This window comes from Cetorhinus maximus, chromosome 4 (assembly GCF_964194155.1).
Source record: "Cetorhinus maximus chromosome 4, sCetMax3.hap1.1, whole genome shotgun sequence".
In the NCBI taxonomy this organism is placed as follows: domain Eukaryota; kingdom Metazoa; phylum Chordata; class Chondrichthyes; order Lamniformes; family Cetorhinidae; genus Cetorhinus; species Cetorhinus maximus.
In genome coordinates, this window is record NC_135882.1 from 9,698,337 (window position 1) to 10,275,052 (window position 576,716).

Below are 576,716 nucleotides of genomic sequence, written 5' to 3' on the forward strand. Positions count from 1 at the left end.
AATAAGCAATTCAAGTATTGCTGAAAAAATTTGAGCAACTGTTTCATGCTGCTACCATGCAACAGCAACACGAGTGGTATTCGCCATTAACAGGACGCTGCCGTCAAGCCAAAAAGATGTTCTGCCTATTGCACAAATGAGTAATATGGTATATGAATTTCAGCGCCAGTGTGATGCTAGGCCGTCCGTCCCAAAGACTGGCGAATCGTATCAAACAGCATGTCCCAGCTGCTGTTCGCAACAGGCCAAGTTCAGACGGTGCCCAACCAGCCTGTGACAACCATTCGCTGACTCATTCCTCAGGGCAAGGCCTTGACCAATCAGGGTCAAACTGCCTGCTTTAAATTTCAAACAATGCTTAGCAGTTAACCGTCAGACACCATCAATTAGTGCATTCTCCACGGCAATGCCCCTACCATTCAGAGACCACTTGCCAACCAATCAGCACTCTCTTCTCGTACAGTATAAATTGTGCTTTTTCCCCTTATACTGGTATTCCTGCGTAGTGTCCTGATGAGTGCAAGACAAAAAGCTTTGCTATGTCTCCTTTCTCAGCAATAAGCAATTTATGGCAATCATAGTTAATTGACAAACCAAACTATTCTAAAGTAGTGGAATCTTGAGGATTCATTTTTTTAAAGGGAGGCGATCGGCTTATTAGATCTGTCACCTGGTTGTTCACAGTAGGACAAAGATAATACAATTTCCTGCTGTTTATTAGATGTTGCCACTGAAAATAAACAGTCATAGGAGGAGAAAAATCTGTGTTTTCATTGATTATTCTTGGGTTTTTTTTCAGGCCCTGTGCTGCTTTTTGTAATTTATCTCATTTCTGATATTTTAGCTTGGATGATTCCACTGAGCAAAGAATGGTCTTTTTGTACTCACTGCAGAATTTGAGACCTAGTAAATGCACAAATTATTTAATGAAGAAAACCATTAAAAGTTAAAAGAAACTGTCGCTTACAACTGACCTACAATTAATATAGCCCTGCATTCTGTTCAGAAAGATTTCAATCATGGTAAAGCAGACATAGAAAGTTGATGCAGTGAAACGAGTCCTGGGGAACATTCTTGTAGAGCCTTCGAAAGGAAGGCCACGTTCTTCAGTCTCAACTCTCCTACAGAGATGTTTATATTGTTTTCAACTGGGTTAGCGCCTATAAATAACAGTACTTAAAACATGTGTTTCAAAAACCCAGGAACTTCTTTACCTTCTGCACAACTCCTTCAAAAAGTACTGACTGAGTGCATGACCACTGCTTTACACATTGATAAAGCACATAAAGCTGAGACACCTACACCCCTCACTGGGCCATTATTAATCTGAAGTTGGCCCCTTGCTTCCTACTTTCCCATGTCCTGTAGCGTCCTGTTTTGTCTCCTGGAGCCAGCAAGTTTTCTTTTCGTGCAGAGTTAGCTTTCAGCGTTGGTGATTCTCCACCGGTTACAGTTCTTTGGTGCTGATTATGCATTATCTTTCTTGCAATTTGATAATACAGGGTTAAAGGACTGTGACTGGACAGGATACATTCTTATCACTCACATGTCTGCATCCTACCACCTTTATCAGATTTGCAGATACAGCCTCTGTGTAAAGAGTCCTCCTTTATGACTCATTGGCAATGAGTTGTCACAATGGTTTGGATTTAATATGTTAAATAGAATGACTTAGATTGTTGAGCACAGAGCAGGCCACTCGACCCACATGACATTGTTAATTGTCCATACGAACTTCCTGTCGGCTTACTTGATCTTACTCTATTAGTATGACCTTGCATTTCTTTCTAAAACAAGAACAGAATTACCTGGAAAAACTCAGCAGGTCTGGCAGCATCGACGGAGAAGAATAAAGTTGACGTTTCGAGTCCTCATGACCCTTCAACAGAACCCTTGTGTATCTAGCTTCCACTTAAATGCAACTATTATCCACCTCAGTTACTCCTTGTGGTAGTTTCATCTTTTTTCCAGAGATTCCCTGTGAACAGGCCACTTTTCCAATCACAAATATAGGGCAGAATTTTCAGCTTGGCGGGCGGGCGCGCGCTGAACCTGCTGGAGTGTTAAATAAAGCGTGTGCTGAGCGTGCCGAAGTCAACGCGCACTCTCGCGGTATTTCACTAGGCAGGTGCATGATGGAGATGGATGCGCGCCTACCACCAATTAAGTGGCCAGTTAGGGCCCTTGAGACACCAATTGTCTCCGGCTTTACACAGCCCGTGTGATTTTTAGGCTGTCGCATGTGCAAAACGGGCAGGCGGGCAGGTGGCAATTAGCAAAGCCTCACCCACGGGCGGGATAAGAGGGGTCAGTGGCCTTGTTAAAGCGATTAGTGAGGAGTTTAGGATATCACTTGCTGCTGGTTGCTTCTGTGAACAGGGCAGCTTCATTTCGCTTCAGAGCTGCATTCAGAGATTTTAGAGGCTTCCATTCAGGACTCAGTATTGTGTTCCAGGCTGCTGGAGGATTCACACCGTGTGGGGCTTTGCAGGTATCAGACAGCCTTCCCTTAACCTGGGAATGGGGATTATGGTCTCCACTAGAGGCACCTCAGCTGAGGAAGAAGAGAGGGCCAGAAGTGAGAGGAGGCCAGGTGTCCTTATTCAGCTTCCAGGTGAGTGACCTGTGGGAAGAGAGGCGCAGGCACAAGGAGCACAGGGCCAGCAGGTAGTCCAAGGCGAAAGGGGCCGCAGAAGATGCCAATATCCAGCTGCCAGGGTTTACAGGCGGCGATGCAACTACCACAATATTTCTGAGGTGCAATGCTGACAGAGGCTCCGTCTCTCAAGGGAGACAGTGACCTCCATCTGTCAGAGGATCGGACCTGGGATCAGCTCCGACTGTGTGGGTGGACACCCCATGCCAGTGGCGCTGAAGGTCACAGTGGCCCTCAACTTCTATGCCTCTGGCTCTTTCCAGGGGTCAGTGGGGGATCTTTATGGAGTGTCCGAATCAGCTGTCCATAGTTGCGTCAAACTGGTGATAGATGCTCTGTTCAGGAGAGCATTGATTTTCATTCATTACTGTACAGACGAGGCCAGCCAGGCAGAGTAAGCCAGAGGCTTCACAGCAATTGTTGGGCTCCCAAGTGTCCCGGGTGCAATCGACTGCACACATGTGGCCATCAAGGTGCCAGTGGGTCAGCCGGGAGCATTCGTCAACGGGAAGGGCTTCCACTCCATGAATGTGCAGATAGTGTGTGATCACAAGATGCAGATTCTGCAAGTGTGTGCAAGGTACCCTGGCAGCTCCCATGACACGTACATCCTGAGGCACTGCCAGGTGCCAAGACTCTTCAGTGCTCCAGCCCACCTGGATGGATGGCTGCTGGGTGACAAGGGCTATCCCCTCAGAAGGTGGCTCATGATGCCTCTCCGCCACCCAAAAACAGAGGCTGAGCAGTGGTACAATAGGAGCCACGCCTCCACAAGGGAGGTGGTAGAGAGAACCATCGGTCTTCTCAAGATGCGCTTTCGATGCCTGGACCGTTCAGGGGACACACTCCAATACCCCCCAGATTGCGTGTCATGGATAGTGGTTGCATGCAGTGCTCTCCACAATCTGGCACTGGCAAGGGGGGACCCACTGGAGGAAGAAGATCTTGGTGCAGTTGCACAGGCAACAGATGATGAGTCCAGTAGTGAGTCCGAGGACGGGCATGGTGAGGAGAACACTGAGGGCATGGACACAGGCCTGGGTAAGCTACAGGGAGGCAGGAACACCCGGGAGGCTTTGATCCACTGCCCCTTCAGCTAGACTACCAAATAAAAACCACCACCACATGCCAGGGCTGCAGGCTCTATACTGGATCCCTGACAGGACCAGTTCCTAAACTATGTGCCTTTACAATAAAGTTTCAGGAGATACACGTCCATCATAACATCATGGCTTACCCTGCACCTACAGAACAAATGAAGCATGCAGAGGCCAGTTGCACAAAATAACATATCATTTACTTGTGAATGTGAAACATTGCAGAAATTAACATGAACCGGTGTTTTCCATCACACCATTAAAAAAGAAAAGAAAAATGGGGAGCCAAATATCACCTGTGATAAGCCCGCGTTGTGCTTAAGGTGCTTTAAGCTTTCAATTGCGGGTGCTACGTCTAGGTGCTCCCCCCTCGCTGGCACCGGTATTGGAGACAGCCTGTTGACTCTGCTGTCTTGTTGGCCTCGATGACCTTGGCGGGCGTCCTCTGGCCCGTGGAGCCTGTGCTGGCCCTGCCTGGGAAGGAGCGGCCAGTTCCACAGCTGGCATCTCCCCAGGCGCCGCAGCCTCACCGGATGCTATGGTCACTGGCAGAGGGGTGGGGGAGCTGCTGCCATCATCCAGAGCGCCTTGAGAGGAACCCGCAGAGACGACAGGCAGCTTGTGCGCCAATGTCAGGTCGCTTTGGACCTCTCTGCTCACCATTGATGGACGGGCACCCAGCTGGGATACTGGGTGCCCAATCCATCTCCCACACTGACACTGACCAGCTGAGGTCATTGCCGGTGTGAGGGCTTGCAGGTCCAAGCGCATCCACAGGAACCCCTGATTGATTCCCTGGAGCAGCCTCTCCATGAGAGTCACCACTCTCTCCATAGAGGAGGCATTGCGCTCGGCCATGAGGGCCAACACAAGGACTCCTCCACAATAGGCACCATGGCACGCATTCCCTCATGTATCTCCGCCAGACCTTCCCGCACACCCTGCTGGACATCCAGCATCTGCTGCCTCAGGGACGACTGCAGAGGCTCATCATCAGCCATCGACTGAGCATGTTCCTGGTCTCTAGCACTCCTCTGACTGACAACGCCCTCTGAACTCTCTGCCTCCGCCTGCACCTCAAGTGTGAAGTACCCTCACCAATGTGGGCTGATAGGCTACATGGTGATGTCATGCCCGCCAAGGTGCTGGTATCTGCAGTGGTGCCTGCTTGACAGAGAGGGTGTGATGGAGGTACTTGGTCAGGGTGGGCCTTCAGGCTCCTCATAACAAATGGCTGCTGGTGAGCCTAAAAGGGAGAAGAAGGACATGTCATTAGTTTAAGTCATGAAGCTGTCACTGTGTATGCCTGGCACCCTGATGAGACAGAGATTTACATCATGGTACCCTTGTCTTTCGATTATCAATGGGGATTCCAGGTTCCAAGTGAAGATGCAGAAAATTTGGATTTATTTTAAAGTGCTAGCCAGGACCAGCAGCTGAGGCACCAGAGCATACACAGCCAATCACAGCCTTACATGAAAGCTATAAACTTGTACAAAGGGCTCAGCTGTAAATTTGCAATTAGGAAATGGGAGACACACGGGTGGGGACACGGGATAACTCAATCAAGAAATGGGGAAGGCCATTTCACACCATCTGATAGCCATCTTCAAAAAAGACAATGCCCAGTCTCTGCACTGCAATTACTGTACAGGAACACAATTATCAGCCCACCGGGGGGGTCATTGTGCTGTGGCCTTTGTCTAACGAATACCATTAAGTTGTAACTGGTAGTAAAAGATATATAAACTCTGCTCATTTCAACCTCAGTGGAGAAGCGCCTGGAGTGCCCAGTGTTTGCTCCCCGCATGCGTAATAAAGGAACCACTTGAATATTGCATCTGGACTCCCAGTGTTGAAATTTTGTACCAGAGTATTCCTCGGACCTTTCACAAGCTCACATCAATATAGAGACAACACCGGAATGGTAGCAATAACCGACATTCCGACCTCAGAGCACTGCAGTCTTACCTTCCTCTGGCACCCCAACTTCACCACAGCTGCTTGACCGAGGTGCATGGCGCCTCTCCAGCTCCAGGGCCTCCTGCTCATATCGCAAGAGGATGAGGAGGTGTGGGGGTCCCCCGCCAGTCCATGACCTCTCAGCACTGTTATAGAATGTTTTCTCCTGAAAGGACAGAGAAGCATTGATTAGTCCATTCTCTACCTGAAGCCCCATTGCAGCCTGGCCAATCCCGCCTGAAGAACACCTCACAGGGCTCAGCTGATTCGTGACCCTGGAGCCGCAAGGCACTCAGTCTGAGCAGCCAGTGCTCACACCCCTGGCCAGCTCCTGCCTTATTGTCATTTGCCACTCACACGCTAACATCCCTGAGGTCCTGGGGGGGGGATCACCAGCTCTTAACTGTTCTGCAAAGTGACCCATGCCAACACCGTACTCACCCTTCCTGACCGCAGCAGATCGTTGAAGCGCTCCTGGCACTGCACCCACATGCACCTCACCAAGGCGTGGCTGCTGACCCTCAATGCCACCTCCTCCCAGGCCTCTTTGGTGAGGTGGAGGGGGCGCCTCCTCCTCCTCCTGTCCCTAGGGACAAGTGTTTCTCTCCTTGCTGCCACCTCCTCCAGGAGGACTGCGAGGCACTCGTCCGAAAAACAGAGGGGGTGGGGGTGGGCCGACTGCCCTGCCGGCCTGCCTTCCCACTTGCCGTGTCCACCCGCTACGGTTTCTATTCACAACACTTCTGTGGCAGCCTTCCAAGGGCTGCCGAGGCCGCATTTGAATTGGCTGCTGGGTCGCCATTGGACACGGCGGACATCATGCCCCTGCCCCCACTTGCTCCTTCACGCGTATTCCCAGACCACGTATCGCACTGGACGGGCCTTAATTGGCCCGCCCATGTAAAATCGCGGAGCGCTGCTGATCACGGGCGGTAGGCGCCTTCCTGACCACTCCCACCCATCCCCGCCGATCCCGCATGTCAAGGGTAAACTTCTGCCCATAATGAGATTATAGGTACAAAGTATGTCAAAACAAGGTGTCCCTTGAATCAGTTTCAGTTTTTTAGATATTGCAGCATCACTGAACTTAAACAAAAACAAAAATACCTGGAAAAACTCAGCAGTCCAAACTCGAAACGTTAACTGTGCTCCTCTCCGCAGATGCTGCCAGACCTGCTGAGTTTTTCCAGGTATTTTTGTTTTTGTTTTGGATTTCCAGCATCCGCAGTTTTTTGCTTTTATCACTGAACTTATCTTGTTTCCAGTGGTGTAAATCAATAAAACAGAACAGGTCAGTGAACCCAACCAGCCCACGTGAACATTTATGCTCCACTTGAACCTTTCATCTTTGCTCATCTAACTCTTATAATTTTGAAGACCTCTATTAGGTCACACCTCAGTCTTCTCAGGAGAGAGGGGCTGCAGCCTGTTCATTCTCTCCTGACAGATATAACTTTGCATTTCAGATATCATCTTGTAAATCTTATATTGCGTCATCTCCAGTGCCTCTATAGACTTCTTATAATAAGGTGATTGGAGCTGAATGCACAGTACTCTTAAGTGTAGTCTAAACAAGGTTCTATACAAGTTTAACATAACTTCATCACTTTTCAATTCAATTCCTCTAGAAAGAAACCTGAGTTTGCTTTTAGTTGTTATGTCCATAGAATCTATTATTTCTATGCACCGAGGAAGTGCCTCATGCATTTTTTTGTGCTATGTAATTTGTCTTATGGGATATACAAACACTATGGGGGTCATTTTCCATGGGCTTTCTGCTACTGTTCTACCTTAGTTAAGATGGACAAATGGGAGAGCACTCAGCAAAAAGCAGCCCCAATGTATGACACATAGGGGTATACATAACACTAATTAAAAGAATAACTATTCTTGATGAGTAATGATGATGCAAGGACTAAGAGACACAGGTCTAAGGTTTTGGGCCAGAGATGTAGGAGGGTATGGGGAAGAATATGTTTACGCAGTGAGTGATAATGACCTAGAACTCACTGTTTATGAGGGTGGTGGAAATGAACTATTCTTTTGCATATTTCAAGTCTTTTCCTTTGAAATAATGTTATTTTTGAGACAATGACATGCAAGTAATAATGTCAACAACTATGTCAGCTGTGACTCAGATAAGTACTCCAGCAGTCTTGCTTTTGAGTCAGAAGGTTGTGGGTTCAAGACACTTGAGCAGAAAATCCAGGTTGACACTCCAGTGCAGTACTGAGGGAGTGCTGCACCTTTGGAGATGCTCCCTTTCAAATGAGACATCAAAACCGAGGCATTGTCTGCCCTCTCAGGTGGACCAAAAAGATTCCTTTTGAAGGAGAGCCAAGGAGTTCTCGCCCATGTCCTGGCCAATGCCTATTCCTCAATCAACATAGCTAAAACAGTTTGTTTAGTCAATGTCACATTGCTGTTGGTGGGAGCTTGCTGTTTACAAATTGGCTGCTAGCTTTCCATGCATTACAACAGTGACTGCATTTTTAAAAACATTCATTGGCCATAAAGCACTTTGGAATGTCGTGAGGTCATGAAAGGCACTATACAAATGCAAGTTCTTTCTTTCCTTACTTGCAGTGACAGCAAATTATATTGGCCAGCAAAGCGTGAGATTTCCATGATCACTGAGTGAAGAAATGTGGGATTTGTTTTCTGTTGCTGAAAAGAGAGGCATGTTGCCAAAGCTTTTTGTCTTGCACTCATCAGGGCAAATGCAAGAATGCCAAATTTCAAACAATCACAACAATTCATAGTACAGGAGAAAAGGGTGTTGAGTGGTTTTCTCCTGGTTTTCCCGGGTATATAAATTGGCCCTCTATCCAGCTCTACTTGTCCCACCCCCCCCCCTTAAACCAGCTTATATTTCACCTCTCTTCTATTTTTCCTTAGTTCTGTTGAAGAGTCATACAGACTCGAAACGTTAAATGTTCCTCTCTGCAGATGCTGTCAGACCTGCTGAGTTTTCCCAGGTATTTTTATTTCTGCTTTTGTTTTGGATTTCCAGCATCCGCAGTTTTTTGCTTTTATTATAGTATAAATAGATTGTTGTATGACGGTGACGTTGATGAAATGATGTGTTTTAGCTAAGTTGGTTGAGGAATCGGCATTGGCCAGGACCCCGGGTGAGAACTCCTTGGCTCCTTTGCAAAATGGGGTCTTGGGATCTCTTTGGTCCACCCGAGAGCGCACACAATGCCTCGGTGATCGTTTGAAACTTGACATTCTTGCATTTGCAGGACGAAAAGCTTCGGCAAGAAGTCTCTTTCTTCTGCGATATTCAATGTTTGTTTTTTTTTAAGCAAATAAAAGTTTTGCTGTGGGAAGGGGTGTCACAAACGACAATTTGAAAAAAACGGTTGAGGGGGGGAGTGGAGGGTTAATAAGTTCTGAAAAGTGAGAACTTAGTTGGGATTTTTTTTTGAAGGAGGGCAAGTGCTGGGCGGACCCATGCTTTCAGGACTTGGATGGGTTGGCCTGGGGAATGGAGTGGATGAGGTAATGGGGTGGGTGGGATGACGCAATTGAGGAATGACGTAGCATGGAGATGACGCAATAGAGCGATGACGTAGGCGCCGGCGCCCGGGGGATTGTGGGAGGCGAACCTACCCACTTTAAGATGGCGGATAGTATTCCTTTACACCCGGTGCGGAACCTGCAAAAGAGACAGGAATATTATCCGGGGAGACAGAGCAGGTACCGTCACTGCCTCCGTTCACACACACACGTACACCGTGCCAGCTCGGCGACCGCTCACTCGGCACGCAGACGCGTACAGAGAGGGATGGAGTAGCTGCTGCTTTGAGGGGGGCGGTGGGCATGAGGAACTGGGCCTGGCTCTTCCTCCGCCCCCCGCACACACACTAACACCGGGGTTTCGGTGTGAGCCGGCCCTCACCTGTGCTGGCTCTGATTGAGTGCGGGGTCCGAGGCCTGGATGGGAAGTGCCGCCACCACCACCCTCAGCTTGTGGCTCAGTGGGTTGCACACACACACTCTCTCTCTCTCTATCTCTCTTACCTTTTGAGTCAGAATCCTGTGGGCTCAAGTCTCACTCCAGAGGCTGGAGCACCAAAAAAAAAAAATCTAGGCTGGCAGTACTGGAGGAGTGCAGTACTGGAGGAGTGCAGTACTGTTGGAGGTGCCCTCTTCTGCTTCTGCTTCAGGTGTGTGGGCATCACAGACTGGCATCCATATTCTGCCAACATTTATGAATGTGGTTTGTGGTAGATGTTAAACTGAGACCCCGTCTGCCTTCTCAGGTGGACGTAAAGGATCCCATGGCACTATTTCAAAGAAAAGCAGCATAATTACTCCTGGCCAATATTTATTCCTGACCCAACATCTCATAAGCAGGCTATTTGGTCTTTCACCCATTACTGTTTGTGGGAGCTTACTATGTGCAAATTGGCGACTGCTTTTCCCATGTTACAATGGTGATGGCACTTTAGAAGTATTTAATTAGCTGTAAAGTGTGTTGAGATGTCCATTAGTTGTAAAAGGTGCCATGTAAATACGCCTTCTACAGCCATTCTGGAGAAGTGTCATTTTGGACTTGAAATGTTAACTGATTCTCTCTCCTTGGATGCTGCCAGACCTCCTGAGTTTTTCGAGCACTTTGTTTTCATTCTATATAAGTTGTTCTTTTGACTAACAAGTCTCATCCCACAGCCAGGGGCTTGTGTAGAGACTGTTGTGTCTTTTGTCCTCTGAATTCCTGTTCCAATGCCCTGCTAGAAAAGTGTCAACAAGCTCTTCCCCGTCATTATTCCATCAGATGTTTGAGGTGGGGGTTGGTTTGCAGAAGGTTGCAAAAACACTGCAGTAAACCACTCGAGTTTCTGTTTTTCTGTGTTATCAAAGCAAACTAATTGTACAAGGAACGTTGCATTTGTCTGAGTTTACGTAGGCAAGGTTACTGTAAAATTTAAATGTGGTTGTTCTGTACCTTTTTGGAACTATCCTTGAAAGTGCACCAATTGTACAGTGTAGTTTTATGGTTAATTTTGAAGCATAGCTTATCGATGTTGGTGAAATGGGAAATTTATGATCAAAAAGTGAAATCTCAAATTATTTAACTTGATGAAATGGTGTTTGTTTATAATTGTAAGCAATATTTTTAAAATGCCTGAGCTATGTACAAGCACTTTAGACCACATTTATCAACAAGTGAGGTCATTCAGTTTGTATTTCAGGACAGAGTTCTGAAAATAGAAATAAAATAGTCCTTTATTTGACTGATATTTGTACATGATAGACCACACATGGTAATGTGCTCTTGAGCTTAATGGGAAGAACAGGCTTTTCCCATAAAGCTTTCTTATGGGTGAGTGAGTGACATTAGGACCGTTTGATCGCGTGGAAGGGAAACATTGAGATGGACTGGTTGGGCTGAATCACCTGTTTGAGTATTATAATTTCTGTGGTTAGGAGTATGATTTCAGTGCCTGTTGGTGGGTTCAGCATTTTAAAATGAATAGTCAGAAAGCTAATGAAGTCAAAAACTGTCAAAGTATTGTGGTGCGCATGTACAGAAAATAGTATTATTGCTAACTTAGCACTTTCCATACAATAGGCTGGTTTAATTTTGAAAAGTTTGTGTCACTAGCAAAGGAGTCAGAGTAGTTTTGAGATTACCCGTTTGAAAATCTCAGGGCAGTTACAAGGCAGGATACAATATTGATGCTATGAAAGTGGCATTTAGTTATCTAACTTCCATATTAAATACCCACATGTACCAGAGGATGGTTATTCAATCTTAATATTGCTATATTAAGATCTTTTTCCTGTGTTTAAGCACCTTGTCAGATTCTTCTTGGGAAGCCAAGGAAAAGATTGCTATATATATCTAGTTTTTAATCTGTGTTCATTGCACGTTTTTTTATTTTAGAGATGCAAAACAATCCCTTTGCCTTTGTTGGCTTGTTTCAAACAATCATCCACCAATCATCCTTGAAATTTACAAGCAGTCACTTTTGACCTGTGAGGGATTTCAGTAGTTTTCAACCAGCTACAATGGCTTGTATTTACCCAGGCTCTACCTGTGAGCAATGCCATGTGAAATGTGCTTGTGTAAGAACCATTTTTTAGGTAGCAATGAGAGAAAATTTCCAAAAATAAGGCAAATAAAATAATTTGTTAGTGTAGTACCGAAGTTTATTGCTGCACCTCAAATGATCTTTGATCCACTGGTCTGAGAGCAGTATAGTTTGCAGTGAACTTGGGAGAGTGAGAATTAGGTTTGTTATATCAGTGAATGTCCACATTGACTATACAATAATTTCACAAGCTGCTTTCAAAAAAAACTGTGTGTGTCTGTTGACAGATTAGAGACTTTACTCAAACTAGTGATTTTCCAACTAGTTCAGTTTTGGTTTCTTCAAAACCATCCTGGGTTAACCAAACCTTGGTTAAAGTCAAAACAAGAACAGAATTACCTGGAAAAACTCAGCAGGTCTGGCAGCATCGGTGGAGAAGAAAAGAGTCGACGTTTCGAGTCCACATGACCCTTCAACAGTTCTGTTGAAGGGTCATGTGGACTCGAAACGTCGACTCTTTTCTTCTCCACCGATGCTGCCAGGCCTGCTGAGTTTTTCCAGGTAATTCTGTTGTTTTGGATTTCCAGCATCCGCAGTAGTTTTTTGTTTTTATCTCTTGGTTAAAGCCACTTTGTCAAGGCAAACTGTAATTTTGTCACAGATAGTGGCTTTATTTAAAAAAAATTGTTTATATTGAGTGTACCTAGGTTCAGCTATTGGTGAAATTGTTTCCTGATTTCAACCTGCATGCTTACATATTCCCAAGCCTGTTCTTCAAATTTATGTACCTTCTTTATTTAATTGGGCCCTTTTTCTGTTTCACTCCTGATAATTACTTATCCTTTAGATCTTTCCCGCTCTCCGTTCCAGCTCTCCCCCTACTCCTAACTTGGCTCTACACCTCATTGCAACTACCGGAGGTGGCGCAGATCTAGATACTGCTGATAGCTCCCTTCTCTAACTTCCTTCTCTTTATTTTAAAAAAGGTGGATACATTAATTACTTTAAAAATCCCTCAGTTTTAATTCCACTGACTGCTATCTTTATCATTATTTACCTTGCTGCAGTAAAACACATACATTTCCTATTTTATCAAAGGTATTAACCCATTCACTAATGCTTAATGAAATTTCAGCTACAAAGAAAATTTGTCTAAATTTTTGCATTTTGGTGGTAAGGTCATTATTTTAAATGTATAGCGACAGGGTATAGAGAAATGTAAATCTGCTCAAATGCATCTTGAGCTTTGGCGGGTGGCAGGAGCAATAAAAATTTATTTTTGTGCGAACTAAAAATTACAAACCAAATATTGGAAAATTAACAGACAATTTAACAATGGTTTGATTTTTAAGCTATCTTTAACACTTTTATCTGAGCAATGCCATTGGAGGTTAACTAGTATTGTCGTGCATCTATTCATGATAATATGAAGAAAATTAAAAATCTCCAGTTTCCAGCCCATTTGACAATGTAAACATAGATAATCCTCCCTTCTAGAGGAGGAGAAAGCCAAGGTCAATAAAAATGACTTGCATTTATATAGCACCTTTTGTAACCTCAATGCCCCAAAGTGCTTTATGTGCAATAATGTACTTTTTGAAGTGTGGCCATGGTTGTTATATAGGGAAATACAGCAGCCAGTTGGTGCACAGCAGGCTTCCATAAACAGCAATGTGATAATGACCAGATAGTCTCTCTTGAGGGATAAATGTTGACCTATACACCAGGCAGAACAGTGCCATGAGGCCTTTTGCATCCACCTGAGAGGGCAGGTGGGGCCTCGAATGCCGACACCATCAACAGTGTAGAATTCCCTCTGTACTGCACTGGAGTGTTGCTCAAATCGTGTCATAAGCATAATTGTGGAAAGTGGTGAGGAAAAGAAAATCTCAGTTGCATGAAAGAACATGTATATGTGTGCAAATTTTATTGCATGGTAGCCATGATGGCTTTGAGTAGCAAGTAGTTGATGCACGATCTGGTACTTATAGGTTTGGTTTGAGTGCTGTAAGTTAATATTGACATGCTAAGTTAGCATTTGCAAGTAACCTACCTTTGATATTGGTTTTATTAAAACTATTGCTAATTGTGAGCTTGTAATTTGTGTCAAAGCTGACACCTCACTGCCAGGGTAAATGAGCAATTACTGATATGGCAAGGATCATATTTGAGTTTTGCTAAGCCTTGGGCCTAATAGGATATTTAAAAACAGTGCAATCCATTGCCTTGGGGCTATACCTTTTTATTCCAATTCTCATGACTGTTATTTGACTATTTCCTTGTCTTGGATGGTGCTTCATTGCCACTGGGTGCTTTTGGGACCATGCTCTAATTATGCTTAGTCTGTTCCCTGTCAAGCAAACCCAGAAGGTTAAATTGGTGATGCTTTTAGCATATCCTTTTGGGGATATGTTTTTGGATTATGTTCATTTTTTTTTTGCTGGAAACTATATGCGCCATTCATGTTTACTTGAACGCTAAAGTCAAAGCTGACACTCCTGTGCAGGACTGAAGGAGTGCTGTAATGTCAGTGGTGCCATCTTTCGGGTGAGACGTTAAACCGAGGCAACTTTTGCCTGATGGGATGGATGTTAAAGATCCCGTGGCAATATTTCGAAGAAGAGCAGGGCCCTGGCCAATATTTATTCCTCAATCAACACCACAAAAACAGATTCCCTGGCCATTATTACATTGTTGTTTGTGGAAGCTTGCTGTGTGCAAGTTGGCTGCTGCGTTTCCTACAACAGTGATTCACTTCAAAAGTACTTCACTGGCTGTAAAACACTTTGAGACACCTGGTGGTTATGCAGAACACTATATAAATGCAAGTCTTTATTTCTTTTCCTTATGTTGCAGTTCTGGTACCAGACTGTGCCAAGATTTTTCTTTAGGGAGATGATATTCCATACGCTTTAGCAAGGAAATGGGAAGTGTTGGCATTCCAGAAAAAAAACTCTTCAAAGAGATAATGGTACATCTAAAGTGGCTGATAAACAAATTAATTTAGACTGGGCAGGACCTTGATTCTGCTTCAATGGCCCAAGCTGAACACCGTACCAAATTCAGTTATACTCAAGTCTCTGAACATTGGGAGAAGCTGTGCTATTTCCTCACTGTTGCACCACACAAGCATCATGTTGAGAAAATTGCTGTTCTTTTTTGGAATGATTATTAATGCCACCCTGCTGCAATTAATCAAGTAGTTCTGATCAGACGTCTAGATTGGAGTCATTTGGCGCTAATGGTGATGTATGAATTATCTGTATGTTTTCAAGTTGAATGATCTTGCCCCAATTTGACAGGTCATTCCTATCTTTTTGAAAGAAATCTTTCAGTTGATGACTAAGAACTCTGGCCAGCAGATTTTTATAAATAGGCCCTGAATTTACTCCTTAGCTTCTCAGGAAGAAGCTCTGATCATATAATACTTGATAAGGCTCTGGTGACATTGAGTTTTAATCTGGTCCCTAGGTTTGTTCTCTGGTCTGTATTGAGTTAGTTGAATTCAGCTGGGCAGCATAGGGTGCGCTGTGAACAGTTTAGTGCATCTGGGTTATGGTGGGAAAATTAGCTAAGGAGGCTCATGTCTTTGTAAATGTTGGGTGGTGAGTGGATTATGTTCAGCTGTTCTCCCTCCAGTCCTCCCTTACCACCTCCCTCCAATCTTCCCCCTTACCACCTCCCTATATAGCTTGCCAATGCTGTTGAATAGTAACACATGATTAATTGTTTTGGTGAGGTACTGGGGGGCAAATGTCATCCATTGAATTTATTCCAGTATCAATGCTTTTGATGCAAGGGGATTGGAACCTAGGCTGCAAATTGATAAGGGAGAAAGAGGAAACGGATAAGACTTTAGTTCATTTAATTTGTCTCCCACTATTCAGTATCACCTGTATACATGAATAAGTTGATTGCAGAACTGTTACATCCTGCGCAGACTGGCCTTTAAGAATATGAAATAATCCTTGGGCAACATTCGCTGCCTGCTAATGTAATTCTCTGAGCTTGGAGGCAGAATTAGTGCAGAGAAAGTACTTGAATAGTGGGTTAGAACATTGTCCTATGAGAGAAATTCTTTAGTGCAAAAGTGACAGCACAGGAACCTCAACATTATTTTGGATAACAGTGGGGTGGTGGGAGGGGATAGTTGATGTAAATCACAGCATGTGGTTTCTCTATAAGGGCATGAGTAATTGAAGAAAGCAATGTAAGGTTTACTGATACCTGGTAGAATCTTGCATGCTTGACACAGTTAACCACACTAGACTTTATGCAAATACAAAATACTGCGGGTGCTGAAAATCTGAAATGAAAACGGGAAATGCTGGAAATAACTAGCAGGTCTGGCAGTGTCTGTGGAGGGAGAAACAGTCAACATTTCAGGTCGGTGATTTTTCATCAGAACAGTTCTGATGAAAGGTCACCGACCTGATACGTTAACTCTGTTTCTTTCTCTATAGGTGCTGCCTGACCTGACTAATTCCAGCATTTTCTGTTTTTATCACACTAGGATTTATAACTTGTAATGTGTAGACATTGCTTGGTATTCTTTTGTATGTGGTGCTGCTTTCAGGTCTACACTATTGGACTTGACAGAAATACGAGTACAGGCGCCAGTCAGGATTCCAGTAAGTGTGAGCAGCACTTTGCACAGTCAGTTGATGTTTGTATTTAAATTGCATAAAAAATGTGATTAAAAGTGCAACCAGTGTCGGAATGGTAGAGGTGGGGAGATTCTAAACTCAGACTCAAACATAACTTTCGAGAAACTGTGCAGGAAGTTGGTGGGCCAACATGCAGATTTTTTTTTTTTTATCTTCCCAAAGCAACATGACTAATGCATTGGCAACCAGTATAATAGTTCTGTATATTCATAATTTTTTTCTTTCCCTTCCAGTTTTCTGTCTTCCTTTCTTTCAGGTGATGACTGAGCATGTGGTGTGGTTCCTTGGTCAGTACAAGTGGGACTATTGTGATGCCTCCATAGTTAATTAGCCTGCCATCACACTGTTTAAGTTCACAGAAGAAGAATAGGCATAAGAAGGCCACTCTTAATGTCAGCCTAGACAGTGAATGTTGACAGGCTGTTTGATTGGCGAAGACACAGCACATCACTTGGAGTTTGTCCTGTTCTCGACTGACTCGAATACACATTCTCTAGCAGGGTTCACCGGATAGCAATCGATTTTGGAGATCTTTGCTGATTTTTATTTTCCTCTTTCTTTCCTTCCTAGCCAGATGTTGCTGAGAGTAATTGCGGCGCACTTGTAGCTGATCCAGTCATGTTCACCAACTCAGGCTAGGGCTGATTATTACACTTTAAAAAGAAGAATGATTTGCACATTCGCCATAAGCTGGGTAATTGGTGTGTCCAGTTGAAAACCCAAAAGAGTATATAAACCTGAATGAAACTTTGATTTTTATAATGCTTTAGTGCTACTTGAATTCGATAGAAAAAATTGTTTCAACTTCAGTTGGAATGATTATAAAGTGCTTTTGTACTGTACTTCTAAAACATTTTTGTAGTTTTTCAGCACTATACACTTCCCCCTTGATAAATGAAATTTCAGAAGTTGTATGAATGAACATTTGTCAACTATTATTTGAACTTTAACCAGAGGAAATGAATTCTAAAAGTAGTAAGTGTATAAATGAGGGGATAATCTCTAGGGCGGGGAAGAGCTGCAACAAACCACAAAGAATTATATGCAACAAGGAATTAGGAATGTTAATGGATTGAGGGAAAGGGATAAACGAATTAATGTTACTGGTAGTCTGTGAATTGTTTTTATTTTGTCAGGGTTGGGAAATGACTAATTTTCTGATGAATGGCAAGCATAATTATCCAATCCTTGTGCAATTATAGCTCTACCATTCTGTCAAAACAAAGTACACCATTAAGCTGCATTTTTCAAGTCACTGGATATAGTTCAACAAGCTAATATGAATTATTACTGAGATTTTTCCAAAGTGCTTACAGTAGCAGCAGTTCTTCCATTCAATGCCACTTGAATTTGCTGGACAATACTACTTAGTTGATGCCTTGAGGCTTGGAAATGGCAACCTGTTTTTGTCAACTACATTTGGACTGAGTACATCGATTGGGCCACTGTGTCGCTAGGTGAATATACGCTCCTGGTTCAGTAAAAATGAAGAACACTGTACTATTCAACTGGAATGTTTAACTTTGTGAAATTTGAATCGTACTTTGTTTCAAAGAAACTGAGGTGAATGAAATGTAATTGCAGTTTGAAAGTGCTCCTGTTCTTTGGTGTTCCATAGACGCTATTTTACATCATTTATAGAATCTCAGAATTGTTACAGCACAGGAGGAGGCCATTTGGCCCATCATGTCTGCACTGGCTCTCTGAGTAATTCGAGTGCCATTCTCCTGCCTTTCTGTGTAACCCTGCACATCCTCCCTTTTCAGATAATCCAATTTCCTCTTGAATGCCTTGATTGAAGCGGCCTCCATCACAATGTCTTAATCAAATTACTAAATTAAATTAAATTATTTACGTAGTACACCATACATTTTGCTTGTTTAGAATTGTACATTGATACTGTGGAAAAACATGACTTTTAGCATGTTGCCTGCATCTAGTTAAAATTTATCAACCACATTTAAAAAAAATATATATTGGATATTGAAGTGTAACCAGTTCAATGTATTTGTAGCTATAGTTTTAGCCAATTCAGGAGCTGGGCAGGTGTGTGTCTGTCTCAAATTGCTCTCTGGATCATCATTATTTTTCCTGAATTTCTGTTTTGCTTAGTTCTCAGTCTGTGTAGCTTTTAAACCGTGAAACAGAACAACAGTGCTACATTTGTGCAATTGCAATTTGTTTAAGCACAGTTTACTAATGTGGAAAGTACTTCATCCTTCAACTTAAAAAGTTTTAGATTGTACAGCAGACTGGAAGTACAGTGGCGTAGTGATTATGTTACTCAACTAGAAGGCCTGGACGAAACCCAGAGAATGTGAGTTCAAATCCCATGGGGACAATTTGAAAATTTGAATTTATTCTTAAAAAATAAAACAACCTGGGAGTTTAAAAAGTGACTGTGAAGCTGCCAGATTGTCGTGAAAAATTCAAATAGTTCTGTTATGATTTTTGAAGAAGTAACCCTGCTGTCATTCGCTGGCCTAGCCTATATGTAACTCCTATCCCATACCAACTTGCTTGACCCTTAACAGCTTTCTGAAATCACCTAGCAAACCACGCGGTTCCATCATCCATAAGAAGGCGGCCCCACCCCACAATCTCTGGGCGACTAACTTTGTCAGCAGCACCTATATCTTGAGAGTGAACTTTAAAAAAGACAGCCTGACATTAAATCTACTGTGAGTGCTTAAAGCAAAGATAATAATGTAGTCTGTGCTGTTTTATTAGCTGTTTATTCTCCTTTCTGGTGTGGTCAGTTTCTTTCCTGGCTGATTCCTCACCACCTTTTTGCCTCTACTGCTCTGACTCTTTACCTTGGCCTCCATTAAAGTCCTCAACATTCTTTATTTTGTGAAATTCACCAACATGAGCTGATTACAAACCCAATATGAGCATGATTTCAGATGAATTGAAACACAATTTTAACTGAAAAACATTTTTCAAAGTACAATATCCAGAAATTATTTAGGGATACTTTGAATGCAGCAATTACCTATCATTCAAAGCTGCATTCAAGAGCTTTGCAGTTTGTGGCATTTTTATGTTGCTCATTCAATATGAACGTTTACTTGATTCATACTTTCAGATGGTTTGATTCTTGCTTTCAAGCACAGCTTAAAGGTTTGGATGATGCTTAACCTGCAATGGCTTTTCCTCCTGGTGTCCTTCAAGGACCTGTCCTTGGCTGCCTCCCGTTTCTCATCTATACATTCCCTTGGTGACATCAACTGAAAAGACAGTCCTTGTTTCCACATGTATGCTGACGCCACCCACATCTACCTCACCACCACCTCTCTCAATCCCAATTATCAGACTGCTCATCTGGCAGAAAGTTCCCTTGAGCAAATATTGGGAAGACACCTATGGTGCTGAATTGGTCAAAAATTTAAACATTGATCTTCTGTTCTGTGGTAACAGTGAATTGGAATGGAAACAAGAGCCTCTAGTTACAATGCACTTATGTCCCTTTTCTTTTTTCCTAATTTCATTTGGAATGAAGTAAAATAAATGTGGCGCTACTGTCTCCAGAGGCACCAGGCCCACTTTCAGATAGGATTTTCACAAGCACCTTCAGAGCTAGCAGGTTCACATACACAATCCAGAAACCATAAGCTGCCATTCTTTTGGGAGCAAGCTGAATACAACTTTTCTGTATAGACAGCAATACAGTTTCCCAATTATTGGCCTGCACTAGCCTTTAACCATTAGGGTATATCCAACCACCTAAAAAAAAAATATCAAATGTGACTTTCAAACAACAATTTCTTTCACTGTAACAATGAAACTTGCCCCTCAATATACAAGGAAAGGCTTCTGCATCATCAGGAGTCTCGAGCCACTTTTTGAAGTAGTCTGATAATGAGTGTTTATATCCCCTGTCTTGCATTTCTGAGAAATGTTCAATTCTGCTTAGATATGTATTTTCTAAGTAAAACATCATGTCACAATTAGAACAATTTTGATTTAAAAAAAACCATTTGAAGTTAGCCTTGCAAATGGCTAAGCGAAGAACAAAATTTAAATCTCGGCTGCAAATCAATATTCAGTTCATGAAGTGTTTTTGAATATGTGTAGTTATGATTTGGCTAATAACCTGACAAATAGGGAATATACTTTCAGTTGAAGCCTTTGAATTGTTGCTAATGCACTAGTTTTTATACCTGAATGTTGACTGCATGTTAGCACTTAAATCAGCTGCCTCATGATGTTGTAATAAAAATATTGTGGCAAACCAAATTTAATTGTAAATGATTTCCACTCTACAGAGTAATTTATAAACTGCTTTCAAGAAGCACGTCCATGTAATGGATGTTGTAAATTAATTTTGTCGTTTTGTTAGGTGATGTTGTTCCTGTTGGTTGACCAACTGTCATTTTTGAGCCCTCCTTGTGTTATTGCAATCAGATGTTTCTTTTTATTGTAACGGCCCATAACACATAATGAACCTATACTCATAGGAGCAAATGGCAGAAATGTTGATTATATATTACCGTAAACTGTATTACAAGCATGTTGCAAAAATGGCCTGGAAATCCATTGTTTTGGAAGTTTGATATATGCATTGTGTGGTACTTAGAATGTTACAAAGAAGCCAGGTGACCAAATTATGTTGCCCATTATTACCATCAGAAGTCACAAGTAGGATTAAAAGAATAGTGAATGAAATATTGCATGCTGATCTTCAATGATTTCAGTCTCAGGCTGGATGCACCAATAATAAACAAGAGTGCAGCTTGTCGGGTGAAGCAAAATTATGATGCAGTAAGTAGTTGATGTAGATGTGGACATTGCTGGGAGAACAATTTTAGATTGATGAGTGCTTTAGCTTATCTGAAACTTAAAGAAACACGGTCTTCCGTTGCCTCTCAAAATTTGAATATTTGGGATTTGTTTATACCACCATTCAACAGCTGTAAAAATCACAAGATCTGACATGCATGGGATAGTGGGGTAAGAGTATGTTGATACTGGTTTTGAGATGAGTTATGCTGAGTTGGAAATGCTTTGCTATGTATCACCTGAATCTAAGGCCTTGAAACAAAGAGGAACTATCAACTAATTCTGAGGAACTGGGAAAATTTACTTCTTGAAACAAAAAAAAGTTGTATAACAGAAATTCAAGGTATATCCATCTCCCTGGGACATATGCTACTTGGGATTAAGTTGTCTTCTGGCTTGTTGCTTGCTGTAACCACTGGATCTTGCCTGTATTGCAGAGCTTGGCCTTTCTTGTTTACCTTCTTCCTTTTCTATATTCTTTGAAACACTGACTTGTATGTCACAACTTTACATATAGTGGTCAAAGTTTAAGGTATCACTTTAAAGGAGTTGTTGTGTGAATGCTCACCCTCCTAAATGCAAACAGAATGGATGCACTGGTTTTGATCTTATTGAATTTCTTAAATTCTAGAACAATTCCTAAGGATTGGAAGGTAACATAACTGCTATTTAAGAAAGGAGGAAGAGAGAAATCAGGAATCTATAGGCAATGTTCCATTAAACAATGTGGGTATATTGCCGTGCTGTAGCCTGAAAGGTACTGTGCAGACCTTGTTCTGAGAGTAATAATTTGTGTGCGCGCGGCCATGCAAAAGAATTTAAAGGGACCGCAGACTGAAAAAGCAGGCTGTGCACAGCAATGTTTTAAGGGAATATTGACCATAGACCAGTTAGCCTAACATCAATAGTAAGAAAAATGATAGAATCTATTACACTGTAACCTCTCCGGCCTGGAAATCTGTTGTTCGAAAACACCAGATGTCCGGAAATTTCTTGAGCAGATCCGCGCATCATTTGGGAGCGGTAACATGCAAGATTTATTTAGATAAGTAAAACAATTTTTGTTACTGCTTTATAATGCTTCATCACTGTTTTATTTTTCAAATAAATATTTATATCTATGGTGTTTTCCGGTTCTCTCTCTCTCTCTCTCTCTTTCTCGTGCATAAAATTAGGGCCCATGACACTGAAGGTAATATATTAATATGGTTTGAGGATTGGTCAATGGAAGGAAAGCAGTAAGAGTATACAGGGCATTTATGGGTTGACAGGTTGGAACTAATGGAGTAACCACAAGGATTAGCACTTGGGCTCGGCTATTTGCAAATTATGTTAATGACTTAGATTAGGGGATGGAGGTTAATGAGTCCAAGTTTGCTGATGATACAAAGTTGGGTGGGAAAGTAAGCAGTGAGGAGGGCAAAGACTGCAGAGGGATATAGACAGTTTGAATGAGTGGGCAAGGACATGGCAGGTGGAATATAATTTGAAGTGTGAAGTTAACCACTTCAGTAGGAAAATTAATGAGAAATGGGAAGTGTTTGCATTCAGAGGAATCTGGGTGTCCTTTGTTATTTTTCTGTGCTTAAGAGTACATGTAGGTATAAGCAGTTTGGATGGAAAATGCTGTGTTAGCTTTTTTTTCCAAAGAGTTTGGAGTATGAGTAAAGAAGCCTCAATACAATTATACAGGATGCTGGCGAGGCTGCACCTGGAGTAGTGTGCAGTTTCGGCCTCCTTACTTAAGGAAGGGAATACTTGCCCTAGAGGGAGTGCAACAAAGGTTCCTGGGATGAGGATATTGTTTTATGAGGAGAGATTGAGTAGACTAGGCCTATGTTTCTTGGCATTTAGAAGAATGAGAGATGATCTAATTGAAACAAAACATTCTTAAGGAACTTGATAGGGTAAATGTTGAGAAAGTGTTTCCCCCAGCTGGGAAACCTAGAATATGGGATCGCAGTCTCAGAATAAGGACCCATTTATTTAGGACTGAGATGAGAAATTTCTTCATTCAGAGATCAGGAATTTTTGGAATTCTCTACCCCCAATAGAGCTGTGGATGCTCAGTGATTGAGGATATTCAGGTCTGAGATTGACAGATTTTTGGGCTCAGTACGCAGGGAATCAAGGGATATGGGATAGTGCGGGAGGGTAGAGTTGAGGTAGATGATCAACCATGAACTTTTCAAAAGGCAATGCGAGCTCAAAGAGCTAATTCGGCTCCTATTTCTGAAGATCCGATGCTCTAAGCTGAATTTCCAGAGATGTTGAATTATTTTTTTTTCAAAAAATGTCTTATAAACATTTTGTATTTGAGTGACCTCTTTTGGAATGCTTCGTCAAGGTACCAGAAATGGAACTAAGCTGTACAAATCAGAACATTACTGGTTCAGTTTCCAGGTTGTGCTGTGTAACTCCCAGCCAGGGCAGTATTTGAGTTGCTCTAATTGGCTTTGATACTCTTGGGCTAGGAAGGTAAAATGTCTGGCAGGTTCCTTTTTTCTTAATTGCTGAAACTGATTTTCAGTTACCCATTTCAGTAATTTTTCAGTGTTCTTAGTCGTAATGACTAGAAATCGGACTTCTCTTGGGTAAAATTTTTTGTGACTCATTCAATGCTTTAATATTCAATATTCACAACTATGTACTAAAATGAGTAACTGAATTATTAATTTTTGCAGATGGTTGCCGGGTACATGAAACCAAAGGAACTAAATCTTAAAACCACAAGGAGAGAATTGACTCCATTTTATAATGCCATTATTATTCTTTCCCACAACTCTTCAGGATTTTAAAACCCAAACTTGGCATTACCTATTCATTACTTCCTGATTTGCCATATCTCTTATTTTAATCTTAGTTGTGCCTGCATTGTAGCTGTGTCACTTCATTTTGATTGCTCCAAATGAAGAGACACAGTCTACAGTGCAAACGTCAAGATTGAGAGAGTGGGAAATGTAGCTGATTTTAAGTTGCTTTGCTCAACTGCACTGAGGTCAACTGTAGCATACCACTGCTGTTCCGACTGAGAGCAGCCAAAAGTTGAACTCAGCCTTCAGAAATATATGGCTTAATACCATATTACTTGGTATATTTTTACTCACTGAACAAGTAGAAGGGTTCCCAAATTATAATTTGAAAGGAAAACTGTTGCCTTTATTAGGACAAAAGGCTTCTTGCCTATTTTTCAGAATACAATGGCATTATAAAATGGAGTCAAATCTCTCTTTGTGGTTTTAAGATTTAGCCCCTTTGGTTTCATGTACCCTGCAGCCATCTGCAAAAAATAATAATTCAATTACTCATCTTAGTTGTGAATATTGAATATTAAAGCATTGAATGAGTCACAAATTTTTTTACTCGAAGTCTGATTTCAACTACACCGAGTGCTTTGAAAGGAAAGTATATGGCTTTGCTGGAAGGCCATAAATGGTAACTTGATTACAGTGCCAGATATGTCAAAGACTTGCGATGTTGAAGGCAATGGCTGAAAATTCACAAGTGCTCAGTAGGGCAAATTCCATAGAAATATCTGTCACTCTGCCACATTCAGGTAAGTATTAAGCTGCATTTAAGGTATGATAACCACAGCCTAATGTGAAGCTCCATTTGAGCACTTAGGCAATCTACAGGACCTCTGGACTTAGATCTTGCCCCATATAGGAATGGAGGAACTATGCACAGCAAGACTCCACCACCGGCCCAGTCCATCGTCGTTTCTTCTGCTGCAGCCCAGATGGTGTCCCATTCTTGAAGGCCCTCAAGTGTACTTCGCCAGGTCTTCTTTGGCCAGCCCAGTCTTCTTCAACCTGATGGTGTCCATTCTACTGCCGCTCTGTACATCCAGGAGGTGAAATACATGTCCAGCCAGTCTCTCCGTCACAATGTCCAGAAGGCACATCTGACCAGTTCTCTGTAGGACTTCTTCGTTGGTGATGCTGTCTCTCCATGTGATGCCCAGGACCTTACATAGACAATGCTGGTGAAAGATGTCCAACTTATGTGACATCTTTGCTGTTCTGTTCCATGTCTCATTGGCATAGATTGCACTTGGTACTACTATGGACATGTAGAGTTGCAGCTTCATGGCCCTGTTGATGGTGTTGGATGCCCAGACCCTGTGGAGCTGCTGGAAGACCAATGCTGTGTGGACGTTGATCTGTCCCTGGAGATACTTCCCAGGGAGGGGAAGTGCTCGACATCTTCAATGTTCTTTTGCCTTATGGTGATGGAATGGCCTTATTGCCATCTAGCCATCATGGTCTTGGTGTTCTTGAAGCTGATGCATAGACAGGCCTTGGTGCTGCTACTCAAGACTGCCAATGGATTCTATTGAAAGCCTTCTTGAAATCACTGACGTTGATAACAAGTGGCTTCTGATATTCTAGGCTCTGCTCTATGATGTTCCTGAGCATATAGATTTGTTCGCTGCATGATCTGCCACGCCAAAACCTGCCTTGTGTTTGCAAAGAGTACTGTCTACTTCTGCTTTCGTTTGTCGAGGACCACCATGCTGAAGACCTTGCCAGATACTGACAGTAGTGTTATGTCCCTTCATGTCTTTTTGTGGATGTCTTGTGTTTGGAGAAGGCACTTCCAATGCTGAGCCCATTGCTGTTGCAGAAGGCCAGCAGATGCTCGCCATTTCCATTGAGGATGCTTACTGACCCATGGGGCTTGACCGCACTGTTCAGTCCTCACTGGTTGCCATCAAGCTTAGCATTGATGTCATCAATCAGTAGCTTAATAGCAGAACTGGGTACCTCATCCAACATGTCCTGCAATTGGTGGTAGAATTAATCTTTCTCTCCCTCTGTGTCTGTCTCTGGTGCATAAGCTTGCACGCCAGAGACGTGGTATGCCTCATGTGAACCTGGCAAGATGAAGTGATGGTTTACTGGCTTTTGCCCTGCGAATGCTTGTGCTGAGTATCTTTTGAGCATGAGGCCAACTCCGTGAGTGTGGTATTCTTCCTTCCTGGAGTACAGGATCGATTCACCCTTGGCCTGTCCATCATATCTTGTTGATGTCTAGTTGATAAGCCTCATCTCCTTGTAGCACCTGGGACATCTTCCCACACTAGAAGAGTGTGCGGACGTTCCAGGTGTCGATTCTGGTGATGGTTTTGATGTTGAAGATTGGGCTTGTCAAGGATCGACCTTCATTTTGGCTTTCATCCAGTCCCATCATACGTACATCCTCTGATGTGCTGTACTTCCTTTATCAGGGTTTACCGGCATGGCTACTTATTGATGTTTCTGTAGCGGTGATGGACTTTCACAGGGTTGAGGATGTTAGTCCCACATCCACCCTTCCTCCTTTTTTGACCAAGCTTGGGACTGACTTCGATGGACCTCTGGGGGAGTTTGAATTTATTTTGCAATGTTTTCATGTCAAATAGCAAACATTTTCTTTACATTGAAAACTGATTGCTGAGGGAACAGAGCTCTGCTTCTGTTCTTGTATAACAATTTGAGACTGCCATCAATGGATGTCAGGCCTACCAGTGGAATATCCTGGGTTAGGCCATAACTTTCAAGATGAGCAGCAATTTTCATAATTTGACAGCACCACAGCTGATGCTGTAGCTCAGTAATTTGAAGAATAAGGGGATGGGTTGAGATAAGTAAATTTCCAAGATGAGGGGAAAGTTAGAATTCAGTGCTTTGACTTATTACATTCAACACTCTGCCATTCCCTTCCTATGAACCTTGACTTTGCCACATCCTTTCCCAATTTCAAAGGTTTTATGCTGCCTACATCTCTAACTGCACTTTTGGTCACCTCTGCCATGGTACAGTATTGGACTCAAGACACTAATAAAAACAAAGTGCTGGAAAAACTCAGCAGATCTGGCAGCATCTGTGGAGAGAAAAAGAGAGTTAATTTTTCGAGTCCAACATGACTCTTCTTCAGAACTCAGAAATGTTAACACAGTTTCTCTCTCCACAGATGCTGCCAGACCTGCCAAGTTTTTCTAGCACTTTCTGCTTTTATTAACATTTTGAGTCCAATATGACTCTCCTTCAGAACATAAATCAACAGTGTCGCTTGTTTGAGAGGGAATAGAAGCAGATTTGAGGAAAAATGTCTAATGAGAGGTCACTGACCTGAAATGTTAACTCTCTTTTTCTCTCTGTAGATCTTGCTTGACCTGAGTATTTACAGATCATTCTGTTTCTTTTTCAGGTTTCCAGTCTCTACAGTCTTTTGCTTTAGCATTGAGAAAATATCTAACTTTTGATGCATAATTCAGGCACAGCTGATTCAAAATGAAAGCTGTAGGTATCTTTCCCCCTCAGTCCATTGTTCAATGTAAATTTTAAAGAGGATCATATTCACCATCATTGACTTTCATGACATCAATGATATTTTTCCTTGGTCTGTGTTCTTAATTTTGATTGGTATATAAGGGTAATTTAGATGCCAATGTCATTCGCGGCATAAATATATAATCTGGACCTTTTGTGCTGGCCTCTTGAAACTACATAGCTGGGATGGATTTCAGCCACCTCTTTGCACAATTATTCTCCAACTTTTGGCTGGCCTGCAAAATCAATGGGCAAATATGACAAGCGCTTTCATCAATGTTGCTCGATGCTTTCATTGAAAGCTTCCTACTTCAAGTTTAACCAAAACAGTTAAATATCGTGGAATCGGTCTGCCTTAGATACCCATAAGAATTCAATGTTATGCTGAGATTAATACAATTGGTTATGCAGTAAATTTGTTGTAAATTATGTTTTTGTAAAATTTGTTGCAAGAATGCAAAAGTTTAAAAAAATACCTGCTTTTAAATGACAGGTTAGCAAAGTAATGAGTTACAAAAAGCTTTTTGACTCCATTTAACCTGTACCACACAATTTGTTTGCAATTTACTTTGGGTGGATTTCCTGCTTTGAGGATACATGCAAACTAAAATAACACCCCAATTCAATAAACTTCAAGCCTTTCAAGTTGGAATTGCCTGTCCCAGCTACATAGTTTCAAGAGGCCAGCACAAAAGGTTCAGATTATATATTTATGCCGCGAATGACATTGGCTTCTAAATTACCCTTTATTCCAATCAAAATTGAGAACACAGACCAAGGAAAATATCATTGATGTCATGAAAGCCAATGATGGTGAATATGATCCTCTTTAAAATTTACATTGAACAATGGACTGAGGGGGAAAGATACCTACAGCTTTCATTTTGAATCAGCTGTGCCTGAATTATGCATCAAAAGTTAGATATTTTCTCAATGCTAAAGCAAAAGACTGCAGAGACTGGAAACCTGAAAAAGAAACAGAATGGTCTGTAAATACTCAGGTCAGGCAACATCTGCAGAGAGAAAAAGAGAGTTAACGCAATACTGTTTTGTGCATTACATTAGAAATTATTGCTTTTTGGAAGTTTTTCAGAACTATTTCAGAGTTTATTTTCTTTCCAGCACTAACTCTTTGTGCACTATTACCCACCTGTAAGGAGAAATACCAGGATGTTTGCTGTCATGTATTTACCAGTAGCTCTGTTGTGCCAATTGAAGAAAAGTAGCAGAGTGACTTGCCCTCATAGCTATTGAAAGTTTACTGTGTGAACTTCAGAGTAGGATCCTGTGAGCAATGGCATAAGGTATTGGTCCTCCCAGCATGCTACACTGTTATCTAAGAACAGTTACTATTGATATAAATTTACTTTGAAATCTGACAACAAACTCTTAGATTTTCCATTTTATTACCTCAGATAATTGAGATCACAAGCACAAGTGAAATAATGTTTTATGTATAAACATCTCATTAGTTGCGTAGCAGCTGAGCTATGTAGAGTATTTTTACAACATAATGAGTCCCACTGTTTATCACAATTTAGTCCAGATTTCAAACTCCTAAGCCAATGCACTAGGAGAGAGAGTTACTCATTCTTTTGTTTGAACTGCCCCAAAGATGTGCTGTAACCCCAAGCTCGGAAATCACCCCTGTACTGCACCAGCAGGACATTCCATTTCCCAATGCAGCTGTGGCCTCTTGAGTGAAATTGCCCACTTAAGAGTGTTGCACTGTGGGAAATTTTGTTGAAGCTGTCCAAGTATATTTCACTTAAGATTATAACAGCTGTCAGAAGGAAGACTTTACTCCCATATGCATTGCCTTGGTTTCACTCTTGATGGTCAGCAGACTATTTTGAAACTCAGTTGAGTAATGCAGTTTTAACGCATTTTGTGAGGAATTTATTTGGCAAAGATATTTTAACAAGGTATCCTAGTTAATCCTGCAAATTTGTTTCTGACAAGTTGCTTGTGACTTGTGACCAACAGCACCTACTGCATTGGTGCCCAAATTACAGCACACAAGTGGTGTCCCATGAGCCCTGCCTACTGACCCACTTATGTTTTCTGCCTTCCTCGAAATGATCATGTTAAAGCAACTTATAAGTAATATGCCTTAGCATGGCCTTTTCTAATTCTGTAATTCAATCACCGTCTTGTCATTTCAGTGCTGATGCAGAAATATAGTTTCAAAATTTTGAGGTCGGCTAATCATCAATTATTGTAAATTGCACTGAAGTGGTTGGGTATTATTAGTTTATATTCATCTTAGTTTATAGTGCATTGGCTTGCAAGATATTCTGATACTGTACACCAATATTTATCACTCAGGTTTTTTTTATGTATTTCTAACCATTTTCCGTAGAGAATTTCAAAAAATGAGTTATTTTGGATTTTGGGATTTTGAAAGCACAAGTGTACTAAAAAAAAAAATTGAAAAAAAAAAGCTGTGACAGTTGGTGTTTAACATGCTAATGAGCTAGCTTTCATGTTTCCCCATTGTAAATGAGCAATTTGTTAGCCTGTCTCAGGAATCAAAAAATAATCCTCTCCTATTATACGTGAAAGTTTCTTTTTTATCCTGTTTTTGGCTGTGGGCGGTGAGATATTGGTGCTGGAATATGAGGCTTTTTGAAATGCTATGCTGCTCAGCCAGCCAAATTTTTAAAGATCATTTGGATTGAAATGCTATAGAAAAAGTTAGTCAGCTTGTTTAAGTCAAGCTGACCTGTGGATGTGGGGAAATGTATTTCTTATTTTTGGACAATTATGTGGATAAATTGTACGGATTAAATTAAGTAACTGTGTCAACTGCCGTTTTGCACTTTCGTCTTACTGTGAAATAAAGAACTTGCATTTATATCGGCGCCGTTAACATCCTCAGGGCAGTCCAACAGCCAGTTATGTACTTTGAATCCCAGCCACTGTTGTAATGTTTGGAAACACAGCAGCCAATTTTTGTCCAATAACTCCCGCAAACAGCCATGTAATGATGACCAGATGATCTCTTTGATAGTTGAGGCATGAACATTGCCCAGGATAGCCTTGCCCTTCAAATAATACTACGGGACCTTGTATGACCAGCTGTAAGGGCAGACAGTGCCTCGCTTTAATGCATCACCTGAAAGGTGGAACAGCAGCCTAACTTGTATTTGGTCTTGGCTCTCCAAGTATTTCCTTGACCCACCGTCAGAGAGATTAAGGAAAGGCCTCGAGGCCTATGGATGCTTGGGTTCTGACTGTAGTCAAAGAGGAGGAGGGAGATCTAGTGTCTAGGCCATCACCATCAAAAAAAGAAAATCTGGCCACTGACTGCTTATGCCCCCAGTGCGCACAAAATGTCTTCCACATTTGCCTACAAAACAGTGACTCCACTTCAAAAGTAGATCTGCCTTAGATGCCTTCTCAGGTTCAATGGTATCAGCTGCCCCTCAAGGACATGAATGCCCAGTCTGGATCACAAGGAAGTTGTATTGTTACATTCCTGTTTATGCTATTATGCAAGTAGATTTCAGGAGTGTATGGTAACTCCAATAAAATAAGATTCTCAATCGGCTTAAGGGGCAACTGATATCATTGAACCTGAGAAGGCAACTCAAGCAGACCTGAATTAGTACGAGTCAAGTTAGCTTCCAAACATAAAGGCACTGGATGTTTTACATAAAGGCAAGCCTGACTTCTAAAAGTAAATGTCTTTTTTTTAAAAGTTTGAACATTATCACCGCACGATCCTTAGTTTATATACCATAACATTAGTAACACTGAGAAAAGGGCAATTACTCATTGCTTTGTTTTCTCGAGCAGAAATGCAGAAGACCAATAAGAGGGGTGGGGGTGGGGGGGGAAGCTTTTTTAAATCGCACCTTTTCACACCCTTAGGATGCCCCAAAACATTTCGCAACCAATTAATTACTTAGAAAGTGGAGTCACTGTTTTGAATGCAAATGTGGAAGCCCTTTTGTGCACAGTGGGGACATAAGCAGCCATTGGCCAGGTTAACTGTTTTGATGGTGATGGCCTAAGCACTAGGAGATCTCCCTTTTTGACTGCAGACAGAACCCATGCATCCATAGGCAGTTGGGGCATGGAGTTAATACCTCATTGGAAAAGTGGTGCCTCCGACAGCACTTGCTTTAGATTTAGCATTATGTAATGAGAAAGGGCTAATTAATAACCTTGCTGTAAAGAAGCCTTTAAGTATGACGTGAAGCCCACAGACAGCGCGGCCTCCCAGTCCTTCCTGTCTTCTATCACAGCGGCCTTAGACAACAGTACATGGGAGAGCTTGGATAAACTGCTAACTCCTGACGAACTGACTAAGGCCCTTGAGCCCTTCTAGAAGAGTAAAACTCCTGGAAGCGACGGCTTACCGGCTGAGTTGTATTCGGCTCTGTGGGACTGGATCAGCCCAGACCTGCTAGACGTGTGCGAGAGTATGCTCCTGGCTGGCAACATGTCAAAATCCATGAGGAAAGGCACCATTACCCTCATCTCCAAGCGGAAGGGGGAAAGGGAGGAAATTAGAAATTGGCGACCCATCTCACTGTTGAATGTGGACCATAAGATTCTGGCCAAGGTCATCGCCAACTGGGTCAAGTCTGCTCTGGAGTTGGTGATCCACCCTGATCAGACTTGTGCTGTACTCAGCAGGAAGATCTCTGACAGCCTTGTGCTACTCAGGGATACAATTGCCTATGTACAGGACAGGGGTGTGGTCACCTGCCTCATCAGCCTGGATCAGGAGAAGGCCTTTTACAGAATATCGCACACCTACATGGTGGACGTGCTGTCCAAAATGGGGTTTGGGGAGGGAATCCACAACTGGATCCAACTGCTCTTCATTAACACCAGTAGCGCGGTTTCAATCAATGGGTAGGAATCAGAAAGCTTTCCAATTAAGTCTGGAGTCAGGCAAGGCTGCACTCTCTCCCCTGTCCTGTTTGTGTGTTGCATAGAACCCTTCTGAGTCCATCAGGAAGGATCTGGGCATAAGAGGAGTGACGATCCCAGGCAGTGGAGGCACTTGGGTCAAAGCCTCTCTGTATGATGTCGCCGTCTTCTGCTTGGATCCGCTGTCGGTGCTCAGACTGATCAACACCTGCGACCAGTTCGAACTGGCCTCAGGAGCCAAAGTAAATTGTGGTAAGAGTGAGGCCAAGTTCTTTGGGAACTGGGCTAACCAATCCTTTGTCCCCTTCACCGTCAGGTCAGATGGCCTGAAGGTGCTGGGGATATGGTTCGGAGGGACCGGGGCATGTGTTAGAAACTGGAAGGAGCGAGTGGCAATGGTGGAAAGAAAACTGGGCATGTGGGAGCGACACTCCCTCTCCATTGCGGGTAAGAACCTGGTCATCAGGTGTGAGGCGCACTCAGTGTTGCTGTACGTGGCGCAGGTCTGGCCCATTCCTCACTCCTGCGCGACAGCGATCACCCGAGCCATCTTTCGCTTTATCTGGAGATCGAAAATGGATCGTGTTCACAGGAACACAATGCACAAGCCTCTAGATAAAGGGGGAAAAAAACATGCCCAACATCGCCCTCATCCTGATGGCCACCTTTGTGTGCGGCTGCATCAAGCTGTGCATAGACCCTCGGTACGCAAACACCAAGTGCCACTACGTGCTGAGGTTCTACCTGTCCCCAGTGTTGCGAAGGATGGGTCAGGCCACGCTGCCGCGGAACGCTCCAAGCAGTTGGACTGTGTCGTACCACCTGTCCCTCGTGGAAAAATTTATGCAGGGAAACACCTTTGACCACAAATCCATCAGGCAGTGGTTGGCATGTAACACCCTAGAGGCCCTAAGGGAAAAGGAGATGGTGGATCCTGTCAGATGGTTCCTGAAGCAGACTGTCAAAGTCATTTGGCAGAATGCCTCATCACCTGAACTTTCCAACAAGCACCAAGATGTAGTTTGGCTGGTGGTGAGAAAGGCCCTCACGGTCAGATCCTTCCTACATGCCAGGAGTCTCACCCCTCTGCACGTTGCCCTCGAGGTGGCTGTGGTGGGGAAGAGACCGTTGTTCACCATCTTGTGGAATGTGCCTCTGCAAAGAAGGTCTGGAGAGAGATCCAGTGGTTTTTGTTGAGGTTCATTCCAAGCAGTGCTGTGACACAGGACACTGTGCCCTATGGGCTGTTCCCAGGGACATACACCGAGACGATCATCAACTCGGTGAAAGACACTTTTTGGCCTGCCTGAAATTTGTTGGCCTTCCAGAGCAAAGAGTTGTCCCCGACTGAGTGTTGCAGATTGGTGCATTCCAAGGTCCAGGACTACGTGCTGAGGGATGCACTAAAGCTTGGGGCAGCTGTTGCAAAGACGCAATGGGGAAATGTTGCTGTCTAAGACCTTTCTGCCATAGTGCACCGAGGAGCTGGGAAATGTATAGATCTCTCGGGCTGTACGACCCACAATGAATTTATGTAGTGAATACTAAATGTATTATAATTGTATTGAAGCACCTCAGAGTGCAACATGATGTATGTCAATAACTCCAATACCATTGCACTGTCTGACTGTCTGTAATGACCATATTGAAATGACTGTAATATTCATTGTGTTGAAGCACCTCATGATCCATGTGTAAAAGTTGAATATGATTGCACTTTTTGTGATGGCCATTTAGAAATATTTTGTAATGTTCTTTCAGATATTTTATGAATAAAGTATAATTTTCCAAAAAAAACCCTTTAAGAAATAGTGACCATAATGTGATAGAATTTTCATTAAGTTTGAAAGTGACATTGTTCATTCTGAAACTAGGGTCTTAAATCTGAACAAAGAAAGCTGTGAAGGTGTGAGGGACAAGTTGGCTATGGTGGATTAGGAAAATATATTAAAAGATTTGATGGTAGACAGACAATAGCTAGTATTCAAAGTAGTACTACATGGTCTATAACAAATATACATTCCTCTAAGATGCACAAGCCCAATGGAAAAGATAAATCAATCGTGGCTAACAAAAGAAGATAAAGATTGCATTAGATCAAAGTAAGTGCTTATAAGGTTGCCAAAAAAGTGGTAAGCCTAAGGATTAGGAGCAATTTAGAAACCAGCAAAGGAGGATCAAGAAACTGATAGAATGAGTGCAAGCTAGCGAGAAACATAAAGGTGGACTGTAAGAGCTCCTTTAGATATGTGTAAAGGAAAAGATTAGCAAGGACAAATATGAGCCCATTTACAGGCAGAGACAGGAGAATTTATAATGGAGAATAGGAACTGACAGAGAAACAACAATTACTTCATATCTTTCTATATGGAGACAGACACAGAAAATCTCCCAGAGATACCAGGAAACCAAGGGACTTATGAGGAACTGAAAGAAATTAGTATTAATAAAAAGATAGTACTTGAAATATTAATGTGATTGAAGGTTGATAAATCCCCTGGACCGGATGAGCTATGTTCCAGAGTGTTGAAGGAGGTAGCTATAGAGATGGTTGCTGCATTAGTGGTTATCTTTCAAAATTTGATAGATTCTGAAAAGGTTCCTACAGACTGAAAGTAGCAAGTGTTTCCTAACTATTTAAGAAGGGAGAGAGGGAGAAAACTGAACTACAGACCTGTTAGTTTGACGTCAGCAGTAGGGAATATGTTAGAATCTATCCTGAAGGGTGGGAGAACTGGACACTTAAAAATAATGATCTGATTGGGTAGAGCCAACATGGATTTATGAAAGGGAAATCATGTTTGAAAAATCTGTTGGAGTTTTTTTTGAGGATGTTACTTGTAGCAAAGATCAAGGAGAACTAGTGGATGTGGTGTATTTTGATTTTCAGAAGGCTTTTGGTAAGATTCCACACAGGAGGTTAATAAACAAAAATTAGAGCACAGGGATTGGGAGTAATATGCTGGTATTGATTGAGAATTGGTTAACAGACAGAAAACAGATCAGGAATAAATGGGTCACTCTCAGGATGGCAGGTTGTTAATAGTGGGGCACCGTAAGGATCAGTGCTGGGGTCACAGCTATTCGCAATCTATATAAATGATTTGGATGTGGGACCAAATGTAATATTTTCAAATTTCCTGATAAAACTAGGTAGGAATGTAAGTTGGTGAGGAGGATGCAAAGAGACTTCAAGGGTATTTGGACAGGCTAAGTGAGTGGGCAAGAACATGGCAGATGGAACATAATGTGAATAAGTGTGAAGTTATCCACTTTGATAGAAAAAACAGAAATTATTTCTTGGTGAGAGGTTGGTTGATGTCCAAAGGGAGCTGGGTGTCCTTGTTCATGAGTCACTAAAGGCTAGCGTGCAGGTGCAGCAAAGAATTAGGAGGGCAAATGGTATGTTGGTCTTTATCTCAAGGGGATTGGAGTACAGAAGTAAAGAAGTCTTGCTGCAATTGTATAGAGCCTTGGTGAGACCACACCTGGAGTATTGTGTACACTTTTGGTCTCTTTATCCAAGGAAGGTCTAAGGAAGGATATACTTACCATAGAGGGAGTGCAATAGAGGTTCACCAAACTACCCTGGGATGTGGGTTTGTATTATGAGCAGAGATTGAGGAGACTGGGCTTGTATTCTCCAGAGTTTCGAAGAACGAGAGGTGACCTAATTGAAATTTACAAGATTCTTGCAGGATATGACAGACAGATTATTGTGGATAGGATGTTTTCCCTGGCTGGTGAGTGTAGAACCAGTGGACACAGTCTCAGAATAGGGGGTAGGCCACTTAAGACTGAGATGAGGAGGAATTTCTTCACTCAGAGTGGCGAATCTTTGAAATTCTCTACTTCAGAAGGCTGTGGAAGCTCAATCATTGAGCAGGTTCAAGACAGAAATCACTAGATTTCTGGGGACTAATGACATCAAGGGATGTGGGGATAGCGGGGAAAGGTGATTTAGAGGTAGATGATTAGCCATGATCCGTTTGAATGGAGAGCAGGTTCGATGGGCCGAGTGGCCTATTTTTGCTCCTCTGTTCCTCAGTATTGCACTAACGTGTCTTTTTGACCCATCACTTTGACTCCAAGGCAAGAATGATATCACTGAGCCAAATTGGCATTCAAATAATAGTACAGTTAACAAGATGTATTGTCTACCTGGCCACTGTAAATGCCAGTAAGTACCCCTGTTGAAGGGACTTTATTGCAGTAATTTATTTTTCATATTCTAACATTTGAAAGAAGTCTCTATTTAGGGAAGAATTGGTACATATGGCATCCTGCCACTCTGTAGAATCTTGTGTTAGGATGTAGATCAGCTGTGTTAGTGACCAGTCTCCAATTTCTTTGTTGCAGCTCGACTGATCACAAAATACAGAGGTTAGCAGACATTGTGATGCATTAAACAGGCTGGGCAGGAATTTTTTTTAAAGTTCTTGGAATGTGGGCGACACTGGCAGGGGCACATTTATTGTTAATCCTTGGTGAGGGTATTTTGGTACATTCAGAATTTGGATATCTATACAACAGAGAAGAGAGGTGCTCTAATTGAAATTAATGTTAAATTCATATATTTGGTAAAATATCAGTAAAGCTTTGATTATTAAGTAAAGTCCAGATATTTCAGCATCCTGTTATGCCACCTCAGGCATTATTTGTTTAGGTTGTATGGGAATAATGTAACATTCATAGTACAATATGCAGCCCTAGTAAGAGATCTGTCTTCCTGTCTATTTGATGGACTAAATGAGTGCTGCATTCATGCTGTGAGTTTTGATGTCGACTGTTTTGTATCCTTTGTTCAGACTATTTTCTCTTACCTGCATTTAAAAAAAAAGTACTAGTCTTACATTTAATTACCAGAGCTTCAATGTTCCACGATTGACATACAGTAGCTGTTAAGTGCAAAAGGATGTCACATCATTGATGAATAGACTACCAGAGATGTGGTTAATATAGAGCACCCTATGCTTGTCTTGCCTATGGAAAAATACATAATTCATCACTTTATTGTTGACTTTAAATACTGTGCTGAAATTTTGCAGCACAATAGGAAAATTGCTTTTGAAAAGTATTAAATTGCTTGCCAGTTCAGAGGGTACATTAGAAAGTCAGATTCGTTAGACCTAATACACATTATCTGTCACAAGTCAAGGATTGTATCCTTTATTGTGAATATCTTCTGGATGCCAGGATTCAGAAGAGTATGATTGAAGCAAAGAAACCTACTTAACAAACATTACAATAGCAGAAGTTGAAAATTCTATTGGTCTCGGGTCAGTTATCTATTTTGTTTTGGGTTCAAATCTGCTGAAAATAGCAGTCAAAAGCCTGAATAACCAAGGGAAAATATATTTATGTAGCTCACTGTCATGCCATAGTGGCAGAAATTGTTCTGCCATAGAGCAAGTTCCAGAATAATAACATTTCTGGAACTATATGGTTTGACATAATGTCCAATTGTTTTTCGCTATAGTTGTAGAACTTCGACCAGAAAAAGCAAATCAAATTCAGGATAACTTGAAATGAATATTTTTGCAAGGACGTGCCTTAATATTGGGCTTGTATTACTTTATCTTTGAATTTCCATGTGGAAAACAACTTTCCAACTTCCTTGGTCCCAAAGAGATTTCTAAATGCACATATATGTCCTGTAACTGATCCTTGTGACTGATTGATTGTCTGAAGACTACTTGGGGAAGCACCTTGGTCAGCAGGTAAGGGGAGCAATGGAGGAAGGTATTGAGATAAATACTCAATTGCCACATGAAACAGAACGTTGGAATGTCAACTCCGACTCATTCAGTGTAGCTACTATATCCCGCAAAAACTAAATGATCCAAATCTTCCTGTTAGATGAATATGCGAAAATCAGTTACTGTATGGGCATGCTTCTACATCTCTTGTGTTGCTCATAAAATATTCCTCCTGGTCTTTATCAACCTGTCCCCAGCCTTTCGCATGGTTGAGCACACCATGCCTTTGCATCTCCACTGTCTTCCAGCTGGGTGGGACTGCACTCAAATGTAACTGCCCATTTGTAGCCAAAGAATCACCTGAAATGACTTCTGTTGTTCTTGGACCATTATTTCTGGGGGCCTGCCTAAGGATCCATTCTTGGTTGCCTTCTACTTTTCATCTACTTGCTGTCCTTTAACAACATCATTGGGAAATGCAGCACCGGTTTCTACATGTACACTGACAACACCCAGCTCCTCCTCACCATCATCTCCCTTGATTCCTTGACTGCCTCATTTGTCAAACTGCTTGTTTGACGTGCAGCACTGGATGCATAGAAATTTCCTCCAACTAAATATTAAGATGACCAAAAGTCTTTGTGCCTCACCACTCACTCCATCCCCTCCCTGGCAATTGTCTGAGACTGAACCAGTCTGTTCACAACCTTGGTGTTACATTTGATATTCAGTCCACATTTGCGCTATCGCTGAGAGCCCTTTTCCCATGTCTGTTAACATTGCTTGACACAATGCCTGTCTCGGTTCATCTGCTGCTGAAACCCTCATCTGTGCCTTTGTTACCTCTAAATTTGCCTATTCCAATGCCCTCCTGGCCCCTTTCCATCTTCCACCCTTCATAAACATGAACTCATGCAAAATTCTGTTAACAATGTCCTAATTTGCACCATTCCTGTTTCACCCATCATCCTCGTGCCCGCTGACCTATGTTAGCCCCTGATTAAGTAACACGACAGTTTTAGAATTTCCATCCCCGTTTTTAAATCCACCATTCACTGATTCCTTCCCCCCCCCACCCGGCAAAAGAAAAACAAAACCTTTGCCTTCTTCCTACCACTAACCTCCTACAACCCTCTCTCTCTAATTCTCCAATTCAGGTTTAGTTGCGCATTACTGATTTTAATTCATCATTGGTATCTGTTCCTTCAGCTGTCTGGACCCTAAGCTCTGAAATTTGCTCCCTTAAACCTCTCCATCTCTTTACTCTCGCTCCTCCTTTAAGACACTCCTTAAAACCCACCTCGACAAAGCATTTGGTTGCCTTTTCTAATATCACCTTGTGGCTCAGTGCCAAATTTTGTTTGACAATGCTCTGTCAAGTGCCTTGGGATGTTCAATGTGCTATATTAATACAAGCTGTTGTTGCTCAAAAAGCATGCTGGGCACATAACTAGCTAATAGCCAGCACATAACTGGCTCATGTAACAATAGTGTCTATCTCAATACCTTCCTCCATTGCTCTTCTTACCTGCTGGCCAGATTACATTTCTACGTTGTCTTCAGACAATTGGTCACATCGGCCAGGAAGGTTTGGATCATTTAGTTTTTCTGGGGTACAGCAGCTACACTGAGTCTGAGTTGACATACCTACATTTTGTTTCATGTGACAATTCTGAGTATCTATCTCAATACTTTCCACCATTGCTCTTTTTACCTGCTGACCAGGTTGCATTCCCAAGTAGTCCAGGCAATCGGTCACATCTGTTTTCAAACACAAACCTACCTTCCTACTAGCTCAGAACTCTCTGAGGTGGGGTTTGAAGGTTGAGGGCTTCCCATGACGTGCAAACTAGAATAAATCTCTTCGTCAGTAGAAGATGTATGCCTCTGCTTTGCTGAAGTTACCACCAAAATTATAATTTAAAAACTGATGCCATGTGCTATTTGGAGCTTTTGAATGACTTCCATCAAGGATGAAAAAGTAGAAGGCACCCTGCGTCCCTGTCTTGGTCTTGCAGCAAGACTACTTCTCTCCCTCCCTCTTTCCCCTTCCCACCCCACCTTCGGCACCCTCCTCCCCACCCGAAATAGCACAGCATACCCCAGTTAAAGGCAGACTGATAGGAGCTGAAAGACGGGTATAAACTCCTTATGTTAGATTTAGCTCCATGTTTTAAACTTCATGTTAGATTTAGCACAAAACAAAATGGGTCAACCAAAATTGCCCCTGCACAACTGCTCTTTCCCCTTCTTGCGAACAGCACCACACATCTAAAGTATGTAATACCACAAAAATATGCACTGAATATTCAAATTCGTTCTATTAATGTATGCGCATATAATGTTCCGCCCACGTGCTGTGAAGGAAAAAGTAATATACTAAGAAAATGAAGAAGTTAATTTCATTCTGTTTCTCAAGGATTGAGTGAAAATTCCATACTTGCAGCTGACTTGATGAGCTTTCATTTTTCTGCTTGAAGAAACTGGGCATCAGAACTAAATGTCACATGTGAGTCAGGCTTTCAGATTTGAATTCAGCTGTTTTGCCTGCAACTAGACCAGCCAATATCTATGGCAGTAAAGGCCTACCACAATGCTATTGTGATGTTCCTTTGCAAGGTTTTCCTGCACGTCTTTAATCATTGTAGCTCTCGATGCTCAATATTGCTGCACAAGTGTATGGAAAAACTAAAGCCTCTCAGCAGTTGGCCATCTGAAGAGTTTTTACTTGGTGGATCACTCTAATATAATTGACAACAAAGCCACTGAGATTTCTTTGTTCATTGGCTCTCAAGATCAGTTGCTCTATAAGTGCAGTTCTTCACAAGTCAGTTTCATAGTTCTTTTTTGCTTTCAGCAGAGAATGCCTTTAACTCTGTGGCGTTGTTCCAGAACAATTGGAGAGGTCAGATTGTACTTATTTAATATTAGTTTCTGTGTATTATGCATTCACATAGAAATAATGTTTTCGATCTTGTACAGCGTTTTGGCAGTTTCCCAAAAATCTAATTTTCATAGTGTGGCTGTTTCTGCAGAAGCACTTCACAGAGCCTGAACAAGGTAAGAGGCCTGTAACAGGTTTGCTTTGCTTATCTTCATTTGGCCTCATAGCTCCTCTTGAAAAGAGAAACAACAAATGCCAGGAATCTGAAATAAAAGTAGATAGTTTATGGAACTGCATCAAGGAATCTCCGTTTGAAGCAGAAGAATCGGAAGATTAGGTTGGATTGCAGACTGATTTCCTGTGTGTTTCCAGCATTCTCTTTTTATTTGAGCTTCATGTCCTTAGCCTTTCGTTTTTCTGTTTCATTCATTTAACAGAGTCATAGTATGGTTACAGCACAGAAGGAGGCCATTCGTCCCATCATGCCTGTGCTGGCTCTGTGCAAGAGCAAGTCTCCCCATCCCCTGCCTTCTCTCCATAACTCTGCAAATTTTTTTTCTTCAGATAATTATCTTAAAGGCACATTCCTTATAATATTAATCAAATTACGAAATCAACTCTTTTTAGATCCCTTTTTTACTTTTTCTTTTCCAAGTGACCTGATCAGGAGGCTTAAAAATTGTTAGCTAGGTCACAGAAAACTGGTTGTGTTATTAAGTTTGAACCTTTATGTGATTATAGTGGGTACGCATTTGGAAATCATCCTCTTAGAATTGGAATTCAATAGACTTTTTCTCTGGAGCATTTGATAACCTCTTCCTTGATAGCATTCCTTTTATTTTGTTGGTACAATTTGAGAGAACCTTCTGTACGAAAAAATCTAGTTTGCTCTAGGCTGGGATTTGCAGAAATTATGAATATTGTCTTACTTTAAGGCCCAGTGCAGACAGTTGAATTTAGCTCCCATTTGCCAGCTTTTGTAGTTCTTTGAGTCAGCTGTTAGAATATGAGAAACAAATTTAGCACTGTTAATTTGGGAGCTGCTTTGTGAATGCTGATCTCTCAGACTCTGAACCAATGAAGTCTCGTATAAAAACAGAAATGAGGACCATAGGAGCAGCCGCTTCTGAGCAGGGAACAGTTGGCGCGAATGCTCCAATTAACCTTCACATTTGCTGAGCTTTGCTGTAATGATTAGCTTCAGTGATTGGGGTTCATGCAGCAAGCTAGTGTGTCTTTCAAAAAAGAACAAACTCTGACACAATTCTCCCCAACCATCATTTGGATCACCACCAACAACCACACTTTTTGTAAGCCATTGACAGAGCTGTTTTCTACTGGCAAGAATGTGATTTACTATATTTTTGGCTGTATGTGGCGCTCCCCCCACCCTGTTCTACTGTGCAACATTTCCCGTATCCCATCTATTTTTAAGATCTCTTATGCTTTTCTGGTTCCTTGAGGATGAATTTTGGGATATTTTCACGTGAGAATTTTTATATAAGGTTTTTAATGAAAATGTTTCCATGTGTGTTTCATTCATGGTAAGGAGAAGCAGACACAAGAACCCTCAGGAAATATTCCATGGAATCTACTTGGTCATTTGCCATGCGCTACCGACAATTGCTGTTTCACAGCTTGAAAGAGCTATTCAAATAAGAGGACAACATGTTCTGTAAATGGGAGAACAGACTGTGACTTTTAGTGCTAAAATGTCTTGTAGAGCCCAGTTAGTTTGCAAGCAGATTTTAATTAGGCAAGTTAAAGCAACTTTTCTTTTTGAAAAAAATTAAACATTTTAAGGGATTTATTTTATTTGAATATATTTGCATGATACAAATATATTCGAATATGGTAATCCTCCGAGAAAATAACATTGGTGTCCTTTTACATGCATTTCCATAAAATATTGAATAATGTTTTTGTAGAAAAATGTGTTAGTTTAGCTTCTATCTGTAGAAGACTGTTTTGGCCAACATTTCATTACACAATTTAACATTTAATCTTCAATTTTTCAGTTTTTCAGACCTGTTGGGCTGCCACTTTTAATACTTTTATTGCAACATTGTGGTTCTAAATGACCTGATTCTAAATGATTGATTCCTATGATACAATATATGGTGCCTGAAAATACTTGTTCATGAAATTCTGTTTTTCGCCTCCTTAGTCTCTCCATTGTTGCCTATTAATTTTCACCTAATTTCTAAGTAATATGCTATATTCAAACAATTCAATAGCTTTTATTTTTGCAAAAAGAAACAGCTTATTAAATCAAGAAGGCGCAGAAAATAAACATTCTGGAAGTAGTATTGCTGTGAAAGCAGCAGTTTTCAGCCAGACCCATAACCCCATGTGTTAGACATGATCAGTCAACCTTTTGATGCTTGCTTGTTGGACCAAAATAATATGAATTGGGTCTTAACTTGTCTTTCTTTACTCATCATATCAGACAAGTGAATTCCTCCATCATAATTTAAGAGTTAAGCTAATGTATCAATGTTTTGAACAAAAAAATGCTCCTGTAATTTTATGGTGCCTTTTACTGTGATTTAACATCTAATATTCAGTGCTCATTGTTCACTAGAGGAGTCAAACCAGCACAGTATAATCCTGAATGTCTCCTCTTACATTCTTTTGCACCCCATTTTCTTCCTGTATAGGACATCAGTCAAGTTTGAACCTTCTCTTGCTTTACACTTAATAGGGCACTCCGGCAGGAGGCAAGGAGAAGTCACTCATGCCTCCCTTCTCCCATTTAGCCTGGGAACATCCAGGCCAACTATGATGCTTCAAATCGAGCTGACCAAGCATTGAACTTGTGACCTTCTAGCACTGAATGGCTTTGTACCACACCTGCAATCTGTGTACCCTCTGAGGAGCTCTGCTGCTATTCAAAAAAATATATAATAATTTAAATCAAGCTGTAAAAAGGAAAATAGCCAGGGAATGATTTTCAGCAGCCTGTGTGGTCTCTTGGCTTTGGGCATTGCCTGTCTATGCCTTTTTGACACATTTGCTTAAAACCAATTCTGGATCAAAATAAGCCTTGTAGATCATTTTTATGTATATAAATTAAATACATGCTGTGAAAATTTTGACTTTAGAAGTTAAATTTTTGGAAGACCAGAACATCATTAATAATCACCATTAATCAGCAACGCATGTTTTATTCAGTACTGTATGTGAATTCACAGAGGATCTTGTATTTTACCAGTAAAGAGGAATTTATAAGTTTCCATTTGTGTCAGCAGCCCTTAACTCATAATCTGGATCTCACCAATGAACAAAGTTGACTGTTTTCACATAGTGAACAAACTACCCTAATTTGCTTGTTCTGTGTATACAATTCTGGTAAAAGGTTGAACTTTTTTATTTATCTATATTCTGAAGTGACACATGTTAAGTGCTGTTTTACATGTGAAGTAACATTTTAGATATTTCTTGCTTTCATTTCCCTGTAGGATTGTTTGAGTTATGAATAACACATCTGAAATAAAATGATTTTATCTGAGTGATGTAGTGTCAGGGTTGATAATGGCTTTCATTGATGGCAGTAATCCTTACAGAACCTGTCCAATGATTCTGTCCTCTGCTTTTCAACACATCCATCACAATACTTCCCTTACATACATGCCTAATAGATTGTGGGTTAGAGTAATGTGAAAATCAGACTTGAATTTAAGCTTACCCAAGCCAGTAGTCATTTCTGCACTTTATACATAAGATGTGCTACTCTATACATTTAATTTCCTTGTACTGGGAAAGAATAAAATCACAGTTTTTTGGTTGACTCAAAAGAAGAACTTGGAACTTAGCAATATAATAATTCTCAAATAGAGGCTAGGAGAGGCAACTGCTTCAACATGAACCAAACATTGCTATATTTTTCTTAAAAGTGATTACATCTGCCGTCTTGATTTCTGATCCAACTGAATTTATAGCCGTTGTGAAACTCAAATCATGTTAAAATCATTGAAGTTACCGATAAATTAATTATTTAATAGGTAGGGATCCCAGCCAGAGATTTCCTCTGTGGTGCCGGAGCTGTGGTTAACAACTCCTATAAATGTGTGTTTTGATTCATGGAATTAAAATGTTTGTCCTCGTTTTGTGGAACTACTAAACCTAATTGTACACTACGGTCATGACATTTAGGCAGAAAGTTTACAACCAGCAATGGTCAGACATGAGCAGTTTCAAAAAAATACAGACAAGATTTTTGTTTTGGTCTTGATGGGCATTGATTGTGCAAAACTGTAACTCCACCTTGGAATGTAGGGTAAAATATCCTGCACAATGTTGGGCGTTTTGCAAAGAGAAGAAATATGTTATTGCTTAAAAAAGATGCAGTAACAACATGAGTGGTATTCGCCACTAATGGGAAGCTGCCGTCAAGCCAAAAAGACGTTCTGCCTACATCACAAATGAGTCATGTGGTATATGAATTTCAGTGCCAGTGTGATGCTAGGTACCTAGGTCGTACATCCCTAAGTCTGGCGGATCTTGTGAAACAGCATATCCCAGCCACTGTTACAATGGGCAAGGTACAGACCGTACCCAACCAGTCCATGCTTGCAAAACTCAAAACACAGTGTCCAACATTAGATGTGATTCCACGATTGGACATTTGCTAAATAATCCTCAGTGCTAAGAATTACGCTGACAACCAATTTAAGATTGTCAGTCGGGCTTGCGTGTACTGGAAGCCAAATATATTAATACACAGGGCCCAGTTCTTTGCAGACAGAAAGATCATGTACTCACATTATGCCTGTTTCAGCTAAAATAAGTGACAGCCATTTGCTGACTCATTCCTCAAGGCAATTCCTTGACCAATCCGGGTCAAGCTTCCTGGTTTAAATTTCAAACAATGCTTGGCAGTTAACTGTCAGTCACCATTAACTGGTGAATTGATAGAGGCATTGTCATGGAGAATGAATCCACTTGCCAACCGATCACTCTCTTCACATACAGTATAAATTGTTGTTTTCTCCTTATCAGGACACTTCGCAAGAATACCAATATGAGTGCCAGACGAAAAGCTTTGACGTCTTTTTTTTTTAAGCAATACTCAGGTTCTTTACAACCAAACAACTAAAGATGTTATTTGCATTTTAAACAGCCTTTCTAAGGTGGTAGGTAACTACTGTATCTGCGAAACTATATTCCTCAGTCTTTGTATCATTGAAGCAATCTATTGCTTCTTTAATTTGCTGCATTATAATGGAAATAAATTCATCATGACATTAAGGCTATTGCAGGACAATGCTGCAGGCCCCAGACGACCCATGCACAGTTCCATGGGAGACCTCTGACCTGGAGGAGGAGAAAAAAAATTACAAGTCAAAAAAATAGAGCTGCTTCAAAGGACCCTAGAATCTTAATGGATTGTTGTAGCATGTTTAAGTAATTTTAGATTTTAAGATCTTTGACTGGCTTGTGGAAATGATGAATTTTTATCCTTGCACACATTTGTGGACGCAGGCATAAGGCACAAAAATGAGGAACATCCTCTTGGATTTTCTTCAGTACTATGTGTTTACCTACGACAAACCTTTTTCAGCAGATCTTTTTGCAGGGAGAAAGCCTTTCTGGATCTGAATGATCATATAATACTGCCACTGATCAATTTCAAATTTTCATTGTTTCAACCAAAGTTTGCAGAACTGTTGAGGATGAGAACTCCATCATCTGAGGTAGGGGGTTGGGGTGATGGTCGGGAATGCAAGAGCATAATCACTTTGAGATTGTCTCTCAGTGCTCCCTTCACTAGCCCCTAGCCGTTCTAGGCTTACTTCAGATTCCTATTACAAGTGATGGCTGAATTATATATTTTTTAGTTAAAGCTTTGTGCCTGTTGGGCAAGTTAGCCATTTTAACTAAAATTTAAAAAAATGCAAGAAATACTCAGGTCAGGCAGCATCTGTTGAGAGAGAAAGAGTTAATGTTTCAGGTCGATGACCTTTCATTGGAAGCCTTAAAGATGAACTCTGCTTCTGTCTGCAGCTGCTGCCTGACCTACTGAGTATTTCCAGTATTTTTGGCTTTTATTTCAAATTTCCAGCACTTGCAAGCCGTTTTAACTGCCAAACAATCCATGGAATGAATTAACATTGCAGGCAATATATATTAATGCTTCTAGCTTAACCTTGTTTTATTTCTGAACACAGATATCAAGTGGAAGATGAGTCATCTAGTTTAGATGAGATGCCATTGATGATGTCAGAAGAAGGTTTTGAAAATGATGAGAGTGACTATCACACATTACCAAGAGCTAGAATTACTCAGAAGAAACGAGGGCTAGGCTGGTTTGTATTCGGTGGATGGAAATTACTTTGTACCAGGTAAAGTCATTCATTCTCTTTTGTTTTTCATCTGCAATGCGAACCACTAATGCAATAAGATACACCCATTGAGCTTTCATTGATTTAACTTGAAAATACTGCATTTAGGTTGTCATCTTGTGTAGCACATCGATGCTTCACTTTGGTGCCCGTGAAATAATCACATGCAGATCTTTCTGACCCCTGGAACTCTCTGTTACAAAGAGGCTCATAGAATATTTGGCAGGCAGGCCAGCCATCCTGGGTTAGAATGATGGAACATAGATATACATTTGAATTTAGTTGAATTTAGGGCCTGGAGCAGAAGAAATCTTTCTACACATGATAGTGAGACTGGAATGGAGTGAATGATTGAGGCAGAGAACATGTCAGTATTTAACAATCAATTTGATATGTGGATCAAGAAATAAGGAGTAGTGGAATAAAGGATGGGGATGTGGGATTAGGACTCGTGTGCAGGATGGATACCATATGGGCCTAACAGCATGTTCCTGTGCTATAATTTGTAGGTAAGACTGATAATCAGGAAATTGGAACAAGAGCAGGCTGGTTTTCAGATTGCTCTTCTAGGGAACACTGGATGGCATGCTAGGAGGGGCAAAGCCATAAAGAGTGCATATGAATTGAAGCCTTACGACTTGTGTAATTTTGGATTTTGCATGTGAACCTCTTGTTTTTCTGTATGTTTAGTTTTGTCTTAAGTGTCAAACATCTATGTTTCAGTATCTCCTGAGTCTTGTACCACTCACTTTGTAATGATTTGGCTACTACGTTGGCTGTAACATGTTCATTGCTTGTGTATATTTTTATATAAGTAGAATTAAATCATAATGTAAATTTGGAGGTTTTTGGTAATTTTTAAAAACCCATTTGATTCTTTCATTGGTATTAATTCAATTGTAAAATGGCTTCATTCTACCTTATCAGTGATTACATAACTTCCTCCCAATGCCAGCAACCTGAGTGGTGTAGAGACCTTGATGCTCTTTTGAATGATTTTTTGCCTTGAATTGATTGAAGTAAAACATGTACTGAATGCTTAACAAAGATTTTTAGTTTAAAAAAACATTTTAATTAGCATATTCTGTTATGTATGGTTGCTGCATTAGAATAATTCTACAACAGTATTTTCATCCATATTTATTGACGACTTTGCTATTAGTAAAGTGTTCATCCATGTTTAAAGGAAATTATCATAAGTCCTGTTTTAAAGTAACTGAGGCTGAATTGCAATGATGCATGAAATATCTTGTTGAATTTGGGCTTTCTGTGTGCATGTGTAACACTATTGGAGTCTCGCACTAGTCCTATGTTGCAGACGCATTTTTGAGGTACTATAGACAATCTTTTATTTCCCTTCTATCCTACTACTCTATCCTACACAGGAGTGGTAGAATAAGCCATTCAGCCCTCTCGCCTGTTCTGCTATTCAGTTGGGTCATGGTTAATCAGTACCTAATCTCCATGCATTTGTTTTTGTTTGATATCCTTTACTTTAATTAATCTATTGATCTCGATCTTAAAATTTTAAGCATTCACAGACTTAAGAGAGTTGGTTCCGGATTTACAGTGCCCTTTGTGGAAATGATGCTTCCTGATTTTATTCTGAACTGGCCTTGCTCTAATTTTAAGATTATGCCCACTTCTCCTGCATCCCTGACCAATAGAAATAGTTTTTTTTCTGTGTCTATCCTAATAAATTCCTTAATCATTTTAATCAACTCGATTAGATCACCCCTCAGCCATCTGAGATCAAGGCAATGCAATTCAGGTTTATGAAAATAAAAACAGAAAATGCTGGAAACACGGAAATCTGGCAGCATCTGTGGAGTGAGAATTCGAATTAACATTTCAGGTCAGTGATCCTTCATCAGAATTAGGAATGCTTAGTGATGAAACAGTTTTAAGCAAGGCAGGGAAAGTGGGGAGCGGTGGAAAGAACAAACGGGGAGGCCTGTGGTGGGGTGGAAGACAGGAGCAATTAAATGACAAAGGCGATGATAGTGTAAGGCAAAATAGATCATAATGGGACAAACCTTGCTTAAAATCTGCTACATCTCTAAGCACTCCCAGTTCTGGCAAAGAGGGACCCAACCTGAAATAAAGTGTTTTTCTTCCTCCACAGATGCTGCCAGACCTGATGAGTATTCCCAGCTTTTAATAGAATCATAGAAAGTTTACACATAGAAAAAGGCCACTTGACCCATTGTGCCTATGCCGGCCTAAAAACGAGCCACCAAACCTAAAACCCTACTTTCCAGCGTTTGGTCTGTTGCCCTGCAGGTTACAGCACTTGAGGTGCATATGCAGACACCTTGTAAATGAGTTGAGGGTTTCTGCCTCTACTACCCTTTCAGGCAGTGAGTTCCAGTCCCCCACGACCCTTATTATTACAAATCATTTGTAAGATTGTTTAAATTTACAGTTTTATTATGTGATCTAATAACTGAACAATTACTTTGCAAGTACAAGGCAGTCACTTGATTTTTTTGGGCTTGGCATAATGGCAATTTGGAGTGAATAAACCATTTAATGTACTCAACTCAGAATTTTGTTATACGATTATTTTCTAATCAAGGTTATTCATTGCCATTGTGATCATAGTTTGAGAATCCCAGGAATTGAAGAAATTGTCTACAATTTTTCGCAAGTAGAACTTCTCTTACTTTTTTGAAAGGTCACCTCTCTCTGGTCTCCTACTTGCATCTCTCTTGTGCTCCCTCTGCCAGTTAAATATTTACATTTGTTGCTCAGTTAGTTTAATTTAAAAGCTGTTATGTTGCAACGTATTCAATTTTTTATATATGTTGTTTGATAACTAGAAATGAGGAGTGGGCCTAGGTGGCATAGATGGGTAGTATGGCCCTTTAATAACGGGACCTTGGGTTTCCAACAAACATAGGACCTTCACATTCCATCATTCTATATAAAATGAATCTAGGCTGCATATTTGTGTTGTAGACCAGGTTCGGAAGGGTGAGCAAGCTAAACAAACATGTAGACCATCTGTGACATTTGACCTGTACTTTTACACACAGTATTGATGTTTTTACAGTGAAAATTCTATGTTGCCACTGGAACAGTCACCTAGAGTTTTCACCCTGGCCTCAACCTGGGAGTTGAACCCAAAAACATGCCCAATCCTGCACCTATTTTGCCGATGTCAAGCTCGGCCCCAATTTTCCTCCAATTTCATTGGAATAAGCCTGATATAAAATGAACATAATTCAGCATAAACAATTGGGGCTTAAGAAAAGTAATGCATTTTTATCATATATTGCTCTTAAGTATGTAAGTTAGAAGTTTCTTCTCACTCAACCATCGTTCATGCACATTTTTAGAAACCTGCAATCTGGGAAACTTCAAAATTTTTAACATGACTTATACTGATGCCATAAAAATTCATTCAAAGAAATGGAAAATTATTTTGTTTCCTGTTGCTTCTGAAAATCTGATTATAATTTGAAGAGCAAGTGAATTGTGGGAAGCCTCTATCAGGCTCTAACTAGGGGGCAAGGACGTTATTATCAGTATGGAGATGGAGGATTCGATGGACTACTGTAAAATATGAAACAAATTTTGCTGTATTGTACTTGTGTACATAACTTGTGAATGTTCCATAATCCTGTTATCTTTTACGCTACTTAATGGATTTCCAGTAGGGTCATGGAATCATGGAGGAAATTCAAGGGTATTTGTGTCTACTTGACTTAGAAAGATTGCAAGCAGTCTGTAAGATGAGTTTAATAAAAAACAGACCTTCCAGACTGTCAGAATTTTAAAAAAGATTGGTAGGTTTATTTTGAAGTGGCTGCTGGCTGCATGATTCTTGTGCTGTAGAGGTTGGTGTTCTTGGATTAAAGATGAGACATTTTGTTAGGTCTAGAGTAAGGAGACTTTTCTACACCTGATCTCTGTACTTAACTAAAGGCAGACACTTGGCTGATATAAGGTGTTACCAATACAAAGTTTATAAGATTATGTTTTGGGACTATTTCTTTAATTAGGGCAAAATGGAGGAACGAAGGGTGTCATGTGACCTGTTCTGAATTTTGCCTGACAACAAGTTTGGGTGCCTTGGTTATTAAAAATTAAAGAAGGGCCCTGATTGATTTACTGGAAAGAAGATGCAAGATGTTCACACCTGTGTGCAAGGGCATCTGTGATGACTCTGGGTAGGCTGTTAGTCTCCAAGTCTTATAGGGTGGTTTTAGGAATATCAGGTTTTGTAAATGGTTATACTTTAAACTGCCTATTTAATTTCAAGATAGAATGGAGTAGAGGATAGCTAATTAGCATTTCTACATGGCCTACATGATTCGCGTTGCTATCAGATGGGCTTTGAGAGGGTAAGAATCCATAGGAAGCCATTGTAGGATTGTGTTGTAAGTTTTCATAAGAAATCCCTGAACTTAAACAGGTCAAAATAAATCTGTGAAAGAGAGCGCAGAGAATGGAGGCAACCAGTCTCTATTATTCACCACTCAGAATGCTGTGGGGACCCGCACTCTGATTGGAGAGACCATGTTTGTGAGGATTTAAACAGGGCTGGAAGATTTGCCTAGCTTTGGCTAGAGGGAATAATGTCCAGGATAACCCTCACTGCAGAAACCAGCTTGGAGATTAGAAGTTATCCAGCTGTAAAAGGAAAAAGCTGTTCAGAGCTGAGAATAGCTTTGCACTGGTTCCTGGTGAATTAAGTGTCCACTTAAAGGACAGAGTAAAGAGTAACCCTGGAGCTTGATTTTCAGTTGTTTAAAATGGGGGAATCTTTTCTTTGCCTTAGATGTTAGTTGCCTATATAATAGTGTTTAGACAATGTTGCTTTTAGTTTGTTTATTCCATTAAAACGTGAGATCTTGTTGTGTGATCCCTCCAATCAGTCACTGGAGATTCAGATATCTTCTGAAAAGTTATTGGCCTCTATGGGGATCGTAACAAAGGTGCCAAAAATCCTAAAGTGTATTGCATCCTCCACGTTGAGCATAATAAAAAAAGGGTTGCTGTGCAGTTGTTCCATACTGGGATTCCTCGCTTCTGAAGTATCCCTGAATCAGCAACAAGGAAATAAGTGACAGTTGTACTTGGCATGGGCGTATTTGTCATCCATAGAATCCAGTGAATAGCTGTCTTGAATTTTTTTTGGATGTTTGTTTCTAGTCTAAATAAATTAATTTGCCACTCCTTTTCATATTTAGTGAAAAAACCAGACTGACAGCCATTAAAAGATTTTTTTTCTGTGTATTATGAATTTATGTTTAAGTTGGAAAGAACAAGATATGTTTGTTGCATCAGAGAAGAGAACTTAATATTGTTTGGGTGTAGACACAAAATATGAATCTTCTGCCCACATTTGGCAGAACTCCTGTCTCTACAGAATTTTGCATTTTCAATTTCAAGAGTTTTGGCATTGCATTACTATTCATTTTTAAGCTTGATTCCTTATGAAAAATTCTGTTCTCCCTGAGTGCATTGTATTCAAATACATATGTTGCTTTAATATTTCCATGCTCAATTTGGACTGTCCCTCTCTGGGGAATTCCCGAACCAATTCCTATCTGCTGTTGATATTAAACATGTTCATTAAAATATTTGAACTGTGACAGTCAGCAGAAGGAGAAATCTGTTGGTTCCTCCTTCTAATTAATAAACATGTTTGGGTTTGCCACTTGTGATGAAACTTATGCTTAGTTTGAAGTTCGGAGGTGGGCAGCTCAGATTTCTGACAGTTCTTGGTCCTTCCACAAATGCGCTGGCCGGGAACTGGCCGCACATGTGCAGTTTTTTTTTAACATTCTTCAGGCAGAGGACTGGTCCTGCGTGCCTGCACAGAAGAGAGGAAGAAGAATGGTGCAAAAACCCAGATCAGGTGACCTTGTGTGGATTGCCGTTGCTGACTGTGTCCCAGGGAGGGGGACAGGGAGAGGTCCCAAATGGAAATTCTAAGTAAGGGATAAAAGCCGGGACAGGAATGGGTCTCGAGCTAAAAGAGAGGAGCAGAGAAATAGGCTCCAACTTAAAGAGCTGCAGGGAGCAGACTTTAAGTGAAGGGGGCATGAGAGAGACCCTAAAGATGCAAGAAGGCAGCTGAAGGTTGGTGACCCTGTGCTGTGGGCTGGTACCCTTTTGGAGTGATGGTGTTCTGCTTAGCATGGCCGAAGATCTGAAATTGTGCTTGGAAGGTGAAGCTTGAATGTACTTGGAGTTCCGGGAGAAAAGGAATCTTGGAAAGCGAGATTGAAACCCTGTGAGATGGGCAGTTGTTAAAGCCGTCCAAGTGGGAGTGACTTTTGGAGGGAATTCCAAGGTGAAATCTTCAAAGGTGAAGATTGGAAACCCTCGTGAGAAAGACAACGCTGAGATTGTTTGGCTCACAATGCAGCAGATGTCTGGGTGAGTTGTTGAGAAATCCATGGAATCTGGTTTGATTGTCATCTATTGTGTCGTGTGTGTGTCCAACCATCGTTTGTCTGCTTATTCACATGTACCTCACACTTAACTGAGCATAAGATAGATATTGTAAATTGTTTTATCTTTCTAAATTTGTATAGTAAAGTTTATTTTTGTTTGTTCAAAACCTGTGGAATCTTGTGGCTTTATTCACTTAGTAAATGTCCTGAATCTCAAACTTCATCTACTTTAAACAAAGTGTTATTGGTCCCTAACCAGATCTGAATACGTGATACTCTGCCTATGGCTTATTTTTACATTTTCTTCTATCCCACCTACCCCGCCCACCCTCCCCCCCAAACATCTCCAAATCATCATGTCCTGCCAACCTGCTCATCATGAACTTTGCAGGCAAAGAATCTGTGCCTCCTGCAAAAATTGCTTTGTACAACAGCTTAGAGACATGAGAACACTGGGTTGACTTGTCACTTAATTTTGATCTGGGAAATGCCATGCCTTGCCTCCCCTCCACCATGCAGCTCAGTTTAATTGTGAATTACCGTTTTTGGTGAAATGTAGAGATCAACCCATGTTTTACCGCTTTCTTGAAGCACATTGACACATTAATTAAGAATGTGGTTTAATATATTAAATAATTCTTTTTGTCATGCTTTAACATGAAATTATACTATTGGGTTTGGTTTTGTAAGATACGCTATAGCTATTGATAAAATAGTTGTCATAGTAGTACTGTTAACTTATAACAGATGAGATCTGCACGTTTCAGAAATTTGGAAATCTATTCCAAATGGTATTCCTTGTGGAGCCTGTGCTCAATCTTGGAGGCTAAATTGCAGTATTAGATGTGATCTGTGGATCTGTTAACCTTTGGAATAATATAGACCAAACTCTTAACATTTCCCATTTGAACGATTGTAAATTATATTAAAATAAATCAACTTGCCTTTTGGATTTACTGAGCGTATCCAGTATACGTAATACAGAGGACCTCCCTTTATTTCCTGAGTCTGCTGTTCTCAGTTGTGGTATTTGTAGGAGTACTCTAGTATCATGGGTTAGGAAAGGGAAAATTTGTTTCTCTCTTGCTAATTGCTATCCAGTGTGCCTTGCTGAACCAAAGTCACGTACATGGTGTGAAGTCAGGATTGGGTGCAAATAAAATTCCTTTATTGGACAGATAACCTGCTGATGCTGCCTGGGTTTAGATATGGAGAATGACTACTTGGCTGAAATATTGGTGTGCCCTGTGGGAAAGTATGAAATAAAGCCAGTTTAAGAAAACAACTTAAAGCACACATGCATTGTTTATTAAAGTTGTTCATTATATCAGAATTCTTAGTGACTTTGTGATATCAAATTTGTCAAGACATACAAAATCCCCCGATCACTAGCTTCCTTCAAATTCATGCAATAATAGAACTGATATTTGGACTATTCAAAATCAGTGAAGGGCACTTCCTTTGAGGCCAATCCTGACTTCCTAAGTTATGGATCCTGTAATGACCTGCAAATGAATTTGTAATATGACTGGATAATCAGTTAAAGTAATCAATGGTGAACCACGAAGTAGATCTTTTCCTCATCGGAAAAACGAAAGGAAAAAAAACTTCCAACCAGATTCAATGGGGAAACTACAAATCAGTAAAGCATGCGCTAATTGGGACAATACACTATTTTTCCCTCCTGTATTTTCCAAAGATAGTAATGTCAGGTCGGCTGTTTGACCATTGCAGGAATTTCAGTTCCAACGAATCTTGATGTCATCAGTTGCTAGATCTCTTGTCATCTAACAAGTGAACTTGGGCTATGACCAGCTTATTAATTAATAAGGATTGCACCGGCAAGTGTTGAGGGTTAACTCCTGTTCCTTGTATTACCTAATTCAGAGATCATGTTGAAGATGGTGAATTCCTTGGGACAGAATAATCCTAGGATCTGAATGTCTCCATTAGACAGCTAAATCAATGCTTCTAGTAGTGTCAGAATTGTACTACTACTGTGCTGTGCTTGCGTAAGTCACACCTGCATCATTCCATATTTAACATGTCAGTTTCCATTGCTCTGAATAAGAATCAGGAGTTTGTTGAATCTTCCAGTTTATTTTATGTCAAAAAATATATTCAACCTTCCAAATCGCTTGAAGCTGTTCTCTACTAAAAGGTCTTTCAGTAGTAAAAGCAACCTTTTTAATTCAAATTATGCATTAATCAAATGTTGGCACACAAGGAAACTTTATAGGGTGTGCCAATAAAAACATTAATTTTTCAAACCTTGATAGTAATCTGGTGTAAAGTTTAAAACTAGCATATTAATCAAGGAGTCATGTGATTATTTTGCAGAATTGCGCTTTTTGCTTTTTAATTTTCAAGCCAATTATATTAAAGCACAGATTGTAGCTATATTAGCCACTCAAACGACCAATCCAGGTTTATTTAGTGAAGATTAGGGGGCAAACACGCAGTATGGTTATTTCAGAATTTCAGTTTCTACTCTTTTCACTAGTGTTAAAAAGCCTTTTAATGTTGCCATTATATTGAGAGAAAATTCGAATCTCAAAGTCAAGGCATTTTTTTCCATAAAACTGCTTTCTTTGTTTGAATTTAGTCTAATCTCTCAAGTTTGTCACTCATAGAAAAGCTAACGTTTCTATAGATGAGTTAAAGATGCAATACTTTTTGGGAGATTGCAATATGCTTACCTAGGATGTAGCTTATCAATACTGCTTATTTGTTTATGTGGGTCTATGAAGTAAAGTGACTGTGGTGTGTGATTCTTTTGGGGGTGATGAGAAACCTTACTGCAGCCACAAGTTCCTGACTCGAGGAATGCCAGACATTTGTGATAGGAAATTATACCTTGTACATTGCACTGCATTCAGTAATTGAAATTCTAGTCTGATTTTTTTAGGTGCTGGTTTTTATCAGAAGAAAAAAGACTGACAAAACATCAGTATAATATTTATGATGATTGCTAGAACAAAATATACCATTTATGCCCCTGATGTTGGAAGTGCATTAATTGATTTAATTAATTGATCCATATGTTCTTTGCCCATATTGTGGGATCCCTCCAGTAGGCACTTGGCTGAATCTGATGGAATACATTTTACCTGTGACTCTGTAAACGTCTGCAGTAAGAAGAAACATTTATTTCCATTTGTAGATTGCATGTGACTGAGGAACATATTCTTTAGCTAACTTTTTCGTCCAGTCTATTGAAAGAGAAGTGTACTACTTGATAGATCAGTGGGAATGTTATTTCCATACTTATACCTGAAGACAAATTTGTCAAAACACTATTCAGTTAACTTGTGACCTTTTATTGTCTGTTTATGTCACAACCTTAAGAGAACTCTTTTCATTCTTCGTTCTGTTCTGAACAGTAAGGTATTCTGAAAAGGTCCTTCATTGCACTCAGCAGCAACATCAACAACAATTCATTGTTTTTCGATTATATGGTATTATGCACAGTCAGTGTTTTTTCACTAACGCAGTTGGAATTCCATTAAAGCTTGTGAAATTAGCAATACTTCGTACATATAGATCTGTACTCTAGGGGCCTCAACATGGATTGATTTCTCTGTCATGAGGTTTTCATCTATCTAGTTATCAAAAACACTTTATCCATATGGAAATAGTACCATCGAATGTTATTTCCATATGAAGTGAAGGAGCAGACCTAATGCATGGATTATTCTGGTCAATGAGGTGGCCTATGTGCCTTCAAACAATTATTTTGTACCTTTTTTGTTGTGCTGAAACCTGGTAAAATACCAATCTGTATAAAGTAATATAGAAGTGTAGTTTTGAAAATTCACAGTTAACATTTTTACTGACCAGTTGCAATTCTGCAGAAACGATTGTGCTTTAGGAACCAATCTTTGTCAGTGCATGATGCAGAAGCTGCCTCGGGACTAAACTGAAATTCCCTCTCCCCTCTCTCCACTGCTCAACTTCCCCCACCCCATTCTCTTCTTTAAGACACCCCTTAAAACCTTTGATCAAGCTTTTCATCATCTGCCCTACTATCTCTCTATATGGCTCGCAGTTAGATTTTGTTCAATAATACACCTGTGAACCTCCTTGGAATGTTTACTACGTTAGTGGAGCTATATAAATACACGTTGATCATTTTGGTTCTCACCTGCCCCAATGCCTCCTGCTTTAGTTCTGTCAATTTCTGTGAGATCTCACTCCTCTGTTAAGATACAATATAACTGTAAGTTGTTAGTGCAAAAACTCAAGAAGTGTGTTTTTGTCAGTTTGGCTGCATCAGCTTTATTTTGCATTTACAAGCCTTACATATTCAGTGGGTAATTTGCCTGTACTCTTGTAAATTGAATCAAGTTAACAAATGATCCGCAGCAGCCAATTACACTGCTTGATTTTCATCACATTTTGCATTTTAATATTTTAGCTATACCTGTGCAATGCTCAAAACGTTTTAACTTGAGAAGCACTGTAATTCTAAATCTTAAGTTTGTAAAATTGTCATATCTTGATGAGAGACTACTAAACATCTAATTTGAGCAATATGAAATTCAGGTGGATGGCCTGGAGAAGGTAGGCTGGGTGTCAGAAATTCTGGCTGATGAAAATATGTTCTAGTGCATGGCTCTGTTGCAGGTCATTCTGGCTTTATGGAAACCTTGCCTGTGGGTTTCTCGTGGATTGACTCTAGAAATGGCCCTGGAGTTCTGAACTCGCAGATCCCATGAAGATGTAGAATGTAGCACTTGGGTGGTGAAGAGGCCTTTGTTTATTTGCATTTTATTTGGGAAACATTAGTTTTATTGACTGCACAACAAAACTGTTCCAATAGGAAAATAATTGGATAAGAAATTGACAGCAAAACTTCTATGGCTTGTATCATTTTCGAAATCAGAAATGCTGTAGATTAAATGTATGAATTTGTGCTACCTATGATATAGGAAAAGCTGGTAACACAAGAGAGCCAGCTTTAGAAGTGACACGGAGTGCAGACAGGCACTTCTGTCTCATGTATATGGCAATTGTGGAGCTGCTGCCAGTAACAAAGTTAGAAAATAAAGGGAAATTTCGATGGTGACTGCCAGTTTGCAGATTTTATTTTGGATTTTGCTGAGTAATATATGTTGATGCTGCCAGGAGGCATTCAGGAGTAAATGAAGGCACGTGTTGCAAAATAATTAGAGCTGTTTAACCCCTGGAGTTAATCCTGACTGCGCTGTTGGTGGAAAGGCTCAGCAGTGACACAAAGTTGGAAAATTACATCCCCCCCCACCCCACCAGTACTTGCATGCACATCTAACAAATCCCAGAATGATGCTTTATGTTTGATAAATTTTATCTGACATAAAGATCTATTGAATTTGACATCCTGGTTAATGACGTAAAAGTACTGTTTTTTTTTAAACTGTAAATCTGCTATCCCAGTAATTTAATGCTACCCAAGAATTGGGACAACCAAAAAAAAATCAGACATAAATCCAATATGAAAACTTTGTGGGGGGGAGGAAATAGGCAATTCCCGGAGTGCCAGAGAAAATTGATGGGACTATGTCCCCCTTCATCATTGCCACACCCAAAGGGCTGTACCTCTGTAAAGTTGTCTTTTTTTCAAATGATCCCCACAGGTTTGTGCACCATTAGAACATATAAATAAATTTGAGAAGGCTGTCTCATTAACCAGCTTCTCTCATTAATGAAATGCCTATTAACCTTTGTACTTTCATTTATAATTAGCACATATGTATCTAATATGCTGACCTATTTCCCATCGCGCATTTAAAAACTAGTGGAATCTTCAGTGGTCAATTATTAATTACACAAGTTAAAACTGCAATGTAAATCCTAATCTACAACCTATTGTAACTTGTATTGTCAATTTGTGCCTCAGCCTGCTTATGTAATTTCATTGCAGTCAGAACTATTTTTGGTATTACCTGATTTAAACTGTCCTCAATCATTCCAAACCAAAGAATGATATTTGAGATGCATGAGATAATTTGATCTGCAACGGAGTTGAGGATTAATGGGGCAGGCAGGAAAGTAGAGTTGTTCTTATGAATGGTAGGGTAGGCTTAAGGGGCCAAATAGCCGCCGCCTCCTATTTCTTATGTTCTGATGGCTGGTTTAGCATTGGTACAAAGTAGTTGCAGCTTTGAGCTGGTTTTAAGCTTGTATTGTACAAATTGGATCAAGGGTTCCTTTTCTAGGTCTAGCATGACTCCAAACTCAGGCTTTATTTGCACTTTAACTGCTGTATCAGCGCAAAATGAACATGCGTTATGCCAAGGCTCCAATCATGGTGTTAGTATGCCCTTAATGGCCCCGAATTTCAAGAGCACTTTAACTGGAAATGGCCTAAATTTAGTTCAGAACGGTTGAGTGGTTGTTGACCATTTTTATTATTTATCAATCAAACACTCAGATTGCCCCCAGCGCCCAATTCAATTCAGCCGACAGCACTGTTCGAGAAGAATTTCAAGATTGCTGGTTTGTTTAAACAACTAATTTTTAGAAAGAAAGATAAGACTTCCATTTATACAGCCCCTTCATGACCACCAGACATCTCAAAATGCTTTATAGCCAATGAAATGCCTTCTAAAGTGTAGCCACTGTTGGAATGTAGGGAACACACCAAAGTGGTTAATGAATGGGAAGAGCAAACTAATGATTTAAAAGGATTGTCTATTTAAAAATGATCCATATAAAGGTCCAAAATGGAAGACCAAAGATGGGGGTGTGACACCAAGACAGAAATAATGGGTGAGATTTTAATTCGTTCAAACCAGCCCACTTGCGTAGAATTTAAAACAGGGCTCATTAAGTAACTTGCTGACCAAAGATCTCAACTATTTTTAATATTTTGAGGCAAGCTAGAGACAGATTCTGTTAATTTAGGTTTATGCTACTCGTATTTAAATAATCACCACTTGTAAAGTGAACAAACTCAATATGGGCCACATAATCAGATTATGTAGTGGAATTCGTACATAATATTCATCAGCCTTTTGGGAATTAAGTTTTTAAATAATACTAAAGTTCAAAGTATTATGTGGTGGTCTTTCAATAGAGTAAACTCTTCAGATACTGCCCATTTCATAACTCATGATCATTTATAGCACAGATGGAGGCCATCTGGCTCAATCAAACCTATTCCAACTCTCCGTACAGCAATCCAGTCAGTCTCATTCTCTTGCTCTTTCCCTGTAACCCTGCAAGCTTATTTCCCTCAATTGCCCACCCAGTTTCCTTATGAAATTATTGATCATTTCTGCTTTCACCACCTTTGTGGGCAGCGAGTTCCAGGTCATTATCGCTCCCTGTCCATTCAATTGCACCTTTTCACTTGTCTTCTAAGTTAGGTTACAACAAATGCTGTAACTGGGAAGTCAAATTCAAGTGGAACTTGAAATACTGTGCTTTTTTTTAAATATGGAAATTCATATACCAGCCTGGCTGAAAATAAATGAACCTCACCCAAATGAGGCAAATAGATTTGTTTGACAGGCAAGTTGTTGAACTCAAACTTGCAACCTTCTGGCTAGGAGTCTGGCACCCTACCAATTTGTGTTCAACCTTTTTAGTTTATTAAATTTACAGTTGTATAGAGGAGATTTGCGATAAATACACATTATCTTCTCAGCAGATTATATCCCTGATATTGGTTTTCATGTACAGTACTTGATATAGACCCTATCATGTTGCCTATTGTAATTGAAATGAGGATACTCTGAGGTGTAATTTGCATGCTTAGTGCATTAGCACACTAGTTTTTTCTACGATACTTAAATAAAATGCAAGAGTTGTCAGTATTATAAGTGGTGTACAATTTCCCTGTCTAAATTGTGCTATATCAAAGGTTGTGGTATATCAAAAGAACATTACAGTAATGGGTTGCAGTACCACAAAAAACTTCTCAATCATGCTTCATTGAGCAATTAAAACCTAATACACTGAGGCAGTGGCTGATGTGAAGAATTGATGACTTTATTCTCTGCTTACAATGAAATAATTTAAAGATATAGGGTTAAGAGGGCGCATGCTTAACAGTGGCCTTATTTACACAGCTTTTCTGGTGACCATTGACTACTGCATTTCTTTGGCAGTTTCAAGATAATGCAGAATTGCTGTGTTACAAAAATTTGAAAAATGTAGAACATAAATGAAATCTGGAGTAGGTAATACAGTCCTTCAAGCCTGCTGTGCCATTCAGTAAGATCGTGGCTGATCTTTAACCTCAACTCCAACTTTCCGTCTGATCTCCATACCTCCTGATTTGCCCAAGAGTCCGAAACCATGAAACATTTTTGTCTGAATATTTGGCCAGGTGGGGGGAATGATGAATCGTTTTATTTTATGAAAATGATAACTGAGATACAAACCAGCAGTTTTTACTAATTCTATTTCAGCTCTTTAAAACAAATAATTTCATTCCATCTTAAAGTAGAAGATAATGTCCATATAACATCAGTTGCTTTTACCTGATCAAAAAAATGCATAAAAAGTAACAACATCGAAACATTCAAGAATGAAGGCTTTAGGAATAAGATCAGCTGCCTTGTGCAGTGACTAGTAATGCAGATTATGATTACAGTGTGTCCCTTTAGTAGGATCTGGAAACACCTGCATCTAACAAGTGAGACAAGACAATGAAGGTCAAATGTTGGTGTGGATGAAATTTTTGTATGAAATGTCAAACTTGGAACTTGGCGATAAAATAATGGATACAAATAGAAAGATCTATAGGAAAAATGTGATTTTATTAAAAAACACCGACAGTAATGTAAAGTTAATGGCACAAAAACCAGCCATTGAACTAATACAATTATGGCTAATTCCAAACAATTTTTCATAACATTGTAGTTTTTCAGTTTATCAGGTGGTAAATAAAATGCAGTTGAAAGCAGATATTTGTTGTTATCTGATCAGGAGAAAAGGGAGAATAAGCAGGGAATGCCCCCTTTAAGGAACTTGAAAATTCTCATCCTTGTTTTCAGATTGCTTTTTCATGGCTTTATACCTCCTTATCCCTGTAATCTCCTCCAGCCCTGCAACCCTCAAAAGATATCTACGCTGTTCTGATTCTTGCCTCTTGTAATCGTTCCACCATTGGGGGCTGTGCTGGCTAGGCCTTTGACCCCTGGAATTCTCTCCCTAAACTTCTCTGTCTGTCTGTCTGTCTCTCTTTTTTTCTCTCTCTCTGTCTCTGTTTTAAGACCTTCTCTGAAACCTAGTTCTTTGACAAAGCTTTTGGTCATCTGCTCTAATATTGCCTGATGTGGCTTGGTGTCTTATTTTATAATACCCCTGTGAAATGTCTTGGGATGTTTTATTCTTGTTAAAGGTGCTATGTAAAATACAAGTTTTATGTTGAAGCTTTTCATCTTGCACGCTTCAGGACACTTCAACCAATATAGGGGGAAGACAATATATACTGTATGTGAAGAGAGTGCTGATTGATTGGTAGAGGCGTTGCCATGGAGAATGCACCAGTGATGATGAATTTTGTTGAATTAATTGCCTGGTGTTCATAGGGTCTGTATTTACAACTATTTTGCGGTGTGTGCTTTATTGTCGGTGTAGCTTGCTACTGTTTACACTCTCATCAGGAAAGGTTGCCACTTATGAATGCAGAGTTCTGGTGTGATTTTCCACTGAAGTCATTTTGACTTGCACTCTAACTTGATCTGACCCACTTTGGTCAACCCCTACTGTAGTCACCAGCCCATTGTTTTTAGTCTGTTGCATGCAGCCTCCTCAATGACGGACTCTTATGCCACCAATTTACCTATCTGAAGTGTTCAAGGGTATACATTTATCCATATGCTATGTGAGAGTACAGTTGAACTACGGTTGCTGTAGCAATGCTGGAATGAGTTTTCTTTATCGGTTCAATGAAGTTTAATTTATGTCTGAATTTGTTTCCAAAAGGTATTATCTACCTTTCACTGTATAAATTCACTGAAATCCAAGGGTGTTTTATGGTGGATCTATCATATAGATATACTATTACCTCCAGATCCAAAACCAAAGGCCAGTAGTCTAGATCTGCTTATTGACATTGTACACCATTATCTGCTGGGTCCATACTCAGCTGATGAAATGCTTCCAACCAATTTACTCTAATATCATCAGTTTACTCTGATATCATCACCGTATTGTAGGATAGAGAGCATGCTCCATGCTTGGGTGGGGTGGTAGCCAAGCCCACATCTCTCAGAAGCATCCGTTAATAAAGTCATTTGTGCATTGTGACTGATCTTGAGTACACCTGTGCTGATCCAGATAAAAGAGGTTTTCAACCAGTGATCGTTAAATGCCTTGTTTTCTGGATATAGCATTTCCAAGGTTGGATTTATTGTTCACCACTAGTTGTGCTGAGAACCTTGAACCACCTGTAGTTGTTATGATGAGGGTGCTGACATAATGATGTTAGTTAGTGAATCCCAGGATATTTAAACATAATACAGTTCAAATGTCTAGGCTTCAGCATTAAAACTGTGATATTATGTGGTGCATCTTTATATTGGATTTTTCAAACTACTATCATTATTTTACCATTAACATTAACATTAGCATCATTAACAGCATTAAATACATTGTCAATAAAAAAACTTGAAGAAGAATGCTTTCATTTTAAAAATTCATTTGCGAGATGTGGGCGTCATTGGCTAGGCCAGCATTTTTTGCCCATCCCTAATTGACCTTGAAAAGGTGGTGGTGAGCTGCCTTCTTAAACTGCTGCAGTTCCTGTAGTGCAGGTACACTCAGTGCTGTTAGAGAGGGAATTACAGGATTTTGACCCAGCGACAGTGAAGGAATGGCGATATCTTTCCAAGTCAGGATGGTGAGTGGCTTAGAGTGGAACTTCCAGGTGGTGGTGTTCCCATGTATCTGTTGCCGTTGTCCTTCTAGATGGTAGTGGTCATGGGTTTGGATGGTGCTGCCTAAGGACCCTTGGTGAGTTTCTGCAGTGCATCATGTAGATGGTACACACTGCTGCCACTTTGTCAGTGATGGATGGGGTGAATGTTTGTAGATGAGGTGCCAGTCAAGCGGCCTGCTTAGTACTGGATGGTGTCAAGCTTCTTGAGTGTTGTGGGAGCTGCACTCATCCAGGCAAGTGAAGAGTATTCCATCACACTCCTGACTTGTGCCTTGTAGATGGTGGACAGGCTTTGGGGAGTCAGGAGGTGAGTAATTCGCCGCAGGATTCCTAGTTTCCGACCTGCTCTTTGTAGCCACAGTATTTATATGGCTAGTCCAGTTTAGCTTCTGGTCAATGATAACCCCTAAGATGGTAGTGGGGGATTCAGCAATGGTAATGCCATTGAATATCAAAGGGTGATGGTTAGATTTTCTCTTGTTGGAGATGTTGATGCCTGGCACTTGTGTGGCGTGAATGTTATTTGCCATTTGTCAGCCCAAGCCTGATATTGTCCAGGTCTTGTTTCATTTAGACATAGAGTGCTTCAGGATCTGAGGAGTTACAAATGGTGCTGAACATTGTGCAATCATCAGCGAGCATCCCCACTTCGTATGATGGAAGGTAGGTCATTGATGAAGCAGCTAAAGATGGTTGGATCTGGGACACTACCCTGAGGAACTCCTGCAGTGATGTCCTGAAACTGAGATGATTGACCTCAACCATCATCTTTTGTGCTAAGTAGGACTCCAACTAGTGGAGAGTTTTCCCTCTGATTCTCATTGACTCGAGTTTTGCTTGGACTCCTTGATGCCATACTGTCAGGTGCTGCCTTGATGTCAAGGGTAGTTACTCTCACCTCACCTCAGGAGTTCAGCTCTTTTGTCCATGTTTGAACCAAAGCTGTAATGAGGTCAGAAGCCGAGTGACCCTGGTGGAACCCAAACCGAGTGTCAGTGAGTAGGTTATTACTAAGCAAGTGCCACTTTTTAGCACTGTTGATGACCCTTTCCATCACTTCATTGATGATCGAGAGTAGACTGATGGAGCAGTAATTGGCTGGGTAGGATTTGCCCTGCTTTTTTTTGTACAGAATATAATTGGGCAATTTTCCACATTGCTGGATAAATGCCAGTGTTGTAGCTGTACTGGAACAACTTGGCTAGGGGCACGGCAAGTTCTGGAGCACAAGTCTTCAGCACTATTGTCGGAATATTGTCAGGGCCCATAGCCTTTGCAGTGTCCAGTGCCTTCAGCCATTTCTTGATATCATGTCGAGTGAATGGAATTGGTTGAAGACTGACAGCTGTGATGCTGGGGACCTCTGGAGGAGGCCGAGATGGATCATTCACTTGGTTCTTCTGGCTAAAGATTGTTGCAAATGCTTTAGCCTCATCTTTTGCACTGATGCGCTGGGCTCCTCCATCGTTGAGGATGGGGATATTTGTGGAGCCGCTTCCTCCAGTGAGATGTTTAATTGTCCACCACATTCACGAACGGATGTGGCAGGACTACAGAGCTTGGATCTGACCTGTTGGTTGTGGAATCGCTTGGCTCCGTCTATCACTTGCTGCTTATGCTGTTTGGCACACAAGCATTCCTGTATTATAGCTTCACCAGGTTGACACCTCATTTTTAGGTATGCCTGGTGCTGCTCCTCACATGCCCTCCTGCACTCTTTATTGAACCAGGATTGATCCCCTGGCTTGGTGGTAATGGTAGAGTTGGGGTAATGCTGGACCAGAGGTTACAGGTTGTAGCTGAGTACAATTCTGCTGCTGTTGATGGCCCACAGCGTCTCATGGATGCCCAGTCTTGAGTTCTTAGATTTGCTCGAAATCGATCCCATTTAGCATGGCGGTAGTGCCACACACTAGGGAAAACGGGACTTTGTCTCCACAAGGACTGTGTGGTGGCCTCTCCTACCGATACTGTCATGGACAGATGAGGATGAGGCCAAGTATGTTTTTCCCTTTTTATTGGTTTCCTCACCACCTGCTGCAAACCCAGGCTAACAGCTATGCCCTTTAGGACTCTGCCAGCTTGGTCAGTAGTGGTGCTACTGAGCCAGTCTTGGTGGTGGACATTGAAGTCCCCCACCCCGAGTATATTCTGTGTCGTTGCCACCCTCACTGCTTCCTCCAAGTGATGTTCAACATGGAGGAGTACTGATTCATCAGCTGAGGGAGGGCGGTGCGTGGTAATTAGCAGGAGGTTTCCATGTTTGACCTGATGCCATGAAACTTCATGGGGTCTGGAGTCTTGCCTGTGGGCCACAGCAGCAGTCAATGTTGAGGACCCCCAGGGCAACTCCCTCTCAACTGCATACCACTTTGCCGCCACCTCTGCTGGGTCTGTTTTGCTGGTGGGACAAGGCATACCCAGGGATGGTGATGGTGGTGTTTGGGACATTTTCTGTAAAGTATGATTCTGTGAGTGTGCTCTCCCAATTTTGGCCCAAGCCCCTAGATGTTAGTAAGGAGGACTTTGTAGGTTCGACAGTGCTGGGTTTGCCGTTGTCATTTCTGGTGCCAGTGGTCCGTTCGGTTTCATGACTTCTTATTGATTTTTTAGTGGTTTGATACAACTGAGTGGCTTGCTAGACCATTTCATCACTGCAGATCTGGAGTCACGTGGGTCAGACCAGGTGAGGATGGCAGGTTTCCTTCCCTAAAGGACATTAGTGAACCAGATGGGTTTTTTTTACGACAATTGACAATTGTTTCATGGTTATCATTAGACTTTTAATTCCAGATTTTCTTTTTATTGAATTCAAATTCCACTATCTGTTGTGGTGGGATTCAAAGCCAGGTTCACAGAGCATTGGCCTCGCTATCTGGATTACAAGCCCAGTGGCAATACGACTACGCCACCACCTCCCCACTGCTGCTAACAATTTGCTTTTATCATGTATACATCCACAGTTTTTAAAATTGCACAAAGACTTTATAAACACCCTGTATAAATGCATGTCAGTTTTGTGTAGAGGTTGAAAGTGTGGTGGCTATCTAATTAAACTTTCACTAGGGGATGAAATCAAGTATGCTTTTGTAGTATTGCTTAATCAATTTTACAAGAAGAAAGTTTTGTTGCACCAATTGTAGAAATTCTGTAGAACATAATTATATTCAGTTTATGTATTTTTAATACCAGAGATTTATCAAAAATATTCAGTGATAGTTGATGACTGACATGTGCATTTTCAAAACTTACTATTGACAGATGAAAATTCTAAAGCAAAACATTTTTTCCAGAATTGGGATGCAAATTCTTTGCTTCTGGAAGATTGCTTTATTTTTGGAAACGAAAGATAGTAGATTTAAATTGGAAAACCTTTTCCTCCCTATCTGATTCATATTTATGAAGATGAATAGAGAGAGAAGGGTTGGGGACGAAAAGTAAGCAAGAGAACAAGGAAAGGGACACAAAGCACCAACTTACAGTTGCTATGTAAGTTAAATTCCGTTTTATATGGAATGCCAAGATTTTTTACAGATTTCAGATTTTGTCCTTGATTTTGTTTTCTGTGAACCAAAAACAAGTGGCTTTGGATGCAATAAACATTCAAGATTAGCTTGGAAAGGTAGATGAAGGAAAAGGGGCAGAACGGATAGGGGAACAGGATAAATGTGATTAGGTGCATTTGCCAAAGAGTTGAATACCCTGTTTTTATATTGTAACTTATTTTTACTTCTGTGTAATTAGATTTAATATCCCCAATGTGTTCATCACAAATTTTACTTTGTAGTGAGTAGCATGTTTTTTCTTAAATGGGAAATGTATGCCTATGGTAGAATTTATAATCTTACCCAGAGTTTATCAACTTGTAAAGTCAAGAATACAAAAACGATTCATTAATATTCATACCAATTTCATTGTTTCCCAATACAGTATTTTAAATGTGACTATGAAACACGAGTTCTTGATCCTGAAATTGAGGGGATCAGAATTAGCATGCAAGTTTATGTACTAATTGGAGTAATCTTGATTGTTAATGGCTGATATTCCAGTTCCTTCAATTCATACCTCCTGGGAAGTTCACAAATTGGAAGAATAGAATGACTGGACAGAAAAAGAATAGATTATTTGTTACTGGCATGTGACAGCAATGCTGAGTTTCTTTGTGAGCAATTTTCACTGACTCGAGAACAATTGCTCTGAAACAAAATATACCTGGGAAGTAAGCAAACATTTTGAAGTCATCAACAGTTGGTACTAAACCAATAATTTAATATGTTAATTTAACATGAAAACAGTTATATGGGAACTTACTTCTGCTGCATGAAGCATGGTTGAACGTTTAGATATTTTGTATCTTTCAGTTGCTGCGACTGTCTTGCTAACATCTGTCGGAGAAAAAAGCAGCTTAAAGCTCGCATGGTATGGCTGGGACATCCAGAGAAGAGCGAGGAAAAATATCCAAAAAATGCCATCAAAAACCAGAAGTACAACCTCTTTACATTTGTACCTGGGGTAAGTAAGTGAAAACTTTAATGTTCTGAAATAACCTTTTGGTGTATAGAAATACACAAGTTACAAAGTGAAATAGTGCTTTCAACCTAATCACTCATTTCCAGTGTTGGTATATACCGTCTGTGATTTACTCAGACATAAGCAAACACAATGAGAACATTGGAATAATTGGCTTTTATTACTTTCTGTCAAGATAAAAATCACAGTATTGCCTGCACTGTATAACATACAAATATGTCAATCAAATACCACAATTTCCAAACTTGTTGGAAAAAAATTCCAACTTTCATCCTTGCCCTGCAGTACAGCTTGTATTGTCTCTCTTCTTGGAACCTCTGTTCTGTGCTCTCTTTTAAAAAAGTGGCTTATATGCTCATAACAGTACTTAGCATGAAAAGTTTTGCTGCAAGTGGTTAAGATCTGGAATGCGCTGTCTGAGAGTGTGGTGGAGGTAGATTCAATCATGGCATTCAAAAGAGAATTAGATAAGTATATGAAGAGAAAGCATTTGCAGGGCTACAGGAAAAGACAGGGGAGTGGGACTAGCTTAGTTGGTCTTGCAGAAAGCCGGCATGGACATGACAGGCCCAATGATCGCCTGTTGTGTTGTAACCATCCTATGATCCTGTGATGAGTAAACACCATTCCATGTTATGAAAGTAATTTGATTTTCTTATCATAAATCTCTTATCAGTATATCAGAAGTGACATCTCCAAGGCTAAGCTTGGACATTTAACCTTAAGCCCCACCTACAATTGTGAACTTTGCGGGCCTTTTTGACAAAGTACAGGATGACCATATTTAAACTTTACAGTAACTTCAGTCAGTGTACAGCCAAATAAATACAAATGCTGAGAGGTTTATAATTTCCAGCAACAAATCAACAATTCCAATTGACAGTGACGAACAATTAAAAAAGGAGTCTCTTAATTGTTTACCAGTAATAACTAATTTGAGTTTGTCGTGGTGGAGCAGCTGTTGCAAATAACCTGGGGCCAGGGATTAACTTGAAGTTGCCTACTACAGATTTATAGAGCAAAACCTCCTAACTGTAGCAGAGGATTTGATTTGAATTTTGCTTTGCAGTGAGCTTGTATGCATTTTACAGTGGTTGAGTAGCAGTTCAACTGTTTGACGTCTTACCCCTGGCTACAGACAATTACATAAACGCACTGCACAGAAACAGCCATTTGTCCCAGCTGGTCCATGTGAGTTTCTGCTCCACAAAGTCTCCTCCTGCCACTCTTCATGTAATCATATCAGGATAACATCATATTCCTTTCTTCATATGTTCGTCCAGCTTCCCTTCAAATGGGTTTATGCTATTTACCTCATTTACACCGTAGGGTAGTGAGCTAATATTCTCACCACTCTCTGGGCGAAGAACTTTCTTCTGGACTTCCTATTGGATTTAATAGTGTCTATCTTATATTTATGACCTAAAATAAAAAGAAAAAATGCTGGAAATACTCAGCAGGCCTGGCAGCACCATTTCTACTTCTCTTTAGCCCTGAAGAAGAATCATACAGACTCAAAACGTTAACTCTCTTTCTCTGTCCACAGATGCTGCCAGACCTGCTGGGTTTTTCCAGCGTTTTTTGTTTTTATTTCAGATTTCCAGCATCTGCAGTATTTTGCTTTTTAAAAATATGTATGGCCCCCTAGTTTTGGTCTCCACTACAAATAGAAATATCTCATCTACATCTACCTTAAAACCCTTTCATAATTTTAATAGACCAATTCTCAGCCTTCTCTTTTCAAGTTTTCCCTGATGGAAACAACTTTGCTGTTCTACTGCAATCACGGATGTTCGTGTTGAGAAGTTCTGCTGGCATTTGGGCCAGGGGACGTTGGAATAAGGGGAGAGCAGGAAGTGAAATGAATTCAGGGGAGTAGTCTGATGTGGAGTGTTTTCTGATGAGCATTGCTGTTGGATGAAACACAAGCAAGCATTTAAATTATCCACATGTGAAGTTTTAAAGATTATTTGCTGACTTTAGTGGGGGGAGCTTCTCTGAAACTTCAAGGAAACAAATGCTGCTTTTCAAGATTTTCTGCAAAACTGATGCCACAGGCATAAAAAGATATTTTGAATTAAAATTTTGTGTTTATAGTTGGATAACTCGCACAAAGTGCTTTATTCACTTCATGAACTTGTAAAATTTTACTTTATTTTGTTTGCATTTCTTACAGCGTAATAAAAAATGTGACTTCTTTGGCTGCTAGTTAAAACAAAAGTTAATGTCAGTCTGTGTCCTGATTCTCACTTTGCTTAATGAAAAGCATGGACGGTCGCAGATCAGTGAATCAAAGATTCAGTGCAAATTAGGGAACATGCAGCAGCTTGTGAGGCTTGTTAGCTTCCATTATAACCATGACCATAAGCTGTTGAGCAATTGTTAGGAATGATGGGGACTCTGAAAAACATCATCGGTTCAGGTTTATGGAAACATTTTCCTAAAAGACAAGAATAGCTCAAGAACCGTTTCACTAGCCCAGTAATGGTTGGTTTTTGTGGGTCCTGCACTCTAGATTGACAATTTCAAAAATTCAATTAAATGAATGGATCTTCTGTGTTGCAAACACAGGTTGCCTCTTAAAATAGTCATTTTAATGGATCCAATTTTGAAAGGTCATCGACCTGAAACATTGGGCCGGAACCTGCTGGAAAAATTATGGTGTGTTAATGACGTATGCTGTTATTAATGTGCAAATAGGTAAATTCAGGGAATTGAGATCTATACCATGAGTTACAAATCTCCAAACTTGCTGATCAACTTATGCCGCTTCACACCAACAGCATCTTGTCCTTACACGCCTTATTATTTTTAAGAACTTTCTGGATTTGCACATTAATATCCCATCAAAGTTGCCTCGAGTTAAGTCTGATAATTAACAGGAAACGTACATTTTCAATGACGTGATAATTTAGTGCAGTGCCAATCACCCTCTCTGACACAGTAATTGAACAGTTTAAAGAGTGGAGTTTCATTCCTTCAAGTGCCAAAATGCTGTTAAGAGTTTTTTAAATTTTAAAATTATTTTTCTTTGCCTTTCTATCGTTCTCCTTCTGTCTCTGTGTCTCTCTCCCTCGCACTCTCTCTCTCTCTCTCTCTCAATCCAGTCTTTCATTCCCACTTTATTTCAGATACAATGTTAATCTTGCCATTTGCTGATTTCCCAGATGCCTTGTTGCCCCCGTTGTTCTTTCAGCACGTTCCAGTGCAAAGATGTTTTTCAGCTGAAGGGTGCAGAAAAACGTCCAAGTTCTGGCCCATTAACTCTCTCCACAGATGTTTGACCTGCTGATTGTTTCCAGCATTTTCTGTTTATTATTTCAGTTTCCAGCAAATGCAATATTTTATTTTTATTGAGTATTTCCCTTCTGTCGTCTTCTCCTGGTGAACTTTTTTAAGCACTTCCTTTAACAATGCATCTATGACACTGTTTGCTCTGAAGTACAACCTGTTTTAAAGATGCGCATGAAATGAAATTACCAATCTAATTGTAGTAATGTTATTTTTCAGGTATTATATCAACAATTCAAGTTTTTCTTGAATCTTTATTTTCTGGTGGTATCGTGTTCACAGTTTGTACCATCATTGAAGATAGGCTATCTGTACACGTACTGGGCTCCTCTAGTAAGTGAAATATATCAACTTCTCATGTTTTTAACTTTGCATATGAAGAACAGCATTATATTTTAATTGTCAAGTATTTCTGAAATAACTAATTTGAGGGAAGAAAAGTTAGCCTTCAGTTGATGATGCATGGAACTGTGAAGTTTGTTGTGTTTGTGTTTCCTCATGCCTCAGAGTCTTCGGACATTTTTGTGTGTTAAATGTGCTACGTTAACTGCAAGTTATTTGCATTTTAGAGTGATCAGGCAATCATATGGGTGTGATTAAGACTGCAGCCTGTTGTCAGGCAGGAGGCTGTGATCATGGTCATATCCATATGCCTACCTTGGGTCTCTAAAAGGTAACGTAATACAATAAACTTCACTTTTCAACCAATAAAGCTATTTGGTGCGTTTATACAAATGTTTTTGGATCACCTTAAAAGCAACTTGAGAATTACTTAAAATGGAATCAAAAGTTTGTGAAGGATTATACTACTATAAATGGTAGCTCATTTTTGTAGGTATTTTGTTCAGGAAATTTGGCTTCAGATTATAAGGTCAATTTTAATTCCGCTGGTAAAGAAACTAACAATATTTGCAAATATGCATTGGTCATAAAATATGTTCTACAAGTGGACTTAAACCTGATTAGCTTCAAATGCTTCTACAATTACAGTTATACCATTGAACAACTTCGGTAAAATAGATGTGTTAAGGTACAGAAGGTCAGCAGTAATCAAATATTCTGTTTGCAGTGAAGATCAAATTCAGTTCAAATCTCATTGATTCAGGCTGAATTCGATTTCCTTGGTATTTAAAGTATGCCTTTGCCCTGAATTAGGATGTGTTCAATAATATCAAATCTAGCTACAGTGCTAAGTAGTGCTGGTATTCAAACATTGTGTAATTTAAGAAGTATTTTGTTTTAAGATGTTTTAAAACAAAACTTTGCAAATATCTTTTAGTTTTTTGTCATAGAATTTTGAATAGATGGTTTGTTTGGCTCTCCGTTTCCATAAAGCTTTACCTCTTACAATTATAAAAAATCCTGTTTAAATCCATCATAAATATGGCTTAGGAGAGGTGATGTAGGAAACCAGCAGTGTAGAAGTATTCAGCAAATGTCTTTGTGAGTTGGAGCTAAATATCAATTACAAGTTTAGTCTTGTCACATCCAGTCATGAATGGTGGTGGGCAATTAAACAATTAACCAGAGGAAGAGGCACACACATCCTCATTCTCAATGCTGGGGCAAAAACCTGGAACTCCCTTCCTTCCTAACAGCGCTGTGGGTTTACCTTGTTGGCTAACTCCTAAACCTGGATGTGAAGGCTACAAGGGACTAGGATGCTTACGTAGAGGATGTTTATTGCCCACTACAGAGCTGACTCCTCCCCTCTCACACACCAGACTGCCAGTACTGGCTGACTCTTCTTTCTATACAATTGAGTATAATTAACTAATCAACACCCAGCACCTGTCCACCTTTATATCCTTCAAGTACTGGGTATTTAACATTCCTTCAGCAGAACCTATTGGGTGCTAATGTACCTACACCAGATGGACTTAAGTGGTTCAAGAAAGTGCATCACCACCACCTTCTCAAGGGTATTTAAGGATGGGCAATAAATGCTGGCCTTGCTAACAATGCTCACATTCCATAAAAGAATAAAGATGTATCCTATCATTGGGTAATAATTTTGATAGTTTACATAATGCATTCAGGGTGAAATGGAAATGACAACAAGTTTAAAAGAAATGCTTTCCACATTTCATAGTCTTGTGCTATATTTATAAGACACTCTTTAAAAAGTAGATGCAATGTAATTATTCTGAACAATGTTGCACTGATCATCGATAGTGAGGCAGGACCTCCGGTTGATCAGGACAAATAAATCATATTTTTACCTTTTATGTATAGCATAAGACATTGGATGAGGAAAATAAAATGACCCTTCAAATGTGTCCCTTCCATAGCCTGTAATCTAACTGATTTAAATGTACTGTGTAAATATCCCTGAACTCGAGCAAGACTGCAGAAATTAATTCACATCTCCACTTTGAAACCGCTAATATTGCGTCCTCCCCCAACCCAGCAATATATGAACCATTGTGTCAATAGGCCCATTTGATTGGGCTATAGCAATTCCAAAAACCTTTAACCCTCTTCCAAACCAGATATTTACCCAATGCTTTTTCAAAGAAATTAGTTTGTGTATGAAGAGAGACTGGCAGCTAACATGAAAGGGAAGCCAAAAGTCTTTTACAGACATAAATAGTTAAAAGGAGGAGTGGGGCCAATTAGAAACCAATAAGACATTTATGCCTGGTGGCAGGGGGCATGGCTGAGGTATTAAATGAATACTTTGCATTTGCCTTTACCAAGGAGGAAGATGCTGTGCAGGTCATGTTGACAGAGGAGATAATTCAGACACTTGAAGGGTTTAAAATTGACTAGGAGGTGGCATTGAACAGGCTATCTGTACTTGAAGTTGATAAGGTGCCTGGACCAGATGAGATGTATCCAAGGATACTGAGTGGAAATTGTAGAGGCACTGACCATAATTTTTCAGTTTCCCTTAGATCCTGGGTGGTGCCAGAGGACTGGAGAATTGCACTTGTTCAAAGTAGGGTGTAAAGACAAGCCCAGCAACTACAGGCCAGTCAGTTTAACCTCAGTGGTGGGGAAACTTCTAGAAATGATCATTTAGGACAGAATTAATAGCCACTTGGGTGAATGCAGGCTAATTAAGGAAAGCCAACATGGATCTGTTAAGGGCAAATAGTGTTTAACTAACTTGCTGGAGTTTTTTTGGTGAGGTAACAGAGAGGGTTGACTGTTGGTGTGGTGTACATGGACTTCCAAAAGGCATTTGATACAGTGCCGCTAACAGACTTGTGTGCAAAGTTACAGCTTATGGAATAAAATGGACAGTAGCAACGTGGATACAAAATTGACTGAGTAGCAAGAAACAGTAGTGGTTAATCAATGTTTTTCAGAGGAGCAAGGTTTATAGTGGAGTTCCCAAGGGGTTGATGCTGGGACCCTTGCTCTTTCTGACGTATATTAATGACCTAGACCTTTGGTTTACAAGACACAATTTCAAAATTTGTGGGTGATATAAAACTTAAGCATTGTGTACAGTGAGGAGGATAGTGTAGAGCTTCTGAAGGACATAGGCTGGTGGAAAGGGTGGCCATGTGGTAGATGAAGTTTAATACAGAGAAATGTGAAATCATTTTGGTAGGAACAGCGCGGAGAGACGATATAAGATAAAGGCTATAATTCTAAAGTGGTTACAGGAGCAGAGAGACATGGGTGTACCTGTGCATTAGTAATCAAAAGTGGTAGGAGGTTATGAGAGTGGTTAATAAAAGCATACAACATCCTAGGCTTTATTAATGAGGCATAGAGTACAAAAGCAAGGAAATTATGTTGAACTTATATAGAACACTGGTTTGGCTGCAACTGGAACATTGTGTCCAGTTCTAGCGCCACGCTTTAGGAAAGGCGTGAAGGCATTAGAGAGAATGCAGAAAAGATTCATGAGAATGATTCCATGGATAAGGAGCTTCAGTTTTGTAGATAGATTGGAGGGGTTGGTTTCCTTGGAGAAGAGAAAGTTGAGGGAGATTTGATAGAGGTATGCAAAATCATGAGGGGTCTGGACCGAGTAGATAGGGATAAACTGGTCCCATTAGTGGAAGGATCGTGAACAAGGGGACACAGATTTAAGGTACTTGGCAAAAGAAGCAGTGGAGACATGATGGCAGACTTTTTCAAGCAGCGAGTGGAATGCACTCCTGTGTGTGTGCTGGAGGCAAGTTCAATCGAGGCATTTAAGAGGGAGTTATTATTATTTGAAAAGGCAGAATGTGCAGGGCTACAGGGAGAAGGCTACGGAATGGCACCAAGTAAATTGGTCCTTCGGAGAACCAGCACAGACATGATGGGCTGAATGGCCACCTGTGCTGTAACCATTATGTTTTCTGTGCCTCTCCTGCTTTTGCCAGAAGATTATTCCTTACGCCACTAATCCAAGAGTGCTCTCCTCATCAGTAGCTCACATAGGGAAGTTGCAAAGAGGGCATCTGCCACCTGTCTGATGGCCACATGGACAGTATGACTGACTGACTGCCATATGCTGCAGTAAGGAATGTGCCTGTGACATTGAAGTTGAGGATCAGTTACCTGTCCAGCCCCAGTACAGGACTACTGATTGCCCTAGTGTTTGGCTCCAATTCCTGCAGTAACAGGCGACCTGCTTCCATGACTATCTGCATCCAGCAGCAAAGCCTCTGCAGACACATTTCCTCTGTCATGTTCAAGTGCGACTTTGAATTCTGGAAGAAACTCACCCTTTCCTCTTACACTTTTTGTTCTCTGACCTCTTGCTGCAGTTCCCCTAGTGCTACAGTGTCAATGGCAGTTACAGCAGCTACCTCATTTTTCCCAGCACTGCTTTAGCCAGAGTAGTTGAATGGTGCAGCTGCAGCCAAAATTCAGTTCTTCAACAGCTCTGTAGCTTCAAAAAAATGACTCCAAATAAACCCAGTAATCTAAAACAACTATCCAGACACTTTCCTTATTGAAGGTGAGGGCCCCTTTAAATATCACTGCCTCAGCCTGCTTCCAGAGTGTTTCTGTCCTGTTTTTGCTGGGAAGGCTTGAGAATGATTGAATCAAATACTGCCAGACACTACTTCCCCAGATGAACCTTAATGCAAACACAACGCCATTAGTTAGATATTTTAGTGACCCCAGCTTCTTTCCAGACAGACATCAGAGATGCCCTAAGACCACTTTAACCAATATGGCAGCCTCCGTGCAGGATGGTCCACCGCTAAATTATCATTTTGAATGCCCATCGAGTACTCAAAAAACCAGTCAAAACACTTAATTGTTTTCTATACCCCTAATTCTGTACTGGAGAGGCAGAAGAATTAGTGCATATGCAGTGAAGAGGTAGGATAATAGCTAAACTCGAATCAATATAAGTCAATTAATTAAATATTTTGCAGAGGAGCATCAAAATTGAATTTGAGCTTACTCATGCAAAACCTGTTATAATCTTACAATGCTTGCTTTTGTATTGAAATAAAGGGATTATCTTTTTTATTTCAAGTACTGGTTTATAGTTATTTTGCTTTGGTGAATCTAGTAAAATGATGACTTGGACAGCAGCTAAAATGAGCAAGTAATGGTCATTTTTGGATTTAAAACCTTTAATTATGCTGCTGCTAAAATCTGTTGCTGATGTCTATTCTAGGTAATAATAACCTGATTTCCTTCACTCTAATTACTGATAAATTTCTATTTTCTAGGGTTTTGTTATGGCGGTGACAATAGTTCGGGAGGCATTAGATGAGTTCCGTCGCTATCAACGCGATGAGGAGATGAATTCACAGCTATATAGCAAGCTTACCATAAGAGGTTAGAATAGCTTCCTCAACAATAATACCCAATTGGTGGGTTTAATCAGTAGTTTCCAGAAAAGAAGTTACCAATGATCCAGGTTTTGAGAATTGATCACTTACATTTTTTAATGTGTGGACTTTTAAGATAGTTCTCATCTCTTCAGTTAATCGCATTAGACCATGTGCATAAACATGCAACATTGAACAACTGTTTTCAAATTCTTGAGATTTTAAGCTATTATAATGAGCAGTTGTTAAAATGATAGCTAAAATTGTACTTGGGAATAAAATCAGAATTATGTGAGATCTCAGATTTTATCTCAGCCAAGTTTCCCAAGATGTTTCAGAATGGCACTAGGTACTAACACAAAAGCAAAATACTGCAGATGCTGGAAATCTGAAATAAAAATAGGAAGTGCTCTGCAGGTCTGGTCAAGGACTTCTCTGCCAAGCATTTCAAGCATTTACTGTTTTTATTATAGCACTGGGTACTGTTTGGGGTAGTTTACATTAGAATGAGTTCTCCAGGATGGCATTAGTTCACTTTTCATACTGATTATACTGTACCTAGTGAAAATGAAATGTAATATTTTGGTAGCTTTGGGCTCCAATGAATTTTGACTCTTGAGAGGTGGGCAAAGGGCATTGAGTCAGTGTTACACACGAGATTGGAACAGGAGAAGATCGTATGGCCCATTGAACCTGCTCCACCATTCAGTACGATTATGGCTGATCTTGGGCTTCGACTCTACTTTCCTGCCTGCTCCCCATACCCCTTGATTCCCTGAAAGACCAAAATTATGTTTATCCCGGTCTTAAATATAATTAACAATGGGGCATCCATTGCCCAATGGGGTAGAGAATTTAAAAGATTTGCAAACCTTTAAATGAAGAAATTTCTCCTCATCTCAGCCCTAAATGATCGACCCCTTATCCAGAGACTGTGCTCCATTGTTCCAAATTTCCCAGCCAGAAGAAACCACCTGTGTCTACCCTGTCAAACTCCATCATAATCTTGAATGTTTTAGTGCAATCATCTCTCATTCTTCTAAACTCTGCTTACTCAGCTTCTCATCATAGGACAACCCACGCATCCCAGGGACCAACCTAGTGAATCTTTGGTGTTCTGCCTCCAGTGCTAGTATATCCATAAATGCGGAGACCCACTGCACACAATACTCCAGGTCTCACCAAAGCCCTGTACAATTGTAGCAAGACTTGTTCATTCCTGTACTCAATCACCTTGCAATAAAGCCAACATGCTGCTTACCTTCCGAGTTGCTTGCTGTACCTGCATGCTAGCCTTTTGTGTTCCTTGTGTGAGCATACTCAAGTCTCTCTGAACATCAACAATGACAAATTTCACACCTTTTAAAAAATGTTCAGCTTTTCTGTTCTTACAACCAAAGTAAATAGCCTCACACATCCCCACATTATACTCCATCTGCTATCTTGTTGCCCACTCACTTAACCTGTCTATATCTCTTTGCAGCTTCTCTGTGCCCTCCTCTCAACTTACATTTCCACCTTCTTTCGTCAGCAAACATAGATACGTTACTCTCTGTCTCTTTGTCTAAGCCATGTATAGATTGTAAAAAGCTCAGCACTGATTCTTGCGGCACTCCACTAGTCACAGCCTGCCAACTTCAGGCTGCCCCATTTATGCCTACTCTTTGTTTCCTGACCGTTAGCCAATTCTCTATCCATGCTAATATATTGCCTCCAGCTACATGAGCCCTTGTCTTGCCTACTAACCTTTTGTGTAGTATCTTGTCGAATGCCTTTTGGAAATCCAGGTATACTACATTATTGGTTTGCCTTTGTCTACTCTACTCATTGCACCCTCAAAAAACTCTAATAAATATGTGAAATGCAATTTTCTTTTCCTCAAACCATATTGACTTTGCCTGATCATACTATGATCGTGCACTGTTAAGACTTGCTTAATAATAGATTCCAGCACTTCCCTGAGGATTGATGTCAAGTTAGTTGGCTTGTAGTTTCCTGTTTCCTCTTGCCCTCCTTTCTTGAATAGTGGTGTCACATTTGCTAACTTCCAATCTGCTGGGACCATTCCAGAATCTAGGGAATTTTGGAAAACCATGGCCAGAGCATCCACCTGTCTCTGCAGCTATCTCTTTTAGAACTCTAGGATGTAGGCCATCAGGTCCTGAGGATTTGTCAGATTAGTCTCCTAAGCTTCACCAGTACTATTTTTCTGCTGATATTAATTTCCTTAATTTTCTCACTCTTTTTAGCTCCAAGGTTACCCTCTATTTCTGGTATGTAGCTTGTCGTCTTCTGTGAATACAAGCACAAAATCTTTGTTCAACGTCTCTGCCATTTCCTCATTCCACATAATTTCTCCTGCATCTGCTTCTAAGGGACTAAAGTAGGGACTAAAGTTTACTTTAGCTACTGTCCCTTTTTGTACCCTTGTAAAAGCTCTTGCAATCTATTTTTATATTCCTGGCTAGTTTTCTCTCATTCTATTTTTTTTCCCTTTTATCAACTTTTTTGGTGGCCCTTTGCTGGTTTCTCGACCACTTCCAATCTTCAAATTTGCTGTTATTCCTTGCAACCTTAAGCTTCTTCTTTTAATCTAACACTTCCATAGCTTCCTGAGTAAGATGGATCGATCTTGCTGAGTTTTTCTGTTTTCAATGGGATGTACTTTTGTTGAACATTTTGAATTGTTTCTTTAAATGTTTCCCACTGATTATTTACGGCCACACCTTTTAGTCTATTTGCCCAATCAACGTTGGTCAGCTCTCCAACTGATGTAATTGGCTTTGTTTAGGTTTAAGATTCGTAATTTAAGCTGTACAAATTTCTGGTCATGGTTTCCCAAAATTCCCTAAATTCTGGAATGGTTCCAGCACAGTTGTTTGTGATTGGAGTATGTTGCTTTCAAACTTAGCATGGAATTCAATTGCATTATGATTGGTAATTCCCAGTGGATCTTTTACTATGCGATTACTAATTAACCTTGCCTCATTGCACAATACTGGATCTAAAAAATCTGTAGTTGTTCCAGGAAACTCGCAAAAACATTCTACACACTCAAATTCTAGGTCACCCATGCCAATTTGATTGGTCCAGCCTATATGAAGATTAAAGCCCCTCACAATTATTACATTGCCTTTGTTACATGCTCCAATAATTTTTTGTTTAATGCGTAGTTGAACAGTAGAACTACTGTTTGGGGTCCTGTAAACTACTCCCACCAATGTTTTCTGACTCTTGCTATTCCTAATCTCCACCCATATTGGTTCAACTTCATCTTCATCTTCATCCTTCCTCTCTAATGTCCTTATGTCACCCTTTACTATCAGGGCTGCCCCTCCTCTTTAATCCTTCTGCCTGTCTTTTTGAAATATTGTGTACACTGGAATATTTATTTCCCAACCTTGGACACCATGTACCCATGTCTCTCAGTGGAGCCCATCCCAACAGAATAGCTCTCTTTCCTGAGTTCTGGGGCCAGTGCCCCATGAATCTAAACCTCCTCTTCCCACACCACTCTGAGCCACGCTTTTAATTCTCTAATCTGTTTGACCCTATGCCAATTGGCATGTGGCTCAGGCAACAACCCAAGATGATTGCCTTTGTTCTGCATTTTAATTTGGACCCAACTCTTAACTCTCAACTGAACATCATTCTTCCTCCTTCCTATCAATGTTGGTTCCTACATGGACCATGACAACTGGATCTTTCCCCCTTCCATTCCAAGTTTGCCTGTAGCTGCAAGAAGATGCCCTTAACCGAGTAGGCAATTCAGCCTTTGGATCTCCCAATCCCAGCTACAGACAGCAGTGTCTATCCCACTGTCTATACTGTCCCCTATTACTGCCACCTTCCTTTTCGCTCACCTGACTTGAATGGCACCTTGCACCATGATGCCATGGTCAGTTTGCTTATCCACCCTGTTGTTGTCCCCCTCATTTACACAGGTAGCAAGTATCTTGTAACTGTTGGTCGAGGTCTGAGGCTCCCCATATCTGCCTGGATTGCAGTCACACCTTCCTGTCCCTGACTATTGACCAACTCTAATGCTCCACCTAACCGCAATGTCTGAAACTCAGTTTCCAGCTCAGCAACACTGAACTGCAGTTACTCAAGCCGCAAACACTTAAAACAGATATGGTTGTCCGGGACTACGATGCATTCCACAGATTCTTACGTGTTGCAGCCCTGCTATGTCTGTCTAGTCTTGTTTATTTAGTCAGTTGGTCAATTAGTTATTAATTTACACAGCTAAAGTAATAACAAGTATCTTAGCTTGGAGACAGAAGAACTCACCAGCTACTGGAGGCTGAAATAGGGTATAAAAACAGCACCTCCTTATCCCTCTGCGCAGAATTCCTGATTTAGCACTCATACCATATTGCACTCAAGCCTCGTCATCTCCACTCTGTGCTCCCATATAAATGCCATCCAATTCTGAATTAAGCTATATTTAAATGCATTAAATGGGGGGGGGGGGTTGTTAAATGTGAATGTTTGTTATTTTTAAATGGGAGTGAAAAGTTTATATCTCATGTGTGATGTACCATGGTTCCATAGGCAGATGAGAAAGTCTTTAGTACAAAGGATTTCTTCATTGTAAGGTTGTGTGGGCTCCACAGGCATGTTAATTGACCTGTTGCTGTTGAACTCTGTGGGATCAGCAGTGTGCTTACTTGCACAGTAATATTCTTTCTAACTTTTTGGAATTGTGTTAAAGATACATCGTAGTCTGAACTGCTGACTGGCTTAAAAATTATTTTAAAATGCTGGGCTCTTTGCCCATGAAAGCCTAGTTTCTGTTTTCAAAATACCAAGAGGAAAATAATTATTTTTAGGGACAAACATTAGAAAAATGAAACAGGATTAGGTTATAAATAAAATTTAAAAGGTTTTTTTTTAAAAGGGTAGTAAGCGATTGGTAACAGAAAAGAATTGGAGAAAATAGCAATGAAAGAGCAAGCAGGATTTTTGGTTATTTTTTTAATATTCTTAGTTAACTTTGGGGTCAATATGATACAACTGTTGTGAATGTCTACTTAGTTTTCCTGTATTAAGTTATTTTCAGTATCATGGTCTGTGATCTATAAAATAAAAAAAGCCTGATGGTTTGGGGAGACAGGCACTTTATAGGACCTCTCTGCAGTCCAAAGGTTAAAACAATTTGTGTATTTAAAACATGAGAATTGAATTTATTCCCACCTAGTCATTTGCAGTTTAAAAATTCTGCGTTGAGATCTAAATTGCAGAAGAGTAGTGTGAAATCTTTAACAAGGAATGGAAAGTAATAGTTTCAGAGGGAATTACTTCCTGACTTCCATAAGTAGGTATTAAATTGTTATATCTGATATGACCTAAGGAGCAAGAGTTTTATCCATGCAATTTCCCATTAGTTTCCTGTGGCCTTGTGCCCAGTATTATAATTGGAGTTAGGCCTACAGGATTAGATTCAAAGTTTTGTAAATTGGAAAAAAAAAAGTCCTTGGGAAAATATTTTATTAAAATGACACTAAAACAGTAAAGCAATATGAATTTCCATTCGTAATCTATTCCTTGGTTGCATGTATTTCAATAAAGCTTGCACACAGCTGAAGTAGTGAGTTGACAAAAAAACTTAGACTAACTGAACATGAATTTGATATAGCTATTAAGCTCCAGTCATATTATTTGCATTATGCGTATCCATAGATAAATTTACCACTATTGAGCTAACCACATTGGCTGTTGTTGGCTACAAAAAGACCTAGTGTTTAGTCTAAAATGTTAAAAATGCCTTGAAGATTTGGTACAGATGTCATGTAATTTACATAGATTAAATTAATCATTCTGGAATAAGATCGATTCTAAAAGATGTAATGCCCTATTATACCTAGAAGTTGATGCATAATGTTGACAATCTGTCTTGAGATAATCCATGGACCCTGTTTTTGTGATTAACTCTTACTGCTCTGTGTTCGAAACGAGCACGCAATGCTCTTACCTTACTACTTGCTTTCAGCATAGTTTTGACAAAACTCAGACTAGAAAGTTGGGGAGCAGAACCATGTACCGACTGATATTCGAACCAAAAGCAGGTAACCTGGCGTTAATTATGAGAAGTGTAGTTTGCTGTGGCTTCAACAAATGTGATTAATTAACAATTCTCTTTTTTTTTAGGTAAAGTGCAGGTGAAGAGTTCAGACATTCAAGTGGGAGATCTTATTATAGTGGAGAAGGTTTGTGTTTGCTGTATTTACTTCTCCTATATCAGGAAGCAATTGCTATTCCTGTTTCCCTAAAACCATAGTGTTCATCCCACACCATTCCTAACTGGAAAATACCTAGAAATATGACACTTTGGCAGATGATCTTACAATGTATCAGACTTCGTTTGGCAAGTGCCTATATTGATCTTGATTAAAACTCAATAGAAAAAGAAATTGACTTTTTTTTGCTGTGCATAACAGCATTAATGTAATTATATCAAAAGGTCCACGGATAATTGCATCTGTATTGGATCTATTGCAGAAAATTCAGAAAGTATTGGTGCTGATGGATGGGGAAAATGAGTCATCATATTCATTAATACTTCTGCTTTTCCCCCCAGTGTCTTAATTTGTTGAGCTGTTGTGGCATCCTGATGTCTCTGGTCAATTTGTTCAGTGACTAAGGGAAATTTCTGCTGTAATGAGTGTGCTCTGCATAAAATAATTCACTATACAAGGTGTGGTTCACTAATCGAATTGGAGATCTAATTTTACTCTCCTAATGCATGAAAATATATAAGATATAACAGTAATAAAGATCTAGAAATGTGGTAAGACTAAATGAGGACAGGTGAGCAAATAAATTAGGAGGAGGAGAGTGTTTAAAAATGTGGAATGAGTATAAAATGAGAAAATATAAAAATGTAAAATAAAAAGCTGAGTGACATGCATCCAATAGAATAAATATAAGATCCAGCACATTGTTGCAATATTGCCGTAAAATGGTGAGACATGGGTTTTGTTTCCCACAGTGTTGAGCTCCCCCACTGTCGTGTGCTGGTTTCTGTCACAAACTTTAGTGTCTCTTCTGACCACTGCTGTCATGGTGGGTGTTTCTTTAAACTTTTCCTCACTCGTTTCTTCTAAATGGTAACACTCTTGGCAAATACTTTGTTCTGTGCTTTGCTCTTCTCTCCAACACTACGTATTTATATTTGCACTTGCTGCAGAGTCTTATACTCCAACTTAAGCATCAACAAAGCAACAGTTAGCCTGTGTACAGTGCTTGTTACTGTAGAAAAATTGACCAAATGAACACTGAGCTAAAGAATATATTTGGATGGGTGACTAAAGGCATAGTCAAAGAGGTGGGTTTTAAGGAGGCTCTTAAAAGGTAAGGAGGTTTAAGGTAACAATTCCGGATCTTGGGGCCCAAAAAGGCTTCCCCAGGACTTGAAGACTCCAACTCTTAACCTATCTAAGCTTTTGCATACTCTTACAATCATCAGGATTTTTAAGCTAGCCTTGGTATCATATAACTTTTTGATTTATTTACCCTTCTCTTAGTTTTTTTCAACCTTGGTGGTGCACTGTATTTTGAGCCATCATAATCCCCACAGGTTAAGGGGAAAATTGTAGGGGCGACGTGATTCAGTCCAATTCTCTACATTTGTTATTCTAGTTTGAACTTGGTGATGATATAGATAGCATTCATGAACTACTAATTGAGTTTACAATCAGTGAATACCTGACATTTTGTGTAGCTGAATTGTAAAGTGGAGTTTTTGAAAATAAGTAAATTCTTTTTCAAGAGGTCAGTGCTTTTAAATATTCTTACCAGTTTAATCTACACAGTATTCACATGATACTTAGTAAAAAATAGAATAGTTCATGTATAAGTATTGCATTTACATATTTGGAAACAGGTGATGAATAATCTTTCGCCATAGTAGAAGCTTCCTCTGCAGCTGGTATTCTATCTTCTGGCAGCACAGACACATGGTTTTTACTCCGGTTTCTTTGACTTGTTGATGATGTTCCATTGCAAGTTTGTTTGCCAGTAATAATGCCAGTAACCTGAGAACTGTTTGTTGGACCTTTGCCAACCTGGTGGGAGGCGATGTATGATCCTGCTTGAGTGGAATGATTTATGTGGGACAGATGATCAGTTTCCAAAGGATATAGCCTGGATACTTCTAAGAGCTGGGAACATGTAGGATGGATTGATAGACTGGAGAGCAACATAGTTGAGTGAAAGCCTGTCCTGCATTCCAGTATAAATTGAGGTCCAATGTAATACTTTTGCTTTTTGCACATTTGTGTGTGCAGACCAAATACTGAAGATTAATTTGAATAGCATAACTTTACTTTTTTGATTTCATCTAAATGTTTGCGTTTTATTTTCCTTCACCACTGATCTTGCCAGACTGAAAATAATCCCCCCAAATGTTTTGGGAAAATGCTTCCAAATGCAAAAAGCTGAGAATAAAATTTCACTGGTTTGAAACCTCTTGGAACCAAGTCTTTTTGGAAGTTGATATCTTATGATTATTAAGGTGAAATACATAATTGTTAGGAAGTGAAACAAATTTTCACTTCTATCACTAGCATCAAGATATAGCAAAACCAACTGGAGAGTAAAGCTCGCTTTACTGGACGACTTTAAAAAAAAATTAACAGGTATCTAGCCCTCTTTCTATAAGTAACCCAATTTGAAATCAGTGAACGTGAAGAAACTGTAATTAACCATGCATTAGTTTCATTGGTGCATCCTCGTCAGTTTCTTAGCGAATTATACACTTGGTGCAAGAAAAGTTTTAAAATATATCTGCTGGTGTCTGTGTCTCTAAGAAAATGAGCACAATCTGAAGAGTCTTCCCTAACCAGTAGAGTTGATGGAATCTTGCACTGTCTATCTTTTGGGTTGGGTAGGGGAGTGAGGTGGGGAGATGTGGGATCTGATCGGGTGAATTGGGTCTGAAACCAGTTTAAAAGATCAAAGTGAAGGGGAGGCGGAACAGGAACGTAATTGGTTTTGGGACGTAATTCCGTATGTTTAAAAATTGTTCTACCTTTGGCGCTGGTTCCACCGATTTCAGCCGGATTGCACTGATGTTACTGGTGTAAACGAGGCCAAGCTCTGTACCCTGATCTTTATCACATTGCTGCCTGTCACACCTTGCTGTGCACATCTTGATTGTCATGTTTCCCTGTATTACAACAGTAATTGCAATTTTAATTGACTGAAACATTTTAGGATGTCCTGAGAACAGGAAAACTCACATTCTTTCTTTCCTTCTCTCTCTTTTAATTTTCAGTAATGGTGAAATCACTGGAATTTTCTGTAATAGGAACACCATATGTTTAATTTTATAGTGCTTAATGTAAGTTGTATATACTATATACTATATATAGTCCTTTAAATTTAAACAAAAACATCTTCTAATGGTATGGCTATTTATCGCAATCACTTAAATTATAATGATCTGCTTTAATCTTGAGATGTTAGCCAGCTTGCAATCTATGAATCTCATTATCCTGAAACTGTGATTCTTTTGCTTACCGAAAAACGAGAATTTCTGAAGTAATCAACATGACACCCTAGTATCATTGAGTGGCTGGCAGACCTGATGAACTGAATGAATAACTGTTTGCGAGAAAGATGTTTGCAGCAATCGTGTGGTTTTTTGGTCCCACAGCTGCTAGGAAATAGGTTGTTCAGACCCTTTTCACAAAGAACCTAGCAGCAGACAGAGGCAAAGCTGTCGTTCATTCAGTTAGCCTGAAATGGATTTAAGCCCAGGCTACAGAACGAGACAATGAGCTGATCCAATGCCTTTGCCCAACTTTCACTGCTTTGATGTTGAGGAACTTGGTGAAAAATCAAGGCTATAGTTCATGGGCAGAACCAGTAGCAATAATTAGATAAACTAGGGTTACTGACTACGTGATGCTGAGCTGGGTTATAATTTTTTTCTGCAAGAATTGACTATCTGAAGTAACACTAAATAACTGAATTAGTTTTCAAAAACTAGTATAAAATAGCATTGACACAATTAGAGGCCATGCACCCCCTTTTTCTGTGCTGTTCAGTTGGAATCCAAGAAATATTTTAGTAAAACTTCGGATTTAGGAACATAACTTTCTTGTTTTATGTTCTGAAAGTAATTGATTCATAAGCATAACATTCCTGTTTTTCAGATTGGGTAATATGATAGGAGGAATAAGGAGGCTACCTTGAAGGATAAGAGTCCAAATATGGTAGAGGTGCAAACTGATCCAGGGATGCCAATTCATATCATTAAAAGTAGCAATGCAGCTGAACAAAGTCACACAAAATGAAAACAAAGCGCTGGTTCATTTCTAGAGGAATAAAATTTGAAAGCAAAGAAATTGCTAAACTTGCAGATAACTTTGGTTATCAAACACTTAGAATACTGTATATAGTTCTGAACTTAAAAAGGATATAGATTATAGAAGCACTGAGTGCAAAACAAAAACAAGGATGAACTACAACAAAGAGGGCACAACTATTAAAGACACTTTTGGGGATCTTTTCTCTGGAAAAGAGAGGACTGATAGAGATCTCTATAAAATTGAGAGAGTTCAGCAAAATGGACATGGAGAAGATATTTCCACTCTGGGGAGTCCAAAACTCGGGGCCGTAAGTATAAGATGGCTGGTAATAAATCCAATAAGTAATTCTGAAGAAATTTGTTTACCCAGAGAGCAGTGCGAATGTGGGATTTGCTGCAACATTGAGCAGTTAGACAAATAGCATAGATACACGTAGGCAGAGGCTAGCTATGTAGGGAAGGAGACAGGAATAGAAGACTAAACAAGGATTCAAGGAGGCTCGTATGTGACTGGTGGGCCACGTTGCCTGTAATCATGCTGTAAATTCTATGGCATAGCGAGTACAATAAGTCCATCTTCAGTAGATGTACCTTGAGTTGGCAGGCAAGTTGGAGCCTTGATTATTTACTCAATTATTGTTTAATCTTATGTTTCAGAACCAGCGCATTCCTGCTGACATGATCTTTTTGAGAACATCAGAAAAAAGTGGTAAGCAACCTTTCTTTCTGCTTTCTGGTGCCTGTTAGTAAAACAAGATGTGTGAGCAATGCTTTTATACCCTATCTAAACAGATCATTGTGCTCTTTTTTTAGATATGCAAATAAACAATCAAATCAGTGAAACTCATCAGTTGAATGTTAGTATGTTAATCTCACCATATACACTGAATATTATCTACAAATGTTTTTGCTAATACTTATGTCGTAATTTCTGAATAAACATTCTGATTGGATTTGAGTCTCTTGCTTTTTGAAGTATATTGTGTTGCTGTCAGCAGTGCAGAAATGTTTTCGTAAAGCACAGTGCAACCAAAATTTATTTTAAGGTTTCCCAAATGAGGTTGAACGTCTAATTTACATGTAATATTAGTAGGTTATTAATCAAAATGTAAAATAAATCAAAGTAACAAAGCTTCAATCTGAATTACTGCATTGCCTTCAAGTGAAGTAAGCATCTTTTAAATGAATTGCAATGTTTCATGCTGTGGTTCAGCCATAGCTGTAGAAATATTTAAGGGGCAGAATTTTCCCCCCGATTGGGGATGCGCCACCTCTTTATGTGGGCGGGCCAATTAAGTCCCGCCCAGCGTGACGTCTGCCAGGAATGCGCTCCCTGTGCGGGCAGGGGGGATTCCCTGAGCCGAGAGTGAGCTTTCTCGCACTCATCTCCCTGAGGCTAAGTGCTGCCTCAGGGAGATCGGCTCCTGTCTGGAAAAATTTTAAAAACAGAAGATATCAATTTCCCTGACATGTTCCCTCATGTGACACTGTCACATGAGTTGGGACATGTCCATCACTTTCATTGATAATTTTGTTAAAAATTTAAAAACCTACATGAAACCTCATCCCGCCCGTGGATGAGGTTTCATGCTTTTTCTTAAGCCCGCGAGGGCTCCCAGCCTGCCCACCAACCTTGAGGTTGGACGGGCAGGTCCATTAATTACTTTAACTACTTTGTCAATGGCCTCAATTGGCCGTTGACAGGTCGGCGGGCACACAGCTGATTCTGCTGAGCCCCCGCCTATCTGAAAATTGAACTGGGGCGGCGTGAAGTCGGAAGTTCCGCCCGACGTCATCCCTCGTTATTTTACGGGTCGGCAAGCGGGCCCTGCCCCCCCGCTCGCTGACCAAGAAACCCTGGCCAAGGTGTATAAAGTCAATTTTTTCCAGTATGAGTATGGCGTACTAGCACCATTAGTTGGCAAATGTAATAATCTGGATACATAACTAAATTTATAACTGAGCTGTTTGGATCATTGTGTTGGCTTTGTCTGAACGTTGCCATGGTTAGCTGTGGCGTCTGTTTACTTTTTCTGGATTATTTTGCCATTTATTTAATAGCAACATAAGAGCTGAATGGAACTGCAGTGCTCATATAAACTCATTTTAAATGTGTTTTGAAAGTTGTCACTGAATTTAGTTAAAAGGAAGTACTGTGGATGCTGGGAATCTGAAACAAAAACAGAAAATGCTGGAAAAACTCAAGTTGAGCAGCATCTTTGGAGAGAGAAACAAAGTTGACGTTTTGGGTCCATATGACCCTTCTTCAGAGCTGAATAGAAGGCCAGCGATAGGTGGGGACAGGGGCAGGATTGACAAAGATGTCATGAACTAGCACCTTTTTTTAGCACTGACCACTGCCATTAACAATTCCTTTGTCCTTTAGTTCATGACATCTTTGCCAATCCCTCCTTTGTCCCCAGCTATCGCTGGCCTTCTATCCAGCTCCACCTGCCCCACCCCCCTTAAACAGTATAAATTTCATCACATTTCCACTTCTCTTCAGATCTGAAGAAGGGTCATACAAACTCGAAACGTTAATTCTGTTTCCCTCTCCACAGATGCTGCTAGACCTGCTGAGTTTTTCCAGCACTTTCTGTTTTGTCACTGAATTTAGCCCCAGTTTCAATCTGGAGTGGAATGTGTGGAAATGACGTTGAGGAGTTTTTTTTGTTTTGCATTCTGCCAACTGCTGCAGTCTTCCAATTGTGTAGGTGGTAAAGGGAAGACATCATCGCGGAATGATTTCATCCTATTGAAGACTATTGGTGCTTTTGTAGGAATTATAACAGAAAATGCTGGAAATACCTAGCAGGTCAGGCAGCATCTGTGGAGTAAGAAACAATGTTAACGCTTCAGGTTGATGACATTTCATCACAATTGAAAAAAGTTAAAGATGTTTCATTGACCTGAAAAGCTAACTCTCTGTTTCTTTCTCGCTCTACAGATGTTGACCTGACTTGAGTATTTCTAGCATTTTCTGTTTTTTTTTTCTTCCAAATTTCCAACATCTACAGTAAACATAAGAACATACATTAGAGTAAACTTTGTATTATCTGGCTTTCTGCTAACCGTAATTCTCTACTAACCGGAATTTCTGTAAAGTCCGTTTTTTGACTGGCGATGTCTCTCACCCCTCAGAAGCTGGTGCTAACACTTGTTTCCCCATCAGTCCCATTCACACACAACCGCTAAAAATTGTCCAACGCATGGTAGTTATTGGCAGCCAGCCCTCATTCAGGCGTTGGTCTCCCACTGTTTTGCAGCATCGTATTCCCTCAGTGTCGCTCACTAGATTCACGCTTCTGCGCCTCTTGCGAGACCTCAACACCTCATCATTGCGGGATCACCCAGCAGCTTTCTGATTGGCTGAAAACGTGGAGCTGTTGGGGAACTGGTATTTTTCATTAGTTGGCACCACCCATTCCCCATGCAGACCAGATGATGGACGTTTTACTGTATTTTTATATTCATGCTTTTGGAGGTCTAGGCTATTGTTGGTCATTATCAGCAATTAGGAAATTCATACTAAGTATCCAGAGAAGACTGGTGACACTTCAAAAGTGAATGTAAATTGTAAAAAATGCTAATTAGCATGAGTGAATAATTGATTTGTATTTGGCTTGGTTTTTGTGGGAAAGTTAAACAAGTTTATTTCTTGGTTTGGGCCACCAGCATTGGAATTTTGACTGCATTAGGGTGGAATGGCATAGAAATGTTCCCTGGAATATTTTATACTCCTCCAGGGCTTACTGAAGGAAAAGATGATTGAGAAATTTTAACCTTGGAGTACAAAAGACCCTTTCCAAAATGTTGACAAGGCTATCAAATCTAGTTTGGCTATTCAGCTGTTAGTGGAAAGGTTTGAGGATGACAACAGCATTTCAATTAATTGGTCGGGTATTTTTAACCTTTTTTATTTTGCTTTGTTTCATGATCACCATTCATGAACTGAATTCAACTCCAGGTTTGCTACTGTAGACCATTCTGTTGATACCAATGTTGCAGGAATCTAATCATGTTTGACAGCCTCCAGAGAAATTGACACCTTGTTTACATTGGCTGCTGTTGGACAAACCTGCTCTTGGATTTGTGTTGTGGACTCGGATTTCACTGTAGTTGCCCTTTTAAATTACATGATTTCAACAGGGTCACTCTGCCACTGGTCTGGACATTGTATGTACATGGATACACAAATACAGTAGCAAGATTGAACAGAAGAAATATGCATTCTGTTCTCATGCAATTATCATCAAGTTTGCTCTGATATAAATCACATGCCTGGCGGAGGTTTGTGAAAAGAAATAGACTTGCCTTTCTATAGTACCTTTCACAATCTCAGGATGTCCCAAAGTGCTTACAACCATTGAAGTACTTAATGTAGGAAACATTATTTGTGTATGGCAAGGTCCCTCAAACAGCAATGATATGACTATAATCATCTGTTTTAGTGATGTTGCTTGACATGTAGATATATTGTAGGATTCATTCAGGGTGCAAGATTCAGCTAGTAGACATTGTATAATTCAGCTAGTATATATACTGTCTATTGATTGGTGCATTTTAATCAGATTAGGTGTATTCCAACATCCAACAAATGATGTAAATCCAACAGAGGAAGTCAAGTCACATTTTAAAAAATCATTTGAATAGTAGCAGTGTAAGATGTTTAGAAACTCTTCCAACAATGTCCTAGGTACTTGCTCCAGTCACAATCAATAATGTACAGGTTCCCATCATTTATGCCTCATTTAAATTTGCGCACAATAACTTGGCATTCTGCTCCTAATAGCCTTGATCTCTTAATTTACCATAAAAACCTTGATGGTTGTAATAAGATAAGCCAGATCATTTAGCTTCGACTGCAGTTTTTGAGATATGCTATGTTCTTGATACCTGTTACTGGGTTACCTGGCAACTGAGCACCTCATCATGAAGGTTATATTCCCCTCGTAGTGCCCTTAAGATTACTGTTATTTCAGTCCAATCCAGGGAGTAGTTTTTTAATTAAAAATGCCAAACTTAAGCTCTGTTCACAGGTTATAATTCTATTGGTTACTTTCTTGGCAAAAGTTGCTCGGGGCCACCTGCTGGTCTTCCAGTATTCTTGAGTTGACCCTCTGTACATGATTCCAAAGGATATCCACATTTTGTTACGTCTTAACCATCTGTGATTTTGCGGCACACCAGGTGATGCAGTGAAACACAAGCAAACCAGTCATCAGAAACAATCGGATATAATGAAGGAGATGCTTGTTGAAAGGGAAGATTGACTTTTATAATTGGGTTTAAATAAATGGCCATCTGCTTTTTACTACAAGGCTTTTATTTTCAATTTCCTCTCAATTTTTAAATTTCAAAGAAATAATCCAAGTTTTAAACTTATTGTATAGAGCAAATGAATCACTGGAATTTTGAGTGCAAACAATGTGGTATATGTATTTAATCAATTACTGCATTGGGATGTGTTTACTTCTGTGTGCTGTTCAGGATCTTTTCAGTCCAGATGGGCTTTATTTGCTACACAAAGGGCAAGTGAAATCTGCAGTGTTTTTTTTTTCTGTGCATTGTTGGCAAAGTAACTTGTCTATATTAATTTGACGGTAATGAGCATTAGTTAATGTTGTGTTGTCAACCTCAGGTTGATTTCGGGCCAAAAACAGGGTTTATGCTTGGGACAGGAGGCATGGCTGAGGTATTAAATAAATACTTTGCATCTGTCTTTACCAAGGAAGAAGATGCTGTAAAGGTCATAGTGAAAGAGATGGCAGTTCAGACACTTGAAGGGTTTAAAATTGATGAGGAGGGGGTATTACATAGGCTGTCTGAACTTAAAGTTGATTAGGTGGTCGGACCAGATGTGATGCATCCAAGGACGCTAAGGGATGCAAGAGTGGAAATTGCAGAGGTAGTGGCCATAATTTTCCAATCTTCCTTTTGATGCAGGGGTGGTGTTAGAGGACCAGAGAATTGCAAATGTTACACCCTTGTTTAAAAACAATGAAGGTAAGTCCAGCAACCTCAGGCCAGTCAGTTTAACTTCAGTGGTGCAGAAACTTGGGCAAGTGTGTGTTAGTTAAATTAAGGAAAGCCAGCATGGATTTTTTAAGGGCAAGTCATGTTTAACAAACTTGCTTGAGTGTTTTTTTAGAGGTAACAGAGGGTTGATGAGGGTAATGCTGTTTATGTGGTGTGCATGTACTTGTGAGCAAAATTAGAGCTCATGGAATAAAAGGGGCAGTAGCAAACTGAATACAAAATTGGCTGACAGGAAACAGAGAGCAGTGGTTAACAGATTTTTTTTGGACTGCAGTGTGATTTATATTGGAGTTCTCCAGAGGTCATTGTTAGGACCCTTGTTCTTCCTGATGTATATTAATGATCTAGACCTTGGTGTACGTGGCATAATTTCAAAATTTGTGCATGATACAAAACTTTGAAGTATTATGAACTGAAGAGTATAGTGTAAAACTTCAAAAGGACAGAGACAAATTGGTGAAATGAGTGGAAAAGTAGCAGGTGAAATTTAATGCAGAGAAGTGTGAAGTGATTCATTTTGGTAGGAAGAATGTGGTGAGACAATATAACTTTAGGGGTACAGGGGCAGAAGGACCTGGGTGTATATGTAGGACAGCTTGAGAATACAGTTAATCAAGCATACAGCATCCTGGGCTTTATCAATAGGGGCATAGAGAACAAAAGCAAGCAAATTATTTTAGACCTGTATAAAACATTGATTCAGCCTCAAGTGGAGTATTGCATCAATTTCTGGGCACCACAATTTAGGAAGGATATGAAGGCATTAGAGAGAGTGCAGGAAAGATTCATAAAAATGGTTTCAGAGGTAAGGAACTTCAGTTGCAGAGAGACTGGAGAAGCTGGGACAGTTCTCCTTTGAGAAGAGAAGGTTGAGAGGAGATTTGATAGTGATATTGAAAATCATGAGGTGTCTGGACAGAGTAGATTGAGAGAAACTGTACCATTGGTGGAATGATTGAGAACCAGAGGACACAGATTTAAGGTAATTGGCAAAAGAAGCCATGGAGGCATGTGGAAAAAGATTTTTACACAGAGTGGTTAGGATCCAGAATGCATTGCCTGAGGGTGTGGTGGAGGCAGGTTCAGTCGAGGCATTCAAGAGGAAATTGGATTGTTTTCTAAAAAGGCAGAATGCGTAGGGCTACAGGGAGAAGGCAGGAGAGTGGCACTAGGTGATTTGTTCCTTCAGAGAGCCAGCACAGACATGAGGGGCTGAATGTCCACCTTCTTGTACAAATTGTTCTCCTGTTTTAGGGCCATTCAGGTGTCCATCCAGCAATATTCCATCCACATTAAAGGGCTGCTTCCTTGACAGCCCATCTTCCATTCTGTAACCATTCTATGATTCTAACTTTTAAATGAAATAATATTTGAGCTGATAAAATTAGCAGAAATGTTAAAGCAGCCCAATATAACAAAACAAGTGCTAAATTTGGTTCTAATTGCACCACTTTACTTATATTGGCCAAGAAAACATGAATTCAGTCAGGCTGTATTTTAACTTATTTTATTATAGGTTTGTCCAGTTTAAGTTCAATGGAGTGTGGATTATGTTTATTGTATAAACGTGACTAGTATTGTATTAGATTTGATTGGTTAAATACATAATTAAAAATAATACAAGGCATGGTGTATTCAGCAAACTTTTCTTTCCTTGTAGAGTTTTCCCCCCTTTGAGTGACTGTAATGGTACTAGATGAAATGTCCAGTCAATCTTAATCTGATTTTTCGTGATTGGGTGCATAATTGCCCAAAATTCTGCTATGTTGAGCACCAACTTTGCAATCGCAGTAAAATAATGGTATAAGATAGGAACATGTTCACACTGCTGCAGTCAGGGATGATAATGCGATTGTTTTTAATGCATTGTTAGAGTAAAGCTCCCTCTATTTTACACCATCTGTCTGTACTGTATATGATGTGGCAGTTCTAGATGACTTGTGAACCACTACTTTTTCATTCTTTTATATTTTAATGAACTACAATATTTAATCTTTAAATAAAGGCACTGGCTACATCACAGCTGCTGGTGAACCACTAGTTGAGGATAGTTTGCAGAGAAGGGTGGCAGGCCAAAGTAGCAGAGGTTGACAGTGGCCAGTAAAACTTCAATACATACAACCTTACTGACTTAATGGACAGAAGATTGAATAAAGATGAATATTCACATTGACAGTAAATTCAATTTAGCTGAGTATGATGGGAATATGCTTTATGAAATCTTCTATGTATAATAGATCATAAAGTTTGGATCCCACTAACCATATCGATAGCAGTTCAGACTGCAATTACAAAATAAGCTTGCGCAAAGAGAATTAACAATACAGGTGTGAGCTGTTTTCTAAATTCAGTTTTCCTCAAGTTGTCTTGCAATTTAATTTATTCAACTAATGGAAATATTTTTAGCTCCCACTTTTGGTGATCTGTTTGTGGGTAGAGCTCATAGAAAAGGCAATGTTTGTCTAAGCGTGACCACCATTTGACCACGTTACTTTAATGATTAATCAAATGTATGAAGGGCAAAATGATTAGCTCCCACAGTGAAAAAAATTGCCTTTCGGAGAATTACGTGTTACTTGTAGTTTTGACTGCTGCTCGAGCTTGTCTGCCCACCTTTTTTTTTCTAGCTCTGATCAGGTTTGTTGCATAGTGTGTTCAGGTCAGCCTGAATCCTCTTAAAAGAAAGCACTTGCACTTATACAATGCCATTCATGACCTCCAGATCCCTCAAAGTGTTTCACAAGTGTAAACGTTGTAATAAAGGGAAGCATGTTGCAGTATGGTTCAGTCTTATTCAAAGAGTAGATGAGCCACACAGACTAGGATGACACCACAGTTATTTTCCAATTGCTTTGAATTAGCCAAACATAATCAAAATGGTGCTAGCAGGGTTATTATAATCAACCTCATTGTTTGTCTATCAGGGAAGGAAAAAAATCAGCCAGGTTTCTGTTATCAATCTCTGCCCAGCTACAGAAGTGTGTTTTATATGATGACCAATTGGGTTAGGCTGTGATAGGAAACCCATGAGCAACTGACCTGTCGGCATTCACTATTGAGGGGGTACCCATGAGTAAACCACCACTCTCACTTGAGAGAGAAATCAGTGTCATTAACTGAGGAGAAGAGGAGGTTAAAAAAAGTCAGTTTTATTTGGATAATCAGAAATTTGGAATTGATTTGGTGTGCATTTTGCTCCCTCTGAATGTTATGTAAAACATGAGAGACTGGACATGTTGTATTTCTCAATTTACAAATAAAGACATCCTGCACTAAAACGCACAGGAAATAAAAATTTGCTTTGGTGTGGGAAGAACGCTGTCCATGCTTCTGTTTTGTATGATGGTTTCAAAAAACAAGATCTGGTGACTATTTTCATTCCCTTTCTAATACAAGTGAAATCAGGCTTAAAGATACGTTCATGTTTCAGGTGCTGAGGTTTATAAGAGGAAAATATTTAGGCGTTCCCGTAAAACTAAACAGAAAGGGAATAAAGAAATATGGAGATAGGACGGAAAGGGGAAGTTGAGGTGGAAGAGCAGTTATGATCTTACTGAATAGCAAAGCAGGCTTGGGGGAGTGGGGGGGATGGTGGTGGTGGGGTGGGAGGGCCTACTCCTATTTCTAAAGCAGTTCTAGTGCAAAGTGAATGACTTGATAATTTGAAGTTCACTTAGCTAGCTTGCAATAAGACAATATTCCAGTTACATGATTCAAATTCAATCATAGTTGATATATCTAATCGTGAAACTAGTGAAATATATTTTACTTAATTGCTAATCTACTATGTTTTGATGCCATTGTATCCCCAGGCTGCAGGAAATTCTGTTCATTTAGCAGTGATGCAGAACGGCTTTGGAAAAACTTGAATAAGCTGCAGATTCTAGCTGGGGTAGTTTGCCTGCTTTAGTTCCCTGAATAGTCTAGCAGCTAAGGTAGCCCTAATGAGAATTTAGTGGAGCGGTTGGTGTGATGTAGCAAACATTTCACTGACACAGTAAGAAATGCCTTCTTCCCCCTACCTCCATTGGACTGATGATATACAGCATTTAAAGTTAAAAGTAAGTTCCATTTTTATGTAGAATAACATAAAATGTAGATGCAGAAATAGGCCATTTTGACTAACTGGTCCATACCACTCTTTGGTCCCCGTAAGCTGCCGCACATCCCTCTTCATCTAAATGTGCAAGTTTTTCTTGAGACCGAGGGGGATGAGATTTAAGCAAGCTAGTCTAGGTACAGCTGCACCTTGGAAAGTGAATCTACCCAGGAGTTGAGGATCCAGGAGGTGTGAATGGCACCTCGGCAGACAGAGGTTCTTCACTATGATGTCTCAATCGGTTAACTTCGCCCTCTCTGTAGTTTTGGCAACCACCATATCACTCCAGCATACAAGGATACAATTGTTTAAAATATGTGAGGATTGCTAACTACAAGCATTATATTTTCACCTATTCAATAAACTGGCTATCTAATGCTATTAGCATTTTAGTCAGCTATCTGAGGAATCTAGTCCTAAAGTAATCCCAACAATTTATAATTGGCAAGCAGCTACCCTGAATTACTATAACATAAACCGAGTTTACAAAGGCAATTTAGTTATTTTGTAAATTGACCATGTTTAAGTGTTGCCAACTATACTTTTAATTTAATACAATAAGTTAGTAGTTTGACTTTAATTAGTCAGAAAAGGTTAATTTTTTCATAGGACTGCTGGTTTATTTACAGCTGAGATCAGTATTTGAAAGTAATATCAATTGGTGAGGTTATTTTAGGTTGCCGAGTCGACTGAATAGATTAAATCCCGTATGTTTATGCTGATCCTAGTGGGAGTTGATAGCCTAAATGCTGATATAATCCAAATGCTATATGTAAGACAATTTGGTGAGCCAAATTTGTGTCATTACTTCCTAGCCATAAACTGGATAACTATGATAATTTATTTGGCCAAAAGGTACTGTGGCACTCTTGTCTATCTTTGCACTTGACCACTTGAATGAGATGCTGGAAACCTGCCATCATTCATGCAACTACAGTTGAGCACAAGTTATGCTTAAGAGATGAGTAGTAAGAGGAAGGGAATTGCAGGAGGGGAAAAGAAACTGGTGTTGACTTACCTGTATCTTCACTGTACGACAGTGAGCACCTGTTATCTCTCACATTCTGCTGTGCACAATAATAAATACCAAATTTTTCTTCACTTTCACAAAATAGTGTCAATTTGTTTAAAATAGAGCTAATTTAAAAATAAACTGTATGCTGATAATTAGGACAGATATATTTCATTCGCACACAACTTACATTTGACTTTATTGCTCATGGACTTTTAGCTTGTTTCTTACTAGATTCTTCTTGCATTCAATTCCAAGAGCACAGTATCCTCATGGAAAATATCAGTATTTTTGTCCGTATTTTGCATTTCTTCATGTTTGAATGAACTGTATTAGAGGTGACACTTAAATAAAATAAAACATTAAAATACCACAGCTTTTCAAACTTACTGCCCTACATCACAGCAGGTAGAGAGTTTGCACCTTTAGCACAGTTGGGTAGTTTTAACCTCTGGGACGTGTATTTTGAAGTAACTGTGAACACTTTGTCTGAACTATTTAGTCCAGATCCACATTCTAATTTCAAAATTTAATTTTATTCCAACTCCTATTTCTCACCAGCATTTGTTAGCTTAATGGCCTTTTGGGCATTTAAACTTTAAACTAAAATAAATATTTCTGGTTGCCCAAAAATAAACTTTAATAATGGAATTGAGTTGTGGCTGCATTTACATGCACCATTTGATCAAACATGAATAATTAACCCAAAGGTATAAGTAGCTTATTAAATCTAGCCGATTTTCTGCCCTGTGTAGTCTGATATTGCCTTCTGTCTTTTTGTGATCCATTGTCAGGCAAATAGAACATTGTGCAAAATGTTGCCCTTTGCTTAAGTTCTTATGAAAGCTGACTTTTCATAAATATCCATCATTTTGAAGTAACTGAATATAAACAGAGCCAGGAACAGTTAGCAGTAGCACATTTTGCTTATGCATAATTCCTGAAACACACTTCTCTCCCCGACCACACCTCTCTCAAAGGTGGCTTAAAAGGTAAATTCACAATTGTTATAAGATCAACCCAGCTGTAGTACATGCAGTTTAGTGATTAAACATTTGTATTTTCATGCTTTTTTAAAAACCATTTTTAAGTGTTTTCTGAACTGTGAAACATTTCTTGAAGATATTAATGTTTCAAGCAATTTAAGTTTTGATTTTGGCGAATGCTCTGTTATCTTTATGCATTAGAATTAATTGCTTACAATTGCAGGAAGCTTTCGATTTGTGTAACAGTTTTGTTTGCAAGCTTTAATTTTGTCTAAACTTACTGTTGCTGAGCTTCCCTGTGACCCTGTATACCATTTTGTGTGCTATGCATCACAGATGGCAGCATTTCTATAATATATGCTGTCAGAATATTAAAAATGTCTACAGTCAATATAAGACTGCTTAAACATATGCAGTCTGATCAAGCTTGGATTTAAAGCATTTCTGCAGCTGTCAATAAGGAATTCTGATGAGTTCAGTGGCATCATATTGACTGCGTATTAATACACGGTATCCTATTGAGCCATCAGCTGATTGTTTAGAATGTAAATGAATCTGGTGAAAGAAACTGATGGATCCAGTGACTGATGGCTTAAATTCCAATTAATCAATTGCATCATCAGTTTCTTAATTCAGATCAAATATCTCTTGAGTGCACAAATTTATTTCAGTGGTATTTAGAGAGAGAATTGCTTTAGAACAAAGCTTCATCAATCACATATAAATGCCAATATATTAGCTAGTTTTAGCTGTTGACATTACGGCTTGCGTGTTTGGTAATATTTATATGCAGTAGTAACATACTGTACATGTTTTTTGTAGCCATGTCACCTCTTGCCAGGCTTGCATCTTATTTTCCATTTTAAAATTTTCATGTGTGTGTGTATATATATATATATATATTAAGAAGTGTATAAATCATTCAGAAAAAAATTAAGTTGATGGTAAAGGACCTGGTATATTTACGGAGATATACGACCAATGTTCTGTCTCTTTTGTTGAGTTGCAGTCTTGTATCCTAGCATTTAATGCCTTTTTCATTGTGAGTTGCAGCAGGCAGGCTGCTAATATTACAAGCCACTTTATTAACTGCTTATGACAGATTCACGTGGACCTTTTTACATAACCTGTCAGTGCCTTCTCCAACACTTGACACACTTTGTCCTATGTGACAGCTATATCAGTTGATCTTAACTTGATTGCCATCAAACCCACCCTTACCTGACAGCCCTTGTCAATTATACAAAATAAAATCAAGTATTCATAAGTAGGCTGTAATTGGATATTGACAGACAGATTTAATAATTCAGTTTTGCTGAGACTAAACTGGTATTAGTTGTAGCTAATGTTCGCCTTAGTAAAAAATTAATTGGAAACGTTGCTTGAGTGAGAAGGTGGACATCATTATTTTTGCCTGCTGAGATAGGGTACAGTTATATTATCAGGGGTTCATTTTTGCAGTACAACTTGGTTTTAAGTAAATGTTTTAATTTTCAAATACAGTGGCTATTTGAATCATTTTTTTAAATTTATGGTATGTAAAATCTTCCATGTTATATTGATAAATATATTTGGCTTTGTACATTAAAATTATTATTAGGCAGCGTTTCTGAACATGGTAAAGGAGGTTAAATTCTTATTTAGTTCCTGCATGTTGCATAACCAATTTGCTCGTACTTGTAAACCAGATAGTTGATGGAGATATTGTAAGCTATTGTTTAATTGCTATAGACTGCAGGGTAGCCAAATCTGAACTTTCCATTACCCACCTCTCCAGATAATGTACTTTTCAGCAGGAGTCATTAGATAGCAATCAAGATTAGGAAATCTGGTTGATTTTTACCCTCTACTCCAAGGATACAAAAGCCAATTGTAGCACTGCTCTTGCTGTCTCAGCCAGAATAATCTGTCTGCAGAGCAAGAATCAAACATTTAAGCTTCTTAAGAGAGCACCCACTTCTGCCATTAATGGAACCACTGAAATATAATGAATTGGATTTTTATTGCAAAAGTGTGGAAATTTCACCTTGGAATTGATGTTCTGCAGTGTCAGCACTGTGGACTGTGATAGTTTTATTGAACTTGTGGAAACTTTAGCAAAAGTCTTGTAAATTTTGTAAAAAGCTTTGCTTACATATCCCAAAAAATAGGATACAAGTTCCTTGGGTGTTGTGCTGATTGTTGACAGTTGCTTTGGCGAATGATACTCAGACTATTTCTGCCAAAATTAGATGGACGATTTGAAGCACACCTGCAGAAACTAATGGTGAATGAGTTCTGTTCTTTTAATTTGAAATCGCATGTTCAGTTCCTTATTTTGGTCAACAGTCAGTTCTATATTCCTGTAATTATAAGTGGCAATGATTTGAAAGGTTAGGCGAGTACTGGTAGCTACACAAGGGCTGACCAATTGGGTATCTTTTTTAAATGTTGCCAGCTATTATAAATGCTTGTATTGGTGCCTGTGCATAAAATATGGAATAAAAGAACAACATTTGACCCATTAATAGCCCAGTACAATTGTCTCATCTTAGGTCCTCCTGAACAATCTAACCTCCTGAAGAAGAATTTCCCTGTAGACAAGTTAATCGAGCAGGAGCCTAGAATATCTGTCTAAATTTCACATTTCCAGAGCCCCCAGCATTCCAAAGGGCCAATTATAAATGTATAATTGTATGGGAGATAAAACTCGTAGCTCAGTGCTGCAGTGATCTTTTAGAGGACTTGTATCTGGGAAGGGTACAGAGTTCAGTACCTACACTGTTGCCATTTTTATATCTGCTAACTGTCTTGTTAACAGATGAAAGGCTTGCATGTCACAGAGCTACAGTGTAGCCTCTTTAAAATTGATCGAAAGCGACCCCAAACCAAGTCAGCCTGCATCAAACTGTTGCCTAGACCTTCCATAAGACGTTTCAGAGGAGAATTTTTATATAATTTTTAATTCTAGGTAGAACGAAATCCGTGTCTAGAGCTATAGTTGTGTAGTAGGAATGAAGTTCATTTTGCAGCTAGGAAGCTCATGTACACTTGATGCAACCTAAAATTGTTACGGAAAACAGCTTTCCTTGTGGTTTTATGTTAGCAATGGGAATTCATGATCTTCAGGCACCAGTGATCGTTACAACTCATGCAGATTTTCAGGAACAAAGCAATTCTTTTGCTTAATTTAAAATTGCGCTCTAAATGGTATCCATCAAGTCTGCCCCAGGACAACAATGTTGGCAAGATTGTATACTAATGTACTCAGATTGTCCTATGGGCTAGTGTTTCCAGCAAAAACTTCTCACTGGTGTCTAATACATTTTGAGGTGCACACCAAATGTGCTATGTTGAATGATACCACACAGTCCTATGCTAGGATTAATTATCAGTTTGTTTAGCTGCATTTTTTAATTGAGAGTTTATTTGGGGGAAATGGTTTGCATCCTAATGTGCACATGACAGCAACCTACAAAGATTTTTTTTCAAAGTTCTTTGCAGCAAAACGTATTCATTTTATTTTACGATATTAAGACAGCTGGTGAAGCAATTTCCGGCCAATCGCGATTATAAGTGTTGCGTTGAAGAAATAGATTTGAAGAGATTCATTGATCAGAGAGGCTCCTAGACATCAATGGTTTGCTTGCAAACATTGAAGGTTATTTAGGCAATATAGTGATGATGGTATTTTTATAAATAGCTTGGAGAGTGCTTTGATTATCTTGCTGCCCAATGTCTCCTGCAGTATTGTCTGTTAAGAGCTGACAGAGCACCAACTGGAATTTTTCCTCTCACTGTTTCCAAAAAAACCTGCAAGATGAGTTATTGATGGAATTAACTGCTGAAGTGGGGAGGAAATGCATCTGACCGATACATGTCATAGTCTGAGCTCTGTATTAAATGAATATCTGTGCAGTCTCCCATTCACAAGGGCCACACAAATGCTTAGTGGTCTTGAACTGCATTGATCTGTGGTATAATTCTGTATGAAATTGATGGATGAGGGCAGCAATTGACAGAAAGGGTAAAGATCACTTTGAAATGCCCCTTGTGAAATAGTATGATGGAAAATAAATTGTTAAAGAGAATTTATGTTTGTAGTGGCGCAGAGAAGATAAAGTGCAGAAATATGTTAGCTTACAGAGTGTTCAACATGTGAATGCAAGTACATGTTGACAGTCATTTTAATATGCAGAATATAGAAATTAATAAAGGGTAGAAAGTTTACTACGAACTGGAAATGGGTATTTTACACACAGTATACCTCGCTCTTCTCTCCCCTTTCCCTCCCCCTTCGCATTCGCTCTTTTCTCCCCTGTCCCCCACCCCCCCTCCCCTTCGCCCTTGCTCTTCTCTCCCCTCCTCTTTGTCCTCGCTCTTCTCTTTGCTCTGAGTGATATGTTCATGTGTCAATGTTTTGGTTTATTCCTAATGGCTGCTGCACCGAAAAAAAGTTTTGCATTTATATAGCACCTTTGAACACCTGTCACTGTTCTAATGCAGGAAATCTGTGCAAGTTATTTTTAATTGCATAATTGATCTGTAATCTCATTTATTATGGAAATTTCTGTTTTTCTGCTAGTACCTTTTCCACTGGTTGCTTTAATTATGAACATAGAAATGCTATTTTTTCTTTCACCCCACCACAAGTGTCATTTTTCAAGAATGACATAGCAAATTTCTTTCTGTTCATCTGTCAATTTTGCTGTACGAACAGCCATATCCAGCTGCTTCCCCCAGTGACCCAATAAAGATCAAGAACTCAATAATTGGTAAATTGTGGCTTCACAAAACATAAGCTATTGGCATTTCATTGCCACGTGTCCCAGACTGCTTAACATCATTAATTTTTGAATTTATCCTTGATTCGCCAGCGATTGCTCGCTACCATCCCTTACTTAGCACCAAGCTGGCTGAGAGTGTTGACAGATGACCTGCTCCTTGCTTTTTGTTAATGCAGTTATATAAAAGCAAATTGTTGCCAGAAATGTAGTGAGAATGGCCTATTTGATAAACTTCCAGTTTTCCTTCCCTGCATTTGGGAAAGTACTTAGTACTGGTTTGGAGCGTCTTCCCAGGAGAATTATAACTGAGAATAGGAATGCGTTATGTAATTTATTATTCTTGGAGTTTTGGCGGAGATAGTACTTGGGTAATAAACTACTCCATCTATTTCTTAAAAACAATTGCAGGTGGGCACAAAAATTTGAACATCTTGTCATGTGGTCACTTTTCCCCTTTAGTCTCCATAACCTTGTACTTCAAATTTATGTGCATTTCAGGCTGTGAGTACATGGTTACGGAGGAAATGAACACTGTTCTCTTTTTGGATTCTAGCCTCATTGTTTAACATCTTGGCTTGTGCCTAGCATAGCCCGAAAACAAAAATCCCATCACACCAGACCAAAATCAAGAGCACCTTCTTTACAGCGGGCACTCAGAATTAACCAGTTACTGAGTTCTTGACCTTTATTGGATCATTGGGGAAAGCAGCTAGATGTGGTTGATTGTACAGTAGAGTTGGCGGAAGTCCAGGAAAAAAGTTGCCTTGTCACTGAAAATGGTGGCGATAAAACAAAATTGCATTTCCACACATGCGTAATTAAAGCGACCAATGGAAGGCCAGATACCAGTAGCAAAGCAGAAAAAAATATTTATTCATTTCCTATTCACTTCAAAAATGAGATTACAGATCAATTGTATATTTTCAAATAGCTTCTGTTCCCTTACCAGTCATCCTTGGTATGAAAAAGACACATTGACAATGTGTGTGCACCTAGTAAGGTACTGAGTTTGAAAATGATAACTCTTTGCAATTGCCCTCTTAGAGACCTACTTATCTTCTAAATTGGGGTTCAAAATCTTTTGCAAAAAATTTTGGCATTATTTCTTAATCAGATTGCTGATTTAATCTATTTGGATTAATCAAATTGTGTTTATCAATTCTTGAACATTGTTCATATTATATAGTGAAGGATCTGAATGTATTATTCACCATAGGTGTAGAGTGCAAGTGTTGCATATTTTGGAAGAGCTTGCCCAGGGCTTTGCAAATAGGATCTTTGGTCCATATTCCAACTCCTAACTATGTGCAGGTTGCTCCCAGCCTTTAGTTTTGATAAGCAGGCATTTATGGTGTTGTACGGTATGCTATCTGAAGGTATGTCGAAGTGGTCCGTTCTGGTGCTGGTGTGATTAAATGATTATTATTGCTGCTCTCACAACTGGTAAAATTTGCTTTAGGCTAAAACAAAAAATAACTTCAAAAGCGATATTTACTTTAACGCAGATAAAATACCGAAAGTAAAGGGTGGGCGGGGGGTGCAATTCTTAACAAAAACACTCCACTGAGAGTCTGCCTGATTTCCTTACGTTTGTTTTTGTTAAAATTGTTAATTATCACTAGAATAAAATTATAAATTTATGCCTTAGCAGCAATACAGAGGAGATATACAAATGTTGCCTGTGAAATAAAATTAAAATTATCTGACTGATTAAACACTCGGCCCAAAGTTGTTTCCCATTACATCAGTTTTACTTGGATTTTGCTCTTTTTAAAAAATGGAGAAAAACAAAGAACCAGTCCAATGCAATTAGAAAATATATAATTAGAAGCAGATGCTCTGAAAAGAAGATTGTGCTTCACAACCCTGGTGAAATTCTTTAAGAAATTGATATATGGTATTTGGGGAAATGCAATGGGCATGATGTGTAAGGATTTTACCAAAGTCTTTCACAAAGTCTATTGGAGAAGATTAAAGGGTATGGAGTTAAGTGGGTGTAGCATATTGGGCTTTAAATGCATTAGAAAGGAGGAGGAAATGGCAATAGGAGCTGAGGGGGCTTTCCATGTTTGGAAGTGTGACGTTGTTGTGAGTTTGTTTTGTTTCTGTTCACCATGTACCCCAAAGATTTGCGTATCAGGCTAGATAGAGTGCTGTCCAAATTTACAGACAACATTAACATGGTATTGTAAATCATTCCAAGGATCAAAGGAGGTTGCAAAGGAATATTACAGATAATGGAATAGGCAAAAAAGCTGCAGATGGAATTTGGTACTTATTACATGAGTTGGTTCATTTTGTTTAAAAAAAAATACTTTTGAGGAAAGCTAAAGTAGTTCAGAATTAAGGTTCATAAGATATTAAAAACATTCTCCCGAGTGGATAATGGATAAAGAAATCAAATTTGATTTAATGGAGGTGCTTAAAGTTTCATGGTGGACCACAGAAGCTGGGGTTGTTCTCCTCAGAGAAGAGAAGATTGAGAGGAGATTTGATAGAAGTGTTCAAAAACATGAGGGATTCTAGATAGAGAGAAATGGTTCCCATTGGGAAAAGGGTCAAGAACCAGAGGACATAGATTTAAAGTGACTGACAAAAGAACCACAGCAACACGAGGACAAACTTCTTTGCATAGGTGGAAGCCACAGTCTGAAGAGATGGTGGAGGTACATTCAGTGGTGGCTTTCAAAAGGGAACTGGATAAACACCTGAAGGGGGAGAAGAAAATTGCAGGGCTACAGGGAGAGGTCAGGGGTGTGTGACTAACTAAACTGACCAAGCAGGGAATTGGCACGGCCTCAATGGGACACTTGGCTGCCTTCTGTGCTGTAACCATTCTGTGATTCTCAGGTGTGGTGGGAGGAGCAGCCTGGTTCCATGTTGGAGTTTCCATGTGTTAAGACTGAAGCCATTTTCTTTGGTCCCCACCACTGACTCTGTACCCTAATCACCAACTCTTTCCCTCTCCCCGGCTACTCTGAGGATGAACCAGACTGCTCACTACCTTGGTCGTTGTATCTGACCTTGAGCTGCGCTTCTGCTCCCATATTCTTTCTATCACCAAGACTGCCTATGTCCGCCTCTAACATTGCCCATCTCGGCTCCTTCCTCAGCTTACCTGCTGAAAACCTCATCCATACAATAGTTACATCTAGACTCGACTATTCCAGTGCTCTCCTGGCAGGCCTCCCACCTTGTACCCTATATAAAATTTGAGCTCAACCCATACTCTGCTGTCCATATCCTAACTTGTGCCAAGCCCCTTTCAGCCATCATTCCTGCAAAAGACAGATGGACAGGAGGGAACCTAAGGAAGAAATGGACATAGAACTGGAGCCTGATGAGTACACCTAAAGACAATTTAGAGAGCAAAGAAAGCCAAGTTAATAATGGAGCAGATAGGTCATGGGTAAGTTTTTAGAAAAACGCAGTTGATTATTTTGTATGTGAGGAAGAAATCATTGACATCAGATAGGCCAGGAATGAGTTTTGAGTGAGCAGAATGTCCAACTGTACAAAATTCCTAAATGAACTTGAAGGCGAGGTGAAAGTGCAAAAAGAGAAGGGTGCAGGATTAGAATGTATAGAAGACTGGGGAGACTTTAGGGATGAGGGTGATGGGGGAAATGAAGCAGCTTCTTGATACTTGTGCATATGGACTTGCTGGCATCCAAAGCTTCAGTTTATGGTTTTGTTTAGTCAATTAATTGATTTGAGTGATTGAGACTGTTCCCCTCGCCTTCTGAATGGGTCATAGTTTGAGGGTAAATTTATGACCTTCAGTAAAAATGTGAATCAAACGTTTTATCCTAAGTACCATGTTATTGTCATTACATGTTCCAACTTTCTTCCTCCTTTGCCTTTCGAGGAGGATCTAAACTAATTTTGGTGAGGATTGGATCTAAGATAATAGAAGGTGAATTTTCATGCTGTGTGTCCTGCATTGCTGTAGTAAATGTGAATGGAGTGGGTACGGTTTTTTGTTTTCTTATAGGCCAGAGAAAAGCTTGTGATGGTATTTGAGCTATATTGTATGCTTCCTCGTGGTGACTTAGAGCTGTATGGGTCGCATTCCAGAAGCAGATCAGCTGCAGAACATACATAAACTGGAGAACTTGACAGGGTGACGGGTAGGATGGGGCAGAACTGGAATGTGGCATTTGGGGTCGGTTGAAAAGTAGCATGATCTTGTGGCTAAACACAAATTTGAAAATGTAGTAGTTCACTTGAATGGATTGAGATATCTACAGGAATAGATCAATTGATGAGGAAGTCACAAGTCAGAAAATAGTTACTTTTCTAATTATACTTTCCTCTGTTCTGTAGAACTCTTTTCATTGGTTCATGGGATCTTTGTTTCCACTACTTATTTGTAATTAATGTTTGCTACTTACCTGGCTGTTTTTACAAAGTGCAAACTTACAAAGTACAGTATTTGGAATTTGGCCCAAGAGATCAAAGCAGGTGTTTATCCTCCACATGAGCTTCCTCCTCCTCCTCTTCTTGCTCCATCAAAATATCCTTCTAATCCTTTCTCCCTTCCACACTTTGCCCATTTCTTCTTAAATCGACCTATGTCAATCGCTTCAACTATTCCTTACCACTCTCTGGGTAAAGAAAAATTCTCCTGAATTGGATTAATTAGTGCCTTTCTTACGTTCTTTGCCTCTAGTTCTGGTCTCATCTGCAAGTGGAACCAACTTATCAAACCCTTTCATAATGTTTAATACCTCAATTGGGTCACTGTCAGTCTTTCTAGAGAAACAAGCCCCCAGCTTTTTCAATTTTTCCTGATCGGTATAACCTCAGTTTTCATAGTCTTCCAGTAAATCATTGCTGTACCTTCCCCAGTGCCTTTATATCCTTGTAGTACGGAGATCAGAACTGTTCGGAGTACTCCTCACCTGTGATCTAACCAAGGCTTTGTACAAGTTTAACATAGCTTGGCTTTTCAATTCTGTCCCTCTAGAAATGAAACCTAGTGCTTTGTTTACTTTTTAATGACCTTATTAACCTGCATTGCTACTTTAGGTGATTGTTTCTGGTCAGTGTAATATTTAAAGTCCAGAAACTCAAGTTATTCTGAAAGCTTGTAATGGCATCTGCCAATTTAAAGTAGCTGCTGCAGATAACATAACACATTGTTGTTTGTTATATCTCAAGTTTTAGTGCACCCAACTCAGAGAATGGTGTTCTGCTGAGAGGTTTTACAGATTGGATATTTAATAATATTTCTGTTCTCACATGCTTCTCAATACAGGACCTTATTTGGGTTTGGAGTTACCTATGGTTCTAGCTTTAGCCAGTCAAGTACAGAAGTTTAATTCCAATTTAAATGTGGAAACGTTGACTATCTTTTAATAGATAAGCTTCTTTTAAGACCATGACATGCAGTTTTTAAAAGCTTTTAAAACATTATTAAATTACTATGCACTGAGTGGAAATACAATTACTGAGCAAAGGCATGTATGCAAGCTTGTTGGAAACAGTATTGTGTGAAAATGCCACCTTCAGGTCAGATTTAGTTTCAGGTGCTTCTATCAACCATGTCCTTTCAGGCAGTTAGCTCACTAAGCTGCTAAATATACAGGCATTTATGAATAAAACATGTAGTTCTGCTAGACTTTACTTACATCAGGGTCCAGGTACTTTGATTGTGATACTGAATTTATCCGGACTTGGGCACCCAAACAAAATGTACTTGTTGGCAGCTTGTCAGGTTGCCTTCTACCATACAGTGCTCATCTTACTTTTCTCTTTTCTTCCTGCTACACCACTTTTAGTAGTTCAAATGTCTTTTTTATGGGATGTGTTATAGCTATATGTAGTCTGATCACATTCTAAGAATTGTTTAATTTGCATTCAATTACTAAAAATATGTAAAAGTGAAGAATGATTTAGTTTAAATGTAGAAACAATTGTAATTCAGAAAAACACTTTCATAAACAGAAGGACTTTCAGTGTAACAGCAATTTTAACTGGTTTGGAATTTGTATTTGATATGGTTTTTCTGTGCTAAAATGTAATTGTTTGTTGTGATGCTGGTATATTAGGTGCCCAAATGATTCAATTTATAATGCATCAGCTTGCAGAAACTGGTATGGTGGACCGAATATCAGTGGCAGTACATGAAAGGTTTATGATGGTGTGGTATCAGCTCTTTTCCCTAGATAAGCTAATGTAATGGTAATGAAATATGATTACCACTTGTGTAACTAAGTAGGAGTGTTATTATCCCTGTCAAAGTCAACCTTTCATGACTCGAGTCAACTGCAATATTGCTGCCTTTTAGATGACTGGTTGAGTTACTGCAGATAAGTAATTCCTAAAAAGCTTTAGTATGCAACTGCTACTGAACAGCTGGATCCTTATTAATAAATTACCTTAACATGGACTTGCTGTACAATATGAAGTTCTCTCCCTCACTCTAGAAAAAAAATAGGGTACATAAAACTTGGGTTAAACCAGGTCTTAATCAAATCAGCCATTGTAAGAAAATAATTCACTTCAAGGTCAGAGTTGTTGGTTTTTAAAGAAGGATTCTAAGAAACCTGGAATCTTCTGTTCAATGCTGTCAGAATTTTGGGTTTTTCTATTCTGTTTTTGTAGGACCAGAATGACATTAGACTTATTAAAACTATAGTGCTGGGCATACCAGTTCCTAATGATGTATCTGGAAAGTGGATTATCCAAAATAAAGGCAATTGTGCTGAAGCTTGAAGTTCTAGTTATATTTGTTGAAACTGTTATAACATATAAATGTCAGCTTGTCTCAGTAATAGCATCTGAGTTAAAAAGCATGAGTTCAAGCTCCACCACAGGACCACTTATTTATATGCAAATGGGATAGCGATTTCCGACGAGTGCACAAGGACAGTTAAACCTGAAAATCCAGAAGCTGCACTACATCTCCTTAAGCCGTGTCAATATGCCATCTTGCCATCTGGCTCTCCATTCAAATGTATTGAATGTTGTGAAGTTCCTGTACTTGCGTCTTAGATATGAATTAAAATTGCCTTAAAACATTAAGCCAAAGTCATTCTAGCTGAAGTACCCTTTTAACTCCTGTGGTAAGCCTTAATTACTGTCACCCTCCCTGTCATTGAATGTTAACTTTAACAAGCAGGGAGTCTCATTGCTAATCTTTCTTTCCTTCTCTTTATTTTGCTTTTTGCACCTGATTTTGACATTCTTTAAAATTATGGAAGGTTTTGATTCAGTGGCTTCAGAGAGAATGTTTTCTCTTGTGGGGAAAACATAGTTAGAGGCCATCAATATAAGATAGTCACCAAGATATCCAATGGGAATTCAGAAGAAACTTCTTTACCCAAAGATTGGGCAAGAATTTGAAATTCGCTACCAAAGGAGAGGTTGAAGCGATGAGTATAGATGCATTTAAGGGTGAAGGCAATGGAGGGTTACCATGGTATTTTAGATGAGAAAAGATGGGAGGAGGCTCGAGTGGGACATAAACACCGGCATGGGATGGTTGGGCCAAAAGACCTGTTTCTTTATATCCTATGTAATCCTATGAATTCACTATTCTAACTTCCACTTCCTGGTTTGAGCTCAGGAACAAATGTCTAATCTCATTCACATTATTGCTGTTTGTGAAAACATTGGCTGCAAGTATGTATTCATGACTAAGCATATGTCAAAAGTAATAAATTGCCCATGAAGCATCTTAGATATTAAGGATGTGAAAGGCACTTTATAATTGTAAATTTATTTTTTCACCCCTTTCATGTAAGCAGAACAAGTATTCTCCGTTTCTAAAATGCAGTTTTATTGTACTTCTATCACTAAATACCGTTTCTTTGTGAAGACCATGTCCATAGTTGGCCAATTAAATGCACCTCATTTGGAAATACATTGGAGGTGCCAGTTAGTAATTACACAGCAACTTGATACAATGCTACAGCAGGCCTTTTCCAGGTAGGTTGAGAAAGTTTATGAAGGAAGGTTTCAACGCAAGTAAACTACTACAATAGGGGTGTAAAACCCTTTGAATATTGTTACTTGAGAAGTTCATGTCTGCTTAAGATGGTTTTCTTAACATTTTTAGAAAATACTCTATGTAACTTCAACTTCCTATTAGGTGACACTTCTGACCATCAATCAAAGAAAGTTTGCAAAGGACGATAAATCCTGTCTTTGGACTTAATTGGTGGCACGCCCTCCCCATATGGTTTTTGATGTTTTCTGAATCCATCGATTGGATTACTCTCTTTTATATTCTACTGCCAGCTGTGCAGTAACCTCTCTCTGGTACCTTTCAGCTATTAAGATAATCCTGCCCCTGTGCACATTACATATAGTTGCCACGTCTCTTTATAACTCAGTACTCCAAACAACATGAGCTCCAGGGACAGATGCATTTGTGGAATACTAAGACCCATAAACATGTATCATGCATTTTAAAAAATAGCTTGCATATATTTCAGCATGACAGAATACCTAGGGAGAAGCTGAAACCTATGAAATAGTCTTGTGACTTGGTCGCCCATATTTTGGCACGCTTTATTTCATCATCTCAAACCACTTATCCCCTCTTTTCAGTTTAATGATAACTGTGCAACTTCCTCCTGGTTTTTCTTAATTTTAAGATGGTGCGCTTTTGAATCAGTTGGTGACATTTTTCTGCTTAATATAGGCTACACTTTTTCCACACGTGATTTTATACACAGACTAAATTAAAAAAGCAGTTTACTACATTATTAAAATACACTTTCAGGTCTCCTTTCAATATCCTTTAAAGATTTTCGTTCTTAAATATTTTGTATTTAATAATACAACTAATGTATCACATCCTCAAATAAGGGTGTTGTGTTCTCCAGGGACAGACAATATCAACGTCTGTTCCTGTGCATATAATGCCATGGAAACTGAGTCAGGCCACAGGGTGGTTTGCAGTAATGCACAGCTTTAGCTTCTTGAAGTTCTGCTGAGTCAATGGCAGACTTTAGAAAAATGAGAGGCGACCTTATTGAAACATATAAGATTCTTAGGGGGGTTGACAGGGTAGATGCTGAGAGGTTGTTTCCCCTTGTGGGAGAGTCTAGGACCAGAGGGCATAATCTCAGAGTAAGGGGGTCACCCATTTAAGACCAAGATGAGGAAGGATTTCTCCCCTGAAGGTAGTCAATCTGTGGAATCCTTTACCGCAGAGGGCTGTAGAGGCTGGGTCATTAAGTATATTCAAGGCTGAGATAGACAGCTTTTTAATCAGTAAGGGAATCAAGGGTTATGGGGAAAAGGCAGGAAAGTAGAGTTGAGGATTATCAGATGAGCCATGTTCTCATTGAATGGTGGAGTAGATTCAATGGGCTGAATGGCCTATTTCTGCTCCTACGTCTTGCAGTCTTATGGACTTGGCATACATCTGAAAATAGTTCACTACTTTTGATGTTTTTTTGTTCAAAGTTTACTGTTATACAGTATTATTAAAATAATGTCATGGATAGCTTACCCTTTTCTGCAAGAATGAAGCACTTTGAAGCCCTGGTCCTTCACTCGTGATTTAGATCCAGATTTTGATGTGAGGAGCAAAGGAATGGCTTTTGCCGTTCATCTTGCAAATAGTTGCCCAGAGGTTTGTCAGTGTAGATTTCTAGCTTTCGGGCATCTGATCCAAAGCAGTGGCTTCTACAGGGCATTTGTGATGTCTCAGGGCTAGCAGCATGCGAGTTCTTCAATCAATCGTATTGAAGAATCCTAACTGAGAAATGCAAACTGCCTCCAAATCATTGTATGGGAAGCAAAATAAAGATTGGGACATGCACATAGGGTTAGGGTCAGATGTAAAACGGAACTAAATATTTTAATTTTTAATTGTGCAATATCAGTTCTCTTCTGAGGGATTGAGACGCCAAACTTATGAAGTTATTTTTTAGGGTCTGAGCTTGTTCTGTAATTATCACTTATTACACTGTTGAAACACTCATTACTTCTGATTGAACAAGCCTGAATATTTTCTGAAAAAAATACTGTGGATGCTGGAAATCTGAAATAAAAGGCAGAAAATGCTAGAAATACCCAGCAGGCCACACAGCATCTTGGTGGCCCTTCATAAGAACTAAGAAAAGGCAGAAATGTAATAGATTTTGAGCAAGTGAAAGAAGGGAGAGGAGGAAAAGAGCAAAAGGGAAGATGTTCCGAACACCCCTCTTCGGCCTGCAAATATACCCTGAACTTGCTGTCCCTTGTGATTTCAATCCTCTATCTTGCTCCCAGTCTGACTTTTCTGTCCTTGGCCTTCTGTAGTATTCCAGTGAAGCTTGAGGAACAGTACCTCATCTTTTGGCTGGGCACTCTACAGCCTTCTGGCTTTGATGTTGAGTTCAACAATTGTAAATCATAACCTCTGCCTCCATTTTGTTTCTTTGCTAGTTTGATTTTTTGCCTCTTGTTTCTTCATCCTTTTACTCTGCATTCAGATGGCTGCTATACTGCCATTCACACCTCATCTGGATACACTTGTTTATTTACTTGTCCCATTACTGTTCCTTTTGACTTTTGTACCATGTACCATTTGTTCTGCCCCCAACCCTATCACAGACCTTCCCTTTTATTCTACCCCCCCGGCTCCTTTCACTTGCTGAAAATCTATTACACCCCTAACGTTTTTATTTGCCTTTATTGTGAGAACAGTGAGTAATTGGCCTAAGTTCACATAATTCTAGTGATTTCTGTGCAGATTCCATTGGTGAAGACTGCAACAGTGAAGCCTGTGGAGGAGCAGGGGATCACTGACAGCAACTTCCAAATTCAAGCATTTAACTGCACATGTGTGGACACCAGAGGTGGCTGGCAGTTTTATCCTATAATAACGGTGAACCATGACAGCCTCCTGTTTGTGCACTACAAAATCCAGGAAGCTAGTAGGGATGATCAATATCCTGCTGTAAGTGGCGGTTTTAAAGGGGATTCTTAAAAGGAGGTATGGGGCAAAATAAGGTGTGCATTTCACACGCTGGTAATGCAAATTGCAAGCAGTTTTGCCACTGCTGCCATCTATTAAAGTTGTTTTAAGATTTGATACTTTCAAGAGGATGTAAAAGGTGCAACAGAGTGAGTTGTTTATAGCCTGATCTAGTAGTTCTGAAGATGATAGTGAGCAAACATACACTTTTAAAAAATAAAATTTTGTTTTTCTAATTTTGTAGCATATTGAAATGCCATCTCTTCATCTATCTACAGTTTTCGATTTGTGTTAGCTGCAATAACCTTCAATTATGGGTTCTGCTTCCTGTAACCTCCTGCCATTCTCTTTACCAGTAGGGTAATAAACATGTTTAGTTCACTACTTTGTCTGCAGCTGCATTTATCTCTGAAAAGGTTTTGAGGTTTGTGGTCATGGTCAAATTAAACATGAGGAAAGGCATGGAAATATTTAATATCAGCTGTATCCATAGCATTCTCTCAAAATGAGAAGTGCACTTTTTGCTTAACTCTCATAACTTTCCCAATATGTCCGAAAATATGTTAATGGATTCACTATCTCCCCAACCAAGAAGTCCTAATGCATAGTCAAATGAAAAGGAAAAACTGCAAATGCTGGATATCTTGAATTTTAAAAAATCTGCAAATATGCAGTAGGTTGGGTGGCATAAAGAGAAAAAACAGTTTGGGGGCATTTTGGGTGTGCATCCTGTATCTATCAGTATCAATGTCTTGAAACATTGGGATCTTTTGAAGAGAAATGACAGGATACAATGAATCTGCTGTGTAAATCCAGCACTGGTTTTTATGCTGAGCTGTAGTTTTTGTATTTGGGCAATTTTATGAAAATGACAGTTTTGCCATTCTGATCAATCTGAAGAATACATCAACATTATCCAAGGAGTCCGGTACAGAATTTTTCTGCACATCACTGTGCCCAAGAAACGAATTCTGCTTGGTGAAATGGAACACATTCAGACATAATAGATCAAGAAATGTATGTCTCACATACACGTACTCATTAGGTAAATTGTATTAGAAATATATGTGCCCAGGCTGAGAGAGGAGTCATCGCAACACATGTTGCAAGTTGGGAAATTCTGAAAGTTGGAGTGTTTTCTCAGGAGTACCTTGCTTCTGTAGGTGACTCTCTACATTCTGTTAACCCATAGAATATGTGCAAAAAAATGAAACGATGGTTCCTGCAACTTGGGAATCCTATTTCCGATTGATTCAAAAGTACCACCACTGTCACAGTTGTCATTAAAGTCTCTGACTTGACATTCTTGTGTTGGCTGTTAGTAATAGAAAAAGTAGACATGAATAGAATGGTGGAATGTCTGGAGAAAGTGCCAACAGTTGATTCATCTGTGGTCAGTGATACTAATCATTCCTTTCCCAAAAAATAGTAATTTTTCTAGTTAGGGCCTCGTTAAAGGTCATTAAGGGTGAATTCGTGCAGCCATCTTGCAGCTGCAGGGTTGCAAAGTATTTTAACCATGTTACACCTAATGAAGGGGAAGATTTTGGAGCATTGCCATGGTAATGAGAGAAGTGAATAGCACGGGAGATTCCTGTCGCAAAACCCTGGTGAGTATATCACTGTGGAGCAACATGCATATTGGCCAGAAAAGGTAGAAGACCAGCCATTGTAGGCAGAGAAATATCTTATTGCCTGGTTCTTCCACTGATTTTTCTGCGATTGGGCACTGTTATTTTCTTTTGGGCAAGTTACAATTACAGAACTGTTAATTCCATCCTGATTTGGTTTTTGCTGCATGCTGGATTGTTGCTGGCCACAACTGACACAGGTTATTTTCTACACAATAAAGGAATGGGGATCTTTGAGATATATTAAACCTCGCATAATCTGGTTCTGTTGTGCAAGACTGCCGGTGTATGTATTCTACTATCACAATTGCTACTTGTGTGTTGTGAACAGTGGCAAGAGCCACTGCTAGGTCTTTACTGTCATTTGTGCATAGACATACAAATGCTTCTGACATGAGTGTTACATGGCTTGTTCCTGTGTTACTTCATGCATGCCAGTGGTACCGAACATCACCTCATGATTTATGTGAATGTTTGTGTGGCGTGTTGGAATTCTTCCCCTATGGCTATATGTGCTAGCCAATACATTTAAATTGGAGACGTCTCTGGTTTCTGCCAAAACTGCAGTTTGGAGAAGTGGCACTTTCTCACGTCACATTGGGAGATGACTGTTCGACTCCACTACATGACGCCGCGCCGCGCCCCCCCCCCACCCACCCCCATATCTTGCAGTTCCATGTGCAAGGATACCAGTGAATGCTCAATATGGGCTTGCAACTTACCATCCTTAATTTCAAAGCAAATCATTGAGGGTAGTATTCTCATTTGTTTTCAAAAAAGGAAATTGTGTACTTCACCACTTGATCCCTGGTGATCTGTTTTTCTGTGGTTGTATTTGCTTCAAATGGTGTTGGTGATAATTGATACATTTGTGCACTGTTTTTTGGATGTGGCTAACTAGATTCTTTTTATCTGTTGAAAATTGATGGTATGGTTTGAAGACCAAAGCACGCTTATCCACTTGGCTACTGTATTGTCACTACGTCCACCATTCCTCTTTGTGCTTTTGCTCAATCGATATTCATGGTCATGTCAATTGTATAGATAATGAATATATCTTTAATAAACCACATGCCATAGCCCTGATCTGTCCTTCAAACTTCATGCTTTTAACACTTTTATCTTGAATAAATCAGCCACCACTACCTCACAAGAAGTCAATTATTTATTATGTGGTCCACTGCCTGTTGCATGCTGTGCTCTTCTATTGTGTATTTGCTGTGCCTTTAGACATAATTCTTCCATACCTCCTGTATGTCTTCTGAGTGGTAAGGAGAGATGGTGTTGACTCTATCTAGTGTATGTTCCCATGCCTGCTGCTCCTCATCACCAAAAATGTGTTCTGTTCTCCATTATTGTGTTTAAAAGCATGCAAGACTTCATCAGCCTTTTCTCTGATGTTCAAACATTTTCTCCACAATTGCCCAAGAGGAATGCTGGGCCCCTAGTGATCTGAAAAGTCATTTGGGTAGTAATGAAATTGTGTTTTTGAATATATGTTGGCCGTTCAGAAAAAACAACTCCTAAGCTTGTTTCACTTACACAAAAGGACATAACACGTATCCTGTCATATGGAATACTTGGGAGTTTTGCCAAATGCGTTTTGGAAATGGACATAAGGAAACTGAGATTAGGAGGATTCTGCTTAAAGAACTGGTAATTCTAGTATAGCAAACATAAAATCAGTAATGAATGGATATAATCACATTGTCTTTGGTAAATAATATAAATACCTTTTTAATGAAAGATTGGTAGAAGTTAAAATTACTGCAAGCAATATGATTTAAAATACATCAATTAGAGTAACAAAAAACAAAAAAAAATGGTGTTTCTAAGACAGTGGGTTGTTAATACAAGGATCAAATGGAATCAAATTTTGTTTTTATCTAATTACTTAGGTCTGAGAAATTGATGTAATAAAACACATTTCTCTCTCTGTTAACAGATGGTCAGAAATATCTAAGCTAATGTGTTTGTTTTTCAAGGCGCATGTTTCATCCGTACGGATCAACTAGATGGTGAAACAGACTGGAAGCTCAGGGTAGCTGTTTGCTGCACGCAGAGATTGCCAGCTTTGGGTGTAAGTACAGTACTTGCATTAATTCTTTCCCATCTGCACAACATGCTTTTGCAGCAGTATCTTTTAACATGCTTTTAACATGGCACTTAGAAGCACAATTAGTTTTTTTTAAAAGGTATCTGCAGTTCTATTCCAATGTCCTCAACTGTGGGTTACACACTGGCTGGATTAAGGTCTGCAACTGTGCTGTGCAACTTTGTACTGAATTTTCCTGAAACAAACAAAATTATGCAAGAAAATTTGAACCAAAGCTATGGAGTGCATAATGCCAACAATGTTACTGCATCCTGGCAGAATGGGTTAGTGGAGAGGAAGCCAGTGGTGTCCCTGTTGATATTAAGATATATATGGTAGACTTTTCCAGAATCTAGGCCCAGTGTTGATGGATTGCTCTAATGTTGAAGGCTTCAGACTCCAGAATCAGATAGGGGTTTGATGAGCTCTGCTGCCTCTTTTGCAGACTACTGTACATTTAGTCAAAACATTATAATTGTGTCCTTAATTACCAGTGGCTCGCTGAGAAGCAATTAGTTTGTATATAGGCAACAAGATTATCATGGAACAGCAATACCAAACACTATACTCATCATGAGTTAACCCAGATGTTTCAAACTGATTTGAGTTGATGGGAGTTTTTATAACTTTATGCAATAACAATAGAGTGGCAGAAGGAGCTCCTTTCTTGTATTTAATGTGAATAAAAGTTTCCTAGATACAGGAAGGATGGAACTCCCATCTCAGATTGAAGAGACACCATAAGATTCTGAGGTTAATGGAAGCGACGGTATTAGAATCAAATTTTTTGCTGGAATCTAGACATTGGCGGATCCGGCAGGGACAGTTGGTGATCAAAGATACGTTATTTGAAGTAAGCAGCTGATGTGTAGCCTGAATACAAGCATAAAAATGGTATTCACAATGTAGAGTCTATCTTTTGCAAAACACATATGGTTAACTGATTAAAATCGTGCATTAAAAGCATTTTATAGGCCAGCTGTTTGAAATTCCAGTTAATATGTGCTTTACAATCTGCACTGATAAGGAGCAATTTGTCCTTCATTATGTTATCCAAAACTGCATAATGATGCAAACAAATCCGAAAGGGTAAATTCTTGCCGTATTTGCTAACCAAGAAGTCAAGTAATTATTTATATTTTAAACATTTAATTATAGTTTATACAATGCAAAGAACATATAAACGTGCAAATACCTGTTAACTTTCTGTTTGTATTGACATAGATGAAATAGAAATTAATATCATAAATAATCAGCAGGATACATACTTTATTCCATGCTTGAGGCACCTAAATTATGTGGTGTTGAGTTTCTGCTTATAAACAGCTTTAAGTTGTAGCCACTATGTGTCCACCTATCTGGTTTTAAAACTAGTTTCCAACATTTTGTTAATGTTTCTGTAGTTTTGAAAAAAAGTACAAGGTGCATTAGCTGAGCAGGAGAACCAAATAAATCAAAAATGTACAGCTGCAATATTATATCAAAGATACCTAATTGAATCTACTTGTAGTTTTATACTGGTTAATCTCAATTGCACATATTCAAGAATTTGTCATCTTGTCATTGCACACTGATAACGATGGACAGTTCTCCATATGTGATTTTTCATTTTTAAAATTAAAACCACTCCCTTTTTAATAGAACCCTTAACTGTAGACATGCAGTACTTTATCAAATTTCAAAATTAACTGTTCAGTTCTACATCCCTTCTAAGGTATACTTTGGTTTTCTTCTCATACGTGATAGGTTCTGTCAGTACAGATAATGATATTTGAATGGGATTTTGCTGTAAAGTGATGATGCTTTCTCCCTCAAAGTAGACTTGTGTGGTTACCTATAGAGGTAATGCTAAATACTTTTTCTTGATCTGCACAAAACTTGGCAAAGTTAACCCTGTTTCATTAGAACTAGTAGTCAATTTGAGAATTTAGTTTAAACCATGCAGTCTGGTGAAAGGGGTGTACCTGTGATTTGAAGAGAAACATTTGACGCCCAAGAGCTAAAAATGTGCTTGAGCAGTCTTGGTAGTTTACATATTTTAACTAGATGCTTTGAGGTAGACTTGCTCCTTGTGGTGGTGGGGTTTCAAAGTGCATTTAATTATGTAAATTTAGAATCATAAGAGTCATTTACATCATAGGAGTCCATTCGGCCCATCAAGTCCATGCCAGCTCTCTGTAGAACTAACGCAGTCAGCCCCAGTCCTCCAATCTATCAGCATAGCCTTGCAAGTTTATTTCCCTCAAGTACCTATCCAATTTCCCGTTGAAATCATCGATTGTCTCAGCTTCCACCATCCTCGTAGCCAATTTTCTTTTGTGTGCTTGAGCTAATATGTCAAGATATTGAGATTTTCATCTGGGCAATTTTAAAAATAAGTTTGTGTTATGAAGCCTCATGCATATTATCGAATGCATTCTTGAAACATTTAAAACTGATATGTAGATCTATATGAAATTTAAATTCTGTCTACGTTTGTGCCTTTATTTTTGGATTGTTTTAAAAAACTTGTCAGTCTTAACCTTTTTCCTTAAATTTCTACTGTTAAAATTTAGTGCTTCTCCTGCCAAGCCACTCAACATTGATGCTATGTGAAAAATGTGTAAAAAGAATGCGTTTATATATGTAGAGAACCTCTAACAATAATAATTTGCAATTATATCACACCGTTAATGTGGAGAAAATTAGAAGGCATTTTAGAGGCATATCAGACAGAAATATACTTTGCTCTATAGAAGTTGTTGTCAAAGGGGTTGACTGAAGCTTTTCGTCAGAGACTAAGGAGAAGGAGGTAGAGAGGCAAAATCTTGACATTGTTACCAAATCCAGGCATCACTGGAATCACATCACCATCCCCTCCCACCTCCATCAAATACAAAAACCTAACAAACTTAAAAGTAGATGGTTATTGACTGATTTTTAAATACAGCCTTTCTAACTGTACTGAGTCCTTAACCTGTCTCTTGTTTTGTCTCTTTTGTGAACATCTAATCTATAAAGTTATCCCTTTATATACTACAAGATTAAGTTAGAGACATTGTTCGGATTTTGCAATGAGCATAATGGTGAGGCCAGCAGCACTCATTGTTACTCTGAAGTAAATCAGACAGCAATTTCTGGAATACGCACTTGCATAGTTCAAGGTGGTAATCTGGAAGTCGGAGTCTGAATTACCCTGCTCCTCCTCAGATTGCGTTATAAAAGTACTTTGGCAATAGGCTCTGCATTGAAATCGTTGCAAGGATCATGAAATTGTGGTACACTCTACCCATTAAACACGTCAGAAAAATGTAGCGATGGTGCATTCAGGAGTAAGTGAATTTCTGATGGCATGATAAGTTATAATGATGCCAAATAGCCCCTTTGGCCCTGAAAAATTAATTTTACAGGCATGGAGTCTCATTGTTTCAGAATTTAATGTTGCAAATTCAAAAACATTAACTCTCTTGATCTCATCTGCTTTTCCCGATCTTTATTTTGCTTTCTGCACATGAGCTAAATGTAATTTATACTTCCTGGTTTAGAAACTGCGTGTCTCATGCGGATTCTTCAGTCTGATTGAAGAGCCTTGTTGTTTGGCCTGTTTATCGACGCCAGTGATCCGCTGTTGAGGGTGCAGCGCTTAATCAGATGCCAGATAACAGCAAGTCAGAGCTAAAACCTACAAAACTCTGTGGGCAGCTATCAACCTAATGTATGGCAAGCATTGTTCCTTTGCCAGAGTGCAAAATCCAGGCCATTAAAGCCTGTTATTTCAGAAAGTCTACCTTAATGCCATAGCTCTTTGGCATTATTACGTTAGTCAATTCGCAGGAATGGAGATTTATAAATAAATTGTACTGAGCAACATAAAACTTGAATTTAAAAAAAAATCTTCTGCAGCTGCTTTATATTACTAAAGTCCATATGTTAGTGCCACTTCATCTGAAATGTTTAGCTTCACATTTAACATCCTGTTTCATTCTAAAACTTTTTCAGTAGTTTTGGGTCTGTCCTTTTCTTTACTCCCTCTTTCTTTGGGCAAGTATCACCCTTTTTACTCATATGAGATAAAAACAAAAAACTGCGGATGCTGGAAATCCAAAACAAAAACAGAATTACCTGGAACAACTCAGCAGGTCTGGAGTTCTGTTGAAGGGTCATGAGGACTCGAAACGTCAACTCTTTTCTTCTCTGCCAATGCTGCCAGACCTGCTGAGTTTTTCCAGGTAATTCTACCCTTTTTACTCATCTGGTTTGACATACCAATGCACCCTATAGATAGCCATTAGAAGGTGCTGAGGACTACCTCACTATAATCTCCTTTACGATTTCCCCCCCGCCATGCTTGTACATGTACGGTTCCTGATCAGTGCTTCCCCACTTGGCACTGCTCAGATCAGGAACTAAGGTTATTCTGAGTTAAAACACCGACAAAATCATTGTGGAGCCCTGCTCAAAATAAATGACTTGATCTTTTCTGAGAGTGCTATCATTCAACATAATGGCTGATATAATTATAGATGCCATTGCTTTAACCTCTTTTTTGAATTTATGTTAACCATAAGTACAGATTTGTACATATTCCACTTCTCACTATTTACTACTAGTGGTGCACTTTAATATGGCAGACATACAAATATTTGTAATTTATACTGTTATGAATGCTGTTGGGATGACGGGAAGAGAGAAAAGGTACAACATTGAAGAATCCTGGTTTCCACAAAAGTGCCAGCGATGCCAGACATATTTATTGGTTGCTACACCAAGCTTTTTTTCTGTTAAAAAAGCTTGGTCATGATGTCTCATTTTATGTTGGTGACACTACATTATTTGCAAAACTTGTGTGTCAAACATGTCACTTTTAGATCACGGTTTGAATCTTTTTGTGCATATTTTTAAATGTTTACTTGCTACAAATTTGGCGTTATACTGGTGTAACACCCAATAAATATGTCTGGCATCATCGGCACTTCAGTGGAAAGCAGAATTCTTCAATGTTGTAACTTTTCTCTCTTCCTGGCATCCCAACAGCATTCATCACAGTACAAGTTACAAACATTTGTATGTCTGCCATATTAATGTGTACCACTAACCTTTACACTAAATTTTTTTAGGGAAAATCTTTGTGACAGACCAGTTGATTTGCTAAGACATATGACTTGTTTGGTTGTTATGAAGATGGCATATTTATTTTTATATCAATATTACGTTGAAGCCTATTGTGTGTATGAAGTTGTAGAACACAGATTTTGGAAATTTACATTTTGGCTTATGATCTGGAATATTGAATTCACATATTATGCAGCTATCTTTAAAGAAGTAAATTTTAACATACTACCTGAAGAATTCACTTTGCATATATTGCAATGCTTTCCATATGCCAGTATAATTTTTAAAAAAAACACTCTATTGCATTTCATGCTGCTCCTCAAGGTGTGCAGCTACCTTGTCAGCTGGTTGTGACTAATCAGATGTTCTCCCACAATTTCAGGATATAGGGGGTTACGTGCTAATTTATGGAGCTCCTGAAGAAAGGATACTTTATTTTTGTTTAGGGTTTGACATGTTTTTTTCCAACACATTGTGTTTTGGAAAAACTCTCTGAAATCTGTCCATTGGTTTTTGTCCTAGCATTGGATTGCAATTTTGCTATAATGGAAATGCTACTCTATTAAATAGGGTACAAATGATTTCATTCCACCCTTTCCCCTATTCATTTTAAATGTGAAGAAGCACCATATTTGGGAGAGAGACTATCTGTTTATTTTAGTCATCAGATCATGTTATAAAGCAATCCTGTGTTTTAAATTGTAGCATGCAGTTATTAACAATAAACATAATGCCATCTTTTTATGCATAATTATCAAATGAGGACTTTAAACTATACAGTCCTGGCTTTTTAAAAACTTCTGTCAGCTGCTCTTTTATATATTTGTACAGTAACTTTCAAAGTTAGCAATTCCAAACCGATGACTGGGTGCACAATGGGAATTACAGCACCTGAGTTAATGGCTTGAATCTTTCACTGGTCTCCCAAGAATTATATTTAAAATGAAAACTTAAAAGTCATCAAAGTGACAGGATCCACCTGAGTTTCCAGGTCAGGTTTCTCAGTAACATCAATCAGAAAATGGAATCCTGTTGTGTTTGTAAGAATTAAAATGTCTCTGGGCATTTCTGTAAGTGTTATTTTCAAGTAGACTTCTGTAGTTGCAGTTTTGGGCGGTATGTGAAGGGAGCTGTGGTGTGATAATGTGACCAATCAATATTTTGCAAATTGGAGTTGCTGTTATATTACTGCCACATCTTAAATAAAATTGCAAAGTGAATACTATTTAAAGACAAATATCTAGTAACAAATATCTAGAGCTCTGAAGAAGAGTCATACGGACCAGAAATGTTAACTCTGTTTCTTTCTCCGCAGATGCTGCTAGACCTGCTCAGTTTTTCCAGTATTTTCTGTTTTTGTTTATATTATATAAGTCTTTAAACCTTGCTGCTTTGCCATTTGTATTTTAAAGAGCAAAGTGTAACCATCTTGGAAACTTAACCATTACGAATGCCTATAATGTTCATTTCTACAGATGAAGTATTTAATTTTTTAGCTGCTTAAGATTATTGCTACTTATGCAATATTCCGCAGTTTCCCTTATGGATTTTTTCTACATTAGTAGCGTGGAAGCAAGATGTGAATTCCCTTGAATCTCAGTGCAAGCAAACCATTAACATGCCCAATCATGTGTGACCTGATATTACTATCTGAATGCACTTAATATATGCAGCTGCTGATAAATAGCTGGAATTTTGCTAGTGTTTAATTGTATATTTTAGGAAAACTTTTATATCAGAATTAAGTTAGTGACCTTTGAGAATTATATGGAGTTAATGGCAGAGTGCTGTAAGTAGACAGGAATATAAGGAGACATAAAATATCTGCAGTAGGATCAGATTTAATGTAGTTAATTGATTTGCCTCATACTTGATTCAGTTTAATCAAGTTACTTCTGGTTTTTCAATTCAAAAAGACTGGATAATTTATCTTCAGCTACTAAAGTAAATATGCATCCTTAACTGGATTCTAAGATTTTACAGTGCAAAAAAAAAACGATTTATCAATTACAAATAATTTTTAACTCTACAAAATAAAATTGTGAAAAACCCATAATTAATGTTTTCAGCAGAATATACATTCTGCAAGACACAGGAAGAAGATGCAGAAAAATGTAGCCATAATTATCTGAGCTTCTGTGTAAACTTAATAATCTACAATTTTGAGTGTTTGGCGTATCAGCAAAATAGTGTTATAATTAAAGTTGTAATTTACAACCTAAATATCTTGCATGCATTTAGTTTATTTTGGGAAGCATCATCAAATAATGTCAATTACAGGATGAAGTTCTGAAGGCACTGCATATATCTGAAAATGCAGCATCATTGAATACGGAGTTTCTAAATGGAGAGTAAGAAGTTAATAGGTTTGCTTTCAGTTATGGCGATTGAATTGGAGCCACTTAAGAAATGGAAATGTGAGCATTTAGTCATTTTTTGCTGTAAGATAATATCATTAGTAAAGGAGAAGATACCTCCTCCTATAAACTATTGAGAAATATGATCTAAATTGCAGAAATTAAAATGTAAACTGACCCCACATTAAAATTGGTGCAGATTACAATTTACAAAATGAAGTTGTTGGTTTGAGACGAGCAAAATTTGCCTAATGTAACTGGTGCCTGTTTATTGCCTATAGAATTAAGTTTTAGCTAGAATTGAGTTGCATTTGAAGGATTAAGATGTTGTCTTAAGCCCTCAGTCTGAGTTTAGTGCTTTATAGTAATTACTTAAAGCCTAAATCTTGTCTTATTGTACTTGGATACTTTTTTTTTAGCTTTCAACACTTTATTCATCAGCAGTGCAAATTTTGAATAAGAGTTACAAAGTAGGGTGACAAAAGAACGGAGTCAATAAAAACGTTTTAGCTCATAATTTTGTCCAAAACAGAAATGCTTCGCACTGTCAAAGGGTTAGCTCTGATGACAGTTTACAAGTTCTTGTAACTTGCCGATCTGGAAGCTCCCTCATTTGTACTGCAAAGAATATAATAGAGTATTACAAATATTTGAGGTACACTCAGTCATGGTACCACAGTTCTCTGACTGATGGAGGATGTTATATGGTTAATATTTTTACTTTGAACTATTTGTGTATTCCATGGTTAATAAGGTTAGCATTAGTTAATATCGCAGAGTGCTTTGGAATGTCCTGAATGTGTGAAAAGTTATTTAAAGCAAGTTTGTTCGTTCCTAAGGAGCTAGCAATTCTTTTAAAACAAATTCATAATTAATGAGTTAAGAACACAGCAGTCCCAACTAAACCTGGGTTATGGTTTGTGGACTACTCAGTTATGGATTCCTGGTGGAAGTAACTCATTAATGCTTTATCCATGTGTGTTAATAGTAATATTTTGCAAACAAAAATTGTACTGTTTGAAGCTCAGGGCTGCATAGTTTGACTTCATTTCTTGTAAAAAAAATTAAGTCCAATCAGACTTTGCTAGTTACCTAAATTATTTGCACAAAAATAACACAATTTATGCAAAATGTTTAAAAAATGTAAAACTTGAATATTTAATTAAATTAAAAGCCCTGTTACCAGAACAGCTTCTGTAAGAGTACAGTTGAAACGATTTATGTATATGTAATGCCACCTACTGGGCTAATGTCAAAACAGCGTAAATGTGTGTACCACAGGTATGCCCTAAATGCTACAACTTTATGTAATACATTGTTTTAAAGTTGACAAAGTTGCACCCAAAGTACATTTTGCTTTGCTGTTTTCTACCAATACATTTGTGGTTAATATCTAATTATGAGGATGGAAGATTAACTTTTTTGCATGGAGAGTCCAGAGTTCGAATGGACCAAATCTTTTGAAGTTGCTAAAGCTCAGACTGATGTGCCTTGAAGGAGCGGTTACATTCTTGTAAATATAAAATGAGAGGTATTTATGTATGATATGGCAATTCAATAATAGATACAGAAACACATGGTGTTTGTACCTGTCAATCATCTCTGATTTTTGCATCTATCTGATATAATAGATTGTGGTTCTTATGTTGACATCAGCTGTCAGTATCATCATCATCTGAGTATTGCAACCTAATCCAGTGTGACACCCTGAATAAATAAAGCTGCAAACTTTTAGAGCTTTTCTTAAAGAGATGATAACACCAAAGATGATAGTTAAGATTTTGTTGTCTTCTCAAACCACTTAATGTGATCAGAGAATTAAAGTTTCAACAAGTCATTGAAGATCACTGCTGTGTGAGTACTAAAACATCCAGGTTAGATTTCTTGTGGTTTTGCAGTCTTTTCTAGGGCAGGGCATTTTCTGGCACCGTGCCCTGTCTAGGACATTTTCTCCATCTTATGTGATCAGGTGAATTTATTACTAGTATCTGAGGTCACTATAATTTGCAATGATTGGAGTTGACATGATTTATAATTTTTTTTAAAAATCCATGCAGTGGTAAACAATGGCATTTACATTTAATTATTGCTATTGAGCCGATCATTTTATTTGTCAGGAACCTCATGTTATGATTAAGGGCACAATTTATGAAAAGTATCCATGATTGGTGCCTTTTTTAAAAGTTATGAAAAATGGTACTTTGGACATGATTTGCAGAAACATCCTTTCATATTTTTGCTTCAGTGGAAGGATGAGCTGAACTAAAATAGTTACCGACAGAATTATAAATGAAGTGTAATGCTTGGCTAATTTTTGTTCGTGTTAATGTTGTACTGTATTAAACACTGTTCTTTCCATCCAAGGATCGTTCTGCTCCACCCTGCCCTGTATTACCAAACAAAAACATAAATCAGCAAGTCCCCACCACTGTAAAACAGCAACTATTTGTAGAAGTTACTGTTGGCTCTATAAGTACCTGAAATCTTAATTGAAACATATGTATTGTATTTGAGCTTTCAGTTGAGTTTGAACACATCCTTTGCAAGTTTCTGTAATGCAATAGTGTTTACTATATCTACAAACAGATCCTGTTGTGAAACATTAAGAATGTTATAATTGTATGCAAATTTCATTAATTCTTCAGTTGAAATGGAAAAGGACACAACAACCTTACTCAAAATCTAAGTGCTAAAATTCAAAAGAGAAATCTTTTTGATTTCCTGTACTGACCCTATATTTCACTTTGTGAACCTGGACAGTGAGTGTCAGTGGACTAATGATCATGGGGGCCATATGGATCAGGCTAACCTTGTCTTCATGTGCACTTTCAACAGGGATTGCTCATCTGTCGATTCCAAAACCATTATGGCCATCCACCAATCCTCCGACTTCAGTAGGCTGCAACTTGGCTGTCAGTACCTTGTCTTGCACTGTAGTTATCACTGACAAGAATGGGAGCCTATGTTTACTTTGCAATTCCAGCTTACAACCAGCTGAGTAGAACAATTATAGTCCTTTCTCTTCCCTCCTATATTGGGAGAGATGACAAAAAAATTGGTCTAAGAGGAGGGTCATTAAAGAGGAGAGGGAGGTGGAGATGCGCAGGGATTTAGGGTGAGAATTTGGGATAATGGGGCATAGATAACAAGGAACGGCAATTAGTTGTGGGGCAAAGGAAGTGGGAGGCATTCAAAGGGTTGGAGTCAGAGGAACAGAGTTTTATTTTGCAGGTAGGGATGCTTTTGGGAGTTGTAGAACCGGAGGAGAGAAAGGCGGGACCAGGTGGGGCCAAGAGATGACTTAGATGCAAGAATGTGAATTTTACATTGGAGATCTTGGTGACCTGGAGCTGCGAAAGGGGTCTGGTGTGGGACAGTATAAAGGTAGCAGAGTTTGGGATTAGCTGAAACTCTCAGAAAATGGATTGGATACCAGGCAGGAGAACGTTTTAATGTTCAGGCCTGAAAATAACAAAGGGCATGGAAGAGAGATTACGTGGCAGGTCAGCTAAGGTAGTAACAGTGACATGTGATGTTACAGAGGTGGAAATACATCTTTGTGATGAATTGTATACACGCTCTTGATCTGTGTAATCATTTTTGGCGTCAGTTTAATAGCCCTTAGGTCAATGCAGATACATTCAATGCCAAAGGCCAGCAGAATGTTGCCCAGTAGTGCTCCTTTCTTGCAAGACAGTGCTGGTTGAGGAGCTCCATCATTCCTTAAGACTTGTTAGTGGTATGTCTGTGGCCCTGGCATATAAGACAGCATTTTTCTACTCTTTTTTTGTTCCTTCCGTTATGAAGGCTCTGACTTCTGCTGTGCTATCAACCCCAGGCGACCTTTAATTCCTTGATCATGTGACCATCCTTCATAGATAAACCTAAATGGTGAGTGCTGCCAGTGTTTCTCCAGTGGCTGGTATCAAACTGAACCTGATTGTAGATGAACCTACAAATATGCGCATTATATTTTTACGCGCACACATGCACACAGTTTGTGTGTGTTTACTGGTATTCAGCTAACCAGACAAATGGCTGCAAGTTACTACTTTTTGATGGCTGCACTGCTGTGAGGTTCCTCTGTGCTTTGCTAAGGGGGTGGAAGATAGATCTCTGAACACTCCATTGATTTTTTGCTCACCGTATCTTAAGACAGTCAGTTTGTATGGATATATGTAAAAATTATATTCTCCATCTTTCTCTTACCTTCTCCAGCTGTGATTAATTTAACTGGCAATTAGGTACCAAAGAATCGTAATTAACCTCAAATCTTTTTCCTAACTTGGGAGGCTAGTTGGCACACTTCTATATCCTGGCTGAGATCAGCTAACAGATTGAAAACCAAGCATAGAATATTTTTCTGTGTATGCTTTTGTGCTGGACCAGACAAGCCTTGACCCACTAAGTCATCAAGAGAACTCTGATGTGCATTCTTGTCCAAGATTAAATTGGCAGTCATGCTTGACACACATTGAATGTAGGATGGCACCCAGCAGAGTAGATAGGCAACGTGAAAGGAAATCATGTGCAGTGTAAGTAGAATGATTGAGGAATGTCTGCACAAATTAGTTGAACAGGTGGACAATTTCCCTCATTGGTTTGTGGCTTATAGAAGACAGTTTCATTTGGTTGAATAAATTAATTTCACTTTTAATTGCATCACCTTTTCGCAGGAAAAACAGCCTCTAACTGCTGCATTATAACTTACATGATAAAGAACAGTTGAGACCTGACTTCTAGGGTTCAGTCATACCTGGCACTAGAAGTTCTTGGCACCCTCTAACCTGATGCTTTCTTCTAATAATGTTGTTAGGCCCACTCTGCTCCCCTACATTGGGATTGCAGTATGCCAAGTATGGTTTTTTTAATGCACTTTCCTGTAATAAGAAGAAAGTTAACTATGAAAAATAGAGGCAAAACATAATTATATTTTAGTAAATTAGTTTAATCCCTTCCCTGTCCTCCTAAGACATGTGCCTATTTTGAATGAAGTAGGAGGAAGCTTGTGTTTTGCCTGCTGCACAATACAAAGTGTCGTCATTATTTTTGGTGTCTGGTATTCTTTTTCTACTGTATTATTTAGCTGTTAGGGACTGCTGTTGTTCCCACACAAAGCTCATATAATGGCCTAGATTATCTCAATTGTAGGCGATAACAGATGGGAAAGAAGTGAAGGATGACGATATAGGACACCACTTCTGTATTAGTATCATGTGAGTTATTTCTTGATCAACTGATGAAAGCTTGCAGTGGAGGACAGAATTTGATGAATGGATGTTGTGTGAATACCAGAAAAAAATCAAATCACCAACAGTTTAAGATGAGAACAGATTTTTTTTGAAGGAGTAACTTTCAGAAATTTAAAACTTTTTTTAACCAGTCGCCCTGGTGTTTTTTTTTTTGAGGACCACACAAAGCTCCTTCCTCTCTTTTATACCTTACCTTAGAACTTGTAAGTATGCAAGCTAAGTTTCCCTTGTGTTTCTACTTGGTGTTATACTTTCTTACTACATCAGCCCGGTTGATCTCATTTATATTTCTACTGTGCAAAATTTCATCCTAGTCTTAATTAGAGTTCCTCTTTCCCAAGATTTGACTGGTTGAAAAACAAAATCAAGATGATGGTGTAGCTGGTTTAGAAGAAGAGCAATACCAATGAATTAAATATCATTGGATAGTTTTCTGTTAATCACATTTAAGAGTGATCATTTGTGCTCATGCCAGCCAACTTCATGATTATCGTGCTACATGATATTCTGGTCCACAGAAAATTGTAATGTGGTCTATATTTAGTGCTTTTATAAAACTAGGCAACCACGATGGTCCCTAAGATTGATAACTTGACAGTAACGTAGACCCAAGTAAACCAGCGTGAAAAAAATATTTTGAACCTGGCCACTAAGACATCAGTTGTGCAAATATGATTTGTCAGTGAAATGACCAATCTCAAAAATTAATGGCCACAGCTGCTTTAATGTCCTTCAGAGAATGTTTAATGTTTCACTATTACAAAATCATAGCTGTAGCCCGCTTTTGACCAAAGCAGCTTAATTGATTGGCTGCCTAACCTCATTGCTTTTAAATTAAATACAACATAGTACATTTGAAAAGTTTAACTGTCTTATTTATGAAATTAAGTCCTTTGTTTCTAAAACATTTAAGGTATTTTGTTACTTTAATCATCTGTCTGTTGCAACCTTGCTTGTGTAGCGTTCATGCGGGTCTGAAAGAAGAACTTTCAAATTTAACAGTCAAGTATTAACATTACAAAAATAATCACTTGGTCAAGTTGAGTTTGGCCAAAGTAGGAAGAATAGGAACTACTAATGTTATACATTATTTCAGGAACACAGGAATGCACTTCTTTCTATAGAAACACATTTTTGGGGGGCATATAATTCATTTTCACCTAACTTTTTCCCCTTTTGCAGTTGCTGCAGCTTCTATCTTACACTAGCTTTTGAGGTCTGTAAATTGGTTTGTAATGCAGGTGTTCTCATGTCTTAAACTAAAGCATTTAAATGTTTACATTGCAATTGTATAATAACTCTTGCAGTTCTTTAATCATGAAAATAATAGTTTGTAGTGAAGTTATTATGATATTAAATGTAGTGTATCTACATAACTGTCCATACTATATTAAAAACATTTCTGCTGACAAAAGTTTGCCTCCTTTTTTGTTTTTCCTACTGAGAAAGGTTGATTCGAAAGTTCCTATATCCACCTTTTTAATGGAAGCTATCTATTTAAACTTGTCACACTGTGCTTATTGCTTCCCACCAGTAGTGACACTGTAGAACATTGTTTGTTTTCTCTCCCCATACCCTCCGATTTCCTTAGCTTATATTGGAGTCAAACTCTTGGCCCGGTGGACTTTGTCACCCAAGGTTTTTTAAGTTTTGCAATTTATTTATATGTAATTGAAGCAAAAATAGGAACAGAAATCACAACTTTAAGTTGGGGACTGGATTATGCCTAAATACCAGGCCAGTTATCCCTGCATGCTATTAATGAGCTTGGTAGAGACCAGTAATGTTTTTATTTTTTTGAAATCTGAAAACGCAGATATTTATCAAAAGAATGAAGTCACAAGGTTCATTTTTAAAACCAAAGAATTTTACTACACAAAAATCAAAGAACGTGCATACTAATACCTGCGCTCTCTTAAATGGTAAGTTACGCTAAAGAGATTCAAAGTACAGTGAACACTTAATTATACTTTAACCTAAACTTATTAACTCACTTCCTCCTACACCCATTCAAAAATTAGAAGATTAATCACTTGGTCTTGGGATATTGTTCCAAGGATTCATATAAGAATTGAGATTTGTTGTTACGCTTACTTCCAGCAAGGTTTTCCCTTCTGATCTCATCCAATTATTAACAGTTGTAGACTCCCAGTTCAACACAGGTGTCATTAGCGCCTTAAGTGCAGCACCTTGGGTCATAACTTTCCTGGTTCTCATGTTCTTTAACTCTGTGTAGTATTGACTGTAGGAACTCTCTCTTAGCTGGGCTAAGCCAGACGTCCAATACACTGTCAATAGAGTCCTTCAATTATTAAGCTGAATTCTGCTGAAAGAGATGTTCCCTCCAGCCAGCTTGTTCTGAACTAAACTGCTTGAAAGAGATGTTCCCTGCAATAACCTTCTTATTTACCCTTTTGCTTTTCTATTGTTTATCTCCCAGGCAGCTTGGTCACATGATCAATTCCTGGAACAAGTTTTTTTCAATAAATTATGTTCCAGAGTTCTTAAAGAGACCATCAATCTGACATAAAATATACATTTTTTCCCCCCAAAACACATGGTTCATCACAATACACTAACCATCTGCAGAACTTTACTTTTTGTTGCCACCTTTTTGTAGTACTTCTACATGCTACTTTTTAAATTATAAATTTCTGCATCCACATTGAAAATTGAAAACCCATATGTCAGCTACCACCTTAATCTTGTTACAGCATGAGCAGAAAATATTTCACTTTCATTGATAATTATACTGATTCTTCCTGGGAAATTCCTGACTACTGACCATGCGCTGGGTATTAGCGCACACATTTGTGGTTGGAAACACTCTTGACCCAAATGATTTATCTGGGAAAATGGCGACTGCAAACCTATACTTTTGAGAGAGACTAAGATCACAGTAAAAATGTTAATAAAAATATTTGAAGGGACAAGATAGTTTTATAGATAAGTTTGATCACCTTGTAAAGTACATAATTTTTGTTACATGGATTAAGTTTTGAACCTTTCAGGCTCAGGGGCAAAACAGCAGATGAAATATTTTGAAAAATGTATTTTAAATAATTTCATTGGTTTTCCAGGTCTCCCCCCTCATTGTGTGTGACCAAGGTTGCAACTTTAGGGTTGTACTTGCGCTATTTGGTCAACTGTTGCACTTGGATCTTTTTGCCAACAGACTTTTTTTGTTGGTATACTCCTTTTGTAACACAAAAAGAGGCAGGTAAGAGAAGATAATAAAGACCCCATCTGTTAAGTGGTGTAATTTCTAGTGATGCTAACTCCTGGGGATATGAAAACTTGCAAGAAATATTAAAGCTCACAGAAGAAGTTTTTTTAAAATTCTTCCATGAGTTGTGAGTATTGCTGTTAAGGCCAGTATTTGTTGCCCACCCCAAATGGGCCTTGAGAAATTGGTTGGGAGCCACTTTGTTGAACGACAGCTGTCTATCTGGTGTTGGTACACCTACCATGCTGATAAATGGTGGACAGTTTTGGGGAGTCAGGAAGAGAGGTACTGACCACAGGATTCCTAACTTCTGACCTGCTTTTGTAGCCATAGTATTTATATGGCTGGTCCATTTCAGTTTCTGGTCAATGGTGAACCCCAGGATGTTGATTTCGGTTTCATCTGAAAGACAGCACCTCTGGCAGCACTCCCTCAGGACTGCACTGGAGTGTTAACCTAGAATATGTGCTCAAGTCCCAGAGTTGGACTTGAGCCCATAACCTTCTAGCTGAGCCAAGAGTGCTATCAACTGAGCCACAGCTGACTCTTGGAATAGGGTATGGAGGGATATGGATCAAAGGCAGCTTAATGGAGTTGAGGTACAGAACAGCCATGATCTAATCAAATGGTGATAAAGTCTTGAGGGACTGAACGGCCTCTTCCTGTACCTATTTTCAACCTGCAATATCTGAAGAGTGCTTGGAGTTAGTGCCACCCTGCCTTTTTAATACTGCCACATAAATAATCACACATGTGCCTCACAAAGTATATTTCAAGATAGATTCTGATATTTCTTGCCACGTGTTTAGCCTCTGTTCCTCTCATAGTGAGCCTGGATGAATGATAGGCAAGGTGCCCAGAGCAAGACTGCCCTTGTGTCACTGCTTGCAAGCATCAGCGCTATGTATACATCCTAGCAGGTGCTTTTGGTGAGTTTGAGGTAGCACTGGATGAGTCAGTGCACAGGTGAGGAGGAGCGTGAATCTGTTGGTGAGAAGACCGCTTGGCTGCCATCAGTGACTTGTACTTTTTCGAATGCAATAATATGGTGAAATTAGGTAGCCCTGATGAGCTTCTGTTGCTCTTTAGTGGGAAAGGATCTGGAGGTGCTGGGTATGCCAACCTATGCACTGGTCACCCATTTGATGCATGTGTGGCCAGTGCAGTAATTGATTTAACTTCTCCGTTCCTTCTTAGAAATTGGGAGCACAATTGCTTCTTTTCAGTCCCTTGGCACAAGTCCTATTCCTTAACATTAAATAAAATTTTAGATCCTCTTCCAAAGCTTTGTAGATCTCATTCATTTTTTTTTAAATTTAAAGTTTCTCAGAATATTTTATAATTGCAAATGCATGCACTCTAATTTTGATTCAATAATTATTATTATAAATATTGTGCATAGTAGATGTTTCAGCCTTAAAACATAAGACAGGTGGCCACAGTTATCCATTTAAATGCACCATCATTGATCACTATTTGTATTGTGTAGCTAGTTTGTGGTTCAATTTACAATGTTCTCCTTTATCCTGAAATCTTTCACTTCAGTCACAAGTCTCTTGGTAGGCATCCCAATTGCTTTCTGAAAGTCACATTAATCTCATCCATCAATTCTATTATGTTCTCAAAGAATTTCTGTGAAGTTGTTGGCTATAACCTGATTTTCATAAACTTGGATTGGAATTATTGCCTTTGCTTTTATCTTGTTGAATAGCTTCCTTTACAGACTAATTTGATCTTTCCCTTCCTCTCCTTAAGCAAATAAACCTACAAGCTTCAAGATCATTTTTCTAAACTTTTGAATAATGTTATCTTTGAGTTTAATAAGGCATGAAAAAAAATCAGCTACAGTTTTGCTTCTATTTCCTAAAGTCATTTGAATAAATTCTGTCATTCTATTCCTCTACAAATATTAAAGCACTTCACTTCTTGAAGTGACTGCCCACAGATATCTATTTTCTTCTTAAATGAACCTGTTAACGCCTTGAATTGAAAAATAAAACCCATCCTTTTTTTTTCTGCCCGACTACATATTTCACTAAAGGTCACCCCTGATCCTTGATACTAAGGATATAAAAGTTGTGGGAAAGTTAACCATGCATGGTGACATTATATTCCTATGCCTTTTCTTGGTGAAAGGAAACTCCAGTGGTGCTTGTGCCAAACGTACAAATTAAAAATGTATTAATTAATTAGTTAATTAAAGTTCAGATGTATTGATTAACAAAAGACACAATTTTTTGAGAATTTGGTTAGATCATGAAGCAACTATGTTGAACTTGTTTTTTTCTGTGTAAATTGACTTGATTCCAGAACTATACGTAGATCAATTACTTATTATTGCTCAATAATACAACCTAGTTTTTATCAGAAGGGTGAGATGACGTATATTGAATCTGATTGTATTGCAACTAGCAGTGATTTTGGAGAACCCATAAAGGGTAATGTGTTTGATGTATAGTAAACTCAAGTATAAAAATTACATTTGCCATTTGCACCAAAAATAGATGAATGAAAAGATGATTAACCAATTTTGTGTGTATTCAGTGAATCTTAAAAATTCAGATGCTTGATTCCATTCTAACCCTGGCACCTGGCTTAAATATTGAAAACTTTCATGACCAAGCCCCGTCAGCTCAGAACACAGTTGATGTTACAGCTTTCAAGTGCACATGAACTCCCTTTTAGGCCAGCAGTTGCTTTATATCTAGATTCAAACTATCCCAGTAAAGATCAAGAGAAAAGACCCCACCCATTCCCCCGACTGCAACCCTACTGCGCTTCACACCTCCATACTGATCAGTAACCCTGTCACTATTGCTCCCTGAGTTAAGTAGGGGAATACATGTGACAAGTTTTCAAAAATATTTAAATATCCTCTAATTGGAAATCTGGATGTCAAAACATGCTTACTACTTCCTAACATCTCCCAAAATTTGGAAGAGTTTTATTGGGGCAATGACAGTGTGTGAACTTGACCAGTGAAGTGCAGAAGCTGCTGCTTTAGTAGAACATTTTTTTAAAAAAAAAAGTACTTTCAAGTGAGCAACCTTCAGGATCCTATTCCTTTTAGCCTAGAATCCAACAATATGTGAAAATAGCCCTCTGAACACTTTGGGCACCTTAGACCTTACATTTGCTCAGGTGCTTCGAAACTCTCCAAACTCAGTTGAGTGGATTGTGCTCCTCTGGGGAGTATGTTGTTATGACCGGTCCCCAGGCAAGGTCCCCCCAGTTTGTTAACTTCCCGAGTGGGTCCCCAATTTTGTTATGCTCCCAGGTGAGGAGGAATGAGCAGGTTCCCCTCCTTTGTGCAACCCTGTCGGTTGATCGCAACAAGGTTAATTTAAAAGGGATCCATTCCCCATGGATACCTTTTCCCAGCCCAAATATATTTATTTTTTTAGAAGGAGCCAATTTAACCAGGCTTTCTTGAGTCCAAGAGTAAGTATTAGTTGCTAAACACCCCAGAAAAAAAATAAAAACACAATACACACAGATCAGAAATGAGAAGTTAAGAGTCCAAATAACAGTTTGAAAAGATACACAAATCAGTCTTTGGCTTGCCTGTGAGGTGTAGATGGTGAAATGTTGTGGCCGTCAAGTTGGGTGATTTGGGTAGAGCTGATCTTGGCAGCTTCACAGTGGGTTTGGAGACACAGCTTTGCAGGATAGCTGAAGAAGCTGTCCTATTACCTTTTTGATTGTGGCTTCCGCTGAACTTTGCATCCAGCAACAGAGAGAGAAAGACTTTGCCTCCAACTGCAGGAATGACCAGTTGGTCTTCTTGCTGTCATACGCACAGCACACCAGCACACACTGCACTGCTCTGCAGCTGGCTTTTTAACCCATCTACCCTGTGTATTCCCATAAGGGGGAAAAAAACAGGTCTTGCGCCCAGAGTCTGTTTTCTTTGATCTCTGACCATTTTACACATTCTGAGATATCAATCAGCAAGAGATGGATTTTCGATAACTGCTGAGACATAATTAGTCTTTCATCTCTGCAACCACAGGAGATTAAAGTTCAGTCTTTTGCATCTTTCCTATCTCCCTTTTTAGTGGCTTTGCTTGAAGATGGCCATGACACCTTTTTGGGTGTGACATTCCATATTCTCTGAGGGCAGGTCTGCCAGTATATAATCCACTTAGGGATTTTCCAGAAAGTGGTCACTTTACATTATCAGCCATCTTTTTGCTCAGTGCCCTTGCTTGTATTTCTTTGAAAACACACACGTCTTCCTTAAAAAGTTCAATATGCCCGTAAGTAATTTGTGGCTGTAATCAGCTCTTCATGACAATGTGTACATCCATATTGGGCAAATGGAGACTACTTATGCGAATTTCTCAAGTGGCTTGTTTTGAAGCCTCTGAAGCATGGTGATGAGTTTGTGAGTGTGCACCCAAAGAAGTAAAAAAGATTTTGATTTATGCTAGGCTCGTAATTCTCAAATCACATGATAGTAAAGAAATACTTTGCAAAAGGTGGCAAGCAGCTGTGTACCTCACTGTTGCATGCCTTCCATGTAGGATTTGAGAACCCCACAGAAGCTACCTGAGGTTCAGCATTAATGGGATACAGTACTAGGACTCTACATACATACTTAGATTTGTATTACCACCTTAGTTTCCATCAAACTTTGTGCATCAAATGATATAAGAATCCTCAGGTCTATCTTTATCAAAGCAACTTACTCACCACAGTGGGCCACAACAGAGCGCATTCATTGTACTAGGTACTTTACAGTAGACCTTTTTAGCTCAACTAGGCTTCAACATAAATCTAGAAAAACTCCCAGAAGCAGGCAGCATATTTCCTATCCATCTCCCAGGGTGTTGAGAATTTATTCTAAATTCTTAATGATTGCAAGCACAGGTCAAAATATAAACCTTGTGATATTACAAAAATGTTTAATTTTTATGAAATGCCCAAATGTATTAATTTGGAGTTAGACTGGAGCCCAGCAAACCTAAGTAGTGTCCTCAAGGAGTTATTGTACTATTGGATTCTGGGGTTAGATTGCAATATGACTAGCTGTGCTGCTACTTTTGCAGGCACTTATCCTGTTTTTTTCCAAATGTGTATAACTGTTGCCTTAATTAACAGCAGTGCATTGAAATACATTTGGAACCATACAACTTGTATTTATATAGTGCCTTTAACATAGTAAAACATTCTAACATGCTTTACAGCATTATCAAAAAATTTGACACTGAATCACGAGATGTTTGGTCTAATGACCAAAAGCCTGGTCAAAGAGGTAGATTATAAGGAACAATAAAGGAGAGGTAGAGAGGTTTAGGGACGGAATCCCAGAGCCTAAGGCCTTAGAAGTTGCCTGCCAATGGTACAGTGATTAAAAATAGTGACACTGAAGAGGCCAGAATTAGAGGAGCACGGATATCTTGGAGGATTGTAGGGCTGGAAGCGATTAGAGATGGTTTGCATATAGGCAACAAGGGTATCAAAAAAATATCTATCGAGAAACCATATACACGGTCATGAATTAACCCAGTTTCTAAGCTGATGGATATTTTAAATTAATAGGAATTTTTATAACTTTATCCAACTCTGATCTAAGAACAAAGAGTAGTAATAGGATTCTTCTAGATAATGTGGAAAAATTTCCAAGAAAGGGAAGGTAGATACATACGTACCGAGATTAACAACATAAGATCATGAGCATGATGAAAGAGAGAGCATTAGAATCAAATCCTTTATTGGAAACCAAACAGTAGAGATCTGACATACCTGGCAGAGATGAAACTTGCAGATCGATTGATATGGATTTGGATTGATATGGTATCTTTATCATGCCTCTCCACACCTGTCAAAATGATTCTCAATGAATTTTTTGAAATACACTGACTGTTGTACTATAGGCAATCCTGGCAGCCATTTTGCATGACCAGCGATGAAATAAATGAGTTAGTCTGTTTCAGGTAGTGGCAACTGAGTGGGAAATGTAGACAGGGGTATTAGGACAATTCTCTGCTCTTCTCTGACTAGTGCTATAAGACCCTTAATGTCCACTTGAACAAATATGCAGATGGAGCCTCAAATTTCAAGTCCAATCTTTATGATGATACAATGCAATGCTCCCTCGGTATTGCATTGCAGTCAGTCAACATTATTTGCTTAATCGAAGAGGAAGGCTGTTTACCAATATCAATAAAATTAAAGCCGTGGAAAAAAAAGTTACTGAGCTTGCAATTGTGCCCTCAGGATGGAAGAGTACTGGGAATGAGAATTATAAAATTGAGATACAGCTTGGCAAGGAATCAAAATTGCCTGATGCTGGAGGTGAAGTAAGATATGAGTTGACATTTCATTTTAATAAAGTTACACTTAGTAGCTCGAGTAGTCATTGGAACCGTAGAGAGCGCTTTAAAATAAATAGTGGGGGGCAGGGATCACGTGAGGGGAGATATGGAAGGTTGAAGAGGAAACACAAGGTAGTAGTGCAGGGTAGCAATACAGATAATGATAACCAGAGTGAGAGGAAGAGACAGAACAAACAAACATGACTGCATCAGCAGATAAGGCTAGAGTTTGTAAGAGTTGTAAAAATACAGAATTAAAGGCTCTTTATCTGAATACCCACAGCATTCGTAACAAAATGGATGAATCAGTAGCACAAATAGAATAAAGGAGTACAATATGATAGCCATTACAGAGGCATGATTGCAAAGTGACCATGACTGGGACCTGAATATTCAAGAGTATTTGACATTTTGGAAGGATAAGAAAGCAAGATGAGGTGGGGTAACTCTGCTAATAAAGGTTGAGATCAGTACAATAGTGAGAAATGATCTTGATTTGGAGGATCAAGATGTGGAATCAGTTTGGGTGGAGATATGAAATAGCAAAGGAAAGAAGTCACTGGTTATGCGCCCCCTGGCAGTAGCTACACTGTAGGACAGAGTATAAATGAAGAAATAACCAGGGTTTGTAAGAAATATATTGCAATAATCGTGAGAGATTTTAATCTTCATATAGATTGGACAAATCAGATTGGCAAAGGTAGCTTGAAAGATGAGTTCATAGAGTGCACTTGGGATAATTTCTCAGAATAAGACATTCTGCAACCAATCAGGGAATAGGCTATTTTTGACCAGGTAATATGTAGGAGGATTAATTAATGACTTTATAGTAAAGGATCCTCTTGATAAGAGCAATCATAAACTGAATGTAAAATTCTGTCATGTTGAGGGTGAGAAGTGTGGGTCTGAAACTAGTGTCTTTAGCTTAAATAAAGGCAATTCCAAGAATACATAGACGGAGTTGACTGAAATGGAATAGAAAAATAGGTTAAAATGACAGTAGCAATTGATATTTAAGGAGATATTTCATAACTCAACAAAGATATATTCCATTGAGAAAGAAAGACTTTGAGAAATATGCACCATCTGAAGCTAGCTAAGGAAGTTAAGGATGGTATAAAATTAAAAGAAAAGTTGTACAATGCTGTAACAGTTAGTGCTAGGCAAGAATATTGGGAACATTTTAGAAACCAGCAAAGGATGACTAAAAAATAATAGAAGGAGAAATTGCAGGATGAGAGAAAGTTAGCAGGATAAGTAAGACGGGCAGTAAAAACTGCGAGTGGATAAAAAGGAAAAGAGTAGCTAAAGTGAGTGTTGATCCTTTAGAGGATGAGACTGGTGAATTAATAATGGGAAACAAGGAAATGGCTACGACTTTCAGCAAGTATTTTGTATCTATCTTCACAGTGGAAGGTATAAAAAAACATACCAAGAAAAATAGAAAAACGGGAGGTAAAAGGGAAGGAGGAACTTAACACAATCACGATCACTAAAGTATAAGTACTAGGGAAACTAATGGGACTGAAGAGTGACATGTCCCTGGACCTGATGCCCTGCATTCTAGGGAAAGAAGTGACTGTAGAGGTAGTGGATGCATTGGTTATAATCATCTAAAATTCCCAACATTCTGGGAAATGTCCCAGCGGTTGGGAAAACCACAAATGTAACACCTCTGTTCAAGAAAGGAAGGAGACAAATCAGGAAACTAAAGAGCAGTAAGCCTAACACCAGTCATCAGGAAAATGCTAGAATCCATACTAAGGAGATAGTAGCAGGACATTTAGCAAATCATAATGCAATCAGGCAAAGTCAGCATGGTTTTGTGAAAGGAAAACCATGTTTGACCAATTTATTAGAGTTCTTTGAGGATGTAATGAACATGGTGAATAAAGGGGAACCAGTAGATGTAGTGTATTTGGATTTCTAAAAAGCATTTGATAAGGTGCCACATTAAGGATTACCGCACAAGTTAAGTGCTCATGGATTTGGGAGTAATATTTTAGCGTGGATCGAGAATTGATTAACTCACAGGAAACAGAGTCAGGATAAATGGATCATTTTCAAGTTGGTGAGCTGTGACGAGTGGAGTGCTGTAGGGATCAGTGCTGGGCCTCAACTATTTATGATCTGATCAGAGAACATTCACTATGCTGATTCTTAGGATGAAGGGGTTGCCTTATGAGGAAATGTTGAGCAGCTTGGCCCTATGGAATTTAGAATGAGAGGTGATATTATTGACTCATGTAGGACTCGGGTTGTGACAGAGTAGGTGCTGAAAGGATGTTTCCCCTCATAGTGATGGGGCCACAATTATTTACAATATAAAGTAATGACTTGGATGAGGGAAGTGAATATAAAATCGCCAAGTTTGTGGATGACACAAAAATAGGTGGGAAGGCAAGTAATGAGTTTGACATTGAGTGCCTACAGAGGGATAGAGACAAGTTAAGTGAGTGGGCAAGATATTGGCAGATGGAATATAATGTGGGAAATGAGGTTATGTACTTTGGCAGGAAGAATAGAGGAGCTGAATATTATTTAAATGGAGAAAGACTGCAGAAAGCTGCAGCACAGAGGGATTTGGGTGTCCTCGGGCATGAATCACAAAAAGCTAGTAAACAGGTTCAGGTAATAGGGAAGGCAAATGGAATGTTGGCCTTTATTTCAAAGAGAATGCAGTTTAAAAATAGGGAAGCCTTGCTAAAACTATACAGGGCACTAGTTAGACCACACCTAGAATACTGTGAGCAGTTTTGGTCCCCTTATGTAAGGAAAGATATACTGGCATTGGAGGCAGTCCAGAGAAGCTTCACTAGGTTGATCCCGAGTATGGGGGATTTTCTTATGAGAAGAGTTTGAGTAGGTTGGGCCTGTACTCATTGGAGTATAGAAGAATGAGATGGGACCTTATTGAAAAACACTATTCTTAGGGGACTTGACAGGGTGGATGTTGAGAAGTTGTTTCCCCTTGTGGGAGAGTCTAGGATCAGAGGGCATAATCTCAGAGTAAGAGGTCACCCATTTAGGAGATGAGGATTTCTTCTCTCACAGGGTAGTCAATCTGTGGAATTCTTTATCGTAGAGGCTGGGTTATTAAGTTTATTCAAGGCTGAGATAGACAGATTTTTAATCAGTAAGGGAATCGAGGGTTATGGGGAAAAGGCAGGAAAGTGGAATTGAGAATTATCAGATCAGCCATGATCTAATTGAATAGTGAAGCAGACTCAGGGCGAAAGGCCTACTTCTGCTCCTGCATATTATGGCCTTATGGTCATAGGGAAATCTGGAACTAGGGGGCACAGTTTAATACTGAGATGAGAGGAGTTTCTTCTTTGAGATGTTGGTCTTTGGAATTCTCTTCCAAAGAGAGCTGTGGAGACTGGGCCATGAATATATTTAAAGCTGAGCTGGACAGATTTTTGATCTATGGAATTCAGGGTTATCAGTCATGGGGCGTGGGAGGTGGGGCGGACAAGCGGTGGCGGTGGTATGCAGGAAAGTGGAATTAAGACCACAATCAGATCAGCCCATGATCTTATTGAATGGTGAAGCAGGCTTGATGGGCTGAAAGGCCTACTCCTATTTTTGATGATCTTATGAAATGTCAGGCTTGGCTTATTGATAACACGCTCGCCCCTGAATCGGAGTGCTGCCACTGCGCCAAGGCTGACACCAAAGGAAGAGATTGAAGTTGGCATTGTGTTTTTGTAATGATGAGACTGGCAACTCTGGCAGACTAGAAGACTAGCTCAGATTGAGTTGTAGCCTGAAATCGATGTGAAGAGATTGGGTGGTTTAGCAAGTGACTTAGTTGGAGCAGCACCGATGCCAGGAATTTACTTCCAATGTTGGTGCGTAACTAACTCTCCTTTTTGAAAAGGAGTGAATTTTGGAGTTGGTGCTCAGTAGTTGCTCTGTTTTATTCTTGCCACACTTTTTTTTATTTGCAGTGATGCTGGGAGAAAGGGATTACCGCCATTGGTCATTTTCCATTGTCACGGGCTATTGATTGTGGGCAGTGTTGTTATCTGCTTGCTGAAATTTTATCTGCAGTCCATTACTGAGAGAAAAAAAATTAATTTGTAATCACATGAAATAATTCCCACATTTCCATATGCAATCGCTGGTACGCCTCCGTCAATAAATTTTCCATTGCCAGCATTTTGCATCTGGAAATCTTGCTGGATTAAGGAGTTTCATTTTACTAAACATCATATCGCAGATGTCTAAGATTAACACCTTACTTTTGAAATTCAGTTGGAAAGTGCTGCATGGGTGTGCAGATTTTTGAAAGTTATGTACCATTTCTGTTACAATTTGGTTCTAACAAATGAATGTAAATTGATTGAACCCATCAGTTAGTACAATCTTTAAACTGCATGCATTGATAGTAATCCCCTTCATTTTGGAAATCACTGCCGAAGCTTGAACTATTAATACGCATTTAGAAAGGAAGCTGTGGATTTGTTGTGTGGAGAGCTTCAATTTTGTACTTGAAACCAACAGCGTTTGTAAGTTGGGCAAATGTATTTCTGGTGGGAGTAACGCTATACCTTGTCCCTGCCCAATTTAGCATTCTTAATATGTCTCAAAAATGAGTACCAAGTTTACCTGATTGTGGTTTGCATCAGAACTGAGCTTGACCTTATCCTTGCCTAATGTCCACATTAGGACATTACTGAGGCTTTCAACAAAGTCTGTGATCATGAATCAAACCAAGGGTATTCTTGAATCAAAAATGGAAGATGCTGGAAACACTCAGCACCTCTGAAGAGAGCAGACACAGTAACATAGCAGGTGTTGACACTTTGTCAGAACTGGAATATATTACAGATGAAAACATTTAAGATGGAACAAAATAAAGGGAAGAAGATAGGGAAGCACACAACTAGGTACGTGCAATGAGCTGCTAAGTCCCTAAGTCGAAAAGGATTAAATGGCGGAACTGATAATAACTGGAGTAATAGGAGGCATAATGAGAGAAATGAAATATGATTATGAAACACTAAGATTGTGGGAACACCCAAAGCAGTAAGAAAAAAGCAGATTGACATCAAGGGGACAGGTCCCACTACCAACACGCTGTTGTTTAGTGTTTGTCCCCCTTTCTCTTTCCACTTCTTTCTCCCACCGCAAACATTGATGCACTCATTCCACACTACCAGTGCTTTCTGGCAGAGAAATTGGGATCTGTGGTTAAGGTTGAAAGTTATGAAAACCAGTATTGAGGCCAGAGGGCTGACAAATACCCAATAGGAAGATACAGAACTTTTAGAAATAGACTGTAGGAATTGAGTCTGGGTTGAGCTTTTATGGAACACCTAATCACTCATTCATTTGCAACTGTGGAAGACTTTCCTTTGTCCTTGGTTTCCACCCCACTGGCTGCTACTTTCATGTGCTATATCTGCTACCTTACATGATCCCACCCACTTTCACCTTCTCTCTTTCCTCCCTTCTGCTTAATAAAATCCTCTACAATACCTTGGTTCACTCTTAAACCGCCCTACCTCCTCCCAATCCTCTGGCACTTTACGTGCAAACAGTATACTAGCTGCCTATTCACCACCTCGTGCACCACCATCAGGGCCCCAGGCACACTTTTTCTGTGCAGGAAGGCTATTTATGTTTACTTCCTCTAAGCTAGTATGCTGTTTACTACGCAGCTTAAATTTACTCGGTCCCTTGTTGCTTGCCACTCCAATTTCCTGGTCTCATTCCCACTCCCAACCTTTCTGCCTTTGACCTACACTGTTCAAATGAATCTTGAGGAACAGCACCTTTTCTATTGGGCACTTTGCAGCTACCTGGCCTTAATATTGACAATAACTTCAGACCTTAACTATTGACTCCACTTTGTTTGCCAGGAAGAGCTGGCAGTGTAGGATGGGTTACAGGGGAGGAATGGATTGTGCTTGCGGTATGGCAGGTTCTTGCTTAGCCAGCATTTTAAACCCCCTTTTGAATCATCCCACCCCACCACCTTTAGCAATTCGCACACTTTTTGTGTCTCGTAAATGTCTTCAATTTCTTTATTGTTACATTCCTGATGTCTCCATCACCTGTTTTCTACCTAATCACTTTATGCTGCTCTTCTTCTGTTCCATTTCTGTGTCCTATTCCTTTTCAAATGTTGCGCATCTGTAATATTTTCCAGTTCTGACCAAGGGTCTATGTCTGAAACGTTAACTTATCCCTTTTCTCCGCAGATGCTGACTGACCTGCTGAGGGTTTCCAGCATTTTCTGTTTTTGACTCAGCTTTCCTGCTGTTCTTTGGTTTCTGGGATATTCCTGGTCTGTATGCTTCACTACCACACTATGTGGTGCATTTATCCGCTGAACTATTATGGGACCTAAATATTTAAACTGAAATATAATCAAACTGTTATGTTAATTTTACAAAGACATTTACTTGTTTAAAAAGCATGTGCATGCTCTTAGCAGTAGGCAGTATTAATTGCTTATGAACTCAAGGAAAGGAAAAAGAAAAACCTGTTTCTTGCATAGGCTTGGAACATCTGTTTAGTCTCAGGCAAAATTCTGTGTAAATGCTTCTTTACAATCAAGGGTAATCCAGGAAAATCTCGAGTATTTATCTATCCATTCTCACTTCCACAGAATTCATTGCTGACCTGCTCTTGAGTCTTTCCTTTCCCTAATAACTTCGAACCTTATTTACTATGACGTGCTCAACCCCTTTTTGAAGTAAGTTAATATGCCATCAGTGGAGTGCCCACCACTCTGAAGGGGAAGCAATTCCTTGTAATCTCACTTGGTATCTGTAAATTTTCAATCAGTGCCTTCTGATTCTAATGCTTATGAGCCAAATCCAATAAGTTGCTTTTGTTTACAGCATTTTAAAGATCCAGAATTTTTTTTTACCTCTCTGAATCCTCTTCAAAGAAAACAAGTTTGGCTTTGCAAGTCTTTTGTAAACTAAAGCTGTTACTCCTAAAATTCTCCTTGTTGCTCCTTCTACGCCTTCCAATGCATCACTGCCCTTATTAACCTGAAATGTTCAAAATTACCCACACAATTCAATCTTAGAATAACTTGCAACTTTTGTCCTGACTAATATTCAAATACCCTGGAAATGTATCCTTGTATTTGTTCAGTTTTACTGCAAGTGGCTTCATTTTGACAGACATTTTCAATTAATGGCCACAAATCAGCTAAATCTTTGACTTTTTCTAGATCTGCTAATGGTCAGTCCTCTATTCTGTGCATGTTTGTTTTTTCTCATTTCAATCTGCATTCCTGTAGATTTGTCTACCTTGAATTATGAAGCATGGCACTCATACTCAAATTCTTCATCGTATTCTATGCCTGTGGATCACTTTGATGCATTTCCAACCTGTTTCAGCTCTCCTGTGCTTGCTTGTTAAGGGGATGTAGGCTTTTGCACTCCCCAATTGAAGTATAGTTATATCACCTTGGGTGTAACGTGTGTGTCAAGTGACTGGGAATTTGGGAAAAGGTTCTGTGATGTGAACACAAATTTTTCCTTTGATAAGCACACGTTTTGTTTTTCACACTATATGCAACCTGTGCCTGATTCCCTGTGTCATGGCAATCACCTTTATATCGAGTCTCATTTAAAAAGAATATAATCAAAGGGCACACAAAACTAACTGGTTACGATAAGGGATGGATTGCTGTTCGTTTTAGGTGTATGATAAGCTACAGCAAAGTTTTTAATGGCAACTTTCACCATGGTAATGTATTAGTTTTCTATGAAAGCAAACTAATTGAAATACACTGAATTGTGATTATTGATATGTTTTATTTGCCCTTTGAAAAATCAATGTTTTTAGCAGTCAATTATCTCATTGCTGTTCCCAAACTTTTTCACGAAAAAAGAGAAATTGATTAAACACGTTCATTCATTGCTTAACTTGCTAAACATAAGGGTGGGACAGAACTTTCAGAATTTTTAAGAAGGTGGACAAAAACCTCTTTGATGCTAATACCGTAATTCTTACATAAATGTTTTCTGTTAAAGGTACTTCCACACTTTCTAATACGCTTTTTTATTTCTGCTTTGTGAAGTGAATTTATGCCCTGTATTATTCATTGTTAATTTTAAAATGCAGAAATCTTGATACAAAGCCACACTGTTCTCCATGAAGTATATTTTTTGGCATTAAATTAAACATTTCTAATACTTAAGAAAGAAAGAACATTGTCATTTCTAAATAAGTATCTTAAGACATTTTAATAGAACCTCAATTATACCTTTCCTCTGTTTGAATAGAGTATTTTTTCCCCCTTTTTTGACTCTGCCCTGTTTAATTTAATTTGCAGGATCTTTTTACAATCAATGCTCATGTTTATGCTCAGAAGCCACAAATGGACATTCATAGTTTTGAAGGGACCTTCACACGGGTGAGTTGGAAGCTGTTACAGCTTTATGGATAATTTGCTTAAGAAACCGGAAGCTTAAAATAAATGATGTGTAATTCTAAATATTTGTTTTTAAGTAATTAGCATTCCATTACAATAAATTTAGGGACTAGAGTTACAGCTATTAATTTTCTAATATTGTGTTTTCTTTGCCATTGACTTTGCCTTTAGCATTTTGGAGTAAAGAAAAAGCTGCTGTTGCTGGGAAAACTCGCAGATGCTAATACTCAATGCAAAGTTCTTTTTGAGATTGGATTTCAATAACCTTTTGCAGTGAGGAGGAAAATAAAAACCGAGAACAGTTAACTAATGTAACTTTACAGAGTTGAGCATGAATGAACTGTCATCGGCTAAATAATTACTGCCCAATCTCTAGTAAAAGCAGCAACAGTTTTGAATTTGTATTAATAGCGGATTAGCAGTGACTGAAAACGTGTCTGCGGAGAAAGCAATACCACAAAGACGATCATTGTTTATTGGCTCCATTCTTGGCCACACACTAGGCTTAGCAAGACAGCATTTCCTGTTCTGATTTATTCTTCTACATCCTCTGTGATTTGTATTTTCTTTTGTGATAGGTTGACTCAGTTTTTAAGTTATTAGGCCATTTTTGATTGTATCCAAGGTTTTGTTTACAATAATGTGTAAAGATCAATTTCATATCAGATGATAAAGATGTTAGATCTTTGAAAAAAAATGTTGGATAGTACTTTATATTGTGATAGCTATAGCATAGCAGGCAGATTACTCCTTAGGGTAAGACATTGCCAACTCTATCATATCTTTATTATGGAAATAAAGTACAAAACCCATTACTTTGTACTTGAGTTTAATGAGCAATCTGTTAGCGCACAGTTACCTAGCCATTAAATGAGAGAGTAATTCTAGAAGGAATTTTACCTTTCACATTTGAGAAATGTGATTTCAATCAATTGTGGTTAGCTGATGCTTCATCGAGTGGAAATACTTGTTGCTTATTACAATACATGAAAGTTATTTGATGTGCTTGAACTATGAAGACTGTATTTTCATTAACTTAATTTAAATACTGGTTTCAGGGCTCAGTGTTACAATTAACATTAAACTGAAAGGAATACCTCATATTGCAAAAGCACATTCTTAAATCCTGACTAAACAGGGCACTATTATACCCTCAGTTTTGTGTTTAATATGACTGGTTTTAGAACTGCCCTCATTCAGTTTATGAAATAACCATTTTGCGTGTTTTACTGTATTTCTGAAACTGTTTCAGAATGAGAACTTCTAATACAGTTGATTATTGTGATTGATACAAAAGTTAATCATTTTCTTGATAAATTATTCCAAATTAACTAATGTGAGTACGTTACAAACCACAAGTGATATGCAGCTTGAAACTTCTTTTATACTTGTAAATCTAGTTGTATTTTTCAATGGGGCCTGACTCAGTTAAATCAATATCTGATTTAAGTTACACACACAAAAAGGCGATAGCAATGTACTGTAATTTTGATGAAATAGAAATGCAAAATGCTTTTTATCCGATGGACGCAAAATTAGCTTGCAATTGATTTCACCTTGGATTTTCTTCAGAATTAACTTAATTCTTCAGTAAATCTGTGCTTCAGTTTACAGACTTCACAAGCCAAACTAGTTATTGATGTTTTATTTAACTTGTAGTGAAAGACATGATTTGATTAAAACTGGAATTACATCTTGCTATCAAGTTTAAAGGTTGTTTTGTGTGTTTGGGCTAAATCACATTAGTTTACTTTGTTTTTACTTTGCATTTAATCTGAATAATGAAACTTTACACTTTACCTTACAGTTATGTTTATTATAAATTGATACCAAGGTATCAATCCCTCCAAACTCAAATAAGTTCTGATTTTTTAATGAAGGATCTGTAACAACAAGTGTATTAGGATCAGTTCTAATGCTTGCTTTCATCTCCTTAGAGGTAGTACAAGAGCATTAGAATTATTCTTGTTTGTATATTTAAGTAGAACCTCTTAAATCATTCACATTCAATGTACATAAAAAAAGTTTGTGCTACAGAACATAGAAGGATAGTGACACATTTTCGTTATCAGGGTTAGGCCTTTGTTTTTTAAAAAATTATAACTATTTTAATTGCTGAGTAAATCAAGTGGTATTAGAAGAGGGAGCAGTTGATTTGTGGGAACTGAAGTAGTAGTTTTTCTCAATTTAAAAAAATATTTTACTTCAAATTTTTATCTTTTGTGGCGTTCAAAAATAGATCTTTATTTGCAAGTCTTCAATATTGAAAGCTCTAATTCCAGAACATTTCTCTCAAATTTTTTACCAGCACTGAAACATACTAAAGACATAATCAATGCATATTATAACTGGTTCGCAGGAATCAGAATTAGGAGGGGTATATTTGGACTTTTTAAGTTTTCTCTTGTCAATTAGCACCCAAAGAAAGCTGACATCTTTCACTACCTCAGGGTGCCCCAATGCATTTTACAACCAATGAAGTAATTATGAAATGTGATTATTGTTATAATGAAGGGAATCACAGCAGTCAATTTGCACGTAGCAAGGTGTCTCAAACAGCAATGCAATTAGTGACCAGATCATCCGAATTCAGTGATGTTATTTGAAGGATAGATATTGACCAGGACATGAGTAGAACTTCCCTGCTCTTCACATAGTGCAATGGGACCTTTTACATGCACTTGAAAGACCAGGTGAGACCTGGACTTAACTCCTCATTCCAAACCTCGGCTCTTCTAGCAGTGCAATTGGTTCTCCATACTGCATAGTGTCAGCCCAGAATATGCTCAAGCCCAGGAGTAGGAGTTGAATTACAGCCTCCAGAGTCATGTGAGAGTGCCACCAGTGAGTCGGTGCTGACATAAGTGCCAGTGAATTCTCACAAATAGCAATAAGAAAATCATATGCAATGCAATTATAACATTTTCGTAGTGATAAAAGGATCCCTAGCCAGCTGCTGAAGTATGAAACTAGACGTAAATCCTTTTCTTGGTTGTTCATTTATTTACAGAATACAACATTACATATGTCTGCTGCCTACCTACTAACCCAATGTCCAAGCACTCCCCATTTATATGTGCTCATTATACTTAATCAACCAATACTTATTCTTAACTTTAACAATACAATTACCATAACATTAACAAGTAGCACATTTAAGTAGAATTATGCTGCATCACTCATTGGACAAAAAAAGTTTTTTTAAAAGTAAGTTATTAAATTCTTTCAGTTTAATAGTTCGCTTTACTTCATCACACCGCCATCAACTACCAGCTGTCTTGCAATTTTCACAGTAGGGAGGAAAATGCCGCATTGATGAAAAGAGGAGGGGTGCCTAAATATGTTCACAAAGGAGAGATTTTTAATCTGGGTCTTTCTTATAAATTGTAAATGTTAAATATCATGTAGTGTCTAATGTTGTATATTTCACAAAAAGCCAGGAAAGAATGCTCTTCAATCATCATTGTTTTAAATTGCCACTATAACAAACCACACTAAGGCAAATCCATAGTGAAACTTGATCATGTGAATAGTCTTTACTCCATTTCTATTCCAGTGTCATCTGTAATTCTATATACGTTATCCTATGCACAATTACTTGATCATCCAACATGAACTGTGCCCTCATCACTGCCTATTATTGCGTCCAATGCAACCATTTGTCTAACATTCTATTCTCTTAATATAGATGCACAAGCATTAACCCTATAGCCACCTTAAACAGCTGCTATTCCTATCACTGCTCTTATATTAAAGTAGTAACATCTGAAGTGGTAGGGGAGGATGTTTTTAATGTGAATTCCCTTCTCACCACTCTGTAAAAGACTTTGTTTAAATACTGAATTAAAATTTTGTTTTCTGAGTGCAGTAACTCTCTATTTTGTTAATGAAAGGGATACTACCTTCGGCAATTCACCGTGTTGTGTGTGTGGCCAGAAAAGACGAGCTTAGGTTGTGCATATGGTCAGTCTATCTATAGTAAACTGAGTGTGCTTTTGACATCCTAGATATTAATCCTGTCCCTCAATGCTGTACTGAAAGGTTCAGTGCCTGGTGCTATATCTTCTCTTCAATGCTCAGTGTGGACTCTCAAAATTTGAATATCGTCCTTTAAATCATTAATGAATCTAGTTTAGTGGAAATAATTCCATTTATGGAAGAGAGTCTAACCAGTGCTGTCAGCTGTCAGTTTCTTTCAAATAAGAATTGTTAGCGTTCTTCAACCCTGTTGTAGGGCATCTAACCTGAATTCATCAGATCTAATCGCTAAAGACTGCCAAGCAGAGGAAGGGTCATTTGGCACTTGTGCTTTTGTTTAGTGTTTAAGGCGTAGAAGTGGCAGGAACCTGATGTGCAGTTTCTGTGAATAGCCCAGTGTTTAGGTGCTAGATTTTAAGGGTAGTACCATAAATACATTTTTTGCCTTCAATGAAGCAATATCTTACTTTCATATTTCTTGAAAGAAGTAGGTCTAGCTTCCATGTGTTGAACATTTTCCCTAATTTCATAGCCATTCATAGCTATAGCCATTGAACTTGCTTCTTTTGTTCTTAGCTCTATATATAATATACTACTTATGCAATCTTCCCCTTTCCTACTGTGTTGAAATTGAGACTCATTACACTATCTCCTCCTCTAACTCACTTTTGCTCTCAAAACTCCAATTCAATTCCTTCATCTTTAACTTTTTGCTAAGAATTATATAGAAAATACAGCACAGAACAGGCCATTTGATCCAACCAGTCCATCCACTCTTGTTCCTCCCAGCCTTTCTCATCTCACTCTTATTGGTATAACTCTCTATTCCCTTCTCCTTCGTATAATTATCTAGCTTCCCTGAAATAAATCTCTACTATTTGCTTCAACCACACCTTGTGGTGATGAGCCTTCCCTTCCTCCAATCTGCTGGCTTTTAAAATGTGAGTTTTGTGTCAACTAACCACTGTTTCTTGATTTATCCTGTCTTCTAAACTACCTTTTTTTTAATCTTCGTAATATCCTGCAGTATGAGCCTTTACCCATGGTCTTTCACCTAGGTGTCTGGAGATGGAGGCTGGAATATATTTAAGTTATGCAGATTTATGGTCTACAAGGGAGTCGAGGGTTATGGGTGGCGGGGTGGGAGGTGCGAGCAGGAAAGTGGGGTTAAGGCCACAATCAGATCAGCCATGACCTGGTTGAATGGTGGAGCAGGCTCGAGGGGTTGAATGGCCTACTACTGCCTTATGTCTCAGTCATATTTTTTATGGCTCTCTGCATCCACTAGAATGAGACAGCCTGGCCAGAAATCATCTGGATAGTTGTCAATTTGTGTTGATTTACGATAAACTATTAGGAAGCACCACTCAAGTGAGATACATTTTTAATTTAGAAAGTGAGATGGAATTCTTGCCAAACTACTTTCTGAAATGGAATACCTCGTGACAATTAATCTGGTGGCATGCAGGGAACCGGCAAAACTTGACCATTAAGACAAGAGTGTGGATGTGAACTGAAGTATATTCACTTCACTACCACTGCATACTTTTGATTTTTGTATGATTGGCGATTGACTGGAAGTGTTTTAGTTCATATATCTTAAATAACTACAAGCGTAGGAGGTTTCTATGCACATTTATTTATATTCATAATTAGTCACAGTCCTACTTGTGCATATGTGAGTAATTTAAAAAGAATAATGTAATAAAACAAACGTCCTGTGCACTGTGAAAATATATAAATTACTTGTGCACCGTGAAAACATATAAATTACTTGTACACTTTTTCAGAGGATTTTGAGTTGTGTTGCAAAGGTTTAGTTGTGATTTTATCCAGCTTTAAACAATCAACAAAGGTATGTTGGGTGCATTACACACTATTAAGAAATCAAGCAGTTCCAAAATATCAGCCATTGCTAATCTAGAGTGCTTGACTTTATGATCAATACTGCAATGTTACTTCAGCAAATCTGGATTGAAATGCGCTTAGTGCAATCCTGACGTATCTGGTGCTCTGTGGGTACAAACTGATCTCACTCCATAATGAGGTCAGCCAATTTAAATATTTAGACAGCACTTCCAGTGCGTGACATGCTGGAAAAAGCTCACTGGTTGAAGTGATGGATTATTGGATATCAGCCATTGTGAAAACATTTGACTGTAGTTTTTTTTTTAAAAAGAATCTTCTGATTCATACATTGCAGGCCATGCTGCAGGAGGTCTTGTGTTAGTCACAAAGCAATGGGTGTCTTCTAACTTATGGATTGACCTCTCTTGAAGCATGTGTTTCAAATAGGCACTTGGCGTTTGGAGTGCCGTTACATGCACTAGATGCATTATGTGCATTGTCCTAATACACATAGTAGTGGGCCTTTAATGAACTTTGTGTAAAGGCTCTTTGCAAAGACTGTTGCAAAGGCTCTATGTGCTAATGACACAAGGTAATAATGCCATGGGCTCCCTGCACACGGACTGAAAATATTGCAGCTCCAGAATGTGTATTTCCCAAACCTTAACACACAAGCCTTGTGCTGGTGTCAAAAACCATGCTGTCAACCCCTTGGATTATGGTAGAAACTGAGAATGCTATGTCAAAAATGTGTGTGACTGGAGAACTGGCTTGATTAGAGGCAGGATTTAGAGTATCTTGAAGGATGAGAGAGAAAAACAGAAGTTTAGTGCCCAACCAATGGAAGACATGACTGCCAGCGGTGGGGGAAGAAAGCTGAGGATGCACAAGATGTATATATTGGAGGAATGTAGAGTTCTCAGCTGGTTGTGGGGTTGTAGGTGGTTACAGAGATAGGGGAGGCCACAGAGGGATTTGAACATAAGAAAGCGAATGTTTAAGTCGGTACATTGCTGGATTGGGAGCCAGTGTAGGTCAGGGAGCAAGGGTGATGGGTGAGTGGGACTTAGTCCGAGTTACTATATGTGTGGCAGAGTTTTGAATGAGCTTCAATTAAAGGTGAAGGTGGGAGGCTAACTGGGAAAGCATTGGAATAGCTGCACCTGTGGACAACAAAAGAATGGATGAGGCTTCAGTGGCAGATAAGTTGAAGCAGAGGCAGAAATGGGTTATATTATGGAGGTGGTATTTGTGACAGATAGTGTGGAGTCAAAGCCCAATGTAGTCAGATAGGATGGCAATGTTGGGAATAGTCTAGTTTAGCCTGAAACAGTGGTTATGTAGGAGAATTAAATCGATGGCTTGGGAATAGAGTTTGTGGAAATCAAAGATTAACCTTAAGGCTATTTTTTCAAGGCTGAAAATGATTTGGGATGATAGGTACCCTTTAAAGAATCATTCCCCCCCCATCCTCTTTGCTTATTCACAAGGCCTAATTCTAGTGTGTGGCCCTATTTCTAAACCCACCCTCCCCTAAAGCAACATCACCCTTATTGGCAGTAGAGATTTCCTGTGACCTAATTTGAACTACGATTCATTGATTTCTATTTCCTGTCAAATGGTGTTAAAATATTTGTGTCATTTTTGAGTTTCCAGGCAGGATGTTTTCTTAAAGGCTTCGTAAGTTTGAACTTGTTTTTGTAATTTACTCGAGTTTTTGCACATTTTTCCATTGTGCTTTTCCTCAGCTGTAACCTGTTTGCACTCTACCTTGGTGAAACCAAACCTAGGTTAATTCCTCGGCGACTGCTGGAGCATGCCACCATTTAGTCTTACAATGACAGCTTTTGATCAAATGTGGCACCAAGGAGCCCTAGTAAAACTGAATTCATTGGACATCGGGTCAAAACTGTCCAATGGCTGCAGTTACACCTAGCACAAAGGAAAATGGTTGTGGTCATTGGAGGCCAATCACCTCAGCCCCAGGACATCCTCAGGACTTCCTAAGGGCAGTGACTTCAGTCTAACTATCTACAGCTGCTTCATCAATGACCTCTCAAGCTCTGCTATTAGAAGGATAAGAGCAGCAGGTGCATCCAAACACCACCACCCCTAAATCATACACCACCCTAACTTGGGCACCTATTGCTGTCCCTACACTGTTGTACAGTCAAATTCCTTGAACTACCCATATAAATTTACTGTGGAAGTACGTTTGCGATATGGACTGCAGTGGTTCTAGAAGGCGGTCCAGCATAACTTCCTCAAGGACAATGAGTGATGGCAATAAGTATATTTAAGACACAGCATATCCAGGGAATTATGGAGTAGTCAGCTTAACATTAGTGGTAGGGGGAAAAAACAGAATCCTTACTAAAGGAGAGAATAGAAGAGCATTTAGAAATTTGAAATATAACAAGTGAAGAGGGCACGAGGAGCACATACCTCCATGTTATATTAACTCAACATTATTACAATTACATAGTTCTTTCTTGAGGCTTTTCCCTGTCTGGTTGATGCTCTGTAACTGCAAAGTTGAAAAAAGAAATATTTTTATTCCGAGCTTACATCTTACTTGGGAGCCTTCAAGCCAATCCACGTCCAACAACCTGCACTGAAAACTCTGCTCACATTTTGACAGCTATGACAAACCCCATTACTGTAGCCAAAACAATCTACAGCGTTCTAAATAAAACAACCCATAGCATTGTTCTAAAAAATGTAAATTTATTGTATCTTCCAGTGTTAACAGATACTTTAAGATATTCCAAGATCTGGATCTGCATCCACATCTTCACCAAAAACTAATCAGCTCTTCCTTGGGCCGTTCCCTATATATGTACCAAGTTTCATTGAAATCCGTCCATTAGTTTTTGAGAGATGTTGTTTACAAACAGACTAACGGGCAAAAGCATTACCTTTGCCCACCTTCAGTGAAGAATCAGCATGGATTTCAAAAGGGAAAATCTTGCTCGACTAACCTTATTGAATTTTTTGAGGAGGTAACAGAAATTAGACAATAGTACTGTCGTAGATGTACTTTAACTGGATTTCTAGAAGTTCTTCAATAAGGTGCTTCATGGTAGACTAATGAATAAGGTTGGAGAATGCTAAGTCAGGGGACAAGCGGCAGAATGGGTTGCTAGCTGGCTTCAAAGCAAAAGGCAAAGAGTGGGAGTAAAGAGTAGTTATTCAAAGTGACTGAACTTGGGAAGTGGTGTAGCACAAGGATCAGTGATCAGAATTTACATTAATGATATGGAATTGAAAACCCAATTTCTAAATTTAAGGATGACACCAAATTGAGGGGATAGTCAATGCTGAGGTGGATCAACAAACTATAGAAGGACATTAAGGAACTTGTAGAATGGGCACATAATTGGCAAATGAAGTTCACCACAGATAAATGCGAAATGTTTTGTTAGGAAGAATAAGGAGGCTACATTACTTGCAAGCCTGGGTGGGGCGGAGGAACAAAGGGATCTTGGAGTACAAATGCTCTAATCACTGAAGGTTGCGCCACAAGTTAGCAAGGTCATAAAAAAGCAAACCAAGCACTCAGGCTTTTGGAAAGTAGGGAAGTTATCTAAAGCTTAAAAGAACCTTAGACGACACTTTCAGTTCTGGTCGCCAGATTATAAAAAGGATATAGAGGCATGGGAGAGGGTGCAGAGAAGGTTTGCAAGGATGATACCAGAAATGCTTGGATGTGTGTATTAAGAAAAGATTGACAGGTTGTCTCGTTTAAAAAAAAATATGCTGAGGAGTGACCTAATTTAATTTTGCTGAAGGTTTTGGTAGAGTGGATACAGAGAGAATGTTTCCTTTTGTGTGGAGGAGTATAACTAGAGGCCATCAACCTAAGATAGTCACCAAGAAATCCAATGGGGAATTCAGAAGAAACATATTTTAACCAGAGAGTGGTAAGAATGTGGAACTTGCTACCAGAGGGAGTGGTTAAAGTATAGATGCATTTAAGGGGAAACTAGACGAACATTTGAGGGAGAAGGTTGATGGTTACAACGGTAGGATTAGATGGGAACAGATGGGAGGAGGCTAGAGTGGAGCATAAATTCCAGCATAGACTGGTTGAACCAAATGGCCTGTCTCTGTACCATATATCCTACATAATCCTGTGTAAAATGCTCTCCTTGCCAGTCACACCCACGCGTTGAAAATTAATTAAAGGAAATATAATTCTTTGGACCCAACTCTGGTCAGAGCCATTCCTCTACTCTAAGATTAGATGAGAAAAATAAGCAAGTTCACAACTTTTAGTGTGCCAGTTGCGCTGTGTTTAGTGACTCCAACACCAAAGTGAAGCCCAGGAGGATGGCCAGACCCTACATAACCCGTTCCCGCCCCCAACCACAAATTGACCTAATATTTAAATTTGGCTTCTGGTCTGCCATCTACTGATATCGTTTCTAATTGAGTGCAGCCTCCATGGGTAGTTTTCTTGGCTACAGAATGGGTGCTGATTCACAGTGAAACAGTTGTTAAATCCCAAAATGCAGTAGAATCTAACCATAGTCAGCATCATGTTTCTCTTAACTCAGGGGTGGGAACCTTTCCCTTATCAAGGGCCACTCCACTTGCACATAGACAAAATCAGTCTCGGGCCCCATACACATTAAAAAAACAAACTTTATTTTTTTAAGAGAGAATACAGAAACGTTCAACTCACCCACTGCTTTAATACAATGGCTGAATTGGCTTTTACTTAATGAGTAGCACAGCTTCTGTGTCTCAATCACAGCACTCCTGAAATTCAGCTCAACTTTTTGCTGGCTTTCCTTTCCCATTCCCTCTCTGTCTGTCTGTGTCACTCTTTCTCTCCCTCTCCTTTCCCACTCTGTCTCACCCCCAAACCAGCCCAGGGCAGTGACCCAACAACCCAAGTCTCTGGCCAACTCCCAGTCCAAGGCTGCACCTGGGCCTGGAGCCTGGGCCTCTTCCTCAGTCTGCAGGCACTGAGCCCCTGTCATGGTGCCGACGCCAGTGGAGCTGGGAGGGGACTGAGCAACCGATGAAGCCGGGTGCCCTGCCCCCTTTCTCCCCTGCCCCCTTTCTCCCCTGCCCTGGGTTACTCACCCGATCGACAGCCGGCAGTTTCCCATTCCTGCCCTCCGTTCCTGCTCCTGCATCTTTGGCCTTGCTCTCTCTCTCTCTCTCCACAGCCTGGGCCTATGGTGACTGCGGCTGAGGCTCAGGCGTCAGAACATAGCGGTGGGTGGCTCAGAGTGCAGCACGTGGGGGCGGGGCAGGGCTTTGAAAATCTTCCTGCGGGCCTGATGAAGAAGTGCAACGGGCCGGATCCGACCCCCGAGCCGGTGGGGGGCGGGGTTCCCCAGCCTTGCCTGAAATGGAAAAGCTATGTTTTGGCGAAGGATTCCCATTGAAGGAATAGCACGGAGTTGTTTGGAGTAATCCCTTCCCCCACTGAAAATTTGACCCAATACATATTACAATAGCATTGCCTCAGTTGATGGAATGAACAGGTGATATCCAAAGGCAGGCGCATTCTGAAATGAACGCGTTGTGAGAATCAATCTTTTGATCTTATCTAAATGTATTTTTGTGAAGCTACGATTAACAGCTCCTATATGGAACTGCAGCAAAAATCATTTGTGAAATTTTATAGGCAGTTGTGGTTGAAATGTATACACATTATATAAAATATATATTTTACATGTCAGGCTGGTCAGACTCTCGTGTGGGGGATATTTGAACCGCTTCAGTTTACATGATCATCTACTCATTGTGCCAGTTTTCGACTTGCAGTTTCAAGAAAATACTTTTTTCCTGAGGAGTCTGAATAACTGAACATCATGGGGCTGAAAGTGGCCTTCATGGGTGGCAGAAACGCTAGTGCTTTGTGCAGAAAGTTCCACCCAATTGCCTTTGCCTACTAACTGAGCAATTGTTATTATGCTATTATGAAACATGATGTCTGCTAATGTGTGTGACATTGACCAAATAGCAAAATAGTTATGATGGAAACAGAAATCGAAGACATAACAGCTTTGTCCCATGTTAATTTTGTGACTGAAAACCCATTGGCTGGTAACTGCTGTATATTAATGCACAGGTTCTGTTATGGATAGTGCATCCTGAGCTAATTAAAGCTTTTGGCTGTTGCATCACTTTTTAACTAATTCTTTGTATATTCCAGGAGCTAACTGTGGTGTTTCTCAAACGACATTAAATTAGCATGATTATGATCTTAATGTCGCTTTAATATGGTTATGCAGAAAGCATTAGGAAAGAGCTTCTTTTGAAGTAACATTAAGTTTAGCTCCACTGACTCTTTAATTCGGCGTGTATTTGAGCTGTAGAGACTAGGGGTGTCCCAGAATTAATCTTTCAGCTGCACAAAGATAGTTGATCTCAGCCACAAGCAATGATGCCAAAACTATAATTGGCCTTGGTGCCTTGGGTTACAGAGAGGAAGATCTAACCTAGTTTCCGACTTTTGCACATGATTTAATGAGCCCTGCTGGATAAGGGGTGAGCATAGGATCGAGATCAACAGGTGATTACCACATGGTAGATACCGTTGTTGACCAATGGTCACTTGGTGAAGTGATTAAGTTACTTATGGAACTGCACACCAGCAAGTAACTGATGTCTATAGGGGCAAGGGAAGAACATTTGCAGAGAAGGAATCCCATTGCAACAAAACTCCTCTTGCAATTGTTTCTCTGACCCTTTACAGTAAGGCAAAAAAATTGCACAGACTATTGTAATCTGATTTGAAGATTAATCACCCTAGAATAAAGCCTGTTGACCTTGTTTTGCTGTTGTAAGCATTACTGGTAAATCATTGTTTTATATTAACACTGCCCTTTTTTATTGCACAAATGCAAAATATTTTTGCATTTAATTAATTGCAGGAAGATAGTGATCCTTTCATCCATGAAAGTCTGAGTACAGAAAACACACTTTGGGCCAGCACAGTAGTAGCTTCTGGTGAGTATGTTATTTGGTTACTCGTAGATAATGACTTGACATTAAGTATGTAACCCTTTGAAGTTTATAGCATTTCTTTTAAACCAAAGTGAATGTAAGATTTTGTTATTTGAAAGTCATTTGGAGATAGTTAAGCATCAGGTTATGTAATTTTATATTAGGCCTATCCTGTTGCTTTCAGTATTAGTTGACAAAGAATCATTTTAAATGTTACACACAATTGTATGTATTTTGAGAACTAAATTTGGTAACTGAGTTGAATATTTTTGTAAAGTGACCTTAAAAAGACTTGAAACAAAATTAATTCAATGTAATTCTGAATTTTTTCTAACAGCTTAACGAGTATAAAAGTCACAAAGTAAAAAGATGCTAGTTATACTAATAACCTTGATAAATTCTGATTTGTTTCTGGTTATGGCAAGAACATTATTACGCCTCTCAGAGTAACGCAGTTTGTGCATTGCAAATAAAATGTATTGTTAAAAGATCTATGTGCACTGCAGCACTTAAATTTCAAAATAGACACATTGCTGAAAAATATTTAGGTAGCCTGATCAGTAGCATGTGGAGGATTATGGATTTCAGCAAGGCTCATTAACATGCGGTTAACAGCCTACATCGCCCATTTCCAGGACTGAGAAGAAACCCAATGCAAGGTGCTCCCACCTCACGAGTATTGTCAACAGTCAGGATTCAAGCACTTTTTATAGTTGTTGTCTTGATGAGGCTTCAGCATTTGTTAAATTTGTTTCGTCTAAATTGTACATTTAACTTTGTCAAGAGTTTTATCCAGCTGTTTAAAAACTTGCTGTTTTTAAAGTTTTTCATCTTTTTTTCGCCCTCACCCCTCTATGACCTTACCCTTTCTCATCTCTGAAACGTCCTCCAGCTCTATAAGCTTGTAAGATCTCGGCGCTTCTCCAGTTCTGGCCTCTTGCACTTCCCCGATTTTCAGCGCGTCATTGTTGCCAGCCATGCCTTCACTGTCTGCCTTCTAATGAGCAGCATTCAAAATCCAAAGTTCCCACTTTGTAGATGTTGCATCTTGGAATAATAGATTTGGACTTGGGAATATCAGATTTCTTTAACTTTCCTTCCAATTCATTTACCATTGAGGACTATTTGTTGTAACCAATCCATGTCCTGGTCACAGGAAGTCACCAAATGGTCCCATAATTCTAACTCTACATCTAACCAAGAACATGGTTTAGTTACATACCAACAAGTGGAGTTCCCTTCCATGCAATGTATCTTCTGTGTCCCTAAATGGGCACCTGATGCACCTCTTTCTACTTTTTTCCTGACATCCTACTTTTAAATAGTGAAGGATCTTGGTGCATGGCTATCCAACTTCAGCCCTTGTCGCTCAAGACCGTTAGGAAAACCTCTGATGATATAGTGTGCAGCACTTAATGGAAGAAAATCATCAGGGTCAGTTTCTGAACTTTCCCTTCTGCAGTACTCCTGGAGTATTTGAGTATTTACATCTCCTAAACCTTATCTTGAAGCATGTTCCATGCATGCCCATCTGCAGTATTCTTCTACTTGTAGATCAGTTTGTCCCGGCCAGTGAAATAGATTTGAAGCCTAACCTCATCAGACATCTTTCGGTGCAAGATTGAGACCTTACATGATTTTCATATACTTTGTATGCAGCCATTGAGTTTTTCCCTTCTTATGATGTATAGTTGCGAATGTGGAAATATGTCTGTCTTAATTTCAATTAAAATGCCACCAGAAGAATGAAGTTGATACTGTTTGGATATTTCTGCTCTGCTGGCAAGTATTTGCCTTTTGGTACAGCTTGAATACAGGTTTCTTGTCTAACTGAAATATTTGGCCTGTATGAATCCTACAGTTACGTGTACGGTATTTATTTAGTTTGTTTAGCATAGTTAAACATCTTAAAGTGCTTCACAGGAGTGGAATCGGAGAGAAATTGAGGAGAGTCAGAGGTGGAGATGTTAGGACACGTGACCAAATGCTAGGTCAAAGAGGGAAGTTCAGCAGTGTTTTTAAGGAGAGAGAAGTGGAGAGCCAGAGGTTTAGGGAGAGAATCCCAAAGCTCATGACTTAGACTCTGAAGACGTGGCCAGCAAAGTAAATGACAGATGCACAAGAACCCGGAGTTGGCAGACTTCTGAGTTGTAAGGCTAAGGGAGGTTACAGAGATGGAGAATGATGAGCCTGTGGAGGAATTTTTAACACTAAGCTAAGGTTTTTTTTAAAAAATTAAGACCAGGAATCAGTGTAGATCGGCAGCCAAAATGCTGATGGGTGAACAGAACTTGGTGTGAATTAGGATATAGGCTGCAGAATTTTGGATGAGCCCAAGGATATGGAGGGTGGAAGATGGGAGGCCAGCAAGAAGAGCATTGGAATATTTGAGTCTGGATGAGAGTTTCAGCAGCAGATGGATGAGGCCAGTGTGGAAAAAGGGAATATTACATAAGTGGGAGAGGGCAGTCTTTGTGACAGAGAGAATATGAAGTCTGAAGGAATCCTAATAATCTGAGGGTGGGTTCTGTAATAAAGAATTAAGTTAAATACCAGATGTTAAATGGAAGCACCCGTACTTCACAGTCGGTGCGTTGTGTTTAAACAGAAATGTAAATAAAAGGAATATAGGACAGATAAAACATTAACTACGGGGTTTAACTCCTGGCTCTAAAGTGTTGACTGTAAGACTTCTTTGAAAGATTTTCTAGTCCTGTTGCCCAATACATCCTCACATTTATTCACAAGTTATTTGCAGATGGTGCACTCAGTAGAGCTGTAATATTTTTAGTGATGCCCAAAAGGCATTTATTTACCATAAAGCTTTAGATTGGATTTCTTCTAAATTTCCAGCTGTTTGATTCCAGTTGTACCATGCATTTTTAGCTATCTCAGATTAACATACCATTTAGTTCATATCTGCATAAATAATTCTATTATTTTGTTCAATCCATAAAAATGACAACTTGCATTTATATAGCATCTTTAGCTATGTTAAAATATCCCAAGGCATTTCATAGAAACATTAGCTAACAAAGTTTGAGATGTTAGTACAGGTGAGAAAAGTTTTGTTCGATGTGGGTTTCAAGTAGCATAGAAAAAGGTAGTGAGGTTTTGGGGGGGGGGGGTGGTGAATTACAGAGCTTGGGGCCAAGGAGGCTGAGGCCAGATTCGGAGGAACTCTGAAATCTGAGGGTCATATGGCTGGAGGAGGTTACGGAGATGAAGGTGAGGGAAAGATTTAAAAACAAGGATGAGAGTTTTAGTATTAAGAGGTTCCTGCACTGGGAGCCAGTGTAGGTGAGTACAGGGGTGAGGGCTAAACAGGACTTGGCACATGTTAAGATATGGTGAACATGGTTTTGGATGAGTTTAAGTTTAGGGAGGATGCAAAGTGGGTGGTTAGCAAAGAGAGCATTGGAGAATAGTCACGCCTAGAGGTTGCAAAGACAAGGATGAGGCTTTCAGCAAGAGATGAGTTGAAAAAGGGGCAGTAATGGGCAGTCTTATAGAGGTGATCCTCAGAAATGTGATCCAGTATAATATCTATGTTTGCATGGCTAGCATTGTACCAAATTCTCTCTGTCGTGGTGGTAGCCTGTAATCAAAATAACAAGCATTTGAGTGGGCGTAGGCATGTTGTAATCGCTTAAACCATTTATTTTTAGATAACTGCAAAATTTGATTGCAGTGAAGCTCACTTCAATGCAGCTTTTCATTGCATTAATTTTTCCTCAAGTAGGAAATCTTTACAGTAATGTGCAGGCACTTATTTTCCATAAGCAAGTCTACTTACAAGTATTTTTTGAGTTTGTTAATGACCTAATGCATAGAGAAGAGCTCCACCCCAATTTTAAATAATTGGAATAGGGGAATTGGCATTTTTCCCTCTGTTGGGGAAGCAGTAACAGACTAAGATGGTTTATTACAACCCATTAGTTGAAACAAATGCCAGATGAATGCATTTTCCATTTACATTGCTATATTATACTTGAGGTTTGCTTTGTAATATCCAGCAGGGACGTTCTTGTATCAATATACCACTTATGCCTTATTAATAAACCTTTCAGAAATTGCATCAACTAATAAAAATACTAATGGGACACTTATCGTCTGGATTTATTGCATCTTATTTTTCCACTGTGCATTGAACCCTCATATACTTACATCAGTCTGGTGTTAGTGATCCTCCACAGTATTGATTTGTGGTCTGTCTCCTCTGTAATTGTCGGTGCAGCGGCAATAGGAGCTGAAGGTTTTGAGGTGTTCCCCATGCAATTCCCTAAGCACTCTTCCCTAGCCTGACCTTGACCCACAGATTGACCTCGATATGTAGTGACTGCGTGTCTAAACAGGATTTTGTCTGTAACTATCAACCACAGGGAAATTCACAAATTCTCAGTACATTAAGACATTTTTCCAGACATTCTGTGCCAGAAGAAAATTAACCCTTTGAGTATCTTGCATATGAAAGCATACCAGAGGCCAAATGACAAAAATTAAATGATTTTTGTAGTACAGCTGCAGAATGCTCCTGACAGATTTTTCTTAATTGGTAGATGAAACAATAAACTGTACACTTTTTCTAATCTTCTTTGAGTACCAATTTTTAAAGTAATGTACAATAATATGTGCCTTGGTATGCTCCACGCTATTATATTTAGTGTTGAGAGGGCAAGTAAAGGTCAGAGAAGCTGGTGTGTTTCATAGCTTGTTAATGTCGGAAGGTTGAAATTCTGAATTGTTAACAACATTCATTGTGATGCTGGTCTGTCTCTACCATAATTTAGTACCTTTAATCAGTTGTTTGCTAATTCCTCTCACCTTCCTAACTGCCAAACGTGATTCACTGAATCTTACTTTTTTTCTATCTGTGCCCTAGAAGGCTCCAAAAAAATATTTTTAAAATGAGCTCTTTCTATGTGCTTTTGGATGTGCCCTCTAATAATACTGATCTTTAAAAACAATTGCTTGGAAAATATCTTGGAAATTCAGCTGAAATGATGGTGATGAGTAAGATGTGGCCATTGATGAATAAGATGTGGTTATTGATCAATCAACCCCTGTTAAGTGTCACAGCTTTCCATTCTGGAAATGATTTTTTTAATTTGCATTTTTTTTCAGTTTTCAGATATATTGAATCCTTTTCTGTGACTGTTCTAAAGTCAAGCTCCAAAATTTAGCATGAATTTTCTGGCTGTGGATTCTATATATTGATATGATATGTCCCATTATTTTGCAATACAAGCCATTGCATAACACGATACATAATTTTGTCAAGTCAGACTCTTTACCAGTGAAATTTGGCAACAGTTCTTTGATTCATAAATATGAAGTTTTATTGTTACTTTTTTTTTTGCAGGTACTGTGATAGGGGTGGTAATTTATACTGGAAAAGAAACTCGCAGTGTAATGAATACTTCCAATCCCAAAAATAAAGTAAGTTCTAGAATAGTTTTAAACAAGTTTTATTCTTTCTTCATTGCATTTGTAAAATTTAGTTATTTAAATTGGCCTCTTCGAGTGTTTCAATATTGTGCCAGGCAATTTCTCTCTCTCATCCCTATTTCTTGTTTATTTTGACAAGTTAGTTTTACAGATATTTACTTTATCTTTTTTGTGCACAAATTGTTGCAGCTCAGAAATCAAGTTTCCAAATGCATAATTTGCCTTGAGACAGCAACTACTTCACAAATCGAGTGCAATGTCAAACATGTTAAGGCATAACAAGATGATAACTTGTGAATACCAAACAGATTCTTGATGAGTAAATTATATTGACCTAAGAGGAACAGGGATGAATCAAATTTGAAATTTTAAAAGGCACGTTTTTTTGCCTTTTGCTGCTGGCTACCATCTTCTGTCGTTCTCTTGGTGATTTTTTTTTTTGTTCTTGCTTTCAGGCAAGAATGATTTAGGAATGCACAAAAATTAATGGAATTTACTTAAAAGTGACCCAGCTTAACATAATTGATCAAAATGGTTTGTGCACTTAATCTATAAAATGCATTTCAATTGGGTAAGATTCTTAACCAGCTGCAGTGATGGCTTTAAGGACCTTTGGCATCGATATAGCTATTGCTTTTACTGTACTCCTGTTCTGAATTCACTTAACTGTGTTGTTTTCATTTATTGTTTGGGTAGTTGCCTGTTATTGTGCTGACATGCTCTTCTCTACGTTAAAAAGGTTTTAAAAAAAAAAGTTCTTTGCTTAGTATAAAGTGGTGCAATTCTGTTTTATCTTCTGAAAAACATTCAGTGCATCCTTGTATGGTAACTTGAAAACCCAAAGCCAGACTGAGGGCACCTAAAATCTAGTTCTCTTTAAGTTTCTCAATGTTCATCACTTTGTGCATTTTCAGGAAGTAAGTTATAGATCTTGATTACAGTTAATATTTTATGAATGATGCTAGCACTCACATTTATGTAAAGGCTATATTTTATCATGTCTAATGCATTTGTATTTACCCACAAGTGGAAATGATGTAGCATACTTGATGGAAATTCACTTGATTGAGCTTATCAAAAAAGGCACTACAACTCATCACTTGTGACAATCAGTTGTTTCATAGTATTAATTGTCATAAGTTATTCTAAGCGTGGATCCCTGTGAAAGGAGTGATAATACAAATTGCCTGCAGCAGTTATTGTAAGCCCTAGAGCATATTGATTTGTTTTTCTAATAAAAAGATGCTTTCAACTGTCTCTGACACAGAGGTAGGTGCTCTGAGTCATTGTGTGAATAATAATGGGATGTATCATTATGTTTCCCTTCAGACAAGCATTGTTAGCTCTGAACAATATCATTTTCCTTCAAAATTTGTCTTGCATTACAAGGATCTGCATGGTCATTATTTTAACAAGTATAATTGTGGCATGAAGTTAAAATAATCCACGAGTAACCCTAATATATTTAGAGTGTATGCTGCTTTTTAAAATAAAGCCGTTTGTGCCAATTAGCAAAGTGCTACTCCTGGTAAACCCTACATAAGCTTTGCTAGGCAGCAGAATTTTAGCTGTTTACATCAGACGTACATACAGTGTTGAATACCACAGTGTTACCACATACAGTGTTGAATAAAGTGAGCATTATTATTCAAGCATGCTGACCACTCAATGCTCGGTAATGTCCTTACTGAGATTAGCCCTAACAGTGGGTCACTGTTCAGAAACAATAAGTATTTACATCAATTAAAAATATGATAGTTGTGGTGATTTGCAAGTGTTGCAATATTAAAATGCTGGCAGCGTTTACTTATTGAATTGTGACTTGGTGATTTACTCTTGTACTGTACTTGCTTTAAAGTGACACTGATTTTACTCTCACAGGAACATATATGCTTGTCAATGCCATTGTATTAGCCCTGAGAATATTGAGTTCTCTTCCTGGCTTCCATAAAACATTTCATTATCCTACAATACATCTAAACTTATTGAAATGTAAATAACTGAAGAGTATTTATTAATTTGTATTTTTTTTATTTAGAAAAATTAAACTCAGACTTTCAACACCAAGTCTGAAACTTGCTGTTTTTTATGTTTGGTGTCAATTTGCGCAGTAGTCATCAGAGGGTTAACTCTGCAACTATAGGAGTGTCCGAGCATCAAGCATGAAAACCAACCAACCCTAGCATCTAGAATTCCCACTCTATTGCACTTTTGATCTAATTGCTTTCAGAATTAACTTGATTTTCAAATATTGATAGTAGTGCAGTTTGACAATATTATCATTTATTGGGTTTTTTTTTGTGGCCATTGTGGAGTTAAATTGCCTGTTTCCACCCCATTCTAATCCAGAGTTCCGTGTATGTTTGTAAACTTAAGTACATACATAGAGTGCTGTTCAAGAGCCTTCTCCTACCCAGATCATTTTTTTTTATAAGTTAGAGGATCAGTCAGCTCTTTTCTAATATTCAAAGCTTCTGCATTCAGTGGTAAAGGTGACGCATCAGAGTAAACTAAAAGGTTTCAAAATTTGGCCTTTTGCTGGTTATCTACTCCACGTGATCTACTCCACAAGAAACTGAATCAGGGTTAATAGAACTGGTTTAAATTTGAAATACTTACCTTGTGGAGGAAGCGGTGCAATGTGTAACAACATCATAAAACTCTTTTTTTAAAAAAAATCCATTTGTGATACAGTGACTTATAGTGGCCGGGCAGTTTTCTGATGCAGTACAAAAACTGCATTGCTGCAAGAAAGCAACATAATTAATACCTTCATTTTTCCATGTATTGCATTGCCACATGTAATAATGCATCAGATTTTCTGACTAATTATCAAAGGTAGTTTTGAAAACAGATTCAAATTGACAGTCTTTTCATTATGGATAAATTTGTCTTTTGCTAAGCTATCGCTAGAGAGTACACTTGCGTATAAAGTATGGAAAAAATTGGAGTGAAAATCTTCTGTGAAAACCTAACAGCGACAACCTCAATATATATATAGTACCTTTTAACAAAATGAAATGTCCCAAGGTGCTTCATCGGAGTATTATAAAACCAAGTATAACACCAAGCCAATAAAGGAGATATTGGAGCAGATGATCAAAAGCTTAGTCAAAAAGGCATGTTTGAAAGAGTGTTTTAAAGGAGAAGACTGAATTAGAAAGATGAGAGAGATGTATGGAGGGAATTCCAGAACCTAAGCAACTGAAGGCATGGCCACCAATGATGGAACAGTTATAATTGGAAATGTACAAGAGGTCAGAATTAGAGGAGTGCCGATATCTTGGTTATGGGCTGCAGGAGATTTTAGAGATAGGGAGGGGCAAAGCCATGGAGGGATTTGAATACAAGAATGAGAATTTTAAAGTTAAAATGTTGCTCGACTGGGAGCCGATGACTGCAAGCACAGGGGTGATAGGGGCGGCCTTAGTGATGGCACGAATTTGAGGCCAGAAGCTCATCTTAGGATTGTATGTGACACCAATGTTGACTAGCTTAATCTCATACTATTGCCAGGGCGAAACGTGAATTTGGTAGCGAGGGAAACCGAGTTTAAATGGTACATAATGAAATATATCCATCCTGGTATAACAGCTTGGCATACTCTGAGACAATTGATATGTTCCTTTTTTTGAATCTTGTGTGAGAGCATTTACATTTCTGTTGGTTAGAGCAGCCCGTTACAATTGGATTCTTTCTGGTGACTTTGCACATGCATTAATGGTGACGTGACAAGGAAATTGGAAACTAAACCAAAAGCTGTTTTCCTTGAGGTTTGCCGTTTTTTAAAACATAAGTGCCTAAAATTTTACTGATTTAGTGGTTAGCAGTCCTGGAAGGCTGGAATTAAAATTTAATAAAATAGAAGTTTCTGTAGTTCAGTGTTGAATTTGGAGGCACAAATTTGGCAGCACGCTTGAAATAAATGTGTGCATGGTATATAATTATGTAAACTGCTGGCGGCTATCACTGCCCTTAAGAGAAAGCATTGTTAACCTTTTTAAAATAATACATAAAGCATTGTGTTAAAAATACTCAATTAAAAATACCTTTTAACATGTTTTGAGAAAGATTATTTAAAAAAGATTTGATGCAGATCTTTTATTCTCTTGTACCTTGAACAGGCTATCTGTGTGCATTTACTGAATTATATGTTTATTGCCTTTTATTTTGCACAGTTACAGGTTTCAATACTAAATACAATGTTTTTTTTTAATTTACTCAAATTTCTTAAACTTCACCTTGTTAGATAAAGTTGTGCTTACCGTTGATAAAGGTCAATTTCAGACCTTAATTAACCAACAGGGATAGATGCTTTTTTTAAACTATGCAGTGTGACATTTTACATGCAGCTGGCTAATCCTGCATATGGATTGGATGTGTTATTGTCTTGTTTTTTGGCAACTTGTTTTTAAAAATAACATGCTTTTATTGAATATTTAATTATATTTAATGTGTTTTGATCAGACCTATAATACCTACTACAGTGTAGTGTTAAAGCATTGTTTTATTTAAATTGCTGCATACCTTCTTAACGGCTGAATTTTTAAAAAGGTGAGCAATTAGAGTTTACTGACAAATCCTGACTGCCTCCTACAGGGCATTGTTACCGTGTGTCCATCAGACAGCAAAATTCAGTTATTGTGTGTTGTTTCTGACTGGGTACTAACCATGTAGTGAGAAAATAAGCCTATAAGTAAATCACAAAATAGAAATTTCATTATCTTGAGAGCTATTATATCAATAGTGTTATGCATCATATTCAGTTAGAGCTGGAAGAAATTATTCTCTTCAGTTGAGTATTGTATTTTCAACTTACCTTCATGGTAATAATCTCATTGCTGTTAGTATGGTTATTCTATGAGAAAATGAATTGAAAATTTTACTTGTGGCATGGGTGAGATTTTTTTTTCAAATGGAGTTACTTTGATGTAAATAGGAAGGTAGGCAGTACAGCAGAACACCATAACGTAGCATCATGGAGTGATGGGATATGAGTTCTTCTCCACCACCCACATACAGCTGAATTTCTAACATTAGCCATACTCCGTGGGAGGCTACTGCACGAAAGCCAATGGGATAGAAGGCAGCATAGCCACTGGACCATACTTGAACATCTCCAAGTGACTAGTCAGATTGACATTATTGAAGGAGTGGGAGCAAGTCACTCATCATGGATCATCAACAACTATAACAGCAACAGCTTGCAATTTATGTAGCATCTTTAATGTAGTCAAACGTCCCAGGGCACTTCCCAGGAGCATTATCAAACAAAATTTGACACTGAGCCGCATGTAATATTGGGATAGAATACAAATAGCTTCATCGAATCACAGAATGGGCACAACACAAAAGGGGAGGCCATTTGGCCCATCATGTCCATGATGCCCTCTGCAAGAACAACTCACCTAGCCCCACTCCCTGCTTTTCTCTATAGCTCTTGTCATGAAACTATTAATGTATATTTTATTGGAAAATATTTTTCTTTTAAAATAGAGGTTTAGTCTGTGGGTGTATCTTAATTAGATTAAAGCCAGCTAGCCTGGGTGCTTTGATGTGTACTGGTTTTGAGATGTAAGAGAGGTAGAGTGCATTTGCATTTCTTGAAAATAGCATTCGAGAAGGCGAGTGAAATCTGGCACCTAGCTAGCAGAGACCAAACAATATGTTTATATTACTAATAAAATTGGTACTATGGAAGGGGTTTTATTGTTAGAAGAGGCTGGTGGTACAATGAGAATTTACATTCAATGGTGCTAAGTATAAGGAAAGCAGTTTTATGTGTGCGGGGCAGAGACAATGTAAGATCGAAGTAACTGTAAGCCTATAGCTGTCTCCGCAGGAACCAAAGTGAAAGGAACCTTGTTTTGAATTTGTAAGGTAAAAATGCTTTGCCTGGCGTCTGGTTAGCCTATGCGTTGCTGTTGCCTTAATGGAGATTAGTTTGGGAATTTGTTAAAAGTTATGATAGTAATTTGTAGCCATGTGTATATATTTAACTTGTGTAAATTAATAAAATGTTTCATTTAGTTTAATATAAAACCTCTCAAACTGGCGACCTGATTCCTGAATTTAGAGCTGCATCTCAAACATACCACTTAAAAATATAGGTTATGACAGTTGTTTAAAGTTTCCCTTGGGGACTTTTTTTAAATAACTCAGCTTTACAGAAAGACTGTCTCATAATGCTGCAAATTCGTTCTCTTCAGATAAATATCCAATTCCCTTTTGAGGCCATGATTGAATCTGCCTCCACCACGTTCTCAGGCAATGCATCTCAGATCCTAACCACTCGCTGCATAAGAAAAAAAACTTTTCCTCATGTTGCCGTTGCTTCTTTGCCAATCACCTTAAATCATTGTCTTCTGGTTTTGATCCCTTCTGCCAAAGGGAACAATTTCTCCCTATCTACTCTGTCCAGACCCTTTGTGATTTGGTCAGAGCTAGCTTTTAAGGAGGCCCTTGAAGAAGGGAGGTAGAAGGTGCAGAGAGATTTGGGGAGGGAATTTCAGACTTTTAGAATCTAGGCAACTGAAAGCACAGCCAGCAATTAAATAAAGCAATTAAAATAGGAGTTGCATAAAAGCCCTGGATTGGAAAAGTGTAGGGATGGAGTAGGTTGTAGGGATGGAGTATGTTGCAGAGATGGAGAGGGACGAGGCTATGGAGTTCCACAAAACATTAAGTGATTGAGTGTAGTGGATGTAGTGGATACAATAGAAGCTGTAGTGTTAAAGACCTATGCATCAGAACTAGCTGACCCCAAGCCAAGTTATTCCAATAAGTTATGACATTGGCATCTATCTAATAATGTAGAAAACTTCTCACGTGCTCACTGAGCAAAAAGCGAGACAAATCTAATCACTCGTTACAACCCTTTCAGCCTCCTCCAAATCAGCAATCCTGTGGAAGTCACCCACAGTGTCAGATGCAATATTTATTCAGAAATCATCTGCTTGTTCATGCTGCAATTGGGTTGCACCAGCATCACTCTGCTCCAGGCATGCAAACATGGTGAAGGAGTTAAATGACAGAATAGAGATACAAGTAATTGAAATGAAGGCCTTGTTCAATTGAATACAGAGCCAGAAAACCCTGGCAAAATTGAGTTCAATGGAGACCCCGTGGTATACCTTCCAGTAACTGGAGTCATATGTTATATAGAGGAGTAGATTGTGATAGTCATTGGAGGTTAATAGATTCAGAGGTTCTTCAGGGAAGTCTGTTTTATACAGCCAACCTCACCTGCTTCATCAATAACCTTTCTGCCATTATAAGGTTAGAAGTTGGGCGATTCGGTGATGAGTGAATGTTCAGCTACAATCATGGTGCAGTTCAGACCAGAATACATCAGAACCTAAACAGTATCCAGGCTTAGGCTGACATGTGACAGTAAACATTCGTGTCACAAGTGCCAAGCAATGAACATTTGAACAAGAGAAAGCCAGAACACACCTCCCTGACCTGCAATGAATCCTCACCATCAGCAGCATCATGGGACTGAAGCTGAACTGGATCAACCATATAACGATATGGCTACAAGAGGAGGGCAGAGGCTGAATGCTCTGCAACAAATAGCTTAGTTCCTGACGTCGTGGGAAAAAACCCTCCCATATCTAGAAGGATTAAATCAGGACTCGTTGCTCCCCCTGTCCAGCCTCTGAAGAGTGCAACCTCAACAACACTGAAAAAAAGCTCCAACCAATCCAAAATACAACAGCATACTTGATTGACACCTGTAACATGAAACTAAATGCCCTCCCTCTATCACTGTCGTTGCTGTATTTGAGATCTACAACTTCAGCTGCCAAGCTTACTTTAATAGCACTTCCCAGTCCATGCAATATCTACCACAACGACAGACCGGACCAACAAGATCATGAGATGATACCACCACCAGATTCCACTCCAAGCCTCGTGCCATGCTGACTTAAAGAAATATTACCATTATTTCCTTGTCACTGTGTCAAAATCCTTAAATTCCCAATGTGGGAGCATCATCAACACAAGAGTTGCATTGCTTCAAGGAGGAAACCTGTCACCATCACCACTGGGTACCTAGAGATGATTAATATTGATGATGGTTGATGATCATGTCTTGAACATCCCGTCAACAGAGGAAAAAAACCTCTCCGCTCTGTTGCAGTTCGTGTGTGGCTTTGAGGGTTGATTTACACACACACATCTTCTTATTAGTGTTCTTCATTGGTAGAAATGGGCTTAAGATACCAAAAGATTGTTTCCCTTTCAAGCCTTTTTTTTGGAGTTTTACTCATTTTTGACTGCTGTTTGCCAACACCTTTTATTTTGCTTGGTGGTATGCATTCCCTCTCTTTATTGTGGCCCTTTGGAATCAATATTAGAAACTCTCAAAGTATCATTTTACTATATGTTGATGGCAGAAAAATGGTGAACTGGAATGGTGCAAAGGCTTTTCAAAGGCTGCCATCCCCCCGCCACCCCCCACCCTTCCAAGAGTCTTCATTGACCAAGGACTGTGTATTTGCTTTACTGACTTAATAGGCCACATTGGGAATTTCTGCTGCCCCAATATTTTCCGACTTTTTCTGCTGGATAAGTATGTTTGTTTGTTTGTCATTAGGTGAGGGTAGCATTTCATTAGCAACTTCATATTATTTGGAAATGATATGGAAGCATGTGTCTTTAGTTAATCCAGTAAATAATACTAATATAAAAATATTAACATAAAACTGGTATGAAAGCAATCCACCTGATCCTTGTCTTATATACCACTATTGTCTGTATCTAGCAGATGTATCCAGTGATTAAGGCTTCCATATCTACACCAGGATGCAAATTCTCACTTTTCAACTTTATTGTGCATGCCTGCAGTTAAATCTAGTCAATTTATTGTATTTTACCTCAGGAAATTGAATCTTTTAAATTTGCCAAATGTAATGTTATGACTTTATTCAGCAATAAGAATGTTGCTTTTGTGCTTTTGAAAGCAAGATTGTTTCAGTGAAATTTGTGATGGCTGGTTTGACTAATGATAGTGAAGATCTTTGATTTTTGTATACCGTTACCTTGATCAAAATTATTCCTTCTCAAAAAAGATGATTTTATTATCATTCAAAATTGCAATTAATTGCATGCCTCAGTAAACTTGAAGAATCATGATTTTCAGTTGATTCAGTAAGTGGGTGTCAAATCATAGGCGTCAGAATCCTTTTGAAGATTTGGCTTACTCCCTTGAATTTAGCTGCTGTCCAACACATTGGATTTTAGTCCACACATAACTGGAAAAGTTTTGGTTTTATGTCAAATGTAGTCGGTACGCGTGCAGTTGATGAGTCTTACTGTCAGTTGTTACTGTTGCATTTGAAAAGAAGCAGGAATTTTGCTTCGTAAAGGAAAAAGGACCAGGCTCTCCACTCATTCAAACTCAGTGGATGGAGCTCTTGACCTTAGTAATATTATGTATGATCCTGTTTGAACAAATTGATGACACACTTAAGTACACACAAAAAAAAGCCTAAAGAAATTTGGAAAATTTTAGGAATAAATTGTCATTTGAAAGAATAAGGCCATCCATTTTGGTTAGCATCAATTCCAGTTTGGAGACTGAAATAAACGGTGACCTTAACTGTTCTGGCATATTACCCCTTTTTGTTAAATACAGTAGTGATGTTGCAATCTTAAAAATTGTAGGGTAATTTGAATGTGCTATACATGTATGTAATGCAACAAAATAAAAGCTTAATCCCTAAACTCTTTGTTGCCCCCCCCTCCCCTCCCATTCAGGAACTGGAGCAACTAGACTAACCCAAAATAAAGTGTTTTGTTAATACAAAATATGAGCTCAAAATGTTAATGAGTTCAGTATTTCATGCAGTGCTATGCAATTACACTCAAGTTCATTGAACAGCATTGCTCCAACTGTAAATTGATATTACAATATCCTTCAAAGGAACCCTTCAATGTGTGCATTCATCAAAATATGACCACTACGTTACAAAGAGCATAACTTGTTTTATTAATAGTTATGGTAGTGGATGAGTTCAGCCTTTCCAGGGTTATAACAGCCAAGATTTTTGTAACAAACCTGCAGATGTAACAATGTCTTTAGGTATGTACTAAAAAATGAGCTTGTGTATTTCTATAATTACATTTTACCACATTTGAGTGTACTGGAAATCCTTAATGTGAAAGAGGAAAATTATATATCCAAATGTGCACAAACTTATCAGGACAACAGCTTACACTTACAGGAGGCTTGATACCTGTGGGAACTGAGGGATTTATGTGAGGAGGTAGTATAAGTTGTGAAATAATTCATCTTCATAGTGCAATCACTGTGGGAAAGAAAAGATGGCCCAAAAAATCCTAAATAATCCTGAACTAAAATTAGATTTAAAAAATGTGTTTTAAGCAATATTTTTCGCAGAAGATTTAATAGGTTAAAATGTCCTGGCTTTTACTTTCCATATATAATAAAAGGATGTACCACTAAAAGTCAGAGTCATTTACGGCACAGAAGGAGGCCATTCAGCCTATCATGTCCATGCCTGCTCGCCATGGAGCAATCCAGTAAGTCCCACACCTCTCTTGGCCCCTGTGGCCCTCCAAGTTTATTTTCTTCAAGTGTCCATCCAATTTCCTTTTGAAATCATTGATTATTTCCGCATCCACCATCCTCGAGGGCAGAGAGTTCCAGGTCATTATCACTCACTACGTAAAACAGTTCTTCCTCATTCCCCCCTTCATCTCTTGGCCAAAATCTTAAATCTTTGCGCCCTAATCCTTGTACCATCAGCTAATGGGAAGAGTTTTTCGGTATCTACCTTATCTAAGCCCCTCATAATTTTGCTCACCCCTGTCAAATCTCCCTTCAATCCCCTTTGCTCCAAGGAGAACAACCCCCGTCTTTCCAACTTAGTCTTGTAATTAAAAGCCTGAACCCTGGAACCATTCTGGTAAGTCTCTTGTTGAATTCATCATACAACTACAATAATTTTGCACATGTAAACATTTTCCTTAGTATTTCATCTTACTAAAGCTGATTTTCGGGGATATTATTAGGTCTTGGGCCCCCATTTCTCCCCATATCCCTTGATTCCCTGAGAGAAAAAGTCTTTCATACGAACTTACAAAGTAGGAGCAGAAGTAGGCCTTTCGGCCCCTTGATACTGTTCTGCCATTCATTAAGACCATGTCTAGCCTGTTTGTGTTTCGAATTCCACATTCCCATCTACCTCCGATAACCTTTGATTCCCTTGCCTAACAAGAATCTATCTACCTCTGCCTTAAAAATATTTACTGACCCCGCCTGCATCACCTTCTGAGGCAGAGAGTTCCAAAGTCGCACAACCCTCAGAGAAAAAAATTCTTCTCACCTCTGTGCTAAAAGGCCAACCCCTAATTTTGAAACAGTGTTCCCTAGTTCTGGACTCATTCACAAGAGGAAACATCCTTTCCACACCTGCCTTGTCAATACCGTTCAGGATCTTGTATACTTCAACCAAGTTACCCCTCACTCTTCTAAACTCCAGTGGAAACAAGCCCAGTCTGTCTAACCTTTCCTCATAAGACAACCCACTCATTCCAGTTATCAATCTAGTAAACCTCCCCTGAACCACCTCTAATGCATTTACATCCTTCCTTAAATAAGTAGACCAAAACTGCGCACACTATTTGAGATGTGGTCTCACCAATGCCCTGTATAACTCAAGCATAACATCCTTAATTTTGAAAAGTTAGTCTGCGATGCTAGCAGAATTCAGTTGGCTTTTTTCTTAAAATTAATATTCAGCAGCATTGCTGCCACTGAAATGCAAAATGAATAATCATTGTCAGATGATATTTACTCAATATATTCAACAATGGAACATTCACAACCCTCTGGAGTAGAGAATTCCAAAGTTTCACAACCTTTTGTGTGAAGAAGTTTCTCCTCATCTCAAACCTAAAAGATGGCCCCCTGATCCTGAGATTGTTCCCCCTGGTGTTTTAGATTCCCCAGCCAGGGAAACAACTTCTGCGTCTACCCTGTCAAGCCCCTTCAGAATCTTGTAGGTTTCAGTGAGATGACCACACACCCTTCTAAACTCCAGAGAGCATAGGCCCAATTTGCTCAGCTCTCATCACTGGACAACCCTCTCATCCCAGGAACAAACCTAGTGAACCTTCGCTGTACCACCTCTAATACAAGTATGTCCTTTCTTAAATATGGAGACCAAAACTGATGTAAATTCTAGTACATTGCTTCTTAAACAGATTATCAGGAATGTAATAAACTTGTTTCTTTGGTCTCCATTTACACTGATGACAGTAGTCTTGGGGAAAATAGAAATAGTGAGATTACAAGATCAGACTATTTTTTAAAAAAGGCAAAAAAATCAGCTAGTGCAATTGGAGATTTGAAGCACAATTTTAAGCTTGGAGAAGCCATGGACTGTCTAGAACTTCAATATCTACTTCCTTTATACTTGCAATTCAGGTTACAAGAACTAGTTCCATATTTAACCTCTGCATAGAATAATTCAATTTGCAATACTTGAGTAAATATCATCTGGCAATGATTATTCATCTTGCATTTCAGTGCAGCAATATTGCTGAATATCAGCCTTGAGAAAAAAGCCAACTGAATTCTGCCAGCATTGCTAATTTTTCAAAAGTATGTTCTCATTTGATAATCATTGTCCAAGAAAATGATTCTGTTGATTTCACTAAAAGGCCACTTTAGATGCGAATGCCTGAGCCAAGACGGTGATGTTTTGCACAAAAAACTTTAGCATACAATTTTATCCCTCAATACTTTTCTAGTATACAGATTAAAAATACAACGAAGATCGTTCTCTCCACCTACTGAGCAAATTTCCACACTCTCCATTTATTGTCATCTCCACTTAAGCTGTTAATTCGTGCTTGGATACGGTTCTAATATGGTTTGCCGATCCTGATGAGTTTAGGGGTGGGATTTTCTGGCCCCTCCCACCCACCGGATCTTCTGGTCCCGCCAAACTCATAGATTTGAATGGCTTGCCTCATCCACCACGGGGAAACCTACCCTGGCGGGGTCAGAAACTCCCGGCCCAGGAATGAGTGCTGGTAGGATCTGTGACTGTAGGGGTGACATAACCACACTCTGTTTGAAATTTACACGAGCAGCAGTCAGCGGACAGTTGTCAAGGGGTAAATTTGGCCGATTTTCATTCTTCTAGCTAATGACACTAATGTCATTTCAAGGCTGCCGAGGTCACTTGTAGACCTCTAACCACTGCCTTTTCTATTGGTTAATTACAGGCTAATGATCTGACGAGATAGCTTCCTAATCTGCATATTTTGGTATTACACTAGGTAATGCATTTGACCTATCAGCCATTGGCAGAGCCCATAAAAGGATTTATGTTTCCAATTAACATTTGACATAATGCTAGAACACCTTTTTCTGTAATGCTTTCTTTGATTGCATCTTCTATGTGAAGCTGAACTCATTTATAGAAAAATGCACATAGTATTGAATCTTGACCACCGTTACACATTAAACTTAAAAGAAATATGCGCAAATAGCTTTGGAGATTAGGACCAAATTGCTCATAATGAAGAAAACTGTTGCTTGTTTGCAGCTGGTGTGCAGACTTGGTGAATTTCTACAATTCATATTGCAGCTTTAATAATTTTTTTTTTAAGTTTTAATTGCAATTTAACCTTTTCAATCCTATTTTTAGTTGCATCAGCTGACAGTTTTTACACCATGTTTTTTGAATGCTCTCACCCTTTTATAAATAACAGTGGGTGGAATATTTCACTCAAATCAAGAAACTGCTGATTGCCCCTCTTCCTTTTAAAAATGAATAAAACAATCTGGATTATAAGTGAGTTATTCAGTATGATATAGGTTAATAGCCCCCAACAAAATCTTATACTTAATATAAAGGGAACCTTTTAAATATTGCAGTTGCATGGTTTGAATTAATATAATCTTGTCATCTAATTATCTGTTACATTTACAGCAGCAGTTTAGTTTCCTACAGAATTTTTGTATTTCAATCTATACTCGTTAAATTATTTAAACTGATTTGAATGGAGTGACTGCAGTTGTGCCAGTTTATTGCAGTTTAATGTTATAGCCATGTTGTTTTCTTCCTGTGGTAGAATAACTAATTTGTTTTTGAGTGCTTGGAAGTTTGATAGTTATTGTACATTACAACAGTTTCCTTGTGGTGGGTTTGCTACTTTCCACTGACCCTTAACCGCCATCTGGTATGAATTCAGAGTACTTCTGTCATCTGCAGCTAATTACTGTCACCTGCACATTGCGTTCACCACAATACTTTGATATTGTGTTTGTTACTGAAATGAGTAATTTATCAGCTTGCTTACATGCACTGGTTTTCTTTTAAGGAAGGTTAAAACACAAGTTTAAAATTTAAAATCTCTGCCACAGAAGCAATGTTGATATCAGTTCTTGGTTTCGTCTGGGAACACAGGGTTTTGGACATCGTCCTCAGGAAGCAAGTTAAGGAATGTAATTTTCCTTAAAAGTTATTTTTTACACAAGCCTATGAATTGCTCAATTATGTATGCCTGATAAATTTCAGCAAGGCAGCAGTTTTAAGGTCATATATGCATTGTATTAATGTATTTTGGCCATAATTTCAAGAAACTGAGGACTATCCTGATTTATGATTTAAATTGTCCCCAGTGGCACTTGCACAGCTGACAATTGAGAACTGGAAAGATGTGTATACAGAAGAGTTTACAAAATGAAGCCAGCTGTGTTTCCCTACATATTGTGGCTTCCTGACATGCATCATTAAACCTTATTAGCTACTTCCTTTTGCAGAGATTCTTGTAGACTCGAACCCTGCATATTAGCAGTTTCTGTCTCTCCAACTGGAAATTATTTCCTTTATTGTAGAGTGTCACCCGCTATAGTTTCTGATGTGTAGTAATTGGTACTTTGGAGTATAATCATAGTGAAATACCACTCCATGCATTTCTTTATTTGGAAATTAATACAGACCTTTTTACTTTATCTGTCAATCTGTGCAACTTTTCCCATAAGTCCAAATGTTAAGATTTCTTACAAACCATTAAGTATGAAATCAATCATCAAATGTTTCATAGGAGCAAGAGTAATGTATACCAAAATAACACCACAAAGTTGAAATTAAACTAGTTTTTAAGTCAATGAATGCGTAATAATAAATTGACCTTTTTAAAGCGTTGTCTTAAATGAGTTGACAAAAGGACTAATAGTAGGAAATAAACAAGAAACTATTTTTAGTTTACAATATGGGATAGATTATTAAAAGAAATGTTAGGAATTTTTAAAAATTCACTTTACCTTCTAAACTATGAGTGAATTTTTGCAGCCATGAGAGGAAATGCATAGTGTGAACGCAATACTTAAGATAGTGTGACATGTCATTTTTATGATTGGCCTACAATTTTAAACCAGTTATAAATGCATAAAGAAAAGTTTTATGGGGTCAGCTACAAATGTCAGGTTGTTATGACTCTCTCTTCCAGTTCAGAATTACCAATCTTCAATTACAATTATCCAGACTGTCGCTCAGAAACTCTGCGGTAAATGTTGCAGGCAACCACGGTGAAACACAAACTGAAGCGTACTGTTTTATTTTTGAAGCCAGAGCAGTGTTTGACTTCACTATTAAGACATGCAAGAAGTAGAGGTGTGCGTGTATTGTCATGGTATTTTTGTTTAAAGCTTCATGAAGAAAATCAAAACTTCAGCTTTAAGGTGGCTGCACCTGTGACTAACATAGACCTTGGAATTAGAGAGCCTGCATTTTCATATGTTTTGCCATGGCTCTATGCTACTGGGTGGTTTAGTAAATACATCTTGGAATTTATAATTTTCCAGGCAATAGAAAATTAGCAGAATAAGTGGTTCAGGCATTTCAGGTTTGCATGCATTATTTTGGGGGGTTTTCTGAAGGTGTCACTAGGCTCTTTACTGAGGGGTACAATAGCATCTTGTTTTTCTTTCATGTAATCTCCAAGGGTTAATATAGTAGGACTGTAATACATGATAGATGCATCAAGTAGGTTTCTGTCTTTTGTTTAGTCCTCATCCTTGACCAGCTAACAATGTAATTGTTCATTTAATCTGGTAACATTGATTTGAAGGCATGTATAGATTTCAATAAAATGAGAAACCACAGTTCACACCATAGTAATCGATAAAGAAAGGACATATTGTGGAAGACCATTGCTAGCTTGAGGGTGTGTGGGGGATTATTACTTTTGTTCAGAACCTGATTATACAGTATAATGTAGTGATGTGCATTCTCATTTTGGAGCGTGCAAAATTCAATTTATTATGAAGCCTCATCCTGAGTGCTTCAAGATGGTACACTAGCTGATGTAGAAATTTATCACCCTCACCATTTTACTTCCAGGAGATACTGAAAGAGATGTGTGCACAATACCCACTGTACTTACTACTCAAGATAAAGGAGCCAATTTTAACCTAACTTGTCCGTTGGGGAAGTTGATTGTTTGGGAGCAAAGCTGGTTTTAGACCCTAACCGATTTACATCAAAAGAGAGCAAATGTTTGATGGGGGTAATGTAAAACCGACATTCCAGCTAATCCCACTTAGAGGTTTAATAAACAAATAACTGCAAATTTAGTCATCAAAGTGAAGAATGGTAACATCGGAATGGACCCATTTTTAGACTATAAGAAAATGACTTTGTGTTGTGGGCTTGTAATGAGATTGAAACTGCTCAAACTTAATTTATTGCCATTAGGGAATAGATTTTCATCCTATCTGTCTTTGGTTTGCTTCAGTTGAACCCAGTTCCAAAAGCGTAAAGTTTTTGTCTAGCCTAACTTAATATCTCTTTCCCCCACCTCATCTGTGTATTTTAAAGCATTTTCTCCTTTTTTTTAAATATAAAAAAGGCATCACCTTTTTGTGTCACTAGCTAGAGAAAGATGCTTGGCTGAGAACCCTTGAACAATGAGAATTTGTGGAGTGACAGGTCAAATAGTAGCATATATGCATACAGAATATTGCTTCAATTTTATGCAAATTGATGGTATGATTTACAATTTTAGGGAAAATAAATACAGATACACCAGAACCTAAAGTATTAGAGTTGCACAAAGTTTGTGTTCAAGTTTGCAACATTCATTGCTCAGAATTAATTGAGGCTCGTTTTAGATAAGATTGCGAAATTGAATTTACGTCTGGCATTAAAATTTAATGTTGAGACACAAAATAAAAAAAGTGTCCAGTCTCTGGGCAATAAATATTGCTATCAGTGTTTCATTAATTGGCCTGCCCAAATGTAAAATGTCAAGCTGAAACTCTCAGCAAAAAGTTAATGTAGTGCAATAAAGCTAGTGTCCTTTTAACTTTGCGTTTTCCCATGCACTACAGTGTATCTGATTACAGCCAGGGTTTCAGGAAATGGTAGCCAGTGTTGTACAAATGTAATTAGTGCTACATTAACATGGATTATTGTGTATACAGTACATTTTGTTTACAGGCAGTTTTGTTTTTATTTTATTTAATATGGTGTTTTACTGTATTTTTGTCAGATTATCATTGTTGCCTATTAATTAAGTGCTGACATGAGTATGGCTTGTCATGGAAGCCTCCATTTACTTTTTGTGTTCAATTCTTTCTTGCTTTTGATGAACCAATTACAAATCAGATGTTTTTGTAGTGTGTAGATTGAAAGTGATGGTTACACTGTGTGGGAAAAGGAAAATGTTATGCAACACTTATTGACCAAGAATTGTTTTTCTTTGTTGTAATAGAGCAGAACTTACCATATTTATGAGGTGACAGTTCATTGGAGCCGTGACTTTTTCCAAGGGAACAGTAGTATTCTTTGCTGAATTTTCTGTATAGAGTTTCACAGTTTTTTCCGCTGTTTATGATGCAGGGGGAACAGTCTCAGACAGTAGTTATGCATATTGTGAGACAGTGATTCTTTATTTTATTACAAAAAAAGACCAACTTTAGACGGCCAGATTAAATCATTCCTTTCACTTTTAATGGGATTTAGATGAATAGAGCAAAATATGCACTTTGCATTCATTGATAGCATCTTTAGGTTGAGGTAATTGAGTCTTTTTTCCTTGACTGAATGAATAATGACTTCATCTGATCCGCAGTGAGGCCTGAAACTTAGACTGCCATTGTGAACCCAAAGAGATCTGGTCTTTGAAACGTGCTCTGCTTCTCTGGCTTAATTTTTCTTCTTTTTAATCCCAAAACCCATTTTTCTCGATAATTCAAGCATAAACCACGTATTAGCAGAAGCTGTGGAAATTGTAAGATATTTGCCTCAGTTGTGTTACGTTGAGTGCAGCTGATAAATCAGTTTGCTGTCGTCTATAGACTCTTAGTTCTCAGGGGGAAGAGAAAGGCAAGCCTTAGGAATGTTCGAATTCTTCACAAATGTTTAGGTGCAATTTTGATTGTTTCTATAATTAAGGGAAACATTTGTGTTTATTTCCCATTTTACAGTGCCGTAAGGTCTGACGAGAACTGCTAGAAAGGAGTAAGAGAAATTCAGTTGTGATGCTTTTTCTCCCTCACGGGTTTTATTGACTGTGATGCATTCAAAGATGAACAGGAAAAATAGCTACAGTGTGGGCTGCTGGAAATTTTAAAATTGATTTAACTATGATCAACAGCACCTTAAATCAATTGGACAAAAACAAGTTGCTCAGTCTGTATGAAAGGGCAGTGTAGTTAAAATTATGATCATGAGTAATTTAAAGAAAAACTATTTCTGGTTGTGCAAGGAAGCTGAAAGGAGGAATCACTGAAGCCTGTCACAAATTATTCTTTCTCCCCACTATGGGTTATTGTACAATTGAAAGTAAAAACGAGCAGAATTATTTCTGAAAACATAATTTCAATTAACACTTAATTAGTGAATCTATATAAGCACAACCACCAGAGTAGAAATGACATTGAAGGCTATGGACTCCAGGAAAGCAGTCTGGTAAGTGGAATGGGCACACAGGCGGCAGATTTAGCTCCTCAAGCCACATCATTGCTGATCTGCGACCTGACTCCATATACCCAACTTAGCCCTGTATCCCTCAATACCCTTTTACTTAGCAGAAATCTATCAGTTTCAGATTTGAAATTAACAATCAACCCAACATTGATGCTTGTGGAAGAGAATTCCAAACCTCAACTACCCTTTGCCTATGGAAGTGTTTGTGGAAGTAGTTTCACTCCTGAAGTATCTGGTTCTACTTTTTAGACTATGTGACTAGGGTCCTAGACTCCCCAACTAATGGAAATTGTTGCTCTTCTATCCTTAATAGCTTGAAAACCTTAATCAAATCACCCCTTAGTCATCTAAATGCCAGGGAATGCAACCCCAGTTTGTGTAAAAATATTTTGTAGTTTGAACCTTGGAGCCCATGTATCATTTTGGTAAATCTACGCTGCATAACCTCCAAGGCCAATATATTCTTCCTAAGTTGATTTTGAATGTTGATAAATGTTATGGTCATATATTTGGGAGAAAAAAGCTATCGTGGGAATGTAAATTCAATGAACATACTTTGAAAGATGCGAAAGGCCAGAGAGCCCTCGAGATTCAAATACATAATTCCCTGAAAGTGCCAGTGAACACAAATCATTGTTGTCTGTGTGCCATGCCAAGTGGCATAGTCAACCATGGTCTTCTAAACCTTCTGATCATTGTATCAGTAGATGCCCTGGTTGTTGGAGTTCTGGTTAAGGCAGTCTTTAATGTTGTTGAGCTGCTTCCTTTGCTGTCGACCTCATGCTCTTCTTCCATTAACTCTTCCAGTGGTGATTAGGCTCAAATCCTTCTGCACGGTTAATATGCCCAAAGAACTCCATTTGTCGTCTTTTGATATTATTTCAGTTCTCTTGATAGCCTTATTCCAGTATTACTTCTTCTTTAGTTCTTTTCTTCACCCAGCTTACCTTAGGATGCTTCTTAAGCACCACATTTCGAAGCTGTTGATTTTCTTTTCTCCCTCTTTCCCAACCCTCCAAGCTTCACATTCATGTTTCATTACTGACCAGACAGATAAAAACCATGTAAAAAGCTTATAGCATTTTGGGCTTTATAAACTGGGACAGCTTACAATAAAAAGGGGATAATGATAAATTTGTGCAAAACATTGGTTAGGCCGTGCGTTCAGGGATTATTTGCAATTTTGAGCACCTCATTATGGAAAGGACATTAAAACCATAGAGAACATCATATGTAGTCAGTAGATTCACCAGGATGTTGTCAGGGATGGGCAACCAAAGTTAGAAAGGGAGACTGGGGTTATGTCATCTGGCACAGGGATTGTTAATTGAGACTTGAGGTTTTCAAAATTAGGAAAGGTTTTGATAGGATGATTAGGGAAAAGACTATTTCTTGTTGAGGAGTAAGTGAACAGGAGCCATCGATTTAAAATCATCACTGAGTGAATGAGAAGAGAGATATTGCAGAGGATTGTTGAAGCATGGCATGCATTGCTACAGGGAAACAGTTGAAGCAGAGGCCATTGCATCTTTTATGGGAAAATTGGATAAATATTTGAAGTAGAGGAATTTATAGGGCTACGGGGAGGGTGTGGGGTAGGGAGGATTCATTTTGGAATCTCACAGGCTGGCACAGATTAGAATGGCTACCTTCTGTGCAGTAAGTGTCTGTAGCTCTACTGTTGACTTGAAGACTTTGTAAAAAGATTGAGATTTCTATTTTCTTTATTTATTGTTCCTTTAGTCATTACATAATTCCCTTTTGCAAAAACCAAAACTCTCTGGAATGCTCACACACTGGATCAAGTGTTAGTAAATGTATCGGTCAGGTTTTGGGCATTGGGTTTTAGGAAATTTTTACCATGGAAACTTGGGAGGAATGTGTATTTTTGGATCTATATGGGGAAAAAGAATGCAACTGGTTTAAGCTTCCATGGCAATTAATGAATATATGGTGAACTATTAAAAACATTGAATATTTTGCAGCTGTTCCTTACACCCATGCCATGGAAATATGATTTTACTTTTAACAGTAGCACTGAGTAGGAGCACCGGGGCAGGTAAGAGGGAACAATGAATTCAGGCGCTAAGAGAATGCACGAGGGTGATTAGTTGACTTTTGTATGCAGTACAGCATGATTTTATTTATGAATTTGGTTTGGAACATTTTTGTTTTGTAGTGCCTTTTATTTTTGCCTTGTGACTAAGCTGACATCATGATAACCAATAACAGAGGGAAGAGTGGAGCTGTTGCAAAATGGGATTGCAGTCACTTTTACACACACAGATGAATTCTTCATGGACAACCTGGCCAGAAATGGGCTGTCCACGTTGCCTCCCCCCTTCCTCCTCCTCTTCCTCCTGCTCATTGTGAAGCTCGAGACAAGAACTGTCCCTTCATGATGGTGAGGTTGTGTAGCATGCAGCAGGCCATGACGAATCTTGAAATCCACTCTGCTGGGTACTGCAGGGCTCCTCCAGAGTGGTCCAGGTGACGGAAGCATTGTTATAGCATGCCAGTGGCCTGTTCTATCACATTTCATGTGGCAGCAAGGCTCTTGTCTGCACGCTGCCCATATGTGTGTAGGTTGTCAGCCATGTGGGCAGCAGATAGCCCTTGTTACCCAGTAGCTACCCTTCGGTATGCCCCGGTGACTCAAAGCAACTGACACAGTACTGTCTCAGGGTAAAGGCATTAAGACTGCTGCCAGGATTCTGGGCATTGAGCTGCATGATTCTCTGCTGTGATTGAGGGAGTGGAATCTCCTTTGGTTGCAATATAAGACAGAGTTGACACGCGGCACTGCGAACCGAGGTGCACACTATCAGTGGCACCCTGAATTATGGGGAAGTGTGCAATTGTAGTGAAACCGTCTGCTTGCTAAGCCTGCTGCTTTCTGGGAAAAGCAAGTGAAATGTAGTTATCTCACAATGAATAGAATGGGTCAGTGACCTCCCTCATACAACAGTGGATGACAGACACAAGACGTTGAAAATATCTCAAGCTCCAACCTTCAAGGAACCAGATATTCATCGCCACGATCACCTTCACAGTCACTGGCAATGTGGTCCTGCCACTGCTGAGGTTACAAATTGTGGCTGCACCAGTTGGCAGATTTCAGTGCATACCTCCTTGCTAAAGTGCAGTCATCTTGCGCGTTGTTACTCACTAGCGTTCTGGTAGAAGAATTGCTCTCTGGGTGGCCTCTCTTCAATATCCAAGTCATTCTGCATTCCAGGGGGAATAGCTGCCAATGCACCCATATTTGGGAGTAGCTGGTTTGCGCAGAAGCCTTGAAGTTGACAAAACTCCATGAGAACTTGTCACACCACTCCCTGTAGACTTGGGGAAAATTTAAACAGCTACAGAAAGCACCAAATTGTTGCAGAATCGAAGGGACAGCCAGAAGAAGTCATAGAGTAGACAGCAACTAACCTGGAAGTAGTTGATGATCCCTTTAAATAGGGCTAGTGGAGCGTTCCTTCCTGCTGATAAATGTGTGTGCAGTTGTACGAGACTAAGAGGGGATTGGCCGGGATGTTGAGATCTAAATTCCACACTGATTGACATCCCAATCTGCCTGCTCTGCGAACTTGCCGCGACGTTCATTTGAGTGTGTGCACCCACACCCTCTTCAATATGGCGCCTGCGTGACTCACCCTAAAATTGTGTTCACATGCTGTTGATGCCATTTTGGACACCAAACATCACTCGTTGCCCAAACAATGGGTGCCGATGATCTGGATGTTGCGCCTTGTGTGTCCATTTTTCTAAAAGCTCCATGCTTGAATCTGATACCTAACCCTAGAAGGACACTAAAGCACCCTTATCAAAGCCACAAGTGACATCTTATGTGACTGAGCATGAAAAACACTTCCTCCTCATAGTGCTCAACTTGTCTGTAGCCTTTGACACAGTTGACCACACCATCCTCCGCCATTACCTCTCCTCGGTTGTCCAGCTGAGCCGGACTACTCTACAGGACTGTCCTCACTTAGGTTCATTCTCATCTATCCAGTCATAGCCAGAGAATCTCCTGCATGCCTTTTCCTGTTCCCCTTCCCCTGCTGTTATCACTGGAGTCCTGCAAGGCCCTATATTTGGCTCCCTTGTATTTCTGTTCTATCTGCTCCCCTGGGTGATGACATCCAAAGGTGTGCATCCGGTTCCACCTGTACACTGATGGCACCCAGCTCTACCTCACCATACCTCTCTTGATCCCTCCACTGCTTCCCTGTTGTCAGGTTGCTCACCTGACATCTAATCCAAGATGAGCTGCAGTTCCCTCCAGCCAATAGCTTTCGTCTTTACGAAGTTTGTCTTCAGCCCCCGGCACAATCTCAGTTTCATTGTCATTGATTCTGCTCCCTTCTTAAGCCGCTATCTCAAGTTGAAACAGACTATTTGCAATCTGTGTAGTTAAACCTGAGCTGAGTTTCTGACCTTTTTACATAACAAATGTAATTCCACCTCAAGCTCTCCTGGCTCCGCTGTTACCTCAGCTGCTGAAACCTACTTCAATGCATTTTTGCCTCCCGTCTTGACTATTCCAATGCTCTCTTCGCAGGCCTCCCAATTTCTACCCTCCATCAACTTGAGCTCATCCAAAACTGTTCTGTCTGATTCCTAACTTGCACCAAATCCCATTACCCCTGTGCTCTGGCATATCTACATTTGCTCCCAATCCACCAGCACCTCTTGTAAAACTCTCTCCTTTATACTTAGATGCCTTAATGGCCACGCCTTTCCCTATTCCTGTAGCCTTCTCCAGCCCTACAACCCCCCCAGGAGCTCTGCGTTCCTTCAATTCTGGCCTCTTATGCATCCACTACTCCACTTGCCCCATCATGGCTCTTCTTCCAAAGAAGAGTCATATTGGATTCGAAACGTTAACTCTGTTTCTCTCTCCACAGATGCTGCCAGATCTGCTGGGTTTTTCCAGCACAAAAACTTTGTTTTTATTTCAGATCTCCAGCATCTACAGTATTTTGCTTTTATTGTTTAAGTGTGAGTTGCTTTATAAAAATCCAAAAAGTTTGAACTGTAGATTTGTGATTTTAATGATCTTGCTCCATTTTTTTGTGAGCACCCAGTTTTCCCTGATCTGCTAATTACAAATCTGGAATAGAAAATAGGTACTAATTGTTTACTATCAATATTGGAGCACACACAAGTTCTAATTTTTTTATTAAGAGTAATATGGCAAAATTGCGGCATGTGCAAAATGCAGCATAAAAATAACGATTGTAAAATATTTTCGAGGCAATACCTCTTTTTTCAGCTATTCATACGACCTGGAATAATTTGTATTAAATTAAGTTGCAACTATTTTCATTTCTTGTAGGTCGGCTTGCTGGACCTGGAGCTAAATCGACTGACGAAGGCTTTGTTTTTAGCTCTAGTCGTGCTTTCGGTGGTTATGGTAGCTTTACAAGGATTCGTGGGCCCTTGGTATCGTTATCTATTCCGGTTCATCCTATTATTTTCCTATATCATCCCCATCAGGTAAGATTATTTTTTTAAAATGCTGCCCAAAGCCACAGAAAGTGAATGTTGAAATTCATACCTAGTTCTAATTGTGAAGGAAATTGATCTTTATCATGAAACTGTAGGAGCAGAAGCAGAAAATGTGATGGTCCCAGAAGGATCATACAGCTGCGAACAACTTGTCTACATGCTCTGTCCCTGCCATTCATTTATTGCTGCGGGTTTTGATTTCACAGTACTAACAAGTGACAAAAAGTAGTTATTGGAATAATAACTGGCAAAGAATGCATTTTGAAGAAAATATGTAATTCCATAATAGTTCTAATGTAAAATCCTGTTCCCCTAAGTGTCCTGTTCATCACAAGTTGCTTATTTTAATAGTCCCTTTTATACCTGCCAATTGCTTTAAAATCTTTTTAAAATCAATTTTAATTATTTGGCATGTGCTCCTGACTTCTCCCCTTTCGAATAACTTGGTCACGAGTAGAATTGCAATAAGCGGTTGGCTTCATCTTCTTTTAATTTATTTTTTATCATATGTATAAAAATGCACTGATGGTTTACTGCGCCTGAAAATTAAAATGCTAACAGTGGCCAGCATTCCTTACAACGTTGGACTTGGGGCTTAAGACAAAGCTAAAATAAATTGGGAGTGTTAACTTCTCTTTTTCCTGTTTGCACAGTTTACGGGTAAACCTAGACATGGGGAAAGCAGCTTATGGTTGGATGATCATGAGAGATGATAATATTCCAGGCACAGTGGTTCGGACAAGCACAATACCAGAAGAACTGGGACGTTTAGTTTATTTATTAACAGATAAGACAGGTAATGTTGATGTCTTCTTCTGAGCTTGTGACATGTTTCTGATATTCTGCAGCTTCTAACTTTGGATAAAAGATGTAACTGCACTGTTCTGCTCTGAAATGTTGTGTGACATTTTGAATGATATTGCATGAAATTGAATGTGGTGAAACAGCTGGTAATTTAGTGCTGTGGACAAATTGAAAGGTGCACAAAAAGCTCAATGTTAGCTCTTACAAATTTTGCTTAAAGGAATTTTTAACCTCCTTATGAGGCAGATTTATCAAAATCTGAACTGTTTTTTATTCATGGGAGGCAACATACATGTAATTGGAAATGTTAGACGATGGTAGCTTTTGTTTTTAGCTGTCTTGTGACAGCTTTAAAATCACTTCTGAACAGCCAGTAAACCAAATGTTTTTAAGGTGTTTAAAAAGTTGTCTTAAAGTGTACATATTTTTCTTCTTTCCAACCAGCATTAACTACTGCAAATAAAATCTTACTGCTTTTTTAATCACTAGTGTTTAGTGTAGATTACTATGATTACAGTCCTGTGTACCTTTTTATTTAACAGCTGTGTAAAAGTAAACTGCCTCTCAAGGCATTCTTCAAAAAAACCACACAAAGGCGTTTGTTGATGCACCCTTATCAAGCCCAAGACTCGCATCCTCCTCTCTCGTCGGCCTTACTGTCCCACGTGCCCACTGGGGACTAACCTCACCAACCTCCTACTGCCTTTCTCTCTTTTGCTTACACCCATGGGACTCTGCCAGTAGATCAGCAATCACTGCCTGTTCCCCACGTTTCCCTCCAGACTGTCTTCACTCCCAAACAAGGAACTAGCCATTCATGATATTATACAGGTCGAGTATCCATTATCCGAAATCCTCAGGGTCGATCGCGTTTCGGATTTGAGATAATTTCGGTTTTCAGATAACACGTATAGGCCTAGGCCTACTTCCATATGATAGCCTAAGCCTAGGCTAGCTATAGCTAAAGTAAATAAAATGGATAGAAAAGTAAGATGTATTACTGAATAATAAATGCAGGGTACCAGTAATAAGTTCCCAACCGTGGTGCCATCTGTAGTTCTGCTTGTAGGAGAGAGAGTGTTGATGTGCAGACAAGCAACTAGACTTTCTGCGCTAAAGGTTGGGTATGCTCAGCGAGGTTCATGTTGTCTCCGGCCAGAGACTTCCTGCCCTCACGGTTGGGTGCATTCGGCAAGGTTCGTGTTGGCTCTGGTTGTATTGGCTCGGGTCAAGACTTGCCAAAGATCGATGAGGTTCAAAAAAAGTGCAATTTTTGGATGTGTTCGGTTTTCGGATTTACGGATAAAGGATACTCGACCTGTAGTGGATAATTGTCAAGTTCCTGTGAAAACCAGGTGGTGAAACCCTGCCTCTTGCCTGTCTGTACTTTCCACCACTACGTCACTAAATCACAAATGAGTCTTTCTGCCTCCTGCTCTGCATCTTCTCTTTCAAGCACTTAATCTTATTCTATCCTTCTTGCCTCTCCTTTAAAACCTTCGTTGTCTACTACCATACCCTAAATTTCATCCCATCTCCTGTTGTTTTTCTCCTGCTGTGATCTCGATCATTTAAAGGCCATTTCTAATCACTTCCTTGTATTGCTCACAAAGCACACTCCTAAAAACCCCACTTCATTCTGTCTCTTCCGCTGGAATAAACTGTTTCCCCCATCCACCAGCCCCCACTCCTCCAGCCTTTGTTGCTTACAGCTACAGTACAGTTTCCAGCTGCCTAAACTTCAGCCTTCTGTTTGTAACAGTATACCTGAAGATGTCTATTTGCTCAGCTGCACTCTGTCCTCTGCCCTCCACTTTTGATGCCCGGGAAAATCTTACACCATCATTCATCCTGGTAGTTTCGTTGTATGCCTTCAATTTTTGCTCCAAATTCGAGGGGTATCCATTGCCAGATCTGCCTGGACGAGCTCTGTAAGGCCTCGTTCTCCTTTGCTAATACTGCCCACTATAGCATCATTCTGGAGGGCAATGATAAATCCTGCTTTTGATCTCTAGTACCAGCCAAGTAAATTCTCTTCTTGGACCCCGTGATAGCTTGCATGGTAACTGAATTCCTCTCCTTTTCAAATCCACTGTCATAACCTGCCCTCACACCCTTTCTTGTTGCAAATTAGGACCCCATTTCCAACCTTATTTTCTTTTCCAAAGTTGTTGAACTAGTTGTCACTTCCCAAGCATTGTGCAGATTTTTTTGGGGATTGGGTGCTGCTGATGAGGATAGTGTTTGTTGCCCAACCCACAGATGCTGACAATGCTAAAGGGCATGATGTGCCATAGTCACCGTCACAATATATATTCATTGTGACATCTCTCGTAATTGCTTGTTTAAACATCTCTAAATCAGATTTCTGACCCTGATGCAACATCAAAATGGCTCCCATCAAAGTTGGAAATATTGACTCTGACTGCCACTGTCATACATTATCCCTCTTTGCCAGCCCTGCAGCTTTTGGCATTTTAAGCTACGCCATCTTCCTCCAAACTATCTCCTCTATTGTTACAGCATGGTGCAACACCCTTGACCTGGTTCCACTCTTCAATATCTGACCATACCCAGGGTACTTCCAGTTGTGGTTTCTCTTTGCACCCCTATGCCATGACTTTTGGAATCTCTCATGGACCAATTCTTGGCTCCTCCATCCTTCGAGCTGCATGTAGAGTCTTGCCACCATCATTTGTAAATATGGACATCGGCTCACACATGTACCCTAAAACCCAGCTGCCTCCTCTCTTGACAACTCTTATGTTGTTATTCAATTATGATGGGCTGCACTTTGTTTCACCCAATGTTTAACTGAAGAAAAGGCATCGTCTTCAAACCAAATCACACATTCCATCCCCTCCCCAGCCACTGTCTGGGGTTAAACCAGTCTGTTTGAAAGCTCGGCATCCAATTCAACCCTAAGCTTGTATTCGGGCCGCATATCCTCAGTATCAGGACTTCCTGCTCCCATCTGTACCACTACCTTAGCTCTTCTGCTGAAACCTTCATCCCAACCTTTGATCCTTCAAGACTGGATTGTTCCAGTGCTCTCATTAAAGTTCATCCAATCCAAAACTCTGGTGTCTGTATTCTATCCTGCACCAAGTCCCACATGTTCATCATCCCTATACTTGATGACCTCTGTTAGCATTTGATCCCCAATTGCTCAAATTTAAAATTCTCCTCTTGTTTAAATCTCTTCATGATCTCGCTAATCTTTGTAACCTCCCCAAGCCCTATGAATCCTCTTCTCAACTCTGCATTTTTCTGACTCTGACCTCTTGCGCATGCTCAAAATTGGCAGACGCGCCTTCAGCCACCACACCCACACTTGCTGGCATTACATCCCTAGAACCCCTCAACCTCTCTCTCCTCCTCCCTGACCCATCTCTTCGACTAAGCTTTGTGTCACCCCAATTAATCACTCCACCTTTGGCTCAGCATCCATTTTTTAAAATTGTACTTTGTGCCTTAGCTTTGGGTGCTTTTCTACATTAAAGGTGCTATATAGAGATAAGTTGGTCTTGTATTTGTGATTTGTTAGCATCTCCTGTGTAGTAAATCCAGACATGTTTTTAACATCTGTTCCTTTGAAGAAATTTTGTTTATTTGAGCTGTAACTATTTCCAAGTTAATGCAGAATATTGGCAGGTCAAATGTCATAATGCAGTTGGTACTTTACTACAGTTTTTCAGGGCAAGTATTAAACTGCAGGAGGTTTTTTTCTTTTGGCCATTTCATTTTCAACTACATCTTTTACAAGTTGGTTAGGATTATTTAAACAAGGGAAAAAGTCTGGAAACTTCAGTTTGAATTCCACGCAATATTGCAAGTTCCGCCTTGCTCATTGAGCAAAATATATGTCGGTTAGAGCAAACACCTGTTAAATGTCATTTTGCATTGTGCTTTTCTTATGCTGCAGAAGCAGAAATCACCATTTGTAGCTAAACAGAATTTAAGTTGTTGGGTCTGAGGAACATTGCAGTCTATCTTAATTGCAAGGTAGTCCTTTGTATGACTGCAAATTGGGTTTGTGCTTCATCAGTAAGCATTCTGACAAGAAGCGTCCATCACTTTGGCTTGCTCATTTACCACGACAGAATAGAAAATGAAGTGTCCCAATAATTACATTATAGTTTCCTTATTGTAGGACAAGAAAGCAATGTGGTATAATTAGGTTTGATTGGAGAGCATGTTTCCGGTAAGATCTGAAATTAATGACGTTGCTATAGTGACACATCTGCGACCACCAGTGCGTGAAACATAAAGTAATTCATTTGACAAGAGAAGACATCTGTTAACTGCGAGGATGCAGAGCATATTGACACTGACCTGAAATACTAGATGTTATGTGATAAATGAATAAATGGTACTGAAACAGGAGGGCAGATAATTTGTACTTAATCTGCAAGTAGAACTTTAATCTTCCCACTGCTTGCTTTTGATAATGCTATTGTTTAAGAACAATGCAGTAGAGAGCTCATAACTTCTAAATGGCAACTGTGGATGAACCCTAATGATGCAATAAATTAATCCCAGTATCAATGGAATTTATCACTATTGTATTGTGAAATCATTAGTGGTGCAAACAGCTGGAACAACTTTTTTGATAAATAGATATTGTGAGCCATAATTATCACTTAGCACATTGAAAATTAGCATTCTTTTTACAGGTGTCAGCACAGAAGTGTGCTTCATGTGCATCATTTAAGTATTTTTTCTTAATAAATAACTAACATCAAGGGAATTCTAATGAAAAGGCTAAACTGCATGTTGGTGTAGTGATCAGTTAAGTGATTCATTGACTTGATGTTCAATGCTGTATTTAAGTTGTTTTCAGCTAAATGATTAATACACTTTCAGTTTGCTAAATGAAGCTGGTACATATGAACATATGAAAATGTCACAAGAAAAGACCAGCTGGTCCATCCAACCTGCCATACAGTGTGATGCCTTTATGCATCACGATACACGTGATGCATAGACACCACTATACCCAGGATTACAGGATAAACACTCCTGTATGATTAATTATTGACCATAAAATTTAAATGTGATGTGTGCAGCATTAATATAATTCATGAAATTGGTCTTGAGCTACTCTTTAGTGTTAAACTTGTAATAGATTTTCCTTTTGCTTAAAATTGCACTGATTTATACTGTAATGACTTACATAGTACCTGATTGTAAGTACAGTTTTAAAGATAAAACACCTATTGAACTCTTGCCTGATGCCAAGTTGTTAATTTGTGGAGTAACCTAAACTATGCAGCCAGGAAATGATAGGTTGTACTAAATGAGTCCTTATATGAAGCAAAATTTATTTAAAAAATTATCCTGCAATATTGCCTATTAGCAGTTTTATACTGGATTAGGAAGCAAACTTTAGAGTGTAAATTGGTTAGCACAACAGACACTGGTGAATTAGAATTTTTTAATTAATTGCTTCAAGTGCTAACAGTATTCAGTACTTGCATTCTGACCTTCTGTCAGAAGGTTGAGATGCTCAAATCCCAATCCAAGGACTTCACATAATCCAGGCTAACATTTAGTTGCAGTTGTGAGGGAGTACTACATTGTCAGAGGTGCCATTTTTATTTGGCATGTTAAACTGAGGCCCAGCCTACCTGCTTAGCTGTATGAAAAAATCCTGTGGCAATGTTAAGGAATTCAATGGAAGTTCTCCTACATGAGCTAAGAAAAAGAAGCTGGACGAAGCCATTTCACTTGCTTCCCCATTCAATAAAATTATGCCTAATCTACCTAAACTCCACCTTCCCGCACTACCCCCATTTCCCTTAATTCCCTTAATACCCAAAACCTCTCAAACTCTCTTTAATATACTCAATGATTGAGGGTCCACAGCTTTCTGAGTTAGAGAATTTGAGATTCATAATGTTTTGAGTGAAGAAATTTATCCTCATCTCAGTCCTAAATGGCAGATCCCATATTCCGACACTGTGACCTTGTATTCTAGATTCCACAGCCAACAGAAACATTTTCTCTGCATCTACCCTGTCAAGTTGCTTAAGAATTTTATATGTTTTAATTAGATCAACTCCCATTCTTCTAAACTTCAGGGAACGTAGGCCTAGTCTACTCAATCTCTCCTTGTAGGACAATCCCCTCATCCAAAGAACCAGTTTAGTGAATCTTAGTTGCACTCCCTCTGGGACACGTTAAAAGGTAAGGAGACCAAAACTGCGCACGCTGCTCCAGGTGTGGCCTCACCAATGCCCTGTATAAATGTAATAAAAATTCTTTAATCCTTTTTGTAACAAAAGCTAACTTACTGTTTACCTTCCTAATTGCACTTGCATGTTCTGTGACTCATGTACAAAGACATGCAGGTCCCTCAGAATGCAAACATTTCCCTGCCCCTCCACTCAAGAGATATTGTGTTTTTATTTTTTTGCACAAAAGTGAATAACTTCATACTCCCCCACGTTGTATCTCTCCTGCCAAGCCCTTGCCCAATCAGCTGAGCTGTCTATATCTCTCTGTAAACTCTGTGTCCTCCTCACTGCTTACTTTCCCACCGAGCTTTGTTTTATATCGTGATGTCCTGGCCTACGTTTATTTCTCAAACAAGGTAAATTGTGAAGTAAGAACTGAAATGACAACCCTATGTTTCTCTCTTCCCATATGCTGCTTGATCTGCTGAGTTTTCCAGCAGTTTAGTTTTTCTTTTGTTGGCCATTTAGCTCTATGCAAATTGGCTGCTGCATAACCTATGATATAATCGGCTGTGAAACATTTATTAGGGTGCTGAGGGGATGAAAGCTGGTATGTAAATAAATAGTAGCTCATTTCTTTGTCAGTGGTATGATTCTCTGTATGATCTGCAACAGAGGTTCTAGAATTTATTTTGTTAATTGTGCAGATTGTTCTTGGGGCCTTTTTTATGATTGCTGAAATCAGTAATATCCTCTAGGAGGAGTTTCAAGTGGAATCTTACCATCGAGCAGTGCATTGTATTGACTTTTTAATGGAGTGGTCACTACTGTGTGCCAAATGCAGGCTAAAGACTTTGCATTTGGAGTTGGAGGGAATTTCCTGTAATAATCGCTTTGGGAATACAGCAGAAATCCATCTTGAATACACTCCTCAGAGAAGGGAGCAGGGGCCTCCATACCGTTGCTGAATTTTGCTTATAGATGTAATTGGGACTCTATGAAAGGACTGTGATTGCTTGGAAGTCTTCCAAGAGGAGGAAATATAGTAACCACCTTTGGCATGATATTTAGATGTACCAGCAAATATTTCAGAAAGGGTTGGGTCATTAATGTATACTGTTATTGCTAAGGCTCTTTTCACTGCAAAATGTACTTTCATGTTTAACATCAGTTTGGAATAGGAAAGTATTATTGGTGGAGGATCTCTTTTCGAAAAAAAAGATCAGTCAGTATGTGTTCATGATAAAATCTGAAGCCTAACTTACTGTATGCTGTTGCAAATTTGGATCTGCCATGGATATCTTCTGGGGTATATTGGCATAAAATGTGCTTGTAAACAGTCTGAGCATCATATACTTTTGTTTGAATTTACTCTCACTCATTGGATCTACTTATTCAATAGCGTGCCCCAGGGATGCAACAGTGTCATTCCCTTGCAAGCTGGGCTATATATTTGTTTCTTTTGCACGTCCTTCTTTACTCTCTCCACAGGCATGCCAAGCAAACACTTAGACGACTTCCAGATTTAAATTTTCAGTTGCTCTATTTCACATATAGAACAGCTGTTATGATTGAACTTGCTTAACGCAATCTGCCCAAGTTACCCTCATGGAATAAAGAGGAAAGAGCCTCAGTTTATTTGTGTGTCTCATAGCCTCAAAGTACTAAAGTGTTTCACAGCCACTTTTTTTGAGGTGCATTCACTGTGATGTAGACAAACGCAGCCACCAATTTGCACACAAGCAAGGTCCCTTAAATAGTAGTGAGATGCATCACCTTTTAGTCTGTTCCAAGAACAGTTGGAAAGCTCCTCTTCTCCTGTAGTGGGGCAATGGAATCAGTTGGGACTTTGGTTTAACAACTTAGTGCAATTGACCCCCCTATTTTAGACTGAAGTGTCGACCTAGATTATGTGCTGTCGTGTTGAATTGGGCTTCAGTCAATGACCTTCTGACTCAGGTGACATTGCTATCTATCTATTGCTTTCTATCCAAGTGGGAATGTGAAACCGACCTAAAGAATTACAGGGGGAGAGGAGAATCTTAAAAAAATATTGCGGCATTGGGAAGCTGAGAGATTTAGTTTCCGCTTATTTCTCCTGTCTGTCGTTGTTTTATTTCACCATCATGCATTTGAAAAATTCTTAACTCTTGAATCTTCAAGGACCTGCTTCTAATTGTATTTATGACAGTTAGTTAGCTGTTAGTTAATTAACTGTCTTAATTATGTGGCCTTGGTCTTCACTTTGATTAGGGTGGGGGTGGGGGTGGGGTGGTGGAAATTGTTTACAAGCTATTTTGGTGACCAAAGTTCAAACAGTGAAAGATACAGCTCCTCACTTTACCCCAGTAAAAAAAAAGGAAAGAGAATTAATATCTCAAAGATATTTCAAAAGCAGGATGCTGAAACAGCAAAATTGGTAGCCACTTTTACAATTAACAGAACCATAGAATTGTTATAGCACAGAAGGAGGTGATTCAACCCACTGTGCCTGCACCAGCTTTGTGAATGAGCAGTTCCCTAAGTGCCATTCTCCCGCCTTCTCCCCGTATCCCTGCACACTCTTCCTTTTCAGATAACAGTCCAATTCCCTTCTGAATGCTTTGATTGAACCTGCCTCCACCACACATTCAGGAAGTGCATTCCAGACCTTAACCACTTACAGCATGAATAAGTTTTTTTCTTCACGCCACTTTTGCTTCTTTTTCTAATTACTTTAAATCTGTGCCCTCTCGCTCTCAATCCTTTCATGAGTGGAAATACTTTCTCCCTATTTACCCTGTCCAAAACCCCTCATGATTTTGAATCCCTCTTTTTCAAATCTCCTCTCAGCCATCTTTTTTCCAAAGGAAAACAGTCCTAAGTTCTTCAATCCATCTTCATTAACTGAAGTTCCTCACCCATGAACCATTCTTGTAAATCTTTTCTGTATTTTCCCTAATAAAGTGTGGCACCAGAACTGGACACGATACTCCAGTTGAGGCTGAACCAGTGTCCGAGACAAGTTTAATATTCCCTCCTTGCTTTTGTCCTCTATGTCCCCTATGCCTCTTTGTCCTCAACCTGTCCTGCCACCTTCAATGACTTCTGCACATATACCCCAGATCCCTCTGCTCCTGCATCCCCTTTAGAATTGTACCTTTTATTTTATACTGTCTCTCCACGCTCTTCCTAACAAAATGAATCACTTCACATTTCTCTGCATTGAACTTCATCTGCCACCTTTCCATCCATTCCACCAACTTGTCTGTCCTTTTGAAGTTCTGCACTATCATCTTAAGGGTTCACAATGCTTCCAAGTTTCGTATCATCTGCAAATTTTGAAACCGCCCTATACACAAAGATCTAGGTCATTAATATGCATCAGGGAAAGCAAGGGTCCCATCACTGAGCCCTGGGGAACTCCACTACAAACCTCCCTCCAACCCGAAAAGCATCCATTAACCACCACTCTCTGTTTCCTGTTGCTTAGCCAATTCCATATCCATGTTGCCACTGTACCTTTTATTCCAGGAGTTTTAATTTGCTTACAAGCCTGTTGTGTGGCACTGTATCAAATGCCTTTTGTAAGTCCATGTACACCACATCAACAGCATTGTCCTCATCAACCCTCTCTGTTGCCTCTATTTAAAAAAAAACCCCAGCAAGTTAGTTAAATTCAATGAAATTAAATTTAAGAAGTCCATGCTGGTTTTCCTTAATTAACCTGTATTTGTCCATGTGACTATTAAGTTTGTCCCGACTTATTGTTTCTTAAAGTTTCCCCAAAGCTGAGTTGAATCGTTTGGCTTGTCGTTACTGGGCTTATCCCTGATTTGAACAAGTGTCTAACATTTGCAATTCTCCAGTCCTCTGGCACCACCCCTGAGCCTAAGGAAGAGTGAAAAATTATGGCCAATGCCTCCGCAATTTCTACACTCACTCCTTTCAGTATCCTTAGATTCATCTCATCCAGTCCTGAAATCATATCAACTTTTAAGTACAGACAGCCAATCTAAAACCACCACCTTATCAATTGTAACCTTTCAAGTGCCTGAATTGCCTCTTCCTTCACCATGGCCTGGGTAGGATCTTCCTTGATAAAGACAGATGCAAAGTATTCATTTAATACTTCAGCTATGCCCTTTGCCTCAATGCAATTTCCTTTTTGGTGTCTACTCAGCCCCACTCCCCCTTTTACCATCACTTTACTATTTATATGCCTACAGAAGACTTTGGGATTCCCTATGTTGGCTGCCAGCCTCTCTTCATACTCCCACTTTGCTTCTCTTATTTGCTTTTTCAACTCCCCTTTGAACCTTCTATGTTCAGCCTGGTTCTTCATTGTATTTCCTACTTGACATCTGTCATAAGCTAGCTTTTTCTTCTTTATCATAATTTCTATCTCTTTTGTCATCCCAGGAGCTCTGGATTTGTTTGCCCTACCCTTCCCTTTCGAGGGAATATACCTTGGCTGTGTCCAAATTTTCTATTCTTAGTAGGTAGCCCATTGTTCCACTACCCTTTTTCCTGCCAGCCTTTGACTTCAATTTATTTGGCCCAGATCCATTCTTAGCCCATTAAAGTTGACTTTCCCCCAATTAACTATTCTTACTCTAGATTGTTCTTTGTCCTTTTTCATAGCCAGCATAAACTTTATGATATAATGATCACGGCCTGCTAACTGTTCCCCTACTGACACTTGATTCAGTTGGCCCCGCTCATTCCCAAGAACCAGGTGTGGCAGCGCCTCCTTCCTCGTCAGACTGGAAACATAGAAAATTTTCCTGAACACACTCTGGGAACTCTTGCTTCTTGCCCCTTACACTAATACTATCCCAGTCTATATTTGGATAATTAAGGCCCTGCATTGTAAGTACTCTATAATTTTTGCACCTCTCTGTAACTTCCTTGCAAACTTGTTCCTCTGCATCTTTCCCACTAGTTGGTGTCCTATAAACTACACTGAGCAATGCAATTACACCTTTTTTGTTCCTTTGCTCTAGCCAAATAGGCTCTGTCCTCGATCCCTCTGGGGCACCCTCTTTCTCCAACACTGCGATGCTCTTTTTAATCAATGTCACTATCCCTCTCCCTTTTCTTCTTTCCTGTCTTTCCTGAACACCTTGTGTCCAGGGATATTTACAGCCAGTCCTACATTTCTTTGAGCCAGATGTCTGTTATAGGCACAGCATCATATTTCCACATGGCAATTTGCGCCTGTAGCTTACAATCTTATTTGCCACACTCGCATTCACATACGTGCACAGTAACCTTGATTTAAATTTCATTACTTTCTCCTTTACTCTGACCCAACTATTAACTTACTATCCCTTATTCAAGTGCTATCTATCACTCCCAGTATTCTGTGCACCTTGGTATTCCTCACATTATTTACAGGTTCCCACACCCCTGCCAAGTTAGTTTAAACGCTCTCTAATAGCACTAGCAAAGCACCCAGCAAGAAACTCAGTCCCATCGCTGTTTAGGTGCACCCCATCTGGCCTGTAGAGGCCCCATGTCCTCCAGAGCTGGTCCTAAAGCCCTCCCCCTGCCCTATCTTTTCAGCCACTCATTCATCTGCTTTAGCCTCCTATTTCTATACTCATGCATGGAAGTGAGAGTAATCCGGAGATTACTCCTCTCGTTCTCTCTGGAAAATGGGATGCACTCAGAGGGCTCCTGCATTCCCTGCCTGTTTCTTTTTGACTGTCTGGTGGTCACCCATTCCCCCTCTCCCTGCATGCTTACCTCGAGCTACTGCAACTGACGACACTTCCTGTACAAATGGTTATCCAGGGCACGGGAAGTACAACAGATCTATGAATGTTATTGTTATTCTACATAATTAGTAACACTTCCTCTTTCATGGAGAATCAAAGCCTTTCACCTATTTTCCAAAATAGGATTTAATTTGCTTTCACCTTGGCTTAATGAAATTATTGCCTGCTGTATTGCAGCTGCTGCCAATGTTATGATATGGCAGGTGGTATTTGCAGGCTGACCAAATCACAAAAGGAAACTTGGCCAGGCAACAATTTTGCAGCTTGTATTTATTGCGAGAATGTTTGTGCACTAAAGTCAGAAGTAATGAGTCCACTACCACCTTTAGAGATTAAATTAAAACATTTATTGACACAAGAAAAGGAAATGTTAAACACACACAAGATTACAATTACACAGTTATTTAGCCTTATAACATTTCCCGAAATTTCTACTTGGCTCCCAACTACACATCCCTTTCAGGCAACAGTTCAAAATAGATTTGTAATCTATAAAACATCCAGCAAGATTACCACAAGTACAAGTTCCTATAACGGAGGTATTTCACAGCTTTCTCGCTCTCACTTGGCAGTGAAGCGCCAAAGGCTTTTAACACAACCTTGGCTACTGGAACAGCAAACTTGTCCAGGGTGGCTAGAGGGCTTTGCCTCTAGGCGATGGCCTAGTGGTATTTTTACCTGACTAGTAATCCAGAGACCTCGGGTATTGCTCTGTGGACCCGGTTTTGAATCCCGCTATGGTAGATGGTGGAATTTGAATTCAATAAAAACCTGGAATTTAAAGTCTAATGACCACGAAATCATTGCCGATTGTTGTAAAAACTCATCTGGTTCAATAATGTCCTTTTGGGAAGGAAATCTGCTGTCCTTACCTGGTCTGGCCTACGTGTGGCTCCAGACCCACAGCAATGTGGTTGACTCTTACATGCCCTCTGAGCAAGGGCAATTAGGGATGGGCAATAAATGTTGGCCTAGCCAGCAACGTCCACACCCCATGAATGAATAAAAAAAGTGTTTCACACAGTGCACCATTCAAGATCTCACCCCATACAGCTTTCTATCTTTCTTTAAATGTATTTTTCCATTTTGATCTGTAAATTTCATTGTTTCAACCTTTCTTTGGAATTTACTTTTCCCAGAATATAAAAATCTTTCATGTTGTCATTATGGTACTTTTGGGAAAAAATAAATGTAATAACTTTGCCTTATTTATCTTACCTACCATGTCCCTTTGAAAAGCCAACAGCCTCTCCCCTTACCTAAACATGCAAATTCCATTTCACTTAGCTTGTCCATTAGCATTTCAGATACTTACTTTTTGCACTTGTCCCCTTTGATGATTCAGACCTTGCAGTCTCAACAATCTGCAATTTACTTAAATTATTCTCACACACACACACAAACACACACACAAACATAAGCCTGCTTTAAAGTATCCCACAGTGATATCAGGAAAAATATGATAGTTCCTTTACACCTGCTGAAAGAGATGATGACTGCCCAAATTTTTTGACTTGGGCACTCAACTTCCGTTTTTCCCTTTCTTTTATAATTCTGCATTACTGTTCTTGGTTCATATAAGATTCATTTCAGTCATTCAGTATATAATTTGTTTTTATTCTTTCATGAAACGTGGGCAGTACTGGCATGGCCAGCATTTGTTGCCCACCCCTTGAACTGAGTGGCTCGCTAGACCATTACTGTGGATTTGGAGTCACATGTATGCCAGACCGGGTAAAGATGGCAGATTTCCTCCCTGTGAGCGGACTAAAACCTCACACTGTACGTTTTTATAAAATGCCTATAGATAGCCTCATGGCTATATTTAAAATTTTAAAAACTGGACAAAGACCTTTTAAAATTGCTAAAGCTATGTCTCTCTGTGACCCTTAAACAAAAAGAGCTACCATGGCAGTATAGCAGCAGCTTGCACCTCCTTATCCCTGAAGAGACACTAACAACCCCCTGTGGGCTATAGAAACTAAATTCAAAGAGAACTATACAGAGGCCATCTGCATTTCATAAGCCAGGCTGGCCAACTGGAACCTATCCGTCTGCTGGGACAAAGGACCCTGCAATCCTCCTTTCAAGTCTTAATGGTTGGAACATTTAACCATCTGGAGAGCCCAAGCAGGGGATACCCATTGTCAAAGACACTGTGAAGAAGTGGGAGTCATGTGACATGACCTCTAGCTGGTGGAACCAGTTATATTGCCTTTCTGTACTGCAAACTCAGTCTGCCATTTTGCCATCTACAAGCAGCCTCACAGAAAAGGGGCCCTGCCCAGATTGACTATCTGTCCCCGTTGCAGTGTTTCTACTGGAACTTCTGTACCACTGCCTACAAGACAGGCACGCAGAGATGAATCAGTCTCCTCATGTGAAGTCAACTCCACAGGAAAATTTAATTATACAGCATTAGTTTTCAGACTGCTGACCTCCGTGAAGGAATACTGCATTGTACCACAATCTTTCTTTTCTCTATCCCTCTTATACTGTGAGTGCAAAGGAGGCAAAGTTGCTACCCCTGCTCCAGCGTTTGTGTGCGCAAATAAACTAACTCTTTGAGCTCATTCTATCTCGAGTTTGCTGTGGGGTGATTAATAGAAAATTGCAATGCACCAAAACTTAAGGGGTTGGGAAATCACCGTCACTTATAAAGGGGGAAGCAAATCAAAAACACCTTTCTGCTTAGTGACGGGTGGCAAGAGGAGAAACCGGGGCTGTTTAAATTGACCCCCCTCCTGTCCATAACACTCCCTTAAAGGGCATTAGTAAACTAGATGGGATTTTACCACAACCGATGATTGTTTCACGGTCACCATTACTGAGACTAGCTTTCAATTCCAGATTTTACTAATTGAATTTAAATTTCACTAGATGCCGTGGTGGGATTTAAACCCCTGCCCCCAGAACATTTAGCCTGGACCTCTGGAATACTAATCTAGTGACGTTACCATGATGCCACCACCTCCTCGTCAATTTGAAATTGAATATATTTGCCTATAAACTTTATAGAAAGCTAGTTAAATATTACAGCAGTACATTGATAAATCCTTATTAAATATTCAATCCATGAGTGATCGGTTTAAAAAAAAAATTGAAATTCATCATGTAAACAATACATTATTGGAGCTGGTGTATATTACAACAAACAGTTATTTGGATAAGTGAATCATTGTTCAAGTTTAAGTGCGAGTTTCTTATTGAAATGTAAAATGAAACTGTTGGTGAATTTAGACAGTTTGTTGTACCTATACTTTTTTTTCTCTCTGCTGTATTTATATTAGGAACCCTTACACAGAATGAGATGGTATTCAAGCGCCTCCACTTGGGCACCGTTTCCTATGGGACAGACACAATGGATGAAATTCAAAGCCATATCATTGGCTCCTATGCACAGGTACATATTTCACATCTTATTTGAACAAATTATTTTAATTGTGTTTTTAAATATGTATAGCAGTTGTTTTAATGGGGTGATAGTGAATTCAAATAGCGAAAAGAAGTGCCTGACATTCTACTGCAGCATTTGCAGATTGTTTGTCGTAGTGATTCTGGAGAATGTTTGCTTTAGTCCTCTGAAAGCAAAACACGAGTCATTCCAGTCGCCCAGAGAAATCTCTTTTTATTTGTGAACTAAGTTGCCCAGGAAGGTCTTTGGGTTTGGAGCCCAGTCCCGGTTCACTGATCTCAATTGTGGTAGAGCACTCCTAGTTTAGGGAAAGTTGACTAGGGCTCCTGCTATACAGCTACAGCTACATCTACTGGACAGCCTGGCCAGAATTTTGACATCAGCGTGCGGGGGTCGGCCCGGCACACTGACGCGTAAAATGACACGTGGTGACGTCAGGCGTGCATCCTGACGTCAGCGCGCGTCATTTAGAAATTACGTTCACTGGCTGCACGCCCGTCAAACTGTCAATGGCCTATTAAGACCATTAAAAAACCAATTCAAGTAGTTATCAATGCTACCCGTCCAACCTTAAGGTTGGTGGGCAGGCGAAGAGCCCAAGCGGCCTTTGCATTTTTCAGGAAACCTCATCCACGAGCGGGATGAGGTTTCCTGAAGGTTTTATTAACTAAATAAATAAATTTTTGCACAATTCATAAACGTGTCCCAGCTCATGTGACACTTGCGCATGAGGGGGAATGTCTAAATAATTTTAAACTTTATTATTTATGAACTTTTATTATGTACTTAATCTCCCTGAGGCAGTTCTGTGCCTCAGGGAGATTTCTGTGCTCTACTGCCCGCCCAAGTTAAATGGTGGCGCACAGCTGATCACAGGTGGCGATCGGCTCCGCTCCCGACCGGCCCACCCAACACTCAGAAAATTCTGCCCCTTGTGTGTGTGAACTTTGCAGATATTCACAGTCTAGTGTCAAGCGTTAATAATGCCCCTTTGGGCAATATATCAGAGGGCGTCCAGCGGCTGTAAAACTATGCCCCAGTAAGAGCCAGTGTGAGAAAATAACAGGGAGGAGGGGCTGGTAGTAGGGAAACCAAAGCATGAGTAACTTAAAATTCCAGGTGAGCTGAAATAAACCTGCAAAGCAACCAAATTGTTTAAGCAGGTACTATTTTTCTACCTACAAATTTCACTGAATCCAATAGGTACTTGTACTGTTTTTCTTAAAAAGAGTCATTCAGCAGTAACTGAAATCATATATTCACTGTTTGTGTTACGTGGTATATTTTACTAAATTTTATTTTCTAAAGATACTTTGCAATGCTTTTGGGTATAGTAAAAGCCTTTGCCACGCAGTGTATTTAGAATATGTTCTAATAATGCATGTTCAGCAACTTTTTCTACTTGGGTGTATAATCAGTTGTTTGTGGCAACATAAATGTATAAATAGTGCAGGGAATGGATTGCATTTCACTTAAGTAAAGAATTGTATTCCAGTTTTTCGAAATAATCTGCACAGTTGTAAAGCATGGTTAAAATAGGTGTGGTCTTTTATTTTCCTAGAATAAATACAACAAATATATTTAAACTCTTTCACTGAGAGGGTTTTTTGACAGTTGAACTTCATATGGCAAAAAGTGCTGAATTAGATGGTGGTCTGTTTAGTTGTTGGAAAGCATATGGTTTTTGGGGACTGTTATGATGTGGTAGGTGATGTGTGCCAGGCGGACCAAACCCACAAGGGAAACTTGGCCACGCTAGCACAACGGTTTTGCAATTTGTATTTATTACGAGAAGATTTATGCACTGAATTCAGAAGGACTGAGTCCACTAACAACTTTAGAGATTTAAAAAGTTAAATTAAAGCATCTGTTAACAGAAGAAAAGAATTCAAACACATACATAAGATTACAGTCGCTTAATATTATAATAAATCACAAAATTCCTAATTGACCTGACTCCCAACTGCACACCCCGATTAAGGCAACGGTCCAAGATAGATTTAAAATTTAAATAAGCAATCTAGCAAGGTTACCACAGCAACCACTCAACAGTGGAATTCCAAAGGCTTTTTAACACAGCGTTAGTTAATGGAGCAGCATTTCTTCAGATGGCTGGAGGCTTTTCCCAAGTCTGGTTCACAGTGTACCTTTCCAAATTTTCCATGGCCATAGCCCTCCATCCTTCTTTATATATATTTCTCACTCTTCAATGTGTAAAATGCCATTGTTCTACCTGTCTTTGGAAATTTACTTTTCCCATTAAAATCTTTCATCTTGTCAATATGGCCTTTTCCTTTTGGGAAAAATAAATGTATTGCTTTGCCTCACTTATTTTGCCAGTTGTAAACATTACATCAGCCCTTTGAAAATCGAACAACTCCTTCACTTATTTAAAAACGCAAATTTCCTTCACACCCTATCTGTGGAACCCTCATCCTAGTTTATCCATCTCCATTTGAAAAGTCTGTTTTACACCTACTCTTTTGAAAATTCCAACCTTGTAGTCTAAGCATCTCTAATCTAATTAAATCAGTCACACATAACCATCCACACTCACACCCATAAGCCTACAGTAATATTATGAAAAATATGATAGTTTTGTGACAGGTCTTGGTAGATTATATGCTTGTCTGCCGTGGATTTTTCATATCCAGATTTAGGCATTCATATCGGTTTAAAATCAGATCATTAATGCATCTAGTTACTGTAAGTGCAGCTTGAATTTTTTTTAGAAATATCACTTGAACCTGAAATTAAGTTGTTGTCAAAGATTGTGAGTGATCCAAAAACTGGTATACCACTTTCAGTTACAGATCTAAATTCTGAGTCTCTTGATGTGTTCAAGTTGTCTTCCACTGATTAGGATAGATACTTGCTGATTTGACATTGCTGCTAGCCAAATGATGCGCCATGGAACTACGTGCAAGGCTCATCTAGTCTCGTATGTGACCATAGAACTACAAGAGAAAGTTTGAAGAACAAAGGTGGTGTTTATGGCCACAGAATTCTCCATTATATATAGAAAATAGGAGCCGGAGTAGGTCATTCGGCCCTTCGAGCCTGCTCCGCCATTCAGTGTGATCATGGCTGAACCTCTATTTCAATGCCATACTCCCGCACTCTCCCCATACCCCTTGATGCCTTTAGAGTCTAGAAGTCTATGTCCTCCTTAAATATATTTTCTAATTCCAGATGCTGGCGTTTCTGCTTTGAATTTTTAAAATCACCTTGCAAAAATAAAATTGCTTGTTTTGAGGAACTTTGCAGTGAAAATTGGTATGGATTTATAGAATTATTTTTCTTTCATTTCCATTTTCCCAAAAACAAAAAAGTGAAACTCAGCTTCCAAAAGAAAATTGTGTGGAGTTCTGTGGTGAAATTTGATGAATCTGGTGCAATCTGTAGGTTTATTTTTGTGTACACCTTCTAATTTTAGGACGGAGAGACAGATGAACTGATGAATGAACAAGGCTATCATTAATTGGGATGAGAATTAAAAGACCATCTGGAAAAGCTAGTTGCAACATGATTAAAGAATCTCACGGAGATTTATCGCCAAAAACACTGATAAGCCAGAGAGTGGACTGCCATCCTAATCAGACTAGTGACCAAATACAGTATAGTGCAGACATTCTTCAGCAGGCTCAATTTTATTGCAAAAATCCTGATGGACTGGGCTGTGAGAAAGTGGAGTTGACTCCTTTCACTCCCTGGGAGAAGGAATGGATAAGTTGGCTATCTGAGTTTAAGCCCAGAAGCATTCTGTGGAAGGAATAGGAGAGAGAGATGCAGAAGGCCAAGTACTGTTGCAGTTGCTGTCACATCATTGTGCTTAATAATCAATTACATTCTATTCTATAGTTCCATGTTTGGAACTTTTTCTGAAAGAAGCTGTCATCTGTTGCCTACTTAGCCGACTTTTGACAGGTTTCAAAAATTAGACAATAAGCCTCAATTAAACATGTTGCATAAATTTAGTGTAAAGCTTAGTCTCCTCTACTCAGATTTAAAAATAGTTATTGAACAGACTGATGAACAGATTTTACAATTGATCTATTATTTACTAAGTAGCATTCACTAAAGTGTCCAAATTGAATGATATCTACCAAGTACAATGATACAGGTCACCTATTTGGAGACTTAATGTTAAACCAAACCTCATAATGTCGTTGAGTATTATTTTGATGCAAGTAGCTAAATTAAAGCATTTTTGAAGCGGCCTGAAATATATAGTAAATAACAAAATGCTGCATCTAGCCAGCATGCCAGGCAGCATCTGTTGAGAGAGAGAAAAATAAACATTAACTCTTGTTTTTCTGTCTCCACAGATATTGCCTGACCTCAGTAGTTGCAACATTTTCTGTTTTTTTATTTCTGCTTTGATTTCAGACTTCTAGTATATCATGGTAGTGCAGCTAATATGGTTAATATCTCACCTGTATCATGACCTACATAAAAATGCATTAATTGTGGAATATCTTTCATATCCCCGAAGCGGAATCTGCTGTTATTTACATACACGGTTTATACTGTCCAATAGCATTTTTCCCTGTATCCCCCTTAAATGAGCCTTTGTTGAGAGCCATAAAAAAGAAACGATGGTGTGAATTTCGTGATCCTACAAACGAGCTCCTAGTTGGTAAAATTGATAAGCATTTATTGAAACCCAAGAAAGACTGAGATGTATGTGCATTTGGTAAGAAATTGCTGTGCCAATTTTTCTCTGAAATTATCAATAAAGCCTAACTTAAGAACTAAATGTCAATGACTATTTATAATTTACTACTTTCATGCCCAACTTCATTCTCAATATTTATCACAAGAATGTTCCCTCCAAGTGTCATTTACTAAATAAAGAGGAGTGCTAGCCCTGCTACTGCTAACTTCAGTATAGTTTTGTATAATAAATTGCTCAAGTGACTTCCATGTTAACCCAAGGTCAATTTGCAATATAGTGTCTTCTATGAAATAGAATTTTGTACAGACATGGTTCCCAAATCATTTGGACTTATGTTAGTTAATGTACACTAATTTGGAAAGAAAAGCTAACAAAAAGAAAATTCTGAAAGATGATTTACCCCCAAAAATGCAAACTTCCATTTATAAAGTAACTTTCATGTCCACAGGGCATCCAAAGTGCTCCAAAATGAAATACTTTGAAGAGTAGCCATTGTTATAATGTCAGCATTACTATCAATTTGCTCACAGCAAACTCCCACAGAGATGTGATAACTGACTGGACAACCCGCTTAAGTGATATTGATTGAGGGAGAAATGTTAGCCAGAACACTGGGAGAGCTCACAGCTCCTCTTCAAGTAGTACCATGAGATCGTCTATATTTATAAGGCCTTGATTTTTATGCCACATCTGAAGGACAGCAGCACCAACAGTACATCATTCCCTCAATATTGTATCGAAGTGTAAGATTAAGTTATCTACTCAAATATCTGGAGTGGGACTTGGACCCTCTGACTCCGAGGCAAGATTACTATTGCATTTCTGCATAGAAATTTAACTAAATTAAGTTTATTCTAAGAACACCAATTAAAGTATATATTTATAAAATGCTACTATATGGATGGTACAATAAATTACTTTTTCAGATATCTGAAATTAAATGTGTCTTGAGTTCTGAAAATATCCTTCAGTGTTCAAAGGTGCTAAACACCCTCTTGAAAGCTATTCCAAAAGTGGCATAGCCAGGGAATATTGGAAACTGTTGTAGTAACTATTGGCAAAGATAGCTGTTCCTCTGTAATTGCAGTGTATAGGAATAAAAGGGGCTAGAAAAAAGTGCTTTTTAAAAATACTCTATACAGCTCCCATTTAAGATGCTGGTTTGTTAGTGCATTGTGTGTTGTGGTTCGGTGGAATGCATTGTCCTTAGTGATCCTTGAAATACATGAATAGCGGTGCCTGATTTGAAGTCAATAAGAAGCCAACATCAAATTTACTGGAGAGGTGGCCTCCACTGTATCAAAGTAAGCACCTTTTGTCACCTACACAGTAACGTGAGGTATGTTCATGTTATCCTCATTAGTGGCCTCTTAACAGAAAGTGAGCAACGCTGTTTCATTAGGTTTTTAAATGTATAGAGGAACAGAATCACTTGGTACAGAAAGGGTCTGAAAGGAAGCTGAAACCAAAAGAAACAGCAGCAAAGTTCTCCTTGTACACGTTAGCCAGTACTTATCTCTCAGCCAACTGGTCATTTCTCTCAATGCTGTTGAATGGGACCTTACTGTGCACGAATTAGATGCTGTGTTTGTCTACATTATCAATAAAGCACTTCATAGGCTCTGAAGCACAATGGAACTTCCAGCCCCTGGAAGGACTGGTATGCAAGTGCAAGTATTTGCCCTGGGAAAAACACTAATTCCATTCACAACCAAGCATTTTTATTTCATTCTTACGTAAAAATTCAGGAAAAGCTTGAACCTTAAAAGGTTTTATCAGTCTAGGGGCAGCATCATAGCAACAGAAGTAGGCCATTGAACCCCTCAGGCATGTTCTGATGTTGAATTTGATCATGGTTAATCTCTTATTTTAATTCTTTAAAGCAGATTTTTTTTTCATGTGCCTTGATGTCTTTACGGTACAAAGACCCATTTAATCTGTCTTGAAATTTCAAAATACCCAGCATCAAAGTTTTTTGGAAGAGCAAGTTCAGATTTCCACTACTGTGTGTGTGTGTGTGTGTGTGTGTGTGGGGGGGGGGGGGAAGAGTGGGAGTGCTTCTTGCTTTCATTTCTAAATGGCCAAATTTTAAGATTATGCCCTCTTGTTCCGGATTCCACTCCCATCAAATGTCATTATCAATTTAAAGACCTTGATTAAATAGTTCTGCAAACTGAGTTTATGCAAATTGTTCTCATCGTTTAACCTATTAAACCCTGTATCATTCTGATAATTCTGTGCTTCACTCCTTCCTAGGCCAATATAACTGCAATGCCCAAAACTGACTGCAGTTCTCCAGATGGTGTCTGACCAAGTGTAACCTCACTTCCTCACTTTTATGTTCCAGCCCCGCTTAAGATAATGACCAATATCCCATTAGCCCTTTAGATTCCTCTTTGTGCCTGTGCTCTAGCTTTTGGTGATTATTGTATGCCGTGGTCATATGTACTAGGAGATGTAGATGAGAAAGTGGATTTAGGCATACAATAATCAAACAATATGCAAACAATATGCCGAGTTCGTATGTGCTAAGAGATGTAGATGACCAAAGGATTTAGGCATACAATAATCGGCAGAAGCTAGAGCATAGGTACAAAAAGCAATCTAAAGGGCTAATGGGATATTGGTCATTGTCTCAAGCAGGGGGCTGGAACATAAAAGTGAGGTTATAGTTGTACAAAACCTTGGTCAGATACCATCTGGAGAACTGCAGTCAGTTTTGGGCACTGAAGCTATGTTGGCCTAGGAAGGAATATAGCACACAATCATCAGAATGATACAGGATTTAAAGGGTTAAATCTAGTCACTCTAATTAAGGAATTAATCCAATCAATCTGTCTCTGGTCCAAAGTGGAATGTTGAATTCCTTCTGCCATAGTTTTACCCACCCATGTAGTCTATGTCCATTTGCAACTTCCTGCACCCATCTGCACAGTACACTGTGCTTTATAATGGAACAGGATGTACAAACTTGGACATCCAAGCCGTTAATATTATGGTGAAATGCTAAAACCCAAGTTCTATCATGTTGAATTCCTTGCCATCTCTACATATAAGGAAATTTCTAACTGTGTCTCAGACCATGAAGGCTTTATGGAACTCTGAGGTTTCCCTGTCCATTAGCTGCTCATGAAATACCACTTTCAGTAACTTGTAATGATTACCACAGGCTTACTTCTGGTGTGCATAAATATTTATTCCACTTTGTAATTGATAAGCCATTGTTTTTCTGAGACCTTTACCAGCCCCACCTCCATCCACAGCCACAGCTGCTGTTCATGTAGCAGCTGTATTGTGGGTGGTCCTGGTTGCTGGTTCAAGTGAACATCTTATCAAATGGTTCCAGTGATGCTTTATATGTTGAGATATCTAGTTGAAGATAAAGCTCAGCCCCTACAATTGAAATGGGTAGGAGAAAAAGCCAATAAATTAAGTACACATGGTTCGGAGACTTAATTGGTTGTGAAGATCTTGGGGCATCCTGGGATTGTGAAAGGTGCTATATAAATGCAAGTTATTTTTCTTGGTAGTAGAGAGTATGGAGCTGAGATTTCACAAAAGCAAGCTATAGAGAGCTTTCACTTTTTCTATTTTTTAGAAAGCAGAAATTCATTGATGGGATACAGAATAATGAATCTTGTCCATTACTGCTGTACCTTGGGAAACATTTAGTTACAAACATATAATATAGCCATAGATAAACGCAAAATACTGCGGATGTTGGAAATCTGAAACAAAAACAGAAAATGTTGGAAAAACTCAGGTCTAACAGCATCTGTGGAGAGAAAAAAACAGTGAACGTTTCGAGTCCGTATGACTCTTCAGAGCTAAAGCTTTTAGACCTGCTTAGTTTTTCCATCATTTTTTGTTTTTATATGATATAGCCATAGTGCTTACTGTGAAAGGAACATCTACAAATGGTGCATGTGATATAATTAATTTTCATATAATTGTCAGTCAGTTAGCAGGATCTGGCATTTTTGATTTGACATTGATTGCATCCACCAAATTTTTTATGTAATATGATAGTCTAATAGATCTATGGTCAATCTATTGTAAATTGATTATATTTCCCCACTGGAAACATTTTGTGACACAGGGCATAATCTTTAATGAAATTTGTGTGAAATTAAATTATACCAGCATCAATACACATAGCATAATGCAGAATGAGTAAATGAGCTTAATTTATTTGCTAAAAACAGAATTACCTGGAAAAACTCAGCAAGTCTGGCAGCATCGGCGGAGAAGAAATCAGTCAACGTTTCGAGCCCTCATGGCCCTTCAGCAGAACTGAAGCATAGTTTCAACAAGGGAGAAATATAAATTGGTTTAAGGTGGGTGGGGGGGAAGAGACACATTGAGGGTGTGGTGTGAGCAGATAATCAAAAGATGTCAGAGACAAAAGGGTCAAAGAGGTGTTGAAGGTGGCGGTCTTTGTCTGAGAAAAGTGCTAATTAAGAATGCAAGACAGGATATTCAAAGTACAGCTCTAGTGGGGGTGGGGTGGAAAGACTAAAGGTTTTAGTTTTAGATTTAAAAATAATGGAAATAGGTGGGGAAAGAAGAATCTATATAAATTATTGAAAAAAAAGGCGGGTGGGGGGGGAAAAAGAAACGGGGTGGGGATGGGGGGAGGGGGGTTTAAGATCTAAAGTTGTTGAATTCAATATTCAGCCCAGAAGGCTGTAAAGTGCCTAGTCGGAAGATGAGGTGCTGTTCCTCCAGTTTGCGTTGGGCTTCACTGGAACAATGCAGCAAGCCAAGGACAGACATGTGGGCAAGAGAACAGGGTGGAGTGTTAAAATGGCAAGCGACAGGGAGGTTTGGGTCTTTTTTGCGGACAGACCGCAGGTGTTCCGCAAAACGGTCGCCCAGTTTGCGTTTGGTCTCTCCAATGTAGAGGAGACCGCATTGGGAGCAACGAATGCAGTAGACTAAGTTAGGGGAAATGCAAGTGAAATGCTGCTTCACTTGAAAGGAGTGTTTGGGCCCTTGGACGGTGAGGAGAGAGGAGTGAAGCAGCATTTCACTTGCATTTCCCCTAACTTAGTCTACTGCATTCGTTGCTCCCAATGCGGTCTCCTCTACATTGGAGAGACCAAACGCAAACTGGGCGACCGTTTTGCGGAACACCTGCGGTCTGTCCGCAAAAAAGACCCAAACCTCCCTGTCGCTTGCCATTTTAACACTCCACCCTGTTCTCTTGCCCACATGTCTGTCCTTGGCTTGCTGCATTGTTCCAGTGAAGCCCAACGCAAACTGGAGGAACAGCACCTCATCTTCCGACTAGGCACTTTACAGCCTTCTGGGCTGAATATTGAATTCAACAACTTTAGATCTTAAACCCCCCTCCCCCCATCCCCACCCCGTTTCTTTTTCCCCCCCCACCCGCCTTTTTTTTCAATAATTTATATAGATTCTTCTTTCCCCACCTATTTCCATTATTTTTAAATCTAAAACTAAAACCTTTAGTCTTTCCACCCCACCCCCACTAGAGCTGTACTTTGAATATCCTGTCTTGCATTCTTAATTAGCACTTTTCTCAGACAAAGACCGCCACCTTCAACACCTCTTTGACCCTTTTGTCTCTGACATCTTTTGATTATCTGCTCACACCACACCCTCAATGTGTCTCTTCCCCCCCACCCACCTTAAACCAATTTATATTTCTCCCTTGTTGAAACTATGCTTCAGTTCTGCTGAAGGGCCATGAGGGCTCGAAACGTTGACTGATTTCTTCTCCGCCGATGCTGCCAGACTTGCTGAGTTTTTCCAGGTAATTCTGTTTTTATTTTGTTTTGGATTTCCAGCATCCGCAGTAGCTTTTAGCTTTTTGTTTTTATCTTAATTTATTTGCTGTTAGATCAGCATCAGCGTTGGAAGAATACAAATGCAGTCTTATTCCAGAAGCTGAAGAGGCTGTCAGATGAGTAAAAAGTTAAACCTTTTATTAGGCAACACTGTAATTTGATGGGCAGAAAGTTCACGGTTCAGTAATTTAGCACACCCAGGCAACAAGAGACTGGTTAAAATGGAATGAGGTAAGGTCAGCTTAAAGTTAACAGAAAAGTGGTTGATAGAGATGGTGGGATCAGGGGTGTATGTCATTTCACATCCTGGCCAGAAGGCCTTCACTGGGTAGGAGGTTAATAATGGAAAATGATCTGCTTCACTGGAGGAGATAAATTCTGTCAGAAGCAGCTGGATCTTATTGGAGTTTTAGCTTATATACATGACAGTGCGGAGTTGGTGCTTGTAAAAGACGCAGCATGACTCCAACAATCTAATGTGACAAAGGAGTTATGGAGGTTGTGTCATTTATGCTATTTTTGCCTGTTGTCTTCTGTGCATTGAGATGACTAAAAAGGATTTTTAAGTTTCTGTTAAATAGGGATGTGTGCATACTTGTATGTATCCAATTTATTTAGAACTTCTTCTGGCTTTTTTTATTTGCATAAACTGCTACTTTTTTAAAAATAAAAATTCCTTTCCAGTTATTATAATGCTCCTTTCTCTTGTGCTCTTCCTTCAATGAGGAAGGTAGGTTTTGGGCTGTAAAATTTTCTATGCCTGTAGGTGAGGTGTCACTTGCGGAGTCTCATCGCTGCTTGTATTTGATCTTCCCTCCCCAGACTGTAAAGTTGCTATGCAGTTGCTGTGTGCAACAGCTCAACCTGCTTGTAGTATGTAGGCAAGTTTAAGTGCCAGTTAATACAGAGCTTCACATTTTTATGTGCTGAATGCGAGTTAATTGCTCTACTGGTGCGATACAGCTAACAATGCTCTGTTTGATATAGGATATTTGGTACTTATGTTTACTCTAATTGTTTCTAAATCACAGTCACTGTCCAACCCCGGCCACCAATCACATTTTAATATCTAATTAGAGAAGGTGCCTGCTATGACCCCTTACTCCATTATCAATAGAAAGCTTTTTTATGCATTTAAGGTAAAATTTAAAAGAAAGGAAAGCAGTGAAATGGGATAAGAGCATTGTAGAAAAAAGGCAAGGTACTTCTTTCATACATATTGTACCTTCAAGTTCAAGAGTCAGCAGTATGGCTCTTCAGCTTGCTTACTGTAAGTGTGTTTTGGCAGTTGAGTTGTGCTGTTGATGAGCTTTTGAATTTTGGAAGATAGATGGAAAACAGCTCTCAATGTTCACCTTCAGGAAGACCCATTTTTAAAAGAGCTCATATGGCTTGAGCTGGTATTATATCCCTGTACTATGGTTATATGGAATTGGAGATTAACTGGGATCTGTTTTTGAGGAAATCTAAATGAAAACGAGGAAGAACAGTGTTGTGTAAGTTTTTTTTATTCAGTTATTGATGTGTCCAAATACAGTATGCAGCTTTGACAACTTTATCAAAATAAGGTCATGATGACCTAGCGTGGTTACACACCTTTGGCTTGAGGCTTCATAACCAATCTAATTTTACCATTAGTGCATTGGATATTTTGGCCTTTGACACAAAGTCCTAAATTTGGGTAAAAATTTCCATTATGTTCTTGTCACCAGGGTTTCAATGAAGCATTGAGTGTGTGAACTGTGAAAAATGCCAAGTGGTACTAATTTTGTAATAGCAGACCTAGGATATATTTGCCAAGAGCATGTTCAGCTGTATAATAGTAATCTGAAGTGCTGAGATTACAATTCGCTTATATTGGTGGTGTTTGCAGTGAGAGCAATTATGGCATAAGTTGAGTTTCAGAGTATTGGTACACATTTTTCCCCTTGTATCTTAGCACCAACATGCTCAATAAACTTTGGGCCAGGACTGAAATAGGATTTGTATTGTCTGGAAGATGATGGAAAACTTGACTGTATATATATTTTTTTTCCTCCTAAGGGAAATAGTTCACACAGTTATTCGACAGGAAGTAGTGCCAGTACTGCCTCATCCAGCAAAACCACTTCCTCTGCTCCAAAAGTTCGTAAATCTGTCCACAGTCGCATACACGAAGCTGTAAAAGCCATTGCTCTGTGTCACAATGTTACACCTGTCTATGAATCACGTGCAGGGGTGAATGGAGAAACAGAATATGCCGAGGCTGACCAGGATTTCAGTGATGAAAACCGCACATACCAAGCCTCCAGTCCTGATGAGGTCAGTTTCTACATTAGTTACTTATGTTTATGAGATTGCTAAAATTGAGATATTTCAAACATCTGAAATGCAATAAATTTGGAACTACATTGTTCACTACCACAGGTATTGGCTTTAAGATAGCAACCAAATTGAATTAAATTGTGACTGGGGTACATATTTAAGGCATTTTCATTGTGTTTTCAGTGATTTCAGCGGAGAAACAAAAAAAAAGGCCTCTTTCATAACTTTAAGGGCCCATATTGATGCAATGTACATTGAAATTACATGCCTTGAAATCCAAGGGGAAAAATCTAAGTGGATCATCGTTTAACTTATTGAATATGTTTGTACTTAGAATGATAGATGATGCCAGTGTTTCACAATCACTGAAGCACCATTCTAAAAGCATATTTTATTGAAAAAGCTATTGTGCCCTGGAGCTTTATTTAGCAAAATTGTTCAATTGATGTCTCCCTTTTAAATCATTCAATGTTGGCCGAATGAGGTTTTTCTAAGCAAGCAATATTATCTCTTTACAGAGAAACCACTGGCACCCATTTTATTTTCAGTGTTGACTGAAGAAAGCTAACAATCTGCATGAGCCTTAGGTGCAACTAAATTCTTTCAGTATTGTAAACCTAGCCGTGGGTTTATGCACAATACCTTCTGGTTCACATAAATTTGCATTTTGATTTGTCTGTGACTTTTTAAGTCAGGCAAAGCTTTGTTCCTTTGCTTCGGTGTAAGTTTGAAGTGAATTGTCAATGCGTTTTCAGTTTGATATGTTTGTGAAGCATGTAAAAGGGGTAAGAATAATTTGAAATTATGACCCTTGAAGGAAAAAAAGATGATTTATCCAAAATATATTGCACCTGTGCCTTTTGCTCCCTGAAACACACAAAGTATAAAACCTGCCCAACGATGAGCTTTTTTTCTTGACACCGCCCCCCCCCCTTTTATTCTTTTTCCAATGTTTCTTTTATGTGGTTTTACTTTTGTACTTTCCAATTTCTTTTTCTTTCTTCTGTATCACTTCAGTTATGTTTTCTGTTTCTTTTGGCTTTAAATTCATCTCTTGTATTCCTAACTGTATAAAATTACAATTTCATTGTTCCTTTATGCTTTATCTTATACCATTGTTTGTTTTTTTAAAAGCAATATTTTTCCCTCTCGCTCTGTCCCAAGATCACACTGAAGGACAGGATGAGATTTCTGTCAGTGAGCAGTTTCTTAATGAGACTTGTCCAGCAGTGATAACTACTTAGTGAAAATTCCAATTGAGCTGCACTGCAGGGAGCCTGAACAACCAAGTCGAAAATGGGGTCAAGCTTGAGACCTTTTAAGAGATAGGGGATGTATAGGAAAGATCAAATTTAATGTAACAGGAACAAATGTGCAATCCAGATTAACATGATTACAAGAAATATATGTGGTGGCCCTTAAGTGTTTAATACTGCTACGATTTTATGAGCTGTAGAATAGCAGAATGTCAGGATTTTTGTGTATAGTTCAAGATTTCGGTTTTGACATCAATATTAACTTGTTCCAGAATACCTTGACCTTTTTTTGTTTTGAAACTTCAGTTAGCATGTGAAAACACAGAACTATGAAAATATAATTTTAATACTACAACTCCCTAGCTGTATTGTTATGAGAATAAACATGAAAACTGTGATCTGGTAAACCACTGGAAATAACTCTACCTAATGTTATATGAACACAGAACACTCATTTTTATTTCAGCCTGTTAAGAAAAAAATTACAAATATTTCATCTTTGAACTGTTTTTCCTAGTTGAATTTTAAGTTCAAATGTTAATATTTTTAAAAAGTACAAATGTTTGTCTATCATTGTAAGCCTGATCGTATTTAAGAATATGCAAGATTTTTAAAAGTAAAACCATTTAACCAAAACTGAGACAGTGTACATGAATACTATATTTTTTTTATAATTTGAAGCTTATGCCCTTATTGTTTCACATTGATGTTTTCAACACAAACTATAGAAATGAGTTTAATGCATTAATTATTTAATTTGGAGTCAAACATCTCTGCATTATGTTGGTCTCATTTCTAATGTAAAATTTAGTTATGCTTTGTATTTCTGATAAGTGATCAATATTTCATTTTGTTGTGTGAGCGCAGGAGCTCCAGTGGTACGGTGTTTCGAATTGAGCACGCAATGTCTCCGAATAAGCCAGCATAGACATTGACAAAATAATATTATAGTCCAGCTTAATGGTCTTAAGTATATACCCATTGAGCAAGATCCATCATTTTCTTCAAATACAGAAAGGTACACTGACCTAATGTAAAGGCCAAGCATAAAAGGAGATAAACTAAGTGGATAGGTTGATGAAGTGCAAAGGTCACAAGCCTAGTAATACAACGGCATGCTTTAAACAGTGCCTCTGAAGACCTTTGATCCCTTTTGGTCAAAGGGGAATGATTGGCCATGGTCCTTAATGACTGGTTATTCTCATAAACTAGCTATTTATTTTGTGAGGAATGATATAAGGCTTTCCACGGTGCCAATAACTTAGATGCGCTGTTAGATTCAAGAAAAATCATGTGATTTTTAAAAACGTTTAAATAGCCTTTACATAATGGTGAAAAGCTCTATTTCTGATGAGCTAGCAATTTTTAGCCGTGATTATTGCTTGCAGTGTTCAATGAATAAGAAAGTGGATTTCATTAAAGAAATATAATGGTGCTCTTGCAGCAAAAATTGAGTTGCTGTTTAGTTACAGGGTGTGCTTTAGTTAATACATATAGTGGTAACATGCTTGTAGAAATGAGACTAGTCACTTGTTTTTTTTTGCTGCTATATTTGTAACAGAAATTATTGTCCATTCCCTAACTGCATCTGTTATCCTAGGAAAATAAATGTCTAACAGACTTTAAATAACGCTGCCACATTGTTGAAAAAGGATAATTTTAATAAAGGTATTCCGATTCCCCATATGTTTTGAAGTGTTGTCGAGGTGCAATGTTTTTGACTGAAGGAATAATGACCCAAAAAGAATTCTGTGTACACATTTTGCAGCTGAAAATGTACTTAGGCATCAGGATTGATTTCAGCATCTCGAACAATAGATGACACAGGGTTCACGTTAAAAATAATATCCTGCTGCTACTTAACTGTAAAAGCAGTATTTAACTGTAAATCATCAGAATGTTGAGGCTCCTTGTACATCTCATTTTTCTTCTAAGGAGGTGGTAATCCTAGTGTGTTGTTAATTTTTTGTTTATTTTTCTTTTTTCTATCTTGAAATATTTGAGACAATACAATTGGTAATTGTAATAAAATAACCTCAGAAAAATTCATCTTTCAGTCACAATGGCTGGTGTAAATTTTAAATCGGGCACAGCTGTTTTCTCATGTCATCTGTGCATAAAATGAATGAATTATTGAATTATTAGTTGTCTGTGTGCCTACACCAGGCTAGTTGGCACCAAATTGAAAAAGGTCAGAGGCACTATGCAGTGGTTTGAAGTGCTCAAGGCTCTGATATTAATTCCACATAATATTTTAAATGTATATGTTTTACAGCTATCTACTAAAGTAGATTCATTTGTCTTGCACCTTGCATTTGTCTCCCCACCATATACTTAGACTTCAGTTTGTTATCATGGTAATGTTAGTTATTGGTACTGACAATAACATGAATTTTAGCTGCGTTCCATATTGTAATGAGTTTAAAGTATTTTTTTTTCATAATTTCAGCACACAATACAACTTTTCTGTACTTTGGAACAACCTAAACTTATTTTGCAGAGCTGCAGTTGAAGTCGCCATCTAGTGTCTTATAAGAAATAAGAACTGCTGTGAAATGTTTAGTGATTAATGAGCTATGAAAATGCACCTTTTTGGTAAAGCTCACATTGCAGATGTCAAGAATCTGGAAGTTTAAATGGCAACCGGTATATGAGGATGTATGTAATTTTTTTGTTAATTGCATAAATGCGCAACCTATTACTTAAAATTATGATTTCCATATTTTATGTAACAAGCACAATATTCTATGGATGGTTAACAGAAAATAATATTGGGTCATTTTGAAGACTTCCAGGTGAATATTTCAAACCATTTAAATAACTTAAGGATAATTCCACTCCTCCTTTAAAATTCATATTCCAAATTACATTTTGAATTGATGTTTTTTGCAATATATTTTATAAGATTAAACAATGTTATTTATATTCAAGACTGTATCTAAAGGTTAGCTGGAAATAATTTGAATTTTCTTTCACTTTGATATCGCCTTACGCTGTTATTGATTGTAAATGTTGTAGCATTGAGAAGAGTTGTGCAGAATTACAACGAAGTAGCACCACTTTACGTATAATTTATGAAGCAATGTTTTAAGGAATGCTGGGCAATACTTGGAAAGTGGGTGGTGAAGATGCTGGTCATGCTGCTGGGAATCATTATTGTAAAATTAATTAACGGGGTCCACAGTAGCTCAGTGAGTTTATCCAGTCAATAGCTGAACCAGGCAAACAGCAAAAGCCATGGGCCTGACACCCTGACCTCTGCTGAGTTAGCTGATCTCACCCTGAGCAGGGACAGGGAGCTCTAAACCTGGCCTCAGCACCGGCATGACTTCAGAATTGAGAACTGATCAGGGTGTCCATTCTTGATTGCTATAGAGCGAAACCTGTCGGAAGTGCTCGTGAGGCTGGGGGGAATCAGTGATCAGGTTCGGCTGTGATGACTGTGCACAGCCAATCAGCCTGCCAATGCTTAAACTTGAGGTTAACACATGTTTAATGCTTAGTTGAATAAGATAGCATTGGATAAACAGCTCCAAAAAGCAGTTAATATCCTCAGATTGAGAGAGCCAAGATTAGGTGGAAAAAACTAATTTGCTGATGTACAGAACTTTGTTGTCTTTTTATTTTTATCAGTTTAAAATTTTCAGTTTTTTTCAGAATTAACTGTACCATTTCTTCTGATACCTATTAAAAATAGGTTACTGGGGATTTATTCCTGATAAATGTATGGTCCGATTATAAAGGGGCCCGATCCTTGCAAAAAAGTTTAGAACAATTCTCTCTTTGGGCAAACACTTCACCATTTATGTCCTAACCATGCCATGTGCAAGGGACACTTGGTGTGTTTTAACACATTTTGTGTTAACAGTTTACTGAAAGCTTTTTAAGAAAATAATCCCCATCTGAACCAGGACTCTGGCGTGCAGGAAAGATCAAATATTCCTAATGCACAACGAATCAAGTGACACCTGAAAGTCAAAGATTAACATTTTGGCGAAATAAAGGGGCTTCCTTATGTGAGGAAGTAAAATTGTCTTCTGTTATGACGTGGTAGATGATGTGTGCCAGGCAGACCAAATCCACTAGGGAAACTTGGCCATGCTATCACAATGATTTTGCAATTTGTATTGATTACGAGAAGATTTGGGCCCTGAATTCAGAAGTAATGAGCTCACTAACACCTTTAGAGATTTTAAAAACTAAATTAAAACATTTATTAACAAGAGAAAAGATTTCAAGCACATAGATACGATTACAGTAAGATAAAAGCAAAAAACTGCGGATGCTGGAAATCCAAAACGAAAACAAAAATACCTGGAAAAACTCAGCAGGTCTGGCAGCATCTGCGGAGAGGAGCACAGTTAACAGTTCGAGTCCGAATGACTTCTGTTGAAGGGTCATTCGGACTCGAAACGTTAACTGTGCTCCTCTCCGCAGATGCTGCCAGACCTGCTGAGTTTTTCCAGGTATTTTTGTTTTTGTTTTAGATACGATTACAGTTACTTAACACTATAACAAATCCCAACATTCCTAATTAACCTGACTCCCAACCACACACCCTATTTTTAAGACAACAGTCCAAAATAGATTTTAAATTTAGATAGGCAAGCCAGAAAGTTTATCGCAGCACCCACTTGACAGTGAAATTCCAAAGGCTTTCCTCCACCTTTGGTTACTGGACGCAGTAAACTTATTCAGGAGTGGCTGGAGGCTTCCCCAACGCAGTTTTACATGGTCCTTTTAGATCTCACATGGCCCCACAACATAACCTTCCCTCCTTCTTTATATATGTTTTTCTTTCTTTAATCTGTAAATTCCGTTGTTCTATATATCTTTGGAAATTTACTTTTCCCATAATATAAAAATCTTTCATGTTGCCAATATGGTCAGTACTTTTGGGGAAAAAAATAAGCATACTACTTGGCCTTGCTTATCTTGTTAGTTGTAAGCATCCTATCATCCCTTTGAAGCCCAAAAAACCCCTTCACTTATCTAAAAATGCAAATTTCCTTCACACCCTTCACGCTAAGCCTTCATCCATGTTTACTCAACTCCATGTTTACTCATTAGCATTTCAAATGCTTTTACCCCCCCAAATACTTTTGATAATTTTAAGCTTGCAGTCTACCTGGCTCTAATTCAATTAAATCACAGACGGAAACCCATAAACCTATTTTACAATAAACCACAGTGATATAATGAAAAAAATGTTGAGTTTCATGACACTACTTAACTCCGTTGCAAAGTGTATAAAACTCACTCTGTAAAACTGTTGTCACGTTAGCTCTTATTCCCAGAGCTGACTGAAATTTGAAGCCGTCACTGACACAGCGTTTCATTCTTCTAATTCAAGTCAACGGATGAAGCACTTCATAACTGGAACAAACTGATGACATATCATGTATGTTTTCTGCCAATTCAACACAAAACCCCTTTGCCACTGATGCCACGAAGGAAAGCCTCAGCTAGGACACTAGTCACAGAGAGAAGGAAGGCAGTGAGGAGATGAGGGATTAAAGCGAAATAAGTCAGAAGTAGTTCTCTAACTTATACTTACTGTGTGTCATTATACGAACATGTTACTTAGCTGCAACAAATTTTAAAGGAATTATAAAAGCTGTAGTCATGAGAAATTACAATAAACATGATGGAACTGGCACAGTTTACATAAGATCTCTAAATAAAAGGTAATAATCCACCCTTACTAGTTTACCAGAGGTCAACAGATAAACCATACAATGAGGTCCCTTTGTATAGTTGTTAGAGGGCATTTCTATTGTGCTTTAATATAATTAGCTAAAAGTGTCTATAAAAAATGGAAGCAAAGTGAAATGGAACTTGTGCTTTTGAAAAATAAATATTTTGTTACCAAATAACAGTTGTTCACATAACATCTTCAAAAGTCATGTTTACCACTGATCTCATCTCATGTTTACACTTCAGTATGACTTTAATCCTTTGCCACGTACTTACCTGTTTGTTTTAAAAATGCCTTTGAAGGTAAAATCTAACAAGAATTTGCTTAATGGCAAATAATCTCAAACAAAGGAATGTTCCATACTAAGGGTGCATAATCACCTTACCCCCAAGTATTTCTTATTAAAAGAACAGGTGGTCTAATTCTAACTACCGAATTGTTGCCCCATGCAATTGCCACAAGGAGCAAGACGTAGATGCTTTGTTATCAGGCTATACCTGCACTAGTGCTAATAGGCAGGGAAGGAACTTACCAACAAAGATAAAGGCCATTATTCAAAGGAATTTGATGTCTAGTGATTTAATGATTATCTTGAATACAGTACCTGGAGGTTTGACTGAGTGTTAAGAACTAAAAAACATCATCTAAAAGTATGCAGCATACAATTCTCCAATATAAACAGATGAATCATCTCTGAGATATGATACTCATTTTCTTGACCTTAGATATAAATGGTGCTGCTTCTGTCCGCCTCAGATGGAGAATGCACATACAGCAAATCATTCCTTTTTACCTTCAGTTGCCTAAACCCCAAGCTCTTGAACTCTCTTCTGAAACCTCTCCACTTCTCTACCTCTCTTTTCTCCTACAAGACACTCCTTGAAGCTTACCTCTTTAAGACACTCCTTGAAGCTTACCTCTTTAAGACACTCCTTGAAGCTTACCTCTTTAAGACACTCCTTAAAACTTACCTCTTTAAGACACTCCTTAAAACTTAGCTCTTTAAGACACTCCTTAAAACTTACCTCTTGAAGACACTCCTTAAAGCTTACCTCTTGAAGACACTCCTTAAAGCTTACCTCTTTAAGACACTCCTTAAAGCTTACGTCCTTGACCAAGCTTTTGGTCATCTGATCTAACATCTCCCTTTGTGGCCTGGTGTCATACTTTCTTTTATGATGCTCCTGTGAAGTGCCTTGGGAAGTTTTATTACGTTAAAGGCACAATGTAAATATAAATTGTTATAGAGCATTACCCTCACACATTTTGATTGGCTGCAAATGTCAAATAAGAATCATAAAAAATTACAGTACAGAAACTAAACATTTGGCACATCAAATCCATGTGTTCATCATATAAGCCATCTAGTCTAATATTACTCCCCTGCTTGTTCCCCATACCTAAATTCATTTTTAAATAGTTTTTTTTGTGAATTCTACTTTAATAGTTAATGGCAATGATTTCCACAATTTTAGTCACCTTCCATAAAGAAATACTTTTCTAAACATCCTTTTAATTCTGTTTGTGATCATTTTAAAATAGTGCATTGTTGTAACCATCTTACCAATCAGTGGAAACAATCTATCATTATTTTTCTTATTACCCTTCATAATCAGAGCACCTCCGTCAGATCACCTTTAACCTTACCTGCTCAAGTGGGAAAAAAAAGTCTTCGCTTCTCTGCTTTCTTCATAACCACTTCCCTGGTAATGTCATGGTGAATCTAAGCTGCATCTTTTCCATTACTTTATACTCTTTTAATGGGATACCTAGAACTGTACATAATACTCCAGCTGAATCCTAAGTAAGGCCTTTGGACAAGTACGATATTACTTCCGTAATTTTGTATTCTTTAGAATAGAGAATCTAGCCTCTAGATACAAACCCCATTTTATGGACATATCAACTTGTTTTGCTAGTTTTTTAAAGACCTCTGTATCTGCATGCACTTGGCCCTTCTACTCCCCTCTTGAAAATCTTACCATTTACGCTGTGTTTCCTTTTCCCTATCACTTTCAAAATGTATTGCTTCATATTTCTCTACATTGAACTACTTCTGATTTGTTTTTCCTGTCTTCCTGCTTTTCTGGCACTTATTCCATAACTCACATCACAGTTTGTCAAATCCCCAGTTTGACATTATCAACAAACTTAGCTATATTGTGCTCAATCTGCAGTGCAGGTCATGTATATATAAATAATAAACAAGAGCAGCCTGAATACACTTGTGAAACATCACTCAGCTCTACTGTTCATGTTGCCCTTCAATCAATTTAATGTCCTTGTGGTTACATTCTCCTTGATTCCATTTGTTGCCATCTTTGGCATAGATCTGTAATGTGGTATCCTATCAAAAGTTTTATGAAAATCCATATAAGTTACATCCATGGCCTTGCCTTTATCAATCCTCACATTTTTCAAAGAATAAGAAAAGTTTCATCCAACATAAGCCGCCTTTTGGAGGCTGGTGCTGAATGGGCCCTTCTTATTTCAATTTTCTCCAAGTGCTTACTAATATTATTCCATACTATAGCCTCGTAATTTACTTGTGAATTGACTAATTGACCCTGGCTGTTCTTAATTCATAATTCTCTCATCCGTGTCTTGGTCACCTCCAAATGCAACTGTTCCAATGCCCCCACCCTCCAAACCCCACATAAAGCTTAGCCAAAACTCAGCTGCCCATCTTATATCCTGCACCAAGCCCTGCTGGCTCATCACCCTGGCCTTGTTTGGTTCTGTTTGACAATTTCTCCTTCCATTTAATCAAGGTAGTGCTGCCCTTTGTCATCTTTCACATTGTTTTTCTCTCTGTAAGCTTACTTGCCTTTCATTTTTCTTTTCCCTTTTTTCTGTTCAGGCGGTGAATGTGATTATATTGTCATGTTCCCAAATAATCTCTTTCTTCTAGGTCACCAAATTGTCTGACATACCAGAACCAAATCAAATAGGGATTCTTACTTGCTGGAGTAACAACATATTTATTAAAATAATCCAAAGTGCACTGCAAATAAGCCTTCTGTCTCGCACCACAAACATTTTCTCTATCCCTTCATTCATTCCCTCCCTGCCACCTACCCTGCCCTAACCATTTGTGCTATCTCCCATCGCCCTCCCAAATGCCAGCTCTACCCCTCCTACCATCAGTCTTGATCCTAATCTTCTCCCTCCAAATTTTCTCTCTCACTCTCTCTACACCAATGAAGGAATGTGTTCAAGAACAACACAAAAAATAGAGCATAAAAAGTGACAGCTGGAAAAAGTCAAAATGCCAGCAAAGATACAGTGTGACAGCTATACAAAAAGAAAATGAGTGGATAGCAAACAAAAGGGAGAGCGTGCAAACAGATTAGTCAGTACCAAAACAGCAGAGAAACTGTTCTTTGAAGAGACGATTATTATTGCCACTGGAGATCAACTATATTATATGTTTCTTTGTATAATGCTCCTGTCATTATAAAATGCTACATTCACTGACTCGTCACTACCGATGCCATGGAGACTCACCAGGGTACAGTAGCCTAGTGGTTATGGTACTAGGCTAGAGGTTATGAGTTCAAAAACATGACAAGTTGTGCAATTGAATTCAGTCTGGTAATTGATGAGCTAATACCTGGGAAAATGACCACAAAACTGAGTTGCTGTAAAAAAAAAAGTCCAATTGGTTCATTAATGTTCTTTAGTCGGGGACTTGCCATCGCTATCTGCCCTCCCTGAGATGTGATTACAGTCCCTCAGTACGGCTAGCAATGGACAATAAATACCATCATCGACATCCCAAGAAGAAAAATCAAATGTTAGAGCAATAATTGACATAATTAATATGACTTGCACTGAATTGTGTTCTTGACTTGCTTTTTTTTAAAAATAAAAATGATCACATTTTGACCAACCTATACTCATTTGTGAAATGCCTAACTATCTTGTTTAAGATGAATATTAGAAATTTATTTTCACTATGATTTAAATTCAAAGTTTAAGTACCAAGTCCAAATTTTTTTTTAGAAGTGTGCATATTAATGGATGCCAGCCTTTTGTACTGCGTATATTTCTGCTAGCATTACTTATGTTTAGAAGTTGTGCACATTTATAATTCCTTACGACATAAATTAAAAATTTATTAGATACTTTGATTCATTTCAGCAAAAAGAGGAGATTTATTACGATTTGTTTAAAAAAAAATATCGCTCGCAAGTAAAATCTCATTGTTTGCTACGCCCTGTCATTTTGGTAAATGTCGAGTTTTCTATGTCTTATGTATGTTAGCCAGACAATTATGGATTAAAGCGGAGTGATGTAGGATCTTCGGACAGGTAAAACAAGCCAAGATAACTGCAGTGAAAGCTTCTAATTCAGACAGGCTGTTAAACCAAGCAGAGCTTCAATAATAAACAGATGTGAGTCACCAAATATAGCATGCTTTACTCTTCAGTACAATGGGGCATAAAATTAAATGATAGTGTATTAGCAGAGATACAATTTGCAGGTCAAGTTGTAATAGTAACCTTTCACGGAGCAAATTGGAAATAAATCTTTGAGTATTGAATCATTTGCAGCTGACAACATCCTGTGCAAAAGTTAGTCTACCACAAAAAAAAATTATAGTATTGTAATTACAATGATTTTACTGACTAACTTTTAAACACGAGAATGAGTGTACAGAAATTACTTAAGCATACCCAATGAGCAACGGTTATAGAAAAATACAAATTCAAGGACCTTTACCTTGATTAATGTGACACAAAAATGCTACTTTAAATCTTGGAGAATGATTAAATTATTAGAAAGAAAAGCTTAAAATTCTAACCTTGTCATATTTAGCTGTTGTTTGCAAAAATGCTACTTTAGGAGGAAGGTCTCATAAAGTAGACCATTCATAAAGTTAATCGCATTAGCTCAGACATGTTAAGTAGCAAGGGGTTTTATTGCATGCTTTTCAGTTTTAGTTATGGTAAATACATTTTGTTGTATTGGAAATCTGAGCCCTGCCCTGGTATTTTGATAGGCTACTAATCGATCTTGCTCAATAACCTGCTTATGTTTTTGGGTAAACATGTTCCGAGAATTTGCACTACTGTGACTAACACCGTGCTATGTTTAACACGTGATCTATGAGATCATTTCCTTTTCTACTAAACTGACAAGAAACATTGTGTTCTGTTATAGGTCAAAATGCCACTTCAACTGTTTCAGCATAATGAGTCTCAAAAGGAATAAACTTATTTTTAGTTAGTATCTTTAAAGTTGTTATACTTCTGACATCAAGTGATAATTGATTCCTCTTGTATTCCCAGGGGGTTTCTTATAGTTTGGGTATATCATTTTTAAGTCACATTTCAGTTTTGAGTTATCTAACTCTTTAATAAATTCTCTACCTGCTCTAAAGAATTTTGCTTGTTTTGTATTACCTCATGGCATACAGTTCTCTTCACTCGGGTGGTATGCATTCTGACATTTAACCTCATTTAGATATCACCGTCGATCTTGTATGGGTGTCTTCAATGTATTGAGCAGAAAATTGTGATTGACCTTTGATCTTTGTTTAGGTGGCACTTGTACAGTGGACACAAAGTGTTGGTCTGACATTGGTGAGCAGAGATCTCTCATCTATGCAGCTGAAGACCCCTGGTGGACAAATCCTTCCATTCATCATTCTGCAGGTTTTTCCTTTCACATCTGAAAGCAAAAGAATGGGCATCATTGTCAGGGTGAGTTTCATATATAAGTGCAGACAAAAATGCATTGGAACATTGAAATATTTATTATGTGCTAAATCCTGTAAAACTGTTTTAAGCTAAAGCTCATTTACAGCTTTTAATTAACATAGGAAGCCGTTAGCACCCTTGTCTAAATGTGATGACATGTCAAAGGCATGCTAGGTGTCTACAGCTGCTCCTGGCATAAACTACCTGAAACCAAAATGTAACATTCATATAATAGTGAATGTACTGGTACAACACATTGCTGCTTATCATACAATGCGAACATGAGATACTACATCTGGTAACAAAGGTGCTAGAGATAATGTAAAATGCAAATATGAATGAGAAAACTCTGCATCAATAGATAGAAATGAAGGGTTTGTATAACCAAAAGTCAAAACTGTTTAAAGAGTCTTTCATGCTGTATCGAATAACCTGCATTGATGAACCTCTTGCTTTGCTTTATAGGTCATAACATTGTTAAAATCCTTTTAAGTGTTGCAGTCTCACAGAATTGCAAATGATTTATTTTACAGTATTTGAAAGCGACTGAAGTAAACATTCATAATGTCAAACTTTTAGACCAACAATCTCTCTCTCTCTTCTCCACACCTTCCTCCCCGCACCCCTCCCACCCTGTTTTTTCCCCTTGTTTCTGGAATGTACTTTTTCATGTTGGTGCTCTGGTACATCACCCTAGTGACCATTCTGCATGAGTGGTCCTGGATGGTGAATACTCCCACATGTTTACTTACCAGCAACAGTTACTGAGTAGTGAACAGGAACTCTGGTAGATGGTGATGAGGATAGTAAGATTACCTGGATATTAGGCAAGTAACGACACATCTTGCATCATAAAGAAAGCACAGCCTGATATGGAAGTGGTGGGTGACAGTCATCGTGAACACACTATCCTGTGTGGATCCCAAATATGAAACAGGCATCATAGGAATTAATGGAGGATTAACATCCTTTTCAGTGCTAGATGCCAATTGATGATTAGCTAAACTGCAAAACATCAGTATCAGTTCCTTTATTCTTTCATGGGACGTGGCTGTCACTGGCTAGGCCAGTATTTGTTGCCCATCCCTAATTCCTTTAGAATTGAGTGGCTTACCAGGCCATTTCAGAAGACAATTAAGAGTCAACTATATTTCCGTGAGTCTGGAGTCACATGTAGGCCAGGCCAGGTAAGGACGGCAGATTTCCTTCCCTAAAGGATACTGGTGAACGAGATGGATTTTGACAACAATCTATGGTGGTTTTCATGGCCACCATTACCGAGATTAGGTTTCAATTCCAGGTTTTAATTGAATTTAAATTTCAACAGCTCCTGTGGTGGAATTTGAACCCACGTCCCCAGAGCATTAGCTTGGACCTCTTAGATTATTAGTCCAGTGACATTACCACTCTGCCACCATCTCCCTGAAGTTGTCCACACATTAACAGTCAGTCAATAGAATCGTCCTGGTTTAGAATGTAGGACTAGAAGTAGTGTAAGAGCAAGGTTACTTTTTTATAGAGCCATTGGGTGAGGAAGCACTGAGCAAGGACAAAGTTCTGCTTTACCGAGAACGGCAAGAAGTTCAGATCAGAGAAGCACTCGTCAGGGACTAGGAGAATATCAGCCATGGTCACCTACGTGGCTAGAAAGAAGAGGGGAGTAAAAAGAGGTAGTTAGTCTGTTATAATTTTTTTTCAAATGAAGTTCTGAATTTCCAATGTGAACTCTATATTTTACTTTGAAATTTAGGATGATTCTTCAGGGGAAATCACATTCTATATGAAAGGAGCTGATGTGGTAATGTCAAGCATTGTACAGTACAATGATTGGCTGGAAGAAGAGGTAAGAGCATGTTTCTTAAAAATAGACATATTGGTGTAGAAATTAGCCCAAATGGAATGCAGGGAACATTCCTTGTGACTGAACAGTTGGGTCTTGACCTTACTTAAAATAGACTGGTGAACGGTGGATACCTAAGCATCTTCAGATAGCTAGCTAGTGAAGAGGCTTTGAAGTTCAGGCTGCTGTATACTAAACAGCGGCCTTTGGGTAGGTTCCTAAAGGAGAAGGGGCTGCAATTGGAAAGTGGAGAGTGGTCGGGTGGTGGGGTGGGGCGATTGGATGATGAGGATCGACTGTGTCCTACAGAGTTGGGAGGAGCAGTCTAGCTCTCCCCTGCCCTGCATTAAAGTATTTTATTTGCCAACCTCACGTTTTGGTAGCAGCGTGCAGTGGTCATTTGGACCTTCTTAGGCCGCAAGGGGACCTGTTTTTCCTGAATAAAATCAGCCGAATGTGTTCAGGACAACCCAGTTTTGCGCATGGAGGGCTCAACCGGGCAGACAACCCCTTTATTTGCCTATTTCAGGTTCAGGACCAAGACATCTTTTTTGACTATACTGATATGCCTGGGTGATGGACTGCTGGCCCGGAATGTACCTGTGCTTCCAGCCCATCATATAGGCTTGGACGCCAATATAGAAACTGCAGCACACAATGCCATCAGATTTCTAGGCCACTGGTTCCTTGGCTCCATTTCATAACTTAGAGCACAGAATTAAAATAAAGTATTCAGAATGTCCAGTTTAATCCTTCCACAGATCCAGAATATTTTGCATTTTTCTGGCTCAATAGGCCAGTCGTCGACGCATACACTGAATACAAGTAGCATCTCAAATCTGGCTATCCGATAACAGGCAATGTCCGAAACCAGATGTTTTTTGAAGCTGCTTTGCATGAATTTTTATTATTATTAAGATGAGTGAAATAACTTACCGACTTGTCGGGCTAGATGCATCATTGGCGCGGTGGCACACCAACTAGTTATAAGTTTTGTGCTCTAGCCTTTTCCTGTGCCTCAAGTGGCCTGAGCGACCCTTGACCTGGCCTGAACTGCCCGGCTCAAAAACCGGCAAAATCCGAAATCTGGCATGGTGTCGGTCCCAAAGTTGCCTGTTTTGAGACACTACCTGTACTCTGTTATTAGCAATACCCTTCATTTGCAGATACTTTTGGACAGTTTGTTTCATTCATTGGCTAGCTGCGAACCATTAAAGTGCCATAACCATAAGTATTAGTTTTGTACAATTAATTGTAATATCTCCTACTTTAATGTGCTAACAATTGCAAAATCATATGATTGAAATACTGTACAGCAAAATAAACTGAAAGAAGGGTTGTTGCAGGTCTTTTACATACGAAAATATAACATTGACTGGAAGGAAAAGACCAAGTGGTCCATCCAACCCGTCCCACATCGTGATATGATGATGACTGGACCATCTTACCACCCCCCCACCAGCCACCACAACCCAATGAAGCCCCATCATCTGATCCTTTAGTTCCTTTTCAGTCTAACTGCTGACCAGCCGACTTCCATTCTTGGGCCTATTGTCATGAACATTATTGACCCTCTCCTTTACTAGGAATGGAAATAAATTTATTTGCAAATATTAATTTGTGTGTGTATGTTTATATATCTGGAATGATGTAGCCTATACTGACTGTGTTTCTTAAAGATAGGTATTTATCCAAAATATGTATACATTTGACCCATCAAGAGGCTTACAATATTTAAGATTAAGCAACTCTTTATCTTAACTTTGCAGTGTGGGAACATGGCTAGAGAAGGACTACGGACACTTGTGGTGGCCAAAAAGTCCCTAACAGAAGAACAGTATCAGGATTTTGAGGTATATTCATATTCCCTGCTGCAGCAGGTGTTTTCAAATAGATCTTGCTCACCAGAATCTTGAAATTAAATAACTAGCAATGTTTGTTGCCTTCACACAAAGGAGATTTTCTTGAGTTTGCTTTGAAAATGAGATTTACTTAAAGCAAAACTTCCTCTTTCTCCATTAGCAGCCTAAAGTTTTACCTATACTCATGTTTTTCCTTCAGGTTTTTAAAGTTGCAAAGTATTTAAATGGGTGCAGTTTTAAAGACCTATTTTCAAAACATTGTCTCCCTCCGCACCCCTTCCAACCACCTCTTTTCCAGAAGGCACTGATTTCCTGGAGGGTTGCGATTTAATCTTTGTTTAAAAACTCTCCCATAGCTCATTCTAGTGGCCATCCTTCATGTGTAAATGCCAGCAGGTTACTTAACAAGATGTACAGCACAGGTTAGCCTGATACTGTTTCACCTTGTTTTCAATATGCAGGTACTTTCCTGTAGAAGGTCAGTGCATAACCAATAGCAGTGGGAATGCTGGCTGACCTATCACCTTAATAACCCTGGGGTGCTGAGAACAATTGTAGCATTTCTGCTACATCCCTGGCTTGGATCAGCTAGCTAAAAAGGCTAGGATCCAGAGACCTTCGTGGCCTTTGTGGTCTAGTAACACCCCAGGTTTAGTGATGATTAAATAGCTGACTGACATTCCCTTTCTGGCGTCGTACCTAAATAGGGACCACATGGATAAAACAACAGGCAAAGTCCATTTCACAGCTCTCTTTCTGATGGTCCAGACATATTGTGTTGGAGCTGGGCAGATTCCATCTAATGCCCTCTTGAATCTTGGCACAGAGGGTTGGCAGACTATAAAAACTGTTGTTATATCTGCTTTGCTTGAAGCAAATGCTCAAGCTGTATTCCTTCTTCCCAATATTGAGTTTCACTTGCTTCAAAAAAAAAATTGAAGCTACCTCTTATCCCACATTTTAAAAAAACACTTAACGAATGCATGATAGCTATGCATTTTTGTTTTAGAGAGCACGAAGTAACTTGTAGTCAATGCAGGCAACTACTAATTTCCTTTAGAAAATGAACTTCGGGTTGGAGGTGAATGTTGTATGTCCCTCAGATCAAACTTGGCCCGCATGTGCCTCTCGATCCTAAATAATCTTGATGCACTTCTTTCAGTTGGTCCCGTGGCTGCTCCTCAGACTTGGATTTTTAGCTTTTTTTTATAGATAAAGGCCAAATTTAAATACACCTACTTAATGCAAAGACAAACATTTGATTAAGCTTCTGGTGGTTGGCTGTATGTTCATACCTAGTTTGTTTGTTAGGCGCTAATTAGAAGTCTGACTAGTTCATCTAGCTGTATCTTTTGCACCCTTTTGTACTGTTGCAGCCAGGTATGAACTTCCATGCATACCTCTGCTTCATAGCTTCCTTGTCTGAATCAATTATGTATGAATAATCCATTAAACTACTGCTGTTCAAAAAAATCATTACTCGAATTTTAAAACATTAAAACCTGGAAGGTTCAATAGCTAAGCATATTGTATGAAGATGAGAGCCACATCGAATTTTGAAGACAAGATGATGCAAACTGGGTCAATTGCAGAGCATTCTTTAAAACAAAAGAGCATTCAATTATTTCTCATGTTTCCCAAGAATTATATCATGGGTGGGTCGTAATCAGTTTAGTCATTCATATGTCTTGCAGGAGACGGAAGACTTGATCATGTAAATTAATCACAAATTAAATGCACACTTGACACCAGAACACCATACCAATTGCATCAGAAGTCATCCATCAAAGTTCAATGATAGGCTTAAATTTTCCTGGTTTTTCTTAAATATTGGATTGCGAGAGGACAGGTAAGGAAAAACTGCCATCGCCAATCAGGAACCAACAGCTCTCTCAAAACTAATCAAACCGTTCAAGACTTTTTTGAAATCTTAGAACCAGCAGCTATCAAAAGTAAACTCATCATATTAGTTAAGTAAGGTATTCTGATTTCCTGGGGCAACTCTGTTGTTTCCTCAGCCACTGACTGCATATTCACTTTTTATAAAAATAGCTAGAAGTACAAAATGTAATCAAAAGGGCACTTGAACTGACCAGGCTTAACTTCTTGTGCCGAGGTTAGTTCATATCTGCCGCGCAAACCCAGCTACTTCACGCCAGCATTACGATGGGTGAGCCAGTCGATGAGGTGCCATTTTTGTGAAACTACAGCAGAGCGATGCAACTCGGACAGCCACACCTTGATATGAGTTTGGATACATGTTGAATCACGCCTCTGCCCTGTCGTGTGAAATTGCTGTATCGTTTATGCGTAAATAACAGCGAGCACCATTTGGCTGACTGTAATTTTTACAGGAAAATCTGGGCCAATTTATCTTGAACTCTGATTTCCTCTACCCCACTTGGGGATGGAACTGTATGTAGAGCTGCGCATGAATTCATTCCCAGAGTGATATCAGAATTCAATCTGTTTTAGAAGACTAATTTCGTTTGTGGATCCTGACTGTCACTTTTATTAAAATTTGCCCCCCAGCTGGCTGTATAATTGAGTTGCAGAAAAAAATCTTACTGATCCGATCTGCGTGCTACTATGTTCTGACCAAGTAGTAAAAACGAAAGGGAAGCCGTAGCATTTTTTGAACCATAGACTTGCATCTATCACCATGTTGTCAAAAATAATCTTGTGCTGACCGGGGCAATTAAGCAGTGGTGTTCAGAAAAGGTATCCTTTTCTAAGGTGAACTGCTTGAAGGACTAATTTGTCACACAAGTTCAGACTTGAATTATTTATCTAACTTTTAAGTCTGCATTTTTTAATCTCTTGTGCCTCTGTAACCTCCTCTACCCTTACAACCCTCTGAGACCTTTGCATTACCACAGTTCTGGTCTCTGCGCATCCCTGAATTTCTTTGTTTTACCATTGCAAGCTATGCCTTTAGCTTCCCAGGTCCGAAGCTCTGGAATTCCTTCCCTAAACTTGTCCACCCCTCCACCTCTCTATCTCCATCTCCTTAAAAACCTATCTCGCGACCAGATTTTGGCCACCTGTGCTGTAATCTACTTATGAGGCCAATGTCAAATTTTGTCTGGTTCACTAATTTTCTTTAGGGAAGGAAGTCTGCCACCCTTACCTGGTCTGGCCTACATGTGACTACAGACCCACAGCAATGTGGTTGACTCTTAAATGCCCTCTGAACAAGGGCAATTAAGGATGGGCAATAAATGCTGTCCCAGCCAGCTATGTCCACATCCCATGAATGAATGGAAAAAAAAGTTTATTAATATTCTTATGAAGCACCTAGGGATTTTTTGCTCTGTTAAATGTGCAATATAAACACAAGGTGGTGTTATTCTCCTAGTAAGGGTGACGGTGGATTATGAAGGCATCAATCGTCAAATTAATGTAGTGTGGAGTGTGGAGTAACATAGACCAAACTAGATGGCGTGGCAACTCTCTTCCTTCAATTTGTGAGCTACCTGAATTTTTCGATAATTTGGCAGCTTTCCTGGAGCATTTTGTCTGGTACCAGTCCACAAAATACTAATTTGTTGTATTCTGTTTCACATTTGTTTCATAGTGTGATGTAAATTGCTAACTTCTGGTTCCTAGTCCAGCACATCCACAAGGTTACCATTCCTTTCTAGGGGTGGTGCAGACAGACATTTTCCAGTTTACTACATTTCCATGTGGTAAATATGCCTAGCCTTTGTAGGTGCTCTCTGGGTTACTTAACATATTCCCAGCTATCGCTTCCAAGAACTCATGAATTTGTGTGCTGCATGAGAAGGGTGAGCCAAGTGACGTTTGACCTGAAAAGGCTGGGGCTAAATTTTCCCAGCCCTGCAGGTGTGGCTTTGGAAGCGGAGGCTTGGAGATTTTTTTGGACCTGTGGCAGTCCGGCTCCGTGACATGTTCCCACTTCCATGCACTTTTCCCAGAGGCAGGCTCCCAGCAGTGACAGCTTCATGCTCAGTGACAGGTAGTTAATTAAGGTGCTTAATAAATTGCTCCTTATCCTGGCGATGGATTGAAATTTTCCAATGGTGCATAGGCATCAATGCAGCAGAGGCAGCTTCATAGCAGGAGGTCTGAGCTGAGAAATATTTGAGGCCTTTTAGTAATTTGCTGACAGTAAATTACAGTGCACAGGTCTCCCTAAGCAGAAGTCATGCCATTGCAGCCACTTCATGAAAACTGATGTATCTGATAATGCTGTATCTGCTGCACTGGCAGCTGCTCTTCTCCTACCGAAGGTTTCACCATGGCACTCCTGTTGCTCCTGCTTCTGCACCCTTAGCGTCGCCCACACTGCGAAAGAGGCCAGTGGCCCTATGCACAGACCCGCTGAACAGACCTTCCGATTCTGGAACCTGACCACAGTCCCGAATTGGGCAGGGCTCCTGGAGGCAGCTTCTTAATTGGCTGCCTGTGGGAAGACCGCGCCCAACATCACGCCATGGCCACTTTCGGATTTCTGCAATTGCGACTAACACCAGGATAGTGACCCACCCAGCAAAATTCAGCCCTTAAACTCTTGAACTGTGAGACGTGAATGAGAACCATAAAAGAATAAAGACAATCTATCTTTTACTCTTGTACTATTCTAAATTAAATGCATCAATGCAAACACGGTGAATCAGCCTCCAATGATTTTGTAACACAAATGCCCCACATCTGGGGTGCAGATTTCAATCTGTTCTACAGAAAAATACAATAATACAAATCACCGTGGAATTACTACTCTGTAATGTGTTGGAGCAGGCTAAGATTTTCAATGTAAAAAGGATGCACATTTTTTTAAATTTGTCTGAGGTCAAAGGAACAATTAGATGTGCAACAAAGTTAGAAAAAAATAACTTTTTACCTTGCCAGATATTTGACTACTGGAAACTGAAAATCCTCACATCTTGTTCAGTGAAGTTTGCTATCATGTGATGGCCTTTAGAACCATGGACAAAGTTTTCCCATTGCAATTTGTGCTGAACTGAACTACAATGACCAACATTCACTGATCTCTACAAACATGGAACACAGACTTAAACAGAAGTTCAAGCTGAGCCACTTATATAGTGCTGGGACAGTTGTTATTTCATGTGCTTCCCTTCTGAGATGGGATGGGATGTGGGTATCGCTGGCAAGGCCAGCATTTGTTGCCCATCCCTAATTGCCCTTAAATTGAGTGGCGTGCTAGGCCATTTCAGAGAGCGGTTAAGAGTGAACCATGTTGCTATGGGTCTGGAGTCACATGTAGGCCAGACCAGGTGAGGAAGGCAGATTTCCATCCCTAAAGGGCATTGGTGAACCAGATGGGTTTTTACAACAATCGACGATGTTTCATGGTCACCATTACTGAAACTGGCTTTATATTTCAGATTTATTAGTTGAATTTAAATTCCACCAGCTACCATGGTGGGATTTGAACCCATGTCCCCAGAGCATTAGCCTTGGCCTCTAGATTACTAGTTAAGTGACAATACCCCTATAACACCATCCTCCCCATTGGAATATATGAACTCTCTCTTTCCACTGCAGAAAATTTTCCAAATAACATTTTCTTTGGTTTTATACGTAGAAGTCTATTGTATTCACAAAACCGCGACTCAGATCACATCAGTGGGCTTTTAATTGAATCTGAACTGGCAATCAAAACAGGGTATTAGCCATAACTCTTAACTTTGACCCATTTAGTGCATTCAAACTACTGGACATTTTCACAGCAAGGACAGAGCAAGTCACAGCACGTTTTAGGTATTGAACGCGAGAAAAGCTGTGAGGAATTACCCCATGTTTCCTGCTTTTGATCAAAACTAAATCCATTTAATTCTTGATATTAAGTCGATATTTGTTACTTATTTAAAAATCCTGTACATAGAGGATCATCTTGCAGACTAATTTTAGAATAACATCGTTTATATGGTATGCATGAAAATAAGTAGCTTATGCATTTTTTATTGTACATTATCTTAAGCAAAAATTTCGGGTTGGCAACATGTGACGAATGGAGAGCCACAGGGATCAGTGCAATTATTTACAATTTATTTCAGTGACTTGGATGAAGGGACCAAATGTATGGTTGCTAAATTTTCTGATGACACAAAGATAGGCACATAGGCTGTGAAGAGGACATAAGGAGGCTACAAAGGAGATAGATTGAGTGAGTGGACAGAAACTTGGCAGATGGAGTATAATATGGGAAAATGTGAACTTGTCCACTTTGGCAAGAAGAATAGAAAAGCAGCATATTATTTAAATGTAGAGAGGTTGCAGAACTCTGTGCTACAGAGGGACCTGGGTGCCCTGGTGTATGAATTAGGAAATGTTAGTATAGCGAGTGATTATAAAGGTAAATGGAATGTTGTCATTAATGGCAAGGGGAATGGAATATTTAAGTAGGGATGATTTGCTACAATTGTACAGGGCATTGGTGAGTCTACATCTAGGGTACTGTGTACAACATAGTGTATTCAGGACAGTTTCCTAGAACAATAGATCACCAGGGACCAGGCTGTTTTGGATCTGGTAATGTGTAATGAGGCAGGTTTAATAAATGATCTCAGAGTGAAAGATCCCCACAGAAACAGTGACCATAACATGGTAGAATTTAGCATTCAGTTTGAGAGTGAGAAACTTGGGTCGGAAACAACTGTGCTAAACTGAAATAAGGGTAATGACAAAGGAATGAGGGCAGAGTTGGCTGGAGTGGACTGGGAAAGGAGTTTAGCAGAAAAGACAGTTGATGAACAATGGCAGACGTTTAAGAAAATAATTCATGACTCACACCAAAGATATAGGAAGAAGGATTTTAGGAAGGGGATAAACCTACCATGGTTAACCAGGGAAATTAAGGATAGTATTAAATTGTAAGAAAAAACATACATTGTGGCCAGGATTAGTGGCAAGCAAGGGGGTTGGGAAAGTTTTAAAAACCAACAAAAAATAGAGGGAGAAAATAAACTTTGAGGGTAAATTGGCAAGTAATAAGAGCTTCTTTAAATATATGGAAAGGAAGAGAGAGGCCAAAGTGAACATAGGCCCCTTAGAGAATGAGGCTGGTAAAATAATAATGGGGAACCAGTAAATAGCAGAAGAATTGAATAAATACTTTGCATCAGTCTTCACACTAGAAGACACTAATAGCATTCCAAAAATACTAAATAATCAAGGGGCAAAAGCGGGGAAGGAAATAAATACAATAACTATCACTAGGGAAACTAAAGGCTGATAAGTCCCCTGGACCTGATGGGTTGCATCCTAGGATATTAAAGCAGGTAGCTACAGAGATAGTGGATGCACTGGTAGTAATCTTCCAAGAATCCTTAGACTCTGGAAAAGCCCTAGAGGATTGGAACACTGCCAATGTAACACCCTTATCCAAAAAGGGAGGGAGACAAAAAACAGGTAACTATAGGCTAGTTAGCTTAACATCCGTCATTGGTCAAATGTTAGAGTCTATTATAAAGGATGTAATAGAGCATTTAGAAACGCATAATATAATCAAGCAGAGACAGCATGGCTTCATGAAGGGGAAATCGTACCAGACAAATTTATTAGAATCCTTTGAGGAGGTAACAAGCATGATAGATAAAGGAGAACCAGTAGATGTAATATATTTGGATTTCCCAAAGGCGTTTGATAATGTACCGCACATGAGGCTACCTAATAAGATAAGAGCCCATGGTGTTGGGGTAGTATATTAGCATGGATAGAGGATTCGCTAACTAATAGAAGATAGAGATTTGGGATAAGGAGGGCATTTTCGGGATGGAACCTGTAACTAGTGGAGTGCCATAGGGATCAGTGCTGCGGCCACAATTATTTACAATGTATATTAATGACTTGGATGAGGGAAGTGAATGTACTATGGCCAAGTTTGCGGATGACACAAAAGTAGGTGAGAAGGCAAGTGGTGAGGATGACACAGTGTACAGAGGGATATAGACAGGTTAAGTGAGCGGGCAAAAACTTGGCAGATGGAATATAATCCTGCTGACGAAGGAGTCAAAAGTTGTCAGGGGTAGTTGGAATGTGGAGTTGAGGCCACAGTCAGATCACCCGTGATCTTATTGAATGATGGAGCAGATTCGAGGTGAATGGTTTACGCCTCCTAATTTCTATGTTCATATGTAATCTGAATTTTTACTGTGGTAATTTTCCAGTCATTCTTTTCAACCTTTCTTAACCCAATCTTAATAACTTTGCCATGAGTGTGAAATTTAAGGTCATTTTATTCTATAAGCAAATGCTGACGAGGAACAAGATAGGACTCTCCAAATTCACTGATATAGTGCCATACTGTCTGGGTGGGTTTGATCAGTTTCCCTCATCTGCAGCTCTTTAGTTGACCTTCCTATGAACAAACTAGGATCCTTGCAGCCTGATCTATAATTGAATAAAGTGCCATTTCTCCCCCTGCTACCTCAGGTTTTTTCCTGGTTGCCTTAAATCAGTGTCCCTTGGTTACCAGACCTTCAATCAGTGGAAATAGTGTGTCTCTATTGAACTCCGTAAAAACTCATCATGAATTTAAACACCTCTAAATAAGTCTCCCCTTAACCTTTCCTAAGGTGGATAATCTCAGCTTCTCTAGTCTCTCCTTGTAACTTAAATCCCCCTCGAAGACCTTGACAGCCTCCTTGAACTGCAGTACCCAGAAATGGAGAAACTGCTTCAGCTGATGCCTAACCAATAATTTATAGACGTTTAGCATAACTTCCTTGCTTTTGCATTCTACCCATGCCTCTTTATAAATCCAAGGACCCTGAGTGTTTTTTAACAGCTGCATCGACTGAAGGTTTATTTTCTGCAGTCAGGTCGACCAACATGCCAACAAAGAGTGGAATTAAGATGGGGATTGTTATGGCTGCTCTCTGCCGTTTGAGCATATTGGCCAGTTAGATTGTGTGCAGAGTGTTCAGGAAGCTCCTTTTTCTACTATAAACACGTCCGTGTTAATTTGCACTGTAACAAAAATAAAACGCTGCGGATGCTGGAATTCTGAAATAAAAACAGAATGCTGGAAGTACTCAGCAGGTCTGGCAGCATCTGTGGAGAGAGAAACAGAGTTCAGGGTTCAGGTCGAGGACCTTGCTTTGGCACTAGTTGCTGACTGTTTCCAGCATTTTCTGTTTTTATTTCAAGATGTGCTGTGTTGATCAATATGTACAGGGCACCGTGCAGATGTTCATTAGTGTCATGCTTATTGAGGATTTCTCTGCCCACCTTCAAAGTTTTCCACTGCAATTCTCCCAGTACAGTCAATTGAAAAAAATGTTTCCTTGTACTATCTACAGAACCGGTACAACCAAGCAAAGCTAAGTGTCCACGATCGCTCGCTAAAGGTGGCGGCTGTCGTAGAGAGTCTTGAACGAGAAATGGAACTTCTCTGTCTCACTGGAGTGGAGGATCAGCTACAAGCGGATGTGAGACCAACCCTGGAGATGTTGAGAAATGCTGGAATAAAGGTCAGAATTGTATCATTTTCATGGGTCTTTATTTATTGCTAACTTAAGGGTGTTGTACTAAAAACATCAAAGGATATGAATCAAATGATAAAACTGCACTCTAACAAGATGCTTCTCACATTTCCCCATCCCATGCCCTCCGTCACAGAACATGGCCCAGTCTTGTCCTGTCCCAGAAGAAGTCTTGATTGTCTGTCATCCCCCTTCCCCACTCCCCCAGCTTTATACACCCACGCACACTTTGGTGCTCTGACATTTTGTGCACCCCTCCTGGCTTGGCCCAACCATTGGTGGCAGATGCTTTAGCTTTTTTGCACCACTCTGTGAAACTCCCTACCCCAAAACCCCACTAACTCTTCACTTTTCACTCCAGCATTAAAAGACTTCAAATTTTTTGAACCATAGGACTTTTAGTTACCCTTCCATTGCTTGTTTTAGTTCTGTAGGCCCTTGGAACTTTTTTATGGGCCATAGCCTTCAAGCTGCAGGGCAGTGTAACTAGGGGTACCCCAAATTTGCGCTGGGGAGAGTTCCCCCCACCCCCAGAACTTCTCAGGTAACATTTGCACAGCAAATGCTTGGGAAGCACAAACTCCCCCGGGGCAATTGCCCTGCACTAGGAACCATCCGAAAATGAGATTTTAAATCACAAACTTCAGATGATTCCGACTGTGTTACATCAAGAGTTACCCAGAAAAAGCCAGAAGAATTAAAACCACTTCAAGGGGGAACTACTGTACAGATCCACACTGACCTCCCCACAGGACACCCCCCACATGCCTCCCCTGCATAGATTCCCCACCCCCATGAACTCTCTCAAACCCCTGCAGGATTCCAACCCCAATCCCAAAGGAATAGTGTTCCCCTCGCAGGAATTAGTCCTTACCTTACGCCCCCCCACCCCTTCCTCCCATGAGATTCCCCAAGCCCGCCCTGGCCTGGCCTGACCTGACTCCCCCCCCCCCCCCTTCAAATCCTACCCATTTACCTTATACACTCACCTTTTCGCTGGCCTGTCAAGAACGTCTAAACTTGGTTGGACCTTTAACTCACCTGGTTTACAGCAGCTAGTGCAGCTGAGCTGCCCTCAATGTTAGGCCCCGGGGACGCGCTGCACTTCCCAGGTCTCCCCTGGCCTGAGTCGGAAGGTTGGGCAAGATACGATCGAAAAGAATTTTAGGTAAGAAAGTAAGAGTAGGGTGGCAATGTGACTCTGATTGCCACTCTGCAGAAGTTCAGGTTCTATATTAATGGCAAGTATACGAATGCAAGTGAAATATACTGTGAAACATTATAGGCAATCTTAACAAAATTCTTTGGGATAAATTATGTACCCTTGCTTCACTATTTTTTATGTAATTTAAGGTAAAATTTAATTGAAGTCAAATAATTGAAAAACATCACGTTCTGATTTGATGGATCACCAAAACTGAAGAACACTGAAAAAGTTGTGTATTCAATAGCACCTATTCGAAGTTGAATTGAGTAGAATGCACGCATAATTGTACCCATGCAAAAGTCACAACTGCATCTCTTTATAGATCTTAGCAGTTTTCTTTATGACGGAAGATTTCAGAGAATGGATTAATTTATTATTTTTGCGGGCAAACAAAACGGCCAGATGCGTTTGTTTTACATATGTTTACTAAAAATAACATAGAATGTGATATTAGTCACTGGAAAGATATTTGCAAAGTCTGGCGTTATGAGTTGGCTGATAATGTGCGCCGGGCAGATCAAATCCACAAGGGAAATTTGATCACGCGGTCACAACTGTTTTGCAATTTGTATTTTATTTCGAGATGCGTGCCCTGAATTCAGAAGCAGCAAGACTACTATGACTTCAGAGGTTTTTAGAAAACTAAATTAAACATTTATTAACAAAAGAAAAGATTTCAAGCACATACATAGGCCTACAAACTGCTACTATAATAACTCCTAAAACCCCTATTTAACCTGGCTCCCACCTACTAGGCAACAGTAAAAAAAAACAAATAGATTTAAACAGATCCAGGCTAAGTTACACGATGCCCTGGACAGTAGAATTAAAAGTGAGACAGCAACTTGATGCACAGAGTCTGGAGGCTCTTCACACTTGTTTTATACCTTAGAATGCCTTCTCCCCTGGCACAGAGCCTCATCTCCTTTATACATGTGTCTCCCTTTTTAAAACAAATTCCATTTTTCATGTATGTCTGCAACTTTACTCCTCCCACAATAGTAATTTTATCAGTAACCTTTGGGGAAAATAAACACACTGTTTGGCTTGGTTTCTTCTGGCTCGGGGTGACATCTTACCATCTTTTTGAAATTTAAAATAACTTAAATTTATCTAAAAATGCAAATTTTCCTCATATTCTAAAACTTCAGCCATGTTTACGTATTTAGAATTTCAAACCTAGCTTTTTTATGACTCAAAGCCTCCAGACCTGCAGCCTCCAATTCAATTAAATCCCCCACACACATACACAGAGAAACTATCCAAACCCCACTATCAACCCACTTTTACAATAAATCATAATATTATGAAAATTATTATATTTTCATTACAGTGCCCTTGATCATTTGTGCTCTGTTCGTTTTGAAATGAACCTTGAGCAGTTCTTCTGTATAGATGTGTCCTTATTTGAATATTAGTGTTCCCAGGACTTCCTGGTAGGAGATACCATAGGTTTTAGGTGCTTTAACATTTATGACCTTCAGAATACCTGGGAAATGGCACATCACATAACATCTGCTGTGGAAATAGACCATTCAATCAAGTTGTATCCCAGTGACTTTTTGGATGTCCTAAGGATTTTATGACCTGGAAGAGTTAACACATGATGTATTTCTCAGCGCAAGTAAACAAAAAACTTTCTTTTTCCCCAACCCTACTAATCAGAATTCTAATGTCACCTACTAGAAACCGTAGTAAAATGGACAATATAAAAGAGTTGAATGTGTCAGAATTGGAATGTTTGACTCTACCCCCATTGTGATATCACTTTAAGGGAAAATGCAAATAAGCAGGTAGCCAGGCTGTAGAGCAACGTGTGACCAGCTGCTAGTCGTCTGTGTGTGTGTGTGTGTGTGTGGGCATTGCAGCTGTGCTGTCCTTGCTATTAATGGTTGCTGAATCCATAAAGTAGATCTGAATGCTGAGCTACCTGTAATGCATCTTCAAATAAACTGAACCTGCGTAAAATTTACCAGTCCTGTGTGTTAGATTGATGAGTTTGTGTAAAGCAGATATAGAAACACAACAGCACCCCCCACCCAGGCCCCAAATGTAGCATGGAATTCCACAGAATCCCACCAACTTTTAAATGACATTGCTGAGCACAGACATCTTGAGTTGAATTTGTGTCTTGGTCCTTAGAGCACGTATCTCTTTACAGTTGTGATCAGCATACATGCGTTTTAATGGGAGCTTTGCTTGGAATTTTCTTCTAGATATGGATGTTGACTGGAGATAAACTGGAAACAGCCACTTGCATTGCAAAAAGCTCTCATCTGGTGTCTAGGAATCAGGATGTCCACATCTTCCATCCTGTAAGTATACCTGACTCAAACTGAGATTTTTAGGTGATCTGAAGAAATTTTTTTTTGCATTTCATAATCAAGTATTCTTCCACATATGAAATAATGAACATCTTTTGCAAGCTGCCTGAAAGTACTTATGTTGTGACAAAATGTGTCATTCAAAAGGGTTCAGTTGAGATTGTTTCAGTAGCACAACTTGAGATGTGGCTGAATTTTCTTGAATATAAAGACTTGATCTCTTGCTAATAGAGTGAAACCTATTTGTGAATAGGCTAGATAAGCTAATAGCCCAGTTAATAAATTAAATTTCTGCACCGATATTGTTCTTATGATTCTCCGTGTTTTCCAGAATCTGTAAGTGAATTTGAGACATCACACTGTTTGGCCATACCACCCTATAACATTGTAACCCATAGGAAAAAGTCTCTCACTTGGCTTCTTTTAGCTTTAGGCAAATGAAAAGCTGGACTTTGACACTCATTCACATTGAACTACTGAGGGGAAATCCAAATAATGTTAGAAATTCTCTATAACGTAATCAAAACCCAAGACCAAACCTATCTGTATGAGTAACATTGTTCACATGATCCCGATATATAACCTTAAATTGCCAAGTTTCCAAATTGGACAAACATTTAGCGTAAAACTTTCACTGAACTTCACCTTGCAAGCAATAAAATAGCACAAGCATATTAAGAAGTATCAAATTGTTTAGTATTAAAATTAATCTTTACCGATGCATTTTTTTTTTAAACTTGGCCTAATTAGTTTAACTTCATCTGAGCAGGATTTCTTTTTTTGATATGTTGACTGTTATTTTAAAAGATTTCAGCCAGTGTAACAAACCTAGTTACACAAAAGACATCATCAGAATTCCCAGTGCAATTGCCGTTTAAATTTTGTTTTCTCTACTTGTACACATTTCCTAGTAGAAGCTTAAGTGTTAGATTATTACTTGTGTGCTGTTTGAAAATTAGTATATTTTCTGTATGAAGCAATGTGGAAGAAGTCATACAGGAGATGAAACTGATAGTCGGAAATTGTGGTGATTTGATTAAAAATAGACAGAGCAATGGCTGGGCAATGTTACCAAGAGGAAACTGAGTCACACGGATTAACACTTGCAATCTCAGCAGGAAGCCAATGTTTTCAGCAGGGGAAGGGAGAAGAGAGGAGGAGAGTGATGGTAGAGTTCAGGGGAAAGTCAATACATCAGTAAAAATCTCTAACACAGAACAGAGTGAAGCTTTATATCCACTAGAGGGTAGCGATGAGCCAGCTCCTGTTGGGGAAAATGCAAAGCTATGCTGTGCTGGATGATATGTAGTCTGAAGACGTGTGCTTATTTACTACCCTTGCAACGGGGCTAAGACCTCTCACTCTATTTATACTATATATTTATACTATGTCTATATTTTTTAAATGTGTGTATATATATATATATATATATATACACATACTCATGGCTAATTTCTAAAATTTTAAAAGTTGGACAGTGCCCTTTTAAAATGGCTGAAGCGAGGTCTTTCTGTGACCTTCGAACAATAGGAGCTAATCTAGCAGTATCAGGGAAACTCACACCTTGTTATCTCTGAAGAGATGCTAAGGACCCCTGTGGGCTGCAGAGACCAAATTCAAAGGGAACTATACCAAGGCCATCTGCATTTCAGAACCCAGGGTGGCCAACCAGAACCTACTAGTCTGCCAGGACAAAAGAACCCTGCAACCTTCCTTTCAAAATCTTAATGGTTAGAACATTAACAAAGGGATATATACCCTTTGCCAAAACTTAAGTGAGAGGTGGGAGTCATGTGACATGACTCCTTTAGCTGGTGGAACCTGTAATATTGCCTTGTGGAGCTGCAAAGCTCAGTCTGCCTTATTTCCATCTACCAAGCAACAGCACAGAAAAGGGTTTGAATGCCTGGCCCCATCTACACTGTTTCTACTGGAACTTCTGTACCATCGCCTACAAGACTAATTCATCTCTGCGTGCCTATCTCATCATGGAAGTCATCTCTACTGGAAAAGTGAATTATCCAACATCGGCTTTCAACCTGCTGACCTCTGAAGGAATACACCATTAGACTTTGATGCTGGACTCTGGACACATGTGAACAAAAATTATTTTCCCTGGTCTTTGCCCTGTAAATCTTTTTTTCTCTATCACTCTTTTATTGTATGAATGCATGGGGTAGGGGGCTACATTGAGTGTGTGCAAATAAACTAACCCTCTGAGTTTGCCCTATCTCGATTTTGCTGTGGGCTTATTAATAAATATTGGATCACACCAAAACTCGGGTTGGGAAAATGTAAAGGGGGAAATCAAAATCGCAACACTCTCCTGTCAGTAACACCCTGAACAAACTTGCTTTACATTACTGGCAACTAAGAATAACACATCATTTGAGGAAATAACATTTTTCTGTTACACCCGTCAGCTACTTGAACTAAATGAAACAAGGTTTGGTTAAAAAAAGTTCACTGAAACAGCAGAAGCATTTACTCAAGATTATGAAATGCCCATTGCATTTGGTGATGACAGTATAGACTTTTATTTGCGGTGTATTAATTTCTATATTATATTTGTCAGTTGTTATGATGCGGCAGATGATGTGTGCTAGGCAGATCAAATCCACGAGGGAAACTTGATCGTGCTATCACAATGGTTTAGCAATTCATATTTATTTCGAGATGTGTGCGCTGAATTCAGAAGTAATAAGCCCACCAAAGCTTTAAGCTTTTTGAAAAACTGAATTAAAATATTTTTTAATAAAAGAGAAGATTTCAAGCACATACATAGAACTACAAATTACCACTATAATAGCTCCTAAAATCAATCCCTAGTTAACCTGACTCCCAGTTACACCCCTTTTAAGGCAACAGTCCAAAAATAGATTTTAGATTTTAAACAGATCCAGCAAATTAGCAAATACCCTGATCAGTGGAATTCAAAATTACTTTCTTCAGCTTCGGTTTCTGTAGGCAGCAGGCTTAGGCACAAATACTGGAGGCTTCATTAAGGCTATTTCACACACTGCTGTTAGACCTTACAATGCCTTCTGCTAACACACAGCCTCATTTTCCTTTATATATGTTTTCTCCTTTCTTAATATGTAAATTCTACTGTTTCATAAGTCTTTGAAACTGTATCTCCCTCATAAGATAAAAACTTTCATGTTACCAATATTCTCATTAACCTCTTTGAAATTCAAACCTCCCTTCATCTATCTAAAAATGCAAATTCCTGTCACGCTTTACATGCTAAGACTCGAACCATGTTTTCCAACTTAACGTTTCAAAGACACTTCTACACCTTACTCCTTTTGATAACTTCAACTTGCAGTCTGCTTGGCTATAAAATGTAATGAGATTACACACAGACCTAACAATGCTTACCCCAATAAACCCACTTGATAATAAACCAGAAAAATATTATACCTTCATGTCACAATGATTTGATCTAAATTGACTAAATTATTGCTAGTTTTGCTTCTCTGGCCAGAATGAGCATTGTTGCTTTATATGCTGACACCACATTATCTTTATGGAAAGTGTGAATGAGAGGTTTGTCCTTGCAGGTAATGAATCGTGGTGAAGCTCATTTGGAGCTGAATGCATTCAGAAGGAAGCATGACTGTACGCTGGTTATATCAGGAGATTCTTTAGAGGTAAGGGCTTACAGTTTTCCAAAGAATGCTATACAAAGATGATATTGAAATTCTGGACTATCAGTGTAGCAATGAACTTTTTAGTTAGTAGGGATTGTTTTTAAATCCCTCCTAATAAATAATAATTGCACAACTTCCTTGTAGTCTATAGTTAATGATATTTAAATTGTCTTTTTGCAGAATACTGTCCTGACAGAGATCTAATTCTGGCCTTTTCAGCTTCCCCGATTTTAACTGCTCCACCATTGGTGACCGTGCCTTCAGCTGCCAAGGCCTGAAGGTTTGGGATTCCCTCCCTAAACCTCTTCATCTGTCTACCACTCTTTCTTCGTTTAAGGTGTTCCTTAAAACCTATCTCTTTGATCAAGCTTTTGGGCACCGGTCATGATATTCTTACTGTGGCTCGGTGTCAAATTTTGTACTATAATGTTCCCTTGAACACATTGGGATCTATTATTATGTTAAAGACGATATATAAATGCAAGTTGTTGTTATGATGTTTGGAATAATCAGTTTTTTTCCAGTATCATTATAATTCTTGATAGTTCCATCAGGTAGTTACTTACATTGCCAGCTCTTGCTGTAGTTGCAGTTCTATTCGTTCTGAGGGAGTTGTACTCTGCCCAATTCTTTAGGTCTGACTTTAAGTGACTGATTTCAAGTTATGTAAAGTCACATTTAGCTTTTTTCCCCCACTCTTAACCAGGCCAAAACCAAAGACCCCAGTTCACATTGAAATCTGTTGAATTATTAATGAGAGAGTTTAAATTGCAGAGTTCAGGCAAACCAACTTGTGAAACAAATCAATGTTTCTCCTCTTTTTTTTTACAAAGTATAGTAAATTTTGTTGTGGAAAGCTAATTGGGGTATGTACTTCAAAAGGTTAAAAAAAATGGAGAAAGGACAGAGAAGCGGAACTAGTTGGATAGCTCTTTCAAAGCGCCAGCCCAAGCACATTGGGCTGTGCTATAAGATTCTATGAATTAGACTTTCCCCGGTCATTTCGCAATAGCTGAATGTGATGCCAGAGTTACGTGGAACTGCATGGTTGAGATTCATTGAAACAATTAAGTGAATGGGCAGAATTCTAGATCCCTTTGAATGTGACTAATTGATGGTAATTCCGAGAATATTCTTTCATTGGAAAGGGTCAAGCCCTGTAGTCTTGGCTGTGTACACACTAAGATGTGTCATAAAAGAGAAAGGCAGCTTTCTCACAAAGAAAATGACTACCACCCCTTAACTTTCTATAATTTACTAAAGGAATCCTGCAAGCTAACAACAACCAGTATTTATATGGTGTTTTTAAGCATAGCTAAACGGCTCAAAGTGCTTCACAGTAGCGTTGTCAGCCACATAATGCAATATTAAGATAGATGATCAAAAGCTTGGTCAGAGAGGTAGGTTTTAGGAAGCGTTTAAAAGAAGGAAGAGAGGCAGGGAAGTTTCGGGAGGGAGTTTTTCCAGAGCTTTAAGGCCTAGACAACTGAAGGCACAACCACCAATGGAAGGGCAAAGGAAAGCCGAGATGCAAGAGAGTCCAGAATTGGAGGAGCACATAGTTCTCACAAGGTTGTAATGGTGGAGAAGATTACAGAGATAGGGAGAGGCAAGGTCAAAATCTTGTAATACCTTTGTAAAGATGCTCCTGATTATTGTAGGGTTATTAGATCGTATTGATTGTTTTGGGAGCTTCAGGGCTTGATTTTAAAATATCTGCTTATAAATAAGCAGTAGCCGCATTCAAATGACATTATACTAGAAGTGAATTGCTAAAACTCTATAAGTTCATAGATTTAATACCAAGAGACATGCTCGTGTAACAGCGGACGGTATTTCTCTATTTCTCCTCACTCTTAGAACATACAGTTGTGAAAACCTGCTTGCCTTTTCTACATTAAAAATATTGTGTGATCAAAATAAAATTAAAGCGGCAACTTAAAAAAAAAATAGCACATTTTCTTGTAAAGCAGTTCATCTTTGAAATGTCTCAAGATTAGCTACCTACTATTAGGAATGAAGTCTACTTTCCAGTTTATTATAACACAGATGCATTCAAGGGGAAGCTCACTAAGTACATGAGAGTGAAAGGAATGGAAGGGTATGGTGACAGGGGTAAATTAAGTGGGGCAAGAGGAGGCTTGTGGGAAGCATAACCACTGGCATAGACCAGTTGGGCTGAATGGCCTATTTGAACTAAAATTCTCCATTTTTGTCACGTTTTAGAACTGGTGAAATGAAAATAATTATAATGGGACTCCTTTGTACTAATAATGGCTAACACATTGGCATGATGGGGCTGACTTGAATTCTTGTGCGTTTTACACTGACCAATATCAATTATATGTACTCTTTGGAAATCTCAAACCAATCCAAAGGCACTGAAAGGTTAGCGGGATCTTCAGCACTTCAGGCACCTGCTCCTTAGCATTCACAGGCTGGTCAGTCAGTCAATCACTCCCTACCTCTCGGGTCCCACATTTTCTGCTTCAGCACACTTGAGTACGCACACATTGGGAATTTCCATACCGAAGGCTGTGTTTTATGATACTTAATTTTAATTTTTTCTCATGCCAGAAATGTTGCAAGTCAATATCACTAATAGAGTTGTTGGAAACGTTGTCAGCACACACACATACATATATTTATATTTATATATATATGACATTGTATATAAAATACGTACATTGTTCTTGAGTTTTGCTTCATTTGTACCTTGATAGGTTTGTCTGAAATACTACGAGCATGAATTTGTGGAACTTGCATGCCAGTGCCCAGCTGTTGTGTGCTGCCGATGTTCTCCCACCCAAAAGGCTCAAATTGTGAAGTTGTTGCAACAGCATACAGGCAAACGCACATGTGCAATAGGTAAGGAGAAATCATTCTTGACTCTTTGGCTTTAAGCTGTGAACTGAAAGTGCAGATTTATGACTTGATGCCTTTGTGCGGGAGCTGGAGGCCATAAAAGTCAAAAGCAAAATACTGCGGATGCTGGAAATCTGAAACAAAAACAACAAATTGCTGGAAAAGCCCAGCAGATCTGACAGTACCTGTGGAAAGGAAGACAGAGCCAACTTTTCGAGTCCATATGACTCTTCATCAGAACTAAAGAGGATTAAGAAATGTGGTGAAATATAAACTGTTTAAGTCGGGGGGTGGGACAGGTGGAGCTGGATAGAAGGCCAGTGATAGGTGGAGGCAAAGGAGAGATTGCCAAAGATATCATAGACAAAAGGACAAAGGGGTGTTGACAGTAGTGATGTTAGCTAAAGGGTGTGCTAATGGTGACATTAAGGGTAGAAAGCAGGACGAGCAAGTGACAGATGGCCCTGGTGGGGGTGGGGTGGGGGAAGGGAAGGGAAGGGATCGAAATAGGCTAAAAGGTGGAGATAAAACAATGGATGGAAATAAATTTTAAAATAATAATAGAAATAGGTGGGAAAAGAAAAAAATATATATATAAAAAAAGTTATGATGATTAGAAAAAAGGGGATCAAAAAGGGGGTGAGGTTGGAGGAGAGAGTTCATGATCTTAAGTTGTTGAACTCAATGTTGAGCCCAGAAGGTTGTAAAGTGCCTAGTCGTAAGATGAGGTGCTGTTCCTCCAGTTTGCGTTGAGCTTCACTGGAACACTGCAGCAGGCCAAGGACGGACATGTGGGCTTGAGAGCAGGGCGGTGTTTTGAAATGGCAAGCGACAGGGAGGTCTGGGTCATGCTTGCAGACAGACTGAAGGTGTTTCGCAAAGCGGTCACCCGGTCTGCGTTTGGTCTCTCCAATGTAGAGGAGACCACATTGGGAGTAACGAATGCAGTAGACTAAATTGAGGGAAGTGCAAGTGAAATGCTGCTTCACTTGAAAGGAGTGTTTGGGCCCTTGGACGGTGAGGAGGGAGAAGTAAAGGGGCAGGTGTTGCACCTCCTGCGGTTGCATGGGAAAGTGCCATGGGAGGAAGTTGAGGTGTAGGGGACGATGGAGGAGTGGACAAGGGTGTCCCGGAGGGAATGATCCCTACAGAATGCTGACGGGGTCGAAGGGAAGATGTGTTTGGTGGTGGCATCATGCTGGAGTTGGTGGAAATGGTGGAGGATGATCCTTTGAATGTGGAGGCTGGTGGGGTGTAAGTGAGGACAAGTCAATTTGTCAAAACTTTTCTTATTTTCAGGTTAGGAATTACATTTTTGGTGTGACATTTTTTTCATTTGATTCTTACTTATGGATAAGAAATATTATTTTAGAATAGTGCGATAGTTCTGGAAATCTCTTGTGCCATCCAATCAGATAAAATGTAATTGAATCGAGGTAGAATATCAGCCATGATCTAGTTGAATGGCGAGCAAGCTAAGGGGGCCAAATGGCCTACTCCTATTTCCAATATTCTTCATGTCAAACTCAATATTCAAACCTTTGGAGAACTGGGGCCATAAACGTAGGAAATTTCTCTTCGCCAACCATGTGAACTTACCAGAGAAAGGAAATATCCCTTGCATCTTATCACTATTTAAAATAAAAACCCAATATAATCAGTTCTTTGTAGTTTGCATTGCTAAAATGAGGTGTTCTCAGCACCCTCCTTTATAGTAACGAGGAATGGACAACTTATGAAAGCCAAGAAAAGCAGTTGAACAGCTTCCACCTCCGCTGCCTCGGATGAATATTGGGCATCTCTTGGCAGGGCAGAGTGCCAAACATGGAAGTACACCAGCATGGAGGGATCCCCAGCGTGTCTGCCCTCTTGAGTCAGCAGCAACTCCATTGGCTGGTTCATGTGAGTCGAATGGATGACAGCCGCATCTCCAAAGACATGTTCTACGGTGAGCTCGCTCTCGGCACAAGACCGCGTCTGTGATACGAGGATATCTGCACGCGAGACTTCAAATTGACCAGGATTGGTGTCAGTACGTGGAAAGCCCTCGCTGCTAACCGGAGTGCCTGGAGATAAGCAGTTAGGAAGGTTATGGGAAAAGCAGAGGACGGAAGAAATGACCAGGTGGTGGAAAAGAGAGCCCGCGAGAAGGAAAAAACATCAGCCAACCTCAGGCCAACGCTGTTCATCTGTGCCAGCTGCAGAAGGGACTGCCACTCACGAATGATCCTCTACCGCCACAGCGGACGATGTTCAATCCAGAAATGACACACCCTGGGCGCAGTCCATTGCCTCCCGAGATGGACGGACGCCTACGTATTGCTTAACAATTGAGCAGCCATTAGCAATTTCTGCTAGACAATATTCAACTCTGCCATTAATGGGATTTGGAAATAATAAGGTAACAAACCAGGAGTTTATAATGAGTGTGTATTTTTTCAAAAAAATTGTTGAAGTTCTGTTGGTGCATTTGTTTCTTTGTAATGTAATGTGTTTCTAAATCCACTAGATGGCACTGATGCTGTAGTACAGGACAAGTGATCAGGAGCATATTTGGAATGTAATTATTTCCCAGTAAAGAAGCATGATGCAGTGTCCTTGGGAATTTGTTTCATTTAGTAGATTGGCCATAAGCTTGGAAATTTCTATATTTCGATACTGGTGCTGTTGCTGTCTGTGTCCATGTGTGCGCACACAACAACGTTAGTTTGAATTTTTATTATTATTAAGCAGCTAAGTGAAAGATTTAACCTAGTGACGTATTATTTTACAGGTGATGGAGGTAATGACGTCAGCATGATTCAAGCAGCAGACTGTGGGATTGGAATTGTAGGAAAAGTAATGGTCTTTTGTGTTTATACTTGTGACATGCAATGTTTCATATACAACCGAGCGACTTAAATCATAGGCCATAGTTTAAAAAAAAAAGTGAATTTAAAAAATATACATAAACAACATTTATTGTGCATCCTGTTTGTCACAGAACCAAATGGAATGTGCCTAATAGTGCTGGATGAAATTTGAATGGGCATGTTATAAAAATTGCCGTCTCCAACTGAAAATTTAGAGTTTCAATCTTCACAGGCACCTGTCTTGATATTTTATTGCACTGTAAATTATACTTAGAATAACTAAACAGAGTTACATGGAATTTGCAGCACAAAAATAAGCCAGTCAGTCTGTGCTGGCGTTTATGATCTATTCCAGCCTCCTCCCACTCTGTTTACTTCATCTCATCCTATCAGCGTATCCTTCTATTCTTTTCGCTTTCACACAATTACCTAACTTCTCCTTAAAAGCATCTGTGCGATTTGCCTCAACTGTGGTAATAAATTCCACTCTGACTGAAGTTTCTCCTGAATTCCCTATTGGATGTATTCATAACTATCTCATTTATGGCCCCTAGTTTTGTCTCCCGTCACAAGTGGAAACATCTTCTCTGTGCCTATCCTGCATCTTCATCATTTTAAAGACCTCTATCCGGTCGTCCCTCTCCTTTCTAGAGAGTCCCCAGTGTGATCAATCAAATCCAATAGTTATAACCTCTCAGTCCTGGTATCATCCTTGTAAATCTTTTTTATTTTGCACGCTATGCCATGCCTCATTATCCATTTTATATTTCCCTCCCAAGTGACAAGCAGGATCCCACGTGCATCACTGGAACTACAATTTGCACGTTTAAAAGGACCTTTCACCTGAAGCAGGTGGGCATTCTGGCTGCCCAGTGATAGGCCCCCTCTCGGAATGGCAACAACCAGCTCAGGAGTGGGAAATTTTCTCCGTGATCTTCAGCCTGCTTCCACAGGTTTGGGACCACTGAAGATTTGTGACTAACACAGTCGTCCTGTCAGTCCCCCCCTCTGCTCGTGATATCTGAGCTGAGGCTTTTCTCACCATGTTGAGCAAAGGAGCAGAGACCAAACAGAACCGGGTCGTGCTCCAAATTTGGCTAGTTTGTGCTGCCAAAGTGACCTTCCAGGCTCAGCAATTTCTACTACACGGAGGAGTTAACAATTATAACATAGTTACTGCCAGTAAAATAACATAAAGATGATTATGCGATTCTTTCCTCAATATATTTTCTATATTCACCTGAGAAAGCAACATAGGTGCATTTTACTCTCTACCCATGTTATGTTATCATGAGTCAGCGTGAGAAATGCAAAAGAAAAAATCACAGTTTTTACAGTGAAATGTTTTTATTTAAAGACTAAACTTTCAGGGAAAGTAAATAATAGTAGATCATAGTAGTAGCAGTGATAGTAGATTTCTTCTAATAGAATAGCATGATTTCAATTTTTGAAATGGTTCCTTACTACGGTGACGCAGCAGCTTTTTAATCAACATGTTTTCTTTATTTTTTTTTAATTTTTAAATTTATTTTTTAAATCTAGGAAGGTAAACAGGCTTCTTTGGCAGCAGATTTTTCCATCACTCAGTTTAAGCACATCGGCAGGCTACTGATGGTGCATGGTCGTAACAGTTACAAGCGATCTGCTGCACTTGGCCAGTTTGTCATCCACCGGGGCCTTATCATCTCCACTATGCAGGTAATTTCCGCCTTGCTTTCCTTAAAGGGCTGAGCCCAAAGTGGGCAATGACTCAAAGACTGAAATAATTAAAATAGAAGTAAAGCAGAAGGTGGCGAATAGGTAGTGTGAATCTTGGGTTTTAAAAGATTACGGAGAGATTTGTAGCACACACTAAGTGTCCCACACTTAGCTCATAGGAGGAAAATCTGAGTCCAGGCTGGAGATTGTGCACAGTCCCTTGACTTCAACATCACATACATGTGGGTCTGAGGACGAGTATGCATGACATACATGACAAATGAGCAGCAAAAGAGGCAAGTTCAGAGAAACATTAAACCTATAGAACCAGTTAAAGAATTAAGAAAGGATCTGGATGAGAGAGGTTGAAGGCTGGAGGTCATAGTCATAGAGGTCTACAGCACAGAAAAAGGCCCTTCGGCCCATCGAGTCTGCGCCGGTCAAACAAGTACCTAACTATTCTAATCCCATTTTCCAGCTCTAGGCCCATAGCCTTGTATGCCATGGCATCGCAAGTGCACATCCAAATACTTCTTAAATGTTATGAGGGTTTCTGCCTCTACCACCCTTTCAGGCAGTGAGTTCCAGATTCCCACCACCCTCTGGGTGAAAAAATTCTTCCTCACATCCCCTCTAAACCTCCTGCCCCTTACCTTAAATCTATGCCCCCTGGTTAGTGATCTCTCCACCATGGGGAAAAGTTCCTTCCTGTCTACCCTATCTATGCCCCTCATAATTTTATACACCTCAGTCATGTCCCCCCTCAATCTCCTCTGCTCCAGGGAAAATAACCCCAGTCTATCCAATCTCTCCTCGTAACTAAAACTCTCCAGCTCAGGCAACATCCTGGTAAATCTCCTCTGCACTCTCTCTAGTGCAATCACATCCTTCCTATAATGCGGATTCCAGAACTCCACGCAAAACTCTAGCTGTGGCCTAACCAGCATTTTATACAGTTCCAGCATAACCTCCCTGCTCTTATATTTTATGCTTCGGCTAATAAAGACGAGTATCCTGTATGCCTTCTTAACCACCTTATCTACCTGTCCCGCTACCTTAAGGGAACGGTGGACATGCACACCAAGGTCCCTCCGATCCTTGATACTTCCCAGGGTTCTCCCATTCATCGTGCTTTGTTTGTCCTGCCCAAGTGCTTCACCTCACACTTATCTGGATTAAATTCCATTTGCAATGGAGAAAGGTGAGAAAGGGATTTTTTTTTGATGACAAATCCTCTCTTGTATCTTGCCAAGAATGTGCAAGAGGTGTCAAAAGAGCCTTTTCAGATGCAGGAACCACATTCAGATCTGAGATAAAAACAAAACACTGCGGATGCTGGAAACAAAAATACCTGGAAAAACTCAGCAGGTCCGACAGCATCTGCGGAGAGGGACACAGTTGACATTTTGAGTTTTAAAACCCGCCAAGCTCATTGTCTTTGGTATCCAATGCAGAGTTCATCAAATTCATTGGGTCACTGTGGCTGTGGGGTCATCGTAAGGATCCCGCTCTCGCTCAGATGAGATCGGGGGTTTTCTGACCTTAAACCAGCCACATTAGCACCTAGCAGAATGTCAACCTGTCCTTTGCTGCTTTAAAACAAGGGACTGTCACCTTCTTTTGAAATGTAGGTCCAATTTAGAACAAGTTACTTTCACCTGCATTGAAGACCTGCTCTGTCTGGTGGCCTCTCTCCTCAATGTATTCCTTCAGCATGGGAAACTCTCGTGCAGCTGGATGGTCAGCTGAATCAGCCCACCCACCAACTTCACGTTATGCAGCCTGAAATGCTTTTTTTTTAAAGCAATCGAATCATCCAGTGCTAGCTGAGAATCCTTTGGAAGCCAAAGGAGAGGCACCTTCTGCACCACCTTCATCGTCACTGGTGACACCAGCACTACCCTCTTTACTGCTCTTTATGTGCTGGTACAATTCAAGTGCTTTGTTTCGAATGATTGGACCATTAACTGGGGTCCTCATTGGATGCTGGCGCCCTGTTAGCACGTCGAATAACTTGTCCATTTTCTCTCAGTGTGGATCTCTCCTCACAAAAATTAACCTGGCAGTATGACTACCAGAAATGCTAACGCTGGCCCTTATTTTTACTTCAGACTGCCTAATGTACCTGATTGTGGATTCATTGACAGGGTACTCCCTAGTCAACGTGATAGCACTTGCACCATTTTTCAGTCTATCTAAGATTGTGTGACTTTTTGTTCAAGTGTCATCACTTTCCTGGTACATGTTCTGCTTGGCTCTGACTCACACATTTTCAGTAAAGTGCTGCACTGTACTTATACTGCAAAATACTGGTTGAGAGTTGTTGTATCCTGTGAATCACAGCAAACCATGTGCTGTTAGAGATGGCGCATGTGCAGTGCACGTTTTCTACATGGGAAAGAGAACACGGGGAAGCATTGTTTTTTATGGCCTCTAAATTCAGTTTTATTTATTTCGGGTCCAACATACGTTTAGGTGAGAAGTTTTAAATGTTAAACCGCAGATGGGTGAAGATTTGGGGCCACGAACTGCCATCGGGTGTACAAACACTCTAGCGCGGGTGAACAAATTTGCAATAAAGCGGGAGGGGTCATGAGCAGCGGGAGTTGACTGTAATTGCAATTTTGGTGTTACTTCTTCGCAGGCAGCTCTTGATCTCACTGGTTGTATGAGATCGGAACATGTCTCTCACTAATAAGCTGCATTCTTTGTGTAGGCCACTGAGATGCCTGCCTCCCTTGCTGTGGGTCTGGAGTCACATGTAGGCCAGACCAGGTGGGTTTCCTTCCCTAAAGGACATTAATGAACCAGATGGGTTTTTACAGCAATCAGCAATGGTTTCATGGTCATCATTGGACTTTTAATTCCAGATTTTTCTTGAATTCAAATTCCACCATCTGCCGTGGTGGGATTCGAACCCTGGTCCTCAGAGCATTACCCTGGGTCTCTGGATTGCTCGTCCAGCGACAATACATTCTGATACATGCTTCTGAAGATGGTTGGCTCCTGATCTCGTGACACATTTAGTCTTTGGCATCTTCTCCAGGGCGGATTCCTCCTCCCTCCATTCTCACACCAGTTTTTCCCCTAACACCGAATCCCCTTGCTGCAGCACAGTTATCCGATCAGTTAGCAAATGGTAGGACTCGTCGCTTGAAGCCAGCTTCATACTTCATTTGTTTTGCCGGAAGACTCTTTTCCCTTCATTGTTCATCACGTGGGGTCTGTTTTGTCTGGGCGTGTCTTAAACTCATGCGCATCTTCACAATGCCTGCTCAACCCCTTGTGCCCGGTTATAAGATATGTAAAATTTGCATTTGTGGGGTGGAAAATTGAGGCTGGGCAATAATGCGAGTATAGCTTGCCCTGGCTGAAAAGGGGGATTGAGTTGTATGCCGTGTATGTGCAAAAACCCAATTTTTGGGGCCGGAAAAGTGGGGTCATCTTATACACTGAGTTGACTTATACGCCACAATCTACAGCAAATATGTGAACGCCTATATACAAAGCAGTTTGATGTGCAACTAGAGTATTTTACTAGACCACTTCTGTATGTCAAAGGTAACAGCTCGTTAACAAATTAATCTTCACACCAAAGCAATATCTTGGTTTCATTATTACAAGAACTGCCTTCGCTTTGACATAACATAAATCGGTTCAGATTCCATCAATTCCAGTACATTCCCATCTTCCTCTGTGCTGATTCTACCTGGTTGTCAGTAATGGAATTTCCCACTAGAAACAACAAACGAAGCAAAATCCATATAAATTTTAAAGAAAGAGGATAAACATTGAAGAATATACTTTTAAATGGCACGGGCTACGTATGGGGGAAATAAATAGCTCTTTAAAAACCAGTGCAAATACCATGAGCCAAATTATCATGTTCTGTGCTGTAAAATTCTACGATTTTGGATAGAATTAACCTACCAAAAATAACAGTGGCGTTTGTGGATTAGTCTAGAACTTTCAAGGTGATAATTTGAGGGTGAACTGCTTTCATATCTGAAAGTAAAGATGTAGGGGCAGTACTTGGAAGGAAATGAGGGATGGTTTTTGCAAGGATAGGGTGCAAACATGCAATTTTCCAAGGAGAAGGAACAATGTATTGGGAGATGGAAGAGATGGTTGTAGAAGATTCCAAGGCATTTTTTGTTTTTTGGAGAGTACGGGATAGTCTTGATGCACTGACCAACATTTGCCCCTTCAACCACCCCTACCAAAAACATAGCATATCTGGCCTCTTGCTGTTTGTAAGACCTTGCTCTGTATCTCTGTCTTTCTCTACATTAGAGTTAATGAACTTCAAATATAATCAATTGGTTATAAGATACTTTGGAACATATTGAGGGCATTGTATAGCATGGCACTGTATAAGTGCAAATTATTATTGCTTTCAGCAGAGGGGAAGTTAGAGGTGATGGATTTGATTTTGTGAGTCAAATACATGATCAAGGTTTAAACAGCAATGGAGATGACAGTTGATTTAAGTGAGGTGATGGAGGAAGGTTTTAGTGACAGGAGATCAAAGTCAAATAATGCAAAAGAGCAGCGGTGATGTCTGGATGAATATTGTTTAATTTTGGAAGCTGGAGCAGAAAGTGTAAAAGAGCAATTGAGAAGAGGAACTTCAGCTTCAAGGTGAAGCTGGACAACCAGGCCACTGAGAATAAAAGCAAAAAACTGCGGATGCTGGAAACCCAAAACAAAAACAAAAATACCTGGAAAAACTCAGCAGGTCTGACAGCATCTGCGGAGAGGAACACAGTTAACGTTTCGAGTCTGTATGACTCTTCAACAGAACTAAGGAAAAATAAAAAAGGGGTGAAGTATAAGCTGGTTTAAGGGGAGGTGGGACAGGTAGAGCTGGATAGAGGTAGAGCTCTATCAAAAAGTATGAAAAATTGTGAAACTGACTTGATGCACAAAGAGACATTTTGTGGCTTTTTAAAAAAAAATAAATGAAAGGCTACATTTTAATTATGAATGAGGCAACCCAAAATAACAGACTTCCTTTATCATTGAATCCTTTATCATAGCCAAAATAAAATGACGGCATTAAATGCACCTACAATACACCTTTCACTATCCTTTACACTATGTAAACATGCTTAAGTATAAGTTGTATCCAGCTGATTAACTCCATTAATCCATATTTGTCTTGAAGACTGTCACTTAGATGGTGTCACCTTTGCAAGTGGGAATGTTGCATGTGGGATGTTGCTTCCTCAGGTACAATTGACTGCAATTACCTCCTGAAACGTTATTGACCAATTTTAGGATTTCTTTCTGTACAGAATAAAGAGAAATTGGTTCTTCAATAATAGTACATGGATTAAAAGTACATTAAAATTACAGATTATACTTAACCAGGTCATAACTTGCTCTGGTTATCTTGTTGTTTTCCTTGCTTATTCTTGGCCCTTGCAGTGTGTAAATTAGCTGTCATGATTGGTTGTGTAACAATGTGACTACATTTCAAAATTAATTCACTGACTTTTCTTATTCCTTTGCCAGCGGTTCAATGGATAAAAGTGTCACAAATTATCAATAGTGAGCTGTGAAAATCCATGTTTTGTCACTTTTACTTTGGCTCTTTGAGGTCTGTGGTTACTTTTCTGGAGCAAAATAAAACTAGATCACGGCTTTAGATTTTTATTATCTGTAGCCTGTTTTGATCAAGTATTTCTTGCTGAATGCCCAGAAGCTGATGTCCTGATGTGACACATGGAATCAGCTCAATAGCAACTGCCTGGCAACTTCATGTGTGCAGTGTTGTCAGGATGCAAAGTTCCAAAACCCAACCCCAGAATTATTCTCTGAAGGGTTTATGCAGAGCACAGAATGGCAGTATGAATCGGGACAAGTGACGCACCGAGTCACCCCACACGGGAATAAATAAAAGCCCAAGTATAAAAACGCCTGCTGTCGTTCTGAGCCTGATGGCAAAACGTGAGCAACAGCAGCCAAGGGTCAGAATTCCCTCCAATTTCCCCTCACTCCTGTGGATAGGTAGCTGCTCTCATCTCAGTGCTTCACCGCAGAATCACTGCGCAGATGGAGAGAAGCATAACTGGTTGCCCAACTCCATTGGGGTACAGTGCCTTTGTACTGCAATTTGATGAAGCACTGCATGCACTGCACCGATCAATATGACTCGCACCTTTAAACTAGATATCTACTGTGCCTAGTAATATCCCCACCCATTCCTTTAATCATTTATAAATGAATCACTAACCCTTCAAAACTGGAGGGCATGATTTGACATAAATATATAAATTGTTTTTGACTGACACCCTGAGAGTTGAAACTACTGCAATAAAGATGTCAAATGAGTGTATGAGATGAAGTATTTGTTGTAATAAATTGAACATTTTGTAAAAGCTCTATCCATAATGTGAAGCAATGTTCACCACCTTGAGCACTTGAAGTATTTTCTTGATTTATTTTTAATAGTGATTTTGCATATGTTCTCTTCCTTAGGCTGTATTTTCATCAGTGTTCTATTTTGCATCTGTTCCATTGTATCAGGGTTTCCTCATGGTAGGGTAAGTGGCATTGTGTAATTCCAAAAAGATCATTTTCTAGTTCTGCAAAATATAAAGCTCCATCTTGTCTTTTCTTGCATGCCATCAAAAGCATGTTACCTTGTAAATTTGGTGACTTTTTGCTTTCTGTTCTATTAGGTATGCTACCATCTACACAATGTTTCCTGTTTTTTCCCTGGTGTTAGACCAGGATGTAAAGCCAGAGACAGCAATATTATATCCAGAACTTTACAAGGACCTCACAAAGGTGCGTAATATGTTTGAACGTTTGTACATGTTATATGAACATTTGAAGACTTAATGAACATTATGTTGGGATAACTTCCTTTGCAAATCTTTGTAGACAATGTACAAAATGCATTTCAAGGAACCATGCTGATGTTTTTTAACCAAGATGAAAATCACTTTAAATGTTTGTTCCAATTGATATTCATTGTCAAAGTTCACAGAGGTTTGTTCATTGATATAATGAGAAATGACTGCTGTACTTGCACTGTAGTCCTCTTATTGTAAAATATAACTTATAAGTATAGCATGCAAGTTAGTTATTTTATGCAGATTAGCACCACCCAGGACGCAAAAAGATGCTTTTCAACCTCATGTTACTGGAGTATTTAGCATGGAACTTTTCTCCAACAGTTATTTTGAATGAGAGAATTCAAAATTTTATATAAATGGTTTGCATATTGTTGCACTCTACTTTTATTTTGCAGAGACATCTTTTCTTGTTACCATTGTAAATATTTTGTGATTGTATTCAGTGTAATTGTATCTTGAAATTGCATATTTAAAGTCATGTCGCCATCACGTATAGTATGTAGATTTTGGCATGCACCTAAAGACTAGTGGATAAAATGGTAATACTGGAAATGGTTAAACCAAGAATGAGTTGATTTTCTTAAATCCCAATCATAAAGCCATGTGCTCCGTTTTCAGTGTTACTGGGATAGATTTCTCTCATTGTCTGTGCCAAAGCCCACTCCCATTAGCAAACCCTGGAGTATAACTTCATGCACACATAAGGGAATGTAATGTAGTCCAGCAGAGCACTTAACACTCCAGCAAATCGCATCTCTTCAAAGTAAAGATTAATTCATATAACTTTGTTCTAGAATTTCTAACTTCAGACATACAAAGAGCGAAAAGGAGCTATGCTGACTCTCTTAATATTGCTAAACCTAAACCAACATTCAACACACATGTTTTCACATGCAGCTTCATCTAACCATCCTGGAGTCTCTAGGACCACACCTCCTGTACACATGCTGCAGTGCCATGATACTTAGAGCACTAATTCAGCCTATCTGAAAAATACTATCTGAAAGTTCAGGCAGGAACAATGCAAAGCAAACATTTATCTTTCGCAATTGTCCAACTCCTATCAAACTTCTGTGAGATTTAAAACTGACAATAGCTGCAGCCCAGAGCAAATGCTATCTGGTGGTACGCCAGTAGGTTCAGACTGTGTAGAACTGCTCCACAACAGGGACCAAGTAGAATTGCTGTCATGCTCAAATAGATTGAGAGGCTATTGGAGTCTATTGGTTACTTTTGGAACAAAGCAAGCAGGTAAGTACAATTGCAGTTAATCCTTTTGTACACTCAGAAATCCTTTCATCATAACTGGTTTGGATATAGGACCACACAGTGGTTTACTAAGTGCATAATCCAAGGCCAAATTATATTGGAGAGAATCTGTCTGAACTTCAAATATTGTAAACTGAAGAGAAAAATAAATGTACTGCAGACAAAATACTCCACTCGAGGTAGAGGTTTTAAGGATCTGAACATTTATACTTTCAATACTAGACAAGGTTATTTATCAACAAAATATAATGAGTTTTCTGGTGTTTTAGGTAAATAATTTGTGCTGTACATTTAGCTAATTCTACTTAACATTTGCTGAATGAAACATAAGCAAAATTGTTTTGTAGATGATAGCTAGCATGCCTTTGATAAAACTTGGAAAGGATGTTTACTACTCAGATGAAGTCAAAATATTCTTAATCTCATCTTCCCTCCCTCACCACTCACACACAATTTGGTGGTGGTTGAGAGGCTTCATTCTTGTACTCCAGCATTGCCAATTAGCTTTTTAAAAATTCATTCATGAGATGTGAACGTCTCTGGCGAAGCCAACATTTTTTCCCATCCCAGGTATGTCACAAATTTTACATTTTGCCCTTGAGCAGGCAGTGGTGAGCTGCCTTCTTGAACCGCTGCAGTCCAGGTGGTGTAGGTACACCCACAGTGCTGTTAGGGAGGGAGTCCCAGGGCTTTGCCTCAGCGACAGTGAAGGAATGGCGATATATTTCCAAGTCAAGAATGGCGTGTGGCTTGGAGGGGAATTTGCAGGTGGTGGTGTTCCTATGTGTCACCTACAGATATCAGTGAGATCTTTGTGTGTCCCCACATTTCGCTTTCATGCTTTATAAAGTCCACTGCAGATTGTTTTAAAGTGGAGATAATATCAGCAAAATCCTACAATGAAGAATATGCATTTCAAATATTGAGATGGTGCTAACTGCTACTAAGAGCTATGCTGGATTCTGAAATCTTTATTTTTCCCACTTCTTGGTCCTGCTTTCTCTGATATTCTCTAGAAAACAGTTTCATGTTTGCTTAAGTTTCCATTACTGCTGACAGTCATCTGGTTCCTCATCCACCTGATGTTTTTAATGTGAACCATGATGGTGAATCTCAGCAGGATATTTCACTGGCAGTGGCAATCCAGCTGATCCTGATTTATTGCGCATTGTACATGTTTACTTCACAGCAAGGCTAGGGGTGTCAACAAAGAGTGATCAAGTGTGCAAATCACGCTGGTGAAATTGAGTTCATCCAAAACTTTCTGCCTGTACCCTAACTTGCACGGAGTTCCATTCACCCATCACCCACTGTGCTCACTGGCCTACATTGACTCCCAGCCCAGCCACGCCTCAGTTTTAAAATTCTCAACATTTTCAAATCCCTCCGTGACCTCGCTCCTCTCTATCTCTGTAACCTCTCCCAGTGTGCAACCCTCCAAGATCTCAATGCTTCTCCAATCCTGGCCTCTTGAACATCCCCAATTTTAATCTTTCCACCATTGGCAGCCTTGCCTTCAGCTGCCCAGGTCCTATGCTCTGGAATTCCCTCCCTAAACCTCTACACCTCTCTCTCCATTAGGACAGTCTCTTAAACCTACCTGTTTGGCCACGCTTTTCCTTGTCTGCTCTAACCACCTTATGTGGCTTGGTGTAAAATTTTGTTTGATAATGCTGTTGTGAAGAGCCTTAGGATGTTTGACTACATTAAAGGACTACTGTATATAAATGCAAATTGTTGTTGATATATTCTGTTTCCTAACCTGGAGACACTCCAACTGCTGTCTGAGCTGAGATGTACTAATTAATGCAGACCCTGGATTGAACCTGATCTCTTTCTTGTATGCATTAGCACTATGTCAGGCAACATATCTAGCCTCTGAACTAACTGTCAGCACACACATATCTTAAAACAACTGCCTATGAGATGTAGCTGTAGTCATAATATTTATCCAAAAATAAGCACAGATATTGAATAATAACTTTTTTTTTGTCAGGGACGTTCATTATCCTTCAAGACGTTCCTTATTTGGGTTCTAATAAGCATATACCAAGGTATGTCACAAATTTTACGTTTTGTAGGTAAGAATAATGATTAGTTTATAAATCCACATTTAACAGCTTTGTGTTGATCTTGAGTTGGGCTAATTCAGACTTCAGTTTGGCAACTGGGCTATGATTTGTAATGATGGTTGCTATGATTTATAGTTAGAACTAGATTTTTAATACTTGAAATTGCCACTCCAAAATTTTCTAACGATGAAATAAAATCTACCCTCAAAATAAACATTGCCAAAAATGCTAAATTTGCATAAGATTCATAGAAAGCTCAGATCCTACATTTGACACCAGACGCTTCCCCTGAAGTTAATGTTGCATTTAAGAAGTCTGAATTCACTTTGTTTTCCACATGACTCATTCTTGAATTGAACGGACTATACTGTTCCTCTTGAAAAGAAGGGTGCATCTGTAAAACCGTTCACATTTAGAATAGGACCAGTATGCCTACAGCTCAAGTAGCTGATTGATTATGCACCCAAGGGTGGTGTCTGCTTTAATTCATTCTTTGTTCTGAAAAACAGGTTTTGTTTTGTATCATTAAAGGAATGACATTACCATGATGGGCAAGATGGGTAATAGTAAACCAAATACAGCCAAGCTGCTCAATGTTCAGTGACATTGCAGGCTACGGCTATAAAATCCAATAGTCGGGCAGTTAGGGGCGATGTGGAAATGAGCTGTATGAAGACCCTGCATAAAGAAAGGTGATTTTTAAAAAAAATCTGCACACAATGAAGTATAACAAAGGAAAAACTTCATTTGAAGCCATCTCTTGTGAGATGACATCACTTGAAATTGGATAAGTCCAAATTCCCATGTTCAAACAACAGTAAACCAGATGTTATATCTGAATACCAGTAGGTTACCTAAATTACCTTATGCGTACACTTCCAAAAAAAATCCCTGGGGAATAGCACATGAAACAATGATATTGTATCCACAGTAAAGATCTATTAAGCAGATCCTTAGAAAATATGGTTCTAAATAAGATTACTTTGAAAATATAATGTTACATTTCCTTTAACATAAATTAATGGTTGACCCACATTGAAACTTGTTGATTCAACAGATAAAACAGAAAAATAATTCAAAATGTATTTGTTTTACCCTCCCTTTTAGGTCCTTACTGACCTTGGTATCATTCCCCCTCTGACAGCAGTATCCATCCTATCCCTACCAAAATTGTTTTGTAGTCAGCCACATATATCCTTGATGGACTGAAATTTTCATGCACCATTAAAGTGTGTAGTTGTGTAAGAATTACAGTATGTAATAACTAGGTCTTGCTCCTATCCTGTCGGTGAATCATTTTGATCAGAAAAAGAACAGCTATGACTCCTGCATTTGATCTATTTCAGGTGGCATTTTAATGTATGGGGCATTGGTGCTGTTTGAGTCTGAGTTTGTACATGTAGTAGCAATTTCCTTCACTGCTTTGATCTTGACCGAGTTGCTGATGGTCGCACTTACGATCCGGACCTGGCATTGGCTTATGGTTGTGGGGGAGTTCCTCAGTCTTGGCTGCTATGTGGCCTCCCTTGCATTTCTCAATGAGTACTTTGGTAAGTTGTCTGAGGTTTGTCATTTCATTCTTAAAACAAAAGTGACTCAAAAATCACAAGTCTGCAGCCTCTATTTTAGATGTATATTGTTTCTTTTGTTCTGGTAATCAGTGGAAAATGTTATTTATTGGAATAGATTAACCATATAGCAGTGGTTATATTCCTTTCAAACTTCAATGTATCTGAAAAAGGTTTGAAATTAACAAAAACATTTTTCAGATACTGTGGTATGATGCCTAAAATGTTAATGCTGTTTTTATTTCTTTACAAATTGTATGCATGCTTGAGGTATGATTCTCTCATAAGCTAGCCTCGTGGTTTTAATTTTTTTTACTCCTATTTTTTTGATTTGTCACACCTGCATTCAAATTATTTTTTAACGCCACAAGAGGACTTTATCAGCAAAATTTAATCAGATGTTTTGGCCATTTAGTTAAATAAGTTGTATTGGACATTTAGCAAATTCTGCTTAACACTTGCTGTGTGAAATGTATATTTGCAATGGGGAGGAGCAGTGTCCAGAAGTTTAATGTGAACTGTGAAGGGGTGTTTTTAGTTGGTGGGGTTGTAGGGAATGAGGGGCGGTAGGGGATGAGGGGCGAGGGGAAATTGCACAGGAGGAGGTAAAATAACCATCAAGATCAAGCATGTGAATTTTACTGGTATTGCAAATGTGTGTTATTGGAAGGAGATGGTTTCAGTATGCCAAATGTTCCCACTGCAAGTAACATTCGTGCCAAACAATTCCCAGGCCTTGAGAGAATCTAGTCACTTCCCCTTGGCATTCAATGGCATGACCATTGCTGAATCCCCCACTATCAAAATCCTGGGGGTTACCATTCACCAGAAACTGAACAAGACCAGCTATATAAATATAGTGGCCACAAGAGCAGGTCTGAGGCTAGGAATCCTTTTTTTATTATTCATTCATGGTATGTGGGCTTCGCTGGCTGGGCCAGCATTTATTGCCCATCCCTAGTTACCCTTAAGAAGGTGGTGCTGAGCTGCCTTCTTAAACCGCTGCAGTCCATGTGGTGTAGGTACACCCACAATGCTGTTAGGAAGGGAGTTCCAGGATTTTCACCCAGTGACAATGAAGGAACAGTAATATATTTCCAAGTCAGGATGGTGAGTTACTTGGGAGGGGAACTTCCAGGTGGTGGTTTTCCCATGTGTCTGCTGCCCTTGTCCTTCTATGTGGTGGTGGTCGTGGGTTTGGAAGGTGCTGTCAAAGGAGCCTTGGTGAATTCCTGCAGTGCATTTTGTGGATGGTACACACTGCTGCTACTGTGCGTTGGTGTTGGAGGGAGTGAATGTTTGTGGTTGTGGTGCCAATCAAGCGCGCTGCTTTGCCCTGGACAGTGTCCAACTTCTTCAGCGTTGTGGGCGCTGCAGTCATCCAAGCAAGTGGGGAGTATTCCATCACACTCCTGACTTGTGCCTTGTAAATGGTGGACAGGCTTTGGGGAGTCAGGAGGTGAGTTACTCATCGCAGGATTCCTAGTCTCTGACCTGCTCTTGTAGCCACAGTATTTGTATGGCTAGTCCAGTTCAGTTTCTGGTCAGTGGTAACCCCCAGGATGCTGACAGTGGGGATTCAGTGATGGTAATGCTGCTGAGCATCAAAGGGCGATGGTTGGATTCTCTCTTGTTGGAGATGGTCATTGCCTGACACTTATGTGGCGCGAATGTTACTTGCCACTTATCAGCCCAAACTGGATATTGTCCAGGTCTTGCTGCATTTGGACATGGACTGCTTCAGTATCTGAGGAATCACGAATGGTGCTGAACATTGTGCAATCATCAGCGAATATCCCCACTTCTGACCTTATGATGGAAGGAAGGTCATTGATGAAGCAGCTGAAGATGGTTGGGCCTAGGACACTACCCTGTGGAACTTCTGCAGTGATGTCCTGGAGCTGAGATGACTGACCTCCAACAACCACAACCATCTTCCTTTGTTCTAGGTATGACTCCAACCAGCAGAGAGTTTTCCCCCTGATTCTCATTGACTCCAGTTTTGCTAAGGCTCCTTGATGTCACACTCGGTCAAATTCTGCCTTGATGTCAAGGGCAGTCACTCTCACCTCACCTCAGGAGTTCAGCTCTTTTGTCCATGTTTGAGCTGTAATGAGGTCAGAAGCTGAGAGGCCCTGGCGAAACCCAAACTGGGCATCAGTGAGGTTATTGCTAAGCAAGTGCCGCATGATAACACTTTTGATGACCCCTTCCATTACTTTACTGATGATTGAGAGTAGACTGATGGGGCAGTAATTGGACGGGTTGGATTTGTCCTGCTTTTTGTGTACAGGACATACCTGGGCAATTTTCCGCATAGCCAGGTAGATGCCAGTGTTGTAGCTGTACTGGAACAGCTTGGCTAGGGGTGCAACAAGTTCTGGAGCACAAATGGTCACCACCACCTTCTCGAGGACAGTCAGGTTGAGCTATAAATGCTGGCCTAGTCAGTGATGCCCATATCCTATGAGCGAATATATATTTTTTTAAAAGTGTCCCTTTACATTGCTCCTGTCTGCTTCTTTCCCAGTCATTGGCTGTTGCCCACTGCATCTGCTGATTGAATTTTGTAAGCTAATCCCTTAAGTTTTGCAGCATTCGAATGGGGCTTTGTACTCCTACTTTGAAGCAGGAGAGATGTTTTCATCTCGACAAGTGAGAGGAAGATTACACAAACAAAGATCTCGTCTCTCTTTTAAGCACCTCAACTGGTTCTGAATCTATGGCCAGGATTTTTCAGCGCGCTGTGGCAGGTACCGTCGCGGGAGATTTGGTGGCCCAGCCGAAAGTCCATTAACTTTCGGCGGGACCCGACAATCCCGGTAGCGGGCAGGTCCGGAAAATCCCGCCCAATGACTTTCTGGGGTCCTGCAATCCACGTTCATACACGTGAACACTTTTATTTTCTCCCCTGAATTTGCTTTTTAAGGGTCTTGGTTTGAATTTTACGATCCTGTCCTCTTATTTAGGATTTCCCTGCTAGATAGACGTGGATGTGGATAGTAAATAACTATATCGTAAGCGCTTAGTTCTTTTAAAGAAGCTGACTCATCACCCCCTTCTCAAGGGCAGTTAGGAATGGGCAATTAATATGGGCCTTGCCAGCAACACCCACATCCCAGGAACAAATAAAAAAATAACCATCTGGGCTAAGAACATCATTGATTGTTGTCGTGAATATAAGCATTACTAATAGGGCGTTATTTGGAAAATAATGATTCTTGTTCTATTGTGTGTAAAGCAAGCAGCCAGTCGTGATACGGATTGTAAAGTAAATTTCCTGGTTAATAATTCAAGTAATTGTTCCAAAAAAAAAATGAAAGGAAAGGGATAATTGGATGGTCAGTCTTCATGGACACTGACCTCCTCACTGCATTACGATATAAATTAAGTTGCACTTGATTCATCTAAGTGAGCCCGAGATAATTTCAGAGTTTTGCCTCAAGTTTTTACCTATGAAAATTATGTCCTTATTTATAAGATTTCCATATTTATAAGATTTTAAGGGTTACAGAACCCAAGATGGTTAGATGGAGTTAAGATACAGAACAACCATGATCTAATTGAAAGGTGATACAGGCTCAAGGCGTTTGAATGGCCTACCCCAATTCCTATCGTGCTAACTTTGAGTGGCCTTTCTCCTCCTGTATTTCGCTGCAGCCTGATATTGGTAGAGCATTTTATTCTCTCTTTTATCTAATAGATTTTATTTTACATACTTTGGAAGTAAATATAATGCTACAGCGAACTCTCTTCATATCTAAATGAGTTTGCGTGTTCAACAAATATGGGTAGGTCTGTCCAAATAATTGTGCTTACTACCTGCAAGAGTGAAGGATCACTGTGTTCCCTGAAGAACTGACTTTTTCTAAAAGAGTGCCTGATGTTTGCACATTTGAAACGTTTTTTTTTAATTTGGAAAGCTAACACAAAATTGAAGGCGGCTAACGTGCTTGTTTTGTCCAAGAAATTGCTTTTAAATCGGTCACCAAACCTTTGGGGGGCGGGTGGGGAGGAGTAAGCTTTCCAACTCTCCAGGATTGCCTAAGAGCCTCCTGGAATTTAGGAATGCCGTGAGCATTCTGGGAGAAGGATTTGCAAGCTGGGCTGCCGTATCTGGAATGGTGTAGTTTATTGCCTCTAAGCTTCTTTGCAACTCTGTCCAGCTATTCCCCCAGCCAGCCTGTGCTACATTCATACATGTGGTTGTTTCGCTAGAGGGGTTTTGGGGGCATTGTGTGGGCATCCACCACTGCAGTTGCAGTTTTGTTGTTTGGATTGATTAGATCAAGCCTCCAGGAATATATCCGACACCACTTTGCTCCTAATTTGAAGAGGGATTGCCAGGGGCTAAGGGGGAAATGATCTGTAAAATGATAAAAATGCTGGGCTTCAATTTTATTTATAAAAAAAAAAATGTTTGCTGGATAAATAGAATCATGACTGCACTACTGACTGTATTTTTTGTGCCTATTTTTGTATTTAAATATAAAATAAATTAAGCTTGCAAAAAGTTAACCATTTTACTCCATTTTAAAATTGCATTCAGAGTACTAGTCAATAGATAAAAGCCCCATGTTTAATAATATAACGGAATTAACTTCCTGCCTTTACAGATGTCGCCTTTATCACCACTGTGACCTTCCTGTGGAAAGTGTCAGCAATTACCCTCGTCAGTTGTCTTCCACTTTATATTCTCAAATACTTGAAGCGCAAATTCTCTCCACCCAGTTACTCCAAACTTACCTCATAGTGCAAATGCTTTGTTCAATAAGTGACACTTTTGCCATCGCCGCAGAGGGGTCTAATCATCCCTTTAAAAAGAAACTTCACAGGGAAACTGAAGTCTTTTGAAAATGGTCTGTTGACCAAACAGCCAAAAAAAAAAGCAATGAAATGCTGCACACACTGTGTGGAGCATTGAAAGAAAATGACAATACTTCTGAATAACAGGCACTGCACAGGACCTCTGAAATGAAGGAATGCCTTCAAACTTTTCACAGTACTGATGGAGTCAGGGAGAAAATGGAAATAACTCGTCTTTGTATATCTTTTTTACTTTTTCTCTTTTTTTTTTCTTGCTAATTTGTGTAAAAATTCAAATGTACTTTTGTTTAAAAATTTGCTGTACTTTTTATTGTTCCTGCATTACAATTCTGTAATGAGTTGCAGAATCACCCATGAAGTACTTGTTAGCGCAATTGTCCAAATTGTGTTGTATAAAAGCTCACTTATTGATGCCATTGTGCACAAAGCAACAAATTAGCACTATATATATTTATTGGAATTTCAGCTACCTTTATAAGTGCTCTCCACTTTAGCATTTGCTATTGTTAATATATCTATATTTCCCTGTCTCTAAATTGCAGCTGTGTCTGTGAAGCAAATATGCACTAACAGGGATATGCACAGCAGACTTTCAACATCCCACATTGTCATTAGCATTTGCTGTCTACCTCCCCTATATTTTCTCCCCAGTGTTACCTAATTTATTTATTTTTGGAGACTAACCTTAGGACTGCGACAACCTGAATTTTATGTGAGGCATTCTACTTCACAAAGTTTTGGAAATTATTTTTTTGCAATTGATCTAAAAACATGCATTGTCTGTACATTGTGAAATTTCCATCTCTTCTCCTCTTTGTCAGACTCAAGTCTTTTATTGTAATGTGGACTCGAGCCTGGGAGAATTGAGAAGTTTGCCCCTCTCTCTCTCTGCACCCTCCCACCACCCCCTGCCTTGAGGTATAAAAATCCAAAAAGCAACTGTAAGAAAACCAACATTCTTCAAATCATAGTAAGATCATAATTTCAATGATCCTGGGATAATATGCTCCTGGGTTGATTTATTTAAAGTTTATATAATAAAATGGAGTACAAAAGAAGATGTGGTATTTTTTACAAAGAGGATCAGCAATGCATTCCGCTAGCAGTTTCCTGGATCCAGCACTGAATCAGAATTTACTGCACTTGCTTAGAAATTCCATTTTGAAAGTATATGAGAATCAAATGTATTATGTTGTTCAGTAAGGATGCAGAGTACTTCATATAAGTCTTTCACTTGTGGAAATTAATTTTTGTATTCATAGCCTATTAAAAACTTTTTTGCATTCATATTTTTAATTAACTAGTGTTCTGATTTATCAATGTATGTATCCATGAACATGCCTAAAGGCGTCTTACAAGGCGTGAGCATTGATAGGTTACTACGCTGTTCCAGTTTTAATTAAACATTTGACTTCTCGGTTCCACATGATTATGCTAAATTGTGTCCATTTAAATTAGCTTCTCATGGCTGTCCTTAAGAGACATAGCTCTGACCGTGAATGGGAGTTGTATACCATTTTTGTAAATAGCCTCCAAATAATGGATGCCTGGCGTCAGATTCCGATTGTTATTCTTTGCTGCAGCTGTGAAGTAGTTGTAATAAAATGAGTAACGGTGAAATGTGTTCCAATGGTCACCTTGATTAAGCCACCATCTGAATTAAGTATACATCTATTGCCATATCACACCTATTAATAGAAATGGACATGTTAGCAATATAAGTAAATGGAGCCTGCATCAGGGTCTAGCTACCACCCCTCAAGATCAGCCACGGTAATTGTTTTCAAATTAACTTACTGTTGTGATTAAGCCATTAAATGTCACTGTATGTCATATGGATTCAAAATTTTTAAGGAACCACTTGAGTTTAATGGTGAAGGTGACCACTTTATTCAGATTTTACTGTATTGTTATAATAAACTGGAGTTCCCTCTGCACAATAAAGTGAATTTACATTTTCACAGTGGCTTGTCTTTCTCCTTTTTCTCACCTTTAGAGATGTGATGGGCCCATGTATCACCTTGGATCCATATAAAATCGTTGCCTATCTATCCCATATATGCATGTTTGTGCATAGTTATTGAGAAGCATATAGTATTTTGTATGTCTGTATTTAGGAAACAATGTTTCTGGTTGCTATAAAATGAATAGTTAATTCCCTAATGTTCTGAATTGTCTCTTCATTTTTATTCATCCAATTAAAGCTCAAAATGGGCAAAAGTCCATTTTCACAGCAATAGAAAACATTTCATCTATTTTGCACATGTCTAATGTAGTCTTAATTTGCTGAAGGTTTTATTGCTTTTAACTTAGATGTTAAGTGATAATTAAGTTTAATTTACCTTCCTAAAATGCACTAGGACTTGGCGCTTCGGAAAATTGATAAAGTTTCAAGTATGTTAAAAATATTAAAAGTAAGAAATAGAACTGGAAAAAGGACAGTTCTTCTTGTTTTGGTAAATTATTATTATGCAGCCCAAATCTATTGCAGTATTGCAATGATTTTTTTAAATAGAATAGATGTTTACCTGCATTAGAGCAAAATGAATGTCAAGACTTTGTATACTTGAAATTCTTAGTGGCATCAAAACAGATGCAATGAAGTTGAATGTGTAATATGTTCATTGATGGTATGGTATGTGTGCTGTGCCCAAGGGCTCATTGTCTGTTGATGCTTCATCCTGAGCTATTTTCTTGGCAGTTTTTGATAGTGGTGATTTGCCATTACCTTCATTGATATGAATGTTTATATTTCACTGCTTGTATCAGCTTTCTTCAGCACAGATCGTCTTAAGTCTTCAACCTTGATAATCGAGTTAGTGAACAGCATGTTAGAAACCATGTGCAATCTGTTTACAACCTTGGCATCCTATTTGACTCTGAGCACAAGGAGTACTTAACTTTCACCTCTGTAACATTACCCACTTCCATCCCTGCCTTGGCTCATATGGTGCTTAAACCCTCATCCGTGATTTTTATCACTTCTATCCTTGAATATTTAATTTCTCTCATGTCCACACTCCCTTTCTGCACCCTCCATAAACTTCAGCTCACGTGAAACTTTGCTGCCCATATCCTATCCTGCTCCACCACTCATCAGCCCTTTCCTCCCTGACCTACATTGGCTCCCAATCTCCCCAAGCATCCAATTTAAAATTATTACCCATGTTTTTAAATCCCTTCATGGCCTCCCTATCTGTAATTCCCAAGCTCTGTGACTCTAACTCTGTTCCACTGAATCAGGCCTCTTGCGCATTCCCTTCCCTTTGCCTGACGATTGGTGGCTGTACCTTCAGCTGCCTATGCCCCACACTCTGTCATTCCCTCTTTAAATCCCTCCACTTCTCCATGTCCCCCTTATTTAAGCCTTCCTTAGAGTCCACCTTTTCAAGTTTTTGGTCATCTCTTCTAGTATCCCCTTTCTCGGCATAGCATTGTTTTAAAATTCTCATGCTTGCTTTTAATTCCTTCCTTGGCTTCCCCCCCGCCTCGTCTCTAGCCCCAGAACCTTCTGAAATATTTACGCTCCCCTGTTCTGGCTTCTTGCACACCCCTGATTTTAATCAGCCCGCCTGTGGCGGCCGTGCTTTAAGATCCTGGGCCGTGAGTTCCCTAAACCTCTCTGCTTCTTTACCTCTTTCCTCTTTTGCGATGCTCCTTAAAACCTACCTGCTTGACCAAGCTTTTCATTGCCTGTCCTGAGATTTTACTTGCCTTGGTGTCAATTTGTTAACACTCCTATGAAGCTTTTGGGATATTTTTTATACACTCAAGGCTATATGTAACTGCGATTGTTGGTGGCTGTTCTGGCACTGTCTCAAGTGAAGTAACTTCAATTTCTCTGTCACCTTGAAGTTCAGAGTTAGCACTTTCTCATTGCCTGTGCATTAAAGCGATACATGCTGCCGCTAGGTAACAGTCGTGGGACATTGCCAACTTAACTGCATCAAACCTGCATCATCTGTATTGCATCTCCTGAATTTGTTATTTGCTTTCCATCTACCTCTCTCCTAAAAGATGTTGGCTGTCCAGAACCTTGCTCAGTTGACCATTACTTGCATGAGAATTTCGATGGACTAGTTATGGCAAGTGATCTGTCACAGCTAAACAAACAGGAGTTTGTCCTTGGCTGACATCTTTAGAGGGGGAGATTACTAGATAAAAGTGAAAAGCGGGGGCCAAGCTCCCCTCCCCCTCCCCCCCCAACTAATCCAGAAGCACTGAAGCCAATTGCTGTTGCGGTCCAGCTAAAAATCAGTTTCATTCAGCTGAGAACCTTCTTCCATTTGCAGTATAGTTACCAAGTTTGTTGAGCTGTAGCTCCAGTCATTTTACCATCTTTTAAACACCCCATTTTCGTAAACCTATTTGCTACAATAACACTGGCTCAGTACTCTCAGCTGGATTATTCACATTGCAAATGTATTGTTTTGATCTGAGTTGGTAGATTTTAACCTTCCTTCTATCATAAGATCAGGAGTGGCGCTGATCTGGTGTTCCGCTCTATTCACAAGCAGTCTGTCTTGATAACATGTAGGCTCGGGATGATGTGTGAGTTTAAATTCTCACCATATAAATGTGAGGCAATGACCTTGTTGGATCAAGAAATGACCCAGCCAACTTTCCATGTCCTTGACCAGCACCGCAATCTAGTCCCCCACTATCAAGATCATTGGGTCAACAATAGCCATAAGCTTAACATGAACAGCCACATTAACATCATGGCTACAAGAGCAAAGTAGAAGCTCGGTACTCTAAGCAGTGGCTCACCTCCTGGCCACTTAATTCCTCCCCATCATTTACAAGCCACAAATGAGAATGATGGATGCAACCCCAACACAGCTCAAGAAAGTCAGCACTTGCCAGCAAAAAGCATGTTGGTGCTCAGCTGCCGAACTATATCCACTGCACGACCACAGTATACACGGCCTACAGATGTCCAACTGCAAATCACCAGGTTACTTTGTCAGCTTCAGAGCTGAGTTGTGGGAACCCATAAACACTTGCATTGTCAAGGACTAACCATTTAATTGGCTGAAATAAAGCTGATTAGAGCCATTGTTCAGAAGCCTGTGAATTATTCCACTCAATATTCTCTCTAAGGGGTGATTTTTTTGTTGTTTTTGTCCTTGGGATGAGAGTTTCAATGACAAGGCCAGCATTTGTTGCCCATTTCTGATTGCCTTGAGATGTGGCACCTTTTGAACCACTGCTGTCCATGTGGTGTAGGTACACCCACAGTGCTGTTAGGGAGTTTCAAGATTTTGACCCAGTGACACTGAAGAAATGGCAATATGTTTTCAAGTCAGGATGGTGTGAGACTTGGAAGAGAACATGTAGGCGGTGGTGTTCCCATGCGTCTGCTGCCCTTCCTCTAGTGGGTAGAGACAGGTTTATAAGATGCTACCTTGGTGAGTTGCTGCAACACTTGTAGTTTGCACACATTGCTGCCGCTCTACCTGGTGGTAGATGAGGTACCAATGGAGCAGGCTGCCTTGTATGAGGTAATATCGAGCTTCTTGAGTGTTGTTGGAGCTGCACTCATCCAGGAAAGTGGAGAGCATTCCATCACATTCCTGACTTCTACCTTGTAGATGGTGGACAAGCTTTGCAAAGTCTGGAATTGAGTTACTTGCCACAGAATTCCCAGCCTCTGACCTGCTCTTGTAGCCACAGTATCCATATGGCTAATCTGGTTAAGTATCTGGTCAATGGCAAACCTCCAGAATATTGATGGAGGGGGATTTAGTGATGTAATTCCATTGAATGTTGGAGGGAGATGGTTAAGTTCTTTCTTGTTGGAGGTGATCATTGCCTGGCACTTGTGAATATTACTTGCTACTTTTGGGCCAAACCTCAATGTTTTCTAAGTGTTACAGCATGTGGGCATGGACTGCCCACTGAGTTGAGTTTCTGAGTTATGGCTGGTACTGAACGTTGTGCAATCATCAATGAACATTCTGACTTCTGACCTTATGGGGGGGTGCGGGAGGGGGTGGGTGGTCAGGTAGGGAGGGGAAGGTCTTTGAAGCAGCCAAAGATAGTTGGGCCTAGGGCACTACCCTGAGGAGCTCATGCAGCATTGAGATGATTGACCTCCAACATTCAACTATCTTAATTTGTGCTAGGTGTGACTTCACCCAGTGGAGGTTTTCCCCCCAATTTCCATTGTCTTTGATAGCGTTCCTTGAAGCTATGCTCGGTCAAACGCTGCCTTGATATCAAGGGCAGTCACTCTTTCACCTCGCCTATGGAGTTCAGCTCTTTTGTCCATGTTTGAGCCAAAGCTGTTATGAGGTCAGGAGTCGAGTGACCCTGACAAAACCCAAACTCTGCATTGGTGAGCAGGTTGTTGTTGAGCAAGTGCCATTTGATAGCACCGTCAATGATACCTTCCATCACTATGCTGATAATTGAGAGTAGACTGAGGCGGTAATTGGCTAAGCTGGATTTGTCCTGCGCTTGCTGGACAGAACATACCTGGGCAATTTTTGACATTGTTAGATAGATGCCAGTGTTGTAGCTGTGCTGGAGTAACTTGGCTAAGGGTGTGGCTAGTTCTGGAGCACAAATTTTCAATACTACAGATGGGATGTTGTCAGGACCCATAGCGCCTCTGCATCCAGCGCCTTCAGCTGCTGTCTATGATGGTGGGAACTCAGGAGCAGACTGAGATGGGTCATCAACTCAGCGTTTCTAACTTTAGATAGTTGTAAATGCTTCTGCCATGTCTTGTACACTGTTGTGTTGGGCTCCCCCATCAGTAAGAATGGGGATCTTTTTTGGAGCTACCTCCTCCTGTTATTTAATTGCCCAGCACCATTCATGACTGGATCTGGCAGGACTGCAGGGCTTTGATCTGATCAATTGGTCGTGGCATTGTTTAGCTCTGTCTAGAGCATGCTGATTCTGCTGTTTTGCATGTCCTGTGTTGTAGCTTCACTCCTTTGACACCTTTTGTTTTAGGTATGCTTGGTGCTGCTCCTGACTTGTTCTCCTGTACCCCTCATTGGACCAGGGTTGGTTCCCTGACTTAATAGTAATGGTAGAGTGAGAGATATGCCAGCTCACCAGGTTATAGATCGTGGTTGAACCCAATTCTGGTGCTGATGGCCCACAGCACCTGACGGGTGCTTTAAGCTTCTGGACCTTTTCTGAATCTATCTTATTTACATGGTGGTCGTGCCACATAATACAATGGAGGGTATTCTCAGTGTGAAGATGGTACTCTTGTTTCCATGAGGACTGTGCGGTGGTCACTCGGACCAATACTGTCATGAACAGATGCATCTGTAACATGTAAATTGGCAAGGTCAAGTAGTTTTTTTCCCCATCTCTCCCCTCCTCCCGCAGGCTGAGTTAGCCAGATATGTCCTTCAGGACTCTTCCAGTTTGGTCACTGGTGGTTCTACCGAACCACTCTTGGTGATCGACATTGAAGTCCCTCACCCAGAGGACATTCTGTACCCTTACCTACACTCAGTGCTCCTTCCAATTGGTGTTCCACATGAGACCAGGGCAGTTGTTGGGAATTGACCAGAGCAGCGTGCCTTTGCCATTCCTGGTGCCTAGGCCAATGCCAGGAGGTTCATCCAGCTTTATTCAACTTTTCTGTAGCGGTTTAATACAACTGAGTGGCTTGCAAGGCTATTTCAGAAGGCAGTTAAGAGTCAACCACATTGCAGTGGGTTTGGAGATGATGGGCGAACAGAAACTGGTAAACCACTAGGTCCACCATTTTTTTTTACTGTACTTTCATTTCTATTCCATAAACTACAGTGGCCCTGAAATGTATTTTATTCTGCTTAACAGTGGAGCCCTGAAATTTATGATGTGCTTTAAATCCATTTAACTTGTAGCTTTTACTGGTAAATTGTGGGTACATTTTCAAAAAGGGCTGTAGGGAGAATCACTGATCAGATGTCAACTGTAGTCATTAAACTGTAATCCATTCCCTGTAGCTCTACAAAATCTGGATTCCAAATCAATGTAAAATGTATTACCATAGATTCTGGTGATGGGTCAGCAGTTAAACAACCCTTGTACTAACAAGGTTTGGTATCTTTGAAGATATTATCGGAAATAGATTTATGTTAAGAGTTTAAATAAATTTGAAAGTTAAGATTTTATACACTTCAGTGACCTGAACATAACATAACAAGAAATAGGAACAGGAGTAGTCCATTCGGCCCCTCGAGCCTCCTCCGCCATTCAATAAGATCATGGCTGATGATCATGTGTTTCGATTTCCACATTCCCATTTAACCCCGATAACCTTTGATCCCCTTGCCTAACAAGAATCTACCTACCTCTGCCTTAAAAATATTCAATGACCTCGCCTCCATCGCCTTTTGAGGCAGAGAGTTCCAAACCTCAGAGAAAAAAATTCTCCTCATCTCTGGTCCAAAAAGGGCGACCCCTAATTTTAAAACTAGGGTCCCAAATCTTAAAGGAAACTACAAAGGTATGAGGCATGAGTTGGCTAAGTTAGACTGGGGAACTTCATTAAAAGCTACAACGGTGTATAGACAATAGCTAATATTTAAGGAATGAATATGTATTTCAACTGTTATGCATTCCTTTCTGGTGCAAAAACACAACAGGAAAAGCAGCCCAACCATGGCTAACAAGAAATTAAGGATAGCATTAGATCCAAAGAGGAGTCATGTAAAGTTGCTAGAAAAAGTAGCAAGCCTGAGGATTGGGAGCAGTTTAGAATTCAGCAAAAGAGGACCAAGAGATTGATTAAGAGGAGAAAAATAGAGTATGAGAGTAAACTTGCAAGGAACATAAAAGAGGACAGTAAAAGCTTCTATAAGTATGTCAAAAGAATAAGATTAGCGAAGACAAATGTAAGTCCCTTACAGTCTGAAACAGGATAATAGAGAACTAAGAAACGGCAGAGCAATTATACAACAATTTTAGTTCTGTCTTCATGGAGGAAGACACAAATAACTTCCCAGAAATACTGGGGAGCCAAGGGCCTAGTCAAAAGGAGGAATTGAAGGAAATTAATATTACTTAAACAATAGTGCTGGAGAAAGTAATGGGACTGAAAACTGATAAACCCCCCAAGGCCCAATAATCGACATCTAAGGGTACTAAAGGAGGTGGGCATGGGAATAGTGGATGTGTTGGTTGTCCTCTTCCAAAATTCTGTAGATTCTGGAACAGCCCTGGCAGGTTAGAGAATGACAAATGTAAACCCTCTATTTGAAAAAGGAGGGAGGGGGAAAGTGAATTACAGACCGGTTAGTCTAACCTCAGTAGGAGGGAAAATGCTAGAAATTGACTTGTAAGGGATATGATTACAGGACACTTAGAAAATATCAACGGGATTAGACACAGTCAACATAGATTTATGAACCAATGCGGAGAAATGTGAGGTGATACACTTCGGTACAGAGAACATGGAGAGACAGTATAAAATAAAGAGTACTATTTTAAAAGGTGTGCAGGAGCAGGGAGACCTGGGTGTATATGTGTGTAAGCCATTAAAGGTGGCAGGACAGGTAGAGAGAGCTGTTACTAAAGCATACAGTATTCTAGACTTCATTAAAGGAACATAGAGTACAAGAGCAGGGAGGTCATGATGAACTTACATAAGACACTGCTGGAGTATTATGTACAGTTCTGAGTGCCACACTATAAGAAGGATATGAACGCATTGGAGAGAGTGCCGAAGAGGTTTACAAGAACGGTTCCAGGGATGAGATACTTCAGTTATGACAAAAGATTAGAGAAGTTAGGAATGTTTTCCTTGGAGAGGAGAAGGCTAAGAGGAGACTTGATAGAAGATTTCAAACTCATGAGGGGTCTGGACAGAGTAGATTGGGAGAAACTGTTCCCACTCGTAAAAGGATTGAGAACCAGACAGCACAGTTTTACAGTGTTTTCCAAAAGAAGCAAATGTGAGGTGAGAAAAATCTTTTTCACACAGCGAGCAGTTAGGGTTTGGAATGCACTGCCTGGAAGTGTGGTGGAGGCAGGTTCAATTGAGGTATTCAAGAGGGCATTGGATGATTATTTAAATAGCAACAATGCATGGTTACAGGGAAAAGACAGGAGATTGGCAATGAGTTAAAATGCTCAGAGAGCTGGTGCAGACATGATGGGCCGAATGGCCTCCTTCTACACCGTAACAATTCTGTGATTCTGTATTCACTGGAGTTCAGAAGAATGAGAGGAGATCTCATTGAAACATATAAAATTCTGACAGGATGGGCAGACTGGATACACGGATGATATTTCCTCTGACTGGGGGGGTCTAAAACGAGGGGTCCCAGGATACTGGGTAGACCATTTAGGACTGAGATGAGGAGAAACTTCTTCACTCAGAGGGTGGTGAACCTATGGAACTCTCCACCACAGAAAGCTGTGGAGGCCAAGTCACTGAATATATTTGAGGAGGAAATAAATTTCTGGACTCTAAAGGCGTCAAAGGGTAGGGAGAGCGAACGGGAGTATGGCATTGGGATAAGAGGATCAGCCGTGGTCATATTGAATGGCGGAGCAGGCTCGAAAGGCCGAATGACCAACTCTTGCTCCTATTTTCTATTCTGTTTCTATGTACATGGATCCCTAAACTACTTTGGATGCACCACCGTTTCTCCTATTTCTTTACTGATTCTTGCTTCATTCTGACTGAATTACTCGTCCTCTTTGGCCTTACTCTATTTTAATCGCCGGCTCATGCTCTTTCTCACTGTTTGTCTCACTCTTAAAGCACCTCCCCAGTAAGCATTTCAAGCCATAACTTTTCCCAAGATCTTCAGGTAATCACTGAGCTACTGGAATCCTCAGAAATTCTTTTTTAAAATATAAATTAGAATGGGGGAATCTGTTATTTCTGACTGGAGGCTGCCATACTTTGAAGGGGGTTGGTATGCCTTTTGGATATTTGCAAGACTGTTGTCCGTGCCACCATGTTAGCTGGCAAGAAAGGTATTTAAAAGGGGTGAGATAGATGGTGACAATTGTTTTGGGAGTTTAGAAGATTAAAAGGTTGTGTTATTGAAACACACAAGATCCTGAGGGCACTTGACAGGGTGGATGCTGAGAGGATGGATGGACAGGATGGATGGCACCCCTCATGGGAGAGACTAGAACTGGGCTCACAGTTTTAAAATAAGGGGTCTTCCATTTAAGACGGAGATGAGAATATTTTTGGCTGAGGGGCATGAGGCTGTGGAGCTCTCTTCCCCAGAGAGCAGTGGAGACAGGGTCATTGAATATTTTTAAAGCTGAGTTAGATGAAGTCTTGATTGATAAGGGAGTCAAAGGGTATAGGCGGGAAAGTAGAGTTGAGGCCACAACATATAAGCCATGGTCTTTTCAAATAGTGGAGCAGGCTCGAGGGTCAGAATTGCCTACTGTTCCTAATTCATAAGTTTGTATGTTTATATCTACCTTGGGAATTATAACCCTTTAGGTAGGATACTGGAGAGCATCCATCCAGGACAAAGCAGCCTGCTTGGTTGGCACCCCATCCACCACCTTCAATATTCACTTCCTCCACCACTGGCACACTACCATATACAAGATGCACTACAGCAACTCACCAAGGCTCCTTTGACAGCACCTTCCATTTCTACCATCTAGAAGGACAAGGGCAGCGATGCATGGGAACACCACCACCTACAAGCTCCACTCCAAGCCACACACCTGACTTGGAAATATATTACCGTTCCTTCACTGTCACTGGGTCAAAATCCTGGAACTCCCTCCCTAACAGCACTGTAGGTGTACCTACACCACATGGACTGCAGCGGTTCAAGGAGGCGGCTCACCACCACCTTCTCAAGGGCAACTAGGGATTAGTGTACCATCTACAAAATGCACTGCAGGAATTCACCAAAGCTCCTTCCACAGCACCTTCTAAACCCACTACCCTCTAGAAGGACAAGGGCAGCAAATAGATGGGAACACCACCACCTGGAAGTTCCCCTCCAAGTCAATCAATCATCCTGACTTGGAAATATATCACCGTTCCTTCACTGTCACTGGGTCAAAATCCTGGAACTCCCTCCCTAACAGCACTGTGGGTGTACCTACACCACATGGACTGCAGCAGTTCAAGAAGGCAACTCACCACCACCTTCTCAGAGGCAACTAGGGATGAGCAATAAACGCTGGCCCAGCCAGCGAAGCCCACATCCTGTGAATGAATAATTTTTTTAAAATTAGGGGTTAGCAACAAATGCTGGCCTAGCCAGCGATGGCCCACATCCTGTGAAAGAATTTAAAATAGAGTGATTTTATGTGGAAACATGGTCCTTTAGGAGAGGAGGGATGTGGGGGGTGGGGGGAGAGAAAAATCAGAAGGGAAGGGAAGGACCTGAGGGGATGTGAGCATGACTGAGTTTCTGGCAGCCTTGATTCTGTGTTAGAAGGTTGGTGTTTCAAACTTCACCACATGATCCAGGCTGATGCTTCAGCACCTGATGGTGCTGAGCCAGTACTGCGTTGTCAGCAGTGCCATCTTTTGAATGAGACATTAAGCTGATGCCTTGCCTGCCCTGCTTGTTCAGGTGGACCGATGGCTCTGATCAAAGAACAGCAAAGAATTCTCATTCACCTGGCTAACGTTTACCCCTCAACTAACACCGCTGAAAGCATCTGCTCATTTGCTGTTTCCCCGACCTTGAGTAAATCGGACGCAATAGTGGCTGCATTTCCAAAGAAATGCATTGGTTCTAAAGTGCTTCCAGCATCTTGAGGATTTGAAAGGTGCTATATAAATGCAGCTCCTTCATTTCTGCCTGGAGTCTGCTCGATTTCAATCGTTTGTAATAAATATTCTTTCTTGACTGATTTCTTCTGTGATACCTTCAGGAATCTGACCAAGTTCTTGATAGCAATCCTGACAACATTTAAAGTTACTGAAACCAGGTTATAAAATGTTGATGGCGCATTGTATTAGTATTGGTTCTTGCTAATGTGTAATGCTGCAAGCATTCAACCTTGAGTGGCTATTAAATTAAAGTCAATATTCTAACTTTGCACAGAATGCTAGTTTTGATCACTGCAAATGTGTGTGAAGCACTTCACATTTTATAGGCAGGGACGTATGTAATTTGAGTTACCAAGCTGGATCTGGATAAATAAATAATGAATTCTCAGCTTTTGCAATCCTCGTCCTTGTATTTTAAATTCCTCTATGACCTCTCCCCTCCTTATCTCTGTAATCTCCTTCAGCCCCACAGTCCTCTGAGATCTCTGCGCTTCCCTAAGTCTAGCCTCTTGAACACCCCCCACCCCCCCCAACTTTAATCACTCCAACACTGGTGGGCATGCCTTCAGCTACTTGGGCCCTAAGCTCTATAATTCTTCCCCTAAATCTCTCCACCTCTTTCTTCCTTTGAGACCCCTTAAAACCTACCTCTTTGACCAAACTGTTGGCCGCGTGTTGTAATATGTATTTTTTAATCTATCTGTGTTACATTACAGATTCATAGAATTGTTGCCGCGCAGAAGGAGGCCATTTGGCCTATCGTGCCTGTGCTGGCTCTCTCGTAGGAGCAATTTACCTGGTGCCACCCCCCTGCCCTCTCCCTGTAACCCTGTACATTCTTCCTTTTTAAGATAATGATCCAAATCCCTCTCGAATGCCTCGATTGAACCTGTTGCCACCACACTGTCAGGCAGTGCATTCAGATCCTAACCACTTGCTGCGCTGATCAAGTTCTTCCCCATGTCGCCATTGCCTCTTTTGCCAAGTACTTTAAATCTGGTCCTTGATCCTTCCACCAATGGGAACAGTTTCTCCTTATCTACTCTGTCCAAACCCCTCATGATTTTGAATCAAATTTCCTCTCAACCTTCTCTTCAGGGAAAACGGCCCCAACTTCTCCAATCTATCTACGTCACTGAAGTTCCTCATCCTTGGAACCATTCTCGTGAATCTGGTCTGCACTTTCTCTATTGTCTTCACATCTTTGTGTCACTTCACTTTGTGAAGCATCTTGAGTTTTCATCGTGCTAAAGGTTGCGTAGAAATAAAAGTTGCTGTTGCGTTTCTTGAGATCGTGAAGGCCTGCTCGTGTTGTTCTCCAACCCCCTGAAAGTGTGTGGCCTACAGCTGGTCAGCAACTGACCTTTCCCCGAGGCCCCTTGCAGCCCTGCTCTGAGGGTCCGTGTCAAAGTGGCCCAAGAATGACCCTCCCGCTCCACCATTTGTAAATTTCCCATCTCCTCCTTGGCAAATACTTGTTTTTTTTTTAATTATTTGTTCATGAGATGTAGGCATCGCTGGCTAGGCCAGCATTTATTGCCCATCTATAATTGCCCTTGTTCAGAGTCGACTACATTACTGTGGGTCTGTAGGCCAGACCAAGTAATTTCCTTCCCTAAAGGACATCAGTGAACCAGCCAATGGTTTTATGGTCATCATTACGGCTAAACAGGTTAGGCCTTTATCATCAGAATGGCTAAACAGGTTAGGCTTATATTCATTGGGGTTTAGAAGAATGAGGGGGTGATCTTATTGAAACATACAAGATTCTGCGGGGGCTTGACGGTAGATGTTGAGAAGATGTTTCCACTAGTGGGGGAATCATGAACTAGGGGACATAGTTACAGAATAGGGGGACACTCATTTAAAACTGAGATGCGCAGGAATTTCCTCTGAGGGTAGCGAATGTCTGGAATTCCCTCCCCCAGAGACTTGTGGAGTCTCGATCACTGAAAGTATTTAAAGAGGAGGTAGATAGATTTTTTGAAATATTGGGGAGTTGAGGGCTATGAGGAGCCGGCACGAAAGAGGAGTTGAGGCCTGGGGCAGATCAGCCATGATCTTATTGAATGGGGGAGCAGGCTTGAGGGGCCGAATGGTCTGCTCCTCGTATTTGTTATGTTCTTATTAGACTTTTAATTCCAGTTTTTTATTGAATTCAAATTCTACTGCCTGCCATGGTTCGGGTCCCCAGAGCATTACCCTGGGTCTCTGGAATACCAGTCCAGTGACAATATCACTACGTCATCGGCTCCTCGTTGAGACATCCGATATCTCTCCCACTGATGTGTAGCTTGAGACGAGGCACTAGTGAATGGAACCTTGGCCCCACCACTCAGTAATGTAAAAGATTGTTTTAATGTTTAAAGTGTTTGAAAAGGAAAAGATAGGTTTGCGTTTACCGAACACCTTTCAGGCCACAGAACACCCCAAAGCACTTTTATGGCCAATCAATTACTTATCAAGTGTCGTTACTGTTGTAATGTAGGTAACGTGACGACAGTTAATTTTGCACACAGCAAGCTCTCACAACAGCAATGTGATAATCTGCTGTGATGTTGATTGAGGGATAAACATTGGCCAGGGCACTGGGAATAATTCCCTTGCCTCTCTTTGAAACAGTGCCATGGGTGTTTTGATATCACCCGAGAGGGCAGATGGGCCCTCGGTTTGAGCAGATACAAAAGGTGGAAATAGAAAATGAATTGAGGTTCAATGGAGATCATTCAATTTTTAGGTATTTACATAGAGCTGACTACTACATGCAACTTCCCACTATCTTTAAGATACTGAAATATTCATGCGACTGAAGCAGATTGAGAGCTGCGTTGGCAGATAGTGGCGCATTAGAGCCAAGTGTCGCATCTTATTGGAACTTTGGCATACATCAATTACATATGAGGGAATACTTGATTTTCCTACCTTACAGCAGTGACTTCTCCAAATTTTTTATTCTTTCGTGGAAAGTGGACATCGCTAGGAAGGTCTGCATTTGTTGCCCATCCCTAATTGCCACAACTGAGTAGCTTGCTAGGCCATTTCGGAGTCAATCTCATTTCTGAGGGTCTGGAGCCGGGTAGGTCAGACCATGTAAGGATGATGGATTTCCTTCCCTAAATGTCATTCGTGAGTCAGATAGGTTTTTAACAATAATCGATGTTAGTCTCAGTCATGGTGACCAGAAAAACTAACTTTCAATTGCACTGTTTTTTTTATTCATTCATGGGATGTGGACTTCGCTGGCTGGGCCAGCATTTATTGCCCATCCCTAGTTGCCCTTGAGAAGGTGGTGGTGAGCTGCCTTCTCGAACCGCTGCAGCCCCTGTGGTGTAAGTACACCCACAGTGCTGTTAGGGAGGGAGTTCCAGGATTTTGACTCAGCGACAGTGAAGGAATGGCGATATATTTCCAAGTCAGGATGGTGAGTGACTTGGAGGAGGACTTCCAGGTGGTGGTGTTCCCATCTATCTACTGCCCTTGTCCTTCTAGGTGGTAGTGGTCGTGGATTTGGAAGGTGCTGTTGAAGGAGCCTTGATAAATTCCTGCAGTGCATCTTGTACATGGTACACACTGCTGCTACTAGGCGTCGGTGGTGGAGGGAGTGAATATTTGTGGATGTGGTGCCAATCAAGCAGGCTGCTTTGTCCTGGACAGTGTCAAGCTTCTTCAGTGTTGTCGGAGCTGCACTCATCCAGGCAAGTGGGGAATATTCCATCACATTCCTGCCTTGTGCCTTGTAGATGGTGGACAGGCTTTGGGGAGTCAGGAGGTGAGTTACTTGCTGCAGGATTCCTAGTCTCTGACCTGCTCTTGTAGCCACAGTGTTTACATGGCTAATCCAGTTCTGTTTCTGGTCAATGGTAACCCCCAGGATGTTGATAGTGGGGGATTCAGTGATGGTAATGCCATTGAACACCAAGGAGCGATGGTTGGATTCTCTCTTGTTGGAGATGGTCACTGCCTGACACTTGTGTGGCGCGAATGTTACTTGCCACTTGTCAGCCCAAGCCTGGATATTGTTCAGGTCTTGCTGCATTTGGACATGGATTGTTTTATTATCTGAGGAGTCGCGAATGGTGTTGAACATTGTGCAATCATCAGCGAACATCCCCACTTCTGACCTTATAATGGAAGAAAGGTCATTGATGAAGCAGCTGAAGATGGTTGGGCCAAGGACACTACCCTGAGGAACTCCTGCAGTGATGTCCTGGAGGTGATTGACTTCCAACAACCACAACCATCTTCCTTTGTGCTAGGTATGACTCCAACCAGTGGGGAGTTTTCCCCCGATTCCCATTGACTCCAAGTTTTGCTAGGGCTCCTTGATGTCACACTCTGTCAAATGCTGCCTTGATGTCAAGGGCAGTCACTCTCACCTCACCTCCGGAGTTCAGCTCTTTTGTCCATGTTTGAACTAAGGCTGTAATGAGGTCAGGAGCTGAGTGGCCCTGGCGGAACCCCAACTGGGCATCAGTGAGCAGGTTATTACTAAGCAAATGCCGCTCGATAGCACTGTTAATGACCCCTTCCGTTACTTTACTGATGATGGAGAGTAGACTGATGGGGCGGTAATTGGCCGGGTTGGATCTGTCCTGTTCTTTGTCTATAGGACATACCTGGGCAATTTTCCACGTAGCTGGGTAGATGCCAGTGTTGTAGCTGTACTGGAACAGCTTGGCTAGATGGGCAGCAAGTTCTGGAGCACAAGTCTTCAATACTATTGCTGGAATATTGTCAGGGCCCATAGCCTTTAAGTATCCAGTGCCTCCAGCCGTTTCTTGATATCACATGGAGTGAATCGAATTGGCTGAAGACTGGCATCTGTGATACTGGGGAACTCTAGGGGAGGCTGAGATGGATCATCCACTGGGCACTTCTGGCTGAAGATTGTTGCGAATGCTTCAGCCTTATCTTTGCACTGCTGTGCTGGGCTCCTCCATCATTGAGGATGGGGATATTTGTGGAGCCTCCTCCTCCAGTGAGTTGTTTAATTGTCCACCACCATTCACGACCGGATGTGGCAGGACTGCAGAGTTTAGATCTGATCCATTGGTTGTGGGATCGCTTAGCTCTGTCTATCTCTTGGTGCTTATGCTGTTTGGCATGCAAGTAGTCCTGTGTTGTAACTTCACCAGGTTGACACCTCATTTACAGGTATGTCTGGTGCTGCTCCTGGCATGCCCTCCTGCACTCTTCATTGAACCAGGGTTGATCCCCTGGCTTGATGGTGATGGTAGAGTGGGGGATATGCCGGGCCATGAAGTTACAGATTGTGTTCGAATACAATTCTGCTGCTGGTGATGGCCCACAGCGCCTCATGGATGCCCAGTCTTGAGTTGCTAGATCTGTTTAAAATCTATCCCATATAGCATGGTGGTAGTGCCACACAACACGATGGATGGTATCCTCAATGTGAAAGCGGGATTTCGTCTCCACAATAACTGTGTGGTGGTCACTCCTACCGATACTGTCAAAGACAGATGCATCTGTGGCAGGCAGGTTGGTGAGTATGAGGTCAACTATGTTTTTCCCTCTTGTTGGTTCCCTCGCCACCTGCCGCAGACCCAGTCTAGCAGCTATGTCATATAGGACTCGTCCAGCTCGGTCAGCAGTGGTGCTACCGAGCCACTCTTGGTGATAGACATTGAAGTCCCCCACCTAGAGAACATTCTGTGCCTTTGCCACCCTCAGTGCTTCCTCCAAGTGATGTTCAACATGGAGGAGCACTGATTCATCAGCTGAGGGAGGGTGATACGTGGTAATCAGCAGGAGGTCTTCTTGCCTATGTTTGACCTGATGCCATGAGACTTCATGGGGCCTGGAGTCGATGCTGAGGACTCCAAGGGCAACTCCCTCCCAACCGTATACCATTGTACTGCAACCTCTGCTGGGCCTATCCTGCCGGTGGGACTGGACATACCCAGGGATGGTGATGGTGGTGTCTGGGACATTATTTGTAAGGTATGATTCCGTGAGGATGACTATGTCAAGTTGTTACTTGACTACTTGAGACAGCTCTCCCAATTTTGGCACCAGCCCCCAGATGTTAGTAAGGAGGATTTTGCAGGGTCGACAGGGCTGAGATTGCCATTGTTGTTTCCAGTGCCTAGATCGATGTCGGGTGGTCTGTCCGGTTTCATTCCTTTTTTGTGTCTTTGTAGCAGTTTTGTTACAACTGAGTGGCTTGCTGGGCCATTTCAGAGGTCATTTAAGAGTCAACCACATTGCTGTGGGTCTGGAGACACAAGTAGGCCAGGCCAGGTAAGGACGACAGATTTCCTTCCCGAAAGGGCATTAGTGAACCAGATGGGTTTTTACAACAATCAACAATGGTTTCATGGTCATTACTGGACTTTTAATTCCGGATTTTTATCGAATTTAAATTCCACCATCTGCTGTGGTGGGATTCGAACCCAGGTGCCCAGAGCATTACCCTGGGTCTCTGGGATACTAGTCCAGCGACAATACCACTACGCCATCGCCTTCCCAATTCAATTCCACATTTGAGTATTGCTGAAAAAAAGAGATATTTTCATCTTGCACTTATCAGAGCTGATCACAAGAATACCGATATAAGGAGGGAAACAACAACTTATACTGTATGTGACGAGAGTGCTGATTGGTTACCAAGCGGCATTGCCATGGAGAATGCACCAGTGATGGTGATTGACAGTTAACTGCCAAACAGTCTTTGACCCTGCTTGACCAAGGTGCTTCCACATTTATTGATTAATTACATTTAAACCCCACCCACTGCCATGAGGGGATTTGAACCCATGTCCCCACAGTATTAAGATAAAAGCAAAATACTGTGGAGAGGGAAACAGAGTTTAACGTCTCGAGTCTGTATGACCCTTCTTCGGAGCTAAAGAGAAGTAGAAAGTTTCTACATCTCCTTAGCTCTGAAGAAGGGTCATATAGACTCGAGACGTTAAACTCTGTTTCCCTCTCCACAGATGCTGTCAGACCTGCTGAGTTTTTCCAGCATTTTCTGTTTTTATTCCCCGGAACATTAACCTGGGCCTCCGGATTATTAGTCCAGTGACATTACCATACGCCACTGTCTCCCCCCATTGGCTGTGAAGCACTTTGGGACATCCTGGGGTCATGAAAGGCACTATATAAATGCACGTCTTTAATTTGTTATTTCAGAAAATATTTCTAATTTCTCTTAACCCCCGTGTCCAAATAAATACAGTGGAAAATTGTTTCGAGTTATTTCTAAACTGATAGAATCTTTCTGATTTGGTTACAGATAATGATGTGTTGCTCTGTAGTGAATTAATGCAATGTGCTTGTAGTTTTGTGGATCGGTGAAGTTTCAAATTCAAGGGAGATTCACTTCCAGTGCCACATCTATCGTTCTCCTTCAGCAACTGCCAATAACCTAGACTTAATCCCGTGCCTCAAGAGCAAAACTGATTTTGCTTATACCGCTCTCTAGCTATCGAGGTCATGCATAATTCATCAGAGTCGCAGAGGGGAAACATGCCTGACACTGTTTCTAATATAGCAAATGATTTATAATTGGAAAACCAAGGCTGAAAAAGATTGGAGAGAAGATGAAGTCAGTTACTAAGTTATGAGACCAAACTTGGCTTGTAAACGCTAAAGATTACAGGAGGAAGGACAGACCGGCTGCTTGGAGATTATGTTGTGGTGACTCGCCAATCTTTTTCCTTCCTTCAATAGCTCGCTTCACTCTAGCTCTCCAAGTCGGCATGACCAAGACTAAGAATTTGGCAAATTCCCAAAACCCCTTCTTAAAGCTCTCCTCCACCTTTTTCCACTCCCTCTTCTCCTTTAGGACACTCCTTTAAATCTACTTCTCTGGCCAAGCTTTCGGTCACCTGTCCAAATATCCCCTCATGTGGCTCAGTGTCAGACTGTAGGATTTTTAAGATGTTTCAGTGGAGCACCTTGGGGCATTTTACTCTGGGTGTAGGTGCCATATTAATGCAAGTTGTTGCCATTGGTCCCCGAGATGTTATGCTACACCGCAGGAGAGGAAGCCTGAGCGTGGAGAGGTGGGTTGGGGGGGTGTGCGGGGTGGGGGTGGGGTGGAGCCAGTGGGACTCCTCTTCAAGCATATGGGAATCTTTTTTGTTAAGATAAAAGTTGCTAACACAATCCCGGAAATATTTGATGTCTCTTTGACATTATGAAGATCAGTATGTAAATGGAAAGCCAATTGGATAGCTCGCACTTTCATGGGGCTTAGGTTTCCTCCATCACTACAGCTAACCACCACTCGATCTGAGAGACCATCCCAAGTATTGATCATTCCTGTGTGAAGAATTGTTTCCCGACATCAGCACCACATTAAAATAGCTTCCAGTTACTGATAAGGATGCTACACTGCGCATCCCAGACAACTAACTGCATAGCAAACCATAAAGGCCACACAAGTCTGACTGCTGACCTGGAGATGTTAATCTTGGTAAATCATAATTGGGGTTGGCAATCTTCAGCTAGAGAGGTGGGAGGAAAAGAAACAAACAAGATCCTTGTAAGGTACTTGTTTAAAAAGCGAAAGAGTAGTTTGAAGTAATACTTTGTTTCCAGCCCTTTTAACGGGCAATTTACTAATCTTTAAAAAAAAAAGTTTGTGAGCTCACTTTCGTTTTGCTTCTTTGTTGCCTCCTCCTCCCCAAACATACAGACAAAACACTTCCTATCGCAGGATTTCCGCAGGCAATATCTGAACATTTTATATTGCTGCCAACATCTCTCAGTATCCAGATGACCCTCATTCAGTGAGGGAAAGAAAATGTTTGAATTTTAACTCAATGTAGGGGTAATTTGCCTTCTCGATGTAAATCTTTAAGGGACGGGAGCTTGTATTTTGTGATGCTGGGAAACGTTTGAAAGGAAAAGAAATTAAAACCTGCTGGTACTGAGAGGTAATTGTCCAAGAAGTTAACGATAATGAAGAAGTAAATGTGGTATTTTGACACTAGGTGGCGGTGTTGACTGTTATTCTTTAGTTGGGGAATATTTACAAAGTATAATCTTTTGAGGATTTAGTTGTGGGCATGTTGCACAAAACCCATTTGATGCTATAGGTTAGAACAAGGAAAGGGGCAGCTAACGTAACATAAGTTGATTTCAAGTATAAGGAAAATATAAAGAACAGCTACCTCCTAAAATTCTCAGCATGCGACTTTAGTTCGAAACTGGCCGTTTTATTTTAAACAGTCTCTCTTTAAGTACACCAACCCGTCCAGGATAATGAGCAGCTGTTCTCAGTTTATGTCAGTTAGAGATCCAATGTACATGCCCTTTGCTGCAATTATGCTTCAAGAGCACTTATACCAGTAGCTCTGCACTGCCAAGAAAGAGCAGGATCCTATGGGTATATCCTTCAACTGAGCTCCAGAACTCCTGAATGATGGTGCGCACGCAGTTTAACATTGGGCAAGAGACTACCCTGATGGCTGAATGGCATCATTATGAATCGTAACACTGTTCTGACATCGTTAACCAAATCCATGACTCTCTCAGTTTAGGGGTAGTTATATTGCACATTTGCTATCATTGCAAAAGCCACCATTAATTCAGAAGGAGGATCATCGACCTGAAATGTTAACTGATTCCCTCTTCACGGGTGCCCCCAGACCTGCTGAGTATCTCCAGCGTTTTCAACATGACGGGCAGTTAGAGTTCCTTTAGAAAACAGTCATCACCTGGCGGGCCATAAGGTATGGGGCATTGGTGTGGCCACACCTGGAGTACTTTGTGCAGTTCTGTTCTTATTACCCAAAGAAGGGTATGCTTGATCTAGAGGGATTGCAACAAAGACTGGTTCCTGGGATGAGGGGAATTGGCCTACGAGGAGAGATTGAGTAGACTGGGCCTACGTTCCCTGGGACTTCAAAGATTAAGAGGCGATCCGATTGAAACATATTAAATTCTTGAGGGGCTTGACGGGGTAGTTAAGTGTTTTCTCCCGCTGGGGAATCTGGAACATGGGGTCACAGTCTCAGGTTAAGGGGCTGATCAAATAGGACTAGGGGGTGAGGAGAGATTCCTTCACTTAGCCGATTGTGAATCTTTGGAATTCTCTACCCCAGAGAGCTGTGGAGGCTCAGTCATTGAGATTGATAGATCTTTGGGTATGAAGGGAGTTAAGGGATCTGGAGATGGTGCGGGAAGTCAAAGTTGAGATAGATGATCAGCCATGATCTTGATGAATGGTAGAATAGGCTCAAAAGTCCAAGGAGCCTAATCCAACTCCTATTTCTTCCTATTTTTTTACCTGCATGCTTGACGCAACATATCTCTGTGCTTTGTAGATAATAACTAAGAGCAGAAGTTTATGCTTTGCGGGTGGGAGCATGCCCGGCCTGAACGCACGTGAAATTGCGCGAGATCGCGTCAGGCGAGCATCCCAACATCGTCCCGCACGTGAACAATCTTCAGGTTGGCGGGCGCGCGCGGCAGTGCACCCACTGACAATTAAGGTGGGCAATTAAGCCCATTAAGGAGGCACTGGAGCACGATTTTCCGTGGCCCGTCCACTTTTACGGTTGGCACACAGGCCAATCGGCCAGGCGGCCTTTACATTTTTGCTCAAACCTCGATCCAGGGGGGGACGAAATCTCCGTGGGGAAATAAAATAAAGAGAGATATCTGGGGACTGTTTTTTTTTTGAGGTATGCTTTCAGATGCTTGATTGTGCTGCATGGACATATCTTGCAGCATTTTTGTTGTTTGCTTTATTCTGTGGAGGTCTGCAGCTCCCTGAGGCAGCTGTCTGCTTTCCGGGAGCTCAGTGGAAGCGCTCACCCAGCGCCCGCGGTGACGTCGGCGCCCGCCCTCTTCCCGCTCCCAGCCACAGCACTGACCCTTTCTCAGCGCGCGTTTCACGCTGGCCGGCCGTTAATTGGCCAGACGGTGTGAGAATGCAGTCGGTGGCCTATCACGGTCAGGAGCCCGTTTCCCATCCACTCCCGAACCCGCCAATCACACGCGCCCGACAAGCGAAAAATTTAGGCCTGAGGGTTAATTGGGTCAAATCTTGCTTGGAACAAAATGTGCAAATGACTATTAATGCACCAAGTAGCCAGTAAATTAGAAGATGAAGGGACACACTCTAAAGGATGCAGAAAAAATCTAACAGCATAAGCCACGAGATGACAACAAGCTCCAGCAAATTTGGGCCCAATTGCACAGTGAACATTGAGCCCAATATTGCCAGATCTCCCACTGTTAATTTTTACATTCCTGTGGGTGCTCAGTCCTGTCCGATAAGTACACACATGGTCAATCTATTCAGCCTTTAAGCTTTGTTAAAATCGGGTGCTTAAATTTTCTGCAGCAATATTTTACGTTAAGAGTTGGTTCTTTGTTCACTGTGATGTTGTTTCATTTCTCTCCCTGTATTACTTTCTTTTACTGTGGGTGATGCCATTTCCAAAAAGTGTTGCTTGGTGAGGCGGTTGAATTTGCAGCAGTGTTTAGGGTGGGGATTCTTTTTGGGATTTCCCCAGGCTCGCTGTTGAGGAAGACGTGTTAATAATGGTGTGTCACTGTCACAGTGTGACATCCACACCCATCAGCACCCCTACAGTTCTGTCCATTGCAAGTACGATCTAACTCCACCTTGTAACTCCTCCTTCAGACTTTAATCCCCCTCCCCAAATCCACACTTCACCGAGCACTGAAGCCATGAAAGTCTTTCAGGCCTCCCTGCTGAGAGGATAGATGTGCCCCTGTGCAGGGTCTGCAGTGCAGCTCGAAGAGATTTCACAAAGGCCTCTTGCTCATTGAGCACCCCCTTTCTGAAGGAGGCCCTAATAGATCACCAATCCCTTACTGTGGATTACTGCAAGCTTTGGCCCATTGGTGATGAAAGCTTCAGAAATGCGTCAGCCAGAGGTGGCAACTGTGCATGCGTCAGTCTTGAGCCTTGCCTCGGATGGCCTGAAGTGGATCTCTGTAGTGTAGTGGATCTCTGTAGTGTAGTGGATCTCTGTAGTGTAGTGGATCTCTGTAATGTAGTGGATCTCTGTGGGAAGCCCGTGAACGTCAATTGGTTACTGAATTTTATAAAGCAGCCATATTGAGTTCAGTTTATTCAGCATTTTGCTGGAAATTATGATATTTGGGTAACACAGAAAACATTACACGTTTTGTACTTTACCATTTTTGTTCACGTTGAAGTGCACGATCTCTGGATCTGCTGATTGTCCAGTTTGAATGAAGAACGTTAATCAGTATTCAGAGAGTCTGTGTGATGTGAAACATCCTGATCAGCACAAAATTTCACATTCACTTTTACAAACAAGTAATGGAAAAATTTGCACTCGCAAACCCACAGGGTGCCCATCTCCACCTCCAAAACTTCCCACCCACAAACAAAAAAAACGCAAGAAAGCCTTTGTGTTTTTTTTTTCACTTTCAAGTCAAGGAACACAAAGCAACTCAGGGGAAACGAAAGAACAGAAGGTTGGAGAAGAGAAACCGCAACTGAGTTAAAACATGGACAAGGAGAGTTGAGTGACTGGTTTAAAAAGACCATAACAGTGGAAAGTGGAATATAAAACTCGGAATATAGAGCCAGACTCAGCAAACAGGACACAAAGGGAAAAGAGATGTTAAGGACAGTGAGTGTTTCGTGGAATATATGAAAGATAAGGCTACAGCTATATTCCCAATTTTGTGACGATACCCAGCAGCGTTTGGGTTCTGAAAGCATGAAAGTGCTAATATCAACCTGAAGTTGAGTTCCAGGCTGATTCTGTATGTGCTGCAGGGGAGTAATGTGAGATCTTGGGGCTTAGGATCAGATGCAGTATAACTACAGTCCGTGGTTGTAGTATCTGTTGTGAATGTCCTCCCTTTTTCCCTCTGCACGTGCTCTCCGTACGCGAGATCATAGGCTGCGTGAGCAGGAGTAGGCCATTCGGCCCATCGAACCTGCTCTGCCGTTCAGTAAGATCGTGGCTGATCTGATCCACTTTCCTGTCATTCCCCCATGACGCTTATCAATCGAAAATCTCTCTGACTCTACCTTGAACATACTTGCTTAATGTAAAAGTAAGTGCGCAGGAACTGAGCTTATTACATGAGGATCAGCAGAGCTCTCTGCTGGCATCTCGAAAAGGTACCGTCTAGCTGGGACCTAATTTGTAGCTACTGCTCACAGACTATTAACTACAATATATAAATGAGCCTTTAGTCGTTCTGCCTATTTCTTGCATATATACACATGCACACCCATACATATGCATAATCATACAAACTCACGCAACAAAACTTGCATTTTTAAGCACCTTTAACATAGTAAAACAACCTAAGCTCCTTCTCTGGAGAATTATAAAACAAAATCTGGCACCAAATCAAGTAGGGAAATTCTAAGGCAGGCGACCAAAATCTTGGTCAACAGAGTTAGGTTTTCAGGCTGGATTGAAAGGAGGAAAGCGAGGCCAGGGTGTTTAGGAAGGGAAATCCAGAGCGCTCAGCTCAGGTAGCTGAAGGCAAGGCCACCAGTGGGTGGAGGGATTAAGATCCGGGAGAGAGAACCATGGAAAGATTACAGTACAGAAAGAAGCCATTCAGCCCTTTGTGTCTGTGCCAGGTGGTAAAGAAAGAATTTTTTTTAAAAATCAGCTGCCCACTTTAAGCCCACCTTCCAGCACCTGGTCCATAGCCTTGCAGGTTACAGCACTTTATGTGTGCAAGATGCCAGTATTGAAAGAGTACAGAGACCTTAGAGGGTTTTAGGGCTGGAGGAGATCACAGAGATGGGGAGGGGGGGGTGCGAGGCCGTGGAGGGATTTGAAAACAAGGATGAGAATTTCAAAGTTGTGCTTTCAGACTGGGAGCCAATGTCGGTCAGCGGGCACAGGGGTGATGAACGAATGAGGCTTGATGCGAGTTAGGATGTGACCAGTAGAGTTTTAAGTAAGTTTAAAATTACGGAGGTTGGCAGGCTGGCTGGGGAACACATCGCAAAGCAGGTAACAACGACATGGGTGAGGGTTTCAGCAATTGTTGAGCCATGGGGCAGAAGCGGAGTTACAGACACATACAATACACACAAACATGCGTACAGATAGACAGACACACAAACATACACATGCGCACGCACACTAACACATCTCAACAGTCGAAGCTAATTTTCTCATAGTTCTCATTGTATGCGACAGAGGAAGTGCTGCATGAATATTTAAAGAACTTGGCTGCCCCAAGAACTCTCACTCAATCTACATCTTGAAGAACGACACATTGCTAACTGCAGCTGCCCTTCTGAAAGTCCTATTTTCACATTAAGGCCCTGATTAACAACAGACTGTGTTGATATAGTATTCATTTCATTGTGCAACTATATTTCTGTTCACTCTCATTGCCCTGTCAGTTTTAGAAAAATAGGCACCGTGTGAATACTGTGAACACAACAATGCACCACAACTAACAGTAATATTTATAATTTATTACATTTCTCTAATTGTGTCGCATATCCTTTTGAGAAGCCACAGGAGAGTTTCCCAAGTACAGTTTAACTAAGTGATTTTTCAGACATAAACTGTTCAAAAATAGCATTAATGACTGGTTACAATTTTATTTATAAAAAGGCAAATAAAAGTGTGTTATTTTGTGTTGTTTTATTGGCGATGGGGTTTAATGCCAAAAATAACCCATCTGTACATTCCTGCTGAAGAAATCAGTGCTAACAGTTTGAGCTGGAAGAATAAAGTTGCTCAGCAGCAGCCAACATTTTGGTAGCAACCAAAAAAAAAGCAAATCCTCCAAAACCCTGGTATCATTATCTGTGGATTTTTGCTGACCAGTTTGTACACACTGCAGCAGCAGCAGCATCTGGAGCCTCGCTAGTGCAATCACAAACAGCTCTGTGCTCTCAGACGCTGGGGAATTGCTGGTGCAGAGAACTCCCTTGCAGTTGGGAAGATTGCCACAGTGTCCAAGGCAACAGGATTAAACAGGAGGAAACAGACTGGGGATTCCGTCATTTCACTGACAGGAAGGAAGAAAGAGAGAGAGAGAGAGAGACAGAGACAGAGAAAGGAAGGGCAAAGCGCCTTCTGTCTTCTTGATTCTTCCCCATTTCGCCAGCGAGACTCTGGGATACAATATTATTTAAAGGCGGTAGGGATTACATGAATAATGCAAGCAATATATTAAGGCTTTGACAACAGTATGGACAGTGTAATTAATAATTGAGTTGCCTAAGTAGTGACATGTTACCTGGGTCATTAATAACCGTCAAATTGGGGCACTATTGTCGCACAGCTTAGTATTCAAGCCATATAAAATTTCTAATAGAATGGGAGCTGTTCTCTTAAAGCCGAAACCCTAATAGCAATGACAGAGCAGAGGAGCTGAGGTGATGATGAAGGGGAAGCAAGAGCAGGGTGATGGTCCAACAAGTCATAGATCTTTGTGGAGACTGCAGTGTTGAGCAGTCACTTGCCTCCATAGAATTGATGCCCATGGCAATAGAACACAACCTGGAGAGCTTGCTTCCAACTCACTTGGACAACACATGGGCACAACCGAGGATGGCAAGGCCTTGGGGAGAGTGCAGAGGTGATTTACTAGAATGATTCCAGGCTTGGCGAATCATCAGTTAGGTAGAGAGATTCGAGAAGCTGGGATAATGCTCCTCGGAGTAGAGAAGGCGAAGGGAACATTTAATGGAGGTGCTCAAAATCTTGAAGAGCTTTGATGAAGTAAATAGATCCACATTTCCTACATCAAATAAGAGGAAACTATTTGCATGTGCAGGAGCATTAATAACAAGAGGTCATAGCTTTAAGTTCATTGAGAAAAGAGCCAAAGGTGAGATCAGAGCTTTGTTTCAAGCAGTGAGTTGTTATGACCTGGAGTGCACTGTCTGAAAAAATGGTGGAAGAAAATTCAATATGGACTATCCAAAGGAAAGTAGATAAATATTTAAAGGGGAGAAAATTACAAGGCAACAGGGAAGGAGTGGGGCAAATGTTGATAGCTCTTTCAAAGGACTGACGCAGGCACGATGGGTCAAATGGCCTCGCTCTGTGATGCAATGTCCTGTGATCAGAGGAAGTTGAAAGGCTCACAAATCCTACTGTTTTACACTTAGAAATCATGGAACCTCATGAGTACATGTTCTTGAGCTGTAATATGCACACACAGCTGAGGGGCATCCAGTTGACCACCGCCCGTGCAGGCTCTCACGTGCCATCCTATAGCCCTGCATGGTGGGTAGGGACAGATTCATAAAACTGAAGCCCTGAATTGTTCCCCCACAGGTGGCCCCCATGCCATTGAAACAGATACTTTCGGAGCAAGTTGAGGAGAGAGGTACTGGGTGATTTATATTTATGTATGTGATATCCTGCTAATGATCCCACATCATTTGTGTCATAATGTATTAAGAGTCTTTCCTATTTTGTTCAGCCATGATATTATTGGTTAACGCGTGAATGGCTGCATTTATGATGTTGGCATTGTTCTGCCTTCAGAGTTTAAAATTTAAAAAAAAAACTCTCAATACCTTTGCCGTCATGATCAACTGAGTTAGAGATGGATATCGGGTAAGGCAACACGATGACTATCACCTCCAACTCACACACCATCCTGACTTAAGATATAAGTGACAGTAATTTCCAAGGGTTTCTTCTAGATCTCCTGCTGTAACTTTGGTGGAAATCCTGGAGAAACAACAATGTGTATTTATGTCCCACTCTTAATGTAACAAAAACACCCCAAGGCACTTCATGATAGCATTGTAAAACAAAATTTGACTCCAAGCCATAAAAAGGCAAAAGCAGAGCAGATGACTAGAAGCTTGGTCAGAGGTAATGTCTTAAAGGAGGAGAACAATGTGGAGATGTTTAGGACGGAATCCCACACCTTTGGACCTTGGCAGCTGAAAGCATAGCCACCAATGGTGGAACGGTTAAAATCAGGGATTCTCAAGAGGCCAGAATTGGAAGAGTGCAGATACCTTGGAGGTCTGTGGGGTTGGAGGAGGTTACAGAGATAGGGGTGGTCAAGCCACGGAGGGATTTGTAAAGAGAATGAGGATTTAAATCAAGACATTGACTGACTGGAGCCATTGTAGGTTAGTGAGCACAGGGATGGGGTGAATGGGACTTGGTGTGGGTAAGGACAGGCAATTGAGGTTTGGATGAGCTCAAGGTTACTAGGGTTAGAATGTGGGAAGCTGAAAAAATCAAATTCTGGGGTAACAAAGGCATGAATGAGGGTTACATCAGCAGATGAGCTGAGGCAGGGGTGAAGTTAGGCAATGTTAAAGAAATGGGAATAGACAGGCCTAGCGATGTCACGGATGTGTGGTCGCAAGTTCACCTCAGGATGAACGGCTTTTGCCTCCAATACTGCAGGCCTTCCACTGATCTCCCATTAGGATGGTCAAACGGGGAATTATTTCTCCTCTTTCTTCACTTTTTCATGAGGGATTTCCGCCATTTACTGACACGCTGCCAAGGCGTGTTATCAGTAATGGCTGACCAGGAGTCTCTCCCACTCTTACAGCCAGCATATCGGGGGCATATCGGAAGATTGGCGGATTGATTACCAACCTGCTTGACTGCATCATGAACTCTCTCTGCCCCCACAGGTGAATGTAAAAGATCCTACGGTACTAGAGAAAGAAGAGCAGGGGAGTTCTCCCCGGAGTCCTGGCCAATATTTATCCCACAACCAACATCACTAATAAAGATGATCAGATCATTTTCACACTGCTGTTTATGGGACCTATCTGTCCACAGGTTGACTGCTGCATTTCTTATGTTACAGCAGTGACTTCATCCAAAAGAAATTATTTTATTGGTTGTGAAGCACTTTGAGGTTGTGAACGGTGCTATGGAAATGCAAGTTCTTTCTCACTGCTGTTCCTCCATCGCGGCTTGGTCAGAATTCGGAAGTTCCCGGTCAGAGACCATAAAGAGGGCATCATTAGCAGCCATTGAAGGAAGAGGTCCTACCACAATCAAAGCAATTGGAGCTGAACAATTAAAAATAATGCAGCTTTGTCAGTGTTACTTGCAGCACAAGAGCAACGTTTATAACAAATGCCTCAATCATTTGCTCAGTGCAGCGTTGGAGGTCGTGACAACTGACTCCTGCAAGGTCGCCTGTGAATTGCTGGAAGGAGTCTTTAGCCTAATTGAGGACGGGGTTACATTGTCACCAGTTGGGCAGTTTGGTTCTTTGTACCTTCAGATCCTCATCAGCAATGAAGCAGATGTAAATCATGGTATGTTTGCTAACAGTGCATTGAGCGCAAGTGCCTCGGGACATTTTCTTTGTTCTAGGTGCTATGTGAGGTATAAGTTGTTGTTGTAAGTAACAGGAACTGTGATAGTTTGTTCTGGAAGTAGTTGCCCTCTTCATTCGTGGCCTGCCTACTCTAATGGCTGCCCTGAGCTAGAATAAAAGCATCAGGCGATACCTGTTTTTTTGTGGGCCTGACAGTTAGTTTGTTTAATTCTGTTTTGGCGATAATGTGCTTTCTTTCTCTTCATATGATTAACCCCTGTTCTGAATGGGAGGTCAGGACACAATTTCCTTTCATTTCCTCCCACCTTCCTCCCCTGAGCAAATCTACGCACTTCTCATTTTAAACCTTTAGCAAAGGCTCTCATAATCGTAGAGCAGCCCCGTAACAGTTGTTTTTATTTCTCAAGCCAAGTTTCTCCCCTGTCTTCCTGCCTGTGGATTATATTTCCATGGGTCTCTGGTCCCTCTGGTACTTCTCCCAAGTGTTGTTCGTGTGTGAACCTTGGCATTGAGTGTTGGTGGGCTAGCCAACTGCGAGGAACTGGGCACCACGCATGAGCCTAACCCTATCCTCACCCAACAATGACCACGCACACACGCGCACACACACACACACACACACACACCCAGCAGGAGCCTTGACATGCAAGATCATAATGCCAACACCGGGGCTGCTCTAAATGGGGAGTGTTCAATTCTGCATGATTGGCAACCTCTTTATATTAACCAGTACTGGCATAAGGGGGTATAAATAATAAATATGACCTTAGTAGTTGATAATGATCAATGACAAAGCGTGTTAGTTCAAATATTAATAATATGAAAACTGATACATATATTCTGGTGCTTCTAATTTAAATATGCACAGTATCATCACAATAATAATTAAGGTGTTTATGGGCATAATTTTATAAGTGATGTATTGTTTTTTTATGGAACAGATGAATTACCTTCAGTTAGAAGAAGTGGAGACAGTGTTCCAGGCATTTAATTAGAGCACAACATGCCATTGGCTCAGCCTAGTATGGTTATCTCTTAACATTAGTTGAGCTCCATAGTAATTAATGACTCACATTGCATTATGCTCACAAGCCACTTACAGATGCACCACTATTAGAATATTGATGACAATCTGTTAACATTGCCTATAATAAGTGTCAGCCTTGGCTCAGTGGCACCACCCTCACCTGTGCATCAGTAAATTCAAGCTCCACTTCAGGGGCTTGACCACATGATCTAGATCGATTCTCCAGTGCAGGGAGTGCTGTATTGTCAGAGGTGCGGCCTTTTGGATAAAACACCAAATCAAGGCTCTGACTGTGCTCTCGCGTGGACGTAAAGGATTCCACTTTATGAACTAGAGTGCTGGAGTTATCCCCGGTGTCCTTGCAACAAACAGGTAATTTGTCTCATTGCTCTTTGCGATGGCTTGCTGTGCACAAATTAGCAGTCCTATTTCCCCACATAACAACACTCCAAATAGTACTTTGGTTCTGAAGTAACTTTAAGATGTTGTGAAATGTGCTCCAGGAATGCAAGCTTTTCTTCTTATGAAACATGTGCATCTGGGTTGAAACCTAGGAGATTTAAGAAAAAGCATCCATCACTGCTTGGGATTGTCTAAAATTAACATAACATCAATGGTTTCTATTCAGAAACAATACAATATTGTTACAATAGCTGTACCAATACAATAATGGGCTGTTAGGTGTTTTCTGGGCAATAATCTTACACAAAAGATGTTCAAACAATACCAGAGCAGGTTCAAAACTTCATTTCAATGGCACAATGAAAATAGGGCAACAATGCAGGGCAAAATTAGATGGGAATCCCCTCAGTTCGCAACAATCCATTGGGTGAGTACAGCTGTCAAAGAATATTAGTCCAGCCCCTCTGCATTTGATGAGTCACATAACATTATACTCACAGTGCCACCTACAGATGCACTACCATTATCATCTTGAGACCATCATTTCTTTATATATTTTTTTCAAATATTTTTTATTATTCGTTCATGGGGCATAGATGTCGCTGGCTAAGCCAGTATTTATTGCCCACCCCTAATTGCCCTTGAGAAGGTGGTGGTGAGCTCCCTTCTTGAACCGCTGCAGTCCCCTGTGGTGTAGGTACACCCACAGTGTTGTTAGGGAGAGAGTTCCAGGATTTTGTCCCAGTGACAGTGAAGGAACAGTGATATATTTCCAAGTCAGGATGGTGAGTGGCTTGGGGAGGAATCTGGTGTTCCCATGTGTCTGCTGCATTGTCCTTCTAGATGGTAGTGGTCATGGGTTTGGAAGGTGCTGTCTAAGAAGGCTGTTGAATTCCTGTAGTGCATCTTGTAGACGGTACACACTGCTGCCACTGTGCATCAGTGGTGGAGGGAGTGAATGTTTGTGGACGTGGACATTTCTCACTGTAAATTAGAGAATACACTGTTTCATAAGAGCAGGAACATCATACCATGGAATACTGAATGTATTATTCTGCAAATAAGGCATTGCTGTGCGTAACTAGGATATCCTGTTAAAAACACAAGGCCTTGTGCTTTGAATAGGCACATCCTGAGGTCAATTAAAGATTAGGTTCTGTTGCTGGTCAAATGTCTCTGTAGCAGTTTTAACTTCCAGGGTCCTTTCTATTGAATATATTCAAGGCTGAGTTAGATGAATTTTTGATTGGCGAGGGTGAAGAGGGATAGCAGGGGGTGGGTGGGAGGCGAGGGGGGGCAGACAGGAAAGTGAGTTGAGGCCACAATCATGATCTTATCGAATGCGGAGCAGCCTCGAGGGGCTGAATGGCCTACTCCTGCTCCTAGACCTTGTGTGCTTTCCAAGATCGAAAAACAAGTGGGAAGCAAATCGCTGCCCTTCCTCTTATTAAAATAATCTTCTTTTGATTTAAATGCATGTTTGATGAGGATTAAAGTGTGAATCGTTCATGAAATGGCATGGAGGAAGCAGTTTGTTGACCTTTAACCTGTTTTTATGGCCTCACCACTCCTCATCTCTTCAAACTCCACCAGATGCCCAGCCCCACCACATACCCCCCAACACCTTCCAACGCCCCCAGAAACTTTCCATTCCTCTGACACTGGCCTTTTTATGAAACCCCTCCCTTTGCTCTGGTATTCTCTCTCGAAACCTCTCCAATTCCCTCATCTCCTTCAAGGCTGTCCTTAAAACCCACATCTTTTTCATTCATTCTTGCGATATGGGTGCCACTGGCATTGACAGAACTTTTGCTCATTCATAATTGCCCTGAGAAGGTGGTGGTTTTTGTCCGATGATTATGTCTTTTGTCTCTGTGAAATGCCTTGGGGTATTTTTCTACATTTTGGGTGCTAAAGAAGGTATTGCAAGTGCGATGACCAGATATTAGCCAGTTGCTGTATTTAATACATAATCACAGTGGCATTTTTTTTTTTTATTCATTCATGGGATGTGGGCATCACTGGCTGGCATTTATTGCCCATTCCTGATTGCCCTTGTTCAGAGGGCATTTTTAAGAGCCAACCACGTTGCTGTGGGCCTGGAGTCACATGTAGGACAGGAAAGACCAGGGCATGAGTGAACAAGATGGGTTTTTACAACAATTGACAATGGTTTCATGGTCATCACTAGACTTTTTTAAAAAACTCCAGGTTTTTCTTGAATTCAAATTCCACCATCTGCTGTGGTGGGATTCGAACCCGGGTCCCCAAAGCATTACCCTGGGTCTCTGGAATACTAGTCTAGCAACAACACCACCTCCTTGAAAGAAAGTATGAAAGGATAACCACTCAAAGCTAGTTAATCATGTAAAAATCTGCTTCTAAAGTGTCAGAAAACAATATTCGGTACATGGTAAATAGTTACACAAAACACAGGAGAGTCACACTTGAATAAAACAGGATGTGTCACTCCTTCATCAAACCCTTTCTTCTGAATCATCTGACCCTGTTATTCCATAGTTCAGAACTACAATGTTTAAAATGCTCATTCCTCCAGTTGTGATACAAACAGCCCAGAAGAGCTCTGTGGCGCAATGGTAGTAATTATGTAGCATGGAAATTCCCTCTGGAACAGCTCCCAGAATGGTAAATAGTGCAAAACTGTGTACATAATAAATATATAATTTTAAATACAAAATGTATTGTTGGCATTTGCTCATGCTACAGCACACTGTCGTGGTTTTAATGGCGGTAATCTACTTAAGTTCCACTTTTGTAGTTTATACATTATTTGAAGACCTCAAATTCTCTTCCAGCACACTCTCAGCTGTTGTTTATTCTTTATGTTCTGACCATGTCATGTCTCACTTTTCCTTTGAGGATCATTGCTTGATTCAATTGCAGTAGTTATGTCCTAACTGTCATGAATCAACTGTACATGTCCTCTCTTACAGTTTGTGCTCACAAAGAAAACTATGATTGAGTTGAACAACCTTCATGAACTTTACAGTATGTGTTACTTTTGACACCCTCGAGTGATTTTAGATTGTAATCTCATCTAAGGTTTCAGCTGACGCTTATAAATCATGAAGGTTTATGACATCATTTGAATCCAATGAGACTACTGCTTTGCAATCACTCCAAATATCCAGTTCATATCAATGTAATGCCAGAGGACCTGAAAACATATTGGATTTGTCTGATGGGGATTTGAGGGAATACTAAATTTATCAGGAGGCACGTAATATTGCCAACACATTTCTGACAGTGAAAAGCAAAAAATGCACTGGCTCCTAAATACTAATAGATTTATATAAAACATAAGACACTTTGGAGGGTGTTACATATTGAAAAATGCACAGGCTGAGATGTTATCATGCAAAACCTATTGGGAGTCATCATAAACTTTGTGAGTAAAGTCTGAATTGTTTAATAATGTTGTATTAACCCCTGTTTTCAAATGTATTGTGCTTTTCAAACACACTCTAACTGTGTTACTATTCATAATGTATCCAAGTGGCATTTGTAGGAGCAATTTTATTCCTTTTTGGTAAATTACTTCAAGTCTGGCAGCATTCTGTTGGTGTTTAATGGGAGCTAAGCATCTGTTATTAAATCCTTTTTATACCAACTAATTTGACTTTCAATGTTCAATGTTACTTCGCTGTACTTTTAGGAGAATTGTTCTTAGTACATAATATGCAAAATGCCAGCCAAATAAGACTGATTGGATAACCAGAGTTATGATTACAATATGTAGATAAAATTATTACATAATCCTTAAAAGTCATATTTCAAACACTTCTTGGCTCAAAAAATTGATTTAAATCTATTTGTTACTTTGATGTTATTGTGATTTTGAAAGATTCACTGGTTCCCATATGTGTTTATTGAAAACAGTGTTTGAAAAAAACAAAACAAAATTTGGACAAGGCATCTGTTTGAGGAGTGAAATGACAATCAGGAACAGATTGTCAGAAATTGTAACTAGAGTATTTCTGTTTGCTTCAGGTAGGACCAGAAGTCACTGTGGCGAGAGGAAAAGAGTTAGCATTTCAGGTCAATAGCTCTTCCTCAGAACTGATGAAAGTCCATTAGCCTGAAACGCTAACTCTGTTTCTCTCTTCACAGATGCTGCCCGGTCTGCTGAGTATTTCCAGCACTTTCTGTTCCAATATCAGGTTTCCAGCATCTGAATACTTCACTTTTGTTCGGCAAGTCTCTGTATTATGATGTTCTCAGTGGCATGGTGCCATTTAACACAAACCTGTAGTATAGAAACATTATTTCCCAACAACCTAATGCCAGAGGTGCAATATCATCTGAATCTCTCTTTGAAATTATTTCCCAATAATTATTCCATAAGCAACCAATCTGTTTGTTACTCTAATAAGAACAGAAAACGCTGGAAAAACTCAGCAGGTCTGGCAGCATCTGTGGAGGGAGAAACAGGGTTAACGCTTTGGGTCTGTATGACCCTTCTTCAGAGCTGTTTATAGTGTTTAAGAGGGGGTGGACCAGGTGGAGCAAAATAGAAGGTCAAGGATAGGTGGTAGCTCAGGAGGGATTGGTAAAGATGTCATAGACACAAGACAAAGGGAATGTTAATGGTAGTGTTAAAGACCAAAGAAGGTGTTGATAATGGCATAAAGGAAAGATAGCAAAATGAGTTAATAGCAGAACAAGAGTCAGTGGTCTGTGAAAGTAAAACAGAGAAACAAGTGACAGATGGTCCTGTTGGGGGGAAGGATGGAGGATAAAAAAAGGATTTTTAAAAATGAATAAAAATAACAAAATAAATAAAAAAAGAAAAAAAAAATTAAATAAATCAAGATAAATTTTTACAAAAATAAAAATTTAAAAATTGGATTAAAAAGGAGTGAGGATGGAGGAGAGAGTTCATGGTCTGCAGTTTTTTAACTCAATGTTAAGTCCAGAAGGCTGTAAAGTGCCTAATCAGAAGATGAGGTGCTGTTCCTCCAGTTTGCGTTGAGCTTCACTGGAACATTGCAGCAGGCCAAGGACGGACATGTGGGCATGAGAGCGGGGTGGGGTGTTGAAATGGCAAGCAACAGGAAGGGCTGGGTCATGCTTGCGGACAGACTGAAGGTGTTCCGCAAAGTGGTCACCTAGCCTCTGTTTAGTCTCCCCAGTGTAGAGGAGACCGCAGTGGGAGCAGCGAATGCAGTAGACCAAATTGAAGGAGGTGCAAGTGAAGGGTTGCTTCACCTGAAAGGAATGTTTAGGCTCTTGGATGGTGATGAGGGAGGAGGTAAAGCTGCAGGTGTGGCACCTTCTGCGATTGCATGGGAAGGTGCTGTGGGAAGGGATGAGGTTTTGAGGGTGATGGAGGAGTGGGCCAGGGTGTCACAGAGGGAACAGTCTCTATGGAATACTGACAGGGGTGGGGGGTGAGGGGAAGATATGTTTGGTGGTGGCATCATGCTGGAGTTGGTGGAAATGGCTGAGGATGATCCTTTGAATGCGGAGGTTGGTGGGGTGATAAGTGAGGACAAGGGGGACCTTATCATGGTTCTGGGAGGGAGGGGAAGGGGTGAGGGCAGAGATGGGTCAGACACGGTTGAGGGCCCTATCACCACAGTGGAACGGGGGTACCCTCGATTCAAGGTAAAGGAAGTCATGTCAGAAGCGCCATTTGGAAGGTAGCATCATTGGAACAGATGCGACGGAGGCCGAGGAACTGGGAGAATGGGATGGAATCCTTACAAGAAGCAGGGTGTGAGGAGCTGTTGTCCAGGTAGCTGTGGGAGTCAGTGGGCTTGTAATGAATATTGGTAGACAGTCTATCACCAGAAATGGAGTCAGAGAGGTCAAGGAAGGGAGGGGAAGTGTCAGAAATGGGCCGTGAAGGTGAGAGAGGGGTGGAAATTGGAAGCAAAATTGATAAATTTTTCCAGGTCCAGGCAAGAGCATGAAGCAGCACTGATACAGTCATCAATGTACCGAAAAAAGAGTTGTGGGAGGTGGCCTGATTAGGACTGGAACAAGGAGTGTATGCCCCACAAAAAGACAGGTATAACTGGGGCACATGCAGGCATCCATAGCCACACCTTTCATTTGGAGGAAGTGAGACAAGTTAAAGGGGAAATTGTTCAGTGAGGGAACAAGTTCAGCCAGGTGGAGGAGAGTGGTGGTGAATGCGGATTGTTTGAGCCTCTGTTCAAGGAAGAAGTGGAGAGTCCTCAGACCATCCTGGTAGTGGTTGGAGGTGTAGAGGGACTGGGCGTCCATAGTGAAGGAGAGGTGGTTAGGGCCAGAAAACTAGAAATTGTTGATATGACATAGGGCATCAGAGGAATCACAAATGTAGGTGGGGAGAGATTGGACAAGGGGAGGGAGAATGGAGCCAGGATAGGAAGTAATGAGTTCTGTGGGGCAGGAACAGGCTATGATGGGTCTACCAAGGACAGTTCTGTTTGTGGATTTTGGGAAGGAGGTGCAAGTGGGCTGTGTGGAGTTGGGAGGCTATGAGGTTGGCAGCTGCGGAGGGGCATTCTCCAGAGGAGATGAGGTCAGTGACAGTCCTGGAAACAATGGCTTGATGTTCGTTGATGGGGTCATGGTCCAGGGGGAGGTAGGAAGAAGTGTCTGAGAGTTGGTGCTCAGCCTCTGCAAGGTAAAGGTCAGTGCGCCAGACAACAACAGCATCACCCTTGTCAGCAGGTTTGATAACAAAGTCAGAGTTGGACCTGAGAGAATGGTGTGCGGCAAGTCCAGAAGGAGAATGGTTGGAGTGGGTGAGAGGAGCAGAGAAATTAAGACTCCCGATGTCACGCCAACAGTTCTCAATGAAAAGTTCTCTGTTACTTGTGTTATGCTTAAGCCTTAGTTCCAAAGGCAGAAATCCATTGCTAAAGCTTCAACTGAACCCACTCCAATTATGTCTGGAACTCTTTTAATACAATGTCACAAAGGAGCCCACCTCCAAATAATAATTTAATTCTAATTTACTCTTCAACTGACTTGGTCTCCACAACAACACCAATTTAATTTTCTAAATATCCAACTTTCTTTTCAAAGCTTTCCTGGCCTTTCCAACTGGCAGCGCCAACTTATATGGCCTCTTATGGGCTGACTGAAAATGCAGAGACCATTGAGAGACAAAATCACATGGTTTCTGCCCTCCGCTCTTGGGGAACATGTGAAGTGCTGCACATATGTGTAGTGCTGTGCAGTAACCCTCCATCTTGCTCCACACATGTGGCCATTACATGTTGCCCCTCTTCAGTCAACCTGTTCGTGTAGGTTAGTTGCCAGGCATCTTCACCAACTGAGCTTGCAATTTGTAGGTTCAGCAAGGCATTATGAGATGGAAGAAAGATTTTGCAGTTTCTTCTACAACCTCAGCATATGGTAAAGGTTTATACAGCCAATGAAACACTTTAGGTCATGTCATTATCAGAATGTTGGAAATGTGGCAGCCAATTTATGCACAGCAAGATCCGACAAACAGCAATGCAATAATGAACCAGATAATCTGTTTTGGTGATTGGCTGGAACACAATGGGGAATGTGTAACAACAGACAGCATTTGGTTGTGAACATGGCTCTTATCAGCAGAATAAATCGTCACCCAAGATTGCTGTGAAACACCTGGTAATAGTAACCAGATATATAGCAAGAGGGGAGGTAAAGGAGCAAGAAAAACTAGCTTAAAATTAATAAGTATAGATGTGAATTTTCCCTCAGAATTAAATGTTTTGAAGGCCACTGTTTCACAGGGTTATCAGGTGCAGCTTATTCAAAACCCTTTGGAATACAGTAGTTTAGCAAGGGAAATACAATAAACGGTTTGCTTATAAACATTGCAACAAAAAAAAAACACGCTGCTTCTTACAGGAAGATTTATATCACCTCCCAGATCTTGCAATAAACAATATTTTCACAACACCTTGATTTGAATAGATTAAAAGAAAACCTGGTTCATCAAATGGTCCGATAGTAAATATTGTGCATCTGGGTAATATGTTTTGACCTGCCTTGGCTGGCTGCACAAGACAGCACATAATCAGCATGGATATAACAGTTCAAGCGTTACTATAATTATTAAGGAGTAGAGAGTTGTCCTTTACTGATTGGATGCTCTGGCAGGTAACAGGTAGCGGGGTGGCTGTTGTTATTTTAGCTTCCAGCAGCAGCAGACAAGCCGCTCTGCGGGCGGTACCGGTGAATGCCCCAGCCCCAGCCCCAGGAGCCAGATCAAGGGCGAGCAGCAAGTGGGTGCGGGTCTGAGCGACCCTCCCGCACCCTCCCCAGCCCGAGCCGGTGAGTGAGGGGTGGGAACCCCCTGGGAACCCCCCCCCCCCCCCCCGCAATGGGTGGGTAGGTGTTGGTCGCCTCTTCATCCTAGTTTGGGCTTTTGCCAGGAGTGCGCGTGCACGATTGAAAGCGGCGTGCACGCGCGTGTAGGGTGGGTGGACGGACGGGCGTGCGCGCGAGCGGCGAGAGGGAGGGAGGGGGGTGCTTGGGAGCGCGCACGTCACCGGGGGTGGGGTCGATGTGCACGCGTGTATATATATATATATATACACACACACAAAGGGGAATTTTGCGCGTGCCCGTGGGCGGGAGCTGTGTGTGTGTGTGTGTGTGCGCGCGCGTGCACTCAGGAAGGTGCGCGCGCCTGTCAGGGGTGTAGGGCGTGTGAACGCGCGTGGATGGTGGGTACCCGAGAGCGAGCAGTGTGGGGGTGTGTGTGTGTGTGTGTGTGTGCGCGGGCACCGGGAGGGGGCGCGGGGAGCGTGCACGCGCCTCTGGGGGAGTTTTTCTTTGGGGAGTTGGGGGGGGGGGAGATGTTTTCCAGGTTATTATATATTTTTTTTAGATTGAGCCTCCCGGAGTGTGTGAGTCTGTGTGAGTGGGAGTGTGTCTGACACAGTGTCAGCTGCTGGCGGCTCTCCATCACTCACACACTCACTCACACACACACACTGCACATCAGCAGAGCTCAGCTCCTGCCTGGGGAAACTCCTGCCCATCACTGCAAGCAGCAGCAGCAACAGCAGCAGCAGCGCCCACCAGCCACAGCTCACATTCCAGCTGCGGGCTTTTGAAGGGGTGGGGGGGTTGGTTGGGGGGAGGTGGTGGGAAATCACTGGCTCTCTCCAACAGTGGCAACAATCACCATTGGAAGCAAAGAGAGAGAGAGAGAGAGAGTGAGCAGGAGAGTCGAAATGCACCAGAATGCTACTGACTGATCACTTTGTCAATCTCTCGCAGGGCAGTTTCCAGCTGCGGAATTCCTGGGAATAAGCAAAGACAGAAGCAAAAAAAAAAAGTTTTGTTTGTGTGTGTGTGTGGGGTTCTTCATCGTTCCAAGCCCAAGGCAGTATGAAATCTGCAGAGGAAGGTAAACTCAATTTTTGTATTAGAACTTGTTGGTTTGAGAGATTACTTTTTAATACAGTGACACGAGTTTCCCTTTTATTTGGTGATGTGACGTGAAGCGTTGGGGGGGGATCCACAGGGGTGGATTATTATATCTATAAGAGTGAATGTTATTAAAGAAAACAACTTGTTCTGACGATAAGGGGTGAGGAATGGTAATTATTGATGTAAAGTTAGAAGGTGAGCAGTGAATTTGCTGAGTGGTGGTGAAGGGGGTGGGGAGGGTTGGATAGAGTGTCTCCCTAGTCTTTCCCATTGCTACAGTGCAGACGTATGTAAAGTCTGGTTATTTGCCGAGGTGTCCTGTCTGCACCCAGTGAGGTTACTCTGAGCGTCTCTATTGACTGTCAGTGGATACCGAGATGCAATGATTTTTCACACCGTAGAAGTTTTCAATCCGGTTGAATACTCTATATTCATACTCGTCATTTGCACGGGTTACCCAGCGACTTAATGCAACCAGCAGCAATATTGTGAGCAGACGAAAGGGACTATTTTTCTCCTTCTCTTGCCAGAAATGGTCAGGGGGAGGGAAGGGAAAAAAAACCTATCTGAATGGTCTAATTCAATAGTCTGGGCAATGGTACTCGCTGCCAAAGTACACATTCTAATTCAAACTACTTGGCATTTATTCAAGATGTTACACGCGTCTCAAGTGATTAATGGGCTGTCAACTGGATTTAAAATGACCAGATTTTCTTTTTCAAAAAAATAACTGTCCCAATACCATATGTAAGACCATTCGATATGCACAGCCCGAACTATCAATCCAACGTTGGTCACTTTTTTATTTATCGACAGCATTAACTAAACCAGGAGTGAACCGACTTTTTCTAGTGTGAGCTACTTGTCTTTTTCACGGGATGGTGCAAGCCACAGAAGGAGGCCATTCGGCCCATCGTGCCGTGTGCTAGCTTTTTGAGAGAGCTGTCCAACGTCCCATTGCCCCTGCCCGGAACTGTCCTCTTTTACCCGATGCTTTTAGTTTAACTGGCAGGTTAGCTCGAAGCAGAGAGAGAGAGAGAGAGAGGCTGACATGCGATTCAAGTGGCGAGCTGGGGAGGAGAGGAAATGTAGGGTTCCCCCAACCCTCTGCCACCCCTCCTCTGTATTATTTGTGAGTGTGTCTGTGTGTGTGTGTGGGAGCCGTTTGAATGAGGAATGCCTGCAAGAAGCGCCAGTCATCATTTTGAGATACAGTAAACAGAAAAGGATTGAGGGGCGGGATCTGAACCATGTGGACATGAACGAAGCACATCTCAGCATCAGCCACTAGTGGTCTCCCGAGCAAAGGCGAACATTAAGACTCCAGACCAGCTGAATCTCAGCGATCCCGCTCAGTTAGGCAATTTGAGATATGGGTCAATGCACGAATTTACTATCCAAAAAGGTGACAGTTTTAGAAGAAGTTCTATGCGTGCTAACCCAACTCCGTGATATTTTGTATGCTCTCACAGCGCTCCAACTAAGGACCACTTGCTTTAAAAGACAGCAGATGTATGATATTGACACGTCACTATATTGAAGTAGTACAGCCGGCAGATCTCGTTTTCCTTCACGTCAGCATTGAAGTGAAGAATACTTCAGGAGGGAGTCTCGAGAACAGCACTCCTCTTTAAAATCTTCACACAAAAAAATAGCATTCATTTTACTGCTATTTTAAAATGATTTGAAATGATTTTCAGGTTGCGTTCATTTAAAATAAAAACCTGAATAATCAAAGCTTCTCAGATGCCTGCACCTTGGCCCATCCCTTTTGCACATACAAACAAATGAAGGGCCCCTGTTAGAAAATAAGTTTTTAAGAGTCGACCACTAATAGACCAATAGATAAATTATTGCCCATTATGTGTATCTTGCCCAGGTGAACATGCTAAGATGTAAACATCCGATGAAAAAATATTTGTGTTTAGTGCCTTTCACAACCTCAATGTGCTTTACAACCAATGAAGTAATTTTGATGTGTAGCCACTGTAATTACTGCTGTAAAGTAGGAAACGTGGCAACCAGTGTGTGCACAACAAGCTCCCACAAACAGCAATGTGTCCATGATAAGATTTTTTTTTAAGTGATGTTGGTATGAGTGACCAGAATACTGTGGAGAACTCACCTGCTCTTCATCAAAGTTGTGCCGTGGGATCTTTTGCATCCATCTGAGTGAGTAGACAGGCTCCCTGTTTAGCGTCTCTTCTGTAAGACAGTGTCCCCGACAATGCAGTGCTCCTTCAATACTGCAGTGGAGCATCAGCCTAGATTTTGTGTTCAAGTCTCTGAAGTGGGACTTGAACCCATAACCTACTGACTCAAAAGTGAGAGTGCTGACACTGTTGGGTGGAAACTCCATGCCACAATTCACTCTGTGCAACACCAAAGACATGTGCCTCAGCCTTCCACAGGATTATGATTGGAGAGGCACCGTAATGCTTATGTTTAACCCAGGCCTCCATGTTGCTGCCAAGAATTTCACCAGTGCTGCTGGTTCCATCACCACAATCTGCATCAACCCAAAAAATACTAAAATAGAAGCTTTTTACATTGCTGATACTGCTCGTGACACACTCTTACTGGCCATCTCACTGTTGGAAGAATGAAGTTTGTATACAGCGTGAACTCCTCCTCCTTCAGATACCATGCCCTAAGAGGGCACTGGTGACTAGGGGCTTCCGTTGGATTGCTCCATGATTATTATGCTTGGCAAAGCACTGCAGTGGTTTGCCATTGCCTTCTGCAGTATGGCTGACCAGGAAACTCGCCTGCTCTTACCGCCTGTCTTCAGGCATATTGGAAGGATTTACAGGCTATTAATCCACCTCTTTGGCCACATTATGAATGCACCTTCCGTGGCCATCAAGTCTTGGAGTGGGACTTGAACCTGGAGCTTCTGGCCCAGAGATAGAGACGCTACCCATTTCGTCACAAGATCTCCTTCAGGCAGTGTTAACTAACATATGCTAATCCAGAATTGTAATACCATAGATTACACTGTTCATTGTCCTAGTACAATTTCTTTACAGAGCCATGGACTACTGAAGGAGACCATTCAGAACATTGTCTCTGTGATGGCTCTTGCCCAATCAATCTGACACCCACTGCTCTTTTTCTTCTTTTCAAGATCCTTTTGAAAATAACTAATAAATCAGTTACAACCACCCTTTCAGGTGGATCATTCTTGATCATAGCAAATTGCTGCATTAAAAAAATTGCCCTCATTTCTTCAAATATTTTTTATTAATGAGCTATTTTAAATGTGTCCTCTGGTTACTGACCCACCTGCTGGTGGAAATGATTTCTCCCGATATTCTGTACCTCATCTTGCAGGCAAAATTGGCCCAGATTTTGTAAACAGTCTCTTGTTATAGTTAACTTCAGCTTCCTGTGCCTCACCCCAACGTATACCCCCGCTATCATTTCAGCACCAAAGATAAAAAAATAATTTAAATGGCTAGACCTTTACCCTAAATTACTGATTTTAGCTTGGCTGTTGGGAAGAGGCAGAGATGACGTGCGGCACTTCTCAAGAACAAGGGAGAGAACATCTTAAAGCAAGAAACCTTTTGCTTTTTTCTTGACCTTCCCATTTTTACATTGCCAGGTTGATTCGTCTAGTTAGCCAAATGGCCTTTGGAAAATAAGGTTTAAACAAATTAGGAGCCAAAAAGTAAAATTAATGTTACACTTCAAACACAAAGGCACCACAAGCTTTAGGAGAAATCTAACACCAAGCAAATCATTGCTGAACATCAAAAATTATATTTTTGCACTACAGAATTGTTTTGTCCACCAAAGTTGACAGTTTTGCAAAACATACCGAAAGCTTAGTTGAAGTTACATTTTTTTTAAAAAGTAAGGAGGTTGTCCTCCAGGATCTGAAGCAAGTATGTCAACTTCTCTTTCTCTATAACTGAGATTATTCATCTTAGGCTCCACCTTTTTCTCAGAAAAGAAAGCAGTGGGACACATAAAAGAATGAGTAAAATATCCTGTGGCTACTCCACATTTATATTCTCCATTTTAAAATGGCCACCGTTGTAACATTTACATGGATTGTTATTGTGTGATGTGAGCTCAACATTACATTGGCTTGCTAACAAGTGATGATGGGCACAAAAAAAGCATCATATTTCAGTAGCAAAACAGAAACATTCATTGAAAGATAAACTGTTGCTTTAGATCAACCACAGATGTTTAAAAAAAATGTGATGGGCCATTTCTTTAAAATGAGCCCATTTTTAAATCTTTATGATGTTCTGTATTCATCAGTTTTAACTTGTAGGCCAAGGAAGTCCCCTTGGATCACACCCACATCTTATCAAGGTTGCCTGCCTCAGCTAACAGATGGCACAAACCAGATCATAGACTCCCTATGATAAAAGGCTGATCACACTAACAGTGATAAGCAGATGTGCACCAGCAGGATTCTCTGTCTGCATCACTCAAGCTAAAATGGATAGATGCAGGAACCCTGCAAAATATACAACTAGTAGATCTCTCTTGACATGGCCAGAGATTGGAGCAATTTGATGGAGAATGGAGTATGTGGTGGGAGAACAAAGCCTGAGAAGTGATGGGAGCTCTACTTTTAAAACACAGTGACTATGTGAGACATGTTCAAAACTAATGTCTACAAGCGGCTTGCTTGTGGGTTTTATGAAATCATATACAAGTATGAACCAGTTTGAAAAATTACAGATACAGAGCTAAGCTTCCTCTGACATTTCAATGAATGCTTTGCTTTCTGGAATTATATCCTGTAAATTAATTTAAATGTAATATTTCTGTGCAGGTTATATATTGTTCAGCAGTTTGTTACATATGCCAATTAAACACTATCTTTCAAAAAGAGACTCGAACAAAACATTGTGAAAAATGCACTCAACCTCTTGCCAATGATGAATACAGTTTGAACTGAATCATGTAACCTATGGAGAAATTTTCATCAATTCCAATAAAACAAATGTTAAACAGAAAACCAGTGGGAATTATCCTAAACCACCATACCTACTAGCGACACTGGAGGGAAAGAGGGATATTGCTAGTGGAGTAAGATGGGATTTTGCCCTTTTTTGGATACCAGTAAATGCCAAAAACGGCACTTTAGAGAATTTTTTTTTTTTAGCTGAGAGTTTGGGATCAGATCAGATGAGAATCAGCAGGAAAATACACAGACTGAAAGTCTTCATGTTACCAATATCATGCCCAACTGACAATGTCATGCCTCATACCTCCCACTTCCGATCCATTCTGGCACTGGGTTCCCCAGCCAATCTTTCGTCATTACCCACAACCAAGCAACAGCAGCAGAACACAATGAATCCCTATGTGTAACTGGCTTCCCTTTACTAGCATTGATCCAAAGCCTTATCCATCAAACCCAGAACAATCAGGATATTCGTGCTTATCAGTAACCTATTAGATTACTAAAAGGCAACATGAACTTGTTGATGAACAGATATATGATTATTACTGGCAAGTCACACTGCTCAAAAGAGGTACAGCAATTTTTTTTTTCATTTGAAGTGGGGTCCTACTCTACCCCCATGCAAACATTAAATAGTGTCAATACTGGAAATCCTCTACTGCCCGCTCATTCCCAAGAAATGTGGGACTGTAGGTACCTAAGCTTTACAGTCCCAGGTTTAATTTATGACTTATGCTTGGGCATGATAGGAAACCACAACTGATCTTTACATCTTGTGACACTGAGAGGAAGATGAGTCAGATTTTCATTCCTGATCAAAATCTAGTGACCCCTGCTGGAAATGTATCTGTGTGGACATTGCATACGGGCAAAATTAGGCTTTGCCTCAATCTTTGACTGTAATGCCAACTCTCATTGTTTAGACTCACACATAAAGAATGGTCACTTGAATGAGGTACAAAGTGGAAACCAGTTGCTCATGGAGTCCCCCAAGGCCGAGTATTTGGGACATGTTTTAGAATTATTTTTTTATGAGGGACTTGGATTTTGGAATATTGTCCTTTATGTCCACAGTATCAATATGAAATAGTTTTGATTCATACCAACATTGTATAGTGTAATGGTATCCTCAATCTGGAATCAGGGTACAACTTGAAGCAGAGTGAGAATTCCTGGAGAAGACAATCACTTTCTCTTTACTTTGGGTCTTAGCCCCTGATTTATATTATGGAAATTTAGCCTTGGTGAAAATCTGAAGGCACTTTACACTGCCACTGGACTTGGAGTTTAAATAGACAATAAATTTAGAAATGTAGTGCTCAATGATGCTCATCAATGTCCGATAACCCAGAGGCACTTGGATAGGCAGGTGCAATGGGCAGATGAGTGGCAGATGGAACTCAATACAGAAGAATCTAAAGATTTGGTAGAGGTGAGAATGGAGTACACATTTCATATAGTAATTCACATAACACAACAGAACAGGAAAGAGAACTGGGGGTTTTGGAGGTTAGATTGTTAGAACTGTTAACTCAGAGATCTTAGGCAGGCAAGAAAGCAAATAGAATATTAGGATGTATAATTTAAGGGTGTGGCTTGCAAGTCTAAAGAACTGATGTTGAAAATGTTGATCTGGTTTTGGTAAGGCCATATTTGGAGTATTGTATTTAGCTTTGTTACAGAAAAGATGTTAGATTATGAGACTCAGGCTGATTTCTGAACTAGGGAGCTGAGGTACAAGGAAAAAATTATCCAATTCAAAACTTTGCCCTCCTCAGTAGAAAAAGAAAAGATAGACTTGATAAAAGTCTTCAAGTTTTTCATGGGGAGGAGAAAATTAGTTACGGAAAGTTCTTGGACTTAGGATTTGAGTGTTAGAAGGTTATAGTTCTAAAGGTAAGGTTAACAAAGGAAATACAACATTTATGAAACACTTTTTTTGGTTAGTGTGATAGAATTGTGGGACAAATTAGTAGTGGGGTGGTAGAACAGAACACGTTCAGTTCAAGTTGCTCCTCTACAGACACAGCTGCAGGAGCTAAGGAATGGTGAGGGTAGCTATACTTACTGTCAAAGCAACATTTGACTGAACATTTTACCAAGGGTTCCTAGCAAAATGAATGTCAATGGAAGTCAAAGGGAAAACCCTCAGATGGCTGAAGTCATATCTGGCACAAAGCAAGATGGCTATGTTTGTTGGAAACCAATTATCACAGGACTAGAAGATTGCTTCAAGACTTCCACAGGGAAGCTCCTTCGCCCAACCATCTTCAGCTGCTTCGTTGATAGCCTTTTCTCAACTTAAGCTCAGGATGGAAATGTACATTGACAATTATATTGTTTAACTCCATTCGCAATTACTCCAGTAAAATGAATCTGCTCACACCAGCCTTTGGTGGAACCTGGATAATACCCATGTTTAGGCTGACAAGTGGTAGAAAACATTTGCAACAAATAAATACCACATAATAACCATCTGCCCCAAACTTTAGTGGCACCACCACCACTAAGTTCTTCCACCAACATCATCGTGGAGGTCACCATTAACCAGAAACTTAAATGGACCAGCCGTAATCAACACTATGCCTACAAGGGCAAGGCTGAGGCTAGTCTGCAATGGTTGGTTCATTGCCTAACACCTTGCAGCCTCTCAACTATCTATGTATGATGCAAATTGGACATAAATTGGAATTCTCATTTCACTGGTTGGTGCAGCAGCAGAAAACTAAAGAAGCTCAAAATCATATGGGATGGAGCAGTTCACTTGACGGGTACCCCCACCACTGAACCCTGTATCCAGCGCCAGCACACTGTGGCTGCAGTGTGTATAATTTACAGAATGTGACTCATCAAGGTTGTTGTACCAACACCTTCCTACCCTGCAACCTTTACGGCCAAAAAAGGACCAGCAATAATATCTTTGGAATACTTCACATGCAAGTTCCCCTCCAAGTCACTCGTCAATCAGAATTGTGCATGGGTTGCTTCCTTTTGGCTGAGTCAATATACTGGAATCCCTGAGCCAACGTTCTTGTGAAAGAACGTTCGCCATAAGAACTGGAGGAGTTCAAGAAGGCCACTGCCATCTTCTCAGAACTACTAGGAATGGGAAATAAATGTGGTCTTGTTAGTGTTGTCCACTGCCAAAGAACACCTGAAAAAAATTGGCAGCTTTAAAAAAAGTCACCAGATGGATTTTTCTTTATAATTGGTGACAGGGAAAGCAAACTATGGGAGGTTTGAAGACTAAACTCATTGGAGGAAAGGTCTGCTTTTCTTTTTATTCATTCATGGGATGTGGGCTTCGCTGGCTGGGCCAGCATTTATTGCCCATCCCTAGTTGCCCTCGAGAAGGTGGTGGTGAGCTGCCTTCTTGAACCGCTGCAGTCCATGTGGTGTAGATACACCCACAGTGCTGTTAGGTAGGGAGTTCCAGGATTTTGACCCTGCGACAATGAAGGAACGGCCAATATATTTCCAAGTCAGGATGGCGAGTGACTTGGAGGGGAACTTCCAGACGGTGGTGTTCCCATCTATCTGCTGCCCTTGTCCTTCTAGATGTTAGTGGTTGTGGGTTTGGAAGGTGCTGTCTGCCTAATACATATTACCACTTCATTATGAATGCCATTTCAGTAGCAGAGAACACACACAAACTGAAATATGAATGGACTATGCTGCATCGTATATGCCTGAAGTTAAAGGATAAAACACTCCTTGAAACTATTAATGCTGGACATCTGGCTTAAAACAATAAAATAAACGAGAACACACGAAATACAAAAGCAAAACACTGGTGGATGTTGGAAATTTTAAATAAAAACAAAAATTGCTGGATATACTCAGCAGGTTCGGCTTTGGGGGGTGGGGGGAAACAAGAGTTAACGATTCAGATCGAGAGGACTTTCCATCAGATTTTAGATCACCAAAGTTTTTTTTCTCCCCCAGGTATGATGGATATGCTGACCTGCAAAGCTAGGTCAGCTCAGCATTAATCAGGCAATGTCTTAACTTTCAGATGGGAACCTTTCAGTCACTTGTGTTAAGACGTGACCTCCCCCTTTCAGTGTCGAGAGGTAATGTAAACACTAATGTAGACTACCCCTCGGAAGACAGCTCAATGTGGGGAGAGGGAGCGCACTGTGTGTGTGACATCTCCCCGGAAACCGAGTAAGGGCGATTACAGAGGAAATTAACACACAGGAAAAAGAAACGTTAACTGTAGCAACAGCGAGAAGAAGAAAAAAATAAATAAGTAGCAACTGGGGTGCTTGTCCAGAAGAGGTCGGTCGCTGCAGGAATAACCCCCCCACTTTTTCGTCACACTCTGTAGAGTGAAGAAATTGGGAAGTTTGGCTCACTTCCTCCAACCCCCCCCCTCCCCTCTCCTCTCCTCTCAGCTTTGGTTTCCTGGATGTAACGAGTCGGTGGCGGTGGTGGTGGGGAAGCTGAGCTGAGCTGAAGCTCTGCCGTGTCCCGGGCGACAGAGGTCGGTCGCCTGCCTCCGAAAACTCCCGCACCCATGACTTCCCTGTGCCAGGACGAGGAAGAGTTTGACTTTAGCTTCCTCTTCGAGTTTAACCAGCGCGATGCAGCCTCCAGCAGCCTCGGAGGTTTGTACGGTTACCGATCACTTTTTTGCTGCGCTTCTTGAGGCAGCCCTGGGGGGGAGACCAGCCCTGGGGGGAGACCAGCCCTGGGGGGAGACCCGTCTCCTCCTCTCCCCCACCCCCCCAGCGCTGCCTCTCCACTCGAGGCGCTTGTCCTGTCTGCCTCTGCTCGTCTCTCTAAACGACCTGTGTGTGTGTGTGTGTCTTCTTGCTCTGTTCACCCCTGGCTGTGGGCTGGGTGGCTGTGGGCTGGGGGTGTAAGACAGGGAGCAGTTGAGTATGGTTGGAGCTAATGGTCCTTTTGAACGCACCTTGCAAAGCCGCTTCCATCAACTGACAGAAATGTGTTACGAAATACCATCGCTCTTCAGAAACTTAAAAAATGAGGGGAGGTGGGTGGGGGGACATACATACCCACGTGTTTGCATGTGTTACCTTGTGACTTGCGCTGTAATCTATATACGCCCTTAATTTCCTGTTTTTCTCCTGTCCTGCTCGAAAATGTGGTCGAATATTTCATTTCTCGACATCATCTGCTGATTTTGTCGATTTACTCCCACTTGTATTGAGCACAGCGGTTGTTCGGAAGCCCATGCAAACTGTGTTGACTACCCGGGGATGATTTAACAATATCGTTAACTAAAACATTCCCCGCAGAGGCGGTAGCTTGGGGACGGCAAGGATGCTATTGCATTTAAGACAGTTCTTTTCAATGGATTAGGTGACTCTTGGTGGTACCCGCACTGTTTGTTTCGGGTGTTGTCTAGAGGGATGACAGTTGCCAGTTGTAATTTTAGGGGATGCTCCAGGTAACGTTGTCCAACTGCATCAACAGAGAGTAAGGGATATTAGCAGTGGTCAGAATACAGTCAGCTAACACCATGGCCACCGCTATCCTGTCCCACTGCTTATTAGACATCAGATTGCAGATGAAAGACATTTCTTTAGGTTAATGATGGCGAGCGAGCTGGAAGCTATCCTGTTCAACTGCTGCTGAAATTTCCAAATCCTGATTCTATCCTCCCCACCACTGTTCACTCTGAACTGAATCCAGTGGTGTGTTACCTCTGTGTCCTATAATCCTCTGATAAGCTTCAAATCATGCATCCTAACCACTACCAAGTCCACCTCCACATCCACCTCACTCTGTGGATGCCGGAGACCTTACCTGCACCCCCCTTTTGTCACAGCAGGGCTCGACTATAATGCTCTCCTTGCTGGTCCTCTGCATGTCACATTGTATAAACCGGAACTCTGCTGCACACACTCAATAATCGCCATTTGGCTCCCCATTATACACATCAAATTGAAAGTTTTTTTTCCCTCACCTACAAATCCCTCCAGGGCTTTTTTTCTTCATCTCTACAACCTCCTTCAGCTCTACATACCAGTATGCTTCCTCTGCTCTTGTGACTCTCAGCTTCTGCCTTAGAACTGCTGTGTTGATACCACATTGTGAAATTCTCTTTCCATTCTCTTCCTGAAAATGTGTGCCTTTGGACTGTATCGCCACCGGCTTCTTCGAATGCTTCTTCCATTTGTTGTTGCCACTGAGAAGCACTTTGGGATGTTTTATTAAGCTTACGAGTGTTGTATAAATCAAGTTGTACCTTTTTAAAAAATTTGTTCATGGGATGCTAGGCCAGCACTTATTGCCCATCCCTAATTGCCCTTGAACTGAATGGCTTGCTCGGCCATTTCGGAGCCAACCAGGGTCTGGAGTCACATGAAGGGCAGCAGATTTCCTGAAGGGCGACAATCGACAATGGTTTTTTTTTAAAAAGCCATCATTAGACATTTAAAATGAAATTCCACCACCTGGGAGTGGAACCCAGGTTCCCCATTACCCTGGGTCTCTGAATTATAAATCCAGTGACAATACCACTGCACCATCACCTCCCCTTATAGGCCGTAAGCTCACAGCTTAAAGTTGATAACTACCACTTGAATCCTCGACAGCCTTGAAATGCGTGCAGAATACCAATATTTCTATACAGCTTAATAAAGCAGTCATCATCATTGCAAATGTGTCAACAGTAACGGAGTGTGGGAGACTGGAAGGGCTATGGGAGGGTGAGTTTCAGTCTTGCTAACCTCCTATAAATAATGCTCCAATTGTAAGTGGCAACAGCAAAGAACGGGATGTCAATCTGATAGATAAATCATTGTAAATGTAAAAAAAAATTGCACTGCCGGCTTCAGATTATCAGTTGGCAATGTCATGGCAGTTTAATTATTGTGAATAAACACACGGTAATGGCAAGAAAAGGTCATTCACCCCATAAAAGCTCATTCGTCTCATACTATAAATTTCCCATTGGAAAACACAGAAAGATTTATGGCATAAAAGGAGGCCATTCAGCCTGCCATGTTCATGCTAGCTGATAAAGAGCTATCCAGTCTCCTCCCAGCTCTTGGTCTGTAGCCCTATATGGCACCTCAAATGCATTTTCAAGTGTGATTTTCAATGTGATGAGGGTTTTTGTCTTTCAGACAGTGAGTTTCAGACCCCCACCACACCCTCTGGGTGAAAACATTTCTCTTTAGGCCCCTTATAATCCTTCCACAATAATTCGTACCCAGCTACATTTTGGACATCCAAATCTTTTATTTTTGGCCTTTACTGCCTTGCTTGCCAGGTTATTCCAGACTGATCAGTGAAGAAGGTCGTTCCAATATCTATTAATTTTTCTTTTCACCAATTAGTAGAAGCAATCCAAGACTGAAGCATGTAATCTAACTGACCCATCAGTGCAGTACTGAGGGAGTCCTGCAATTTTCGATGTGACGACTTTAAATTGAGAGATTAAACCAATACTTCATCTGTCCTAAATAGCTGGAAAAACTCAGCAGGTCTGACAGCATCTGCGGAGAGGAAGACAGTTAACGTTTCAAGTCCATATGAAGAGTCGTACGGACTCGAAACGTTAACTGTGTTCCTCTCCACGGATGCTGTCAGACCTGCTGAGTTTTTCCAGCTATTTTTGTTTTTGTTTCAGATTTCCAGCATCCACAGTATTTTGCTTTTAATTTCATCTGTCCTCTCAGGTGGATGAAAAAGATCCCATGGCACGATTTGGCAAAGGGCAGGTTAATTCTAATTGGCCAATGTTTATCCTTTCACCAACATCGCTGACCAGATTACCTGATCATTTATCTTATTGCAGTTTGTGGGACTTGGAATGTGTCAAATTGATTGCTGCATTTCCCTACATCACAACAGCGACTACACTTCAAAAGTATTGCATTGGTTGTGAAAAGCAATGTATATGAATGGGTTCATTCCTTCCTAAATGTATGTTCTCCATCCTCAATCTCCTGCCTTCATTTTAAATTATGTTATGGATTCATTTTGATTGTGAAATAGAAGATGCAGTCTTAGGTCCACATTTGTATTAATAGCAGCTATAGGTGACTAAAGCATTAAGGGCTGAAATATTATTACTTTATTTATGTTACGATAGTGGCTATACTTCAAAAGAACTTTGTTGGCTGTGAAGTGCTTTGGGATGCCCCGAGGTCATGCACGGTGCTATATAAATGCAATTTTTTTTTCCCATCTCCTTTCTTTCTCCTTGCTTTTTTCCCCTCTCTCTGCCTGTCTTTCTATAACCTGCAATGAATTACAAATCATTTACTCAACTACTATAGATGATACTGTCCATGACTACTGTTTTTAGCTCCCCAATTAACCTGACTAATAATAACTATGAAAGTGACACAAAACTGTTACTATTATATTTTTAGCATCGCCGCTTGTGTATAACCAATAGATTAGGAACTTACTTTCAGCTCGTTTTGTGGGAAAATAGCATCCAAATTACATTCATTCCCAACTGCCAGCATGTGATGGGTTAATTTTCCATGCATTGTATTACTGGCACACAAATATGTTTTCCAGTAAAGTATGAATTGATATATGGATTTTTCTACTGTGGTGTTATTACTACAACTTTCATCTGTGAAGGACGCTTAAAAATGTCATGCAAAACAAATTACTTAAGTTTAGAAAAAGAGCCAGCATCCAACCAGTTAACAAAAAATATCTGAGGGCCTTGTGGCCTAAAACGTCTGAAGAAACAAAACATGTTGCTTCGGTTTTTGGGATTCCTATCTAATTTTTTTATGGGAGCCTGTTGAAGCCTTTAACAGGTCAGCATTGGTGACTAAAATTTGATAGAGGTGTTCAAAATCGTGAGGGCTCTGAACAGAGTAGATAGGGAGAAACTGTTCCCACTCATGAAAAGGATCAAGAACGAGAGGGCGCAGATTTGAAGTAATTGGCAAAAGAAGCAATAGCGACATTGGAAAAGCTTTTTCACACAGCGAGTGGGTAGGGTCTGGAATGCACAGCCTGGGAGTGTGGTGGAGGCAGGTTCAATCGAGGCATTCAAAAGGGAATCAGATAGTTATCTGAAAAGGAAGAATGTGCACGGTTAAAGGGAGAAGGCGGGGAAATGGCACTATGCAAATTGCTCATTCAGAGAGCCGGGGGCGCAGTCATAATGGGCCGAATGGCCACCTTCTGTGTTGTAACAATTCTGTGATTATGTGAAAATGCAGCTTCTTTGGAGTGAATGTGGGTAATTCTAAACTAAATGATTTACCTACTTGGATCTTTCGCATCACTAGTTAAATGATTAACCTTGGTTACTGATGCTGTTCTCCTAAACAGTCTAAATTCTATAGAATCTGTAGCTTCACCAATGCCAGAGATGGTTTTTTATTAATTTCTGTCAAAGTAGTTGGTGAATTTCTGTGCTTGAGAAGGTGAGGAATGCCAGTGCTGAGAACGGAATGTTTTTCTACTTCTCACATCAGCTGTCTTCATCAAGCACTGCCAAATCACCAGGCTGCTATATTCATAGTAAAGCTCTCTCCAGTCTGCCTCAACGATATGTCTTAAACCTAACCTTGGAAGAGCATCTCTACTGTGTATCAGTGTGACATTTCTGTTCCCCACGCCAACAGTTCTTCTGTAAGTGGCAATTATCTCTCTGCATCTGCTTGTGGCTGTTGCTGCCAGCAGATTTGCTGTCATGGTATGTCACACTTGTCTGTCTTGCCCCGTCCTCTCACATCCACTGTAGCTCATCTGCAACCACTCTGTGACGTCCATCAACCAACAATGCATTGGTTGACCCCTCTTTCTGCTTCCCCCCGCACCCCCCCTCCACTTTGCCCTCTAACAGAGACCTGTATAACTTTCCAGCTCTGATCGACTGGCCGAAAGACTGACATTTTCTTTTCTGGATGTCACTTTTTAGAGTTCTTTTTGCTCTTGCAATTTCAGGCACCTTTTCATTCCTCATGTACTGTACGTGGCATTTTTAGCATAACTCGCACCCACATTTCAAAGGCCTCTATTTTCTTCCACAGATCTTTATTTAATTTGTACTGTGGAGTTGTGCTCACTAGGAGCTGGTGCTGCTGTATTTGAATTCCGGGAGTAATCATTCATGGTCCAACTTCTGGCATTTAAACTAAATTCATCTGCCTTATTGCGGAGGGCTTATTGCCCCAGATTCTCTGCCACCAAAGCTGGGGAGCCAGATTTAGCCATTGAAATACCACAAGGTAGTTCGTGGATGAAGGCCTCTGTGAATTTGAACTAAAACAGCACCAGTATAAAAGTGGCCAGTGACTGGTAAAGCTGGCTTATACAAGAAGTAGTAAGGAGACTTCTGCCCCCTGAGTCTGGGTTGGATTGACATACAAGTTTTAGAGGTGAATTGAGTAAACCAATGTGCTACTGTGTTTCTCTTTGTGGAAGTTTCTATACGGGAGTAGAGGTAAACTTGTACTTTTGCTGGTTTAAAGAGGTAATACAAATTCTTTCCAAATGCTTTGTACAAGTCCACTTATGAAAATGAATGAATTAAACCAAATTGGGAGGAAAGTTAACTGAGTTTCTTTGGGGTAGCAATTGTCCAGATACAAAATTGACTAAACTGATACCCATACATGCTCACTCCTGAGTTTCTACTTTCCAGCTTTAAAAGTTCTTTTAGAATCTGTTTTGTAAAGTACTTGCATTCAAGGATCAGTGTTAAAATCTCCGTAATAATTAATTATTAAGCAGATGACCTATGGCTGCCCTTATCTTGTGAAAATAGTTATGGTATTGTATTAGAACTGTTTTTAAAAAATTGCCGTTGTAACAATGGTGAAATTGTCAGCATTTGTCGTCATTACTCTGTGCAACTGACAGCAACTTCTGACGTGCAAATGCCAAAATCCAGAAATTGCTGTCCATAATTCTCCATCCCTCCACAGGGTGCACTGTTGAAGTCCCTGCAGATTGAAATCACCTAGAAATCACTGATTTGACGTGAACTTCCATTTCTCACATCATTTGTTTTGTAAAAAAACCCTAAAAAATATTATGCTTGTAATGGCTTACTAAGTCGTAATCACTGTTGATCTTCTCTGACACTGAAAAACTAATCTATGTTAGTGTAGTGCCTGATTTCTCCATTATGATAAACAATTTCATACATTTATTTTTTTTTTAAAAAGATGGCTTACGATTTTTCAGATTCTACCTTAAACCCACACCCATGTATGTCCCAATCTTTATTCTGCTCTCCTGCAAAATTATTAAAAAGTGAAGGACAATCAGTGCTTTTTACATCCTGGTTTACTGTGGGTGAGAATTCTTCAATGAGATTAGCTGCTTTGCCTGTTTGATGGCATCACTGTTGCTGGGCACTGGGGATCCCCTATAGTCCGTACCAGAATTAAGTTAACCTCAGGAAAGGTGAAATCCACGCCACAGAGAGAGCTAGATCTTTGTGTACAGCTTTGAAGTCAGAGGCGAGTGACCTCACCTCACCCCGACCACAAAATCCAGGCCAGTTAATCAATGCAAAGTCAAAATATAAAATCTCTCATTTCCTAGGGTAGCACAACATGTTGGATTACTGCCGTACGTTGTTGTGGGTTGATGGGAGATGGGCTTGATCCCTTCGCTCTGTGGCATTTCCAATCTTCTGGTGCATTTCTGTATGGCAAAAACGTTGTCTGCCAATAGCCAGCAAAGAATGGCATTGGTGGAGGCTTGCAAATCAGTCTTCCCTCTTGATATCTCCACTGCAGTTGGTGCACAACCTAGGAATATCAGAGTGAAGGTAGACTCCACTCTAACTGCATCCAGTAATTGAACAGGAGCAGACCGCAAAGCAAAACAGAATACTGAGCTGCATTGGGGGGATTATGACTGAGACCATCACGCTGATGATCTGTCATGCTCTGGTCAAGCCATACCTTGCGCAGTGAATTCGGCTCTGATCACTGAACAGAAAAGATCCAAGGCTTAGGAAATGATGCAGTGGAGGGACAGAACCCTGATATTGAGCACCCAGGGCACTGAGCTATGGGAAAAGGTTAGAAACGAATTGGATTCTTTAGCTTCAAAAGGGAATCAATTTTGTAGAGTTAAGTAGGATGGAGTATTGGGCATTGGGCATTAAATTGCTGCAGTTCATGTGGAGTAGGTATTTGCCTGTCCAAATAAAAGATATAAAAAATACCATAGCTCTGGTTGAAGAAGCACATCAGAGTTCTCCCACTGTCCTGGGCAATGTCCTGGGTTATCCTTTCACCAACACCACTATAATGGAATAACTAGTAATTTACCACACTGCTTTTTATGGGACATTTTTGTGCACAATTTAAATGCTCTCTTCCCATACATAACAACAGGAACTACACCTTTAAGAGGAATTTATTATCTGTGAATTGCTTTGGGATACTCTGAAGGTGAGAAAGCTGTTATATAGATGTTGGCTGTTTCCTTCTCTTAATGGAATTTGAAAGAATTAATCTTGAGCATTATTTCAAGTTAAATCACAACCACGGGATGGGGAGAAATGAACTGGAGAAAAAGCAGGTTCAGGATTGATGTTGGAAAGCATTTCTCCGAGTGTCCCAAAGCGCTTCACGGTTAATAAATTATATTTAATGTGTAATGTAAGCAAATAGAGCAATCGGCTTGCGCACAACAAGACCCCATAAACCGCAAAATACTAAATGACAACTTATTCAGCTTTAGCTGCCCAAGTGCTAAACTTATTTAAAATGATGGGGAGAAATCTTTTGATTTTATAACTTTCAAAAGGGAATAAATTACTTCAATGCCCACAGCGATGCCACAATGCAATTTTAAAAAAAAATTCTTATTATACAACTGTTAAAACATTGGAGTGACCTGACCCTATAGTGTACCATGTGGGGCATGGCAACATGGAGTGTCACCTTCAGTTCCCCAAAAAATAAAATGGGAGTCCTAGTCCAGGTTGAACCACTCCTATCAAGGAAGGAGGGGAAAACATTTGTTACATCAAATGTTGTCTTGGTCTGCTCACATCAGGAGCAGCATTGGTAAAACATTCACTCCCTCCACCACTGACGCACAGCAGCAGCAGTGTTGTACCCTCTACAAGACGCACTGCAGGAACTCACCAAGGCCCCTTAGACAGTACCTTCCAAACCCATGACCACTACCATCTAGAAGGACAAGGGCAGCAGATAGTTGGGAACGCCACCACCTGGAAGTTCCCCTCCAAGTCACTCACCATCCTGACTTGGAAATATATCACCATTCCTTCACTGTCGCTGGGTCAAAATCCTGGAACTCCCTCCCTATCAGCACTGTGGGTGCACCTACACCACATGGACTGCAGTGATTCAAGAAGGCAGCTCACCACCACCTTCAAGGGCAACTAGGGATGGGCAATGAATGCTGGCCTGGCCAGTGACACCCATATCCCATGAATGAATAAAAAAAAAAGGAGCCTGGAAGTAAATTCATGTATCCTGCAAAGCTGGTAGGGTCAGAGGTATAAATACAACAACAACAAAAATAACAACTTGTATTTATATATTACCTTCCATGTAATAAAATGTCCCAAGGCACTTTGGATACAGCAGTTTTTCTTAATGCACAGCATAGAAATGTAGGCCATTCAGCCCAACAAAAGACTGCATTTTGCTCCATACAAGTCTTCTCCGACCCTACATCATTTAACACTATGAGCATTGCCTTCTATTCCTTTCTCCCTCATGTACTTATCTAGTTTTCCCTTAAAAATGCTATTTGTCTCAGCTACTTCATGTGGTAGCTAGATCCACATTCTAACTACTCTGTGTAAAGAAGTTTTTTTTCTGAATTCGCTATTGAATTTATTAGTAACTATCTTAATTTCTATAATACCTTTTATTTACATTTACAAAAGTTTCTTTCAAATGAGCATACTTAATGGAATTATTATCGTTCTTTTTTCACAGAAGCCTACAATTTTGCTTCACCACATGTTACAGTCACTCCATCTACGGGTGTGGTCAATCCTTCCATACCAATATCCTGTCATGGGCTGCACTCTTCGAGTCCAGTGGTTTCTGTGCTACCATCAACAAATCAAATGATGGGATATGGGGGAAACATTGACACTGGAGCTTCAGGCTACTACTTGACTCCTAATGTAAGACCAAATTGCGCTCCAACTCTTGAGAGTCCAAGGATAGAAATTACTCCTTATCCAGGAATACACCTTAGCCATAACCAGTTTGCTGGTGAAACTGAGCTGGATGGAGTTGAGAATGGTCCTGGCTGTAAGCGCTCCAATTCATTAGTTACCCTGACTCTACCAAATGCAGATGCCTACAGAGATCCCTCATGCTTAAGCCCAGCAAGCAGTCTTTCTTCTCGAAGTTGCCATTCTGAAGCATCTGAATCCAGTTATTCCATTCCTTATGATACCTCTCCGCTGACCTCTCCTTGGCAGTCACCATGTGTCTCCCCCAAGGGCACTGCTCATGAGGAAGGGTTCCCTCGTGGGCAAGCTGCATGCACCCTTTGGAATTCACCAAGGCATTCGCCGGGCACTTCACCTCGAACAAGTATCACCGAGGAGAACTGGCTGAGCCCACGACCAACCTCGAGGCCATCGTCGAGGCCGCAGTCTCCTTGTGGCAAAAGAAGGCATTCGTTCAATGGTGGATACTACCGCCAACCATCCTATTCACCGCATCATTCTCGAACCCCATCACCGCAAGCCTCCCCTCGGGTAAGCGTGACTGAGGAAACGTGGTCGGGGAGTGGAAACCAGTACAATTCTGCTATCCTTGCTGCCATTACAGCACTCACCACTGACACCTGTATGGATATCAATGACAGTATTCCTGTCAAGTCCCCAAGAAGAACTATACAAGAGCAAAACCCTTCTATGTCTCTCAAGCCTGAACCAGGGAACGATGAACAAAGGGCTTATTCGCCATCTGGAGATCCATTGCAAGAAGAATTTTCTGCATCTCGCCTTCTTATCAAAAAAGAAACTTTCTGTGAACAGTATTTATCAGTACCTCAGCACCCATATCCATGGGCTAAACCGAAATCTGTGTCGTCATCATCATCATCCTTTGCCAGGTATGAAACGTATAAATCTATGATTTTTGCTCCTAGACCATGTTAAACATGTAGCTAGCTTTACAGAAATGGCATTGAAAGGTGGTAGACTTTCATAAGAAGGAAAATGTGCATTTATATAGAGCCTTTCACAACCTCTGGCCACCCCAAAGTACTTTACAGCACTGACGTTCAGAGAAATGATATGTTGCTGAAAATGGTTCTGCCCACCACTGGTATATAAAATAATGGGCTGAATTTTGCAGTCAACGGCAAATGAATACCTGTTCATTGCCTTTACACTTGCCCACAAACTTTCTATTGGCTTTTGCACTGGGACTTGCTAAAATTAGGAAGCTATTCCGGCACAGCACCCTCTACAGGGGATTTGGACCTGAGTGAACAGTGGTAAGCAACTGTGTGACTCCTTAACCAATCAGATTAATCCTTACTGAGATATGCAGAGTTCGAACCAAGAAGTGTCAGTTAGAATACTTAATTAAATGCCAAATCATGTGCAGAAAACAAAATAAAGAGTGGGAAAAGAGGTGATGATAAGAGATTTAAAAAATGTATATATTTAAATGCTTAAGCTTTTAACATCTCCAACAATAATTACAATCTGAAGGAATGAGAGCCCACACTTCTAGAAGTTAATTTTCATTGCCTGAGAGGTTGTTTGAAAGTAATTAAGAATCAGGGCACTGTTAAAAATTCACCTCCACTGGAATGGACAAGCCCTAACATTTTCTGGTACATGCAGCGTGTATTTATCACCTGAGTAAGCAATATCTTGCCATTTCATGTGTTTCAACAGTGTGTCTCTTGGTGAGATATCTGTATAGCACAGCTTCAGGGTGAGCATGGCAACGCAGACAGCAACTTTCTGATTGGCCTGATGTATCTTTACCACAAAATCCAGATAATTAATAATTATGGTACTTGCTGTCTTTACCTGTTCATTTAAAATATGAAACTTGTTGTTTTGTAAATAATTTTGTCACCCAGTGAGGTAAAGCTCTCCTATTTCCTGCTTGTTTTCTGAGAAGCAGACCTTTAAATCCTTTTAATTACTAAGAAAAATATTGAGTAACTTATTTTGTGAAGAAATTATTCCTGTGTTGATCAACCTTAGATTCCTTTACCTCATTCAGTTTCCTGCTTTCTAAGAAAAAGGCGATGTTAACGAATATAACAAATCATGACATGAATTATATCACTGAACTGTTAATGAGCTGATGCTTGGAAGTCAAAAGAACATAGGAACAGAAGTAGGCCATTCCGCCCCTTAAGCCTATTTTGTCATTCTCTTAGATCCCGGTTGATCCATAGCTTAACTTCACGATCCTGTAACCTTTAATACTCTTGCCGGACAAAAATCTGAACAATCTCAGTTTTGAATTTTTCAGTTGATCCCCAGCAGCGGTTTTTTTTTTGGACAGAGCGGTCCTGATTTCCAGTACTTTCTGTGAAAATAAGTGCTTCCTGACATCACTCATGAATGCCCTAGCTTTCATTTTAAGATTCTACCCCCAAAGCAAGATGAATTACTAAGAAACATTGCTCAATATTTTACTCGGTAATTTAAAAAAAATTACAGGCTTCCTTATCAGAAAATAATCAGCAAATCAGAGACCATAAGCTTGTTCACTGACAAAGTTATTACAACTATCATGGACTAATTCCTCTCCTGATGCCTTGAGGATTCTAGAGCATCCATTGGGTACTCTTGACATTGAGTAAATGTACTTCTGCTAGGGTTTTGCTGCTCAGGGGAAAGAGCCAAGGGAAACCTGGGAAAAATGGTGGAATCGCTGTTTATGACAGGCTTTTCTGGGTTTTCTGCAGGCCTTTTTTTTTTGCCAATGATGATTGACCACCTGACGATTGTGAGAGCTGTAATGGAATTTTATCCCCTCAATTTTGATATCAATTTGTGTTTTGTAAGATTTGTCTTCAACATCCAAATAAGCCCATTCAGGGCTCGTACGTTTGTGCGAGGATACGTAATCTGGGACGGTCGTGAAAAATGAATGAATGAAATCTGGCCAAGAGATCACCAAAATATGAAGAATGAATATGAAAATGATCTCCCACCACCCAACTAGTTGTGGTTAATATTGAAATTGCCAAATTCTCAAATTTCTCAGCCCTTTTCAAAGCTGCATTGGTATTTCTCATTTGTAAGAATCTTTTTAAAGATTACGTTTCCTGGGAAATTTTTAATTTTTTATAGGAAGAAACGTAGCTAGATAGGCTGGAGGACAAACTCATTTTTCGGGAGAGACGGTGACATATTGGTATTACCGCTGGACTAGTAATCCAGAGACCCAGGGTAATTTCCTGGGAACCTGGGTTCGAATCCTACATGGCAGATGGTGAAATTTGAATTCAATAAAGGTCTGGAATTAAATGTCTGATGATGACCATGAAACCATTGCCGATTGTCATAAAAACCCATCTGGTTCACTAATATCCTTTAGGGAAGGAAATCTGCCATCCTTACCTGGTCTGGCCTACATGTGACTACAGACTCTCAGCAATGTGGTTGACTTTTAAAAAAAAAAACCCTATGAACAGGTGCATTTAGTGTTGGGCAATAAATGCTGGCCTAGCCAGCAATGCCCACATCCCATAAACGAGTACATTTTAAAAAAACTTTTTGGGTGAAAATTAAGGGTGATAAACACTTAGCAAAAAAAGTTTGCACACTTATTGATTCATAGAGGTTTATTTTGAATACATTTTTGTCATTTAATTTACCTGGATTACAGAAATATTTTAGAATATTTTGGTGGGATATTGAAGAGGAAATGAAAAGAATATATGATAGAAAGCATCTGATGCCACCTACAAATATAGTTGAAAGAGTTTTACAGAACCCTCCAAAGCTGACAAAAGTCATGTGGGTTGTAAAAACAGTCACTTCTAAGAGGAAAATCATGGAAAACTTCCTAGGAAGAATTTTCAAACTTAAAAATGATAATCTGAAATTGAAATATCTCAGTCATATTTTATATCAAAGGTTTGTACTGCCTTTTCAACATTTAACATCATATGGTTGTGTTGGATTTGAAAGCATTTTACGACCCTGTGGTGGAGCTGTAAAATGCAGCAAGCCATTCAAAAGTCCATTGACTTTGGAGGGATGCTGAAATCTTGCTGGCATAAAATTCCACCCATTATCTTCATCTTAATTTAACATGACAAACAGACTTACCATAATTCCAAAATGCACAAAGTGAAGCATTCATATAATGAGAGCTACAACTTACTTTAAACGTCATTGGCATTTTGGCAATATGGGGCACAATTGTCCGGTCCTGTTGGCAGCAGGCATGGGCGGACAATATGGCTGGAGGGCCAAAAATTGGCTTTACGCCATCGTGAATCCAGTTCACGGTTATCCGCGCCATCCATCAATGGTGGGCCGCGTTTCCCACCTCCATATGTCGGAAACCTAATTTCAATACTTTAGCATCTCATTATAAGCCCTGCTGACCGGAATCATCCCTCCCACATGGGATGATTCGGGCACGTCAGCCTGGTTGCACGCCGATGTGTTTCACAACTGTAGGTAAGCGAGGTACACCTGGGGAACTGCACTTCACTCGGGACTTCAAGGTTTGTTTGCCTACGTTGCTTTGAGCAGCACTCGTGGTCATTAGTGCCAGGCTTTGCAGACAGCACCACATCACTTTTAGGGGGGCTCACGGGCTGGTCTCTACTTACCAGACCAGCCGGAAGACTGGGGGTGGCTTTTCAACAGGGCTAGGGCTTGCTTGGAGAAGAGGGAGAAGTGGCCTCAGGCAAGGGAAGAGGCTGCAGGGCGTGGGCTGTACTGGGGAAGGAGGGTATCCCAGGGTGTGTGTGTGGGGCACATGTTGATCTGTGCAAGTGGCCTCAAGATGATGAGGGCTGAGGAGGCAGTCTCCAGAGGAGATGAGGCCAGATGGAGATGTGAGGGTGTGTGTGAGAGAGTGAGTAGTGGTGTCCCTTGATCTGGCAGTGAGCGAGATGCCAGTGAATGTGTGATGGGCTTGTGAGTGTGTGAGTTTAGAGTGATGACATGGTTGCCTTACCCTGGCTGCACGGATGAGATCATTCATCTGTTTTCTGCACTGGATGGCCAACCTCTTGTGTGCAGCGTTGGCACTACCTCTTACATCGCCTCCCTAGCCGGAGTGGTCAGACTGATGGGCCTCCTGCAGCCAGAGCTGGAGTAGGGGACTTCATGGCGGGCTTCCACGGTGTCCAGAAGGTGGCCCACGAATGTATCACTAGATCCGGGGGCTGCACTCTTCTTGGTTTTTGGGGCCAAGTCTTCACCGGAGCCGCCCTGGGCTGCAAACATTGGGATGTACGCACGCAGCTGCAGTTTAAATCTGGCGCCCAGCGTGAGGAAGTGGTGAGGTAACAGTGTGGCGGACAAAACTGAGGCCGCCCTCCCAGCAAGCCGATGTTTTTCCTGTGGCTGCATAATTAACGAGGGGGATAGGGGGCAATACGGCACCAAAATCCACAATTGCAGCCGGCAGGTAAAACATCTTTTTTCACACCTGCTACCACACTTAGTGCAAATCTGGGATGGTTTCCGCCCATAGTATACATCAAATTTCTTTCTCTTTAACCAATATAACACTTTCAGTAGAAAATAAGCCTGTACAATCCATGTAGTAATTCAAGAGAGGGGTTTGTCATATTTGTTGTTTGCTGATATTACAACCCATTTTGAGGACATTCAGTATATAATGTAAAAGTTGTCTAGTTGTCTGGCAACTGATACATTTGTCACATGTAGTCTTCAAGTAGTTTAGGGCTTTGTGGTTCTGTAAAGAAGCAGGTTGCTTTCCAACCAGACATTGGGCACAGAGCTAAGGGATGATTAAGAAGAGGCACAACACCAAATTTAGGGAAGGTCTGCTCCTCCACCTAGAGTTTGGTTACTTTTATCAGAATACCTGAACTGACTGAAGCAGTATGATTGAAGTAGAAATAGATTATGTGCCAGTACCAATCACATTGACCTCTTGTTCATAAGGACCCACTCTAAGAATTTCTACTGAGAAGGTATCACCATTATGGAAAATGCAAGAAAGAGAAACAGAAATGTGCAAGATAATGTGGACTCAGTAGAACTTTGAAGTCTCAATATGGGAACACGAGGCAGATAGTATTAAAAGTAAAGATTAAGAATGATGCAACTCAAAAGAAGAGAAAAATGTTTTGAAAGTAGACTATACAGCGGATGAACTGAAGGAGAGCTAAATTAAAGTATTGATGTCCAAGATGGACTGACGTGATGCCAAGTGCGGGGTCACAGTAGACCTAGTTATAGCAGGGCCCCAGTGTTTAATCTGGGATATAGGAAACGGGGAAAGCTGCAGAGACAGAGTCTTACATTATCTAGTAATGCAATGCAGTACTATAGTAAACGTACTATGATGATTGAAAGATAACCCTTTAAATTCTCCATTGCAACAGGAAGATTCTTTATATCAGTTGAAACTGCTTATTACTTATTAAATGTGATACTAACTACTGAAAGTTTTATAGAGATAAGATCCTGAACAAATGTAGTGTAGCTTGACATGTGACAGATATCTTGGGCTGGATTTTACACTCTCCTGCTGGTGGATTTGAAGGCAGGGTGGCACATAAAATCCAGCGGGTGGCCTTCCCGCCACCTACCGGCCTGCCCCTGACCAGAATTAAATGTTTATGGGGGCGGGGTTGGCCTTGGCCTCGAGCTTGGGGCCTACCTATTGACTGGCCACTTCAGAGCCTCATCCTGCCCCTGACTATTTAACCTGCATCTGGGGAGGCCCATCCCACGTGGGAAGCCCGCATTCTCTTTGCCTTTTGCCGCAGCTTTTCTGCACGTGCTGGTGTTGGGCAAGGTGGTGGGGGAACCTCCTTTGCAAGTCCTCTGAGCCCTTTGCAGACAGCCGCCCAGGTCATTTTCACCTCCTCCTTTAACCTTGCCCTGGCCTCTTTAACCCGGCCCCCAACTCCCCTCACCAGCCCTCACTGAAACCTCCAATCCCAGACTTACCTGGTCTCCTTGGCGTGGTGGACTGCCTGTAGTTCCAGCCGTGGCCACTGCTTCTGGCCGGTGCTGCTGAGACTACAGAGCAGCCAACCAATCCGATTGGCCGACACAGAAAGGGACGAAAGTCTTTCCTTAAAACAATTAATGGAGTTCCCAGTGTTAACTTGCGACAAGGAAGCCAACAGGATTGTGGGCGGGCTGCCCCCTGACCTTTTAGTCAGGGGGTGACAGGGACTGCGGTGTCCCGTAAAATTTAGACCCTTGTATCTCAAGTGAGTAAAACAAATGATTATTTTCAATGAAGTTCAAGAATCTCTGGCCATATATTGCACAAGTATTGGTTAATTTACATTCACAATATATTTATTATAATTATTTGTATATGAAATATTTAAGGGTATTTTGATCTAAGCAAGGTTTGTATATTAAGTTATTTTGGGGTGGTTAAAGCAGATTTGTAAGGTTACTAAGTGTAATGTGTTTCCTCTCTTTAGCCCTTCTTTGCCTGCCCTTGACTGGCAGTTGCCATCCCATTCAGGACCATATGAGCTTGAGATTGAGGTGCAACCTAAATCACATCACAGAGCCCATTATGAGACAGAGGGCAGTCGTGGAGCTGTGAAGGCATCTGGTGGGGGACACCCTATTGTGCAGGTTTGAATGCTTTGGAAATACACCTTTTTTTTTCCTTCCAGATTTTGAATACTCTCCATTCTGTTATCTTATAATATATTTTTTCTTAGACTACACACTCTCTTTACTTAAACTATGTGCTCTGCAAGGTGTGGTCCAGTAACAATTTCATTTTTAGAAGCAATGTGCATTTTGATCTTAATTCTTTCTCCAGATGTGAGTGATACTGTCAAGATTGTTACTGGTCACCCAAACCCAGTTTCCCTGGGAGTGTGGTGATGGGCTGAATTTTGAACCACTGTGAGTGCTTTTATGCAGCCGAGGGCTTGTTAGGCCACTTTGGAGGGCAGTTAGGAGTCCGTCACATTGGTGTGGGATTGGAGTCACATAAAGGCCATGAAAGGGCAGCAGGTTTCTTTCCTGAAATAGGGTATATACCTCTGAGAGAACTGACCTTAAAAGCAGAGAGCACAGCAGGATGAGCTGGTAATCAGAGTCAGGATGTCAAAAATGGGATAAAAATAAGAAGTGCTGGAAAGATTTAACAGGTCTGGCAGCATCTGTGGAGAGAGAAACGGAGTTAATGTTTCAAGTTCAATATGACTTGTCCGGAACTGAAGGGAGGCAGAAATGTGATGGGTTTTATGCTGTTGAAAAAGGGGGAGGGTCAGTGGAGCAAAAAGGGGAAGGTCGGGGATAGGTTAGAGGGCGGGGAGATTAAATTACAAAGATATCATGGGACAAAAGGCAAAGAGAGTGGGAATGGTAGGACTAAAGGAACAAAGCATTGGTCTAGGGTAGGTGTTAATAGCAGAGTAAAGGTCAGTGCTGTCTGAAAGCACAACATGAGAACAAGATACAGACTGGCACTCGGGGAAAAATACAAAATGGAGCTAATGGTTTGAAGTTGCTGAACTCAGTGTTGAGTCCGGGAAGACTGTAAAGTGCCTAATTGGTAGATGAGGTTCTGTTCCTCAGGCTTGTGTTGGGCTTCACTGGAACGTTGCAGCAGGCCGAGGACAGAAGTGTGAGCATGAGAGCAAGGTGGTAGCAAGGAGGAACTTTGGTGAGAGTGTAAACTGGGTGCAGAGGGGAAAGAAGGTGCTGAAGTAACCTAACCAAGGATTAAAAGCTAAATGTTAGTCTTCCTTTAACACTAACCTATATGGTGCCTCGGTCCAGCGCCTTCTGAAATACTACAGTCAGGTTTGGGCCCTGCAGCTCAGGAAGAATATATTGGCCTTGGAGGGGATACAGCGCAGGTTCACGAGGATGATACCAGGCCTTTTTAGGTTTTAGTTATGAGGACAAGTTGCATAAACTTGACCCTGTCTTCCCTTGAGTTTTGAAAGCTGAGAGGTGATTTAATTGCAGTGTTTAAAATGATGAAAGGATTCAATAGGATGGATGGTGGTGGTATGTTCCAGTTTACTCCGGGAATCCGAGTTGCTGTGGCAGCTTGCACATTGTAGTCTGGAGCTGTGCATGGTGATGGCAGAGGCTGCCTCATCCTTCCATCACATGGCTGATATTTAAATGTGTACTTATGAGTAAAGGAAGATGTATAATTAACTAAAAACAAAAAACTGCGGATGCTGGAAATCCAAAACAAAAATAGAAATACCTGGAAAAACTCAGCAGGTCTGCAGCATCGGTGGAGAGTTGAAGGGTCATGAGGACTCGAAACGTCAGCTTTGCTCTTCTCCGCCGATGCTGCCAGACCTGCTGAGTTTTTCCAGGTATTTCTATTTTTGTTTTGTATAATTAACTAATTCAGAGACCAGAGTGAAAAATGGCACAATGAGCTGACAGCAATCTCTCCTGTTCTTACCACCTGCCATTGGTGTGTGAGAAGGATTTGCAGGTTGCTACTTAACCTGTTATGGCCATGTTATGAGTGCACCTTCCTTGGCTATAAAGCCCGAAGGTGGGACTTGAACCCAGAGCTTCTGGCTCAGAGACAGGGATGCTACCCAGTGTACCACATGACCCCCACAATTGGGTAGATACAGACAAGTTATTTCCTCCGGTCAGGGAGCCTAGTATAAGGGGGCATTTTATAATGCAGCCACTGTGAATCATTACTATGGCGAGACATCTCTTACATATGGTGTCATGACTGGCCCAAATTTCTGCGCTGATATTTATTTGTCCATTTAGTACTGCAGTTTGCTGCCTTAAAAAAGCAGCTAATTTTTGCTTATGACTTCAAGTGTTGGGTAGAAGTGTGTTGGTATATCACTCACTGTGGCTTCTCTGACCCACAGTCCTGAAGCTGTCAGCTCATTGTGCACATTTTTCACTCTGGTCTCTGTGAATTAGTTAATTATACATCTCCCTTTACTCATAAATGCACATTCAGTATGGTTGAACTATATGTCTTCATTGTTCATTTAGAAACATTTCATAAAAGTGCCACATGTAAGTCAATAAATCACAGTGTATTATGTAGAAAACCTTTCTTGCTGTTGTGGTTTCAGCCTAGGATCTAATGCGATACATTTAGTTTAAAGTTTGCATTTACTTGCTGTAGTATACCGTGCTGCAGTTATTAAAGCTAATGTATCATTTACAAGAAAGATTTAACCATTCCGGTTTGCATTCTGCATCGGAATTTAGCATTTTTGATGAATGTGCTGTTCAATTTATGACTGAAGTAGCAGCTTCAAGATGAGGTGAAACTGAAGTTTTAATCTGGATCCAGTATGGGCACATGAAATAAATATATGTTCATAAAGCCTCTGTATGATTCGTCTTAAATCAGGGTTTATATCTATAAATATCAGTCTCCGTTCATTCTCTAATGGTGTCTTGCTAAGACGGTATTGTATTGGACTATCTGTTTTGTAATGAATGCGAATTCATTTTTCCTAGCTGCAATTGCTTGCTCCCTTTATGATGCTTCATAGGCTATAGAGGGAAATTGGTAGCTACACTTGCTACAAGCATACAATGAAAGAGGAACATGAGGTGGAATGCATTGAAGCCACAATGTTATAGCCACAAGTTCAAAAAGCATATTCAAAAACCAGAATGCTGAGTTAGAGGAAATAAGAGAGTGTATTTTCCCCTGCATGCTAAGCAAAATAAATCTTTCCCCGCTAAATTAAAATTGCTTTATAATAACATTTTCTTAATCTTTACCCACAGAAGAAACCGTGCCTGTACATTTTATGCTGTAATGTCTGTAATTTCAGATAAAATGTTGCTAAACCATTATTAAACTAGGATTTTTAGACTACCAACACCAGTAATGAAACTGCCCAAGGATTATCTTTTCAACTCGCTATTTAAGTATAAAACTTCCTTTGCTGATTTTTTTTCTTTGGCTATGGCCTGATTTTCAATTCCGTTGAAACCAACCACAGCCTCATGTTAATGAGGCCCGGCCCCTGTGTGTCAATTATGAGGCAATGGGTCACACTCTCACCTCTGAGTCAGAAGGTTGTGGGCTCAATTCTCAGCCCACGATTTGAGCACAAAAATCAAGGCTGACACTCCAGTGTAGTACTGAGGGAGCCACCTCCAGCATGATGCCATCACCAAACACATCTTCCCCTGCACCCACCCCTTCCAGCATTCTGAAAGGACTGTTCCCTCTGCGACATCTTGTTCCACTCCTCAGTCACCTCTTACCTTTCACTTTTTCATGCAAGTGCGGGAGTTGCAACGCCAGTCCTTTCACCTCCTCCCTTCTCGCCATCCACGCCCCCCCACAGCCCCCCAAGACTCCTTCAAAGTTAAACAGCCATCTACTTTCCAATGTCCTTCCATTTAGTATAGCGTATTCACTGTCCATGATGTGGTCTCCTCTACATTTGGGGGCACCAAACATAGACTGGGTGAACAGTCAGCGGAACACCTCCACTAAGTCTGCAAGCATGAAACCGAGCTTCCTGTCGCTTGTCATTTTAATTCTCCACCTTGCTCCCTCTCTGACCTTTCTGTCCTTGGCCTGCTATAGCGTTTCAGTGAAGCTCAGTGCAAGCTCGAGGAACAGCACCTCATCTTTCGTCTTGGCACTCTGCAGCAACCTGGACTCAGTATCGAGTTCAACAACTTTAGATCATAACCTCTGCCAGACTCCTGTCTGGGCCGGGCACATGCCCGCCCGCAGGACAAAAAGTTCTGCCCATGCAATCTTTTGGTATTTAATCTCTCTCGCCCTCCACCCTATCGCAAATCTTCCCTTTTGCTCTTCCTACCCACTGCTCCCTTCCACTGGCTTAAAAACTGGTACGTTTCTGTCTTCCTTCTGTTCCGAAGAAAGGTCATCGACCTGAAACTCTCCATAGATGATACTTGACCCACTGGGTATTTCTAGCACTTTTTGCTTTTTTTTGATCACTGATGGGGCTCTGCACTGTTGAAGATGTTATCTTTTGGACGAGATGCTAAACCTGGGCCCTGTCTGCCCCCTCGGGTGAAATTAAAAAATTCCATGACACGATTTCAAAGAGGGCAGGGGAGTTATTTCCAGTGTCCTGGCCAATATTTATCTCTAAATCAACATCACAAAAGCAGATTATCTGATCATTATTATGTTGCTATTTGTGGGAGCTTGTCATGCAAAAATTGGCTTCTGCTTTCCCTAAAACACAACAATGACTACACCTCAAAAAAGCACATTATTGGCACTATACAAATGCAAATTTTTTCAAATGAGCTAGTCCTTCCACCAACCAGTCAGCCACATCACAGTTAAAATCTTACCCCTATACGTACTCGTACCTATTATCTCACAGTTTCATTCGAAGGCCCTTATCTCCTGTTGTACTCCTTTTTTGAACTTTCCTTTCCAGTCAAATTGTGAGTTTTGTTGTTAGTGTAACCTCAGCAGCCCTGCTAAATAAATTAGTCTGACGACCTGGAAATTGAAATCTTAATGTGTTTAGCTTCAGTTTCTTTCCTGAAGGATGTAATTCACATTGGAATAAAGTCCCACTGCAGTAGCCTGTTCCTCATGCAAGTGGCCATGTATATGTGACGCAGATCGCTTCTTGGCCTTTTGGCTAAGATCAAGTGTTGCAGGGGCGACACCATGGTCCTGCCATGGCAAGGTCGGGATGGAAGGGCGATAACCAATCGCAATCCAAATCTATACCGTGGGTTACCTATCACCGTCCGAGTCACGGTGAACCACAGCGAAGGAGGATCACCTATGGATCGGGGCTTCTTCACCAGGAGGATCCTGTTGAAGGCGTGCGGCTTCCAAGCTACGGAGATCTTCACCCTGCACGACTCCCGCAAAGGTGGTTATTTCGACGTGACGTTCAAGCGAGTGGCAGACTGCGTCCGGCTCCTGAGGGTGTTCGAGGAGAAGAGAGACCTGCCGGAGATGAAGATCCTGACGGCGGAGCCGCACTTCTCTCTGCCGTTGCAACGGGAACGTGAGGTGATGGTGCATGTGTACAACCCCTTCGTCCCTGTCGCCGACGTGGTCACCTTCCTCACCAGGTACTTCGATAAGGTGGGGAGCGGCACCGAGATTCGAGACGACTTGGGGATCTGGACAGGCAAACGCCTGTTTAAGGTCACGCTAAAGACCGATGGTAAGGGAGCCATTTTCCACCCTCCTTCCAGTTTCGCAATCGGGGGAAACCGTGGCTACCTGGTCTACGCTGGGCAACCCAAGCATTGTCGCTCATGCGGCAAGGCTGGCCATGTGGCGGCCAACTGCAGCGCCTCCCTCTGCAAGATCTGCAAACAGGAAGGGCACCAGACAAAAGACTGCAAACAGGCCAAGTGCTGCAACCTGTGTGGCGAGGCAAGTCACCTCTACAGGACCTGCCCCAAACGCTGCCGTACTTACGCACAGGCAGCCAAAGCCGACCAGGGGGAAGCAGAAGAAAGGTTCCGTGTCACTCCAACCACCAAGGCCCCCAGGGAGCTCAACGGGACAAAGGAGGACACAGAGAGAGACAAGGTGGAGAAAGAGATTGAGGCAACAGAGAGCCAATCAACAGCACTACCCCCTGAACCCTCCAGCCCTCAGGACAGTGAATCAATGGAGGAGGAGGCAGCAGTGGAAAAGCAGCAGGGGGAGTGGCGGACGGTGAAGAACAAGAAAAGTAAGAGGGAGCGAAGAAGAAGCAAAGGCGTTTCCCAGAGAAGCGGCAAGAGGCGTCTCCCATCCGACACGGATGACAAGGGCAGCAGCTCTTCGGATGATGAAGTGCCAGAGCGGCACCGACAGAAGAGGCGGCAAAGCTCCAGGGCGTTGGAGGACGAGACACCCGAGCTCCAGAAAATTGGAGACAACAAGGAGCCCAGCGCACCCCAACTTGGCCTGCAACCTGAGGAGGCCAGTGCACCACAGCCCCTGGAATCTGGGAGCAGTGAGGCAATCATCGCACCCCAGCTCCAGGAAGCCGGGAACAGCAACCCCCCAGAGGGGGTGAGTTTTGGAGAAGCTTCTCCAGCAAAGGTCACCTCAAAACCCGCTCACTACGTGAACCTCCAGATGCCACTGGAGCAGAACACGGCCAAGGAGATCTACCTCAGCCCATCCAAAGTGAAGGAATTTGAGCTCACTACGGGTATGAAGGAGCAGACTAAAGGTCTGGGACTCTCAGAGACAGTGGGTTTGGTAGGAGAATAAATGCTTTAAAATGGGTTTAAAGATTGTATCCATAAATGTGCGTAGCATTAAATCTACTACGCGATGTGTTGCGACCTTGGACTACCTAGCCAAGGTCAAAGCTGACCTGTTGTTTCTGCAGGAGTGTGCGATACCGCACCTCAGCTCCTACAGGCAATGGTCACGATGGTGGTCCCACGGGCCATCGATCTGGTCGGGCGGAAACGACTCTCGTTCCTCCGGCCTGGGTATTCTGCTGCGGGGAGGCAACTTCACCGTCTCCGAGGTCAAGGAGGTGGTGGGCGGGCGACTCCTCGTAGCAGACGTAATGTACAAGAACGCTCCACTCCGGTTAATTAACGTGTATGGCCCGGCACAAGGGGCTGAGCGGCTGGAGGTTTTTCAGCAGCTCCCACTGCTGCTGGCGACCTCCAGGCCGGTCATTCTGGGCGGGGACTTCAACTGCATCATCGATGCGGCTGGACGATCCGGCAGGGCCGGAAGCAGATTGGACGCTACGTCCAGATCCCTGATGGAAACAGTTAAGGATGCCAAGCTGCACGACGTCTTCAGCAACCCTGCAGACGGAGCGCAGCGTAGATACACCTGGTCGCGGCCAGACGGGTCCATTCGTTCCAGGATAGACTTCCTGTTTGTGTCCCGTGCATTCACAGTCAGATCCACCGAGGTCAAGCCGGTGTTCTTCTCTGACCACTGCCTCCTACTGGCGGACTGCCACTTGGAGGAAGACCTGAGGGTGGGCAGGGGGGCATGGAAGCTAAATGTGCAACTGCTGACCCCAGAGAACATTGAGGAGCTCAAGAGGGATTACAAAGGTTGGAGAACCGTGAAACCCCTCTTTGAGTCCCTGACACACTGGTGGGAAGTGATCAAGGGAAGCATCAAGAGGTTTTTCATCCGCAAAGGCACCCAGAAAGCTAGAAAGGAACAGAGGGAAATGTCCCGACTCCAGGAAAAGATGCAGAATCTGCTCCGGCTGCGGTCGATGGGGGTCGATGTCAAGGAGGAGCTCCAAGAGGTGAAGGGCCAGCAAGCCTCGCACTTTGCCTCGGAGGCCTCCAAGATCATCTTCCGTTCCAGAGTCCGCTCCGTGGAGCAGGATGAGACGTGCTCACGTTTCTTCTTCCAAAAGGTACACAGAGAGCGCTCTGTGATCAGCAGCCTGAAGGAAGAAGACGGCTCAGTAAAGTCATCACGGTCCGACATTCTGAGGATCAGCAAATCCTTTTATGCCGGTCTGTATGACGTGAAGCCCACGGACAGCACGGCCTCCCAGTCCTTCCTGTCCTCTATCACGGAGGTCTTAGACCACAGTACGCGGGAGAGCCTAGACAAACCGCTAACTCCTGACGAACTGACTAAGGCCCTCGAGTCCTTCGAGAAGAGTAAAACCCCCGGAAGCGACGGCCTGCCGGCGGAGTTGTATTCGGCTCTGTGGGACTTGATCGGCCCAGACCTGCTAGAAGTGTACGAGAGTATGCTCCTGGCCGGCAGCATGTCAGAATCCATGAGGAAAGGCATCATCACCCTCATCTACAAGCACAAGGGGGAAAGGGAGGAAATTAGAAATTGGCGACCCATTTCACTGTTGAATGTGGACTATAAGATTCTGTCCAAGGTCATCGCCAACCGGGTCAAATCCGCTCTGGAATTGGTGATTCACCCTGACCAGACCTGCTCTGTGCCAGGCAGGAAGATCTCTGACAGCCTGGCGCTGCTCAGGGATACGATTGCCTATGTACAGGACAGGGGTGTGGATACCTGCCTCATCAGCTTGGATCAGGAGAAGGCCTTTGACAGAATATCGCACACCTACATGGGGGATGTGCTCTCCAAAATGGGCTTTGGGGAGGGAATTCGAAATTGGATCCAACTGCTCTACACTAACATCAGTAGCGCAGTCTCAATCAATGGGTGGGAAACAGATAGCTTTCCGATTAAATCTGGAGTCAGGCAGGGCTGCCCTCTCTCGCCTGTCCTTTTTGTGTGCTGCATAGAACCCTTTGCCGAGTCCATCAGGAAGGATCCGGGCATAAGAGGAGTGACGATCCCAGGCAGTGGAGGCACTCAGGTAAAAGCCTCCCTGTACATGGACGACGTCGCCGTCTTCTGCTCGGATCCGCTGTCGGTGCGCAGACTGATGCACGTCTGCGACCAGTTCGAACTGGCCTCGGGAGCCAAGGTAAATCGTGGGAAGAGCGAGGCCATGTTCTTTGGGAACTGGGCTGACCGATCCTTTGTCCCCTTCACTGTCAGGGCTGACGGCCTGAAGGTGCTGGGGATATGGTTCGGAGGGACCGGGGCATGCGTTAGAAACTGGAAGGAGCGAGTGGCTATGGTGAAAAGGAAACTGGGCATGTGGGAGCGACGCTCCCTCTCCATTGCGGGTAAGAACCTGGTCATCAGGTGTGAGGTACTCTCGCTGTTGCTGTACGTGGCGCAGATCTGGCCCATTCCACACTCCTGCGCGATGGCGATCACTCGAGCCATCTTCCGCTTTATCTGGAGGTCGAAAATGGATCGTGTCTGCAGGGACGCGATGTACAAGCCTCTAGATAAAGGGGGAAAAAACGTGCCCAACATCGCCCTCATACTGATGGCCACCTTTGTGTGTGGCTGCATCAAGCGGTGCGTAGACCCTCAGTACGCAAACACCAAGTGTCACTACGTGCTGAGGTTCTACCTGTCCCCGGTGTTGCGAAGGATGGGTCTGGCCACGCTGCCGCGGAACGCTCCAAGTAGTTGGACCGTGCCGTACCACCTGTCCCTGGTGGAAAAATTTATGCAGAAAAACACCTTTGACCACAAGTCCATCAGGCAGTGGTCAGCACGTAACGTCCTAGAGGCCCTGAGGGATAAGGAGAGGGTGGACCCTGTGGGATGGTTCCCCGAGCAGACTGTCAAAGTCATTTGGCAGAATGCCTCATCGCCAGAACTTTCCAACAAGCACCAAGACGTAGCTTGGCTGGTGGTGAGAAAGGCCCTCCCCGTCAGATCCTTCCTACACGCCAGGAGTCTCACCCCCTCTGCACGATGCCCTCGAGGTGGCTGTGGTGGGGAAGAGACCGTTGTTCACCTCCTTGTGGACTGTGCCTTTGCAAAGAAAGTCTGGAGAGAGATGCAGTGGTTGCTGTCGAGGTTCATCCCGAGCAGTTCTGTGACACAGGACTCTGTGCTCTACGGGCTGTTCCCAGGGACACACACCGAGACAAACATCGACTGCAGCTGGAGGATCATCAACTCGGTGAAAGACGCGCTTTGGTCTGCCCGAAACTTGTTGGTCTTCCAGCACAAAGAGTTGTCCCCGACCGATTGTTGCGGACTGGCACAATCCAAAGTCCAGGACTACGTGCTGAGGGACGCACTAAAGCTTGGGGCAGCTGCCGCAAAGGCGCAATGGGGAAGGGTCGCTGTCTAAGACCTTTCTACCACAGCGCACCGAGAGACTGGGAACTGTTTAGAGCCCCTCGGGCTGTACAGATCAAAATGAAAGGCTGTAAATGATTGTAATATTGTTTGTACTGATGCACCTGGTGATACATTTTGTAAAAGTTTAACCTGGATTGTACCCTTGTAATGTTGTTTTTGAAATGGTTTTGAATGTGATTGAAGATTTTTTATGAATAAAGTATATTTTTACAAAAAAAAAAAAAAAGTGGCCATGTATATGTGACGCAGAGCATTAGGTGCATGAAGATTACTAAGCCACTCGTGCACCACAGCTGAATTCGATTGCGTTCTTTTGCCCAGTGCCCACACACAGTCGGTTTCCAACAGCGTCACTGTGTAGTGATCAGGAGCAGGAAACCCAGCTATTTCTCATAGGACAAACATAGGAACATGGTTGCAGGAGTAGGCCATTCAGACCCTCTGAGCCTGCTCTACCATTCAATTCGAATTTTTACTGATCATCTACCTCAATGCCAATTTCCCGCACTATCTCCATATCCCTTGATGTCATTAGTATCTAGAAATCTATCGATTTCTGTCTTGAACATACTCAATGACTGAGCCTCCATACTCCCTGGGGTAGAGATTTCCAAAGATTCACTGCCCTCTGAGTGAAGAAATTGCTCTTCACTTCAGTCCTAAATGGCTTGTCCCTTATTCTGAGACTGTGCCCCCTGGTTCTAAACACCCCCAGCCAGGGGAAACATCCTTGCTGTATTTACCCTGTCTAGCCCTTTTAGGAATTTTATAGGTTTCAAAGAGATCACCTCTCATCCTTCTGAACTCTAGAGAATATAGGCCCAGTCTCCTCAATCTCTCCCTATAGGACAGTCCCGCCATCCCAGGAATTAGTCTGGTGAACCTCCGCTGCACTCTCTCTATAGCCAATATATCCTTCCTTAGGTAAGGGGACCAAAACTGTACGTAGTACTCCAGGTGTAGTCTAACCAAGGTTCTATACAATTGAAGTAATACGTCTTTACTCCTGTTCTCAAATCGTCTTGTGATAAAGGCTAACATACCACTTGTCTTCCTTATTGCTTGCTGCACCAGCACGTTAGCTTTCAGTGACCCATGAACAAGGACACCCAGGTCCCTTGGACATTAACGCTTCCCAATCTCTCACCATTTAAGAAATTCTCTGTATCCCTGTTTTTCCTACCAAGGGGGATAACGTCACCTTTTTCCACATTATATTCCATCTGCCATTCTTGCCTACTCACTAAGCCTGTCCAAATCCCCTTAAAGCCTCTTCCCATCATCCTCGCAACGCACATTCTGACCTAGTTTTGTGTCATCTGCACACTTGGAAATATTACATTTGGTCCCCACAGCAAAATCATTGATATAGATTGTGAACAGCTGGGGCTCAAGTACTGATTCTTGAGGTATCCCACTAGTCACAGCCTACCAATCCGAGAATGACCCATTTATTCCTACTCTCTGTTTTCTGCATGTTAACCAACCCTCAATCCATGTCAGGAAATTACCTCTGAAGCTGTGTGCTCTAATTTTGTTTACCAACTTCCTGTGTGGGACCTTATCGAAAGCTTTCTGAAAATCCAAATACACCACATCCACTGGTTCCCCCTTATCTATGCTGTCAGTAACATCCTCAGAAAAACTCCCAACAGGTTTGTTAAACATGATTTCCCTTTGAAAAATCCATGTTGACTTTGTCCAATCAGATCACCCTTTATAATATATGCTAGTATTGTTCCCTACTACTGAGGTCAGGTTAACAGGTCTGTACTTCCCCGTTTTCCCTCGCCCTCCTTTCTTTCTTAAGTGTTGCCAAATTGTCCTGAAGGCCTGTAGATACAGTCATGTAGATTCATGAGCATTTGAGTTCTCTTATATTTGAACTGAAAATGGCTTTGGGCATAAAAGCTGTTTTTTGTTGTTTGTGACATACGGAAAAACTTGCGTTTAAGAGTTGTGATGAATTAAAACTATTACAATCATCTACGGAAGCCTTATTCATGGAGGAGTGTAGCTCTAACTGCCCGGGGCTTAGTTGGTTTTTTGACAGTTGTTAAACTGTCGTCTGCAGAGTGCCAGGGGGGTGATTCTGCCTCTTTCACGAAGTAACAAACATTTTCTTGTGAACTTTATAAGTGTGGTTTACCAAAATAAAAAAAAAACGTCGGTGTGCAGCTGCTGGGGACCACATCAACGCACACAGCACAAAACGTGGAATCTGTAGCCTGTTCAACAGCAGGAAACACTTGTTTTAGGGAGGAAGAATGATCAGAGAGGCACCTTCAGTGCCCAAGTCCTAGCACTATTGGCCACGATGATGTACTTCATGTCAGCAGTTTGCAGTTTATTGATGTAAGCAAAGGTTTGAGATAAGATGCACCTCTCCTAAGCTTAACATCCTGTTGGCTGTTACTTGAGGTTTAACTTCCTAGATGCTCACACAGTTTTCAGAAATTGTGGAGTGGTTAATTTTTTTTTTTTAAAAACAAAAGCTTGCTGCAAACAAAGTTGCTATGTATGGCTTACATTAACTTTGTTAACATTCAAGTGAAGTACACAATTCAACAAAAAAAAATGATATTCACAATGTGTAGATTTATCATTGAAATGATTAAAGTTGAAATCCTTTATTTTAAAAAGAGGACTCACAACTTATATATTTTACTCCTCTAAAAGCAACTAGACAATTTTTAGGCTACCAGTAAAATGATTTGGAAAAAATTTGGTTTATAACGGACTGAGATGAATTCCGTAGAGTGTGTCTGTTTCGGAGATTATTATAGAACTTGTCAAATGGTATGAGAATGAATGTATTTTCAGGTTTTAGTTCTAGACTGTGAATTTTTTCAGAACTGGATAGAAATCAGAAGTTGAGATTTCAGTAGCAATGTTGCCTGTAGTTAAAGAATTGCACATTTTATTGTGACTTCAGCTGATTGTCATCCTTATTGTATTTTATTGAGCTTAAGATTTCTCTACTTTTCAAACCAAGTTGAGCTGGACACAGACCACAGGGATCTTTGCCTGAAGGCATGTCCAACCCTCAGTGCCATGACCACCACCTCAGGAGACCGGTCCCAAGTCTACCGTAACAGGGATCGCACCTGTACTGTTAGCACCAGTCTGACTCAAACCAGCCAACTGAGCCACCACCCCTGCCCTCGCAACCCCCAAGGAGCCTAAGTTGCTGTGGCAACATGCACTTCTACATGCATATTGTAGTCCAGAGCTATGGATAGTGATGGTAGAGGCTCTAATAACTTTCCATCACATGGCTGACCAGGAATCTCTCCCTCTCCCACGCCCCTCCTTCAGATACTGTGTCCTGAGAGGGCATTGGCGATCATGGACTTCCATTGGATTGGTCCATGATTATGCACGGTAAAGTACTGCAGTGGATTGCCATTGCGTTCTGCAGTATGACTGACCAGGAAACTTTCCCGCTCTTACTGCCTACCATCAGGCATGTTGGAAGGATTTACAGGCTGATAATCAACCTTTTTGGCCACGTTATGGATGTACGTTCCATGGCCATCAAGTCCCAGAGTGGGACATGAACCCGGAGTTCTGGCCTAGAGGTAGGGATGCTACACAAGACCTCTCCCTCCCACTCTTCCTACCTGCCATTGGCATATGTTGGAATGATTTGCAAGTTGATACTCAGTCTTTTTGGCCACATTGTGGATGCACCTACCTTGGCCATCATGCCCTGGAGTGGGACTTGAACCTAGTGCTTCTGGCTTAGAGGCAGGGCTGCTACCCACTGTGCCACAAGATCTCCATTTTGTACTGTATCACTCTGCTTTGCTGCCTGTTGCTGCCTCACTCTTGCTGTCTTTCTCCATCATTGTGCATCTGTTCATGATTTTCTCTGTTTGGCTTTCTGACACACTTACACACACACACAAACATACACACACATACGCACATCCAAATGCATATGCACATACACACGCCTGCACTTTTTCTCTCTCATTCCTTACTGCCTTCCCTACCACACAAGCTTATTATTTGATGTGTGACCAAAAACCTCTCTTGTTCTTAAGTTGTGTCTTAAATGTTATTAATTGAGCGAAACATCGCTATGTATTGTCTTTTAATTATAATCCCACAATATTAGAAGCAAAGTGACACACAGATCCTAGGAAATACTGCACAGAAAGAGGCAATTCAGCCCACCGTGCTTAAGGTGGTGATATGCAATTTCATTTTAAGTAAAATTATAGTCTCTATAGCCACTTGTCGTAAAGCACTCCACGATGATGGTGTCAAATGCCTCTAAATTTCCCCCTTGGATGTTTTGGTAATAGTCCTTAAACTAAGCCCCATTGTTATTGACTATAAAACAATCTTCTATACTAGATTAAATTGTGCTTATTGAGCCAGTATTAATAGACCTGATAGTGACAAAGCATCTTGTAAACAGCTACCATATTATGATGCAGTTTGACGTTAAGGTTGAGGAAAAGAAAAATCACACACAAGCCAAAGTCTTAAGCGTCATTTAGGCTGAATTCGAAGGGAGGAGGCACAAACTGAACATGTTAAACTGGGCTGAGCTGATAGCAGGTAACCCAACAGAAAACTAGTGGGAGGTCTTCAAACATATTTAGCATAGAAAGAGGGTGTATGACAGATGTCAGCTTGATAAGACTGGATATAAAAAGTATAGAGGAGAAGTGAAAAAGGAAATAGAGGCAATTCGAGAATAGATTGGCAGCTAATGTAAAAGTAAACCCAAAGGTATTCTACAAGCATATTAACAGTGAAAAAGGGTTGTCAGGAGCATGGTGAAGCTGATGGGGGACCAAAATGGAGATGTATTGTTGCAGGCAGAAGGCATGGCTGAGTTACCAAGTTACTACCTTGCATTGATATTTGTCAGGAAAGAGGACTTCGGCAAATCTGTGGGAACAGAAGAGGTTGGCGGGATACTGGATGCAATAAAAACAGTTAAAAAGAAGGTGCCAGAAAGACTGGCAGAAATTAAAGTAATGAGTCACCTGATCCAGCTGGAATGCGTCCTAGGCTGTTGAGGGACTTAAAGGGGGAAATTGCAGTGTTGTTGGCCACAATCTTCCAAGCCTCCTTGGGTCCAGGGGCGGTGCGAGAGGACTGGAGGATTGCATGTATTGCAAACCTGTTCAACAAAGGGTAGGAGGATAAATCCGGCAATTAAAGGTCAGCCACTTTAATATCAGTGAAGGGGAAACTCCTGGAAACAATAATCCGGGAGAAAAATTAACAACCATTAGACGAACATGGAATAATAAATAATAAATGATAATCAGCAGAGATTTGTTAAGGGCAAATTGTGATGGACTAACGTGATTGAGTTTTTTTGAGAGGGTGGATTTGGGCAGAGCAGTTGTTGTTTCTATGGACTTTCAAAAGGCATTTGATTTAAGTATTGCTTATGAACCTTGTGAACGAAGCTGAAACCCATGGGATAAAGGTGCAGGAGCAGCAAGGATACAAAACTGGCTAAGGGGTAGAAAGCCGAGATTTGTGGTGTACAGCTACTTTTCGGAATGGAGGAAGATCCAGGTGTTTGCCAGGGTTCAGTACTAGGATCACTGGTGTTTCGATGTATATTAATGACTTGGTTGTGCGGGGCACAATTTTGAAATTTGAAGATGATGTGAAAACTGGAAGTGTAGTGAACAGTGAGGAAGATAGTAACAGACTTCAAGAGGGCTTAGATAGACTGGTGGAATGGGCTGACTCATGGCAGGAAAGTGTGAAGTGATACATTTTAGTAGAAAGAATGAGGAGCAACCATACAAGCTAAATGGTGTAATTTTAAAGGGGATGCAAGAAGAAAGAGTCCTGGGGGCATTTGTACACAAATCTTTGAAAGGGGCAGAACAAGTTTTTTTTAAAAATGGAGCATAAGGGCTCCTGGCATTATAAATAAAAGCTTCGTGTACAAAATCTGGGCCGTTTTGCTAAACCTGTACAAAACACTCGTTCAGTCCCAGCTGGAGTATTGTGTCCAGTTCTGGGCACCACACTTTGGGAAGGACAATTTTGAATATTCCCATTCTCCAGCTCTTTTCCCACAGCCCTGCAATATTTTTCTCCTTCAAATATTCCCCCAACTACCTTTGCAATCTACAATTGAAATTGCATCCATCACACTCTTAGCATTCCAAATCCTTGTGATGGACTAACTTGTTGCGCAAAAAAAGTTTTCCCCTCTGGTTCTTTGTCAATCACCTTAAATCTGTGTTCACTTTTTATTGGCCCTTCATCCATTGGAAGGTTTCTCTTTATTGACTCTACATGAACCCTTCATGATTTTAAACACCTTTCTCAAATCTCTTCTTAGCCTTCTCTGCTCTAAGGAGAACAAACTCAGCTTTCCCAGTGTATCCAAGTAATTGTAATGCCTCATTTCAGGAACCATTCTAGTAAGTCTCTTCTGTACCCTCCCCATAGCCTTCACATCCTTCCTACAGAGTCATATATCCAAGGTGATAGATGACAGCAGGTTAGCACCAATAGTAGTGCAGATGGGGAGCAGGAAGTTGCAAAGGGATGTAGACAGATGGAGTGAATGGGCAGTACAATGACAAATGGGGTTCAGCATAGGCAAGTGGAAGGTCATCCAGTTTTGACCCGAGAAAAATAAATCTGTGTATTTTCTAAATGGCAGGAAGCTAGGAACTATAGAGGAGCAGAGAGATTTGGGAGTCCATGTACATAAATCACAAAAAAAAGCTAGTAGACAGGTACAAAAAGCAAGAAGAAAGGCTCATGGAATATTGGCATTTATCTCAAGGCAACTCGAATACAAAAGGGAGGAAGCTATGTTTCAGCTGTATAGATCATTGGTCAGACTCCATCTGGAGGCACAGAATTCAGCTCTGCGCACTGCATTTCAGGAAGGATATATTGGCCTTGGAGGATGTGCAGCACAGATTCAGCAGAATGATATCAGGCTTTTGAGGATTAAGTTATGAGGATACGTTGCATAAACTTGGCTTGCATTGCCTCGAGCATTGAAGTTTGAGAGGTGATCTGATCGAGCTGTTTAAACTGTTAAAAGGAGATAACAAGTTAGATGCAGAGAAACTATTCCTTCTGGTGGGGGAATCCAGAGCAATCTAAAAATGAAACACAAAATGTGGTTGGAATCTAGAAACCTCTTCCCCCCCCCCCCAAAAAAAGGCTGTGAATAATAGGAGCTTGCAAAACTGAGGAACATAGATTTTTGTTAAATAAGGGAAGATGGGTAAAAAGAAATCAGGGTGCAGATCAACCCTGATCTAACTGGAAGGCAGAGCAGGTTCGGAGAGCTAAATCATCGACCCCTCTTACGAATTTTGTGAGAGAGTTTCAACATAATCACTGTTAGTGTTTAATGTAATGAGGTTTTATATTTTACCGTGTTTTTTTTTTGGAATGAATAGTATTTAATACCTGCCTGGTTTCAGTGACAGACTGCATATTTCAGTCAAGTTATCTGAGCCTTACATCAATGGTAGCACTCTCCAAATCCAAAGATTTGTGAGTTCAAGCCCCACTCTAGAGACTTGAGCACGTCATTCCAGCTGACGCTTGTGTCCAGTGCTGCATTTGTATGGATGAGGCATCCAACCAAGAGCCCAAATGCCCTCTCAGGTGGATGTAAGATATCTCTCAGTTCGTTTCAAAGAAGAGCAGGGGAGCTCTCCCCAGTGTGGTGGCCAAAATTTATCCCCCAACCAACACTTGAAGCACATGATCCACTCATTTATTTCATTGCTGTTTGTGGGACTTTCTCTTTGTGAATTGGCTGATGCGCTTTCTACATTACAACATCAACTACACATGAAAAGTCATTGGCTGTAAAGCACTTTGGGATGTCCTGAGGTTATTAATGCTATATAATGTTATATTATAGCCAGTTTTTACTTGGAATAGATTTATAGATTTATTCACAGAGTGAAACATTACAGATATATGGATTACTTCACTCCACTTCTGTGTCACTAAGACCCAGATGTTCGTGGAGTTGTGGAGACTCAGACTCAGCGTACCTTTTAAAAGTGCTGGGAGGGACCACAAGGCCTCCCCCTGTTTCCGACAGCTCCCATTTTTGCCGGTAAGAGAGAGCGGGTGGGATGTCATTCACCCAGGAGGGAAAAACTAACTCAGCTGGGGCCACTTCGAACTTAGTGCTGGGTTAAAACAGACCCCATTTTTGCTGTAGCGAGGGCCTTAACCCGCAGTGTGGGAGTTACAAATTTTTAGGGCAGACGTAAATGCTCTGGAAGGGCAGAGAAAGTCTGTAGAACTGTCGAGCTGTAAAGTTATTTAAATTCCCAGCCATTTAAAAATTAAAAAAAAAGTAGGTTGCCTGTGTCAGTGAGAGTTGGAATAGAATCTGATCCAGCAGTTGCAATTGCAGTTTGTTGACATTATCCTAAGGGCTATCATTGTACCGTTATTAAATCTTAGCTACTTTCCGCAATCTATAATTACCCCAGCAGGGGTCCTGAGTTCACAGTTTGATTGACAGCTCAATAAGATTATTTAAATCTCAGCTGTCTGGCAGGTGGTAAGAGTGGGAGAGGTTCCTGGTCAGCCATGTAATATAAAGAAATTGGAGCCTCTACCATCACCATCCATAGCTCTGGACTGCAACATGCATATAAAAGTGTAATGTTGCCATAGCAACTTGGACCCATGGGGGGGTCAATCCCTGATCCAACCGGGGTGGATTTGGGACCTGCCTCCTTGTGCTACCGGTGGCGGAGGTTGTGGTGCTGAGAGTCTGATCTGTCTTTAGGCAGAGAACGCAAGAATATGTGAAATAGTTTTGCAACTCAGTGTCACTTTTTTTGCGTGATAGGGAATTCTTGGTGGCCAGTGAAACTTGAGGTAACCATTGAGTGCCCAACAGGTAAATGCACCAGATAGACTGAAATCCCCAGCTTGATTTCTGGGCATATGCTGTAAACTAATCAGTGTTGGAGACTGGAAGAAAAGCCAACCGTGGTTTCTGTTGCCGATTACCATTGAGCGTTCCTTGCTGAAAGCATGCAATTTGCATGAGGACTGGATTGAGGATGCAGCCTGTGAGTCTGCATGCACTGTGGTTTGACAAAATAAACCCTAAGAATCATCACTTGGAGTAGGGTACCATAGGTGTACTGGTGCTCATGGGCACCAGTTTCCGGCATGAATATCTAACTTGGGAAAGGGAGAAGGCGGCAGGGATTAGATGGAAGGGGAAAGCTGGAAATATGAAATCTGGAGCTGCAAAACTAAGGAACCTACAACGCTGTTCCATCCCTGATATCACAGTAGGTAGTAGGGACTGAGGGAGGCGAATTAATAAGGCTGGAGCACAGCCTTCATTGGCTTAAAGGCCATCGGAACCAAAAAAAACCCCTGAATTCTAAGGTCCATATGAGTGTATTTTTAAAATTACACTGTTTCTATGAACCAAAGCATTTAAAAAAGAGTTTAGGCCATCCTCAAAAAGATCTTTCAAAAAAATGCAGTTCAAAAGATCACAGGAACTTAACCTGTTGCTGCTTTGTATACTGCAAGTTTGTAGGGTTGCCAACCCTCCAGGATTGGCCTTGAGTCCCCAGGAATTGAAGATCAATCTATAGGACACTCCTGTGTGCAATCCTGGAGAAAAATCATCAGGACATTAAAAAAAGAGAGTTTTTTGTTGTAATTTTCTTTGAACATTTCTCTTTGCCAGATATGAAAAAATCGAAAATGGGGAAAAAAAAGGCTGTTTGGCTGACAGTCAAGTATCTTTCAATTGGGTAATGAGTCTTTTTGCTTTCTAACTGGCGTAGGAAGGCAGTGCGTCACCAGGAAGGATGTGTTGGCTGAATAATGGCTGAAACAAGGGGGCAAGTGATGAAACCTCTAGGAATACATTTAATCACAGTTGGCAACCCTACGAGTTTGAACCATGCAAGCTATATCTTAATGTGCTTTCCTGCAAGTGCTTATTGTATTTTGATAACAGCATACTAGGTGACTATTTAAAAAAAAAATTCCTGTCTTCATCTATTGTTCTGCATAAGTCATTGGTTTTGGAGGCAAAATGTTTTAGACCCACAATACAAGTTGTTTACAAGTTGTCCTTTTCAATTTGAGCTTTATTCATAATTTCCTCACAATATTTCCAAAAGCAGTCATGCCATTAAGGGTAGCCACTCAGCGAGGCTGGGAACCTCTGCACTACCAGCACTGTACTAAGCTGGGAGCTTCTCCGCAGTGACCGAGATAACATGTAGGGGCCATGTCATCACTATTCATCCTTGTACGCATCGCAGAAATGACAGAGGCCTTGTTAGCACATGGCACACTTATTCACTCCGAGGATGGTCTGTACTGTGAAGAGACCTAAACTCCTCCGAAAATCAAAATACACTTTGAGGAAGAGAGAAAATAGTCATCCGCATATTGTAATGGTTACATAGAATAGTGTGGAATTTGCAGTACTGACTGTTTGGCCTAACTAGCTTATGTCGGTGTTTATATTGCACAAGAACCTCCTCCTACTTGACTTTGTTTTACCCTATTAGTATATCCTGCTACTCCTTTCACCCTCAACTACGTAGCTAATTTCTCCTTAAAGCATCGGTGCTATTTATCTCAACTATTCTTTGTGGTGGCAAGTTCCTCATTCTAACCGTGCCCTGGGTAAAAATGTCCTCCCTGAATTCACTGTTGGATTTATTCATGACCAACTTGTATTTGTGGCCTCTGATTTTGGGCTCACCTACAAGCGGGGACATCTTCCCTTCGGCTAGCCTATCAAACCCCTTCACGATTTTAAAAAACCCTCAATGAGGTCACCCCTCCGCCTTCTCTTTAGAAAAAAGAATCCCGCCCTTTTCAATCCTCCTTCTTAGTTTTGGAAATCCTGTCCCTCTTCATAACATGGAGAGAACTGTGCACCGAACTGTGTTAATCACTCTTTTTTTTAAAAAAAAAGTTGCATTTGAAAGAACCCTTTTGGAAAATGTAAGTGGGAATTAAAGTGTTAAGTAGCTGGTACTTTGGCAGGTGGCAAAATGAAAGTAGCTGTCTATTTTTGTCATTATTAGAAAAACAATATAATAGTTTCCTTTTTTTATTCACTTTGAAGACAGTATTAGAATGTTTATTCCCCCAAAGTTACTTCCTCCTTATTGTAATATGTAGCTCATGATACAACAAGCTATTTGCACTTAAGTGAGAAGAAAGGCCTTAATTAGGCTCAGCTGTAGGACTGATGTTTGAAAAGGAAACAAGGCCATTTATGTTTCCCTTAATGATAATATGGATAAATCATGAGGTTTCCCTTAAACAGGCATAGCTGATATATCTTATGTGTGGGACGATATCTCCTTTTGCCCAATGCTAAAGCCCCCGCTTATATAAGTGAAGCTACATCATACTGACAGACTGCATGTGATATATGCCATTTTGAACAGATACCCTTAAACCCAAGAAGCATAACTGATGAGGAGCTCTCATCCTCATGACTCAGCTGAGAACTAGCAGAACTTTGTAACATATTGTAGGAGTTGTTACCATAGCAGCAGTGTTGACTCAATTCAAGCAGTGGAAATGCAAGTCTGTTTTTAAGTTTTTAACTGCACAACACTTCTGAACAGTTTTGAGAGTGCTACTTTCATGAAAATAGCGAATAACTTGATGGAGTTAACCATGGTTAACTCAGTAGGCTTGATCAACATCCTGAGTGAAACAACAACAACAACTTGCATTTATATAGCGCCTTTAATGTAGTAAAACGTCCCAAGGTGCTTCACAAGAGCATTATCAAACAAAATTTGACACCAAACTGCATAAGGAGAATATTGGGGCATGTGACCAAAAGCTTTGTCAAAGAGGTAGGTTTAAAGGAGTGTCTTAAAGGAGGAGAGAGAGAGGTAGGGATGTAGAGAGGTGTAAAGAAGGAATTCCAGAGCTTAGGGCCCATGAAACTGAATCCATGGCTGTCAATGATGGGGTGAAGTAAATTTGGGATGCAGAAGAGGCCAGAATTGAAGGAATGCAGAGCTCCGAGAGGGTTGTAAGGTTGGAGGAGGTTATGGAGATAGTATCCCATTGATGCAAATACATAGATGGTTTGTTTTTATTCATTCACAGGATGTGAGATTTCCTGGCTGGGCCAGCATTTGTTGTGCATCCCTAATTGTCCTTGAGGAGGTGGTGGTGAGCCGCCTTCTTGAACCGCTGAGGTCCATGTGGTGTAGGTACACCCACAGCGCTGTTAGAAAGGAAGGGAGTTCCAGGGTTTTGAAATAGTCAGTGCTGTTAGGGAGGGAGTTCCAGGATTTTGAAATAGTCAGTGCTGTTAGGGAGAGAGTTCCAGGATTTTGAAACAGCAACAGTGAAGTTCCTAAACAGTATCCCAAATGCTGCCTCATTTTCTACTCATCCCGTTTATGCCGTCAGGGTAATTTTGCGAGGCTGAGCTCAGAATGCAGAGGCTCATGATTCGCAAGCATGAGTTGAAAATTTCGGACGGTACATGTCGTAGCTTCATCTCCACTACGCTACCTACTGTTTGCAATGATATTGCTCCCATGCTTAGTATGTAATTAAACAGGTTCAAATTTAGATGCAAATTTTAATCTCAAATGGGAACTGAATTGATGAGGCATGTTCTATCTTATTGATGTCCGCCGTTCTCAATTTTGAGCTTATCTACAAAACCACAAAAGAATGGGGATGACATCATCAGATGGTATTACAGTTGGTGCCAAGAAGATAACATTCGGAATGCTATTAAGATAATTTTGTTTTAAAACTGTGCTGGACATTTATTTCTCCTGCCGGCTTTGATGTGGAGAAATAATTGGACAGCTATTTGTGGCTGGTACACAACAGACCCTATGATGTCATCCACTGTGCATTTTTCTGTTTGTTGCATTTAGTCAAGTTCACAAAGCCACAACATGATGAAGTAAATGTATGTGTGCACTTGATTCTTTACAGCCCAAAAGGGTAGTTCTGTGAAGTGATCAGTACATCTCGATTCAAAATAGAATGGGTTGGTAAGAAGTTAGAATGCTCAAGTTTGCATGTTTGAATCTTTCAAATAATAGAAATGAACCCAACATGGCTAAATCTCTAATGGTTTTCATGCCTACTGTTGCACATCTTGGGTCCTGTACGAGTTTAATACGTAGGGGTGTATTGAATCATTATTTATAATGATGGGGAGATGGTGGCGTAGTGGTAATGTCACTGCGTTGGTTATCCAGAGGGCCGGGCTAATGGCCTGGGGACATGGGTTCAAATGAGGAAAGGCAGAATCTAAATTCAAATAATTAATAAAAAAAAATAAATCTGGAATTAAAAGCTATTCTCGGTCTTGGTGACCGTGAAACTATCATTGATTGTCATGAAACCTGGTCCATGAATGTCCCTTTAGGGATGGAAATCTGCCATACTTACCTGGCTTGGCCTACATGTGGCAGCAATGTGGTTGACTCTTAAATGCCTTCTGAAATGGCCGAGCAAGCCACTCAGTTCAAGGGTAATTAGGGATGGGTGGGCAACAAATGCTGGCCTGGCCAGCGAAGCCCCATATCCCATGAAAAAGTGAATTTTAAAGAAGTGTTTCTACAAATATTGACCACACAGTGAATTCGATGATGCACTAGAAGTAAGTCAACATTGATTTGCTCGTACCTTTGGACTAGTTTAAGGCCAGAATATTGTTTTTTTTTTCAACTGCACTGAAACACTATGATCAGAGACGAGAGTCCTAATCCAAGCTCAACATAATGAGAGCCACCTGATGATAAACCTGCCATTTATATTAGTGGGTGTTAGGTCCTTCTGTACAGGAGATACAGTATGATGAGTTGACAGCAGCCTGCTTTTCTTAAAGTTTAGAATGCGCCCTCTCATATAAAATAATTTTTTGCAAGGCTTAACACAGGGATAATACTTTAGGTAACGTTTTAATTTAAAACGACATCCTATTGTACCCTGCACCGAGTCCCATTCACTCAACAGGTACAAGCTGATCACAATCCAGCGATACCTGTTGGGGAGATGCACATGGATCACAGGATTGGGCTCAATCTAACCTCTCTTTATCCAGATTGTTGGCACCATGTTCACATATGAAGAATTACCACTTTCATATGGTACTTTGGAGGTCACAGCTAACTAATAGCACAAAGGAGAGGGCTGAAAATTGGAAGGAGTAAAAATTGTGGCGCTCATGTTCTTATGCGTTGGCATTTTGAAAATTGAAAACGTTTGGAAGTTGAAAGATAGCAGTGCTGCATAATTTATCGGAATGAATTTACTGACCAAAATGTAGTGGTTGCAAACTGTATGGTCCTGAAACCGTTGGTGGAACTCTCAATGGTTGCAGTGCCCTTCTGCAGGAGTAAGCGGGATATATGAGCGGGTGTGCACCTGGCAGGTGGAAATGCCATTTGGAATAGTTTTTGCCCCCCTCCTGCCACCTCCCTCCTCCCCCCACCACCACCCCCCCCTTCCCCTGCATCATGCACGAGGAAATATTGGGGCCTAAGTAATTTTTTAAACTTGTGTACTCTGCAGATGTTGAGGTCCCTTGCCACGCCAGGACCCCTCAGGTACACTTGTATCCCATACCCCTGTTGATGTGCTAGTCTCTGTTGTGGACACACGTGGTTTAGGGAATCCCACCCTCCTCCCACTGTTTTACCTTGCAAGGAGATGGATGGAAGTTTCACCCTTATAAGGTAATGTGGAAAATGACAGAAGGAGCAGGTACCTGACGTAAATGGGCCTGATCCCAGGAAATTTCAGGAATATATTTTTTTGGAACCATTTCAGTTCCTTCACAGGGTGGAATCTTGTGCTGTCGCTGGTGGTGAGCTTGGAGGCGGGAAGGGTATGTGATTTAAGTGGGATGATGGTGCACCTGAACCCTGCCGCCTTCCTGTCTCTGCCAGAATTATGTTCTGGGTGGGAAGGCCTGTGGCCCACCTCACCAGTCGCCGCCTGTTGAGGCCCCTTTAAGTGACAAAACTGATGACTACTTAAGGACCGTAACCCACCCGCTGCCACTGGTATTAACCCAGTGGCAGGTCGGCCCGTCAACATGCGGTGTGCCTAACAGGTAAAACTGTGCGGCCAGTTTAACACCTCCGAGGGGGAGGTCCACTCAGTGCGGGCTCGAGACACTCGACATCAGATACTGAGATGACCTTTTTAACACAGTCACTGCCAGAATGGTTGGTAGTATCTTTTTTTTTCCAGAAACTAAACCTTTTATTATTTAGAAATTGCAGTAAATAAGATCTAAGCAGCAATACTAACAAGATGTAACTGTTAGACATGTTCCTTGGGGACATCTTCTGGCTTTTGCCTGTGAACTTCTCTCATAGCTTTTTCCACGTACCTTTCTTCATTTCCTCCATTTGCTTCATGTTATCTGTTGCAAGAACCATTCTGCATTCTTCAACTGTTACACCAGTAAAACTTGTGTATCTGAGCTGAGGGTACTTATTTTTGTAATAAGCTGAATGGATTCTGGCTAAACTTTCATACATCCGGTCTTAGTGGATATAGCATGTTAGGCTGCTAATGGTATGTTAATTAGATTGTTAAGGTACGCAGGTGAAGGCCATTGTTTAAAAGTATTTAATGCAGTTATGATACGAGTCTGCTGTGACCGGTGGGCACCGTGGGGGCTGGAGTTCATCATCAGCCCTGGGAACAACATTTTAATTTAATTAGGTAGGTTCCCTTTAAATGTTTGTTTTTTTGTTAGCGTTCTCCTTTAAGAGGCTATCACTTTAATTTAATTTGTTAATTTGCCTAATTGTTTAATGTTGTACTCAAAAGAGATATGATACAAGTATGAAAATGCCTGATCTTGGAAGCTAAGCAGACTCAAGCCTGGTTAGTACTTGGATGGGAGACACCTGGGAATACCGGGCTTGCCCCTTTTAAGGGCTAAAAAAAAGTGCCCCTTTAAGGGGCTGTCACTTTAATTAGTTTAGCCTTTGTTTGATTGGTTTCTCAAAAGAGTATAAGCAGAGATTGTTGGGACACTGGGTTGGTTGGTAGGTAGGAAGCAGACATATGTAATGCGGCATTCTGAAGATAAACCTATTATCAAGAAGTATTAGTGCCTAGTTCCATACTTCAGCAACTGGCTTGGCTTAAATTAACATAGGCCATGATGGTTATTAATCATCATTGCATGTTTTCTTTTACACAGTACCATTGAATGAAAATAGTGTTTTTCAAGCATTTATGAATCATTGAAAATGGCAGAACATGTTGCGAGAGTATGGTTAATAAAGCATACGGCATCCTGGGCTTTATCCCTTGGGGCATAGAGTACAAGAACAAGGAGGTTATGTTAAACCTGTACAAAACACTGGTTCAGCCTCCACTGAAGTGTTGTGTCCAGTTCTGGGTAACACACTTTAAGAAGGATATGAAGATATTTGAGAGGGTGGAGGAAAGATTCATGGGAATGGTTCCAACAATGGGGAGCATAAGTCATTTGAAAGATTGGAGAAGTTGGGACTGTTCTCTTTGGAGAAGAGATGGCTGAGAGGAGATTTGATAGAGGTATTCGAAATCACGAGGACTCTGGTCAGAGTAGATAGGGAGTGACCGTTCCTATTGCTGGAAGGATTGAGAACCAGAAGAGAGCACAGATTTAAGGTCATTGACAAAAGAAACAATGGCAAGAAACTTTTTTCACGCAGTAAGTGGTTAGATCTGGTGTGTACTGCCTGGGAGTGTGGTGGAGACAGGGTTGAGGCTTTCAAAAGGGAATTGGATCATTATCTGAAAAGGAAAAATTTGCAGGACTACAGGGAAAAGGCGGAAGAGTGGCACAAAGGGAATTGCTTCTTCAAAGGGCCAGTTCGGGGGTGGCAGGCCGAATGGCCTCCTACTGTGCTGTAACCTTTCTACGGTTCTATGATTTTGTTTAGTAGGCATGCACATCTCTTAATGATGCTAAAACAGGAAATGCTGGAAAAGCTCAGCAGGTCTGGCAGCATCTGTGGAGAGAGAAACAGAGTTAACGTTTCGAGTCCGCATGACCCTTCTTCAGAGCTCAATGACTCTGTTTGGGCATATTATTTGTTGCAGTTTGCTTTTGACAAGTGGGGCCACCACCAGCATTATATCACCTGCAAAGCATAACATTTTCATCTCAGACTGTGGGTACAGAGAATCTCTTATGTGGCCCATTTGAAACACAGGTCCTTATTTTTTGCCAGGTAGGGAAATTCCAATAGGGAAATCCACTGGGTGAATGGGGGAAGAAATAAGTAACTTGGACTAATTGACGAAGGCTCAACACAAACCAATTGGCAATAGGAAAAGGCAAATACCAATTGAGAGTTGGCTAAGGTATACTTGACCTTTCTATGACCAAGTCTTTTCAATGATGTTCATGGTGTACACTGCCACCTAACAAATTTGGAAAGTGGTTTCACACAGGTAAAATGTTCCATGTGATGCATGCCAGAACAGTGGGAAAGTACACCCAGGACAACCCAGATGAATAAAGGTGCCTGCCTCACATTTACTGCCTCTGGTTTTGCACACCAGAAAGTGCCCTGGGACTCAGCAATGGAGAAATCCTGACAGGACAAGATTTCTGCCCATTTTTAGCATCTGGCTGCCATGTTAGTTAGTGCCTGGTAATCAAGTCGTGTGCATGGAGCAAATTCAGAAGACATTTTTTAGTATCGTTTCTGCTGTACAGTATTCACTGTTTGGGCGAAAGCAGCCCAGATTTACACTAAGCGCGGTTAACCACCGGTTGCAATGGCGGCTTTTCATGCCATATCGTCCCAAACTCGCCGCATTAGTTATGCATTCCCGGGAAACACGCCATCAGCTCGCCGCTTCATCACACTGAGCACCATATTTACAGTCCAGCCGCACGCACACCTTTCCAGCCCACGACGGCTGCAAAGAAGACACGGCCCAAAAAGGCAAAAAGACGGCAGGCCCCTCGCCTCTGCCTCCCCGGTCAATGAGGCGTCCCCTCTAGCACCTTTTGGACGCAGTGGAGGCTCACCGTGATGTCCTCTGGCCACAGGATGGGCAGCAACTTCACTAATCCAGCTTGGGAAGCAATGGTCAGTGCCAAAATCGTGCAAAAGAGGTCAGCGACTCAGTGCTGAAAAAGGATGTATGGTCTCATCTGTTTCACCGAGGTAATACACTCTTCTCATCGCTCTCAACTCACTCACAAACCCATCATACGCCCACAGGATCTCACACCTCAAGGGACAACACCACTAACTCTCACACACACCCTCACATCTCCATCAGGCTCATACCCTCTCCAGCTCGTGTCCTCATCCTATCCATGGCTCCGCTCACCACACCAAACATTCCGCACAGTGCCATGTGTCCTGCTCACACTTTGCCCATCTGTTTTCATGCAGGAGAAGCCTGCTCACATCAGCAGGAAGAGGTCCCAGACTGGCGTGGAGTGGCCAACATTAGGCCCCTCACTCACTTCGAGAAGCGTGTCAGCGGTGACGGTGAGGACAGCAGTGAACACCCTCCTGACGATCGTGCACCACACCATCCCTCTCTCAACACAACTGTGAGTGCTCTGCTTTTGACTCTGCTGCCATGCACTAATTATCTCGACTTTGGTTCACAGGGAGCTTTGCCAAGCAACTGATATCCTCAACCAACCAGTCCCTCGGCTCCAACCAGGTCCTCACCTCCAGCCAAGAGGACACCTCCTCCATTGAAGAGCTGGAAATAAGCAGCCTGGAAGACCTGTCACAGCGCTTACCCACACCCTCCAGCACCAGTGCAGAGACACACACTTCGGTGGGACCTAGATCTAGAGCAGACTTGGGTTCACAACCTGGTGGTCACCGCATGGACACATGTCCGCAGCAGGAGGAGGCAGGTTTGTGCGAGCTCCCCAGGACTCGGAGGACTGCTGGGGTTCAGGCATCTGTGAGGTCCGGGACAGATGACGAGCCTCTAGATTTGTTCTTCCAACTCATCCAGCAGAAGGTGTGGGAACATTACGCAGAGCTGTTGGAAGCCCTCAGCAGAGGGGCATGCGAGTTGGAGGAGTGGGTCCACCCGCTCTCTGATGCAGTGGTGCCCACATGTGCATGTATGGAGGTCTCCATGGGGAGGAAGGCAGATTCCATGGAGACCCTGGTCCAGCAGAAAGCGCAGATGTGTGCAGACCTGTCAGGCCAGGACCCTGGGCACCCGAAGGGAGGAGCAGCAGCAGCTGGACATCCCTGAGTCATCCACTCAGGAATCGCAGAGGCTGTCCACTCCATCCGAGTCCCCTTTGCCTGTGAGCACCTCAACCTCGTTCTCTGTCACCACAGAGGGAGGGAGCAGCTGGCCCATGAGTGATTCAGGAGGGAGAAGTGTGTGTGTACCAGGGCCTTTCGGAGCCTCGTGTGAGCACTCTCCACACACGCGGATCCTTCACATATCACACTCACCTCAATGTCCTGAGCATTTTGATTGCTGCCTGCTGGGATTCGCTTTCAGCTGTTTATTTGAGCTGATCTGCATCTCCACCCACCCAATGATCACACTCCCACACAGCGCCTGATCTCACCCACAATGACTGTCGTTTCACTTTCGATTTGGACAGCACGGTCTGGATTCGGTTTATCGTGCGCCTCCAAGTCTTTTCCCTGACTCCCCAGTCACACACTTCCTTTCCCCCATCACTGTTGACCCCCCTGGCATCACCTTCCACCTCCCCTCCATGACCTACCAGACAAAACCCATTTACTTCAGGGATGTCCAGGTCAACGTGTACGTTTCCTTCCTTCCCAAAAATCCCACCCCCATCCACATTAACCTCCCTGACCTCCTCCTCCCCACTGCCAGAGTGCGTGTCTGCCCCCGAGTCCCTTGCCGTCCGTTTTAACACTACTGTTGAACCTTCACCCTCCCACCCTTCCGCCTCACTCTGCCCTCGGTCATTCTCACCATTCTCTCATACCACGCCCTCCCTCAGCTTGTTCTACAGGAGGCAGTCATGGACCCATCAGACCCCTCCCTCACAGATTCACCTGGCCATCTCCCGCCTCATTCATGACACCTTCATTCCTCCCCTCCAACCTCACCACCCTCTGACACCTCTCCATTTCCCAGTTGATCCCAGACCTTCCTCTCTCACCCTCTTGACCATCATCCGTGGTGAGCAGCAACAGTGATTTTCCACCTTCCGTGAGCTGCTTCACAGCATTACCATGTCCACGAGAATCCACCCAGTATGCAACGGATGTTCCTCCAGGATCCCGTTGCTGTCGGGCTCCAGCATCTACACATGCTCCTCGGGTGTTCGCGATGTGAGCAAGGCCCTGGCGGTAAGTCCCGACTTTTGCATGTCACAGTTGTTAAGACGTGTTCTATGCCGGCGTGTTTTCCTGCCGGAGTGGGCGGACGATCCAGTGGGTTGGGGGGTGGTGGGTGATGGGGATGAGTCTGGCGGGCTGGCCTTATACTGACATGCTGATGTATTGCAATGAGGCTCCCGACGTCCGATGGCGGGGAACGCGTCCCGCGGAGTGGATGATCGTAAACTGGTTTCACGATGTGGTGAAATTGATTTTTGGCCTTCTCACCATATTGCCTGCTCCATGGCACCGAATACGCCCGACACCAGCAGGCACGGAACATCCCGGCCTTTGAATGTGGCAGTGTAGCGGTGTTGCCCATTTATTCACTGCTGCCGTTTTGTTGTGGGCGCTTCTTGGCTTTGGATCACTGGATGTTTACTTATGAACACTTAACACATTTGTCTGACTTTCCTCTCTCCTCTGCCGGCTGCACTAATTTATTTATTTTGAAAGAGTTAATGCCCTGCTAAATTAGCAGAGAGGACAAATGCTGTCGAAAAGATTTAGGTGTTGTGATTTGATAGTCAGAGGGGCAGAATTTTCCGTGCCCGCTTGCATCGGGTGTCATGGCGGGTGTGAGCGGACAATATGGAGGGAAGGCCAAAAATCGGTTTCATGATGTCATCCACCTTGCCCATCAATGGCGAGACGTGTTTCCCGCCACCACATGCCGGGAACTTCATTGTAATACATCTGCATATACAGCTTACTGGAATCATGCCCCCCATGCTGAATCATCCGGGCACATTGGCATGATTGCATGTTGACGTGTTTCACAATTGTATATCAGCGACGTGCACCTGGTGAGCTGCACTTCACTTGGGACTTCGAGGTTTGTTTGCCTACTTTGCTTCGGGCAGCACTCGCAGTCATCAGCACCAGGCTTCCCAGACAGCACCACATCACTTTCAGGGGGGCTCACGGACAGGTCTCCCCTTATGAGACCAGCTGTAAGGCAGGGGTGGGGCCTTTCAACGGCTGGAGGGCTGGGGCTTGCTTGGGGAAGCGGGAGAAACGGCTTCAGGCAAGGGAAGAGGCTGCAGGGCAATGGCTATACTGGGGAAGGGGGGAGTGGGTATCCCAGCGTGTGTGAGGGGGCACATGTTGACCTGTGCAAGATGATGAGGGCCGAGGAGGCAGTCTCCAGAGGAGATGAGTCTAGATGGAGATGCGAGGGTATGTGTGAGAGTGAGTGGGTGATGTCCCTTGAGCTGACAGTGAGTGAGATGCCAGTGAATGAGTGATGGGCTTGTGAGTGTGTGAGATTAGAGTGATGAGATGGTTGCCTTACCCTGGCAGCACAGATGAGATCATTCATCCTTAATCTGCACTGTGAAGTGTTGGCACTGACCACCTCTACCGGCACTGACCACCTCTGCCAGCACCTCCCAAGCCGGAGTGCTAACACTGATGGGCCTCCTGCAGCCAGAGCGGGGGTAGAGGACATCATGGCGGGTTCCAACGGTGTCCAGAAGGCATCCCAGGAATGCGTCACAGAATCGGCGGGGGGCTGCACTGTTCTTGCCTTTTGGGACCATGTCTTCTGTGCAGCAGTCCTGGGCTGGAAACGCTGAGAGATATGCGCGCGGCTGCACTTTAAACATGGTGCCTGGTGTGAGGAAGAGGCGTGGCAGGTGAATTGGAGGCCATCCGCCAGCGAAACGCCGCGTTTCCTGGGAATGCACGATTGGGACAATACAGCGCGATAACCCGCCATTGTGGCCAGCGGGTAAAACGTCCTTTTTCCCACCGCTACTGCACTTAGTGCAAATCTGGGACGAACTCCGCCCTTAGTTTTTAACAAATCGCTTGCGCACACACTTGCCTAAATCAGGCATTGCGTCAGTTTGCAATATTCAAATGTTCAATTTTCTTTTCAGATGTATTTTTTTCAGTCTTTATCTCATGACTGTTGATTGCTATCTTAACGTGTTCCATTTATATCCTGTCCTTCTGAAATAGAATGTACGTGTATTGAAAGAGAGTGCAAGTCTGAAACCTCAGCTGTTTGGTGCCCTGGTCAGACTACAACTTGAATACTACTTCCTTCCTCCTGTCTCGCTGTTGATCAAACTGGGGAGGTGGTACAATGGAATTGGCACAAGCAGCTAATAGGGAACCAATAGAGAGGAAAGAGATTAACACTATGGTGGAACTGAATTGTACAGAATTCATACACTGTCGTTAGAAACATCTTGAAAATGGCAAGTTTGCTGATGCACTAGGGTTAATGACTATGCTTCATTTATATTGACTCGGTGCCCTTAAATTGCATGCTTCAGTAAATCCTTGAGGTTGGTTGCACATTGAAGTATGGATGAGTTTACTCTTTGAAGTATATGAGCTGATGGTTTTTTTTTCTTGTTACTTCAATGTGTTCTCAAAGGGGTCATTAGTCAATAGAAGATAGACAAAGGAAATCTTAAATTATGAATGATTGATGATTGCAAAGAGATAATTTAATTAAAGGGTCAACGACAGAGTCCATTTGGTTAGAATTAAGGAACAACAGAGGAGCTATTATAGAGCTTACCAAATAGTTGGAAGGTGACAGAGGAGCAAGTCTGTAGACAGAGCACAAAGAGATACACTGTAATCTCTCCAGTCCAGAATGCATGGGACCAGGTCAATATTTTCTGGATTATAGAATGATGTTACTCACCACAAGTGTATGAACTGTAAAAGGCCATAGATACAAGTACTTACCTCAAAGTACTTATAACGCTAAAATATTATAAAGCTGTAATAAAAATTGTTTGCTTATCCAAATACTGTATCTTCCATGCTTTCACTCCCGAGCTACTGTATTAAAATTATGCCAATGATGTTGAGAGAATGCTCAAAGTATTTCTGGACAGCTGGTGTTTCTGAACAATAGATTTCTGGATTGGAGAGGTTAAGGCATACAAGAAATGTTAACTTATAAAGGTATTTGCTGTACCTATAGGTACTCAGCATAGGTACAGCAAGTAATTAGGAAGGCTAATAGAATGTTATCATTTATTGCAAGGGAAATTGAATACAAAAATAGGGAGGTTATGCTTCAGTTATACTGAGCACTAGTAGGACCACATCAGGAGTACTGTGTACAGTATTGGTCACCTTATTTAAGAAAGGATGTAAATGCGTTGGAAGCAGTTTAGAGAAGGTTTACCAGACTAATACCTGGAATGGGTGGGTTGTCTTATGAGGAAAGGTTGGACAGACTAGGCTTGTATCCGCTGGAGCTTAGAAGATTAAGAGGCGACTTGATTGAAACATATAAGATCCTGAGGTGTCTTGACAGGGTGGATGTGGAGAGGATGTCTCCTCTTGTGGGAGAATCTAGAACTAGGGGGGGTCACTGTTTAAAAATAAGGGACCCATTTAAACAGAGATGAGGCGAATTTTTTCTCTGAGGGTTGTGAGTCTTTGGAGCTCTCTTCCTGAAAAAGCAGTGGAAGTAGAATCTTTGAGTATTTTTAAGGCAGAGGTGGATAGATTCTTGGGGGTGATAGGTTATCGGGGGTAGGCGGGATGCAGATTTGAGGTTCCTATCAAATTAGCCATGATCTTATTAAGTGGTGGATCAGGCTCAAGGGGCCGAATGGCCTACTCCTGCTTCTTGTTCATATTGTTCATAAAAACAAAGTAATAACAGTGGGAGACTTCAATTATCCTCATATATGGATAGTAATGGTAAAGGGTCAAGGGCAGAGGAATTTCTGAAATGTGTACAAGAGAACATCCTTGATCAGTGGGTTTCTAGCTCAGCGAAGAAGGAAGCTATACTGGCTTTAGTTCGAGGGATGAGGCGGGGCAAGTGGAACATGCAGAGCACTTGGAGAACAGTATTCACAACATCGTAAAGTTCAAAATAGTTGTACAAATCAATAAGGTACAATCAAGCATAAAAACACTTAACTGGAGGAGGACTAACTTTTGTGAGTTGAGAAGGAGTCAGGCCGAGGAGGATTGGAATCAAAGATTGGTAGGCAAAACAGTAACTGAATAATGGGAGGTCTTCAAAGAGGAGGTGGTTTAGGAACAGAATAAACACGTTCCTATGAAAGGGAAAGCAAGGCCATCCAAAGTTTCAGCTCCGGGGAAGACTAAAGATATAGAGGGTGAAATGATACAGTAAAAGGAGGATTATGACAAATGCAAGGTTCATAATTTGGTAGGAAACCACTCTGAATGTAGAAAGTGCAGTGACCTTAAAAAAGGAGTTAGAGGAGCAGAGAGAGAGAGTATGTGAATAAATTAGTGGTTAACCTAAAAGGGAACCCAAAAGTCTTTCACAAGCTCATAAATAGTAAAAGGGTAGTCAAAAGAAGGGTGAGGCCAATCGGGGACCAACAGGGAGATCATCATCTTGTGGAGGCAGAGGGTGTGGCTGAGGTACTAAATGAGAACTTTGCATCTGTCTTCACCCATAAGTAGATGCTGCCAGTATAGCAGTAAAGGCGTAGGCAGTAGTGACTTTCATTAGGATAAAAATAGTTGAAAAGACGAGGTGCTGTCATTCATTCTCTCCTGTATTCCAGCCTATCGCAGTCCTTCCTTTTCTCCCTTTTCCCACCCACCCCTTGCTCAAAACCTATTGCATTTCCAACTTTTCCCAGATCTGATGAAAGGTCATCAACCTGAAACGTTAACTCCGTCTCCCTCTCCACAGATGCTGCCAGACCTGCTGGGTATTTCCAGCATTTTCTGTTTTCCTTTCAGATTTCTAGAAACTGCAGATTTTTGCCTTTCTTTTACTTGAAAGGTTGATGGTCCTTCAAGTAGAAGAGCCCCTCAGTCCTGACGCAATGCATCCCAAGTTACTGAGGGAAGCAGGAGTGGAAATTTCAGAGGCTAAGGTTGCAATCTTCCAATTCCCCTTGGATATGAGAATGGGTCCAGATGAATGGAGGAGTGAAAACTTTATACTCCTGTTTAAAAAAGGGGAGAGGGATAATCCTGGCAATTATAGGGCCGCCAACCTGATATTGGGGAGAGGGTGGCATAGTGGTAATGTCACTGGACTTGTAATCCAGAGGCCCAGGCGAATGCTCTGGGGGGCATGGGTTCAAATCCCATTATGGCAGCTGGTGGAATTTCAATTTAATTAGTAAATCTGGAATTGAAAGCCGGTCTCTGTAGTGGTGCTATGAAGCTATTGCTGTAAAGACCCATTTGGTTCACTACTGTCCTTTAGGGAAGGAAATACTGCCATCCTTACCTGGCCTGGCCTTTGCGTGACTCCAGGTTCACAGAAGCGTGTTTGACTTTTAACTGCCCTCTGAAATAGCTCAACAAGCTGCTCAGTTGTGGTGATTAAAGATGGGCAAAAGCTGGTTTTGTTGGCAATGCCCATATCCCATGAAAGAATAACATTTTTTTTAAATGGTGGTAGAGAAACTTTTAAGCGACAACAATTTGGGACAAGATTAATTGGCATTAGGAAAAGTCAGGAAATGAATGTCAGCGCAGATCTTTTAAATGTGTTTAACTAACTTGGTTGAGTTTTTTGATGAAAAGAAGATTGATGAGGGTTGGTGCGATTCAAGAAGACTTTTGAATATATGTCACATAATAGACTTGTTAGCAAAAATTAAAGCTGATGGGATTACGGGTACTGCAGCAGCATGACTACAAAATTGGATAAAGGACAGAAAACAGAGAGAAGTGGCGAACAGAATGGAAGGGTGTATACAGTGGTGTTCCTTAGGGGTCGATGGTCTATAAATAGAGGGCATCATTTCAAAGTTTGGAGATGATATGAAACTAGGAAATGTAGTAAACAATGAGACCAGGAGGACATAGACAGACTGGTGAAATGGGCAGACACATGGCAGATAACATTTAATGCAGAGAAGTATGAAGTGATGCACTTTGTAAGGAAGAATGAGGAGAGGCAATCTGAACAAAATGGTACAGTATTAAAGGGGCTTCAAGAACAGAGACACCTAAGGTATATGTACACCTTCTTAGAAGGCAAAAAACTTTGAGAAGGCTATTAAAAAAACATATGGGATTCTGCGCTTTATTCTAGAACCAAGGGACACAGCCTCAGAATAAAGGGCAGGCCATTTAGGATTGAGCTGAGGAGGAATTTCTTCACTCAGAGGTTGGTGAATCTTTGGAATTCTATGCCCCAGAGGGCTGGGGAGGCTCAGTTGTTGAGTATGTTCAAGACTGCGCCATTGGGTGGGTTTTGAATGGGTTAAAATTGGGCCCTATGTTTCTCACTGTTTTAATACTTAAAAGGCATCTTGATTGAGACTCCCATCCCCTGGTGCTGCTCTCAAACTTTTTTCTGTCTCACTCTGGCAGGTGGGGCTATTTAACAGTCATTAATTGAACCATTATCTTAGCGAAAGTGAATAATCGAGCCAGGCAGCTTTTATCTTATCTTAAAACAACATCAGCGCTGGCAAAGAACCCTGTATTGAGGTTCTGACAAGTCAATGATAATCGTAACGCCGTGACAGAATGAAAATGGGAATCATTGCTTGCGTAAAATGAGCGGGGTCGGAGGTCGGGTTTTGCATCTAGAAGCATTTAAGATACTTGACTGACAAAGCAGTAAAGGTCTCTAATTGCAGCATGAAGTGCATAGCGACACAGGCAATGTCTCATTTCATTGTTAATAGCTATGGCACTTGCTGATCCTTTTTATGAAATAACAATAGGAGTTGAGCCTTTTCAGACTGATGTAACTTCCAGTAATTACCCGTCCTGTCTTGCAGTTTGCGACCATGTCACTGTCAATTAGTGGTTCTCAATGTGTTGGGCAATGGGTTGCATCTTATGTCCATCTGTGTTATATTTTTAAATACTTATCATTGTACATTGCAGTTAAAAGCAAATGGTTGGTAAAAGTAGTTTCGCACTTTTTCAAAATTTGAGTATTATTTGAGTCAAGTTCCCTGATATTACTGAAAAAATACTGGAATGTGTTTTTTTTCCGAAAGTAATTCAGAAAATGTATTTCTTTCCCATCGTGTTAGTTGACTTCCCTTGGTGTGCATTTAAGCAACAGTAGCATCAGTGCAAAGTGGATTTGCTTTGTACCAATATTAGTTACAAGTCCTAATATTACAAGACTTTACCAGGGACACGGGGTCTCACAACCAAAGCCTAACGTCATGCACCTAATTCATAGCATGTTAAGTTTTCATGCGTATGTGTCTGTCACTGTCTGTGTGTGTGTGTCACTGTGTGTCACTTTCAATGTGTGTGTCTGCGTGTCTCTGTGTGTGTGTCTGCATGTCTCACTCAGTGTGTGTGTCTGTGTGTGTGTCTCACTCTGTGTGTGTGTGTGTGTGTGTGTGTGTGTGTGTGTGTGTGTGTGTGTGTCTGCATGTCTCATGCTGTGTGTGGGTCTGTGTCTGTGTGTGTCTACGTGTCTCTGTATGTGTGTCTGCGTGTCTGTGTCTGTGTGTCTGCGTGTCTCACTCTCTGTGTGTGTGTGTGCGTGTGTGTCAGCGTGTCTCATGCTGTGTGTGTATGTCTGCGTGTCTCACTCTGTGTGCATGTGCGCGTGTGTATCTGCATGTCTCGCTGTGTGTGTGTGCGTGTGTCTTGTGTGTGCCTACGTGTCTCTGTATGTGTGTCTCTGTGTGTCTCACTCAGTGTGTGTGTCTGCGTGTCTCACTCTGTGTGTGTCTGCATGTCTCACTCTGTGTGTGTGTGTGTGTGTGTGTGTGTGTGCGTGTCTCACTTTCTGTGCATGTGTCTGCATATTTTGTGGGTCAAAGGAGACTGGCATGCAATTAAGCAGAACTTCAATTTAAATGGTACACTAAGGGCTGGCTCTGAATGTCAAGAATAAAAACTGAAAATACTGCAAAAACTCAGCAGGTCTGACAGCATCTGTGGAGAAAGAAACAGAGTTAACATTTCAAGCCGAGTATGAGTCTTCTTTGGAACTCACTTTCTGACTTTACTTCAGAATTCCAGCATCTGCAGTATTTTGCCTTAGCCCCACAGAAATAACCAGAAACTTACCTATCGGCACCAGCTGATGCTGGACAGTGCACTTGCTGCACACTATCATCCTACAATGACAAACACGGTATTAGATATGCTATACTTAGCCTGATTTTAACTGGGCTTACCATCTGACTCTGGTGGGCTATCCTGCCACTCATCAATATGTTCAGGGAAGATTACAGTGATATATCATTCCCCCAACATTTTCAGGGCGATATGGTCTTATTTCCACTGGATGGGAGGCTGCAAAATCTAACCCTTCAAGCCTAAAGCATACATGAGTAGAAAGGGTTACCACTCCAATAACACTCAGGTGGTTTCCAAGGACATTAACAGCTATTATTCAGGGAGCACAAATGATGCCCTAATTATTTGAAAGTCCCAAGAGCCAGCTGTTGGGAGGCCAGGATTACCCTTTGCATCGAAAAGTCATGAACTCACAAGAACGCTAGAAATAGGAGCAGGAGCAGACCATATGGCACGTTGAGCCTGCTCCGCCATTCAATACGATCATGCCTGATCTTGGGCTTTGACTCCCCTTTCCTGCCCATTCCCCACATCCCTTGATTCCCCGAGAGACCGAAATTTTGTCTATCTCATCCTTAAATATATTCAGTGATGGAGCATCCACAACCCTCTGGGGTAGAGAATTGCAAAGACTCACAACCCTTTGAGCGAAGAAATTTCTCCTCATTTCAGTCCAGAACGATCAGCCCCTTATCCTAAGACGGTTCCCCTGTGGTTTAGATTTTCCAACCAGCGGAAACAATCTCTCAGCGTCTACCCTATCGAGCTCTTTCAGCACCTTGGATGTTTCGATGAGACCGCCTCTCATTCTTCTAAACTCCAGAGAATATAGGCCCAATTTACTCAGCCTCTCATCGTAGGACAACCCCCTCATCCCAGAGACCAGCCTAGTGAACCTTCGCTGTACCACCTCCAATGCAAGTACATCCTTCCTTAAATATGGAGACCAAAACTGCACATAGTACTCCAGGTGTGGCCTCACCTTTTACAGATCAATTTAGAAATCCTGCATGTAGCTGTAGACCACAAATACAATGAGGCCCATGCCAGTACCTTGCATTCCATGTCAGTGCTAAAACAATGAGTCCGCTCTTTGAATTTCTATGGTTGGTTCGCCGCTATACAATACATACAAGGTCCTTAAGTTCATCATTCAATCCCCGTACCCGCTATGGTAATTCATTGGAGGCCTTGCCCCCTTGCCTTGCCCCCACACTTGCAGAGTGGTGCCACTCAAGCTACTAGTGGCCAAAACGTGTCTTTCTAATGGAGAGAGATGCCCATGCTCCCTTGGGACGATGGCTGGGTACAAACAGATGTGAAATGTGGGGATGCAGAAAGTTGGTCTTAAGGCACCTTGGACTGCAGGCCCAATAAAAGCAGACAAGGATGTGGAGGGAGCTGATGCACAGTCAGCCAGCCAGCCTGATGATAAAGAAAAGCTGTCCTTTTCTTTTCTAATGGATGCTTTGGCACGCTGCATTGATTTTTATTACGAGCACTGTGATTCACTTTTATTTTTATGAAATAAAATAAAAGGAGAAGCTGACTGTAGTTTGTTTTTTGCGTTAACCCGAGTCAAGGTAAATTTGTCAACCCATGACAATGCTGGAGAATTGTTGCTTCAGTAAATTAGCCCTACCTTTGTGCCAAGGCGTGCAACTCCCTACAGGGAGAGTGTGATGTTACCCTTTGCGTAAAGGCTGTTTTGCTACGGTTGCCACTTTGAGACTAATGCTTGTTTAGAGTCACACGGACTCGAAACATTAACTCTTTATTTTTTCTCTCCCCACAGATGCTGTCAGGCTTGCTGAGTTTTTCCAGCATTTTCTATTTTTGTTTCAGATTTCTAGCATCTGCAGCGTTTTGCTTCTATCTTGTTTAGAATGGGTCTGGCTGGTCGGTTGAGTTATGCTGCAGTTTCCTTCTCCCTCCATGTTCAGAGATTCCTGTACAACTGTTACATGCAAGCACCTACCCTGATCATTGTTATCCAGCGGTTGGTTCAGTTTTAATGTTGACGGGGGCCCTTGACTGTTTGGTAAGATTGGAAATATTTTTTTAAAAAATATTTAGAAAGTTTCTGCGTGGTCTGAGGGAATTTTTAAGCTTTACAGTTTTTTAAAAATGTTTAACCCGGGGAGTTTTTTTAAGCTTTGCTTTGCACTACTTGCTGTTCTACAGCAAAGAACGCTTTGCCTTAGTGGCTGGAGACTATCTCCTAGGGCTGGCTTTGCAACCTTTGTCTGAATTCAATTCAATAGACTTCAAACCCTGATGACAAAAATCAAAACCGCTTTGTTCTCAACACAAGCTGTGTAGCTTAACTGGCCTTATTATTTAACCAGGTTTGCTTTGCCATTTTAACACGGGAAGAGGTTTTAATGAGCAAAACTTTCTGGTTTAAGAAGCTCCGACATGTAATCCAGTAACGGCACCCATTGCATTATTTAACAACATAATAGGAGCGTGGAACCATACAGGGCTGATTTCTCTGCAAATGCTTTTACCCTGAGTGCAATTTAAGTGGGCTAAAAAGAAAACTCCCTCTTTTATGCTACCCGGGAATTACAATACGGCGACAGGGTCAAAAATCAGTTTCACACCGTCGCCTGGAACCAGTCTGAGATCGTCCGCTCCGCCCATCAATGGCGGGCCATGTTTCCTGCACCGCAAGTCGGGAACCTAACTTCAATACTTTAGCATCTCATTATAATCCCTGCTCCTTATAATCCCTCCATGCTGGTTCGTCCGGGCATGTCGGTGTGATTGCACGCCAACCTGTTTCACAGCTGTACATAAGCGACCTGCACCTGGCGACCTGCACTTGGCTCCAGACTTCGGGGTTTGTTTGCCTACCTTACTTCGGGCAGCACTCACAGTCATCAGTGCCAGGCTTCACAGGCAGCACCACATCACGGGGCTCACGGGCAGGTCTCTACCTACCAGACCAGCCATGAAGGCGGAGGTGGCTTTTCATTGGCTGCAGGGCTAGGGCTTGCTTGGGGAAGGGGGAGAAGTGGCCTCAGGCAAGGGAAGAGGCTGCAGGGTGAGGGCTGTACTGGGGAAGGGGGGTATCCCAGGGAGTGTGTGTGGGGGGGCACATGTTGATCTGTGCTAGTGGCCTCAAGATGGTGAGGGCTGAGGAGGCAGCCTCCAGAGGAGATGAGGCCAGATGGACATGAGGGTATGTATGTGAGAGAGTGAGTGGTGATGTCCCTTGAGCTGGCAGTGAGTGAGATGCCAGTGAATGTGTGTTGGCCTTGAGTGTGTGAGTTTAGAGTGATGAGATGGTTGCCATACCCTGGCAGCACAAATGAGATCATTCATCCATTTTCTGCATTGGATGGCCAAGCTCTTGTGTGCAGCGTTGGCACTGACTACCTCTGCCATTGCCTCCCAAGACGGAGTGGTGAGGTTGATGGGCCTCCTGCAGCCAGAGTGGGGGTAGAGGACATCACGCCGGGCCTCCACGGTGCCCGGAAGATGTCCTAGGGATGCATCACTGAATCGGGGGAACTGCACTCTTCTTGGCTTTTGGGGCTATGTCTTCACTGGAGCAGTCCTGAGCTGCAAGCATTGAGAAGTGTGCGCATGACTACAGTTTAAATATGACACCTTGCATGAGGAAGCGGTGAGGTAATGGTGTGGCGGGCAAATCGGAGGCCGCCCCGCCAGCGAGACGGCATGTTTCCTGTGGCTGCATAATTAATGAGGCGGGAATGGGACGATACGGCGCGAGCACACGTCATTGTGGCCAACGGGTAAAACAACGTTTGTCCCTCCTGCTACCGCACTTTGTGCAAACCTGGGACAATTTCACCCTATGAGTTGAAAATGAATGGACTATGCAATGAATCATCAATATTCAGAATGAATGTCAATAATTAAATTGTTGATTTTAAGAGAAAATGATAAAATGAACCAATCTTGTCTGTCCATTGGTTTATTTACACATATTCTAACTTCAGCAATGCAGTAGATGTTGAGTTCCACTGTTCACCCCGTAAAATTATGACAGGGGCCCTGTAGAATGTCAATGAAATTTCAGGACCTTTGTGCTCCTGAAGAATCAAGTTTATATCATTTGAAGTGAGGTAAATGGGAAGTTTTATATATATTGTCACAAAAGCAGTTGCAACTTTGCAAGATGCATTTATGTGGTTGAAAAATGTCAGCAGGTTTTTTTTTCTCTGTTTGCAAGTTGGGTACTGCAAAAATGTGCTGCATTTTGTAAGTACTTATTTGCTGGAAACTTGGTGTTTTTGTTTCCATTTTTCTTCTAATGAAGATTTAATTCAACATCCCATGAAGGAATTAAAAAAAAAAAGCATTGACTTGGAGGCATTCTTGGCTAGTTGCTGCTTTTTTATTGTGCCGGCCTTGCCAATGTAGAAATTGCCACTTGATAGGAAACTAAATCATCAGAGCCATCAGCTTCTGTAAATTGCCCATAGTTATTTTGAAAACCAGAGAGTACTAGCAGTGGAACCCTAGCGTACTTAACAAGGAGGAAACAATGGTGGGGCAGTGACCTAGGAAGTCCCACTAGCGAGAAGATAACATCTATAAATCTTGTTCTTGGACTCCATGGACACTCTGGTGATCATTAGATGCTAAACAGATTAACATTAGGTAGCCTTGATGCAGTCAACAAAATTGTTGAGATCAACACAGCCAGGAAACCATGCTCTGTTTCAGCATTTAAAGGTCAGACTATTATTAAGTGCTTTTGCAAATTGGTATATTCCAATGCTTAGCTTGCATCAGCCAGGCACTTGCGTTACAAGCTGCACAGGGTTGTCTTTTCTCCCAGTCCTTGCATTGTTTGCTCTGCCTGTCATGACCCGAACTCAACTGTATTTACAGATCCATGTCCTTGTGTTACGCCCAGTGCAAAGCGCAGCACAGGGTCCTGCACCTAGAAACTAAGAAGTCTGCAGTAGCAGGAATGGCCACTGGTTATGGGCCTTCTGTCAGTAATCCAAGAACAACAGCCTAACTCCTTCAGACCTGAAAATCTCCCAAGAAAGCTGAAAAAGAATTTTGCTTACCTGTTTAGCTTGCCCAACTTTCTCAGATCCTCTGAATAAAAGTCCTGACTTCTCGCCAATGGGAACCCAATGCAATTGCGTATTGCCAAGGCAGATTGGAGAGGACAATCAGGCCTTCTGTGTCAGATGATTCCTGGTCTTCTATAGAGAAAAAGATTTACAAATAGCAACACATTCTGCATTTCCTCATCCTGATTGCTGTGCTCTCTGAGCATTGAGTAGTCCCTCCCCTGTATTTGCATGTAACCATGATCCTGGTTGGTTGAAGTCTATCATGATCTCCATGGACACTCTGGTGATCATTAGATGCTAAACAGATTAACATTAGGTAGACTTGGAGTTTAAGCTCTGGAGTCTCAATGGGAGTGTGCCTGAGAGATGGTCTGGATGTACTTAGGACCATTTGTAACTGAGTGCCCCTGCAAATGCCACCGGTGTTGCCATGCTCTGGCAAACGACGGTTGTCAGCCGTGGCTGAGTGGAAGTGTGCTCGCCCCTGAGTCAGAAAGTCGAAGGTTCATTCCCCATTCCCGGGACTTGAGCACATACTCCAGGCAGACAGTGCCATTGCAGTACCGAGGGAGTGCTGCACTGGAGGAAGTGCAGTCATTCAGATGAGGCGTTAAACAGATGCTCCACGTGCCTGCTCAGGTGGATGGAAAAGCTCCCATGGCACTTTTCTGATGAAGAGCAGTCTTCAAAATACTGAAGACTGTTTGGTTCTCCCTTGGTGTCCTCGAAAATATTTATCCCTCAACAACATCAGCAAAATAAAACACATTGGGCGGGATTCTCCGCACCCGCCCGCCGCTGTGACCTTCCAGTCCCGCCGCAAGTCAATGGGCTTCTGGCTGGGGCGCCGCCTCGCCCATGGCGGGTCCCACCTGCAACGGAGCTGGAAAATCCCGGCCATTATCTGCTCATTTATCTCATTGCCGATTGTGGGACCTTGATTTGTGCAAATTAGCTGCCTTGTTTCCTACATTACAGCAGTAACTACCCTTCAAAGTACTCCACTGGCTGTAAAGTGCTTTGGGACATGCTGAGATTGTGAAAGGTGCTATATCAATGCAAGTGTTTTCTATCAAGGCATTTATTGTGGGAGATGGTAACATATTTGTCTAGATGTTGCTACTCAGGTCAGTTTCTACTGCCGTGTTCAGGTAGGTCAAACAATTGCTCGGTATGGTCTTTCTGCACCACCCCTCTATTTGAAAGCCGATGCACTAAGCTTTGTACCCACTCCACCCGCACCCCCATTCTCACCGCCTGCCTGCAGAGAGGAGGAACACTCATCATATTGGATGTCTGCCATTTTTGTCTGCCCTTGATCAGTGCCCGCCATTGCTTACTCTTCAGTGCCATGTTTGGTGCCAAATCCCGTGATTCCTCCTCCACCTCATTGTCTCCTTCCAGTGTACCTGTGGAGGTACTTCATTCATGGCTGGCTGAAGGCAGTTGGGATCCTGACGAGCATTATTTTTTCGGTTTTGGCAGGAGCCTGCCTGGATTTTCAGTAAGATGTAACAAGTGCAGGTGCTACACCACCTGCTCGGTCACAATCATTGTGCTGACATGTTAATACAATATACGATGCAAATTTAAACATTTGAATCGCTTTGTAAATACCACCAGCTCTGTGTTGTCCTCCAGCCTCCGTCGATACTAGATTTTTCAAGCTTCCCTTCCAAATAGCTTGTTCATACAACTCTGGGTCCAATACCTCATTAAGTCTACAACCTTCTGTTGTATGCCAATTTGCCTTTCAATAGAACAGATTAAGTTTTACTAGTCTGGTTCTTGGAAATTACTTCCTGCTGTCATTTCTGTCTCCCATCATGTCATGTAGAATGTAATTTGCATAACTGCTAATTTCACTTCTATTTTCTTGCTGCTGTCTTAGTAGCAGTTCCTTGTACCAGTTTTTTTTTTTGCCTATATCTTTCACAATTCAGGTCATATTTGTCCGCACTGCATTTACAGTAATACTCATACTTTCTCTTTGTGCCATATGCTAAGTCATGTGATTTGATCTTGCTTTCTCCTAAGTGCTTTTAGTCATTAGCGCTTGGTTAACTGTTGCTTCAATGCTTCCCTCCACCCCAAGCTTTGGGCTATCTTCATAATTAACAGCAAGCTGCATTGACAAAGCATGTTTAATGTAGTAAAATGCCCCAAAGCGCTTCAAAGGACCAATCAAAACTTGACACCGAGCCACATAAGAAGATCTGGGGACAGGTGACCAAAACTTGTTGAAAGAGGGTGTTTCTTAAAGGAGGTGAACAGGTAGAGAGGTTTAGGGAGGGAATTCCAGAGCTTAGGACATATAGTTGAAAGCACCTTCCCTTGGTAAGTATCCTCTCAATGTTCAGTGACAGAGCCCATGAGGACTTACTGCATCTGATCATTAAAACAAGACATCCCTAATGCAATGCTGTGCCTCATAGATGGACTAACAATGTTATTTGCCTGATAAGGATCAATGAGCTATAATGGTGGAGAATTACAATTGGCTATTATCTTTGAATTCTCAACTTTTAGAAAGCTTTTGATTTTTCTTCCTATCATCTGCATACAAGTTGCCAAGGCTTCTTTGACAGTAACCTCCAAACCTGAAATCGCTGCCACTTGAAAGGACAAGGGCAGCTGGTGTATTGGAACCTCGAGCCCTCCAAGACGCACGCTATCCCAACTTGTACACATGTCACTGTTCCTTCATTGTTGCTGGGTCAAAATCCCTGCAACTTTCTCCCTAACAGCATCATGGGTGTACCTACACCACATGAACTGTAGTGGTACCTAAGGTGGCTCAGCAAGGAAAAAGACTTGAGTTTATCTGCTGTTTTCTCAAGGACAACTAGGGATGGACAATAAATGCTGGCCTTGCCAGCGATGACCACGTCCTGAGAGTGACATTTTAAAAAGAAAATGATTTGAAGTTTGGACAAATGTACTGCGCTGTAAACATTCCAACTTTCTGAATAATAGTTTATTTGAGTATTGCTGAAAAAAGGCATGTTGTTGAAGTGTTTCATCTCACACTCGTTAGGACAATTTACAAGAATACCAAATGTAAAGGGAGCAACAATTTGTATTGCATAAGAAGAGAATGCTAAATGGTCGGCAAGTGTCTTCATGCATGAGAAGAGAATGCTGATTGGTTGGCAATTGCCAACCAATCATCATTCTCTTCTCATGAAGTATAAATTGTTGTTCCCTTTACATTTGGTATACTTGTGAATTGTCCTGATGAGTGCAAGAGGAAAAGCTTTGACAACATGTCTTTTTTCAGCAATACTCAAGTTCTGTACTACCAAGTAGTTATTAATAATTTATTTATTACAGCAATGCAAAACACAATAATTGAGTTGTTCATTATGAATCTTGAGCATTTATTTGCAACAGAGGCTTTAAAAAAGGACTTGCATTTATATAGCACCTTTCACGATCAGCAGACATCCCAAAGTACAGTCAACGCAGCATTTTTTTTAAGTGTAATCACTGTTGTAATGTAGGAAACACAGCAGCCAATTATGCACAGCAAGCTCCCACAAAAGGCAATGTAATGATGAGAGAATCTGTTTTTGTGATGTTGATTGAGGGAAATCTATTGACTAGGACACCAAGGATAACTCCCCTGCTCTTTAAAATAGTGCCATGGGATCTTTCACATCTACCTGAGAGAGCCGACAGGGCCTTGGTTTAACATCTCATCAAAAAATAGCACCTCCAACATTGCTATATTGCCTTGGTGCTGCACTGGAGTGTCAACCTAGGTTGCCGTGCTCACATCCTGGAGCAGGACTTGAACCCATAGCCTCCTGACTCAGCAGTGGAAGTGCTGTAAACTGAGCCACAGCTGACAATTTTAACTAGCTGTGCAGCAGCTTTATATGCACTACATGTTGGAATTAATAGACAAGAGTGAGGTTGTAGGAGGCGTATCTTTTGAAAACATTGGTGAAAAACCGGTCATTGTGCTTCTGTTTGGGACCTTTGGCAAACGGCTCCAACAGCTGCCTATAAGAAGCGGCTGGGATTACGAATTAATATGATTGGCAAAATTTACCTTAATGAGAAATGGACTAAATATACTTTTATATGTTGTGGCTACCTTTTAAAATGTGACATACTTAGCAGCTGTCAATAATTTTCTTGCCTGGTCTCTGCTCCAGCCTATAAAAGAAATAAATTGGTCTTTAACGCTGCGTGTTGTATAATGTCTAGCGAGATTCTTTCTGTTTTGTTGCCAGCTCCATGGTTACATGGAAAGTGAGCCTCTCACCCTACAGCTGTTCATCGGAACAGCAGACGATCGCCTGTTGCGACCACATGCCTTCTACCAGGTCCATCGAATCACGGGGAAGACGGTTTCTACAAGCAGCCATGAAAGCATCATCAATAACACCAAGGTGCTGGAGATTCCATTGCTACCAGAAAACAACATGAGAGCGAAGTAAGCCTCCTTTCAAGCACCTCTCTTTTTTAAAAAAAAATAAATAAATCCTCTGTTCGCAGTTTCACACCATAAGCTAGGAGCATTACCAATGAGAAGTTTAATGGAAGTTTTGAAACTAAAGCAATTCTCCCCTTTCCTAATCCCACACTGTATCATTTGCAGACTCATTTCCACATCAGTGGACCCTGAAACTTAACTGAAAGTCTATTACCAAGATTACTTGAGATTACAACCAAGATGGTGTTATTATCTTTGGGAGTAATGCAAAGAAATGAATGAAGAAGCCGTTATCTGCAATATTCTGTGGCTACCAGAAGGCAACCTGAGTGGTGACTTTCTCTGTCCTTAGTAGTGAAATCATCTTTTTATGATATGAGTTTGCTACAGAAAATCTTGCCACTCTGACTCAAGTTTATGTGTCAGCCATTGCTCAGCTGCAGTAGGCCTCTGAGTCAGAAGGTTTTAGGTTCAACTCCAAGTCCAGAGACTTGAGCACAAAGTCTAGATTGACACTTCAATGAAGTACTGAGGGAGTGGAGGTTTGTCATCTTTTGGATGCGATGTGAAACTGAAGCCCTGTCTGCCCCCTCAGGTGGACGTAAAAGACCCAATGACACTATTTTGGTGAAGAACAGGTGAGTTCTCACCGGTGTCCTGGCCAGTACTAATCCCTCAACTAACATCATTAAACTCAAATTACCTGGTCATTATCACATTAGTGTTTGTGGGAGTTTAATGTGGGCAAATTGGCTGCAATTTCCTAATTTGCAACAGTGACAACACTTTAAAATTAGTTAATTTGGCTGTAAAGAACTTTGGCACATGCTCAGATTTTGAAAGGCGCTATAGAAATGCAGGCCTGTCTTTATTTATCGAGATAGTTCAACACACATGCCAGAAAAAATATGTTGCACACCAGTAAGATGCAAATACTTTAGGGTCCACCTAAAAAAGCTTTCTCTGCTATTTTAGCTGAAGGGCTACGTATTTAAAATAAATGACTTAACACCATTGCTCATTAAAGGAGTATCTAATTAACACATTAAATATCCTTGTATTAGTACCACCCACTATAACTGTTTTTAAAAAAAGTGAATGCTTTTGTTTATATTCTTAATTTCTTTTGTCAGGGGATGATGCCAAAAGTCAAGCATTGTTAAAAATTGTCAAGTGTTAAAATAGGTCTCCCCAGGCTTACTGTCAAGTGTTCAGAACATTCCGCACATTGTATTTATCTGAACTTCTGTAATTTATTTAATGTGGCTATGATATAATTTTGGGGGCACCTTTTGATCCTAATGCAACTAGTTTTCTTGCAGCGGTTGTACCAATTACCAAAGGCCTATTCATTTACACTGGGGGGAATATAGATGTGCTATTGGGTGGCCCATCAGCACGAAATATCAGACGATCAGCCGATCATTGCTCATGCAAGCTGAAGTTAGGCTGCAACTCAGACTAAAGTGATAAATGAAACAACTGTTGGACAGACTGCATATTTTGCCATGGCTCTTTTGTTTTTGACAGGGGCTCAATAATTGTTTTACAAGGTTAGAAGGTGTTAAGGGATGATTTGATTGAAGTGTTCAAGGCATTACTGGGAGCAGTTAGGGTAGATAGAGAGAAACTATTTCCGCTGGTCGGGGAGTCTAGGACTATGGTGTGTAGTCTGAAAATTAGAACCAGATCTTTCAGGATTGAAATTAAGATACACTGAGGTGTGTGTACCACTAATGGAAATTGATGCTAGATCAACTGTAAATTTTAAATCTGAGATTGATAGATTTTTGTTATACAAAGTTATGAAGGGGTATGGGGTAAAGGGCTATATGGGGCTAGGTCACACATCAGCCCAACAACACTCAAAAAGCTCAACGCTATACAGTGCAAAGCAGCCTACTTGATTGGCACCCTAATATTCACTTCCTCCACCACTGACACACAGTGGCAGCAGTGTGTACCATCTACAAGATGCACTGCAGAAACTCACCAAGGCTCCTTCAACAGCACCTTACAAACCCATGATCACTACCATCTAGAAGGACAAGGGCAGCATACACATGGGAACACCTCCACCTGGAAGTTCCGCTGCAAGCCACTCACCATCCTGACTTGGAAATATATCGCCGTTCCTTCACTGTCGCTGGGTCAAAATCCTGGAACTCCCTCCCTAACAGCATGGTGGGTGTACCTACACCACATGGACTGCAGCAATTCAAGAAGGCAGCTCACCACCAACTTCTCAACTGCAATTAGGGACGGGCAATAAATGTTGGCCTAGCCAGCGCCACCCACATCCCATGAACGAAAAAAAAAAAGATCTCATTGAATGGTGAAACAGCCTTGAGGCACTAAAAACCTACCCTTGTTCCTATGTACACACAGAATAGCAAATTGGAAGGATTGCTGCATGTCTACATAGTGTCACAATCACCAAAGTCAGATGCAATTACCATACTGTCCTTTCTTGGAACTTGAGTGTAGCACAATTTTCAATTTTTAGTTGTGCTGGGGTCCCATAGAAGCATTCACCTGCAATGCACCCTGAAACCACCCTACAAACAACATTTGCTTGTTTTGTATTCTATTTTGTCACAATTTAGCTAAGCATTAACTGAGTGACATTTAGTTCCAGCTGTTTTTCCAATATTGTGCTTTTAGTGCTTCCTTTTTCTTCAGGTAGGTCTAACTCAACCTTTTTTAAAAGCCTGCCTGGTTTATAAGCAATATATCATGCCATGTTCCCACTGGTTTCTGTATTTTTACCTTTACCATCTCTCTTAATGCTCTAACTGTGGCTCTTATAAAATGGCCATTTTCCCCCAATGTTTGGAAGTCTTTGTTTATAATTTGCACTAATAATAATGATGAAAAGTACAATGTCATTACAGCGCAAACCCAAAGAAAATGTCCATAATTGGTTAGTTACCTTTATTTAATACATTTTCTGATGCACTTTAATTGTCTGTGTCAAATCGGCAGTTTTTATTCTGTACTGCAAATTCATTCTTCATTTTGACCTCGAGCACAATCTTCTGATTTCAAGAAATTTACGATCCCGTTTGAAAACTGCTTTTCCACACGATCCATTTTTAGCTGCAGCAGAGTCAAAACCAACACTTATGGAAAACCTAATCTGTCTAAATCTCGTAGAATGCTTCCCGAACAGATTGCCAATATTTTGTGTGCAAATCCAAATTAGAAAGAGTGGCCAGATGTAGAACTTCCCATCAAAATTAGTGGATAGCTTTCTCCGAAAACAGTAAGCAGCAGAGATAACTGTTTCAAAGGGAGGCAAAACCAATTTGCAAGATGAGTTTGGTTGTCATTTAATTGGTTCAACCACCTAACTAGTGAACAAAGCAGTGCATTGCATCAATAAAGCTATCTGGTATTTAGAGTGTTAAAGTTAGGAGATAAACAATTCGGATTCTGTCACATTTATTGGAGATGGAAAAGTTATTTAGATATAAAAATCTGTCCTATAATAAATTATTATTTTTTTGTCTTCCAACAGTATTGATTGTGCTGGGATATTGAAACTTAGGAATTCTGATATTGAGCTGAGGAAAGGCGAGACTGACATTGGAAGGAAGAATACGAGAGTGAGGCTGGTCTTTCGTGTACATATTCCACAACCCAATGGTAGAACTGTCTCTCTGCAGGTTTCATCGAATCCTATTGAGTGCTGTAAGTATAATTCACTTAGTGCCTTAGACAAATCAAACATTATCTTCTGGGGAGGCAGTGGTGTAGTGGTATTGTCACTGGGCTAGTAATCCAGAGACCTAGGGTAATGCTCTGAGGTGTCGGCCTGGTGAAGCTACAACACAGGGCTTGCATGTCAAACAGCATAAGCAGTAAGCGATAGACAGAGCTAAGCGATCCCACAACCAATGGATCAGTTCTAAGGTCTGCAGTCCTGCCACATCCAGTCATGAATAGTGGTGGACAATTAAACAGCTCACTGGAGGTGGAAGCTCAACAAATTTCTCCATCGTCAATGAAGGGGGAGCCCAACACATCAGTGCAAAAGATAAGGCTGTAGCATTTGCTACAATCTTCAGCCAAAAGTGCTGAGTGGTTGATCTATCTCAGCCTCCCCCCGGAGGTCCCCAGCATCACAGATGCCAGTCTTCAGCCAATTTGATTCACTCCACATCATATTAAGAAACGGCTGAAGGCACTGGATACTGCAAAAGTTATGGGCCCTGACAATATTCCAACAATAGTACTGAAGACCTGTGCTCCAGAACTTGCCTCGCCCCTCACCAAACTATTCCAGTACAGATACAACACTGGCATTTACCTGGCAATGTGGAGAATCGCTCAGGTACATCCTGTACACAAAAACAGGGCAAATCCAGCCCAGCCAATTACCGCCCCATCAGCCTACTCTCGAACATCAGTAAAGTGATGGAAGGGGGTCATCAGCAGTGCCATCAAGCGGCACTTACTCAACCATAACCAACCACACTGACGCTCAATTTGGGTTCCACCAGGGTCACTCAGCTCCTGATCTCATTATAGCCTTGGTTCAAATATGGACAAAAGAGCTGAACTCAAGAGGTGAAGTGAGAGTGACTGCCCTTGACATCACAGCAGCATTTGACTGACTGTGGCACCAAGGAGCCCTTGCAAAACTGGAGTCAATAGGAATCGGTGGCAGGGGGGTGGAAACTCTCCACTGGTTGGAGTCATACATAGCACAAAGGAAGATGGTTGTGGTTGTTGAAGGTCAATCATCTTAACTCCAGGACATCACTGCAGGAGTTCCTCAGGATAGTGTCCTAGGCCCAACCATCTTCAGCTGCTTCATCAACGACCTTCCTTCTAAAATAAGGTCAGAAGTGGGGATGTTCACTGATGATTGCACTATATTCAGCACCATTCATGACTCGGATACTGAAGCAATCCATGTCCAAATGCAGCAAGACCTGGACAATATCCAGGCTTGGGCTGACAAGTGGCAAGTTGCATTTGCGTGACACAAGTGCCAGGCAATGACCATCTCCAACAAGAGAGAATCTAACCATCGTCCCTTGACATTCAGTGGCATTACCATCGCTGAATCCCCCACTGTGAACATCCTAGGGATTACCATTGACCAGAAACTGAGCTGGACTAGCCATATAAATACTGTGTCTACAAGAGCACGTCAGGAAGCCTGTGGTGTGCAATTCACCTCCTGACTCCCCAAAGCCTGTCCATCATCTACAAGGCACAGGTCAGGAGTGTGATGGAATACTCCCCACTTGCCTGGATGAGTCAGCCACAAGAACATTCAAGAAGCTTGACACTATCCAGGACAAAGCAGCCCACTTGATTGGCACCCCATCCACAAATATTCACTCCCTCCACCACCAACGCACAGTAGCAACAGTATGTACCATCTACAAGATGCACTGCAGGACTTCACCAAGGCTCCTTCGACAGCACCTTCCACACCCATGACCACGACCATCTAGAAGGACAAGGGCAGCAGATAGATGGGATCACCACCACCTGGAAGTTCCCTTCCAAGTCACTCACCATCCTGACTTGGAAATATATCGCTGTTCCTTCACTGTCGCTGGGTCAAAATCCTGGAACTCCCTTCCTAACAGCACTGTGGGTGTACCTACACCACACGGACTGCAGCGGTTCAAGAAGGCAGCTCACCACCACCTTCTCAAGGGCAATTAGTGATGGGCAATAAATGCTGGCCTCGCCAGCAATATTCACATCCCATGAATTAATAAAAAAATGCCTGTGGGAATTGACCTGATCGCCCACCATAACGAGTGCGTGAGATTCTTTTTTGTCCAGTTTCCATTGGTCTCCTCAAGACATCCAGGTAAATCCAATGCTCCCACTGGCAGGCTGTGTTCAAATGTGTGTAGCATTGACTTTCCAACTTAACCTCCCTTTGAGCATGAGTTCCCAATCAGAACATGGGAGCAGCGCAATTATTTCTTTGACTTGCCTTCCTCCTCTGACAGCTGGGCACTTGGCATTCACTCAATTACATCCTGTAATAGTACCACTGAGATTCACAGCTCTGCAGAGAATTAAGTGGGAATGGCCATATCCATCCAAGCAAAACAAATTGCAATTCTATACTTCGTCTGTTTGGATTTTGCACAGTAACTTTCAACAGCGCCTTCCAAAACTGCAACCTCTACCACCTAGGAGGGCTAGAGCAGCAGATGCGTGGGAACACCACCGCCTGTAAGTTCCCCTCTAAGCCACTCACCATCCTGACTTGGAACTATATCGCCGTTCCTTCACTGTCGCTGGGTCAATATCTTGGAATGCCCTCCCTAATAGCACTGTGCGTGAACTTACACCACATGGACTTCAAGAAGGCAGCTCACCACCACCTTCTGAAGGGCAATTAAGGATGGGCAATAAATGTTGGCCTAGCCAGCGACGACCACTTCCCGTGAAAGAAGAAATAAAATAAAGCTGCTTTGGAAGGGGTTAGAAAACTTGCAAAATTAAAAAGTTTGTACATATTGTTCCAATAGCATTGCTTGTCGTAAGAATTGGAGCCTTACCACTTCCTCCAGGCAGGCTAGTGAAACTGAGCTTGTTGGCAGCTGTGAATGCATAATGCCACCACAGTGCTTTACATTGCTGCACACTGTGAGCAATTATGTTCATGAAGGAAGTTGGTTGCCTACATTTTCTGTCTTCAGAAATTACTGATACAAAAAGAACTCCAAACAGGGCTATGACACATGCACCAGCATCAAGGTTGTCCATCTTCAAATACTTGTCCAAACACCATCTCGCTCTTTAAAACAAATATGTCTTCCCCCTTCAATGCCCTTCCTCTCCCAAAGTCTGCTAGAACCTCCCCTAAGTTGTATATTCTACATATGTAAACCTAGAGTGATTCTGGATTATTCACCCATGTGGTTGAGTACAACTGAGCACGATGATTCAGTCTATAAATGCACATTTCCCAGTATGGTACCATTTGGGAGTGGAAACCATGGCTGATGTTTCCCTTCCTAACCGCAGAGCTGTTAAAGCCAATGACTCCACTTCAGTTCCAGCAGACGGTGTCAATCTAGTTTGGTAACCACCCATGATAGAACCTGAAACATAACTGATGGGTGTGGCTCAGCACTACACCAGGCAACAAGCCATCAGAGAAGTCAAGTTGCATCAAATCTCTCTTTTTAATAGGATATAAAAGTAGGGAAGTTTTACTGCAGCTGTATAGGGCATTGGTGAGACCACATTCGGAATATCGTGTACAGTTTTGGTCTCCTCATTTGAAAAGAGATATCGGCCAGAATTTTTCGCTCGCCAGGCGGGCGTGCGCTTGACCCGAACGATCGTAAATAATATGGTGTAAAAAAAAATATTTCGGTCAGCGGGCGCACTGCTGACTCCCATGCGCACCCGCCGATAATTAAAAGGCCAATTGAGGCCATTAAAAATATAATTGAATTAACTTTTTCGCTGCCCACCCAAACTTACGGTCGGCGGGCAGGGGAAAAGGCCAAGCGGCCTTTGGATTTTTTGCGAAACCTCATCCACGGCCGGGATGAGGTTTTGATCCGTCATTTTTTAAAAAGAAAATTTCAAACTAATTTCTAACTTGTCCCTGCTCATGTGACAGAAACACATGAGGGTCATGTTAACATTTTAAAAATCTTTCTTTTTTTTTTATTTTTCAAAATGTTCATCTCCCTGAGGCAGCTCCTGTGTGCTTGCGTGAAGTTCCCCGCTTGCCCTCCTCCCCACCATGATCTTATTGAATGGCGGAGCAGGCTCAGAGGGTCGAATGGCCCAGAGCTGCTCCTATGTTCTTGTGTAAACAGCTTAGTTCAAATGAACATAAAGTAATATCATTGTGAAGAAACGTTTCACCTAATTTTGAGCTGGGTATTGAATTCATTGCCCTTTTAACTGAATTATACATTAATTTGCCTTACATTTAATAAGACTACATTAGAGACATTTATATTGAGATCGACTGGATGCAGACATGCATGCTTTGTGTGTGGTCTCTAGCACTGAATAATACTATCCATTGAATCTAATTTTAATCAGGCTAGTTTCTCCGTGGTCTGTCGTAGCACAATGCTCCAGCAGATGGTACAATTGACACTGTGATATTTACACCTTCAGTTTATATAACAGGCCTTCATACAATGCACACAAAACCTCTGGTCATGTATGGCATATCTTTAATCAGTGCCTCTCTGTGTCTTTTTCTTAGCACACAATTTCACACAATATAACCATAATTTTATTTCATATAACATAAAACCCACAATTTTATATATCAAACAGCAATTTTAACCTCTTGTCAATTTGAGTGAAGGGTATTGGATGGCAAAGTGAGTTAGACCCTGACCCCCCCCTACACCTCCCACCTCACAAGCTCTGGGTCATAGATTGAAATCCAACGCTGTGGGTGGGAAAGCTCGTGCTGAGGAGGACACAAGGCTAGTGCACAGATACAAAAAGTAATCCAAAAGTCTTTAGGAATGTTAGTCCTGACCTCAGTGTCGTTGGAATACAAAAGTGAGGAATTGGTGCATCGTGTAGAATCTTGGTCATTCATTATCAGGAGCGTTGTGTTCAGTTTTGAGGACCAAATCTCAGTAAGTCAATAATCACCTTAAAGGGTGATATTGGAGGTTCACCAGAATTATACCTGGGCTTAAAGAGTCCAGGCTGAGAGTAGGTTGCATGAGATCACTTCTCATTCTTCTAAACTCCAAAGAGGATCGGCCCAACCTGCTCAACGTTTCTTTGTAAGGCAATCCCTTCTTCCCAGGATGAAGCCTGGTGAACCTTCCCTGAAGTGCCTCCAATGCAAGTGTATCTGTCCTTAAATAAGGAGTCTAAAACTGTGGCTAAAATTGGATTCAATGGATGGTATTGCTCAGTACTAGAGACTACACACAAAGCATATCTGCATCCAGTCAAACTCAATATGTATGTCTCTAATGTTTAATATAAGGCAAATTAATGTATAATGTGATGTGGTCTCACCAACAGTCATAACAAGACTTCCCTACATTTATATTCCATCCCCTTTGTAATAAAGGCCAACATTTCATTTGTCTTCCTAATTACTTGCTGTACCTGCATACTAACTTTCAGTACCTCGTGTATGAGACATCCAGATCCCTCTGTACCGCAGCATTCTGCAGTCTCTTTTCATTTAAATAATAGTCTGCTTTTCTATCTTTCCACCTAAAGAGGATAACCTCAAATTTTCTCAATTTCCCATTATTCTCACGTTATAACAATGCCTTGTGTTCCCTTAGTTGGCATAGGTGCAGTAAAATCAGAGCGTTGAATGCGTGGCTCAAAGATTGGTGTGGAAGAAATGGGCTTCAGTTCATGAGCACTGGCAGCAGTACTGGGGAAAGAAGGAGCTGTTCTGGTGGGACAGGCTTCACTTGAACAATGCAGTGACCATTGTCGTGTGAATCAAGTAACTAGACTGCATTTTGTATCTGTCTTCACAGTAGAAGACACTAAAAGCACCCCTAGAGTAATAGAAAATCAAGGGACAAGAGGGAGGAAGGAACTTAAAACAAGCACCATCATTAGAGAAAAAAATATCTGGCAAGCTAATGGGACCAGCGGACAAGTCCCCTGGACTTGATGGCTGACAAGCCCCCCGAAGATACAACCCCACCTTCCTTCCCACCCTTTGAAGAGATTATTTTAAAAATTCAGGCTGCCCGCTCCCGCCCGACTGTACACACCAGATGTTTTATGGTGTGGGCAGCATATTATCAGGGTCAATTGGCATGGTAACAAACCTAATTGACCCTTGGTTACATATTTAAATATGACAGGTGGGTTGCCGACACTGCTGAAAACACACCTAGCAAGGGCAGGTAAAATGCAACCCATAGAATCAGTTCAGGTAGAGATAAGAAACAGCAAGGGAATGAAGTGACTGGTGGGAGTAGTCTATAGGCTCCCTTAACTCTGTAGGACAAAGCATAAATCAAGAAATAATGGGGGCTTGTAAGAACTTCAATAATCATGGGTGACTTTAATCTTCATATAGATTGGATAAATCAAATTGGCAAATTGAAAAATCAAAGATAGCATTAAGAATGAGTTCATAGAGTATATTTGGGACAGTTTCTTAGATCAATACGTTGTGGAACCAACCAGGGAAATAGCTACTTTAGACCTGGTAATGTGTCATGAGACCGGATTAATTAATGATCTCACAGTAAAGGATCCTACAGGGAAGAGAGAGACTAAAGTGATAGAATTTCATTCAGTTTGAGGGTGAGAAACTTGGGTCTGAAACTAGTGTCTTAAAAGGCAACCACAAAGGTATGACGACAGAGTTGGTTAGGGTAGGCTGGAAAAATAGGTTAAAAGGTGTAAGACTGTGGGTGACCAGTGGTAGACATTTAAGGAGGCATTTAATGACTTTCAACAAAGATATATTCCATCAAGAAGGAAAGACACTGGAGAAGGATGAACTATCTGTGGCTAACTAAGAAAGTTAAGTATGTTACCAGATTGAAAAAGAAGGCATACAATAGTGTGAAGACTAATGATAGGCTAGAAAATTGGAACATTTTTAGAAACCAGCAAAGCATATAAGAACAAAAGAAATAGGAGCAGGAGCAGACCATATGGCCCGTTGGCCTGCTCTGACATCCAATACAATCGTGGCCAAACTTAGACTTCAGCTCCATTTTCTTACCCACTCCCCATATCCCTTGATTCCCTGAGAGTCCATAATTCTGTCTATTTGAGCCTTAACTATATTCAATGATGGAATATGCACAGCTCTCTGGGGTAAGGGAATTCCAAAGATTCACAACCCTTTGAGTGAAGAAATCTCTTCTCATCTCAGTCCCATGTGATCGGTCCCTTATCCTGAAACTGTCCCTCCTTGTCCTAGATTCCCCAGCCAGTCTCAGTATCTATCCTGTCAAACCCCTTCATAATCTTGAATATTTCAATGAAATCACCTCTCATTTTTCTAGATCCCAGAGAATATAGAGCTAATTTACTCAGCCTCTCATCATAGGACCACCCTCTCATCTGAGGGACCAATCTAGTGAACATTTGCTGTACTGCCTCCAATGAAAGTATATCCTTCCTTAAATATGGAGAACAAAATTGCACACAGTATTCCAGGTGTGGTCTCACCAATGCCCCGTACAATTGTAACACTTCTTCATTCTTGTACTCCAATCCTTTGCAATAAAGCCAACATGCTATTTGCTTTCCTAATTGCTTGCTATACCTGCATGCTAACTTCTTGCGTTCCTTGTATGAGTACACCCACGTCTCTCTGGACATCAAGATTTACAGGTTTCATACCTTTAAAAAATATTCTGTTTTTCTATTCTTATGACCAAAGTGAATAACCTCACACTTCCCCACATTATATTCCATCTACCACTTTATTGTCCACTCACTTAACCTATGTCTATCTTTTTTCAGCCTCTTTGTGTCCTCCTCACAGCATGCATTCGCACCTAGCTTTGCATTGTCAGCAAACTTAGATACATTGCTCTCTGTCTCTCTGTCTAAGTTATTAATATAGATTGTAAATAGCCGAGGCTCTAGCACTGATCTTTGAGGTACTCCACTAAACACAGCCTGCCAACTTGGAAATGCCCCATTTATCCCTACTCTCTGCTTTCTGTCTTTTAACTAATAATCCATCCATGTAATATATCATCGCCAAATCCGTGAGCTCTTATCTTCTGTATTATCTTTTTCTGTAGCACCTTATCAAATGCCTTTTGGAAATCTAAGTGTACTACATCTACTGATTCCCCTTTATCTACCCTACTAGTTACATCCTCAAAAAAAATTGTCAAACAGGATTTCCTTTTCATAAAACCATGTTATCTTGTTCTACTCATACTATATTTTTCGAAGTGCATTGGTAAGACCACCTTAATAATAGATTCCAGCACTTTCCCGATGACTAATGCCAGGATAACTGGCCTGTAGTTCCCTATTTTCTTTCTCCCTCAGTTCTTGAATAGCGGTGTTACATTTGCTAACTGCCCATCTTCTGGGACTGTTCCAGTATCTAGGGAATTTTGGAAAATCTTAGCCAGCACATCCATTATCCCTACAGTACTCTTTTTAGAACTCTAGGATGCAGGCCATCAGGGTCTTGGGGATATGTCGGATTTTAGCCCCTTGAATTTCTCCAGTCCTTTTTCTCTGCTGATATTAATTACCTCCTCTGAGGTGCCGTGAACCACGGGTCCTTGAGAAGCTGGCTGGACTTCACAGAAACTGCATACGTCGCTGAGATGCCTACCCCCTCAGTGGCCAGGTCAGGAGTGCAGGATTCAGGCTCGCTACCCTCACCCTCAGCCTACGCCAACGAAAGTTGCAGACGCCTGGAATGGAGAAGAAAATCCCAGAATTGGCCCGACTCTGAAAATGCAGGAAAAATTATAATTTTAGAGGGTTAGAACCAAAGAAAAGTTACAGCACAGCAGGAGGCTATTCGGCCCATCTTGTCCATGCTAGCCTGAGGACACCCAGGTTCCCTTTCTAACCCGATGATTTAATTGACGTGTTTAAAGAATAAACTAATTATCTTAACAATATTTCTTATTACTCCATTTTCTTTTGCTGTTACCTTGTGACACTAGCCAGGGACTCAGAACATAACATCTAAGTCCTTTACCTACTCAGCAGTCTCTATACATATGCTTGACATTAGTCCCGCCTATGTTCATAACACTATATTTATGTACATTAAATATCATATGCCAGGCAAAAGCCCCCTTTTCCACCATTGCATCTAGATTTGCTTGTAGCCATTCTGATCCAAAGCCATAATCTCTGCACATATTTTTTTTTCATGTAGGAACTTGCAGAGAGTTCCTCCACATGGTTAATAAAGATAATGAAGAGCAAGGGACCTAAAACCAATTCTTGTGGGATATCATTATTAACCAGTCTTCAGGCAGAAAGCACTTCTATTAATAACAATCTTCTGCCTATGAAAATGCAAGGAATTTCTTGTCAACTCAAATGCTGCCCACCAATCCTGCAGGACTTTATATGACCTTAATGATATTCCGGAAAGGTTTTCCAGTCTCCCTTGGGAATTATGATGGGAGACCAATGAAATCCCTGTGGAATTTCGGTCCCAGCAGCAATCCCGTGAAGGAAAACTTGGAGCGACTGAAATGCTAATTAATAAAATGTGCAATATATTTTGTCCTCCTGTTTTTGCATTTGGACAATTTTGCAGTATGGTAACAGATGGTGAGCATTTTGCCAGACATCACTTAAATCGGAGGATGAAGATGATCAAACTAGTTGATTCAAAACTATCTGCACCATTAATGTGGGACTGAGGGATTTATAAATGCCTTTGACACACAAGCTATTTCCATTCACAGTAACCTGTACAGTTACAAATTGCTGCAATGCAAGCTCAGGCCATTCAGTCTGTGTAGTCCATGGCTGGATTGATCAGCCTTGCGCATTAACAATTGCAGCGTTATTGCTGCATGCTGATTAAACAATATTATAATATGCAGTTGATCACCCGGAAACTGTATGCTCAATGTATATGATTGTTCATTTGTTCCTTTGCTCTCAGCCCAAAGATCTGCACAAGAGTTGCCACTGATAGAAAAGCAAAGCATTGACAGATATCCCGTGATTGGTGGAAAGATGATGATTTTAAACGGTCACAACTTCCTCGCAGAGTCGAAGGTCATCTTTGTGGAAAAGGCAGCAGGTACGTTGAAAGCTGCTTGGCATGTTATCCGACTCCTTGCATTTAACAGGATGAAACACTCGTTGATGCAAGTTAGCTTTTCTGTCCAAAGCAAAGCCTCTCTGCAAAGAAAGGGGTTAACTTAACCCAGTTGTTGCTTTCACACTTTCTTTTATAGCCACATTATTAGAAGTGAGGTGCATTCCTCTGATTGTTAATGCTTTACATTTTCCGAATACTTTGGCTGAACAATATCTTTTCCCCCATGGTTTTTTTTTACTTGCAAGGCTAGTTTCCACAATGTTTTTTGGATAGTAAAATATATGGCTTGACTTAGAAATGTATAAATGAGATATCAACTTATCCATCGCCTCCCGTAATTTCTATGGACAAAGTATAAATACTCTATTGAAGGCCAAAGGGACCAGCCATGATATAGGGTATTATGTAACTGATTAAGGACTAAACATCCATTAGAAGAAAAGAGGGACATTCTATTTACACAGCTGCTTTCTGAATACTTTTAGATTGGCAATTGGCGTAAGTATCTCTTTTGGATTTGTAGTCTTCTGTAATGAATTCGCAAATAGAACATTAAGCAATTTTAAGTATATTGTTTTTACAGATTGGTTTAAGAATTGATCCTTGCCCTCTCTTAGCTAATCGTTTTGTCCTAAAAATAGGCACTGTGAATGAGTTTTTAGTCCCAATTTATCATTGTTTCCATTTATATAATGTGCTTGCTTTTGAAGCTGTAATTTACATGATTGTCTAAGGTGCACAGAGAGAGGAAAGAACGCGCAATTATATAACGCCTACCATGATCTCAGGACATCTCGTAGCACTCCACAGCCAATGAAATACTTTTGAGGCTTAGTCACTATTACAGCACAGGGAAACGTGGCAGCCAATTTGTACAGCAAGCTCTCACAAGCAGCAATGAAATAAATGACCTGGCCATCTGTTTTAGTGCTTTTGGTTGAAGAATAATTGTTGGCTTAGATAATGGGAGAAATCCCATACTCTCCTTCAAATACTGCCCTGGGATCTTATGAGTCCAGCTGACAGGCCTCATCCAAAAGACGTCACCTCCAACAAAGCAGGACTCCTTCAGTGCTACACTGAAGTGCCTGGAGTGAAGCTTGAACCCATGACCCTCATACTTGGAGGCAAGTGTGCTACCACTGACACCAAAAAAAAAAATGCTCGCTTTGTGCAGAAGCACAACTTTTGCTTATGTGAGCTGAATGATATTCCTGCTGAACACACTTGCTATGAAGCATCAAAGTAAGTGTATTTTATTTGTTTTTTTCTCCCAGCAAGGACAGTTTCCTATTAGTCTGGAAACAGACCAAATACACTTACTTCGGGGCCAGGTTGCGATCGTGGTCTGTGGAATTCCAGCTGGCTAACACTATCGCAGTGCACTCCTTTTGCATTCTTGCAGCTTTTTCCAGGCCTCCATGGAGGGATGGTTCAAACTAACGATTTTCAAATGAACACACCACGCAAATTTCAAAAACCATCATTTATACGTCAATACAAATCCCGTCTGTATAGTGCTCTCCCTTATTTTCGACAACCAACTTGAGCTGATATCAAGAGAATTGTCATCGATACTTGGTAGACACACCTGGAGAGCACCAAATTCATTCTGTCGGGGGTTGATCTTATCCTGGCTTGAGCTCCTTTGTTCTGATTGCAATGGTGATTGAATTGGAACCAGGCAAAAGGTTTGTCATAACATAGACATTTTTCTTTAGTGCGGTTGAAGTCTCAGTGCGTATTTTATGAAGAAAGTTCATACTTTATGGAAATCTTTCAAATGCCTATTCCTCAACAGTGACAGTGTTAGAATTTATGAGTCATGGTCCTGACCTGAATGGAAGGAACCTCTTTTAAGGGTTATTGTTTTGGAGAGTTTCCCTTATATTGGCACAAACTGTAAATTCCACAGCTGCCTGTGGAAACCTTCTGAACTATGAGCCATCAATTGAACATCTCAGTACACATCCACTTCAGAGTGCTTTTAATGGAGCTTGATGTTATGTCTGACAAGCTTGAGTCTAGTCATCTTCACTCTGTGCCTTTTTGGACTCGAGCTAGTTAACGTCAGCTAATGTGCGTATGGGGATCAGGAGATCTTTTCTCTACAAATGACGCAGGGTAAGGGGGACTCCCCTTTGGAAGGTAATTTTGCAGTCGGGAGTGATTGGATAGACCTTTGCAAGTTGTGAGGGAGCAGTAGCTAGTGCTCCTGGTTATTGCTTCTGCAAGGCCAGAGTAGTAGGCAGTATGTATGAAATCACTCATTACCCTTCCTCTCCATTAAGTTTGGATATTTGATCCACTGAAAATTGGCAGCTTTGGTACAGATGTTTCCCTCACGGGACATGTCCAGGTGTTGACAGTTCTGTCTAAATAATGGATGCAAACTCCCAATTTAGTCATTTGCAATATCAAATAATATTGAAAGTACAGGAGTAGAGTTTCCAACCTTCCAGGACTGTCCTGCAGTCTTCAGTAATTGAAGATTCATACCTAGGATGCTGCTGTAAGCGACCTTGGAGAAATATTCATTTCCCTTGAATACTTTGCCTTATTAGTTACAAATATATTGAAGATCGTGGTGGGGGGGGTCGGGGGTGGGGTGCATGGGGGCAGCGAAGGCTGTCTGTCTTACAGTCAAGCAGCATCCAATCCAATAATGAAGAACCTTGGTTGCTTTTCAACTAGTGTGAGAAGGCAGGGCCTGTGAGGATTGGCATGTCAGATAACCAATGGTGAGACGGCGGTGGGGTTGGGGGGGTGGGGGGGGTGGTGAATAGGGCAGTTAGAGGTGGGAGGTCACATGACAAAATACCCAGGAGTACATGCAACCAGAGTGGACAACCCCTAGGTGTATTCCAAAACGTTCATTAACAATTCAATTTCAGTAAAATCCTTAACAGATGAAAGATTTGCGCATGACATCACAGTCACGGGTGGTGTTCAATGTTGCCACTTTCTTTCAAAATTAATTCAAAGTTTCAAATACCTCCACAGATTCTTTACTGCACAAACAAACTTCTAATATTTACTATCAAATAGATAACTATTAGATAATTGTCACTTTTTTTGTTTTTGAAATAAATTCCATAATTCTCCCTCAACAGTTTTTTCCCCAGGCTAATTACAGTTAAAAAAAAGTGAATATTGAGATACATCATTTTCAGTTTTTGCAGGATCCTTGCTGTTTTGGCTCCTGGTTAAGCAGTTCCTCGATTTTAAAATTGTCACCCTTGTTTCCAAATCCCTCCATGGTCTCTCCCCTCCCTATTTCTATAATCTCCTCCAGCCCTACAGCCCTCCTGAGATTGATGTGTTCCTTTGCTTTGGCCTCTTGAGCATCCCTGATTTTAATCACTCCACCATTGGTGACTGTTCCTTCTGCTGCCAAAGTCCCGAACTCTGGAATTCTCTGCCTAAAAATCCTCTGAATCTCCCTACCTCTCTCTGTTTAAGACACCCCTTGAGACCTGTTTATTTGACCAAGCTTTTGGTCATCTGTCCTAATATCTCCTTATGTGGCTCAGTGTCATATTTTGCTTTATAATGCCACTGTAAAGCACTTTGGGATGTTTTTATTACATTATAAGTGCTATATCAATACAAGTTGTTGTTGTTATTGTTGTTTTGTGTTTTGCCTTTGATTCCTAAGTGACCAAAGAGTTACCTGGAGCTAAGAACTGGCTGCAAATTTGAGACGTTCAATGGAGGTTTATCTTGTTGCCAGTTCCTAAGGCATATAATAATATAAAAAGGTATCTTGCATTAGAGCAAGACCCCTAAGCTGTCAGATATTGAGAAAAAAATGTTACCTTTTTTTTCCTGTGGGATAATTTTCCACCCTCCCCTCCCCCTTTCTACCACTTTTTTCCATTGCCCTCTTTTTTTTTTAATATTTAACAATGTAAACCTGCAAAACATGTTTACCCAAAGAGGCTAATGCAATTGTCTAAGGTTTCCCTCTTGGAGGATATCCCAGTGCGTGGGAGTTGAGATTTCCCTCATGGCCCTCCAGACGTAACATGAGGAATTGTCTGCCCCTTCTGTCTGATGCATAACAACTTCTGTTTCTGTGTTTCTGAAAATGAAGTGCTACTGGCTTTTAATGATTTGTCTTTTCCACTCATATATATGCCAAGAACTTGCTCAGGAGCTTTAACTGATGCATAACTACTCATAGTTGCTAAATTGCTGTTAAATCGTTGAAAGCCATGTGTACTTTTATTCTGAAATTAATGGTCATAACTTAATGCTCTGGCAGGGCATGTTTTTCACATTTTGACTGAGCTTGTGACTATATAGTTTCACTCAGCGTTTTATCACCTGTCTGTAAGCATTCCACATGGTTTGCAGATATCTCTGAATGCAGCCGGTACCCTCTCTGCTTTACCATCATACAAGTAGTGATGACTAAATATTGGCCTGGGTTTTACAATGAGTGACAAAGGAAAGGTGCTCGCCATTTATTGTGCTTATGTTACCCATAGACTTTTCATGGGTTCTCATGAGCAACAACTTACAGTATTTGGAGATTCTTTTCAGCGTGGTGCCCCCTAAAGGGGCTCAGTGGTGTGCGCGAGCAGGGCAAGCAACAGCATGCCTTTTCAACCAATCGGTTTGAAGAATCCTCGCTCAGGCAGGTAGGGCGGGATTTTACGCCAGCGGGATTTTACCTTCCTGCCGAAGTCAATGGAGCTTAGACTAGCTCACTGCATTTTACAGCCTGCCCCCACCATGGCGGGGCCGTCAAATGCCAGCTGTAGTGCCTAAGGCAGGAAGTGTAAGTGGAAATGTTTAATTCAGTGTAAAATCTTGTACAGAAGGTGAACCAAAGCAAGGGATAGGAAGAAGGGATAGAGTGAGCAGGATAAAAGAGACAGAAAGATAAAAGGATTAAATTTTCAATAATTAAAATCTGAAGGAGTGAAAATCCACACTTGTAAAATAAATTTTCAATGAAGGGGAGGTTGTTTGGCAGCACTTAGGATACACTACGTTGTTAAGAATTCACTTCCATCTGAAACACAACCCTTAACCTTTCTGGCCGGTTAAGTGGGTAACTAATGGGTAAGTACTGCGACCTCATGCCCTTTCATAGGTTTTAACGTTGAGTCTCTGGGCAGTATAGTGAAGCTTGCGGAAGTATCGGGCAAATCAGACAGCAACTTCCTTATTTCCTAGTTTACCTCTGCATGTTGGAATTTGCTATTTGATTTTACTCCATATTAACTGTGATGCTGATAGCCCCACCATTAATCTTAATGAAAAATCCACACTATTCTCTTCACTAGTAGGTGATCAGAGGGTATTATTTATATAGTTTCTGGATCTCCTGGATGACTGGTCAATAAATATGCCTCTGAAGGAAATTGAATGAAGCGTCCTATTTTTTTTATATCTGCCTTTAACGGCTTTGATTCTGCCCAATCATGGATTTAGGCGTAATTTTCCCGATGGCAGTGAATTCTCCAATGTTTTTCCCCTAGGCATGAGGTAGGATTTCGGCAGAAATTTCGAGATGTGGAAAAAATTTTCTTCCTCCTTGAGTGGATTTTTAATGTTTTTTTAATAAGGTATTAAACCTGAAAATGTCAACCGATATTAGGATGCAGATCCAATCGAATGTTGAGTCTGAATAATTTCTCACCATTACTTCAACCATCTGCCAATGGTGCAATTTCGATGGCCGTCTGTAGTGACATCACTGTTCCTGGCCAGGGTGGAGATGAGTGAGTAATTCCTGCACCAGTCATGAATGCTGTAAGCGAATGTGGCTGATTTTATGCACACAATTTGAATTATGTAACTATCCTTCACTCACTGCATTTTGCTAGAGAAATCATTCTGTTTATATCGGGAGAAGTGGCTGCCATTTTGGCCATGAGCCTTGTTTTCTGTTGTTTGCAGAGACTTCTTTTTAAGTCGACTCTGTAAACTGTTTGCTGTAGTGCAATGTTTAGATAGACTCTATTTGCTGAGTTAATGGTCCTTGTTTACTGTAAAGTGCACTGTTTGCTGTGAGTTGTGCCATAAGTTCTGTCTTGCCTCCAGCTCATTAGGCAACACAGTGATATTAATAGACACTTTGAACTCAGACTGTAGCGCTAAACAAATTCAAATCTTTATCTGTAGTATAGAGTTACTTTAATAATATACTACTGAATCTCCTGTCACTTATTGAAGTCTTATTGAATGGTGGAGCAGGCTTGAGGGGCCAAATGGCCTACTTCTGCTCCTATTTTGTATGTTTGCTCTCAGAAAGGTAGAGCACATGGTTTCTCTCTGATCCTAATATGCCTCGTTCTCGGGCCATTTACAGGCTACAGGTCTGTAAATGGATCCTGTTCAGGGCCAGCTTTTGGGTTGTGTGTTGGCGGATGGATCTGCCCAGCATTGCAGGCAGTCTTTCTGTTCACAGCTGAGAGAGGGAGGAATCTGACCAGGGCAGAGGGTGAAGTTGGAAACCAACATAAAAGAAAGGCGTCATTACCCCATTGCCCCATCTCTGTTCCCCCAGCCCACTCTTTGTCTCCTTCTCCACTCCTTCCACTTTTTACCAACCCCTCAAACCCCTGTCTATCCTCCCACCCTCCCTCCATAAACTCCAAATTGTCCAAAACTCCACCTCCCTAGCCTGTACTAAGTTCTACATCTCCATCCTCACTGAACTAAAATTGGCTTCCTGCCCCCCAGTGGGTTGTATTTAAATTCCTTGCTCTCATGCACAGTCCCTCCATGGCCTCATCCCACCTCTTTTCTGAAATGTTCTGCGGTCTTGCATCTCCTCGAGCGTTGTCCAGCCCCTTTACTCCAGCCTCGCATTGTCTATCTGCTACACCTTAGCCATCCACTGTTTTTGCTCTGCACTTTGGGATTTGCTCTTCAAGCCTTTTCAAATTGTTTTCCAGACATATCTCTTCAATCAACTTTTCCTGTTCCTTTTGTCTATGTGAACACCCTTGGGACATTATTCTACATTATCCAATATTGCGTGGTTCAATCAGGCTTTACAAGAATGAAGATATTAACATATTTGTGTAGAATTGCACCCCCCTCCCACCATCTGTTTTAACAAAGAAGTTCACTGAACATGGTTGCAACCCCAAATTTTTAGTCCTTATTGCCATTACATCGTTTAGATATTTTCAGCAGGCTTCAAACTCAAGTTAGCAATTATCCATTGGGACAGATTTTTAACGGCATTAAATTTGTATTTAAGTGAATTCTGCAAAGTGTTTATTCTCCTATTTATGCTTTGGAAGAGAAAATTGAACCCCTTAAGCAGCTTGACTTTTCATTAACCATTCAAAATCCTCGCCACCTTCAAACTCCAAGGTCATTGGTTAATCGGGGATCCTTGCTTAACAAACAATAGCTTAGGCTTCCATGTCCTGCCCTGAAGGTTTCCTGCTGAATCTGGGAAGAAGGGACTGGAAACATGCTTGAGGGTTGTACTGTGCAGTGTTCCTGCCTTAATCAGGGGCTGGTTGGCAGTATAAAATGCACCAATTTGCCTGTGGGTGGAGGGTATGCAAATTGTAGCATGAAGAGAAAAATGTAGCCTCTGCCTCCAATCTTCAGCAGAGGGAGCTGGGTTATTCCACTTACTACTATGACATGTGCAAATGCTCAGGATACTGCTGATTATAGGCCCAAGAAGAGGAGCAGAAATCAGTAAGAAAAGAAGTGCTTTTTTTCAGGGTGCACAAAGGCTTTCCTGAGCTGCAGTAAGCAGCACCCTCTACCCCCACCTCTGGAGCCAAGGAGGACCACACGATGACTTGGCCCCTTTTCTGGCCAGGACTCCCCATTAGCGGTCACAAACCCACCTCTAAGTTGATAATGGCCCCTAGGTTCGAAAGTGGTGGAGGGGTGACATCTGCGTGGAGGGCCGGTATCTTTGCAAGTAAGCCTCTACGCTCATGTTTTTAGTATGTGTCTTGGCTTTTTTTTTAAAAAGCACACATCTCCAGGAATTGGAGTGTGGTGGTGGGGAATCACTCAACAATTCGGGTAACTGTTTCCATTGTAGCAGCTGTATCCACTGTTCCATCATAGGAAATTATGCAGAGAAGCCAAACATCTACTTTGCGTGCTTCCTGGATAGGTTGTGGACTTAACCTCTGCAGGGAGGTCATGTTGGAGAAAGTGGCTGGATAAAGCTGCTGCCACCTGTAAATATTTTTCTGGCTTTTGTTGGCTTTGTGGTCCGAATTTTCTTTGGCTCTGTGTATTTTTTCAGTACAATTCTGCCAGCAACGTTGCTTTGAAGTTGAAGAAATTATTGTCATTTGTCATTTTCATTAAGGGATGGCCTTCCAAGGACAACCTCAGATTTTCCTTCTGGGCACGCCTCGTCTCCTACTTAGCTCAACGGTGTTCAGGGCAGATTGCAAATTTAGGTGCGGTTTAACGGAGGAAGAGTCCCCTTTCACATTTCTGCGCTAAAATTCACCTGCTATACCTGAATTTCCCTCACTGCTCATTTTTTTAAAAAAAAAGCTTTTGACCATCCATATTGCTCACTGTTTCAAAGCAGGCTTCATCATAGTTATTTGAGATGAATTCACCCGTGAAATATGCGTCATGGAACAGGAACCAGTACCATTTTATTTTGTGGAGCAATACACTTAAATGGTACAGAAATAAAAATGTTCTTCACGTTTTCACGGCCAAAAATGTCTAGATATTTTCCACTCTCCCCTCAAACCTGCCAACAAAGTGTAGGAAAGCATAGGAAAATATCCCTAATTTTCCACTGAATTTACTAATGAACCTTTTCACATTTGCCGGTACAAATGCTTTTCCTGACAGTTTGATCATATAATTGAATAATGAAGAACTTCAGCCTGAAACAAAACCTGACAGTACTTTTGTTATGAACGGTTGCCAGTGTTTGAGCTGCTGACACTTTGCACGCAGTCCAACGATTTTGCTTTTGATAGAGCAGTGAGTAATGAGACCGTGAAATGGTTGAATATAAACTGGCCGTTCTCAAAGCCTTCAGCGGAGTTTTAAATGCTTTTTACTCGATCACCATTTCCGTAGATGCATACTCGATTGTGAGCCAAGTTGTGAATGTGAATCCTGATATTGCCTTCCACTCCTTGTAATGGATCAAACATCACAAGCGCACTGTAAAATAAGGACACAATCATCCCACTCAGTGGGACCTAAAGAATCCACATTTTCCAAGTCTGATTTACATCGGGGAAGCATTGATGCTACAGAAGCCCTACTTGCTTTATTTTATTTTTATTATTCATTCACGGGTTGTGGGCTTCACTGGCTGGGCCAGCATTTATTGCCAATCCTTAGTTGCCCGTGAGCAGGTGGTGGTGAGCTGCCTTCTTGAACTGCTGCAGTCCCCGGTGGTGTAGGTACAATTTGACCAATGAAGTAAACAGATCAGAATGGGACATTTTCCCTTATTCATTCCCTCCATGCCCACCCTCTCCCCCCGTCCTCACCCCACACCCACATCCCAAAAGTATTGAGCTGAAACCAGGAAAACAGAAATCTTTGATTTGCTTTCCCTTAAGTAGAACATTAGCCTGAAAATTACTGCTGAAGATATTCGCGGATGGCCACATATGTGTGTCCATATGCCATTGCAATGTTGACTATTTTAACTCTTCTTTTAAACTCTTCGTTTTCAAGTGGATATCACCTCCCTGAAGTATAGGCACAAGAATGTCATGCATTCTTAAAAAGAAGTAATTCTTGAGACATGATGCTGTTGGCAAGGCTGGTGCTTTTGTTGCTCTGAGGTGGTGGTGATGGATCTAATTAAATCATTATAGACTGGTGAAGCTGCTTCCACAATGCGGTTTCTCAACATCAGATACAGCAGTAGGTTTTTAAAATGGTGAACAAAATATTGTCCTTTATTTCCGCTCTTTACATATCTGCGCTGTTTTATGGTTAATTAGTAGACTAAATAGTGCATGGATTGCCACACACTTGACATGAGTCCTTATCCACTGTTCTCCACATAGAATTCCTGATGGCAAGCAGAGGACAGGTACTATTAAACTGGGAAGAATGGAAAATCTGAGGGAGAATCTGGAATACTCTTATATTTCTCCTATTGCGGACTTGCAGCACAAAATAGATAGCACAGGGAGGTTACACGTCCTCTCGGCATTCATGTCACACGAGGGAAGACATTTGTGGAGAGAAGAAACTGTAAGAAACAAAATATGAAAAAAGCCAATGAGAGAATTTTGTTCATCAGTGAGCCTGAACACATTCATATAAAGTGCATGAGTACTTGGGGATGTGGTTAAATACAACATGTATTATAATAACCTAACTCCAGCCATAATGATGATGTTTGGAGTGCAGTATGTAATTTTCATTGGGTTGAATTTAGCAGTCTGCTGTGGTAATATGATATTGTACAGCGTACAAAGGAAAGAGATTACAGTGCACTTTATTCAATAATTAGATGAAAGTATAATTAGTTGTTTGGTAGTAACAGAACTTGAGTATTGCTGCAAAAAGAGATTTTTATTGTCAAAGCTTTTCATCCTGCACTCATCAGGACAATTCACATGGAAATGCCAATGTCAGGGGAAACAATTTATTTATACTGTATGAGAAGAGAGTGTTGATTGGTTGGCAAGTGGACTCTTGATTGGTAAAGTGTTGCCATCGTGAATGCACCAGTGATGGTGACTGACAGTTAACTGCCAAGCATTGTTTGAAATTTAAACCAGGAGGCTTGACTCTGACTAGTCAAGACATTGCCCTGGAGAATGAACCAGTGAATGGCTGTCACTTATTTTGTTTAGCTGCAACAGGCGCAAAGACTGTACATGTATTTCCTGTCTGCAAAGAACAGGGCCCTGTGTATTAATATATGTAGCTTCCAGTACACGCAAATGTGCCACACTACAAGTCCAACTGACAATCTTAAATTGGTTGTCAGCGTAATTCTTAGCACACCAAGGATTATTTAGCAAATGTTATCCAATTGTGGAGTCACATCTAGTGTTGGACACTATGTTTTAAGTTTTGCGGGCATGGGTTGGTTGGGTACAGTCTGTACCTTGCCCGTTGTGAACGGCGGAAGGAACATGTTGTTTGATACAATCGGCCAGCCTTTGGGACATATGGCCTATGTACCAGCATCAGACCGGCACTGAAATTCATACACCACATTACTCGTTTGTATGATAGGCAGAAAGTCTTTTTTGGCTTGACGGCAGCATCCTGCTAGTGGCAAAAATCACTCGTGTTGCTACTGCATAGCAGCAGCGTGAAACAGCTAGCTTCACCTGTTGCTCAAATCTTTGAGATGCCTTGCCCTTCCAGGGTAATCTGAGGTAGACTGGGCACTTTTCAGGGCCAAAAGTGATGGCCTTGGGCCCGTTCGTGAGTTTGCGCGATATACAGTGCAAAATGAGCTGATCAGGGTAGCCATGATGCCATTGATGAACAAATGGGTCTGGCCCTATTTATGAGGCTGCCGGTAAAACCAGTCTTATAGCACATGGAACTGTAAGAGTCCCAATACATGTATTGACCAGTGAAGGTAGACCTACGGTAGACTGTGGTAGAGAACCCCTGGCAGATTTCAGTGCCAGTATGATGCTATCTATGTAGGCCATAGATCCCAAAGGCTGGTGGATCGTATCAAAGAGCATGTCCCTTCTGCTGTTTGCAATGGGCAAGGTATAGACCATACCCAACCAGCTCAGCTTGCAGATTCCGAGACAAACATCAACTGCAGCTGGAGGATCATTAGCTCGGTGAAAGACGCTCTTTGGTCTGCCCAAACCTTGTTGGTCTTCCAGCGCAAAGAGTTGTCCCCGACCGAGTGTTGCAGACTGGCACGTTCCAAAGTCCAGGACTACGTGCTGAGGGACGCAGTAAAGCTTGGGGCAGCCGCCGCAAAGGCGCAATGGAGAAAGGTTGCTGTCTAAGGCCTTTCTGCCATAGTGCACTGAGGGGCTGGGAAAGGTATAGACCCCTCGGGCTGTATGACTCACAAAGATTATATGTAATGAATACTAATTGTATTATAATTGTATTGAAGCACCTCAGAGTGCAACATGATGTATTTCGATAAGTCCTGTAATATTCATTGTTTGTGTTGAAGCACCTCATGATCCATGTGTAAAAGTTGAACCTGATTGCACTTTTTGTGATGGCCATTTAGAAATGTTTTGTAATGTTCTTCCAGATATTTTATGAATAAAGTATAATTTTCCAAAAAAAAAGTCAGGGCCGAAGTGTGATGTCAAAGGAAATCAGTCGGTGATTGGTGGGTATCTCCTTCTGTGTCTCTTTTGATTGGCCAAGTGGTTTAAATCAGGAGACGTTATTACAGCTGAAGAGTACAGTTAAGAAATTCACTTTTAAAATAGTTAACATCCAAATTAATTAATTAAATAGAATTGATATGGCTGGGCAGGCGATTTATTGCGGCTGTAGTATGTGGGAGCTGGTGGACCCGGGTTCCATCCATAGTGACCACATCTGCAGCAAGTGTTGGCTGCACGAGGAACTTTGGCTCAGAGTTGATGAGCTGGAGTCTGAGCTGCGGACACTGCAACACATCAGGGAGGGGGAGAGCTACCTCGATACTATGTTTCAGGAGACAGCCACACCCCTTAGATTAATTGCATCAAACTTGGACCGTGGTCAGGGACAGGAGGATGCGACTGTGAGTGAGGCAGGTATGGAGAACCAAGATTTAGTTTTGGAGGAGCCTCAGTCAGTCCCCTTGTCCAATAGGTACGAGGTTCTTGCTTCCGGTGTAGACGAGGGCACAGACTGCAGGGAGGATGAGCAGACTGACCATAGCACCATGGTACAGACTGTCATTCAAGTGGGGGAAGAAAAGAGAAATTTAGTAGTAATAGAGGATAGCATAGTTAGGGGAATAGATACTGTTCTCTGCAGCAAAGACAGAGAGTCCCAAAAGTTGTGTTGCCCACCTGGTGCCAAGGTTAATGACATCTCTTCTGGGCTGGAGAGGAACTTGGAGTGGGAGGGGAAGGATTCAGTTGTCGTGGTCCATCTAGGTACCAACGACATAGGTAGGACTAGGAAAAAGGTTCTGCTGAGGGACTACGCGTAGCTCGGGTTAAAAGGCAGAACCGCAAAGGTAATAATCTCCAGATTACTACCTGAGCCATGTGCAAATTGGCATAGGGTACATAAGTTTAGAGAGGTAAATGCGTGGCTCAAAGATTGGCTCCAATTCATGGGGCACTGGCACCAGTACTGGGAAAGGAGAGAGCTGTTCCGTTGGGACAGGCTTCATTTAAACCGTGCTGGGATCGGTGTCCTGGTGAATCATGAAACTAAGGTTGTAGATAGAACTTTAAACTAACTAGTGGGGGTAAGAGTTCAATTGAATGGAAGTATAAAAAGTCAAAAAGAAACGAGAGAGCAGAGGTGCAGGGTAATGAAGAGCGAAAGCTGATCAAAGTGTGACAGGAAGGGGTAGAAAATATAAGCAGAAGAGCACAGCAGAAATCAGAACCAGAATGAGTAATACTGGTAAAAAGTCAAAGCTTAAGGCTCTTTATCTGAATGTATGCAACATTTGTAACAAGATAGATGAGTTGGCGGCACAAATTGAAATAAATGAATATGACTTGATAGCTTTTACAGAGATGTGGTTCCCAAGACCGGGAACTCAATATTTAAGAGTATTTGACGCTCCAGAATAATAGGCAAAAAAGGAAAAGGAGGTGGGGTAGCTTTGTTAATAAAGGAAGGTATCAGTGCGGTGGTGAGTAGTGATATAGGTGCAATAGATCGTGATGTGGAATCAGTTTGGGTGGAAATAGCAAGGGGAAGAAGTAATGGGGACTTGTCTATAGGCCCCCGAGGAGCTGCCTCACTGTAGGACAAAGTATAAATTGGAAAATAATGGAAGGGTGTCAGAAGGGCGCTACAATTGTCATGGGTGATTTTAATCTGCATATTGACTGGACAAAACAGAGTGGCAGGGGTAACATGGAAAACGAATTTGTAGAGTGCATCAGGGATTGTTTTTTAGAGCAATACTTTGCAGAACCTACCCAGAAACAGGCTATTTTAGATGTAGTAATGTGTAAAGAGCTGGGATTATTAAGAGATATCGTAGTTAAGGATCCTCTAGAGGGTAGTGATCACAACATGGTAGAATTTCAAATTCAGTTTAAGAGTGAGCAACTCGGGTCTCAAACCAGTGTCCTCAACTTAAATAAGGGCAATTACAGAGGTATGAAGAAAGCGTTGTCTAAAGCGGGCTGGGAAAATAGACTAAGGGGAAGGTCAGTGGATGAGCAGTGGCAGACATTTAAGCAGATATTTCATAACGCTCAGCAAAAATTTATCCCGGTCAAAATGAAGGACTCGATGAGAAGGATGAACCACCCATAGTTAACAAAAGGTCAGGGAGAGTATCCAATCAAAAGTTAAGACATACGAAGTGGCAAAAACTCTGGTAGGCCAGAGGATTGGGATTTTTTAAGGAATCAGCAGCAGATAACTTAAAAGCTAGTAAAGAGGGAGAAAATTGATTATAAAAGTAAATTGGCAAAAAGTATAAAAACAAACAACAGGGGCTTTTACGGGTATATAAAAAGAAAGCGAGTGGCTAAAGTGAGCGTGGGACTCTTGGAGGATGCGACTGGAGAATTGATAACGAGGAACAGAGAGATGGTAGATAATTTAAACTGATAATTTGCATCGGTCTTCACGCTATAAACATCCCAAAGATATCAGATAAGCAAGAAACTAATGGGAGGAAAGATCTTGTAACAGTCTCTATCAGGAGGGACAAAGTATTTGACAAACTAATGGGACTAAAGGCAGACAAGTCGCCAGGACCTGATGGCCTGCATCCAAGGGTTTTAAAGGAAGTGGCTGCAGAGATAGCGGAGGCGTTGGTTGAAGTATCCCAGAACTCACTGGATTCCGGGAGGGTCCCAGCGGATTGGAAAACCGCTAATGTGACGCCCCTGCTCAAGAAGGGAGGGAGACAAAAGGCAGGAAACTATAAGCCAAGCCAGCCTAACATCTGTCGTATAATTATGAATGCTCTCTTATTGTTACAAACTAGAGCTCTCATCCAAGTGCTTTACAGTTTTACAATGATTATTATTCAACTTACATTCTTTTAGCTTAATCCAGCAACAAATTAGATGTTGGTGCACTAACCGACTTCCAAGTTTTTAACAAAGTTCGACTCCTGTTGAGAAAGGACTGTGTTCTTTCAGTGTTCTGATAGCAATGCAAGAACATTACCAAAGCAACATTAATTTTATAATGGTACAGTGGGGAACTAGAAAAGAGGAAAAGATTTTTTAAAAAATGATTGATTAACAAGTGGCTGTATAATGTATGAGCACCATAAATCCAAATACATTGCGTGCTCAGTATCAAAATAGATGATTTTCCATTATTTAATGATGCAAATTAGTCATTATATTATTATGATTTCTTGAGCAGAAATTTTACTAAGAAATTTCAGCTCACTTTATGTAAATAGTGTATTGCTGAAATGCCTGCCTGTTACTGCTCCATTACAGTGTTATAGGGGGTAATACAATGGAGCAGAGCAGGCTCGAAGGGCCGAATGGCCTACTCCTGCTCCTAATTCGTATGTTCATATGTTGTTCTTAATTTCACAGAAAACCTTAATGTGCTACCTGCGTAAAATTTGAGAAGTTTTATCAATACTTTCAGTTCCTTTGGTGATGACAAGCACAAGTCATGCCTTGCTGCTCAGAATAACACTCAAGTAACCAAAATACTGTGCAACAAATTTAGATTCCATCTGATAGTACAGAGTCATGTGGTGTTTTCTTCATCCTAGTTTCCGCTAGAACAAGACTGTCCAGTGCACTCCTTTGGTGTTTCTTCTTGTGATGGTATATGTTGCCATCCCTGAACATTGGGGCATGAATATCTAGACCTTGAATTTAGGATATGCATTACCAGCATAGGAATGGCCTCCCGTGCTTCTCTGAAATTCACCTCGCCAACTACTTCCGCAAGATTTATGACACAGAGGCTGGGGGGGAAACCCTTCATCTCGTCACCACCCTTTTTATGCCTTACGAGTGGGTGTGGGGAAGTAGCAGCGTTGAAACCACTCTCAGAATTGACCGTCAGCCGTTCCAAGTTTCAGGCCAACCCAGATTCAAGCAGCCAGAGCTCCCACTGGGAAACAGGCGGGGGCCTCATTAATATAGACAAATTGGGGTCAGTTTGTGGCAGGTAAAACTCACAATGGCCATGCCCACTTCCACTACCGTTGTCAATTCCTCAATCTGCCTGCAAGTGATGGGTGGTTCAACTTGGAAGGGTGACTATTTCTAATGGGATCCTCACCTGCCCTCAGCTAAAATGCTGGAAAGTTTTGGGAGGCTTTTTTTTTTCCATAACACCGTAGATTATGTTTGCACATGTGGACTATTATTAAAGCGCTTGTCGTGGCGATGCACCATGTTCTGAATTTTTATGATGGGTCTTCCAGCAACAGTATTTTCTTCTTCATGTGGATGCCTCCTGACAATCCCATTCTGGTTAAAAGATGAGGTCCAACAGTAGGAGGACAACACGGATTAGGAGAACAAATTGCACAAGGATGAAATAGGAAGAAGCATACGGGCAGGAATCCCCACCCCCGCCACCCCTCCCTCCACCAGAGTTCATAACCTCTGGACAACATGCCCGCAGTTCTTTGAGGAGCAGTGTATGAGGAAGCTTTGCCTCCAGGGGAACTGTGTGTCTTTTGTTCCTTCCTGCAGCAAGACATACAACCCATTGCCACAGCTGGCAGAGCATTGCATTTTGCAATTAAGACCATTACGTCCTTGAGTTTCCTCATTTCCAGCTCCTTTAAAGCCTCCACAGTGGATGTCAGTAACATCAGTTAGTCTGCAGTTCATGTTTGCATTGAACACCTGACTGATTCCACGTTTGCGCGAGCAATTACTTCTACCACTTTTCCCCCATGGACAATCTGAAAATTGTAGGATAGGGATCATTCCTGAGCAATGCGACAACTGGTGCCAAAATTTCCTCCAAAAGTAGGTCCCAGCTGCAGCGTTCACTGAGGTGACCACATGCTCCATGGCTCAAAGTGGAGTGTTGATTCCATGCACCAAGGCCCCACAACAGTTGGTAATGAACCCCTGCCTGTTCTGAGACCTGTGGCAGAAGCTCCCTGGCAGGCAATTCAGAGTATTGAGTGACTGCTGCTGCAAGAGAAGTACTTTCCCTTTAAAGGCATGGCTCCCTACATTCTGCATCTGTGGCGTTCTCTTCAGCAGAGCTACCATGTGAACTTGCCTTCTGGGTGGAAGTGTTTGCTGGCCTTAGGCTTTCCAACTGCATTTGCTCCTGCACACTTGTGCTTAACAAGACACCCATTGCCAACCCCTGTGTCTCACTAACCATGATTGCCAAGTGCACCACCTCTTTAGGCTGAATAAGTAGCAATGACTCTGCCAGATTTCCCATCCTGCCAATTGGCACGCTGCCTACAAGGAGCAAGATTAGCACTGGCAACCGGCCAGTTCAAATTAAATGGCCACACACACAGCACTGATCTCGAGTGCCTGGAAGGGAATGAACATTGACAGGTTATCTTCAAGAGGATTTACCCCCAGCAAATTGTGCACTCGCAGGGCTCAAGTTATCTGAAAGACTTAGAATCATAGTACAGGAACAAGGGTAACCAGGTAATGGCAAGGTTAAGTAGTAGCAGATGAGTGGGGAGCATATTGCAGCAGCAGGTTTTTTGGTTGTGTTTGTGTGTGTGTATGAGAGAGAGAGAGAGACAAATTCCTCTGTAGCCCTCAGAGTTTGCAGCGCAGAGGCATCTCCTCCTTTCCTGTACTCTTCCTTCTGCAGTTTCCCTTGCAAGATGACCGGTATTGAGTTCGTCTGCCCTGCCCAGCCCTTTTGAAACTGAGTGAGATAGCTCACATTGTACAAGGTGGGAGGAAGCAGCCAGTGTGCCAAGGGGTAAGGGGGAGCAGCTGTGAGGGCAGTCACAAGCTTTGAGAGTGTGAGCTCAAGCAGAAGGAACGGCCATGGAGAAGAGGCTTGGGAAGGGAAAGTTTAATCATCAGTTCTGAAGAAGAGTCATATTTGACTTGAAACATTAACTCCGTTTCACTCTGCACAGATGCTGCCAGACTTGCTGAGTATTTCCAGCACTTTCTGTTTTTATTTTGTATGAAAACGTAATGGTGTTGGGTTAGAGTGTATAGAGAGTGACAGGTGTGAAGCGGAGTCTTACCTTGCTAGTCCTGGTCAGATCACTATTTCTTTTACCTGCACCACAGACCAGTCCTAAGAACAACATTGATTTGACCTGCCACCACTCTCTGTTGCTGCTGACAGACCTGGCAGGACGCCCATTGCTAACTAGAGGTGCAGAAGGTCTCCTACCTACTGCTTTCTTGTTCTGCCAGCGCCTTCATGCTGCATTGGACAATCAGGGATTTGGCAGGGGGAGGGGGGGTTGTCGGGGGGGTGGTCGGAAATGGGTTGGGAGGTGGCAACCTCTGCTGCTGTCGGCTGCTTTGGAAAACCCGCTTTCTGTAAACACTGTTGCAAAGCGTACTCGCCCTGTCAGGGGCTTCGGGTCACCCTGCTGGATTCCCAACCCTTGCAGTTGGGATAAAAGCAAAGCACTGCGGACGCTGGAAATCCGAAATAAAAACAGGAAATGCTGGAAAAACTCAGCAGGCCTGACAGCATCTGTGGAGAGAGGAACAGAGTTAACCTTTCGAGTCCATGTGACTTTTCTTCAGAGCTAAAGAGAAGTAGAAACGTGATGGAATTTATACTGTTTAAGGGGGTGGAGCAGGTGAAGCTGGATAGCGATGGGTGGAGGCTAAGGAGGGATTGACAAAAATGTCATGGACAAGAGCAGTGTTAATGGTAGTGGTCAGGGCTCAAGGAGGTGCTGATAGTAGCATAAATGTGTTAATGTATGTGTTAATAACAGAATAAGGTTAAGCACTCTGTGAAAGAACAACATGGAACAACTAACAGATGGCCCTTTTGGGGGTGGGGTGGGGGGAGGGGGTGGTGGTTGGGGAAAAAGGGGTAAAAAGGGGGGATCAAATAATGAATAAAAATGAAAATAAGTGGATAAAAAATAAAAATAATTATAAAAGAAAGGGGGGATCAAAAAGGGGTGAAGATAGAGGAGAGATTTCATGGTCAGAAGCTGTTGAACTCAATGCTAAGTCCGGAAGGCTATAAAGTGCCTAGTCGGAAGATGAGGTGCTGTTCCTCCAGTTTGTGTTGGGCTTCACCGGAACATTGCAGCAGGCCAAGGATGGACATGTGGGCAAGAGAGCGGGATAGTGTGCTGAAACGGCAAGCAACAGGAAGGCCTGGGTCATGCTTGTGGACAGACTGAAGGTGTTCCGCAAAGCGGCCACCCAGTCTACATTTGGTCTCCCTGATATAGAGGAGACCACATTGGGAGCAGTGGATGCAGTAGACCAAATTGAGGGAGGCGCAAGTGAAGCGCTACTTCACTTGAAAGGAGTTTTTGAGCCTTTGGACGGTGAGGAGGGAGTAGGTAAAGGGGCAGGTGTTGCACCTCCTGCGATTGCGTGGGAAGGTGCCGTGAGAGCAGCATGAGGTGCTGGGAGTGATGGAGGAGTGGACTAGGGTGTCCCAGAGGAAATGGTCTCCACGGAATGCTGACGGGGAGGGGCGGTTGGGAGGGGTGAAGGGAAGATGTGTTTGGTGGTGGCATCATGCTGGAGTTGGCGGAAATGGTGGCGGATGATCCTTTGAATGCGGAGGCTGGTGGAGTGAAAAGCGAGGACAAGGGATACCCTATCATGGTTCTGGGAGGGAGGGAAAGGTGTGAGGGCAAAGGCACGGGAGGTGGGTCAGACACGGTTGAGGGCCCTGTCAACCACAGTGGATGGGAAACCTCGGTTAAGGAAGAAGGAAGACATGTCAGAAGCGCCGTTTTGGAAAGTGGCATAATCGGAACAGATGCGACAGAGGTGAAGGAAGCAGGGTGTGAGGAGCTGTAGTCAAGGTAGCTGTGGGAGTCGGTGGGCTTATAATGAATATTGGTGGACAGTCGATCACCAGAAATTGAGACAGAGAGGTCAAGGAAGGGAAGGGAAATGTCGGAGATGGACCATGTGTGGTGATAGAGGGGTGGAAATTGGGAAGCTGCCTAGATGGAGCAAGGTTAGCAATGGCACCTGGCTAGTGAGTCCCAACAACATTGGATCTCCTATTGACTGTGTGCAGGGCACTGCAGGTGACCTGCCCACATTATATATATCCAAGTTGGAAATCACCCCTAGAACCTTGACTCTTGCTACATCTGACCTGGAAGTGTACCAAATGTTTCAGGGTACCAAAAATAGAGGACCATTCAGATCAGTTATGACTCAGTGAGTGGGCAGCCACTCTTACCTCTGAGTCAGCAGCTCATGGGTTCAAGTTCCACTCCAGAGACTTGAGCACATGATCTAGGCTGAGACTTCAGTGCAGTGCTGAGAGAGTGTTGCACTGTCAGAGGTGCAGTCTTTCAGATGAGATGTTAAACACACATATGCTGTCAGGTGGATGTAATGGATTCCATGGCAAGATATTGAAGAGAAGGGGAATTCTCCCCAATGTCCTGACTAATATTTATCCCTCGACCAACTAAAATGCATTATCTGGTCATTGTCTCATCGCTAAGTGTGGGATCTTACTGTGTGAAAATTGCATGCCTTGTTTCCTTCATTCCAACACTTCAGAAGTACTTCATTGGCTGTAAAGTGCCTTGCTACAACATGGATTGTGAAAAGTGCTACATTAATGCAAGTTTACATGACGTGACATGATTCCATGGGGTTGCTGTAACTGGGCTGCATGGGAAAGTGCCAAGCAGAGTACAAACAGTAGATTCTCACCTTCAGGTAGATTTTGGGTGTCCAACGGACAGAGCCATCGTGCCGTCCGCCTGCTTAAAACTCTTTGAGGGCTGGTCTCATTTGGTTACTGCTGCTGAACTGCAAACGTGGCACCTGTGCCTACTTTGCCTACCGGGCGCTGAGATGGGGGCTGGGTGCAGCGTTCAGTGGCAGGAGTGCCAATGCCTCCTTTGTGGAACAGAGCTGAAGGTTTCTTTGTTTCTCGAGCCAGCAGAAGCAATCATGGGTGTTTTCCAATGGCTTGAAATGGTCCCTATGAGAAACACTGAATGGTGAGAGACTCTGAAATGTTTGCATCCAGAGGGACCTGGGCGCCCTTGTAGATGAATCAAAAAGTTAACACACAGGTACAGCGAGCAATTAGGAAGGTTATTGGTATTTAGCCTTTGTTGCATAGGGATTGGAGTATAAGAGGAAAGAAGTCTTACTACAATTGTGCAGGTCACTAGTAGGGCCACATCTGGGGCGGAACTTTACAGCCCTGTCACGAGGGGGAGGTGGAGGGTGTGGTGGGAGCAGGGCCGGAAAATGCAACAAGGCATTCAAAAGTCCATTGACTTCAGCGGGACTGGAAAATCCCGCCGGCGGGAGGGACCATAAAATTCCGCCCCTGGAGTATTGCATGCAATTTTGGTCTCTTTACCTAATGAAAGATATACTTACTTCAGAGGGGGTGCAATGACTGTTCATTAGACTGGTTCCTGGGATGAGGGAATTGTCCTTGGAGGAGAGAGTGAGCAGACTAGGCCTATATTCCCTGGGCTTTAGAAGAACGAGAGGTGATCCAATTAAAATGAGCAACAAAAACAAAAATAGCTGGAAAAGCTCAGCAGGTCTGACAGCATTTGCAGAGAGGAACACAGTTAACGTTTCAAGTCCATATGACTGTGCATCAGAACTAAGGAAATATAGAAATGAAGTGAAATATAAGCTGGTTGAGGGGGGGTGGGACAGGTAGATAGACAAAAGGACAAAGGGGTGTTGAAGGTGGTGATATTAGCTAAAGAATGTGCTAATGGTGACATTAAGGGTAGAAAGCTTAAGAGGTTTGACGGGGTAGATGCTGAGAAAATATTTCCCCCGGCTGGAGAGTAGAGAACACGGGTCCACAGTCTTGGTATAAGAAGTTGGTCATTTAGGACTGAATTGAGGAGAAATTTCTTCACTCGCAGGGTTGTTGAATCTTTGGAATTCTCTACGCCAGAGAGCTGTGGATGATCAGTTGTTGAGTATACTCAAGACAGAGGTTGACAGAACTTTGGGAATTAAGGGATATGAGGATAGCGGGGCAAGGTGGAGTTGATGCAGGCGATCAACCATGATCTTTTTGAATGACACAGCAGGCTCAAGGGGCCAAATGGCTTATTCCAGCTCCTATTTCTTACGTCCATATGTTCTTGTGCTCCCCTGGTTAGTCCAATCAACATCTGGCATCAACATCAGTGGACAAAGTGTAGGCGGCACACGCTCCACCCATTGATGCCTCAAGATCCTGTCAGGATTCCACATCTGCGATAGGACCATGATTAACATATTACAAGTCAGCTCTTGCCTGAAAATAGGCAGATTCCTCGGCTGACCGCTTCAAGGCGTCAACAAAATGGCAGCAGTGATACCATGAGCAGCGATGGACTGGTAAGCAGTGCAGTGCCACTTTCAGCTTGCTACTCCACTGTTCTCATGGGGCAGAGACCATGAAAATTGGACACCCCAATAACCTTCCCACCAGAGGAGGGAAAAATTACACAACTCTGGTGTCTTTCTCTTGATGAAGGTCCACAGCTGAAATATTAGCATTAATTTTTGTGCCTCTTGGCTTCACATAGACTGAAGTAGGGTCTTTCGTCTTCATTTATATAAGCATCACATAAACAATTAATTATGCATAATTAGGATACCATTGTATTGCATTAATAACTTAATGGGCCCCATTTGAAAGCCTTCATGCACAAACAATTACTCTCAGGAAGAGCTTAATTGTCTAGCTGCAATAGCGGAACTCAGAGCTGCAATTCACTCAAATACTCTTAACGGAAGAAAGCAATTAATCAATTTATTTTTTACAAAAGACGAAATAAACAATACTCAGAGTGCATATCTTTTGCAATGTTCTGTATAATAAGGCAATAATAGCAGCCTTCTGGCTTGGGAATTCAATCAAGAACAATCCTGTCACTGCAGAACAGGCCACTTTTATTTCTGAAGAGTACATGGCTCTTAATTTACTGATTACTGGATCAGAGGAAGTGGTCATCTGCACTCGCCCACTCTTGCATTGCAAGGGTGATTATTTTGTTTTTAAAATAAATCAAGACGATTTGAGAATAGGGTGTATCAAATCCCCATGTTGCATTGAAAATAAGCATATAAGATCATATCAAAACCAGAAAGGGCAAAGACATTTGAGATGCATGACGTATTTGGAATAAAGCCTATTATATTTAGGGAGAGAAACTGCTTACTGGGTAATGCAATTTTTAACAGTGTAAGATGAAAACTTTATTCTGATGCCCATTCAACAAAATAAATCTATAACCTTGTTACATTATGCACTGTAAATTGCAAAAACTTTAGTCGCTACTATTCTATCCATAAAGCCTCTTGGGCATACAGTTAAATGAAGATAAGTTCACCAACATCCCATTGATTTTTTTTTTCCCAGATGGGCATCATGTGTGGGAGACTGAAGCAAAAACTGACAAGGAATTCTTTAAGCCTGTAAGTTCAATTGTTTGTACTCTAATACTTGTGTTGAATTGTGAAATATGAATAGCTATTAAAACACAATAGGTATTCAAGAAGTTTTGTTCTCTTCATTTAAAAAAAATAGATTAAACAAGTGGTCATCACTACAAACCAGGAATTTTGTACAAATCTAATTATAAACTAATAGACTAAGAAGAAAACTGGCTGAAATTGTCTAACTAGGACACTAAATGAACAGGATAAGGAGTTGATTTGGGAATCTTGAAATTAGGGTTAGGGTTAGTTTTGCATGCAGAAATCTGCACATCTACTAAGAATGTTACAGATGCCAGACACAATGAAAACTTTACAATTATTAACTACATCACCAAGAGAGATAAAAAGACACCCTTTCTTTGCCTTGTTGTTTGCAAGTAGAAGTTTCTCAAACAGTTAATGTGCTAGGGACCAATGCCAAACTGTCCAATGCAACGACCTTTAATTGTCAAGCAGCTGCAAATAAATAGCTTCCAACAGCATGGGAGTGCTGTATCTGAATCTTGCTATGAGCTACCTTGACTTGAAATTGCTGGCACTAACTGCGCTGACTAATAGCTGACGAACTACTAATTAAAAGGATTTCATACTGTAGTGTGTACAATAGCTACTTAACGATGCCAGGTTTACAGCAGATTGATCACCCTGATCAGGTGGCAGCCTTGCAAATTTATACTGATGTAAAAATACATCTGCAGTGGAGATGTTATGCCAGGCATAAAATTGAAGGCACCATAATATCTTCAATGCCCCCAAAATGCATTCAGAATTTTAAGCTAGATGAATGTCCCACTTGACAGCAAAGTTTCAACATTATATGGACCTGATGTGCTGGTAGCCCACATGTATGTACACTCTTATCTTTAACAGTTCCAACACCACATTGTATACATGAGAATAATTTGATTATAGTGTTAGGCTCATAAGAAAGTTAGGTTGCTAGTCTTGGACTACTTGAAGGAAGAATAAGACCCCTTGGAGGAAGAATTTTTAGCCACAGGTCCTGGTTAAATAATCCTAATAAAGTAGAAATCCTCTGACACATTTCAGGACTACAGAAGGTGGAGGAGAGGAAATGGGGGAGAAAACTCAATCAATCAGATTAAAAACCAGTGCAAAATAAGGAGCAGACTAATATGCAATTAAATCTCATGGACTTAATTTAAAAATTGGGGATTTTTGAAGGAGAGTGACAGAGGAAATCGTAAAAATTGGATAAAAGCAAAATATTGTGGATGCCTGAAGTCTGAAGTGAAAACAGAAAGCGCTTGAAAAACTCAGCAGGTCTGGCAGCATCTGTGGAGAGAGAAATAGAGTTAACGTTTCGACTCCTAAGACCCTTCTTAAGAACTGAGAAGAAGAGTCCTGAAGAAGAATCATATTTGACTCAAAACGTTCCACATAATGAGTTGGGTTGATTTAAATCGTAACAAAGCCATTCACATCACATTTTTATTCATGTAATGGAAGCAATTTTGTAAATCTACCTCTTGAATCTTATTGTGAGTAAAAACAAACAACTAGTATTTGCAAGCTTCAGATATGCTTCAGAAATGCTTCAGTATTGTGGAGTTCATGTTCTGTGTTATTTGCAACAAAAAGGATCATCATTACCGTCAGTGCTATTCTTGTGTTTAAAGCATCAACAAGGGTCTTGTTTGCTTTCTTGATGTATTTCTAGCATAAAGTGTCACCAGCTATTGTTGACAACCAATGAGTATAGACTATTTGAATGGAAGAATATTGAAGAATGCCTAACTTCATGCCAAATAGAATAATGATTATCTTGAGCATCTATAACACATCTGGGGCAGAATTTAATGAATTGCCTGCTAATTGCATCGGGTCTCCCGGAGAGAAGTGGTGCGAGGTTCCCACTGGTTCTCAACTGCTGGGTGGGACCCCTGCCACACACAAATTCCACTCATTCTGGAGAAACCAGAGCCAATCTTTACTTGGTATAGATTTATTCACAGAGTGGATCATTACAGGTATATACCGCCTAGCTTGACTCACACCCTGGGCCGGGACTTTCTGGCCCCGCCCACCGCTGGGATCATCCGGTCCCACCGAAAGTCAATGGACTTTTGGCTAGGCCACCACATCCCCTGTGCTGGGTCCTGCCACAACAGGACTGGAAAATCCTGGCCCCTATGTCTGTAAGTGTCTTTTTATATGCTCTTTAGATTAAACTAATAGAAAAAGGGGGACAAATCAACAAATTAACAAAAGATTAAATGAACAAATAAATGGGGCAGCCCCTTAAAGGGAAACTGCAACAAAAAGACAAAACACAAAGGAAACTTACAAAGATCAAACCAAAATGTGACTTTCGGGGTCAATAATGCACCCCGGTACCTGCGGTACCCACCGGTCACAGAAGGCCTCAATCGTACTCTCTAAGGACATCCGGCCATGAATGTAGCCGCGAAAGATGGGCAGATAGTCAGGTCAGGTGACCCCCTCAACCACCCACTCCCTGGACCACTTAATGGCCACTTTGGCTAGGCCCGGAAGCAGGCGTACGATGAGGTCTTCCTCCCTCCCCGCCCCTCTCTGCACCGAAGATTAGGAGTGTTGGACTTAGTGCAACCAAAAATTAAGGAACACATTTTTTAAATAGCTAAGAAGGGAGTGCAACCTATGACAGCCCATATACACATAATGTATATATATATATATATATTATATATATATATATATATATTTACACGTGGTCCATGGACATCACAAGACCACAAAATACGCAGGTTTCTTCGGAGTCCGTGGACCAACGCAACCTATGGTTGTATAGGACTGCTGCGTGCAACACCCTCCACCCTAGGTTCCCGATGGTAAGGGGGAGGCCTCCTGTGTAGAGAGCCCTCCAGTGGGGACCTCCGCCACCAGACGGCTACAGGGCTCTCCGAGGCGCGTCCAGGCGGCGGGCGAAGGCAGGGAGGTGAAGGGTGTGTAGCAGCAGCCCATACAGGGAACCCCTCCGCACTGAGCCAAAAGGCATGAAGGGCATTCCCGTGAGGCCGTTCACAGTGTGGGGCTCCAGTTCCTGAGGGAGGGTTCAGGGCTTAGGGCCAATGTGGAATTCCGTCCCAGCAGGGATTCACTCAGATGGGAGTCCACTGCACACCTGAGCCTCCTCGAGACCTCGTATGACATTGGGTCCAAACGCGACCATTCTGAGGTCATGGATGGCTTTAGCCCTCTTTATGTGTGCTCAAGTGACCATATAATCAATGACCTCCACCTGTATATATTTAACTTCAATTGGTACAACTAACAATACTCATAGTCTAAGGGAGGTGTCAGCTGTGGCTCAGTTCATAGCACCCTCGCCTTTGAATCAGAAGGTTGTGGGTTCATGTCCCACTCCCGGAAACCAAGAACTGTGAATGTACTCGAAAGAGTTACAATCTGTGACTGCTGATAACTCGAAAGAGTTACTCATAGTCTAGGCTTACACATGAAGAATGGTCACTTGATGAAGCTGGATGATAAGCAGCACTTGTGGTGTAGAACCCCAGCAAGAATCAATACCTTCAAAATTCAAGGGGAAAAGAAAGAGTGAAGTCCATATTTACAGATGCGTATTAAATAGCTGGGGCTTTCACCAGTCTGTTTGCAACTTGTGCAGCTACAGGCTAAAGATATGTTTCCACATGTCTTCAACATATCCATAGGCTGTAAGATTGATTGCTGCTCAAAATGTTGAGCTTTCATTTCACAATCACTTTTTTTTATTAATTTGATTAAAAGCTATGTAGAAACACTTTTTTTTGTATTTGATATTGTACCACGTGAGTCCATGTCAATTCTTTCCTCTATCGCAGAATTCGCTCATAGTTGAAATTCCACCCTATCGCAACCAACGCATTACCAGCCCTGTTCAAGTTTATTTCTATGTCTGCAATGGAAAACGGAAGAGGAGCCAAAGCCAGCGCTTTTCCTATCTACCTGCTAATGGTAACTACTCATGCTAAAACGATTATATAGACAAAAGGTGCACAGTTCAAAACCAACAAACTTGTGATCAAACTGGGCATTTCACCATTTGTCAGGACCATAATTACTTTGTGATTAATTGCACCATAAGATAAAATATTTTAAAAAGCATTTAACAGTTCAAGTCATCAGAAAGGAAATTATGCTACTTTTTGTTTGAAAAACTGCAAACTCAGAACTTGCATCAATACCAGATGTTGTGAAATGAAATTCTGACACATAGTCTGATTTTTAGTGAGCAGTGGTGGTTATTGCAACAATGTGCTATTAAATAGAAGTGGTCAGACAGTGAGTTTAAGCTGGTAGTTCCCTACACTAATGCAGTGTTCACGTCCTTAGCTATGCTGTCATGAAGAGGTAGAATTGGGGTTTGCGTTTTTCTACAAGGGATTTTTAAAAAAAATCATGCTTCTCACAATCTTTAAAGTGAGTGATTAAAGGACATGACTGAAGTGAGTATTGTATTGACACAATACAAAACAAAATGAGTCATTGTTAATATGTGTGTTTCATTACAAGTACAGTTTCAGGAGCGCAGTGTGGTGCATTTCTCAATGTAAAACAATAACCTACGTGAGATATCAGAGACTTGGGTTAGCGTGAAGCATTTTTAAAATAATCTACAGTATATCTGATGTTTGATTAAATAAAGAAAATGACATAGTAAGGAAGACGATTTTGCAATAGGGGTGATGTGTATAACCATGTGACAGAGGATTTGCGGTTGCCGCTGTGTACTTATTACAGTCCCTACATTACTTGTGGTTTTCGAGAGGCTTCCCGTAAAGCAACACGAGTCATGGGACTGAGAGTTCTCTCTATATATAACGTTTGGAATGACTTTATGACTGTTGACATATTACAGCATGAGCAGTCACTGCTTATTAACTAATTTGGGAATGATTGTCGTTTGGATGATGCAATATTGGCTATGATTTCAAGTGCAAAATCTTTATAAACTCCTTTCAGTGTCTGTTCTTTCGTTACTGTTTGAGATCGCACTGATGATTAGATTCCTCAGTGTTGATCAAATGCAACAATGTTGTACACAAACACAACACATCAAATGAGAAAAATGACATTTTGATTCCTCAAGCTCGTGGTACAGAATGTAAATATTTAAGATGCTATCGTGATTATACAGCAGCAGCCCGTCTCAGATTGGGCCAGAAAGAGAGACTTCTTTAACGCATTGACGCACACATGCGTAGAGCTCCTCGTCCATTGATTGAAACCTAAATATTTAGAGAGAGTAGGTGGCAGCTCTCTCTCTCTCTCTAAGCACTTCAATTATTTGCAAGAAAGTTCAAAAATTTGTTCAGGAGATCCAAGGAGCCCTTGAGCACTTTTACAGACCTGGTGTAACACTCTGTTGGATTTCTACTCCAATAATATCAAATCCAAGTCTTTTATTATTCTTTCATGGGATGTGGGAGTCACTGGCCAGGCCAGCATTTATTGCCCATCCCTAATTGCCCTTGAGAAGAAGGTGGTGAGCTGCCGCCTTGCACTGATACAGTCCATCTGGTGTAGGTACACCCACAGTGCAGTTAGGAAGGGAGTCCCAGGATTTTGACCCAGCGACAGTGAAGGAACAGTGATATCTTTCAAAGGGCGGAATTGCCCCAGATTTGCACTAGGTGCGGTAGCGGGCGGGTAAAACGATCTTTTGCCCACCAGTTGCGATGGCGGCTTTTCACGCCGTATCACCCCAAACCCGCCACATCAATTATGCATTCCTGGGAAACACGCCATTTCGATGGTGGGCGGGCTCCAATTCGCCTGCCACGCTGTCACTTGGCTGTTTCATCATGCCAGGCACCCACGTTTAAAGTACAGCCGCAATCAGTGCTTCCAGCCCAGGGCTGCAGCAAAGAAGACATGGCCCTGAAAGGCAAGAAGACTGCAGCCTTTGAGTGCCTTTTGGATGACGTGGAGGCCTGCTGTGATGTCCCCTACCCCCGCTCTAGCCGCAGGAGGGGCAGCAACATTACCACTCCGGCTTGGTAGGCGATGGCAGTGCTGATCAGTGCCAATGCTGCACAGAAGAGGTTGGCCATCCAGTGCAGAAAGAGGATGAATGCTCTCATCTGTGCAGCCAGAGTGTGGCAACCATCTCATCGCTCTAAACTCACACACTCAAGCTCATCCCACATTCACTGGCATCTCACTCACTGCCAGCTCAACAGACATCACCACCCATTCTCACACACACACCCTCACATGTCCATCTGGCCTCATCTCCTCTGGAGGCTGCCTCCTCAGCCCTCACCACCTTGAGGCCATTGGAACAGATCAACATGTGTATTCACACACACCCTGGGATACCCTCCTTCCCCAGTACAGCCCTCATCCTGCAGCCTCTTCCCTTGCCTGAGGCCACTTCCCCCCCCACTTCCCCCCCCACTTCCCCCCCCACTTCCCCCCCCACTTCCCCCCCCACTTCCCCAAGTAAGACCTTGCCCTGCAGCCATTGAAAAGCCATCCACAAACGGCTAACCTGGTAGGTAGAGATTTACCTGTGAGACCCCTAAAAGTGATGTGGTGCGGTCTGTGAAGCCTGGCATTGATGACTGCGGGTGCTGCCTGAAGCAAGGTAGGTAAGCAAACCTTGAAGTCCCGAGCAAAGTACAGCTCGCCAAGCGCACACCTTATATATGCTGTCATGAAACATGTTGGCGTGTTTTCCCACTGCCGTGGGCAGATGATCCAGCTAGAGAGTGAATGTTTAAGTTGGCAGAAGGGGTGGAATGTTGATCAAGTGGGGGGAGGGGGGCTGAGTCCAGCGGGCTGGCCTAATAATGATATGCTGATGTATTACAATGAGGTTCCCGATGTCCAATGGTGGGGAATGCAGCCCGCCGTCGGTGGGTGGAGCAGATGATCACAAACTAGTTTCACGTGAAACCAAATTTTGGCCGCCTTGCCATAATGTCCGCTCGCGCTACTGAACACGCCTGACACTGGCGGGCACGGAAAGTCCCAGACAAAGTCAGGATGGTGTGTGGCTTGGAGGGGAACTTGCAAGTGGTGGTGTTCCCATGTACTTGCTGCCCTTCTCCTTCTAGGTGGTAGAGGCCGCAGGTTTGGAAGGTGCAGTCGATGGAGTTTTGTTGAATTGCTGTAGTGCTTCTTGCATTCAGTGTACAGCTGCCACTGTGCATTAGTGGTGTAGAGAGTGAATGTTTAAGTTGGTGGAAGGGGTGGAGTGTTGATTAAGCGGGTGTTAAGCTTCTTGAGTATTGTTGAAGTCACAGTCATCCAGGCAAGTGGAGAGTATTCCATCACATTCCTGACTTATGCCTTGTAGATGATAGGCTTTGGGGAGTCAGGAGGTGAGTTACTTGCCTCAGAATTCCCAGCCTTTGACCTGATCTTGTAACCACAGTATTTATATGGCTGGTCCAGTTCACTTATGGTCAATGGTAAATCCCCGGATGTTGATAGTGCAGGATTCAGCGATGGTAATGCTATTGAATGTCAAGAGGAGATGATTAGATTCCCTATTGTTGGAGATGGTCATTGCCTGGCACTTGTGTGGTGTGAATAGTATTTGCCACTTATCAGCCCAAGCCTGGATATTGTCCAGCTCTGCACGGGCTGTTTCAGTATCTGAGGAGTTGTGAATGGTGCTGAACATTGTGTAATCATCAGTAAACATCCCTACTTATGTTGGAAGGAAAGACATCGATAAAGCAGCTGAAGATGGTTGCCTAGGACATTACTCTGAGGAAATCCTGCAGTGATGTCCTGGAACTGAGATGTCTGACCCCCAGCAATGACAACCATCTTCCTTTGTGCTGGGTATGACTCCAACAAATGGACAATGTTCCCCCTGATTCTTATTGACTTCAATTTTGCCAGGACTCATTGATGCCACACTCATTCAAATGATGTCAAGGGCAGTCACTCTTGAGTTCAGCTCTCTTGTCCATGTTTGGACCATGTTTGTAATGAGGTCAGGAACTGAGTGGCGCTGGGGGCAAGGCTGCCTCCTGCACAGTACTTTACATGATTTATTACATTGAAGTTACAGCGCTGAACCAGGCCATTTGGTCTATGCTGATGTTTATGCTCCACACGTCTCCTCCCACCATACTTCATCTGACCCTATCAACATGACGTTCTATTCCTTTTTCCTTCATAATACTCAATCCGTGATCCCATAAATAAATCTGCTATTGGCCTCAACCATGCCAATGGTAGCGAGTTCTACATTCTAACCACTCTCTGGTTAAAGAAGTTTATCCAGAATTCTGTATTGGATTTATTAGTGAATATCTTACTAGCCCCAGTTTTAGACTCACTCAAAAGTGGACATACTTTCTCTACATGTTTCCTATCAAGTCCCTTCACAATTTTAAAGACTTCTGTTATGTCACCCATCAAGCTCCTAAAGAAAAGAGGTCCAGCCTGCTCAGTCCTCCCCGATGGTGACAGCCTCTCATTTCTGCTATAATCTCTGAAGTTGATCTTTAACTCTATTTTAGGATGCATTTTTAGCTCTTGGGAGATAGATGGAATCGTGGAAATGTCACTCAAATAATAATCCAGGCTAACGCTCTGGGGACATGGGTTCAAATCCCACCATGGCAACAGGCAGAATTTAAGTTTAATTAATAAATTCGATTTTAAAATAAACAAAAAAAACTGGAATTGAAAGCTGTTCTCAGTAATGGTGACCATGAAATTATCATCGATTGTCGTTTAAAACCCATCTGGTTCACTAAGGTTCTGTAGGGAGGGAAATCTGCCGTCCTTACCAGGTCTGGCCTACCTGTGACTCCAGACCCACAGCAATGTGGTTGACTCTTAACTGCCCTCTGAAGCGGCCGAGCAAGCCACTCAGTTCAAGGGCAACCAGGGACGGGCCACAAATGCTGGCCTTGCCCGCGACGCCCACATCCCATGAAAAGAATAAAGAGAACATGTTAGCTTATGTTGCTTTTAATATAAATGTGCCCTTAGACTAAGCAGGTAGAGGCCATTGCCTAGATTTTCTGCTTGACTGGAACACTGGCAGAAGGGTAAGGAATTGTGACTTCCACTTACCAAATATCTACGGTCCAGAGTATTTTGAATAGCTTTATCCAGCTCCCCAGTTTCGGTTGGTTAAATTGCCCGAGAGGTAAAGAGAATGAATGGCTGTGGCAGGTGGCCTGTGTGTGCTGCCTTGTCGAGCTTTGTTGTAAAAATAATGATTGATTGCACGGCCTTTCCTGTTCATTTTTTAAAAAAAATTTAAATATCCTTTTTAAAATTTAAATATCCCTGTATAGCAATCTTGGGTCCCAGCTGGATTCTATGATGCAAATGTGTTGGCATTTTTTTTTCTCTTCATTTGCTTGTCATGACAATCATCCCGTTGATGTGCAGGCAGACGTCTAGGGCTGGGTGTTAATTCAGAGGACTGGGTGGAAGCCGGCATGATGCCTCAAGCCTGGGGGGGCCTGAAGGACAGGCTTGACTTTAATGGCAGGGCCTGGTTAGCAGCTTCTGCCTCTGTTTCCTGGCCGCAGGCTGCCTGGCTGTGAGGCTGGAAGTTGCTGCCTGCGAGAGCTGGTAGAAGCGGAGATGATCCACGATTTCATCTGGAAATTGGACCGGCCCTTGAGGGAAATAAACTTGCAGGGCTACAGGGATAGAGCAGGGCAAGGAGACTGACTGGATTGCTCTGCAGAGAGCCAGCATGGATCAGATAGGCTGAATGGCCGCCTTCTGCGTCGTAATACCTCTTATGATTCTGTGGCCTGAATCTTCAGCTCGGCGAGCGGGGGCGGGGCCCGCTCACCGAGGTGTAAAACGACGCGGGGTGACATCGGGCATGCGCCCTGACATCACCCCGTTTCATCTAGATTTTCAGTTCGGCGGGCACACAGCCAAGTCATCCACGTGCCCGCCAAACTGTCAAAGGCCTATTAAGGCCATTTAAAAAGGCAATTAAGCATTTACCTGAGCTGGTCCGTCCAACTTTAAGGTCGGCGGGCAGGCGAAGAGCCCAGGCGGCCTTCACATTTTTCATTGAACCTCATCCACGGGCGAGATGAATGGTTTTGAATTTTCACACAAATTTTTATTAAAATTAATGCCCCAGCTCATGTGGCAGTTTCACCTGAGGGGACATGTCATAAGAATTATTTCTCCGCTTTATTAACCTTGTAAAACTTAAAACTTATCCCCCTGAGGCACCTCTGTGCCTTGGGGAGATTTCTGCGCTCTTCCATGCGCATGCGCGAAAGAGCCCACTCCCGACTCAGGGAACCCCCTCCCGCCCGCACAGGGAGCACGTCACGCTGGGCGGGCCTTAATTGGCCCGTCCACGTAAAATGGCAGCTCGGACCCGATCGAGGGCGCCGATCAGGCCCGTGCCCGCCTGCGCCCGCCCCTGCACAACCCCCTCCCCCCCGACAGGGGGAATATTCTGCCCTATGTATAAGCCTTTGGCATATGGCCATGCCTGGGAGCAGAGATGAGAGAGAGCGGGATCCATAACTGCTGGTGGCGGTAGGGTTGGTGGGGGGGTGGGTGCAGCTAATGTGGGGTGGAAGCCACAGGAAAATCGGACACCAGGGCCGGTGGGAGGAATGGAGGGGAGCAGATCAGAGGTCAGAAGAGTCAGGTTGCAATCACAGGGGGTTGGGAAGCAGGCGAGTTGGGCCCAGCACATGAATGCCAAGACAGTTCCCTCCAGGATCCGGCAGTCTTGTCTCCCTTTAGCCGCCAGGTTTCCAGAAGCCCAGAAAACTCATCAGGCCAGGGTTAAATTTAAAATGGTAATTGAGTATGAGGCGCGTCGCCTCATTATAATATTTAAATTGACAGCCCGCCTCCTGGGAGAGGGTTGATCGGCCATGCCCTTCCTCCCACCCTTCTGTTAAAACTGGAAGTGAACGGGTTGAATGCGGGTTGGTCATGCCCAATGAAAATCCCACCCCGACAGGAGGAGGTTGGAGTTGGGGGGGGGGGTCCCTCGGGCCTCTGGTGTGAAAGATGAGGGGGTCGCCTCCTTCATATTCCCACTTCCACAGGCAGGGCCCCTCCCTCGACTCAACTCCCCACTTGTGTGCCCCCACCCCGTTCCCCCAACCCTGAGGTGGGGCCACATGACCTTCATAGATCCTGCCATGATTTTAATTCTATTGATTCTGATAGAATGGAGAGTTCTATAAAGTGCATGCAATCTGCACCACTAGGTTACCACCAAGATGAAGCAAAAACCTTCCCCAATCTTTGCTATAATCAACATGCTGCCACTGTTGTGCTGCAGTCAGCAGGCTGCCACTCACCACCCTGACTTGGAAATATATCGCCGTTCCTTTAATTTCGCTGTGGAACTCCCTCCCTGTCAGCAGGGTGGGTGTACCTACACCACAGGGACTGCAGCGGTTCAAGAATACAGCTCACCACCACTGTCTCAAGGGCAATTGGGGAGGGGCAATAAATGCTGGCTGGCCCCGCGACGCCCACATCCTGTGAATGAATAAAAATAAACGTCGGGCAGGGTCGAGGCATAATTGTCGTTTTCACGGCTTTAAGAGACAGCGGCACTGATGCTGACACAAGCATTGGGCTGTTTTCTGTTTTCCTCTTATTCTAACACTTGTGTCTTGTAAAAGTGCATTTTGACAGCAGCTAGTTACTGATGCACCGAATGTAAGTAGTTGTAAATTCTTCAATATCACTGTTGCTATTTCCAAAATTGAGAAAACATCCACTCAGACACCTTGGAATGGGCACGGCTTCAGAGTGAATAAAATGTACGTTCGAGTTTCCACTGGGTCAGCACTGGAAAAATGTTTTAAAAGTTACTCATCGTTTGGCCAGTAAGACATCTTTTCATTGGGAAAAAAATTGTAAACTTCTTAATTAACTTTTCAATCGCCAAAAAAAGAGTTATTTGAACTTTAAGAGGAGGATAGGAATTCTAAATGGAATACGTCTTGGAACTGGAGAGCTTTACGGCAAAGAAGGCCCTTCTGCCTGTGCCGACTTTGCAAGACCCATCCATGTCGAATTCCACTGCCCCAAGCTCTTGCCGCCCTGCATCTTCCTCTGCTCCAAATATTTGTCCAGTTTTTTTCCTTTTAAAAAAAAACTACCAGTCCCTTTGGTAGAACATTTCATAGCCCAAAAACCCTCTACATAAAAAAATAAAATCTCTTTATAGTGAGCATTTTAAGTTACATACAAATTAGGAGCAGGAGTAGGCCATTCGGCCCCTCGAGCCTGCTCCGCCATTCAATAAGATCATGGCTGATCTGAATGTAACCTCAACCCCACATTCCTGCCTACCCCCGATAACCTTCCACCCCCTTGTTAATCAAGAATCTATCTCGCTCTGCCTTAAAGATATTCAAAGTCTCTGCTTCCACCACCTTTTGAGGAAGAGAGTTCCAAAGACTCATGACCCTCCGAGAGGAAAATTTCTCCTCGTCTCTGTCTTAAATGAGCGACCCCTTATTTTTAAACAGCGACCCCTAGTTTTAGGTTGTCGTGGAATCCACAACCTGAAGGAAATAGCCTTTCCCTAATCACTCTAACGAAACTATTCATAATTTTACAAACATCTATGAACATCTTAGGCCGGGATTTTCTGGCCCCGACAGCAGTGGGCATCGTCACAGGAGGGATGGGAAAATTTGGAGGGCCCATTGACTTTTAACGGCTCTCCAAATTTTCCCGTCCTGCCCATGGCGATGCCCGCTGGTGTGAGGGCTGGAAAATCCCACTTTTGGTCTTCTCTGCCACATTGGAATAAGATCAAGTATCTAATTAAACGACGTTAAACCTCTATAAAACACTGGTTCAGCCTCAGCTGCAGTATTGTATCTAATCCTCGGCTCTACAGTATTGGAAGGATGGCAAGAGGGTACGGAGGTTTGCTAGAATGATATTGGGGAGATGGTGGCATAGTAATGACAGCAGCTGGTGGAATTTGAATTCAGTTAGTAAATCTGGAATATAAAGCTAGTCTCAGTAATGGTGACCGTGAAACTATCATTGATTGTCAGAAAAACCCATCTGGCTCACCAATGTCCTTTAGGGAAGTAAATCTGCCATCCTTACCCGGTCTGGCCTACATGTGACTCCAGACCCCCAGTAATGTGGTTGACTCTTAACCACCCTCTGAAATGACCTAGCAAGGGCAATTAGGGATGGGCAACAAGTGCTGGCCTTGCCAGTGATACCCCCATCCCATGAAAGAATAAAGAGAAACAAAAGCACCTGGGATGAGGGACCTCAGTTATGTGGAGAGACTAGAGAGGCTACAATTATTCTCCTTAGAAAAGATTAAATAAACATTTAATAGGGATCCAAAATTGAGTTTTGAGACAGTGGATGAGGAGAAACTGTTCCCAGAGGCAGGAGAGTTAGTAACCAGAGGACAACAGATTTAAGTTAAGTATATTTTTTACACAGTGAGTTGTTATGATCCGGAATGCACTGCCAGGAAAGGCGATGGAAGCAGATTTAATAGTAGCTTTCAAAGAAGAATTAGAAATATACTTGAAAAGGAATAAAATTCAGGGCTCTGGATAAAGAGCAAGGGGATGCGACTGATTGGATAGCTCTTTTAAAGATCTAGTATAAGCATGTGAACTAAATGGTCTCCTATGCGGTGTCATTCCGCAATCTGAAATCTGTCACCATAACTAAAGTTCCCTATTCCTAGCATCAAACTAGTGAATTGACATTGTCTGCAGTGTCATTAATGTTCTTTCTGTGAGTGGGAGGAGAGGGAACAAAACTGCACAAAGCGCTCTAACCTATGACATAACCATAATTTTTAATAACTTCTTTACCCTTCTACTCCACACCCCTATTATGAAAAACAAAATAATGTTGGCTGTTTTTTTTTTTGGTTAAGAGCATTATCTACAGCATTTGCACTTTCCGGGAATGCTACGATCTCCCTGTATGTCTGCCCCTAAAACACCTTTCCACTGATACTCCCATTCCTTGTTGCTCATCCCAAAACCTATTACCTCATACGTGCATCTTAAACTGCATCTGCCATCTTGTCTGCCCATTCTGCTCATCGACCTGTGTCGTCTACCTGAAGTCCATTATAAACCTCCTCAGTAGTTACCAAGGCCCCACGTTTCTGCTGTCTGCAATTTCAAAACTGTGGTCCCCATGCCTAAATTCCATATCATCCGCACTTGGAGGGCAAAAGTGAAATGAGCACTGCCCTCCAGAGGCACGCATTTACATAAATTCTTTATTCCCTGACTGCTTCTTCATGCTGCTTTAATTTTATATCATATGCCTGAATTTTTCTAATCAGCTTCTCATACGGCAACTTATTCATTACCCTCTGAACAATCGTATAGACTCCGAAGAAGAGTCACACAGACTTGAAACGTTAACTCCGTTTTTCTCTCTCCACAGATGCTGCCGGACCTGCTGAGTTTTTCCAGCATTTTTCGTTTTTATTTCAGATTTCCAGCATCCGCAGTATTTTTCTTTCAGCCATGCATATTCCCTTCATCTATCCGATGGACCACCTTTTAAAATATTCAGTTAAATTTGCCAGACGCTGTTTTGCCTTCAATAAATCTGTTCGAAGCCCTCAATAATCCCATCCTAAATGATAGATCCGAAGAGTTTTCCCGTCACTAAAGTTAGACTAACTGGTCCATAATTCCTCAATGCGTGCCTCCCTCCCCACTAGAACAAAGCTGACACACTCTCCCATTCCACAACACAATTAGCATATTCAGAGGGCTTGGAACGCTGTGGGGCCAGAGCCTCTGCTGTCCTGCTTCTCCTAACAACCCGCAGTGTGTGACATTAGCCTTCTCTACACTTGAGTTCAGCTATGAGTAAATCCCTTTTCTGCAGATCTCTCAACAACAGCCCCATATCCTTAGTTATATCCACCTACATTATTTGTAATCTACATTGGGCCATTAAATCTCTCCCACCTTGTGGTTGGGAAGTAACAATGCTCGACACCTGCTGCTATTGTCGGAGGGGGGTGGTGGGTGGTGGGCGGAGGTTGGAATTGGGTGGGAAACAAACGTCCAATTCAAAACTTTTGACGTTCGACATAAAAATTTGATTAATTTTAATTCTAACTCACTTGCCCAAATTTGCTTCCTCCTGCCGAGGTAACTTCCCACTTTGAGAGGGGAGACCTGGCACAATGGCATTGTGCTCCATTTTGTACTCCGACCCACCCTAAAATTGGTCGAAGTTGTGCATGCAAATCCAGGCCGCATTTTCTGTACTCTCTTAACCGACAACTACACCAAAAAAAACTTAACTCAATCGAATACCAATTAACCTTTAACTTAATTTAATCAGCATTTGCATGACTTGTTCAGCTTTATACTATTGAACGGCCACAGGTTTGCTTTAGCAGGAGAATCATTAATATGTCATTAATATGGCATAATGCTTGTCTGGTTATAAAGCGGCATATTATCTGACTCATTGTGATTAATGTAAATGGTGATTTTATCCTCGGGAGGATGGTGCCAGGCATTGCAATCATGCCTCCTGTCTGATGTCCTCATTAGGAGGCCCAAGGCATCCTGAGAGCTAGTCCTTGTTTGTGTTTGCTCGGTCCTCTGTGAGCACTCAGTTGGCGCTCAGAGGCGGCTCACCGAGTGAAGTGGGCAACAAACCGGGTGACTGCAGTACAGAGCTGATATGATGTAGTGGGAAATTGTGCTCTCCCTGGGTCCACAAACACCTTTTGGGGTGGGTTGAGGCTGAGGGAGGGGGAACCAGAAACCTACATTTAAGAGAACCCAGGTTAGACCATTCAGAGCTGGGTACCAATGGGCAAATCATGCATGGTGCATGCCCTACACATTCACACCTCAAAATTTGCTTCAGGGTCCTATGTACATTGTCAGACTCTGATTACCATGTTGGAGTCAAGCTTCTGTTTGAAATAGGCAGGTGCCTGGGCAACTCATGAGGAAACCTCCAGTAACAGGAGGAGTACAGGCAGGAATAATGACAACTTGTATTTATATCTAGTGTCTTTAACATAGTTAAACACCCCAAGGCACTTCACAGAAATGCTGTCAACCAAAATTTTAACACAGAGCCACGTTGAGATACTAGCACAGCTGACCACAGAGTTGGTCAAAGAGAGAGGCTTTAAGGAGTGTCTTAAAAGAGGAGAGAGAGGTGGAAAAGTTTACGGAAGGAATTCCAGAACTTAGGGCCCAGCTGCCAATGGTGGGTATCGGGGATGCACAAGAGACCAAAATAGGAGGAGCACAGAGATGTCAGAGTCATAGAGCTGGACGAGGTTCCAAAAGAAGGGGCCAAGACCATGCACGGATTTAAAAGTAAGGATGAGAATTTCAGATTTATTGCATTGCCAGACCAGCTGCCAAAGTAGGTCAGTGAGCAGAGGTGTGATGGGTGAATAGGATTTGGCACGAGTTGAAATACAAGCAGTAAAGTTTTGGATGAGCTGAAGTAGATGGATGGTGGAAAATTAGAGACCAGCCAAGAGAGCATAGGAATAGTCGATTCTGATGGTAACAAAGGCATGGATGAGGGTTTCAGTAGCTGATGTTGAGACAAGCCAATTTAAAGAGGTAGAAATGGAAGGGGTCTTGGGTGATGGTAATATGGCATTGGATGCTCAACTCAGGGTCAAGTCAGATGCTGGCTTTGCAACCAGTTTGGAAAGTGGAATGGGTGAGGGGATGGAATCTGTCTAGCGAATGGAGATGGTAGTGGCAACCAAAGAGAATGATGGTAGGTGTATCCCTGCTAATTCAGGTGCAGTACCATCCCACTCTCACCAGCCAGTGGCTGTTTAAAAACATCCCCCCTGCATATCTGCATTCATTTGCTGTCGGAGCAGGGTGACTAACCGTCCCTTGTGTTATGGGGATCATCCCTTACCTGAGTCCACTGTTCTGTGTCCCGGCTGCATGGTGCCAGGATGCTGTTTATCCTGTAATTTGGACCTTGAAAAGCACGTGCAGCACCCACTCTCCTCTCATTTGCATGCGCTCACCGCTCTGGCCGCATGTGCCCTGCTCTCTTCGCTCAGACAGCAACCGCCTCCCCACTCACTGCCATCCGTCTCCCCTACCACTCCCCCCGCCAAATCTCTCAGCTCTGGCACCACATCGCCACCGTCCCACCACACCCTGCTTGCACAGGCCCCCAGGGCAGGCTGTCCTTTAATTTCCTCCTCAGGAGTTGGTCATCTCGAGTCGAACATTAGCATCATACATACTTTGGCCCAAAAAATTGCAGTGACAAATTGGAAATTACGCTGATCCTCTGTGTCTTCCACCAAGCTCTGGTCACAGAATCCCCACAGCATCTGTTTTCTTTTTCCCTGTCCCTGCCTGATAGTTGTTGGCAATTAAGATTTTCTAACTATCAACATAATAGGTGATAATCTGGGAAGATAATTAGAAGCTGTTTGCTTCAAAGTTCAACCAATTCTCTTTTTGAAAAATAAAGCAAATGCAATTAGGAAACTCTCTGAAATAATACAGAAGAGGTCTTTAATCAGTAATCTCATTTTCCACACACACTCTCTCGCACACACTCTGTTTCTTGTGGCTGTTTTTTTTTTGAAAAAATACTTTATTCATAAAAGATCTGGAAGAACATTACAAAACATTTCTAAATGGCCATCACAAAAAGTGCACTAAGGTTCAACTTTTACACATGGACCACGAGGTGCTTCAATACAATCAATAAACATTACAGTCATGTCAATATGGTCATTACAGACAGTGCAATGGTATTGGAGTTATCGACATACATCATGTTGCACTCTGAGGTGCTTCAATACAATTATAATACATTTAGTATTCACTATGTACATTCATTGTGAGCCGTACAGCCCGAGGGGTCTATACAATTCCCAGCCCCTCGGTGCACTATGGCAGAAAGGTCTTAGACAGCGACCTTTCCCCATTTCTCATGGCTCTTTCTCGCACACACTCTGTCACACTTACACTGCTCTCTCTCTCTCACGTTCGTACTCACTCTCTATCCCTCCCTCTCCCTCTTTAAAAAGCTCTCGATACGGATTTTAACTGAATAAAGATTTTGAAACCTGCTGTCAAATAATTTTGATAAACTTTTAAGCAGAAATTGTTCCAACACGGAAAAGAAGTCCAATCAAAGTGTCCGAATGAATGGAATGATGCGTTCTGGGCAATCATTCAAAGCTGGACAAATTCCATTTGTAAACCTCGGTGCAAAGGCGAATTCCAACCTTTGGCCTTCGGGAAAGGCTGAGACCTTCAAGTTAAAGCCACGATGGGGCCAAAGGGCCTGTTCCTGTGCTGTATGGCTCTGTAGCCTGAAGTTTTCCCACGTCGGGCGGGCTCGGTGGGAGCGGACAGGGGGTGATTGCGGAGCTGACCGCCGCCCGCGAACGGCTCTGTGCCACCATTTTAGGCAGGCGGCCCAACTGAGGCCCGCCCAGCGTAAAATGCGAGCGGTAGCGCTGTGAGCGGGGGGTGGGGGAGGAGGGAGAGTCGGGACCAGCCCTCGTTCGCGTGCGGAGCTGCCTCGGGGAGATTGGAAGCGCCTTTGAAATAATGAAATAACTGGATTGAAAATTTAATTAAACATGTCCCCTCTCATGTGACATGTTTTTACATTTCAGAAAAATGTTTTATTTAATTCATTAAATCTTTGGGAAACCTCGTCCCGCTCATGGATGAGGTTCCCTAAAAAACGTAAGGGCCACTTGGCCCACCCGCCAACCGTAAGGTTGGACGGGCAACGTAAAGTTGACCTTAATTATTTCCTTAATGGCCTTAATAAGCCTTTTAAATATCGGCGGGCGCGTGGCCGACTCTGGCATGCACCGACCGACCGAAACATCGCGAGACAGCGCGATGATGTTGGGACGCACGCAGGACATCATCGTGTGTCATTTTACGTGCCAGTGTGTCGGGCCTGCCCCCGCACGTCAACTGAAAAATCCGGGCCTATGACTCTATGACGATCCCAATTAATACTATTAATCATGATATTGCGATGCGTATAGTTTTTTTGTAAATTATGTTTTCTTTCATTTGAAATTTTAGATAAATCAATTCTTGAGAAAAAGATGGCAATGAAAAACATGGCAGAAGTACTTTGAGGGAATTGTAGAAACCGGGTGGCCAGAATTTGTACAGCAACGAATTGACATAAGCGAAACCCTTTATAAACGTGATCATAGGAATTCAGAATGAGGAAAGGTTGGCAAAAACAGTTGTGGCAAAGGACGTGATGACAGGAAGTCAAGTTGTGCAGGCAGGAGGAGCTCAATTTTTGAGGGGGAGTGGTGTACTACTCACCACCACCCCCCCCACCGCCAGAAGCAAAGTTGGTCGCAAACCGACTGACTTTAAAAAAATGCTGCTCCACAGCAATAATTTTTTTTTTTGTTCATGGGATGTGGGCATCGCTGGCCAGGCCAGCGTTTATTACCCATCCCTCGTTGCCCTAGTTCAGAGGGCAGTTAAGGGTCAACCACGTTGCTGTGGGTCTGGAGACACAAGTAGGCCAGACCAGGTAAGGACGGCAGATTTCCTTCCCTCAAGGACATTAGTGAACCAGATGGGTTTTTACAACAATGGGCAATGGTTTCATGGTCATCATTAGACTTTTAATTCCAGGTGTTTTATTGAATTCAAATGCGGCCATCTGCCGTGGCAGGATTTGGGTCCCCAGAGGATTACCCCGGGCCTCTGGATTAATAGTCTAGCAACAATACCACTATGCCATTGCCTCCCCTAAATATGCTGCGGGCGGCCTTAACAAGCTGAGAGTCGGACTTCCACCCCTCAGAGGAAGGGAGCCCCGCCCTCCAGAGCTGCTGAACAATCTGATTGGCCGACAGCTCTTGCAGCCCCAGCCGCAGCGCCAGAAGGGAGCAGCGGGACTGCAAGGAGGCCCACGAAGGAATGTTATGGGCACTGGGCAAGGTGAGTCTGGAGTTTCTTGAGGGATCGGGCAGCCTAGGGAGGGGAGCAAGAAGGGTGAGGGGATGTGTTTTGGGGGCCAGGTGGGGAAGGACAAAGGGTGGTATGATATTAGTGGGGTGTCCCTGTGCACACAGGGCACCAGCTGTAGGAGGTACCCCCTTACCTACCCAGCCTTTCACCAATGTTGGTGAAAAAAACGCCCTTTCCACTCTCATCCATTTTCCACTGCTCAGCATATTATGGTAGTGGAGGTGGATTGAGGTCCTTAATTGACACTTAATTGGGCAATTAAGGGCCTCAGTAGGCCTAAGGGAAGGTGGCCTAGTGTGAGCCTTACTCCCCACCCCCCTACTTTGGGGACCAGATCGAGGACGGGCGGGAAGGTGTGGGCTTCCCAAGTTGGCTGGTGCAGCCCAACCAAAAACATGCCCGCCAGGGGTCTGTAGAATTCCTCCCGAAGTGTGTGCAGGCAAAAAATTTTAAATATATGCATTAGTAGATCTCTCTTAATTTAGTCTTGTGTTGCACATAGAGATAACATGCATGCACAACTTGTGAAGTGATCAGAGTTCCCAAGGTCTACCCTAATCTTTGGCCTGGTCCTTAACTTCCTACAAGATCCTCCATTTGGTCCGTATCTGGGGGCAGGCCAAAGTTCCCTGTTTTTCAGACACGTAACTCTGGGGAACCCAGCAAACGTTTCCTGAGTATGAGGCAGGAGGTTCAAAGTGTGGCCTCCTACCCCATTTGCATTTTCTAATTGGTCTGGGGTGCACAACAGGTTCAGGGCAAAACCCCCCCATAGGAAAGTTGTAGTAATAGCTGAGCAATGTAAAAGAGATCGAGGCCTCTGCCTCATTTTGCTCACTTAATTGATGAAAAGGAAAGTGGGGTCTTTGGTACCTTAGTGCAGTGTTGGTCATATTGCAAGCTGAATATAAGTTAATGCTGTTTACCAATTTGATGAAACGCAATACAGTACAGCAAACTCTGTATTTACATTGCATAACATTTGCACTAACTGAAATTTATAAATAAAATACAATATTTTTTGGATGGTCCCCTTTACATTAGGGATCCCTTTGCAGCTTGGGTCAGGAAAAATCAAACCCATTATTTCCTGACAGGAAATGGAAGGGAGTGTGGGGAGTGGTTGGGTGGGAGCACATGATTAAGTTGCAGGACATTGCTGATAATAGTCTACTGTTGGTCACTGAGAGATGTACATGAAGATTGCAGTTTGACTGCACCTCTAATCCTCCCTTTATCTTCATTTGGAACATTCCCAGGCAGCCTGGCTAGGAGATGGAACTTACCATTTGATTGCCTATGGTAAGAGGCCATCAGGAAATATTGTATTTTATTTGTAAATTTCATTCATTGCAAATGTTATTCAATGTTAAACACAGCATTTGGCATACAATACATGTATTAGGAAGTGTAATTTTCTTATATTCAACTTCCAATTTGGCCATCACGACACGTAGATACCAAAGACCCCACTTTTATTTTCACCAAATAATAAAATGATTGCCACACACTGTTGGCAAGTTTGGACCATGCATTCCCCAGTCCTCTACATATTTTCTTTCTGCCACATTTTGTTAGGTGTTTGAGGAGAGTAGGGTTCGATGAGATCTTTTTTCAGGACTCTTGCTCTATTTATTCAATGATACTACATCCGATGGGGTTGGGCATCAAATCAGTGACTATTATCCGAAGATGTTTCCTTTTAAATCGTGCATCACTTTGTTTGGAAATTCCCACAACTGACAACTTTAAAAAAAAAACGCATTTTGGAACAATTCTATGCAAGACACATTGACAGAAAAATAATCAACAAGTGTCTTTGGAGAGATGCAAGGCTCAAAAATTGACCTCTTTGACTTATTGAGAAGTGAGAAAACAATGACAAATCCCAAGCTCGAAACCAGAGGAGTGTTCAGTATTTGCTATTGTAGCACTGCTGAACTGGAGGTAGACAACAATAGTTCAGCTAGTTCATAAATAGAAGAGTTTGTGGTCCTTTGCATAAATGTTTTTAGGAGTAGTGCATTCGTTGCTTTCAGAACCGTATCTTGTGTCCAAATTCTGCAGTCAAAATGTCAGCTTCATCCTCAATCAGGTTGTTGCATTTTAATTTCTTGTAAATTAGTAGGTGAAGTTTCATCCCAGTTGAATCACTTCAAATCTAAAAAAAAAAGCTGCCAGAGGGTTCCTCATTGAACCTACCCTAATGACTCACTCGTCTTGAATTTGTTTTAGCGGCTAATACTGGTTTTAAGCTGCCACACAAAGGTGGTTTTCTTCTTTTGTGACAAGTCCATTGTCAATAATTTGAACTTATTTTTGTTCCGAAAATGTCCATGTATTCCTGTTCCCACAGAATAAGGTATTATAATAGAAAAGGCTGTTTTAAATCGTGAGTTGAATTAAAACAAACGGCTCTTTGTAATTGATTCCAAATTTTAAAAATAGTAAAATAACGGCATGAATCACAGGAAACCAGAATTTCCTCACGATTGCAAAGAATTTGCATTTTTTTTAATGTAGGCTGTGTTGAAAGTTTGAGTTAATACACTGTTTGGATTTGGATTGCTGTAATGCTGAAAATATTGAGATTAGCTAAAAATCCTTTTGGATGAAAGAACGCAGAGGTCCTTTATACATAGATTCAATCTTATAATGAAAGACAAATTAGAAGTAACTGACATTATCAACAGTTTGTGATTATCGTGGAGGAGTGGTGGGGGATATGAGAAGAGAATGCATGCATAATGGCTTTTGTTAAGCATTTAGTAAACTGCTACTGTTTCAAACCAGTGAAGTATGGATTCCAGACAGGCAGCACCCTGTTTACACAGGCTGGCTGCAATTCTGAACCAGAGAAATTTCTGCTCATGCATGGTTAGAAACAAGCACAAAGTTCCCCTCAAGGTGATTCAAGCTTCAAACATTTTGACCGGTAGCCATTGTTTAGGTATTGAAGTTAACTCCAGGAAGATTTAAAAGTTGCCAAATAAGTCCCAGGGTGACTCTCAGGCACTTGTAAACCTGGTCTGAATTCGCACTGGAATCACACTTCACAGAGTGTCAAACACCAACGCAGTGCAATTAGCCCCTTCAGCACAAATCCCACCATCTTTCTGGGGCCTGGGTAGACTTTGACTCTGCAGGATATGCAGAAGATTTGTAATGATGTGTAATGATTTCGATGTCTTGTCATTTCGGTGTTTGAAGTGAGATTATTTCCTAAAATGTAATTGGATTGGGTTGGATTTTGCAATCAGTAGTGAAGCAACAACGCTCACCACTGACCTTGTGCTGTCCGTGCATGGATTTCCCCTTTCCATGTGGCAGTTTAAAGTATCAAGGAGAACTCCAGGCATCAGCAGCAGTGCTATGTGCAAGTAGAGTAAGCAGCCAATCACACTGAAGTATTCTCACAGAGAGAAATCCAGGAAGTAAAAAACATTTATCCTTCACTTTTAATTTAAATTTTCAGATAGTGATATAAATGATTATTTAAAAAAAGATTGGATTTAAATAACAATATAAACAAACTTTTTTTTTTGTTATCTTAAAATGTGATGTTTTTGTCATAATTGTGAAATTTGACACTCCATGAATATAAAATTAGTTTTTCAGGGTCAGTGGTGGCGTTTAGAAGTAATTATAAAGTTAGTACTGTTAGGATCCCCAGCTGAGGTTACCACTGGACAAGCCTGATCCCAGAGTGGAACCCAGCTTGATAGATCCTAACTTTTATTTGTTTGTTTAGATACGTGGAGAGTAGCTACTGAACAGAGTCACAAGGGTCTACTGATGAACTTTTAATAAAAGAATAAAACAATTATCCAACAAGAAAAGATGAAGTATATTACAATACTCCTTCACCCACAACTATACCTTTGCAGGTGTAAGGATAACATGAGTTAGAAAAACTATCTTATACTCTAATGTACAGAGAGGGCAGAATTCTCCGGTAGGTGAGTGGGGGTGGGGCCTGCTCGCCGACGTGTAAAATGATGCATGGTGATGTTGGGCAGGTGTTCCCATGTCACCGCACGTCATTTAGATTTTCAGTTTGGCGGACGCACAGCCTACTTGGCTGCGCACCCACCAAATTGTCAAAGGCTTATTATGGCCATTTAAATAGCAATTAATTCAATTAACTGAGCTGCCCAGCCGACCTTAAGGTCAGCGGGCAGGCGAAGAGCCCAGGCGGCCTTCGCATTTTTCATGAAACCTCATCCACGGGTGGGATGAGGTTTCATGAAGTGTTTTAAAAGTCAATAAAAATTTTAAATATAATTCTTTCACATGTCCCAGCTCATGTGACACTGTCATATGAGGGGACATGTTTTAAAAGTTTTTATTTCCCTTTATTTAAATTTACACACGTCAAACCGATCTCCCTGAGGCACCTCCATGCCTCGGAGATCTCTGCGCTTTTTCACGCACATGCGCGAAAAAGCGCAGGGAACGACTCGGGTTTCCCCCCACCCACACAGGGAGCACACGGCACTCCGGGTTAACGTCACGCTGGGCGGGCCTTAATTGGCCCACCCACGTAAAATGGCAGTGCGTCCCCCATCGGGGGCACCGATCGGGTTCGCACCCGCTCCTGCACAACACCCCCAGATGGGGGGAAAATTCAGCCCATAAGTACACAGTCCATGAAAATCTATGGCACCCTGTGGTCAGACATAGCACACTCTGAAATCAAGTGACAGACGCCACTTCAACCAGATGCTATGGATCTCTCCTCAACTCCCCCCAGACGCTTGTCACACCCTGAGCCAACCAGTCTCACTGAATTCCGTCCTTCACACAAGGGTTTCCAATCTCCACTCTCCAAGACCTCACCTTGGAAACTGCTCCCAAACCAACGCTTTCTCTCAGATGCCTTCCGCAAGGGTTCACCTCCGAGGTTTCAAACTCTCCTTCCGATGTTCCTCTTCCCTGAGTCACCACATGCATTCAAGCTGTCTTCCACACACACTGTCTCTGACTCAGCCGACAACAGTACACCACTGCTTCACATTCCCCTAGCAAAGAGTTACAGACCTTCAGTTGTCTCTTTGGACCTTCTTGCCTCTTGCAAGCTGTCCTTGCTTTAAATCTGCTTTCTGCAGCTTTTGTCTCTTTAAATCTGAAGCATTGAGTCTTTCTCTCTGCCCCTCACTCTTAACTTCACTTAACAGGACCTTTTCTCAGGTTCCTATCCTTCCTTTGACTAGCAGGTCTGCTTTGGACTTTCCCCTCCTCCGCTCCCCTGGATTTTTGGGGCTTTTCTTTAGCATGGGACTGGCTACCTGTCCCTTTTGCTCCAGTCTCTCCTGGCAGCAACTTTCAGAACCAACTGCACTCAAACAGCTTCCAAAACAAAACTGCTGTTTCTCTTCTTCTGTGCGTGTGTCTGTGGGAGGGACCTGCCTCTCTGGGCCCCTGTTGCTAGGCAGCAGCCCAATCCTTCTACTATTGTATGTTTACCTTTTCTTTAGGGGTCGTAAAACTCCTCATTAGAAATGCAAGCACCTTTTTCAAAGAGAAACTAACACTCCATCTGAGCTTTCTTAACACACAGATATAGAAATACAAATCAAACTTAAACCTTAAAGCTAAAACTCATTCCTAACACCCACAAATACCAATACAACTTACGCAAACTATCTCTGTTTCCCTTTTCAAGGGTTTTTACTGTGAGACTAGAAGCGTAAAAGGGCTTGCTTTCATCAGTTCAGTGATTTCTAGTTAATCGCAGTGGGGTGCCTCAACAGTGCCCCCTCTGGAGGAAAGTAGATTCACTGACAGCAACTTCTGGATCTCTGCTGTCCGTTTCAGTGGAGTAATGATGATGAACATTGACAGTTTCATTGTCACCACCACTGCAACATCCAGAACATTATTATTGACGAGTCATTCACTTTAATGGCTGCTGAGTGCACAAGGAAAACTTGTGTACCATAAATTTATAGAACAAAAATCATTTTTTGCATCCGAGCTGCTGGGAAGGAGCCCCTTCCACTGGCAATGAGTAACAGACATTCAGTTGATCCTGCCCACAACTCCACAAACATAATTCACACACAGATTAGAGATAAGTGCGGCAAGTGGTTGATATTCTCTGCTTGCAGCTAAATTACCTAATTAAAGAGAGACTTATGCAAATAGTGGCTACAGCTAACAGGCATAAGTTAACTATTGGTACTAGAATTTTAGAAGTGGCAGAGCAATATTATGCTCAACACAATCTTGGTTGTTAGTTGGGAAATTAAAGCCACTTTGAAACCCTAGAGCAATGTTTTACCTCAGAAACTGGTATTTTGCATATAATCGTTTTATTAAAAGAAAAGATCATTGTACAGAGCAAAGAGTGATAGGGGCAAGAGCCAAGAGGAACCCAGATTCTGACAAGCCTGAGCCCTTGCCAACAATCAGTAGAAGAAAATTAAAATTAGTAATTATGGCACCCGGTGGTTCAGAACTTGATAAAAGAAACATCCTATCAAAGCTTTTCATCTTGCATTCAAGTTAGAGCTGACTTGACAACCAATCAGCAACTCTTTTCTCATGCAGTGTAAATTGTTATTCCCTTTGAAATTTGGTATTCTTGCATCTGTCCTGATGAGTGTAAAAGAAAAGCCTCAACAGCATGTTTCTTTTGTTCAGCCATTTTCACACTTTGAGTTCACTTGACATAAAACTCCTGGAAATTCAGCTACAAGAAACATCACAGCCTGCTGAGAATCTTTTGCTGCATAAGACCTTTACTTCAACTTTAAAGCATCAACTTCATCTGAGAAACTACAGGCCTGCCCTAAAAGAGACTAAGATAATTATAAGCTATAACAGTGTATTCTTCTGTATCTAATCTTTGTGTAGGTGTGAAAGTGTGTGTGAGAATAAGCGAAATGTTGCATTATATTTGTGGTAAGTATGTGAAAATAAATGACCCTTTTTAAAACGCACAAACACTTGCTGCTGAAATTATTTAAATTGGGACACTTACTCTGAGGGTAAGAAAACACACACCTCTTACATAGAAACACACTGATCGCAGTCAGTAAAAGGAAACACATAACTCACGTAACAGACGGAATTTATTAGTAACTTCATCCCTCAATAGTAGATTCTAATTGTTCACTTAGATCTGAAGTAATACTACCTGGCTGAAAATTATCTGCCTTATTTCAGCATTTTAAAAAAATATCACTTATGCCACCCTCCAGACTGACCTACAATTTCCTGACTTATTGACCTGCCCCATTTCCTTTATAAAAAAGCAGCATATCAGCGCATTAGTTCATCCTTAGATTTGCCCAAGGAGTTTGTGATTAAATTATAGAATAAAGAATACATTCCAAGTAACTTGAAACATTTATAATTCATTAGGTTGCCTGAGAAACCAAGCAATGGAATGCAATCATTTTAGAACAATAAGCTTAATGAGTCACCTCATTAAAGTGATCTTGAAAATTATAATAGAAGGAAATAATAACACGTTTGAAACAGAAACTGGTGAAAGGTGGTCTGCATTTAGACCTGGAGTTGGAATAAGAATAGGAATATTTAACCTAAGAACAATCTTTGATAAATATCTAGAAGGAAACCAGGGGCAGGATTTTGCCCTTGGCGGGGGCGGTCAGGAAGCCGACCGCCGACTGCGTTTGGCTGCGCATCGCAATTTTGCGTGGGCGGGCCAATTAAGGCCTGCCCTGCGTGGATCGCCCACAGCAGCGCTCACCGCTGCCTGTGCGGGAGGTGGGAGGAGGGCGAGCGAGCCTAGCGTGATCTTCGCACATGCGCGCGAAAGAGCGCCTCAGTCTCTCTGAGGCACGGAGCTGCCTCGTGTGATTCTATCGCACGAAATGAGACATGTTTTTAATTCCAGAATAAAGCTTTTATTTCATGTGTATTAGCTTCAGGAAACCTCATTCCGCTCATGGATGAGGTTTGCTAAAAAAAATTGTTAAAGGCCGCTTGGCCTTTTTTGCCTGCCCGCCAACCGTGAGGTTGGGCCGCAGCGTAAATTTCAAGTCAATGAGGTTGTTGAAGGCCTTAAATAGGCCTTTTTAATTATCGTACCGACGCGCAGCCGACTCTGGCGCCTGCTCGCCGAACGAAAAATCGCGAGACTGCGATGACGTCAGGACGCACGCCCGACGTCACCGTGCGTCATTTCACGCTTGGGCGTGTTGAGCATGTGCCCGCATGCCCAGGTAATATTCTGGCCAAGAATATTTACGCATGCTTCATAGACTGTGAGAAAGCATCTGATCATGTTTATCACCAAATGCTAATAGACGTGCTGCTGAAATGTGACATTGACAGTAAAGATGTGAGACTTATCCAGAGCCTATACTGGGACCAAATAGCGAGCATCAGGATAGAAGCTGGGCAATGTTTCATATGAAGAAATTCATACGACAAGGTTCTGTATTGTTGCCAAAATTATTCTACCTGTACATAGAACAAATATGCAGAGAATTAGATGCCCTTCCAAGAATAAAAATTGGACCAAGAACGTAACAAACTTGTAGTGGCGGTGGCATAGTGCTATTGTCACTGGATTACTATTCTAGAGACCCGGGTTCAAATCCCACCTTGCCACGGCAGATGGTGAAATTTGAATTCGATTTTAAAAATCTGTAATTAGAAGTCTGATGGTGACGAGAAGCCCATAGCCAATTGTCGTAAAAACCCATCTGGTTCACTAATGCCCTTTAGGGAAAGAAATCTGCTGTCCTTACCTGGTCTGGCCGACATGTGACTCTAGACCCACAGCAATGTGGTTGATTCTTAAATGTCCTCTGAACAAGGGCAATTAGGGATGCTGGCCTAGCCAGCGACGCCCACATCCCATGAGCGAATAAAAATAAACACTGCACTACTTGCAGAATCAGAAGAGGCCCTATAAAATATCGTAGATCGAGTTAACTCCAGAAATTTAGAATATGGATTGAGTATGAACACCAAAGAGACAAAAATAATGATAGTTAGAAGGGATATATTAGAAGAAAGCAGAGCAAAGATTGAAGTGGATGGTGTCACACTGGAAGGAGTGGATAAGTTTGCCTATTTAGGAGAAATGATAACAGAAGATGATATCTGAAGTCAGTATTGCTGAAGTTAGAAGGATGGTGATGGCCGGAAGTAATTTTGTGAGGATGAAGGATGTGCTAATGACAAGAAAGTCAAGTTTGCAACAAGGGAAAACTTACAAGTTGCTACATTCTCAGAAACCTGGACAATAAATTAAGATCAATGGAAGAAAATAAAAGCCTTTGATATGTGAATGCTATGACATATGCTAAACATTCCATATACCATAAGATTAAATGTAGAAGTGCTTGAAATTGCAAGAGCAAAAAAGAACTCTAAAAAGTGACATCCGGAAAAGAGAAAGCCAATATTTTGGCCATTTGATCAGAGCTGAAAAGCTACAGAGGTCTCTTCTAAGGGAAAAAATGGAGGGCAACAGAGGGAGAGGGGTTGACCTAGGTGTGGTTGGATGACAGGCATCACAGAACGGTTGTAGACGAGCTACAGTGGATGTGTGAGGATCGCACTGGACAGACGAGCGTGACATGTTGTGACAGCAGGGACAGAATTTTACGCCCCGCGGGCAGGCACACACCCGACCCGATCGGGCGTCAAACTTCACAAAAAGACGTTGGGCGGGCGCCCTGACGTCATTGCGCACTCGTGTGATATTTGGCTCGGCGGGTGCGCGTTAAAGTTGGGAGCACAGTCTGCTGACAATTAAGAGGGTAATTAAGCTCATTAACGGCGCAATTGACTCCGATTTCTCGTGGCCCGTCCAACCTTACGGTTGGCGGACGGGCGAATCGGCCAGGCGGCCTTTGCATTTTTCATCAAATCGCAGGGTGGAATGAAATTTCCGTGATGAAATAAAATAAAAATAAATTTCTGTGGACAGTTGTCTGCCTTCAGGGAGCTTTCTCGCAGCGCTCACCTGTGGAAACATCATCGCCCGCCCTCTTCCCGCCCCCACCCCGGCAGCGCTGAGCATTTCGGCGCGCGTTTCACGCTGGTTGGCCGTTAATTGGCCAGCCGGTATGAAATCGCGGTTGGGGGCCGATTGCAGTCGGTAGTCCGTTTCCCTGCCGCTCCCGGGCTCGCCAAAGATAAAATTCAGGCCCGGGTCTCCTGGTAGGAATAGTTAGAAGCAGGACAGGACAGGCTTTGGCTACATGCTACAGATTAATTGTAACCAGAGGTCTTTACCACCGCATGTGGCATGGGAGGGCACTTGGCGTATGAAGAAATCTTCCATTCAAAGCCTGAAGAGGACCACTCCTTGTAGTGAATCCATCACCTTCGTTCGCATTCCCCTCACACTGTAAAAGTAAAATTTGGAATAAGCTCAGGCCTTAAATGGAAATGAGAGACTCTCTTGGGTAAGAGGTTGGGCTGGAACCTGAGCAGAAAGCAGAAAAAATAAGGTAGGTCCAGAGTGAGTTTTTTAAATTGCTGACCCTGCATGTTGAAATGAATGTCGTAGCATTTTTTTCCCAAGAAATGTATTTGAAACCTCAAGAACTCAAAGGTTCTAATAGGTGCAAATTAATTTTTGTGAAATTAAGTTTGGTTCTAATTCAGACCTGATGGATGTTGACCTGGGCATAATTTTCAGACAGCCTTTATGGAATAAATGCCAACAATAAATGACCTCCTAATGCACCAGAACGTAATGGTCACAAAAAGCTGAACTAAAACTGGCAGTGTCCTGCACTCTGATGGAACTGGGCTTACGCCCAACCTCAAACAGGGCATTCGAAGTAACGTAAAATAGAGTTAACATCCCAAGGTGGAGTTAACAAGCTCCCAGAATGGAACCTCCTCTGCTAGGACTACATATCAGGAATATTGGCACAAAGTTCAGTAGGCCCTGCACAAATTTCCATCCTTAACAAAAATGCAGCCGCTTGAAAATTAAGAATTCTCCTGATGACAAAAGAGAAGGCAGGAGGGGAGTTGAGGAAGTCTTCTGTTCAGAGAGTTTCAAGCTGATGGGTGTGGTTGTTGGTGTTGGCATGGGGAAACAGCAAATGACCTGTTACTCTTCAGCAAATGGTATGTTAGTCTATACTACTAAGCGAATGGAGTATGAAAGTAAAGAAGTCCTACTGCAAATATGTAGGGCCCTGCTAAGACCACACTTGGAATATTGTGTACAGTTTTGGTCTCCTTACCTAACAGAGGATATACTAGCCTTTGAGAAAGTGCAATAAATGTTCTCTGGACTGACTCCTTGGAGGAAGGGATTGTCTTATAAGGAGAGATTGATTAAGCTGGCCTGTATTGTCTGGATTTAGAAGAATGAGAGGCGATTTCCTTGAAATGTATAAAATTCTTAACAAGCTTGACAGGGTAGATGCTGGGAGGATGTTTACTCTGCCTGGGGGAATCTAGAACATAGGGTCACAATCTCAGAATAAAGGGTCAGCCATCTAGGACTGAGATGAGGAGAAATTTCTTCACTCGTAGGGATATGAAACGTTGGAATTCTCGACCCCCGGAGGGCATTGGAATATTGTGGGCAGTTTTGGTCTCCTTACCTAAGAAAGGATATAGTTGCCAGAGAGGGAGTGCAGCAAAGACTGATGGCAGGATTGTCGTATGAGGAGAGATTGGGCCGACTAGGCCTGTATTCATTGGAGCTTAGAAGAATGAGAGGGGATCTCATTGAAACGTCTAAAATTCTGACAGGGATGGACAGACTGGATGCAGGGATGATGTTTCCTCTGGCTGGGGGGGTCTAGAACAAGGGGTAACAGTCTCAGGATACAGCGTAGGCTATTTAGGACTGGGGTGAGGAGAAACTTCTTCACTCAGAGGGTGGTGAACCTGTGGAATTCTCTACCACAGAAGGCTGTGGAGGACATGTCACTGAATTTATTAAGAAGGAAATAGATAGATATTTAGACTCTAAAGGTGTCAAAGAGTATGGGGAGAGAGCAGGTATATGGTGTTGAGATAGAGGATCAGCCATGATTGTATTGAATGGTGGAGCAGGCTCGAAAGGTTGAATGACCTACTTCTGCTTCTATTTTCTATGTTTCTATGTTGTGGGTGACTAGTCGTTGAGTAGATTCAAGACAGAGATCAATAGATTTTTGAATACTGAGGGAATTAAGGAATCTGGAGCTAATGTAAGAAAATGAAGTTATATAGAAAATCAGCCAATACCACATTGAATGGCTGAGCGGACTTAAAGGCTGGAATGGCCGACTCCTGTTCCTATATCTTATGTTCTTATAGCTTCAAGCTACACGAGAAACTTGACATGTCCATATCATCTTCATTCCACAAATAGAAACGTGAATTGGAATTAAACATAGAGGAGATACAAAGGGATTTGGTACTGAGAAAGACTTGGGCTGGAAGTTAAAATTATAGCATTATTTATAAGAATGCATTGACAGAATTTTACGGCTTAGAAACAGGCAGGTGGCCAACAGGTCTTTGCCAGTCTATAGGCTCCACATGAGCATTCTCCCACTTGCTTCATCAAACATGATCTTCCATTCCTTTTTCACTCTCATACTTATTTAGCTTCTCCTTAAATGCATTTGTGCTATTCGCCTCAGCCACTCTATGTGGTAGCCAGGAGTTGAAATACTGAAATATTGGTAATGCTGCATAGTAGTGAGAGTTTATCTGGAGCAGATTGTTAAATAGAAACTGAGCCAAAAGAAACAAGAGTACTGATTATTATTTGTAATTTCAATGAGGAAAGAGCTATTAGAGTAAATTCAGAGACTGATGCAGTTCATTTACTCATTTTATCCGACTGGGAGCCTTTTCATAGTCTTTATAAGTTTGAAGTTGAAGAGACAGGTTTTTTGGGTATGTCATGCAGATTGTTAACATTGGTATCTAAAAAAGCCTTTGTAGGTTAATTATTAGAAAATAACTTGACCATTTCTTACCATGCCTAAACTTTGTAGTTTGTAGCCATTATGAAATTTTTACTAATTCTAGCTTCTTTGTTGTCACACTCTTCTTTCTGGTTTAAGTAGAGTGGTGGACTGATGAAAAAAACTATGTGGGTGAGAAACTTCTCTACTTGACAGCAGGTGCAGAATGTCAGGCAAGTTAAATGATACTAGATAATGAAGGATGCGATATTGACGCTGAGAAAAATAAACTCTTGCTGAGGTCGCATACAATCAACATTGAATCAGAGAAATTTACAGTGCCTAGGGAGGCCATTCTGCCCATTGTGCCTATGATGGCTGAAACAGAGCTACTCACCCTAAGTGCACTTCCCAGCTCTTGGTCCGTAGCCTCATAGGTTATAACACTTCAAGTGCATAACCAAATACTTTCAACACGTGATGAGAGTTTCTGTCTCTAGCCCTCTTTCAGGCAGTGAGTTCCAGACCTCTATCACCCTCTGGATGAAAGAAATGTCTTCTCAACTCCTCTCTAATCCTTCTCCCAATTACTTTAAATCTGTGCCCCCTGGATATAGATGCCTCTACTCACACCCTGTCAGTAGTGCAATGACTAAAATTGTGTGCAATATTTTGGCTGTGGCCTAACTAGCGTTTTATACAGTTCTTGCATAACCTCCCTGCTCTTATGTTCTCTACTTTGGTTAATAAAGCAAAGAATCCTGTATGTCTTCTTAACCCCCATATCTACCTGTCCTGTTACCTTGAGGAATCTGACACAGATCGACTTTTATTAGAGAGCATGAACAGCTTGATTACTTTGCAATAATAAGCAAATACCAGGCGCTGCAGATCGAGTATATGACTTCCTAGGTCAGTAGGTCAAATGACAAGACCCCTGTGCTGTATGGAGAATGTGAAACTGAAAGGAATAGCGAATATAAAGAGAATTTCTATAGGCTGTCTATTGGTGAAGAAGCCATAAGCGATCATTAGACAATTCAATATCTTAGAGTGGGTTGTAGTTAGGGGGTCAGTGTACTTTGATATAAATCTATGTTCATAAAGAAAGACTTGCATAGCACCTTTCATGGCCTCAGCATGGTGCCAAAATACTTTATATAGCCAATGACGTACTTTTAAAGAGTATTAACTGTTCTAATGTAGAAAGCACGCCAGCCAATTTGACCACAACAAGCTCCCACAAACAGCAATGTAATAATGATGAGATCATCTGTTTTAGTGATAAATAGAGGTCGGGGCACTAGACTTAACTCCTCAACTCTTCCTTGAACAGAGCGATGGGATTTTTTACATCCACCTGAGCGGGCAGATGGGGGACTTCGATTTAACATCTGACCTCTTCACAGTGCAGTACTCCTTCCATACTGCCCTGGACTGTCAGCCTGGATTTTTGTGCTCAAGTCTCTGGAGTAGGACTTGAACCCACCAAGCTCAGAGGCATGAGTGCTACCCACTGAGCCACGATTGACATGGTCATGGACCCTGCTTGCCTTGGCAAGTTGGTTGTAGTTCAGTCCAGTCTCATCTTGGGGGTATCCCCTCAGTCACCCCTCTCTCAGAAACAGCTCGGACATTTGGCTTATGGGTTTCAATTTTTGATACCGTGGCAGTGTAAACACAAGCTGGTTCCGACACCAGGGGGAGCCTTTGATCTTGCTGGGTGAGATGAAAGCAGAACATGCAAGCAAATAGTTGTTGTTAACGATGCAAACGATTGACCTCAGCAGTGTCACTGATTGATATTTAAGCAGAACAGTTGTTTAGAAAAAAATACAAGTCAATGAGATGGTGACAGAAACTTTTCTTCAATTACATCACAATATTTTATGGCTGCATGTTATGAGACAAAATAGCTTTAAATTGATCAGCACAGAGATGAAAATTCACGGTGTCAGGATCCTTTTTAAGGCTCATAAATTGTCTGACTACTTGAAAAGCTGAGCACTTTCAGCTGCAGGCACAGAGAAGCCATGGTGTTATTAATAAAAAACAGGACTGATGCCATTTTAATGTACTTCTGAATTACATTAGGATATATATTACATGCATTACTCAACAAAAAAATGTTAGAGCTTGATTCAGTCCCAGCCTCTACATACAGCCCTCATTGTTCAATGCACAAGGACATATGATGGATGCATATTGTTTCAGACATCAGACCTAAGCAATTGTTTCATCAAAAACAAAATTAGCAGCATTTATTATCATATGCTACTGCTAAAAGAGCATGAGAACGTAAGAAATCAGTGCAAGAGGAGGCTAGACAACCCCTTGAGCCTGCACCACCATTTAATAAGATTATGGCTGACCTTTTACCTCAATTCCACTTTCCCTCCCTATTTCCATATCTCTCAATTCCCTTTAGTTTCCAAAAGTCTATCAGTCTCAGTCTTGGATATCATCATTGACTGAGCATTCATATCTGAGGGAGAGAGCTCCTATGACTCACAACCTTCTGAGTGAAGACATTTCTCTTCATCTCAGTCTGAAATAGCTGACCCATTCTTGAAACAATGAACCCCGAGTTCTAGATTCTCCAGTCAGGGGAAGCAGCCACTCAGGAGCCACCTTGTCAAGACCTTCGAGAATGTTCTACCTTTCAGTGAGAGCACCTCCCATTCTTCTGGACTTAATTCAATAAACACAATATGCACTATTGTGAGTAACTTCACCAAAAGCTGAAGGTAATGGGACATCATAACAAATCTTATAATAAAATGGTGGAGAAGGTTTCCTATGGTATTTTAACCTGGAGCATCAGGGCGGTCACATGATCAACACACCAGGCGTCACATTTTTTATGATGGTACAAAGTTCTTCAGAGTTCCACACTCTGTTACAGATACAAAAGTACTTTTTTTTTGAAAAATAAAAGGAGGGCAGCCATTTATCATGGGGTCTCTGAGCTGGAGCAGACCTTTACAAGTCCTCCCAACTGACCTCAGTAGTTAACAAGCAGCTATGATTTCTCACACTTCTCTATGTAAAACATCTCCCCAGAGGGAATACTCGAGCATTAAGGGAACTTAAGGGAACAGTTCAAATTAAACAGTGCTCCATGTAACAGCCACATGTTGCAGCTGTCCTTGGGACTGAACAGAAGCATTGGGACAGGAGACCCAATGGTAGTGTTAACATTTTTGTACTTGAATGTAGATTCTGTTTCTAGCTGCTGATTTTTTTTTTTCAATTTATTGGTAGCTAGAACATATCACTTCATAACTTTTGCCTTTAAAAACTGTGTTGCTCTATAATCAATGAAGAAAAATATTGGATGAAATGATGAGTGCCATTTGCGGACCCTTCAGTGCAATACTGAGGGAGGGCTGCACCCATTCGAGGTGCTGACTTTCAGATGAGATATCTGCTCTCTCAGGTGGATGTAAAAGATCTCACGCCGTTACACCGAAGAGGAGCAGGAGTGTTTTCCTGCTCAGCATATATCCCTCAGCCAGCATCTAAAACAGATGATCTGGTCATCTATTTCACTGCTGTTTGCAGGAGCCTGCTGCATATAATTTGGCTGCCACATTTCACACATTACAACGGTAACCACACTTTAAAAGTACTTCACTGGTTGTAAGACCTTTTGGGGGCACCCTGAGATCGTGACAGCGGCCATACATGTGCAATCCTTTCTTTCAAACCCGCCTTGTGCTTCACAACGGCTAAGATCAAGTATTAATGTAAAATTTTGACCTTCTGAAAGCTTTCATTAGTACTGATCTCGTGACTGGTTGGCAGGCATTTCATCTATGGAAAATATAAACAGCTTCAGCAGCTTCATATTTCTAAGCACACAGCAAAGTTTGATCCATATTCAGAATCTGTCACTATAACCCAACTTTAAAATTTGAAAGCAATTTAGTTGGTAATTATGTGAAGTTATAGTATTTCTCCTAGACCATTAGTGTTTATTTAGTCTGAGGCGTAGTTCTATTTAACTGTCAATACTTATCTTGTTAACCTCAGTGAACATTTTGGACTAATTGGTATAAAGTCAGGCTATATTTCATTCTATACAGTTTCACTTACAGACTATTAAAGATGCTATGAAAAAATCAAATAAGTTATATTAAACAACTATTTAAGAGCCACGTGCAAAAGGTTGGTAGTGTCACAATGCATGAATCCCGTGATTCGGACGTTACCAGAATTTTTACTTTTTACACACCTTTTATCATTTTCTGCACTTTCCAGTTGCAGAAATGTTTCAAGTTGGTGAACAATGAAATGACTAAAGTACTAGCAAGTCTTTCTTGACATGGCTTATGATATGTTAAAGCATACATTGGTTGATGATAATAGTAGTAATGCCCCATGAAATGCAGGTGAATCAATTTATAATTTCGCTGATCCGTGGCTTTGCTCCTTGACAAAAATTAGAGAAAATATATTCTCTCTCTTCCTGTAGCTGACACTGTTCTGGTCTCCCACTACTTAATTCAAACTCCTTTATTCTTGTCCTTTCCTCCTCCTTTCTCTCACTTTCAGTTTGTCTCTGACTCTCTCTTTCTCCCTTTGTGTTGGTCTCTCCTTGATTCTGTTTCATCCCTTGTATTTCTATCTCTCTGCAACTCTCTCATTCTGTGTCTTTATTTTTTCCTGGATGCTTGGTACTCTATACACCTCTTTAATGGAGGTCTTGTGCAGTGGGTAGTATCCCTGCCTCTGAGCCAGAAGCTCTGGGTTCAAGTCCCACCCCAGGACTAGATGGCCAAGGGAAGTGTGTTCATGACGTGGCCAAACAGATTGATTATCAACCTGCAAATCCTTCTAACACACGCCAATGGCAGGCAGTAAGAGTGGGAGAGATTCCTGGTCAGACATGTGATGGAAAGAAAGTTGGAGTCTCCACCATCACTATCCATAGCTTCAGACTATAACACATGTGAAAAAAAAAAGTGCATGTTGCCACAGCAACTTGGGCACCCTGAGAACACACACTGTAACACACAACCACCCCATCTCTTGTCTGGTATCCCTACACCGCCCCCCCCCTCTCTCTTTTTCTGCTTCACACTCCTTTTCATCTCAGCTGCCACAGAAAACTGGAGCCAGAGTTTAGTCTCCTAACTTCTATTGGGTATAACAGTGTTAATATTCCTGTCTGAAAGTGGACTGCTTGATGTGTCACCTTGTTAGAACTGTTTGGAGATGATGGGAACCAGGTCCTGGGCTGAGAAAGAGTGGGAAATTAAAACCTGGCACTGGGGTAAAAAAAGGAACAAGATTTGCGCTAAGAATATAACTAATGCTGTATTGTTAATCAATATTAATGCTGTTGCTGCTGTGTGCTATTTGTATTTATCTTCTATTATTATTACTTGGCCTTTTGGCCATATTTAATGCATAATATTAGCTTGATACCTATACACTAGATATCAAGTGCTGCATTAGTTAAAAAATCTCCCCTAAATACACCTCTAGAGTGTGAAGAAATTATTCCTTAAATAAGCATCCAACTCAAACCTTACAAAATCAAAATGTGGCTCACCAAAAGACTTAACTGGATTAAAAGTGGGGGCAGAGGCGGGGGAAGGGTGGGGACTAATCATGCCCCGAGCAACTGACAGAAACATTTAACTAATTCCACTATTATTATTAAGGGGAAGCATATGGGATTGGAATCCATCACGCACTGGCCCCAAGAGTCTGGGCCAAAAACTATTCAGTCTTTTTTTAAAATACAGAATCAAGATAGACGTTCTGCAATATAATGAACCCGAATAAATTTGAAGTAAAGGTGGAATGGGTTTAATAATGATTTAACGAGACTCTGTCACAAACCTTTAATTATGTCTATTATTTTAAATGGAATTAAATCGAGTTGGGTTTCCTGTTGCAGCAGCCTGACATGGCTAGGACGATATTACTTGTTGACCATTATAAAAAGAAGACAATGGAGTTAACTCAAAATGCTTGAAGTAAAAGTGACGAGTTTCATTGTAATTTGCAGCAACTCTCGCACAGACTTTTATTTATTTAATTCCTGGCCGCAGAACTGAGTCCAGGCTCTCACGATTTTTCATCCATATATTTTAGAGGATGCCAATCAACTAACAGTCACATCACTGTGCAAACAAATATTGGCCTACAAGTACATTGACACTACAACTGACTTACAGGCACCCAAGCGCCCAACGGACTGGGCTATGTGCGGTTCACATTCCACACTGGAAATGTGCCACTCACCATTTTGGTGAAGGCTGAAGTATGAGCATCCAGTACCTGCATCTGAACCTGAACCAGGCATTAGGCCTTGTGCAAATGGAAATAAGGGGTCCAATGCCAGTTTCAAGACTCCTTTTCCAAATTTGGAATACCCTGAATGTAGCATAGGATGACCAAGTCTACATGTGGCCTAACCTTCCGTCATTAATGAGGCTGCTGGAGGCCATCGGTAAGTGGTAAGTGACAATCATGACAAAGAAGTTCCAGGGAATGAACATCTCAAACAAGAGAGAATCTGACCATTTCTCCTTGACATTCAATGCCATTACCATTGCTGAATCCCACATCATCAACACCCTGGAGATTACCATTGACCAGAAACTTAACAGGACCAGCCTGATAAGAGCAGATGAGAGGCTGGGAAATCTGAGGCGAGTTATTCACCTCCTTCCTGGCCCCCCCAAAGCCTGTCCACCATATGCAAGGCACAAGTCATGAGTGTAAGGGAATACTCTCTACTTGTATGGAAGAGTGCAGCTCCAATAACATTCAAGAAGCTTAACACCATTCAAAACAAAGCAACCCACTTAATCAACTCCCCATCCACCACTCTAAACATTCATTCCATCTACCACCCTCGATGCAGTGTGTACCATCTACAAGATGCACTGCAGCAACTCACCAAGGCATCTTTGACAGCATCTTCCAAACCTGGTTCTACCACCAAGGATAGCAGATGCTTGGGACCACCATTCACCACCTGCAATTTCCGCTCTAAGTCACTCATCATCCTGACTTTGAACTATCACAGCAACTCACTTTTCCTTCACTATTGCTGGGTCACATTCCTTCATTATTGCTGGGTCAAAATTCAGGAACTCCCTCCCTAACACCACTGTGTTTGTAGCTACACCACATGGACTGTAGCATTTAAAGAAGGCAGCTCACCACCAACCTTCTCAAGGGCAATTAGGGAGAGCAATAAATGCTCGTCTTGCCAGCAATGCTCACATCCCAAGGATGAATTAAAAAGAAGTAAGATTTATAAGTGTTCCACCCAGCCCTACAGCAGTTCCAGTGGCTATTGCCAGCTTCCTTCTGATTTTCTCCCACCCTCACAACCACCAAGGATTTGCATGAGGGTCACTCCGTATGACACAGCAGCCCCAAATTTGCATCTACTTTCCCGGTGAGCGGCTTGGGTAGTCTGACTGGGTGGTCTCAGTGGCCTGATTTAAATGGGGTCCAAGGCCCAATTTCGACCAGGCCTACCCATTGCAGCGCTGGGATTATTCCCTGTGCCCAGTCTGCCACAGCAGGCTTGTGCTATCCAATTTCAGCCCCAAGTAATCAAAGACCATGTTCTGCAGAGGTTGAAACTGGCAAGTAAAAACTCTGGTGAAGGTAAACATCAACACAAAAAGCCATTTTAGAATTTGGCTTAATCATGTCATTCCAAAACATTCATGTCAAGGTCTTTTAAAACCTTATTTTGCGCATTAGAAATTTGGTTATTGTGAAAAAATAATGGTGGATGAAAATTCTTTAAAAGCATTTTGAGTGATTCCTAGTTCAGCTTCTTCTCTCATTTCATGAATAAGTTCTCCTGACTGGACATTTTCATATGTCCTTAGTTGGTTCTCACCTGATAGGTAAATTACAGGTCAAATATGGGCAAGGAAACCTCCTGCTGATTACCATGTACCGCCCTCCCTCAGCTGATGAATCAGTGCTCCTCCATGTTGAACATCACTTGGAGGAAGCACTGAAGGTGGCAAGGGCACATAATGTACTTTGGGTGGGGGACTTCAATGTCGATCACCAAAAGCAGCTCGGTAGCGCCAGTACAGACCAAGCTGGTCGAGTCCTAAAGGACATAGCTGCTAGACTGGGTCTGCGGCAGGTGGTGAGGAAACCATCAAGAGGAAAAACATACTTGAGCTCATCCTCGCCAAGCTGCCCACTGCAAATGCATCTGTCCATGACAGTATCAGTAGGAGTGACCACCGTACAATCCTTGTGGAGGCAAAGTTCCGTCTTCACATTGAGGATACCCTTCATTGTGTTGTGTGGCACTAACACTGTGTTAAATGGGATAGATTTCAAACAGATCTCGCAACTCAAGACTAGACAACCATGAGGTGCTGTGGGCCATCAGCAGCAGCAGCAGAATTGTACTCCACCACAAGATGTAACCTCCCGGCTCGGCATATCCCCCACTCTACCATTACCACCAAACCAGGGGATCAACCCTGATTCATGAAGAGTGCAGGAGAGCATGCCAGGAGCAGCAGCCGGCATATCTAAAAATTAGGTGTCAACCTGGTGTGGCTGCAACACAGAACTACTTGCCTGCAAAAAGCATAAGCAGCAAGTAACAGAGCTAAGCGATTCCACAGCCAACGTGACAGATCAAAGCCCTGTTGTTCTGCCACATCCAGCCATGAGTAATGGTGGACAATTAAATAACTCACTGGAGGAGGATGCTCCACAAATATCCCCACCCTCAATAATGGGGGAGCCCAGCACATCAGAGCAAGAGATAAGGCTGAAGCATTTGCAACAATCTTCTTCCAGAAGTCGTGGATGATCCATCCTAGCCTCCTCTGGCAGTCCCCAGCATTACAGATGCCAGTCTTCAGCCAATTCTATCCAGTCCACGTGATATCAAGAAATGACTGAAGGCACTGGATACTGCAAAGGCTATGGGCCCTGACAATATTCTGGTAATATTACTGAAGACTTGTGCTACAGAACTTGCTGCGCCCCTGGCCAAGCTGTTCCAGTACAGCTACAACACTGGCATCTACCCGGCTATGTGAAAAATTGCCCAGGTATGTCCTGTACACAAAAAACAGGACAAATCCAACCCAGCCAACTACCGTCCCATCAGTCTACACTCAATCATGAATGAAGTGATGGAAGGGGTCATCAAGAGTGCCATCAAGCGGCAGTTGCTGAGCAATAACCTGTTCACTGATGCACAGTTTGGATTCTGCCAGGGTCACTGAACTTCTGACCTCATTACAGCCTTGGTTCAAATATCAACAAAAGAGCTGAACTCCAGAGGTGACGTGACAGTGACCGACCTTGACATCAAGGCCGCATTTGACTGAGTGTGGCATCAAGGAGACCTAGAAAATTGGAGTCAATGAGAATCAGGGGAAAAGTCTTCACTGGTTGGAGTCATACCTAGCACAAAGGGAAATGGTTGTAGTTGTTGGAGGTCAGTCAACTCAGTTCCAGGACATCACTGCAGGAGTTCCTCAGGGTAGTGTCCTAGGTCCAGTCATCTTCAGCTGCTTCATCAGTGGGTCATAGGGTCAGAAGTGGGGATGTTCACTGATGATTGCACAATGTTCAGCACCATTCGTGACTCCCCATATTCTGAAGTAGTTCATGTCCAAATGCAGAAAGACCTTGACAATATCCAGGCTTGGGCTGATAAGTGGCAACTAACATTCGTGCCACACAAGTGCCAGGCAATGACCATCTCCAACAAGAGAGAATCTAACCATCACCCCTTGGCATTCAATGGCAATATCATCACTGAATTTCTCACTATCAACATTGTGGAGGTTACCATTGACCAGAAACTGAACTGCACTAGCCATATAAACACTGTGGCTACAAGAGCAGGTCAGAGACTAGGAATCTTGCGGCAAATAACTCACCTCCTGACTTCCCACAGCCTGTCCACTATCTGCAAGGCACAAGTCAAGACTGTGATGGCATACTCTCCACTTGCCTGAATAACTGCAGCTCCAACAACACTCAAGAAGCCTGACACCATCCAGGAAAAAGCAGCTCGTTTGATTGGCACCCCATCCACAAATATTTACTCCCTCCACCACCAACGCACAGTGACAGCAGTGCGTACCATCTACAAGATGTACTGCAGGAACTCACCAAGGCTCTTTCAACAGCACCTTCCAAACTCATGGCCACTCCCATCTAGAAGGACAAGAGCAGCAGATACATGGGAACACCGCCACTTGGAAGTCCCCCTTCAAGTCACACATCACCCTGACTTGGAAATATATCACCGTTCCTTCACTGTCGCTGGGTCAAAATCCTGGAACTCCCTCCCTAACAGCACAGTGGGTATACCTACACCACAGGGACTGCAGCGGTTCAAGAAGGCAGCTCAAGGACAGTTAGTGATGGGCAATAAATGCTGGCCTCGCCATTGATGCCCACATCCCATGAATGAATGAATTTAAAAAATGAAGACTATCTTTTGATTTGTATGTTCTTAACTCTTCAGTTCTGAGCTTTAATTTATTTTATTTTGCACCAATCTATAAAGTAGGACAACAAAATGGGAGGAATAATCATTTTTTTTTCATGGAAGGCGGGCATTACTGGCAAGGCTAGCATTTGTTGCCCATTCCTAATTGCCCCTGAACTGAGAGGCTATATTAGAGGGCAGCCAAGAGTCAACCACTTTGCTATGGGCCGGAGCTACATTTAGGCCACATCAGGTAAGGATGGTAGTTTTCCTTCCCTAAAGGACACTAGTGAACCAGATGGGTTTTTACAACAATCGATGGTCGTTTTATGTTCACCATTACTGAGACTGGCCTTTATATTCCAGATTTTATGAATGGAATTTAAATTCCACAAGCTGCCATAGCGGATTTGAATCCATGTCCCAGAGCAGTAGCCTCTATGGCACTCTGGATTACAACTCCGGTGGCATTACCACTACGCCGCTACCTTCCCAAGCAGCAGTAAGTGTCTGAAGATCCAGTATATAAAATAGATTTTCCCTGTGGGCTTCTGAATCCTGCCATCAAGCTCGAGTGGGGATCAGAAGCCCGCACTGTTTGGGAAACAGTCACTCATTGTGATTGTCCTCGGAGTGGCCCGTGAATGGCCAGAGCGTGGGCTTGTTGTAAGGATGGTGGGGGCAGACTTTCGAAGCTGGAGGACCAATTGGACACCCTCCAGCCTTAAACCAGCAGCGAGACGCAATGGAGGGTAAGTGAGGGAGAGGGCATTTCAAAATGGAGGTACCGTCTCTCCAACCTTTTTAAATTTAGACTAAAATATGGCTTTTGCAGCCAAACCACCACTGTTGGGGTGGGAGTGGGGTGGGGGGGTGGGGGGGTGGGGGGCGGTGTGTGGTGGTGGAGGAGAAGGGGCAGTTAGAGCCCCTCTGCAGGGCAGGGAGGTGGGGAGGGCCTCTCGGCCTGCCTGGAACACTGGTTTCCAGGCAGTTAAACCGTTCTCCGGCGCCTGAGGGAACCTGGGAGCCAAATGGAAAATCCCAAAAACCTTCATTTGGCCTTAAGTGGCCCTCACTGAGCTGGAGTGGCTCCTGTGAAATTGGCCCAGAGGAACTGGATGAAGCTGGGAAATTGGTACGCAGGCTTGCGACGCAACTTTTCATGCCCACCTACCACTGCTCCCAGCCCCAGTCAAAGTCAAGGCCATTATCAACTGGGTAGAGATTTACCTGTTTTTATTATTACTCTAGGTTTGCTTGTGTTTTGAGAAAAGTCTGTGACTTGGGTGAGCCTGTGTGGGTGAGGGGGCACCTGGCTCGAAAGTAGCCAGGGCCTTCTCAAAGCACATGAATTCAAGGACTTTGAGCATGTTGAAGGTTTCCTTCTGGCGAATGTTAATTTTGAAATGAACTGTGATACCTCCCCAGAGTCGTGCAAAAAAAAAACACAGGTACTTTTAGTTAGTGCAGTCACACACACAATGTTCCAAACCACCTCCATTATCGTTACTACCCAGAAGGTCCCAATAGATTCCCCCAAGTAAAGTCCATTTTAATAGGCTAAACATTGCCTGCCATTAGACTAAACATTGCCTGGCAATGCATTTACCACAATGCAGCATGACAGGTTACAAGAATTCCTAGCTTTATTTATAAAGCATTTTTTGCAGCAACAGAGAGAGGGAGACCTTGTGTGGCATAAAATGAAAGCCTCTTAACTCTTACTGGAAGCAAAGAAGTGAGGGTCTGTGGTGTACTGATAGTTAAGCTTACTGCAAGTATTGGGAACCTAACAGAATATTAGCCCCAAGCATCAAAGACAGGGCAGCATTGAGTGAAAGGAAGTTTTAAAGAAATTTCTAAGATCCAGTGCAGTGGTTTATGGCTAGGTTTTAGCGATTTATTTCACAATGTTTAAAATGTGTTTCACCTGTATAGCTTCAAATTTGAAAATACCTCATCAGTTGCTCAATAAACAGCATGAACCAACTTCTTTGATGAAATAACAGAGGGTGGGTGAGGGTAGTGTGGTTGCTATTAGCAAATGTTAGAAGCTGTTATTAAAGATGTTATAGCAGGGAAAATTCAAGGCAATCAGGCAGAGTCAGCATGGCTTTGTGAAAGGGAAATCATGTTTAATCAATTTACTGGAGTTCTTTGAAGGAGTCACATGTGCTGTGTTTAAAGGGGAACCGATGGATGTACTTAAATTTCCAGAAGGCATTTGTTAAAGTGCCACATCAAAAGTTATTTCAGAAAATAAAAGCTCTTCATGTAAGGGGTAAGATATTGGCATGGATAGAAGATTGGCTAGCTAACTGCAAGCAGAGAGTAGGCATAAATAGGTCTTTTTCTGGTTGGCAGGATGTAATGAGTGGTGTGCCACAGGGATCAGTGCTGGGACCTCAACTGTTTACAATTTATACAAGTGACTTAGATGAAGGGACTGAAGGTATGGTGGCTAAATTTGCTGAAGACACAAAGATAGATAGGAAAGTAAGTTGTGAAGAGGACATAAGAAGGCAACAAAGTGATATACATAGGTTAAGTGAGTGGGCAAAGATCTGGCAAATGGATAATGTGGGCAAATGTGAAATTGTTCATTTTGGCAGGAAGAATAAAAAAGAAGCTTATTATCTAAATGGTGAGAGATTGCAGAGTTCTGAGATTCAGAGGGATCTGGGTGTCCTGGTGCATGAATCACAAAAAGTTAGTATGCAGGTGCAGCAGGTAATTAGGAAAGCCAATAGAATTTAGAATTTATTTATTTAAATAGAATTTATTGTGAGGGGAATTGATTACAAAAGTAGGGAGGTTATGCTTCAGTTGTACAGGGTATCGATGAGACCACATCTGGAGTATTGTGTACAGTATTGGTCACCTTATTTAAGGAAAGATGTAAATGCGTTAGAAGTAGTTCAGAGAAGGTCTACTAGACTAATACCAGGAATGGGCGGGTTGTCCAATGAGGAAAGGCTGGACAGGTTAGGCTTGTATTCGTTGGAATTTAGAAGAGTAAGAGGTGACTTAATTGAAACCTTTAAGATCCTGAGGGGTCTTGACAGGCTGTATGTGGAAAGGATCTTTCATCTTGTGGGAGAATCTAGAACCAGGGGTCACTGTTTAAAAATAAGGGGTCACTCATTTAAGACAGAGATGAGGAGAAATTTTTTTCTCTCAGAGTGTCTTGAGTCTTTGGAACTCTCTTCCTCAAAAGGTGGTGGAAGCAGAGTCTTTGAATATTTTTAAGGCAGAGCTAGATAGATTCTTGATTAACGAGGGGGTGAAAGGTTATCGGGGGTAGGCAGGAATGTGGAGTTGAGGTTGCATTCAGATTAGCCATGATCTTATTGAATGGCAGAGCAGGCTCGAGGGGCCAAGTGGCCTACTCCTGTTCCTAATTCATATGTTCGTATGTGTCTACAGACTTTCAAAAAGCGTTTGATAAATACCACAGGATAGACTTGTTAGCAAAATTGAAGTCCATGGGATTAAACGGACAGTGGCAGCGCAGATATAAAGTTAGCTAAGGAACAGAAAGTAATGATGAACAAATGGTTGTTTTTCAGACTGGACAAAAGTGTGTAGTCGTCTCCCCCAGCTGGTGGGACCACTGCTCTTTTTGAGATATATTAATGATCTGGACTTGGGTCTAAAGGGCATAATTTCAAAGTTTGCCGACAGCGTGGAACTGAGGAATGTGGTAAACAGTGAGGAGCATCAAAATGGGCTTTCGGAGAAAATAGGCAGATTGGTGAAATGGGCAGATACATGACAAATAGAATTTACTTCAAAGAAGTCTGAAGTGATTGCTTTTAGTTGGAAGATTGAGATGAGGCAATATAAATTAAATGGTACAATTTACAGAGAGACCCAGGGGTGTGTCTACACAAATCTTTGAAGGTAGCAGAATAAATTGATAAAACATATGGGATCCGTGACTTTATAAATCGAGGCATCAGGTACAAAAAAAAAAGGAAGTTAAGAAGCAGTCAGGCACTGGTTACGCCCCAGCTGGAGTATTGTATCCATATTTTGGGTTCCACATTTTGAGGCAGGATTTCAAGGCTTTAGAGAGGGCGGAGAGGCGATTTACCAGAATGGTACCAGGAATGAAAGATTTCATTTATGTGGAGAGATTGAAAAAAATTGGTATTGTTTTCCTTGGAATAGAAAAAGTTAAAGCAGAGATTCAGTAGAGTTTTTCAAATCTTGAAGGGTTTTGAAAGAGTAATTATGTCAAGACTGTTTTCTGTGGTGGAAGGGTCGATAACCAGAGGACTCAGATTTAGAATACTGAAAGGAACCAGAAGGGGGATGAGGAGAAAGTTTTTACACAGCGAGTTATTGTGATCTGGAATGCACTGCCCGAAAGGATGGTGAAAGCAGACTCAATAACGTGCACCAGAGAATTGGGTAAGTACTTGAAAAGCACACATTTGCTGGGCTATGGGGTAAGAACAAAGAAGTGCGACTAATTGGATAGCTCTTTTGAAGAACCAGCAGAAATATGATGGGCCGAAGGGTCTCATTTTGTGCTGTATCATTCTATGATTCTATAGGCTTTTTAAACATTAGCTTAATCAGTTTTATGGTACTTGCTGGCTTGTGAATAAATTCCTGAGCCGTTTGATTGCCTCATTTCATGCGGGTTACTATTTCCTCATTAGAACTTTTGTTTGATTTGCTGAGTGGATTTTACAGCTTTTGATCCATTCACAATTGGGCAATCAACTATTTGAATGACAGTTTAACAGATAATGGTTAAATTGAGCTTTCCAAATGCCTTTGAGGTGTGATGCTTCTGAAGTGTTACACTCTATGGTATGATATTTTTAGAAGGTGCAACCGTGCAGATGTTCGCTGAACGTAATGTTTATAATTACGCTGTAGATTTTTGCCTTTAGCAGTCCATGTGTGCATCAGGATTGCGGGAAATTGATGATCCATACATTTAAAGATGGATGGAAATTCAGGGATCCGCAAATTGGATGCACACTGAATTCCAAATTTGTGCCTCAGGTATGAGGAATCCTTACCATAAACACTTACCACCTGAAGTAGATATCTTCTGCTCTGCATCTACAAGTAAGCCAGTGATATTCAAAAAGAAAAAACTGTTTTCAAAAGATATTGCCGACACTCATTTTAGAATCAAGTCTATTAGACGTTGGAAAAGTTGTGTGATGGAAGATAGTGAAACAGATTCTCCTGCGTTCACTCAAATCGTTTTAGAAATCTTTTTAGTTCTGAGGGTAGACCTTGGTCAGCTGCTTTTATTACTCATCCCTGTTATGTGATGAACAGGGCCTGCACTCACTGGAGTTTAGAAGAATGAGAGGTGACCTTGTTGAAACATATAAGATTCTTAGGGGGATTGACAGGGTAGATGCTGAGAGGTTGTTTCCCCTTGTGGGAGAGTCTAGGACCAGAGTGCATAATCTCAGAGTAAGGGGGTCACCCATTCAAGACAGAGATGAGGAGGAATTTCTTCTCTCTGAGTTAGTGAATGTGTGGAATTCTTTACGCAGAGGGCTGTAGAGGCTGGGTCATTAAGTGTATTCAAGGCTGAGATAGACAGATTTTTAGTCAGTAAGGGAATCAAGGGTTATGGGGAAAAGGCAGAAGAGTGGAGTCGAGGATTATCAGATCAGCCATGATCTCATTGAATGGCGGAGTGGGACTAATTTTTATTTTAAAGAGCACAGATTCAATGGGCTGAATAGCCTTCTGTGCTGTAATATGTAGCACCTTCATCATGTTTGATGATCTGAATGGCCTACTTCTGCTCCTATGTCTTATGATCTAAAAGAAAGAACTGACATTTATATAGCACCATTCACCACCTCTGGATGTCACAAAGTGGTTTACAGACAATGGCGGACTTTTTGAAGTGTAGTCACTGTTGTAATGTAGGAAATATGGCAGCCAATTTGCACACAGCAAACTCCCACAAAAAGCAATGTGATAATGACCAGATGATAACATAGTTGTCGATGTATAAGTCAATCCCCATTTTTGGAGGGATGTTTCAAGGATTTAAAGGGCGACTTATGTGCCAAGTATAAAAGTGAACCACCCGTGTGGGTGGTCGCCATCTTTGCTGTTCGCCTTGCAGAGTCTGCTCTGTGTGGGCGTGCCTTAAATTCCCACACATCTTAGCAACACTGCCCATATCGCCTGCTTGATCCTTTGCACCCAGCTATAATGTACCAATAAGTAAAACATGCAATTTTCAGGTGAAAAATTGAGGCCAATGCATGTCATGGCAGAATAAGGGGGTTGACTTATATGCTGAGCATATGCAAATACATGGTTTTTGGGGCTGGAAAAATAGAGTAGCCTTATATGCTGGGTTGACTTATACGCCACAATTTGCAGTATGTTATAGTGATATTGATTGAAGGATAAATGTTAACCAAGTTGGTGACCACAGGTCACTTCCTTAAACCACTGCAGTCCTTGTGACAGCGGTGTTCCCAGAGTAATCAGGCAGGGACGCAGTGTTTATAAAGGAATGGCAATATATGTTCAGATTAGGATAGTATGGACATGGAAATTTTCGTATTCTCAGCATGATATAGCTGCACTTCTCAGTAAAAGAGGTCACATACTGAGAGATAAGGTCAAAGGAAGCTTGGTGAATTGATGCAATAGACTCTGTCGATAGTAAATACTCTAGCCACAGTGCGTCAGTGGTAAAAGGAGTGATTTCCAAGTCCAATACCAGGAGCACCAATCAAACGGACTGCTTTGTCTTGGATGGTGTTGAGCTTTTTGATTGTCATGGCTACATCCATTTTGGTGAGTGCTGATTGTTCCATCACACTCTTGACAAGAGTCTGACAGATGGTAGAATGGGTGTAAGGAGCCAGGAGGTGAGATACCCATCACAAACCCCCAGCCTGTGGCCTGTTGTGGTAACAGTGGTCCTGTTTATGTTGGTGCAGTCAAGGTTCTGGTTAATGGTAACCATCCAAGCCATTGATGGCTAGGGACTCAGCAATGGTGATATTGGTGATTCATTGCCACAGAAGGCTGTGGAGGCCAGGTCATTGAGTGTATTTAAGACCGAGATAGATAGGTTCTTGATTGGTAAGGGGATCAAAGGTTACGGGGAGAAGGCGGGAGATTGGGGTTGAGAAACTTATCAGCCATGATTGAATGGCGGAGCAGACTCGATGGGCCGATTGGCCTAATTTCTGCTGCTATATCTTATGGTCTTATGGTCTTATGGTGCATTTTGGCAGGAGAGGTAGTTGGGCTTTTTTGTTTAACTTCACTTGTTACCCCAAGCACGAAGGATGTCCAGGTTCTGAAGTAGCTCAGCATGGGCTGCTTCATTAACCGAAAAATAGCTGAGAACAAGTCAGTTAGAACCAAGACCAAGAGAAACACTTTTAAAATGTTTTTAGTTGGCTTAAATAGCAACGTTAATGTGGAGGGCAGGAAGGGAAATGCATCAAAAAGCCCATGGCATTATTCATTAACTGTATAAAATTCTTGACACCGCATTGAGGCAGTAAAAGTTAAGAAGGCAAAATCGCATGGGTTCATTCTTCATTCCTGCTTTCCATCCAGTGCTTTATTGCCTGTAAATCCAGGAAAACCTATGGATATAAAACACTGTTGGATCTTTCAAAGCACCAGGGTTGCTTGTAAGCAGAAATGGAATTGAAGAGCAAATTAAATTTGTATGTCTACCAATGCCTAAATTGCCACACATCTTCTTGAGTTGTCATTAAATGAGATATGTGTGTAGTTAGTATCCACGTTTTTATTGAGAACGAGTATTCATCTTCCTTTGATATGTGTACTCCTCCTGATGTCACTGCAGCCACTCTGATGGGAAGGTCTAAAGCTGAATCAAGCGAAACTTTTCAAGCCATTTTAGAGTGATTTGTAACTAACCATTACACTATCTAGTCAGTGAATGCAGCTGACAGCAAGCACTCACAAAGGAGTGCAGACTGACTTAATGACTGTGAGGAGAAAAGTAAGAGGAAAATTGTAGGTTAAAGACGGACCTGAATGATTAGATTCTAGACCTCAGTTATATTTAGTGTCTTGTCATTCACTTCCACCAACTTGAAAGCACTAATAGTTCACATATAAACTTAGGGGCGATCACTCAGTGACCTTTGCCAATTGTCTTTACTGTGTTTTTTTTAACATTTCTTCTTTTTAATGTTCACATTTTAAAATTCTTAATACAAGTAACGAATGTTATCATGTGGAAGCTTTGGGTTTTAGGCCTCTGCCATAATGTAGGCCTGTAAAAATGTGTTTATACAGTACATTTGTGGGTGAGGGCGATTCCAAAAAAAATAGTGTTTTCAATATGAGAAACAGCTGTGACTCTCTTGCACACATGACTCATCCATTTTTATTGGGTGGGAGACTGAGGCCACTGACATACAGAGACTGATTGAGAATCGTGTTTGTTTTGCAGAGTATCCCAACCACAGACCCACACACACTTGAATATCTATCGTCTTGTTCTTTTTTTTTCTCTCCCCCAGTTCCTGTTATAAAAACAGAACCCACTGATGACTACGAACCTGCCCTGGTCTACGGATCGCTTAATCAAGGGATGAACCCAGTGTCCCAGTCTTACTACTCCCAACAGGTCATGACACCCGAGATGTCACCGGATCCTGGCCCCTGCCTTGTGAGCAGCTTTCCCTCGTGTCAGCAGCGAAACTCTGGGTTATCGTCTTCCCCTACTTCAGGTCACAAGCAGCATGAAATCACGCCCGTCTCTTACACCAAATGCGTCAGCAGCCCAGCCAGCACTCAGCTCAGCCACCAGCAGTCTGGAGCAACAGTGCCCACTATCCAAGAAGTGCACAGATCTGTTGTCGTGCATCCAAGTTCACCCACTCATTCGGCACACGTGATGATGCAGCCCCAGATGAGTCAGCATCTGAACAGCAGCTGTTCCCATGGTTTCCACCAAACTCTGTATCCCAACAACCTTTCTCCTCAAGGCCCAGCCGCCTCCCCAGAGGCCACTTACGTGCAGCCCTTCAGCCCAACTAACTCAGCAGCCATGGGTCAGCAGCAGCAAGTTCCGAAACCTCCAAGAAATGGATCTCAGTCTAGCCATTCAATGATGCCGCCGGTGCACCAAGAAAACAGTCAGGATTTGACTCCCTTGCAAGTTACAGTGAAACAGGAGCCTCAAGAACTGGACCAATTGTACCTTGATGATGGTAGGTGCACTATTATCACAATCTTTTTTTCCCCCAAAATGAAGTTTAAATTTTAAAATTGCCTTAATTAATTCTATTTATCACAAGAGTTAATAAATATCCATGGTAATGGTTGCCCCTTGCATTTGCATTAACACGTTATTTTGACGCAATCTTTCACTTTGCAGGTGATTAGGATATAAAAATCACATGCATCAGCAGCAGCCTGGATAGCAAGAAAAGCAGTTAGGTAACAATAATATCTGTAGCCCTGTTAAACCCTTCAATTCTTCACATTACTGTACTAAATAAGATCCCTTTAGCATCTATTTCAGGCATTTAGTTGCTTGGTAATACAGAACTTGAGTATTGCTGAAAAGAGAGACATGCTGTTGAAGCTTTTCGTCTTGCACTCATCAGGACAGATGCAAGAATGCCAAATTTCAAAGGGAGCAACAACTTATGCTGCATGAGAAAAGGGTCAGATCTGGTCGAGGCATTGCCATGGAGCATGCGCCAGGGAACTATTGTTTTCAAAAAATTCAAAAAGGATGCAATGCATGGACATGTTCCTTTTACTGCAGTGGGCAGGTCCCTGAGTATGAATATATATAGATCTAGCAAGCGTATGTGAGCCACATTGCGCACCCAACTGACAATCTTAGGCCTGGATTTTTGCAACAACTAAGACCCTGTCCATCATTGTGAAAATGACGGAAGAGGCCCGAACCTGGAAATCCCACCCTCCGAAAATGGCACCTACCATTTTCCCGGGGGCAGGAATGGGGCCTGGGTTGGTATTTGCACGTCCACATTTTGCATTGGCAGTTGCTGATAGAAATCAGCACCTGCCTCCACTCGTGTGATTTTGGTGTGAAAGGTGTCTGAAACCCGATGTGTGCAGTTTAGATCTGATAGGAACAGGTCTGAACTGTATGGATTCGTTTGGATAACCAGGGCACTCTTTTGGGGGAGGTAAGGTACCCCTTTGGATATATGACCCAGGGACACCTTTGGGTGATGTCAGGTGCCCTTTCGGAGAGGTCAGGTGCTCTTTGGGATTTTTAAAAGTAGGCATGACTGTGCTTAAAAAGTGCATGAACTCATTGGGCCTGTGGAGCTCATTGGAGCTGTCAAAAACAACTGTCAAAAGTGTCAAGATGAGCTGTCAAAGGGAGCTGACAATCTGTCAAGGCATTTTAAACCCCTGTCCTTTAATCTTTGAAAGAACTGTCTGGAATGGTAAAAATAATTTGCATGCTATTTCACTCTGTCTGTTGACATAAGTCATTACTGTAGTAGTGCTGCATGATTGGTTTCACACGCCCCCATTCTTACAGTAGGATGCCTAATATTTCACAGTTTGATTGACAGCTCCAAATGGTTATTTGAAATGGGACAATGAATTCCAATACTTGTTTTTAATGAGGAATTGTGCAACTGAATAAAATGTTTGTTGTTATAAGGGATAATATAGTTGAAGGAATGTAAATGGAGTAAATGAGTTTTTTATGAATGAAAGCTTTCTTTTTTAAGTCTGCAAGAGACACTTGCAACTTTATTTTAATCTCAGCATGGATCCTGAGGTCTGCCCATGGTGGATACTGGGTGAGTTTGCATGATAGATTGTAAGTGCAAAGGGTGGTGGGTGGTGGGCATGGGTTGGCATGAGTTGACACTAAGTTATCATAGGGGCTATAAAGGTCCAAGGTGGGTGGATGGGGGCATCAGTTGGCATGGAGAGTATGGGGGGCCATGGGCTGGGCAGAGGGGTATAGGTTAGCATGGATGGGGCATATGGAGTATGAGGGCTGAAGGGCTGTTTTATGTTTTTCAGTTTTTTTTTAAAAAAAACTTCGATACAATGCCAGTGCACCAAGGCAGGCCTTCAGCCCAGCATGCCTCCACATTCATTCAGAGGTTGCCCAGCCTGACTCCCAGGGAACCCCGCCACCCTGGAAAAAAAATCTCAACTTCCGGGGCACTTTCTCCTGGGTCGGGTTTGCAGAGCCAGGAAATGCCCCAACCCTGCGCTCCCAACCTGGGAACAAAAACTCACACCTTAACGTCCAACATTAGATGGGGGATTCCATAACTGGACAGCACTTGCTGAACAACCCTGAGTGTGCCCAGGATTACACTAACAACCAACTTAAGATCATATTATTTTGTTGAAACCATTTGGTTGTGTTTTCCTGTTCCGTAATTCTTGGTTGCTATGTGATTACCAAATCTCATTGAGTGTTAGACTATCTTTCAAGGCGAGCTGATGGGTTACTACGTGGACGGGAGACCACATGGGAATACCCGGCGCTAAAAACTTTCAAGGCCCAGCTTGGGTGAGTGGAAGTAGGTGCTCCGGCTCCTGCCTCTCTTCCACAGACTTGTCTGTGCCCAGGTGGCACTCGAGAGGCAAGCACACAATGCCTGCTGCTAAACCTGAAGCCACAGCTGGTGGGCACCTCAGGCTGGAGTGTGTGGTGGGCGCTAGTAACAATATTGTCATTATTTAAGTTTATAAGCTTCCTTTGTTATTTTGTATAGTTAAGCTCTTTATTACTTGTGCCCTTCTAACAGTGGGGCTCTTTTGTCTGCCTTTTGATTGATGACACTAGTGCAACCCTTTACTTATTTTAGAAAAAGTATACTGAGAGCTTGCTGCAGACATTTGGATGAATCTGCTTCCCAATTTCAATCAGAGAGGTATAAATAGGAAAACAAATGATAGTTGATAAATAATGAGCAGAGTTTGCCTATTGAAAATTGGACTAGACGTTCACCCATTTATACTGAATGAGCAGAAAATCTGTTTATTTCATTGGATAGAGGCTTAACTTTAATTGTCTGAAGGAGAAGGTGGGGGTGGGTATTTTTGGAGGGGAATGCGGGGAGATTGTGCATAAGACAGTTTTGAGTATGAAATAGATACTTTATTCGTAATGACATTGATTGTTCAATCTAGATCAGAGACCTGACACAAAGTAGTAAGTTAAAACTTTCACTGTTTTAATTATTTAGATGTTATTAGCGTGGATAGCATTGTAATGCTTGCTGTGATCTGTGTGTTGGTCTCCTCTTTCCAGAGCTGTTTCACCAGCCAAGTGTTCTTGCAACTGCCATTGTATACTGGGGCTGATTTTCTTTATGGGAGGGTGATGGGATCCCTGTCAGGGGTCCAAGTTGTTTTGGTGGTCTGGCCTCATTTGCATCTGATTGTCGAACTGTGAGTGCATGCTGGAAGTTCACCAACTGGGAAATGGGGGTGGGGTGGGCGCTGGCAGGGAGGGGGTGAATTGGGTCACAGTTCGAGACTTATTGGCTTAGGGAGTCAAGCTTGGCTGGGTGGAGAGAAGGACTGGCACAAAAGGATTAGCAGGGAGCTGGAAAGTTCTTGCATTCCTCCTGGCCTCTCAAAAAATCATACTGAAAACTTATCAGCTCTGCTTCCATGCAGCCATCCCATAAAGGAGGCACTCTGTCCATTCAGAGCTGAGAATTACATCAGAGCCCTATGCCTGTTATAGGAACCCAGCCTGTAAGGCTTGATGCAGCTCCTGCCATCCAGTTTCAGGACCATTTGGAATTGGCAACGGGCAGAAGAGGAATGTGGCGGGAAGTATCAGCAGAGTGGTTTTCTGAGCACCGCCATCCTATGGAGGCACAAATTGGTGAGTGCCAACCACATCATCTCCATTCTGCTCTTGACTAGCAGCTGCACCTCTTCCCAGGTGATGTCAGTTTCTAGAAGGTTCTTCTCTGCAGGTTATTGTGAGCTACCTATGACCTCCCAAAAATTGGGTGCCCATCTTTCCATTACAGGGCTTGGTGTGGTATTCTGGAGCCTTGCACTCTAAGCAAGTGACTCATCCGACTGAAAAACATTTAACCTATTTTCACCTTACATGCTGCCTCCCGGTGACCACCCAAAAGCATGTCATGTTTCCACGTACACTAATGACACCCAGCTCTACTTCTCCATCACCTCCCTCATCCCCTACACTGTCTCTTTTTTGTCACACATCCAGTACCAGATAAGCAGAAATTTCCTCCAACTAAATTGTCTTTGGTCCCTGCCACAAAATCTGTTCCTTGCAACCAACTTCTGGAACTATCTGAGGCGGAACTAGACTGTTCACATCCACACCATCACTAAGACCACCTACGCCCACCTCTGTAAAACCATTTGGCTCTGCCCTTCGTCAGCCCATATGCTGCTGAAACCCAGATACCTCGAGACTTGAATATTATTCAATGCTTTCCTGGCCAGCCTCCCATCTTCCACACTACTGAAGCTTCAGCCCATCCAAAATTCTGCTGCCTGTATCCTAACTCGTACCCCTCTGCTTGCTAACTTACATTGGCCCCTGGTCTGGCAACACCTCAATTTTAAAATTCTCATCCTTGTTTTCAAATCTGTCCATGGTCTCGTCCACGCTTCCTCCCCCAACCTCTGTAGTCCCTTCAGCTGAACAAGCCCTTGAGATCTCTGTGTTCCTTCAGTTCTAGCCTCTGGTGCATCACCACTTTTAATCATCCCACCATTAGTGCCCATGCTTTCAGCTGCCTGGGCCTTAAGCTCTGGAATTCCCTCCACCTCTCTTTCTTTAAGATGCATCTTAAAATTCACATCTGTTTCCAAGTTTTTGGTCATCTGCCCTCATGTTTGTTTGACATTGTTTCTGTGAAGCACCAGGGAACAATTTGCTACTTTAAAAGCACTATATAAATGCAAGTTGTTGTTGTTTATTTGTTCAACTTACCCGAAGTATGTAGCAAAGCCATTCAATGTTAAACTTGCCATGTTCCTTTTTTATCACCTGCAGAACCAAGTTTCAATGCTGTATTGTAGACACCACCATTGTGTACATATCACCTATTCTTAGTTTTAAGCAATAGTTTTGTACTGCTTATAAAACACTGGCTGCTTTATCAGTTGATGGCTCCCATGCAACCTTAACTATGCTGATTATCTGTCAGGATGAATGACATGGCTTACTTTTTATGTGTACCTCTTATAAGTTGCTGTTGAAATTCCAGACACCCATCCCAGGTATGTAATTTTGTTTTTCTTTTTTCCTGGGAGATCCTCCACCTGATGTGCAGTTTTGTTAACCATGCACATTATTTGCATCTCCTTCCTCTGCGAGGTCAATCGCAAAATCTAGCGCGCAAGCTTTGAACGCGTAGCGCCCGTTTCCTGGGCACTCAGTGTGGCCTTGGAAGTTCAAAATTGAGTCTGTGGCACGAGTCATGCTGGACGCCATATTGGTGAAGGTGTTCCCAGTGAACGTCTGTCGGACGTATGCCGAGGGCGCTGATTGGACACCAGCGGTATCGTTTTGGAGCGCAGCGCCCCAGCTAATGCCGCCGTCTCTTAATCACGCATGACTGAACACGCAGTCTTAAGCCACAACTTAAAGGGATTGTCAGCTGTTTTCAGGTTAGCCGTTGATTGAATTCTCCTGGCTTTTGTTACAATTGTACAAGAGTTTGGTGTTTTCTAGGGTTCTTTAACGTTGCTAAAGTCTGCAAGGAGTGTTGCGGCAGGTGCCGAAGGACATTGCCCTGACTTCAAGGCTTCTGCATTAATCAGTTGCTCGCAGTCATGGCTGCAGTGGTAGGCCTTCCCCTTTGGAACATGGCATGACTTGGAGAGTGGGCAGAATAAGTTGCTGGAAGAGAAACACGGAGAAGGGCGAAAGGCCACATTAGCCCAGGATGTTCAGGGAGCTGTGCTGCCAGCTGAACCATAGGGAGGAACATACGGAAATCTGTCAACTTCTGCAGCCACAACTGCAGCTTCGGAGCAGGTTAAGCGTGACATTGCCAGTGGCTGTGAAGTTGACCATGACCATGAAATTTATGCATCTGGCCCCTTCCAGGCTGGAGCTAGAGATTCTTGCAACATCTGGCACTTTTTTCCCTAAGGAAGATCACTGATGCTTTGTTTTTTTGTTTCAGTGATGTACACAGGCCATCAACAGTGTAGCTGAGCTAACTTTATTGATAACACATTTTCCTAACATAAACATGCATCTGCAGTAACTGAATTCTATCAAGAAAGGCTGCAACATGTGCTATCTGATCTTCAACTCCAAGGTCAGGCGAGCCCCTATCTAGTGCAGAGTACCGTATAGTATATAATACTGGAGTCCACTACCACAATCATCTATTATCATGTCAACTGATGGGCTAGATTCTCGAGGGAAATTGGGGATGGGCAACAGATAATGGACTAGCCAGCGATGCCCACATCCTGTGAAGGAATAAATAAACAAAAATACAAAGAGAGCTAACTATATTTCATCCTCTCTTGCCAGAGCCAAGCAGTTGGAGTGAGCACATGGCTTCGTGAGGCTTACAGGTTTCCCCATGGTGCGGGGTGCCATAGACTGCACGCATATCACATCGCAAACACCGCACGTTAACCCTGAGATGTGCCGCAAACAGAAGGGATTCCACTCCCTTAGCGTCCAGCTGGTCTGCGACCACACATGGCCAACGATGCAGCTCAATGCCCGGTATCCTGGTCGCAGTCACGATGCCTTCATTCTGTGGTTGCCCTCTGTGCCATCTGCATTTGAGCCACCACAGACATCCCCAAGGGTGACTGCTGGGAGACGGGGGCAATTCGCTAATGACAAGGTTGATGGCCCTGCAGCACAGGTTGGGCGGGATGCACCAAATGAAAGTTCCTCTCTGTGTTACTTGCTTCATATTTTTTTTCAAGTTTTAATACCTATCCATTTTTATTTTGTCATTTCTTTCAACACCGTTGACTTCATTTCTATGTGCGCTATTTTATCTGTGAGCTTCTCTTGAATCTTGGCATCGTTAGCTTGTTTTCATCTACCAGCTTCTGAGTGACCTATTTTCTTTCGACCCTGGTTTGTCCTCAGTAGTTTCCTCTGCTGACTTATTTGTCTGTATGATAAGTTTGGCAAACTATCTTGATGTTATTGACTGTAGCCAGCACTTGAAGGCAGTCCTGTATTTCCATACCAAAACTAATGCACAGTCCTGGGTGACTAGCCAATTGTCAGTTTTTCCGTTTCGTTCCGTTTGCCAGCACTGAATTTTGCTTCAAGTTTGCAGAGTACAGTCCACTTCTATTAGTTCAGTGATTTTTCTAAGAGCAATAGGAATATTATTTTCTAGGAAAAATATTGAATTATTCCATTATTCAAATAAAGCAATCTTAACAAAAAAAAAAGTACAGGAGGTGTTTCTTGCTCATACAGATTTGAATTAACAGACCATTCAAATCAAGCAATTTCGAACAGATATTACGATCTCGGTAGAGACCTGTAACTATTTTTAAAATCTGAAACCCCAGCTATTTACTAAAAGAATGAAGCTGCAAGATTCCATGGTTTAAAGGGAAGAGTTTTTACTATACAAGAGTCAAACAAAGCAAACACTAAATACTTTCTTAGGTAGTCCTCTATATTCTAAAACTCAAAATCACATTAGGTAAACATGAATTAGCAGGCAAATTGCGGTCGATTATGAAATATAAATTACACATTAAATGGCAGAGATAACTAAGACTTATGATTGGTTCAGCAGTCCGCTGAGCTTATATATCATCAAACTCAGTCACAAAGTCCTTCAAAACTCTCTTGCTCATGGAGAATTTCAGCTCCTCCCCTTCTGGAAGCTAGTCTGATCCCCAGCCAAAAGCAGTGCACAACCAACCCAAGTTCCACGGGGTTCTTGGTAAAGAGCCTCTGCAGAACCTCCTCAACTTTGGGTGGCATAGATCCACCAATGTTGTCTTCAGGTAACAGAAATGGTGGAAGTAACTTATTCTCAGCTTCTGGGTCTAGCCTTCGTCTTCTTCGGCTTGCCTGTACTGCACCACTGGAATCGTAAACTACTGAGCTTGGATGGCTCTGCGTCTCTTTACATAGCCTCAGCCAGTTTCAGTCTGCACAGAAGTTTCGGCCTCCAACCTCAGTTTTGGTTTTCATTATCTTAGAAACTGGGCAGGTCAATTTCCTTTCTCTGTTTCCTTCATCGGTTACCCTTTTCAGTTTCTCTATTCGCTTAGGGTCTGTCTCAAAAAGTACAAGCCATTACATTACACAGAGATGTAGACTGTACTAGATAATGGCTGCTTCCTCTACCTGTATCTCTATAAGACCTAACTTCATTCATTATTCTGTGCCACTTTGTGCTATAAAATGTACACCTTACCAATGATTGCCCAGAACTGTGCCCCTCATTGACCATCCTTTCCAGCTGTGTCAATCATTTATGACCAATATTACATCATGTTGTAGAATATTATTTATTTTACCTCAATTTCTAGTAAAGTGTATCATTTACAATATTTTTATTGCTGTCTGTAGGTATATACTATTGTATTGCAGCACAGTGAATCTAGAATCTTGATGAGAGCTCTTTCTCTGCATGGTTTCCATTCTGTTATTGTTGTTTCTACAGATGGATAGAGGGAGGGCTTGTCTCTTAATATTTCCACCAATACAATATTATTGATCCCAATTTTAACCTTATTTGCACTGGGCCATTATGGCTTGCACATGCCAAGAATGATTAATCTACACTTAATCACTTCTTTCACTAGTTTGTTTTTTATTCATACGGCTGGGGAAGCAGCTATAGTTTGATATCAAGGTTCACAATCCATTCAACACCTTCAGCTGACACAGTGTGAACGGTTGTGCTGCCACCAGGAATGGATGTCTCAGGGCAGGAGTTCAGTATGTGGGCGATGGTCTGACTTGGATGGTCACAGTCGCAACTTGAGCTGTTCCACTTGTGGAGCGAATGGCCACGTCTTCCCTAGTCTGTCCTCAAGTGGTTGAGGGTTGTCCAGATTTTCCATGGAAAGTTGGAACTTGGAACTTCACCATTCAGGTCAGTTCCCGGCTTATGGTTGGTGATGTTCGCGGTCAACCAGAGAGATGCGCCAGCGAGATGTGGGGCTGTCGTCAGCTTGTAGGATGTGGACTCTGTTCCAATAGGGACTACAGGATTTCAGACAAGTGAATTGGTTTTTTGAGGTCCTGTGTCAATGGGAGCATTCATTAGATGTCAGCCGGTGGCGTTCTTAGAGGAGAATGTTTTCCCTGCGGACATCAGGAGGTTCGGTGTGCGCTAGCACAGGAGCCAACTCGAGCTGTGTTGCCCTCAATATCGCAGAAATAATCCTCATGTCTTCTCAGAGGCAGATGTCCAACATGTTTGTGTGGCAGTTCCTGAGCCAGGTTGAGCAGCAATGCTCTGCTATTGGATCGAGCAAGGCAGGCGAGTGAAGCAGCAAGTAGTCTGTTGGCTCTGCTGCTCTGGGTGGTACCCGCCAGTTTCCATGTATGATTCATTCTCATCTTGACCTTGGCTCTGGTGTTCTGGATGTGTTGCCAGTAGGACAGTGTGCGGTCAAGAGTGATGCCAAGATATTTTGGCATTGGCTAGTGGGTGAGTGGTTGGGCACAGACCTGGACATGAAGGCCTGGATTTTCACTCCTGAGTTGGGTAGTGGGAGTCGAGAAATTTCCCAACACCGTTTACCTGCCTTAGGAAAAAGTGCCCCAAATGGGGGGAATCTTCATTCCGGGGGAAGGATGGGGTCCAGGTACAGGATGAAATTGGGCCCTCTATCTCTGGACGCAGATCAGAGGTGGCCACAGGGGCTGCCGAGTGCCGAGGTGGGATATTTAAAGTGCCAGCCTTGGTTGTCTGGGACCTAGTCCCAGTTCTTTTCTTAAACATTAAGCCCTTGAGCTCTCATACCCACTCACCTCCCCACCCAGTACCTGTGCCCATTCATGCTGACTCATGCCAGTCTATGCCCCTAACACCCCCAGTGACCCCTCAAACTCTCCATTCTAACTCATGATCCCCCACCCACCACCCTTTGCTCTTATACCCTCCATGCCAACTCACACAGTATACACTAAGGGCAGAACTCAGGAGCCATGTTGAGATGAAATAAAATAAACTTCTAAGTATCTATGAGGGACTTCATGACGTAAAAAACTCTAATTTATGAAAGCCCATTCAAAACATTTAAATCTCCTCAAGTAGTTAATCCACTATTGAAACAAATAGACTTTATTCATAGCCCCGCATCAAAGACAGATATCCTTTAATAACCTCTTTAAACTGGCAGTAAAACTATGAATTTACAATCCCCCTGGGCAGTTAAATAATTTAACAGCTTGACAGTTTTCTATCTCATATCTGCCCTTCAGGAGCATTTATGACTTCTCTAAAGATTCACAATTCCCACACTACGGGATGAGACACTTGCTGTAGTGAACATGAAGGCTGTTTGAACTCAACACTGAGTTCAAATGACCCTGTTGAGTTCACGTTTCTCACATGTGAGAATTGTGCCCCCCCCCCCGCCCACCCACCCCTCACCCCCAGGGCAAAGGATGGTTTCTGCCAGATTTGGGCAGGGACTTCTGGACTGGGGTCCATCCACCATTTTGGATAAGCTGCAGAATCTCTACAACTCCATGAAAATCCAGGCCAAAGTTCTTTCCTGGCCTTCAAGGTGTCCATGTGGAAAGCTGAAACGACAGTCTTGGCAATGTTTGGTCAAAGTCTCCATTTTATGAAGTAGGCTTTCAGAGAACATAGACCTTCAGTGAACGTTTTCTCAATATCCTAAACTTCTTTAGCCTGGAAAGCCAGGGCCAATGCATCACCCTATGCAAAGAGATGTGGCTTTATGGGTGGGAGGTTACTGGTATATGTGTTGAAGAGAGCTGATGTGAGTACTGATCCCTGTGAGAGCTTGTTGTTGGTTATATGTGGATGGCTGATTTGATCTTCAAGGTGCACACGCAACTGTTGGTTGCTGATCGTGGAGTTGATTAGTGGTAGGGTTTTCACACAGCAGAGCTTCAGCAGCATGCTGGTGTATCACACTGTGTCATGGGCACAGGATAAGACAACAAAGGCAATTCCTGTCTTCAGGCCTTTCTCGAAATTGGCATCAATATGTGAAGTCAGTAGGACCATTTATTTATTTATTTATTGTTTTACCCTCTTTTTTATCCCCCTTCTATTCCATTTTCTACAGGGCCATCTGTTACTTGTTCCATGTTGTTCTTTCACACAATGCTACCCTTGTTCTGCTATTATCACATTCTGCTTTCTTACCTTTACGGCATGATCAGCACTTATTTTAACCCTTACCACTACCATTAACACTCCTTTTATCCTTTAGTTCATGACATCTTTGTCAATCTCTCCTTTATCCCTACCTATCGCTGGCCTTCTGTCCAGCATCACCTGCTCCACCCCCCCCCCCCTACTTAAACAGCATGAATTTCATCACATTTCCCATCTCTTCAGCTCTGAAGAAGGGTCATAGATACTCAAAATATTGACTCTGTTTCTCTCTCCACAGACGCTGCTAGACCTGCTGAGGTTTCCCAGCATTTTCTGTGTTTGTGCGGCTAAAAACTGGCTGGTTGAGGGGGGCAAAGCGGCTTCCAGTGTAGGACTCGATCTGCTAAGCATGAAGCATCCCAGGGCCTTGTATTACTGAGTGCAGGGTGATCTGGTGGTAGCGACCTGGGTCATCTAGTGGCTTCCTGGGTTTGGCAATGGCTACTATCTTGGATTGACGAGAGATGTTTGGAATGGTGCCTGTGCTGTGGATATTGGTAAACAGCTTTGCTAGCCACTTCCTTCCCTGTGATCTGATGTTATTTAAAGATTCTGGGTAAATCCCATCAACTCCTGCTGCTTTGCCTGACTTGGTTGCCGTCAGGGCCCTGTCCACTTCCTCTTGTGGTTAAGGGCTAGAGAAGTCTGTCTGCTCTGGGGCAGCCTTGCGAGACTGCACCAGGGCTGTTTATACTATCCGCTTATCATGCCTGCTGGCCGGTATCTTTGCATTTATTAGGAGCTGTGAACTTTCACTAGTTGATTCAATTTTGATGATTCATAGAGTGTGCATGTATTGCATATGTGTTTCCAGAGGGTTCACCTTGTCGTGATAAATGGCTTCCACGTGGATTTGATCACAAGCTGTTGTACTGTGTTCTTAATTCATCAGTTTTACCACAGGCAAACATGTATGCCTGTGCGAGACTGGCATTGGATTCTGCAGCTGGATGAGGTCAGAGCACCATGCTCGAGGGCTAACCCATCACCAGCTGGTCTGCAAATGTGACTACCATCCTACAGCATCGCAACAGAAGTATGTCATTTAGGCCCTTGAGCCTGTTGTGGCATTCAGTAAGATCATGGCTGTTCTGCAACCCAACTCTGTACACCTTGCTTTGCCCCGTAAACCTTATATCTTTGGCTAACAACAACCTATCAGTGTCAGATTTAAAATTAACAATTGACTATAGGCTATAGGATGGTAGTCGCATTAGCAGGCCAGCTGGTGATGGGTTAGCCCTCGAGTATGGTGCTTTGATGTCATCCAGCTACAGGATCCAATGCCAGTCTCGCACAGACATACAACTGACCCTGCTGGCATCAGTTGCCATTTGCTGGAAGGAGCTCCAAACTTTGACCGCCCTTTGCATGTAAAAGCTCTTCCTACCTTCGCTCCTGAAAGGCCTGGCTCTCACTTTTTGCCATGCCCTCTACCCGCAGAAGTGGTTTCTCTCTATCATATCCCCTTAATATCTGGAAAATTTTCTAAATTCCACTCAATGCAGCGCTAGTTTTTGTAATCTCGCCTTGCCATTTAACCGTTTGTGTCCAGCTTTCATTCCGATAAATCGCCACTGCGCCCCCTCCAAGGCCTAAGGTGTGTGGCCTTGAATAAAATATAGTGCTGCAGGTGAGGTTTATAAGGGCTTTGTATAGCTTTAAGAGCAATGTGCAGGATTGCTACCTCTCTTTTTTGAAGGGGGTGGGGTGGTGGTTGATGCGAGTTAAGACGCTATATGACAAACGCAAGCGGGGCAAATGCGGCATTTGTATTTAATGAACAAATCAGAACATTGCATCATTACCGGTTCATAACTGTTGCAGGATAATGTTGCATTTGACAAATTGGAGATGGCTATTAGTTGTGAGGATGGGGGTAAAGTGGCAAAGCCTGCTCTTTGAAAAGATAATGGCAACTCATGGAATGTTGGCAAACTTTGCTGCCCAGTTTTTACCAGACAGAATTTTGTAGGCTACTTGTTAACGGTACCAAAAAGCCGGTTTTACTACTGTTCTTGATGGTGATTGTTTAGCAGAAGCAATAGTATGAAAAACATTTTTGTGGCCAATTACACAGCACTGCTGCACTTGGTCATTCTGTTTTGTGCCTCCATGTTGGCTTTGCCAACCCTTGTGTTTTACCGGTCAGTCAGCAAGAGTTGAAGCAGTAAGACAAGACTCTAATAGATAACGCTTTCAGTGAAATCAGTGAGGTAACCAAATCTGCTCATGCCCAATATCTGAGCCAAGTACAGCACTCCCTTCATTAGCTGCTACTGTACATCAGACCCTGTGAATACAACACCATTTCTCACCAACTACCTTAGCCTTGTTCATGCTAGTGAAATATCAATGATCCCAATTTTAACCTCCTCTAACCGTGTCTGGTGCAGGTGTATATGGGGTGTGTTGCTGTCAATTCCCCATTGTTTCCCTGGCAGTAAAGCTTTGAGGGAGAATGGCATGCCTTTGGCTGATCCCCAGCATTCTTCTGCCTGGCCTTTGTGAAGTCCCAACGCATGTTAATTACTCAAGGATTACCATGCTGGTATCCTAAGGAGCTGAGTTTGCATGATGCCAGGTGGCCAACTCAAGACAGAACACATGCAGGACCTGAAAAGAACATATCAGAAGGTTGTGGGTTCAAAACTCACTTCAGGACTTGAGCACAAAAAATCTAGGCTGACACTCCAGTGCATTACTGGAGTCTTTCAAAGTGAAACCATGGTTCCAACATCACAACAGTGACTACACATCAAGTGTACTTGGCTGTAAAATACTTTGGGCTGTCCAGAGTAATTGCAAGTGTTTTCTTTTATCTTTGACCAGTATTCCCTTCAAATATGGCTTGAATGCTACCAATGTTGCATTGGCCAACTTATCCACCTTATTTACTTCTATCACAATGGAGTTAATAACACAAGCCAGGCACAATTGTGAGAGGGCTTTGCAAATGCTACTTGCACTCAAACTACGTCCCTTTGTGGGCCAGTTTGACGCAGATGTTAAATTATCTACTGTTAAAGGAATGCAATATGTACGCTTTAATCATTCACATGCAAACATCACCAGAAGTCCTACCGTACAATTTCCAATGCCGTAATAGTTCAATTTCATTTACAAAATTATGAGATGAGTTTCCCTATTTTTCACTAATAAAAGTGTGGACAACGTAAAAAAAAAACATTTTTACAGCAATATAATTTTTATTTTTAAATTTAGAAGCCAAGTAAAATAAATCATCTCTTTTACAGGAAGATGTCATGTGTTCTGCTCTTTGCCAGAGTTGAGTTGAGTTCACTGTGCAGTTTTGTGTGGGATCTTGTGGTTTTGCTGGATCCCTAGCTGGCTCCTTATTGGGAAGAGTCGTTGGTGTAGACCTGACCGTGCGACAAGAATTCCAAAGTTTGTGTGCAACAGCAAGTCCATGGTTCAGTGGCTTGGCTCAGTTGGCTTAAGTTATTTAAGCTCATCAAATGCGAAGTTAACATTAACCCCTTCCACAACCCGGAAAAAAACGTGAACCATTTTTGTTTTTAAAATCTGTTTGCATTTCTGATCTAACAGTTAACACCCCAATGAAGCCTGCCCTTTGTCCCTGACCCATCAGAATCTCTGGGGGTGGGGGTTGCCGTCGTAAGTATAGCTTTGTGTCAGACCCCCATCTGTATTACCTTCCTTGGGTGGGTGAGGAGAGTGGCATGAAGGAATTTGCTGCAAGAGTTCTCTATGCCAGCGTCCCCAAAGCCTTTTTCGAAAGATGAACACATTTTTGAAAATTTGTTTACAAAGTGTGCCTTACTGCAACAACAACTTGCATTTAGATATCGTCCCAAGGCACTCCACGGGAGCGTCACCAAACAAAATTCGACACCGGGCCACGTTAGGAAATATTGAGACGGGTAACCAAAAGGTTTTTAGTCGGAGGTAAGTTTTAAGGAATATCTTAAAGAGAGGCAGAAAGGTTTAGGTGGGCAGTTTTAGTGCTTGAGGCCTATAACAGCCTCTATTGCTTCAAGGTGGCTTTTTAATTTGGAAATACCTCCACATTGGGACCACTGGTTGCTAGGAACCCAGTGGTATTCCTAACACCTAGCATCACTACCTTCAACAATTACCACTCCAAATATGCCCTGCAAACACGTCAGAACATGGTTGAAAACATTAGTAAATCTGGATCCATAAACCTTCATTGTAATATACTACGTAATGATGTATTTGTAGTAATCCACACTACTGGCCCTAATGCTGGTCTTTCCTCTTTAACTTTAAACTATTTTTGGTCTGAACTACAGATGCAAAGTCCAGATAATCTGCCTCCCAAAGCTTCTCTCCTCAAGAGCTTCTGCAGCTCTTTTTTTGGAGGGGGGGGCACAGTAGTATGGTGGTTATGTTACTGCATGAGAAATCCAGAGGCCTGGACTAGTGATCTAGAGACATGGGTTCAAATCCCACCACAGCGGCTGAGGAATTTAAATTTAATATATCAAATAAATCTGGAATAAAAATAAGCTAGTATCAGCAATGGTGGCCCTGAAACTATTAGACTTTCATTTAAACAAAACCCATCTGGTTCACTATTGCCCTTTTTAAAAAATGTATTCATAGGATGTGGGCATCACTGGCTAGGCCAGCATCATTACCCATCCCGAATTGCCCTTGTTCAGAGGGCATTTAAGAGTCACATTGCTGTGGGTCTGGAGTCACATGTAGGCCAGGCCAGGTAAGGACGGCAGATTTCCTTCCCTAAAGGGCATTAGTGAACCAGATGGGTTTTTAACAACAATCGACAATGGTTTCATGGTCATCATTAGACTTTTAATAACGGCTATTTTTTATTGAATTCAAATTCCACTACCTACCATGGCGGGCAATTGGGAATGGGCATTAAAGGCTGGCCTAGCCAGTGACACCCACATCCCATGAATGAATAAAAAAAATTGTGACGAGCTGCAATTCTCTTGGCTTAAACAGGATGATTGAATATATTCAGTATACTTATGTAAACATATTAAGCATTAACCAATTATATTACATCTAAGTTAATCCAAGCTACGATTTATTCATAAATGTTTACATATATTAAAATGTAACTTTTGTAATCACTGTACAACTGCTTTTTTTCTAACTTGCAGTGTTGTTCTGCCATACCCGGCTTTGAATGGACATTATTTAAAATGGTTTATTAATCCCCTGGGACTTTTGAAGGGATAGACGTTGAGAAGGTGTTTTCATTTGTGGGGAGCTCAAACTTAGGTGCCAAAAGCACACGATAGTCACTGCTAAATCCAGGTGAGGAACTCAGGAGAAACGTCTTCCCCCAGGTGTGATGAAAATGTGGAATGCACTATCACAGGAATAATTGGGCTGAATTGTAGAGATGCATGTCAGGGGAAGGTGGATAAAGAACGAATAGAAGACTATGTTGATGAGTTAGGTGCAGAGGGGTGAGAAGAAGCTTATGTGGAGCATAAACATCAGCATGGACCAGTTGGGCTACATGCCCTGTTTCCGTGCTGTACAATCTATGTAATTTCAGTGCACGTGGATGATTTGTGAGGTCAAGATCTGGCTTGTCCTGTTGCGTCCCATGGTAAAATGCCTACAGCCTAGGCTAATTCATGAACAATAGCCATTCATGCAAGAAATCAGGACCTTGCCAGTTTCTGTGGAATTGTACTTCAGTCTGAACATGCTGAGCTGCTCCCCTCCTTCCTTAGACGGTAGCACTTTTTTAAAGCAATGTCGTTTTTTTTAAAGCTGCACAATGCATTGTCGAGGAATCAATCCCCCCCCCATTGGTTCATATTTTCAAAAATTATGAACCAGGTAGAAAGCTCCTCAAAAACAATACAATTCACACTACCTTGCTGGAGATTGCATACCTGATCGAAGTATTGAAATAAGAAAAAAAAAACTATTTTGAAACTCTAAATAGTAATGCAGGGCAGAGTTTTCTCAGTCATTTTTAACGCCGATTTGTAGGTGTAGAGTTAGTGCCTTTTTTGAGAAGAAAAACTACTCCAACTAATCTATCATAAAGCTTTCAAGATTAAATACTTTAAAATAGTTTGCAATATACATTCGGAGAGAAAAAGAAATGTGATTATATGATCTCATTGGTCCATGATTTAACGCTCAACATTATGTGTCCCAGCAGTGCAGTCAATCATACCCATAATGTGATACATGAACTCCCTTAGAGTATGGTAATGAAACTTATTATAGATTTTATGAATCTGAAATGTATTTTAAATGCCTCCATCCTGAATTAGTAAACAATTTCAAATAATGACTGAGTATGCCTTTGTATTGCTGAAGAAAATCGGGTTTACAGTGGCAATTGTAAGAAGGAACTGTGTGAGTGTGCTAGAAAACAACTTTCTGTAAATTTTCATTATGCATATTGAGATATATAAAATTAGGAGAGGCTTAAATAGAGTCAATAAGAAGGACCTATTTCCCTTAGCAGGGAGGTTAGTAACCAAGGGGCGTAGAATTAAAGTAATTGGTAGAAGGATTAGACGGGAGTTGAGGTAAAACTTTTCCCCAGAGGGTGAGGGGGGTCTGTAACTCACTGCCTGAAAGGAAGGTGGAGGCGGAAACCCTCATTGCAATTAATGTTCGGACATGCACATGAAATGCTGTAACCTAGTGTTGTGGCATTAGGCTGGGCAACGCTTTTCCAGCTAGAACAGACATGATGGGCCAAATAGACTCCTTATTTGCCATAAATTTCCTATGGGCAGGAACTTTACCTCGTCGGGTGGGCGTGGCCGGCGGGCCGGGGAATGGCCACGAAACTGACCGCTGCCCATGATCGGACCCCGACCAATTAACGGCCAGCCAGCGTGAATCGCGCACTGGGAGCCTCGGCGCTACCTAGGTGGTGGGGGCGTCGGGGGTAGGACATTTGCACACGCTTGCGGGGGAGCGCTCACTGAAAGCTCCCTGAAAGCACAGAGCTGCCTCAGGGAGATGAAGATTTTTAAAAACGTAAATAAAGACTTGTCCCCTCATGTGACTCTGTCACATGAGCAGGGACATGTTATAAATGAGAGTTCAACATTTTTACTTTATTTTTATCTGCTGTCGGAAACCTCATTCCGCCCGTGGATGAGGCTTCATAAAAAATCCAAAGGCCGCTTGGCCTTTTTGCCCGCTCGCCCAATGAACGGTTGGACGGGCAGCGAGAAGCCAGATTTAATTAATTGATTTAAGGGCCTTAATAGGCCTCTTAATTGTTGGTGGGCGCACTGTCGCCTCTTGCGCACGCCCGCCGAGCGAAATAGCTTAGATTCACTACGCCCCCATAGGGCGCACACCTGCCCAACGAGAGAAAAGTCCTGCCCCATGTTTCTAAGTTAAACTGCCACCATTATCCTAAACGGCACAGGATTTCCCCAACACAACACATTTAGTAGTCCCATTTTTTCAGATTTTCCTCGCACTGAAATAAAAATAACCATTTATTCAATAACTTACTTTTTTGTTAATTCTGGGTTTGGCCTTTAATTACAAGAAAAAAGTATAGTTTGAATGAGGACCAGAGCTTGGCACCTCACTTTGCCATTGGAAGTCCTTTATCCATGCTGTCATTGCCTCTAGACTTGATTACTTCAATGCCCTCACTGTTAGTTCTCCACCTTATATCAGTGCCAACATATCCAAAGCTCTGCCGCACATATCCAGTCCCAGGCTAGGTCTTGCCCACCCATCTTTCTGACCTTGTTGACCTAAATTCACTGGCTGGCTCCCAATGTGTTCAACTGAATTCCATGTCGATGTATAAGTCACTCCATGGTCTCACCCCAACCCAACTCTGCAATCTTCTCTAATACCCCTATATTCATGTTTAAATTTTCTCTATTCCTCTCACTTCAATCTTTTCCCCTCCCTTTGCTGCATGATTGGTGATAAGAGTTATAAGGTGGGCCTTACTCCCTGGAATTCCCAAATCTCCCCATATCTTCTTCTCTTCATAAAAACCTTCTCAAAATCCATGTCTCTGGCCAAGCTTTCAGTCAACCCTCCGAATCTCCCTTCCTGACATAGCACCCATGTCCCTTGAGTGAAGCACATTGGGATGGTTTACTGGCCAAAGGACCTTTACAAATGCAAGTTGTTGCATTTCTATTTAATTATACTGAAAATATCCATTCCATGTAACCCTGGAGTAAAATCCGTGCCAAATGTCATCAGTGCATCACACCTCGGTTGATTAGATGTAAAATCACATTGAATGCATGTACTTGTTTCATCTACATCCTGCCCCCAGCATGAAGCACTCAGGACTTCAGCAGTCACAGAGTACTCTGACTAACAAGATGACAAGGACCATTAAAACCAATCTCACGCTTTGGTGATGTAGTGCATTTGGCAATCACTGGCACAAATCAACATTGATCAGTTCCCAAATACAGTACACGATAGGTGATAATCTCATTCAGAAAAGCCTGGATGATTGGTATGGGTAATGGAAAAATGTCACATTGGTGTAGTGGAGGTGTTCTGAGTTTAGAGTTGACCACATCGTTTGGACGGAGCAACACTTTCCTCTGCTTGTAACTGTGCTGCTTGTCAGAGTGTTTAAAACAGACAAAGGCTCCCTGAAATAAAAGTTATTCCCTTCTGGAACACTCAGCTTGAAAACAAAATATATTAAAAGGAAACACAATTGTTTCAGGTACTATTAATAGACAGAAGGGCCTAACCATCCAGAGAAGAGTTCATCTTTTATGCCTTCTTAAAAAAAAGATCATTCATGGGAAATGAGCATCGCTGGCAAGGCCATCATTTGTTGCCCATCCCTAATTGGTTTTCTAGGCCATTTCAGAGACAACCACATTGCTAGGGGGTCTGGAGTCACATGTAGGCCAGACCGGGTAAGGACTGCAGATTTCCTTCCCTAAAGGACATTAGTGAACCAGATGGGTTTTTTTACAACAATTAGCAGCTTCATGGACACTATTACTGAGGCTAGCTTTCAATTCTAGATTTTTATTAATTTAATTTCATTGAATTTAAAATTCCACCAACTGCTGTGATGGGATTTGAACCCATGTCCCCAAGGCAGTAGCCTTAGTCTCTGGTTTACTAGTCTAGTGCTACATTACTACTACGCCACCATCTCCCTGAAATTGGGCTGTTGAAAGATTGTAATAATATAAGATTGGTACAATTCCAGTGGACATTAACAGTGATATTTTAAAGCTGTAATCCTGGTTATTCACTCTCTTTGTATGTACCATTCAGTAACTGAGCCTGTGACTGTTGCGACAAGCTGCCTTGGGTCATTGAATTTATTCAAGGCAGAATTAGACAGATTTTTGATGGACAAAATTTTGCTCCCTAGCCAAGGGTTATGGGGAGCAGACAAGCAAGTGGAGTTGAGGCCACTATCAGATCAGCCATGATCCTATGGAATGGCAGAGCAGGCTCAAAAGGCTGATTAGCCTACTCCTGCTCCTAACTCCTATGTTGACTACTACACACCACATTTTCCCGTACAAATGGGTGACTATCTAAGGCTGTAAAGAACATTGACTGAAGTATTTATAAGAAATAACCAATCCTTAAAAGATACTTTCAGAATAACTGAGCTTCTGAATCTTTACCCTGTGTGTGTGGTCTGTGTAGTCTTTGAATGCTCTCCATTGAATACTACCTTAGCTGGGGCAGCTTTAAATAGTCAAAGCCCAAGTATCCCATGGGTGCAGTTCAGGATATTGATCTAAAAGATCTCAACTGTGCACCCACAGCTTCCAAGATCAAATCTCATCCTGCTGTGCAACAGACCATAATGCCTAAGAAAACTAAAATGTCACCAGGGGTAAAAGTAACTTAAATTTCTCACCGGTACAGTCACATTGCAATCCCATCCCCCTTCCCACCTTCGTTCCGAGACGCTTAACTTCATGGATCCCTTTGCATGGTGTGAAGGAATTATGAATAACAATAGAACCATCACCATTACTTTTGAGATTATGTGGGGAACTTTTTTTAAGCCAAACAGAATGTTCGGACTCATCACATGAACAGTGTATCTAAATATAGGTCTGCTGAGATTTCAGAATGCATTCCACAGATCCTTGTAGTATTGGACGCAGGGTTGATCATCTGAGCACATAATTCAGCAGTTGAAATATTAAGATATGCAGAAAAAACCGCACTCACAAAATGTCTTCAAGGTAAGTAAGAGCTGATACTAAAGGTGATGAATGTAAGGTCTGGCAAGTGAATCTACGATATGCAATTGGGTATTGCAAAAATGGTGCGGACCAATTGCATATGGATGCTTTGAACCGTTTATCAGAAATCACTGCCTCCAATATAGTCTCAAATGAATGAATCAGTTAAGGATGACAGTCATGCTGGATGGAGGATGTAAAGATTTGAATGGTGTTCCTCACTCCAATATCTCAAAGCAGGCATTAGCTAATCAAAGGATGTGGAGAGCAGCATCTCTGTCATTATCACCACCAATAATTTTAATCCTCTCAATAAATGAGGATTGTCTCCCTGCGTTAGTGAGCGGAAGAATTTCAGGCAGGCACACGCTAATCCTTGAGCTGCAATTATTTCACGGTACAAAGGAGCATCCGGTGGAAATGTCTTGGGTAGATCTCCATCTGTACCACATAGGTGGGAATTACTGCCGGGAGGAAAATCAGCTGGGGAAACAAATGGTGTAAACCAGGCTTGTCCAACCTTTTCACTCCGGAGGCCACATTTGCATATTCTTCTCACTCAAAGGGCTAATGAGCAAATTTTGGAAAAATGAGGCTTGGCGCAACAATCAACCGGTTTTCAAACAAAAGCGTTGGGTTTTTAGGAAAGAAACAATTGTTGAGCAAAAGTATGGAAATGTCATAGCAATAAATTGTTAAATTAAAAAAGAGTAGTTAATAAAAATGAGCAGAGTGTGAGAGGATCAGACTGTGTGTGTCTGCCTCACTCCCAGTCTCAGGGTGCTCACTCTCACCCTCACCCGCTGTGAGTGGGTGTGTGTGTATGTGTGGGTGTGTGTGGGTGTGTGTGGGTGTGTGGGTGTGTGTGTATGTGTGGGTGTGTGTGGGTGTGTGTGGGTGTGTTGGTGTGTGTGGGTGTGTGTGTGAGTGTGTGTGGGTGTGTTGGTGTGTGTGGGTGTGTGTGGGTGTGTGTGGGTGTGTGTGGGTGTGTGTGTATGTGTGGGTGTGTGTGGGTGTGTGGGTGTGTGTGTGTGTGTGGGTGTGTGTGTAGGTGTGTGTGGGTGTGTTGGTGTGTGTGGGTGTGTGTGGGTGTGTGTGGGTGTGTTGGTGTGTGTGGGTGTGTGTGGGTGTGTGTGGGGGTGTGTGTGGGTGTGTGTGGGTGTGTGTTGGTGTGTGTGGGTGTGTGGTGGTGAGAGTGAGTGAGAAAGCTGAGATTGGGCACAAGGTAGACGTGCACTCCCCCTCGCACCCCCCCCACCCCGACACACTCATTCAGTCCCTCACAATCCCCTGCACACACATTCAGTCTCTCGCATTCCCCCCCCCCATGCACTCAGTCCCTTGCACTCCCCGTCTGCCCACACACATGCACATTCTCACACACCCCACCATGCACTCAGTCTCTCACATTTCCTCTCCTGTGCGTTCAGTCTTTTGCATTCCCACCCCACACTCAGTCACTTGCACTCCCCACCACCCCCACCCCACCACACACACACACACACACACACTCACTCCAACATACTCACCATGGCACTGTCTCCACACTGGTCCCACCAAAATGTTGCCCTCCAAGGGCCCGACAGGATTTCGTGTGTCCCCCCTCCCTCCCACTCCAAACCCTCCAGGCCCAACGTGACTTCGCCCTCCACTTGCTGCCAAAACATCACCCTCCAGGAGCCGGATGTACCAGGCTCCCCAGACAACAGCTCCGACACTCCTGGCTCGCCGGATTTCAGTCCCAATGCTCCTGATACTCCGGACTCCAGCCCCAACACTCCTTGCTCCCCGGAATCAGCCCTGACACTCCGGACTCCAGCCCCGACACTCCTTGCTCCCCGGACTCAGCCCTGACATACCTTCGCTTCCCTCGGCCAGGCAGCCCTCAGCATGCTCACCAATGCCAGTGTTCGCTGCTCCCCCAATCAGAGACTGTTTCTTCCCCTCATTTGCTGCTGGTAGGCTCCCTAATGAGGGCATCTAAGATATCCAGATTCGCAGTCCGCTGCCGTGGCTCCCAGACTGACCGACTGGAATAAATGTAAAAAGAAGGAAAGACTTGTTAATATATGGCATCTTCACCTCATGATGTTACAGAGCGCTTTACAAACAATGAACTACTTTTGAAGTATCGATGCTATTGGAAATGTCGGAAATGGGGCGGCCAATTTGCGTACAGTGTTAGGACATCAATTGATTATAATTTAGTCATCTCCCCCTCTTACAGCTCCCATCCTCCTCTGATAAGTTGCCTCATAGTAGATTAATGAAGAAGAACAGAGAATGTTGGGTCAAACTGAGTCGCTAGTTGGCTTCAAGACAGAAAGCAGAGAGTGGAAATGAAAGGCAGTTATTCAGGATGGCACCTGGTGTTCCACAAGGATCAGTGCTAGGACCACTGTTGTTCACAATTTACAATAACGATTTGGACTTTGGAATCATAAACACAATTTCTGGATTTGTGGATGACACCAAATTGGAGGGGATTGGAAGAATAAGGAGGTCATTTATTACTTGGAAGATGCAAATCTAGATGGGGTAGAGGAACCAAGGGAGCTTGGAGTACAAATATATCAATCTTTCAAAATTGCGTTACAGGTTAGCAAGGTCATTGAAAAAGCACACCAAACCCTAGGCTTTATTTCTAGAGGGATAGGATCGAAAAATAGTGGAAGTATGCCAAAACTGTATCAAACCTTAAGATAAAAGCAAAATACTGCAGATGCTGGAAATCTGAAACAAAAACAACTGGAAAAACTCAGCAGGTCTGACAGCATCTGTAGAGAGGAAGACAGAGTTAACGTTTCGAGTCCGTATGACTCTGTATCAAACCTTGTTTAGACCACACTTACAGTATTGTGTTAAGAGAACGATACCAGAAATGTGTGGGTATGCATATCAGGAAAGGATTGACAGGCTGGGTCTCTTCTCTCTTGGAAAAAAAAGGCTGAGGGTGACCTAATCAATTATGAAAGGTTTTGAAAGTGTGAAAGGTTTTGAAAGTGTGGATACAGAGGGAATGTTTCCTCTTGTGGGGAGGAGCATAACTAGAGGCCATCAAAATAAGATAGTCGCCAAGGAATCCTATAGGGAATTCAGGAGAAACTTCTTTACCCAGAGAGCGATGAGAATGTGGAACTCACTACCACAGGGAGTGGTTGAAGCGAATAGTACAGATGCATTTAAGGGGAAACAAGACAAGCACTTGAGGGAGAAGGGAATAGAGAGTTACATTGGGAGATTTGGATGAGAAAAGATGGGAGGAGGCTCGAGTGGAGCATAAACACCGATTTGGATTGGTTGGGCCAAATGGCCTGCCTCGGTGCATTTAAGTACTTTTGAGATGTAGTCACTGTTGGTAATTAAGCAACAACCAGTTTGCACACGGTGAGGTCTCACAAGCTATGTGATAAATGACCAGATCACTTATTTTTAGGTGTAGCTTGAGGGATAAATATTGGGCAGGACACCGGAGAAGACTCCCCTAGTTTTCTTGGAATAGTGCCATGGGATCTGTTACAGCCACTTGAGAGGGCAGATGGAACTTCAGTTTAACATCTCCTCCGAAAGGCACTGGCTGGGATTTTCCGTGCCCAGTCGTGATGGGCGTGTTCGGTGGCGAGAGCGGAGAATCTCGTGAGAAGGCCCTAGGCACGTTTCCCGGTGACGTGAATCCAGGAAGCGATTGTCCGTTCCCTTCCCACCACCACCCACCCCACCCCCCCACCCCAACCTCCCCCGGGCTGCGTTTCTCGCCATCGAAAATCATTAATTTGAATGTATTTGCATCTCATTATTGTGGCTACACGCTGAAGTCACAAACCCCCCATGTCAAATTTAAAGCCCACATCGGCGTGAGTTACAACTACCTCTAAAAGGTATGTACCTGGCGATCTGAACATCGAGTGGACCTCGGAGGTGAGTGCGCACAACTTGTGAAGTGCTCGCGATGATCCCAATGCAAGGAAGTGGCTCTGTGGATTCAGGTGGGTCACAGGAAAGTCCCCACAGTGGATCCTTCGTGGCTGGCTTGTGGTGCCAGGACAAGGGCGACAGTACCGGAGGGTAGGGAACCTCAGGGTGAGGGCTAAGGGCTACAGTGCTGGGGAAGCGGGGGGGCATCATAGCAAGACAGGCTGAAGTTTGAACCAAACATATGCCGTGGGGGGTGGGAGGTGTGGTGCGGGAGGAAACAGCCGGGCAAATACCAAAACCTGCCAAAGATGAGCACTCGTCTGCAACTGAGAGCATTTAGTTTGATGCTCTCATTTCCTTATTTCTCTTTCCTTAGTTCTGATGAAGAGTCATACGGACTGGAAACCTTAACTGTATCCCTCTCCGCAGATGCTGTCAGACCTGCTGAGTTTTTCCAGGTATTTTTATTTTTGTTTGTGTTTAGCATTTAGTTTGAGCTCAGTTGACATGCTTGGAGTCAGGCTAGTCAAGCAATTATGCCCACTCAAGCAGCACTAATTCCCGACAGAGCCAATCATTGCTCCTCTGCTGTTAACCCCTCGCGTGCACACTTCAAATGCGAATGTGTGCTATGGTGCTGCAGAACCATTGGGTAATTGGGCAAGCCTGAGGACCCTGTTGAGAAGGGTGGCCATGTAACACTGGCAGAGGGGTGCGCTCCTAGTCCCTTGCATTATCTTTCAGCGGACATTGAAAAGTCACCCTCATGGTCCAAGCAAACCGCGAAGACTTGGAGTGCAGGTTAAGACAATGCCTGTGCCTGAGATGAGAGTTCATGATGTGGTCGAGTGTCTGAAGCTATCGTCACTCAGTCATGTGGTGTGGGGCAGTGCTAGATGAGAGCATAGTGAATCATCGTGCTCATTAAACATTGGGTATCTATGTGGTGGCCTGAACTCTCCAGCATGCGTTAAAGGGCCTTGAGAGGCAGACGCAGGCGATGACTTGACCAAGAGTGGTCCTTTGGAGACAATTGCTGACCCTTGTGTCTCTCTCTTTGATACTGCAGTGAGGGGACCATCAGGAACATGGAACCTGGTGATCTTGCTGTCTGCCTGATTGCTTTTCAGCAGGAGAGAAGACAGAGAAGAATGCGACAGAGGCACCTGGCTCACCAGAGGGAGGAGCAGAAAACTGAAGACCAAGGGGTGGCACGGCCCCCTTCACACCCAGACGATAAACCCCACAGAGCCATCGTTCATAGGCGCATCACTAGACCCAGGGTTTATAGACGGCGCATGTGCTACCTGCAGATGAGCGAGACCGAATGTCGCTGATGCCTGTGCATATCAAGGGAACTGGTCACGCACATATGCCACATTCTGCAGGATTAAGGACCACGGGGACTCGGAGGGCATCCACTGCTCAGGGCAGTTAAAGTTACCGCCACGCTCAATTTCTACGGCAGTGGCTCCTTCCAGGGCTCCACTGGAAACCTTTGCAGGATCTCACAAGCCTCCAGCCACAAGTGTATCCAGGCGATCACGAACGCCCTTTTTGCCAAGGCACATATTTGTCAACTTCAACAGAGATCAGGCAAGCAAGAAAGCAAGAGTGCTGAGATTTGCTGAGATTTCCAAATTCCCACAGATACAGGGTGCCATCGACTGCACTCACATGGCTCTTAAATCTCCCTGGCAACAAGCAGTCCAGTATGTGAACCGCAAAGGCTTCCACTCGCTCAGTGTTCAGCTGGTCTGCGATCATAACAAATGGATCATGCAGGTATGTGCAAGATATCCTGGAAGCGTCCACGACTTGTACATCCTCAGTAGGTCTCAGATCCCTGACATCTTCCAGGGATCACACAGGATGCAGGGTCGGCAAGGGCCACCCACAAAGGACATGGCTGATGATGCCCGTGCGGCGGCCTCAGACTCCTGGTTAGAGAAGATACAACGAGGCTCATGCTGCAACCCGGACTTTGGTTGAGGACACCATTGGCACCCTGGAAATGAGATTCCAGTGCCTGAGCAGATCTGGCATAGCACTCCAGTACAGTCCCCAGCGAGTGTCACGCATCATACTGGCTTGCTGCACGCTACAAAACCTGGTGATGTAAAGGGGGGAGGACCTGGATGACGAGGAGATGCAAGAGCTGCACCTCTCCTCCAATGAGGAGGAGGTCAAAAGGGATGAGGATGATGAGATCCTGGAAGGTGAGGGTGCAGGCGTAGAGGCCATTGCACTAGCCAGACGAGGCAGGTGTACCCGTGAGGCTCTCATTGCCACAAGATTCCAGGAGGATGATGACAACGAGATGCAGTGGGAACATTCCTGAGACCTTCATATTGCACCTGGGAACGTCTGATACCTGTCTGGCACAAGAGTCTGTGAAGAGGCTCATATCATGGAGACACTGCTGAGATACAGCGAACCGATGGACTTTAACAGCACTTGATCCTTTGGCAGGCTTCATCACCTGTTCCCTTCAGCCCCACACCTTCACCTGTCAGGAATGGTGTCAAGATGCGGGGGAACCCTGCCTCAAAGGCGCTAAGAGCGCACAGAAGACATCACGGAACCCAGTAACACTTGGGTACGAGATTCTTGCAGCAAACACAAGCCACATGGAGGTGCAGACATCACTAACCTGGACAGTAACTTCAAAGCCGGACAATCACTGTGCTCAAAAGGTTACACTCTGCACAGGGGAGAGGTCCTGGGCTGTGACAGTAGCTTTCATTTTGTGCAGGAAGCAAGGTTTCACATCTGATTGACAAAAACACTGCTCATTATAACAAGGAGCCATAGACGAGGACACTTTTTTGGGAGTGTATTTACAGTGGTCAACATTAAGTACAAACGATTAACGCCCATGCCTAGGCTGTGCAACTACATCTTCTTGGCGAGGTGTCAGCTGTGGCTCAGTTCATAGCACCCTCGCCTTTGAATCAGAAGGTTGTGGGTTCATGTCCTACTCCCGGAAACCAAGAACTGTGAATGTACTCGAAAGAGTTACATGCAATCTGTTGATAACTCGAAAGAGTTACATCTTCTTGGCCTTTCTAACCCTGTCACTGTGTCTTGGTGCTTACCCACCATCCACAGCGGAGGTGGAGGTGGCATGCTGACTGCTGTGCCCTGTTGACTGTGATGACCTTGGCAGGTGTCTTCTGGAGGACCAAGACCTGGAGGGCCCCAGCCTGTTTTTGGGATCCTGCTGTATGACAGTGGCCCCCTCCTCGGCCTGCAGAGCTGGAACTGCTGGGGTCATGGGAAGAGGGGACTCGGATAGGCTAGACACTCCCGGAGTCACCTGGGTGGATGGCCCCGGGGTGTGCGCCTCCCTGTGCATGCCCGAGGCCCCCTGGTAGACTCCTTGAGAGGAAGGGGCAGCTGGAGTGAGCTTGAGATGTCTCGGCCCCCTCTCACGTTGACACTGATGGATGCCTGCAAGTGCCTCAGCGATGGAGTGAAGTTCCTGCAGCAGTGCAGGAACAATGTCCTGGACCAAGGTCTCCATGGCAGCCGCCACCCTAGTGTTGACCTCGATGCGTTGGCATGCCAGTGCTATCACCTCAGACTGAAGGCAGGCGAACTCCTCCAGAGGAGTGCAGTGGACGTCCATTGCTGATGTTCCCGAGCTTGCCTTTGCAGCTCAAGCAACTGGGGTATGACCGAGTCCAGGGGCTCCTCATCTAACTCGGACTCAGCAGATTTCTGGCATCCAGTAGCCCTCCAAGTGCTGGCAACCTGGGAGGTCCCTGCTTCCGCCTGTTGTAGATCAGACAGTCCGGTGTGCTCACCAGATTGTGACCCCGAGGCTACTCTAGACAGACCAAGGTGTGCGTCTCTTTGCTGGTGGAAGGTGTAGGTGAGCGCTGTGATGGGTCTTCAATTAGGGTTTCACCAGATTCTTCTTCTGAGGTGTCTTCAGGGCTTGAGTCAGGGACCTGGCTTGTAGACCCCCTCAGCTGTTTCCCAGATGTGCCTGCGAAAGCAAGGAGAGGTAATTAGTACATGGCAGGGGACTGCGGAGCAGGGGAACTGACTCACAGCATGGTTGTCTGATAGATGTTGCACTGCTGGATCCTCTCGTGGTAGTGCACCGCTGACCTCACCGTCAGTACAGGAAGAGTCCAGATCATCGCCGGCCAGCTGGATGGCTCTGTTTTCAAAGCCAGTGAGGACCTTAATGTCAGACATTCCTCCCCCAGTCTGCAACCACTCCCTCTTGTGTGCCAGCTTGTCCTGCATGAATACAGATGGAGAGAGTGTAAGCAGGACGCCAGTCAGGCCAGGCGAGAAGGATGCCTGGCATGTGTGGGTGCTGAGTGGTGCCATGGATGGGATGAGGACACGATCCACAGAGCAGACGAGGATGTGTGTGAGGGAGTGAATGGTGATGTCCCTTGAGCTGGCAGTGAGTGAGATCCCTGTGGATGTGTGATGGGTTTCTGATCGTGTGAGTTGAGAGTGATGAGAAGAGTGACTTACCCTGGCGGAATGGAGGAGAACATTCATCCTTTTTCAGCACTGGGTGGCTGTCCTCTTTTGAAAGGCGTTGGTGCTGACCATGCTGCCTCTGCCTCCCGTGCTGGGTTTGTCACCTTGGATGAGGTTCTTCACTCAGAGCAGGGACATTGCGGTGGGCCCCCACTGCATCCAGTAGGTGCTCCATGGAGACATCACTAAATTTGTCGGGGGGGGTGTGCAGTATGTTTCCTTCCTTCGGCATCCATCAGTTCCCAGCAGCTTCCTATCCCTTGAAAAGTGCTAGCTCTGTGCAGGGGCAGCCTTTAAACATGGCGCCCGCTTTACTGAAGACCTGAGGTGACGGCAGGGTGGGGGAATCAGAGGCTGTCCCACCAGCGATCCAGCGTAAAACCCATGCCTCTCAATCTTTTCAGCAAAGTGCAGCACAAATTTTTCTTTATTCATTCACAGGATGTGGGCGTTGCTGGCTGGGCCAGCATTTATTGCCCATCCCTAGTTGCCCTTGAGCAGGCGGTGGTGAGCTGCCTTCTTGAGCCGCTGCAGTCCCTGTGCTGTCAGGGAGGGAGTTCCAGGATTTTGACCCAGCGACAGTGAAGGAACGGTGATATGTTTCCAAGTCAGGATGGTGAGTGGCTTGGAGGGGAACTTGCAGGTGGTGGTGATCCCATCTATCTGCTGCCCTTGTCCTTCTAGATGGTAGTGGTCGTGGGTTTGGAAGGTGCTATCTAAGGAGTCTTGATGAATTCCAGCAGTGCATCTTGTAGATGGTACACACTGCTGCCACTGTACGTCGGTGGTGGAGGGAGTGAATGTTTGTGAATGTGGTGCCAATCAAGCGGGCTGCTTTGTCCTGGATGGTGTCAAGCTTGAGTGTTGTGGGACGATACAGTGGAAAAAGCCGCCATTGCCGTCTGCGGGTCAAGCGCCAATTTCCCCGCCCGATATCGGACTTTGCCAATTTCTGGGACAATTCCACCCACTGTCTTCTTCAGCACTCCTTCAGCAGAAGGCACACCCCCTTTTAATGGCACTAGCTGCCATATTCTGTTAAGTGTTTAAAGATCCCCAGATTTCTCAGTGTATTAGTGAATGAGTGTATGAGCGAATATGTGAGTGTGTAGGTGTATATATGGATATGTGTATGAGGTAAGTCAGTAGGGTGGCAGGTGCGTGGGGTGACAGCTGGGTGAAGTGTTAGGTGGGTAGAGTGGCAACTGGGTAAGGTGTTAGTTGGGTGAGGTAGGTGAGATGGTAGGGTGGGTGAATGGGTAGGTGGGTTGGCGGGGAATAGGGAGATCAGGGATAATTGGGGCTTGGGCGGTTAGTCGGGGGTTTTGGGGGGGTCGTCGAGGGGTAGAGGGTGGGGTCAGTGCGAGTGATTGTGGAGTCAGTTGTACAGTTAGTCAGGAGTTAGACTAGGATTTTTCTGTCTAACGTTTCCTGGGTAACTATTTAGGTGAGTAAGTTGGAACTGTCCGAAGTCGGAAACTTTCTCAGAGGGTCCCCAGGGAGCCAGGGAATTGCCCATTGGAAGTTCAGGCTTCCCGGACAGTTCCCATGGAGTCAGCGCCTCGGGACTTCCGCAGGGTTCGAAGCGCATCTTGGGCCGTACGTCAAGTCTCCGATGGTCCGAAGACCGGAAGATCTGGGCCAATAAGTCACTCGCCATTCGCGTTATAATCACTTCTTCATCATATTAATGTAGCACGTTTGTACAAATCAGTTTGATGATGCTGAATACAAGTCAACTTGTATGAAAAAGCCAGGAAAAGATGCAGTGCAAGCTCGGACTACAGAGGCATTTTTTGAAACTTGAACTCCCAGTTAAAATCTAATAAAACTAACCCTCAAAATGAAAAACATATGGTATAAATATAACGTCTAGTAGAGCATTTCAGATGTTGTCACTTCACCATATTTAATAATTTGTGAGTTATAAAAATGGGGTCACTGATTATTTTTGTGCTCTTGGAGTAGACAGTGAATATCCTTTGTCGTGTAATTAAGACTGATTCTTGAATTGGAGGTAAATGCCTCCAAAAAGAGTTAATCTTTCTAAGTAGACATTTGTTGCAGAAAGATTCAGTACCTGGTTTATCTCCAGTCATTTTCAAATCTTGTAAATTAATATGAAAAATGCTTCCAATATAGAAATAAAGTGTTTTCTAAGACCCTAGAGTATTCAAGTATTACACAGCTGACTTTGGCCATTATCGTAAGGCTCTAAGGTAATTTTATAGCTGGGGATTTATAAAGGTTTTTGATTGTGTTCCAAATTATGTCATCAGCTAACTGGTGAAGTTACTTTCCATCACTTCCCACGTTCTTCATTGTAAGGTGGTTTATCATTTTGCAATGGGAACAATTAATGTTGTCAGCTTGCCTTCACCCTGGTAGCAGATCCAATACAGCACCAAAGTTCAATAATTGTCACTGAAATGAAGACCTGTATCCAGGCCAAATCAATTCAAATATAAAAGAGAATCATTTGAAGTAATAATGGCATTTTTTAATTCATTTTAGGAGAGTGAGGTGGCACAAAGTTGTTGCATGGCATTTACAGTGTAGAAACAAGTCATCCTGTCCAGCTGCTCCATGCCAGTCTTTATGGTCCTCATTAGCCTCCTCCCAGTTCCCAAGGAGTCGCATTGGACTCGAAACATTAACTCCGCTTCTCTCTCCGCAGTTGCTGCCAGACCTGCTGAGTTTTTACGGAACTTTCTTGTTTTTAACTCCACCCATCCTCCTTCACCTAACCCTGCCCGTATAATTTCTTCACAAACTTGCCGAGAGAAGTTGATCAGAAACCTGATTTGTTTAGCCTAAACAGATCATGAAAAGCAAAGCTCGGTTTTATTTTTAAACATCCCGAGCTGCAAATTGTCTTGACCGGCTAACTCCTGCATTAATGTAGGGACCGAGGCATGCTAGTCAATCTCACTGACTGACTGTGTTTCAAAAATCACGGATGGTAACTTCTAGCGTTTACATTTAAAAAAAAAACTAATTGGAGGTAAACTGATGAATACAAAATATACAAAATGATGCAAAATACTGCGGATGCTGGAAATCTGAGATAAAAACAGAAAATGCTGGAAAAACTCAGCAGGTCCGGCAGCATCTGTGGAGAGAGAAACAGAGTTAATGTTTCGAGCCCATATGACTCTTCAGAGCACACAGCAAGCTCCCATAGACAGCAAGGATTTCTTTCAAAACCTGTGTGTGTAGAGTTGTGGAATATTGTAGCCTATTATATAAGCGGCAAACAAAAATCATCTCTTGCTACAGGACTCTTTACAGTCCGGCCATGCACTGCAGTGTATTTGTTCTGGATGGTCTATTCCTTGCCAGAGCAAAGGCTGTGACTTGGAGGAGTCAGATTAAAGTGTACATGTGGATTGAGGGAGTTATCGGTGGATTCAAATTACCTGTGCTTCACGGACTGATAAGATAGCTCCCCAAAATTTGATTCCGCAAACCTGTGGCCGTCACAAATATGCCAGCTGCTGGATGGCAAGTGTCAGCCTAAAGAGCTAAAGGCAAGCATCTTACGTTGGGGCAGCAATTTTGGCCCCACTGACCCCGACAGCTCCTGCGTGCCAGAGCTGGCGCTGCCCAGCACTGAACAGATGTGTCAAATCCCTTTTTAAGAGGTACGATTGGAGCAGCATCACCAGACACCCAGCAAGAGAAACATGGGACTTGCCTCAGCATCACAGCAACGTTCTGCATGCAGCGAAGTCAGAACTGCTTCACCGAGAGCCAGCTGCAAAAACCTCACAGGCTGCCTCTCCTACCTGCAGAATGCCCTCTCTCAGACGCTGTCCTCACCTGGCGGTCTTCCCTTTCATACACATAAGTTTAAATGCAGATTTAATCTCCTGAGTCAGAGCCACCGAGACATGTTTGAGATCATGGGAAACCTGCCATGCTTTAGTAAGCCAATTCAATTTCCCAAACTCTTTCCTGTCCTCCCAGTGACTAGCCGGATCCATTTCATATTCCGCAGTGAGCAATAGATATTATCGGAGCCACGACGTTGGGACTAAAATATGTGAAGGGAATGGCAGAAATGTTGAGGCATGGGAGTATTAGAGAGGGGAAGCCCTGCGTCTGGAAATAGTGGGAGGCCGATTTGGGAGCACTCAGGAGCATTACGATGGGAAGAGAATGCTGAAATTTGGCAGTGACATATAGGGTAAAGATATCTTGTGAGGGGGGGGGTTGCTGGGAAGTGTTGAGGGGGGGTCAGCAGGCTCTGGGAGTGATGTGTCAGGAGTTTGGAAAGAGTGGAGGGTGGATGGTCTGGTTTGGGAGCATAAGTTGAGGGATGTAGAGTAGAAGGTAGAAGTAGTTGGAAAGTGTGAGGATCGTGATTGAACAGGAAGAGGGATCTGGCAAGACTGAAGAAATGCAGACATGAGGTGGAGGGGGGAGAAAACAATCTTTGATATCTGCCCAGAGCAGAGAAAAGTCTGCAGAACCATTTTTGATGCAGGCCTCCTTTAAATGCCAACAGTGGTGCTCCCGATCCCAACTGAAAAGCTTGTTTAAATTGTTTGAAGCATCCGCTACGCTTTTACTGTCTTGAGCAAGTGGCCCTGCAGATAGCAACAATATTTACTGTGGAGGTAGAAATCAATGAGGGTTACATATAATCTATTTACAGTAAATTATTATAAAATGTGAGGTCTGCGTGCACTTCCTGTCCCCTATCCCCTGATAAATTCATATATCTACATTTATAATGGAAACATCTAAATTTACCGCACTGTAATTACATATTCCAACTAGTGAAGGTGCTGAAGTGTCACAACTGGAGAGGTTGGGTGAGTGGTTGGGGAGGGAGTATTTATATAGAAACATAGAAAGTTTACAACACCAAAAGGAGGCCATTCGGCCCATCGTACCTGTACCAGCCAAAAAAGAGCTACCTAGCATAATGCCACTTTCCAGTTTTTGGTCAGTAGCCCTGTAGGTTGCGCACTTCAAGTGCATCTCCAAGTATTATTTTAGTGTGGTGACTGATTCTGTCTCTACCACCCTATCAGGCATGCAGTCATCCCACCACAGTCTGAGTGAAAAACTTTCTCTTCGACTTCCCTCTATTCCTTCTGCCAGTTCTTTAAATCTATGCCTCCTGGGAAGGGAAATGTGTCCTTCCTCTCCACCCTATCTAGGCCCCTCATAGTTTTGTATACCGCAAGTAAATCTCCCCTCAGCCTCCTATGTTCTGAAAAAAACATCCTCAGCCTGTCTAATCTCCCCTCATAGCTAAAATTGTCCATTTCTGGCAACATCCTCGTAAATCTCCTCTTTACCTTCTCTAGTGCAATCATATCCTTCCTATAATGTGGTGACCAGAACTGTATGCAGTACTCTGGCTGTGGTCTTGCTAGTGTCTGATACAATTCTAGCATACCCTTCCTTTTCTTATAGCATATCAATTAAATGCAAATATAAAAATCACAATTGGATGTCTAACTTTAATAAGAGGTTGAACTATGTCTGGGTACTCTGGTGTAGTTATCCCTGTCTCTCAAACCCTACCTAGTGGGGAGGTTGTGGCTTTGTGGTATTGTCACTGGACTAGTAATCCAGAGACCCACGGTAATGTTCTGGGGTCCTGGGTTCAAATCTGGAATAAGTCTAATGATCACCATGAGGAAACTATTGTTGACTGTCATAAAAACCCATCTGTTGTCCTTACCTGGTCTGGCATCCATGTGACTCCAGACCCATAGCAATGTGGTTGACTCTTAAATGCCCTCTGAAATGGCCTAGCAAGCCACTCCGTTCTCTAGGGCAATTAGGGATGGGCAATAAATGTTGGCCTAGCCAGCGACACCCATACCCCAGGTGCAAATAAATAAAAATCTGAAGATAACACTGGTCTTGACGTCCCATGCACGATGCAACAGAGGATCCCAATAAATCGTTACACGTGGCCGAACAATAAGATGGAAAAAGATATGACAGTAAAAATATGATAATTTGGAAAGGGTTATAGGAAGTGACTTACAGTTGCAGGAATTGCAGTCTAGAAAGTGTGCATTATTCAGTAGTTTTATGCAATCCCAATAGTCTGTTATCAAGCTTTAATGTCATTCTTTGCTGAACACATTTAGATGCTTGTGGTGTTTTGGCTTGTGAATTCCTAATAACGCAATAATCCAAAAATCTGAAAAGGGCTTGGGTGACCCATTGAATTTTATAAACGCCATGAATGTTGCCCTATCATGAACAGACCAGCGATCTATTTAAAGTCAGCACGGTAGTTTGTATCCGACTTGCAACCATTTTTTCCCCAAAATGAAACGCCTTCTCTTTGTACAACACTTAGTTGATGCTCTCCCAACCAAATCAAGCAAGATGAAGACGCAGTTCAGTGACTCAGACCTGTGACCTCCCAGCAAGAAATTAAGTAATTCAAAAGCTTGAAATAATGTCCCCCCCAAACTTGAATTCAACATGTTAGAGTCAACATCTGGGTATTTTGCCGTCTATGAATTGACAACTTGAAATATCAACTTTATCTACCTGTATTGCCTCCAGGACATTTGCTTTTCAAATTATTTTGAATGCCACGGGTAAATGTGTTGGCTGCAGTTGACCATCTGCACCAAAATAGCTTATTTGTACTTGGATCCCTGTATTGCCTCAATTTATACCAAATTGATTTCATTTCCTATATCAAAAAGCAGCTTTAACATAATTAAAAAGCGTAGCAAATGATTGTGTTTCAAATCTTGCGGAATATTTCTGCTGACAGCGCAGTTTTCACTTTAAAAAAAAAAATATCCTGGCTTTATTTTTGGTACAGCAAACTTTACTCAGTAGTCCAGATGTGAGAGATATAATAGGTAATGTGCAGGTATGCCACTGAGTACACAGAGATCAGTCTCCCCACCAGTCTAGCCAGCTGAAGTTTCCTTCCCCTTAGGAAAACAAAAGGCTTTCCTCATGGAAACTATTACTAATCTGGCACTCTGCCCGGCTTCCAGCCTTTTGCGTTTGAGACAACTGAAAGAAACTTCACATGCTGGGATAAAACCTGCTGAGTTGTTAACATTTTGGTTGTAAATAATGAGTGACGACTAATTGAAAGTCTAATTAGCCAGCAAGTGTCAGAAGAGAATGTTGAGCAGCCAATTAATTGGGATTTCAAAAATAAAAGGGTGGTTTGCAGCATTTTCATCTTTAAATGCAACGTAATCTTAAGCGTGGATTTGTTTTTATTTAACCTGGTCACCAAAGCTGTGGGACCTCAAGACTGGATTGTGGAACAGAAAATATTACTGGTTAGTTCATTACATTTAGGTGAGGCCAAGAAGTAACTGCTCCGATCGTGATACTTTTTGGGTGCACTTGATCTCCAGTGTGAGACCTACCAATTGTTATTTGGTACTGAGAAGTCTTGAGCTTCTTCACGATCTCTCCAGCGTAGTTTGAACTCCTGGGTGTGCACAGCAGCATTGCAAAGTGGAACTTTAGTAAAATGATGTTAATTGACTATTTGCAAATTGTTTGCAAATTTGAACACAGCCACATTGGAGTACAGCTGTTGGGCACACTCAGTTGGCGTGTGGCAACTAGAGATTTTTTTTTTTTTTTTGTAAAAATATACTTTATTCATAAAAAATCTTCAATCACATTCAAAACCATTTCAAAAACAACATTACAAGGGTACAATCCAGGTCAAACTCTTACAAAATGTATCACCAGGTGCATCAGTACAAACAATATTACAATCATTTACAGCCTTTCATTTTGATCTGTACAGCCCGAGGGGCTCTAAACAGTTCCCAGTCTCTCGGTGCGCTGTGGTAGAAAGGTCTTAGACAGCGACCCTTCCCCATTGCGCCTTTGCGGCAGCTGCCCCAAGCTTTAGTGCGTCCCTCAGCATGTAGTCCTGGACTTTGGATTGTGCCAGTCCGCAACAATCGGTCGGGGACAACTCTTTGTGCTGGAAGACCAACAAGTTTCGGGCAGACCAAAGCGCCTCTTTCACCGAGTTGATGATCCTCCAGCTGCAGTCGATGTTTGTCTCGGTGTGTGTCCCTGGGAACAGCCCGTAGAGCACAGAGTCCTGTGTCACAGAACTGCTCGGGATGAACCTCGACAGCAACCACTGCATCTCTCTCCAGACTTTCTTTGCAAAGGCACAATCCACAAGGAGGTGAACAACGGTCTCTTCCCCACCACAGCCACCTCGAGGGCAACGTGCAGAGGGGGTGAGACTCCTGGCGTGTAGGAAGGATCTGACGGGGAGGGCCTTTCTCACCACCAGCCAAGCTACGTCTTGGTGCTTGTTGGAAAGTTCTGGCGATGAGGCATTCTGCCAAATGACTTTGACAGTCTGCTCGGGGAACCATCCCACAGGGTCCACCCTCTCCTTTTCCCTCAGGGCCTCTAGGACGTTACGTGCTGACCACTGCCTGATGGACTTGTGGTCAAAGGTGTTTTTCTGCATAAATTTTTCCACCAGGGACAGGTGGTACGGCACGGTCCAACTACTTGGAGCGTTCCGCGGCAGCGTGGCCAGACCCATCCTTCGCAACACCGGGGACAGGTAGAACCTCAGCACGTAGTGACACTTGGTGTTTGCGTACTGAGGGTCTACGCACCGCTTGATGCAGCCGCACACAAAGGTGGCCATCAGTATGAGGGCGATGTTGGGCACGTTTTTTCCCCCTTTATCTAGAGGCTTGTACATCGCGTCCCTGCAGACACGATCCATTTTCGACCTCCAGATAAAGCGGAAGATGGCTCGAGTGATCGCCATCGCGCAGGAGTGTGGAATGGGCCAGACCTGCGCCACGTACAGCAACAGCGAGAGTACCTCACACCTGATGACCAGGTTCTTACCCGCAATGGAGAGGGAGCGTCGCTCCCACATGCCCAGTTTCCTTTTCACCATAGCCACTCGCTCCTTCCAGTTTCTAACGCATGCCCCGGTCCCTCCGAACCATATCCCCAGCACCTTCAGGCCGTCAGCCCTGACAGTGAAGGGGACAAAGGATCGGTCAGCCCAGTTCCCAAAGAACATGGCCTCGCTCTTCCCACGATTTACCTTGGCTCCCGAGGCCAGTTCGAACTGGTCGCAGACGTGCATCAGTCTGCGCACCGACAGCGGATCCGAGCAGAAGACGGCGACGTCGTCCATGTACAGGGAGGCTTTTACCTGAGTGCCTCCACTGCCTGGGATCGTCACTCCTCTTATGCCCGGATCCTTCCTGATGGACTCGGCAAAGGGTTCTATGCAGCACACGAAAAGGACAGGCGAGAGAGGACAGCCCTGCCTGACTCCAGATTTAATCGGAAAGCTATCTGTTTCCCACCCATTGATTGAGACTGCGCTACTGATGTTAGTGTAGAGCAGTTGGATCCAATTTCGAATTCCCTCCCCAAAGCCCATTTTGGAGAGCACATCCCCCATGTAGGTGTGCGATATTCTGTCAAAGGCCTTCTCCTGATCCAAGCTGATGAGGCAGGTATCCACACCCCTGTCCTGTACATAGGCAATCGTATCCCTGAGCAGCGCCAGGCTGTCAGAGATCTTCCTGCCTGGCACAGAGCAGGTCTGGTCAGGGTGAATCACCAATTCCAGAGCGGATTTGACCCGGTTGGCGATGACCTTGGACAGAATCTTATAGTCCACATTCAACAGTGAAATGGGTCGCCAATTTCTAATTTCCTCCCTTTCCCCCTTGTGCTTGTAGATGAGGGTGATGATGCCTTTCCTCATGGATTCTGACATGCTGCCGGCCAGGAGCATACTCTCGTACACTTCTAGCAGGTCTGGGCCGATCAAGTCCCACAGAGCCGAATACAACTCCGCCGGCAGGCCGTCGCTTCCGGGGGTTTTACTCTTCTCGAAGGACTCGAGGGCCTTAGTCAGTTCGTCAGGAGTTAGCGGTTTGTCTAGGCTCTCCCGCGTACTGTGGTCTAAGACCTCCGTGATAGAGGACAGGAAGGACTGGGAGGCCGTGCTGTCCGTGGGCTTCACGTCATACAGACCGGCATAAAAGGATTTGCTGATCCTCAGAATGTCGGACCGTGATGACTTTACTGAGCCGTCTTCTTCCTTCAGGCTGCTGATCACAGAGCGCTCTCTGTGTACCTTTTGGAAGAAGAAACGTGAGCACGTCTCATCCTGCTCCACGGAGCGGACTCTGGAACGGAAGATGATCTTGGAGGCCTCCGAGGCAAAGTGCGAGGCTTGCTGGCCCTTCACCTCTTGGAGCTCCTCCTTGACATCGACCCCCATCGACCGCAGCCGGAGCAGATTCTGCATCTTTTCCTGGAGTCGGGACATTTCCCTCTGTTCCTTTCTAGCTTTCTGGGTGCCCTTGCGGATGAAAAACCTCTTGATGCTTCCCTTGATCACTTCCCACCAGTGTGTCAGGGACTCAAAGAGGGGTTTCACGGTTCTCCAACCTTTGTAATCCCTCTTGAGCTCCTCAATGTTCTCTGGGGTCAGCAGTTGCACATTTAGCTTCCATGCCCCCCTGCCCACCCTCAGGTCTTCCTCCAAGTGGCAGTCCGCCAGTAGGAGGCAGTGGTCAGAGAAGAACACCGGCTTGACCTCGGTGGATCTGACTGTGAATGCACGGGACACAAACAGGAAGTCTATCCTGGAACGAATGGACCCGTCTGGCCGCGACCAGGTGTATCTACGCTGCGCTCCGTCTGCAGGGTTGCTGAAGACGTCGTGCAGCTTGGCATCCTTAACTGTTTCCATCAGGGATCTGGACGTAGCGTCCAATCTGCTTCCGGCCCTGCCGGATCGTTCAGCCGCATCGATGATGCAGTTGAAGTCCCCGCCCAGAATGACCGGCCTGGAGGTCGCCAGCAGCAGTGGGAGCTGCTGAAAAACCTCCAGCCGCTCAGCCCCTTGTGCCGGGCCGTACACGTTAATTAACCGGAGTGGAGCGTTCTTGTACATTACGTCTGCTACCAGGAGTCGCCCGCCCACCACCTCCTTGACCTCGGAGACGGTGAAGTTGCCTCCCCGCAGCAGAATACCCAGGCCGGAGGAACGAGAGTCGTTTCCGCCCGACCAGATCGATGGCCCGTGGGACCACCATCGTGACCATTGCCTGTAGGAGCTGAGGTGCGGTATCGCACACTCCTGCAGAAACAACAGGTCAGCTTTGACCTTGGCTAGGTAGTCCAAGGTCGCAACACATCGCGTAGTAGATTTAATGCTACGCACATTTATGGATACAATCTTTAAACCCATATTAAAGCATTTATTCTCCTACCAAACCCACTGTCTCTGAGAGTCCCAGACCTTTAGTCTGCTCCTTCATACCCGTAGTGAGCTCAAATTCCTTCACTTTGGATGGGCTGAGGTAGATCTCCTTGGCCGTGTTCTGCTCCAGTGGCATCTGGAGGTTCACGTAGTGAGCGGATTTTGAGATGACCTTTGCTGGAGAAGCTTCTCCAAAACTCACCCCCTCTGGGGGGTTGCTGTTCCCGGCTTCCTGGAGCTGGGGTGCGATGATTGCCTCACTGCTCCCAGATTCCAGGGGCTGTGGTGCACTGGCCTCCTCAGGTTGCAGGCAAAGTTGGGGTGTGCTGGGCTCCTTGTTGTCTCCAATTTTCTGGAGCTCGGGTGTCTCGTCCTCCAACGCCCTGGAGCTTTGCCGCCTCTTCTGTCGGTGCCGCTCTGGCACTTCCTCATCCGAAGAGCTGCTGCCCTTGTCATCCGTGTCGGATGGGAGACGCCTCTTGCCGCTTCTCTGGGAAACGCCTTTGCTTCTTCTTCGCTCCCTCTTACTTTTCTTGTTCTTCACCGTCCGCCACTCCCCCTGCTGCTTTTCCACTGCTGCCTCCTCCTCCATTGATTCGCTGTCCTGAGGACTGGAAGGTTCAGGGGGTAGTGCTGTTGATTGGCTCTCTGTTGCCTCAATCTCTTTCTCCACCTTGTCTCTCTCTGTGTCCTCCTTTGTCCCGTTGGGCTCCCTGGGGGCCTTGGTGGTTGGAGTGACACGAAACCTTTCTTCTGCTTCCCCCTGGTCGGCTTTGGCTGCCTGTGCGTAAGTACGGCAGCGTTTGGGGCAGGTCCTGTAGAGGTGACTTGCCTCGCCACACAGGTTGCAGCACTTGGCCTGTTTGCAGTCTTTTGTCTGGTGCCCTTCCTGTTTGCAGATCTTGCAGAGGGAGGCGCTGCAGTTGGCCGCCACATGACCAGCCTTGCCGCATGAGCGACAATGCTTGGGTTGCCCAGCGTAGACCAGGTAGCCACGGTTTCCCCCGATAGCGAAACTGGAAGGAGGGTGGAAAATGGCTCCCTTACCATCGGTCTTTAGCGTGACCTTAAACAGGCGTTTGCCTGTCCAGATCCCCAAGTCGTCTCGAATCTCGGTGCCGCTCCCCACCTTATCGAAGCAACTAGAGATGCCCGCAACCAAACTCGACTGGCTAACCACCATACAGGTGGTGGGGAGAGATGAGCTGGGCATCAGAGCTGTTCTCTCACTCTTTAAAGTTGCTGTGAATGGGTGCAGGTCTAAGGATAAATGCTGAAGCCAAAGAAATGTGTAATGCAGAGGCAGAGTTAATCTGTGTTTATTCATGACTTGACGGGGAGTGGACCTCAAACATGACTAAGTCTGAGAGAAGCCCCACCAGATAATGGATGCAGGCCAACGGGACCTGCCTTAGGGTTGAGCAGGGATGTTGGGCAGAATTATCTGACTCTTACCACCAGGGAATGCCCATTTCCCAGGCACAGAGGTTGCCCTGGTATTTTCAGGGATTGCCACCCAAAAACAAATAGCCAAAAAACAGGGGCAGCTGTTAGCGGTGATTCCTCTTTTCTCATCTACACATCCTCTAGACCTGTTTTTTTTTCTTGTCCTATTACCACCTCATTCTGTCTTGCACCATCATCCCTGTTTGCCATTTAATCTTTCCTATCTTCCACCCCATCTTCCCTTTTGTTCTTCCTCCCCCTCCCCCTTTCCTTACCTCTGCACTTGCTTAAAACCTCTTCCACATGTAACTTTTTCCACTCCTGATGAAAGGTCATTGACCTGAAACATTATTCTGCTTCTCTCTCCACAGATGCTGCCAGACCTGGTGAGCATTTTCCAGCATTTTCTATTTTTATATCTGACTACAAAACCTTGACCTACGAAATAGGTGACATCTTTTCTCATCCCTTGTCTGTGTCCATGCACACGCAGTGACTTTATTTATGTAGAGCATCCTTAAAATTGCTTTTAAAAAGTTGCTTTCTTAAAAAAATATTTTGGATGATTAACCTCCAGCACCAAACCCTTTGTCGTAAGAAATGAAAGCAAACTTACCTTCCTGTGCCAAAGTGCTCAAAGTGCTTTACAGCGAATGAAGTACTTTTGAAGCATTGTCACCATTGTAATGAAGGAAATGCAGCAGCCAATTTGGACACAACAAGCTCCGACAAACGGCCATGTGAAAATGACCAGGTAATCTGTTCTGATTTAGTGATGTTAATGGAGGGATAAATATTGGCTGGGACACTGGGGATAACTCCCCTGCTCAGGAATGTGGGGCCTCCGTTTAATGTTTCACCCAAAAGACAACACCTCCAACAGTGCAGCACTCGCTCAGTACTGCGCTGGAGTGCCAGCCTTGATTTTTGTACTGAGGACCTGGAGTGGGCCTTGAACCCAGAAGCTTGTGATTGAGAGGCCAGTAACTGAGCCCCAGCTAGCAATATTCCCTCCCAGCTTCAGTCCTGCTGGGTGATCTTACTCTGTGATTCTGTATTTAAATCATCATCTTCCCTCCCAATTTAAAATTTAATAGACTCCTCACAGCAGTCCCATGTTTAATTTGGAATCATCAGTATCCCAAAAATCAGGTTCTGACTGCATAAATCACTGTCTATAAATTTTTTGTGTTCCAACCCTTCTTTGGTCCTAATCATAATAATAATAATAATAATATAAAAGCAAAATACTGCAGATGTTGGAAACCTGAAACAAAAGCAGAAAATGCTGGAAAAGCTCAGCAGATCTGGCAGCATCTGTGGAGAGAGAAACAGAATTAACGTTTCGAGTCTGTATGACTCTTTAGAGCTGAAGAGAGGTAGAAATGTGAGGGGTTTTATATTGCTTAAGAGGGGGTGGAACAGGTGGAGCAAAATAGAAAGTCAGGGATGGGTAGGAGCTCGGGAGAAATTGACAAAGATGTCATGGACAAAGGAGAAAGGGAGTGTTAATGGTAGTGTTAAAGACTAAAGAAGGTGTTGATAGTGGCATAAAGGTAAGATAGCAGAATGTCCTAATAGCAAACCTAGAGTCAGTGCTCTGTGAAAGCAAAACATAAGAACAAGTGACAGATGGCCCATAGGAGGGGTTGGGGGAAAATATTGAATTAAAAAAGGGTTCCTAATCAGTCGGTCCTAATCAGTTTGGATTAGCGCTGTTCTACGATGGACACGCGACATCAAAAACAACAAGCCTCCTTGTAACTGGGGGCTGAATGTTTAGATTGGTGCGCAGGCGCACGCCCAACCTGATCAGACACGAAATTGCGCGTGATGATGTTGGGCGAGCGTCCTGACATCATCCCACACTCGCGCGATATTTCGGTCGGCAGGCACGTGTGAGTGTCAAAAGCGCGCTCGCTGACAATTAAGAAGACAATTAAAGCTGCTAAGGTTGCAATTGCCCCTGATTTTTCATGGTCTGTCCAACCTTACAGTTGGTAGACGGGCGAATCTGCCAGGCAGATTTTGCATTTTTGATTAACCCTCATCCAAAGGCAGGATGACCTCCCCCATAGTGTCCATTGCCATTGCTCCCCAAATCTGTATTGGCAATATTGTGACTCTGGTGTCTGAAATCATCCCTGTGGTTGCGGTGTGTGTTACAATTCACTCAGGGGCTCCGAGTTGCTGTGGCAACATGCACTTTTATATGCATGTTGTACGCTGGAGCCATGAATAGTGATGGTAGAGGCTCCACCTTTCTTTCCATCACATGGCTGACCAGGAATCTCTCCCATTCTCACCGCTTGCCATTGGCATGTGTTGGGATTTGCAGGTTGATACTCAACCTGTTTGGCCGTGTTATGACCAAACCTTGGCCATCAAGTCCTGGGGTGGGCTTTAAACCCAGCACTCCTGGCTCAGGGGACTGGACACTACCGAGAGCACCACAAGACCTATCATCCCTGTAACCTCATGTAAATATTTACACCGAGATACTACATATCATAAAACGTAAGAATAATTTGATGCCATTTGTGAATGAGATGCATGAAATATTTCACAATTATATTTATCTCTGAACCATTAAAACCGGAATCTGATTTCAAATGAACAAATACAATACTTATTCTTTAATTGTAAGAACTAATACTTCATATTATTGATTGATGATATTTTTCTGGTACAAGCAGCTGCAAACAACATGTGCTGAACTTCTGAGGATGTTTAAACACGACTTTCAGGCCACCCATGTTGTATTGATAAAAAGAAAATACATTACATAACTTTGCAAAGCGGCACATTACAGGATGTGCCACAGAGACACGTGTAGGAAAAAAGAAATACTTGCATTTATATAAACCTTTTGTGGCACTGGACATTTCAAAGCACTTTACAGGCAATGAAGTACTTTTGAATTGTAGTCACTGTTGTAATCTGGGAACGTGGGCAGCCAATTTGCACACAGCAAACTCGCACTAACAGCAATGTGATAATGACTATATAATCTGTTTTTGTGATGTTGATTGAGGGTTAAATATTGGCCAGGACGCTAGGGATAGCCCTCTTCGAAACAGTGGCTGTGGGACCTTTTACATTCACCTGAGAGGGCGGATGGGTCCTCCGTTTAATGTCTCATCCAAAAGACAGCAGCACCGACAGTGCAGCAGTCCCTCAGTACTGCGCTGGATTGTCAGCCTTGAGTTTTGTGCTCGAGCCCTCGAGTCAGAACATTCTCAAGAGGGGAGAGAGCTGCCAACTGAGCCACGGATGAGACAGAAGCGGGGTAGTGTATCGCCATGATAAAGAATGGACAACTCTAAAACAGGCAGCTTCCAATGCGTCACACTGCAAGGGAAATAGTTCAGAAAAGTTTTCCGGATATGCTAAGGGAAGATTTTAACATGAGGGGAGTGGGTGGAATTGGGTGCAAGTTACCAGGGTGCGGGGGGTATTGGGGTGGTTAAATGATTAACAATTTCGAATGTGCTGGAAGGCTAGCTCCAACTGGTTATCGTGCAGGTTTTACTGAGATGGGACAAGGGGGCAAGTCAATCACTCTGCTCCTGGAAGGCAGTTTGGCACCTTAAACAGGTTAATGAGACTGGAAGCCTTGGATTTAATCTGCTTTGCAGGTTTCCCAGTAGCTTCAGTGAAGTAAGGACAGCCTCGGGGAGAAGGGAAAGGCCTTTACAGCACTTCTTGTGGGCCGAGAGGAGCTGGAGTTCTTCCTGCAACACCAACAAGCTACCTCACCACCAGACCTCATTCCATGCAAGCCCCTTCAACCCTCAGATTGCAACAGCTCTCCGCCAAAACACCCTCCAGGGTCAAAGATTGGACATAACTAGTCCTGGGGCATTCCCTTGGGTTCTCCCCCATCCTACTGGAAGCAGACGTCTGGACAGAGAACCTATCAGGACCAAAAGTCACACGGAGTGAAGTTAAAACTCCCCACCCTGCAGGGAAACCCAGACTTGCAGGTCTCCCGCAGGCCACCAGACACTCCCACTCCCTGTTCTTTGGCGAGACAAAACTCCCCCCTTTGCTTCTTTGAGAAAAAAAATTATGGGAAATGATTGTTAGAAACTTTATTTTAATAGTAACCACACAATTCCATGTTGCGAGAGTTTATGCGAACATTCCCAGCAGCTAGTGTGACAGAAGAAAAAATGAGTCCTTGGAGTATACTGTTCCAAGAAGCCGTCTGTTCTGAACACAAAAAGAGTGATAACCAAAGCCTAAAATGAAAATGTTATGATCAAAATTAATGTGCTTTTTTCTTTAAACGGGCATTTCAACGAACCCTGATTAAATGTAATCATTTTTGTATTGGCTCATTTGATAGGGAGCCTCTCCTCTGGTGGGAGTTTGTGGGTTCAAATGACATTCCAGGATTGAGCACCTACCCTAAACTGATAGCACGGTATTGAGAGAGTGCTACATTTCCAGCAATGTTGTTTCACAGCTGAGATGTTGAGCCAGGATCTGACCTGCCTGTTTGGGTGGATTTTAAATTGAAGAAGGGTGTTTTACCAGTGCACCAGACAGCCATCCTGCATCAGCTATACCACCACAAAAGAAGCGAAATGTCCATATATCTCACTGCAGTTGGTGGCATCTTGTGTGCGCCATGCCCCCTGCTTTTACATACCTTATTAACAGCCGCGACACTGGAAAATATTTCATTGTATGTACAGACATTGCTAAGAGACATTTATAAGCCACTAAATGAATGCAAAGATTTTCTTAATTATTCATTGAGCAATATTTTTGTCGTAATGGCGCCCTGTGCTGTGGCTCAGTGGGTAGCACTCTTGGATCTGAGTTAGAAGGATGTGGGTTCAAATCCCATCTCCAGACCTGAGCATAACAATCGAGGCTGACACGCCAATGCAGTACTGAGGGAGTGCTACACTGTCAGAGACGCCATCTTTTGGATGAGACATTAAACCGAGGCCCCGTCTCCCCTCCCGCCTGGGTGTAAAAGACCCCTTGACAATACTTCGAAGAAGGGCAAGGGAGTTATCCCCAGTTCCCTCAGTCCAATATTTACCCCTCATTTAACATTGCAAAAACAGATTATCTGGTCATTGTCGTGAAATTGGGTTGTCACGTTTCCTACATTATAGCAGTGACTATACTTCAAAAAGTACTTACTTGGCTGTAAAGTGCTTTGGAACGTCAAGTGGTCATGGAAGGCACTACATAAATGCAAGTCTAATAATAAAAACGAATGATTGCCAAAGATAGTGGCTGCATCACTACAAAATTATTTAGTTTTGCCCAGGGTTCGAGCAGATTTTTCTTCCAAGTGCTCAGAATCAGTCATTGTGCATATTTAATACCAAAAAGAGACAACTTTTAAAAATTAAATCTTAAGTCTTTGTACCTTTTTGATTTTTATCCGGAGCGATAGTGAAATACTTTTATTTTCTCTCTCGTGCTGTTGACTTTTTTTTGAAAAGATATTTTGACTAAAAAGACCCAACTGGAGGAAATGCTTGGCAGAAGCCACTAAGACAATTAACGTGAGGAAGATGCATTAAGATAAAAAGAAGTAGTCATTTTTACAAGGTACTTAAGCTGCATTCATTAACTTGGCTTTCTCAGTCCTTTGGATTAAGACAAGATCCTCAGCAGACCTCTGCATAATCAATCTATTTAAAATAAAAGATAGAATATGTTAAAGTTAATTTGTAATGTTGGCATGGTTAAAACAGGAACTCTTGGTTAGATTCCCTTCCTAAACCTGGGTGTTAAGTTTCACAAAGAGTTGTTAGTAGGAAATGAAATCAATAATGGATGAAATTGGATTCACAATTTGAGAACAATAAAGCTGTGAAGCTAAATAAGCTAGAGACAAGTAAACCATCTATTATCCCATTCATAATAGCTATTCTTGTTAAACTGTGAAGCTTATTTTATCCTATTTCTTGGTGTTGTTACCTAAAGGTACTGAAGAATGAGTAGAGGAGAATATATAGATTCTAAATAAGCAGCTAGTATTGCTTGCTTGTTTAGAAATGGGGCTATCAGGTTATTGAAATTAAAAAAAACTTATTTTAGAAGATCAATTAATTCAATTTGATTACAATTCAAAGAGGAAAATGCAAACTAAAATATAAAATAAAGGTTGCAACTCTAAAAGGGGTGGAGGAGCAGAGAGAGCTGGAGGTGTTCACAAATCATTGATGATGGCAGGGCCTGGTTGAGGTCATGGTTTAAAAGGCATACAGAGGACCCTGGGCTTTGTAAGTAGAGGCAGAGAATACAAAAACAAGGAAGTCACGATGAATGTTTATAAAACACTGGTTTGCCACAGCTGGAGCATTGTGGCCAATTCTGGGCTCCACACTTTAGGAAAGGTGTAAAGACATTGGAGAGCATAAGATTCACCAGAATGGTTCCAGGGATGAGGGACTTCATTTGCTCAGATTGATTGGAGAAGCTGGGGTTGTTCTCCTTAAAGCAGAGAAGGTTGAGAGGAGATCAAAGAGTGCACTCAAATCATCAAAATTGGTATTAACCATAACTCAGTTAGCCTCTGAGTCAGAAGGTTGTGAGTTTAAGTCTCATTCCAGGATTTGAGCACAAAAATCAAGATTGACATTCCAATACAGTACTGAGGGAGTGCTGCAGTATCAGAGGTGCCTTCTTTCAGATGGGATGTTAAACTGACAGCCTATCTACCCTCTCAGGTGGACCTAGAAGATCCCATAGCATTTTTTTGAAAAAAATCAGGGCATCTAACCCCTGTGCCCTTGCCAATACTTATCCCTCCATCAACATCACAAGAAGATTGTCAGGTCATTGCACACTGCAGTTTGTAGGAGCTTGCTGTGTGCAAATTGGCTGCTGCGTTTTCTATTTTACAACAGTGTCAACACTTCAAAAGTACCTCACTGGCTGCAAAGCGTTTTGAGACATCTGGTGTTCATGAAAGGTGCTGCATAAGTGCAAGTCTTTTTTAATGAGGGGAAATGGAAAGAAACTGCTCCCATTGGCAGAAGGGTCAAGAACCAGAGGACACAGACTTAGGTTGATAGGCAAGAGAATGAAAGGCAATATGAGGAAAAGCCTTATTACGCAATGAATGGATATGAACTGGAATGCACCACCTAAGAGTTTGTTGGAGGCAGATTCAATAATAGATTTCAAAAGGGAATTTGAAAGGAAAAAGAATGCAGTGTTACAAGTAAAGGCCAAGGAAGTAGGACTAGCTAGATTGCTGTTGCAGTGAGCCAACGTAGACTCGATGGGTCAAATGGTCTCCATTGCTATAACCATTCTGTGGTTCTAGAGACCTTTTAATCTACTGTAGATGCTCATGTACAAGCCGACAAAAGCAACAACCACAGGGGAAGGGATATGAAAGTTGGAATTCCGTCTCCTTTCTCCCCCGTCCCATCATAACCGATGGAGGGAAATTCCATCTTACAGTTTTAAATGTGCCAGGAGTCCAGTAGCGTGCTTTTTAAACGTACCTTTCTCCAAATTTCAGTGGTTCTGTGAACTGAGCCAGACTGGAGTTTTAGAAACTTCACTCTCACATAAAGCTCTTTCTTCCCTTCCCTCTCAAGATGATGAAATGGAAACTTGAAGTTGAGCCAAATTTTTACCTTGTTATGAGCTGAGGGAGGAAATGGCAGCTTTAACTATTCAGATTTAATCCAGATTTGATGGAGACCATCCCTAGCAGTAGCATTGTCACTTAATGTAGAAAGTTCCACGCAAAAAATTAACTCCTTTGCTCAACTTCCACATTACATACAAAATGCCAGATTAGTGCATGCTATATCTATGATTCAGGATTAATATCTGTGTTGCTACAATTCCGTGTTTTCTTTCGCAGTATGTCGTACTGATTGCAGTTGACATTATCTCTTTGTAAACTTAATATGATAAATGTTATCAGTTCCCCAATAAGTAGAAATTTCCCACCCCATCTCTCCGCGTATTTACCATGGGATTCCTTTCTATCAAATTGCTGCAGCTGCTGTTATTTTAGATATGGCAGGAAGTAAGTTCCGGAAAACAGTGAAGCCTTGCAGCAAGCTCAAAAGAAAAATCTAGAAATGCCTAAGCCACTAGTGCCAGAGAGAAAAAAAAAAAGAAAAGTCTCATTGCAGTAGACAGCAGACTGCTGTCTGGCTGTATTAGATAGAAGTGAATGCAACCAGTCTGCTTACCAGAGAGATATGCTTGTCATTATTTGATACCACTCCATATAAACCCTGAAGTACTACATGGCTCTAAGTGATTCCTAACTTCAATTAAGCTGACACGTGCGCAGATAAGTCAGAGAGAAGCCTTTGCGTTTGCTGGTTAAAACAGCTGAGAATACACCTCGGCGGCAATAGAGACTTCCAGTCTTAGAGACAGAAAATATATGTTGCTAAAAGTCATATTTTGGCAGATGAGAATTTAAAAAAGAATGAATCACTGGCAAGGTGAGAGGAAATACAGAGAATTATTATAGAAGGAAGGTAATCAAGTCACTGATTTATCGCTGTTGCCTCTACCTACTTTTGAATAAACAGTCCATTATAGTTCTGCAATGAGGGCAATCCTCTGACCCTATTTAGTAAATAAAAGTCTTGAAGCAAAGTCCACAGATATTAATTTGTAAAGAACCATTCAGGAGTAACTATAAGAGAAGAAATATTGACTGTCTCTCTCTTATTCAAAGAACCCTTCCCCTTGGAGACTGAAGGCCAGCCTGATTGGCAGTGAAACAGTTCTCATTTCATAATTCTAACATTTTAGAAGCATGTACAGCATATAATATAATTTATGCTCATTCATGCACTAACATCACTGTAACAGATTACCTGGTTATTAATCTCATTTTTTTTTTTGCGGGAGCTTGCTGTACGCAAATTGGCTGCCGCGTTTCACCACATCGCAGCGGCGGCTACACTTCAAAAAAGTGTTTCCCATGGCTCTGAAGCACTTTGCGGCCTTGAACGGAATCCTTGGACATGCACGTCCGTCCGTCCTTTCTTTCTTTCTTAATTTGAGGTTCACAAAAAGCCTTGCTGGATAGTCGACTGTATTTTTAAGGTGTTTCTTATTTTTAATCAGACTCCAGATGAAATTTGTTACAGCAGTGAAATGTGATCCATGGCGACGGATGTCAGTAATGAACAGTAACCAGGCAAGCAGGATGGGGAAAGCCATGCTGTTTGCTGCTTTTGGCACGCGTCCCTGATCTTCACAGCTTAAATCCTTTGGGCCGCTTTTGGAAACACAGTGGCTCCTGCGAGTCAGCATTGAACAAGATATTGCCCTGAATCCAGCACTGAATCTTAGCAGAATTTATACCCTGTTGACATTAAAATGAAGGTTAAAATACAATTGAGCACTTCTGGGGAGAATAAAAACACTTAAATGGCTTTATGGATTTTAAACTACTTGAAAGGCCCATCTTGTGTGCAACAACTCAATATTTGCCAAACTCCCATTACAGAGAAGCTATTTCCTCTTGGCACTCCACGACTGCAAACTCTGACTGGGGAAAATTATGTGGTGGACAGTGCTCTGAGACTGAGTGAGAGGAAGCAGTCTCTCCCCACCCCCCCCCCCACCCCCGTATCACCTGCAAAGTTTACCATACATCTTGCCAGAGGATATGCTTGTTTTTGAAAAACCAGTCTGGAAATCGGTGAAGAACGCGAGCACAACATGAATATTCGTGTGTAGGCTGCTTAAAATTGCTGAAGAAGAGAATTTTTTTTTTGTTTTGGAAATAAAACAAATAAGAGAATCCATTCCTTACTTCTCCTCCATGACCATATACCCACCTGTGTGTTAAAAGCAACACCTGAGCAACCTCTTCGTCTCAGTCAACCACTGACACAAATGCTCTGAGCCACCACCAGGAGGCAGGCAAATAGAGATCATAGATGATTCACAGAATAGAATTATGTAGGATTTTACAGCACCAGGCCGTTTGGCCCAACTGATCAACAACAACAACTTATATCTATATAGCGTTTTAATGTAATAAAATTCCAAAGGCACTTTACTGGAACATTATAAAGCAGAATTTGCCACTCAGCACATAAGGCAATATTAGGGCAGATGGCCAAAAGCTTAGTTGAAGGTGTGGAAGGTGGGGGGTGGTTTTAAGGAGCAATGTAAAGAAACGTAGAGAGAGGGAGAGGTTTAGGGAGGGAATCCCAAAGCTCATGGCCTAGGCAGCTGAAGGCACGACCACCAACAGTGGAGCGATTTATATCAGGGATGCTTAAGAGGCCAGAATCAGAGCAGTGCAGATATCTCAGAGGGTTGCGGGGCTGCAGCAGATTACAGAGATCGGGAGCAGCGAGGCCATGGAGGGATTTGAGAACGAGAATGAGAACTTTAAAATCGAGGCATTACCTAACCGAGATCCAATGTAGGTCAGTGAGCACGGGGGTAGTGGGTCAACGGCACTTGATGTGAGCTAGGACAAAGGCAACAGAGTTTTGGTTGACCTTAAGTTCATGGAGGGTAGAATGTGGGAGGCGGGCTTGGGCTGCATTGGAATAGTGAAGTCAATAGGTAACAAATGCATGGATGAGGGTAACAGCAGCAGATGACCTGAGGCAGGAGCAAAGTTGGGGCAGCTTCCCCTTAAATGTGTCACCTCATGTGGGTCCTATAGTTTAGAACTTCCTGTACATGTGCTGTTCACACCAATCTCTGTTGCTTCTTCTTGTAGGTTACAATATTGCAACACTGCCTCGTGACACCCTTCACTCTTGATCTTTCACTGTGTGTACCATAGGGCGAGGCGAGGAGGTTCAGAGAGAAACCTTCAATAAGATCCTCCCTCCATATTTTCCACTCCCCTTGTTGGGAGGAGTCTGGCCTTAGTTGACACATCCAACAATGGACAGGATTTTTAGAGGCGGGTGGGTGTGAAGTGTCATGCCGCCACTTGCGTGTGACTTCCCTGGCTCCATTCCTCCCCTGGGGGAAGGTGGGGGTGGGTCAGCAGGGCTACTCACCCACAAGCGGCCAGTAGCCTATTAAGTCACATAAAGTCCAATTGGGGCCTGTTAACAGAGCCAACTGGGATTTTCCAGGCCGTCCCCAGATCCTTGCAGGCTGGAGGGGATGGATTAGTCGGGGGCGAAGTTGAATTGTGGGCGTGCACGTGAGCTGGGACGTGTCAATGAATTTTAATTTTAAAATTTATTTAATTTATAAACCCTTCATGAAACCTCAATCGCCTGGGCTCTTGGCTTTGCCAACCTTAGGGTTGGACGAGCAGCTCAGTTAATGATCTTAATTGGAATCTAAATGGCCATAATAGGCCTTTGACAGTTCGGTGGGCGCGCAGCGGAATCGGCTGCACGCCCGCTGAACTGAGGATCTGAATGATGCGCGGTGACGTTGAGGACGCACGCCCGATGTCACCGTGCGTCATTTTACATGCCGGCAAGTGGGGCCCCGCCCCCGCTCGCCGAACAGAAGATTCTGGCCTCTATGTAAATGAGAGGGTATTTTAATTGTAAAATATCTACCTTATTGTTTGTGTGTGTACAGCATTAAGAATTAATTACATTCTACAACTGGAGAATGAACAGTAGCTGAAGGATTTCTCTGGAGATCCACAGTAAGAGGGATTTTGTTGCTGACCGATGCCGGTTTGGATTATTGTTGTACTTCCTGTTACACTATCTGATTGTTAAAATGCTCGTGCGTGCAGTTGTAATAGCAATAGGAAAGAGAGCTTTATCCACTTTCTCTCTTGTTCATTGAGATATACTCCCTCACTCCTTCCTTGCCAATTCACACTGGTATTCTTCACCCTGTTTGTTGGGTTTATAGAGGCCCATTATATATATCCCTATTGTCCTTATCTGGGGTTATTATAGGATATTGTCCAACACTGACCCTCCTGTTCTTCCCTCAGTTCACTGTGCCAATGCTCTTCCTCAGCCCTTCCCTTCACCCCTGCTTATCGCTGACGGAAGAGTTCAACCTCTGCTGCAGCCCGTGGATGGAAGTGGCTGATTTTGCGATAGCTTTTGCAAGAGTTGGAATTCCTGCCCACAGCAGGCAGCAGCATTTGCCTCCCCCCACCCCATCTCCCCTGGGACCGGTACATCAGATAGGGAGAGGGGAGAGGTCGGGAGTGGTGCTGGTTTTCATCCGCAGCAAGGAACACGCAAACGCCAAGTGTCCCTGAACAATATGTGGAGTTGGCAAGGACGGTCAAAAACTGTTGTGGAAAAAAGTGACATTTCCACCACTTTGCTTCACACTCTCGTCATTGAGGAAACTCCCTCTGTACATGATCCACGTAATTTAATCGTAAAACAATTTGTGGAGAACTGTTTTGTGACATTTTTGCACCTAGAACACCAAAGGAAATTATCCCCATCCCATCATATCATCTCTCCCTTTTAAAGGGCTGAACAAGTTTGTTTTGCTATAACAAGCTCCAGAAAATGTCCTTCTACTCTGTAAGCAATTTTGTATTTTCGTTTTCAATCATTTCTCTTCACCAGGATCATCTTTGTTAGAGACTCTTTCATTTTAGACACGTTTTAAGTTTTCCATAACTCCTAAAATGTATCTGTCTTTCCACACCTCCATTGTTAACTTCCTTTTAGGAACATAGGAACAGGAGGAGGCCATTTAGCCCCTCCACCCTGTGCTGCCATTCAGTGAGATTGTGGTAATCTGAGGTGCAATACACCTTTAAGAGAATGTGTGCAGATTGACCACATGACTGTATGACCCAATTGCTGTGCAGCGCAGGTTACAATGCTAAGAGTGGTTTATAGTAGGGTCTGGTTGGAGAAGCATACATCATGTTAGTGTTCTGTTATCTGTGTAAATAAACAGCATGTGCTTTATCTTATATTGGTCTCAGCATCTGCAGTATATTGTTGCCAACTCACTAGCCGTTAGATAGGTTTGCAAACGCATTCTCAGGCAAAGCGACCCAGCTGTAGAACATAACAGAGATTATGGCTGATTTTTGCAAAATGTTGTAAAGGTGCCATCTGCGGTACTCTTGACCACTTTCTAAAAGTCCCAAACCCAAACAGCTATTCCAGATAAATTACAGGAAGCAACAAAAGGTCATTCCTATCAAGAATACTGCAAATGGCACCTTTTACAAAATTGTGCAGAAACACGTGTTGATGACAATACCAGTTCCAGCATTTTGGAAAGTCTTTTTTTTTAAATGTAAAAAATAGGCCGAGGTTTGCCCAGAGTAGCACCAGATGTTGGAGGAACATTGCATGGTGTTCAGACCTGTTGAGAGATTTTCATTATAGCAATTAGGTGCACGCAGCTTCTGTAGAAGCTCTGGTGCTACTCCTTAGTTGTTTCCTAGAAGTGATTTCCTGTGGAAGAACTTTGTTAATTTTTATTTTTAAACTTAAATTTATGCATGATCAGCGTGTTGGCACATTATCCCTCCGCTGTCCTGGAGCATTGACTGGGAATGGCACAGTTTTGGTTCACTTTGATTCTCCGCATAAAGCTTAAGCATCAGCCCTGATGGAGACAACTAAGGCCCGGAGTTTTGCATCTGGGTCAGGCGCGCAGAGACAGCAGAGTTCCCGGCCCCACCAACCTGGCCTTTAAAAATGGCTGCCCAGACGTGGGATTTTTGGTCCAGGGCAGAGGGCGGACTAGAATTGGAGTCGAGACTGGCGACCCGGGGAGAAGTGAGGAGACTGCCAGGTGGGAAGACAGGCTGGGCGGAAGGCCTGCCTAGGGGCTCCGACACTGTGTCCAAAATAAAAAATAAGGATTAAAACATAAAACATCCCTCCAATCCTCATACCTCACACCCCCTTCACCGCCCCCCCCACCCCCACACACACTCCCCATATCACATTCATGCCACCTCATGCCCCCCCACCCACACACCATTTCCACCACACCCTTTATGCCACCTTATGCCCATGTACCCACCCCCCACAGCCCGTCATACCACATGCCACCCTGTGCCCCCCAACCACCCCCAGTGCCCTCATACCCCCTATGCCAACCCTTGGCTCCCACTCATCCCCATGGACTTTTATAGCTCCTATGCTAACTTATGCCAACCCATTCCCACCACCCCTTGCCCTTATCCCCTCCATGCCAACTCACTTAGTATCCATCATGGGCAAACCTCAGGAGTCATGCTGATACAAAATGAAGTAATGTGTCTATAGATGATGTCACTATTAAAAAAAACACTCTCATTGATTTAAAAAAGCTATTCAATACATATAAATTCCTTCAACTGATCTTTCATGAAACCAAACATTTATATTCTATAACCACTTGGAGCTGTCAGTCAAACTGCTCACTCAACAGGAACCCTACTGTGATTAAGTCAGTTTGTAAAATCAGTCAGCACAAATTCTATAATGGTAGCCCTCAGACTTATGTCAATGAACCAAATGAAATGTCAAGCACTGAGTTTTTTTGAACTCCACACTTTTTTCTTAATTTAAAGCCCAGCAGAGTTAAATCCCTTGACAACACTGACAGTTCCAATGAGTTTTGACAGTTTTGGTAGTTCCAATTAGTTTGTGCACTGTTTACTCACAATCATGTTTACTTTTAACAATCCCAAAAGGTGCCTTACCTCTCCCACATGGTGCCTTACCTCTCTAAAATGTCCTGGAACCATATCTAAAGGGCTCCCTTACCTCTCCAAAGAGATATTTTGGTTTTCTAAATGAATCCACCAAATTCAGACCAGCTCTTGCCTGGTCTAATCTGTACACTCCAGGCTTCACACTCCTGGCCTACCAAAATTCCACTTCAGTGGAGGCAGCTGGCGACTCAAATGGCCAGCTCTCTCCGCAAATGGCTCATGTGTGAACCCTGACCTGACTCCATTCCCACTCCCGCAAAAATAGGAAGAGCCATGTTCGCTGGGCTAAAGTATCTGAACTCGTATTCTGTTTCAGAGTACTCTTTTGACATTTTCTTGAAAATCAAAATGCTGTATTGTGCCTTATGTTTGTAATATAAGTGACCTTCACTTCATAAGATTAACGGCTGTATATGTGTCATGTGGGAGCTGTAAATTGTTGGTGCAGCCATCGTACAATCCTTGTATTGGGGGGTTGCATTTTTATATGGCTGCAGATTCATATTGGAGATTCTAAGTTATCTATGGCGAGATTTTGCCTGGCTTACAGTAATCATGCAGCAGAGATTATGACAGAATCAAACCAGGGATGAAGCAAATAGCTGATAGTTCTTGTTCAGTACAGTTTTGCAAATCGTGGAGCTCAGAGCTACAAGTGCGGAGCACAGATTATTAGCTCATATAAATAAAAACTGCGGTTCAGGATCTTAACCTCTGCTATAAAGATTTTTTTAAAGTTCTTCTACTGGGTGAGTCACAGGTGTTGTAAATAACGTACTTTAATTATTATTTAAAGCCCAACGCTTATTTGCAAGACCAGCTTTATTAACAGCAACAACATCTAGCATTTATGTAATGCCTCAAACATATAAAGCGTTCCAAGCTGCTTTACAAGGTTTAACAGTGACCCACACAAGGAGATTCTGGGCGGTATTTAATGGAGGCAATGGGAGTCTAGCCCACTGGCTGGAGAGCCAGTGAAAGCCTCGTGTTGCATCCTTTAGGGAAGACCCACCATATTAAGTGCCACCCAGGCACTTAACTGGACAGTGGTGGGCCTTACCTGGAATCAAGTGTCCAAAGGGTTGGAGTCCTACCTACCAAGAGCTCCCAGCCAATCAGAGGTAAGCAGCTCTCTTAAACAGCAGCGCCAACAAAGCGGTGGTGGCTGCTGCCAGTACGACGTCCACCCGAGGGTATCATTGCTGAATCCCAGGTGAGTGATGGCAGTGGGGCAGGAGGGGTGTCACGCAGGAGGAAGTGGGGTGGGGGGGGTGGGGTCAACAGCAGCAGGTAGCTCTCAGCCAGCGCCCAATCTACCCAGTCCCTAGTCCCTTGATCAGTCACTAAGTGCCTTTGAATAAGGGCATCCCCCACCCTGGGAGCCTGTTAACAACCCCCCATGGGTTTGCACGTCCTGCACCTCCCATGAGGTTAAGGGGCTCATACTGGCAGTAGCAGAATGAGGCCCTCGAGTGAGCATTAACTGCTCACTTCAGGGGCTCATTGGTGGCAGAGTGGGAAGGTGGGGATGGAGGTGGGAGGATGGCGGGTGAGATGCCACCAAATTCGGCCACTGGGTAGGGCAATAAATTCCCCCACTTACCCAAATGACCAAAAGCTTAGCCAAAGAGGTAAGTTTTAAGGAACATCTGAAAGGATGAAAGAGAGGTGAGGAAATGGAGGAAGGGAATTCCAGAGCTTAGGTCCCAGGCAGCTGAAGGCACGGCCACCAACAGTGGAGCAATTAAAGTCTGGGTGCACAAAAGAGGCCCAAAGTGACTGATTACTGGTATCTCGGAGGGGTGTAAGGCTGGAGGAAATTACGGAGATAGGGAGGGGGAGGCCATGGGGGGGATTTGAATGGAAGGATAAGAATTTTAAAGTCGAGGCGTAGCTTGACCAGGAGCCAAAGTTAATCAGTGAGCACAGGGGTAATGGGTGAATGGGACTTAGTGTGCGTCAGGACATGGGCAGCAGTTTTAAATGATCTAAGGTTTGTCGATGGGAGGATGTTGGAGACCAGCCAGGACTGCATTAAAATAATCAATCTAGAGGTAACCAAAGCATGGAGGTTTCAGCATATAGATATAAGTATAGAAGAGATATAAAATAGAATTAGTATTGAAGAGTGAAGCTTCATGATCGTTGGACCTTTAATTATTAATCAGGTGCATACTTAACATGATTTCCCCGCCAATAGATTTATCTTCACCCCGGCACTGCTTAATCTCGCTACTTGATCATCAAAAAGCCTTAGAAAGAAATCAGGTTGAAATGTCTGCATAATCTTGGTTTTATTATTTGGACTTCAAAAGCAGGAAAGGTAATAAATGAATGATGATTATATGATTGCAATGCATACGTCAACTTTGCTCAACTTTTCGTGGCTGATGTCATAGGTTTTTGTTTGAAACAACGTTTCAATTTATTTCATTAGGAATTTGATTATACTGCAACTCATACTTGTGCAAAGGCATTTGATATCCACAGCAACTGGAAAACAGCTTTACATTTGTGCCTCAGCTGGATCCTGGGGCTGTATTTTGTTGGCCGGTAGCACTGCCAAACCTATGAAGACCGGTGACCCGCCTCCCCTTCCCCCTCCCCCCCAAGAGCTCCCTGTCCAATCAGCGAGCCGGCAACTTAGCAGCGCCCCCCCCACCCCCACCCTCTAGCGGTGGCCACTGCAGGAGGCGGCACCTGTAGAATGAGGGCCGCATCAATGGCTGTGCGCCCTCAAAAGTCAGGTGAGGTGTCAGCTGTGGCTCAGTTCATAGCACCCTCGCCTTTGAATCAGAAGGTTGTGGGTTCATGTCCCACTCCCGGAAACCAAGAACTGTGAATGTACTCGAAAGAGTTACATGCGATCTGTTGATAACTCGAAAGAGTTAACAGAACATAAATGGCAACACTGCAGGTCAGTAGAACTGAAAAAGCTCAAAAGTCAGGTAAGTGGGGTCCGAGGGCACCGGGGGTCAGTCAGGCAGGCCCCCAGCAAGTGGAGCGGTTGCTGAGTGCAAGTCACGCCGTTGCCACGGGGGTAGCCATTGACGCTCGGGGCCCCCCCCCCCGCAGCAACTGGTAAAACGACATGCAGCGATGGGAAGAGGCCCTGAATGGGCTGTTTAGCTGGCTCAGTTCAGCTCCGGGTGGGTGGGCTGACTGCCACCTTTCCTGCCCCTGGCAAAACAGCAGGAAGAGAACAGGCATGCCATCCACTTCCTGCCAGGTTTTTCCAGCCATCTCAGCCCTTCCCCAGAGGCCTGGTAACATTCAGCCCCATTTGATCTGAGCCTCATGCAGCAGGGAACCCATTACCTTCAACCTTTATAAAAGCAAAGAACTGTGGATGCTGGAAATCCAAAACAAAAACAGAAACAGAAATACCTGGAAAAACTCAGCAGGCCTGGCAGCATCGGCGGAGAAGAGCACTGTTGACGTTTCGAGTCCTCATGACCCTTCACCTTCAACCTTTTACCTGGACGTGGTTCCTGAAAGCTCTCCTGAAGCTGGGACATTGAGACCACAATTGTCCTCCTCCTCCTTTCAGTGGTTGCACTTAATTTGCAAGATTTGTAAACGACTGGAAATAAACCAGGTATTGAATGTTCCTGCACCAAATGTCTACTTAGAAAGGTTAACTTATTTTTGGAGGCATTGACCTTATGCTGCGATGATCAGATTTAATTACACGACAAAGAATTTTCACTGTCTACTCCAAGAACACAAAATAACCTGTGACCCTTTTTATAACTCACAAATGGGTTAAATATAGCGAAGTGACAACGTCTGAAATGCTCTGCTAGACGTTCTATTCAGACCATGTGTTTTTCATTACGAGGACTAGTTTTATCAGATTTTAACTGTGGGTTCTAGTTTCAAAAATGCTTCTGCAGTTTGAGCTGGCACTGTACCTCCTGCTTGCATTCATACAAGTTGACTGCATTCGCCACCATCAAACTGATTTGTATAAACCCGCCACATTAATATGGGGATGAAGTAACAATGATGCATGTTATTTACTTAATTGGCCGCTGCTGGTATTCTCACCTCTGAGTCAGATGGATCTGGGTTCAAGCAAAACAAAAATTCAGGGCATTGCTAAGGGAGTGCTGCACTGTCAGAGATACTGTCTTTTGGATAAGACATTGCAGTGTTTGGAGATTTAGGACCCGATTTTTGTGGTGTCGGGAAGATTCCGTGGACCTTTGAAAATGGCGAGTGCAACCCCAATGTGGAAGTCACAACCCCTTTTTGGACAGATCTCATTTTTGCCGGTAGGGGTAAGGGGGCAGGAACTCAGTGCTACGTTCAAGCAGACCCCATTTTGGCTGCCGCAAGGGCCTTAACCCGCAGTATGAGAGCCACGAATTTATGAAATAGACATAAATTCTGTTGAAGGGCATATAAGGTCTGTTTAACTATCATGATTTGATTTCATCACCTATTCTTTAAAAATAAACTAGCTGCAGCTGTCAGTGAATGTCAGAAAAGATATCTGTTAGACCACTTTGATTGGCCAGTTGGTGTAGAATCTGTTTGAGCAGTTTCAGTAGAGTTCTTTGTTGATGTTTCTCCAAAGACTTGTCATTATGAATTCTTGGCTGAGTTTCAAAATCTACAATTATCTTAGCAGGGGGCCCAGAGTTTACATTTTGATCAACAGTTTAATGAGGCTATTAAAGAATTATGGGTAGAAACAGAAGTTTGTTTATTCTTTTAAGAGATTAACTACGTGAAGAGATTTGAAAGCTTTGATGAGTTCATGAATGGGAGTGTTTTTCACCATCAAGTTTGTATAGTAGGGGCTGTATTAAGTTTTTTAGAAGTTTATTTTATTTATTTGTAACTAGTAGAAAAGGTAAGGGGGAACCAGTGGATGTGGTGCATTTGGATTTTCAGAAGGCTTTTGATAAGGTCCCACACAGGAGGTTAATAAGCAAAATTAGGGCACATGGGATTCAGGGTAATATACTGGCATGGATTGAGAATTGGTTAATGGACAGAAAACAGAGAGTTAGAATAAACCAGTCATTCTCAGGTTGGCAGGCTGTGACTAGTGGGATATTGCGAGGATCAGCACTTGGGCCCCAGCTGTTCACAATCTATGTCATTGATTTGGATGTGGGGACCAACTTTGCTGATGACGCAAAACTAGGTGTGCTGTGAGAAGAATGCTAAGAGGCTTCCAGGGGATTTAAACAGGTTAAGTGAGTGCGTAAGAACATGGCAGATGGAATATAAGGTGTAAAAATGTGAAGTTATCCACTTTGGTAGGAAAAACAGAAATGCAGTGTATTTCTTAAATTGTGATTGAGAGATTGAGAAGTGTCTATGTCCAAAGGGACCTGAGTTTCCTTGTTCATAAATCACTGAAAGTTAACAAGTAGGTGCAGCAAGCAATGGGAAGCCAAATGGTATGTTGACCTTTCTTGCAAGAGGATTTGAGTACAGGAGTTAAGAAACTTTGCTGCAATTATATAGAGACTTGATAAGATGGTACCTAGAGTACTGTGTACAGTTTTCATCTTGTCTAAGAAAGGATATATTTGCCATAGAGAGACTGTAACAAACGTTCACCAGGCAGATCCCTGGGATGGCAGGATTGGGGTATGAGGAGAGATTGAGGAAACTGGGTCTATAATCTCTAGAGTTTAGAAGAATGAGAGGTGATCTCATTGAAGTGCACAAAATTCTTACAAGGCTCCACTGAATAAATGCAGGAAGGATGTTCCCCTAGCTGGGAGGGGGGGGGGTCTAGAACCAGGGGACACAGTCACAGGATAAGGGGTAGGACACTTAGGAGTGAGGAGGAATTACTTCACAGTTTTTAACAGGCCTTAATGGGCCTTTGACAATTCGGTGGGTGCGCCAAACTGAAAATCTAAATGATGCACGGTGACATCGGGACACCCGCCTGACGTCACCGCGCATCATTTTACACATCAGAGAGCGGGCCCCGGCCCCCCGCTCGCCGACGGGAAAGTGCTGCCCTTTAAGTTTAATTTATATTTTTCTATTTGTGGGTTAAAAAGATGAAACCTGGATCTAGTTTCATTTACATTTAGAGTTTTTCTCTGGGAGAATGTTGCCTGCAAGTCTGTGGGTTTGTTTGTATACCTGCATTTTAATGAGATTTTATGACCTTTGAAGTGGTTTAAGGAAGTTAAAACAAAGAAGGGAACGCTATGCTGTTGCCTGGGAACACTATGCGGTTGCCTAGCAACAGGGGGCCCATAGAGACAGAGGCCTGAATTTTTCCCTGGTTGAGCAGGCGCAATCGGCGGGCCCGGGAGCTGTTGGGTAATAAACCCTGACCACGGTTTCATGCTGGCTGGCCAGTTAATACCCAGCCAGCGTGAAATGCGTGCTGAAAAGCTCAGGGCTGCTGGGATGGGGGCAGGAAGCGAGGGGTCGACGACCTCACCGCGGATGCGGGTGAGCACATCGAGAGAGCTCCCCGAAGGCAGACAGCTCCCTCAGGGAGCTGCGTGCCTGCCGATAATAAAAGAAAGCGTAAAAACGCTGCAAAAAAATGTCCATGCATCACAATCAAGCACCTGAAAACATACACCATAGAAATGCTGTCCCCAGATATTTAATTTTACTTTATTTCCTAACGAAGATTTCACCCCGCCCTTGGATGAAGTTTCATGAAAAATGTAAAGGCTGATTGGCCCGTCTGCCAACCATAAGGCTGGACTGGCCATGACGAATCGTGTTCCATTGCGCCATTAATGAGCTTAATTGCCCACTTAATTGTCAGCGAACCCGCTATCGACAGTCAAGCGGGCCCGCTGAGTGACATATCACGTGAGTGCGCCATGATGTCGGGGTGATCACCTGACATCATCTCGCACGATTTTACGCCCAGTCGGCTCGCGTGAGCTCCCGCCCACAGGACATGAAATTCTGTCCAGAGGGAAACAGAAAAGAAGTTTGAGTTCAGTTGGTGATTACCCTCTAAAGTAAAGAGAGCAGTTTAAGTCGCTGTCTCTCGCTGGACATACCAGCAGATTGGGGAAAATAAGATTAAGGAACTTAGATGCTTCTCTAAAGTGAAAGTAACAGGGAATGTCGAGTGAGTTCTGGATCTCAAGGGAGATACCAAATTGTCAGCAGTCTACTAGGAGAGGCAACTGCAGAGAGCGTGTCCTAAAGGAAAAAGTGAAAGCTCCCAAGACCTTTCAGTTAAGTCAAAGGAACAGGAACAGGGACAGGGAATCTGGAACAGATCCTGTTCAGTGGAATTGAAAGTAAGGAGCAGAGGAAAAGGCACCAAATTAAAGAGAGAAAGCTGCAGGGGAGCAGAATCAAGGCTAAATGGGCTTGCATGAAGCCTGAGGATCTGAGGAGACAGCCAAAGGTTAGTGACTCCTTACCAAGGGCATGTGAAACAGTAGCGTTATGTTGGCACAACTGAGTATCTGAGAGAGAGCGCGTGGAAGGTGAAGCTTGAATGCATGTGACGATCCAGGGGAGGAGAGCATCAGAAGGGGAGATCAAAACCATGGAGGTGGACCCGTGTGGAAGGCAAGGCAAGAGAAAGCGTCATTTGGGAGAAGATTCCAAAGCAAATTCTTCGCGAGTGGAAACCCTCATGTGAAAGATGGAATTCAGTGAGATGGTTAGCTCACGGTGTGACAAGCGTCTGGGGGAGTTGATGAGAGATCCATATAATCTGTTTGGGTTGGCATCTATCATTTGGTTTCAGAGTGTGGTGTGTCTGACCACAGGTCGCCTATTGGTTTACGTGGGCTGTGTACTTACTGTGAACATTAGAGTATAAGATAGTTTTTGTAACTTGTGTTATGCTTACGAATATGTATATATCTGTAAAGGTACAGTTGCGGGTGAAGGAGTATTGTAATATAGTTCATCTTTTCTTGTTTAATAAGCGTTTTATTCTTTTGTTAAAAGTTCATTAGCTGACTCCTGTGACTCTGTTCAGTAGCCACCCTCCACGTTTCTAAGCAAAAAATAAAAGTTAGGATCTATCAAGCCAGGTTCCACCCTGGGATCTGGTTTGTCCAGTAGTAACATCAGCTGGGATCATAACAATTGACATGAGGGGCCTTTGGGAAGGGAGGGGGTGGCTGGGGGGGTGGGGGGGCAGTGATGGGGGTGTGAGATGAGAGGACTAGAGGCCTAAAATTTTCCAAAGCAACTGGGACAAAGTCCCCAGATAACCGTAGGAGCCTTTCAGCCAGCTTGCCTCAGTACTCACCCGCCCCTGTGGCTGCCTACTTTCTGCGTCCGGGGTCAGCAGGCCTGACTCCAAATTCCTGACTTGAGCTACCTGCCTCGGTCACCAAAGTGCGGCCCTTAGTTTTGCTTCTAGATGTCTATTACTCTGTCTCCCCCTTCCAACCCCGCCACACACCTCACCCCCAACCCTTTCTCTCCCCCCACTTCCCCCATTCCATCCATTGTATTTATGTTTTTCCCGCATTCTTTTGCTTTCTCCGACTTGGGAGGAAATTGTTTGAAACTGCTTGAATCCCGCGTAAAGTTTCCTGTTCCGGAGTCAAATTTGAAGGAGAGACGAACAGTTAAACACCAGAGCACTGCCCATTCTATTCTGATTGTGAGGCACTTGGAGGAGCTTAAACTCCCCGCCGCCACGGCCCCAATGGCAGAGTCAAGCTTGGGAACTCCTTATACAACTGTGAACCCACATCACAACAGCCGATGGTGCAGCATGCGAGAAAGCAATACAGTTCAATTGACCTCACGATTTTTTTTAAACTTCCTCTTCTGTCAATTCAGCTGTTTTTGTCCAGGCACACTTCTTTCCCGAATTTTCCTCCCCCTACCCCTAGCAGTTAAAAATCGAACACTTGTGCCTTTTTGGAGTATTGGAAAAATGCATATTTTTTACTGCCTTCGCTATCTCACTGAGCAAGTCTTTACATTGCAATACCTGAGTGAGTTGCCCCATGTACAATTTGTGTGTGATCTTGGAGGGCAAATATTGATTTTGGAATGCAGACGAGCATTTGTACACACACTGGGGAAAAATTGGAGATATTGTTTATACATCAGCATTAGCACTGTGAACAGCCACAAATAGCAGACTAAGAAAGCACAGAAAGAAATCTTTGAGTATCACATGTAGCTTTGACCGTAAACAATGGTATCCACAGATCTGAACTGACTCCGGCAGCAAATCTGTCAGCATTGGGAGGCAGAAAAGCTGTTGAACATCCATGTTATTGCTCAGTTCTAAGAGGCATTACCTCATGCTCAGATGAAGGGATCTTTCAGCACCACATCAAACTGAGCATGTGTTTAGATTCTATTGTCTAATTTAACAAACCAGGTTTTGGCTACCCTTTGACTTGTTCCTGTGCGAGCGTAGATTAAACCATCTAATAACCTAATTAACGGTGTTTTAAATCCAAATAAAGTTTTTTTTCTCCTCCTCTGTAAAGTTTTAATGGAGATTTTACTCAAATACATCGTTAAATTGGGCATTTGTTACTGTCACTTGGCTGTAACAAATCCGCTAGTGAGATCATTTCTTTGCAAAATGATGGCTCTCTGTATTCTCTGTTACATTTAGAAGAACTAATTTCGTGGAAACCTGCCCATTTTTACTGCAAAACTGGTTCCCTCAACAGGAGGGTGAGAAATCTTCGCCACTGCCCTCTGTTCAGGCTGTGATTGGCAGGGTCTTAATGGGGCTTACCTTAAATAGTTCCTCTTGGAAGTTTCTGCACTTGCAGGTAAAGGATTTAAGGTAACTGGCAAAAGGACCAGAGGCAACATGAGGAGTTTTTTGTTCTGCAGCGAGTTGTTGTGATATTGGATGCACAGGTGGGAGGTGGGGGGGGGGCAGGGAGGGGAGGGGGGCGTGAAAGTAGTTTCAATAGTAAGCTCTCAAAAGGGAATTGGTAAATATTTGAAGGGGAAATCAACTTCAGGGCTATGGGGAAAGAGCATGGGGAGTGGCACAAATTGGATAGATCTTTCAAAGAGCCAGCACAGGCACAATGGGCCGAATGGCCTCCTTCTGTGCTGCCTAATTCTTTGAGTCATTGGACACTGCCCATAGTGAACCATACATATGGTAAGCCCCGCTGAGATGCTTTGACGTTGTATAAAGCAGAAGTTTGAGGCAGGTGAGCTGGCATGTTAACTCTACCTCAAACCTGCATCCGATGGGTGCTGCACATCTACAGGTTTCAGACAAAGCAACATCCCCACCAAGAAGGTACTTTCCATGGTTCCCACCTTCTCTAGATTTGTCATGTTTTTGGTGGGGGTGGGGTAGCACAGCCAACTATACGTATGTGCCAGAGTGGGCGGAGCGATGGGTTGCAATGGGGAAAGTAATTGGCTGAGGAATTCTTCACTGAGCTATTTCTTGCTGGCTAACAGAATATTTTCAAAAAAGACAAAAGCCAATAGAAGTATTTCCCTTAAAACAGGGCCATATGAGAGCAAAATCAGGAGCAGTTAAAAAATATCTAACATTATTGACATGTATGAGCTACAACATCCCATTTCTCAAACATATCACAGCCTCTGTGCATTATTTGAGTTAAATGACAAAGAAGCTTTGCATGTGAATGGAGGTTGCTGAGAAATTTTCTTTTAGTATTACCCACATGATTAAGCACATACACTTCAGAGCTTGCTTGCTATTACATGCCAGGATAATTTTCTTTTAACATTCTGTATATTGTCTTTGTATGCCTGACCACACGACCCATTTCAGTTATTATCACTTCCCCTGTTCTTAAGATGCTATTGTTTTATCTCTAATCTAGCATCAATGTGTTTTATGTCTGCGAAGGAAACCTGCTATTTCCTGGTGCAGTTCATGAAGCAGCAATGCACCCATCTCCCATGCTAACAGCAACGATATAATCACAGGATGGAGCTCTGTGAAATGTGTCTTGTCAAATTATGTGGGCAACACAGTACAATGTTCTTTGTTCAGCGACAGTCAACATGCCAGTCAAACAGTTGTCACATATCAGGTGATTTATACTATGACAGAATTCAACCAATCAGAGACCTACACATTAGCCCAGGTGTATGTGACACCCAATGACTCAACAATAAACCACCAAGGATTTAAAATAGATTGCTGCTGGAGCACCAGTAATGTGCAAAAACACACACGCGCGCGCGCACACACACAAACACACACATCCTCTCCCCCCCCCACACACACACACACACACATACATGTATGTAGCACACACAAACCCTGCACCATCTGTTTAAGCATAGAAGGTACAAACAAGTTTGCCCATCAGCAATGTGCAGAAACTGTGTATAACTGCAACACCCAAATAAGAACAAGGGCATTTCAATCGGTAATGATAGTGACAATATTACTTTGTTTAACTTGGTGTAAGTAATTGCTGGCTTAGTTTATAATGAGCACCATGAGAGATGATAATGACTGTTATACCGTCCCCTCCTACCTTATGTTAACTCGCGTGTTATTCTCTCTGCCTCTAAGCAGACTCCCCAATCCTTTTGTGCAATTTTGATCACTTGAAGCAAGCTTTAATTCAAGCTTACGCCTTGTACAGTTTAATTTTGTGGGCACTGTCACTTTAAAATTCAAACTTTGATCTCTCCAAACCGAAAATTTAGCGTTTCTTCAATGGTATTTTATCCTCCAATTATCTTCTCCCTTTGGGACTTGCACTCAGCCCCTAGCTGAAGCAGCAAGAGATGGAATGTCCTGCTAAGCTCCTACCTAACTTCACATTATCTCAACTGAGATACAAATTTAGCAAGGACAGTGATGAGAACTTAATATCACTTTTCCATTCCACGGCTTCACCAAGCTGCTTGAAGTTATGCTTAGCAAGCACACATTGTCTAATAGCCTCATCTAATAGCCCTTTTTTTGTAATTCTGTTGTTAGAGGCATCACAATGCATGATGTCATGTCTTTAATAATGTGGAAACCAAAGGAATCTTGCATCAGAGGCCACAGTATAGCAGAGCTTCTTCTAAAGTTAGGCTACTGTTGATAAAGTTTGTTCTTGCTTATAACAAAACTGCTGCAGCTGGACCTTGCCTTATTTCATTCCAAATTAATTCCAGCCGAGAGGAAGTCCCATCTTCAACAGCTGTTGACCAATCAAATGGCCGGCAGTTCTCTTGTCCCGGCAACGCCTCAAGGAGTGGTGGCCACTGCTGGGACTGCGGGCAATCCTCAAAGACGAGCAGTATGGAGCCCAGGCTTACAGGCAACTCTATAGGGTCTTGCTGGGGCCAAGCTGACAGGTCCCAGCAAAGGGAGTGGAGGACAGAGATTGACAGGGCGGGAAGGGTTTGAGGGAAAACGCGGAGCGGGGTAATACCTTCGAGGGATGGGCTTCCGATTGGCACAGGGTGCCCGAACATGAGGCGCTCCACTGGCCTGAACATAAGGTCGCCAGGTGGACACTTGGCACTGGCCTCCCCTCCCATGGATAAAATCCCAATAGTGGCAGGGAATAATTGGCCACTTTAAGGACCTCAGTTGGCCCACAGGCAAGAGGTCCATCTGACACCTCCCCTGCTGCAGGTAAAATACCCACTGCACAGGTGGGACGGGCACAGCACCGCTGCTATGGTGCCCAATTTTATGCCTCCACCATCTGCCATCCTCCCCACCCCCGGGGGAGTGTAAGATGCCAGCCATTGTTTGCAAAGCTCATACTTTGTGCATCAGGCTGCGAGAAGGCTCTGGTTTCTGTAATAACTCCAGATGAGTATCTTAACACTTTTTTGGCACTTTCTCAGCAATAAACAACATCAGTTAGGTGTGTTCCTCCCACACTCCTAATTATGCTGTATGACCCCAGCTACAGATTTCAGTGGTCACTCCTAGACATCATCTCATGCCCAGCATCTTTAGTCCTGTAAATGGGTCCAGCGCCTTTTTCAATCAGAGGTTTACCTTTACAATGAGACCAACCTCCTTCCCTTGTTATAAGAACAGGATATTGTAAACTTGTAAGTGTCCCCATATGCTTCTCCAACTTCCTGAAAAGCAGGCTGATTAACGCAATAACGAAATGAGGCCAGATATCTTTGAGCTGTTTTATTTCATATTGAGCAAGTAACCGGAACGAAGCAATTGTTACAGAGAATTTCACTATCCTTTAACTTGCAATTAACCCCTCTTCATAACAAAGGAAATAATTAAACCCAATGCACTGTCAAAATCAGTCGACTAAAAGGCACTTTCTTTTAGTTCACCCGTTCACTGCTGTGGACAGCAATAAGCATCAGTTTTCTGTATGACCAAATCTCTTTGTTTTCCTTTCTAACGGCCAGTAAATAAACCATGATCGCAGGTGTTCCTGTTCATATGCCCTGCTGTTAGCAGGTGCTGTCTGTTGTTAATACACTTAATCAAAAGCTTGCCTTGCCTCAGATTAAGCTTTGACAATTAATCTCCAGTTTGTTTTGAAGTCACTTAGAAAAAGCAAGGGAAATCCTCACAGGATGAGGAAACACACCATTTTCTCTTCAGTGCCTTGTGACAAAGGAAATTCTTGCATTGATATAGTGCCTTTCTCGACCTCCAGACATCCCAACCACTTTACAGCCAAAGAAGTACTTTTGAGGTGTAGTCACTGTTATAATGTAGGGAATGCAGCAGCCAATTTGCACATAGCAAGTTCCCACAAACAGCAATGTGATAATGACCAGATAATCTGTTTTTGCGATGTTGATTGGGAGATCAATATTGGCCAGGACATCCAGGAGAGCTCCTCTGCTCTTCCGAATTGTGCCATGGAATCTTTTATGCTCACCTAGGAGAGCAAGACAGGGCCTCAGTTTAACACCTCATCTAAAAGAGCACCTCGAACAGTGCAAGACCCCCTCAGTATTGCACTGGGAGTGATTTTAGTGCTCAAGTTCAGGAGTGGGATTTGAACCCACAGCCATCTAACTCAGAGAGAGTGCATCCAACTGAGCCACAGCTGACACTGTATAGATTGCATGCTGGGAATTTCTGCAAACTGCACATTCTCAAAGTGTACAGATGTGGTTGATAGCTCTCTCTCAGTGCTGTGATGTGAAAATACTGTTGTCAAACACCACCTACAGCAGGCTTAATCTGTCATTGGCAGATACCCAGGGGTAGGTTGCCTGCGTGACTGAGGTCGATAAAGTAATTAAGAACAAAAGAGAAGGATTCAGACATGCACTGAAGAAACAGATAGAAAAGCAATGATAAAGGATCTGCTTCATTCATTTTATGAAGATACAAATGCCCAGCAAATTTTGTACCCTGTGATTTTTGACTCAAACATGAGACCCAATGAAGTTGGGTCCAGCTAGTCATGCAACAACAAATGCATTCACCTAATATAAATCTTTATTAGAAAAATAAATAAAATCATTCAGTCTATTTACATTATTCTTGTATGAGTCACATTTTGCTCAACAAACCTAAACATTGAAGAAATCTGTTAACCTTTGTTGAGGCTTTGCTATACAGCCGATAGTGTGTTATGTGTAGTTTTTGTGGTGTGTAGATATCACACAGCACCAACAAGTGAAATTGTTCTCTTGCATGCCTCACTGAGCTGCTTTTGTTTGCTAATTTGAAATTCTCTCCCTCAATCTCTCTGGTATTAATTGAAGCTTGCTGTGGATTACCTTAGTCTCAGTACAAATTGGCGTAATTCAGGAGGCCTCAATGGTGGCTCAGTAGACTTGCCTTCCTCACACTCACCCTTGACAAGTATTTACTTCCTCCTCTATTACTCTTTGCTTTAATAGCCCCACGTAGCACATCAGTAATAGGGGAAGTTAATTTATAAAGGGACATTCATAATGTGAAATGCTAATACATTTTGCGGTAACTATCATATCTCTTTTTTAAAAAAAATTCTGCCAGATATTCAGAATTTTAGGCTAATTTTCCCTCTTCTTCCAGAGATCAATCGTAGCCCTGCACTGGGAAACAAGTTGATTGTTACAAATTTCTGCTCATTCACTGAGTAAAAGAGGAATCTGGAGCCAGTCTTTCCTTAACTTGGGTTTATTAACAAAACCCAAAAAACACAAGCACACAGACTGCCTTTTCATCCCTTATCCTCCCCCTCCACTCCACCCCCCAACTCCCCACGGGGGTCACCACAACTTATAGTTACATCACTAGGTTATGTTGCCATACAAGTACCTAAAAGGCGGTACAAGTCAACGCCCATAGTGTTCCATTCACTGGCACTGGATTTAAAGAGCTAAACTATCAATATTGGCAGTTGTTACATAAACATAGGTGCCTCTTCCTTTAAGAACTCAACAACAACTTATATTTATATCATGCCCTTTAACATAATAAAGCATCCCAAGGCTCTTCACAGGAGCCACATTAAGGAGATATTAGGACAGATGACCAAAACAGGTCTTAAAGAAAGAGAGAGATAGAAAGGCAAAGAGGAAGGGAATTCCAGAGTTTCCTAGGAAGCTGACAGTACGGCCACCAAGAAAAAACGTGGAGCGATTAAAATTGGGAATGTGCCAAGAGTCCGGAGTTGTAAGAGACGACATCCAGACTGCATTACAGAATTTCTAGACTCACATTGCAGCCTAACTCACCACATTTAAAACACCTGGTCTTATTGTCTTAAGCTCTGAATTGGTTAGAAACAAGCATTAACATTTAGGAAAAAAATGCATGAAGAATCTTAGTAGTTTAGAATGTCCAATGTGGCGCTTTTTAGCATTTGCAATGGTAACCAGGCATTAAAGGTTCTTAAAAGCAGCAGAAAATAAAGGGCAGAATCGAGTGAACTTCATTGAGACAAATTAACCATCAACTGCCACAGTGGCTGCCATTTACAGAGCTCGATGAAACCTTTCAAATATTACTTGTCGCTTTAATTCAATCAGGATCTAATGGACAATAACAACATAATTACTATAAATTGAATGTCTTATATATATTTTCTTGATCTCTGCAATGATACTTTATCTAGCATTCAGCATCCCTGTTAGTGCCACTGTTAAAACAATATTGATTGTGCAATCGATAGCAAAATTGAATTTAGTCTGCAGGATCTAATTAAGAAATAACTCATGAACATTATGTTGTAATTCTGCACTGGTTCAGATATTCCTTGAAGTGCTGGGTTTAAAAAAAAAAGAAACTTAATAGACCGCAGCCTGTTGTATCTAAAATTATTTTGGATTCTACAAAAAGAAATTGACATCAAAGTTAGAAAAATGGTTCCATTACTCTGGTGAACAGTAACATTAATACTATCCAGGGACGCTGGGACCCTGTTCATCCAGCTCACCTATTTTATTACAGATTCTTCTTTGGGTGTCAGTTAATGATTCCAGTATCGTCTATGCATCGAGTCAAAACGGCATCTCTGTGTCAGTATAAAAATAGATTCAAATTGTAACTGCTTCGAACGGCATTGTAACAGCTGTGGTAAAAAAATATATAACATGCTTTTATGAAATAGGCGAGCTTTTACTTTTCCATTGTTTTGCCTACTTACTAACTATTTCTTGTGGCTTGTGGGCCAGTGGCAGATTGAGAGTCACTTCAAAAAAACATCTTTTTGAATGCTTTAACTAGAGTTTTCAGGCATCCATTTGTGGCATTCATTTTTTTGTCTGATCCTATATCATATGCTCCTTTGAAGTGCCTATTGTACAGAATGGGGCACGTCAGCTCAGTTGGCTAGATGGGCTGCTGTGTGGTTGAGAATAATGCCAATAGCGCTGGTTCGCTTCCCATTCCAGCTGAGGTAGACTTGGGATGTACCTCCCCGCCCTACCCCTGGGAGTGGAAGGCAATGGCAAAGCACCACTGACAAAAACTGTCAAGGAAATGGTTCGAGATGATGCATCAGCAGACAATGAGGCAGAACCTGCCTTCAAGCAGATTACACATAGACATTATTCAGAGGAGTCCAATGATATGTATTGAACTCCTGCCTGTGTAAATGTTGTACCGGCTGAGTATCCTTTATCCGAAACCCTCTGGGCCAATCGGATTTCAGATAATTTTGGTTTTCATATACGTCATATAGACCTCAACCTACTTACATTACAATAGCCTAAGTCTGGGCTAGCTATAGTCTAAAGTAAATAAAATAGCTAGAAAAGTAAGGTATGCCACTGAATAATAAATACAGGGTACCTGTAATAAGTTCTCACCCTGGCGCCATCTGAAATTCTGCTTATGGGAGAGGGTTCAGAGTGTTGATGTGCGGGCAAACAACTAGCCTTCCCACGCTAAAGGTTGGGTGCAGTTGGCATGACTCGTGTTGGTTCAGGTCAGGGACTTGCCACGCTAAAGGTCAAGTGCATTCGGTGAGGTTCGTGTTGGCTCAGGTAGTGTCAGCTCAGGTCAGGGACTTCCCACACTAAAGGTCGATGAGGTTCAAAAGACGTGCGGTTTTTGGATGTGTTCTATTTTTAGATTTACAGATGAAGGATATTCGACTTGTATCACACAGATTACAGTTAGATACATTGAAATCATCTTTTTTTTAGTTCTGAGCCCTAGCTCAGTTAGCAGCACCTTTGCTTCTGAGTCAGAGGACTCTTGGTTCTAGTCCCAGTCCAAGGCTTGAGCACACAAATCAAAGCTGACACTAAGGGAGTGCTACAATTTTTGGAGGTGCCATCTTTGGATAAGACGTTAAATTGGGATACTCTCTGCCCTCTCAGGTGGATGTAGATGATCCCATGCCACTATGTGAAAGAAGAGCAGGGGAGTTATTCCCAGTGTAAACACAGAAAATGCTGGAAACACTCAGCAGATCTGGTAGCATCTGTGGAGAGAGAAAAACAAGAGTTAACGTGAACTGGTGAACTCCGATGAAAGGTCACAGACTTGAAACGTTAACTCTGCTTCTCTCTCCACAGATGCTGCCTGACCTGTTGAGTGTTTCCAGCATTTTCTGTTCTTATTACAGATTTCCAACATTCACAGTATATTGCTTTTGAATTATCCCTGATGCCTTGGACAATATTTATCCCTCAATCAATATCGCAAAAACATATTGCGTGGTCAATATCACATTGTTTGTGGGAACTTGCTGGGCACAAATTGACTGTCACGTTTACTACATTACAACAGGTCATGCAAGGCGCTATGTAAATGCAAGCCTTTTTGTTGAAAGAAGGAAAATTTTCATATATGAGGTGCCTTTCATGACCTGAGGATGTCTCAAAGTGTTTTTTAAACAGTGAAATACTTTTGAAGTGTAATCACCGTTGTAATATAGGTAGGCTAAGTAGTTCAAGAAGAAAGATGAGTTGACATTTATAAGCAATTACAGGTTGTGAGGCAACATTGTGTGTAAGTTAACATTCACTTGGCAAGTATTTGGTGGGGTTTACCATTTCCCTGCCCCATCTCACCACCTGTCCCCTCCCTCTCACCCATCTCCCCCTCTCTCTCTCCACCCACACTTTGCCTCTCACCCTCCCTTCTCCCATGCGCCCTATCCCCTCCCCCACAATCACCTTCTCCTCCAATCCTTCTCCTCCCCTCTCCTCTTCCTCCTTCTCCTCTCTGTCCTGAAAAGATTCAAATGCCATTTCTGGTCTTTTGAGCTGGATGGGGAGTGTGGGACAATCCCCGTAGAGACTGTTAACTTTTGAAAAAGAAACTGGATCTTCCAGTTAATAGCTGAACAGATGACACAACAATATTTCACTTTTTGAGACGCTTACTGTATCAAATGGACTAAAAGCACTATTGACTAAGTGTTATTTTTGTAGGCAACTTGTACTTTAAACTACAGATCAGAACTTTTAACACAACTAGAAACACTTAACTCTTGAGTGTATATTAACTATCGTTTACGTAGACAGTATTCTCCCGGGACCTGTCGAAAATGATTCTTAGCTCTCAAGGGTTTACTTCTGATCATTTCCTTTCCCAACCTGGAAACTTTTAACTCCAGAACTGTCCTTCACAGTGTGAGTTTTCCTGAAGACTCTCCCTTTTACTAAAGCTAGGCAAATCTTCCAGTCTTGTTTTGACTCCTTACGAATTTGGTCTTTTTAATTCAAGCTGAGCTCCCACTTGCATTCCTGCGTGGTGAACCACAGAAACTTTTGCTCTCTAACTGCTGTCTCTTTCTCTGTCTCCAAGACCCTGGATGACTGCCTGTATCTGTGAATTTTCAAGGATATCTTAGAAATCCTTCCCCTCTCAAACCCATCCCTATGGCAACATGAATAACATGGGCCTCGTATCCAGGTAGAAATGTTAATTAGCTGTATTTGAGTCTCTTTTGTCTTGTAAGAAAATGGAGAGCTAAAGCACACCAGTTTTAACACTTCTCAACGGTTTTCTGGGACTTTGGAGACCCAAAGGCTATCTAGTGTTAGCACGCAGGCTGCTGCCATTGTTTTCAAGGGAAGAATCTTTGGCTCGGTGAGCAGGGGCGGTGATGTCGGGCGTGTGTCCTGACGTCACCGCGTGTCATTCAGATTTTCAGTTCGGCGAGCATGCATCTGAGTCGGCTGCGCGCCCGCCAAACTGTCAAAGGCCTATTAAGGCCAGTTAATTATCAATTGAAACAATTAACTAAGCTTCCCGTCCAACTTTAAGGTTGGCGGTGGGGCAGGCAAAGAGCCCAGGCGGCCTTCGGTTATATCATGAAACCTCATCTGCTGGCAGGATGAGGTTTCATGAAGGTTTTTAAAGTCTTGTAAAAAAATTTTTAATAAAGTTAATAGGCATGTCCCAGCTCATGTGACAGTTTCACATGAGGGGATACGTCTTAAAAATTTTTTTTTCCCTTTATTAAATTTTTTTGAATTTAAACTAATCTCCTAAGGGCAGCTCTGTGCCGCGGAGGTTTCTGCACTCCTTCACGCGCATGCGCGAAAGAGCACAGGCCCCGACTCAGGCAACACCCCCCCCCACCGACCCACACAGGGAGCGGTCACATTACACCTTGTTTCCAGTAAAAGCAATATGGGCCCCCTTTAATCTCTAACAATCAAACCACCCATGCTTGCTGTCAGGCAATCGTCAGAGTTGGTAACATGACTCCTTTTATTTTACTTTAAATTCCAGATACAGTCCCAAAACATAACAGTCTTATAAATTTCATAGTTGTAACAGGGGCTTTGCAAAGAAATCCCCAACCAGCAAGAGGGGCCACTCCTCCTTCACCCACACCCCCAACCAGCTCCCCACCCCCACCAATCCCATGAAGTTCAAAGGTGAGTGCGATCCCAACACAAGCGTCAGGATCACTCCCCAAGGAACCTCCCAAGCCATTGTGTAATTTGCTTTCTCTGTACTATTTTCCTAAAACAAAGGAGCAAAATGCCTATTTCAACCCTAACAACACAGTTAGTTACAGGTATCCATTCTGCCTCTTCGTATCTACAGCATCCTATGAGTTTCATTTTGCAGTGTTTAATTTTGAATTCAACCAACCCATAATACCCACGGGACTTCAATTTAAAACTGGAGAAAACTTTAATTGCACTATTCCCTTTGCAACTTCCACTACATTAATTGGCCTCTTACCAGAGCCGAGAGAGCCAGGAACCTCTTGGGTTTGTGCTGTCGTATTCCGTAAAAACCATTGGTCTGGCAGGTTGGTCCCTTCACTCTGACTGCACAAAATTTGTTACAGTCACTATTAAAAAAAAATAAAGTGGATAAACAAGTGTTTTCAATTTATTACACATGTAGTATTGCTGGAACTGGTAATTCTGCAGTCATGAACTTTCAACGTTCATAAATCACTTGTAATTTCATAATTGCTTACTGTTAAAGAATCGCTGTTTGATTACTTCCTATTTTCGAGAATCTGCTATTCATTTGTTGAATGAAAAAGCTTTTTCTCGTCACTCAAGTCTTAGCTACTGAAGAAAAACTGATTTGCCATACACAGCCCACTTTGCTTAAAGGCAATAAATATTTATTTTCAGTTCTAAATGGTAAGGCATTCACTTCATGATAGCTTTTAAAAGCGTCCCCTCACCATCTTAAGCACAGGGTATTATTTTATGTGATGGATAACATCATCCTCCCCTCAACCATGAATTTCAAGGATAATCTGTTCTGGTTAAAAGAAGGGTGAGTTTCAATTAAAATGGTTTGTCTCCCAAATTTGCAGAGTGTGGTGTTTTGGTTTTGATCTTTGCAAATGGTGATTGTTCAGCAAACTGCACCGATTTAACAAGCACAAGTCTGGAGAGTGTGACTGCCACTCCTTGAAATGCCTCGAGTTGCCTTATTAGATGCAAGGAACTACCCTTTTTTTCTAATCAGACTATTGTGCTGTCTGTTTATTGCGTTCAGCATCCTTGTGATTAATATAAAAAAACTTGCCGAAAATCAGTTGAAATGAAGAGCACATTATAATACCAGCTCATCACAGCCAACATGAATAATCATCCAGGAAGTAAATTTAAAGAAGTGGACTGAGCCTTTTATGTTAATCCTACCACCTTTTTTGGAGGAAATGTTTTGACTGCTTATTGACACACAAAGTATCAATACTGTGAGATTGGAAATGATCGTAGGGCTGAATTTGACGATCAAGCACCCCCAGGTTAGATCTAGGATAAAGATCCCTCGAGATAACTGTAGACTCAAACCCCAGTCTCACAAGAGCAATCCCAATAGTAGTTTCACACTGCAGCCATTCCGGTGACTAGTCTGAGTAAGATTTCCAAATTAGCCCCAAACTGAGCCATTGTGTAAGGAAGGTAAACTGATGCCCTCCAGAAAGTGGGCTGACATTGAATACCACCTTTCTTACTTGCACAAACACACAAAAAAAAAGAGGCTTTTATTTTTCATTCTGGGTTGGATCAAACTCCAGGGGCTGAATCTTCAGCCTGCTCGCCAAGGTGTAAAATGACGCGCGGTGACGTCGGGCGTGCGTCCTGAGGTCACCGCGCGTCACTTCAGACTTTCAGTTCGGCGGGCACGCACCCCAGTTGGCTGCACGCCCACCAAACTGTCAAAGGCCCATTAAGGCCATTTAACTGTCAATTAAAATGATTAACAGAGCCGCCCGTCCAACCTTAAGGTTTCATGAACGATTTTAAATTTTGAAAACATTTTTTATTGAAATGAATGCACACGTCCCCGCTCATGTGACAGTTTCACATGAGGGGACGTGTCTGAATATTTTTTTTAAAATCTGTTTTCCAGCAGATCTGTGCCTCAGGGAGATTCCTGCGCTCTTTCACGCGCGTGCTCGAAAGAGCGCACTCCTGACTCAGGGACTGCTCAGCGCTTCCGGGCGCGTGTCACGCTGAGCGGGCCTTCATTGGCCCCGCCCACGTAAAATGGCGGCATGGACCCAATCGGGGGGTGGGGGGGGTGGGGGGCACCGATCGGGTCCGCGCCTGCCCCCACACAACCACCACCCCCCCACCCCGCTCCCCCGACAGGGGGAAATTCTACCCCAGGTCCCAGATTTGAAGAGGCAAGAGGCAAATCCACTACACCGCACAATCTGACCAACCTAGTTCTTACGCTTTAACTGATTGATTCACAGAGGAATAAGGTATTTGGTGCAATTTGTCTTACCTCGTGAGAACATCAAGGAACTAAAAAAGACGATGCAAAAAGCAAACCCTTTTGAAAAAAAATCATCTGTATTTTAATGGCAGTGTTGACTAAAGCAGCTTGGTATGACCTCATGTGTTGTACTGCTGTGCCAATTAGAAACCACCGCTTGTTTGTTTGTTCAGTTTATTCAGCAGCTAATCTGAAGCATACGTTTAGTGCTTGTCATGGGTGGGGTAGGATGGTGGCTCCTGAAGCTTAGCAATATCTTTAAATTCTGGGCAACCATAAAATTAGAAAAACGTTGTCACCATAATGAGTAGATTGTGTTCAAACATTTTATAAAAAAGGAGTAAATTTGTGCCATGACATGGATTGTGCAAGTACAGAAACCAGCCATCGGACCCAAATAGTCCAGAGTGTTTATTTTCCACATAAGCCTCCTCCCACCTCTCTTCAGCTTAATTTATGAACGTACGTCTCTATTCCTTTCTCCCGCACATGTTTACACTTCCTCTTTAAGGCACCTCTGCTATTTGCCTCAAACTACTCCTTGTGGTAACAACATCCATATTCTAACCACTCTATGGTTAAGGAGGTTTGTCCTGAATTCCCTATTGGACACGCTAGCGACTATCATATATTTATGGAGCCTAGTTTTGGACTCCTCCACCAATGGAAACATCTCCTTTATGTCTATCTACCCTATCAAGCTCTTTGTAATCTTAACGACCTCTATTAGGTCAGCCCTCAACCTTCCCTTTCCTAGAGAAAAGAGTCACAGGTTGCTCAGTCTTCCCTGATCCATATGATCTCTCACTTCTGGTATTATCCTTGTAAATATTTTCCTTCTCCAGTGCTTGTATATCCTTTTCTCACAACATGAAAACCAGAGACATGCACAGTGCTCCAAGTGTGTTCTGTACCTTATATTTATAATTTCAAAGATGGCATATTTTCAGTTGTTTATTTCTCTGGTGGATCAATCCCACTTTGTTAAAAAAAAAGGTGATATAAATTGGATAAACAAACTGAGATGTCACATAAACATGAAACACAGCATGTCATTAGGCTAGAGAATTCTGTAGCTGAAGTTTGCTCCGAGGTTTATTTTTCAGTGGACCATCTGCCCTCTATTTGTTATTTGAGAGGTTTTTTTTACACTTAACAGTTTATTGAATGAGAAATTGAAAAGACTTCTCTTAAGAGCACATTGATTCTGACAATGAAAGCTGGTAGCCCCACACTGCGAGTGTAAAGCATCTGTTCAGAGACCGGAGGCTTGGTATGTAATATGAAAGGAATTTAAGAAGAATTGAACCCCTAACCCTTTGTCTCTTTAAGTCACATAAAACAACTTGCACAATCTCAGGAATCTATGTGATTGAGCTGAGAGAGCTGATGGAATCAGAGTAAGGCTGCTAAATCACTAAATAAGGGAGGGTGCCTTGGCAGTGAAGGGAGATTTCCAAATATCTGCCATTGAAACAAAATACATGCACGGTGAAAGTAACCTTGTAAGAGTACTATGCCCCCTTGTGTTACACTTTAAAACTGGCGAGTTCTAGTTTAAAATACATTTTTAATTTTTGTTTAATTCCAAAAGATAAAATTCTGGTTGTAAATCTACCACCTTGTTTGTTTTAATATCATTTCATACACAGTGCCCACGCCTATAGTTAAATCTTTTCTGCCAAGGTGTGACTAACAAGTTGATGAAAGCTGCAAATTCAGTTCGATTACAGTCAGCAGCTTGGCTTCAATTTGCTACTCTCTTGCTCATCGGTCAAAGATGTTCTAATTCAAAAATCATGCTGCATTATTTCATAGTTTAATCTGAAAGGGCTTGAGACTCATTAAAGTCACTTGCCAGTGGAAGGCTTACAATAGGACAAGGTTATGTCCTCCGACACTTTTTACATATTTCACACTAATCTCGTCTTAGTCTGTTGAATTCACTTCCACAGAGAGCAGTGGTGGCAGGATCATTGAATAATTTGAAGGCTGAGTTAGATAGATGCTTGATTGACAAGGGAGTCAAAGCGTATAGGGGGTAGACAGGAAAGTAGAGGCCGCGAGGAGATCAGCCATGATCTTTTCAATTGGCGGAGCAGGCTCGAGGGGCCAAATGGCCTACTCCTGCTTCTAATTCATATGTAAATGCTGAAGGATGTGATTAAACTGGCTCGTTTAACAAATCTACAATGATTCGGCCACTACATGGCTTAAAGTTCAGGTATCTTATGACCAACAGCAGTGAAACAGTCAGCTGCAAATGCATTGCTGTTTTCAATTTACCAGCAGACTGTTGTTCATATTATCACTTTAAAAGGGTGATACTTTTCGATATACCACACAAATCTGTTCAGTAAGATGGCAAGTGAGTTATGAACTTAAGACTTGTTCATTGTAAACAAGGCATGTTATCTGCTGTGACAAGTGTTTGTTAACACCTGCAACACCACCAGTGCACCTCTAATACTTTTCATGGAAGTGTGTTCTAACGTGACAGCAAAGCTTGCTACACAAAGCAAGCATAAAACCTGCAGGGCTTAACCATGTGCTTGCACTGATTATAAGTGAGATTTGATTAAAATGGAGCTCATTACGCCCCGGTTCCCTTGCATTGAGGGTGCAATTCTTCATTTATGCTCTGGGACTCAGGCTGAATAGAAATTGCACATCAATTACTCAGAAATAAAAGGAACTTATCAACAATTTTGGAGGGGGAAGAGTCCAGAAGGACTACACATCGTCATCTGATACAATTGATGCAATCCTGCTAGTTCTTTATAAATAGCAAGTAAAAAGCTTGCCCAATGACCATTTCCTTTTGACTCACTGACTTGGTTAGAGTTATATACCAACAGAAATACAAAGAGAGGACACCGTTTCACTGGATGCCAGCAATGTCTTAACTTTAAAGCTACCTGTGAAGCGGGAAGTTTGCCTTGAAGCCTCATTCTTTCTAGGCCCATCCAGCGAGGCGCGAGTCTGGGGTGACATAGGAAGAGCTGTAAATCTTCTGGGTGGTTTTGTGCAAAGCATTTGCCTTTTGTTTAATTCCTGATTATCCTTAAATCACAAGCCCTTCAACGCCAAATACGTTTATCGGACGCCGCAGCCGGAATTTTCCCCTCCTGCCCGCGACGGAGTTTTGTGACGGGTGGGAGCGAAAAATTTGGAGAGAGGCCCGAATTCAGAATCCCGCCGGCAGGAAAACAGTTTGCAATTTTCCCCTCACCTCATTCATGGCAGGTTGATGATGGGCCAGGCATCCCACTGATCAGTGCCGGGAGCGCCATCTGCGCTCATTACCATCTCGCGAGTGCCGCTCGCCGGAATTACGCTCCATCCCCTCCAACCCTTACCTGACGCCAGCAGGAATTCGCGCCGGTCCGGAACGCGTTTGAAAATGAGTGGCGGGCATTGGTCAGCCCTCACTTTGCTCATGGCTTTGAGGTGAGTGCAACATTCAAAGCCTACCTGCAACAGCGCTACTCCGGCTTCTTAGCGATGGCAGTGAGAAGCCATGCTGCTGGGGGTGTAGGGGTGGTCTGCTCATGGGTTGGTGTCTCCAGACTCTAGGAGGGATTACACTGTTCAGCGGCTCTCAGGCAGGGCTGTACCCTCAAACTGAGACGAGCATTGCAACCAGAGTGTGGAGGATTACGGTGGGGGGCAATGGGATTGGAAGGGGGTAGGGGAGGGGTCATGGACAAACGAGGGCATTGGGTTATGAAGGGGTTAGAAGGGGGAGGGGTGGAGTAACGGACACACAGGGGCCAATGGGGTATAAAGGGCTGGAAGGGGGTTGGAAGGGGAGTAATGGACACACAGGGGGCATTGGGGTGTGAAGGGGTGTAAAGTGGGGAGGGAGGAGGGGGAACGATGACAGGCAGAGGGGAGACCGAGGGTGGGGAAGCTGGAGCCCGACAAAGAAAACTAGAACGCAGACACACAAGGGGCTGGATAAGAATCAGCCTGTTTGAATAGGAGGGGATGTAATTAGACTTTGGAACAGAAAGAGGGGTTGTGTGTTAGCGTGGAACAAGGGATGGGTTGCAGAGAGATTCATCAGGGGGTTGGGGGAGGAAGGGAGACTGTGATCAATCATGAGAGAACACGGGAGCTCATTGAAAGACAGTCATAGTCCCCAGTCTGGGGTCAACAGGGCGAAGTGAGAGAGTAAAGGCAGTCCTGGGGCTCTGTGGACCACACAGTCAGGGTGAGAGAGTAAAGGCAGTCCTGGGGCTCTGTGGACCACACAGTCAGGTTGAGAGAGTAAAGGCAGTCCTGGGTTTCATGGGCTTTGCTATTGGGCTAGGCATGGTGTGCACATTGTACTACCACTCCAGAGAGGGACAAGGCCTGTGTGCTCAAGCGGGATAAGGCAAAGCTTGGTGTGCGATGGTCATGTCTGGCTCGGTACTGGGCTGTGGATGGATGGTCATGGTTGGGGGGGTGGGGGCATCTGTGGCTGTAAATGGGAAAAATGTAATAAAGTGGGGTGGTCTCTTCAGCGGAGGGGGTGGGGGGGGTGGTGGGGGGGTCCTCTGAATGTGACCATGCACACAATGTCTAGATGGGGAGGGGTGAGGTCCACATGGGACAAGGGCACATCAATGATGGGTTCAAGGGGGAGGTCTGGAATGTTCACCACCGTGACAGTGGGATCCAGGGTTACTGAGGGAGGTTGGAGAATAACCGGAGGGAGGTGTACCTGCACATCATTGAGGTTTCAGGGAAATTGGAGGGACCCAAACACTGACCGGGGGGGGGGTGGGGGGGGTTGAAGCTCATCTCAAAATAAAAATGGAGCACCACTATCTTGAATCAACGAAGTAATGGCGCAGTTTGAAATCAAAACTGGAAAAGAACCTGCATGGAAGGGGTCAGGGGCAGCTTGGGAGGAGCGCACAGCTAGACTAAGGGGCCCTTTCGGGGGCACCCTCAAACTTCTTAGAGACACAACACTGAGATAGAGTCAAAGCTGAGAGAAAAGAGGAAGACTTCCTTGAGAAGGTACAATTGGAGCCACTGCCTTTTGGTGCACTTTAACAAGGGACTGCAGGGGTCATTGGCTTCACGATACAGTTGCTCCATTTGATCTTTAACAGAGAGGAATGTGATAATGGAGAATGCTGGTAACCATTAAGAAAGGACAGCTGCTGCATATCTGTCAGATCATCAATGAAAGCCTTTAGTGTGCTTTCCCCAATTGGCATGGATAACAGGCTTATCGTTATGTGAAGTTCACACTGGATGAAGCTAGCCAGGCTGCTAGATTTCATGGGTTTGCGGCTATCTCAGGCTTCCCTAGAGTGCAGGCTTTTGAGGGCTCTATGGCAGCAGCCCCTGATGCTCATCAACAGGAAAAGATTCCACTCCCTGAACGTTCAACTGGTGTGTGATCATCAGAAGCACATCATGCATGTTTGTGCCAGGAACCGAGGGAGTTCCCGTGACTCATACATCCTGAGTCACTCCCAGGCGCCTCACATACTCGAAGGGCCTCAGAGAGTATAGGCCTGGCTGCTTGGGGATAAGGGGTACCCTCTCAAGCAATGGCTCATGACACCCATGAGTCGTCCGCAGAGTGCCTCGGAGGAGAGATATAAAACGGCGCATAGCTCGGCACTATTCATCATCGGGCAGACCATTGGCATCCTGAAGATAAGATTCCAATGTCTGGACGGCTCAGGTGGAGCTCTGTAGTACTCTCTAGAGAGGGTGTCCCGCATAGTCGTGGTCTGTTGTGCCCTTCACAACCTGGCACTTAAGGGGCGATCCCTTGCCAGAGGGAGCCATGGAGGAGGCTGAGAGCTCCCCTGAGGATGAAGAGCAGGAAGAACAGGAAACTGAAGGGGTAGATGTGGGTCAGCTTCCATGTGACGATACCAACGAAGAAGCCCAACATGGAAGACATGCGTGTGTCACACTGATAGCACAACATTCCATGAGGGGTAAGGCACAGGCACCGGGAGATGGCCCCATTCCTCCTGCCCCGTAATGGCACGCCACTGCAGTGAAAGGGCTTTATAACCAGTCATACTGAGAGCAAGTTCAGCATTCGGACTTGCAACTTGAACCCTCATGATTCATCTAGCCCTAATCTTTGGCAAGGTCTGCGGTAAACCCTGTATCCATGTGCTCTGGGAAATGAAAGTCAACACAATAACGCAAATAATGCGTCTAAGGACTTGATGCAGTCGTCACTACCTTAATGGGAAACTGTAGCGGACACTAAGATGTGCACATGGTTGGAGAGACCATCATGGCTGCATGTTTTATGCTTTGGCGCTACCAATAAGGAGACACAACTGCTGCTATCCCTCCGAGGCTATTGAGCAGGCCTCACTCCATGTTGTCTTGCGAGGAATATACAGTGATTGAACCCATGACCTAGAAATGATGTCAATATTTCTTAATTCTCCTAACCCTACAGCCATGCCTGGGTGCAACCCTGACATCCGCAGCAAAGGTGGAGGCAGCCTGCTGACTGCAACGCTCTGTGGCCTGTGATTACCTCGGCAGACGTCCTCCAGAGGCCCAAGGCCTGGAGGGCCCCAACCTGATGAGGGCCTCCTGCTCAAGAGCAGATGCACCCTCCTCGGCCTGAGCAGCTGGAGTTGATGGGGTCAGAGGCAGAGGGGGTCCGGAGTGGCTGGACACCCTTGGAGTGTCCAGTGTGGAGGTCCCCGGGGTGTCTAGCTGACGCTCATTCTTCCTGTGGGTGCCCGAGGGCCCCTCCCTGACTCCTTGAGGAGAAGGGGCACCTGGATGGAGGTTGAGGTGCCCTGCAACCCCCTCACCTCGTGACTGATGGATCCTAACAATGCCTATAGCCCATGGAGTGCAGGTCTGAGCACAAATCCGGCAAAACCTGCTGGACCAAGTTCTCCAAAGCGGATACCACCATTCTCATGGTGACCTTGAGTCGCTCGCATGTCGGAGCCATGACATCAGACAGAACTTGGACGGACTCTTCCACCCTTTGCTCTAGTCTGCTGAGTGCCTCTCGCATCTCTGCCTGATGTTCCCCCGCCTGTTGTTGCACCTCCAGCGTTGTCTTGGTGGCTGCTCGCAGAAACTCATCACCTGGCTGGGACTCGGCGGGTGCCTGATCTCCAGCAGTCCTCCGGGTTCCAGAGACCTGGGCTGTCACCGCCTCTGACTGCTGTGGAGACGTGTCAGTGAGGCGTTCTCCAGAACGCGACCTCAAGCCTAATCTAGAACTATGAGGCACCGAGGTGTGTGTGTGTGTCTCTGCGCTGGTGGAGGGTGCAGGTGAATGCAGTGACAGACCTTCCTCGGTTAGCTGCTCAGCATCCTCCTCTGAGGTGAGTTAGGGCATATGTTTGCTCTACTCCTCTGCCTGGACCTGCTGGTGCCTGTAAGAGGGAGAGGATAGATTTACTTCATGAGCAGGCTGGACACCAGATTGCATGTCACTCGCTGTGGATGTCAAGATGTGCCGGGAGAAATTGCTCTCACCTTCCCCGCAGGAGTGACCCCTCTCCTCCCTAGCCAGCTCAGCTGCATCCTCCTCGAATTTAGCGAGCTAAAGCGTGTTGGCCATCCCTCCTCCCATCTGGGATCTTTCCCTCCTATTGTGGACAAGCTTGGCCTGCATGAAGACAAAGTGATGGAATGTGATGAGAGGGGATGGAGCAGAGGCTGGGAGGCCTCGTGTGTGGTGAGCACTCCCCAGTAAGGGTTTGAGGATAGAGTGTGTGCGGAATGATAGGTGAGGTGGTGATGATGTGAAAGCATCCAGGAGACAATCAGTGCTGATATATGTCCCTCGCTGAGATTGTGTGAGATCCCTGAACAGTGTAGCCCTTTGAGTGCATGATGCCATCATGAGTGTGTGAGACTGGAGAGAGCTGAAGGGTGACTTACCCTGGCCAAGCAGACGAGATCATTCATCCTCTTCCTGCACTGGATTGCGTTTTGGGGGGGCGTTTGCCAGCCAAGCTGACCTCCCCTGTGACCCGCCTCCTCGGCCGGCGAGGTGAGGCAGGTGTGCTTCCTGGAGCCACCCCTGGGGCCAAGGACATCCTGGTGCTGGTGTACTCCTCTTATCAAAGCCTCAAGAGAGTCGTGGCTAAACCTTGGGGCCGCCTTCTTCTTCTTCCGTGCAGGCATCTCTACAGGTCTCCCGCGGTCAGCTGGGCTGGAGAGAGTGAAATGTTTGTGCTTAGGCGGCATTTATATATGGCACCCGGACCTTAGACCCCATTAGGGGGTGGATGAATCAGTTCCTGACCTACCATGTGTTTGGATGAGCTACTCACCTACACATCATTAATTAGCTTCTGAGAGTCCAATGGGACGCGATTTCCCGCCACTCCAACCAGCGGGAAATGCACCGCAGAACCTGGCCACCACAGCACTTAGTTTCAAAAATGGAAAATTCCGCCCCACGGGTTAGAAATTCATCTCGGGAGCTGACGCAAATGGACAGTATCAGCTCAGTTGGTGGCTCTACATAGTGCCTGATACTTAATCCCATTGACTGCAATGGTTGCCAACTCTCTGGGATTTCTAGTACTTCAAGGAAAAACTCCAGGTCGCTATAATGAGCAACGCAGGGCACATGAGTACATCAAAAAAAAATGTGATTTTACTTTTCATTTTCTTTGATTAGTTGATTCATTAGTTATGAAAAATATTAGAGATCGGTGGGGAGGGGGACGGTAGTGTAGCGGTAAACACAGGAGTAATAATCCAGAGGTCCAGGCTAATGCTCTGGGCGCATGGGTTCAAATCCCACCACGACAGGTGGTGAAATTTAAACTAAATTAATAAAATCTGGACTATAAAACAAGCCTCAGTAACAGTGACCATGAAACTATCATCGATTGTCGTAAAAACCCATCTGGTTCACTAATGTCCTTAAGGGAAGGAAATCTGCCACCTTCACCCAGTCTGGCCTACATGTGACTTCAGAGCCACACCAAAATGGTTGACTCTTAACGGACCTCTATGCTCAGTTCAAGGGCAAATAGGGATAGGCAACGAATGCTGGCCTTGCCAACGACACCCACATCCCATGAAAGAATGAAAAAAAGGGCAAAATGGCAGTTTGAACAACAATTAAGCAGCATCCATTCAGGTAACTAGAAGTCTGTTTGCTTTCCAATCAGAGTAGGGAGGTGATGTGTTGCAACAATTGACATGCTGGGCGACCAATTGCAGGGATGTGAGGGTGGTAAAATTGCACATCCAGAGGTTCATGTGATGAAACTTCCAGGGATACGTCCAACCTGAGTTGGTAAACCCTAGGGTAAAGAGAACCCATGTACCAACTTTGGGCATAATACATTGGAGACATGATAATTCATGGTGATCTGTGTCTCTGAAAATTAAACCAGGGCCTGAGTCTTTCGCTCGTCGGGCGAGCGCGATTGGCGGGCCTGAGAACGGATGGGAAACGGGCCCCCGACCGTGATCGACCCCTGACCGCGATTTCACGCTGGCTGGTTGTCAACTGGCCGTTCATTGAAACGTGCGCTGGGAAAGGCTCAGCACTGTCAGTGGGGGCGGGAAGAGGGCGGGCACTAATGTCACCGTGGATACTGGCGAGCGCTTCCACTGAGCTCCCGGAAGGCAGACAGCTGCCTCAGGGAGCTGCAGACCTCCACAGAATAAACCAAACAACAAATATGCTGCAAAATAATGCAAAACAATCAAGCACCTGAAAGCATACCTCATTAAAAAAAAAACAGTTCCCGGATATCTCTCTTTATTTTATTTCCCCACGGAGATTTCATCCCGCCCTGGATCGAGGTTTGAGCAAAAATGTAAAGGCCGCCTGGCCGATTGGCCTGTGTGCCAACCGTAAAAGTGGACGGGCCACGGAAAATCGTGCTCAAGTGCCTCCTTAATGGGCTTAGTTGCCCACCTTAATTGTCGGCGGGCGCACTTCCGACTGCCGCGCGCACCCGCCAAGCGAGATATTGCACAATGATGTTGGGATACTCGCCCGAAGTCATCTCGCGCTATTTCGTGGCCGCGCCCACCCACGGGACATAAAATTCTGGCCAAGGTCTTTTCATTCCTATTCACTAGTTAACTAGGCTCTGTGGGCTATAATATTTTGGTAGTAAGTGAATCATAGAAATTTGGTAACCAGTTGAAATACCTATCAAATTATTTAAGTATTATGAAGCAATTAGATATGTCTATTTAAAAGAAATTTATAATGCAAGGTAAGTTTGATTTGATTACTTTTCAGATCGATATGTAACATATTTGCACCTTACATTCCTCCGATGTTACTGTTTGAAATGTACTGCCACTTCAGGTTATCACAAGCATTGCATTAACTGTTTTGACAGATGTAATCCTTGTACCTAAAGGTGAGCACTGAAATGTGTCCCTTATCTCTTTGTAATTGTTTGTGCTATTAGCCCTTATAATTTTGGAGCGTTGATAGCTATATTTGAGAACCCTCTGACATAAGGGGTAAATGTTTATCTGAAGGGCCTATGCTTTGTATTTGTGGACGTTAACAGATCTCCAATGCTTATGGTTAGTCAAATGACATGTTACATCATAATCACAGGGGTCTTATACAATGTAATGCACAATGTATTATTATTCTGCTTATGCTCTGGCTTCTTCCTACGCATGCCTTGCTGCAGTCTTCTCAAAAGGTAGACCCTCGGATCCAAAGATGACAGCACATTTTTGCCACACCTCTCTAAGCATTCTCTGTCGTCCTCTCCCTCTAGAGGAAGCACATCTCTCCCTCAACCCTTTTTTAAATTCATTCACGGGATGTGGGCATTGCTGGCTGGGCCAGCATTTATTGTCCATTCCTAGTTGCCTTTGAGAAGGTGGTGGTGAACTGCCTTCTTGAACTGCTGCAGTCCATGTGGTGTAGGTACACCCACAGTGCTGTTAGGAAGGGAGTTCCAGGATTTTGACCCAGTGACAGTGAAGGAACTGCGATATATTTCCAAGTCAGGATGGTGAGTGGATTGAAGGGGAACTTCCAGGTGGTGGTGTTCCCATATGTCTGCTGCCCTTATCCTTCTAGATGGTAGCGGTCATGGGTTTGGAAGGTGCTGCCTAAGGAGCTTTGGTGAGTTTCTGCAGTGCATCTTGTAGATGGTACACACACTGCTGCCACTGTGCGTCCATGGTGGAGGGAGTGAATGTTTGTGGATGGGGTGCCAATCCAGCGGGCTGCTTTCTCCTGGATGGTGTCAAGCTTCTTGAGTGTTGTTGGAGCTGCACTCATCCAGGCAAGTGGAGAGTATTCCATCACACTCCTGACTTGAGTCTTGTATGTGGTGGACAAGTTTTGGGGAGTCAGAAGGCAAGTTACTCACCACAGAATTCCCAGCTTCTGACCTGTTCAGTTTCTGGTCAATGTTAACCCCCAGGATGCTGATAGTGTGGGATTCAGCAATGGTAATGCCATTGAATGTCAAGAGGCAATGGTTAGCTTCTCTCTTGTTAGAGAT

At 41.9% G+C, this 576,716-nt stretch overlaps 2 protein-coding genes and 1 long non-coding RNA gene across 8 annotated transcripts in view; 2 read left to right on the forward strand and 1 right to left on the reverse strand.

The window, feature by feature from the left end:
• Window positions 1-9,301: 9,301 nt before the first annotated feature.
• On the forward strand, window positions 9,302-281,397 carry atp9b (ATPase phospholipid transporting 9B). Of its 3 annotated transcripts, XM_078539908.1 has the most exons (29): window positions 9,302-9,417; window positions 47,163-47,336; window positions 68,981-69,131; window positions 72,660-72,773; window positions 78,080-78,188; window positions 84,335-84,393; window positions 89,157-89,208; window positions 119,939-120,033; window positions 150,603-150,683; window positions 163,424-163,499; window positions 168,859-168,935; window positions 193,269-193,429; window positions 194,095-194,237; window positions 209,477-209,589; window positions 222,136-222,393; window positions 234,897-235,058; window positions 236,806-236,898; window positions 238,665-238,748; window positions 248,048-248,218; window positions 251,654-251,752; window positions 255,325-255,414; window positions 258,138-258,282; window positions 261,053-261,117; window positions 262,674-262,829; window positions 269,313-269,377; window positions 269,516-269,624; window positions 272,961-273,018; window positions 274,383-274,586; window positions 279,221-281,397. In XM_078539908.1, the coding sequence occupies exons 1-29, from the start codon at window positions 9,341-9,343 to the stop codon at window positions 279,355-279,357; spliced, it is 3,378 nt and encodes a 1,125-aa protein (XP_078396034.1). In that variant the 5' UTR covers window positions 9,302-9,340; the 3' UTR covers window positions 279,358-281,397. The 3 variants fall into 3 exon arrangements, with proteins under 3 accessions (XP_078396034.1, XP_078396035.1, XP_078396036.1); XM_078539909.1 differs by lacking the exon at window positions 255,325-255,414; XM_078539910.1 differs by lacking the exons at window positions 255,325-255,414; window positions 258,138-258,282; window positions 261,053-261,117.
• On the reverse strand, window positions 211,523-234,886 carry LOC144679490 (uncharacterized). Its single transcript, XR_013576352.1, has 3 exons — window positions 234,759-234,886; window positions 221,362-221,558; window positions 211,523-213,363 (listed from the first exon to the last, which is right to left on the reverse strand). It is a non-coding gene; the product is annotated as an uncharacterized LOC144679490 (long non-coding RNA).
• A 39,662-nt stretch (window positions 281,398-321,059) lies between the features above and the next one.
• Window positions 321,060-576,716, forward strand: part of nfatc1 (nuclear factor of activated T cells 1) — a 272,670-nt gene continuing 17,013 nt past the window's right edge. Inside the window, exons 1-9 of one of the 4 annotated variants that reach the window (XM_078539912.1) lie at window positions 321,060-321,215; window positions 340,067-341,204; window positions 347,730-347,889; window positions 395,561-395,763; window positions 399,284-399,456; window positions 409,349-409,489; window positions 433,106-433,161; window positions 437,013-437,145; window positions 484,991-485,683. In XM_078539912.1, coding sequence (XP_078396038.1) covers window positions 321,197-321,215; window positions 340,067-341,204; window positions 347,730-347,889; window positions 395,561-395,763; window positions 399,284-399,456; window positions 409,349-409,489; window positions 433,106-433,161; window positions 437,013-437,145; window positions 484,991-485,683 — 2,716 coding nt within the window. In that variant the 5' untranslated portion in view covers window positions 321,060-321,196. Of the gene's footprint in view, window positions 321,216-330,589; window positions 330,782-340,066; window positions 341,205-347,729; window positions 347,890-395,560; window positions 395,764-399,283; window positions 399,457-409,348; window positions 409,490-433,105; window positions 433,162-437,012; window positions 437,146-484,990; window positions 485,684-576,716 lie in introns of those variants that run through there. The other 3 variants (XM_078539911.1, XM_078539915.1, XM_078539913.1) reach the window with 3 other exon arrangements.

Bases quoted from the DNA above. Each gene is read 5' to 3' on its own strand.
- atp9b (XM_078539908.1), top strand. From the start codon at position 9,341: ATGGCGGATAGTATTCCTTTACACCCGGTGCGGAACCTGCAAAAGAGA. The intron at 120,034-150,602 runs GTAAGTACAGTA...TTTAATTTGCAG, and splicing joins AGAGATTGCCAGCTTTGGGT to GATCTTTTTACAATCAATGC. The intron at 273,019-274,382 runs GTATGTCACAAA...GATCTATTTCAG, and splicing joins TCTAATAAGCATATACCAAG to GTGGCATTTTAATGTATGGG.